Source organism: Bemisia tabaci, chromosome 1, assembly GCF_918797505.1.
Source record: "Bemisia tabaci chromosome 1, PGI_BMITA_v3".
Classification (NCBI taxonomy): domain Eukaryota; kingdom Metazoa; phylum Arthropoda; class Insecta; order Hemiptera; family Aleyrodidae; genus Bemisia; species Bemisia tabaci.
Window position 1 is genome coordinate 46,355,810 of NC_092793.1, and position 576,716 is coordinate 46,932,525.

The following is a 576,716-nucleotide window of genomic DNA, read 5'->3' on the forward strand; positions in this document are numbered from 1 at the left end:
AAAGGCGACTGTAATTATTCAATTGGGATGCAAATGGATAAACTCCTCTATTCGGGCGCAGCGCGCGGCGAGGGGTTCGAGGCGACGCGATTCTGATATTAAAAAGTAGGGGTAGATCGGTCCCGCCTCCGAGAACGGCGCGCTGTGATTGGCCGGCGGCGGGCGGCGGGCAGGTACCCAGACACCGCGCGGTTAACCTCTCGAGTGGGGATCACGAGTCTGCCTTTCATTTACTATCTCTTTGATACGGTGCTCGACGCGTGCGCAATCCCCCAGCCTGGAAAAACGTGGAAACGTGCTTTGTTTTGGTTCTAACGGTCGATTTGTGTCCTGTGCGTGCGTTTCGTTTCCGTCTGTGTTGTTGTGCTTCCCGTTTCGTGTTGTCAGTCGTTCCTATGTGATACCGCTGGATTTTCCGTTTTGTTTTTCCGATTCGCCGCTGGTGATTCCGATCCATGCGACTGTGAAAGGCTTGATCGACTGATTGGTGCCTTCGGGTGGGTGTTTTGTTTTGTTTTTGTGCTCGTCTCCTGAGAACGGCGTCAAAATTCGGGTCAAAAATAGAGAGCCCGTCCCTGTCTACCAGATGGAGGATATGGATCATCGGGAAAGCGATCTCGAGGGCAGCATGGTAAGTTCCGTTCGACCTTTTACTTTTCTCAGTTTGGGTTGCATGAAACATTCAGAGCATGCAGTCCATTTGTGACGGAAACCGAGCACATGAGTGTAGGAAAATCACGTGGCTCCCTGTTGCAGTGTTTTAAAGTTTTCACCAACCATTCCCCTTTTTAATGAGGAAACAATTGGATGATTGAACTTGATTTATGTACTAAAAAATTGCTACCTCTTGAAGAAAATGTAGTTGAATCATCTTTGTACATGCATTTTTTCCTGTCAGGGAAAAACTAAACAAGGGAAATTGGACTACGTTTTGCAGTTAGGAACTACAACCTTAGGCTCGGTCCAGAAACAACACATGCAGCAATATTTTTCCTATGCACCTTTGACTTTTTACGGATGAGCTTGAAATTGTAGTTCCTAATTGCATAACGAAGTCCAATTATGAAATAGTAAAACTGAGAGGTGTACTTCTCGCACCCAGATCTCTCAATTTTCGTTGCGGTCATCATTGGCGTTAACATTAAATTTTACAATGGATGCTTTAGGCGTTAACCCCGAGCATAGTAGATGTAACTTTCCTATTCAAACACGTAAGCAAATTTTATATTATATGTTTACCACATCGATAGTTACAGCTGAATCAAGTACCATTCATTTGTGCCAAAATCTAGCAGGACGGCGGTATATCAGACGATTTTATGCTCAAAGGAACCACTTGAAAATTAATTTCTTAAATTATAGGAAGTTGTGAAGCACAGAATATTGCGATTTACATACTGCCCTTTCAATAAATGTAGTTGCATTCAGTTAATTTTAGCATGAATGAATACTTCCTAGCGTGGTAGACATATCTAAGGTTTTAAATAACAATTAATAAAATTGAGAGATATTATTTTCAAGTTTTGTATAGAAATTTCGGTATAAAATATAGTTTAGGGTGCGAAGACTTAAAAACCGGATGAGGTTGAAGTGATCAGCAGATCAACGTTAAGAGCTGAAAGGAGATTAAATCGATTTTTAGAAAAGAGGGGGAAAAGCCACGGAATAATTGGCCCTGCCAAATTTTGAGATAGGGTGTTTTCTTAGCGATCCAATGTGGAATCGAGCAAGAAAATATTATTAATCAAAAGAGGCGAGGCGGCTTCTCACAACTTTGGAGCCAACCCTAATAAGGAAATAACCCTCCTCGAGTAAAGCCCTCATCCAATCGTACAAATGACTCAATAACCCTGCACGAAATTTAGAAAGTCGCCCTGCCTGATAATGAAATTTTGAGAATGAAGGTAAGCTTTAATAAGGCACATACAGCAATAAGTGATATTAATTGCGCCTGATATTAATTTATGTTGAAAGAAGCACTCGTGTATGAATACCCCTTCAATTTTTTGCTGATGTAAACGGGGAGGGAAATTATTTACAGGCCATGCAAGATCAATGAAAAGTGGTGGATACTTGGATTTTGAACAAGAGCTACTATGCGCTGGGCACGAATGGAATTTTGCCGCATAACGCCATAGCGTCTATCTTAATGTAGAAAAAGTCAACGAGACCTGTTCTGCGTTAAGCAGCAAGAGAGAGGCTGTAGGCTGCCAATTGCGAACAAGGAACATCTCATTAACCATAAAAGGAAGAGAAAACTCCGGAAAAATAGGTTGATGAATTCAAGTACAGGGATCTCGGCCCAGAATAACCTAATTTTCCGATGACAAAAGACCGGATCTTTTGAAGTTATAACCCTCGCTTGTTTTAGAATGTATTTTAAGATGAAATCTTAATCTATTATGAACACCTTTCTCTTTTGAATCAGTAATTTTTCTGAGGTAATTACTTAGCAATGGTGCTCTCTGTACATCTAGATGTAAAGTTCCATAGTTTGATTAGTTGATTTTGTAGTCTTGATTGACTAATGTTAAGTTTTATCGACACTGAATTTCCTATTTCAAGGTTTTATTGTAATGAGAAATTAGTGGTGTTTATACATGATGGTAACATAATGGCCAAGCTAATACACATAATGGTAATGGTCCATAATGGCCATAATGGTCAACATAACGTAAACGCGATCCAGGTGTAGAGAATGTCAGTCTATTACATATTCAAATGAAACATTATTCGCAGGAGCTTCATAGAATTTACGAGGGGAAGTTGGTTTTCCAAATAAATTAAGTTTATGTTAGCTAGCACATTTATGCTATTTGAGAGCAGAGTCATGGGAACTACAGAGAACTCTTCTCCATTAAATACTTAGAAGGTCCTTCATTACGGTTTGCTCAAATGATGACTTGCCATGCTAATATCGAAAAAGCTCTACGCTTTTTTTGAGTAAGACAACATTTGGTCTGATGAACTTTCTCTGTTGGATCTTTCAGACTGAAAGTGGTATCCAGAGTTTCAAGCACATACCTAATGTTAGGGCGAATTAATCAAACATTTTTCATATCATGAAAAACTTTGGAAAATAGGTGACTGTTAAGCTGACTACGTCTAAATTATAAAAATGTCAAATCTTGCACTATCTTACTCTATATCATAAAATCGTGGAGTAACGCATAACGCTTGAGGCGCGAAACGCTCCCGGGAGTTGGACCGAGGAGCTACGCCCCCTATTTACGACATATTCTAATGAATGACTTCCTTAGATTCTGATTCAGGTTTTTGTTTTTTTTGTTTGTTTTTTTTTTTTTTTTTTTTTTTTTTTTTTTTTTAAATTGAGTCTTGTGTCGATTTGGGCAATTTTCGGACTGAAATTATATAAGTGAGAATGGTTTGCGCAGTAACCCGGGACAATCGGTTTGCGCCATTCAGTAGAGATCCTTCTGCCTCGTACTATGAGACATCAGGCGAATTTTGGCCCATAGCCAGGCAGCTAAATTGCGCCTAACCTCCCCCACCCCTTCGCTTTCCGTTCCTGAGCGGTGCGTATCAAATAATTCAAACCTAAATGAAATTAGGGGTTAATTAATTGACTATTAAGATCTTTCAACCTAGGCGGGAGGGAATAAATCTCTCGTAACGCTCGCGAGTGTGTGTGAGAATAAAAATACTATGCTCGAGTGTGTGAGAGACCATAACACTCCGGGTCACACCGTGATATCATTGGATAGGAAAAGAGGTTTTGGCGGCGAATGAATATTTTTTACAATCGATGTCGTATTTCTTTTCATCAAGCTCGGGTGAATTAAGAAACTTCTGATCCATCATACGATTATAATTCTTCCTAAGGCGTTAAGTCTTAGTAGGGAGACACCATTTTATTAATTATAAAAATGTTTGCGATAACTTCTTCTAAATGTGATGATTATAATTTGAAGAATCTCACTAGAATAGCCTAATTGTATTTCTCGTTGCATAAATTTCCCTCGTGCCTTATTTGTACAGAGAGAACTATTTATTCATCGCCTTCAAACTCTTTATGAATTTACCTAAGATTATGATGAATCATCTTACCAAATTTCATCGATACTTGTGTCCTATTTAGAACCAAATATGAGATAAAATTACGCAACATCGGATCGACTTAGACGGACTCCCGTTAAATCCGCTTAACTGCGGTCTGAATGTGAAAAAAAGGGGATAAACTTATTGCAATGTAGATAAGATTGAGTTGCAACGCACTTATTTTTAAATAATAAAAAGCTGAAAGTAGATTAAAACCAATGAAATTCAGCGAACACTTTTTAATTTATTAATATTTTTCATTTGTTTGGTACACAAAAAATTTTAAAACATGTTTAAGTCTATGACGAATAAAAAAAAAAGTGTACGATATCAGCAGCGTTGCGGTGATATTGATATTGGATCCTGCGCACAAATTGCTGCCCATTGAATGACAATTTTGATGAAATGATTTAGCGGCTGGCACACAAATTCTTCGGTGTGTTGCGTTTCCTAAAAGAAAAAAAGAACATTTCAATTGGATTTGACTGTGGCAGATTAAGATAATGCAGCGGAGGAAATGTATGATATCCATGCCGAAAAAAATTGGGATTTTTCATTAATATCCTGGTTACCTATTAAAAATGTCCGCTAACATCAAAACGTGTTTCTGAACTTAGTGTTGTTTATTGAGAATCCTCAGGACATAAAACTAACAGCAGGGGCAATCAAGAGAAATTTTTAAGGTTTTCCGACGTTTTTGTACAACATTTTCATTTTTTATCGTCTCCACCAATTCTCCCTAAATTCTTGCCCAAATTCTCTCTTGTGCTGTTCTGTTGGTTAGAAGGGTGTCTGTGGGCTAAGGATCAGGGTGCTCTCTCAGAAATTTTGTAACCATCCCGTGAATGATTATTCGAGATTTACATAAATTTTCTGTTAATGCAGACCAGAAAACTTCCACTTTTCCCCACCGTGCGTTGCCCACAACATCGGCGGCAGGCCGGGCGCGATTTATGGCTCTCCAAGGAATTAACATGCCGCCGGTACGAACATCGATCGATGTATCGATTCAGTTCGATAGTTTCCCCCGGCATATTCACATTCTCGAGATCTCGATTGAAGGAGCCCCGATTCAAGACGCGGTGCTACGGGGCGCATTTGTTCGGATTCTCTTCCTATCGCGATAGTTTGCCGCAGCGGGGGTTAAAATTCGTCAACCGCAGCGCGTAGATGATGCAATCGTTATCGCATTGCCTTAATCGATACACCCCTATCTGTGCAGTGCTATTAATCGATCGAGATCGACTCTGAGATCGACCCGCACCTAGGGGAAATGTGAGTTTCCATCGCTTCCGACAACCATGCCTCGACTTGAGGGTGTTTCGCGATGTTTGCCCGCTTTCTTTCAACGCTTTCTTTATTGAACTCGGCTGATCCGTAACCCCTCACCCTTGCCCCCTCCCCTCGCCGGGGGGAGATGGGGTGATTCCGTCTGATCTCGTTCACGCACTAATCAAATTATTGGTCACCAAGGTTCAGTGACGTGGCTGACGATCGTTCCGGTAACGTCTTAAGCGTTCATCTGGGCAAAAATGGCAGCGAAAGGGTATATAACTTGGAGGGGAAAATCTGCAAAAAACTAAGAAAACTGCCCGGAATGAAACAGTATTAAATAAATTGCATCTGAATTGTTAAAAGTTCCCTTGATTGGATCGCCCCTAAATCGATTAGATTATCAACGTTTCGGAATTTGATGCAGTTATTTCTTCTTTTGTTTCTTTTTTTTTGGGGGGGGGGGGGGTGGGGAGGAATTGAGTATTTTCTCCCGTGCCAAGCCCTTGATAGTAAGTTTGCACGCGATAATAATTGTGATCTTTTAAATTGAAGTTCTTGATGAACCGAGTTCATGGCGCATTTACAAATTTCTTCGCTTTGGGAAATTAGAGGAAAATTGGTTTAAAGAGAAAACTGCCTCGTGACGTAAAAAAAAAAATATTGGCATTCATCGTTTAAAAACATTTTCATTGAAAACTCAGGAAGTTCTGTCTAAATTCCTCAAATAGTTATTCACTCTTGAAACCAGGATACTCTCATGCTTCGTTCGCTCTGCAGTTTTTTAAATGAGATTCATCAAATTTCAGCGACTTCCAGATTCTCCATTAGACTTGCGTGTTCTCACCATCGACCAACATCAAGATCCGCACGAGCAACGCCGACGCTGAGTTGAAAGCGCGCTGCATAGGATAAGAATCAGGAAAGCATTGAAAAGACCAATTAGCGAAGATGGCTACCGGCAGAGTTGAAAAATCTTGCGAGATATTTTTTTTCTTACATCATGCGTTTTTTGACCGTTTTCTCCATACCTAGTTTTTCTTGCTTACTCCACTTCTCATACATCCTCTTAAACTTACTTCATTTTTATATTATTACTTGAACATGCAAACGGTGATTTGCAAGTATAGTGGTGAAATTGAGTATCCGACGGTTTAAAGAACTTATACATACTTTACTTTTATTCCCTCTCAAACTCATGATATTTGAATGATGGGAACTTTTAGATGTCGAAGGAAGTTTTAGACGAGAGAAAGCGTAATAGAGAGCTGTAGACAAGAGGGTAGTATAGGGCTGGGTTCACAGTGCGCACTGATACGAGAGAGAGTGTATAGCAGTGATATCTCTAGATAAGAAGATGGTGGAATAGTGCTGGGTCTGCACTATTATTCTGGAAAATTAAAGCCAAAATAAAAATACACAAATTAGCAACATTTCGATGAGTTTCATTAAAAGAAGCTTAAGCAGATGCATTGGAAATACTTAGCTGACCGGTTCGGGTCTTTTTTGACGCTGTCAGCAGATCATACTTTTGTCAGCTAGTGAGCTCGTCACTCACTCGATAACTCTCATTTAATTGGACAACTTTAATAAGAATTAGCGTAACTGTATATTTCACGCTACCTGCTCTCCTCTCGTGGGTCGTTTTCCCCCGAGAAAACAGTGCAAAACGACGATAGTGTCGGCGATAGTGTGTTGGATTTTTAAAAGATTAAAGAAAGTGTACTCACAAAATTTCCAGGAAATATGTAACTTGTTTTTTTTTTAAAAAACAAAAAAACGAAAAAAGAAGAAGAAGAACAGACGACGTGGTTGGGTTTGCCTCTGGTTCCCACTACAAATGACCGAAATTAGCAAAAATCAGCCTGACTACAGAAGACATTGCCTAATTTCTTCACATTTTCTAGTTTTAGTTTTTTCACCAGAAAACCATACGCAAAGTTCGACCTGAAATTTTATGAGTAAATTCTTCATAATCTAAGGAAAGTTCTGAGAAAGTATCAAGACGTTACGCTGCCTAGTCCTTTATTAAAACTATTAAAAATGGGATGAGTTGAGGTTTACGGAGAAATGCACTTCGGCGAATTTTGATTAAGTGCACCATCTACCAAGTATTTTTGTTAGGCCTTTTAGGGGCCATTCATATAGTAGTTGACGCTCAAGGGGACTCCGAACCTACGTTACGGGTGTGTAACGGAAAACGAGGGGGTCTAGACTGTGGGGTCGCGTTACGTTACGTATAACGTAAGATTACAATCGCAGGACGCTACGGGCGTTTGCCCGTGCGGCAAATGCGTATTTATATCGTGGTGCTACTTACGCATGGCGCTCGATGAACTTTTCTCGTAAACAATGAGACCGAAGAAAACACCCTCTCACACGGGAGTACGGGACAAGCGGCTTAATGTGCTTTTAATTCGTAGTTCATTAAAATACCCCTCGCGCTCGCCGTGTTTCGCCGCGGCCTTACACGCTATCATAAAGTTTTTATTTTCAACCCATTAACGCATTTAAGAGTTTTATGGAATCGAGACATAAAATCTGATACGAATGGATTGCGCGATTTGTCGTCGAATTAGCGTAATTAGCGACCGTGCCTTGCGGGTTGCCCGCCACCCGAGTTCAGGCGCTTAGTTCGGCAAGTTACCGATTTATGAACATTTAGTGTTGCGTAATAATATACACAGTTAAGACGAAATAATCAACATGATGTGGTAATATGAAAATTTGAGAATAGTAAAATATATTTTCGGTCAATGTCTTTCAGCTGATCTAACTAATTCTATCGGTTAAAATCTCTTGATAGGGAAACTTTAGAACCGTAATCACCAGGGGAGTCATTAGGTCAGCACTCAGCAGGATACCTTCTTAATCTTAAGCCATCTTGGAGTAACTTAAGGTTTTGGTTTTTTTAACCGAATGTTCTGGTAGAATCCAAAAATAAAATCGATTCATAAAATAATTTTTGGTTGGTCGAAATGAAATTAACCCAAATAACCTAAAACGCAAACTTTTTAAAATTAGCAATAACGCTTGCAAGGTTTTAAATGTTTATCGTTCGAGTAGAAGTAAAGGGTCACTTCCTGCAGATCCCTTATTATTTTTCCTTCTATTTTTTCTGCGAGGATTTTTCTAATGGGCGCGGCAACAGGCCAAGGCTCACTGATTTCATTGGGCGCGACTCGCCAGAACTTGTATACGCGAATAAAAAATGTAATTACGGGGGTACTCCAGCGCGGGGGTGGAAGCGGGGAGTGTAGAAGTATCGTTAGTGGCGTCGGTAACGCTATAGTAGTGGAAGAATGGCCGGTGCATCAGACTAATTGGCTGAAATCGTCAATTAATTATGACGAGCTGTGCCGCATACGTGCTAAAATGCGAGGTTTAATTCACCTTTCATTTCCCACCGCATCATCGCTATACACTCATGGATTTCGCAAAAATCGCCCAGAGAAAAAATTAGGAGAATCATTGATAACCTTCAATTACTCTTTTTTTTTTTTTGCAAAGAAATGATACAGGACAATAATGAAAAGAAAAAATAAATGGTCCGAACACTTTTAAATTAAATACTTCGAAGAAACAAAATATTTTTACAGGATTTAAATAAGAAAACACGCTTTGAGGAGGTTTTTCCTCATAAAAATGTCTGAAATAAAGAAAGTAAATCAAGGTTATATTTTTATTGTTACATACATTTTCGGTTCAATTGAGACTTTCGGTCTATTCCCCGACGATGTTTCATTCTCAAGGATTTTTAATCAATGTCCAATTTAAGGAGTTTTCTGATATTAAGAATCTCTACCTGAGACGGTTCGGTATCAGTGGCCCCTATCAGCTTCCCTACCCCGAGCAACGTAAAAGGGTTGATTTGGAGGTGGTTGGATCGTCTCAAAATATTCATGTCTTTAGCCGGGAGTTCGACTCTGCAGACAATGCTCATAAAATCTGAGGATTGTGTTTGATCACGTTTGAGGAAAGAGGCACTTCCTCGGGCCTCCCAGCCGAGACGGGATACCATTGCATTGTTTTCTCCGTTTCCGTGAAAAGGATTGAGGTTTTCCGTCTCTCTCCAGTCCTCTATAGATCCTGCAGCTCTCTTCGTCTTGACTTCGCGACGTTTACCGTTTCATCTTCCTGGGCAGCCGTTTATACCGCGCCTCAAAGGAGGAACGGATGTATGAGCCTGCGGAAAGTGCAGCGTTTTCGTTCATAAAATACGAATTTGCTCGGAAAATTGCTGAATAATTTCCCACCAGTTTTTCTAAGTATAGCATTTGCAATTCGATCTCGATCATCTAAAAATATCCCGGGAAAACATTCATGATTTTCTTTAAATTTACATTTTATTGGAGAGGAGAAAATATGGCAACACGACCTTTTTCCTTAGCATGGATTTATAGGTCCGTTTTGAGCAAATTTGGCATCTTCTCAACACCAATAGCACTCAAGAGCTCTCAACTTCTTCATTCGTGAGTTATTCGGCCACGCCAAGGAAAAACGCCGCATGAACATTCAAATGTTGCCAAATTGCCTCTCAAAAAGTACTTATTTTTAAAGAAACTTGGCATGTTTTTCCTTGAAATTTTCGCACACTTCAGATCAAATTATGAAAAACATTCTCTGCAAAATATAAGTAGAGAAATATTTATACACTTTCCCGAAAGTTCGTGATTTGTCAAAGGAAAGTTGGGAACGTCTGGAGGTTCACACGGCAGTATTGTGACAATTATAGTGCGTATACATTCGCTGATATGGACCGATTTGAGGGGAGAAAAACTGAGTTAACTGTATGTTGCGAAAACTGATTTTGTACAATTTTTGCTCCAAAAATACTCACGCATTGATGATAAATTGACTCTCCAACTTGAGAAAATTGCGGCACAAAAAGAGAATATTAATGTACACCTCGACCAAGTTTAATAAAAATGAGATTTTCAATTTGCTACGTCACGTAATACTTTCCCCACCTGAATGCCAAAATATTGATCACTTTCATCCCGACTAATTCGCCCGATACGAAGGGAGACTTCACGCGCCGTAGGACGAGAAAAAGCACACTCTGCTACCATAGCCGTAATATGAAATCAATAAATATTTGATTGCCCATATTAAACTTTCTTTTAGGACCGGGTGGCTCTCTTTGTCGAATAAATCGCGAATATACAGAAATCGATGGATCGGATACATCGAGATCTCCGTAAAAACAAAGCAGTGTTTGAACCATTGCCTCACGGCAACAAACAAGAGCCAGTGCCAAATTGATATCGAATGGGCAAACCGGAGGGAGTCGACGGGACATTAACAGATTCCATCTTCGATGCTGATTGATTTGGCTCCTCAGTTGCAGCTCTGATCCGGGGCTCTGAATTGATCGCCCGAAAATAAATAAGCCAACGAAGATTTTTCAATTTTATCATATGACACGGCCAGCCAACTGTCTTTGCTCGTCTTAACTGTCAAAAATCAATACCCAAAAAATTTCCGTCGAATGGATCGCCTCTCGTTTCACCTGATACTCTTGCCAGGTTGAATATTGAATCGTGTCTCGTCGCACAGTGGATTGAGTTAATGGGAAAGGTCGGACAAAATTTGGAAACTTTAATCGCTTATAACTCCGTTAATACGAATTTTTGAGGTTCTGAAAGTGGTTCAATTGGTTTCCTCGTAAAATTTTCTTCTCGAAGCACCCCTTAAACTTCAAAATGAGACGGAATGAACATCAAGATTTGCAGTTTTAGACAAATATTTCAAGTCCAACTTCTCTATTTGACTCGATCTAGTGTGTGTCGTTGCTAACAAACAAATCACGTAAGCTTTAACATCGGCATGTTCCCAACATGCATTATTCAGTATGCATGTATCTTTTACAAAACCGTACTAGGGCGAGTCCTCAATAGAGACAGTCAAGTGCGAAAATACTAAAATTAAGATTACTTTTAAACAATATCAGGAGGGCATTTAATGTTTTGCAATGTTGCTGAAACCGCGCAATAGCTTTGCAGAAAAAGAAAAGGATGGAAAAAAGGAAGAATGAGAGGAAGAAAGAAGAGGAAAAGAAAAGTCGTTTAAGTTAGTCTTCTTTTAAACAATACTCACAATATAACCATAGATTTTGAAACGTCGCATGGAGTTACTTATGTAGCTATACGGTGCGTTATTTTATGCCAAAAGAAATTTTATTGTAAATACAAATCCTCGTTGTGTGACCAGCGCTCTCTTTGTATTGAAAAACTTGGATTTTGTGAGCCATTGTCCCTCGTGTAATTTTCTCGCTAACGAGATTCACATGTTGAGATGTTAAAAATAAATCGATGTAAAGACAAAAGACTCTCGCGTCCGCGACAAATTACATTCGGATCTTCACTGCTACCATACTATTTTGGATATTTGAAAATTGGACGGAGAAAGAGCAGAACCTAATGATGCTGGGCGTTGATAAATAATTAGCAAAGAGAATTGTCGCACGTCAGTCAACCGTGGCATCCATCCAGGTTCGAATGGATCAAGCTTGTGCTGAGTGCACGCAATGAGATTTATGGAAAAGCCTCGTATTTTGAGGATTTCATACCAATTCACGTGCAATTTCTTAGGTTCCCGTCTGCTCCTCAAGGAAAAACGCAACTGTGTTTCAACTTTGCGAAACAATCTCTCACAATTGATATGTTTACCAGGAAACTGACGAATTTGCTGATTGAATGCAAAAATCAGCAAAATTTTACGTGCACCGGACAATGATGCCATCATCAAGAAGGATTGATACCATATGAGCCAAAAATATGTTTTAAAGACTATAAACCCAATGGAGAATTTGCATGCAATTTTTTTTTGCTTCATCTGGAAGTGCTCAAACAACTGATTCCACAAATTTTTTATATACTGCTCACATATTTCACTGATTTTTTTATACTTTTTTCCTGATATTTCGAATGGTATAAAAATATTTTTAAAAGTAAGAAAATGCACCTCCTAGTGACGTCATCTGGCGGCATTTCCCATTTAAACACGTATTTCAGATCCTTTTGTCATGTCTTCTCCAATAATTGTTCAATTCATGAACGAAGGGTATCCTCGTGATCAGTTCACTCAGTAGTTTCCTTTTAAACACGAAATTCATCAAATTTTAGACACTTGCAAATTCTCTATTTGACCTTCTTTAGATGGAAATTGTTGGCTGCATTTTGCGCAAACAAACGTGAGTCGTGCAAAAACGAAGGAAGTCGCTATAAACGCAAGTGTATGTACTAAAATCGTTGCAGAATGATCTGAAACATCAGAACGAGGAATATTTAAAGCAACCGCTCGTTTCCTCTATTTACTCTGTCAACTTCTCTCTTTTAATAGTTTCGTGGAAATGTCACAACTTTGATATCATGGAAGCGGAGTCAACTCCTTCTTCGCTCGAATCTTTGAGTATGATGGGCCATTGACGAGACAGGGGCGTCCTGGCCAAAGCATCGGTCGTCTGAGTTAAGTTTAAGCGTAAATGCGTAATGTGTGCAGTAATTAAAGCAACTGAACCGTAAAAGCCGGATTCAGAGCACGCTGAGAAGTTCTCGCGGTTGCCAAAATGAACTCGGGTAAAAACGTAACCTACGGGGGGGGGGGGGGGGATAGAATTTCCTGAATGTGAATTTTGGTGAGCAAGACACGAATGAAGTATGTAAACTTTTGAGATTCCTGTGATTGTCGCCGAAGATGAGAGAAAATGAATGATTAAAAAATCAATCTAAACATGCTCGAACATGAAAAAGGCAATAAGGCACTGAGTGATTGAGTGACAGTTGTATACCTGTTTTCCTTAATCTTCTCTTAGTTTATTATTATTCTAGACCAAAGCTTGATATAGGATTAGATCTTAAGTGACCCGTATATTGAATTTTTTACGTCATCGAGACACTAGTGACGCGTCTTATTGACGTATGCACGGGGGAGAGGGAATCGTTGCTCCTACAATGCTGAAGGAGGATTTCATACTGTTTAAAAAAATTTCGGCTCTGCGTGAATTTTGAAATATGTATTCAGATGAAATGACTTTCCAGTTTTGATCCCCTCGGAGGGCGGGGGGCACCTCAAAAATGTCAAATGCCCAATGCCCCCCCCCCCCCTCATGGCCAGTGGTGCGTGACTTTTGAATAACCTTGTATGTTTCTCTATGTATACACTGGGAAAAAAAAAAAAAACACATTGGATCTTGAGTCCAGACTCTTAAAAACATCGACAAGAAAAAATGCTCTTGATTCAATCAGATTTAAGCTTAAATCAAGAACCAGGCCTCTTAATTTGAGCGGATTTCCTTTTGATTTAAGCTTAAATCTGATTGAATCAAGAGTCCTTTTTCTTGTCAATGTTTTCAAGAGTCTGGACTCTAGATCCAATGTATTTTTTTTCCAGTGTAGTATTTCTAATTTTCTGGACTAGTCTCAGGATCATAGGAAAGAGTCGTAAGGGTGGGACTCAATCTGACAACCGGGACAGAGTTTCGCGGGCTAGAAGTCGACACGGTGCAATGGGAGTTTTATGCAGCCGGACGCGCGTGGCGCGGCGGTTGGGAGTTTTATGCAGCGTCGGCGTCGCGGCGGCGCGGCGAGAGTGCTCGAAGCGTCGCGACGCCCGTGGATGCGGGCAGACGCATCCGTCCCGGGGCCGTCTTGATTGACATCTCGAAAAATATAATACTCCCCTAATTTCTTGCACACCTCACAAAGCACCCCCCACCTTCTCCTAACCAAGCATAATTCCTCGTATCATACCAAATCTGAATCCAATTTCGGAATGCAGGCGTCTAATTATATCAGCCCACGGGCGAAAGAGCGACGCCAAAAACAACCGTTTTCGGTACAATTTGGGTCAGCGGGGATTTTTCTGAAACTGGGCCCAAACGATACCTTATGGTACCTTAAAACTCTGGTAAAAATTTTAGCTTGAGTATACGCACGATTTTTGAGAAATGGAGGGGGGGGGGGCAAAGTTGCCAAATAGCTATCATTCTGGACAGCATTTTTACAACAAAAAGACGGGGGAAATGAATACGAAAAAGTTACACATTCGATGGAATTTGGCTATTAATGTTCTTATTTGGCCCCCGTGCATATAATAACTGTGTTCATTTTCAAAAATTTCGATCGCATAGTGGTCCAAAATGGGGAGAAATTGTGGACAAATAAGGATTCTTTGTCAAATGTTCAAAAATGGATGTAAAATTGTCAGTCTTCCGGCAATTTTCATGGCTAACAATGTTCTTATCGGTCCTCAAAAACCGTGCGTATACTCAAGCTATTTTTACCAGAGTTTTAAGGTATCATGAGGTATCGTTTGGGCCCGGTTTCAGAAAAATCCCCGCTGACCCGAATTGTGCCACCCTTGGCGTCGCTCTTTGAATTTTATCCTGATACCTAGGATGACATTCAATAATCTCTTTGAGAAAAATACGACCGAAATATCTCTTGAAATGTTTTGTGAATATTTCTGAGTGAGACAAGGAATTCTGCTGACTATCACATGAAAAAAAGATCGTTGGCTTGCGGAAAAGGGAAGGCGCAAGAGCGGCAATGTGCGACGTCGGAATCAGAGATAGGCATTTTTCTCCTCTAGTCATCGTTACGTCGAGTGCATTTAGAAAAAAAAAAAAACTATAAAATAATCGGAGTTGCTTCTTACTTTATATCAACATTAATATCTTCTCATTTTCACTAGCTGCTTTTCTCCTTACAACAAGTAGAAAAGTAAAAATGAAAACCTATGTAGTGAGCAAACAGGAGACGAGTTTATTCCATCGTTCCGCTTTATCGAAAACGCATTTTAAATATTATGTAAAATGCAAATAGTCCCGTTACTAATTCTCCGCCGACTCTAAAAGACCGTCATATTTTATCCGTCCTTTCATCCAAAACCCGAAAAAGGCCCGCTCTTATTCGGCCCTGAGAATTTCTCTTAGTGGATCTAGGTCGAGGGATGATTGCATTAAAATGATTTTGTTTACCCTCATATAACGGCGGCCGGGCCTTTCAACCCTTTCCGTAAATCGGGAGAATTAAACGTGACGGAGCACCCCTAATTGGAGAAGAGAGGACCCGTATTTTTGGCGGCGGCTCCTTTGAATGACTTCGGAGTCGATCCCGCGCATAAAAACAATGTAGAAAATAGTGTCCTTCGTAGTGGTGATGCTCGCTAGTTACAGTAACACTGTGTTTACTCCTTTCGGTTCCTGTTTGCGGTGTTAGCGATGCTATATTTTAGGCAGCGTGGCTCAGCGAATATAGATTTTTTTTGGTATATTCAAGTTGGGTGCGTTGGATACCGCTTATCGGAAAGGCACCTACGGTATTGGTAAATTTGGAACACGCGTATGTATACTCAGGGAATTCAAGAGCAGATATGTGGTTTCTTAAATGAATCAAAAAGGTAGTAGTCATTCGGCTACATGTTCCAAAGGCGCCCAGGCAAAAAACTAGTGAGACGAACCGATGGTCGAATGGGCCTGTTTTTGGGACAGCGGCCGATTATTGAAACTATGTCGACCAGACACGACAAGACATATAGCCCTATCTTAACCATGCAATATATCACAATTCGATATCTCATCGGGCTACTTTAAACTTTCAATCATCGGCCAGCTGGAGCCCTGTTGAGCGCACCAACCACCTCAGTTGACAGAGCCTAATTTCAGCTCGGTGAACCGAGGGTTAGGTTCACTAAACCAAAATCTTTATTCATCGAACCGGAAAACTCCAGTCAATATCGTCACTCCTCTGACGTAAAGACTTATCTCAATTTCCACATGAGCTCTGTATGAAATATGGATCAACGTGTTCTAAGGCTCATTGGGAAATCGATATACGCCCTTACGTCAGAAGGACAACAATATGGAGCACATTCCATGTGCAATAACATTTTTCGAGAGCTCATCATTAGCGAAGTTGCGGAGCAAAACTGGTCCCGGATTTGGATGAAGTTCGAAGGGTGCCAGTCGAGCAGGGTTGATAAGCTTGCTATGGGCGTTGAGGGGCGGTTTTCTGCCGTGGGGCGCATGTCGGGAATCGGCGCGGTGTGATTGGTCCCTTTCGCGCCTCGCAACACCCTCCCAAATAAATGATATTCGCTCGGCGTCATTTTTATCGGAGCCCCGTCGACTAAGGGATGCTGAAAACGAGCGGGCAGGCCTGCGCTTTAAAGCGTTAACAACCCTTCCGAACCATATCCCTACCGTTCAAACTATATATTTATCCCAGCTTTATGTAATTTCATTTTATTTCATGCAGGTTTTTCCCCTTTTTTCTCTTTTTTTGTATTTTTTCGTTACTCTTCCCTCATTTTACTAAAAACCATAGGATGAAACTATGGCAAAAATAAAAATTAGGCGAGTCGAGGAGGTTTATTAAGGATTTAATTGGACACACCAATATTCTTCTATCGTTTTTCTCATGAATTTATCGCTTTTCAGACAAAAGAAACGTTACTCAATTTCTAGGTCACAAAATTATCCTCAAGAATTCTTTTATTTTTAAGAAATTGAATGCACTATCCTAAATTTTGAATGCACTGTAGAACAATTTCTGAAATTTTCTGTGAAAAATTCTCAACAAATTTCGAGTAGGAAGCGAACTGCGAGTGTCAATTCTAGAATATAGAAATGGAGTTACGCCCTTTCAAATATAAAACGATGTATTTTGAATCCTGAAATTTTTCTCCCTCCTCTTCTCACTCCAATCCTTACTGAAACCATTCAGATTCAGTCACGACTCTGAGGAATGGATTTTAATGGGGCATACGATATTCCACTCAAAAGTCTGAGACAGACCGAAGACGCAACGAGTAATAAAAAATGGAAGAAAAAGAATGAAAAGCGAGACAATAAAAAGGGAGAATTAATTCGAGCGGAAGTTGTAAAGACTGGCGGGAGATGAGCGGTGCATATGATAGAAGTGCAATGCTTTTCGGAACCAGATGTGCAATCCTGGGTCTTTTACAGCGCTGCGCTGTGCCGCCCTCTTCGCTTCTCGCGGATTTCAAGCCCGAAGCGCTTCGATGTGCACAGATTGTCAGTCGCTTTGATTTCTCTTCGATTTATTTCACTACTACTTCCCTAATGAGATGTGTCTCCGCTGCTTCGTGCTTCAGCTCTCGTTTTCCACTTCGGGCGCAACTCAGGCTCCGTTCAAATATTGCGGAGGCCGCGTGGGGGGGGGGGGGGGGGGGTGTTTCGATTCTCGTATAGAACCCTCCATACGTGAGAGATCCGGTTAGAATAAAATTTCCGCTCTCTAAACCGCATAAAAACACCAAATGACTAGTTAAAGTGTCGATCACGGTTAGTCATCTTCCGGAAAATCAGAATACGATAGGAAATCTGCAACGTCGCAAAGTGAGTTGCGTAGTTTTGCTGTTGTAGCGTAGATATAGGTTTGCACGTCTTGGATAGTTGTTCCGTTTTAAAACGGAAAGGTCGTCTGTAAGTGCAGCGCGCAGTCGAAGTCAAGACAAGTGTATCATTTCGCCTTCAATTTTAACGATACCTCAAGCACATCCATAATGCACGAATAGTGGTATCAAGGATCCATGTGAATTCGAGAGGCTTTATTGTTCCGTTGTTATTTTTTGGCTTTTCACAACTCAACCGTGCTTTTTACGCACGTGTCTCGGTTCGATAGTGTCAGGAAATTGAGGGAAACTAAGATATCAGAGATAGTTGTTTTGTTTGGTTCGAAAGAGATCTTCCCTAATTGTCAGCATTTCTGAGAGATATAGAAACAATTCATTTCAAACGATTTTCACAAGCGCGAATAATGCAAAGTTTGGTTTGAAATTTTGACGCGGTGTTCCATACTGAGTATTTAAAAATGCTTAGCATGAAAGACTGTATATTTTTCACTTACACCTCGAAACGATCTTTTAGCACGATTAAAAACATATCTCGACCCATCTCGGGGGGTAAGTCGAGAAATAAACGGATGCAAACATCAGCCAAAATTCACCAAGCCACTGAGTTCAGCTCTTAACTTCAGCAGAATATTTTTCTTCTCCCTTGCGGATTGCAGCCCTACCGATCTAGTCGAAAAGTTTGACCGAATCCACCCGCGGAAATTCGCCTGTACTGTCGTGCTATTGAAGAACGCCGTATGAACATTCGAGGGTTGCCAAATTTCTTCTGATAAACATGTACTTTTGAGGAAAGTTATGCACATTTTTCCGTGAAATTTTCTGATATGTATGTTCAAGTTGTGAACAAAATTATCTGAAAAAGTGGTGGAGGAGGATACTAAAAGAATTGTCGAGAAATTCTGGTTTTTAGTCAAGGAAATCTGGCATTGTCTAAAGGCTCATATGGCGTTTTTCCTTAGCACGGCTGTATAATGGACTCCACTTACATCTGCGTTTCGATGGCGAGATGATGATTCTCACGGCCTGTGGTCAGCCTCTTGTGGAAATTCCAGAATTCGTCGAATCTCAATTGAATGGTGATCGGAACGGTCTCGTTCATCGGAGTCTCGGCGGCTTTGTTCGCCAGCCCGGGTTTGGCAAACGGGAAATCGCCACCGAAACAATCGGCCGATAATCAGAATCAAAACTGTCATCTCCTAAATATGCACGGGATCTCCTGTTCCTAGTAGCTCCCGGCCGGCCTCCCCCGCCAACGATGGCCCAACCCTATTCAACCCGTTGTCCCGTTGTTTTCTGCATTAATCCCGATTGTCTTTCGCTCGAAGCACGATTGCCAGCTCGCCGTGGCTCTGATCGGGCCTTTCGATGAACGGATAATTCGTATACATTCTACTCATTAGGCATCCTTGGTGTGGATCCATGAAAATTATCGGACCAGCCGAGGGTGGAACACTGTTGCCAAAACGTGCAATATTTGAGTATTTACTTTGTCTTTATGATATTAAACATTCCTAAGCGTCATCAAATGTTGCTAAATTTATGGAACTTTTCCTCTCATTTAAATACCCACAGTTAAATGATTGTCAACGTTACCAAAAGGGGCTGACAATTTAAGTGATTATTTTTCCCCTGTGTGTGAGTTCTTATTAGAATTTTGAGCAATTGATATCTGATCACTAATTTATTGTTTTAATCTTCATTGTTTCAGGTAAGAATCCGTACGATACAGCTTTTCAGGTCGCAAATCAGGTTCAAGAACTCGTATAAAAGAGGTTTGATGTTTTTCTCCGTGATGAAAGAGAAGCCTCTAGTGAAATTCAGGATTTCACTCACGCATTGTAAGCAAAATTTTGATCTATAATTATGAAATCGGGAACGTTAGGTGTACTTCTTCTCAGTCGAGGTAGCCTTTTTTCAATTCCTTGACGGTTTTTACTACTACTCTCAAGTTACACTGCCTACTTTTCTATGATACATTAAGTCATGAGTTCATTTTAAAATACCGTTCTGATAAAAGAAAAAAAGAAAAATAGACAAATCAAACCAACTATTCTTCGGTGCTAATTCATGAAAAAAAACTAGGAACCTTAATTTTTCAAATCCCGTTACACGGGGGAACTTAAGTAAATGATTGGCAGCAAGGCGCCGACCTAGCTTAACCGCTCACTCTTGACCTATGTAATTACAATTAATAATTGACTTTAAGATAATACGGGCTCGGCCCATCTCAACTTTTCGGCTTGTACCGAATTCCCTCACGATCCATGTTCTCACGCGAATGTCTCGGCCCCACTTTTGATTCGAATCATCTCAGGAACCGTTCGGGTCGATTTCACCCGTTCTGGCGTCAATTTTTTCCCTCCAGTTTCGCATGCCGCAAATTAGCTCCGTTTAGATGGTCCACGGCTGATATAGATATTAGCCTCCCATTCAGTAGTTCTTGTGCGCGGCAAGAAAAGTTCATTCGGACACAATTTAGGCTAAATACACGCCCTTTTCATCGAGATTGAAGGGTTTGTGAAAGTTGTTTACACTCACAATGGAGTTGAATTGCCCTATTCTTTTTATTTTAAAGAATATAGTTCTGAACATTGTATGGAACATTTTAGGAGCCAATCGAGTATAATGTAAGCTACTGAAGGTGGGAGGAGGGCCTGAGCTTTCTTTTCGAGGGCGAAGAGGATCCTTAACTGTTATTTTTTTTTTTACTCTCAACATGTTATTCCAAAATAAAATTTGGTTTGTTTCTGTTAAATTCGGTCCAAACGTCCTCCGACGAATTCAAAATTTTGTTTGAATGGCGCATAGCGTCTATCATGCTACCGTGCTACGGAAAAACGCTGTTTGAGCATTCTACTGTCGTCGAGTTGCCTCTTAGAAAATATTTATTTTTGGAAGAATGTTAGGAATATTTTTTCTTGAAACTTCCAGAGACTTTTATACTAAATTACGAAAAAAATCCCTTAAAAAATCGGATTAAAAATATTCAGAAATAGTCCACCCAAGATTCCCTTTAAAGGGACAGTTAAGACACAATGGCTCATGTATGTCACAGACCGGAATAAGGATTACACAGATTGAACGTTTTTCCAAATATTTGAGCAATCCATTCCCAAATTCCTGTCTTCAGTTACTTCTCTCATTCCGTTTGTTCCCTGCCGCACCCCTAATTTCCTATGGAATTGGTGGACATGTAGCCTTTACTCCGGTCGGTGACACTGTAAAGGCCTGAAATACAGCAGCCAATCAGAAATGGATCCCTCGAGTCTTTACTCTCATCACTAATAAGGGACCTCAGTCCACCCCCGATGGTTTTTCACACCAAAATAAGGGTTACGGAAGCGCTGTGTGACGATTGAAACGATACACATCGAATTAATGTTGTCCATTTGGAATCAAACTGTTAATCATCAGGCCCCATAACAATCAATGCTTGCACGGAGACCCTTCCAGAAGTGTTAATGGGTTTTGAAAGTGCCTCCACCCCGCGGACCGACGACCGGAATATTCATGAGCGCACTCTACTTGTGAATATTCCTTGGAGCCGGGGATGTCTGCATGAATTACAACTCGCGACGAGAGGAAGAAAGGAGCCGGGCAGCGCGGAGGAGTGGGAGGCGGAACGGGGTCAAACCCGATCGATATCCCTGAATCGGAGATCTACCTGGGAGACCCCGGACCCGGGGCGCGGGAGAATCCCGGTAGGGTCTTCGCGAGGATCAGGTGAATGAACTTCTTCGGCGGGACGAACGCGACTCGACGCGCAGTGACCAGGGCTCGAAACCGTTTGGAAACGCAGCCGGATGCAACCAGTCGGCCGATTATTGACATCTATAGACTAAGTTAGAGACAAAAGAGAAAAATGGAAAATGGAGAGATCCTATTCTGCCGTGCTAAGGAAAAACGCCGTATGAACATTCGAGAGTTGCCAAATTTCCTCCGATAAAATATGTATTTTTAAGGAGATTTAAGGATATTTTTCCTGGAAATCTTCAGGAACTTTAGGTGAAATTGCAAACAAAATAATCCGAAAAACTGGAAGAAAAATACTCTTAAGTTTTCTCGAAAATGTGTATTTAATCAAAGGAAATTTGGCAACGCCTGGAGGTTCATACGGCGTTTTTCCCTAGCGCGGCAGTATTGCTGGGTGTGGGAGCTTGTAATGGACAAAGGAGCCAAGTAATGGACTAACGAACGGAAACCCATGACGAACCCCACGATTGCAAGTATTCCATAATTGGACGTATTTCTGTTAAACGGAACTAAGTGCAAATTGAGTTCCTTTTGAGGAGTTTAGAATCCCGGATAGCGCGTTCTGTCAAACGGAATTAAGCGCCATGGAAAAGTATTGGATATGCAGAATGTGGTCAAATTATCCTGTAAGTAACGCACTGTGCGCATTTGAACGCGGACGTGGAAAATATAGGGTAGGAGCGTTTACCTGACGGTCAACCCTAGGAGAGTTTGCTTCGTCGCCTTTCTCTCGGCTCCTGGGCAGTCTTGAACCCGTTATCTTTCGAAATTCAATTGTTCCTGCCTTGTATTCACCTTTAGGGAAGTCAGCCGTATTTGATGCGAAGGCAGAAATCTCGTAGATCAGTGCTTTCTTCCGATCTTGATACTTCAACGAATCTTCAATGGGTTTCTCTGGTGGCTATGCCGTTCGATACGTGTCGCTGTTTAATGGTCCGAATATTTACACTGTACAGGGACATGGTTTCGCAGTCTCCCGGCTGGAGTCAGTGTTTCAGGGCGGCAAAATTTCATTTTCAAAAATTTCCGAAATGTATAAAATGTGATGAAGATAATGTTTCATTGTTTTTTCCAGCTCAGTACTGGGGGTGGTTCATAAACTGCAAATATTGTATGATTTGCAAACATCATTTTAATTATCATGTCTCTTAATGCACTGTCAAGGAGAAGTGTGCTCATGTGTGCTGAAGAAGTTAACTTCGCTTTCTAATAACGCCAAAATCACCTCTCAGCTCCGCTAAAAATGTTTCACAGAGGCTTTTAACATCACACGATTTCAATTGTAAGCACTTTCAAACCAAGTCTCCAGTTCCCCGAAACAGGACAATTTTAGGAGGCTTTGACTATCGTTTTCGGTTACTTTGGCCTGTAGTCTTTCTTGCGTGCTTCGAGTTGGCTAAAATTCATGCTCTAAAATTTCAGATTTTTAACGTGCAAAAAATTCACTCAACACTTCACTCGTCTCCTTTAAGTCTTTTTTAGTCAATTTATGTTGAACGGAGAAAAACTTAAGCACCCTTCAATAAAAATAAAGAGCAACTTGCTCCGCGGGGCACGGCTGCAGGAATATGAAAATTTAAAAACCGGAAATTTAATTTCCTTTTTTGGAGCATTTCTCAGGATTTAATTCTCATTTATTTTATATTGAACACTCAGGCACTCGTGACGTAATATCATGTTATCGATCAACGGAGCTTATGAAGCCAATGTGGTCCGAGCGATTAAGGCGCGAAGAGCAAGTTGTATAACAACCCCGCGATACCGGTCGGGGCGGGGCGGGCGGAGGACAGGACAGACTTGGCGAAGGAATTAATCGGGTTAAGAGGGAACCGATATCTGTAAGAAAAAAGGAATAAGGAAAACAAACTCCGGCGAAGGTAAATAGAATCGAAGGAAAGCATTAAATTATAGGGAATAGAAGCCAATGAAACGACGTCTGAGGAAACTCCTCATCTGACCCTCACGAAGACGGAGACACAGTTCCGACACCCCTCTCCCTCCTTGCTAGTTGCATATCAAATGGACGTACTTATGCCAAAAGGAGCTATGTGCATAGGGTTTGCATGAGACATAGTTCTTTTTAGCATAAACGTCCAAATGAACCCTCGAGAGAAACCCTATCGCGCGATTCGGTATTTCTTATTAATAAAGTGTGCACCTTGCATCACGCTCATGCCACCACCGCCTAGTTACGGAATTCTCACGCGCTTTACCGGGCACTTCCGCGATTCAGGGAAGACTTTCACGGACAGGTTTTTTCCCTTCCTCGCGCCTAGCTAGTCGTTCTTACGGAATAAATTGAATCGCGGATATGTATTGAGTTTCAACTTTAGAAATGACCTGTGCTCGGTCTCTTTTTGGAGCAACCCTGGCTATCAACTGACAAGACTCGACTACATTTCCATGGTGCCAAATTTTCATGATATGAATGGTGCTAATTTCACCTCGCATTCATATCACTTGGGATTTTTAGGCCCTCTTTAGATTCCGGCACCGAATTTCACCCCTAGATTTCTACCAATATCTCAAATAAGTGAGAGGAAAGATCTAATTATCTTCAAACGAGGAAGCCAGTTTTTGCGCCCAACCCTTGGTTTGGTGGGGTGACCGACTGTCCAATAGAGAATTTCAGGTGTCTAAAATTTGATGAATTTCGTGTTTAAGTGAAAACTACTGAGTGAACTGAACACGAGAATACCTTTGGCTCATGAATTGAACAACTATTGGAGAAGATATGACAAAATCACCTAATCTGCTAAAAGTACGTGTGTTTAAATGGGAAATGTCCGCCAGATGACGTCACTAGGCAGCGCATTTTCTCACTTTTAAATCTATGTTTAAACTATTTCCCATATCAGAAAAAAATTGTAAAAAATACAGTGAAATCAGCTCCTTAAACACTTTCAGATGAAGCAATGAAAAACTTGCGTGCAAATTCTCCATTGGATTTATTCAAGAACCAAAGTTCAAGCATCATTGTGATTCCGATTTTCCGTGATGCATTGGCAAGAGAGCTAATCTGACTTTGTATACTTAAGAACCTGTGTAAATATGTTTGCGCGCCTGCTCCAGTGCCCAAGGGTGAATCGGATCCAAAGGAGGAAGGGGTTTGACTTCAAGGACCGAGGAGTGCTGGCCGCAAGTCTGGTCCTGTATCTTTTTTCAGGCTCCCGGTGAAGTCGAAGACGGTTGGGGTAGGTCAGAAACTCTCCCCCTGGCACGCCGCACTCGTGCTCAGATCTAAATAACTCGTGATACGATGCCTCCCTCCCCCGCACCGCCCGGGCCCACCCGCTGTTTATCTGTTCCACATTTGGTGTTTCCTCGACTTTCAGCCTCGAGTGGGCAGGGAGCAGTGGTGCCGCCTTTCAACAGCTTGAAATCCCCTCCCGGACCCTGCGACTGAGATGATACGCGCTGTCAAGTTGGCAGCACTGGGAGCATAATTAATCGCTATGCCCGCATTTTGAAATCGGGGTGGATATTGTGAAATGGGATGCTGTAAGGGTGCTAGAATCTCGGCTCCGTGCTCTGAAGCAAATCGCCTTCCTCGGGGAGCAGTTTTTTGGGCTCTGACTGTGAAACAAATACTCACGCTGTGTTTGCTCTAAGGCTCGACTGCCCGGATGGCTCGAGGCTCAAGGCCGATGCTCAAAGGCTCGGTCAGTGCTAAGAAAAGATGCCTTCCTTCACGATCAGTGAGTTCACTGTTCTTTGTAATATTCTGCTCCAATATTACAGATGATAGTGAATTGGCTTTGATTCCACTGATCTGCTCTCAAATCAGATTTTGTCAATTCAATTCATTTGGCTATGGTGCAACTGCCTTTCGGTGATTCTGAAATTACTCTGACCCTGATTACTACCTCTAAATTACTTAAGTCAACTTCAAGTTGGAGTTTCATTTGATTCAATCTGCGAGTCAATCAGCTCTACTTCTCTGTAATATGGGAATAAAATATCAATATTATCAAGAACTTTTGTACAGAGGAATGCTAAAAGGAACTAACTGAAAATTCATAAAAAAGGAACCATACGCATGGACTTTGCGTGCTATATAGTTCAGTTTGATTTCATTCATTTGCGCAAAGTTTCCTCTAGCATTAAGAGGCACGTATAAATATACGTAGAATATTGATCAAATTCAAAATTTTCATCACAGACACTAAACTATTATAACCTAAACGTAAAAATGGTTTGCGTCCCACGCCTGTCGCGTTAGGCCCGCACCATACCGCGTTTACATCTGAGTGCTAAACTTTCAGATGAGAGACACAAAAAAGGTACGTAACGCCAACCCTTTCTTGCGTCCGTTGTGTCTCCAGCATAAATCTGTTTTTTCGCGTTACTTAACGTAGAGTAACAAAACCTTTTGCTAACCGAGCCCTTTTTTTGCTTGTATGGTTTATTGATGTCAGCTGACGATGTCATTTAACCAATGTCGAATTTGATCAACCCTCCAATCTACATCCGTAATCGTCGGGCGATCTTTGACCCTTCCTCAGGCGACGGGAGTAGTGTGCGAATTGTAGTAGTAAAGGGGCCATGAATGGGCGTCTGAGTGCGGATTCCGAACAATGGGACTTTGGTGAATGGCGATCCAGCGTGCGCCGTGCGTGGCGCCCGCTGGATCCTTATTCAGACCCACATAAACAACTCACCCTCACCTTTCTCCTACCGCGACAATCGCAGATAACCCGGCCACGCTCCGAGCATGTAACCTCTCTATCAACTCCAGCGTCACTTCCTCGCCGCCTTTATCCCGTTGGATATCTTACTTGGCATTGAATTCCTTTATCCAGAGAGTTCAATCTATCGGTCAGAAAGATTAAACAGTTTGTACGGCTTGTCGTCAATTTATGCTCTAGGCCCTCTCGAGAAATCCCTTTTTCATTGCGTATGTTTCATGGTGATACCACTATTCGAGCACGTGGGAGCTCGGGTTGCCTACCCTGAAAACTGAAGGCAAACTAATAGTCAGGTAAAGTCACCTCAATGCCCTTGTCTGTTCCAGTTACTAATCATTGTGATCGGTAAATAATTAGGGGACCGGGGCCTCCTAAAAATTCACCGAACGTAACGTGCTGAGCGGTGACTTTACCACACTATCAGTTCGCCTTCAGTTTTCAAGGTAGGCAATCCGAGCTCCCACGTGACAGAATCGTGGTATCACTCTCATATGTCACGATTGCTCGAGGAAGAAAGCAGGAAAACTCATCAATCGTCTGGTAGGAAGTTTGGCGTGGAGCAGAGACTTTTCTTTTTGGGAAGATATTTTGCTGCTCATCACTTTGAAATCGCTCTGGGGAGAAATTTTTACCCCTAAATTGCTGTATTTGGGTTTCGAAGTATTTGTTAAAGAAGCACATACTTACAATTGATACATTTAAACACGTACTTAAAATCATGTCACATAAATACAATTTTTTTGTGTAATCAGGGCTGCAACCCCTACTTTTCCTTGGTTGAGCTTGGTTACTCCATGCAAGTGTAGTAATGTTTATTCAGAGTGAATTTCACAGAGATTCCAGTGCTTTTGTCTGTCACTATTTTATACCCTACTTTTTCTTATTTCTTACCTTCATTGTCACCTAGGCTCGGAGACCCGCAGCGCAGATTCCGAGGAATGAATCTCAAATGTACAGTACCCTACATGCAACTACGTTGTCCTTTTTTCGTGGGTGGAGGATCAACGGAAAATGAAAAAAAACCATCCCTCACTCTGGCAGAGACGCCGCCACTTGCCGCGGGACGCAGGATAGCTTTTTCATAGCCGGGCTAAACAAACAGAATTAAAGGGCGAGAAAAATCGACAAAGGAACGCGACGAGGCAAACAAACATTAGTTCAGTTCGATGACTATCACTCCCGCGTTCTGGCCGAAATCTATTAATAAAATCCCGGGGCGGCCCGGCTCGTAAGTCGTATAACGAGGGAATTGTGACCCTGTCAGACTCCGCGTCCGTCTCGAGCGATTTCGGATTCGACTTGCTCCGTTTCCCGCCGAGACGTCGCGAGACAAATTTCGAGCAACGCGCCCGTGACAAAACAACTTTCACGCTCAAGCTCGACCCCCCCCCCCCCTCTCCCGGTCGCCCCCCCCCGCCCAGCCTTTGGACGACGACACCTATAAAATTATTCTCCTCTTTTTAATCTGACCGTGCTGCCGGGAGGGGGTCGGGGTGGCGGGGAAAATATGAAAGGGATAGGTAAACGGGCGATTTATTTTTAATGCGAGTCCGATCGTCAAAAGAAGTCGGCGGTTGACACGATACATCCGATAGTCTGCCTTGGTGAGGAAAAACGCCGTATGAACCTTGGAACGTCGCCAAATTTTACCCGATAAAATCGTCATTTTTGAGGGAAGTTATGAGTTTTTTTCCTTGGAATTTACAGGTAATCTAGGATAAATAGCAAATGAAATTCTCAGAGAAATTTGAGGACGATAATAATTGGTCCGCCTGAAAATTTGTCTTTTTTCAAAGGAAATTTGGCAACGGCTGAAGGCTCATGCGACGTTCTGCCTTAGCATGGCAACGACGACCTGTCGTGCGTTGAAGAAAAACGACGAATGGGCCTTGGGGCGTTGCTGAATTGCTTCCAAAAATATGTGGAATTTTCGGGAGATATAGTGAATTTTTCCCCTCGAAATTTTGGCATCCGAAAAATTCTTCCAATAGAACAATTCATAATTATCTCCGCAAGTAAATATTTTATTAGGAGTGATTTGGCGGCATTTGTGTGTTCATACGGAGTTTTCCTTTACCACAGCAGCGTAGTGCCGTGTTGAGGAAGAATGTCATATGAGCTTGGCGTTGCCAAATTTTCCACAATGAAATACAAATTTTCAGGGAAATTCGTGGATATTTTCCTTCAAATTTCTCATATGCTTTTATTCGCACTTTAATTGAAGTCTCTATACATTTTTAGGACAGATAACCATACATTTTCTCAAAAATAAGTACTCAATCACGAGAAATTTGGCAACCTTGGAATGTTCATACGGCGTTTTTCCTTAGCACGGCAATGTACTGCGCTTGGACTCACAAAAGGGTATTAAAACCTTGGCATAATGATGCGCTTGACAGCGAGGTAACTTGCCGGTGTTTTTTGGCGAGACTAAATGTTAATTATTCTAACCGTTTGAGTACAGGGTGTCTCCAAGTTGAGCTTGTGGCTTAACAATTAAAAAGATATGATTATTTAAAATTCGAATTTTTTTCGGAAAATTTTTATTTTGTTTCTTGATCACGTGTTGATCAGTGTTGTTAGGGTTGATAGATTTCAGAATTTCGACTTTAACCATCAACAGAATTTGACGTCAGGCCCAGCGGATTCAATTTTTTTTGTGCTCCCCAAGTATTTTAATCGCCTATACTTAAGGGTAAAAGCTCGCAGTGGGCTGTGTAGTGTACTGTACGAGTATTATTGGCGGAAAATGAAATGCACCTGATGAGAAACCCTCGGGGGGTGTGCCCATTGGGTCTAAATCCGATTCGATCTATATCTCACTCTCCTTTAAAGGTATCTGAGTACGCCAACTCTTGTACTTGTGGGTCAGTTTTATTCATGAACACCATGTTTTTATACGAAAGAATTAAGTACTTACATCTCAGATGATTTTCTTGTGGAATTTTTGATTCTTCCTAGGTACATCATCAAGACCACAATTATCATTTGCGCAGACGGTTGAGTCTGGTCAAAATCTATTATTGAATTTAACACAACGCTTCGAGCGCTTCATCGAAATTTAGAACGCAATAAATAGTGTTACCTCCCACGCTTGTGCGCTTGAATCTGCACAGCTGTGCATTTTTTAGATAAAAATCGTACAGTGGACGACTGGACACCCTGTAGCGCAGTTAATAAAAACTCATTCGATTCAAGGAGGCGCATTATGATTTTTTTCTTATTTTTGGAGAGGAAGACCGCGTTTTAATGATCACGCTTCATCGATTGGCTCATTAAGCAAACTCCTTTTGAAAGCGCGAGCAATCTATCACAGGAGATACGCGACGTCATGACTCGTAAGCACACGCTGAATAAAATTTGATCAGCATCATAAGTTTCAGATTCTTTTCCCATTTTTAGGGTTTGAAGCGTGAAAATTTAGGTAATCCATCCAATGCCCTCCACAAAGAATTTGTAGTTTTGGCCATGAAAATATATAGAAGTGATATCGTTGGGAGACCAGAGAAAACTACGAGAGCGAGCGAATCAGGTGAGCTTTCGAAGCAATCGGGTGGTAAGTCGCGGCCGCAGGTCCTATCTGCTAGGCACTGGAGGCCGAGTGATACTGTTGACACGCCAGGGAAATTTATGCGAATTTAATACCGACCAGACGCCATGGCGGCACCTCAACTTAAAGTTACGGCTCGGTCCCGTGTCACTTGTCAAACACTTCTACCGCCGCGCCGTCGTGCCTTCAATGATGCGACCCGCGCCACAAATTCCATTGTTGCCGGTGTCAGCTCACCTCTGTCATCCGCAGGGCGTCTCACGTGTAATCAGTCAAATAGTAGAGGTTGTTGCTTCAGCTCAACAAATTCTATTTCTCCCTATGAACATGGGATCTAAAGTTAAACGTTCCAAAGATACATTCTCCCAAAGATATTAAAAAAAATATCAATTTATTTTTTCTTTGAAAATCTGAGAGATAGTTTTTGGTCTCTCCTGAAAATTAGTCATCAGTATCAATTTTGAACGTCCGATCCAAATTTCAGATCCAAAACTGCATTGGTTCAGTCCGTGAGAGTTTTTAAGGGTGGCCCTCACCTTCAGCACGAAATATTGCCAATTTGAAGACGAACGCCCCAAAAAGTGGACTAATATAATTTTACTCCACATATTTGGATTTTGCTCTAAAGATTACCTTTAGGAGCAAAGTTTCATGACGAAAGACTGAGCTGCTACCAAAACTTGAAATGGAACAGAAATTTTTTTCAAACTCAAAAATTTTCACTTTTTGATCAGCTACTCATAAATTTTCACTTTTTGATCAGCTAATCACTTTCAGCTGATGAAAAATTAATATAATAAAAAAGGTGATCGAAGAAAGGAAGCTGGAAGGGACAGATCATTTCACGGAGACTCCAGGACCCAAATGGGCAGCCAAGCCTCCCTCAGGAAATATCTGAAACAGAGTCCTTCACAAGAGGAAGTAGGGTGGCTAGGCTGGCAGCGATCATGAATGAAATTCAGTTTCAAAAATTATCCTGGAACATGATCATTTGGGGTTTCAACCTGATCAAGTTCAACATTTTCCTTTTGCAGTCCTTCCTCATAAAAATCGACAACGTCGCATGTCAATTCCACATCAAACGACAGTTCTGGCGAACCATTGTGACAATCCTCCGTCCAACGCTGCGAAGTAGGGCAGAGGCCGCAGACGGAGCTCGTCAAAAATCGTCAATGCCGTCAATGCACTTCGTCAGCACCGAATGGAAACCGCGCTCGTGGCCGTCTGCTAAAGTGAAAAATAAGAATTGCAAATTGCCCCCTCGGGAAGAGGGGAGGGGGACGGAACGGCGTCTAGATCATACACTTGGCTCCGGGTTATTGTTTTGGGGTTAATTTGCGATCTGGATCCGGTGGGACGGAAGGGCGTTGCCCGCCCGCCCGCCCGCCCGCCCGCCTGCGCCTCAGCCCAAGAGCCCCCCATACAGAACCCACCACTGCTCTCCCTTCGCGGTGCTGGACTATAGGTGGACCCTGGGTTTCCGGAAAAGTATAATCGCATCTGGATTGCATTTCGCTAAAAGGAACCAATAGCATTTCCAATGTTGCCAGGATTTTGAAGCTTACATTTTTTGCAATATAATTACTGGAATGATGCAATAATTAAATTTACAAACGTAATTTTCGCATTGAATTTATAGTTTATTGGAAGTGAAGATAAAACTTGCTTAGATCATCAGTTTATATTTGCAAGGTTAAAAAGGTTGAACAATCTTAGCGACATCGGAATGCTCCCGGCTCATTTTGCAAAATGCAATCCATTTCATCCTTTAACAAGGGGTGGGTTTTTAGATTTTTACTTCTTTTGGACGTCTTTAAACAGCGTGGTTTATCCACGCTGGAAATTTTGAAAAAGAGGAAAAATGGAAAAAACTGGAATATACGGAAGTAATATTTTTGGCTCATCCATGGAAGCACCTATCTGAATGCAGAAAGTAACCGCTCCTATATTCTTTTTAAAATGAGCCATAAATTAAATGTAGTTCTTTATTGAAAAATAAAGCCCATGTATGCAATCATTTAGATAGTTACTATGCGATGGATAGAGACGCTTACGGTATCGATGGGGTGGAAAAGGATATGTTCAGTACGAGTTGGTACTCTGCTGTACTAAGAGAAAACGTCGTATAAGTATCCAAATGTCGCCAGATATTCGTCTATTAGACATTCATACTTGCGGAAAATGAATATTTTTCCTTGGATTTTCCAGATACTATAGATTAAATTGCAATGAAAATTCTTGAAAAAATTGGGAGAAAAATATCTACAAATTTCCTTGAAATTTCGTATTTTGTCAAATGAAATTTAGCCACGCCCACGCCGAAGGGCTCATAGGGCGTTTTTCCTTAGCACGACAGAGCTGTCGAGTGGTATCTTGATTCCGAGTCATTTGAGAGGATCGATTCCTCATCCAAGCACCCCGGGATCAAACACCTATAAATAGACTAACAACTGAAAACACACGCCGGACCCTAAAACCTAAGGGATGTGTCGCATTATGATAATTGATTAGGGATTTCTCTCGACCCGGAAATGACGTTTCTCGCAAATGAGGGATGATCAGTTTGGGCTTGATTATTACTTTCTATATTAAGAGCGCATGCTCCCCTAGGGTGCGTCAAAAAAAATGAAAGTCTGAAATGTTCCGCTCCCCAGGCGGCAATCGATGACGTTTGGTAAAAAAACATGTTTGCCAAAATTTGGGCCAATTTCAACCATTTTAAATGGTGCCAAAGGTCAATTTTGTGATGAAATTATGATATTTTGGTTTAGACCTCGATTTCGTACAAAAAACTCGATTTTACGCTGAAATCGTGCGTTTACGAGAAAAATGTCAAAGAACTCGACTTGTAGAGGATAAAATTTTACACTAGGAGGACGTCTTTGTAACCGATAAAAATCAAATTGAACTAGAAAAACTCAACTCGGTATTTATTTTTTTGGTCCTCAGAATTTCCGAGGTCTTACTAAGTAGAGGTTTAAAAGACTCATTTTTCACGAAAATAAGTCGAAAGAGGGTATAAATGAACTGTAGGCAAGTGTTGAGGATGCAAATGTCATCAGAACTTCCTCAGTTTCAAAAAAAGTTCCAACTATTTTGCACAATCCTCCAAAAAGTGTACGGCTCGAGAAGCAGGATCGTGCTATAATAGTAGGGGGGAAGTGCGGTTTGACCGGGAAAAATTGCGTAACAAACTTTCCCTATGTAATCGTCATCAGTAGGTCCCCCTGAACAACTTCCTAAAAGTTAAAAATGGCCCGACCCCGGAATATCCCTCAAAAAAGTTAAAATTGAAAATGGCGGCCGTAATAAGAGGGTCCGGGAAATCGGTATTTTAAAATGCTCATTCTGTCTCATCGTGTGAGGTAGCATTTCCCATGTAATTTTGGTCGTAGATTTCATAAATGAATTCCGCAAGGCCCTCCGGCCAAAGGGGGCGCTCCAAATCAAATATGGCGGCCAAATGTGAAAGGCAGGAGGTTGCATATTTTTAAATATTCACCGCAGGCACAAGGAAAGTGAAGTGTCTTTATTTTCATGTATTTATGGCCAAGAAACTTAAATTTGATGTTATAAATGTATTTAATAAAGGAAATTAAAGGAAACATACGACTACCGAGAGAAACGTAATCTCAGAAGGGGCCTTGCGGAATTCATTTATGAAATCTACGACCAAAATTACATGGGAAATGCTACCTCACACGATGAGACAGAATGAGCATTTTAAAATACCGATTTCCCGGACCCTCTTATTACGGCCGCCATTTTCAATTTTAACTTTTTTGAGGGATATTCCGGGGTCGGGCCATTTTTAACTTTTAGGAAGTTGTTCAGGGGGACCTACTGATGACGATTACATAGGGAAAGTTTGTTACGCAATTTTTCCCGGTCAAACCGCACTTCCCCCCTACTATTATAGCACGATCCTGCTTCTCGAGCCGTACACTTTTTGGAGGATTGTGCAAAATAGTTGGAACTTTTTTTGAAACTGAGGAAGTTCTGATGACATTTGCATCCTCAACACTTGCCTACAGTTCATTTATACCCTCTTTCGACTTATTTTCGTGAAAAATGAGTCTTTTAAACCTCTACTTAGTAAGACCTCGGAAATTCTGAGGACCAAAAAAATAAATACCGAGTTGAGTTTTTCTAGTTCAATTTGATTTTTATCGGTTACAAAGACGTCCTCCTAGTGTAAAATTTTATCCTCTACAAGTCGAGTTCTTTGACATTTTTCTCGTAAACGCACGATTTCAGCGTAAAATCGAGTTTTTTGTACGAAATCGAGGTCTAAACCAAAATATCATAATTTCATCACAAAATTGACCTTTGGCACCATTTAAAATGGTTGAAATTGGCCCAAATTTTGGCAAACATGTTTTTTTACCAAACGTCATCGATTGCCGCCTGGGGAGCGGAACATTTCAGACTTTCATTTTTTTTGACGCACCCTAATGCTCCCCGACCAAAATTCATACAGAAACCACTATACTTCCCCCTCAGATTAGCATCGTCTCGAACAGTACGGCATCAGTGCACACATTACGCAAGGAGTTGCGACGTGGGGTCGTTGGGAGCCTTGAAAGCGTTGATTTTGCTGCCCTTAACCTAGCGTTAATATTTTATTAATAAATCCAAACCCATTTTGTCACGCTGGGCTTATAAATTCAGCACCTCGATATGTTCCACGAAAATCCAGATGTCTTTCGGCTGCAACCCCCGTGAAAGCGCACAAGATCATCGAAAAGTGTTTTTCATTTTCTTAATTTGATTTATCGCTCAATTAACGCGCGCCCTGTTTAAATTGTACTCGTGACAGGTTTACACCTCAAATGACTTATACCTTCAATTATCCGTGAGATGCATGATATGAAACATTTACCAGGGATGATAGTGTAGCTAATTTTACACTCACACTAAGGGGTAATGGCTCATTTTTGATCTCTCCTCAACCTGCGCATCAAACTGCGGCAGCAACATCAATATATTAGCATAGATCATAATATGGGGGAAGCGTGCTCCTTTGATTAATCATTGACCTTTTTTTATTTTTTAGCAATTATTTTGATTTAATTTATAAATCTATAATCGTATGTTCAAAGCAGCAGCTTTGTTGAACAGCTTTGATCATAACTTCAAGCATCAAGATAAGTATACATCTTGAAATCTATGATGAGAGTGAGTTTCAGTCTGAAAATCCGTTTGTCATTTATGCAACCAACATGATATCAATAAAGCAACGTTAAAATGTATTATCTATCGTAATTGCTAACGAAATTACTCCACGCATAGTCAATCATTTTTCTGTACGCGTTTAAACCTTTTCTACGTTTACACCTGTTCTGGTTCTAGTAATTTTGCGAGAACGCTGTACATCATTGATTGCGGTGACAAGATGATGCTCGCTCCAAATATTCATTTTATTACGTCCAAAAATTCACCGACGCCTTAAAGTGTCCTCATCAATCTATTGTTTGCAATAGACAATCAGTCATGAGATAGAATGCATTTCACCCGAGCCCACCCCACCGAATCGATTTTTGATGCAGGTGAAGCATCCCTCAATAATCACTGTATCATCCCTCATCGTGTATTCGTATTATAAAGGTTCTAAAAATTGGAGATCTAAATTAAGGGAAAATAATCGGGCTGTCACTGTTTGATAGGATTTCTTTTATGACCGGTATCTATCACAGTCGCCCTGGCGCCCACAGTCATTTCGAATCAACAATGCATTGTTCTGAAATAATTTCCTCTCGTCGCATGTTGTTCAAAATATCAACAATATCACCGACATTATAATGCATTTGTCCTCATCGCCTGGATTCAATCCTTCGCGTGGCGCCTTAAGTGAGACATCTCATTCATAACCAGTCGGTGAAGTATGTCTTTGCGTGCTACCCTTCGATACGGACCGGGACCACCTATTTTTCAACCCTCATCTTGATATGGAGTTTTCTTCTTTTTTTTTCAATCGAGTGGAGGGGCCGAAAGGTTAATCTCTTGCTCTAGTCTACTCTTAACCTTAGTTTTTAGCTGCGCATCACGTTGATCATCATAGTACGTGAAAAAAATGGGCTTTTTATCACTTACGTTTAGAGTAATGACTATAATCACCCCCGATGAATTAGCGTATCAGCAATGCGGCATTGAGTTCTATTCGACGAATTCTCTCTTCTTAAAAAAAAATTATAAAAAATATTCAAAAATAAAAAAACAATGAAATAATCCATCCCAGCTGTATAATGTAGAGGATTACCTTGGCTTATTTACATTTCCTATGTAGGAAAGAAGAAGAAGAAACTCAAATAAAAGTATTTTTTCTTTTCATTTTTTTTCTATAAAAGTCTCTTTCAGTCAATCATCAAAATTGAGAAGAGTAAAATCAAAGACAGAACTGTAGTAGCTGGTGCACATGTTGGTTTTTTTTCCTGGAAATAAACGCTTTTTTAAAATATTTTAAGATAGTTCGCAAACCTGATGAGTGATTAATATACCAAGACAAGAATTAATCAATACTAATGCTTCTCATTCCTTAAAGTAATCATCCAAAGAAAGCTCCACCGCTACGTCTTCAAGTAATAATTGCCGTTTATCAACATTCCTAATTAATTGTTTCAATCTCCGAGAATAAGTAGAAGTTTTACCCGAGAAACTTTCAGACCCTCGTAGAGTAACTTTTTTCCTCGAAACTACCCCGTTAGAATTTTTTATAGTCTATATCGATATCGGCAATTGAAAAGATGTTAACATTCCAAAGTCAGCGGAACTTCCATCAGTTAAACTAATGAGACCGTTTGACCGCCCTCTCCCGTACATTGAGCGTAAGAGGGTGATTAATGGATCCGTGTGACGTCTGAACATCGTTCCGGTACGAAATGGAGGGTTGTGAGAGCTTCAGCACGTTTAAAGGAACCTTCTTCACAAAGTTGGTTTGTGTCTTTGCGCACTGGTCGCAAAGATATGCGAGGTTTACGTTATTCCTCAAGTTACGATGGTTGATAACTTCCCAAGAAAGTTAGGATCCTTCCAGGAATGAAGTTCGACCAGGCAAATTGATCATTGACGGCTTGTTCGGGTATTGATTATGAATCTAGAAAAAATAGGCGTTAAGTGAAAGAAACTAAGTAAACAAACCACTTTTAAATACTCGCCTTGTATAATCCAGGAGGAAGAAAAAATTAATGATGCCTATCCTGATGATGTCTAGTTCGTGTCGGGGTTGTCTGTAAGTGAAGTATGATGTTCCTCATGTACCAATATTTCGAGATCAACACATCCTCTAGAGAAAAGTGAGTGAGTGCATGTGTGGGAAAACATACACCAAACATAGAAAACTTGCATTAAATTTTGCTCTAAGTATTTTGGGCTCAATTAAAAGCAGCGCCTGGCTTTCCATGTTTCTATGCAGACTTTTTTTTTTTTCATTATTCTCTCTCTCTCTCTCTCTCCCCTCCTCTTGCTTCTCTTCCACTTTTCTTTCCTTCTTCTTTTTCTCTCAGCCTCTGTTTTTTCTTCCTCTTATTCTCTCCCTTCGCGTCTTTGGTTTCTCACTCTTCTCCTTTCTGATCTGCAACTCGTTCTCTGTCTTCCCCTCTTTGTTTTGCTCTCATCTTCCCTCCATCTCTCTTACTCTGATTTTCCTAAACAGATGCACGTGGTTAATGGATGAGCCGGAAATAGTAGTTCCTCCTTACAAAATGCGGTCAACGAAGGTCCACAGAAACATTTCTGAAGTTCTGATAGGAGCTTTAGATCTTCGACACCCCATACTTACAACCCTTCATCTTTGCAATCGTCTCCGACGCATCACTCAACAGGGGCCAAATTTGAGGTTGCGTCCGTTCCGCGAGCTTCGCTCCAAGAAAATCGCGGGCGCGCAATTTGACCGCAAGGCGTTGAAAAAGGGCGGGCGGGCGGGCGAGCCCGTCCGAAGAGCAGGACGCGGGGGGGGGGGGGGGGGCTGCGGCATGAAATAAAAATAAGACATGAAACAAATTTAAATTTAAAATGTTGGAGAGCAAAGTTACAGTCGCGGCGGGTAAATGAATTGTTTGTGTTGGTTGCAGCGGGACGTGTGGAAACGGGAAGAAGGTGGGGGGGGGGGGGGGGGGGAGCGCCTCGCTCATGTTGATGTGACTTACCTGTCAAATTGATGAGTGGATTTAATTATGCCCTCTCTCGTTTGGATACATCCACCGCCCCCTCCTCCCCCCGCCGCGGTTCGATTGATTTGGTTTGATTCTCGGCCAACAGACGTTAATGTGCATTTAATGAGAGACACATGTGTACGCGGCCCGAGGAATATAATGAATGATATTAAAGGCAAGGCGCGCCCCCGGTTGCCGTAACGAGTCGTCCGAACGTGAAATTTTCGCGGGAAAATTCACTCCTTCCCCCTCCCTTTCTCCTTCTTGACGCGTATCGGTGGAAACGCGCATCGCACCACTTGTGTCGTGATTCCAACGTTTCAAAAGCTTCGTTTCTCTTTTGACTTTTTGAAGAAAGACCCGAGGATGTCACGGTACAAAATTCAGAGCAGGAAACTCAAAGATAGTTAATGATGGTTACCTTTTGGAGGAATGCAATTTTTATTTCAAATATCCTGGAATAATTGGTGAGAGCTATGAGAAACATATCGAGAATTTAAGAGTAACAGGTGGTAAATATCAAAGGCAGTGGCGGTTCCTGCACTCGCGTTCAATGAGAAGCTATTTTTACTGAGAAATCAGGGAATGGAACAGTGTTTTGTATGATCAATAAGCGAAACGATAGTTCCAATCGAAAACTAGAGTCAGCATCAAGATTGTCAATAGCAGGAAGCTAACCTAAGTTCGATGTAATTTGCTATGAGGCATGGAACATTGACGACTTACGTGCAGCTCCTCGTATAGGCAACTATCACTGCATCGAGAATGTGTTTTGCCTACCTCTTAAAATTAGGGCGCATCGGCAAAGAAGAGCGCTTATAGCTACACCCGAATCTGTGTCATTTGATATGTCTCTTGCAAATAGATGACACGATTCACATTCCACACGTGTAATTTTGCAGACGCTTCAACTCATTCCAACAGTGTCAGTCTGGCTCGAAAATTCTTGAGGTGCCGATACGTTCTCGGGGCCCTTCTCTTGAGTGAGACTCCCCCGAACTGATCAAAAGTCCTCCTTTAAATGTGGGTTTTCAAGCTTTGAGGGCCCGTGCAAGAGCTCTGCCGGGGCCCTCTCAGCCACTCGTCAGAATTTTTGGGGTGCTGAGGCTCTCTTGCACCCTAGTCAGCTGCATTCCAAGTGGTGAACTTTCAGCTATTTGCATCGTTATCTTCTTTGAATCAAGCAGGAAAATCGAGGTCTACTATAGGAGGAAATAAGGTCGCATCAAACTAATTGTAAGACGCTATTATATAAAAGAAAAATATGAATGTTTGAATTTGATGTTGGACAAAATAAATTAAGACGATGGTTGGTTATTCTATGGATTCGCCATCGGCTCTCCGTTAATTTATCGCCTCCTGCGGCAACATGGCGGTCGGGAGTGCTCTGCTTTGAAATCGTTTTGTAACAGGTGCGATGCGTCGCAAGTTTGACTTGAAATTTTTTAATCTGCTCGCTATGAATGATTTATCCTCGCCGATCGGACCAGAGAGCTCCGACGAAAATAATTCGGCGTAAAGCTCAGTTGTAATTCATCGGCGATTCCCAACGCCCTATAATGCCTACTGACATCACCCACACTGGCTCCTCTGACCGATTAAACACGATCCAAGTGCATCGCAACCAGACACAACATATTTCAGAGATTCCGCCCTGCAATCCTCCTTGCAGTGTAAAGCTTACTTTCGTGAGTCAACGCTCAAATTCGACTTATGATGACTAAACTGAAGATTAAAAAGTTGGCCAAGAAGAAGCCTCAAGACACCGCGCAAATTTCTATCATCCCATACACGGTGAACCAAAAGTTCCGCACCACCTATGCAGACTACAAGGCTCTTGCCCTTTTTAAGAGGGATCTCCTGAAAATTTGGTGGAGGGGGGGGTGCGGAAGGGAGTCTAACAGACATTCTCTCTCGTCGTTAGTGCACTCACAAAATTTTAAGTTTCAATCTCAGTTTTTTGAAAAGTTGATAAGTGATGCCCGCTGCTAGTTGTGTAGGACTTTTGGATCAACCTGTACGCTCTCTCTTTAAAATTTCATTCAAACACGATTCGCGCAACGAAAATTACTAAAAGCAGTCTCTAATCAAGATATTAACGTTTTTATTCTGCATTTGGCTACAAACAAATTGAATTTCCCGCTCGGTAGAAAAACAAATGTCGAAAAAATTATGCGTAAAAAATTGTAGAGTACACCGATTTTGACAGGCTTCTCAATCGAGCACTGTCTCTGACCCGCCCTGTTTTGTTCGAAGCGAAAACAACGCGCAACAGCTGAGCCGAGGCACTGAGATTGAGCCTGGAATGAAATCATAACACAAATACCATTACGGTAACGTTTAGTGTAATCGATTTTTTGTCTAAGCGGGAAGTTTGAATTTATGCACGTTTTAACGTCAGTATGTAACGTAGTAAAGAAGTAACGTTAGTCAGGGGTCACTCTCAATCATTTTCGTTGCGTGCATGAATCGTATCCTATTTGAAATTTTGATGAGAAAACATGTATCGTAATGCACGAAGGCACATCCTGTCTGGTGGTCTATTGTTTCAAGATTCCCAGACCAACTTGCAAAAATTCAAGAGACTATTCCTGATATTTTATTTTTGAAAATACTACCCAACAAATCGTAAGCAGTTGAAAGGAATAAAAAGCAGAATGATGGAGATCCGGTCGAAGCCGAAGATTCCTACAATGCCGATTGTGCAAAGCACGTAGCGGCGAGTCGACGGAACAAAACTCGGGGGAATCACGTTGCACGAACGAGGCATTAAGCAATTTCGTCGAGGAGGGGCACGAGACGAAAACGCTGAAAAGAAAGCTTTCTTCAAGTGTGCCGATACGTGTTTTCGAGCCTATTAATTTGTATATTTAATTAACGGTGCCGAGTAATGGTCACTATTAGTAGCTCTACGACAGCTTAACGAGTTTTTATTCTAATGTTTATGCGGCTAATTTGAATTTCAAATTCGTGCCCCGGCCGGGGCTCGCTTCGATATATCGACACGCTTTTCGATACTTCCCGGGCTCTGGATACGGATCGCGCCTCGGTTTTCCGTCGATATTCCGGGCCGGGGATCGTCTACAAATCGGGCGGAAATGTGAAATCTACCGTTGCAGGAAAATGGGGAGCCCCATTACGGAAGATGGAAATTGATTTTTTATACCGGACAGAAAATCTTCATAAAACATGACCTCGTTTTCTTATCGCTCTTCCTGCTGAGGGGGGTTGCTTCGAACCCCTCGAACCACCCCCCTCCCCGCCCACCGATAAATGTATTGCTACTTACTGTTCCCGTTCCCGAGTTTACGTTATCGGTATTTACCCGAGTGTGTGAGTTCTTCGCTCGTGGGGACCGACAGTTACGGGATGGTAATTGACTTTTTATTTAAAGAACTACTATTGAACTACCTCCATCTCGGTTGAACAAACATATCATAATATTTAGTATTGCTCACATAATTTCATCCGTATCTGCTGCCTTGGCTTTTTCTGGGAGTCCTCCGTCGTTAATTACGTTTTGGGATCCTGAAAAAGCATCTAGTGGAATGACTTGATCATGACAACACTTTATAACTGGGCTTAAACGATAGGATTTACCATACCTAATAGCAAAGAAAGGTCAAACAGTAATAAACAATGAAAAAATGAGAATAGCTTCATTCAGAATCAATGAATAGTCTGTCAGTTAATTTCTATACGCCCAGGCATATTTTAAATAATAACTTGGTTATACTATATTGACTCTCCGGCAGACAAAAACTGAGCTACGTCTATCTGCAGATTTAAGAAAAGGACATGAAATAAAAGATGCTCTGATCATACATATTCTCAGAGAGTCGAGTAATCAGTACTGTAGATTTCTGAACAAACCGCGTTATTATCACTATTAGAAGTCCAGTACTGGTTACTAAGTTTTGTGGGTATCACGTACCTATAGACAGTAATCTATAGTAGCCACGGAAAGTCTTATTTTCCCCCGCATAACACAAATACGGTGACCATTGAAGAAAACACCGTGTGTCCATCGCTTAGCACCGAGAGTAATTTCTCATCGGATCAACGGGAATTCCTGTTAAATATGCCGCAACAGGAATTGTTCATAGAAACAATGGGAAATTCCCTTGTTTTTAACATTTATATCCTATCACTCTACAGAGACGCCTTGTCGCTCGCTCTAAAGAGATTTCTAACTGGATCGACGAGAATTAATGCCACAGTAAATGTAAGAAGAACATTCTTCTCAGTGTACTTGCATAATTTTTAACATGTGAGGTGGTCGTAGCATGATTTTTGTCTCTTAATGAGTGATATTTTAGCTAATTCGAAAAATTGTACCAAGTTTAGGGCTCGAAACACGGATAGAAAGCCTGGCTCCACGTTAAACGACCGTGGCTCCGCACCAATCTAAAATCCTTAAGTGTAGGAGGGAGGAGGGTTATGCCGCACGTCGGTCGATGGTTAAAGATATCGAAGAGAAAAAAAACCGAATCCGAATTTCCAATTCAAATAGGGTATGAATACAAACAAAAGGGGTTAGATATCACATCTAGTGGACTCCGATCTCGTCAAATAGGCAGACGTCGTCGTCAAACAAGAGGACTCGTGGAAAAAATAAGAATAATATTTGACCATCTCCGCTTGGGTCACAGGTAGGGCCAGATAGGGCCGCGCGGAAGGTGAAGAGGCCCGAAAAAACAGAAGGGCCCGGCCCTGGTCCGCCGGCCTAATGGAACAGGTTGGAGTGAAATATTAAATATTCTCTTTGGGTACGATGCGGCCCTCAATTAAATGGGTGTTTGTCGGGGAAGGCGAGGGGGCTTTCGGTAAATAGCAGCAACAGTGTGTGTCTTTCGGAGTGTCTCGCACAATATGTAAGCGGCTATGCTTGGATTTGTTCTTTTTTCGCTCCATTTATAGTCGGATGGGGCTCTTCCATGTACAAGAATTGTTTTGAAAATAGGTGTTTTGGATGGTAACGTTGGCGCGAAACGCCGCTCCGAGCTTATGAAAGCTCAGAGCTGTATGTAGGCAGGAAAGCTATCGCGATGCTAAATGGGGTTCTCTGGGACCAGAGTATCTCCAAGGAGACCAAAAGGAAAATTTACAACGTCATCGTGAAGAGTATCGTAACTTACGGGAGTGAGGTCTGGCAACTTAAGAAAAGAACTGAAGACATGCTTAGGGCAACCGAGATGGACTTTTGGCGAAGGTCTGCTGGGATATCGAGAAGAGAGCGTATCCGCAATGAAAGGGTACGCGAGATAATGGGTGTGGAAAAGGACATCGTGCACGATATCAGGTCCAAGCAGTTGGTCTGGTATGGACATGTGCGAAGGATGGCAGATGATCGGTTGCCCAAGCAGGTCTTCGATTGGGTTCCTCCCGGAAGGCGACGGCGTGGACGTCCTGTGAAAGGTTGGCGACAAGGGGTGGAGGAGGAGATCAGAAGGTGCCAATTGCCTGATGATCTCTGGGAGGATAGGGGGCAATGGCGATTGGGCGTCGCAGAGCGCGAGGCGGCGCTATAATCGCGACTTTATGTATGTATATCTGTACAATGTTTGTCCGAAAATTTCCTGATTTCCTTATGAAATCAGAAGAAAACTCAATGAAATTTTCCGTGAGAAATGCCCAAGATTTTCCCTTAGTGTCAATAAGGGGAGGGCACGAGCTTGTCGGTAATTTTAGAGATAATTTTGAAAATTCGAGGTTTGGTCACAGAGCTTTCATGGCCCGAAAGGGCAATCAACCTTTAAAATCAAATTATTCAGAATTATTTATCATTACAGTTGTTATGGCTCATCGTTTGTGAAAGAATGTGTTTTTCGCACTAGACTAGAAGGTTGTCCTTCCGGTCGAGCTCATGAGGCCTGGATACACGTTCAAATTTCCATCAATTTCCGATCAAGTGGTGACTGGTGCGAACTATTACCATCAAATTTTTGCGGCTTGCAAAAATTTGACCGCCATTTTTATCATCATTTTAATCGGAAATTGACGGAAATTTGAGCGTGTATCCCGGCCTTAAGAGCTCCATATTTCGACAAGTCCGTCCTCACCCCATATTGTTACGCTACATTCCCCTAGACAAAAATGCAATATGAGAGGGGAAATTTGGCAATATTGCAGTGCAGTTAAGTTTTTTCGTGCGGGGAACGACAGCGCTCGGCAAGCGATACGGAAACCGGAAAGTTTTGACCGAATTCACACACTCGGGATTCGACCTTGAAAGAGGGAAAAAATTGCGGGAGCGGGCGAAAAAGATGCCCTGCGGAGGACGGCGAGTCCTTGACTCACGACCGACACGTAAGTTCCGAAAAGCGAGGCTCGAGATCTCCCGGATCGGGGAAACGAATTAAAAAGGAGAAATAAAATTAGTGGCCGAGGACGCATCTGATCTATCATCATCATTAGAGCGCGATCCGGGATCCGATTCCCGATCCTCGCGCCGCGCGATTAAGATCGTGTAAACGTGGATCGAAAATCTCTCGGATCTTGTTAATCCACGCTCCCGGGATTCGGAAGCTCCGCGACGTTGCCAAATGCCATCAAAACTGCAGAAAGCTGTTCTCTGGCATAATGCATCTACGGTGGTTCCGTACTGCCGCACAGTGGATCGAGGCAAATAGAGAGGTCGGACATGAAATTTTTGACTAGAACTGAAAATTTTTATTTTGATTTCGTCGTATTTTAAATGTTAGGGGAGCTCCTGCAAGAAAATTTCACGAGAAAACCATTGAAACCACTCTTAGAACCTCAAAATTGTGTGTAAACGGAGTTATAAGCGTTTAAAGTTTCCGAATATTGTCCAACCTCTCCTATTGACTCGATCCATTGTGTGCCGTGCCAAGTAAATACATCTTATGAGCAGCCAAATTTTCTCGCAGACCCTTTTTTTTTTTATTATTATTATTATGATGAAGAAATCCATGAATATTTTCCCTTGGAAGTTTCAGAATTTTTAGATCAAATTACGAACAAAATCATCCGAATAATCGGACGAAAATATTCACAAGTTTTCCTGAAAATTCGTGAGTTGACGAAGGAAATTTGACAACGCCTGATGGCTCATACGGTATTCTTACTCAGCACGGCAGTATTCGTCAACGTGAAAGTTCCTCTTGCCTAGAATTATAATTGCAGGCGAACAAATAAAACGTTAAAGTCGCTTTTACGCGTTCGTAAAAAAGCGCGACACTTACGATGATACCACTATTCGACCACGTGGGAGCTCGCGTTGCCTACACTAAAAGTTGAAGGCGAACTAACGTGGCGTTAGATTCTCCTCTTCCCGTCCCGTAAAGAGCTATATTTTGTGTTGGGGGTGCAGGGTGTTCTCGACTTCAGCCCTCGAGGGTCCAGAAAATTGGCCTTTGTGGGATTGGTCCTAATTGAAAAATTTGAAGACGTGGAACAGCATCAGAAACAGGTACATACAATTTTGATTTTTTGTAGAATACGCTATGGTCCCGCTCCCAAAGGAGGAGTCGTACTCTGCCATGCTAAGGAAAAACGCCGTATGAACATTCGAGAGTTGCCAAATTTCCTTCGATAAAATGTCTATTCGTGAGGAAAGTTTGAATATTTTTCCTTGAAATTTTCAGACACTTTAGATCGAATTACAAACAAAATTATCTGAGAAATCGGCAGAAAAATATTCAAAAATTTTCCTGAAAATTAGAGATTTGCCCGAGGCAATTTGGCAACGCCTGAGGGTTCATACGGCGTTTTTCCTTAGCACGGCAGTACTCACCTACGCACTGAAAAAGTCTTAGATCGAACCCGTGCAGCGATTTTCGGGCCCCTTTCCGACGTGACAACAGCCCCAATTGTGAACAGTAAACGAAACACCGCTAATAACATGCATTAAACGGAGGGCCCCGGCTCCTGACTCGGCGGCTCAGCTCTGGTTCTGATCGGAGCGTAATATGAAGAGATAAAAAGAGCAGTAGCTAACAGACGCCACACCGCGCTCCCTGGATTAATAAATATTCGTGCGGCACGCGATGGGCCATCGGATGCCCCCGGTCCACGGGGGGGGGGGGGGGGGGCTGGTTGCGCTGCCGTTGACCAGCACCAATCAGGCCGGGTTCAGTCCGAATTTCATCCGTGATATTCACCGATTTCAACGCGCCGCACTCTGTGATCCACCGCAATCCCATTGGGACATCGATTACTTTTTGAAAATTGAGTCATACTTGATCATACTTCCGATCGCTTTGCAACCAGCGTTCTCAAACGTAATCGGCAGTAGAGTTGCACAGAAACGGCGAATTCGGCGTAGGCTGACTTCATGCCACGATTTATTCTAGAAATTAAGAAGTGCTGAGGGCAATTCCGTATAAACTTACAAAATTTTTACATTCTGTGTGGAAGTTGTTAAGTGAAAATTTTGACCAATAGTGTTTGTTTGGTCTCCTTTAATGAAACAAAATAGGAGCGATGATTTCGGAACACCTCAAGCGAGCCACGCATTTTTACACTCTTACAGTCGATTTTCCTCAATACATTGTCAGGTCGTACACGCTAAGTAAAAACGCCGTTTAAGCTTTAGAATATTGTCAGATTTCTTCTCTGTAAACAGGGCCGGACTAAGGGGGTGGCCACATGGGCCGCGGCCCATGGTGACAAATCTAGGAGGCAGCAAATTTTGCAAATTTTTTAAATGTAGGTATGAAAAAAAATCGGATTTAGAAAAAAATTACAAGCAAATTCTCTCATTTCCTGAGAGTATAGTAATTTCTAATTTTGTCGTCTTTCGGTGATACAAGAGACAGCACCTTTAATTAATCGAGTTAAACCCTTTCTTGCATAGTGGTACAATTGTTGTACCACCCATTAAATAATTTTTTTGGCGGATCCGAAACGTGGCAACAAGGCGGTGCCGACTTGTATAGGTCCAGTAAGTGCTTCTCTCTAGCGGTGATTTTTTGTTTCACTCAAATCGGATGGCTAGTCCTATTTTTGTTAGTTTGTTTCCATGAAAATGAGGATAAAACGGTCAGCTGGTCAGAGCTCGGGATTTTGGTTGTTTCACGTCGTTCAAATAACTTTTGATAAGTAAATTTTATATTTTCTGGTTCCTCATGATGCAGGCTTTCAATTTTTATCAGTTACAAAAATATGAAATTTTTTTGTTTTTTTCAAAACCGCGAATTTGTGGTGGTACATATATGGCCCACTAAGCAGCAGGGGCTCATGTAAACAACGTACCTCAAACATAACTTGTTTTGTTTATCATTTTCTGGGGGTAGGGGGAGGAAAGAGGGGGGAGGGGCGGGCTAATAGGAACATCTTAGTAAGGTCTGAACAAGCATCAAGCAGAATTAGGAAAGAGTTCAAAAATTTGGAAATTATTCTAACCAAGAACTAATTTTTATCGATTTCTCAAGAAATTACCTATTTCTAGCAGTTTTGAGGGGTAAGAAAGGTGGGTTTTGACTTGGTAAAACTTATAGAATTTGACAAAACATGATGTATGGACATGTCAGCATGCTTTTACCATGTAACTACTCCAATTTTGAAAAAAAAAATAAAAAAATTTCATGCATTTGAACCCAGATTTCATGAAAAAATCTAGTTTTTTCGGGGTCAGCAAACAGCATAATTGATGCTAAATTAAAAAAAAAATTAATTTTCTCTCAAATTTTTGGTAAAATATGAAAGTAAAAGTATCAAATGAAGCGCTAAATGAGTAAAAACTATGAAAATATTTTTTCTTAGGTATTCTGGAGTCAAAATTTGAAGAAAAACCTTCACGCTCCTCAGTTTTCTCGGGTAAAAAAAACACATAAAAAATGAAAATTTCGGTATTACATTCAACATTTGCTTATAAATGTAGCAGGAAGTAGTATATGTAACTGTTACTCTTATAATTTATCAGCAAAAATTATCTAAATTGCATATTTTCATCATTTTTAACAATTTTTAGCAGTTTCGCTCTACTGCACATAAGGAGGTCCTTGCTGCTTAGTGGTACACTTGTTGTACCACCATTTTTTAGGCACTTCCGGTGATCGGATCAATATGAAAAAATTCATGTGTCTTCAGGGAGCCTAAAGGAACATAGATATCAAAAGAAAATTGAAAAAAATCTAAAATTAAAAATTGGTGCAAGAAAGGGTTAAGAGAGAGATCAAACACGCAATTTGGCCAGGAACGGCGCGATTGAGAGAGAAATGATGACGAGGACTTGAGATGAAAAGGAGAAGCCCTCGGCGCGGCGGTCGGCATGTAACACATATTAGCGTCTACATTCCAACAAGACTGCACGAATATTTCACGCATTGCATCAAACACAGTGCGGTCACTGCGGTCAGCGTGAAACGGATAGCGCCTACAAGACTGCGTGAATACCTCACGCATTGCGTCAAACTCAGTGCGTTTAGCAGCGGTCGTCGGCGTGAAACTCATAGCGCCTACAAAACGGTCGGAATACTTCACGCATTGCTTCAAACACGGTGCGATCTGCGCGGCGCGGCGGCGGAAGTTAAAATCATTAAACCAAAATGTTTGTTCTTTCTTATTTTTTTCGTTAATTTCTTATGAATGGAAGGCCTTGTCCACGCAGAGATAGGTTTATGAAACTTAACGTTCGCGCAAAGTTCGATGAATTTTTGCTAGTAGTGTTGACAGGGCTTTCCCAAAAAATGTTTCCAACACGAGTAAACGCGTCTTATGCACCCCACCCCGCTGGCGCGTTCACTTGATGGTTTTTATCGATGTTTCAAAACGAATGAGAAGGGGGCGGCAAAATACAGGCGGCCCATGGGCGGCAAGTAGGTAAATCCGGCCCTGTCTGTAAGCAGTTATTTTTGAAGGTAGTTATGAATATTATTTCTTGAAATTTTCAGACTTTTTTGATCAAATTACGAACGAATTTTTCTGAAAAATTGGTGAAGAAATATTCAAAAAAATTTCTGAAAACTTGTGATTTGTCAAAGGAAATTTGGAAACTCCTGATGGTTCACATGGCGTTCTTAGTACAGTAGACCTAGGTTTTGCGGAACAACCAAACGTTTCATCTTGTTTTATCACTTAAGAATTCAAAGATTCCTCCGTATGTTAGATGCCGGGAATGGAAATGAGAATGAGAATGCGTTCCTGGGAAAATTGCAGGGAACATCGCAGGATATATACATGTGCGAGTATTCCTCTGTCAATGTTTCCCGGGATAGACTTCGGATAGGGACTCCCAGGAATTTCCCGGTTAAACCCCAGTGCTCGCAAATAACAATCGTCGTACCGTCTCCTGTACTTGGTCTTCGATTTGAACCCGGCAATGAAATAATCAAATGAGTCTCTCAAGTAACAACATTGAATCATTGGCAATGGAAAAGCATCTCCCCAGACAACCTCCCTCCACGTCGAGAATAATAAAGGAACAAACGAAGCAGCGAGAAAGGAAAATAAAAGTGTAATAATAGTGAGCGCAAAGCATGACCTCAAAGCGGGATTGCCGCATTTCAAAGGACAAAATGCCAACTATGGTCAAAATACTCTACGGAAGTCGACCATAACAATTAAAAATTTTCAGACTCTCTCACGCCCACAATTTTTATGGGTGAACGATGAGCTTTCGTCATCACTAGCTATCAATTAGTTATCTTAAAATGTATCTGGCAATGTTACAAAAAATTTATGACCGCCAGTCCGATCAGCGTTGCTAGATGCTGCTGAAAACCTCGTCTCTATATAGTATCGAAGTCTGGCTTAATCAAACCGTCAGACAACGCGGAGTCCATAAAAGAATGGATTATAATGAGACCAGCTGTCTCAGGATCAGCCGAGAGGTCGGTGGAGAAAAATTGGAAGTGGTTCCCGACTTGACCTTGATCCAAGAAACGCAATCTTGCAAGTGTCGCACACCACCCTACGCGGCTGATTTTGTGACTGATTGTGGGTATGACTCGGGCTCCCAATCGTTTCGTGGTCTATTGAAAAGTATTGACGAGCGTCTGTCACCTGTGACATAACCCACGGTATCCAAAGCTCGGGTATCTCACAGATTTCACTCCCCTCTTTGTTCCCTCCGTTATGCAATCCGGTCTGAAACTACAGGGATTCTTGGTTCCGAGGTTCGTTCGTACGTTCAGCAGAAGGATGATCTCATCCCACCAGATGCAAAATGGGTTTTTGTGAGCTCCTTATGGAAGGTTCATGCACGGAAAAAAGTTCGATGGACGCTCTATGGTTCGAAAAACCGGAGCTCTTGGTTCTACAAACTGGCCTTTTCCGTCGATCGAGCAAAATTCAGTTCGGTGCACCAAGGTCTTTCACACAGTATTCAACATGGCTGATGCGTTCGCGCGCAAGTCGCAAGGAAGCACTCAACGCTAGGAAAATTTCAATACAAACACGCCGGTCGATATAATTAGCAACGAGTGTTTTGGTTGGTTGTCGTCGGCTGTATTGAATACTGCGTAGCATCCTTGTGCGCAAGGGTTGAATGGAACGACTGCTCTTATAAAATGTTCACCTGTGCCATAGTATCGTTTTTGAAGCGAGAAGGTTAAAAAACGCAGATCGTGAAGTTAGGAGCGTATTTCAGGCTTTCCCGATGCGCTCATCGTTATTTCTAACTATTTTCTATCTTCTATCAGAGACAACTCTTCTTTTTGCTTCAATGTATAAAATTTGCAATAAACCCACTGGTCTTCTAACTTGAGGAATTTTTTGAGTTAAGCTGACGGTGATACAAGTCGAATTAGACCCCATCTAAACCTCATGCATGCAACCTCGGCCATTTTTCTGGATTCAAGGCAGCTCCATGGGCCCTAGTATGGCTGACGGTTGAGCCAATCAAAAATGGATCTCCTAGTGCTCGTAATGGTAGGTGCTTAGCGGTCGGCACAACAACAACATCACTCGACCGCTTGTGCGCGATATCGAGCGGTGTATCCGCGTCGAGTCGCGGCGGCGTGAGAAACTTTCGACAGAAGGAAAGATGGAAAAAGAATGGATTGTTAATGAAATAATGGCTCGATGAAAATAAGGCGGGAATCGGTGCTAATTGAAACCGGTGGAAAATTTTATGAGCGCTGGGAGTTGAATTGAAAAATATTCATATCGCATTCTCACCGGCGAGCGGCGGGTTGATGCGCAGCGTCTCGGCGCTCGAGGGGCCTCGCAGTCGAGTGTTGCGGAATATCGGACTACATTGCAATTTGGGACCATTATTTCTGACTCGGCTGTGAAAACGCTCTTATGCATGGGGAAATTAATGGTAAATACGTTGTTTCTAATCTGAGCTAAAAATCGTAGTTCCTTATTGTAAAATGTAGTCCAATTGAGCGCGAGGCCGACCACATATCGACTGTGAATTTCCGAACGAGTAGAGTCCACGCCAAATAAATATATTCACTTTTAGACTGTGACAGAATATCCGTCATCTTGATTCTTGCATTTGACTTTCAATGCTTATGACTGAGGTCACGAGAACTTCTGTCGCACTCTAAAAGTCCGTTAAATCATTTGGCGTAGACTCTCTCGATTGCGATGTTTCAATTTTTTTTTTTCACGCCGGCTATTCACTCAGAGTAAATTATTGATTTTTAACAGTGTATGTATCTGCAGTTTTTCTTGGAATTTATTTCACTTGTTAAAAATACAGGAAAAAAATATCAGGGCGCCACTTTGGTTAATAACCTTACCCTAATACAAATAGAGTTTTCCAAACTTTACAAAAGTGATAAAAGTTCTTTGATTGCGGCCTTCGAGTTATCAGAAGCAGAATATCGGCCTTCTTCACTTGCTAGAGGCTTCAAAGAGGCTCATCGTTGCAATCGTTGACCGCCGCCTTTCAAAAATCGTCGGCTCGACGTTTAATACCGACGTAACCGATGTAATTGTAACGCATCGATCAGGTCTCGAAATTTTCAAACAGATCCGGCCCAAAAATTACGAAATATTATTTCCAGTTGTACGAGGTGAGGACCCCTAAAATCCGAGAATCCATCCTCACTATACTTCCTGATGTGTTCGAATTGTCCTTGGGCCGGGTCCACGCTGCGGCGGGCGATGGGCGGGCATGGAGCGGGCGAGCGATGCGAGATGGGCGCCATTTTTGATGAGTGTTTAACGCGTGTGAAATCGGCGGAACGTTGCGCGAGCGGGCGCGGCGCGGAGCGCGACGGCGACGACGCCGCGGAGATGCGGACCGCGATTGGCGCCTTGAGGCCACCACCCCCGCAGATACCGACACCCGCCACAATACCGGTCCATCGGAGTTTCCCAAGAGCTCTCGCCGACGTATCGACGGGAAAGTCGCGGGAAATTCCGCGCATGGAAGTCGTTGAGGTTCTTGAAACAAGTGCGCTCTTCTGCCATGTAACAGGAGAGATACGTTGTTCTGCCTTCCTGGCGAATGGACCACTAGACAAGGTACGAATTGAAGCAATCTGATACATGTTTTTTAATCAGAATTTCACGTAGAACACGATTCACACGACGGAAATTACTGAAACCAACTCCTAACAAAGATATTAACGTTTTTATTTCACATTGGCTACAAGGAATTCGAACTGCCCGCTCACAAGAAACTCAAAGCTCTACGCGAGTCAAATCGCGCACTACAACGGTTTCTGCAAGCCTCTCAATCGAGCAATGTTCATTTTCCACCATGTGTTGTTCAAACTATAAGCAATTTGCTACAGCTGAGCCAAAGCGTCAAGACTGAGGTTGCCAGATTTTTACATCGCAGAGACTGTCATGATAACGTTCAGCGCGCGATGTGAATCACGTAGAGCATTGAGTTTTAATGAGCGGGTGGTTTGAATTCACACATCAAGAATCATCAAATATCTTCGTAAGGAGTTAATTTCGGTAATTTTCTATGTGCGCATCCTGTTCTACGTGAAATTTTAGTTATGAAACATGTATCAGAATGCTGAAATTCGTACCTTGTCTATGTGGTCCATTGTCAGTACCACTGCGTAGACTAAAACGCAAGTTACACCCCCAAAAATTGAACGTGATAAAGAAGTCCTGAAGTTCTAAAACAAAAATTCCCGACTTTTACGTTTTTTCAGATTTAAATTTAGGTTCGAATTCTGACATGAACACAAAAAAACGGAAGCTAGCACCTTTCAATGTGGAGAAAATTCAACTTAAACCACGCTCAGCCTGTTCCAAAGGGTTTGAGATAGCGTTTCCTCCTGAGAACTCGAAATCGTCAATTTCAAAATTTTTCCTGAATTCGGCTCTACAGATCTGATCTTATTCGTTATTGAACAAATCTTCGTTTTGGGTAAAATTGGCAATAACCATCCAAAATAATCTTAGCGATCAAATCTTATATTTCCATATTTTGTCTTCGCCGCATACTAGCTCGATATTATATCCAAAGCTATGACTAATCAGATACTAGTCTTTTATTTTCGAAAAATATTCTCGAAGGAAGAGCCAGTGGAAATAAACTTGAAAACGTAAAACGCCTGAAACAGAAAAGTCGTAAAAGTGTCAATTTACGAATATTAAACCAAGAGACTTAAACGCGTGGGTAAGAAAGTACACAAGCAAAAAGCAATTTTATTAAGTGCAGACTTATAACTGAGGTTGAATGGGCCACCGCCTAGGTTTGACACCTAACAAAAAAAAAGGGTTGAGAGAAAAAGAATTGGGATATTACTCAAAACTTCTCTAGAAACGCTTGACTGAGGTCGCAAATTATAGCTACCGTCGCGTCGTAACCATCTACGGATTGGACTGAGATTAAATTAAATCTCGAAGGAATGATGTCCCCAGAATAAGGGCTAAGAGGAACAAAAGAAATCGTAAAATTTGATTGGTTTTTCAAACAAATAAGCAAAGAAAACTTGTGATAAAAATATTCTTTTCGGAAGAAGGTAGACATCGTAATATGACTAAAGTTGTGGAAATGAAGCGTTTCATGAAATATTTGTCAGCGTGTAAGTGACACTTTTTCGGTTGATGCGGACCAGTTTTAAAATGTACACGAATCAAGGACTTCTCAATACCGGAAGAAAAGCTTTAAAGTCGAAGCCGACATGAATTAATTGTCCCTTAAAACTTTGGTAGCATTCTCCTTGAAAGTCATGGTGAGAGGGCAAACCTAATCATGAAGGTTCTAACCAATCAATGCATAATTTCAATCTAATTATAAAGTCAATGACATTGATTGTATCGGGTTCGTTTTACCTTCCTTTGTAAGTTTAATCTCTACAGTTTCTCTCACAGAACTTTTATTTGGTATCGCCAAAATTTCGATAAAAACCTGTATTTTTATTCACCTCGACCGATATTAGCTTTCATCGGTTTGTGTTTAAGCTCAACTGTTACGTTCATTGATCGCCCCCAACTTCGACACTCGGTCCAAGGAGATTTTCCTTCAGTGCGTTGAACACGCGCTATTTTGTATTATTCTGCATTCAATGCATTGCATTGTTGCATGCGCATGCTTCAATTTGTGACTAAGGCGCTAACAGTCAAACTTTTGTTTGTTTGTTACAGTCGAGTCCAGAAATGAGCGATGGCGAGGATATGGGTGACGAGGACATTGATGACCAAATGCACCGAGAAATAGAAGAACACAACGACGATGATCGGAAAAAGGTACAAAATTGAACACCATTGATAAAAGGGGGCAGTGCTAAAACGTCACATTTGCATTTATATCAGACTTGATTACAATCAATCATGATGAAGTCTAAAACAGAAACCGAAGATCAACCAGAGAAGTTTTCTGGAGTCTACTTTAAAATGTTATTCCTCGTGGAAAGGAAAGAAGTTCAGTGTTCTTTCAAAGATGAATTTCGAAGCGTTATTTCTTCCTCTTCTTTTTGCGTCACAATACCGACGAGCATCAACGTTATGGAAATATTGCAATAAATTGCTGGAATTCACTTTTTACCTCTCTATAGGTTGAGCATGCTCATTACATTGGACAATTATTAGTGTCTCTAACAGTTGTCTCTCTTATCCACAGAAAACTGGAAAATTATTTCGAGGATGAAGTAATGAACCTAAACTTTAGTGACACCCCAGTGCTAAGACGTCACATTTGCATTTATAACAGATTTGAGCACGACCAAACATGATACAGTCCCCAGTTTAAAATAAATCTCTGTATCGTTTAAGGATCACAAAGGGAATTCTCCCTTTTTATTTTAATCAGCTCTTGCAACGAGGGTCACCATTTGGAGACTTAGCAAATGACAATTTTGGGAGGGTATTATATTTTGTAAATGGTAAACTTTTTTTATGAATGAATTTCTACGAGTAGTTTTTAAATGGGATTAGACATTATATGAATAATATCATGTTCATTACACCTAGATTCTCTTTTTTGCAAAGTTCTGTACGAAGAGTGTGCATACTGAAAGCAAATAAATGTGTCCATAAACCTCAGTATCTTAAAATAGACAAAATTTCAGGACAAAAATCAGGCTACTAAGCACAGAGAAAAAATTCCTCTCAAAATAGATTGTAAGTATCCCCGCTAACGGTTTTGTAACAATCATAATTAGGTCAGAAATGTTCCGCTACGAGGAAAAAGAATTTAAGTACAATATGTTAGGTAGGTATCTAAAATAGAATAATTGTGTAACTGCTCAGTTTTGCACGTTCCCCGGATTTTATCAATTGAAAAACCTTCGACCACACAATTCTCAGAGCTCAATTTTCTAACGCGCTGCTCATCTGCAGCTCTTGACGAGGCATTGTACAAGATATACTCTAAGCCCTTTTATTTATATTTTAACTATACAAATATCAGTTTGTTCAGCCACATGACAAGCATGCATTTCTGTAATCTGTGCTTTTTTCCATTTAAATTTCTCACGGATTTCCTTCTCGCATTGTTCTCAACTGAGAATCCTCTCAATTTGTTTGGCGTTTCAAACACAATGTAGTGTTATTGGCTTTCTTATCTCCATGAGTTTTTTCTGGCATCATTAATCGTTTTTCCGTTTTCCTGTTCCCGTGCTGAGTAAATGTAGAAACGGAATATTATTATATAACAGAATATTTTGGATGCATCTATGTAACTATGCCGATATTTCTGTGGTGCACAGGAATGAAAAACTACGTCCTTATAAAGGGAAACCACCGGCATATATGTTATTTCTGCAGATAGTAATGGGAGAGCCGGATCAATCCAAAAATTGATTTCATAGTCTAGTTTCGTAGGTCTAATAATGGGACCTAATTTCCTCTCAAGTGATCGTCCAGCCATCCAAGCGACGAGAGTCGATAATTATGGACATAATTATTTGCCTAATTTTAGGCAATTATCGAATGCGTATTCTTTTTTGTTTGATGTGTTGAATTCATGATTGAAAGTGGAACAATGCACACGTCGAAAAGTAGAGAAGAAATTAAAATGAATATCAACAATAATCAACTAAGGCTAAAATCAACTTAAAAACTCAATTCGCTTACGTATCTAATTGCCACCAGACTAGTTTCGGGAGCTTTCATCCATCTCCCATCTTCAGTGGTTGTTGACTGATTCGGAATTCGTGGTCGCATTGCACGCATGAGGGCCGATACTAACCTAATGCAAGGTTAGCTCAGGACAGGAGTTAAATCACGTTGGGTTAGGGTAGGTTAGATTTGTTTCCATGTGTGTGTTTTTGACGCCTTCTTGTGTTTAAAATATGCGCTTTTGGTTTTTGTATTTTTGCGCATATCGTCTTCCGTTTTTGCGCTTTCGGAAATTTCCGCTATTACTGCCGCGCTAAGGAAGAACGCCGTATGAACATTCTAGAGTTGCCAACACTGAAAAAACGAGATTAGGGCTGGGCCCTAGAATTGCTTCACCTCATACCCCACAGGGACAGGCCCTGCACGGGTAGGACCCAGCCCTACCCGGACAGGGTCCAGCCCTTACCAAGTAGGGCTGAACCCTGAAGCAGGTAGGTTCGGGCCCTACCCGCGGCGGGCCTGCCCCTATGGGGGTTGAGGTAAAGCAATTTTACCTACCCGTTTAGGGCCTGGACCTTCCGCGCAGGTACCAGCCCTAAACTCGTTTTTTCCGTGAAATTTTCCTGTATAAAACATGTTGTATTTATGACGAAATTCATGCATATTTCTCTTAGAAATCTTTAGATATTTTAGATTAAATTGCGAACAAAATAGTCTGAAAAATTGGAAGACAAATATTTAAAATTTCCCCAATTAATTCGTATTTTATCAGAGGAAAATTGGCAACGTCTGAAGGTTCATACGGCGTTTTTCCTTAGCATGGCAGATTAGGTAAGATCAATTTGATTGACGAGATTTTCTTTGTTTTGCAGTTGCGGATGGCGGAGAAGATGGCAAAGCTGACGAAGAGCGCCCTGTTCCACGAGAGGGATCGGATAATCAGGCGGGGTGGCTCGGGGCTCTCGTTCTCGCAGGCGGAGGACATGGGGCTGCTGACGCCTACGGCGACGGCGGCTTCGCCGATGGTTCCGCCGCCTCCATTCTCGCTGCCCCTACCGTTCCCGTTCCTCCACCCGGCCGCCGCCCTCCCCTTCCTCCCGCCCTCGGCCCCGGTCAACGTTCATCAGACATCATCCGCCTCCTCGCACTCATCCGAGTCCTCCTCGTCGTCGCAGCAAACTTGGAGCTTCGAGGAGCAGTTCAAACAGGTGCGTCAGGCAAGTAAAACGTTCCTATCCAATTCTAGTAGCGTTGTATCATTTCCAATCAGTGTTCTGCCTCCCCCAGGTGCCATGCGCCTAAAAATCGGGCCTTGGCTCCTAAAAATTAGGGGAGAGGGGTTGGGCCATCGTGGCGCCTAAAAAATTTTACAGATTGAACTCGCAACCAGGAAGCAGGGGTAGCGATGAAGCGCCCTCTATAAGCACCGTTCGCAGCATCGCCATGGCCCGAATTCATAAAATTTGGCTCCTAAAAAATAGTAGATGGCTCCTAAAAATTGGGCTTTGCGACCAAGGTGGCACTAAAATTTTAGAGGGAAGGCAGAACACTGTTTCCAATGGCTATAGAACGATACTGCCAAGGAAAAACGTCGTATGAACCTTCAGGCGTTGTCAAATTTTCTTTGATGAAAAACGACTTTCCCGGTAAACTTATGAACATTTGTCTTCCAATTTTTCAGATAAGTTTGTTCCCAATTTCGCCTGAAGTTCCTGAAATTTTTAAGGAAAAATATTCTTAAATTTCCTCAAAAATGAACATTTTACTGAAAGAAATTTGGCAAATCTCGAATGTTCATACGGCGTTCTTCCTTAGCACGGCAGAATACGGCTTGACTGCAAACTAACTATTTTATAGGAAGAAGAAGAAACTTTGCCATGCTTGTAATTTTAAGGTTGGATTTGCACTTTTCCACATACATTACAGCGTGATACTCTTCAAGACGCGAAGGAAGTCTGGAATAAAGTTACACGGACGGCAATCTTGCAATGAATACTGACCCCAGACACGGCCGTAAAAATGATCAGAAATTTAATTTTTCGAGCAGCGATTGAGATGAAACGCAGCCTCGCGAGAACTCGGGGAAAAAAAGTGAGAAACGCGCAGTTTTAAGCGGTGAACCCGTGCATCGGCGCGCCGGCCATTTTGAATAAATTACGAGGAATGTGAATGTATAATTTTATAACGAGTTGTAATTACAGGCTGGCGAGCCAATAAGCATCGGCGCAGATGCGGCTCACGCTGCTCGCCTGCACGGAGACCAAGCCAAGTGCCGTCTTGCACTGTCTTCCATCCCACCACTCAGTGGATCAATCTCAAACTTATTTCAGAGTTTGAATCGAGAGTAAAAATATGAAACAATAAGTTTCTCCCTTCATTAATTCTATATGACTGTAAAAAAAACATCAGCAAGATGAGTGTTGAAACTCTACGGTTTCTTTTGCATCCGTACTGACACACAGTGAATTATTTCTTAATAAATGCTGAGATTGCAGAGGTGAATTGTTTGGTTTCATTCGAATACTTGAAGTTAGTAAAACAGGGAGGGATTCAGTTAGAAAAATGAAGAGAAGGTTTACAGCGAAAATAAATTTAAAAAAAAAAAAAAAAAAATCCGTGCGCTTTTTCTAGTCTTCTCTCTTTCGACTCGCAACTTTTACGAACTGGATACAAATATTCTGACTCTGGGCGTGTGTGTGAAGTACCTCGTATTTTCAAAATCACTGTAGACGTTTAATTTCACAGAAAAAGAAATCGCTATGAAAATATTGTAGTTCTGGCTACTTTAAGTAATTTCTATTTATCGGGTGATACAAATATTTAAACTCCGCGGATGTGCATGAGGTATTCTGACTTTTGAAGGCATTTTCGTGATTTGAAGTCTCAATTGGACGTATTTCTGCCAAATGGAACTATGTGCAGTATGACGTGAACCCTGTTATGCATGTCTTCTTATGGGTATCAGGGCTCATGTCTTGATGCACATAGTTCCGTTTAGCAGAAATACGTCCAATTGTTCAAGGTTGGAAAGTCACGTTTGGCTCTTGCTACTTTGAGAAATTTATATTCTTCGGGTGATACAAATATTTAAACTCCGCGGATGTGCGTGAAGTATTTTGACTTTTGAAGGCAGTTCTGTTATTTGATGCTATCATTGTTCGTGGTAAGAGAAACTCAGAGACAGTCCCTAGGCGTTAGGTTGTTTAGTTCCAATATTGTCATGAATAAGATGAAACATGAGCGAAAACTAGACAACGTGAAATGCACTCAGGGTGATTCTGGTCAAAAAAATTCATTTGAGTGAGTCTATCGTGTGAATGATGGAAACAAAATCACACACCCCGCGCCTTTCTCCTAATCATAGGAAATTACGCTAATGCTCCGAACTTTCCAACAAAAGCCGTGCACAGGCGCATATAATTCACAGAGCTTACAATCTAGTCGTAAGTAATTATAATTTAGAAGCATATCCACCGATAGTGAAGTTTGACGAGCATGCTTTTGGTGCAAGAGCTCGAATTCGCGGTTGCCGATTCCTCCGGTGAAAATATCATTTCGACACAAGAGAGCGTGGGATATGTCGAGGGACGAGAAGCGGCAACACTGGGAGTTGTAACAAAATAAGCTTGATAGGCTTTCTGTGCTGATTACTCCTCCGTGGCGGGAACGCTTGCATGTTGCGACTAATTGAGGATGCGCACGGAAAATATCAAAACGTGTTTTTATGGTTATTGCCCGGCATTCTGATGAAAGCTCTGCCGGTTGAATGTTGGGATATTGGCAAACCATCGGTTCACTGCTTAACCGGGAAACACAGTAGACAGCGATAGTGGTTGCATGCGAGGGGAGCCATTCGATAAAGTACCGTTCTGCCTCGCTGCGAACCGATTCCTTCTAATCTAATTATTCAGAGCTTACTTTGCTGCAGGTACAATTTTTTTCTCATGCAAACGCTTTGGCCGTCGAATTCATTACTTATCATTTGACCTGAGAATATAGAGCATGCAGACTAAAAAATTTAGAAGCTTAGGACGTTTCGAGGTCCTGAAAACACCACTTTCAACCGGGTACAACAGTACACTTTGTAATATGCGATTTTCATTACAATTCGTGGTCCTTTTTAATTATATTAGGACATTTCTTTGCATGTTGAGGTGGGGTTGGTGGGACCCCATACCATCTCGGTCAATTGAAATTCTGAATTTTTTAGCCTTGATTACCCATTTTAGTTTAGGCTCTCATTAATTTACCCGAGTGTAACTCGTATTTTAACTGGTTTATGATCTTTGCTTTGCTTCGTTTAACCTAGTATAGCTTCAACCTCTGAGGTCAGCCCTTGAAGGCTAGTTGCAAAAAAATCCTAGTTATTCCGAACCGCATAACATTTTTACAAATTTTAATATTAGCGACTGAAAGTTAACAGGACTTTCAATGCGTTAGGTGTAGCGATTTTTTACCGTTAAGCACAAAAGAATGTCTATACGATCAAAAATATCACGGGCACTGATTTTTTTACTGAACAGTTTCACGACTAAAATTTGACATCCGACAGTTAGGTATGGTTTTATGCCAAGCTTGCCCCACCGACAAAGAGGGAGTCAATCAATAATATTTCCCTCTATTTCGCACAGTGCCGTCGCCGCCGTAGCGTCGTTAAAATTGGGGAATACATGCGGAATATTTGAGTCTGGCCTGGAATAATGAAAAAGTATCTTAATAATCGTGACCTCATCCGAAATGAGCAAGACAGAACCGACGACGTAATGTTTAATAACCACAGCGACTCTGCTGAAAGAAAACTAATGCGCCGACCAGGATTGCCAAATTTCTTTGATCGGCGTTTCTACTTCACATTGATTCATGGGAAAAACTTTAAGTGGTTCTACACGATCTGGTAACCTCGAATCGGACCTGAAAACCGCAAAACTAACCCAGGGCGGGGAGGAGGAGGTTGGCAGTCCCGCACCATCAAAGAAAGCCGATCCCAACAATCGATTGTCGCTGGATTTTATATTCGAATAAAAACCACGGGTGTTTCCACTTTATCCGGCTCCATTCTCACTCCCCAAATCTCTCCGCAAAAGCTCTGCCGGTCGTTTATTTGACAAGACCGCGAAAATGAAATTTTTTTGAAAATCTTGTAAGACTCCTACCCTGCCAAATTCGATAAACACATTTTTTATAATTGAACAAAATTACTGAAAAAAATTAAATCGTTATAAAGTTTTTTTAAGGGATGTTTTGGAAAATATGTACATGTAAAGCATTTTTAAAAAAATTGTTAGATATTTTGTAAAATTATTTTTGCAGCGAACTTGTTACAAAAATTTTCAAAAAAGTAATTCCGAGCAATTTTTCGCGGCGACATCGTCATCAAAAACACCACGACGATATTTTTAGAATATCGCGAAAATATTGATGATGTACAGTGGAATATAGCTCTCGTAAATCACTTCATGAAAGTCAACGTTTTCACCCTTCCTGTATAGTCTTTAATACACACCCCAGGCTGCCTCATTTCCTTCGAACTTTCCAAAACCGTCGAAAAACTTAGATATATATGTATATCAAGCCGCTAACTCAGCGCACTAGAGCGCTCTGCGACTCCAAATCGCCATCGGAATCGATCCTCCCACAAATCATCGGGCAGATTACACCGTCTGATCTCCCCCTCCACTCCCTCCCGCAAACCTTTTACTGAAAACCTTATCGATGTTTTCCGACTAATGAACCGAAAAATGTCACAACTTGGCAACGATGGTCGATTTTGCGACTTTTTTCCGCATTTTTTTCGTGTCTGAACAACGAGTAGCCGCCGGATTCGGAGGGGCTCCGCCGATGCCGGCCCGATTCCTTTGGCCTCTGTTCTCCATAAGTTTATGACTGTTGGTGGTGAAGAACATGTGGTTTGTTGGGCCCCCCTCCGCCTCACCCTCTCGGCCATCATCCTCGGATGAATATAGGAGTGCAATGTGTGTGGCCTATCACTCAGAATCATAACGCGGTTTTATTGCTTTAGATCCGCAACTCTCGCGGGCAGCGAAGCCTTCTGATCGAGGGCCAGACCCCGTGTTGCCGCCCGGTTGAAATTAATCCAAGCCGAATTGGAATAGATGGTAGAATTTTTAAAAACTATGCAAAATTGTCGGTAATTAAAGACTCGTGGGTAGGGAAAAGTATTGATTTGAGGAAACGGTTTTTTTTTTTTTTTTTTTTTTTTTTTTTTTCTGAGAGATATTCTTGCCCTAATGGAATAATTTTACGCCAATTTAAATTAAATTTATTTATTTAGTAAATTGACTTTCTCATAGAAGACAATGATAAATACATCTCACGAACAAATTTTGGCAGAATCAATTTTTTTCGGTTTTCTGGATTTGTTCGTCAATTTAAATTAATTTTCTATTTATTTATTTATTAAATTGACTTTCTCAATGATGGCATTAATAAATTAATCTCTCGAACAAATGGCAGCATTATTTTGTTTCGGTTTTCTGGATTTTTTTAAAAAAGAAGACTTAATAAATGTTGCCAATTAATCGTTGTTGTTAATTGTTGCCAATGTTGTGATATATTTAGCGAACAATATCCGGCGAAATTCGAGGGTTTTTTCGTTTTCTTTCGTGTTTCTTTCGAAAGAATTAAGCCTTGCACGGTCAGCTCTCCGCGCATTAAGTCTCTCTGCAGAGCAACGTGTATAAAATAAGGAAAAAATAAAGTAGTCGCCACGCAGCGATACGAGAGAGTGCGTTTCCTTATTTTAAGTCGAGCGGACAGGCGTAACAAGAAAGAGGGTGCGACGAGCGACACGCATCTCCGAAGACACGATGTCCAGTTTATATTGGAGTAGGTCACGGAGCGCCCGGGGTCGGTGGGGGTCGGGGTGCAGGAAATAGTGGAGATATATTATAGGGGTTGATGAGTTGCAGATTGTACAGCTGTTTATAAGGGTAGATTCCAATTTTGCTCCCTTCTCGATCGCCCCCGACGCTCCCACAACGACACATGCTTCCTCATTAAGATTCTCAGAGCTCAGCGCTATTAATTACCCTAGGCCTGATTCAAAAAAACAATGCTGCCAGATCGAATCCAATACTGCCAGATTTCAAATACTCCAGCGGAATTTTTGCAAGCGGTCAGAAACCAGACTCAGTTACTGTATGTAGCCATTCTAGCGATATTCGAGAGATCGATTTGCGATATGGTTTCAACCAAAACAATAGGATAAAACTTCACGTCAAAATTCTATTTGAAGTATTCAATGTGTTCGTTCATTAATATTTTGTCATTAATAAACCATAAATCAATTAATGAAGCGTTATATAGATACGAGAAATTTCAATTGCAAGAAACACGTAGACGGATTTTACTACAATGCCGACAAGTTTATGTGCCTTTTTACAAATGAAACCATCGAATTTCTATACAAACCTTATGGCGTATGGCCACTCAATCAGTTTATCTACGACTTTAGGATAAAGATCAAATCTTATGGATATCATGGACACTTAATTGTTCATCCCATTTCCCCTGGCTCAATCGTAATGGAAGTGCATTCAACATGGACTTACTCTGCTAGCCTATTTTTGAGTTGAGGGTGAAACACTCTCAATTAGACGGTTGCAAAAACCTCTATTTATTCGACTATAAGAGGATTTTCCTCCAAAAATGCATTTCTGTCAAGAGGAAAAACTTGACTTTTTGCGAAAAAATCGGTGATAACCTCGATCAAAACAATGCAATTGGCTCCGCAATTCAAATTGCGTAAGACGAGGAAAAGTCACTCAACCTTGCTGATCCATCGGATTTGAGCCAAATTGTAGCTTATTTAATGAAGGCCGCGAGTATTTTGAGCATTTTCCGTCAATTGAGGAAAATCTGGGAGATTTTCCCATTATAAGCACCTATTCTCTTTTTCTCATAAATAAACTAGGTCACATGGTCCATCAGTTTCTTTTATCTTATCCAACATAAGCAACGAATAAAAAAAAGTGGCCCTATTTCGTAATTTACATTTCCTCCTTTCAACCAATACGTTTAGGGCTGCACCAGAGCAAATATCTTCCGATGAAACAAAAGGAGGAAGAAGAAGACTTAAAAATATAAGATTTTAGCTACTTTTTCCTCAAAATTTTCTCTCTCTAAATAATGAGTCGAAGTTGGCCCGAAGTCATTAATAATCATATAATGCAACAAAGCAGTAAACTCGCAACTTGCATGAGTTTCGACAGGATGAACCAACCTCCAGTTTTGAGGTTTCGAAAATTGAGTCTTAATAGTCCGAGAATCATTAAGTCAGAAATTTTGTTAATGACGTCATGGGCTATCTATGATTTTCTACTGTGTTACCATGTTATCAAAATCCCGCTGCACTGTTAAAAATCGAGAGTGAAAAAACGGAATGTGGTGCCGGAATCTATATAGCGCCCAAATACCGCGAATGATATGAATGCCAAGTAAAATTACCACCATAATAGCGTATGACACTCCGCAAAAAGAATAAATTCCACTCTGCATTCATATCACTCGGGGATTTTGGGCGTTATATAGACTTCGGTCTAGAATTTAACTCCAATATTCTCAACGGTGTATCTAATGAATGTCACAATAATTGTCAACAGGTGGGCCTTTTTGGCGGTATTTATTGAACGATTCAGTCACAATTATGTCGTTGCACCTCAAATTCAAACATTTTCAAGACACAACTTTGGAAAATGCAAGAAAAAAAAATTTAGCCCTACTGATACTTAAGATTTTGTAATTAAAAAGTTGATTCTCAGGGAGGAAACTGGTAAACTGACCGGTAGTTTAATCAAGTAGACAATTCAACATGTGTTTTAGTTTCCACGCTGAGAATCGAATTGAATTTATAGATACCTCTTAATTAGCCGCTCATAAAGAGGGCTCCTTGCTGTTGGAGGGCGGAAATGTGTTGGCGGGGTAGGATGAAGGGCCTCCAGTGTCGATGACCACGAGGATTTCATTATATTCTCGCGTTTTCTCATGTTTACTACCGCCTGCGGACTCCTCTTACGAATTAAATATGGCTTCATTTTCGTGCGTATCATTTTGTTCGGATATGTAGCCGACAAGTACTTAATAATCGGTTTATAATATTCCATTGATGATCCCAATTTTCACGCAAATTTTCAAAGGTAAAAAAAAAAAACCTGTTTTTTGCCAAAATATTACACTTTATAGTACGTGTAAGTTGTCACTCATTTCCCTACTCAGTTCATCTCGAGGAGATATTGTAATGCCTCCGAAAAGATGTAAAAAGAATAAAAGAGTGAATGAATATACACAACTATGGCGCGACGCAGTATTTCCGTCATTTACATTGAGTTTCGCGGTACCCGAAAGAAGTTGCATCCTGAAGCGTACGGAAAACCTGGAGTTTTGAATTTCTAAACTGTATCGCCACTTAATCAGCCACTTATTTTCAAGCAAAAAAAAAATGTTGGACTTTTTGTTAATGAATGCATAATTAAATATTTCGGAGAGTTCTTTGATTGCTTCGGAAAAAATATACTCATGAATTTTGAAGTGAAATATTCCGGTACAATTTAAATATCGTAGATAGAAACTGGACCGTCGGGCTGATTCTTTTTTTTTCCAGCTTTATCCTCATCGTTTAATTTTTTACAATTGGAAGTCGGGTCAAATTGTTCAGCACCACTATCCGAATAGATTTTCGCCTTGTTTGTCGCACTCATAATGAAGCCCATGATGAGGTTTTGATCAAATTCAATTCTTTCAGACAGTTGGTTTATTTCAAGTGGTATTCCTCGAGGTAAAAGGAGGCGTTGAAAATTGAAGGCAGAAATTTGACAACCGTGTAGAGGGAGGAGATTTCGCACGGGAAGAGGAGAACGTGACACGTTGATAAAGATATGAGAAAGAGGGTGTGGTGGTGGGAAGGGGTAGTGGCTGGCATTCGACTGAGGACGGGAGGAATCGATGCTTAAAGCGGTATAAACTGCGGAAAAGGCATGGATGGTTGATCTCAAGAAAGAAGAAAAATAGTGGACGGGTGGCGAGATAATCTTTGGACTTCCGAGCAAACCCCAACGAAGTCTTGATCCTTTCAGGAATTCAGGGTGCTGCTCTGTAACCGTCACGTAGCGCAGGGTAAATTCAGGCAAGATTAAAAATCGAACATGTTATCACTTGGGAGTAGATCAACTACGTGAATATGCCCCTGATTTTGTATCCTTATATTTTATTCAATCGGAAAATGAAATAAAGAAAACTCTGAAAACCGAAAAAACTTTGCTCTCTACTAATTTTCGAGTAAAATTCAACATTCTTACAAATCGAATCGACTTTTTGTGTAGCCCATAATGACGGCTTCCACATTCACAGCCGCGGAGTTTTTTTTCTCTTTTTTTTCTTTCTTTTCATTGCGGAGGAAAAAGAAAGGTCTTCCTCGTTTTACAAATTGAATTTCGTAAATTTTCCAAGAAAATTTTATTGATTATTCATCCTTGCAAAAATAAAAAGTCCGTGGCTATTTTGCAATGTTTCAAAGGACCTCACGATTCAATCTAGAATTTATCGTAGTTATAAGGCACTCCTTTGAACTGAGAGAGATTTTAATCGCGGCACGGTCTCAGGTGGTTAGTGTTGACCGAAAAACTCAAAATCAGGGCACCATTGCCCAAGTATGTCACCTACATATATGATGTATCAAAGAGGAAGGAAGAAAAAAACGGACTCGTGAAGAAAAAATTACAAAGGCGTAATGTATGACGCACGATCACCACTGACTTGCAACCCCAGCTAGATCCATTACATGATCGCACGGAGGCCCAGCTCTATCTTAATCTCAACGTCCTCCTTCAACAAATTCCATGTTGCCAAGCACCCTCCCTTAAATGAAATTTAGGAACGTGCGTTCAATCATCCAAAATAATCTTCCATCAAATGATATAACAAAAATAGACAGGAAAAGGCGGGAACGAGGCTGAAAAAACACAATAATTACAAATCACGGAACGTTTCGACCAGTCTCCCGGTCATTATGAACCGTCAAAAAGAATTGAAACATCTAAAAGAACAAAAGCTAAAAACAATATCACCTGTCCCTGGTTATGACGACTGGATCATATATTTTCATATTTTGCCTTCACTGCATACTAGCTCTGTTTTATATCCATACCATTGGTCCATCGGGTACTATTCTCTTGTTTCCGAAAAATGTTATCGAAGGAAGAGCCAGCAGGAACAAACTTGGAAACGTCAAACTTCCGAAATAAGACATGGAACACGGAGAAAAATGCATGGCTTTATAAACCAATTAGTGGTTCATAAGAAACACCTTTAACAGTCGTAGATGAACTAATGATTCTCAGTCAGTGAACCATACTAAGTTATCTCGTACCATACTAATACCATCACTAAGGTATTTGTGCTATTATTATATGGTGTCTTTACCACTCTTAGTGGTATACCATATGAACCATCAATTGGTTTATAAGCCATTGTTTTTCTCAGTGAAAAGTCGTAAAAGTGTCAATTCGCCAAGACTAAACTGAGAGACTTAAACGCGTGGGTAAGAAAGTAACCGGGCAATGTTACAAATTATGGCGGTGGATCTGATTGCGGCGGAGGCGGGGAATATTTTTCGGTTCAAGTTGGCAGTGGTGTCGGGGCGGGAGAAATTCAAATTTCTCCGGAGCGTGTAGAACATTTGTCACATTTCAGAGCTGAATGCCGCTCGGGTGAATAGAGTACGCGATCTGTATGGGAAACGGTAACACTTCTCCTTCGCCGGCATCGAAAAAAATTAAAGGTGACATTTCAATGAAAGAGATGGACATCTACGCGATGCCCCGCTTCTGCCGCGGCCTATTGTTTATTCAGGGGAAAAATATCACACCTGGTCCTACTGGACAATCTCGCTTCATTATTTTGGGATTAAAATCACGCGACACCGTAGCGTCTTAACCGCGAGATGCGTCTCGCCTAGCCGCGACCGTGGAGTGGGTTTCTAAGTCTTCTTACTCCAACTCTATAGGTGCTTTGACCAGTTCTCGCTGAATGCAACGCGCAACTTCGCGGATCAGCAGTGGTACTTCCCCCCGCGAAAACTTTTTCGCAATCTGTCACCCTCATCAAGAGTACATCATTTCTCAGATGGAGAAAATAACGTCGGACTACATGATGAAAACTAATTCTAAGATACTGAAAATGTGAGTAAAATTGGAAAAAAAACTCGTGAATTTTTGAAAGAACTTTTGAAAGAATTAAAAAAAAGTAGTAAATTTATTTACATAACATTTAAATATTTTAAATTGCTTCTATACTTTTAAGTTTAGTTCAAAATCTCGTGAATAATTCGTCAGAAGTTGGCCAATGGGGACATTATTTCGTCAATTAGGATTGCATTTAAAATTGCATTTTCAAATTTTTGGCGTAATTTTTAGACTTTTGACCGGCCCATCCTTGGACGGGCTCAACGGGCTGCCGAGTTTATGGAATGGGCAAGAACATTGTCCAGTTCGCGGACTGGGCAACGGAGATACGTCTGCCCGGACGCAGCAAAAAAGTCACCCAGTTTCCGGACTTGGTAATATCACCGAAGGGGTGTAACACATGCATGGAATCCAATTTAATTCTGTATTCATTTGGTTCCAGTTTCTTTTTAATGAATACGTTCATTTGATGCCATGACTCTCTATTATTCATCAAAACTAGTATATGTAATTTGCTCACTGCTTAGTAACGTACACTGTTAAAAATTTTGGAGAGCGAATTTCTGTGCTGGAGCCCAGAAAGCGTCCAAAAACCACGTATGTTATGAATGTGGAGCAGGATCTATTCTCCCTACGCACAGTAGGTCGCGTCCATTGGAAAGGTCGGACATGAAATTTTTGACAAAATTTGCAAATTTTGATGTTTAATTCGGCGCATTATAAATGTTAAGGGGTACAACCACAGGAGTATTTCGCGAGAAAACCAGTGGAACCGCTTTTTGAGCCTCAAAAATTTGTATGAACGAAGTTATGAGCTATGAAATTTTCTAAATTTTGTCCGATCTTTCCTATTGACTCAATCCACCGTGCTACGGAGTGACTTACACTATTACGGAACGGGATTTAGGTACTCTTCTTACAGAGTGTCATACGCATTTATGGTGCTAATTTCACTTCGCACTGATATCGGTCGGGAATTTTGGGCGCTGTATAGACTCCGGCACCGAATTTCACTCCTTGCTTTTTAACAATATATATTTCTCTCAGTATTAAGAAAACAGCACACGCTTTACTGTTAGGCCACTTCATCGAGCAACGCAAACCACAGCCCAACTCTGTAATACGATTAAGTTTTAGTGCGTGCTCTCAACGGAGGGCCTATCTTCGCACGGGTCTAAATTCATTTATTAGTCGTTATACGGACGGCCGAATCAATTACATCCCTTGCGTGGCAGCGGAGGGTCGAGGCGGAATCTGGAAGGCCGGGGCTGAGGGACTGTTGATTGTTGACACCCACGGTCTATAATCTAAAGCAATCATCAGCGGGAGGCGGACGACCCTCTTTTATCGTCGCTCCTCCGACGGAAGAGCGAATCTCGGTTCCCGCATGAGCCCCGGAGAGCATGGGCTCATATGCAAACCAGAGCTCACGTGGATATTGAGATACGCCCTTTCGTCAGGGGGACGACGTTATTTCGGAGTGTTTTCGTGGGGGAGTTTTCTTCCCGGCGCGGGTAGTCGGGTGTTTAGATCCTCGTTTACAACTTAATTCGACCTCCTAACATGATCGAATCGACATCTGAATGCTGAGGGTCGCCTTCCGAGCACTTTATTCGTCTGATGGCCCTTTGGACGGTCTCGGTGATCGTGAGGGCTCGGCGCTGTTTGTTTTAACTCCGTGCAGACTTCCTGCCCGAATATAAATTCGTTGTCTCTCAAATGAAAGAACGTAACTGCATTCCAACGTTGTGAAATTTCCTCTCGTAAATCTTATTTTCACGCGGGAACTGTCGAACATTTGGACTACATTTTGCGATGAGAAATTACGATACCTGGCTCAGTTGAGAAAGAACGTATGTACCCTAAGTTTCCTTACGCACATAAGTTTCTTCACGGATGAGCCAAAAATTGTAGTTCCTGTTCGAAAAATGTAGTCCATTCATACCTGAATAATTTCCCTGTGAAAAATTTGATTTTGTTTTATATACGATGAGAGGGAGGAAGGGGTGCGGGTGCTAATAATTGAGGCACTCACAAATTTAAATGGAGATGACGCTACCTTGCTTCATAATGCGGCTGATAATAATTCAAGTTTTCGGAAAACACTGGATTACAATAAGAGTGAACACTTAAAAATTACCTGATACTTGAACGCTCTACAGGAATCAGAAATTAGATGTGCGTTTCTGTTCGATGATTTGAAAGTAAGACTCACATGCAGATTTAACTTTCGTTTTAGTTATTTGAAATAATACTTCACTCCAGCTCCTTCAAGTATGAACGCTCTTTAGTGACGAAGGAAGGACGATCAGCTGATCGTCGATTTGATATTAGTCAGCGTTCATCGTGATCACGAAGTTAGAACTTACAAGAGTAACCTCGTCATCACCAGTCTGACGATGGGTGATACAGTGGCATCCAGACAATTTCGTGGTCAAGTTTGTGATCAGCAAATCTGATTCTCCTTTATTGATCAGGTCAAGGTCATCGCTGTTAAACGATAACCACATTGACAGCCTTCTACTCTATGACAGTGCAAATTTTGATACATCTCCGAATCTCACGTTAAAACGGTTCCGCCGCGCGGTACCCTTGGCCAGTAAACACCATGATTCAGTATTTCAACGTATATTGTCCCCATAATGCCACTATCAGAGCACCGAAACACCAATTTTTGTGATTTTCAAAACTGTTTTACTACAGCCCCAACTTAAGAAACTTTAGAACGTGAGCTGCTCTCCCACCTGGTGAAAAAGTTCTGGCCACCGTTGGTTTTGAAGCACTAAAATCATCATAAGTATATTATTTGAGAAAATTCTAAAGCTAATTGAGGCTATCAAATTGAGAGACCTCATTTAATGCTAGAACATGCTATTATACATGGCGGCCCAGACCTACCGTCCATTCCGTACCGAGCTTTTTTCTCGGCTATTTTAGGTCCAGAGTCGGACTGGCGTAAATAAAGTTAGGCAGCTACTAGGATTTTGGGGCCCCTGACGTAAAAACTGGGCCCCTATGGGGGGCCTGGGGGGTCGCCCCCCAAGGATTGAGGGGGGTCCGGGGGTCCTCCCCCGGAAAATTTTGAAAATTTAACCCCTGAAAATAGAAGTTTTAGGCTCTTTTCGCATTGAAATTTGATAAATAGCGCCTCCGAAAATGTCACCTATTTTTTAGATATTTTTTGAAAAATTCGGCGATTCCTCTTGTTGATAAAGAAGCACATAACCTCCTCAAACTTTTACGCAGGGGCCTCTGCTGGTATCTTTTCAGAGGCCCCGCCCCTGAAGTTACCTTCTCCCGGCTGCAGGGCCAGTAGGGGCGTCTCACAAAAGAAGTCCTTTTAAAGTGAGTAACCTTCAAAGACCGGAAAAAAGAGCTTTCGAGACCCGGAAGGGCCCCTGAAAGTGAAACTTTTTTTTTCGAGCCCAGGGTCAGGGGCCCCTGCTGACATTTTTTCAAGGGCCCCAGAAGTGACCTTCTTCGGGCTATAGGGGTCTCAGAGAAAGAGTCATGCTGTTTAAAGTAAAAAACCCTTAGAGGCCGGGAAAATATAGCTTCGAGGGCCGCTCCAGGACCCTTGAAGCTCATATATTTCGATCGCTGAGGGGCCCTTGCTGGCATCTTTTCAGGGGCCCCTGAGGTTACCTTTTTCCGGCCGTAGGGGCCTCAGAGAAGGTGTTATGAGTTAAACCCTCAAGGACTGGAAAAAACGAGGGTTTTTCAGGGATTCATTTCATTTATTGACGAATAAATTCAAGGATTTTTCACTTTTTCATGGATTCATTTCATTCATTGAAGAAAAAATTCAGGAATTGTCGGCTCAGGGGCCCCGACGGGGCCCCTGAGCCGACAATTCTTAGGCAGCGATCGCTGCCTAGCTGCCTTAGCCAGTCCGGCCCTGTTTAGGTCGAAAAATCGGTTCCAAAGTCGAGGTTTACGTTACGTTTAGGTTAGTTTTGAAATTATTTAATCAAAATCAGAAAAAACAGAATTTTTTTAGCTTTAAGAGGTAAGAGCGCCCCGTCAAAAAATGCAAGATCACGCAATAAAATTTGCAGATAAATTGGCGCAGAGGCCCGGAAACAAGACGTTTTCATGGGTAATCAACCCCGCAGGGAATCCTAAGTTGAGGGTCCTAACGGTCCTGCCTTTCGTCTGACGTAAAATAACCGAGAAAAATGCCTGGCACGATAGGTCTGGGCCACCCTGTATTACAGACTACAGAGTCTCTTATCCTTTTTAATGAATGCTTTGCACATAAAACCATGGGCCGAAGAAACTCACCATGGACACCACGTCATTTCCACCTGTCGTGGGTTTGTCCACTCAATGCGCAGCTTAATTTTTGATAAATCCTTGAGCTTTTTTGGTAAACTTATGATGGTTACATTCGGTGACGGACCCTATTGAGGCGCTCAGCTTTTCGATGAGCGGTGCGCGGCGCGGTTGTGACGTTCGTTTGTCATGTAAATTATGTGTTGAGGCTTCTACTGTGGCCTCCGTCCTACCCTACCGCACACCCGAGCTTCGGTATGTGGCAGCTCAACAATCGCTTTTATTAATTTCCTTCTTTTTTTTATTCAATTTTTGCCCCCGCTTCCTCCGTCCACCCAATCAATCATTAGTCTCCTCTCGTGGTTTTCCTCGGTTTGTCATGGTAATTTTTGTTTGTTATTCCCCTCGTGTCGCACTCCTCTGTCGGATGAAAGGAATCTGACCTAGAAGTGATAAGAGTTTAAGCTCGAACATTCGGGTCGATTCGTTATTGGTCGCGGCGCGCAAAATTCACGGGTCAGCGGGCTGAATATTGAAATTGATGGACAAAGCGATAGTCAAAGAAAACAAAAGGAAAATAGAGCAGTCCTATTGGTTGAACGGGTGGTTCTTAAAGACCAACGGGTAAATGATGGACTAACTGTGGAGCCCCCGTGGGTTGCCGTTGGTTAGTCTCTCACTTCATGGAAAAAAGAAAATAGGGGTGGAGTCCCAACTTGTGCATAACCTAAGCTAACAAACATGCATTGGATTTGACGAGCCGAATTTCTTCCGTTATTTTTTAAAAAATGAATCCGTCAAAGTTAATATAAACGAAAACTATTGAATTCATATTAATATAATTGTTAGGAACTATTCTTTGAGTTCAAATCCGAAATCCTGAGAATACTATTTCAGATACTAGATTTTCAGAATTTCAGCTGCTCTTCAAGAAAATCTGGCCTAACTTTATTTAAAATCATCCAAAATTAAATTTATCTTGAATGCGTGGGTTGAATTCATTCCACCGAATCTGATCCTGGATGATCGATTAGTTTTACCATGAATTTCTGACCTTCAGTGTCCTATCTTTCAGGACCATGCCATGTTACGACATAATAAACATGGCCACTCTCACTTGGCCCAGTTTTGTCACGGTAAATACCTCACAGATGGCAGTTGAAGTTCCCCACAAAACAAGTAATAATAAAAGTGAACTTGATGTGGAGTCCGCACGTGATACCTCGTGACAACAACCAGGAAATGATTTAGACGAGTGACACTATTCTGACTCGCGGACTTGACGGAAAATGAAATAAAAAGTCGGCTAATCGATGGGACAATAAAATTAACAAATTATTTAAGCGCGGCAGAACCTTGAAGCCAAGGCAAAGCGGTTGCGCCGAGGCTCTTATCACTAATCTATTCGTATTTTATTTGTTTCTCACGTCGTTATACAAAAAATTGATAAAAAGCGCCCGTTCCCTGGCTTATTTATTGGTACTGTTTTATCTGACTTTGCCAGATATCCGCCTTACAATGAGCGCAAATTCGTGTCGTTTTATCGCATTGAATTTATTATTGTGTCAACGCTCACTGCCTCCAATTTTCCATCAAATGCACATTTCCAACGTGCCCCTGTATTCACTGAGTGAACCGATCATTTTCCAAAAAGGCGCAAGCGTCAATCGCTTTAAAATCGCTACAGTATTTTTGACATTTTACTGAGAGCCCAAAGCAATAAAACGGAATTTTCCAGAGTTATTAAAATTTATTTCATTGAAATTGAAGATTGCTTCGATAATCCTGGATATGAGTTGAAGGCATAAAAGAAAGCAGAGAGCGTAAAAATGTTTAAACATGCTTTATTAATATGTAGAGCAGATAATTAAGTCAAAATCACGATCCTATTTCATTGAAATTTAAGATTGCTCCGTTGTACTCTGGATATGAATTCAAGACAAAAAAAAGCAGCGAACGAAAAAATGTTTAAACATGCTTTATTAATGTGTACAGCAGGTAATTAAGTCAAAATCACGATGCTTTTTTGAAGGCACATTGATCTTACACTTCAAGCACGAGCTTTTATTTGGTGGTATCAGGTTGTCATTTATAACCAATATACCTCAATCCCAATGTTTCATTTAATTTAAGTATCATTTTAACCATGCAGGAAAAAAATAGAGTGGCTAACTTGTGAGCTAAAAAAAATTGAAACTTCCAATACAAGGCAACGTTGCTGCTGTCAAATATTGTAAGCTTCCTGGGAACCGCTCGAAGCCCGTGATATAGCGGGCGATCCACGGTATATAGCGGTAGAAAGTGCATAAGTAATTAAACGCGCGTACACCGGTCACCCCGATAAGGTTTCGTTATTTCAAGTCATTTTGAATGAAGCCAGTGGAGGGTATCGCATCATCGTGTGAACAACAATTACTCGCCAACAAGGAAGTATCAACGAGGAAAGCGAAAGGAAGTGAATTCCTTCAGTATAAAATAAGGATTCGCTTGTTTTGAGCTTAGTTACCAGGATCACATAGCTATCTGTCAATTATTTCAACAAGGATGGACACAGAGGGGTGATTTTCATGTGAGGCCGTTCATAAACTGAAGCCCAATGGGAGTCCATGAAGAGACAATATATTAAACATGGGTTAGTAAAATGATGAAATTTGACTGAACATCACTCAAATTTTACCGCGATTCAAATATAGTACAAATTAAAAAAATAAGATCCAATTTCTAGGAAATCCATATTATTTAAATGAGCTGGTAATTTTAAGCCGATTTAGTCGTTGCTGTAGAAGAATTTCGCTGGTATAGGACCAGATTACCGAGCGAAGGAATGTAACTACATTCCAAGGTTGCAAAACTGACACAATCAATCATATTTTTTTCACGAATGTACCTGCGCAATTTTTGTCGAACATTTTTCCGATTTTGGCACGAAATCAGAGGAAAAATCAGTGAAATTTCCAATTAGAAATTCCCACGATTTTCCCGGTAAAAATACAATTTGCTCGGAAAATTTGGCGACATTGAAATTTAGTTGCGTTCTTTCACGAGTTAAACGACGTGTGTAAGGGCCTTAACGCCGAGAGGCAGGATGACCATTCGCACAAGTCAGCACCCCGTTCGTGGAAATAATTCAGCTAACCTCGAGGGCTGGAAAATTCGTCAAAAGTCCAGAATGACGGGGCCCATTTTCCCTCTTAATTAGGGGTTCCGATTCCTCGAGAGCGAAGGCGTGAATACGTGGCGAGCGCGACGGATGATTGGTGACTGTTGAGCCATCGGTGATTGGTGATTGGCGGATGATTGAGATCACTCGCGGACGATTCAATTCGCGTGAAGAATGGGCACCGATCAACACAGCACTCAACGGTGCGGCGCGTCGTAAGCGGGAATCGGGGCCGAGGAAACGTCCGTTGTTGTGGCTGCTCACCGATTCTTGATGTCTGATGGATTTGTCGGAGCGCGGACTGATTAGTTTCCACGGTAACGACACGTAATTAATGTCTCTCGATCAGTCATCGCTTCCACGCACTTTTCTCTCGTTTATTTACACGCTGGCCCAAAAGCATTTTGTCCGAGTGAGATTGGGATTCGAGCATAGATATTGAAACGCCTTACAAAGGAGACCCGTAAGTTGAAATTTGTGGGCGTCCACCTTTGGAAAATAAAGTTCTTGGCCTAAGCACGATGATTCTTGAATTTACTGCCAAAATTTTTTTTATTCATCTTGATCAGCTGATTTTTGATGTCTCGTCATTCTGACGTAACTTTCAAAAATCAAGCCGCAAAGCATTGAGAAAAGACTTACGAACAATTTGAGACTAAAAATAAGCAAAACCAAATGAACGCGGAACTTTTAGGTGAGCCATGAAAAGTCAAGATAGGGTCTAGATATCAATCGATTCCGTAAAATGCTGAATTATGCCGGAAAGGAGAGCAGAGATCAGATTGTAGCCAAAAAGATTAATTTTCTTATATGTAAAATCAGATCTATTTGGGCTAATGAAGATTTATCTTCACTTCAATCGGTGCATTTTCCCTCAAATATTATTGTGTAAGCAAATTTCGTCATAAATATCATAGAGACAAGAACATGTACATCAAAACCAATTTGAAGTCTATGGTTTCAAACCCTCTCTCTTGAGCTAAAACCAATAAATGATAATAGAGAGTCTCTCTATTATCATTTATTGGTTTAGCTCCTTACACTCTTTCGATTTTTAAACAGAGGGGAAAACCACTGTTGGATGATCATCCGAAATGTTAAAATTTTCCGCGACCACTCTGGGATGTTGATATGAACCCTCTGGCTGTTAATGTAACTTTCTCGTGACGTTGAATTAACAGCCAGGATGTTCGCTTTAAAACTCCGGAGTTGTCAAACAAATGTTCAAAATTTCGGAAGTTAATTTACCAATTTGTTTTTTCGTGGTTCTGAATAAGAATAATAGGTACGCGTGAGGGCAAGTCAGGCGTCATTACAGCATAACCAACCAAAGGAAGCGAAGACAAGATATTCTCGAGGGACTTTACATGAGGAGCACCCTGTTGTTCGCTCCATCCTTGTCTTCTCATGCCCGGCAAAGCTTTGTATTCTTGTACACATCCCCGTCATCGTGAATAGTCCAGGCCAAAAGAAGCTTATTTATTTTCATCGGCACAATAAATGAGCCCGACCAAGATATTAAATTGGCTGTCAGCCTAGTAAATTCTATCAAAATATGGAATGCAGCAACCTATTAGGTTAAAACACAAGTCGATCGTGTGTGAGCGTAAGTGTGCTCGTCAATATTCTGAACTGGAAGTTTTATGAACTCTACCGACGATTTTACAGAATTCCTTGACGCTATTTGAGCTAACCTCCCTTCAAGGAATTAAATACCTATGTTTGGTAGGGAACCGAAACTTAAGTAAGAACCGTGATGCTCAATTTTGTATCCTGTCTCCGAAAAAAGGTCACTCATAAGGGGCCGTTTCACGTATTACGTAAGGCACTTTTGCCAACTTTTTTACTCCCCCTCCCCCGGATAAGGCACCCGTAAGAAATCTCTGACCACCCCCCCCCCTTTTGAATTACAAAAGATTGGCCGGGACCCCTTCCCCCCATTTTTTCAGAAAAAAACTGAAAACGCCTGGTAAAATAGCTGTAATTTTAAAGTTTTTGTAAAGGTATTTTGATGAAAATCGGCCAAACAAGAAGCAAATAATTGAAATTTAATTGTCAGGTGTTATGACCAGTTATAAAAAACTAAAATTGGGGACTTTTGGGCTTCCCCTACGTAAGGCTCCGTAAGACAAGCTCGGACCCCCTCCCTCCCCCTAAGTGCCTTACGTAATACTTGAACGGCCCCTAACGGTCCATTTTCTTAGGAGATCCGGGACCAGTTCCGGATTTTTCAAAACGGAAATTCGTTCTTCCGACAAAATGAATAAAATTCGACGCTTCAGGTTTCGGTCGAAGAGACTGGAACAATGGCAAAAGCACAGGCGCTCGAAGTCGTGACGCACAGAGCGTGCACAGAGCCAATTTCGCGAGAAATTATTGGGAATACTTAATGCTAACGCTATATAAAGCCATTAAAAGGGGTACGATCGGGGAGCCGAGATCCTGCTTTGATTAGACAGAAAATGATTTGCATTGAATAATAGAGCGATCTATGAAGCATTAAAACTGCAGCCATGCGAATAATGGCGAAAAATAGAAATCTCGCCCCAATCCACCGCCTCCCTCCCTCTTCCACCCACCCGAGCAGTTTTCCGCCCGTTAACGACAAAATGAGACGAAGCTTGCCAAATTGCTGCGAAATTTTGTTCTTTCGAAATTACGTTTTGCAATGTCCGTCAGATTTTATTCTTAGAATCAATGCATTTAAATTTGGATAAGGAATAAGTAAAGAGTAATGTAATCCGTGATTATTTATATTTATCCTTAAAATTACCATCTATAATTATCATATAATTATCACAATTGTAGTGTAGAATAAAATCGCTCGTGTTAATACAGTCCTCATTTTAGCCTCCCCTCCGACCCCCCCCCCCCACGCCACACAGTGGACCGAGTCGATAGGAGAGGTCGGACAAAATTCGGAAACTTTAAACACTTATAATTCCGTTTATACAAAACATTGAGGTTCTAAAAGTGGCTTCATTGGTTTTCTCGCGAAATTTTCTTTTATGAACGCCCCTTAAAATTTAAAATTTGACGAAATAAACATCAAAATTTGCAGTTTTGGTAAAAAAAAAAATTCATGTCCGACTTCTCCAATTGACTCGACTCACTGTGCGCCGCCCGCAAAAATTAAAAAAAAAAAAAATAATGAATAAATTTTTACCCTTCAAATGAAGTAGCAAAACTGTATGTAATTTTGGTGTATTTTTTGCCTCACTATGATACCGGTGCGTGCTACGGAAAGCGAAGCAGCTTTCCGAGATTGAGAAACCAAGTACTAAAAGTCGAACACGGTTACTGTTAGCCACAAGAGGGATCCTGAAGTGTTTACTCGGAAATCAGCAATGATTCCGGATTTGCGTAGATTTCTGGGTAAAACTCAATCGTCATCCACACCGGGAGGAATAATTAGCAACTGACATAGTTTCGCTCGACGCCAAGTATCCAGTGATCATTGTTGCCGATTTTTAGACAACCACTCTTTTCTCCTATTCGTATCCTCGTTTAAGGTTGACCTCGAGTGTTTTCCAGAACGATTCGAAGTTGAATCAATGAATGATTTTTTTTTTTTATTTTAGGACATTTGTTAAGAATTTTCGAGCATCACAATACGCTGTAGCACGAGCTCACCAGGCATTTGTTCGTAAAATTAGACTAATGACTTCAAAAGTACGAGCGAATATCGCATATTGCCCTTAGATTTGAGGCATTTATTCGGGACGTACTTTTAGAGTTATTTTAAAATGTTTCTATATAAGGTCAAATTTTTTATGTGCAAAAACATAATATGCTACAGCGTGATGTGATGCTCGAAAATTCTCAAGAAATGTTCTAAATCCTGGAATTATCAATTGTTTGATCGATTACTGAATCGTCTTCTAAAGCACTGAAAAACCACTTTGAATGAAGGGTTTTACGAGTGAAATAATGGTCCGGAAAGTGTCAAGTATATTGCAAATTTTTCAACAGGACTATGAAGCTTGATGATATTTTGGACCCAAATAAGAGTTAATACTGAACCACTGGAACTGTAAACTACTTTATACGTTTAATGGTGCTATCATAACTTCATATTAGTTAAAAACTTTGAGCTCCGATACAAGTCAAAAAAATAAAATTACTCCAAAAAGAACCAGTAAAATTCAAGGAATCGAAATAAATATGTAAAGAAAAAAGGTTTTAAAATATTTTTTGAAATGTAAAATGGCCTCAACTTACCACGAGTATTTTATTTACAATTTTAATTTCATCACCTGAAATGCACCTCGCTCCAAAATCTCTACAAGCTCGACCACTTGCCAATCCTGGATCCGATCGAATAAACACATTCGTAATGATTACAAAGTCACCTGGTTTTGCTTCTCTGCAGAGAAGATATTTCTGCGAATTCCAAATCGCTCCAGCATCCGAGAGACATCGACGAGCAAAGGGGCGTGCCGTATCACTTATCATGCACTGGTGGGCACATAATCGATCCCGTATGCCCAGAGGTGTAGGATCACTTCAAAAATGAACAAACTTGATCCAAAAGAAACTATTCTAATTGTGACATGGGCCCTGTTATGCATGCATCTTGCCTGGCCTCAGGGCTCTTGTCACCTCGGAGATAGTTCCTTTTCAGTTAAATACGTCCACTTCGGAAATGATAACAGGAACGAGATGAGAATGGCCTCGACGCGTGCTCGCAAACGCAATAACTGGGACAAACGCATCCTGTCTCCGAAATCAATCTTGTTGCTACTCCAAAAGCATCCGCTTGCATTACTTGAGAACACCGTGTGTTCATCTGTTTAAAGGTGGAATTGAGGAAGTAGCGAATTTTGTGAGGATTAGCATCTATCACAGTGACTTAGTATTCTGGCAGTGTTTTTGCATGGTTTTTTTGTGGTCTCGAAGTAGCATTAAGATAATACGTGATCATCTTAAGATTAGGATAAAGCTCATCCCCCTTCCTTCTCGTGGCGTTGATTACCAAATGGAGAATTTGCATGCAATTTTTTGTATTGCGTCATCTGAATTTTTCATAACTTTTTTCTGATTTGGGAAATAGTATAAAAATAGATTTAAAAAAGAGAAAATGCACCGCCTAGTGACGTCATCTGGCGGCATTTCCCATTTAAACACATGTATTTTAGCAGATTAGATCATTTTGTCTTATCCTCTCGATAATGTTTCAATTCATGAACCAAGGGTATCCTCGTGTTCAGCTCACTCAGTAGTTTCCACTTAAACACGAAATCCATCAAATTTCAGACACTTGTAAATTCTCTATTTGGTCTAAAAATAGTAATAAACTCTTTAAAATATGCCTACTAGTGACCCTAATTGCAGATTACATATATAAGGGTTTAATTCATCAAAATGAAGAAAACTCCGAATTTTTGGCCAGGCACCGCAGCTTGTGTGCATACGGAATAGTAACTTGGACCTATTAGAAAAACCTGATAAAACACTGTTTCCGTTCTACATCGATAACTTACGAGTGAGTATTCAAAGGATAAGGAGTCATGAATAATTTACTCGGCTTACTGACGGGTCTGTGCAATGGTCAGTGAAAACGCTGCCGGCATTTTCGATGCCCTCATCGGTTCTTCGAGGTTCTTGATTGATGCCCGACTGATTATTATTGTTTATTCCTTTCGAATTTTTAATTTTTCTCCTTTGCAGTTGTTAAACGCGATGACTAGCGTAATCATATTCTAAAGCTCGAGAACCTGCGCTCCTAGATATTTCCTCTTGATTTCCAAGAGTTTGTCATGGGAAAAGTAGCAGTATGGTTATTGTTCTCACAAAATGGAAAGAAAAATTTTTGAAAATCTTTTATCGTCAGTAGTCCTGCATTGATTTAATTACTTTAGCATTCAGCAACAAATATTGGATGAGCCTAAATCAAGCCTCCGTGAACTTTAAGATCTATTTATATGTATAAAGAGCCCAAAAAAATCCTCGAAAAGTTAAAGGATTGCTTGATTATGGGCATCCTCAAGGGAAGAATCATTATTTCACTAACTTTCCGCGATTTTATTTTCTTTGAATTTCTCTGTCCACTACCAAAGATTGTTGTTGGCCCAGCTTATAAGACTTTCATAAACTATAGTAGGTAACAAAAACTGACATTATGTTGTATTTGGAGGTAGATGGGGATGTCAACCAGCCCCTAATGTAAGGGGGGATGCAATCTTATGAAATTTCTATCATCTAACAAAGGCCTCACAATTTGAATCAATCAGTTGAATTGAGCTGATAAATTGGACTTGTTTAGCATCTGGATACTTTAATTTTGGGCCCTCTTCTTTGAAAAAAGTCGTTTTTGCAAAACGGTCCTCTTGAGTTTTGTAAATGGAAGTATACTGTAGCTATCTCAGCGCTCCTGTTCGATCATATGCGATGTGTTTCATCATAAATTGAGGAATGGAAAATCGTTGCTTTTTAATCAAAGTTGAGATTGAGCAGCCATAAAAGCGGCTTTATCGAGCTCCTCATCCCAAGCCATTGTCGCGGTTATTAATTGTTGCCAATGCACCGATTTTATAACCTGCCTCATCGCTATCAAACCGGTTATGACACGGAGTGTGATGATGATTAATTTCCGATCGGGCTGCAGTCTAGGTGAATTCACACTTGACAGACTCCATTACAGACTATTTCCCATTCATATAAGCCCACATGATTTCCTCGGGTCACGTTATAGGTCGACGATGTAAACAATATCTTAGGGTTACCATGTTGCAGTCAAATCAAACCTCAGAGGTAAATTTTTCCTGGTACCTCAGGCTATCAAAAGGGGAGGGCTTATGTTTTTACTTGAAATATTCAGAGAATATGTTTGTATGGTTAGAGAAATTCGAAGAAAAATTTCACATATTGGAAATGGTTCGTTTTCCTACATTAAAATAAGTGATAGTGAGCTTGGAACGCTAAAGCCGATTTGTGTTTTTTGTGCGCTCATCGATTTGCAAAACGAGTCGCGTGTTATCTTTGTTCACATTTGCTATTTTGTTTTTGTTTTTTTTTTTTTAACTAAGTACTTTACGAATGTTTAGTTGATTCTTTTGAAGATCCTAATAGCAATGTTTATTTATTGCCTTGCAAAAATAAGTCAATAAAATCATCAATGGAATAGGTATAGTGAAACACGAGGATGCTTCATTTCATTTAAAACAAAAAAAAGAGCATTTGAAAATTGCAATTTTTAGATTTTATAACTACAGTCTAAGAAAATATTTTTAGAACGTTCATCGCAGCACACTCAGATTTTTTTTTAAAAAAAATAAACAAACAATATAGAAAATTAGATCTTGTTGGCAGTGCATGCAGAGGATAAAGTTTTGTTTTTTTTAAGTTGTCATAAAATATACCCTACCCATGCAACTTATGGCAGAGGGAAGTCTGTCGAGTGAATGGACACAATAACCGAACAAGGAAGAAAATAACTTGATGATTATTTTATTAACCAATCAAAATTGAACTACGTGAATTTTTTTACCATCAACTTTTTAACGGCGTACAGTAGGCAACAAAGCCCCTAAAATACCGACGTAACAACTCAAGCCCGTCAGGATCACCACGTGGGAGTAAGAGGCGAAAGCTTCGAGATATCTCTCATAGATAGCGCGTCGGGCTGAGCTCGATTAAATTATTCCGAGGATCGCGCTATCGGAATATGTTAATTGATTAATACATAGCTTGACCTCAACGCTGGGTAAACGTTAATACGATTAAAGGAAAGATCGGAGGGGAGGGGTAATTAATCGACGCGAGCCCGTATCGAAACGCGATCCGCGTCTGTTTGTTAAGAATTATTAATTACACTTCTATCATTTGTTACTGTCGCGCGAACGAGGATGCAATGTTGCCAGTTTTCAGAGAAATCTACCGACATCATCTCTTTTCAAGAAGGGGAAAAACAGTATGCTTATCATGGCAACGATGCGAGGGTTAGACTTGGATCGTGCCATAGGTTGATCGTAGCGTTGATTGAAATGCCTGTGATGTGGGGTGGCGTCACCTCAACGTGAATATCTACTGTATTAAAGGAGAAAGACGTAAGAATATTAAAACGTTGCCTTTTCTTAGATAAAATATTTATTTCTTATATTTTTCCTTAGGATTTTCAGAATTCTTCGAAAGAGTAAATCGCTTTCAGTGTAAAATTGAGAGAAAAAAACCTAAAATGTATTTCATCAAGAGAAAATTGGCAGCATTTGAATATAAGTACGGCATTTTACCAAAGCTTGACTCTGATGTGCTTGGAATATTTGGCTACGGCGAATTCCTGGGCGTGCAAAACCCGCGCGTATTTGTCTTGTGGGCTGCCGGAAATGTCTCTATATAATGCGTTCACGGAAACGAGACCCTGGTATATTTTTGAATTAGCATCGATAAATGATATTGCGCAATCAGTAAAATACGAAATTAGTCATGAGTATCTAAAGGCTTAACGATACTAAAGGCCGGTGCTACGCTGTCAGGAAAAAAAGGAAAATTTGAGGCTAAATGTTAACTAATGAGAATTCCGTCTGGTTTCGTGTGAATTAGTAATAGTGAATTTAAACTATTTTCTTAGGATGAAAAGAAAAAGTTATAGATTGCAAGAGAAAGAATGAAAAAAGTCGTTGTCTGATGCATGAAATTAAAAAATTGACGAGCCACCACGCGTATGACAAGTTATAATGAATGATTAATTTATTTTTTCTACGTATCTTATGCTCAATGTAGGTATATCAATCATTCAGTTTATTCAAATAAAAAAAAATTCAAGACCTTCCTCTGAAGAGCTCCTAAATTACAGCCTCTTCAAAATGATCAGTACCGGAATCGATGAGATAATTTTTGCCCGTTTTTTTTCCAATACATCAATCAAAAAATTTGTTAGAATAAAGGCATCAGGACATCTCTCCTTCATCTCTCCGAAGAGCCCTTAAATTACAGCTCCCTCAACATGATCCGGTAATGGTCTCGACGAGATAATTTTTACCGCGTTTTTTTCTCCCGTTTTTGCATGAGCGGGCTTCGAAATGTTACGAAAACGGATTAGGCGCATCCCCGGATAATCCGGTAGGGGAGGGAGGAAGTAATCGCGACGAGAACGTTAGACAAACACGAGGGCGGAGGCGCGGAGACAACGGTCGGATTCCAGTTTTGCTCCAAATTCGTCGAGGGGGGCACCCGGGGGGCGCCGGGGCATTGTGCCGAGGTGTCCGGGCGAACGGAATCGCGCCGAGAGACCGGACCGCATGCTGCGCCGACATCGCAACGCCACGCGAGATCTCTCGGGCCTCGGCCACCCTTGTTCGTTATCACGTCCAGGGCTCATGAGTTTGCAGCGCTTCGGTGTTTTCGCCGACGAGCCGGTTCGTTAGTTATTGACATGTTTCCTCACACGTTCCGGCATTCCGCCGCGCATCCTATTGTCAGGTGACCGCGATTCGCGGGCTAATTACGATCGCGGTCCTCCCCACCCCATTTTCATGATAAAAGATGCGCGGACCAATCTCAGGCCAGAATCACATATCTGCCGAGTGATGTTAACGGCACGTATGCCGTTTCTGAAATACGGTCGGATATTAGCTCTTCTATAAACTTGGGCTGAGTAATTCCCATGACTGGAGACGTAAGATGAGAGACTTAAACGCCGGGTAAGAAAAGTAAACTAAAAATCGCAACGTTCCTAAAATTATAATAGAGGAACTTGATGGCACTAGATAATGATAGGTTGGTTGTGCTAGCTACAAAATTGTGTTTTGATAGTGCGAGCTTGTAAGTTGTGAGTAAGGAAAAACAAATAATATTTATCGAAAATCCAAGTTTCAATGTCTAATCTTATCCGTCGTCAGATCCCGAAAATTGGCAAAACTGTTTTTCGTCGGTGCTTCAATAGGAGAGATTGGGCAAAGTTTGAAAACTTTAAACACTTTTAACCCCGTTTACACACAACTTTGAGGTTCTAAAAGTGGTTCCATTGGTTTCCTCGTGAAATTTTCCTCGATAAGCACCCCTTGAAATCCGAAATGTGATGAAATAAACATCAAAATTTGCAGATTTAGGAAAGAAATTTATGTCCGACCTCCATAATAATTGACTCGATCCACTGTACGGCGATGACCTCTCACGTGTGATAAGTAGTTGTAATAGCTGGATATCACGGAATTGCGGTTGACAGAAAATTTTCATAAATCATGAACTGTGTTAAAAATGAAAATTTAAAGTATCTAAAACCTTGCGGATCTTTTTAATTAGAGGCCTTAAAAACCGATACATGTGATTACTTGTAACGTTGGTAATGCTCGTCGAGTCTTTCGATAGCTGCACTGGAGGAAGTCGAACGACAAGGACTATGCAATCGCACCGTTAACATCGTCGCTGCACTTGTTTGCTCAAAAATTTCATACGAGCATTATGCCAGGCTGACCCAAAAACCGTAGGTGTGAAACGGAATCATAATTATTGTCCCGGTATCTGCATGAGCACTTGCGGGTTGCGCCACTCAGGTCGTATAAATTATAATTTTTCGAGGCGTATCGGTGCTCATTGTTGTTTGTCCGGAAATTTTCGAGCTCTATCAGCCGCAGCTTTCTTTTATTTCTTTCACTGTCTCCCCGTCCGCGGCTCTCCCTCTCCTCTTATCGTCTTCCGAACAGACGTATCTATGCTAAAAGGGACTATGTGCATAGGGTTCACGTGATACATAGTTCCTTTCGGCATAAATACGTTCAAATGGCTGCATTTGCAAGCGCGTTTTGTTTTCGAACCAGACTCATTATAATTATAGACATTACAGCCAAAAAACGGGGTCGAGATAACTTTAGTGAGATAAAAATGAAATGTTGGAACTCAAACTATTGCGTTTGGAGGCAACGAGACTTAATTTAAGTTGAATGTGAATGACCGCTTTAAATTATTTTTGTCGGAAGAATTGAGGCAAATTTTCGTAGGTGGATCCAGGATGTCCAATACTGCCGTGAATGAAAAGTAAAATTGTTGGGTGTTTTCTCATTTTCAGCTTTTCCAACTTGAATCCTAAAATTTTTGTTCGAGGTTATGATCTCTTGTTTTGAACCAATCGATACATCGAATCACTATCGTGTACGATCCATGGGAACGTAAATCAAATAACTTTCGGAAATAATTAGTCGGTTTTTCTCTCCATGAATATTTTTCTTTCTTTTTATCTTCTTCTCCTTTCGAAGAGAGGTGCCAATACATAAAAAGGGGGTCTGTTCGATTCAAAACGCCAAAATAGGTGTTCGGATCGTCCGCGACAGCGTGCACATTTTGCTTACCTACCTACCAAGTGCGAATACTTGCAAATGCCGACTTACAGTACCGCGTACTTGGATAGCCGAAGTTTTTGAAATAACTTGCGAGAGCGCCAAGTGCAAGTTTCCATCAATTTCCCGCAACTCGGAGTGATGAGCCGGCCTCGCAGGCCCAATCCATCAATATCAGTGAAACAACTGGAATAGGTGAGTCGCTCTATGAAGAGATGTGCGGTTCGCTCGGGTCGGACGCCCAGTGCTCGCAGCAAGCGCAGCGCTAACAAAGCGAAACCGCAAAAATTTGATTGAGCGCAGCGCAACATTGATGATCAGCAATATATTTCTCCGCAGAATTCACCGGTGCCGCTTTCAGACCGGGAATATTCACCGAGAACCTCGTCTATCCTTGGTTACGTTGTTGCCCCTTGGCGTGAAAATACACTGAAAAAAAACTCCGGCCGTGGGAGCCGAAATTACGGGCTATATAGAGATACCGTCCGTTCCGGGCTCAAAGGCCGGAAATTCCGGCTGCTGGAGCCGTAACTTCGATTGCTCCGGGTTCAGAGGCCGAAGTTACGGCTCCAGCACCGGAATTTCCGGCCTTTGAGCCCGGAACGGACGGTATCTCTATATAGCCCGTAATTGCGGCTCCCACGGCCGGATTTTTTTTTTCAGCGTATATGATAAAAACAGGGAAAATGGGCCTCTAAGTCACAGAGAAGGGGGAGGGGAAACCGAAACGACCGTTTTACAGGTTGAAGTCTCCGATCTGTTGGTGTTGATTTTGCATCGCTTGGGGAAAAGTGAATATACACTCCTTTTGAGGGCTTTATAATTGAAGAGTCATAAATTGCAATTTTCAAGAACTGTCGTCGTAGTTGGTGCTATTGCATCTAGAGAAACGCGATTCATTTTAATTACTCATGACGTTACTTTACAAAGAATTTGATGACTTGAAGTGACGCAATGTGTTGGCCAATTATCTCCAAATGTTAATTAAAGAGGAATAATTTTGATGAGACCGTTCTGAAATTACATTCCTCATCCCTGGAAAAGCACCACTATACCTATTGTGACAAGTATTTTAGAATTCTGAAACAACGGAGCTATAACTTTCAGCGAGTTCAATACTGGCCTGAACCCGGGTCTACAAACGATGATTTTGGCGAGAGAAGCAGGTTTTGCGGGTCTGCGATTGAATGCCAAAAAATCTGCATTTTTTGCCCAAATCGGCCTTCAGACTCTTGACTAGGCCAGTTTTAAACCCGAAAAGAGACTAGAAAAGACAAAATTTTTATGCATTCCGTAAAGTGTAGACCCTCATTGAGCATGAGCAAAAAATCATAGAATCGAGGAAATCCAGCCAGGGTGGGCCTTAACGACCCCTTCCTTAACGTCAGGAGTCAAGAAAGCCCACGCTCTACCTGGAAGCCACCACCAACGTTACGACACAAAAATAAGTCATCAGATCTCATTCAAGAGACAAAAGTAATATCGCCCATTGTGGTCGAGGACTTTTTATTTTTCAATTAGTCTCAGTTGTCAAGTCTCAAACAAAATGACATCCGCTTATATTAATGCGGTTTACCAGGACACCCGACACTCGGCAACGGCGAGTGGCGTCTCGGCCGAAATCGAGCCTGATATCGAAATAATCGATTTTGGAGGAGCATAATAAACAATGCCCGCATTAAAGAGATAGGAATCGGGGAGGAATGACGATGGATGAAGCGATTGCGACGCTCTCAGCGCTACGTTTCGATGAATCGATTTATCCATCATTTAAACCTATGAGAAATGATCGAGTGGTAGGATGTTCGCGACCAACAACTTAATGATCGATTCTTCACCATAGTTCAAATGGGGTAATATCGATTGTCGTTCATTCACGCCTCACCTGTGGGGCGCTCTAAGGAAGGCGAAGGGATTGTTGCCCGCGTTGAATGATGAGCTTGCGTCGATACAATTTATCGCCGCTAATCAGCTTCGGCAGGGATGCGCACCGGTCGTCGAGGCCACGATGATTGATAGGACTAAATTAAAACAAAAGAATAAGGCCGGATTCTACATTCGTCTCTAAATTTCATACGAAAGGATTTGAGTGAGAGTTCGGGGTGCACACACTGAGAAAAAAACATGATTAACATCAGGGTCGCTCAATACGCGTTTTTAATTAATAGTAGTTTTAAGCAATAATCGTGTTATTTTTACCATTAAATGATAGGTTTACTAACGTAGGGGTAAATTTACCGTTCACTGGGAAAAAAAACACATTGGATCTAGAGTCCAGACTCTTGAAAACATTGACAAGAAAAAATACTCTTGGTTCAATCGGATTTTTGCTTGAATCAAAACGAAATCCGCTTACATTAAGAGGCTTGGTTCTTGATTTCAGCTAGATTCTGATTGAATCAAGAGTACTTTTTCTTGCCGATGTTTTTAGGAGTCTGGACTCTAGATCCAATGTGTTTTTTTTTTCAGTGTATTCATTACTCTTCTTAAATATTTTATCTATCAAGATAAAGTTGAAATGAAGAGCTGAAAAAAACAGAACCTTTAATTGCTTCAAGAAACATCGCGAGGAGTTTGTTTATTTAATAGATTTTCGGGGATACTTCGAGTCTCGAGAAAAACTCGTTAAGCATGATCAATTTCCTTGCCAAATGGTGGAATCTCTTCGCCGAGGAGGCAAGCGCTTTCAGTTTTTCAGTGCAGTTTTCCGCGTTGTCAACCGAGTTGCTTTCACATCTCCTCGGGAGCATCATTAGTTTCAAACACAGCGCGGAGCTATCAAAAATCATGATTGATAATCAAGACTTCTCGTCTTGGGATTATTTTTAGATGTTTATTTTGTGTGCTGCATCAAAATTCTGTAAGTAGCTTTAGCCTCCCATCCCCAGGTATTAATGAACTTATCCCGAACAGCGAGCGCGTTGAATGACTTTGTGAATTGGACATGTTTCAGTTGTACGAGTTGAGTGACGACCCAAAACGGAAGGAGTTTTTGGACGACTTATTCAGCTTCATGCAAAGGAGAGGTGAGTCATCTGTCTTTTCTTTATTTGCACGGATTTTTTCAACGATTTAATCACTCTAATATCGCTATCATTAATCTATACCTTTTCTTATGTACAATTCTTCTCCTATGATTAATATTTTGATTCGATCCGCCACGTTTTCCGGACCGATTTCAATCGTCAAAATTTCGAAGAGGGCCACATAGAAGGTCGGTCAAGCAGCTCTACCTTGGCAAATTCAAGGTTCAGTCAATTTATCAACCAAAAATAAAAGAGAACCCCCATTTTTTTTTTTTTTTTTTTTTTTTTTTTTTTTTTTTTTTTATCAATCCAAAGATTGACTTTTTTCCACATTTGATTCACATCAATCAAATTCAGTGCTTTTCTCGGTGATGGTAACCCCAGTAACTATACGAGACGCACACAAATTACGACGCGACGATTTGAAAACGTAAACACCTCCATTAATATCAGCCACTTTTGAATAACATGAAATTATAATTAGTCTTATCTAAATTAACACGAACAATAACAATGACTCGAGGAACAGAGGACTTGAATCGGAAGTTTCCCAAGGTGATATCAATTCGGCAGGAGGAAGGAAGGTTTCGCGCGTTTTAATTCTCTGATATCGTAGCCTCAGGCGGCGCACAGTGGATCGAGTCAATAGGGGAGGTCGGACAGAATTTGGAAACTTTAAACGCTTATAACTCCGTTTATATAAAACTTCAGGGTCCTAAAAGTGGTTCCAATGGTTTCCTCGTAAAATTTTCTACTCAAAGAACCCCTTGAAATGTAAAATGTGACGGAATAAGCACCAAAATTCGCAGTTTTGGTCAAAAATTAATGTTCGACTTCTATAATGGAATCGATCCACTGTGCGGCGGCCCGACATTGGTGAGCAACTACCAGCATGGGAAATAAACAATTAAACGATAGAACACGAGTTTTACGCGTATTTTAATCACTTAACAAGGACCGAACAGTCGCGTTTCAGAGTCTCCGGGGGATGATTTGATGAATACCTCAATTTTAGTCCGGAGAGTTCAAAAATTGAACAGGTTCAATTAAAGAGGAATCCCGATTGGAGAAAATACATCTGAGGCGTCGATGAGTATTCGAGCAATCAAACGCTGACGCTAGAATATTCATCAGATCGCTCATAGACTGATGAGATGAGGTTAATCTCCTATTCTTATGATGAGTTCTTGATGTGAATCGTTTAAGAATCCGTTCACCGTTTCAATTAAATCGGCCGGGGAATGATTTTTCACCGAGGCGTTGAGGAGAGCTGTCATCGGGCGTCGAGGCCGAGATCAAGCGCAATCGGATTTTAATCGGTCCGGTTAAGGGTGCTGCACGCAATTAAAACTGGAAGGCAACTCGGATTGGTTCCTAATTGTGGGGACGTTAAACAAATGAGACCGATTACGCCTAACCAAGGCGACGATCGGGGGAGGGTCGTCCATACTCTGTAGTGCTGGGGTGAAACGTCGTATGAGCAGTCAATGGTTGCCGCGTTTCCTCTTATAAAGTACGATTTTTTTAGAAATGTGCGAATTTTTTTTCGGTGAATTTTTCAGAGGATTTTATTTTTTAATCCGATGCACACGGTCGGATTCACCTACTTGCCGCCCATGGCCCGCCTGTATTTTGCCGCCCCCTCTCTCATTCGTTTTGAAACTCGATAAAAACCATCAAATGAACGTGTCAGCGGGGGAGGGGTGCATAAGACGCATTTACTCGGGTTAAACACATTTTTCGGGAAAGCCCTGTCAACACTACTAGCAAAAGTTCACGGAACTTTGCGCGAAAGTTAAGTTTCGTAAACCTATCTCTAATAAACAAGGCCTTCCATTCATAAGAAATGAACGAAAAAATTATGAAAGAACAAACTTAAATGTGGATCAATGATTTTAACTTCCGCTGCCGCCACGCAGCGCAGACCGCACCGTGTTTGGCGCAATGCGTGAAGTATTCCGACAGTCTTGTAGGCGCTTGCGTTTCACGCTGACCGCACTATGTTTGGCGCAATGCGTGAAGTATTCATGCATTCTTGTAGGCGCTATCCTTTTCACGCTGACCGCAATGACCGCACTGGGTTTGATGGAATGCGTGAAGTATTCGTGCAGTCTTGTAGGCGCTAATATGTGTTACATGCCGATCGCCGCGCCGAGGGCTTCTCCTTTTCATCCCAAGTCCTCGTTATCATTTCTCTCTAAGTCGCGCCGTTCCAGGCCAAATTACGTGTTTGGTCTCTTTCTTAACTCGACTTATTGAAGGTGCTGTCTCTTGTATCACTAAGAGACGACAAAATTAGATATTACTATACTCTCAGGGAATGAGAGATTTTGTCGCCTTTTCTCGTTTGTAATTTTGTTTTTATAAATCCGATTTTTTTATACCTACGCTTTAAAAAATTGCAAATTTTTGCCGCCCCTTAGATTTGCCGCCATGGGCCGCGGCCCCCTTAGTCCGGCCCTACCGATGTATACTTGAGAATTTGGAGGAAAAATTCATAATTTCTCAAAAAGCATTGATGAAGGATTTTTTTTCGATGCTTTAATCTATACGTCATTCACCGTCGGCGTCTCGTCTTTCCTCTCATCCTATTTGTATCAGACTCTCACGATGGATGGAAATCCGACCAAAATAGGAATTCTGCCGTGCTAAGGAAGAACGCCGTATGCACCTTCGAGAGTTGCCAGATTTCCTTCGATATAATGTTTATTTTTGAGGCAAGTTATGTTTATTTTTCCTTGAAATTTTCTGGAACTGTAGGTGAAATTGCGAGCAAAATTATCGGAAAATTTGGAAGAATTATAGTCATATGTTTACCAGGAAATTTGGCAACGCCTGAAGGTTCATACAGCGGTTTTCCTAAGGACGGCAGAATTGTAGGGTCAGTTCCTTCAATTCAACGGCCAAGCAATTTTAATCACACAAAGGTCGAAAATAGTGGTATTAATAGAAACCAATTTCTTTCGGATGTAATTCTAATATTTGGTCCATCATGACGTCACATAAACTTCCCGAATATGACAAGGCAACGCCGCCTTGTTGCAAATTTCGGAAATTAGCATTCATTGCTTCACGGAAAAGTCACCAGTGTGCGATGGCAACTCTTCCGTGCAAAGGAAGAACGCCGTATGAACCTTCGAGAGTTGCCAAATTTCCCAGAATTTAACATATATTTTCGAAGAGAGTTTTGCATATTTTTCCTTGAAATTTTCAGATGTTTTAGATTTGTTTGTGAACAAAATTCTCTGAAAAATTGAAGACAAAATATTCAGGATTTTCCCAGTAAATTTGTTTTTTATTGAAGGAGATATGGCAACGCCTGAATGCTCATACGGTGTTTTTCCTTAGCACGGCAGAACTCCGCTTGATCGGTGAACGTCGAGCCGATGAAATAACGACCGCGTTATTAATGAGGCAAGGGTCAAGCTGGTACACTGCCGGTTTTAGTCAAAACAGCGTATCTGCATCAAATTCAAGTTGGATATACGAGGTTCTTCATACGCCTGGTTCCAGGACTCCGCGCCTCAGTCCCAACTCGAGGGCGCTCATCTATTTGACCTTTCGCTGGCTACGCGTAATTATTTTTGATCCCCCACCCCCGTTCTGAAGCCTCCTCTCGATTTTTCTCCTCCGAATAAAAAACAAAGCGTTTCGGATCCTGGATTTATAATCCTAATCAATCAATGGAGTGTAAATCCGTATCAGCGCGCGCCATGCCGCGTCTTTGCCCGCTCCCTCGACGGCTCAAGATGACGTCACATGGTTGCCAGGTGACCGAAGACGGATTTAAGTAATTTCCTCCTGGAGGACGTAACAATTCTTGGCGATGAACCTTGCCGTCGGTGGCGAGTTTGCAGATTGGCAACATTGTTTTTTCTCCATTTAAATCCATTGAAAATGTCGATATGGATCGTATTCGATACGTCAAACGAGTGAAATTGTATCGATATCGATTGGTTCAAAACATAAACATAGCCTCAGAGTAAATTCAGAAATCTAAGAGAGCGGGTCTTTCGTAACAGATCTTTTATTCTTTTGAGTACCAAATGCCAATGCAAAGTGAAATTGTCAGGAAATATCTCATTTTCAGCTTTTCCAACTTATATCCTTACAGTTTGATTTGAGGTTATGTTCTATTGTTTTGAACCAAACGATACATCGAACCGTTATGGAATACGGTCTTTTAGGTGTGGCAAGCTGCCTTACCGAGGCATACATACATTTAAATGGAGGAAAAACAGAGTTGTTAGCTTCCAAGAATAGCCACTGCCTTGGGGTCGTTACTTGTTCAAATGGACTACATTATGCATAAAAAACCACTATGTATGGCTCATCAATGAAAGCACCTATCTGCGTACGTAAAGAAATGGCGCATACGTCATTTTTAAAATGAGTGAAAAATAGTAGCTCCTTTTCGCAAAATGTATTCGAAATAGTCAAAAAATACTGGAAAATCCCCCTAGTATTTATCGGCGTGTTTTATTCGTACGTTTATCAGATGTTTCAACAACTTTGCAACAATTATAGACGAGAAAATGCAAGTCTTCACTCATTATAGTTGTATAATTTTTACATATATTTAATAGAAGTCTTGATTATTTTCAATGCCGATTTTTTTAACTAACGTCTCTCTTTGCAGTCACGTTGGCATCTGCAAAAATCAGTTTTTTTTCTCTTAGCAACAATGGCAAGGGAATTGAGTTTCATCATGCCGTGTCATTCAATGAGACTCAATGAAAGCAAGGTATTTTTGAAGGTAGTGAGCACACTTGCTGGTCCGATAACAAGATTGATTTTAAGAGAAACTAAGATACACTGTGGATTAGTGTCAAGCAAAGTTGAATACACTGTGCATTTGTCGAACACGAGGAAAATGGCATACTTTAGAAAACTGAGATTAACATAATGGGACCTTCATTTATGATTTAAATAATAACTTCAGTCAGATCCGAATGATTTTTCACTCTCCAATTAACAATCTTTTTTTCTCCACTGCGCACCGAATTGATGGAATGCAGGGAATTTCGCAAGCTCCTCTGCGAGATAAGTAGATAGCACATACATCGAACACATACAGCGAACTTGTTTCGATTGTTATCACTGTGTTGCGTTTATACAATCGATTTTATTTTAACATCGCTGCGTGGAGATCGATAGCGTGGAGCCATGGCGTCGCGCAATTTATAATGAGTGTTGACTGGATGCAAACATGAAAAAGGTAAACATTACTCGAGTGAGGACTGCCAAAAGTGCCAAATTCGTGCCCATAAATGCACGATCGCACGGAATCGCTTTTGTCCCTCCATCTACCAAGTCAACTTTTGAATCATTAATAATTCGGCGTGGGACGATTTAGTCCATATCGTTAAAAGAAGTCACAAAAAACCTCAATTGCGATGTCCTAAAATCCCCGCTGTTGTGTTATTTGTCGGGGGAAAGAACTGAAAACGAATCTTCAAAATTTTTGCAGAACATTTTGCATATGTGGAGATAATAATTTCAGTAATATACGCGTGTTTTGATTTTCCTGCAAGAAAACAAAAAATGACGAGAAATTTGGAACGTCGCGTCGTTAATCAAGACACATAATTTTTCGATTTTCACTATTGATGTACTCTTACCTTATGTCGTGAGCGATGAAGTGTTTTTTGGCAACATTCACATCGCAAAAAGCTCGGTTGCTGTAGCTGAGATTTTACCATCTCGGCTGCCGAAAGCTCAATGCCGAGCTTTCGGTTGTCGCCTTTCGGAAAAGTACAATGCGCCACACTACAAACATTGTCTTGTCTTCCTAAAAATTTGGGGAGAAGTAGCAATATGAATTGCCCTCATTACACCTCCATGTCAATTCGAGCTCCTTTGTAACTTAAACTGAATTTTCGCCTCCTCCCATTGTACGCGTCTTCGATTGTTGCTCCGATGTCGCTGAAACAAAACATTGTCTCTGTCATCAATTGATCGAAGTTCACTGCTTCACGAATCGTTATTTATAATGGACGGAGTTTAAACGGTGGCACCAACTTGTACATCCGACTCTTTGGTTTTCAGCCGAAGGTGTGACGTACGTGATGGTGACGCGGCGCGGGTGTTGCGTGGGTGGGATGGACGCATCGCGGTTCACATGTTGTTAACAAGTCGTAAGATACTCACAAATCGGAGTTTAGTGCACTCGCGCGGAGCTTGTAAGTTGTAGCTTGTAATGCGCTTGTAAACTACTTGTTGTGTCTTGCCTCCACCGCAAGCTTACCAATCTCGGCGCATTGAAACATCCGATCACACATCTTCCGTCCCATGCCGTTGTCACATTTCTGCTCGACTGAAACCAAAGCTACATCTTTGACCAATGTGCGAAACCACGTATCTCCATTGCGAAGTTTCAGAATTTCCACTCCTATCATATTTTCTTGAAGAGAAACAAGCCATTTGTATAGTTCAAAATTTATGCAAAATATTTCACTAACGGTGAAGAAAGATCAAGAGGATTTTCAATACATTACACTGACAATAGTTTTCCAAAGAAATATAAGATACGGCGGGAAGCCTGCCAGGTCGCAAATAGAGATATGTGGTTTTGCAATTTAGCCATTACGTTGAAACTTACCGTGAATTTCCCTCAGGTTAGGACTGTATGACGTTAAAATTTTGAAACTGTTAAACCGTTCTTCTACGACTAGGAGATGCCCAAAATATAACCTGCTCTAAGCGGAAGCCAAGCTTGGTGATCTTCTTTTCGATTCCTCCAAGACGATCTCCAAAAAAGGGACAACACAAGCCTTGCTCCAAGATTTGTGTCTTGGGAGCAGGCATTAATACCAATCCTCGACAGACTTACCAATTCAATCATTTTTAATTAATGAGGAAGTATTATTCATACGATTATGCAGGCTTGGATAAGAACGGACAGAACCCCATTTATATCGGCCTCTCAGCGGCTTCCTTCTCAAGAAGAAGAATGAGGTAAAGGCTTTTAGCTAATAAAATCAAAGCCTCGTAGTCGGGGGAGGTCTCACAGGGAAACAGAAACTATGTTAATTCTACTTCATCCTGAACTGACCTGGACGAATGCATTGAGCCCGGACTCTTATCCAGGTACCTTACGGAAAATTGAGAGCCATCCCTGATTTTCTAGCATTCCCTCTATCCTGGTGTGATGTTACTCATCATGTTAATAATCCGTCTTATCTATTATTTATGACGTTTTAATGCGCTAGTTTTCGCCCAATTAACGAGGTAAGGCGCAAGCATTTTCTTTAAAACAGCTAAAATCATACCTGAAAATTGTTGAAAAGAGTTGTTTACTTAAGTTAGGTTTGTTCACATCTCTCTCGAGGAAAACCTCGTCGTTTCCTAGACGGAAAAACGTACCTTCATTCTAATGCTGCAAAATTGGCTCAATCAATTAAGTTTTCTGCAGGATAGTTATTGTGCTGTTTCCGTTCAGTTGGTTGATTTTTGCACGTAATCGTGAGGAATATCTATGAAATTTATAGTTGGGAATTCCGGATATTTCTTAATAATTTGCGATTCTCCGGTGAAAATTTCTCAACGTTTAAAAAAATCATCTTATTCCGTACGGGAAACTACGAAATGTGGAATCTACGAAACTTCCGCAAATGCGGTAATTTTGGTAATGAGTGATACGGACTGCGCAAATCATGCGTTTAGGAGCGTATTTTAAACATTCCTAATAATGTTTGTTCATTTTGAAAGTGATCTTTGTGCGATTCTATCTATTTAAAATCCAATCGGTTGACTGATTCCTTGTTCTCAACACACATATTGAATCGATTGTTAGAGTCACCGCATTTACAGCAATTTTAGAAGAGGACTTTCTTCCGGACAAAAGAGTAAAGCAAACTATATAGATTCAAGAGCTGGCAACGTTGTTTAACTCTTTGAGAGCAGCGCATTTACCGCGTTGCGCTTTTTTGAAATGTATAAAATTAAAGATTTATTGTTTTCTCTACGGGAAAGATTAAGTATGAATTTCTCTCTCTCTTCCTCTCCCACCATCGTCCTTCCCCATTCGTCTTCCTCGCTTTCCTCATCATATTATTCAGTTATCATAAATGTTTTTATAACTTCGCCGCTACGAATCGGGTTTTATCGAGTATATAGGACTATATTCTAATACTGCTTAGAGGTTTTATGCTTCGTATTATAGGTAGATGTATTATTATTTATAATTTTTTTCCAGGCAATAAAAACCTCCTTTAAATTGGCGTTTCCCATCCACCCCCTCCTTCTGGAGAGCTCCTATCCCCTGATACCCTCCCCCGTCCCCCTCCTTCCACCTTCTTTTTCAAATTTTTATTACAGCGTCTTTTTATTCGGCTTTCGGTGGTGTTTGGTGTTTCGAAGCAGCTTATCGCCCTCGGCTGCAATAAACGCGTATCTACTCTCAAAGATAACCCCTACCGTCCGTTTGAGTTCATGCTTTCGAGGGCTCGAATTGAAAATAAATACGTCCTTACAACAGCAAAGGGGTGTTATGTGCCAATATGCAATTTAAATATGTTTTTATATCCAATTTATTCCTCGTAAGCAGGTTCTTACTGCTCTCGTGTCCATTAAAGCGTGGTTTTATTTCAACGAATATTGAAAACTGAGTTTAATATTCGAGCAGGCTTCAATCATTTGTTTCTCGTCATCTTGCTCCATTCGTTTCTGAGTTCATTTTTCGTCCCCTCTCTGCTAAACTCTCTGCTTTCAATGAGTGTTTTACGGTTTGTGAGGTCAAAGAGACCCAAACAAGGATTTTTAACTACCAATCGAATGTTCCTCCATTTCCACTCGTTGCGGACAATTGGAATCGGAAATTGGACGTTCGCCCTTATTTTAGAATTCGTAATTCGTATCATTAGAGTAGCGGAAGAGCTTCAAAAAAGTCACACTTGAGATTTAGGCATAACATAAGCTCTAATGATATTTGTCAATTTTGGCGTCAACTTTTCAGTCGCCTCTCTTCCTTCGTTGCGCAATTTTAGATTTGTTTTATGTTTTCGCCGAAAATGACATAGGAGCAGGTACTGCACACTATGCCTTCTACATTCATGAAAAAACGAACGATTACACTCGTTATTTGATAAGTCTTTCATATAGTCTTTGAAGATCTGATATTTTCAAACTGCAGGTGCGTAAATAATGAGTGTAGCCTTTTGACTTTTGACTGGAAAATTGTGACTAATTTCAAAGCTTCAGGATATATTTCGAAACTCCAACCCTTAAAACTTTGGCCACCCCCGAAGAACTTCAGCCCTCTTCACCCCCAAGATTCGGCTGAAATAGTGCTCTCATTCTTTGTCCGTCAAAAGTTCCGGGATTTGGAAATTTCTTGTTCCAATCTTCAACTTCATGACCGTTAAAAGTTCCGCAATGGCTTTTAGATTTTTTCAAGAGATCCGGGAAATGAAAAAGATACGGAACATTTTGGGAATTTCAAAAGATCCGGGAAAAATTGAGGAAAATCTCTAAAGGTTCTGGAATTTGGAACTAGTTCCGGAATTCGGAGCACAGGGCTGAAAAAACACACTTTATAATTAGCAGTGACAGAGTCTCAGAAATAGAAGAGAACGAACGGCGGAGCGGGGGGTGGAGGGGGGCATTGGCAACGACTCATCGATTTGATTGGATACGACGGGAAGCACGCGCTCGGGGTCGGGGGGAGTCCCTCGGGATGGGGGGTCCTGGGTTCGGACTTCAATGAGTCGAGCGAGAGACAACGGGTGATGAAGTCCCCCCTCCCTCCCTACACCCCTCCACCATCGGTCTCTGCGAATAAAGTTGGACGGCGAATAACGTAATAAAGCAATATTTAATGACTCGCCTGCAGACACTGAGTCTGGAGTGCCAGAGCGCAGACCCCTGCTGCCGTGATAGCGAAAAGAGCAGTAAGTGCATGCTGGGATGGACCTCGAGACGCATAAAAGCACGTGCTAACCGTGGCTCATACAAACATGGACTTACTGCTCTCTTCGCTATCACGGCAGCGCAGACCCCTGGACCCGGGTGGATGCTCGAGTTGCCAGGTAGTAGATTATTCTTCAGGCACAAGGTATAGAAAAAACCAAACAGCGTAATGAAGCAAATCACAGGATCGTCCATTGAATAAGTTTTCCATCCACTGAATCACGTCTTTCTGCATGAATTCAAGATGAATTCGCTGAAATTCTGACGATCAAAACTCTACAGACTCCAAAAAAAAAGTACGGCACCAAGACAAGGAAGTCAGAGTCATGTTTTTAAGTTTACTATTCGCACTACTGTTACTATTCTTCTATTGAAGAGGGGGAAAAATCTTGCCGTAATGCAACTATATTTTGGTTCTTTTTTTACTTCTTCCAGTTTTAAGCACACGCACTGAGTCAGGCTCTGATTGGAATTTCATAACCCATTAATCACGTGTTCGAAATAGGTCTGCCAAAATATTTGATGAGCAGTAAGAAATGATAATAAAGATGAATTATTACATAAATTCGTGGTAATTATCCGATCTTATCAGATATTTGTATTTACTTATACATAAGTAATGCATCACCAATAGCATGTTCATTTTTGATGTTATATGTATATGTATCATCATTTTAATTAGTTATACTCTTCGTATCTTCGTCCATTCAATTGTCTTCGGAACGTCAAAAAAATGACACAAAATTAAACGACCACATCACATCAGAAAAAAATTATTTCAATAAGTAAACCCTGTAATTTCACCTACCATAATGAGTAGCTTCCTCTCCGCAAGTGCAATTCGTCTCTTTGTGCAACGACGCACTGCCACAACATTTTCGTATTGTTTTATTTGCTTTACCTAACAAATTCAATTTACCGGCCGCTTTGACAGTCAAAACTCAGCACACATTCGTAATTGATTGCCTTTATGCTTCATGGAGCTATGTGAGAATAAGCTAAATTAAAGGAGCTATGTACTCGAACACGCAGAAGATTCTTGTGTGCCTTATTCATTTTAACATGGTTCTTTTAGCCTAACTACGTCCAGTTTTCAAGATCATCGATGAAATTTCAAATGACTTAATCAATGAGATTTCATTTCTTCGATCAGAAAATTTTTCATGGTGTACCTGGAAAGATTAAAATCGGCAACGTCGCCGGCGCTCTTATATCACTTGTAACGCCCGCCTTCGTCTCTCGAGGTTCTCAATTGATGATCGGATGGATGGACAGCCGAGGCAAGATGGACAGACGGTGTGTTTGCTTTCCGCCGTCAGGTTTTTCGGTCTCGGTAACTCTGCAAATTCCACCTCATCGTAATTCTCTTACTCCCCTTGCTTCATACCTCGTCGATTATTCCTCCTTACGTACGCCGTTTATTGGCGTTGCTGCACGCCACAAGTCGCTGATTTTTCGCACGTTCTCGTAGCCGGGAGGAATCAGTAAGAAGGATTAACGGGGGGGGGGGGGGGGGTGCTGGGAGCTGAGCTGCAAAAGCTCCCAATTTTACCCATTTCTGGAACCCCAGAGTGGTGAGCTGAGTAAAAAATTTAACTAGTCCTAAAGTATAGGATAAAAACGGCTTGAGGGTCCTTTGTGTTAAAAATGAGGCGATAAAACAAATAAATAGTCCATTTTCGACTGATTTTAAAAGAAATTGACAAAACTTGATTTCTGGGAAGAGACTATACCACTTCAATCTGGGTTTTTTTTTCTTTGTTAGAAAATGCACTGTTAGTGAAACGTAAAATTAATGCACATGAAAGCTGTTAGACAGAATTTCACGGTGTCCCTCCTTCCAAATTAACGGTGTTTTCCAAATAAAAATATGTATTAAATTACGCCATTGAAGTACATAGGACCAAAAGAGCATACACCCTAATGGGATTGATAGTGGTGAAAAACATTTAGGGTCAAGGAAGCACAAGTTTATTTTTCCTTGTAAAGAATATGCCCAGTAATATTGAATTTGAATGAGGTGAATTTTTGAAATTTCTAGGTGTAAACTCACGAGCTGTATTTCAAGGCGCCATTAAAAAAATCATCCCGCGGAAAAAAAATACGATTTATTGAAGTCCTTTGAAACTTGGACGAGTCGAGTTTTTGACCTTATGATCGTGACAAATGTTTTCCCTCTATTAAATCAATTCTATTGCTGATGTACCAACTGTAAATTTAGAATATCAGCCTCATTCGGGCATCACTTTCAAAGGAGTCAAATTTGGTGATAAGCACGAAATTTGATGATGCCATGATATGAACGGTGCCATTGATATTGAGAGTGATACGCGCGTCTAGCACGATGTTATGTTTTTAATCATCGGTGCAATAAGCAAAGGGTCCATCATGTGGGACGGAGCCTCTACGTGACGCCTTATGAGACGGTCGTCGATTTGACGCAGATGTTGCCAAATTGAAGAAAAAATACGAAATTAAAATTTCAGCTTGGGAACACTCGAAGGCGTCAAATTTCTGTACTTGAAGAAATGATATTACACTCCTGTTCTATTGTAACTTTTCTAAAAATTGTCTTACGATAAGCTGCAAGCTGTTTCCCTTTATCATCTGGATCCGAGCCAGGGTAACTATCTTGTAAAGAGCATCAGGCTTTTTAACTTGGTTCCGAAAGGTGCAGAGAAAGATACTGCTATAGGAAACGAAGACTGAGAATCGCTGAGAAAAATCCTCCTCAAAGAAGGGTGGAGGTCAGAAAAGCTTAATCGTACTTCAACGTTTCAAACCACACTCGATAACTTTTTGCTTTTACTTATTTATTTATTTATTTATTCACTTACAGTAGAAATTTTAGGGCGATCATAGAGAAATTTTAAAAATTCAATATTTCTCGAGAAAATTATTCAATTGATTTGAGTCAAATGAAATTTTGTAACATTGCAATGTCATCAACCCCCTCTGGTTCTTACCCCTGTACCTGGAGAGAAAAAAACCTCATGCTTGGGGCCCGAAGTTGAGGTCATATGGATCTCTGAAGTTTTCGGATTGACCATCTGAACACTTTAGGTATAGCTGTCGAGGTTCGGATCACACATCTGAAACTCCAGTTCTTACATCTGAAGTACTTCAGATGTGAGAACCGAAGTTTTTCAGATGTGAGAACTGAAGTTGTTCGGATGTGAAAACCGAAGTACTTCAGATGTAAGAACTGAAGTTTCAGATGTGTGATCCAAACCTCAGCAGCTGGACCTAAAGTGTTCAGATGCTCAATCCGAAAACTTCAGAGATCCATATGACCTAAACTTCGGGTCCCCCGCACGAAGTTTTTTTCTACGTGTTGAAGAAAATAGCCGAATGAAATCGAAAATAACAGGTATTTTAAGCCACCAGAAGGAGGAGGGGGGGGTCGAGTACAAAATGAAATGAAAATTTCCAAAGGAAGGAAAAATCGCGACCGCCAAACTGGAAAATTTGGAAACTCTGGACGGAAGTAGGCAACGTCGAGCGAAGAGCAAGTGCCGCCTCGGAGGAGTTAAAAGTTTACCAGGCGGTAATGTATAATTTTCTCGTTTGCAGTGTTGCAAACCGCTAATAGATAGCGTGGCTGCGGCCGCGGCTCGCTCCGTGAATCATCTTTATTATGATTGAGCCGCGCAATTGCGAGTAACCACACATGCCGCCATCTTAGATCGAGCGGGCTTTTCAATTAGATACTACAATAAAAACTTCCGAGCCTTTTCTTCGCTTCGATCCGATGCGGCTCGTAGGGTGTTCGGCCTTCTTTTATTTTCCCCGTGATTTATGTCGGGACTCGCCGCGGAGGAGTTGGACGTATTTATGCTCGAAGGAACTATGTGAAAATGAATTAAATCAAAAGGAACTATTTACATTTCATTGGCGTGCCTCACCGTTATTAATTTTGGTTCAATTCATTTTCACGTACACATGTACACGGAAAAAAAAGTGTTAGGGGTTTTCCCCTAAAATTGTGGTACAACCACAATTTGTTGGATGATACGGACATTTCTAATTACGTAATAGTGGTAGAACCGCAACTCAAGTTAGGGTAGTACCGCATCATTTTGTTTAGTAACCTAATTTATTGGGGTAAGACCACGATTAATTCGTGTACGACCACGATTAATTCGTCTTTCGGAAATGTCTATATCACACGACAAACTCGTGCTTTTTTTTAACCGTGTACAGTATTTTTCATCCGGATTAATTGGGAGCCAACCAGAGCCCGGAAAATCGAAAAATTGAAAACCAACTATTGCCTTCACTATTTCCTGCTTTAAAGGCAGCAACTATGTGTGTTACATTGTCTGTTATAATCTACTACGGCCGTAATGAACGGATTTCTTACTCAATAATAATAAAAGTGTTCTTATAGTGTCAGGTCAAGGTGTGTAACAACGGCAATCAGAAACTTAAAGCAAAGCATTGAATCGGTCTGTTTTATAGATGCAAAATCACTCCAGCATTTTGAAAAACTCTTTTCTCCGAGTTTCCCGAAGGCCAGCATTGCACGCACTTTACAGTAAATTTTTTGACCATGTTTAAAACGCATTCTTTTTTTTTAAAAAAAAAAAAGTATATAAAAAAAAGTCTGAAGTTTATTATTTTAAACATTACCAGAAAGAGTTAGCATGCAGGGCTTTTCTTAAGCATGGGTTTTAACAACGAAGGGTCCTCCGTTGGCGTTCCGAAGGGGCCAAATATACCCATATCTCGTGGGACAAATCTTCCGGACTTTATTAACTCAAGAGAAAGGGTCAAAAAAGATGCCAGAATTCCTTAGTAACCCGGATTTCCTCGACCATAGGCAAAACCATAAAAATTCACGCTTATACTCAGTATAAAAAAAAATAACCACGAGAGAAATATTTTTTAATTCTTGTGTGTAGCAGACACAATGCCTTTCGAAGAATGAATAAATCCACATTACGATAGAAAGTCGAAGAGGTGCGAAGTGTCGCCGGGAATGGTGACACGGACGGTGACGGCGCACAGTGGACCGAGTGAGTAGGAGAAGTCGGACAAAATCTAGAAACTTTAAAAGCTTAAATTTTTTAAACAAAAAAAAGTTAAGCGTGGCTCCATTGGTTTTTCTGTAAAATTTCCTCTCAGAGGCACCCATTGAAATTGAATTTGAGACAAAATAAACATAAAAATTTGAAATTTTAGCCAAAAATTTCATGTCCGACCTCTTCTATTAGTTCATTCCACTGTGCGGCGATGGGAATTTGCCGCGTGTCATAAGCGGTGGTACACGAGGGAGAGAGACGGATGTAATCTCATTAGAAGGGGGCTGACACGTGTTTTGGAATGGACACGGCAACGCGACGGAGAGCGCGGAGCTTTCATAAACATTGATTCCTTTTGTTGAGTAAGATGCGAGGATTGAGTACGAGATTCCACATCTATACTTTCCTAACGAAGCGTTCAAGTCTCTCGAGGACCGCGACCGTGGCTCATCGCGAGCCCGCGTTGTCGCGCTTCCACGCTACCCGCCATTTTTAGCGTTATTCATCGATCGGTCCCATAGATCGTATTCGATAGTGGTTCGATGTATCGTTTGGTTCGAAACGATATAACATAACCTCAAACAAAAAGTTTCGGGTTTCAGCTGGAAAAGCTAAAAATGAGAAAATTTTTAACAATGACACTTTTCATTGCCATTTGATACTCGAAAGAATAAAAATTCGATCACAAATGACCCGATACATTAGGTTTCTAAATTGACTTTTGAGGCTATGTTTACAAATTGGACCAATCGATATCGATATACAGTCTCGCCTGTTTGATGTATCGAATACGATCTATTGCTTTAAATCATATTCGATACCTCAAACACGTGAGACACGTATTTTCATCGACTCTGAGGTGGAATCATGATTCTCACGGCTGTTTTATCTGAAATAACGTCAATGTTCACGCACTTACGGCTTACTCATATGTTGTGTTTTCATGCAAATATGACCAATGCTGTTTATATGCTGTTTCTCGATGATTTCATCTAAAGAAATCAAACGAATCTTGAAGGAAACCCGGTTTCGAAAAATTAGAAAGCTACGGCTCTCTTCAGCAGTTATTCGGTATTTTTGGCGAATATAAGCTGGTGATTTTTTAACTTAAATTGTGGGGCTTGGAGGACAGAGCGCAAAGCTGCAGTTTTTGAACTCGTAAAAACGTCGAATCAATCATTACCTCACCGGTATTCTTTCTGAGACATCTGGAATCCCTGCTATCGAAACGAGATTTTGATTGTTTTAAAAAAGGAATCCGATGAAGAAATCATTGAAAGGGGATTTTCTTTGAGGGTGTTATGTTGGCAACGTGGGTTGAAGACGACACTTGGCATTCAGGACGAGCGAAGCGGCGAAGCAATGGGCGTGAATTGAATAGATAGCAAATACGCTAAGTAAATCCAAATTATAAATTAGGCAAATAATCGAGCAATGGAGCGTATTAGCCGGGCCCGAACGCAATTCATTAGGAGAAACCAAGAACTGAGGAATGAGGAGCGAGTCGAACTTAATATTGACACTCGGATGCTCGGAGCGCTCGCTTCGTTAATAGGCGCAACACAAAACCCACTCGTTTATTGGAGGACAAAAAAATGTCATTATTCCGATAAAAATATACGAGCGGCCGAGATAAGGAGGGGCGGGATAGCGGAGACAATGCGAGAGTAATTATCAAAAGACAGTTTTCTGCAAACAGCCAGCCATAGGTGGAGGAGCCCGGCAGATAAAGACAATGTAATTGCGGATGGTTCCTTTTGAGACCGGATGAGCGCGCCGTGAGTATCTGAGCCAACAGGAAATCATAAAATGATTGTTATGCTTATTTATTATCCAACGTTTTCTTTCATTTCTCCTCCGCTCACTTTGCTTTTCTCGCTCGGCCCTCCAGAACTTCTGCCTGGCTTTTTCTCAAGTCCCTCGCCTCGACGAGTTCTTTCGCAACGCATCCAGAGAAAGATGAGAAAGTGAGGAGATGACTCATTTCTGGGGGTCGCATGGACCGCACGAGGCCGTTGAACCTAACACACTATCCTGCGTATTCAGCGCTATGGGAATTGAAAATGAAGAAAGGAACAAGTTAAGCAGTCCCATTTCCCGGAACCACCTCCGAATTCCGGAACTTTTTAGAGTTTTCTTAATTTTTCCGGATCCGGAAATCTGGATCTTTTGCATTTTCCGGAACTTTCTCGGAGCTTTTGGAAAAATCTAAAAGGAATCCCGGAACTTTGCCGGTCATGGAGTGAGAGGAATCGGAACGTAAAAGTTCAGAATCCTGGAACTTTTGACGGACATGGAATGGGAGCACTGAAGTTAAGTCTTTTTATTTGGCTCAGTGTTTTAAACAGAGGCGTGAGTCAATTCAACAGCTCAGTTTCATACAAAAGAACGTAACTTCATCTTAGCAATGCAAAATTTACGAGCGTGGATTGTATTTTCAATAAGCAATTAGTTGGCCGCCCTGTGTTGTTCAAGGAGTTAGCAACGTGTAACACCTGAGTTGAAGTGCCGAGATTAAGGTTGTCACATTTTCATACCGCAGAGCTTGCCACGGTCGTGCTTAGTGCGCGATTTGACTCGCGTGGACCTTCGGTTCCTCGCGAATGGATGGTTTGAATTTATACGCAGCGAAAAACGTTACATATCTTAGTTATGAGTTACTTTCAGTTTTTGAGGCATTTTTCGGTAAAAGAGCGCATGAGACTTTCAATGCTGTAAAGATCCTGCAACGTAGTTCTCTAGTTGTAAGTAACTTATCTGACAGTTCTGCTATGAATTTTTCCCTAAATCTGCTCCGAGTTTAAGGAATAAGTTGACTGCAAATGAATATCATCTGACGGAAATGCTATAAAAAATTGCACAATCTTAGCAGCATGCATTGCAAGGCCTCAAATGCCCTTTCACCGAAAAAGTCCTAATTTTTCGTCGCACGAATCGTGATCTACGTGGAACGTTGATAAAATATCAGAATGCTTAAATCCGCACATTGTCCAGTGGTCCATTACTCAAGGAGATAGCAGCATCGGAGCGACCTGTTTTTAAATCCGTAAATCGTTAAGAAGTGAGTCCTTGGTGGCGAGGAAGACATTGGCATGGGTCGTATGACGCGAGCCGCCGATCAAAAGAGCTTCGTCATTAATGGTGGTAATGAGGAATGAGGATTGGATCGCCGAAACTCGCCGACCATTGCGGCGCGAAGCATGGGCGTCGAGAGCTTCGATTGGCTGAGCCGCTTTATTAATCGGTGATCATCATGGGTGGAGGCAGCGTGCCTCATCATCACGACTCGACCCCAGCCAGCGTCAGGCCTCGATGAACGAGGAAAGCCGCCTTAACCGCGCTACCTTCCACCGATGCCTTCACTCCCGTCTCATGATTGGGATTTACACGGGGGAAAAACTTCGTGCGTGGGACCCGAAGTTGAGGTCATATGGATCCTCTGAAGTTTTCGGATCACGGATCTAAAAACTTGAGGTCCAGCTGCCTAAGTTCGGGTCAGACATCTATGTACTTCGATATATACCGAAGGGTTCTGGTCACACATCTGAAGTACTCCGGTACATACCGATGTGCTTCAGACGTCCGACCCGAACTTCGGCAGCTCGACCTCAAGTTTTCGGATGCATGATCGGAAAACTTCAGAGATCCATATGACCTTAACTTCGGATCCCATGCACGAAGTTTTCTTCTCCGTGTAGTATTTTTTAAAAGTTTACCACGCGCAGCAAAACTGAGACCTGCACTGCTGTGCTAAGGAAAAACGCCGTATGAACATTCGAGAGTTGCCAAATTTCCTGGGATAAAATTATTATTTTTGAGGAAATTTATGATTGTTTTCCCTTGAAATTTTCAGGAATCTTAGGTGAAATTGCGGACAAAATTACCCGAAAAACGGAAAGGAAATATTCATAAGTTTACCATAAAATTCGTGTTTTCAAAGGAAATTTGGCAACGCCTGAAGGCTCATGTGGCGTTTTTCCTCAGCACGGCAGTACAATTCGTCGTTTTCCAGACGAGCAGGGAACGCAACTTCATTCCAAAGTTGCAAAATTGACTCCGAACTATTAAATTTTTCACGAAAATATGACCGTAGAATTTGGGTCCAAAATTACACTCATTTTTAGGTGTAATTGGAAGAAAAATTCGTGAATTATCCGCTAAAAACGCTCAATAGTTTTGTGGTAAAGATATAACCTGCAAATGGAAATTTTTCAATGTTGAAATTTAGTTCTACGTTCTTTTGTGCGAGAAACGACACATTGAGGCAGCAAGTAAGTCATATTGTTCGAGAGTTCCAGGGTCATATTAATAATCGCTTCTTGAACAGCTACTTTCTTCGAGAGATAAAAGTGCTTTACATTGTGATTATAGTCCGAGAGCCAGACGACTTTGAGTGACAAACTCGGGATACATGTTTTGACCCCCTAAATCGATAGCCTTGCATGCACTGAAACGGAAAATTTTTGTCTGCCGCCCTCTAGCCTGTGCCATCACCCTCATCTAGGCCCTCAAAGTGGTCCAAAAAACACCATCTGGTGACAAACTCCTGACGCTCAGCAGACAAGTCTATTATTAAAGATCATACCCAGGGTGACTAGAAAAACTTTGTCTGCCGCCTTCTAGCCTGTGCCATCACCCTCATCTAGGCCCTCAAAGTGGTCCAAAAAACACCATCTGGTGACAAACTCCTGACGCTCAGCAGACAAGTCTATTATTAAAGATCATACCCAGGGTGACTAGAAAAACTTTGTCTGCCGCCTTCTAGCCTGTGCCATCACCCTCATCTAGGCCCTCAAAGTGGTCCAAAAAACACCATCTGGTGACAAACTCCTGACGCCTAGTGTGGTTGCAGATGTACTCCTGTGAGCAGCTTGTGTAATAAAGTTTGAATGATACATCATTCTCTTCGTTTTTTCGTGTAGAATCCGATTTTCGATGTTGTCAAGTCCAAAAATGATGCTGGTGCCCCCAATTCAAGATGGCGCCCAAAATGGCCGCCCCGGGGGTCAAAATTCCAAAATTTGAGAATATTGTCGAGTTTGGTATCCATTTATATGTAATTTTGGTCGTAGAATTCATATCTGGTGTCAAAAAATAATTTCAACCCCTTAGGGTCCGTCAAATCCAAGATGGCGGCCAAAATTTCAACTTTAATGATAATTACCCAAGATGCACCTTTCACTGTCGAATGACGTGTCTTCATTTATGTTAATTAGGTCAGAAAACCTACAAGGGAGGTCTACAATGCCACTGCACCCTATGGAGGGCCAGGGTTCACCCCCTCCTACCCCCAATATGGCCGCCGCGGAGGGCATAAATAGTGACATTCTCTCAGAACGTCATAGTAGGTGTCCATTCCTATGTAATTTGAGGCGTAAATTCCAAATTTCAAGTCATAAATCGCAAATGTGAGACTTGCAATGGCTTATACCCTATATGGGGCCAGGGGAACCCCCTCAACCCCCTCTTCTTTCTAATATGGCTGCCATGGGGGGCATAAGTAGTGAAATTCTCTCAGGACGTCATGTGAGGTGTCGATTCTTATGTAAGTAGAGGCTTATATTCCGAATTCCAAGTTGAAAATCGCAAATTAGAGGTCTGGAATGCCATTTCACCCTACGCGGGGCCAGGAGCAGCCCCCTACCCTCTTCAAAACGGTCGCCGGGGGGGGGGGGCATAGTTGCAGTGAAATTCTCTCAAAGCGGCATGTGAGGTGTCGATTCTAATGTAAATAGAGGTGTAGATTCGGAATTCCAAGTCGGAAATCGCAAATTAGAGGTCTGGAATGCCATTACCCCTACGGGGGGCCAGGAGCAACCCCGTACCCTCTTCAAAACGGCCGCCGGGGGGACATAGTTGCAGTGAAATTCTCTCAAAGCGGCATGTGAGGTGTCGATTCTCATGTAAGTTGAGGCGTAGATTCCGAATTTTAAGTCAGAAATCGTCAATATCTCAAAGTGACAAAAACACTTAAGCATGGCAATCGCTCTGGCCTTCATCTTGGAATAAAGAATGCATCTTGGGTTGGGTTCAGTTATGTCGAAAGAGCTGGAAATGAATCGGATAATTTAATGGTGATTGACATATTTCACCGGTGTTCTTTTTCAAATGTACACAGAGGATTCATATTGGTTTCTGGTTCTTTCATTATTAGATAACTGGATAATAGATGGTTCTTTTTGTAATCGATTTTCTTCTAGCAGGAGCGTGCGTTTTGTTGCAGATAACGCAGGAAACTGTAGGTGTCGCTTCTACTAGGAGACGAAACCCTGCGCTACAAAAAGCACTCAATTATCCAGTTGTTTTAATTGCAATTAAACTGAGTGCGTTCATAAACAATAACATAGGAACTCTGAATGCAGATACATACTTCGTCGGCAAAAAAATTATATTTTTGTGGGAATTTTTAAAAATGAAAAAAACAGACGCCCATCTGAGTCCTTTGCGTACATAGAAAAAGAATACGCGTGAAATTTGTCAATTACCATTAAAATCACCAATTCATTTCCAGCTCTTTCGACAAAAATGAACCCAAGCAGCATTTTTAGTCCAAAATGTAGGCCAAAGCGGTTGCCATATATAAGTATTTTCGTCACTATGGGATATTTACATGTTTTGACTTGTGATTCGAAATCCACGCCTCAGATTAAAAACAAATCGACACCTACTATGCCGCTTTGAGAGAATTTCACTGTTCCTATGTGGGCGAATATTGGAATAGCGGACATTTCAGGGTGAAAAAAGTCGATAAATCAAGTTCATAATTTCCCTTGGAAGTTATGTGTTTTCTTAATTCTGGACGATTTCTGGGATCTGAAAACGTATATGGTCCCAATGTTATGAATCGACACCTCACATGACGTCCTGAGAGAATTTCACTACTTATGCCCCCCATGGCAGCCATATTAGAAAGAAGAGGGGGTTGAGGGGGTTCCCCTGGCCCCATATAGGGTATAAGCCATTGCAAGTCTCACATTTGCGATTTATGACTTGAAATTTGGAATTTACGCCTCAAATTACATAGGAATGGACACCTACTATGACGTTCTGAGAGAATGTCACTATTTATGCCCTCCGCGGCGGCCATATTGGGGGTAGGAGGGGGTGAACCCTGGCCCTCCATAGGGTGCAGTGGCATTGTAGACCTCCCTTGTAGGTTTTCTGACCTAATTAACATAAATGAAGACACGTCATTCGACAGTGAAAGGTGCATCTTGGGTAATTATCATTAAAGTTGAAATTTTGGCCGCCATCTTGGATTTGACGGACCCTAAGGGGTTGAAATTATTTTTTGACACCAGATATGAATTCTACGACCAAAATTACATATAAATGGATACCAAACTCGACAATATTCTCAAATTTTGGAATTTTGACCCCCGGGGCGGCCATTTTGGGCGCCATCTTGAATTGGGGGCACCAGCATCATTTTTGGACTTGACAACATCGAAAATCGGATTCTACACGAAAAAACGAAGAGAATGATGTATCATTCAAACTTTATTACACAAGCTGCTCACAGGAGTACATCTGCAACCACACTAGGCGTCAGGAGTTTGTCACCAGATGGTGTTTTTTGGACCACTTTGAGGGCCTAGATGAGGGTGATGGCACAGGCTAGAAGGCGGCAGACAAAGTTTTTCTAGTCACCCTGGGTATGATCTTTAATAATAGACTTGTCTGCTGAGCGTCAGGAGTTTGTCACCAGATGGTGTTTTTTGGACCACTTTGAGGGCCTAGATGAGGGTGATGGCACAGGCTAGAAGGCGGCAGACAAAGTTTTTCTAGTCACCCTGGGTATGATCTTTAATAATAGACTTGTCTGCTGAGCGTCAGGAGTTTGTCACCAGATGGTGTTTTTTGGACCACTTTGAGGGCCTAGATGAGGGTGATGGCACAGGCTAGAGGGCGGCAGACAAAAATTTTCCGTTTCAGTGCATGCAAGGCTATCGATTTAGGGGGTCAAAACATGTATCCCGAGTTTGTCACTCAAAGTCGTCTGGCTCTCGGACTATTAAGAGAGGTCTAAAGAGATCCATAAGGTGATTCGATGGATGCTATGTTCTGTATCAGAACGACATGCGATATATCGCGTCGATTGGTTCCATTTTTTCAGCCACTCGTCTTCTTCTCGACTGTAAATAATGCGGCATTTAGTCATCAAAGTTTAAGAAGTAAAAATTTATAGCATCTATAAAGCCATTAGGCTTTAAGGGGATAGTGGAACTTTCCATCTCGTGTCGCACTACCCCGGGAAAAAGTGACTCGAGAGTGAGTGAAGAATTATTCCAATATAATAAGAAGCAAATCGTTCAAGCAGTGCAATGATTGGACGTATTTCTGCCAAACGGAACCATGTGCATTAAGACATGAGCCCTGAGACCCATGAGAATATATGCATAACAGGGCTCACGCCATATTGCACATAGTTCCGTTTGGCAGAAATACGTCCAATTGTGATAATTGAATCCCTGTGAGCTGTGCAATACCACATTTTATGCCTGAGAAGATAGTGGTGTTTCAAGCATAGAATATTCAAACAATCTCTTCAGATTTCGAAGTCTTCTCAATTAATAAATATAGTTGAAATGAGCACTTTAAAGTACATTGTGACATCAGTTGCTAAAGCCTACTTGAAAATTAACTGGCTTATGATGGATCTCTCTAAATATTTACTTCCTCATCAGGATGTCACAAAAAGTGACTTTACAGTGGAGCGAGAACACGTTATCGGATCCTTTCTCTATTGCTGCGATTGTGCGGATCATTACAGAACACCCGTTCAGACGCGCCTTTGTCAACGTGATTAGTTCGGACGACGCAGAATCCGCGGAAAGGTGTTAATGTGGTTACGTGAGCGAATCCTAACGGTTTCGATTTCGATGAATGATGAAGCCCAGGCTTTGATGAGTCCCGGGTGTTGACGGCTGCATGTTTTACGTCCTCGTACCAGGTTGCTGATTGCTTGCAATTTTCACACCTGACAATGGTTCAGCTGCGCTCAGAGAATCGTGTTTCAGTGATTCCAGATTATTGATCAGCTCAGCAGAAAATATCGCATCGATCTGATCGAGCAACAAGTTCCCACGCTCGACATGATGGAAATATCTTCATCTCTTTCATCATCTTTTTCTAGAGACACATCGTAATTTCTTTCATCATCTTTTCCTAGAACACGAAGTATGACGTTGCGTTCATACGCGGTAATGCATATACAACGGTTCCTTATTCCGCATTGGTTTCATCCGTCCGTTTTAAGTCGGGCGGCCAGTGCAAAATGCGTACGTTACTAATTGGACTACGTTCTGTAATTAGGAGCTACAATTTCAACGCCGTAAAAACGCCGTATGAACCTTCAGGCGTTGCCAAATTTCCATTTATAAAACACGAATTTCCTGGTGAACTTATGGATATTTTTCTCCCAATTTTTCAGTTAATGTTGTCCGCAATTTCACTTAAAGTTCCTTATAATTTCAAGGAAAAATATTCATAACTCTCCTAAAAAAATTAACATTTTATTGAAGAAAATTTGGCAACTCTCGACTGTTTATACGGCGTTCTTCCTTAGCACGGCAGAATACTGGCCCGAACATGGGTTTAAAGGCCGATTTTGGCGAAAAAAGCTGATTTTACAGCATTCGACCGCAAACTCGCAAATATCACATTATATACGCTAAAATCAGCCTTTGGACCCATGTTTAGGTCAGTATTAGACCCGGAAAGAGACCATAAATGGTCAAATCAAAATGTATTCCCTAAATTATATATCTTTAAAGAGCAGACAATTGTAGATTTGGGGAAGTTTAGAGTGGGTCCAAAAACGCTCTTATCAAAAATTTGACACTCCTGATTTTGAACAGTTTCGGAGGCAAAGCTCGATTCTTTTAATCAGAGTTTCTCTCTCAAAATGAAGAGGGAGGAGTATCTCCCAACGTAAAATTCTTCTTTTTGGCTGCACTCGGTGCATTTCCGTGCGGGAACTGCGGGCCATTTTTTTTATAAGGATGTGGCGTCGAGGATGGATATTGGATAGCGTGCTGACTGGGCGCGAAGAATGAGCTGCCGATAACGATAACGGACAGGTCAGTGCTCATCAGCTATGGCCAGCCTGACATCGACTCATTCTCACCCGACTCCGACAACTTTCCAATAACATCAATTACCCCGAGTCTACGTCCACCACCCCCCTTCCCCTCCCCCTCCCCTCCCCCTCCCTCCTTCACCTGATTTATTCCGCTCTCATCACTCCTCTTCTTTTTCACCTTCCCAATGAGTCAAACTTGGTGCATTTATGCTCGAAAACCCTCGTGGGAGCAACCTCAAATTTCAGGTTGGGAAGGGGGTTCTTTCGAAAAATTTTCGTCTCCCGCACGAGGAAACGTAGCTCTGTTCGAATGAGCAATTTTTTCAAAATTTTCCAGATTCTTGCATATAAGATTAGAGGAAAAGTCGGTACAATTTTCAGTTGGTAAAGCCTAAGATTTTTGTGGTAAAAATACAATTTGCGGGCAGAAATTTGGCAACATTGAAATGAAGTTACGTTTCCTCGCGAGGAAACGAAAAATGCACCGGAGAAAAACTTCGTGAGGAAAGCACTTTTCATTAATGCGCATTTACTTAATACCTAGACTGGTCAGACTAGTCACTCGTGACCGCGCACGCCACCTGCACCGTATCGACCTGTGCTGTTACCTGACGACTGATTCAGCAATCAAACAGTATTCAGTTTACGCGGCGCGGTTGCGAGAGTCTAGTCTAAGTATTTAAGTGAATGTGCATTAATAAAAAAAGTCCGAAATTTTTCGTACTGGTGACCACAACATGTGGGAAAGTGTAATAAAAGTTTTATAAAATATTCATATTTACAACAGCTCTGAAGATGCCCGAATGGGCGAAATGCATCAGCTAGTATACATCAAAGTAAGCACCTTTGCCATAGTATCATCTGATTGAATTGAAAAAATGTGTGTCCGTTCGTCCGTCGCTGCGTCCCCGATTTCTGTGTACAGCCATCTGCCAAATCTCAAAATCCATCTGTTTAAGTTCATTCAAAATTAGCATGGAGGACCATATCTACGGTCCCCTTGTGCACGTCAAATGATTTTGGCGTTCACCAAAATTTTCAACTCAGGTGACAGATGCATTCCCATAGTTATGGTGTTACATTTTACTTGGACGTATATCTACCAAAGGGAACTAAGCGCCAAATTTTCAATTTCCAGTTTTTAACGGATTTGGATTCTGTATCCCCTAAGCTACTCAGAGGTATAACAATGTCCCGAAAAAGCTCATTTCATCCCGCAGGAACAGCTTGTGAGAAATCATGGAACCGGGAACGGGGGATGACGAATTAAAGCAGACAGACCTATGTGTGGTTCCGTTTGATTTAATGCGCTAACCGGGATACTGCATTCTATCAAACAGACCTATGTGCAGTCGATCGACGCGCGCGCGGCGGAGCTCTGCGGAAACAGCGAGTGAGGGCCGGGCACGATCAAGTTGCGACCTGTCTACGGCGTTGCTCAGAGATGAACTGTCAACACCGCCCGAACGAAGCTGAGCGAATCGGTCGCGCCGAGCGTAGCCGGAAGCAGTCGGGAATTGCCGAGTGCACATAGGTCTGTTTGATAGAACGCGCTATCGCGGATTTCAAATTCTGCAAACGGAACTATGTGCATTTTTACCCATATCTCGATTAATACGAATAGAACAGAAGTTTTGGCACCAGATATAGTTAGGGAAACTCTTCAGCTTTCAAACAAGCCATAGAAATCGAAAATCGGTTCATTAATACAGAAACGCCAATGGTTTTTGCAAACCTTGTTCTACTGAAAAGTTTCAAAATTGCACATAGGTCTGTTTGGTAGAACTACGTCCACTTCAGGTTCGAAACAACTGTCTTTTTCATGGATCTAAGTTGAAAACGCCCTGAACCTTTCCTCCTTTCAATGTCCATTAGGGGTCTCTCCGGGGTAGGAGCTCTCTAACAGTGGCGAGGCGTGCATGATCGATTATCGATATTTCCCTATTTGAAGCTAGGGTAAAAAATCAATCATTAAATTGCTCGTTGTGAACACCCTTAGTAACGATCCTTTTCCGTAAGTATAAATGGCAAATCAATGGAGATGTTGCATGTGTGAGGAATTTGCTATCTGACTACTGGTTTTTATGTAAAAGTTCGCAAGAAACACGATGGTGCCACTGGTTTTCTCTGAAATTAACTCCCAAGCTCAAAAAAAGTTCTCGAGTTGACGCAAAAGTAGAGGGGATATCCCACGCTATCCTGAGAGTCCACCTCTACATCAAAACAAACTCTCCATGCGAAGATAGGGAGCAAATACATTGACAGGGCTGCCACTTTATTTGGGGACTCCACAACTGGAAACACGGCAACCCTGCTAATGTATTTGCTCCCTATCTTTGCATGGAGAGTTTGTCTTGATGTAGAGGTGGAATCTCAGGATGGCGTGGGATATCCCCTCCATTTTGGCCTCAACTTGAGAGCTTTTTTTGAGCTTGGAAGTTGATGTCAGAGAAAACCAATGGCACCACCGTGTTTCTCGCGAACTTGTACGTAAGAATTAATGGTCAAATCGCAAATTCCTCACACATGCAACATCTTTATTATGCAAATTAGTACCAGTGGATATTTTGAATTCATGGGTTTGCTTCCCTTTTGGGTCCCAAGAGCTACATGATCTGATAAACCTAACCTCCGCATTTTCGAGTTGTCCATACTCTCCCTATAAAGGTACTCCAGGCGGGAGGAACGACTATGAATACGACCCTTTAAGTCTGACGTTGGTCAAACCCGTCCAAATATAACACGAAGGGACGCAGCGCGGGGCAGCGCAGCGGTACGGTCGGGGTCGCAATTCGTCGCCTACCTCACATAAGGGCGGAACTACACTCTGCAATGAACCCTGTTTCCCATACAGTTCAACGTTTTTCCGGGCTCATCACAATGTGTAGTTACGCCCTTATGTCAGCCAAGCGACGAATTGTGTCGCACCTCTCGCGGAGTCGCGAATCCGCTTGATTTACGGATCGTTAATCGTCGTCGCCGTTGTTGCGTGCTTCCGAAACGCGGGGCGCGCGACGCTCTAAATCAACCCATTACGAGCTCAAAAAATGCAGCGATGACAAGGAACAGGCGAATCTATTTACAGACCCCGCAGCGCGGCGGCGGCGGCGGCGACGCGGCGGAGGAGTTTATTAGCATGTTAATTGGAATAATAAACGGGGCGCTGCGGGGCCCCGGAGGGGGATCCAACTCGCGGGGCGGAGCCACGGGGCCCAATCACGATCTAGGCGGGGCCCGGCCCCATATTGATTGATTCCCATCAATTCGATCGGCCCGGCGTTCATCAACCGACGCCCCCCGCCCCCCGGCCCGGGGTCCTTAGTGGGATGATTATGATAACGCGGCGCGAACCGACGCGGAGTGGATTTTATCGAAAACCGCCTCGTCACCTTCCCCCGTGGCCCGTGGCTCGGGCGGGCTCCTCGTTTTATTATGTATTCGTCGGGATGCCAGTTTTACGGGAATCGAGTCGAATTGGGAGTGTATTGTTTCGAGAAGCGTGCAACTTAGAAAAAAAGACGTTTTTGGTGAACGCACTGAAAAAAAACTCCGGCCGTGGGAGCCGCAATGGACCACTAAACACGGTACGAATTTCAGCATTCTGATACATATTTCTTGACTAAAATGTCACGTAGAATACGACGCGCACAACGAAAATTACCGAAATCAACTCCTTCCAAAGATATTTAAAGATTCTTGATGCGTAAATTCAAACCACCCGCTCATGAAAACTCAATGCTCTGCGTGATTCACATTGTGCGCTAAACGTTATCATGACAGTCTCTGCGATATATAAATCTGGCAACCTCAATCTTGACGCTTTGGCTCAGCTGTAGCAAATTGCGTATAGTTGGAATAACACATGGTGGGAAATGAACATTTCTCGATTGAGAAGCTTGTTGAAACCGTTGTAGTGCGCGATTTGACTCACGTAGAGCTTTGAGTTACTTGTCGGCGGGCAGTTCAAATTCCCCGTAACCAATGTGAAATAAAAACGTTAATATCTTCGTTTGGAGTTTTTTTCATTAGTTTTCGTTGCGCGAATCGTGCTCTACGTGAAATTCTGGTTAAGAAACATGTATCAGATTGCTTAAATTCGTATCTTGTCTAGTGGTCCATTAAGGACTATATAGACATACCGTCCGTTCCGGGCTAAAAGACCGAAAATTCCGGCTGCTGGAGGCGTGGCTTCGATTGCTCCGGGTTCAGAGGCCGAAGCTGCGGCTCCAGCAGCCGGAATTGTCGGCCTTTGAGCCCGGAACGGACGGTATGTATATATAGCTTTTAATTGCGGCTCCCGCACGGCCGGAGTTTTTTTTTTTCAGTGCGCTATTTGGACCGAGTTTATTAGAAAGTAACCAATCCACATTTTCGGAAAAATGGAGTTAAGAATGTTTTTGAGTTCCACTGGTAGTTTATTTTCTCCTGCCCAAATCTGGAAGTCAAAAAATAAATTACCTAGTTCATGAAAACAGGGGTTAAAGTTTATTTTCTCCATTAAGCTTTATGTAGGGATAAGACATCAAACCTCTTTTTACTTTATCTGATTGATTAAGAAAGAAGTTCATGAAATTCTAGGTAACCATCCAACAATTAGTCAAACTACGTTAAGGACGTCCAGGAAACCCATTGGATCTGAGAAATCCCGAGCCTAGTTAAAAATTAAACTCAGTGCCATGAAATTGAGGTGCTCACTTTCCAAAATTGTTGGCAACGGCGCTCCAATCTACCCGTGATTTTCTCCTATGAACATGCATCTTCTCATCTGGTTTGAGATCAATTTTCCCCCACTACCAATCTTTTCACGGTCGCCACTTTGATGGCTGCCTCTCAATCATTACCCTTTCGATCAACGCTCCGCTTTGGTCTTAGACGGCTACGAACAGCTACTCGCTTGTTTTCCCATTTAAATAGCATTCTTGACTACGAACAAACGGTTGTGCCCATAAGATGATATGCTTTTTTTAAGCTAATCATATTTGATTACTCACCTTGTTGGGCAAATTTCCGCTATAAATTCATGGTTTACGTAGTTAGATCTCACCAAATTTGTTCATTACCTGACTTGCAAAATTTGAAAAAAGGCCTTGTTTAGAGGGATTTGTTTATTTATTAATCTGTGATCTATTCTTGACTATTTTCGTTCCATACGCCACGGTAAAAATTCAAAAACTTGAGTGAGACGACTGTGCGACTGTGAGTAGCTTTTGGCAAAGAAGGAGAAGCAAGAAGAAAGGCTTGAGCAAGAGTACTGGGGATTTTTTTCCACTTTTGATGGGAGAAAAATACATGATATTATTTCGGTGAATTTTTCGAGTTATAAGTTTCCGAGACCTCACCTCTAAAGTAGGCTAACAGTCGGAAAAATTATATCCTAAATTTTAACCCGCACGAACTTTTTTGAATTTCTCCCGAATATCAGTCTAATTTAGAGGTGAGGTTTCGTAACTTGCGTTCAACCATAACCAATAAGATTTCAGTCCCGTGAGTTTTCTTTCCAAAAAAAGGAAAGGAAAAGAAAAATTCGAAGGAAATTTGACAATATTGTAATACGGCATTTTCCCGAGGACGGAAGAATGAACGAACAGGTTGTGTGCCTTTCCCGAACTTTGCTGTATCCGCGACATAACACTAATATCTGCTGTATCTACTCATCTTTGGAGAGGTTATTCACTCTATTTGCTCCACGACATATGGCACGAAAACCTGATGGGGAGAACAATGAGCACAAATAATAATGACACCATTATGCCAACCGCTCAAATACCTTTACTGCAATAGACGATTATAGTTTCACGCGGAGCCATTTCTGCTCCTCTGTTTGCTCCCGTCTGTAACTAGTTCTAGACGAAGTCCAATGAAATTAAAATTCTTTAAAAGCAAGCAACGTTCACTTACCTTCGAACTCACGTAATCGAATTTTTTTGTTATCATTTTACATCGAATAGTTGGGCACAAATTCCGCTTGTCTCCTAAACTGCTCAGCTCCGAGGTTTAAAAATGGTTTTATTGAAATATGAGGAAACCGGAACGGTTCATATTTTTGGCCAAAAGGCTACTTTTGGGGGCTGAATGATATGCGCCAAACAGATTTCTTATACTCACTAAAAATGTGTGATTAAATTCAGTTTTTTCCTCTTTCAAATTTTTTCTTAAAAGACTTGGACAATTTTTGCATCGATTTCCATAACAGCGCAGTAGTAGCTTCTTCTCTACTTAGATTAAGAATTTAAAAAATACTGGAAAAGAAGGACCGAGTATTAGCGCAATATTAGATAAAATAGTGCGTTAATTCTAGATAAAATGTGCGTCAATTCATGCAGCTGATTTTGATTTACGCTGTACTCGAGGTGCGTCAAGAGAAGAGCGGCATCAGCGACTAAATTGCAAGGAGGCCAGGGCGTCAGCCGCAGACGATGATGAGACGAATGAAATCAACGACTCGTTTAGAATTACAATTGAATTACGAATTAGGATCGAGTTGAAAGACAATCACAATCAAATGTTGCGACCTGTCATTTGCGCACGCGACTTCATCCGCCACCTACCATCAAATGGACGTATTTCTGCCAAACGGAACTATGTGCATTGCGACATGAGCCCTGAGACCCATAAGAATATACGCATAACAGGGCTCAGGTCATAATGCACATAAATTCGTTTGGCAGAAATACGTCCAAATCACGATCTACAACCTACTCATTTGTTTCCCGGGCTCAGCAGTTCTACACGTATGACGTCATTTGCCCCATCTTTAGGGGAGATGAGAGACACGAGGCATATATTTTTTGTGAATAAATGTTGTACAATTTTTGAATTGATGAATGCTGCATGATGTCGATTTTTGGTGAATATGTGAATCAGAGGCAAGAATAAAAAGAAAATGAGCATGAAAATGTTAATGCGGTAACTTCGATTCGCAGAAAATGGGCGGGAAAGTAAATTTAACCTAGAATTCAGCTATTTCTACAAATTAGGTTTATATTCATTCCGATTCATTTCATTTCTTTTTATCATATCACGGAAAAAATTAAATGTTGATTAAGCATTTACCCTGCTAAAAATTTTTCATGGAATTCCATGGTATTCCGTGCTGTTTCTCATGGAATCCCATGGTGAAGACACGGAACTCCATGGAGACTCCATGAAGACTACATGGAGAAGGCACGGAACTCCATGGTGACTCCTTGGGTTTCCGTGGAGACTGCATGGGATTCCATGGTGGCAGCAGGAGATTCCGTGGTGGCTACATGGAATTTCAAGGGAGCGTAACGGAATAGCAGAGAACATGCATTGGAACACTGCGAAACACTAGAGACCACCACAAGAATAAACATGGTAATCTGTAAGCCTTTGATCATTGACAATCAGCAACTATTTGCTGTTTCGTTATGCATCATAGAATTAAGTTGAATTACTCACCGAAGTTCACAAGTGAGGGCCACTAAAATGTTTCATGTCATCAGTTATCACAGAATAAGTCTTCATTAGTGCACTGAAATTTCTACAACCATGGCATTCCCAAGACAATGCCCACTATTTAACGATAATTTAATAATTGTACCAGTAGGTAGCAATTACTTTCTGTACGGAGAATGTTTTCATTTAAAATATGTTTAACTCAGAGATTTGCTATGGTTGACAGAGATGTAATAATAATTTGCTGCTTATACTCTGTTTAAGACAACTGAAATAACCGCAATAGTTTGTCAAAAAACAGAAAACACGCAGCTTCTTCGAACCTGTAGGTACAGCTTTAAAGTCTGTCAATTAGAGACCAAACGTCTGTGTTTTGCAAGATTAGTTTAGACACTAACTATTCAATAGGATCGCCTTTACTGAAGCTCAACCGTCATACTTCCAAATCTCCTGTGTGAAACCAACATTGAATTGTAGAAAGAACCGAATAGCGGTAATAGCAAAACCAATGAGAATTGAGTTGTATCTATCAGAATTTTTTCATTCTATTTCTACGCATGGCCAAAATAAAAATTTGAAGATCGATTACCAAGAGTCCATCGCGATACACTGCTGGCTTACTTTCAGGTTAATCAAAATTCACCAACTTCGAGGTAACATTACTTTCGTAACGAAGAAGACTCGGATTCGAGCTGATACTAATTAAATCACATAAAAAAATTAAAATTTGCATTACTGGCAGTGATAACCAACAACTCATCTTGTGTTTACAAAGTGATTCAGTTCCGACTCCAAAACAAAACCTGCGTTGCAATCCTGCCGCATAGAGAAAAAAAAGGAGGTGTTTGCATTTCGGGCATCTTGGAGTATTTTGATGACTTGATGACGTAGGTGGGTACAGCTGGGTACAGGGACGTCCCCTTCACACTGTACCCACCTACGTCATCAAGTCATCAAAAAATTCCAAGATGCCCGAAATGCAAACACCTCCTTTTTTTTCTCTATGATCCTGCCGGCCTGCCCTGTTTCATGTTGAAATTGTATAAAAATAAAAATAAAAGCAAGAATAGAACGCAAATGTTAAAGCGTGTGAAGTATGAAACATTATCGGCGTTACGCATTTCAGTAATAAATAAGCGAATGAGTTTTTATAGATCATGCAGATTTAAATAAAAAATCCTCAATTCAATTCGGCAAGTCAGGAGATGTGCTGCCCCGCCCTGCCTCGCCCTGCCCTGTCGGTATTTTGAGGTTAGGTTATCAACGAGGCGTGAATCGTCAGGCTCAATGAAGCTCTCGCTAACCATACAGTAATTCTCAGAAATTTATATATTTCTTGACTTCCTGCTTTCGCTACATCACGCCAAATCCGAGTTGAATGCAAGGACCTTGAACTGAATCTAGGTAAGTCATGAATAACAATGATTAGCAATTCCTATTACTGAATGTAAGCATAGGCACCAATAGTGATCCATCAGCCACTGATCTGTAACCTCTCCATAGAATCATAGCATTACATTTATTTCTGTATCTTGATAAACTATTCTAACATTCTTTGTTGAATAGTAGATTCGTATGTGCTCATCATTTTCTCTATCTTCTCCTTGGTCACTCCTCCGAGTCTGCACCCCAAACATGAACCGTGATCGAATATTGGTTACAGTCTACCTTATCGTGTTTTCAGCACACGGTTAACATTCTAACTGCATTCCATTCCTAGCTGCTCATCAGCTCATGTCATCGTCCTCCTCAGGGATAATATCAGATATCTGTTAGATCATACGAGATCGCCATTTCCTATCGTTTGCCGAAACCCATATAGACTGTGAATAAAATTCACAGGTGAGAACTACTTAGGACTGAAAAAGAAACCTTAAATACAGGCCCCTCTAGATTTTTTTGCTGTGTGATGGAAACTAAAGCCCACCTCAGACAGTCTAGCTTTCCTCCACTTATACCGAGTGAAAAGTTGGATCGTTTGATACGGACATGAGAACATAGAGCTCGCTCATCGTATGTTGAAACAAATGTTTCTCTCCGATTAGCTCTGAATTCGCACCACTCAACAGGTAAATTCATGTAGTCAGGTGGCACCACTGGTGAATGGTGACTTAAACAATACTTTTGACGTTTGTCTCAACGTATGATGCGTGAGCTCTAACATTTGTTTGAGAAGTTGAACGAAAACCTTGGTGTGACCTAACTTTCAAATTTTTGTTCAACCTCTCAAATGATCGTTGTGTCCTCGTGTTGTATTACACGATCCAACTTTTCATTTGACATGAGTGAAGGAAAAGTGACGTCTGAATTGAGCCTTAGCTATTACTTGGTATTTTTATCCAGAAATGTAAGTAGTGTGAGAGATATATCTGAAGTTACAGATGAGGCCTTAAACTTTTAACTCTAGAGGGCTAAAACATCACATCCTTATCAACCATGTTTCAGTGAATTATCAGATGTCCAATAATTTACTTCCTATTTTTATGGCTACCAATGCAATAATTGCTCTTACACACAATTTTACCAATGCTTTTTCACAAGTATTTTGTCCTATTACTAAAAATTATTTGGCTATCCACAGAACTTATTTTAACTTCTCGAGAAATGTTGGTTGGCTTCACCTTGATATTGTTTTAATTTAGTGCTGATCATTGGTTGTACTCATGGTTTTGATGCGCTGTACATTATTCATTTTTCAGAGCTTTCATAAAAACACACCGAGACATTTACCTGCCTTGTTCAGCTGCAGCAATCGCCATTTGTTTTCTATCATCTGGCAGTTCCTTTGATCTTATTGAACAGCCATTCGCAGGGAATTAGTGGCAACCTTTAAACCATCTAGATGCAATTAAGCTTCCCAGACAGAAACCAAAATCTACAGTTCATATTTCACTCTCTTGGCCTCTAATTTGGATAGTGTTGTGATAATTTTTGGTGCTGTTTTCCGTGCTCATTGTGAAATAATTTGAATATGTTTTCACATTGTCAACTGAATGAAATCTTATTTGAAATGTTGAGCGTGCAGTATGTGACGCGAAGGTACAGTGCGGTAGTTTCTCAATCGTTAAAAGAATTATTACATCTCTGTCAAGTATAGTTGGTACTATGTGTCTTCAAGTTGGTGAGTGTATCATTTTCATTTATTTTGATTACAAGGAAAACTTGTAAATTATCTAATTAAATACTAAAAAAACCAGCAACATTGAGTAGAACAGTTCTATGATGACTTAAAGAAACAACACCATGGTAACTTGATGGTGGAAACCTGCATGAGACACAGTGAGTGCTGTGGCAGGTTTCCACGGTGAGAATTTGCCGTGGAGAAATTTTCCATGGAGAAATTTTCCATGGTGACATTTTCCGTGGTGCTTTCCGTGGAGAAATTTTCCATGGAAAAATTTTCCGTGCCCAATTTTACGTGGAGAAATTTTCCATGGAAAACCAGCACGGAATTCCATGAAAAATTTTTAGCAGGGTATACTGTTGAAAACACGTGCGACAAGTATCAAATGCTTATTTTACATTTAAAAAACTGCTAACTTAACATTGAATTTGTTCATTTAACCATGGACGGCGTTAACGTAGCTTTTTTTTTGTAAAATGAGCATTTATTCTTGTGGCACATTTTTTTAACATTATAAGTGCCAAAGCAACATTTAATTTTTTTCCATGATAGAAGCATGGTGGTATTTATCGGTAGCGCGTGTGTATGTTGTCAAGGGAGGAAATTTTGCCCAAGTGCACGTTTAGAAAATATGGCAACCTGGAGTACGATTTGAGGGTTCTTCGAACTCGTAGTACACAGGCGCTTTTTTCCAGCTTTCAGCCGGCTCTTCAGCTTTATTGACTGGAGCAAACATAGGTAGGAACTCATTGAAAAGAGGAGCGCGTATATAAAAAAAGAAAAAAGACAACGACAAGAAAGCGACTTCAACTCTCCATCGCTCGACTGTAAAACGTGTATAATTAATATAAATTGTATCAATAACCACATACGAATACCGCGAAGTGGGGACCCACGGGCGTGTATCTGTGGGAGGGGGGGGGGCGCATTGGGTGTGGCCTTTCGCCCAAGAAAGCTCCTGATTTGTGTGGCTTTTTTTGTTTTGTTTTTGTTTTTTTACGGAGTAGACGCTTTGCGACGAATAAATTCTCAGTCTTCTAATGTGCTGAGGAGAAACGCCGTAAGATCAATCTAATGTTGCCAAATATAAATCAACAAAGAATTTATTTCAGAGAAAAGTTATGGCTATTTTTCTTTGAAACTTTCAGAATGATTAGATTATATTGTGAAGGGAAACCTCCAAAAAATTCAAGGATATTATTTCATAGGCTCCCCTAAAATTCGTATTTCATCAGAGGAAATTTGTCAATGTCAGAATGTTCACACAGCGTTTTTCCTCAGCTCAGAAGTCTTGTCAATGACATTTTTCAATAGATCCGCCTCTTCCTCATTTGGTTCCATTGTTTTGCAAGTTCGATTGTCGGCCGTGGGTTTTACCGTTAACGAATTTCTTGCCTGGAGTCGTGAAGTCAGCGTATGATTCAGATTCAGCTTTGAGCCCTTCTTTCTCTTCTTTTCGAAGCATTGCGTATGGATGTCATTGCACAGTTCTGCTATTGGCGCACCGAGAGGAACTTTCTTTTCAGGTGCCCAGAAGTGTCGATGCTCTCTGCAAGAGAATAAATTATTTAAACTCCGGCCATCGCAACTTTTTTGTCCCGTATCCTATACTAGGGCCCACGAACGATGATCCCTGAAAAATCGGGCGAATAAACGCATGGACCATGTAAATGACAACGCTGCAGGGTCGAGCACGCACATCGACGAGACCGGGTATTGTGAACGCGAAAAGCTATTGTATGCGAACTGCTGCTATTCTACCCCTATCTTCAGGTCAAAATTCTTCATAGGATCCCCTTTCGTAAAAGATCAATTTCTTGTAATTTTGCCCCAATCTCTTCGTCCATTACATGGTTGGATTGCTCGTAAAATTCTGAGCTAAATCATATATAATTGTTATATACAATTTTTATTTTTTCCTTCTTCTTCCTTTTTGAAGCGAAGTCCAATTTTTATTTATAACATCGTATCTCGAACTGTAACTTTGCTGCTATTTGACCGATTTTTATAAACGAGGCCTCTTTTTACTCGTGTTTTAAAGGAGAGTAACGAAACACTTGCTAAAAAAATGTTACACAACTTTCAACAAATTTTGGTTTTTTCTAGCGGGAGGGTGAAATTGTAAATTACGCGTAAGTAATTAGGGTTCGATTGTGGCTCGGCTCGGCATTGTCCCCGAACTCGAGACTCGGTTCGGGCCGGGGTGTCGCTGTTGCCAGTGTTTGCAAGAAATACCCGCGGCTTAGGGATCATCGTTCGTGGGCCCCAGTATAAGAGGCAGTAATATCCGAACACTTAAATTATTATAATAAAATCATACAGTCATATTATATTTCCTCCACCCTCCCGCCACTTTTTCGCACAAAAAACCAACATTTTTGGAGTCGATTAACGATCAAAACTTATGTAATCTGCAGAGAAAAAAGTTTAATTTTGGTCTCTTTTTAAAAAAAAAGAAAAAAAAAGAAAAAAAAGGAAACTAGAGGTAGATTTAGCAAGGATCTCTCTTTCTCTCTCAGGTTATAGAATGGCGTATTATGTGACTGTACAAACCAAATCAAAGAACGAGAGTTAGCATTGTGCTCACGGACATTTTAGAGTGTCCCTAATTAGAGGGCATAATTATTCAAGCGAGCATGTGTATCAAATCGGAGCCATGCCCAACTCAAGTCGAACTAATACCAAGCTACGCTTGAATCGGGGCTTAAATCAGGAATACAGAGTTACTCAGTAAACTTATCAAGGGCCGCAGTGTTCTTATTTCATTCGACATATTACCATGAAGAACCCTGAGGCAAAACACAGTTGCTAGACCTACTCGGATTTAAAATATCAAAGCTATGAGCCAGGAATTAGAGTTGGGATACAATAATGTCTTAAAAACTATCCCAAAAAAGGTACGGTCATAGACAGACATGAAATATCAAAATATGTTCATGGTATTAATTTTCAACGGAATGCATGTTTCTTTTACAATAATTGATTGTGAATACGATGATTTCCGGCGCATTTCCAATTTGTCGATGTAAGATGAATCATCATTATCTGCACGAAATTTCACAAAAAATAACTTCAAGCCCCCCGAATTTATTGCCGATTTTTACTTTCTCGCTCCCATAGGGTAGAGGAAGTATGGTCATCCTCCAAGAAAAAAGAAAAAAGTTGAAATTTCATCATTTCTATTTTTTAATTAGCTATTCAGCTCCCAAAAACACTGACTTATTTAGAATGTTGTCAAAAAATTATGCCTGGTAGCACTTGCATGCCAAGAGGTGAGAGTTTCCTCACTTCGTCCTACCTAACATCGGTTCAAAAATGTGTCCACCCTTACTTAGCATTACTTCATGTTCTCTCCTAATTGGCAGTATTTTCCATACCGGGTCTCGAGTCTCAACTATCTATGCCGTATGAATTTTATACTCAGATAAAATTGGAGAGTAGATAAATATGGAAGTTCTCGAAACATGGAATTGCTTCGACAATTATTGGGTTGGTTTATCGATAACGATACGCCAATACTACTTAACGGATCTATTGACATTTCCAGACGACAAACCACACTTCAACGATCAACGTATCGGATTCACTTCGCCGTAGCTAAATTACTGAAAGTTAAAGCAAACACTTCTCGGTTCTAGTATTACGCAACCTCCATATAACATTATATAGCGGAATGAAAAAAATTACTATCAATAAATTGCTGGAGCGGTTCTCTTTCCTCCTCTTTCGTAGGATAGACACATCGTAAATAACTTTCAGAAAATCAAACGGCAATTAACTGATACGGATAACTGATAGAGACACGGGATAGAATCCACGTAAAAATGCTGCCACGCGCCTGTCACAATACTCGTAGAATAATTTCATCATCCTTATTATAATCCTCCATTTAACCATTATTGCTGTTTTAAGATAAATTTAACAAATCGTGTAAGAATTCAATCCAATTTTGAGATGAATGTCGCGAAATGGAATAGCAGCGCGTGAATCCTGAAAAATTTAGTTATTTTTAAAGAATGCATTTTTTTTTTTAAATAAAGACATATAAAGTTGTAAGTTGTATACAATTTCCTTTTCAATCAAATCCACTGTAAATAGCAGTCTTCGAGTCACAGCTTGCCATAAAAGTTTAAGACTGCCCTAAAAATTATAAATCCAATAACTCACGTGTTCTTGCATGGTACAAGTATGAGTCTTATCCCCTCTTCGAATTTGGAAAATTAACGTTCCATTTGAACTGAGTTTCAAAGAGATGAACCAATTCGCATTAAGATCAAAACGAGAAAGAGAGGTTTGAAGTTTGATTCACCCATAATTCACAATGTTAAGATATAGTTGAAGGTGCTTTTTCACAACGAACATATTTTTGCTCGAATTTGAATATTGCGACTAAAATTATGCGAAAAATTGGCATGGCAGAACAATATTCACGGACTTCCCGAAAATTCCCATTTTATCAAAGGAAAGAGCTTCATGCAAAAACGGTTTTTTTCGCCCCCCCCCCCCCTCGGAATTTCTTCAAACTTTGTATTCATTACTCATACTTGAGCGCTTCGTTTCCCAAATTTTCAGAATCCCCCCATTTTTTTTTTTTTTTTTTGGGGGGGGGGGGCACTCACACTGGGGGGGGGAGGGGTGAAGTCAAAACCTGTGAACCTCGATATCTCTCGATCGAAGTATAAGAAACCGTATACCGTACACCGATAAAAAGCCGTTTTTGCATCAAGCTCTTTGGCAACTGAAGGCTCATACACGGTGTTCCTCCTTAGGACGGTAGTATGGTGTCCAAGTCAAAGCGAAATCCCTCACCTGAAAAGTGGCAACCTCGCAGCTGAAGCGTGCGAATCGGGGCGTTTGATGAGGCGCGAGGAGGATTGATTTGTTGATTTGCAACTTTGTTTCCGAGTAGAGCTCCGAGCTCGTTCAACGCCTCAACGAGAAGTCGTTGCGATTTATTCAAACGTGAGCGTGGCACCCGATCGGTCATCGAACGTGACAAAATTGACGCTATTATCACCGCCGCAACGGTTCTACAGAGAGCGAGAAAAAAAAAGAGAAAAATTGCGCTGCACCCGGTCCATTTCCCGTTGAGTCTGCATCTAATTTTTCTCATTCCCCTTCCCTTCCCGGGCCCGCGCACAGTGGATCGAGTCAGTGGGAGAGGTCGGACAAAATTTGGTAACTTTAAACGCTTATAACTCCGTTTATATAAATCTTAGAGGTTCTAAAAGTGGTTTAATTGGTTTTCTCGTTAAATTTTCTTTCATAAGCACCCCTTAAAATTTAAAATGTAACGATATAAACATCAAAATTTGCAGTTTTAGTCAAAAATTTCACGTCCGACCTCTCTAATTAACTAGATCCATTGTGCGGCGCCCCTCCTCGACTCTTTATTTTGCTGCAATGATGCGTTTTTGAACGGATCTCCACCTCAGTTCCGACTCTGCTCTGCTCCTACAATGTTGCATTTATCAGTTTCATTCGCACTGCTACTTTGCCGCCAGGTTTATTGCGTTCGCTGGGTTTCTCCACGCTCAGTTGTGAGCGTAATCGTTCGGCAAACAATGGAAAGTGAAAATTTAAGAAAATTACGTCAAACTGAGACGGAAAGTTTGGTAATATATGAAACAAATTACGGTGTTCTATGCTGGCCGCCTTATTTAGTTCATATACTTGGACTTTCATCCCGAGGAAAAATGTTCCGTTATTGGATCAATAGAAATTCCAATGAATAAATCTATACCAACCAGGTGCCTATCACTCTGCCATAAGGTAGTCTCAAATTGTCCCTTAAATTTAATCTGAGAACGATTTAGCAAAATAACATGCTAGGCAAAGAATCCGTTAATGTTGGCAATCCGTAGACTTGCTGGGGAAATTTGTATACTTTTCTAATCCAGCGTTAAAGTCTCTTAACAATTGTTCTAAAATTTTGTGTGCAGTATTTGTCCATTAGGTTCAACCAACGAGCACTATCAAGCAACAATTTTCTGAAAATTGTGATTAAGATGTGTATGCTTTTCTAGTCGGGCGTTAAAGTCTCTCAATAATTGTACTAAAGTGTGTTCACTGTATCACTTTTGGGTTTTAACGTCAAGCATTATATTGGTGGCAGTTATCTGCGAAAAATCACGTGATTAAGATTCGTTTACTTTTCTAGTCGGGCGTTAAAGTCTCTCAACAATTGTTCCTAATTTGTATGCGCATTGTTTCACTTTTCTGCCGTGCTAAGGAAGAATGCCGTACGAACATTCGAGAGTTGCCGAATTTCCTTCAATGAAATGATTATTTTTGAGGAAAGTTATGAATGTTTTTCCTTGAAATTTTCAGGAACTTTAGGTGAAATTACGAGCAAAATTATCTGAAAATTTGGAAAGAAAATATCACTAAGTTTACCAGGTAATTCGTGTTCTATCGAAGGAAATTCGGCAACGCCTGGAGGCTCATACGGCGTTTTTCCTTAGGCTCGACCACTGATCACTATAAATCAGCAGTTTTCTGAAAAAATCATGTTATTAAGATTCGTATACTATCCTGGTAGGGCGTTAAAGTCTCTCAACAATTGAATCAAATATTAGTGTGTATTGTTTCACCATTAGGTTCATACCATCAAGCACCATCAATAGTTGCGGTTTTCTGCAAAAAATCATGTGACTGAGGTTAGTTAGCCAGCATGCGATCAATTGAAATGGAAAGGGCGCGGTGGTGGGGGTCACAGGAAGTACCTTGATTGCTCTCTAATCATGACGAAGAGTTGATCAGTGATTCTGTTTAGATTCAAAGAGGAGGAGGGGAGGGCGATATGGTGCGGTGAGGAGGATGGTGTAGGGAGGGGGTGGGGGTAATTGTTCGATTGCTACTAATCGCAATCAAGAATCCAGCCGGGGAGCATAAACCGCGGGTCTGGGCATCGATCCCCGAAGGCGCAAATATTTACTGGCTAATACTCAACGTGGAGTCCCGATCAGTTCTCTTTTAGTCGCATGAACGCTTTTACAGACAGACATACGAGCGCGCACATAAGGGACATTTCAACGTTGTCAAACCGACTCTGTTTTCTGTGTTTTATGGTCGTTACGCGTGAGAACAGAAGGGAATCACATGAAGGATCATGTCTTTTCAACCTAACTGAAATTCCGAGTGGCAAATCGAAAGTTCGATACATAAAGAACATCGAAAGTCCGGCTCTATGCGATCACGCTTTTTTTCAGTGCACGTAGCCCTTTTTAGCATAAAAACGTATTTTCTTCAATCGGGCGTATTGATGACGTCAACGGAAAGTTCGTTGATGACCTCATCGGAAAATCATGATGACGTTTTATGGCTTCTCTGTTGACATTTTCTGCTTTCTGCTTATGGAGAATTTGCATGCGTCTGAAATTGCGTGAATTTCGTTTTTAAGAAGAAACAGAATAGGGAAATGCCACGTAATGACGTCACAAGGTGGCAGATTCTCTCACTTTAAGATATATTTTTTTACAATTCCCCATATCAGAAAAAAATTATGAAAAGCACTGCGAAAGCAGATTATTAATCAATCTCCGATGCAGTAGTAAAATGTTTTCGTGCAAATTCTTCATTAGATCGCAGATAGCGACGAAGACACGAAAATTCAACGTTATTGCAAAACGTAAGGTGTAAATTATGAAAATTGTGACTCTGACACGATTTTTTTTATATATTTATATCATTCAAGGTATGGCTATAAGTCAATTTTCTTTGTTAACCCGATCATCCGATTAACTTTTTTCAGTATAGTAAGAAAAAGTCTATTTCATCGGAAAAAAAACACATTGGATCTAGAGTCCAGACTCTTGAAAACATCGACAAGAAAAAATACTCTTGATTCAATCGGATTTTTGCTTGAATCAAAACGCAATCCGCTTAAATTACGAGGCTTGGTTCTTGACTTAAGCTAGATTCTGATTGAATCAAGAGTACTTTTTCTTGTCGATGTTTTAAGAGTCTGGACTCTAGATCCAATGTGTTTTTTTTTTTTTTTGTTGTTTTTTTCCAGTGTTATTTTTGCAATATTATGAATGAGGTTTGAACGGGGTCTGGGCATGGATCGGCAACACTACATTCCGAGCTCGTTGTGTTTGATTTACATGGACACGTTGTCAGAGAACTGAGAGAAGTGAGTGCCGATGAACGGAGCCGCTGACTCTGACTCGTGTGGGACGCCCAGCAATTACATCTCCTCCAACTCGGCTCCCCTCGTAAACTTGCCCGTGTCCCTTGGAAACCCGCGGGGGAGGGACCCCCTCCAACCCTGTCAACCCCCTCTCCCCCTATTTCGGATTTCGCGGCGCATTCAGCCCGTTTTTGCTTCAATTACACGTAGATCCTTACGCTCGCCGCCTCTCGCGAAAATGTCCGAGTGGGCCCCGAGGCTCCCAAGACTTCGAATCGTAATATTTTTAATCCCGGAACGCTTAAAACTGGAATTAAGGGGCTTGGAGGACGAGGCGCATAAGTGTTCAAAGTTTCAAAATCATGTGGAGACTCATGGCAGAAAAAAAGGTTCGAACTCGCACTTTTTGATGCTTAAAAAACGGATTTTACTTGTGAATTTTTCATAGAACACGTTTTAGTTAAAAACAATAATACCTCCATTTTTTTTTCAAAAACTGCAATTATGCGTCTTGTCCTTCAAGCCCCTCCATTATGATTGGAAACATCGTCAGAATCTGCTCAGCTCATTTTTTCGCCTTAATTTCCGTCAAGCATAAATAAACGCGAATAACATTTGAGACTGCACATTCCACTCATAGCTACTTAAAGTATGATTCCGACTAACGATCTCCATTTCCCTTTACAAGGTAGGTTGAAACCTGAATAATTAATATTAACTAATCAATAATCATTGAACAGCTTGGCATAATGCACGCATCAAACGTCGTGCAGGACAGTCCACCAAGCCACCAAGGTGGAGGTTCTGAAGAATTGGGAGTGTCATGATGGTCTGCGGTAATTTAAATGGGGTGGGCATGAAGGGTTGCCTTACGAGTGCCTCATGCCTCATGCCTCATGCGATGTACTCGAGCTCCCTATATTGACCGATTCTGGAGAACTCAGCAGTAACAAAAAATTTAGAAAACAATACACACAAATTAAAACATATAGATTTATCAATGCCAACCAAATAGACCAGATTCTGGATCCTTTCTGAAGTAGGCGTTACCGCAGGTCGTCAAATTAGTCGGGCATTTGAAATTAACATTGAAGAGTCGCATAACATGTCTTTTCACATGTTTCAATTTCTCGATGATTTGACAACCTTCTCGACTGCTTGAAAGATTAAGAGTAGGAGACAGCCTGGGATCCAGTAATGTGCAGAGCAGATGATAGTGACGATTGACCAGCATCACATGATCCTGTGACCTAAATAATTATACTCCCCCGCCCCAGAGCTAGGACCCTAACAGAGGTCCCGAGTTCGTGGAATCGGGCATCTCACCCCTCATTTCATCCCTTACATTTCCGTCTTGATCACTCTGGAGCAACAGACTTACCACTGTCTATACGAGGGAGGAATTGGAAAGGAATAATTTTCTGCTTGAAAACGTGCGGATTATGAAAGTAAGTTTTCATATTTGTTTCTCTGAAATTATTTTGAAGAAAGTGGATCGATTGGAATAATGTTTGTCATCCTTAAATACAGCTTTCAAAGCAGATGCAGATTATCGATTTTTAAAGTTAAATGAAACTCATCTAAACATAAATGATGCCCGTATTTACAATTCAGTTGAAGTTGAATAGATCACTGGATCATCGTATCGTCGAGCTTACATATTCGTTCGAGTTTTTAGAACTGAGATCTCTGGCGTCCAACAATTTCACGCGGAGAGGCCAGCCACGGTGCGGTGGTCTTATTGGGTTTAATAATAATTGATAAATGAGAAGAGCAAACGCGAGAGCCGAGACTGGGGATTTCTCACGAGTCCAAAATCAAACACAACTCGAATGAGCCGCACCCCCTTCTCGGGCCGGACGATTTTGTTTTACCACTTAATTTCTCAATGGAGAAGAGTGAAACTTAACCACGGTTAATTCACTCCGTCTGAGCTCTAACCGCTGCTGCAGCCAAAGGATAACTCTCTCGTTCATTTTCAAACACGATGCTCGCACATTTGAACCCTTCAGGTGAAGAATGGTGACCGCCACCATGCGTCAAGTTTTCGAGAATAATGATAATACGTCGTTTTTCGGACGAAGGAACATAACTTCGTTCCAAGGTTGCAAAATTGGCGCCAAAATGTAATTTTTTACAAGAATACACCTGTGACATTTTTGTCCGAAATTTGGCTGATTTTTGAATGAGACTAGGAAAAAAAATCGGTGAAATTTTAATTAGAAATGCTCAACATCTTACTGGTAAAAACGCAATTGCGAGGGGAAATTTTACAACATTGAAATGTAATTACGTACTTTCGTGAGAGGAAACGACTAATAGTGTATTCATTTGACCCCACAAAGTCCTTTCAATTGAAAATAAATACTTTCCCCAAGGCAATGTGTAGCACAGGCTCGGTCAGACAATCAAGATCGTAAATATTCGGAAAATTGTAAAAAATGCAACAGAGGATTTCCTCCGAAAAATACACTAAAAATTGAGAAATACGAATACAACATTAAAAATTTCGGCAAATACGCCCTTTTTATCACAACATTGCCTAGGATGATAGTTTATGCAGGGTAATTAACGGAGGAAAAACTTTTTTTTCTTTTTTATTCTTTCTTTCTTAACATGGGTTTTAAAAAATTTTAATTTTTTTTTAAAGATTTATTTTATTGTAAGCTTCCGATACAAGAAATGTATACAATTAGCTTAAATGTTAAGTAATGTATGTAGAAGTAACAACAGATTAATTACTTAATATCATAAGAGTGTAATATTAATAACAGACCCCGATCAGATTATTCAATTCAGATTTATTGCTGAGGGGGAAAAAATCCTCCCGTTCTTCATGTTTCGCCGTTTTTTTTTTGTTTTTTTTTTAACGTTTGGAGGGGCGTTTCAGCATCGCTACATTACGAAGCCACTAAATCTGTCTATTTCAGTTAGTAAATGGCAACGTTGATGTCCCGCTGGATCAATTAATGACGACCAAGTCAGCTCCTCGGAAGGGACGCTCGGATTTGAAGAAGCAATTCTCGACCGATATCGCTTCATTACCGGCCCCGATGTAAAAGTAAATATCATTTTCATATTTTAAGGACATATAAACTTGCCCCCTCCTTTGCCCCGTCGGTCGTTTTAATTTCGAATCGGATTTCTTAGAAATCTATGCCTGGTGCTTTTTCGAGAGAAACTGAGAAATAGACAAAAAGAGAGTGTTATAACGGGCTTGTTAATGAGTTGGCCTCCCATTTCGTCCCCGCGCAGTTGACACATTTCTCGATAAATTTGATAATTTCCGAGTCGTTTCTGAAAGGGGCTCGGAACTCGAGAACGTGATCTTGAATATTCCAGACGGTGAAGTTTGAAAATTCTGAGCGGCTTTTGTTTCCCGCCCCGTGATTGCTGCGCAAGTAAAGATCGCGTGAACAATTGAACATTCCAAGGAGCATATCGCTCTTTGTCAAATTGAGGAGAATTGATGAAAAAAAAAAACCTAATAAATATATCAAAATATGGACAATATGGAAATATATATAATAATAAAAAAAATATGGACAACAATCCTCGCACTCAATACATTCCTTTTCCTTAAACCCCGATAACATCCTTTTTCTCAACAAATGCATTAATTTCATTTGTATCAAACGTTGTCTAGCCAGTGGCCTCTCTGATGTTTTTTTGAGGGAGAGAGTAAGAGGGGGGCTGGGAGGTTCAAAATTTGTAAAAATCTCAGAAAATTGCCCTTTTTCGGAAGTTAATATAACGTCATTTAGAGGATTCCTTACCAAATGACCTCTTTCTTCAAAAATCTTGAGTCATAGATTAAAAGTGTAGAGAGAACGGCTTTAATAGAGTAAAAAAAAAATCATCGAAACACTTCGCAGGTTTTTCTTTCCAACAATCTAAGAGGTGATAAAAAAAAGAGATCAGACAGATTTCGCAAGGTACAAGTTAATCAACCAGGAAACAAAGTATCCCTAAATAATATGGGTTATTATTGTTTTACTTCAGTTTATTTACTTTATTTATTTAATTTTATTTCCTTTTTTCTTTTTCATTTTTTAGACTATGAATTGCAAAGCCCAATTTTACATCTAAAATCAAAATCCAACGCATTTGTTTTGTTTGTTGTTTTTTTTTTCTTCCTGTAATCGATGACTTGACTCGAAATAGATGGAAGCGGCATCTATGCCGAGGCTGGCGCAATACCCTCGCTGGCTCATGTTTGTTCATTTAACAGAGACCCGTGTTTATACGCGTTTATATTATTTTCGATTTTCCCCGCTGCGTCGCGCCGCCGCGCCGCGCCGTTGACCGTCGGGCCGGGCCGCCGATGTTGATGGCTCCTCAAACAATGAGCTCTGGATGTGACATGTGACCCATCCACAAGTGCCCGGCTCTGATGGGACTCGGGACCTCCAGGCTCAACGCTGTAGCATCCGAGGATATAAACTGCTGATATGACTCGTACAGCGCAGCGAGTTGCGGAGTTTGCGGCGCGTATGGAATCGATCGAAAAATAAAAACGTGAATCGATCGATCGGAACCGATCGACATGAATGAATTGACAAATCAGCACGTGAACCGATCGACGTGACGTCGAATCGGTGTCGATTAAATATATTTAATACCGATCGATTTAATATCGACACCGATTCGATCGACAAAATTCAATCCATTCTCGCGTTTGTCGATCGATTCATGGGTTTGTCGATCGATTCAAGGAGTTGTCAATCCATTCAAGGGATTGTCGATCGATTCAAGGGTTTGTCGATCGATTCAAGGATTTGTCGATCGATTTACGGATTTGTCAATCCATTCACGGGTTATTCGATCGGTTCACGGGTTTGTCGATCGACTAACGGTTATTAATCGACAAACCTCAAATCGAAAATTGTAAAAAATACTGCGACCGCAGCTCACCAAGCACTTTCAGATGCAGCAATACAATGTTCTCTTGCAATTTCTCCATGGTAACCAAAAGTAATTGAAACATCCAACACGTGAAAAACGAGACTCAATGCGTTTGATCCAGAATTATGTCGTTTCTGGGACGAAGGAGCGTAACTCCATTCCAAGGTTGCATAATTGACTTGGAAAATTTAATTAATGCCAAGAATGCATGTACTTGTGCGATCTTACTCCAAAATTTGTAGGATTTTTGTATGGGATCGGAAAAAAATCAGTGTGATGTTCAGTTAGGAAAGCCCGAGATTCTTTGGTTAAAAATTCGATGTGTCAGGGAAAATTTGGCAACGTTGCAATGTAGTTACGTTCTTTCGTGAGGGAAACCACGTATAATGCCGTATGACGGAGCCATGTTTAAAGACAATTTTCTTCAAAAGCCTATACTGTGCTTTTCCTGAGCAAGGCAGAGCATAGCCACGGCCAGGAGTCTATGCACCTCACTCGAAGAACGTCTCTTACTGTAAGCTTTAATCGTATAATAAAGTCATACCTCTTACAGCATCGAGACAACGTACATACCTCCTTCTTCTTCTTCACTCCTTTTCCCTTCCAATGGGCGACGCACCTGCTCACATCGTCACTTTGTCGCGATGTCGCGAGCGGGTCTCTTCCGAGACGTGCCTTTTCATTCGAACATCAAATCAACCTCACAATCAGTGACAGCACTCACCCAGAGCGGCCAGAGGAAGAGCGATTTACATTTTATTAAAAGTGTAGCTTGTGTGATTTATCTCTTTTTCAACGTTCAGAGGAGAGCGTGGGGGAGCTACTATTTTTACCCCGTGGATTAATATTCCTACCCTCGTGCGTGTCCACAGGTTCCATGAACTTTCATTCACTCGCTTTCAGCCCGGCTACGGTGGATGTCAACACCCGTTTATATACAGGGATGTCGAGTAAAATTCGAAAATTAGATTGTGTGTTAAGTGTACGGTGTGTTGTAGCTCCGTCTGTCGGGACTGAAATTTCGATTCTTCCAGAATAATACACCCAATAGTTGAACTTTGAATTATGTCGATCTTACGTACTCATACCGGGCTGGGCAAAAGAAGTGCGATCGATACGCCATAACTTAATGCGTCACAAGAGAGGGGTTCCCCATTTAAAAATGTTAATTTTTATTTTTTGGGGGGGGGGGAGAGTCTAGTCCTCCTCCTCTAAAGGTCGAAGGTCGTGACCTCCGAAAATGTTTTCCTACTTATGATTAGAACAACGGTCCAAACCAGGAACATTTCAACACAATAATTGAAAAATGTATAGTGTATCGAGCGTTTCTTTTGCCCATCCCAATATAGAATGCACTGCGCCGAAATAGACCCACCCAGTAAAACTTGCGCAAAAACGATGTTACAATATTGTCACAAAGCCCCGTCTCAAAAAAAGTGTTGCCGAAACATTGTAACAACGATTTTGTACACGTTTTGCCAGGCGGGAGAGGATCCGCCTAAACGGCAACATCGATAAGATGAAGTCGAGGATGTTACGCCCTTTTAACACTTTACTATCTACCTGCGAGTCAATGAAAATAGGGAATAGTCACAAGTTCTTGTTTGTTATCCTCTCACACCTACACACCTTGCGATGCGCTACCTCCAACCCCCGGGAGTCCTTCCAACCACCCCTCGAACTCGGACCCCGAGGAATGATCCCTAAAAGATCCCGGATCGGGATCAGGAACCCACTCTTTTCATCTTTATTTCTTTTTGAATAGCCGCCGAGTGAATGGGGAGTATGGCTTTATTATCGAGCTGACCTACTGTCAAACGATTTGGGTCTCAATCGGCTTGATTCCGATCGCCGTTTCCGCCTTTCTCCCTTTTTTTGGGCCCTTTCTTCCGTCGAGGTACAGTTACCTAATTTGTTTAGAAAGGGATTTATTTCGGACGAATTGGGTCAATTCATTTCCTCGAATGTTACGTGTGTTTTGGTTCGGAATGCTTCAGATCGTGTGATCCTAGGGATTCCTCAGCGTTGATGCCAGATCATATTTGAATTGCTAAGGTTGCCGATACAAGATTGACGTGAATGTAAATTTTCCCCATGTTAGCAAATATTGCGGATTTTATCAATAGAAAGCATCAAAATTATGATGTCGGCGCAAACGCCTTTATTCTTACGTGATACGCTTCGCCACGCAGTTAGTCTAGTTGCGTCTATTCGTCTTAAACCCCAACCAAAAACAGTGAAATATATATGACACTTTTGATTCGGGAATTCTTTAAGGAGACAAGATTCTCATTTAAAGGGCCTTAAAATTAACTCAAATAAAATGGTTAGTGCTTCCTTCGTTTCCAATTAATTTTGGTTTTTGGTTTTTTATGCACATGCAGTCAGTGACAAATTTCTATCGATATTTGTCTTGGAACATCCCATCATTAAACGTAATTTGCAATAACTTTGTATAACGTGTTTATGTAATCGATTTTTCCCATTTTCTGTTCCAGGTAAGCGCCCTGTTCTCGAATCTATAAATAAAGGTATGATGGCTGGTAGTTGTTTTGGTGTCAGGACTACGGCTAGGTATTTTCAAAGTCTGCAAATCAACCCTTTTTTAAAGATTCTGCTAATTCCTGACCATCCTTTTTTAAATTTAACTTAATATTTTTAAATATTCTTATTATTTTTAGCTTATCTACAAGAATATCACATCAAAACACTATTCTGTGAATAGCGAAACTGACCCACGCATTTTAACCACAATGACTTACCTTGGATGACATGTCAGTATTAAGTTGAACTGCTCATTTTTTTATTGATAAATTTAAGCTTTGCCCGACTTGATTTTTACCTGTCCAAAAGCATTATGTTTTCATGAGGTCAGAGGTCCCCATCCACCTGGATCACTCTTGAAACGAGAGAAAAAAATGACAATAAACCGGCAAAATGCAGCAATGATTCGCTTGCCATCCCTAGAGCCGACGATAAAAAATAATACAACCTAAAAATGAGTGTTCGCTGATTGAAGTCTTATCGAAGAAATCACCGTTCGATATATCGCTCGATGTTTTGCATGTAGACTTGAGGTGCGTCTGGCTGAGACAATCGATTAATCGAGAGGATCGGCCGAATGCCGAAAAATATGAATGATGAGAATTGTGCTCGGAGGGCTCGATAAAAGTCGGGCGGCCGATAATTTATTCGAGAATTCCGCCGCGGATCAAGTCCCTCTGTTAATGCCCTTTTTTCTTTTAATCATATTAAAACTATCAAAATCCCCCGATAAATTATCCGCTTGCGTCTCTTTTTTATTCCGCCGTGCTGCGCTGGCGTCGCACAATGGGACGTGCAACCAACTTCTATCACTTGGATTCATCCGCTCAAATATAGCTGACAAAACATTTTCACCAATTTAATTTTATTGGTAAAAAGCTTGATTTGAATTAAAAAAAAATTCTCATGCCGGCAGTAACGTAACCGAGAGAAGGTTCAGGGGGTCTGAGTTATCGACTCTTGGATTGAAAAGTTTCCCCCGAAAGGTTAATTTTTGTGATGTTCAGGAATTTTTACCTCCATTTGAAAAACTTTTGACTATGCCACTGCTCGCAGAGAGAGTAAATTTGTCCGGGGTGAGCTTCTCGAGTGCATGAAAACATCGAGTCGACATTTTTGCTCTATACGAAAAACATATGTTTTTAAACTTAAAACAAGTTTCCAGAAAATGTATACATTTTTATGATTCCATTTTTCATTTTCACTATGCGGGATCAAGAGCAAACTCTGCAATAATTATAATCAATTCGTGATTAAATGTTCAATTGTTTAAATACTTCGATCGAAGCCCAAAAAATATTACTTTGTTCAAAACTTTCAAAAACGGACCGTGTGAACTTTTGCTGCACTGTTTTCTACCTTTTCATACCATTCCCAAATTTTTTCAACCGTCTTGTGTGACAAAGTTCCTTTCAATTGCAACTTAATGACAGAATTTACCGGATTATGGCATTTCCAAGGCGCTCTGGAATCGCGCAAATGCGTAACATCCCCCATTTGCAGCCAACATTTAAAACAACTCTGAAGTCTTGAACTCTGCAATATTATTCGTATCCAAGTATTATCGCCGTCGATTTTACTGTGTGACGAGAGACAAAAAACTGGAAGACAAAACGAGAGGTGTTGGTCATTCAGAAACACATTTATACAGTGTTGCCAGAATAATGTTCGAATTTCATTTAAGGAATTTGTCCCTCCGTCTCTCAACCGAATTGACATTTTGTCTGGTTACTGTTCAATATACAAAACGGTGAATTCGGTTTAATCCGTATGATTTTGAGTTTTAAATGATAAAATTTAGCGCACGTCAGGACCTTTGCACAGTTTGACAAGAGCAGAAGATGTTCCGTAAAAGTGGCAACAAAGGGAGCTATAAAGGACCGAAGAGTATTTTATATAAGAAAGTATAAATCATGGTATAGAGCTGAGCGGCGCATCTTGCTTCGAGTGGCTTAGGTGTGAGCAATTACAGTAATCTATGGGGGGTCACAGTTCCATCCCGTGGAAAGAGGAATACACAACATAAATAATTCGTCATTTGCCATTAGTTCAATTAATTCAGAATTACCACTGTGGGCAGACAAAAATTATTGTGCGTTTTCGCTTCGACTCCGAGTAGGCCCTTGTCTCTTTCACCCCTTCCATGGGTGCTTTCACACCTTTATCCCCTCCTCTGCGCCCGATTGTTTATCAAAACTGTGCGATCTATATATCTGCTGATTGCGTGAGAATCAGATCTGCCCGATGTTGCCGAGGATTTTCCGAAAATTCCCGCGGGAGAGGGGAATTTTTTAGTGAATGGAAATAATATCTAGCTCCGCTAACAGCCAAACGGAGTATATTTAGGGTATGGCCACTATTGAGAGTCCAAAATTGCACCAGGCACTCATTATTGCCTACGCGAATAGGTCAGGATTAAAATAGGTTCAAATGCCAACCTTTGATTTCAAATGACTCATTATTATCACCATTTAATCCACATTTCTGCAAGAGTCAAAAAGTCAAGAGACAAGGGGTGAGATCCCCTCAAGGAACTAAACTGGAATTTTCTGCACTTCCGATGAGGCATTATAGGGAAAATCGTTGCTAAATCTCGCATCGATGGCAGGATAATCAGCGTCCAGCGGTCACCAAGTGTTGAGGTCACCATCCACCTGTGTCGCAGGTACTTAACTCACCGCGACCGCAGAATACGTATCTGGATCAACCAACTCTTCGATCTTCCCTTTTTCTCCCTCCCCCCCCCCCCCCCCCCCTCGGTTTGCGGAGGATTTCCTGGCGCTCTGGTCCAGGCCGATCTCATTCATTCATCCCGGTGCGCGCCCTTGAACTGGACGTATTTATGCTAAAAGGACCTATGTGCGTAGGATTTGCGTGAAACATAGTTTCTTTTAGCGTAAATAAGTCCAACTGGGAAGAGCCCAGCTTAATGACGTCATGATCGTCGGGGTTTCAGGCCAATCGTAGTTAGACTGTCTGAAGAAAATTTTTGAATTTTCTCTTACGCGTATGAACGTTTGTATTTACAATTGCGAGTCTTGATTGAAAACGTTTTCCCTCCATTTATCAACAAATATCTGATGCAAACTTTCGTAAGTGATTATATGTAAAATTGGATTTTTTTTCCTTTTGTGTCTGAGAACTTTTACAGACACGATGAAAAAAGATGAAATAAGAATATTGCGGATGAATTTTTTTCCTAGATATTACCGATTATCAACGATTGTCAATTTGATGGGAATATTCTACGTAAAAACGTTGAATTTAATGACGAGAGCATCTGGTTCCTTGAAATCGGTCTTACTCAACAAATACTCGTATACGTTTTCGTGAATTGTAATTCAAAATTGGGGTTTCTTCCGGAGAATTAACGATGCCAATGAAAATGTCAATGATAATATAGGTAGTAGGTGGAAATTGTCGCACAAGTATGTGCCCTTACCAGTTTTTTTTTGTCTGTTTATCGGCTCATTCTACAGGTATGACAATTTGCATAAGGGTTTGCGATCTTATTCTAATCAATTATTGATGATCGTGGTAATCCCTAAGTCATGGATTCCACTGACTTGCGCCCATTCAGTATCCCGCTCATTCCGTACTTAAATTCAAACAATTTAATGTTTGCTTCATTTTTTTGCACTAGCGAGTCTGGTGGAAATTTCGCCGCAGACTTTGCAGAAAAAGTTTAATTCAAACTATATTTGAAAAATTACAAAATAATATTAACTTGATCGTTGCCCTAATTAGTAACACTAACCATTTTTCTCCCGGTGAAATGTAGTGAAACAGCTTGCATGAATCTTGTAGCGGAAGTTCATCGCAAAATTTCAAACATACGCGAGACCAATGCATATTTACAGAATGCCTTCCATGTGGTTCTCTGTCACGCGCTGTCTTCTGACGGAGTATTACTGCGATACATTTTTTATCACAAGATTGTGATATAAGCCTCTTTCCGGCACTGGTGCCTCACAGATTGTCATCGTTACAATTTGAATGAAGGTATTTTTATACAGCGCCGATGAGATTACGTCAAACTGTTGCCTGTGCCGCGCCGGCTTGGTATGGATTTACCGACAGAGATCAAGTCACACGATGACCTCTTTTTGTCCGTATAATCGAAATCACCCTGGCTCTACGATTGCCATACTTTGATAGTTTCATGCATTGTTTACAATAGAATTCAACACATTTTATCCACACACTGATCTCGGTAAAACTCTCGAACAAACAGACAAGAACTTTCAGCCGATCTCTGGCTCGCCTGGTCACCTGGTTCCCTCTCAATGAATCTGACAAACCCCAACGTCATAGTTCGTCTTTCCGAGCGTCACTACTTTACAATATTGCAACATTTCCACTCGCTTATTGCATTTTTACCCGAAAACCGGTTGCCATGCTTGAATACACAATTCACTGATTTTTTTCTGAGATAACTCGAAAAAAATCAGGAAAATTTGGACAAGACTCTCGCATTGCGCCCTCCATTAGGTGGGTAGGCAAAACAAGCTCCTTTGCGTTCAAATTGTGGTATTTTAGGTGCTGACCCAACCTTTACGAAAAAATGAAATTTTTGAAACGATTTTACAACATTGGCATGCAGTTACGTCCCTCTGTCTGGAAATCGACGAGTTGCTGATTGGTGGGAATGAATTATCCCTACTCCAAATCGAGGAAATGTGTGAGAGGACTCTTTTTTTTAACGAAATATGGCAACGTCAAGACGCAAAGTGTCAAATGTTAATGGTAAAAATTTACTTTTGCGGATTGAAACGATGCACAATGCGCCTTTTTCGGGGTCGAGCTGGCAGCCCCGATTGATTTATGAAACGCAGGCGCACAACGTATAGTAAACACTGGCGAACTGCAACGGGCTTGTGAATGTGAGCGACTGCATTAATTGCATTTCAATGTTGATCGCTGCGAGGCATCATAAGCCATCTCCATGACTTGGCTATTAACTCTCGAATCTTATGGTCTATTAAAATATACGCCGAGGCTTGTATTATATCTAGAACAATACGTTCCCCCACCCTCCCCCGCGCACGAGAGCAGTTGCAGCGCAAAACAAAATCCAACAAAAATATTACCCGGTACGCACCGATTTGATGTTCGAACGTAGCGGGGCAACACTAGTGCTAATCCGGTTTTTTCCGTGTGTAAATCGTTAAGGTTAGGTTCACTTGAAGGCGTTGTTGCCTGTTTTGCCGAATTATCGAAGATAATAGTAAAAGGAATCAAGAGATTTTGAGGAAATTGACTTAGAAGTACAATCATTTTGTGGAATAATTTGGACTCACTGTTATTTGTCAAAAATGACATATTTTTTTCCTCTCAGGGTTCTAGGAGGATATTCCAAAAAATGTGAGACGGTGCTCGCTGTCAAAGTTAGTGCATTTTTCATCATATATTTTGAAGGAATGGGAAAGGCCGAACAACATTGACTTCACAATTTTAAAAATTTTAGAAAAATATTTACTCACGTGCATTACAAAAAATAAACTGAGCCCTCGGTTGCTCGAGCAAGTTCAAATTGACCCCAGGCTTGCTAAAAACACGATTCCCACGGGTTGTATAATGTCAGTTGAGTTTTAGACTTAGATCTACAAATACATCGTTAAGAAAGAATTCGACATCAAATTGAAAAAAAAAAAACAAAACAAAAACAAATCTAGTATCAGGAAATTTTTCTTTGACAACTACCCCTAGGAATCCCAATTCGGGTCTATTTGACCCTTCTATCTTTTCTGGGAGAGTTGTGGGGCCGGGTATAAACGTGCTTTGTATTTAGGTCACGTGATGCAGCCTAAAAAAAGAATCAGACATCCAATGAAAAGAAAGTAAATAATCGAATGTCAACGCAGTCGATAATGGGAGTGATGTAATTGGTTTTTTAAACTTTTCTCCTGAATCTGAGCATTCGCCGAATCATTGGCAGCGCGTGGAGCGGAACATTGCGAATTCACGCCTTTTGCCATCGCGCCTTCAATTTTGCAGATGCAACACGGACATCCATCAAGTACGAATAGTTGTATCTCTGAGCCGCACGAAGACACTTCCTTTCCATTACACTATTTCCATTTTCTGTTCGTTTCCGTTAGTGTTATTTGTAGAGGTGCTCTAAGGACTACGTTATCAACACAGCCGAAAATAGGAGAGACGTATTCGGGCCTCGGTTTCGAACTTTTCTCCCGAATCTAAGAGGCATCTCACTGGCAGCGTAGATCGGTACGTTGCGCGAGCCTTGCGCCATCGCGCCTTCAATTTGCACACGCAACACGGACATCCGTCAAGCGCGAATAGTGGTATCTCTGCGCCGTCAATAACGCGTCTCAGCCCATGCCTATGCGTGCTTTGCTCTTTTTCCATATTTTGTGATAAAGTCAAAGTCTTTTGAACTCTGGGAAAAAAAACACATTGGATCTAAACCCTCACTCTTGAAAACATCGACAAGAAAAAGGACGCTTGATTCAATCAGATTTAAGCTTAAATCAAAAGGAAATCCGCTCAAATTAAGAGGATTGGTTCTTGATTTAAGCTTAAATCTGATTGAATCAAGAGTATTTTTTCTTGTCGATGTTTTTAAGAGTCTGGACTCTAGATCCAATGCCTTTTTTTTCCAGTGAACCAGAAAAATGAAAGCAACATACTGCAAAACAGTCCTGACCAGACCTTCATTATAGGGGTGCTAACAAGAACTTTCCCCAGGCGCTTTAAGTTCACGTCACAGCCCTGATGATTTTTTTTAAAGATTTCTCGTTCGTGGGGGGGGGGGGGTGTTAAATATTGAGAGCTTATGCTTCTTTTACGTTGGACGGCAACACCGTCAAAAACATCGATATGTGTGGCGATTTTATTGCGATAAAGGTTTTGCACAGCCCGGCGGATTCAGCTGTCGGGTGGGTGAGTGAGGCGCAATCTGCCGAGCAGTTTCTGCACTCGCGGGGTGAGAAAATTGGACTCGAATTTTATGACTCACAAGCACGGAGCGGGGTTGTCACGCCAGAAACGAAATACGCTTTTTTAAACAATGTGCGGATCATGGAGAAAACTACGCCAATTTCCCTCAAGTTTGCAAACTCGCGTATAGACGCAGCCGGCATATGCAACGCGATCAATGTAAATATTGTCTCGTTTCTGCCGTTTACGATTGTACTCGCTTCAACAGAGTTTGGATACTATAGTGATGAGGTGGGCTCAGCGACTGTAAAGTCACTGTCGGAAACATGTTTGAATGAATGTTAAGTCCTAAATCAAGACACCTCGCAAACGTTCAATTGCAGTGGGCATTGACTATCACTTCATGCATGTAATAAAGATTCAAAACAAAAATGAGTCGACATAAGTGAGTAAGTGTGATTTGAATGAGTTGGAATTGAAGTATTTGAAAAAACGACCTAAAACATGATCTAAGAGAGTTCACAATTAAAAATGATCAAAAAGTAAACCATCATATAAATCCGAGCTCAAACGATCTTTAATAATAATTGATATGAATGCGTATGGGAATATGCCGCCCTATGACGTCATAAGGTGGTATAGATTTCGTTTCTTTTGCATCTATTCTTCTCCGATTTTCCATTTCAGGAATAAAATGTAAAAAATATTGGGAACTCAGCTTTAGGATGATGCAATAAAATTGCTTTGTGCAAATTCTTCATTTTTGGTGAAAAAACATAAGTCAATGGCTAAAGTGCGAAACCACGTCTCTCCGTTTGCGGCGTTGTGGATTTCCAGTCCTTTTTTTTCCTCTTTGAAAACTTCCTTGATTTTTCCTCTATATTAGTATAAACTACTGTTTAAACATTTCAAACTATAAAGTTTACTTCTTCCTCCTCTAAGAAGTAAAGTAGGGTCGGAAATTTTGAAAACCCGCAATGAAGATGTCTACGTGGTTGTGATGTCATACTGTGGCCATCAGAGTGCCGATTTTTAAAAAAAAAAAAAGAAAAAAAAAACGAAGAAAAAAGGAAAACAAAAAACTCAAATCGTTTAAATTTTAATCAATTTCTATACCTAGACCAAAATCGATTTTTCAAAATAAAATCCGCGTCCCAAGTTGGAGAGAGATGTGGTGGTATCAAGCTCTCGGCCGCGGCGTATCAGAAATTAAAGGGCCATAACTCATGGGCCCGGGAAACGCGGGTGAAGAACAAGAGGAGCGTACGGTGAGTTTTAATGGAGAAGCCTGCGGGAGATTGGGAATTAAATACTCGGCGTCGTTATATCTAATATACTATAGCAGCCAGCGCTGCTGTGATAGCGAAGAGAGCAGTAAGTGCATTTCTGTATGAGCCATGATTAGCACATGCTTTTATGTGTCTCGAGGTTCATCCCAGCTTGATGCTTACTGCCCTCTTCGCTATCACGGCAGAGCGGCTCGACGCGATGCCCAGCGCGGGAAAAGCCGCCCGGGAACACATATATACATATACTCACACACACACACGCCCTCACCAACACATACGCATATACGTGTATATACGAGACGGGGACGCGTGCACGCGTGCGCAACAAGCCGGCCCGCAACGGATATGGATTTATGGCGAGAGATGCAATGAATATCGATTTCAAATTAAATTAGATCCACACCTGGTCGCCACTTCGCGAGCGGAATTTCCAAATTCCTCGCGAGTCCTCCGAGTCACCTCTGATGGGCCCTGCAAGAAATTCGAAATGCATTCCCTCCGATTTTTTTACCCCCTCCCTTGTTAGGTATTTGTAAGACTACCTCTCAACCACCCTTGTAAAATTATGGAAGTCTGGCTTAACCACCTACCATTTTTCTTAAAAATAACATTGACAGCTCGGAAAATAGCTTTAAAAAAAGTCTTTCGATGGATTATAAGTTTACACATTATACTAAACGGAACGTCTCCCACCCTTAAGGGGTTGCTCCGCGTTTTCGGGCCCGCGTGAGCTAATCTAAAATAAAGCGAGCTCATCTTAGGACAATCGATGGTCGCAAAACTCATGAAGATCGGCCCGGTCCATCTTCAGAACGAACTGTGACAAAAAATGAACATTTACATTGTTTAAATGGGTCACAACTTTATCATGTATATGAAAAACATGGGTTACATTTCCAAAAAGGACCATCAGCTGTTGAAAGCCGCAAAAATAATGGAAATCGGTCTAGTAGAAAGCTTCGGTCCCCTCTTTCCCTTGAGTGGCTTGCGTAAATGAACGGCCCTCGTCGTCTGTGGAGTCTACCAGGTGTTCTTGGGGGTGGGGGGGGGGGGGTTTAATCGGCCGGAGAGGTTAAAATGAGACTTTGCTTCCTCTAAAATGTTGATTTTCCAAAAAAATGTCTGCAATCGGAGCTGCGCCTCTTAAATATTAGAGAAAATTTCCCCTTTTTTCAAGTTTCGCCGTCGTCTCTGAAACAACACCGGCCGTCCCTCTTAATTTTGCGTGCTACATTCGTCCATGACCTCAAAAATACCGAAATCCCAAGTCACACCAAGATTTTATGGATCACAAGAGGAAAAAACCAAGTTCAACACCCCACAAGTTCCACGATTCCCCTGAAATCGCTCTATATACGAATTCGATCTTTTTAAGGCCATTCGATGGATTCAGCGTTGAAAATTAATAATGGGACTTGCTATTTTTCAAAAAACACAAGTGTGATGACAAAATGCCCGTGGAGGCGCTGCCACAGCCCCCTACTATTGGAAATTATCGCAACACGAAATTTTCATTGACGACTTTCCAGCATAAGTTGCGATCTCGCCTCGAAATTCCCAATTTTTCCATCGTACGCGGCAACCTTGATTCCAGACGAGATTGTGGTGTTTTTTTCTCTCCATTTTTCACCGGTTTTTTTTCTTTTTCATGATCGTGTGAATGATAAATCAAAACACCTACCTCTTCCGCTCCACGCGTGAATCGAGTTATCCTCCGGAGACACTTTGGAATCGTGCTTCCCTCCTCCCCTCTGCTCCAACTACGTCGATACACGGTAGAGTGGTGAAAAGCCTCTCTTGACGTGCGGAAATGCTTGCATTAACTGAGCGAATTCTCAGGAAGGCTCTTTTATACATTGAGCTTTTATCATCAAATGCACCGTTGAAAATCGAGGAGTGGAATTCGTTGCCGGTACCTGTGTAGCTCCCTTTCACATATTTTTCCTTGAAATCTCCAGATATTTTGGATGAAATTTCTGACAAATTTGAGGAAGAAATAAAATTCTCACAATTTTCCCAGAAAATTCATTTTTCACTGAAGGAGATGTGACAACGTCTGCAGGCTCATACGACGTTCTTCAGAAATGAACTTCTGCTTTGGTGTGCGCCGGGGCGGAGGTGCGGGACTGCCATGTTCGCGCGTGCGCGCTTACCACCGCGATAAACTTAAAGCGCGTCGCGCATGCGCCACAGGATGCGTAGATAAAAGCTCGGCTTCGAGTCATACTTTATAAGCTGAGAAAATAAGAGTGAAGAGACATGAGGAGATAATTGAAAAAAGGACGGCATGCTCCAATGATAGCCCCTCAATCGCAAATGACTCCCCTCGCCCCTCCCCTCGGCCGCCGCGTCCGGAGTCGTCGTGACGTCGTGGGCCACAACCTCCTCCTCCTCCTACCAGCGAAAAAATATGTCAGTAATTAGATTTGCTATAAATTTTATTGATTTTGTCTGCTTCGCACGGCTTTGCGATGTTGTGCACGTTTTAATGCAGTCCGGCGTTTGTTAATAGACCCGGGCCCGGAGATGCCGGAAGCTGGCGAAATGTTAGGTTAGGTTCGCGCTCTAGCCCGTCAAAAGTGCGGCTTTTTCCGACGATTTGACAAGGTTACGGCCGGAGTGGCGGCAATTTTTACGACTCCCTCGAATTATTTCCGCTATAACGCCTCCCCCTCCGCCCGTCTTTCGTGCGGAGCATTTGCGCGCAGTTCCCCTCATTACCGAGCGTTTCCCCTTTTTCTAATTTTTCCCTTTCTTTTTTTGATATTTTAGTACTTATTATTACTATTATTATTGCCCCTTACTTCTTTTATCCTTTAATATTATACTTACATGTCGGCATGGGCACACCCACTCGCATATGGTTTGGAATCCCCCTACCCCACCAGTTCTCGCCACCTCTATGCTCTTGATCGCCCCCTTCTCTCTCTCCGTGAGAAGTGCCCTCTCTTCGTGCCCCCCCTTCCCCTCCCCCGCGTGAATCTGGCTATCAAAGTGATGCAGTTCCGTGCCGCCTTAGATTCGCCCTCGCCAGCCCCTCCGTGCTTTTTATTGCGTTTCGCGGAAAAATGTAACTTGTAATTCAGGGCTACTCAACATAGTTTCATACCGGATTAGCGTGCATGCAATAAATTGAAAGCAGGATGAGGGGTGGGGTTAACTGATAAAAAACGTGCCACAGTAGAAATCTGAAAGAATCAGAAAACTTGAGTACCACTGACTGGACTAAGCACTGTTCTTTTGCGGCTGTATTTGTTGGCGATCCTGATGATTAATTTTTTCCTCTCCTCTTTACCTTCATGGTTGTTTTGTCTCTCTCTGCCACTTCGAGGTTTGGTATGATTTCATTAATCGGACAAATCACTACCAGGGGGTTCAACCATCTCCACTTCTTGTTTTTTTCTCTCTCTTTTTTTTCTCGTTGACGAACCGAAACATATTGTCACGAGACCACCGCTGAATTCACCATTCTACCGTCCGTGTGTGAGGTTGGATCGGCAAGATGTAAGCCAGTTGTTTTGCGATTTTTTCTCTCTGCGCCTTGTTCCGATTAGTATCAATAATTGTTTACTTTCTGCTGGGATCTAATAGGGGATGTTGCCAAATATCTCCTGCAAAGAAAAATGCATAAGACTAGTCACTGATAATCTAGGATTCATTAAAACGAAGGAAATCAATGAAATAGACTTTTCGTATGGTAGCCGAGGATTAAGTACACTGAAAAAAAAACTCCGGCCGTGGGAGCCGAAATTACGGGCTATATAGAGATACCGTCCGTTCCGGGCTCAAAGGCCGGAAATTCCGGCTGCTGGAGCCGTAACTTCGATTGCTCCGGGTTCAGAGGCCGAAGCTACGGCTCCAGCAGCCGGAATTTCCGGCCTTTGAGCCCGGAACGGACGGTATCTCTATATAGCCCGTAATTGCGGCTCCCACGGCCAGAGTTTTTTTTCAGTGTAAGGAGCCGTCCATTAAATACGTATATAATCTACATGTTAAAGGATAGGAACTTACGTCACAAGAGCACTAGGAGGCCGAATAGGTGGGGGTTAAAAAAATCTGAAACGTTACATTTAACGGTCCCTGATAAAAATTTGAACATTTCCAGCAAGATACAACAGCAGGTCGATTTGAAACTTTAAAACAGCCTGATGACACATCGAAATGCAATGTATTGCATGGATAATGTAGAGCCATGCCTTGTCTTATTGTGCCGTCATAGTGTAAGTAATCAGGCTGCAGGGCTAGTGAATTTTCAACATTTTCAAAATTTTGTACATGAATGATTTCAAATTCATCCATCGATTGACGACCATTTATGTTGAGATACAGCACAGATGGGCTAAACTCAGAGATGACTCAGTTAATAACTTCACGAAACCGCCAAAGTTTTGGAAGAGTGATAGCAACTTGAATCGGCCGGGCCTCTGAACACATGTTTCCTATGGCCGCGTCGTCAGACCCGCAGAGAAGTGAGTGAAGATAGTTGGCCGGGAAGAAGGTAACAATAGAGCAATGATATCTCACCAGGCACGAGTGTCATAACCATAAACAGTCATAAACGGGTTAGGGCCAATAAAACGACGCAGGCAGCTACTGCTTCAAGTGCCTTGCAATCCTAGTTGCCGCTCTCAGTGAACAAGGATCACCTGCATTCCGCGTAATTCTCGAGAATTAACCGCGTTATTTGTAACCCGGCATCGCGGTCTGCGGGTATTCAACGCGTGCGACTGTACAGTCAAAACAACTGAAGTAGGTGCGCAATAGTTGTATACTGAACATAGGTCACGAGGGCATGTACCTCGGTCGAATGGGATTCAATCACGATGTAAGCTGCTTGGATTAAGATGGGTTTTTTTTTAAAGAAAAAAAATTGCGTCGATAAATTTAAAGTAAAATCAACTTTCAATAACTGTCATCAAATTAGCCATGGCACATTTCTGAATGAACTGAGATGGACTATCCTGACTGTTGGAGCGGTAAGCTACCTTGTTGATTGGGTTTTCAAACGATGCAACTATTCGGCCTCTGAGGCAACGCTAGGAAGTAGCATTTCATATTGAAGGCGCTTCTTATGCGTCGACAATTTTCATCAAAAAATTATCCGAAACAATCGCATACATTCTTGATTAGGTTTTTTAATGATGCGGGTATTCGGCCTCCGCAGTCACGCTAGGAAGTATCTTTTCACAACGAAGGCGTTTCCTATGGGTCGTCACTCTTCAAAAAATTATAATCTCAATTAACCTCATTATTACACGGAGAAAGAAACCTCGTGCGTGGGACCCGAAGTTTAGGTCATATGGATCTCTGAAGTTTTCAGATTGAGCATCTGAACACTTTAGATGTAGCTGTCGAGGTTCGGATCATACATCTGAAGTACTTTAGATGTGAGAACCGAAGTTTTTCGGATGTGAAAACCGAAGCACTTCAGATGTAAGAACTGAAGTTTCAGATGTGTGATCCGAACCTCGACAGCTACATCTAAAGTGTTCAGATGCTCAATCCGAAAACTTCAGAGATCCATATGACCTAAACTTCGGGTCCCACGCACGAAGTTTTTCTCTCCGTGTAGCAACTCTATGCCGGGAAGCCTTGGATAGCTGTAAAATCTAGGAAGTATCCATCTTTTCATTATGAAGGCGATTTTTGATGGATTCCTGAACCAATTGCTCAACTGTTTGGTCATGAGTCACGTTAACCGAATCTGAGCGATGAGTTCCAAAAGTAACTTTTACACATTGAAGGAGACAGCAGTGGAGGGTCTCTGAAATACATAGTCTCAGGTTCGGAAGCTGAATGAACACGAGAGAACACATGTCTTCTGTAACCGAAGACGGCGCTGAAACGGCGGCACTCTCGGAAGGAAGAATAATTGATGCGATTAGCCGGCGAGTAATAAATCGATTAGTACGGGCCGGGGGGGGGGGGGGGGGGAGGGCTTGGGAGCCGCGATCGAGACCGCGGCGCGGTGGCCAGGAGATGCGACCGACATCAAACACGCTGACGAGCTCTTAAATCTCCCGCTTTACGACCTGTTGCCCCGTGCGCCCCAGACGCCGCGCCGACCCCGCGGTCGCGACTTCAGCCGCGTCATCTTTGATCTCGGCGTCTATTTTGAAACGTGTCCTCTACCGATCGGACCCAGGTGGGCATTCTCCACTGGAGCACCACCACCACGGGTGCAACCGAATCAGTGGCGATTTATTCAAGTTGGCAACTCTGATTTTCCTCCGTTCAGTGGCGTGGCGTGCTTTGCGATATATCGATTGTTATGCCATATAAACCTATTGAAAAGGATCGACAAACAGGGTGTTTGGAGCAAACACCTTAACAATAGATTATTTACCATAGGTTTAAATGGCATAACAATCGATATATCGCAATTCACGCCTCGCCACTGCTCCGTTTGAATGTATGTCAAACAAGCGATTCTTGGTGAGGTAGCTCACTCGCCTAAAATCTATATTTTAAATGGATTTAGTTGAGGGAAGAACGAAGTTTCCTACTTGAAAATTGCCACTAAACCAAACGTAGAGGAAAGCAGTCAGTTGAGAAATGACGTTTTAGAAAATGGAACTAGTCGGGTCTGAGTGGAAACTTTGGAGGGTATAAATTTGATCGACCTGAATCAAGAAATAAAAACGTGGATAGATTGGCACAAATTCGATCGACATATTATTTGGAAAATAAAAGAAAAAAAAACCAGTGACGGTTCCATCGACGTGAATCCATCGAAAAATTAGTGAATTGTACAGTAAAAATTGCACCAATCGACGCGATTCGATCGACAATGCCTCGATTGACAGCCGTGAATAGATTGACAACTTTGTTAATCGATGGAAAACTTTAGGAAACGATCGAAAACGTTGTGAATCGATCGCAAATTCCATGAATCGATCGACAAAACGGTGCATCGATCGACGAGTCCAACTATCTTGACTGTTGGAGCGATAAAGCAACCTTGTTAGTTGGGTTTTGAAATGATGCAACTATTCGAACTCTGAGGTAACGCCAGGAAGTATCTTTTCACAATGAAGGCGTTTCTTATGGGTCGTCACTCTTCATAAAAGGATCATCTCAATTGACTACATTACTCGTGACTGTACTGGGAAGGCTTGGATAGCTGTAAAATTTAGGAAGTATCCATTCATGAAGGCGATTTTAGATCGATTTTTTGTACTCACAAAAAACGAATTTCAAAGTAGAAATAGGCAGAAAAGGGGTATCAATTTACTCAAGACAATCGAAAACACAGGAAAATGCGGAAACAAGGCTGAAATACAAAATACAAAGGCAGGACGTTTTGGTACCTTACAGCACCATAATCAACTGCTAAAATAGAATTAAAAATAAGAAAGAAATTAAAATAAAAACCAGCAAACGGCGTTACATGGTGAAATTGGTATTGAAATCTGATTTCAATCTGATTTTCTCTATCTCGCTCTATCTCGCAAAATTTCGAGCTTAGAGATGGCGCGAACACAAACATATTTTCCATCTCGGAGGTGGGATTTTATTCGCTCGAGTGAGGGAAATCGTTAAGATTTCCGTCGAAATAATACGCGTGAAACGTTAATAATGAATGAATGAGGGAGGAAGGGCCGCGAAGCGCGTTGGCGCTCGGGAAGTGTGGATAAACACATGTTATAGGTCACAAAGTAAATGATTGCACGGTAAGCAAAGAAGATTGATTAGAGTGAATGATATAAATTTAAAATAGTAGCATGCCGTCTTCTGGCGCGTCGCCAAAACATCTAAATAATTTCGAACCGCGACCGCCCGCCTCCCCCTCCCCCCGGACCCTCTTTTTTAGGCATTGTTAGTGATGGAATAAATCAAAGACGCATCAACTTTCGAAAGTTGACGTTTCCCGTCCGCTCATTGTTGCGTTGGCTTTCAACTTTTCTGCTTCGGAAATATCTTTTATTCTCTTATTAACTTGATTTTATGTTCTCCTACATTGACGCTGGCACTGCGCTATTTTTCCGCTTCTTCAATCGTCTTTTGAGATTTAATTGCACTTCAAGTTACGGTTTAACGTGTTCGACTTCCTCTAATTTTCCTTTGCACTCCTGCATCTGTGCGGAAAAATAGTCGAACTTTGGGGACGCACTATTAGTTTTTCGCTGCTAAGCCCTTCGGGTACAAAACTGTTCCATTTCGGAGAGTCTTTTGTCTTATCACAGGATTTACTGGACAGCCATCGGAGCTTATTTTATTTGCATCCCACGTGACGTCATAATCGATCCCTATTCTCTACGTATTAACCATTGAGTAATGTATTTGTTCTAGACAGAGAAAATAGGTCAAGAAAGGAGATTTAATTAAGTGGGTCTTCTTTAGTCTAAAATATCGGTGGTGTTTATTTTCATATTCCTATCCTCTCCCCTCCCCCCCCCCCCAAAAAAAAGGTTGATACAAGATGCAAGCGTTCCGTAGACTCACGATACATTTTCTCAAATCAGAAAACACAGAGAGAATAATGAAAAATTTCTTCGGTTTAAATATTAATTCAAAAGGCAGCTTTTCTTCCTTTTTCCGAAATACATTCTATTCCTTTGTTGTTCAACGAGAATTCCATAGAACTTTTCAAGAGAACTCTAGCTCTGCTGTTTGGAATAGATAAAAAATGCACAAAAGTATCTATCAAAACTTCGAAGGGGAATTCTTTTCTTTATTCAGCCATTACTTACCAAAAATTCAGTTCCATAAACATGACAACTCCGTCCAAATTGAAAAAGTCAGTTAACAGCGAAAATCCGAAAACGCTGCGAAAGTTTTTTATACTAATTTTTACCGCCAATATGTCTACTGTTGAATGCGTGGGCCGTATCTAAATTTATTTGCCACGGAGTCACAGGTCGAATCATTTAAAATAACATTTTTTGTAGCTTTCTCAAGCCGTGACACCTTTCTCGGACTAATGTAAGCAAATCCTAGCAGAGCAAGCATAAGTAAACGGAGCTTGAAGAGTAGAATCTGCTTAAAGTTGAGCTTGCATTGAAAGAAGGAACCGTGGGGAGAGAGATAATTGTGCACCACAAGCTAAGCTCGGTCTCGGACAAGGATAGTGCCCGTATGACCTATGCCATGAGTCCGTTTTACGACTTGTAATTACTTAATTATAATAATGTTACTACCAGTATCTTTCGATCATTTCTCTGAATCACCCGTTCATGAATATTTGTATTTCTTCTGATCGCGAAGAGTTCTTTGCTTCTCCATAATTTATCGGAGGGATGAGCACGAGTTGCTGGATTGGCAGGAAAATTACAAGTCTTTGGGCGTTTTGAGTCGAGTCGATTTTAATCGCTGCCTGACAGTTATTATCATGTGCGTGCTTGTATTTGAAGCGTTGTTTTGGCCTAGTATAAACCACATTTCTTTTGAGTATGAATTGCAGAAAGTAAAAACCAGCATCAGTGGGAATTACAACAATTAAAGAATATCTTCTCTTGCAGAGGTCAGGGGGTTCTAGATGTAAGCAGTATAGCATAGGTTCAACAGTTACGTTGAAGACTTTCTAGATTTTTTGCTTTGTTAGCAGAGTATTTTGTGTAAAGTTCAAGCTTAAAAGGTGGCTTCTTTCTCGTCGATAAATTGAAATAGGAGCTGAAATTTGACACACCACGATGGAGATACGTGGTTTCGCACTTTGGCCATCGAGATGTTGAATGCAGGGAGAGGTCAACCCGTCAGCAGATCAAAGAAATGAAATTTTTAGGTTCCGGAGGCCTCAGTAGAGGCGCATTAAGTCCTCGTAAATTTCTGCACGGCTACAAAGTAGTCACGGAGACAACTAAATTTTAACAGTGCCGACCGGCCATTATTTACTTACCGAACTGGCAAATTAGTGAAAGATGGTTGGCGGCCCGCTTCTAACCCCCCCCCCCCTCCCACCCCCCTCCCCAGTTCATCCTCCCTCACCCTTTCGGTTCATCCAATCGAGATCTCATTCGCTCGAATCAGAATACTCGAATCGGCACACAGTGGAACGAGTCAGTGGAACATCGATAGCCAAGTGCGAAACCACTTATCTTCATTGGGATGTTTCAGAATTTCTGCGCCCATTTTATCTTTCCGAAGAGAAATAAGCCAACTTCATAGCTTTAAATTTACTCAGGATATTCATCATACCTGGGGGATTAATCAAGGAAGTTTTCAAGAAATTACGTTGACTGGTTTTCGAAGGAAGAAGTAAAGTATGACATGAAGTCTGCAGAGTTGCAAACGGATACGTGGTTATGCACATCAGCTACCGCAATTTTGAAAGCTGATATCTTCGTATTGATAAGAAACGTGAAGGTTTAAATTCAGCTTGTCATCGAATTCCCTTCAAGAGGCATCCCTTAAAATTACCAATGTGGCGTGATACACCTTAAAAATTGCAGTTTTAGTCGAAATTTCGGTGTCCAGCCTCTTCAGGAGACCCGCTCCACTGCGCGGCACGGCAGAATAAATAATAATGAGAGGGCGAGGATCCGAGGATAAAAACTAATAACGCGAAAACGGAATGGGAGAACCGCAGATCACAATTTATTCTGCAGATCTGAAGTAAGGATAAACCCGATTGTTTTATCCCGTTCCCCAACCCTTCGTCCGGGGGCACCATAATTACGCGGACCGGGATGCGCCGAGGGGGATGGGAGGAGCCTCCCTGCTCCCCTCCCCCCTCCACGCCCCGCAACCGTCTTCATTTCCATTTGATCCGATTTTCTCGGAATAAAAGCTCGTAAAACGTCCGATTTCTTTTTTTTATGTATAAAATTATAAGGTTCCCCCCTCCGATTGTTTTATTGCCGCGGTCGGGTTTTTTTTTTGCCGAGCGATTTCGAGCAGACAAAGAGAGACTGATTTTTTTACTGGTTTGTTTCATTATTTTTATACTTTCTTGTCTTATTATTTCTTTCGTTTTTTCTGATCTTTTCTCCGCCACTCAGCAATCAATGCTTCCGGCGAAAAAGCGCGTGTATGTGCGGCTCGTGAGACTCTTAAGTGATCGTTTTAGATTAAACCTGTGATTCGTCTTTATCTTCTTTTTTCACTCGTGTGTCCGCATGTAAAGTAATTAAAATCGTTTAAGAGAGACTCCTTTTCATCTCAAAATGAAAAGCCCTTTTTCGTGATTTTTAGAAGTGAATGTGATTCTGTCTTTGATTTACTGTAATTTGATTATATTGCAACAGTTTTGCAATATCGTAATTTCTTCTTTTCAACCAATAGGATCGCTCCATTTTCCATTTTTTCTTTCTCTACCGCTTTATCTATCCATGTCAATAATCAGCCCGCCGATTATTCTACAGGAGGTGTATACATTCGTCTGCAAAAATCAGCAGTAGCAATTGAAATCTTTCATTCTTCAACCCTCCCACAAAATATGACAAGGAAAAATAAGACACTTTTTTCTAAAAAAACAAAAACAAAACATGAAATTGCTAAACGTGAAAGAGAGCTCTTAGTCATTTTTTTTTCTCTCTCTTCTTTTTTTCCCTCCGTGCTTTAATGTCGGGGTGTTTAATTTTCATATTTTCGTTCTCACGGGCGCACTGCTAGAATAGTGCAGTGAGTCGTTAAGCCTAAAGACTTACCAACTCAGAAAAGCCGGGTTCACCTGAACTCCAGCACTACATCGTGCTGGTTTAAACTAAACGATCTAAGATTCGGCTATTGACTCCTCACTGGAGTGAAACTATTAAAACTCCGGGGCAGGAGAAACAGTGCATATCTCACGTTAAAAATCATAAAACCCCTCAACAAAGTATCGGCTATATTGTATGAATAGAAAATTACACCACTTTTTTATGCTGTGGCGACACGAGACTGCCAGAGCAGGCACCATTACACCGGCGTTGCCGTAACTTAGGGCCAATGGAAATTCGGTCGGTATTTTTCTTGGTTTTTATCGCTGAAATTGGCTACCTGGACACTAGTCGCGTTCGATTTTGTACTTACTGCCAACAAATAAATGAAGCGCTTTCCGCTGCTGAGCGCCGGATGGGCGGTCCGATCGATAAAACAATTTGTGACGGAGGGTTTCTTGACAGGTGAGAAGGGATAAAAACGCCAAAAAGGCGGCTATAAATTTGTGCCGCGTGATCGTGAGGAAAATATAACGTGGCTTCGAGGAGAGGGAAAGGCCAAACGAGGATAGATAAAAACGAAGGCAAGTTAAAGGCTCGCAAAATACAGTGTGGAGCTCCCAATCGAGAAGGTGAGTAGGTGCATGAAAGGCCGAGTGCGGAATCACAAAATTCGCATGAAGATTCTCTAAAGGTTTTCATGTCATGCCCACTTTTTGATGTCATGAATACAATTCGCAGTCCAGCGTAGATCTCGAACCGAATATGCTTTAGAAAGTAAAAATGAAAATATAAAGAGAAGGAAAAATTGCAACCAAGATTCAAGAAGCACTGCAGGGTTTCTTTCTTGTAAATGAAAAAATAACAAAAAATCCCAATTGGTGATAGAAAATTCCTTCTTTTTTTTAAAGAAAAAAAAATTCTTCGACGAAATCGATGACCAAAGTGCGAAACCATGCATCTCTGTTTGCGACGTTGCAGATTTCCTGTCTTACTTGATTTTTTCCTTCGGAAATATGGTCAACGCATTGTTTTGTAAAATCCCTAGATTTTTTCTTCTTTGTTAGCAGAATATTCTGTATATATTTCAAGCTATAAAATTGGCTAATTTCTCCTCGAGAAATTAAAGTAGGAGCGGAAATGGCGATGGAGATTCGTGGTTTTGCTCTTTGGTCATCGATATTCAAGCTTGTCCAAAGGTTGCTTTTTAATTTAAACTACATTTTCTATGAAAATAAATAAAAGTGTTAGGTCTCGGCGTTTCATCGCAGATACCGGGGTAGAGATAAATATCCTCACCCCGAAGCGAACTTTGGGGGTTGAGCCGTAAGGAGGCGAGGGGGCGGAGCCCTCCGTAAACCTCACCATTAAATACAGTGCTATGTTCTCCGGTCCCGGCTGACGTAAGCTGTGTGTCCGCAACGCAACGTTGGAGCACGTCGCGGTCGTAATTACGGACAGCGACGGGTGATTTAACGCGCACATCCGAGAAGTCCAAGTGTCCAGTAAAAATGGACGCTAACGCCAACACACCTGGCATTAAGTTTATTAGATTAAAGTACATAAAGCAGAGAGCTCTCGTCGATTCATAAGTTCACTGCGGGCCAGTCAATGGTTATGCAATTTTACTGGCGTTGTTAAAAGCTAACCTCGAGCGTCGCATCTAGCCGGGCAGTGAAACGCCTTCCGAAGTAGCGCATGCAAAACGCACTACACATCGTAAGACTCGCTATTCAGTTCTCTCGCAGCTTTCACCCGAGGTTCTTTTCTACATCAGTTACAGCAATTTAGAACACAGATCCATTGCACCATTTCAAAATTGCAAGAATAATTTATTTTTAGCACTTATTTGTGGACGTTCACATTTTTTGTTCCAGGTACTCCTATCAATAGGCTACCCATAATGGCAAAATCAGTATTAGATCTTTATGAGCTTTATAATTTGGTCATCCAGCGAGGAGGACTTGTCGATGTAATCAACAAGAAATTATGGCAAGAAATCATCAAAGGTCTCAATCTACCGTCATCAATCACATCTGCTGCTTTCACACTTCGAACACAGTAAGTTTTTCAATCATACAACAAACATTCAGTTTAAAAATAATCGATGATTTGACTATAAAACAACGCATCTGGATTTGCGGCGTTAAAAATATCCGTCAAATTTTGCTTTTCAGAGGGATGATTGACCATCATTACTTCACAATAGTTTATTTGATTGTAATATCTATTTACCTTCATAAGAGGATTCTTGGAAAAGATTTACCTCATAAAAAGTAGTAGTAGCGGTAATTATGAGAGACCGAAATCGAGATGCGTACTTTCGTAATTCATCGTCGTAATGAGAAAAACCCGATATCAGAAACACACGGACTAATATCTTACATGTCTCGAGCTTATTTCCCAATTTCAGATTAATTCACCCAATTTTAGTCGAGTAGGGCCATTTAAATACCAATTTCGTATCGAATGAAGTCTCACAGATTCCTTCATTCCTGCGGTATGCAACCCATTCAGTGACCGCGTTGACTAAGTTGCACTTAATGCAAAAGTTTTCCTGTTTCTTATCTCTTTCTACAGGTCACTAACCTGCATAATATGTTCCATTTTTGAATAGTCAAAAATACCTTGACAACCTTGCAAAGATAAGCCTTAATTCCAACATAACTTCTTCTGTTTTCCTGGTTATTGGACAATAATTTTCAGAACCATTAACTTATTATGAACTGTCACAATCAAAAAGGCCTTCAGTGCATTTATTCTCGGGAAACTCGGTCAAGAAAGAATAAGTATGCAATCAGTATACTTAAACTAAACAAGGAAAAACAATGTTGATGGATCTCTTAGGATATAAGTGAAGTTCGCGGAGTCATTCATTTTACAGATCAAGTGCCGTTGTTACAAAATTGAAGCACTCCTCATCATCTTCAATGTGATTTGTTATAACTATTATCCACGTCGACTTGAAAAGTTATACTATCTATAGACGGAGAAAACAAATACCTATATTTTATGAAATGTCATTAAATGAAGTTTCCTGAAATTTTGCGTCTCTTGGCCAGAGGGAGGCTCCAGTCTCTTTAAAATGGGCTACTGGACAGGGTCGTAACTCAATACATGCGTTACACGTTTTCTCATCAAAATCTCACGCAAAAAATGATTCGCACAACGAGAACTCCGAGGATCAACTCAAGCGGGCTGATTTTTGAAATTGATAGACAAAGCGATAGACACAGAAGGCATAGGGAACATGGTGCAAGCCTATTGGTTGAAAGGGTCGTTGTTATAGACTAAGGGGGAAAATGATTGACTTACTACAAGAGCTCTCGTGGGTTGCCGTTACTTAGTCTAGTTACCTCCTTCTCCTTTGTCCATTGCCATCTCCCGCCTCCTCCAATGGGACCGCTTCATTCACAGTTTGTCTTCTTTGTTTGTACCTAGCTTTGTCTATCGATATTAATAATCAGCCCTCTGAATGAAATAATAGGGATTTTCGACACATATCAAATGGAGCTTAGATTATACATTTGTTGTTTTTTTTTTTTTTTTTTTTTTTTTTGAAGGAATTTTATTTAAATATCACGTAACGACTAGCAAGTATTTTCTTGTATCTATCTACATGGTCTAAAACTAAAACTAAACAAATTGCATTAATTTGACATGGTGACGTTAGATATTACGACGATTATCTGTTTGTGTTTTTACCCGCACGTAAACTGTAAACACTTGTTCAGGAATTGATTTGCAGTCTTCTCGTTCTGTGGTTTGTTCTTCACGTTAAATTTTGAAGAAAACAAATTTTGCGTAGTGCTTCGATTCATACCTTGTCCAGAGGCCTCCTCATCCCTAGAGACAAAAGTACTAATGGGGAAAGCTCCATGACATCCCCGATTGAGTCTGCGGGACCGCCCATACGGTGAGCGAAACGCCGGTTTCTACACCCGTGCGTCCCGCCCCCACCCCCGCCACCCACCCCTGAGTCCCGTGAGGAAATCCATTAATCTACATTAAACGGGAGCGCGATGATGATGCTCGCGAGGACGACGTCATGATGCCAGCGATGACACTGCCGCGGATGAGAGTGAGAGATCCTAATTAAAAAATCGAATCCGAGTGTTTCGCGTCGCGACGCACGCCCGGTTTCCCGCCATCATTTTTCATTTTTCGGGACGTGCCTTCCCCTCCACCTCCCCTGCGCGAGCACGCCCCTCTCAACCCCTTAACGCCGTTGTCACGTGGGCAGCATCGAACGCGAGTCTTTCAGCTTCGAAATCACAGACCTAATTCTTCAGCTGCGTATGAAGATGAAGAATACGAGGATGATCAAAACGGAATACGACACGACTCCTCTTTTTCTCCCCGGTTAAAAACTTGACTAAACAGGGATACCAATAAGTTGGATTACATTTTGCAAAAAGGAACCACTATTTCTGGCCCATTTTAGAAACAACATATATGCCGTTGGCTTCCCTATGCAGGTACGTGCTTTTATGAGAGAGCCAGAGACAATGGTTCCTTATTGCAAAATGTAATCCAGTTAGTAAATCTTACTTTCTTCGGCACTCCGGTTTTCTGGTTTCCGGTGGCACTCTTGGAAGATACGTGGTTTCGGCGTTTGGTCATCAATATTTTAGCGACTGTAAGGTGTCGCAGAGCGCTTTGAGGCGTTGATAAAGTGACCGATACAATACATACGAACATGAACAATCAAGCTGAATCTCTCCCAAGAAATGAGAAGGTCGTGTTAAGCAAAGATGTTAAATTCAAGGCGAATGAAGAATGGTGGTCGCATCTCGTACCCTCTTGACGTCACACGGTATCGGGCACATCGGGTCCGACTTTGGGTCGCACGGCAAAACCCGTGCCCGCGTACCCCCCTGACGTCAAATCTTCAAAGTGGCAGCCAAAATCGAAATGAGACGACTGTTCTCTTTCCTTCTTGGCTTGAAGTAAGCAGCCATCATTCTAAATTCAAGAAAAACTATTTCTTGGCGGTATAAACATAGGCGGATCCAGACACTTCGTGCGGGAGGGGCGGAAAGGGTCCCGCGAAGCTTCTTTCAAAAAATTTTCGAAATTTTGAAGCATAAGTATGTAGCTCGAGTCAATTTCGTCATGAATAACTACCTAACCTGAGCGTCCTTTCTTCCTCTTTCCTCCCGTTTCCTTCCTCTTTCCTCCCGTTTTCTTCCCCTTTCCTCCCGTTTTCTTCCCCTTTCCTCCCGTTTTCTTCCTCTTTCCTCCCGTTTTCTTCCCCTTTCCTCCCGTTTTCTTCCTCCTTCCTCCCGTTTTCTTCCTCTTTCCTCCCGTTTTCTTCCTCTTTCCTCCCGTTTTCTTCCTCCTTTTTTTGGACTAACGGAGGAGGCGTAAGTTTCCTCTTGTAGCCACCTACGCGGTGGGAAATGGAAGAATTCGTTGTTGAGTCAGTAGGAAAGCGTATATTAATGGTTGTTCGTTTGACTGTTTCAGATACATGAAATACCTGTACCCGTACGAGTGCGAGAAGAAGCGTCTGAGCTCGCCGTCGGAGCTGCAGGCGGCCATCGACGGGAACCGGCGGGAGGGGCGACGCGGGAGCTACGGGGCGATGGCGTACGCGGACATGGTGCACCGGAGCCCGACGAGCATGGTGGACATCCCGCAGTCGGTGTCGCCGGCCCAGCCGCAGCCGCAGCCTCAGCCGCTCAACCTGGTCACCACCACCTCCCCGAGACGCCCCCACTCGGCCCACTCGGCCACCCTCAACGGCAACGGCAACGGGCACCACAACAACCACCACAGCGCCCACCACCCCTCCCGCGACTCCACCGCCACCGTCAACAGCCACCTCAGCTCGCACATGTTACCACCCTCCTCAGGTAAGACCAAACATCATTTCCACCAGGATATTCTAGTCCTTGGCTTAATGGCTCAGTTGCCATCAGGGCCGGATTAAGGGGGGTGGCCACATGGGCCGCGGTCCATGGCGGTTATTCTTGGGCGCACATTTTTGCACTACAATCAACCCTATCGAAGCAGGGCTGGATTATGGGAGTGGCACATGGGCCCGCGGCCCATGGCGGCATTCTATAGGGGCGGCAAATTTTGCGATTTTTTTAAATGTAGGTATAAAAAAAAAACTCGGATTAGAAATAAAAATACAAACGAGGAAAGGCTTACAAAAATCTCTCCATTTTCCTGAGAGTTTAGTAATTTCTAATTTTATCGTCTTTCAGTGATACAAGGAAACCGCGCTTTTGATTAGTCGAGTATAGAGTAGAAAAACAAACACAGACCTGGAACGGGGACTTAGGGGAGAAATGATGACGATGGAATTGAGATGAATCGGAGAAGCCCTGCGGCGCGGCAATCGGCATGTAACACTATTAGCGCCCTACAAGACTGCACGAATTCTTCACGCTTTGCATCAAAGCAGTGCGGTTATTGTGGGTCGACGTGAAACGGATGCGCCTACAATGAGTGCATGAATATTCAGCATTTCGCCAACACAGTGCAGTCGCGTGAAAGCATTGCGCTACAAGACCGCGTGAATACTTACGCATTGCGCCAAACACGGTGCGGTCGGCGCCGGGGCGGAAGTTAAAATCATTAAACCAAATTTTGTGTTTGTTCTTTCATAATTTTATCGTTCATTTCTTATGAATGGAAGGCCTTGTCCATCAGAGATAGGACTTTCCCAAAACATGTGTTCAACACGAGTAAACGCGTCTTAATGCATTCTTTCTCCGCTGGCACGTTCACTTGATGGTTTTTATTGATGTTTCAAAACGAATGAGAAGGGGTCGGCAAAATACAGGCGGCCCATTGACGGTAAGTAGGAAAATCCGGCCCTGGTTGTCGTAGTCACACAATCGTGTTTTGAGGCTTGATTATTGTAGATTATCTAAGAATAATAAGATTTGTCCAAGCCGCCACTGTCCACGTTTAATTTTAACCGAGATATCGGCCTTTGAAAAGTCGGCTTTTAGACGTCATCCACCGCGGTAGTGACACCCTTGGTTTCTTCCACCTTGTTTTCATCAATCGGTGTGACGCACATTTTTACTGGTTGTTTGACGTGAAACTTGGATGAGAGCAAGGCGGAAGAAACCAAGGGTGCCATTACCACGGAGGATGACGTCTGAAACCCGACTTTTCAAAAGGCGATTTCTCGGTTAATATTGAACGTAGAAAGTTGCGGTTTGGACTGATCTTATTATTTTAGCTAATCTGCAAGAATCAAGAAATGAAACACAATTCTGTGACCAGCGCAACTGACCTATAGGACGTATCTCTGCTAAACGGCATGAAAGACGAGTGGGATAGATAGGGTGTGCTCTAGAAAGCTGCATATGAATCAATGTAAAAAAGGGCGTTATTCCATTCAGGGAAATGGAAAAGCGGGATTTTACATTTTCCAAAAGGAACTAAGCGACAACTGTATGTGGCACTCATAAGCTGCGGGCATGGCGAAAGAGTGTTTCGAACAGGGCTCATGAGTTAATGCGGACGCGGGCGATTCACTGGCGCTTTATAATTCCCATTCATTCTTACAGCCCTTTTGATTAACGAGCACGCCCCTTCTTTCCCACCTATCTCTAGTTCCGTCTGGCAGAAATACGTTGAATTTAGAGTATCTGAATGGGGAGAGTGCGGAGATGTTGAAATCTGGAGCTCTTAGGACCCAAAAGGACAGCCAACCCTCCAAAACGAAGAACAGTAGGAAAATGCCGCTGCCAATCCTCAGATTCCGATATCAAACCCTGATGGCTAAGGTTGTTAATGAACAAGAAAAATACTAAGAAACGTGGCCCGAACGATACGTAACAAGGCGGTAATGTTCATAAATAAGCCTGCATTTGCACAAATAAATAAATTTATCCAAAAACTAGGTCAAATACGTGCCTACAAACGATGGGAAGTCTACAATGTTACAAACGGAGATACGTGGTTTCACACTTTGGACATCGATATGTCGTTTTTCACTATTTATTCGTGCACTCTTTCTTCTTTTTCTGGATGACGCCTCTGCGCAAATCTACGAAGCGTATCTATTTCAGACTATTTTTTGTCCCCTTTTTTACTTTCTCTTTTGAGCACAGATTTAACCTCAAACGCACTCTCGATTGATGATGCATATTGCAGTGATTGCACCCTCGCGGGTGTGCGCACGGTCTTAAACAAGCTTGAGAGTATTATTCTTAATGTCAGAGCCTCGCGTTCCCATATACTAGAAGGGGAAAACGGTATCTATTTGAGGAGGATAATACGGCACAAGGCGTGTTAATGAACTTACGGCTTTTGTCTCTGGCGCCGCACTTGAATTCGAGTATACAGTATACACTCCAAATGAATAGATTTTCTTTTGGGTTCTGATGGCCGACTTGAGTTTGTACCCACAGCACGTGGTTATGGAAATATGATTGCCAAATTTAATACAAAAAAGGGCTAAAAGCAAAGACATTATGATGGATTTATTTCTAAGTGATGGCATAAAGGAGTGACGCATTCCCCTAATTTCAAAACGATTTCCCCAGAAAATAATGCTCATTTAGTTCTCGTTGAACTTCGAGTTAATATGCTTCACTTTTGAAAGGTGATTTTCGATAGGGAGGAGTGTGAATTTATCTATGGGGCTTTCGGAGATCACACCTAGCGTTTAAAGGTCAAGAGATCGAAAAATGCATAACAGTGAGATGGAGGAGGAGAAGCAAGAAGAAAAAAGACGGGGAGAGGAAGGAGAGAAAAATATTTTCAAATCATTTTTACACTAAAGTATTTATGAAAATAAAATTTAAATAAAATCATAGCTCTTTCTTAACTTGGGCCAGAAAATACAGTCCAAGGTCCTATCGTGCGACAATTGTGCTGCGTCTATGATATATCGACAAAACTTAACAGATCTCACTTTGAGCTGCGTAGCTACATATTCAACAGCTAGCCGGTCGCGACATCCCTCCCTCGAATATGAAAAAGCAGTCGACAATGGGTCTTTCAATAAGGATCGCTTCAAAATGGATACCGCGCTTATGATGCTGCGCGTTTTCCATAAATTAAAATTAGTAGTGATGCTCACTTGCTAGATTTCTTAGACTCTTCGGAGTTACCCTGTGGTAATTTTGTGAACCTGTGGGTCCATTAAAATTAACGTGATATACCGCGGTTTTAAAAAAAATCTACTTAACGCAGCATTTAATTATTTATTCCGCACGTTTTTTCAACGCTTGTTACACACTCGGGTCTCACTTTGGGATTAGCACGAATAAAGAAGCTCCTCCGGCACAGTGGTGATTTTGCAATCTTGCCTTTGTGCAACTTTGGTTTCCTTTGAGAAAGAGTGGACCTATCTTTAACCTATCTTTACAAAGCGATGAAACTAGCAAATAAGTAGAAAATAGAGAAAATTCAGATTTGAGAGTGTATGAGATGAAATGAATTGAGAATATGAAAGAAGAACCGAGGAAAGAGCGGGGCAATAATAACCGACAAAGTTGGTGTTGAACGTGATGAGCATACCAGACGCAAAATGTTATTAGATTTGTTAATATTCGTGTGATTCATTTGCTCCTCAAAAAATGAGTAATCAACGTTGACACGAAATATAATTGTGTGTATTTCGAATTACACGCATCTTTTGAATCAGTGCCTGCGCGACCCCGGGCAACCCATCCTGTCACTGAGTTGAAAATAGGTCTATTTTTACATGCAAAGTGAACTACGGTGTCGTTTGATGGTTCTTCGGAGAGGAGATGGCTTCTGTCCATGAGCTGCTTGTGTACAATTGTACGCGGCTGTGGTACAAATATGATGAGCATTGAATGGATCACTCGGTGGGATACGAAATTAGACACTGCAATACACACGTTTCCTTGTAGAAATTTTATGGAAAATACGATGGACACATTGAATCTTTCCAAATTCAATGCATAAAGGATCATAATAATATGACGTTTTTTTTAATGCGTTAATGCAACTATTGTCAGTCTAATTGAATAATCAGCGCAGTTTTGAATAATTTCCCTCTCGCAAAAAACTAAAGTTTACTCAAGTCAAATTGGGTTCGAGACTTATTTCGGTGAATTTTTCGATTGAAAAATTCTCCTGTGTGGTAATTTTTCTTTTTAACGACTAAAGCTGATTTTTACTGCCAACTTAATTTTGGAAGTTGTAATTTCCTCTGTTTTATAAGCCACCTATATCGGAGAAAAGAAATAATAGCTTCAGAGATAGTTGTCCTGTGCCTCACATTCTCTAACCAATTTAACGGTGACGAAATACAAAAAAAAAAATGAATCATCGGTATCGAGGCACAAATTTGCGAGAGGCGATGATTCCGTTTTTTTTTCTTTAATAAAAATAATTAAAATATAATGCGTTATTCGTAACGTAATGACGAGCACCCTGTTGGTTTCAACAACAACGGGGTTTCGGTTCGATTCACGATGAAAAAACAATTTCAGGGTTCAATCTGCCCCTCACTCATGATCGTAACCATGGACGAGAGTCTATGAAACACCCTGTGAATTGTTCGCAGAATCGAAATAAAACTAAAGTCGTACTCATTTTTAAAACGTTTCTATATAAATACACCTAAATCTAATTAAAACTTGCAAGCCTCCACCCGCATGCACGATTGCCAAGTCCGATCTAACTTCCTAAATTTACATTTTAGATGCTTGACAAGTGTAGTATATTTTAAACTGAACGGCAACTTTGTGGATGCTCCATCTGATGAAATTCGCGCGCGACTCTTTCACGCTTTTTACGCTCGAATGGAACAAAAATTTATGATTAGAATCAAGGGTCTCGCTCATTCCGCCAACTGCCAACTCGAAGTCATTTCAATCTTTTCTCTCCTCCTTTTTTTCTTCGATTATTTAAATTTTTTTACTGCGTGGAAAAGCGCACTTGTCACTTTCAGATGGCGGTATTTCAAAATCTTCACCTGCTGGGCCCTGTACAGTAACATACCTCTTCTTCAACTTGCACCGAAATTTTCCCGAACCTACTCCAGGAAGTTGCATTGCATGGAGGAATATACTTTCTGCCGTTGATTTTGAAATGAGCCTTAAAGCTCTTAATTTGCTTGTTAAAACTTACCGTTTGACAAAATCCTCCTGCGGACAGCCGAGAAAATGTAAAATGTGTGGTCTTTTCAAACATTCATAATACCTCGCCATCGAATTTGAATCACAATTCATTGAATAACCTTTGTATTATTTTATCTGTTGCAGGTGATGAGAGCAGTCGACCGGGGTCCAACAACAGCTCACTTGTTGTGAGTATGGACATCAACGGAATTATGTATCAAGGTGTTCTCTTTGCGCAGTCAGCTACTAACTCGGCATCACAGAACAGCCGGCCAAGTATGATCGCCTACATGCAACATAATCACGATTATCTTTTCCGGTGTGATTCTAAGGATTCTCAAAGCCTCTCTTAAAGTGATCTTAAGCCATTACTCCGGTGGAATTTGAATGATTGTTTTCAATATTATTCTCTCTCTTTGGGTGCATTCTTATTTGTAAGCTCTGAGCATGTAAAACATCAGTCTGATGCAAAACTTCCAGAGATAGGTAAAGGGACAGGTTTCACCCAGCACTCTTCTGAGCGACCTGTGACGCGAAATAGTTTGCAATACAGTTAATGGGTGACGAAAAATTAATCCTTCACCTCAGATCAAATATTTAAAGTAGTTTTAATATCTGATTACATTAAATTGCAAGTCGTCACTTCAACATAATCATTTTTTCCTGGCAATGAACAAGCCGTTTCTACAGAGAATTAGGGTTTAGATTATTATTATTGGGTGCTTTCCAGTTGTTCCAGTCATTAGATTTCTAAAAAAGAAAAAAAATCGAAAGAAATATCCCCCCCCCCCCCGAATTTATGAATGTAATTTTCAAACTTTTTAAAAAGCCGCATTCCTAATTTTTTAATATCCCATGAAGCATGTATGAAAATACGAAAATTAAATGAAAGTCTCAGGTCAAATTATGTGTGAATACCCGGCCGGAAAACTGGTATAAGGTAGCTGGGCACCTACACCTTCCGAAATCATTTTTCCAAACAGACTCAACTAATTTTGGAGAGCTCAATTCTCCGACAGAGGTGAACAGAAAGAAAAATACCTCAAGCATTGAACTTGATTACAATGAGTAAGTAATCATTTGATCTCTTTATTAAATCAAATTTCGATATCCCTGGTTTCATGCACGACTTCCGGTGATATGTACAATTTTTGCTTACCCGAAATTCTACTGCCCCGGTCAATATGTACTTTTGTTATCTTTTATAGAATTTCATAGTGTCTGTCATGTGCTTTCTGAACAAGGAACGTGTATTGTGTTTTCTTTATTTTTGTGTTAAAACATTTACTTATTGTATACATAAAGTGAATTGTTAATTTTGTACATTATATGGCATGAGATTATGAATGTGTCAAACACAGTCATTTCAAGTATTCCTAGAGTCTTAAAGTAGCCATTAAATTTGAAACTGTATTGTGAATGAAGCAGCAGCTTTGAATTAATTAGAGTAATTTCCTTTGGAATTGTGAACCTACTCTCCATCTTATTACACTAGTCATTATTTCGAGGCGATTAATTGCAGAACTGTAGCACAAGTTCTGATTTTTTTATCAAACTGAATAAACGCAGGCTCTGATCTTTTCTGAGCTTCAATATCCATTTCGAAATTTGTCTCTGCATCGTCTAGATTTTTGGGAGCCGTTTAATGGAAAAAACTATGGTTCTTCTAAAGAGAAAACGAGAGGAAAATGCCAAACTGAGTGCCTACCGAACTAATAATTTATTTAATTTGGCAATAAATACCTGTCACACCAAAAAACAAAAGTGCATGGGGCAAAAATACAGAGAGGAAGAGTAGGTAATATGAAAAGCAATCACAATTCCAGTTGTCCAAATATGTAGTCTCATTGCTGCTGAAGATCATTCAATTGTAAATATTAATTTAGCCTCTTCAAAGAAACATAAAAATGCAAAAAGGGGGAAAATACAAAATAGCTTGCTACCATCTGAGACGTTACTTCTGATAAATAATACGTGTGCAACTATTTTGCCTAAGATGGATAAAAAGCCTGTTCTGTAAATTTAGTTCTTTAAATGTTGCAGAATGCAACCTCCTTTGTTAATTATACTTGAGATGGATTGAGAACAGGTATCTAGGTCATTTAAGTGATTAGCTGTGTGTAATTTAAGATGTTTCACTATTTTGTCTACTCTTGAAACCAAATTTAATGCGACCAACAGCTACTGATGGCTATAGTTTAACAACCTTTCGTCGTGGTTATCAGACTTTTTTTCTTTCTTTCTTTTAAATGAATTTTTCAGAGATGTACAAAAATGATCATTCCCTAAAATGATTTGTTGCCTCAATCAACAGATCAGTTTGAAACAAGTTGACACGACTAGGTTGTCAAAAAAAAAAGATAGGTGAGCGGGAAAAAATTGGGAGTTTGCGCAACTGGTTCATGTTTTTGCGATTTACTGAGTCAAACGTTGGCACGTGATCTAATGGAAGATTACCCCAGGCGTGCAAATGGGCCGGAGCAAAATATTTTATTGTGTAAATGTTCCGTTCATAATTCTGATAATTAGTAATGTCCCTGCTTTATTACGTGTATTGAAGCAAGTTGCCAAAGCGTTCTTCCATGATGATGTTCATCTAGCTTCGAAGGTTTCTTTAAGTAGGTACATATGTTTCAGCTAAATGTGAATATTCTTTGCTACCAATTTTCACCTATTCAGGTGAGCTACACAATACGACAAAAAAATTCTAATCACAAAGAGAAAAAACGGAAAATGGGTGTCCGAATTTGACATGGGTGCTCCGACTTCAATCTCCTACGAGTGTGCAGTTGTTCTCAGAGCTCTAAGCCCTATTAATTGTCTCTGTCTCATGATTTTCCTTTATCTCAGTTTAAATAACTGATGATGTTAGCTAGTTAGGTAGTGATATTTTTTATAACTTTTGTTTTATTATTTATTTATATATGTTGATTGATGAATGTATTAAATCGTTTTATTTCATTATTGGAGGAGATATCTGAAAACTTTCAAGTGACAGAGCTCCTCTTATTGTACACTTTTTTTTGTAAAGACTGAAAGTAAATAAGTAAAATGAAATTGATCAAACAACCTGGCGTTATTTCACTCTCTAAAAGCTGGCCCTTGGGTAGTTTTCTCGTGATATCTCATAAGAGAAAAAGTTAGTCACGACCCTCTTGCTCCAGAGGCGTGGTGTGCTTTGCGATATATCGATTGATTTACCATATTAATCTATGGAAAAGGATCGATTATTAGGGTGTTCGCAGCGAACACCCTAATAATCGATTCTTTACCACACCTCAAACGGGGATATATCGATAGCGATCATTCATGCCTCGCCACTGTCTTGCTCTGAATTACTGATGGATGCACCGAGTTTCACAGAAACTCCAACGCATCAACTTTGAACTGAGCGATCACTGAAAAAATATGGTAGATTTTACCATACTCTGACACATAGTGATCTGAGTATGGTAATAAGCACCAGACTTCATAGTAGCATTTACCATTTTATAGTAAATATCACCAGAGTTCTAGTAAGTACTAGTAGACTTACAGTAGCTGGTAACATTTTTTTTTTTTTTTTTTTTTTTTTTTTTTTTTTTTTAAGAAAACACAACACAGGAAGATTTTATAAAGGGCTTTCGTTGTGTTTCCAAATTTTTCCAAATTATAATTTTTTTACCGAGGCTCCCATTGAAAATCTGAAAAATACTTCCTTACACAGCCAAAACCACAAACACAACTTGCAGTACTTAGGATCCGTCCATACATTTCGTAACGCACTTATTCAGAATTTTTAACCCCCCACAAGCGGTATGTAATTTATGGAACCATGCGAGAATGAATTAAATCAAGGATAATGCATAGGGTTCCCAAATGTTATAACTCGTTTCTGTTGGAAATCAAGCTCGAAATTATTCGAACTTTGGAGTGGGTAAGTATGCGGTATCACGCAAAAATGAAGGAAAATCTTAGCTCCAGACTTGGAAGGAAAAACTTACTTGACTTTTCTATATTTCCCTGAGCAAAACAACCAACCCCCTTTTTCTGCATTAATTGAATGTATGGCTTTCACCGCAAACTATCATGTTATCACACCCTACTTTTTTAGTCTTTTAAGACAATTACACCCCTGGTAAAAATTATAGATAAGAGGTGCGTTTCAAAATACTATAGGAATTTTTATAGCCGGCTAAAGAAGGCTACAGAAAATCATATAGCTGGCTGTAGAATGCGGAGAAAACCATACGGCCGGGCTATACGAAGCGATAAAAAATTATGCAGGGGGGCTATAGTTTCTATAGCCGGGCTTTACACTTTATCGCCTGGCTGTTGCTTTTTCGCCATCGATTCTAAAAGGCTATAAGAAATTGTGTAGAAATTCGTGTGCTTTGGAAATCATTAAGTTTGATACGGAACCACCTTAATATTTACAAAACATACGTTATATTTTCCTTTAATACATATTTTTTCATCAATTAAAACGAGAATAATCCATACAGGATGTGCAAACATTTCAAAATCATGAGTTGAATAACGCTGACTCCGCCAGATTAAATATTAGAGCCTAATACAAAGCGGAGCAGCGACGCATTGGCGCCTACAAACCTAACAGGAATACTTCACGCATTGCGCAACGCGTGAAGTATCCCTGTTAGGTTTGTAGGCGCCAAAGCGCGTTTCGCGCTGGCTGCCCGCCTGCCGCACCGCAGCGTGCCACGGCACTTGAAGCAACTATTTCACACCAGAGGTATTGCACAGTATCATACGGAACCGAAGGCGCTCTAATATATTAGGAATTGCAGGCATCCATCAAAAGTACGGAGCTTTCCTCGCAAAATAAATCAAGATACTACGGCCCAAAAAGAGAGCAGTGGTCCAAAAACTCGTTAAGTCCTAGCATCCGAATTTAGTGACGTTTAGCATACACTTTATCGCCTGGCTGTGAGTTGCTTAGTCGCCATCGGCTATAAAATGCTATAAGAAATTGTGTAGCCGGCTATAAAAGCTATTGGAAATCTTACAGCCGGCCGTAGGTCTATGGTATTTTGGAACGCAGAGTCTACTGCCAATTTTTACCGGGGACTAAATTATCACTATTATTATCACTATTTCATGATTACTTGATTTACCCTTCTATAGAAAATCTACGCATTACGTCGATACGACGCGGACAGTTAAGCAGTTGCAGTTCACCAGCCCTGAATTGAATGTTCCGTTCTTCATTTCCAACACGATTTCGGCTTGAAGCGCCTTCATCTTGTTGCGACACTCTACGTTCTACCACAAAGACGGTTCCCCAATGTTGAAGATTTCGTTCCTCATTTCAAACACGACGACATTAACCAGGCCCGCCACAAGGGGGGAGGGGAGGATACTGGAACCCTGGTACCGGGGCCCGTGTTACCCGTTAAAAACCACTACGAATTCACATGCAATCCTTGTTTCGTAAGAAAAAGTGAAAAATTTACCCTAAAAATCTCGCAAAAGGTGAATAGATTTTCAGAAACACGCTAGGGCACTCTAGAATTCTTCTTAAATTTTCAATACAGAGGGATATTTTTAGTAACTGCGTTTCATTTTCTTCCGTCGTCGGATAATAAGAGTCTCCAGTCTGGGCATCCTCGACTTCAATGGCTCATGGCTCAACTCCCTTGCCATAGACAAATAAAGGGGGAGTCCAGGGAGGCCTGGCCCTCTTAGAACTGAAAATAGTATCATATGCCCCCCCCCCCAAAAAAAAAAATAAAAATTTTCCGGATGTTTTGAATGCAACAATTCGCAAGTATTTTGTGCTTAAAGTATAAAAAAAAAAACATGTTTATTCCACAGAAATTGATGGAAAAATTCTTTATGGAAGCTTCAAAATGATTCCGATTAGTCATTAAAATTCTAAAATTTCTCGAGGGATGCCCCTCGGACTCCCCCCCCCCCTCCATGCTTGGGGCCCGGACCTTAAAACTGATACCAGGGCCCGAGATGGGATGTGGCGAGCCTGCATGAAAGCTATTTCCATTTAAATCTTCCGTCACATTCATACGGCGCAATGATACAACTATTTGAACTCTCCGAAATGCGTGAGGTATCACGCCGCATTTGAAGGCGTTCTCAAAACAGCTTTGTTCCGATACCCGGATTATCGTTTTGCATAGTTTATATTCTTTTGTTACATTCCGTACCACTCGTCTATTTTTAATCCTCGTAGAAAAACCCCCATTTGTAAATACAATCCTAGCTGAAGCGCACTTCAGCGCATTCATGACTGCAAACATTTCAGAAGAAATCGGTAAGCCCAGCGTGAATGTAGGCTATCTCCATTTAAATCTTCCGTCGCATTTCTAAGGCGCAATGATACGACTATTTGAACTCTCCGGAATGCGAGAGGTATCACGCCACATTTGAAGGCGTTTTCAAATCAGCCAAGTTCCGATACCCGGATTATCGTTTAGCATAGTTCATATTCTTTGTTTATATTACGTACCACTCGTCTTTTTTTAATCCTCTTAGAAAAACCACCCATTAGTAAATACAATTCTAGCTGAAGCGCACTTCAGCCATGCATTCACCACTGCAAAAATTTCAGAGGAAATCGACATGCCCAGCGTGCATGGAGGCTATCTCCATTTAAATCTTCCGTCACTTTCTTACGGCGCAATGATACAATTATTTTCAACTCTCCGGAATGCGTGAGGTATCACGCCGCATTTGAAGGCGTTTTGAAAACAGGCAAGTTCCGTTATCGGAGTAATCGTTTTACATAGTTCATATTCTTTTGTTTCCATTTCTAACCGCTTGTTTATTTATAATCCTCCTATAAAAATTACCCATTTGCTAAATACAATTCTAGCTGCAGCGCACTTCAGCTATGCATTCACCACTGAAATCGACAAGCCCAGCGTGCATGATGGCAGGCCCGGTACAAGGCGGGGGTACTGGGTCCTTGGTACCCGGGCCCGGGTCCCGGAGGGCGCCCGTGTTACCCGTGAAAAACCACTACAAATTCACATGCAATCTTTGTTCCGTAAGAAAAAGTGAAAAATTTACCCTAAAAATCTCGCAAAAGGTTAATAGATTTTCAGAAACACGCTGGGGCACTATAGCACTAACCTCTCCCCTACTCTTTGCTCATGATGGCGCCAAGCACAAACACTCTTGGAGAAAAAGTCGCGATTACTGAGGGAATTGACCTTTTTGATTGAGATTATGTTTCTAAAAGAGTCTAAACCAAGTCTTCACCAGGGAAATTCTCAAAATTCTTTGGGATTATATTTTTCTGATGTAATTTTAGGGATATGGAGGTAGAATATTCAGAATTTCTGGTAAAATCACAAGTTTGCGTGGGGGCTCAAGCGTTCTGAGGCATTAAAAAATTTATCGAAAGGTACCTAGGTAGGTACTTACATTTAGAATATTGATGGAAAATAAAGGGGGCGGGGCTTCATCTATATCTATGAGCCACGTATGTTTGATTAGAGGATTTATTGTTAAGTAGGCAGAGGAATCGAGCTGATAAGGGATGAGTTTGAGGATTTTTGCGCATACATTTGTATATTTTTAGGATAAAGCTTCGGCAGCTGACGACTAAGTAAGTAAGGTAGCATCCTTTCTTTCTTATTGGAATCAGCGTGGATCTCAGGAAAAATGTAAAAAATATATGTAAAAGGAGGCTATCGATTTTTGGACAAAGATTTTTTAAAAAAAAACGAAATTAAAGGTTTTATCGTTTTTTTTTTAAAAAAAATCTTTGCCCAAAATTTGGGGACTTGAAAATGCCATGTTGAACTAATTTGGAACTTACCGAAATAATGTTGAGGCCAAGTAAGGGGAAATTATGGCTCATTTTGCGGGAAAATCGTATGACCTTTGAACTGACGTTTTTGGGGGGTCCGAACCCCCTTAGAATTAAATTTAAGTGATTTCTGTGATTTTTACTTTACAGCGCTTACAATTTGGTAAGTTTTCCCGTCTTATTTTTTCCTCTACGACAATTTGAACCGGAGTTATGATTTTTTGAAAATAGGTCAAATTTGACCTTTGAACTATCATAACTCGGTCAAAAATTAAGATATCAATCTGCGGTTTGCGCCAAAATTCTTAGTTTTTTATATTCTTTTCAATGATGTATCACAAGATAGGGGTTACCGGTTGAAATAAAAAGATGCCCCCCCCCCCCCCTTAGGGAGGGACGAAAATTTTGAACCCCCTCGAAGATGGTCCTCTTTGAGATAGAAACATTCCCAAAGTTTCGGTTTTCTATCTCTAACGCTTCTAAAGTTACCACGGGGGGGGGGGGGGGGGGGGTTACGGACTTTTGGAACACCCTGTATGTACTCTATGTTCCATCCAATGGTATTTCGTTTCTCCCAATACCATACCTTTTGCGCAATACTTTTGCGTCCTTGAATTTTTTTTTTTTTGTTTACAAACAAATATTTACAGTTGCGCCAACCACCACATTTTTACAGGGCCACTAAACTTTAACTGGTCCCAGGTTAATGATGGGAAATTCAATACCAATATGGTAGGATCTAATTATAATGATTTGTAAATTTACTCATTACTATTCGATAAAAGGTTTGGCAAGTTTCTAATGAGGATGTAATGAGGGAAAGGCAGGACTGACGTAGTGACCTTACTGCTTGTACAATCGACCTAACTGGCTTTCCCCTGTTGCGCGCCAAAACATCAACACAATGGCAAGTTTCTAACCTCCAAGACCAATTCGCAGATTCTGGAGAAACCACCATCAGTGTCATCAATAATTTGTTGAAATCAAGTTGTCTGGCATCACCATTTAGTCAACTAGTTTAATTTTGTGTCGTGAATAATATTACTGTCATCAGTGCTCTTCGTTATCACCCCCGACGCATGATCTGGCCTCCGAATTTTCTCCCTGATCCTGAAGTGTCCTCATTGTCACTTGCTAGTCTACCTCTATCATGGCTCAATCTAGTATCAAATCTTTTTTTCCAACACGAAAAAGACCCGTTGTCGTAGATTTGAAAAAAGTCTTCGACGCCCCAACATCGAATGTCGAGCATGCAGCCAAGCGAATTCGTTTATCTCAGAAATCTCCACCAGCTGAGGTAAGTTGCCTCCTTCGCACCGACTTCCATTTCATGTGTATCATTTATGTAAAATTAACTCTCCAGATGTTCTTCCTTAACAATCAGTGGTTCCACGGATCATTTTGTTACTGTGCTCTGAAACCATCTGCCACTAACTATTATAATTGTAGAGCTTTGTTATCTAAACTGCTGAAGATCGCGATGGACCGCATTGTATGTTGAGACAAACGTTGATCTCTGAATTAGCACCACTCATTAGGTTATTACATGCAGACAGATGGCACCACAAATGAGTACCACATAACAATGGCACCACATAAGCAATACTTTAATGTTTGTCTCAACATATCGTCACCTTCCAGGCAAAGTATCACAAGCGCCATGCGACGTTTAAAAATTTCCGCCGCCATTTTATTTCTTTACTGAGAAATTGTTGGTTGAATCTGTTTGGAAATTCCACTAAATTTTATCGGCAGCACAAAGAAAATTCAGTGAAATTTTCGGACAGCTTCGTTGAACAATTTCTCTGTAAAAAAATAAAATGGCGGCGGAAATTTTTAAACGTCGCATGGCGCTTGTGATACTTTGCCTGGAAGGTGACGATATGATGTGCTAGCTCAATCCAGGTCTACTTTCGTGGTCCAGCCCGTTCCATGCGTTCTAGTGGAACGCTTGGATTGCTCTCCTGAAGCGGAGTACATTCAATTCTAACCTCTAGCATAATTGCTTGCAATGAGCAGGTAACTTTGATCCACTGCGTTCTACGGATAATTAAGGAGCTCTCATGGCACCAAGATGGGGTGATTTCCTCCCAATTAAGTACCGCTTACTGAGCAAATGTAGCCACGATCATTTTGCAACTTCCATTGAACATCCTAGCCGAAGGTTGACTGATCTGTGGTAACTGCACCCTGAGCAGTGTTGTTGTTAGTTGATTAGAGCTTTATTCCTTGATGTTTTATCGAAATCATGCACATGACTGTAGTCCTTGACAGACAGTTGAGTTTTTGTTACCACTTCAACCTGCACTGCACCCTTAGAAGTGTCTACGAAAATTTGCTGGGTCCCTAGGTGGAATTTTTCTCCTGAACTATTAGTCTCCTTCTCGATTTAGCATAGGAACTAATTACCAGAATCAAAATGGCAGATCTTTTGTCTTACTCTATGAGTAGGTAAGTAAACTGATCCAGTGTGAACTCTATCAATATTCAGTAAGTGTGTGCAACAATGTAATGTCTGAATTCTTACCTCTTGTGTCCTTTTTTTAGGATGACGCTGATCTGAAGAAAACAAAGAAAATTGAGGTAAGGTTATTTTAGCAACTTATATTTTATTGACGAATGTTTCAAAATAACCCCCAGTTTACGCCATTCCGGGAACGGAAGTGCTATCTGCTACTCCTCAAGGGATGAAGTTGAAATCACTTAATTTCACAAGATTAATTTCAATTTTTCCTAAGCCGAATCAAGCTCAAAGACTGATTTTATTTTCAGATCTCCGTACTTAAGTTAATGTAGGAAGTTCCAATGTGCCTTGTCCTCCACGGTAAACCTACAATGTCATCAAGACAATTGCTTTAAGATTGACCTTAAAACTGATTTGTCTTGGAACCTCTGAGTTCCTTTGGTGGTTTTGGATCCCTATCCCTATCATCTTTGCAATCTCAAGTTTAAGGAGTTAAGAGCATCTTAAACTTTCATCATAAGATTGCTAGCCTTGATGTTCAAGCTTGTATCTAAGCGTAAATCTCCGATATGTATTTATTACTCACCTAGAATTATTAACTTCTATCAGATAGTACCAATCAAAATAGCTTGTATGCAAAGCATTAAAGGCAAACTGTCTGGCCAATGACAACATTAATGTTTATATTAATCAAGGCAGAGGCATTGTCAAGTACACACCCAATGGGCAACATTTTCAACAGAAACAGCAGGTCTTAAAGAGTTGATCCATACATGAGCCATTTCCTAAACTAGCTCACATTTTGTTAGTTTTTGGTGGGTTTTTTCCCTGAAGGATAGCACTTTCAATTTGTATTTCTTTCTTATTCTCAGGCAACTCCAGAAGCAACCGGGACACCAAGTTGTGTTAGGGTAGAGCAGCAATCCATCCTTGAACAACGGAAGGAAGAAGAAATCATTTTGGTATGTGCATCAGGACCAGGGAACAAGAGTGGGCTTAGCTCAAGTTTACTCCCTCCTGTCTTTTAATTAGAGCATCATTTAGTAGAAGTTTTCTGGTTGGCGCTGTATTGGCCAACGCTAAAGTTGTCTTCTCACTAGCACTCTTGTCCAACTTACTTTTAAATTCATCAGTAAGAAAAAAGAGAAATTAGATAAATAGCAACTTTCTTCTTACCTATCTTTCTAGTTATTCTAATGCAAAGCAATAGACAAGTTAAAAGTAAAATGCATGCAGGTAAAAAAGCTGTTTAAGGAATACCATCATAAGCGTTACAACCCTGAAGAGTAGGCTGTAGTACAACAAGATGTAACATATTTGTCTTGGTCAATCAAATTTCTTTCTGAAACACTTGGTCATTTCAAGGTCAGTTATTTTCATTACTTAATTTGACCTATTTAAGTATGAAAGAAAAGCAAATTATTTTCTTGTTAAAGAAAATAGAAATAAAAATAAAAGCCCTCAACAAATTTTTTGAATAAATGTTGATTTTCAAAATTTTGTAATTGAAAATCAAACCTTTTAATTCTTAAGAAAATATTATGAAAAGTTGATAACACTGTCACTCAGATGTGTGCAAAACTACGAACACTCAAGGACTAATTGTCCGGCTAATGTCCTTTTTTATAATCATTTAGGTTTTAAGTTTTTTGATTGGTTGAGATGCAACATGCACCATGATCAACCAGAAACTAGGATCTTGTAATATTACAGTGAAGCAATCCTAAATTGAAGTTTTATAGGTAGAACATACTTCTTTCTGTATATTTTCCCCTCAAAATTACCAGTCTAAAAAGAATGAATTTAGTTTTTTTTTAGAATCTTTCTTCAGTGAAAATCAATCATACTTAAAACTCCATACATAAATTAAGTTATGTTGGAATCTATACTTTCCCTAAATTTACTTATCATTTTTCTTGCGCATTTTCAGAAAACACCTGAACCTACAATCTCTAATGAACGGCCAACCACCCCTGACAAACCCCCATCATTGGAAGAAAACATCACCAGAGTGAGTACATTTTATTTATCTGAGATTGCATGTTTGTGTCTGAAAATTTGTGCACCAGAATTTGATCTTCTTGGTAATATCCTAGAGAGTGCTTTTCACCACAAATTCTATTCGTTTATTATGTTAAGATCCTGCTTCTTTGTGTAATTGCTGAAGCCCTAATTCATCCCCTGAAAATTGTCTAATTATTACCATGGGCCTAGAAAGTAAATTTCATGCAGAAAATATTGTCTTCTTACGAAGATAATGCAAAACCCATCACATTAGTACTCTCAGTATTAGCAATTTTCAACGTATCATTGGATCAACAGAAGAAAATGATGTAATGGTGAGGGAACGTAGGTACCGCTCGCGTTATCGTGATAAAATGTGCAGGTAACCCTGAATATTGTTTCAGCTCAGTTGCTCCTTGAAAAGAATGATGCTTGTCATGGTTTTCTCTTCAAATGAATACTTAGATTTGATGCTATAATTTTTTATTGATTGCTCCCTTTCATCCAATAAACTTGTATAAATACGTGCTTTATAATTTTTTAAAAAAAAAGTAGTAAAATTTCATTGGTAAAAGAGAGGGAGCCTCTTTTCCTCTTTTAAAAAATTCAAATGATTTAAGACAGGACTAAGACAATATTTTACGTACAGCCACAATTACGAATATTGTGAATTGAAATATCACTCGTCATTTAAGGTGGATATTATTTTCAGGTAAAGTCATTTTCTATTGTGAATGAACATCATATCCTGTGGTTGCCTCACTTTCTCCAGTAAAATATGTTAGACAGGGTGCTCCAGATCATTCATATGAAGCTTTTCTCTCGCTTATTTGAGGATGCACAAATTCGGGGATCAGGAGCAGAGTAGAGAATCAATCCCAAGAAAACCAAATTGATAGAAATCTGCCTTTTGTAAAGAGATCAATCTCATAACTTTCACGCTTCAAAATCTATAATTTTTGTCAATTTAAAATTTTTCTTGCTCATTTTTAGGATACACCAGAACCAACAAATTCTTCAAATTCAACAAATCAAGAGGTAGGGCGGCCATCCACTCCGGACAACTCTCCATCACTGGAAGAAAAAATCAATGAAGTGAGTGCAATGTAGTGTTTGTTTAACATTGTGTGATCATGTCTGAGAATTTATGCCTATGTCAGGTTGAACTCACGACAAGCTAACGGCACCTCTTAAGTTTACGACAGTATGTTGTCCATTCCACCTGGCAAATGCACAACAAAGCAGCAATAAGACAAAGCCGACCAATTGCGCTCCGCCTTTTGTCATCTTTGTCATCTATGTCGACCCGACAAACACAAAATTTCAACAATCAGCCTGCAGTATTTTATTTTCTTGAGAGATTTCTGATGAGTGAGCCTCTTAAGCTTCAAAATGTCATCAAGGTGCCAAAGCCGGAGGACATTTCAATGTTGCTTTATGTCTCATTGCAAAGAGTTTTGTCATTGAAAGAATGCTGAAGCATTTTTAGCTGAAAATTTCATTGATTCCTCCTCTGATCTCTTGCAAAAACCAGAAAAATTTTTGACAGAAATTGCACTAGTACATTCTTCTTTAAAATTGAACCATTTAAGTTGAATTTGCAACCTTGGAATGAACTTACTTTTTTTCATACGGGTAAGAACCATTTTTAGCAGATGGTGGACTTACACCTCATTTAGAATTGGAATTCCTCTGAAGTATGATATATAATAAGGAAGGATAGCTACCCTGTCAAGCATATGAGATCCAAGACGGGAAGCCAAGACTCTATACTAACATAAGAGTGCCTCATATCAGCCTCCTGTGTCTTTCTGGAGGGTGTATCTTCCATGCGATTAGAATGACTGAAAACAATATTATTCTCAAGAGAGTGCACAAGGTGTGGCCTTTTAAGTGTAGACCGTTTGTTTTCATGATACTTGTCAGTAAGATGTGTTTTTCTTAATTTAGATCTCATTCTTTCACTAAATTTTTCCTATTCCTTCTAATGATATTTTTTCTTTCTCAAATAATTACAGGGCTTAGGTTTGAATGATTTAAAAGTCAAAATCAACCGGAGCAAATATTACAATGCTTTAAAGGACTCACTCAGCCGATATCAGTCCAGAGATGCAAGGTTGAAGGATATTGCTAGAAGATTGCAAACCAACTCCTCATTTGAAATTGAGGTTCCCGTAAGGTATGATCCAATCACCTGTTCAATTCAGTTTTAATGTTTAAATTTAATTTTATTCGGTCAGAATTATCAATACATTTGACGCAATTGAGCAGAACAAAGAGGAATAGTATTTATTTTACGCATTTGTAAGGATGATCATAAAAACCTGTTGCAGCATGGTCTTCATGATTAGCAGTTGATTTTCATACAAATGGTGATGCAAGTTCTGCACCACTAGCACCAGGTTAACTCAGTTACTGTAAAACACCACTGCTACTTTTGAATGAATTGAGATAGAGACTTCAAAGTATGCGAGTACTCTGTGGTTAAAGGAACAACAATTTTAAAGGGACCACCCTGAAAATGGGCAAAAACCTCAAGGGTTACAGGGATGGTGGGGGACTTTTTGATCATGCTGCATAAAATGAGAAAATAATCACCTCGCATAAATCCTTGAAAATTCTTATCTTTGATCATAGATTTGTGTTACTTACAAAACATGTGGCTATCATCTTATTAATAAATTTTGATGACCAGAGTTGAAATTAAAGACTTGCAAATAAATTACTACAATTATTAGGGCAAGAATTGAAAGAAAGATCTCTTGTCGGCATTCTTTTTTTTTTTTTTTTTTTTTTTTTTTTTTTTTTTTTTTTTTATTTTTGAAACTCTAGTACTATGATTGCCAGTCATTGAATTTTTGTTTTTCTCATTCTGCTGTGGTAAAGAGAAAAGAAAGTATAAACATTAAGATCCTACTAAATTTCATCTGATATTAAATCATCAATCCTCTGGAAAATGTACAAAATAATTTAAAATAATTTTTCTCGCAACTAACTCTAGGAGACCTATCATCAACAATAATTATTCATAGCCTCTCCCAAGATCGATTTTTTCACCTGAAGGGATCGGACAGCATTCAAAAGCTCAAACACCATCCTCACCTTACTCTGCAGTATTATCTTCAACGATTCCGGAATGCATAGTCTTACCATTTTTCAAATTGGTTGATTCATTTTGAAAATCCTTTTGCTCTTCAGAATTCTATAAAATAAGACCCTATTTGTTTTTTTTTGCTTTTTATTTACAAATTGCTGAGTTTTTCCCACTGAAACCAGCTACCCCACCAATTTTTAACTCATTTTTGGGGCTTACCCTTTTTGTTTTTTTGCTTTTTATTTACAAATTGCTGAGTTTTTCCCACTGAAACCAGCTATCCCACAAATTTTTAACACTCATTTTCGGGGCTTATTTCTGCCTGCAAACGGACATGGTTAAAGAGTTTCCGCATCCCTGCTACCCGCTATGCTTCTTCATTTCTATAATCCTTACTTTGCATTTAAAACTTATTGTAAAAAAAATATTCCAGAGACAGTTTAGTGCTTAACAGCAGGTAATAGATACTGTAAATGATAACCAAAAACTTACTCTTAGCTTCATTCTAACAATGTATTTATATGTATATTTTGTAGCCCAGTGAAATCGCCATTGAAGCCGCAGAAACTATTCAGCAGCCCCATCAAAACACCACAGAAAGGCCTGGGCAGGAGATTAGATTACACCAGTCCTGTCAAGCCAAACGTTTATGTCTCACCGAGGAAACTGCTGGAAGAAAGACCATCGCCTGTCAAAGCTGTTCCATGTCATTTGAAGTTTGAATCTCTCGTCAATGGAGATGCTCTCATCCTTCCTTTCAAATATCGCTCTTTATTTGAAATATTTTGCTCTGTCGATACTGTCTCATCCTTGTTCCATAACAGAAATGAGAAAATAACCTTCAGTAAATTGAAAGCTGGAGTTCAAGAAATGTTACGGAGGTAAGAAGACTTTACAAAAGCATGTCTCAAGTGAAATTTTCAATTAAATTATATTTGAAATTTTGCAAGAAAAAAGAAGCACTCCAATTATGGGGGTGTTTTCGATTGACTTGGACCAAAAGTAAAACCATTGGATGTAAAAATTTTTGTTAAAATCCATAGAAGATCCCCACTATTTTCACTGGCTAAATTTTATTTCAGTTCATCAATTAATGGCAATATTAAAAATTAAAGCTGCTGAGTTGTCTGCACCACATCAAAATCTCAGATAGGGAAAACCAATCAACTGCAAATTTAAATTTTTCTCCTCTGAATCCTCTCAGGTATGGCATTCAAGGGTGTTTAGATGCAATTCTTGAAAATACGTCCGTGAAATCTGTTTTTATATTCATATTTTTGAACAACCCATGCAATGGGTCTGTTGCATGCGAGAGACACAGCCTAGTGGAAAGACTTCCTGTCGGTAAAATTGCACAAAAATCACATTGAAGTCTGAGACCCACTCCTTAGAGTGCCATTTGCTTGGTTGTAATGAGTTTTTTTCACGTCCTGCATTTGTGAACAGATTTCTTTTGGTGACAGGCAACCTAAATTACTCAGGGAAAGATGCACAAAAACCTAACCTGAGTAAACAAATAATATTGTGAACTGTTACAAGCTTTCTTCACATATGATTTCTATAGAATTGAAGCTTATATTTTTGTAACACCAAGAAATGAGAAAAGAAAAACATGATCAAAAACGATTGAAATCATACTGAAGAAAAAGTTTGGGAGGTTATTTGTTTTTTAGGGTAAGTTTTTTTAACGTCTGGCTGCCCAAACTTGATTGTCGGCCATATGCTCATTGTGATTTTCGCGCAATTTTACCAGCAGAAAGGCTGTTCGCTTCACTGCATTTGGTTCATTGCACTGGTTCATTTCACCGCACTCGTGCAACAGACTCATATCAATTCAAGAAAGGTTGTGTCCCAAGTAGACTTTGTTCCTAAGGATTTTTTTGGATGAAGTATAGTTTCAGAAAGTATTTAGACCCAAAAAATGCCAATCTGACATAATTTACAAATTAAGAAGAGATTAAAATACAATTTATATACTGAATGGCGCAACCACAGTTAGAGTCCATGATGAATATGCTCTGAGGGGAGCATGATGGTTTAAAAGGATCAACATGATTTTCATTACTGTTTTAGCCTTTTTTGACCCAACAATATTCAGCAAGGATGTTTCATATTCTTTACCGAATGCATAATCCTAATGCTTGGCTGTCTACGCAATACATCTGTCATGAATGTCAATGTCGTAAATCAATCTGAATTTTTTATTGCCCTCCCTGCACGTTGTATTCATTTTTAATCTTTTTTTCTTACCAATTTCTTCCTCTTTTTTTCAGAAATTTTTCGGAAAGTCATTTAGCTCAAATCAAAACTGTTCTGCCGGGAGCATTTGAGTTCAGTCAAGAGAAATACCAAGTGTTCGGCAAACGTAGTGAAGCAGTATATCATCTTATAATCAGACCAGTTATCAAAAATAGGAATGGCGGTGAGTTCACTTTTGTGTTAAAATTTTAGAATATTTTGCTGAAGATGACCTAACCCTACTTCTCCAAAGTGAAATGCTTAGAATTTAGGAGACTGGAATAATTTCTCCTTTGGAAATTGTTTTGGAAAATAATTAATAATGAACAACTCCTTGTTCCATTTCCTGAAAACTTAAAAATAATTCAGGATGAAAGAGTTGTTTCAATCAGGAACTAAGGTGATTTTAAGCAATCTGGAGGTAAGATACATGTCTACATTGCGCTGCTACATAGTTTGTGTCCCAGAAAAGCAATATTTATCGCAATGCACAAATTAATACCCACAAGTTTTAATACTGAGTAGTTTGACATCGAATTCGTGAATATTCATTGAAAATTAACATCGCAAAGTACCGTACAGACATGGCTCATTGACTCAAAGAGTAGGGTAGAGATATTCTGATGCCATTTAATAAGCGACATTAGTAATGTCAGTTTCCGAAGTCCATTTTTAATGATTTGCTGAAAATTTAAAGACATTCCACTTTATTTCAATGCCGCCACATGGTATAGATTTGTTTCTTGCATTGATTTATACATTTCGATAGTCGTTGCTTCTCAAAGATGTAGACCACATATCCGCGCAACATAGTGGTGGATCTTGTTCCTAGATCACCTAGGATCGCCTAAGAAATCACCACCTTGTGAATGTTGCACTTTTGTCTTTGTCAAAGTTTTTTAAGTCAACCTATAGGTATTTTATACAAGGTTATAACTCATGAAAAATTTATTGATACTTTTGTAAGATATGACTGTTTTATCCTGACAATAATGAGTCGCGGTACATGACAGCTAGAATATTTAGTCAGTATCCAGTATATATTTATGTTCCGACTTTATATTTATTAGTGAATGTCCTTATTAATTTTTGTGAGGGTGTATTTTGCTAAAAAAAAAGTAACCATTCATTGCCTCTTGAATAGATTTGCAAGAAGCTCAATCAAGTATGACTCCAACTGTGCTTGCTGCAAGGAAACGCGAATTCAGCAATTGTCTTCTTGAAATCACAAAACGCCATCACAGAGTAAGTTAAAGCTTAATCATGCTAACATATGCTGTCTTTGAAGAAAATCAAAATTCAGCGGCTCCATGCAAACTTAGAGGGGACACTCTTAAATCCTTGAGGGTGCTCAAGCTGTAGATCACGATTTTGATCCGAACTTTGAAATGACCAAAAGCAGCCAAACTGCATTTACGCCCTACAGCCTTTCAAGATTTATTTTTTTGACATAGATCCAAACAATATAATGCTTTGAAACCTTCTGTTCTTTTCCCCTGACTCACAAGAAATATCATCACCTTCCAACTGAAGTATCACAAGTGCTATTTACTAGGGCGGTGCAGGCCTGGTTTTTTGGGTTTGAGCCAAGTTCAAGAACTTTTTCACTCTTCCAAGCCGAGTTCGAGCTTTTTTAAGCTTTGAAAATGATCCTCGAGCCGAGTTGAGTTCGAGTAATTTTGAGTTTTATTACGTAATTTTACAATCGGAAAAATGGCGAAATCGGATATGATGGCGAAGCTAAAAATGTTAATAGTATGATTATAATATTTAGGAGTTGAACGCTCCTGGCATTTCCGGCTCCAAAAAGCTCGAAATACTCAAAAAAACTCGTGTTACAGGCGTACAGGAGCTGAGTATGAGTACTCACTCAAACCTTACCTAACTTTCGAGCAGAGTGTGAGTACTCACTCGAACCTAACCTAACTTTCGAGGCGAGTTTGAGTATTCGCTTGAACCTAATCTAACTTTCGAGCCAAGTCTAGTACTCGATACTCGGCTCGAAATTTAAGTTCTCGCACAGCCCTACTATTTACGCCTAGATGTTACATCGCTGGACATTTCAACATTATTATAATGTTCTCTCCACAACTTTAGCACAAAATTTCATGAAAAGCCCATGGATCAATATTGATGACCAAAGAAATATTTGTAAAGATGAGCAGTAATCGTTAGGTGAACCGAGAATTTCAGACTTTTTATTTCAGTGTATTCCTTGTATGTTGGAACATTTTCAAACAAGTATCTTTTAGCGGTGGACAACATGTGGGTTATAAATTTGTTCGTATTTTATTGTAACGAACTTTTTTTAGTGTATATCTTGGCCATATTGAACATTTTAATTGGAAAATTTCCACCTTCACTGCAGGTAGCATCACCCTGTTAAAAACATTTTCGTTCACATGTACCTGTCTAAAATTGATTAAAGACTGATAAAAAATGGTTATTAAAAGCTTCATTTTGTTAATCACTAATTTTTGTTTTTTTTTTCTAGGAATTTTTGCTATCACTTGATCCTCCCTTGGACATTCCAACTGAAAAAGTTACCCGATGGCATGCAGAATTTGAAGTTAATGCTGTACCTGATATCCCTCAAGCGGAGCTCCCAGTATCTCCGGTGCAAAACAATCAACTTTCTGCAAAAGATGTTCTAGGTATGTCACTCACCTGTTAACATTTCAGCTTCACAAGTCTCATTCATTTAATTTTTTATGTGCTATCAAGATAACGACTTGTAGCTTATCTTGCTCATTGCATCTATCTTTTTGCATCACTGTACAGGTGTCCAAGCAATGAGTATTTTTGATGTCTCTCCATAACGATTTCTTACTCTGCTTATAAAACGAGATGCTTCGCATCCATGCCAAAAAATGTACTCTCATAACCTAATTGTATTTTAGGAATTGACTCCCGGATCTATGATCAAGGATGTCAGGAATGTGCTAAAGATATTCCATCATTTTTTCTTTTGTTTGATAGCACATCACCAAAAATTTCAGGAAATCCCTTTTCCAACTTCAAACAGAGTGTGCTGTCATCAATCAATCCTTTAACCTATTGTTTTAAACTTCTTTTTCTTTTATTATTTTAGTATTATACAGGTAATTTACAATACAATAAAATTTTCAGACCTACATTAGGTAGTCTTTCTACAATTTAATTTAACAGTAAGATTGGTCAATTATACAGTGTACAATTATACAGGCTCATTTTTTGTAAAACAAATGGAATAACAGAGCAATATGGAGAGAGGATTAATAAAGGAACCGTGTTAAAATTGAAAATTGAAATTAAAATTAGAAGTAGAGAATATGAAGCTAGGATTAATTAAAGAATTACAGGGGAGTAATGTGGGCTCCAAAATGGCAAATTTATTTGTCATAGTTGTGCCAGGACAGATCGAAAATGATGAGGTATATCTTCATGAGATCTTTTATAGATAGATAGATAGATAGATAGAATACTTTATTTTTTATCCTGGGGAGGATTTAACAAAGGGGGGTTAGGTTGGGAGAACATTTACAAACATGAGATTACTTCATTATGCTACACTTATCTTTAGGATATGCTGGGCTTACAATTATGTACATGAAATAGCAGCGTTCATGATAGGCAAACTTTGTTTTTTGGTTCAGTTATTCATTTATTATGAATGATCTTATACTCAGAATTGTCGCAAAATAATTATAAATATCTGTAAGCTGTTGCTCGTTTGAGTCTTTACTAAGAATTAGGTTTATGTCTTTGTTAAGGTAGCTGTGTAAGTAATATTTTCGAGTGTTTATGGTAAATGGGGCAAACAAAGAATAAGTGGTGCGCATCTTCAGGTTGTTGAGTATTACAAATTGTGCAAATTTCGTTAGGGTTAATTCTATGGTTCATCTGATTGATAGTGATGTTAAGGGAGTTAACATTTCTCGCTCGTAGTTGGCTGAATAGTCTTTTTTTCGCAAAACTCACTTTACGATATAAATAATTATGGTTGGCATCAATATTCTCAGTGTTAATTAGGTTATAATGGGGGACAAACTTTGTTTCATTTAACTTTTCTTTGTCTTTTTCCATGTTAAGTTCTGATATTTTTTTCTGAACTTCATTTACCATTTTCCTGATCGCAGCTGGTTCTGTGGTTTCTCTAAGAGATAGATATTCTTGGTCAATTTTATGTAACATGGTTTTTAATTGAGAGAACCAGTTGTATTTAATTATATTGTACCTACTTTCATCTAGTTTTTTGAGTCGAGATAAGCATATTTTAGGGTACCTGGACTCGTGCATATTTTGTACCTTGTGGAACCAAATCAGGGCAGATTTCAATACCACTGTTTCTATATTATCTTTGCCGGTTTCTTGTCTTATGACATAGTGGGGTGTGCATCTTTGCCATCGAAAAACGGATTTGAAAAATCTGCTTTGAGCAGACTCAAGCATATCACAGTACCTGAGAGCCCAAATTTCTGCCGCATATAGTAGAGTTGCTAGTGTGACCGAGTCCCATAATTTTAATATGGATTTGAAAGAGTTATTTTTCGCTTTTTGTAGTATTTGTATCACGGAACTTCCGGCTATAGCTGTGCGGGATATTGCGTCATCAGCTTGCATTGCAAATAGTCCGCTGCTTGTAAATTTGACACCTAAGTACACGTAGTGTTTTACAACTTCAATTTCTTCGCCTCCATATTTGAAGCGTGGGAGTTTACCTGGTTTTCTGCCACAGTGACAGGGTAGTATTTTTGTTTTAGAGACGTTTACTATGAGGTCATTTTCTAAACAGTATTTTTCTAGGTAATTTAATTTTCTTTGGGCGTCGATTGGGGACTCGGCCAAAATAACTAGGTCGTCTGCATAGGCAAGGAGTAATATATCAGTACTTATCGTTACATTTATACCACGTACATGCTTCCTAAGCACTGTTTCGATGTCGCTAATAAAAAGAATGAAAGCTAAGGCGCTAAAGGGGTCACCTTGTAAAACTCCCTTGCTGACTTTAACAGGTTTGCTTAGCATGCCATTTACGTCTACCATAACATTGGCGATTTTGTACAGATTTTGCACTATTTTTATTAAGTTCGCAGTTACTCCTAAATTATAAAGTTTTATCCACAATTTCTGGTGGTTAACCGAATCAAATGCTTTTTTGAAATCTACAAAAATCAAGTAGGCTTTTTGTTTTTTCATTTTCTGAAACTGAATGATGGAATTTAACACAAAAATGTTGTCATTGCAGCCTCTCTTCTCTCTAAAGCCAGCCTGGTTTTCAGGTAGCAAATTATTAATTTCAATGAATTTAGTGACTCTTTTAGTGATTAAATAGGTGAGAATTTTGGCTAATGAGTTGATAAGTGCAATACCTCTATAATTGTCGGGGTCGTTTGGGTTACCTTTTTTGTACAACATGGATAATTTAATTTCACCCCGCTTTTTTGGGATTTCTCCTTTTTCCATTACATTGTTTAGTATTCGCAGGAGAGCGGATTTCCCTTTTTCATTTAAGTTTTTATAAAATTCATAAGGAATGCTGTCTGTTCCCGGGGTTTTGTTATTTTTTAAGCTATCTAATACAGAGTTTAATTCGTTGGTTTCAATTTTCCTATCCAGAACTGGGTGTCTAGCATCTTGAAAGACAGTATCTGCTTCAGGGACGGTTTCATAAAAATTTTCCAAGTATTTTTCCCAGGTTTGGGTATCTACGGAACTCTTTTGTGTTTTGTTGCACCTTAGTTTTTTAATGGTTTTCCAGAATTCAGAGGGGTTCTTGGTATTAGCCACTGCGTTTTGGATTTCATTTGCGTTGGCCTTCTTTTTCTTTTTTATTAAGCTCGAGTACATTTCTTTTTCAAAAAGGAGATTTTTGCAGCTGTTATTTGAGAATTTTTCTCTCCTAGCCTGTCTAGCTGCTTTTTTAACTTTACGTTTTTGAATTCTGCATTCTTGGTCAAACCAGTTATTTCTGTGCATATTGGAACTTATTTTTCTTTTTACAGTGTGGCTAAGACCTGTTTCACTGGCAGATTTTTTTTATGGCTGTAAGCAGAGTATTGTAATCATCTATTTCACGGTTTTCTTTTTCCTCTGTCTCTGCCAGTGAGCTGGCAAGTCGTGAGTTAAAGTTTTTAGAAAGGTCATTATTCCATTTAAATATTGTGACTTCTTTTCCCGATACGGGGCTTTTTCTACCATTATTATCTGCAAGTGAAACTAGGTTTGACATTAATGTTAGGCTGCATGGGAAATGATCTGATACAGGGAAGTTAGGAATCACTTTAAAGTCATTTATAAATTCTGCAGATTTTACACTAATCCACGCCAGGTCAATAATACTTTTTCCTGGGTTACCTACAAATGTATACTGAGCAGGGGAATCTGAGATTGTTCTACCATTCATCAACAGCATGTTAGCTGATTCCATAGTTAATGTAATTAGCTTTCCTCGCTTATTTATTTTTCCATCTGTTGTCTCTCTATTCACAGTTAGTTTAGTTCCAGCAAGAAGTTCCTCATCAGTATAATTTAACTGATTTAGGTTGCCCACCCAGGCATTGAAATCTCCAAGGACAATGATGTGAGAGTCTGGGGATCGTTCCATTATATCATTCATAGTTGCTTCTAATAGTTCGACACTCACATAATTGTCCCGGGATGAATTTATATAAATTGCACCAATTATAAGATTACTAAATTGACCTTGTAACTCAACAAATATCCACATGTCTGATATGTCTAGGGTATAGATCTGTTTCATTTTTGATAAAAGAGAATTTTTTATCATAATTGCAATGCCGCCTGATGCTCTTCCTCTTGACTTTTCTTTAATTGCATTGCTGAATATTATTTTAAAATTATGAAAGGTTTGATTTTTTACCTCTTGTGTGAGCCATGTTTCATTTAGAGTGATTACATCGTGACTTAGGATTATTTGTAGATCTTCGTTAGGGAGGTTGGTCAGGTTTGACCATCCTTTACAATTCCAATGAAGTATTTTCAGGCTGCCAGGGGTTTCGTTGTTGTCAGACTTGCTTGCTTGAGTTATCCTCTGATTCGTTGGGGCGGTGTGCATTACCCTGCTTCTCGGTGTTGAAGGCACTGTCGGGGGAGGGTGTTGCAGGTAGGGAGTCTGCTCTGGGGCGAAAAAAGTTGTCCAGGTTGCATCGGATGTGGTTGGTTTTTGACTTGGTAGCTGTTTTAGGGGGCTTTTTTTCTTCTCGTTTTCGCTTCCTCATGGATTCTCCGTTCTCTGGTACATGGTTGTCATCTTGGTGTTCCTCCGTGGGTATGGCCGGGACAAGATCACCGTATTTCTTTTTTAGGTCATCAAAGGATTTTAGTTCACCATTGATAATTAGCTTGCCGCTTTTCCATTGACATTTAGCGCCTTTACTTATTTCTAATTTTCGCACAAGATCTTTTATCAACGCTTTTGTTAGTTCTATCATTTTTCAGAAGAGTAAAAGAGTGTAAATTTTGATGTAAATGCCCAAGCTTCTAAATGCAGGCAACTTTAATGTGATTCTCATTAAAAGTAATGTATTTTCTTTTTCTCGCAGCAAATGCTAAATCTCTTCTAAAAGCAAATGCAAAAGTTACCGCAGCCATTGAGAACCTCTCAAAAAGACTTGAAGGTCAGACTGAAATTGAGCCTCCTCGAAAACCTTTCCCCAGTTTCTCAGTTCCTTGTCACAGTCCGAAGCCCACCGCAACTGGATCAGCTAAGGACGCAGTTGAAGCTGCTTCCAAAGCCTTGAAAGGTGTTCCTCAATCTCTCCTAAATAAGGTACCAGTTCTTCTTTATTAAATTTTCCTATTTTTTTGCATTTTTCATGCTTCTAAATGATACAGCCGTCAAAAACTTCTGGATAAAATATTGTTGTTCCTTTATTAATCTCATGTAGTCTGCAAGTTCAAAGAGTTCAGATTAGCATGCCGATTCCTCTATATACATAAATCGATTTTTTTTCTTGCTTGGGTATGCATTTTGAGAGCATTCATAGCGTTTATCAATAGAGTAAAATTTTGATTTTAACTTTTAGAATATAAAGAAAAGGGTTAACAAAGCAGAAAACGCAAAAACCTACATAAAACAGACAAAGTTTCAAAAATAAATAATCCTTATTAGATCAAGGACTTAAAGTATGAACACATCAAGTGAATTTTAAGCTTTTTTTATTACATCAAGTAAATTTTAAGCTCTTTCAACAATGTTTTTTTAAAACAATTTTGACAATAATTATAAAGCTATGTCATATCCTGATCCTGTTACTAAAGAAGTTTGTAGCCATCCTATTTTAACCTTTTTGTAGGATGAAATTGTTTCAGCCCTCTCATTTTCAAAATCCTCTTTGTAGTCTTCTTATTTTTGCACGCAACTGACTGAGAGTATGTTCATAAGTTTCTGCATCCTTGACCTTTTTCCATGGATATTTTCAGTGTCTCTAAAGCAAATAATATTAACTAGTATGTTATTTTCCCTCAGATCAAAGCAAAACAAGCAGCAAGAGCTGTTGAAGCAATGACAAGATCTCCTGCACAAAACAAGAAGGCTGTCATGTTGAGCCGATTACCTGAAATTGCACGGGTCGTACGCAACTTGTTTGTGGTAGAGCGGAAAAGTGTCTTACCTCTAGATCAAGTTACAGTCAAACTTGAACATAGCTGCAGAGAGAAATTATCACCAGGTATTTAACCTCTTCATTTCATAGTCCTTCACCCTCTTAAAATCTCTGTTTTGTTAACATAATCACATCACAGCTTTTTTACATTTCTTTTAGATTAATGAAATAATGCATACATATAAATTCTGATGAATTTTAAGCTACTTATGTTATCAGCTTTGAAGTTTGTTTGAGCTTGTATATTCTTTCATATTTACCAAATTGTTCGGCATTTAAGTTTTTCCAATGAGTGTCGGAGTGATCATAATCAGGTAATTACAATTATTTTGGTGCCTTCTTTACAAATTATTATAAGTTTTAAATGGTTCTCTAATGTCACCATCCACAGGAAGAGGAACCTTAGGGGTCGCCTATAAATTACATCAGTCTTTTTTTTTTATTTTGATTAATTTATGGATGATCCCTTAGTCCATAGAGTACCTTTTAGTAAAACATTAAAATTGAAACATTTCAGTTTTCCTCTCTCCCAACAATTTTCCATATCCGCATCCTTTTTATCCATAGCGTCAAGTGCGTTGTTGAAGTAAAGTTATCCGATGCCATTTGGTTTTTCTGTTAGCTAAACGGAACCCAACATTTCTTTTAACATTCTGAGATTATTTAGCATTTGGCGGAAACATCAGATATTCATATGTAAACACACAAGTCATCAGTTTATTCAGATGACTGGGTCAACGGTAATCAGCTCCGAATAGAATCAGGCAGTTCCGTTTCCTATCATGCTCTAACAGTTTACTTCTGCAACACACCTTTAATGTATCTTTCTGTTTCAGTGTGAATGTAATACTCTCTATCTTTGTTTCAGATGAAATTAGGTCGCACTTGTCATTGATCCAAGACCATGCTCCTGAATGGTTATCTATGTGTCTTGTTCGCAACGCAAATTATGTGAAGCTTCATCGAACTGCAGATGTTGAAGCTGTGATGTTGAAGCTGAATAAATTAGTGGAAACTGAAGGACGTATTTATCACTGCAGATAATTTTACTTTCTTATTTTAACAATGGAAATTTCATTTCTAGCTTTCACTCTTATTATCAATTATTCAACTCAAACTTCATACATGTAGAAAGGCATTTTGAGTCAAATTCAAATGGCTTGTAGCATTATGATCCTAAACCTTAGCTGCACAGTCGAACTCAATCATTATTACCTAAGTGAATTTCAGCTCTTAACATACTTTTGGTCGGTTTTTTCAAAATTGCCTTACTACCATTCCCTTTTTTTTAGTTCTGCGAACATTACTGACTACATTATTTTTTTTATTAATTTTTTCTCCCCCAAAAAATTCAGCATGTTCAAATTCAGTTGCATAAGTCTAGCTATAATCTCTTATAAGGTAGAATATTTAACGTCAGAACTTGCATTGCAGAATCCCTTGATTTCCCTCTTTCAAATTTTCCTGGGATATAATTTAGCTGTAAAGACGTGAATCTTTATTTTATTCATACAATGTATTGTGGGATTTTTTTTCCTGTCAATCTCAGTAGACTTTCTTGGTTTAAGAGAGTCTCAATTTAATTATCATTCAAGATTAGAATACATTTCATTCAAGAGTAGACTCATAAACAATTTTTTAGAATTTGCATTTATACATCAGAAATTCTATTTTTCATTTCTCATTATAGATTATTTTTTAATTTATTTTTTCCTAATTCTTGTGAAAATAGTCAATTATTTGCTACAGAAGAAATACCTTTGATGTTAAGCGCAGGATGCAGAGAATGAATGTAGAATCAAAATTCAAAACTGAAAATGAACTTGTACTAAATTTTAAGCACAAACTTTCAACCTTTTCCTCTAGTTGAGAGAAGATGAAAAAAAGAATCAAATGACTCCAAAAATTCTGCAGCAATTCAATTCTTAAAGATTGTTCTGACAACGATAAGTCCTTGTTCTTATCCGTCTTGACTTACCACAAAAATCGTCCAATCCGGTTTTTTCTGTTTCCAAAGACTCTGTGTACATGAAAAGAAGAGTTTGAAAGCTTGTAAATAGAAATTCTCTTTATTTAACCTTGAATCTCACCTCAAAATTATCCTAGAGCAATGTTAATATGTTGTAAGTTGTGGTCAATTGGAAGGGTTTTTTTTTTTCTTTTTTTTTTTAAGCAGAACCTGTGCTTTGCATTGTCATGTGCATGTTTAGTGTACATATGATCACATCCAAATTATTTGTCTTTATTTTTATATGTGTTTATTTTGAATGTCCTGTAAGTTATTCACTTGGATCCTCCTTTCAAACGATGGCAAAAACATACTCACATGTATTAATTTTAAGCTAAATGTTTCATTCCTCCAGTTGAGCTTTAATCAAACCTTACCATACAATGATCATAATCACCCGTATTGCGGACATTTTCTGCTCAATTCATAATGTTTATCTCGAATTCATGAGGCGAATGCGAAGATTCTTGTTCTAAAATAACTTTTCATAAAATAACTAGACCAGTGCTCAACACTAAGTCTGTTGAATTTCAAAATTTGTCTTGTTTCAGTCCACCCAAAAAATGACTTTCTAAATTTTTATAACATACTTTTTGATTACTCAGCAAGCAGTCAACTAAAAATTTAATCTTTCTCAAGAGAGTTATTAAAGTTCATTCTATGCCACTAAAAGCATCCTCCTTGCCATGCTTTGTTGTGTAAGCCAGATTAACTTTATCACGCTGTACTTAACTTTTACTCAGAGTTTATAAAGAAGTAGAAAACTAACCCCTCCCCGCCAAAAAAAAATAATTATGCACTACCTCTTGTGGATTGTTCTTGACGTTTTGTGAGATCTCCTGCTAGTAGAATTGAAAGATTCTTGATACGTCGAGAACGAGCTTCAAGTATGCCTTTATCAATCGGTTGTTGAAGTACAAAATAATGTGATTCTTCTTCATTATGCTCATTTACTATCAACTTATTTTTGTACACTCTCAAGAGGTTTTTGCCCTATTAATAAAATTTTTTTTTCAGTTTTGTAGGTAAACATTTTGTAGAAGAGACTTTCAATCAATGTCAAATTGTCTATCCCAGCTGGAATATTTGTCTCCTTTGTCTCTGTTTCCTTTAATCATTGTTTCTATTGGCCATGTATGTTTACGCTGGGAAAAAATATTTAGGTTTTTTATTTTGTGGAGTCTAAGAAGACCATTCAATTTTTTCACTTGTTTCCACAGATTCTCAGCCACAAACTTTCATTTTAGAAGTATTGTCAGCAGTTTCAATTGTTTTTAAACTTCATCTGTTCCTTACCGATTTTCCTGTTGGGTTTTACAATCTGCATGCTGAATGCAGTTGTGCTGATGAAATGTTTCAACTTTTAGCCCTACATTGTGGTTCTTATTTTCCACTTCTCACTTCAACAATTTATTTTTGTCTTTTTCATGTGTGACAACGTAGAAATGTCAAAGGTTTTGAAGAAGTGAAAAAATAGAATAGAATGAAATAATTAATTTTTAATGCATTCTCAATTCGTTGTCACCATTTAAAAAGTAAAAATATTTTCGTTTCTTTGGTTTATTTGTATACTTAACAACTTTTCTGTATTTTTGTATTCTTTAAATGTTCATGATTGCCAGTACCTGTGTCAATTTATCTTCAACGAAAATTTGTTGATTTCATGAATGTTCACTCAGTCTGTTTATTTAAAGTGTTTGCCCTCTATGTAAGTTTTAACGTTTATTACTTAGTTTTCCAAATCTGCCAAAGCCTCTGTTTGTCTTTTTCTCTATTATTTCATAGGTTTTTACCAGAATATCTTTCCTCTTTTATAGAAAAAACTTAGTTTTATAATTCATAACTTGTAGATTAGTTCTTGTATCATGTTTTTGTTTCATGTGAGCATATAAGGCGTACTTATGCTAGAAGGAATTGTGTTGTACACTAACTTTACGCACATAGTTTCTTTTAGCTTGAATGCAACATTTTGATCGTCTATGGAAGGAAAAGTTACTCTATAGGAGTATTGCCCAGGAAACAATTAAGTGCATCAGCTCTGTTTGAAAGAGAATGTAGTGGCAGATAACATTGTTTAGAAACCATTATACAGAAATGAAAACTGCCAAGCTGACAATTTCTGTGTTTTTGCATCAAAATTTCAGCACAATTTTTGTTTTCAAAAGAAAGGAACAAATTAAGTTGAGCAGTAATTTTAAATGTATGATAGATTGTGTCTTACATTTTATACATATTTGATGTCCTCCTTTGCCTTTCTTGCTTTTATCATTGAATCGCCACAAGGTTGGAAATACCTCTTCAAATTTTAATTTTTCACACAATTTCCTCCTATCAAACCAAAAACAAAATTTCTTTTATCATCGGCCCAAGAGATGTCATTTTGCTATGCTGTCACATTCATCTGTTTTATTTCACGATGACAAGTGATTGGTATGGTCACTCATAGCTCCACCTACATTGTGTCCCTTGTTCTAAACGGAAACTTATTCAGGCGAGTTTCTTGCAGTCTTTTTGCTTTCTTCAAAAATGTAAAACCTCTCATCCATGTTAATGGCATTCAAATCTGTCAATAACCTTGCAATAGCGTAGGATCTTTTTATTCTTTTTAAAGGAATGTTTCCTTTTAACTTCAAGCCTCAAATATTATTTGCAAACTCATCTGAATGGAGCCCTTGCACAAACTGCAGGAATTACTCTCGGAATAAAATTCAGTAAATATTCTTGTTTCTCAAGTAATCGGAGATTAGTTCTTGCTGGTGGGCAGATGAAGTGGCACTGAATAACTAGTGCTAAATTGTGTTTCTTTTTCTTCCAAAGACAAACATGTATGCTCTGGAAATGGTCTCCATGTCTAGATCTCTTTTGAATAATTTCTCCTGCATTTTCAACGGAACTATGGCAATATTTTGTGATGCCGTACTCCCCCCTTCCCTCTTAATTTTGTAAACACGAAGAGAATATGTATTTAGTATAAGACTCGAATTTAGATTAAAAAGTTTATGTCCTCAGTTGTGTTCATGATCAGCAGATTAGATGATGAATTTCCATGACACTTGATTTGTATACTAATGCATTATTTCATTCTGTTACTCTAAGCAAGTTTTATTTAAGTGTGTTGACTTTCTTTTACCCACCCTTTCTTGATTTTTTACCTACATCTTAAGGCAAAGCACAGTATTGGCCACATAATTTAATGTCTACCTTTTTTATTTTTATGTCAACATTGTTGAATTTTTTTTTGTACTGCATGACCTCAGTGAACAAATAAATCAATGAACTTGAATTATACTCTTGCCTTTTCTTTTTTAGTTGGACAATTCCACTGTGAAGTCCCTTCGGACTTGGTTTCAAATAGATATCGTAATTCTAAAGAAGTATTTCAGCACACTTGACCGTGCCGTTGCAAAGGGTGGAGCTATAGGCGCGACGGAGCCTCGCGGCAATACAAGAAAGATAGGATAAAAGAAGAAGGAAGGTGAAAAGGACATAGGAGAAAGAGATGAAAGGGGAAGGAGGGAAAAAATAGAAGTAATAAAGGGGGAGGGCCAAAAATAGGGGAGCTAGGGGCAGGAAAAAGACGGATGAGCATCAGAAGGCACTAATGTGTGCGGCCATCAGGTGTCTCTTAGGATGGGAAATCACAAATTCGAGCTTAATTTTTAAGCAAGAAGGCGACACGGATCCCTCTGCGAAAAGAAGACCATCTTGTTGGCACCTCTTTCTAACTAGAGACATATTCGGAAGAGGTGTCCATCCCTAGTAGCAATGACTCTTGAAAAAAGCTCTACAAAAAGTTGTCCGAAAAAATGAAAAAAACTTGTAAATTTTAAGAGTTCGTAAATTTTAGGTAAAAAAAACTCTTCAAAATACTCGTTTTAGGAAACCTGTTTGGGCAATTCTCGAAAGTAAAAAAATAGAGTTATATTAATTAAAAGAAAACGTAAAATTTACGTAAAATTCAATAAATTTTATCCTCAATTTTTATGGGCTGCAACTGTTCCTTTTATACTTTTCCGTTCACCACTTTTTTTCCTCGTTTTTGCCCGCAGGGAGTTAAAAAAAAAACAAAACAAAAAAAAAAAAAAAAATGCGTAAAATTTACTCCAAATTTTCCCTCAAATTTATGTAAAAAAAGACCCAAAAAGGGTTTCCTAATACGAATATTTCAAGAGTTTTTTTACGTAATTTTCAAGTGGTTTTAAAGTAAATTTTAAGAGATCTCTTAAAATTTACGAGTTTTTTACAACTTTTCTTTACAGCCACTGCTACTTGGGGTCTCCAAAGCTGAACAGCAGCACCACAATCAACCCTATCAACAGCAGGGCCGGATTAAGGCGGGACATGGGCCACGGCCCATGGCGGCAAATCTATAGGGGGCGACAAATTTTGCGATTTTTTTAAATGTAGGTATAAAAAAAATCGAATTTAGAAAAAGAATTACACACGAGAGAAGGCGACAAAATCTCTCATTTCCTGAGAGTATAGTAATTTCTAATTTTGTCGTCTTTCAGTAATACTAACAAAAGAAAGCACCTTTAATTAGTCGAGAGAAACCAAACACGCAATTTGGCCTGGAACGGCGCGACTTACAAAGAGAGAAATGATGACGAGGACTTGAGATGAAAAGGAGCAGCCCTCGGCGTGGCGATCGACATGTAACACATATTAGCGCCTACAAGACTGCACGAATACTTCACGCATTGCATCAAGCACAGAGCGGTCATTGCGGTCAGCGTGAAACGGATAGCGCCTACAAGAATGCATGAATACTTCACGCATTGCGGCAAACAGTGCGATCAGCGTGAAACGCATAGCGCCTACAAGACTGCGTGAATACTTCACGCATTGCGTCAAATACAGTGCGTTCAGCAGCGGTCGGCGTGAAACTCACAGCGCCTACAAGACTGTCTGAATACTTCACGCATTGCGCCAAACTCGGTGCGGTCTGCGTGGCGCGCGGCGGCGGAAGTTAAAATCATTAATTCACATTTATGTTTGTTCTTCTATAATTTTTTCGTTCATTTCTTATGAAAGGAAGGCCTTGTCCACACAGAGATAGGTTTACGAAACTTAACTTTCGCTCAAAGTTCCCTGAACTTTTGCTAGTATTGTTATCAGGGCTTTCCCGAAAAATGTGTTCAACACGAGTAAACGCGTCTTATACACCCCTCCTCCGCTGGCACGTATTCATTTGATGGTTTTTATTGATGTTTCAAAACGAATGAGAAGGGGGCGGTAAAATACAGGCGGCCCATGGGCGGCAAGTAGATAAATCTGGCCCTAATCAACAGCGTGTCAGCGTAGATTAGTGAGTAAATGCGATCGTTGGAGATTAATCCTTCGATGAGGAGTGACGATGCACAAGAAACGCCTTCACTTGGAAAAGATACTTCCTGGCGTTGCCTCAGAGGCCGAATAGTTGCATCCTTTGAAAACCCAATCAACAGCGTATCAGAGTCTATTTTTGATTAGGTACTCAATGCTGTTGCTTTAGATAATCTTTTGATGATGAGTGTTGACGCAATCACGGTGAAACTACCAGACCACGTATCTCTTTTGCGGTTTTTGAAAAATCTCCGCGCGCTTCTATTTATTTTTTTTTGAAGAAGAACAAATCAATACCATTCCTTGAAGTTTTCACAGAGTTTTCGATACTTCTGGCGTATGTTTTATTTTGTGCAGTGGCAAATCATTGTTTTCCCTTGCAATGCGGTCTATTTCCGATGTTGCTGCGTTAAATTTTATTCAAGATTAGTCAAATTGTCCTTTATTTGCTGCCACCTCAAGGATCTCCTCAAACCTGCCTCGATAACATCGTAAACTATATCGACGGTGTAAGTCCGCAACCAAGCAGGTATTTCGCTCGCGGTGTTTGACAATCTCACAGGAGTCGAAATAGTCGCCCGTCGTCTAAAACAAAGGCCGTTACCGACTTACTGACGCACGGTACTCTCAATCGAAATGCTGGACCACAAATTAGCGGTTTCTTTCAAAGTGCCTTCAAAGCATCAGGTATGCAATTTGATCTCCAGGTGATTTTCAAGGACCACCTTCCCCGCAAGGCATTTATTATCGGAGACGACCTCCCCCTCCCCCTTAAAAATTCCTGGCTATGTTTTGCGGGGCTCTCTGGTTCTGGCGGTCCGAAATTTTTCTTGACCGGAAAATTTTCTCCAAAAACATTTTTACTCGTGCTTTTCAAGGACAACTTTCCCAGATAAGACGGAAATATTTAGCCAATATTTGAACAATATTGTTTTGATATTTATGCAAAACATGGGGCCAATATTGGTTAAATATTATCCAATGTTAAAAGTGTACACCATATTTCCTTTTGGCATAAATACTGTGCCAATACTTTCAAATACTGTGAAATACTGTGTCAATACTGTGAAAATATTTTTATAATATTTTGGGTAAACACATTATTTTTTGAAAATACTAAATAAAGATTCATTAAATATTTTTTTAAAAAATAATTTTGATTAAAATATTGTCAAAATATTGTCAGTATTGTGTAAATATTGCGACAATACTGACAATATTTGCCCAATATTGAAAAAATATTATGTCTTATCTGGGTTCCCCACGAAAAATGTCTGACCGGAGCCCCCCCCCCCCCCTTAAAAATCCCTGGCTATGCCACTGCAGAGCTCTTTGGTTCGTCGAACTAGTTCGATTCGACCATCTTGACGTCTGGACCTAGCCGAACACAGAGTTCTCTGCCTTCGCGAGCTGCGGTCGCGTTGGCCGCCTCTCTCGGAGCATGCGTACGCACCGCGGAGCGATCTTCCGATGCGATTCGCTACATCTCGACCTTGATGTAACCTTTTTTTAAAGTTTCATCTCCTATGAATGACGGTCGCCATCCCCGGTCCGCGCCCGGCACGGGCTCCCGTTATCAGTGTTGTGCTTCCGATGCGCTCGAGCGGTTCAGTGGTTGTGATCTGTGAGTTTACGTGAGGAATCCCCACCTATGCCACGCTGAAATCAGGTTTGGACCCTTCTCATACTTACCGTAATCCGCTGAATTTTCCGAGCAACTTTTCGCGACGATGCCCGTCGTGTCGTGTCGCTCGTGCGGGGCCGTCGGGAGAACACGATTCGTCTCTCCGCTGTTTGTTTTGTTTGTCAAACACGTGATGCGAGTGAAATTAAATCCGTGGAAAAACCCCCAAAAAATTGAAACATTTTTGCGCGGGGTTTTGTCAGAACAGTTTTCCACATCGCCTTAACACGTCTTCCTCTTTAAAAAAGTTTATACGAAAGGACGAACTAATGCTAGGTCTGGTATGAAACGGTTAAGGTTGATACGGGTTTAGGATCGTATATAACAGCTCCCAGCTTTGATTTCATTGCTCGCAATGAAAAGATCGTCGAACAAATTTTGTAAAAAAAAAATACTGTTGATGCTTCATTTCAGTTACTTCCATCTTATGAACTTCAGCATATATTTATCTCTGTTAGCTAATGATACCAAATTTTTCACACTTCTAGAACTTACTGATTTAGCATAGAGAAAAAAAGGAGGTGTTTGCATTTCGGGCATCTTGGAATTTTTTTGATGACGTAGGTCGGCACAGCGACTTTCATCATCGATTTTCTTGGAAACGGTGTAATTTATGGAAAAAAGTCACGCTTTAAAAAGTGCTTGAAATTATATCATGAGTTGATTTAAGCAAAAAAATGGGACATTATGGTCCGTTTTTCATACTTCGAATTCCGATTCCGCTGGCCAGGTTGTACCGACCTACGTCACAAGGTAAACAAACCTCAAGATGCAAACACCTCCTTTTTTTCTCTATGCTGATATGCTGATCTAGTAACTAGGTACGTCATTCGATTTATCGCCTAAATGGTGTCACTTTTAAAAAGCGCGGCAAAATGATCTATATCAGAACTGATCATTTTTTCCGAGTGGTGCCATCGGATTATTCAAATATTGTATGACGTCATCAATAGAACAGTCTAAAGAAGCCCCTTTGGTATAGGTGATCAGGTGAATAGATACTAATAACAACTTCATTATTCAAAAATAATGAAAAAATTGAAGTCTCGCTTCAACCAAAAATCTTTAATGTCTGATCATCAACCAAAATTTATTTTAATAATAGCAGTTTTGACGGTTATGAACAAGAGAAAAGTAGTAACAAACTAATAAACCTAAATCATCACATATAGCGATCAATCAATGGTGTTCAGAATACCTCAAGAAATAGCCTTTGAACTGTATCGCCGAGTTTTTAAGTTCAGATTTCTCTGATGGATAAACATCTGTAGACTTGTGCCGAGGTGTTATTTTTATCGTTATCAGTGACGATCGACATGCATAGTTTACATCGGTTATCAGCAGTTCAAAACTCAGTTGAATGCTCACGCTTGATCCTAAACGCGTAACCAAATAGATTGATGAATGATGCATTTTTTTTGCACATCCAATTATTCCAATTCAAAAGTTACAAAGATCACCAATCTCTTTTTCAATTTTTAGAGTCATATACATGGGGGGGGGGGGGGGAGGCATGACTTATATAAATTACTCTACCCTCCCCAATTTTTCGACCCCCCCCCCCCCTTTTTTGCCAGGAACATTTTTAATCCATCTAAATTCTCACATATTTCAATCACGGCAGGTTGAGCGTGAGCGTGGTGTGTAGCTGTACCCCCTCTCTTCAGCCTCTTTTTATTACTCTTGAGACCCTCGGAGAGAAGTTGCTCGCACCTTCGTATTTTTGACTGCGTCCATTTAAATGTTTAGAAAACAATTACATCTATGAACAGGTTGTCTCGCGTGGAATCGAATGACACCTCATTTTCGGCTCATCTCACTTAGAGTATATAGATTTGAAAAATTTTGTGTTTTCCAAAAGCAGTTGTCTTTTTGAAAAAATTAAGTTGGACTTGAGATTTTAAACTTCACACCTGAAGCTCTCTAATTGCAAACTGTCCAGGTGCAGGGTGTCCTTGGGTTAAATCAGCTCCAGAATGCAGGAGCATGGTCTACGGGTTTAGGTCCCTATATGGGCTGAAATAAGACTTTTTCTCTAGATTTTTTTCTCTCAAAAATGCATCCAGTTAGACCTACAGTCCGCTATTGTTTTTTTTAAAAAAAACATCTCTGTTTTTTAAAGAAAAAATTTGGCGACGGCTGTGGACCGAACCTCACAAAAAAAACCTCAACCAAACCTCAGAAATATCAATATCTCAAGTTAAAGGGGGATTTCAGTGGGTTTCAGGTGGACTGGGATTTAGTTTCCATTCATTACTTGTATATATCCAATCCACCAGTTAATTTACTGATTCTGATGTAAACTATGAACGCTATTTTCCTCCTTTATCAGTTGATATTGGGATTTTCAACATATTTGACGTGCTGGGCGTGTTTCGATGAGGAAATATAGCTTACGATGCTTAATTTTTTACTTCCAGTAGTCCATTGATAAATTTTAATTGATTTAAGTGGAAGAAATACAAGTGTACCGACTACAAGATTCGCAACCAACTCCGCGAGTACTATTTTCGGCGTTTAGTAATATCACGGCGTCTACTATACACTACACATCTGCCTTCTTTTTTTTCATTTTTACTCTCTGCATCCTCAAAGAGGTCGGATTCATTCATGAGCGCCCCGGTGGAATTCGGACGAAAGATCTAAAAACAGACCCAATTTCACAATGAGTCTGAGCATCGAACGGTAATTTTGTGATATTAAAACGTAAAAGTTTATTTTTTGGAACGATTCCAAGGTGTTCTCGATGCTAACAAAACCTCCACTAGTATCCACCACAGTTTGATCCCAACACTACACTACATTGTTAGTCAACAATCCATTTTTCTTAGTTGGCGTCGTTGTATACATTTGTTTACTACCTTTAAAAGAAGACAACACGAGGAGGTTCTTTTTGATTGGTTTCCTCCATCTCAGGCCTTCGAGGAGCCTTAGGATCCGCAAAAGGCGGACATTTCGAACACATGTGATGGAAAATGGCTTGAAATGTGGTTTTATTTGCATTTCGCGCCGTAAACTTTACTTAAATTAATGTTTACATAGTTTTAAAGCCAATCGTGTGCTATCATAGTGCTCCATCAATTTTGAAATTTTGATCAAAATTTCAACCTCTGCACAGCGTGTTTTGCTCTTAATTAGAGCACACCAGCAGCAGGTCGATTGTTGAATGGATATCGAATGACCTTGATCGATAGCAGTGGTGTGTCGTGCTTTGCGATATATCGATTGTTATGCCATTTAAACCTACGGAAAAGGATCGATAAACAGGGTGTTCGCAGCGAACACCTTGATAATCTATTCTTTACCATAGGTTTAAATGGCATAATAATCGATACATCGCAATTCACACCACGCCACTGATCGATAGATAGCATGGCTAAGATAGGGATTTATCGATTGGGATCATTCGACAACGATTCAAAAATCGACCTGCAGGCGAACATAGCCCATCAGTCCTGATTTGAAACTCGTTCACTTCTTTACTTTCTAACAATCTTTTCATTTTTTCAAATTAATTTTTTTGATTTAAATCAATTAAAGTTACATTTCTTTGAATCCAGAAACAAATCTTAATGGTAAGACATTTTTTAAAAAAAAAATTGAAAAAAAAGTTTTCTCCAATACAAGTCGCGAACCCTCAATGGCTCCTTGCTAAAGCTTCGGAGATACTGTCAAAAGGACCTCCTCGCTCACAATATCTGACAGAAGCGGATCCAGCAATTTGGCAGCACCGGATTTCCTTCATTTAAACCTATGCTAAATAATCGATTCTTGTCGGAGAACCTGACCCCTCCAAGAATCGATAGATTTCCATAGGTTTAAATGGAGGAAATCCGGTGATGCCACACTTCTGAATCCGCCGAGATCTCTAATATATGATAAATGTCTCCATATGGAACAACCACACTACTAATAGGTATGTTCAATTGTTCAAAGGATTTCGTCAAAGACAAATTAATTATGATCCCTTGGAAAAGAACGAGAATCATCGCAAAAAGCTCCGCAGCAAAACTCTTTATTGTCTGATGAATAACTTATCAAACCTTGAATTTCCCTCTATGTCAAGAAAAAAGGGATTAATTTTCTTCTTATAATCATGTCTCTTTTTCTAACAAAAGCAGTAGACTTGCGTCTTTCAAGTGATTACGTAATTATGAGATTAGACTGAACTAGTTATAGTTTACTCCTTAAAAGCAATAATCCAATTGCGGCTAAAAATAAAGTAAATGATACGATAAGTACGTGTATTTTTAAAAAGAACGATGCATAAGAAGTAATAATAGAATGATTTATGTATAGAAGAAAAACATGCAAGATATTATTCAATTATATTTTTATTTCCTATTGAAAAGTAGAAGAGGGGAGGAGAGAAGAATATCAGTAAAGAAATACCTATCATTTGTTTACTTTTATGTATTTGATTCTTATGACGCGTAAAATTATTTAAGATGAAGATAGAGTCACAAAATGATACGGATTTTTAATAAAAGAGTTTGGCGCAAAAAAGATCCATTTCACTTTGTTACGGAAGTCATCCTCTTGGGCAAATAAAAACAAATAAATTAAACATTGACACTACAGATTATAACGAGACTCTAATGCGACAATACTTCCTCTCTTGCGTTCGAAATTTTACTGGTATGTACTGCGTGAGGTATATATCAATCAAAAGTAAGGTGGAGTGTGAAAAGGTCGAAAAGCTGGCATCTAAATCGTCATGCAAATTGATTCGACGCCATCATCAAAGGTTAGAAAAAAAGGCGTCATTATATTTTACGTGACATGTAAATAAAAGGAAAATAAACACATCTCGAGTCTCGACTCAAATAATGCGGAATTTTTAAGATGCGCACAGTGGATCGAGTCGATTAGAGAGGTCGGATATGAAATTTTTTACTAAAACTGCAAATTTTGATGATTATTTCGTCACATTTTACGTTTCAAGGGGTGCTTTGAGTAGAACATTTTACGAGAAAACCTACAGAACCATTTTAGAACCTCAAAAATGTGTATAAACGGAGTTATAAGCGTTTAAAGTCTTCAAATTTTGTCCGATCTCTCCCATTGACTCGATCCACTGTGAGGCGCCTGAATTTGAGGTAGACGCCAATTGCGAAGAATGTAGACTGTGTGGGGTGACTCGCCGGTCACTTACTGAAAGGAAAACGTCGTATGAACATTCACATGTCCCCAAATCATGCCCGATAAAGGATATATTTTTTAGAAAAGCTCTATGGATACTTCCCCTTAAAATCAGGTACTCTAGATTAAATTGCAAAGAAGGAATATCCGAACAAATTCAGGAGAAAAAAACTGCATACGATTTCTCAGAAAATGTGCATTTTATCGACCGAGATTTGGCAATGGTCGAATGCTCATTCATACGACGTTTTGCAACGAACTGACGGTGCCAAAATTTGACGCGCCGATGCGCAAAAACGAGATCGAAATGTCCAGCCGACGTTGCCAAAATTGTCGGACGTACCCCGCGGATACCCCCTGCGCGTATGTGTGAGAGCAATGATTCTTAAATGAATGGATAACCATGCTTTTAGTCTAGTCTCGTCCGCCGGCATCTGTTAGGGCCAAGAATGAATAGAATTTGTCTCGATTAGCGTTAACTCTTCTTTGATGGCATATCAAACGACCTTGCTCAATACGTATTTTTGCGAGACAGCTGCAGGTAGAAAAATCATTCAACAGTATACGAACTGATTTTTTTTTATTTTTATTATTTTTTTTAAAGCAAATAATTCAAACACGGAATTTACTCTAATTCATTTAAACGTGTACGTGATGGGCCTGTTGCAAACTTCGGATAGAGCTAAGAGAAGAGATATTTCTTAAGAATACCGACTCAGAAGTCACAATGAGCGTATTGAGAAAGTCTGAACTACACTCTTAACTTCACAATCTGAGTAAGAAACTGTATATAAAATATCTGAGTATTTTAAATTTAGGTATAAAAAAAATCGGATTTAGAAAAAAAATTACAAACGAGAAAAGGCTACAAAATCTCTCATTTCCCGAGAGTATAGTAATTTCTAATTTTGTCGTCTTTTAGTGATACAAGAGACAGCACCTTAAATTAGTCGAGTTAAGAGTGAAACCAAACACACAATTTGGCCTGGAACGGCGCGACTTAGGGAAAAATGATGACGAGGACTTGAGATGAAAAGGAGAAGCCCTCGGCGGGCGCGGCAATCGGCATGTAACACATATTAGCGCCTACAAGACTGCATGAATACTTCACGCATTGCATCAAACACAGTGCGGTTATTGTGGTCAGCGTGAAACGGATAGCGCCTACAAGAATGCATGAATACTTCACGCATTGCGCCAAACACAGTGCGGTCAGCGTGAAACGCATAGCGCCTACAAGACTGCGTGAATACTTCACGCATTGCGCCAAACACGTGCGGTCGGCGGCGCGGCGGCGGAAGTTAAAATCATTAAACCAAATTTTGTGTTTGTTCTTTCATAATTTTTTCGTTCATTTCTTATGAATGGAAGGCCTTGTCCATTAGAGATAGGTTTACGAAACTTGACTTTCGCGCAAAGTTCCGTGACCTTTTGCTAGTAGTGTTGACAGGGCTTCCCAAAAATGTGTTCAACACGAGTAAACGCGTCTTATGCACCCCTCCCCCGCTGGCACGTTCACTTGATGGTTTTTATTGATGTTTCAAAACGAATGAGAAGGGGGCGGCAAAATACAGGCGGCCCATGGGCGGCAAGTAGGAAAATCGGCCCTGTTTAAGTCAGACTTGACCAATGCGCTCATCGTGATATTTTGAAACATTTTTAATGAAAAGCAACTCTTCTTTTAGGTCTAGCTGAAGTTTGCAACAGGCCCATTGAGTTTTGTTTCTCTATCTATTATCCGAGTGAGATCAGGAATATCCGGTGGTCAGGTTCAATAGTGCAAAATCATTTAAAAAGAGTTCTGGTACATAGAATAACAAAATTTTTCATGAAACACCGCGACAGTGGGATTAGTCGAGTGTGCGTTGAATTCGAGTAGACACTGTTTCTTGACGAGCAAAGAAAACTCTAATTGGACCAAATTTTGCAATAAGTTAACCACTATTTCCTGGCTCTCTTTAGAAACAGCATATTTGCCATAAGTCTCCCTATGCAGATAGGAGCTTTTATGATCGAGTAAGAAATAGTAGTTCTTTATTGCAAAATGTAGTTCAATTATCACTTATGTGTTGAATAGGAAAATTTAATGGATATCCAGTGTGTTTCACGTGACATTTTAATTGGGTAACAAGAACTGCGATGCTCGATTTCGAATTCCGTCTTGAGGTCCATTCAGCTTCAGTTGGGAGTAGCGATCTCAAAAATTCGAAAATAATGCGAATCAATCCGGCAACTTCTTCAGATGTCGTTGGCCAACTTGCAGCTTTTATTACCCCCAGTGCAAACACATTGTGTGGGCGGAACATCCGTTCCCTAAGAGCGAATTTTGTTACTACGTCACTTTTCGTGAACGCTCAAAAATCCCAAAATAATATCCAATATACCGGAAAATGAGGTTTCCTCAAAAATCCCAATATGCAAGGACTTATACAGGAAAGCGGAGGTCAGGAGTTAGGTCATTCCACAGCATCCCATAATCAAGGCACCAGGTACTCGGTCGGCCTCCTATGCTGCCGTGCTAAGGAAAAACGCCGTACGAACCTTCAGGCGTTGCCAAATTTCCATTTATAGAACACGAATTTCCTCGAGAACGTATCAATATTTTCCTTCCAATTTTTCAGATAATTTTGTTCATAAATTCACCAAAAGATTCTGAAAATTTATAAAGCAAAAATATTCATAACTTTCCTCAAGAATAAACATTTTATCGAAGGAAATTTGGCAACTCCCGAATGTTCATACGGCGTTCTTCCTTAGCACGGCAGTATGGTGTAGTGGTCGTAGCGCTAACTCTATGATCGGGAGGTCCCGGGTTCGATTCCCGGCCAGGCGACCCGAGTTTGATGGTCTCGAACAACGGTTGCCTGAGACTGGTTGTAGGGACGGAGGGGGACGGGACCAAAGACGCAGGATTAGCTCTTGTGGGCTACTTGAAGTAGTAAAAATAAGAAGAAGAAAAAGAAAAAAAACTCACCTAGATCGCAGTCCCACTATCCGATTATGTATGGGATCTATCCAGGTATGGTTTGGCATCTGAACCTTAGCAAAGTGCTCACACCAACATATGCACGCATGCTAAAAGGAACTATGTCTCACGCAAACCTTATGCACATAGTTCCTTTTAGCATAAATACGTCCATAAATTATTAGTCATCATGTGGCGAATTTGAAGCTCAACAGGTTGCTCATCGATCATCAGTCGGCGAAAAATAGCGTTGACCTCCGAGCTTAGCTTCGACCCCGCTAGATTACATCGCTTAAATCGTTTGCATCTCTAGAATATGTTGTCTTTACTCTTTGCTAAAGCATAGTAGCCATTCTTTTGGCAGAGCCTGAGCGATTTTCTTGGCCTGGGAGCCTTTCGAATGGAACTTTTGTCAAGTGCAGTGTGCCTCCGTTTGCTTTGCTAGGAAATTCAGTTCGATTGGTTTTTAACAATGAGCCTGCGCTAGCGTAGATAAGGGGGGTTTATTTTTATATATTTTTAGACCAGCTTGCCGTTATCTCGCTATTGATTTTGTCAAATTCAAAGGTTACTCAGATTATGCGCGGTTGGCGACTGTCTTTTGTAGTACGTGTGTATGCAGACACATGTATGCTTCCTCGAAGAATCCATCGTTGCCAGGCTAGTTGATTCTCTCGTTTTACAAATGGGGCGCCTTTGCGTTTTTTCGCTCAATCCGGCAGTCCTGTTTGAATTTGCTATCGGACGTAAAAATAAAACTGAGTAAATTGAACAATCGAGGAATTAGTGAGCATAGTTGCTTGATTGTTGGATTTATACCATACATACTCGTATTAGATCGCTCGTTTTCGGGTCAATCTGGATAAGACAACTCCGAGTGAAAATGTGACATGTAAATGACGCTGGGACTGGGAGATACTTTGGTCGTTGCACAAGAAACACGTGATCAACGGACGCGGTAACACGCGATAAAAATTTTACTCAACGACGAATAACTTCAATAGAATTTACGGGTGAATTACCCTCGGCTTCATGGGTGGACAGGAAATGAGAGCTTTTAGATGTTTAAATTGAGGCGAGAAAAATAACGCCTCCATACTCTTTGGAAATATGCAGATCCGTGGATCAAAAGCTGCAATCTCCATCCCACTGTCGAAAAATTTGAAAAAATGTTTTTAAAAAAAGAAACCAATATGACTTCTAGCGTGAAATATTGACATATTTTCCCCGCCATGCTATAGAAAACTTTTTAGTGAGCAGCGCAAAGAAAGGCTAACCGGCTAAGTTTAAGAGAAACAAAGTTTCTGTGGAAATCTATTTAAGATAAATTTTTGCCATGTTTAGGGTTCAACACTGCCAGATTTTAATTCAATTCAACTCGCTCTATTGGCCCAAAAATTAGTCAGACCGCTCGAACTTTACTTTTTAGGGCACAAGAGAGTTTTCCGACGAACAGCATGACATAAAACACATAACTTTCAAAATTGTAACATTAACTATTTTAAGAGGATGCAACAAAGAGAGTTCGTAGATTTGATGAGTCATTTTCTAAAATATTGAAAACTTGTAAGCTTTTTGTCGTGAAGTTACACAATTTCATAAACTGACTTCGACTATCTGCCTAGGCATTTGATAATATGCCTGATTTGACTAATTACCTACAACACATGCTCCTTAAATGCAAAAATCGTTACTTTTTTGCGAAATCTGTGTTTTTGGGTGTGAGTAGCATACTTTAGCCTCTAGCAATAACAAAATATTTCACAGCCGTACCTATATTTCATAAAACATTTCACCAGAATTTCTAATCATTTGTAGGTATTTTTATTTTATTGCGTTTCGCCCTCCGTGTAAACGATCCTATTTGCCATGTTTTAAGAAACCGCAGTCTAGTGACGCGTATTATAGAACAGTAAACTCCGAATGATGACCCTGCATTTCTGTGAACGGCATACTTATCAGTGACAAGTGCTCAACCAGTTTCTGTGTGTTAACCGTATGTGGAGTCGGTCCTTAGACAGCGCGTCGTTTTCCGGACGAAAGGACCAGTAGCGCGTGGCGTGCTTTGCGATAAATCGATTGTTATGCCATTTAAACCTACGTTAAAGGATCGATAAACAGGGTGTTCGCAGCGAACACCTTAATAATCGATTCTTTACCATAGGTTTAAATGGCATAACAATCGATACATCGCAATTCACGCCGCGCCACTGGAAAGGACGTAACTCCATTTAAACGCTGCAGAATTTTGCCGCGTATTTATGATTATAGTGTAGGACATGACGCAAGTACAAAAAGTCACTAACCTGTAAGTTTAATAGCCCAAATCCTCATAATATATGAGCTAGCATCATACATGTTCTCCTCATTTTCTTTAATACGTGCACTCTATTTTTGCCGATTCACTGAAAAAAAAATCTCGGTGTATTTACTAAGAAAAGGGTAAAATTACCAAGAATTCAGGGTTCTATATGATCCCAGTTTTTTCTTGGTAAAATTACCATTTATGTAATTGGTAATTTTACCGAGAAATCTCGCCAAAATTATTTTCTTTTCTCAGTAATGTTACTGGACCTCGGTAAAAACGCCAATATTTTTTATCGACTATGGTAGAATTACCGAGATAAAATGGCAAAGTTACCGGGAATTGATTACCAATAAAAGTGGTATTCTTACCTGAAAAAACAGTGAAAATACCAGTTTTTCGGTAAGCTTACCAGTCTGTCTTGGTAAAATTACCAATAATTGGTAAAAAAACGTGAGATGGTAAAGGTACCAACGGACCTTGGTTAAAACGCCGAGAAGTTTTTTTCAGTGTTCATCCCCGGGTTGATCATTCTGAAGAGAGGTTTTTTGATGTATACGATTTTCATAAATGACATTTTAAGATCCAATTTTTTTACATGAAAGCTGTTGATACACGGGTTGGTGTAATTTTCTGAAGGGAAAATTCGACGACCGTTCGCGAACGTTTTATTCTCTCAAATTGTGGCTCTTGACGATGCTGGAATATTAAATTGATTTACTTTTTTTTCTACACGTGGCTCTACCGAAAAGCACGTTTGTGAGTGCGTGGTGCTGCTATCTCTTGGCTTTCTGATACTACATATAAGAGAAGAAAAAAAACCTCTTTCTAGTAGTGAACAGAATTGTAACCACGGAGCAGTACACATACCTCGACAGCAGAATATATGGTTGATCGTGCCCAATAAATATCACCAAAAAATAATGCCTAAACTTGCACACAAAAAGGCACGTATAATACAGGGTAGGGCCACCACAGGGACACTGTTTTTCTCCATTTAAATGGGTTGTTATAAACGATCAATTCTAGGTGAGGCAGCTTGTCCCGTCTAGAATCGATATATTTAATGGATTTAAATGGAGTAGGTACTTACATTGTTGCCTGAGCGGGCATTGGGAATTAATTCATACGAGAACCGTTATTTTCTAACTTCCTCAACGTAGTCTACGAGAGGTTTTGAAAAGGAAACGTGAAGTGTGGCTCTTGATTTTTGATCCTGCCCAGGGACAGGCCCGCCACAAGGGGGGGGATACTGGGTCCCTGGTACCGGGGCCCGGGCCCCGGAGGGGGCCCGTGTTACCTGTGAAAAACCACTACGAATTCACACGCAACCCTTGTTTCGTAATATAAAGTGAAAAATTTACCGTAAAAATTTCGCAATAGGTGAATGGATTTTCAGAAACACGCTGAGGCACTTCAGAATTCTTCTTAAATTTTCAAAGATGTATACTTCTTGGAAAATTTCTATCCATTTTCAAGATTTTCAGTATAGAGGGATATTTTTAGTAAGTGCGTTTCATTTTCTTCCGTCGTCAGATGCACAGAGTCTCCAGTCTTGGCATCCTCGACTTCAATGGCTCATGGCTTAACTCCCTTGCCATAGACAAACGAATGGGGAGTCCAGGGGGGCCTGTCCCTCTTGGAACTGAAAATAGTATCATATCATATATCATATAATAGTAAAAAAAAAAATAAGAAGAAAAACATTTTCCAGATGTTTTGAATGCAACAATTCGCAAGTATTTTGTGCTGAAAGTAGGAAAAAAACATAATTATTCCGCAGAAATTGATGGAAAAATTCTTTATGGAAGCTTCAAAATGCGTTCAATGAGTCGTATAAATTCAAAAATTTTTCGGGGGATGCCCCTCGGACCCCCCCCCCCCCCCGTGCTTGGGGCCCGGACCTTAAAACTGGTACCAGGGCCCGAGATGGGATGTGGCGGGCCTGCCCAGGGATCCATTATTCCGTAGGTGATATTGGCAAAAATTTATAACTTCTGCATTCTTGGTCCAGTCGTAGAGTGAAAAGTGAAAATCAGATTATTGCTGATTAGTCATACATCATAATTATCCGCAAAACCTACGAGTTTTAAAGACATCCATGACGGTGTATTTTTAGCCTGCATGAGGTGTGATCCATACTTACGTCACGTTAGTCACATTTCAGTGTTAAGTCATTAATATCATTCGTTCATAAGTCTGTGCGAAGTGTCAAAGAACTGAAAATAAATTATTCCCCTCAAACTGCAAGGAAAGTGAAAATTGTTCCCTTTCCAGGCAAAAATTTGACAGGGCTGAAGTGTCAATTTTGATGCATAAAAATAGAGTACAGCTTGTATCAGGCAAAATTTCCTTAAATAATTATAGGATTATTAAGTCGAACAATTCACCAAAAAGAGGTTAATACATCTGAAATGGGCTTGAGAAGTTATTTCCAATTTCTTCATAATCGCCGATAGATTTCCGTAATTTAGGAAGTACGGCACTTGCGGTGACTTTAGATGGGGAGGGGTTCATTACTGATTATCACAGGTTATCACCTGCTACAAAATTGTTGCCGACCTTGCCGTATAATATTAGAAGTCATGTTGAAAAAAAAAAAAAAAAAAAAAAAAACTTTTCGAGTGTAATATGCAAGATTGATTTTAAAATTGAGTGGAAACGTATGAGTATGTACATATCTCAAGCGAAATTCATAGTGTTACAAGCACGCACCGCCTCATATTCAGCCATTGTAAATAATTTGCGGGCAACTTTCTTCCTTTTAGCTCCTTGAAGACTAGTGTGGCTGAACCCATGGGGTGGGTTCCTCAGTGGTCATTTCCAGTGGCGTGGCGTGAATTGCGATGTATCGATTGTTACGCCATTTAAACCTATGGTTAAGAATCGATTATAAACGTGTTCGCTGTGAACACCCTGTTTATCGATCCTTTTCCATAGGTTTAAATGGCATAACAATCGATGTATCGAATGTTCAAGCCACGCTACTGGTCATTTCCTCCCTATGATAAGACACTCGAACCGTCAAAATTCTCGTGTTTGTATGTACTTAAAGCTAATGCCTTTTTCCTGAATTCTTGGTATCAGGGCCGATTTGTTTTAAAGCACGTAATCATTAAGGGATTTTATTAGGTAATACTAAATTAATATCCATCAAAAAAGGCCGTTTGTAAAATACGTAACGCTCTGGGGGAGGGGGGCTGGGGAGAGCGTTAAACCATTTTGTTTTACGTGTTAAAGGAGAGGGACTTACGTCACAAAAGCGTGCGCCTTTCCCGTTCGCCCGAAAAAGAGGAGGCTGAAAAGGGGAAGGAAGAAAGAGGGAAGGAAGAAAGAGGGAAGAAAGAAAGAGGGAAGGCAAAGAGAGAAAAGGAAGAGGGAGGGAAGGAAGAAAGAGGGAAGGCAAAGAGAGAAAAGGAAGAGGGAGGGAAGGAAGAAAGAGAGAAGGCAAAGAGAGGAAAGGAAGAGAGAGGGAAGGAAGAAAGCGGGAAGGGAGAGAGAGGGAAGGGAGAAAGAGGGAAGGGAGAGAGGGGAGGGAAAAATAGGGAAGGGAGAAAGAGGGAAGGGAGAGAGGGAAGGGAAAAATAGGGAAGGGAGAGAGAGGGAAGGAAGAAAGAGGGAAGGAAGAAAGAGGGAAGGAAGAAAGAGGGAAGGGAGAAAGAGGGAAGGAAGAAAGAGGGAAGAAAGAAAGAGGGAAGAAAGAAAGAGGGGAGGAAGAAAGAGGAGAGAAAGAGGGAAGGAAGAAAGAGGGAAGGAAGAAAGAGGGAAGGAAGAAAGAGGGAAGGAAGAAAGAAGGAAGAAAGAAAGAGGGAAGAAAGAAAGAGGGAAGGAAGAAATAGGGAAGGAACAGAGGAAAGAAGAGGGAGGGACTTAAACTTATGGAAATTATTCATGACGAAATTGGCTTCAACTACGTATTAGATGCTTTAAAATTTCGAAAATTACCTGAGCGAAGCTCCTCGGATTCCCTTCCGCATCCTCCGTCCGAGATGTCTGGATCCGCTTCTACTTTCAGAAAATAGGATTCTGACTTTTGAAACTAGGAATCTTATCGCAGTTTTGTTATCTTATGTTTTTAAAGGGAATTACTTCTACTCTATCTATATTCAAATTAAATAATCTTGTACTAAAAAAATTCACCCTGACAGATAGGTTACGGCTCTATCTTGAAATTGATTGATCTCACGTGTCTCGGTACGGTTGTTATTGCTCTCAATTTTTGGCAGAGGCGAGATAAGAGAAAGAGAAAGCAGAGATTAACTAGATCAGGTTTTATCCTATTTGGCAATTTGCGAAAAGAGAGCATGGAGCTCGGCCAACGAACGCTTTGCTTTAAAGTCCATACGACACGCGGGGCCGATTCCCGCAAATTGCTTGCTTTAGGGTGTCCTCTACTCAAATGCACGTCAAACAATCGATATATCCATGACCAAAGTGCAAAACCACGTATCTCCGTTGTGATGTTTCTAAATTTTCTTTCCTATTTTATTTTTATAGAGAGGTTCAAGCCAACTTCGAAGTTCGAGATTTTTACAGAATGCTCTGCTAACAAAGAAGAAAAATTGAGGCAATTTTCAAGAAATTTCGTCGATCAGTTTCCCGAAAAAACAGCAAAGTATGACCAAAAATCTGTAACGTCGCAAACAGAGCCCAGATAAGACATAATATTTTTACAATATTGGGCAAATATTGTCAGTACTGTCGCAATATTTACACAATACTGACAATATTTTGATAATATTATAATCAAAATTATTTTTTTAGAAAATATTTAAAGAATCATCATTTAGTATTTTTAAAAATAATATGTTTACCCAAAACATCATTAAAATATTTTCAAAATATTTGTATTTCAATACTGTAAAAATTTATATCGTGAGAGTATTTTTAAAATATCAGTACATATAATATTTATATTCAAAATATTTATTATATATTTTAAAAACATTTTAAAAGACAGTAATGCATTGGTAAGTATTTTCAAAATATTTTGAAAATATTTTAAACAATAATACTGCTATTCAAAATATTTTTAAAATATTTTCGATATCCTAATCGGTATAAGTCATCATACTAAATGCCTGCCCATAACGAAAAGTATTAAACATAATAAGGCTTAGATTTAAGACGTAGCTCAAATGTGTTCTTTCTGAACAATTATCCATTATTTTCAACCTTATTATTCATAAAGGTTATTGCAGTTGTTGTCAAATTTAATATAATATAATATAATATATATTTTTTTGCCTCCCAAGAAATTGTTGAATTTCCACCTCCTTGAGGTCATTTTCAATGTATTTGCGCGTGATCTCAGTTTATTTCTTTTTTTGTTTCGTTTGTAGTTCATGTACTGTTGTGAATATTATCATTGAATGAGAATGTTATCATTCATTCACATCTGGTTGTTTATTTTTTATTTTTCAAATTTCAAATGAAACATTTAAATTCAACTGAAGAAGAAATTCTTGATCTCGTGTGCTTATTGGTCTCCTGTAGAACTTGCACTTAGTAGCTGTGCAGCTGTGAGATTATGGCAATCGCACCTGCATAGTCTTTATGAGGAAGACATCAAACTGCAATCAAATGCAAAATGCATCTCAGAATGTCGATGAAAAATTTAAAGAGAAAAAAATAAATAAAATAATAGAATGGTGGAAATAATAGAATAACAGAGACAAAAGAAGAGAAATAAAATGAAATAAATCAAATTAATGATAAAATGAAGTCAAAGACTAAACTGAAGTAAAACATTAGAGGGAGCAAGGAGATGAAGTAAAAAAACTGAGATGAAGAAAAAAATAAAGTATAAGGGAAAAAACTAAATGAGGTTAAAGAATAGAATGAATTTAAAGAATTAACTGAAGTCAAAAAAATTATGATGAAGAATTAAAATAAATTACAGTAAAACAAAACAAAGTAAAGGAATAAGAAGTAAATAATTAAAGAAAAAAAATGAAGTGCTTGAAAAAAAAAAAAAAATAGAGTGAAGAAAAAAATAGAGTCAGCAAGGAAATAAAACAAAGTAAAACGATAAAATAAATTTAAAAAATATAGTAAAGTAAAAAGTAAAATAAATACACGGACAAATCCAGGCAGATGGAAAATATCCTAGTTGCCCGTCCAACTCGACGTTAAATACCGGTTTTAAGTCACTAAAATACATCGTCTAGTGAAGCTCAATCGGTAGGGTCGTCGGTTAGTGTTAGGTAGGTCCCGGGTTCAATCCCCAAGGTGGATGAAAAATTTCTAATCTGCATAATCGATTCAATATCATCCCAGTGGTTTCATTATTTTTATTTTTCATGGTTTCTAAAATTATTTCCACAATTAACCCTTTTCCACCATCCCCTAGCTGCGAACCCCTAAATTGATTCAATATTGGTGTAGTATTGTCTCAATATTGATATCCAAATATTTTCCCTTTGAAGTACTGGCACAGTATTCTCAGCCAAAGCATTGGCACAGTATTTATGCCAAAAGGAAAGATGGTGTACGATTTTAACATTGGCTCAATATTTAACCAATATTGGCCCAATGTTTGCATAAATACCAAAACAATATTGTTTAAATATTGGCTAAATATTCCTGTCTTATCTGGGAGATACGTGCACGGAGAAAAAAACCTCGTGCGTGGGACCCGAAGTTTAGGTCATATGAATCTCTGAAGTTTTCAGATTGAGCATCCGAACACTTAAGGTCTAGCTGTCGAGGTTCGGATCACACATCTGAAACTTCAGTTCTTACATCTGAAGTACTTCAGTTTTCAAATCCGAAAAACTTCGATTCTCACATCTGAAGTACTTCAGATGTAAGAGCTAGAGCTGAAATTTTAGATGTCAGACCTGAACTTCCGCAGCTAGACCTTAAGTGTTCAGATGCTCAATTCGAAAACTTCAGATATTCATATGACCTAAACTTCGGGTCCCACGCACGAAGTTTTTTTCTCCGTGTGGTTTCGAACTTAGGCCAATGATATGTTGAGGCAGGCTACCACACCTAGACTCGATAGTTATAATGGACTTAAACGTAGTTCAAACGGCGTTGCCAACTTTCTCAAGACCAAAAATCCTCAAAGCTCCTGACAACTAGAACAATACACCGATAACTGTCTGATTTTGAGGCCCAAAGTGAACATATTTTCCATACGTTCACTCGGAGGTCACGTGATGCTACAAACGATGCCCGAGAGCTGTGACCCGGTAGTTACTACTAATGCTTAATTATTTGCGAGCTCATGGCCACCTGGCGGATAGTATCAGTGGGCCACTGATCTATCCTGCTGAGGAAGAACAATTTGAGAACGGGGAATACGCCTCCGATGAAAATCAAGTTTTTAGTAGAGTAAGAATTATAAATAAAAAAGCGTGCGACAAAATTTTATATTCCTCCTACACATACTGTGCTTTTTCGGCAGGGCAATGGCAAGGCAGCATTAAATGCAGCAAATCTGTCTTCTAGTTAGGCATAGGCTATTTTATTTTATTTTTTTATTATTTTAATTTTTTATAATAATAATCGAACCAGGATACTGCCTCGAAACGTTTCAGATTTTGTTCTGAAATATTTGAAAGATATTTGTACAGATAGCTTCAAAATTTCAACTGTTGTTCGATCTGTAAGATTATATGAGCGTGCGAGGCACAAGCGAGACGCTAGTGATTAAAAATTGTTTGTTATCTGCAACCCTCATGTTCATTGTTCATCACAGTCACTAAACAGGTGTATTTGCTTCTTTGCTTGTTTCAGCAGAACTCTGGGTCCTAAAACTTACCAACTAAGACTTCAACCACGGACAAATAACTTACATTGAGTAAGTACGATTTTAGATTGCATTGAATTCAAATTACGAAAAAACCGAGCAGTAGTGCATCAAAAGTTTCCAATTTTTACAGGAAGCAAGTGCTACTGAAAAAAGGATTTCCTAAGATATTATTTTGACTTAAAATGTCGCTTCTTGTCAATTTTTTTTTTTTTTTTGGGGGGGGGGGGAAGAACACTCAGGGAAAGAAATAATTCTGCAGTCTTAAAGTTACCCCTATGAGGAGATACATTCTATGCAGTTAAAAACTTCGCAATGTGACGAAATTTCAGAATCATCTTAGTTTGACATAATGTATCTCCTTCCTTCCATCATTAACTAGAGGGTACACCCCCTGACCGCTTCGCAGTCCAACCCCTTAAAGCGCCTCGCGCCTCAGGCCTCTGACGTTATGCGTAACGCGTTACGCGTTACTCTCATGACTTTATATTATACAGTAAGATTCGTAGCAGGAAAAATCCAAGGATTTAAGCTGCCGGTGGTTTGAGAAAAAAAAAATGTTATGGAGAGACGTGAGAGCATGTGCATTTCAATGTTTTGCTTGAACTCTCATAGTTTGTATCGTCTAAAGTATAAAAAAGGCAGCAGAAATTAACATAACGTCGCGTTGTTCGGCTTCAAAGAGAATGTTATGACTTTGATGCGCCTTGACATATATGCAATGAGCACGACGCTCTTTCACCCGTTCTGTGAATGCGCGGCACGATCTAACGACTGTGCTGCCGTTCTAAGTAAAAACGCTGTTTAAGCATTCAAATTTTGGCAAATTTATGTTTTGAATATGTTTTTTTTTTTTTTTTTTTTTTTTTTTTTTTTTTTTTTTCAAGAGTGTTGTGAATATTTTTCCTTGAAATTTTCAGACTTCTTAGACGACTGAATAACAAAATATTCTGAAAAATTGGATAGGAAATATTAACAGATTCTCCCGAAAGTTTCGGGATTTGTGGAAGGAAATTTGGCAACGCCTGATGGCTCTTACGGCGTTCTTTCATCTTAGCACGGCAGTATAGACGCTTGGTCATTGGAGGGATCTCCTCCTTCTTCTCCTCCTCCTCCTACTCCTCCTCCTCCTCCTCCTCCTCCTCCTCCTCCTCCTCCGCTCTCGAGAAGTATAAAGCTGCATTTTCCTAGGCAGCGAGTGACGTGATTCAGGGGGGCAATTTGTGCTCTGAGGTTTACGGGTTATAAATCATTGCTCCCAAGAATTTGACACGCGGGTTCTTGCAAGTTAGGATAATGCCATGCTCTTCGGTCATTATGAGGCGAATCTCAGCATTGACTTCCAAAACTAACTTTTACAATACAGAGAATATAACAGGGCGGGGTCTCTGAAAATTTCTCCACACGCATGAGGATCGAATACATCAACAAGGTGGGGTGGCAGCCTTGGAGATTCCACGCGAAGTGCTGCAACTATGATAATGTATTCACTGAAAAAAAAGCTCCAGTTATAAAAGTCGGAATTGTGGTTTATTTGGCATACCGTCCGTTCCGATCTCAGAGACCGAAAGTTCCGTATGCTGGAGCCGTAGTTTGACTGCTCCGCGGGTCCAATGCCCGGAGCAACGGCTGCTACATCCAGAACTTACGGTATCTGTGGCCGGAAAGAACAGTATGTCTACATAGTCCTTGAGTTACGGCTTTCGCGGCCAAATCTTTTTTTTTCGTGTTTGCTCCCAATCTGAGAAAGGAAAGTTTGACTGGATAGAGAGGACTCATGACCCAGGGGGTCCCTTCACTACGGCCTCAGTGGGTCAATTGCGCTGGGCACAGACTCTTGTTTTGGTGCTCGACTTTTGTACAATAGCTATAAGAATAATGAGACCCGTCCAAACGACAACTTTTTACGTTTAATATTGATCGAGATATCGCGCTTTGAAAAACTCAGTTCATGACGTCATCCATCGCGTTAGTGACACCCTTGGTTTCTTCCACCTTGCTTTCATCAATTAGTGGGACACACCTTTATACTGGTTACTCAACGTGAGACTCGGATGGAAGCAAGGTGAAAGGAACCAAGGGTGTCCCTACAGGGCCGGATTAAGGGGGTTGGCCACATGGGCCGCGGCCCATAGCGGCAAATTTTGCACTTTTTTTAAATATAGGCATAAAAAAATCGGATTCAGAAAAAAAATTTCAAACGAGAAAAGCGTCTTTCGGTGACACAAGAGTCGACCTTTAATCAGTCGAGTGAAGAGAGAAACAAAACACACAATTTGGTACGGAGCGACGCGGCGCAGAGAGCAATGATGATGAATAGGATTTGAGATGAAAAGGAGAAGCCCTCAGCGCGGCGGTCGGCATGTATGTAACACATATTAGCACCTGCAAGATTGCATGAATACTTCACGCATTAGTCAAAAACAGCGCGATCAGCGTGAAACGCATAGCGCCTACAAGACTTCATGAATACTTCACGCATTGCGTCGAACACAGTGCGTTCAGCAGCGGTCGGCGTGAAACGCATAGCGCCTACAAGACTGTAGGAATACTTCACGCATTGCGTCAAAAACAGTGTAGTCAGCGCGGCGCTGCGCGGCGGCGCCGGCGGAGGTTAAAATTATTAAACCACAGTTATGTTTGTTCTTGCATTATTTTTACGTTCATTTCTTACAAATGGAAGGCCTTGTTTACACAGAGATAGGTTTACGGAACTTAACTTTCGCGCAAAGTTCCGTGAACTTTTGCTCATAGTGTTGACAGAGTTTTCGCAAAAAATGTGTCCAACACGAGTGAACGCGTCTTATGCACCCCTCCCCTCCCCCTCCGGTACTTCACTTGATGGTTTTTATTGATGTTTCAAAACGAATTAGAAGGGAGCGGCAAAATACAGGTGGCCCATGGGCGGCAAGAAGGTAAATCCGGCCCTGTGTCCCTACCGCGGTGGAACGACTTAAACCGGATTTGTACAAGCGCGATACCTCGGTTAATATTGAAAAAATAAATGCTGTTTGGGTAGATCTCACTGTTTTTAGTTAATTTTAGTTTTAATCTACAAGAATCAAGCATACAACGCGATTCTGTGACCAGCGCAACTGACCCATTTTGAAAGCTTTCTTTGAGCTTGGGAGTTGGTCTCAGAAAAAACCAGTGGCACCACGGTATTTCTGGCGAAATGACTTAAGATAGCGCATGTAATTCGCAAATTCCTGTGGTATACACTGCCGTTCTAAGGAAGAGCGCCGTACCATCGAATGTTGGTACGGTACCAACATTCGAGAGTTGCCAAATTTCCTTCGATAAAATGTTCATTTCCAAACTTATGAAGATTTTCCCATGAAATTTTCAGGACTTTGCGAGCAAAATTACCTAAGAAATCGGGAGAAAAATACTCTCAAGTTGACCAAGAAATTCGTGTTTTATCAAGGGAAATTTGGCAGAGCCTGAAGGTTCATACGGCGTTCTTCCTTGTGGTTCAGTTACACTATCAAATTGAGCCATCAAACTGAAGCTCTGATTGGTGGAAAAAGAACTGAGGTGAGGATGCGACCAATGAGAGAGGCTCAATTTGATCGTGTAACTGGACCTTTAGCACGGCAGCATTGGCAACTTGGTGTCGGGTGCCCGTGGAGTCGGAGCTTTAGGCAAGTTCCATTGACTGTCCGTGCTGCTGCGTGGAGGAGAGGAGAAAGGGGTGGGGGCGCAAATGGAAGGTGAAGCGCGCGAAGCCGGCAGGAAGCGGCGAATTTATCAAAGGTCAAGCATTTATTTCCGGCTCATCGCTCCGGCGACGCGACGCGACGTTCGCAACTTGTGTCGTCGTGGGCCGTCGACGACCATGCAACGACTGACCGTAAATTCGCCGGCGCTCGCCGTCAAACCTCCCCGGAAACCCACTCCCCAGCAGAAGGAACGTTTTGGGTGACACGACCGACCTGGCAACGCCGTTGGTCGCGTGCCAGCCGAGCTACGTCACGCCGTGCAAAAATTTTCGCCGCTCCCGCACTTTTTCGCGCCCCAACGTTGCGCCATTCGAGGACCGAGAAGAGCGTTCGCTTTCGATGGGGAGAACGCTGCTATGCTAATATTACGTCATCAACCAGCGTCCCGATGACGTTTTCAGACAAAATTAGCCGGAACTGGCAAAAAGTATCCAGAAAAAGTCGAAAATACCCAAATTAATTCTGGGAGCAACAGACGGTTGAAGCCGTCATCGGTGAGCGAAAATAGTAGCTAGGGAAGGAAAACATCTCCTAAAAATGTCTCTAAATTGTTCGTATGGGGGTTGATCTATAGTTAAGTGAGATTTTCTGTCGATGTACCGAGTGTCGGTTGAGGTAAGCACAGCTCATGCCAGTCATACTGAGGACTTGTATTCTAAATCAAATTATTTTCTATCTCTTTTTATTTTTTCTCGTATTTTCATTTTTTTTTCTCTTTGCGGTTATATCAGAACCGAGAATCGGTTACCACGATTAAGATCAATGGGTGTCCCTCATGATCCGAAATGTGTCTGTCCGTTTTGTCCGGAGATTCCGGAATCTGACGATGAAGTCTGCGATTTTGTACATCGTTCGGGACTGCAAATGTTCCGAAGGGGACAAAAGGAGAAATATTGAGAGTGAAATTTTGAAGAGCCCGAAAAATGAAGCAAAAATTGAAATTTTATCACAGTAGACCGATGTACATGTGATCCTTCGCAGAAGGAAGGACCATAGCCGCAAATTCTCAGAATTAAGTTTTTGTTAGCAGAGCAATAGGAAGTCTCGTCAAAACAAGTCGAGACAAAAAATTCTCATAAATGTCAAACCAAATCGAAGGTCAAAGGATAAAAGAAAGAGGGCAAACATTGCAAATTATTGTATGCCCTCTGGCGGCACGAAAATAACGCCTTCATCTTGAAAAGATACCTAGCGTGGCAGCGGAGGTCAAATAGTTGTATCATTCTGAAACCCAATCAACACTGCAGTAGCTTACATTAGTGAGTAATGCCAAACGGAACTATGTGCATTATGACGTGAGCCCTGATATGCATATATTTTTATGGGTCTCGGAGCTCATGTCTTAATGCACATGGTTTCGTTTGACAGAAATATGTTCATTTCTTGTGATGGCGCATAAGAAACGCTTCTATTATTGTCAAAAAATACTTTGTTGTAATTATTTTGTCACAGTGCAAGTTTCTGTACAGCGAACTATTACACTCTCCATAGCTTTGGTTCAAGTGCATTTTTCCCTCCCTCTGATGTTTTAAGCATAATAATATTGATTCGCTGAATTTTTGGTCTAGGCACTTGCTCTGCTTTTTTCTTTTCGAATCGGATATTTTGTAACCATTGCACCACCAAAATCTCTGCACTCTGGTGCTTTACTTGTTGAACTTGGTTGAATGAAAAAATAATGGTTTCAAACCACCTGTAAGGCATGAAGCATGCGTAATTTTTTGCTCAGAATTGCCTTAAAATTGCTGTATTTCGAACTGGAAATTTTCAAAATTCCAAAACTCTCGCCCCCCCTTCCTTCTGAAAGAGTCGATCCCCCTGTGAACAAAATGAGCCTAATGGCAAATTTGCTCCAAGTATAAAAATCCCCTGCAACGGCCACAGTGGCGAAACCTGATAGTAGAGTAGGTATTTCGAGTAAGAATAACCATGCAACTGCAAACCCGCAAATCTTCAATGTTTTCTCTTAATATCTGCTCATGAAATAAGTACACGCTCTAGGGTCAAGGTTACTTGAGTGTCTTCTCATTACACGGCACATGATTAGCATTCATATCAATGCTGAATTTTATCAACGGATTTATTCTTTTTCTGTGGATATTATTACTCTTCCTGGACTTCCCTGTAGCTCGCATAATGCGACAGTCAGCCACTGACTTGGTGATCGCGATATCTTCTTCTATTTAGATCTGTCGTCAAGTATTGCATCGAAGCAATTATTTTAATAATTATCAAGATGCAATGAATCCATCTCTGTCTTCCCCTGCTACTTTTCATTCTTGCCCTTAATGTGCTCTGCATTCATCACGGTAACACACAATGCTTCACCTCAAATTGGCCCTCTGGCCAAGCAGTGAGACCCCTAATGCGAGGGTTGGATGGAAATAGAAATAAGGGATGTTTTGCAAAAGTTAACCAATAAAAAAAAGGAAAAAGGGGTGTGCTCGCACTTTTTCCTTTTTTTAAAGAAACATATTCATAAAACATAAAACTCATGCACTGAAGAAACAACAATTCGTCCAAGTCATAGGAAAATACGAATCTGAGTGTAGTCTCATAAACTTTTGATTACCAGTGCAGACAGTATATAGGCAGATCCTGGGGTGGGGCGAAGGGGGAATATCCCCCCTTCGTCCGAAATAAAAGGAGAAAGAGCAAGAGAAGAATGAAAGAAAGAAGTAACGGAGGAAAGAAAGGGGTAGGACGCTTAAATTATTCATGACGTAATCGACTCAAACCGCATATAAGATGCTTTTAAATTTTGAAAATTTTCTAGAGGACCCCCTGGACCTCGGACCCCCATTTCGCTCTCCTCCCCCTCCTTCTTCGAAGTATCTGGATCGCCTATAAGACAGTAGGTCGGTATGTCCAAAAAGTTGAATAACCCATATTTTAGGAATTTTGTTTTTTGCACTGAAAAAAAAACTCCGGCCTTGGGAGCCGCAATTGCGGGCTACGACGATTCCAGGCTCAAAAGCCGAAAATTCCGGCTGCTAGAGGCGTAGCTTCGATTGCTCCGGGTTCAGGGGCCGAAGCTACGGCTCCAGCAGCCAGAATTTTTGGCCTTTGAGCCCGGAACGGACGGTATGTCTATATAGCCCATAATTGTGGCTCCCACGGCCGGAGTTTTTTTTTTTTTTTGTGGGCTTATCTTCCAAGCGTGCTTGAGTGAGTGTCCAAAATCTGACGTTGCCGGTGGTTTCTGTTTCAGGAGGTCGATGAGCTCAGAGCAGTGCAGTTTGGGCTCGATTCTTCCGCCGAACTACCGTCACCGTGCGGAGGCCTTCGCCCGGGACCTCCAGCAGCGGCTGTGGAGCCTCGGAGGCGGCCGGTCCTCCAGCGACGACCGCCTCACCAAGCGCGCCCACAACCTCGCGCTAGACGCCGCCCACTCGGCCGCCGGGCAGCCCTTCGAGCCATGTCCCCCGTACGCCGCTTTCGAGGAGGACTCCTCCCCCCGCAGCCCCACCCTAGAGCCGGGCACCGACCCCCTCGCTCAGCTGGTCAACCGCTCCGATGGCCTCCCCATCCCCCAGAGCGCCGAGGAGGGCTCTCTTCGATGCAGCTTTTCCGCAGACTCCCAACAGAGCATCTACTCCACGCCCTCAGACAACTTCAGTCTACCAGCATCCAGCATTCCCTATCGAGATAACCCCAGCCCCGAACCACCCATCCAACACACCCCGGTCGATACCTGCGACCTGTTTCGGGATCTCTACAATTCCCTCGATCACACAAACCAAGAAAGAAGCGCCAAAGATCCTTCACACCAGACGGAGCTCCCCACTCAAGCCATCCACCTACAAGCTTCGCTAACGAATGGAGTCGTCGATCGTGAGAGCGACAGTGTGAACAGTCTAGCTAATAGTTTTAATAAAATTAGTTTAAACGGGGGTATCTCGGATGAGTGCCATTGTGAGAATAGTGCGATAAGTAGGTTTGAAATTTTAGAAAATAGCGATCGTAACGCCAACGATTTGGTGAAGAATCGAAACGAGCCCGGAAAACCGAGACTCGATAGCGGGAGCAGCGTCGACACGATAAGCAATGATAGTTTGAACGTATGTGAAAGTGAGATGCCGCTCAGCCCCGATAGCCTGAACAGCCTGGACAGTTTGAGCACGCTGCACAGCCCGGACAGCCTGAACAGTCTGAACAGCTTCGACGCCTTGAAAGAAACCGAGCGGACGGTTAGCGAAGAGAATGGCTGTAAGTGTGAGGTGGAAGAGGAGTCGAAAGAGGAAAGACTGAGCGCTCCCAGCGAGTGCGAGCGAACGAAGCTGCGCCGCAGCTCGTCGCTGAAGACGTGGAAGACGCCGCCGGACACCCCCGGGCACAAGAAGATCGTCCGCTTCGCCGACGTGCTCGGCCTGGACCTGGCCGACGTCCGCACCTTCATGGACGAGATCCCGCAGATCCCGCGCTCGGCCTACTCCGACCTGAGCGGCATCGACGCGGACCTCTTCACGAGCACGACGTCGCCGAGCGTGGAGAGCACGTCGGTGCCGACGCCCAAGTACCTAGTTCCTCTCTTCCAGCAGCCGGGCGGGATGTTGGACTTCTTCGACAAGCTGAGCCTCCGCAACGTCTGCCTGGAGAACGCCGTCGTGACCGACCCGGCCCTCCTGGCCGTCGCCGGCACCATCCGCGTCCGCAACGTCGACTTCGACAAGAGCGTCTTCGTCCGCTACTCCCTCGACGGGTGGCGCTCCTTCGCCGATCTCAAGGCCATGTACGTCGTCAACTCCTGCGACGGCTACTCGGATCAGTTCTCCTTCGTCCTCTACGCGCACACCCTCGAGATCGGCGATCGCCTCGAGTTCGCCGTCCTCTTCCAGACGAAGGGGGACCAGTACTGGGACAACAACGGCGGCATCAACTACATCTTCCAGTGCGTCCCCCCGCCGCCCGCCGTGGCTGCTAACATGGTCAACATCGGCACCCCGAGCATGGGTGAGAAATATGGCGGTTTCTATTGAGCCACCTCAAAGTAGGATGTTGAAATAACATCCTGGTTGTTTAAAAAAAATGTCCGAGGAATCTCAGAACGTTAACTTGACAACTTGAGGACATTGAGTTTGACGTATATATGCTAAAGACAATCATGTATAAATTAATCAAACTTTATAAAACTCGATGGCTAAAGTGTGACACCACGTGGCTCCATTGCGGTATTTCAATATCTCCGCTCCGAGTTTATTTTTTCGAAGGGAACAAGTCAACTTTATCTCTTAAAATGTATTCAGAATTTTATACCGACCTAAAAGAAAACTCGAGAAAGTTTCTAAGATAAAACGTTAACTACTTTCCCTGGGAAAAAATAAAGTATGACCGGAAGTCATCAACGTCGCAAGCAGAGGTTCGTGGTTTCATACTTGAGCCATCAATATGGAGCGCAAATATATCGTTCCTTTTTATTTGATTGATTTTCACATGATTCTTTTTAGTATGTGTATGTCCCAGTGGCAGAAAGGGTAATTATGAAGATAAACGTTTTGAGGTCATCGCACTTTTTTTTAAACTGTTAGGTTGTTATTCCGACATTCTAATTTTGTTGTTATATGTCCACGTCGTTTGGAACTCGGTGAGTTAAGTAGCTGGCCCCCTGCTGGCAAAACTCGCCGTATTTTTGTAATTTTGCTGAAATATTGCAGCTCTTCTTTTATTCAACTTCCTCTCGTTCCAAAGGTTTTTGCGCCCAAAATTCCTAAAAACGACTGGGCTCGAATTTACTTTCAAAATGTTGAAATGTTCTTTTACGTTAATAGTTTTAAAGCCATAATAATGTTCTACAATTTTAGCATTGCTCTACTGGATAATACAACGCGTCACCTTCTTGCTTCAAAATATTACTAGTTTTTGAAAACCCATTTCGAGGTTTTTCTCGTCGACGCAGTCATTTCAGAGAGGGGGTCATTCAGCTTCATTTGCCAAATCACAAGACGGTTTCAACTTATTTTTGACTTATTATGATGAGCAATTTTAAAATTTTACACGATCAAACTAAAATGCTGGTGAAAAAATTCTGGTAAAAATTTAAGTGTAGGTAGCTTCACTAGTCTTCACCAAATTTTCTTTCTGTCATGGAATCAATATTATATACCGATTGAACAACCGTACCAACATGTCTGTACAGTTGAAAGTGAGTGAAGTTGTCTTCTGATTTTTTACTCTTAAACCATTGCATGAAAAAACTAAGAAGCCAAAGTAAGAAGAATGACTCGGACTTTTTTTTGCGATCAATGAGTCTTGTGAACGAGAGGTTCTTGTTATCATTTTTCTAGAAGGATACAATACTTGAAGAAATGCCTTATACTGTTATCTCATTGTCAGTAATATTCCAATTCTCATCTTTCTAGAACAAACGATGGGCGTCGAAGTAAAGCGCTCAGAATTGGTCATAACTTTGATTGCCACTGGATGTTGGGTTAAAAATTATTAAAAATCTATTTCTTTCGTTGAATTGATTTCATGTTATTGGAGGCAATAGTCAGGGTAGAGTTGACTCGTAATTCAATTTTTATCAAAAAAATTCGTTTTGGTTGTTGGCGATTGCCCCATTTTATCAGTTTTTCGCCATGTTTCCTCCACAGACTGATCGAGACTCCTAGAAATGTTGCTTTACTCCTTTCTTCTAGTCACACATTATTTTGGGGGGAAGGACCCAAAGAGAGCCACCCAAAATATTATTTTTGTCTCTTCGGGCTGTTGGAATGACAATTATTGTAGGCGAATTCATTCTGTGATATGTGAGTACAAGTCATATACTTCAAATATAATTCAACCATAATTATTTCAAGTTTCTCTTTGTGATAATGAAAGACCCCTTCTCTCAATTCAACTTGAAATAAAACAACTTATCTTTAATATTACAGCTCCTTTTTTTAGTAATTTTTACGTGAAAAGAGGTAATTCTTTGTGTGAAAGCAAAAGTTCTGTCTGAGATATCGATCAAAATCCATCGGAAAGAATCCTAATGAACACGAGGTGCGTCTTTTTCAGAACCTGTAATAAGCCATTATGGAATTGTTTAGTCATTTATGTGTTTAAGTCACTTTATAAGGGTATTTTTTCAAAGGTACCTCCTTTTAAAAACGAATACTACTTCTACAAATTTAGAGGATTATATTTAATGAGTAAAACGTAAAAAAATTGAGAGAAAATCGATATTATTATTTTTATAGATAGTTACACTAACCAATTGTGATCACTCACTGCTAGTATAATTGAAAAGGTTAAGCTAGAGGGATTTATAAGGAACTTTTTATTTAAATTTAAAATGTAAAATTCCAACATCACCAACAGGAATTTTACTAACCGACATACCTGCAATAAAAAGTATCTATCAATGCGAACGTACTCTGAAGCGACGTCCAAACAAACATGATAAAAAAATGTCTGAAATGTCATGTTTATTTATTGAGTATCTACGTAGCTTACGATGCATTAAAGTAGGTAATGTGATATTGAACTTGCGGATGCATTCATTGTAAGTTACAAAACTCGTATGATCACAAGAAATATGAAAAGTAAAACTATCAGGGATGAGAGCCAGTGGGGTTTAATTACATTGCAACGTCGGAAAGTTTTATTTGACAATATCTTCATTCACTCAAGAACGCTGCAAAATTATATTTTGAAATTTCAAGTGAGTCTTCTGTGTGATTGACGAAAATTCCCTGAAATTTTGATATATGAAATGCTCTTACGTCTGTTGGGGGAGAAATGAATGAGAAAATAAGTTTATTTTACTTTGGCACGTTACAATGCGATTAAGCTCTTCTGACTTTTACCTCTACAACTTGTGGTTGGATTTGTTTTTACGTCACATGAAAAGCGGAGTGGATGAAGGCTGATAGGACGCAATAACTTCACTTTAGCGGTTCAGCAGAAAATAAGACGTGTAATTCTATTATGCATATATTTTTACACAATGTTCGCCACTCCTCAGGTTTTACGGGATTTTCATTGAATTTTTGAATATCTGACTAAATAAAATTACCACACAGTAACGGGATGAATTCTCGTTAGCAAGTAAAAATTCGATGAAACTTTTAAGAGTATTCTTGGGGAAAAGATCTACGGATTCACTATAAAATTACGCCAGTTTTGGTTGTAACGCTTTATTTCAAGTACACGAATATCTACGTTTATATAGTCGGTTTATTTCAATTATATAATGTTCATGATGAACGTCATCAAATATACCTTTTGAAATCAGCTTTTTGTCGTTTGAGAAGACTATGTTACAATATCTGATGATCGTTTACTTCTCATCCCTTTTGGTAACGTTCGGTATTTATTATTATAGCTTGTAAGTTTTTTAGGATTATTAAATTTTTATCGATACACAATGATTTGTGTCACACATATGAAACGAAAAGACTGTAAGATTTTTTTCTTTCTTATGAATCTCCTATCTGTGCCAAAATTTTGATGTCAAAATGCAATAAAAATTCAAATTGAAATTTCAAAATCAGTGAGACGAGTTTTAGTTCAATATATGTATATTTTCTGTCAATTATTTTTACCACTGCGATACGTGTATGATTGAATCAATGTTATTTATTTACAAAGAAATTATTATATAATTGGACAATACTTTTAATTGTTTATACTTTTTAAAAACGTTTATAGGCAGAACTTAACTCTGTGCATATTTGTATATGTTTATATACATTTGTTTTAGAAAATACATGTATATATATGTACAGTTTCATAGAGAAAATTACAGATGTCAATACAACGGAGTCTGAATGTTTTCCTTTTGTTCAGAGTCCATGCTGTGGATTTCCCAAAAGTAACACGCCTTCAGAATAAGTTTTAAGCCGCAAAAACTATCCTCCCTCCGCGGAGAATATTTGCTCCAAGTAAAAAGAACTCTTAATCCGATAATTTTTATCAAATTTTAGTTCAAATGAGGGGCTTGGAGAACAAGGCACACGCGTACAGTTCTTGCTATTTTAAGAAATACGCGTTTAAAGTTTAAAAACTTCATGGAGCCTTACGGTAGAAAAAAAGCTCACACTCCCTTTTTGATGGTTAAAATTGGATTTGCGTGATGAACTTCTCACAGAATATAGATTAAGACTAGTTTCAGTTGAAATTATTGATATCTCATTTTTTTCAAAAACTGCATTTATCCCGCTTGCCTTCCAAGCCCCTCAAATTAAATACAAATGGAGCAAATAGACAAGGACGGCTTAGATTTATTTTATTTTGCCTAATTTTTACTCATGTTTTAGGTATTATAACGAGGAATGTTAACCTCATTCTCCCTTGAAGTCGCATGAGGATATTCTTCATACTCCAGGAAAAGTTCACGTGAAACATACTCGTATAACCGAATTGTAATTTCACATTCAGAAGAACTAAGCAGATTCTTAATTTTTCTGCAAAATAACAAAATCGATGGTCAAGTGAGAAGCCTTTCGTCTCCGTTTGCAGATTTCGTGTCATTAGTACATTTTTCCTTTGAAAAACTAGTCAATGAAATTTCCTGAAGACTCCCTTAAATTCTCCTCTCTGTTAGCGGAATATTCTGTATAAATTTCTAGATATAAAGTTGGCTCATTTCGAGTCTTAAAAATGTAACAAGAGCGGAAAAATTCATCGTTTCCAGCACAAAGGAGCGTAACTCCATTCCAAGGTTGCAAAATTTGCTCAAACAATTAATTTATTTTACAAAAATGTACATGTGCAATTGTTATCTAAAAATTTTCTGTTTTTTGCTTGGAATCTATAGAAAAATCAGGGAAATTTTCAGTCAGAAATGCCCAAGATTCTCTTGATCAATAGGCAATTTGCGGAGGGAAATTTGGCAACATTGGAATGGAGTTACGTTCTTCCGTCCGGGAGACAACGAATTGGAACATCACAATGGAGCTATACGTGGTTTCCGACTTTGGCCATCGGAACACGAAAGAAAATTCGGCAACATGAAATGTCATTAAGCTTTCACTGGTTATATCTATATCCAGTTATAAAATCCTTTCTTTTTCGAAATTATTTCCTCTATAAAAATACGTCTTCCTCTCAATTTCATCTGACCTCAACGTTCCTGGACGTGAATCAACGCATCTGATTTTTGAAGCACTTGCAGAGGATCTGACAGCGAGGCAGCCTCACCGTCTCAGTCGATACTCAGGTCTATTTTTAAACGTTGAATGGCATTACTGTAGAATCGACAAGGGCTATCATCGAAAATTGGATAATGCCCCTCTGCTCCCGCAGTTAGAGGAGACTGACGCTACTTCCTCGTCAGCTAAGGGCACTGCAGAAAAGGCGGACCTTTTGTATTTTTATTGAGTGAGACGGGAGACGGGAGACGGGTGCTACTAAAGTCGAGAGACAAACTGCATTGTTGTGAAACTCGGGATATTGTTGTTTAAATTTAAGATACCTTTATGTCACGCAGAGGAACTAAGACCATTGTAGACTGTCATTTACGTAAGGGGACATTCAAAGGATGTGAATGATTTTTTAAGTGCAAATTATGACTCAAAAGTCAGCAAAATACGCTCTATCAGAGCTCAAATTATTCGTTTCAAGTGATGATCTCGTACCACTCGTTGTACCACTCTTACATATAGATCGTATTCGATACATCAAGCGAGTGAGATTTTATCGATAGCGATTGGTTCAAACCACAAACATAGCCTTAAAAGTCAATTGAGTAATCTAACGGAACGGGGTTTTTTTTGGTTTTTTGTGATAGGTTATCGATTTGTATATGAATACTAATTGGACGTATTTCTGTTGAACGGAACTAAGCGTCAAATTGAGTTCCTTTTGAAGATTTTAGAATCCCGGAAAGCGCGTTCTGTCATACGGAACTAAGCGCCATGGAGAAGCATTGCAAGTATAGGGCGGAACGAGCATCGCGCTCCGCAACATCCGCCAGTGCAAGCCCCCCTTCCCCCTCTGGCGCTTAGTTCCGTTTGATAGAAATACGTCCAATTGGCCAGTAGTAGTGAAATTGCTACGAAATTTCTCATTTTCAGCTTTTCTAACTGATATCTTAAAATTTTGGTTTGAGGTTACGTTCTATTATTTTGAACCAAACGATACATCGAACCACTATCGAATACGATCCATTGACGAGGTGCTACGGTGAACGCTCTCCAACGTCTTAACGTTGGAACCGTCGTCTTGTTTATTTCTTTGGCAATAGTAACCTCAAATTTGGATGATTTTAACCAAGCATGAACTTTACACGTACTCCGAGGAACTGATGAAGTTATGAGCGACAAGTGAGACTTCCGATGCTGCCGCCCAACTTCGTTATGATAAATTCTCTGACAAATTGAGTTGTTCGTGCAAAACCAGAAGCACCGTGCCCTTGCCAAAATTCGCGAATAAGACGCAGATTAGCAAATAAATCACATCGGTTACTTTCTTCCCTCTTCCCTTCTACACGTGGTTCAGCCCACACGGAAAAAGCTAATAATCTTGGGACTTTATTTTTCATGAGTGAGGCATCAATGCCATGCTTGCCATTCTGCGCTGAACTGAGAAAAAAAACACTAAGAAGTGGCCCGAACTGTTGTACTGCACTAAACTGTTAACACTTAAATATTATTAACTATATTCTTTTATGTATATATTATTCTACCTCCCCTTCTCTATTGCTAATCATTATGTTAAATATCTTCTTTTCATCTGAATGATGATGTCTAAAAAGACCTAAACCGGTATAGATATCTCGGTGTGACTTCAACTTAATATTCCAATGGAAGCTGCCCGAGCTGAACACACCCCCCCCCCCCCCCAGTCTGTGATGGTACTTATTAGAGCAAATGTTTTTTTTACTCTAATTCACTAATTTTTAGAATTTCTCAGCTTTGTTTTCCCCGCGAAACGCTGTGGACCTAGCACCATTTCTCCACCTTGTTCTCTTTAACTCAATGCAAAACATGCATATTTTATCGCATAATGTGGCTATCTTATTCAGTCACAAATGTTGCTCCAACGCAAAAGCTCTTTGTATCTCCAGCTTTCTTTTTGAACTCAATATCAGCCGGGATGTTCACGCAGAGTATTTGAGCATAGTTGTGATTTATAGAGGGGGAACACAACAAAATTACTAAGGGAAAAATTTTTCGAGGGGCTGTTTTCAATTTCAATCTTCCTCCCTCGGGAACGGGATACTCAACGGGAGGCCCGATTTTCAACAATTTGCTGTTTATCTCCAGATTATCGTGAAGACAAAAATTAATCGGAAACTACCGCTTAAAGAGCTTATCCATACAAATTTTAAAAAAAATTGACGCCTTCGTAATGCAAAAGTTTAAATTCCATCTTCTGAAGTCTTAAACATTGAAAAATTCAACATGATAAAGACTGCTGAGGCAAATGCAGCACATAAAAATTGCAAAAATTGCTCTTTCGGAACTGCCATTTGCCTGAAGGCAATTAAAAACATTAGACGTTCGGAATTAACGGAAATTATAAGAAAAGTATGTGACTGAATCTCTGTGAACTGTAGACATTAGAATCAATGATATCAATTTGCAATATGTGTTTGCTAACCATATGTAGCCATGATTTAAATCCGGCTATAATTTGCTCGGCTAGCCTTAGAGTTCATTACAGTTATTGAAAATGATATCATAATTTGCCGAGTTGATTGGTGATTAAATTATGTCGGAGGGTGCTGCGTTTCACGCCTGGGAAGTTCAACTCGTAGTCGGTCAGAGAGCTTTTGCCAAACAGGTTTAAGGTCAGCTCAGTACGGTTTATTTTTAGTCTATCGTCTGGTCTCATGCCAGCGATGCGCATCCTACCACGACGCATCACAGATCCGCTTTACGCAGATCATTCAGATTTTTTCCCTTAAAAACACCCAACCGCTCGCAGGAAAAAGGACCCCAGTACTGTATTTATGGTCATTCCTGAGACAGTTCCTTTCCCTAGATGGCCCTATGTGATCTAAATTCTGATTAAAGGAGGTTTAAAGAGATCTTCAACACAGAATCATTAAAATCACATCTTAAACTAATCCCCAGTAATATCGAGCAGAATGACCTCAGGAATATAACATTGCCGGTGATTACATTGATTTGACAATATGTTAGAAAAACACGCTTCAATTCTTTGGTATCAATTACCCCATTTTGAGTTTTAAAACGACATAAGCAAGACACAAATCTTCGACTTGATGGATTACTGTTATCGCAAGGAGGACGATGTGTGATGTGAAGCCCACCACGAAAATTGAAGGCGAATTGGCAAATGCATGCAGCCTTAATAACCTCAGTCAGAACATGCCTCTGTAAATTTAGAGGGATATAATTTCAAGCTCGCTGAAAAGCGTTAAGTAATGACGGTTGTGTCGTGTCTCATGTCATTCAGAGCCACGAATTTGGGTGGGCGTTCGTGAGAAAATAAATATTTTCCGTCATTCAGATGCTGTTTACGACTTTTCATTTTTCAACACAGCATTCCTTCGGTTTCTTCTTCTCCTTTTACAAAAACAGTTGAATTTTAAGAAACATTGAAAAAGGCCCGAACAATCACAGCGTTGTCGTCAATGCGTAGCCCTGGTAGAAATCCTCGTGAAGAATTCTATCTTTAGTTAGGGTTGGTTTTGTCAAGTTTTGGTAGTCTTCCTCATTTAAGTACCGGCGAAGCTAGTGAAATTGAAGTTTTTTATACTATACTAACTATTGATATCATTGGGTTTATCATTGGGCAGAAAATCTCTGCACGGTGGATGATTGTAATTTTAAAGACTTCAACGGTGGCTTTGATCAGAGAAAACGTTTTTCTCTTGACATTTTTGCAGATGTGACTGTTATGCTAAACTATGTTCAAGTGGGGATTTCACCTCAAACGAGTCATTTCTTCATAGGTATTAAAAATCCCTAAAGGGCTGTAAGTCGACGCATTATTAACGCCTCAATTTAGATAAGATATTTAGCGTGGCCGCACAGAGGTTTTGTATAATTTCAAAACCATACGACACTCTAGCATTACGTAAACTAGTGAGGAATTTGGATGCTTCAGATAATTCTCTAAGGCGCAGGCCCGCCACATCCCATCTCGGGCCCTGGTACCAGTTTTAAGGTCCGGGCCCCAAGCACGAAAGGGGGGGGGGGGGTGGAAGGCCGAGGGGTATCCCTCGAGAAATTTTAGCCTTAGGCCTTTTCGATTTCCGTTAACATTTTTGCAGTCATGAATGCGCTTAAGTGCGCTTCAGCTAGAATTGTATTTAGCAAATAGGTGGTTTTTCTGCGAGGATTAAAAATAAACGAGTGGTACGGATTATAACAAACGAATATGAACTATGCAAAACGATAATCCGGGTATCGGAACTTGGCTGTTTTGAAAACGCCTTCAAATGCGGCGTGATACGACATCCCGGAGAGTTCAAATAGTTGCATCATTGCGCCTTAGAAATGCGACGGAAGATTACAATTGAAATAGCCTTCATGCACGCTGGCCTTTTCGATTTCCGTTAACATTTTTGCAGTCATGAATGCGCTTAAGTGGGCTTCAGCTAGAATTGTATTTAGCAAATTGGTGGTTTTTATATTAGGAATATAATTAAACAAGTGGTTGGAAATGGGAAAAAAAATAATATGAACTATGCAAAACGATAATTCGGGTATCGGAGCTTCGCTGTTTTGAAAACGTCTTCAAATGCGGCGTAACGCATTCCGGAGAGTTCAAATAGTTGTATCATTGCGCCTTGGAAATGCGACGGAAGATTTAAATGGAAGTAGCCTTCATGCAGGCTCGCCACATCCCATCTCGGGCCCTGGTACCAGGTCCGGGCCCCAAACACGGAGGGGGGGGAGGTCCGAGGGGCATCCCCCGAGTAATTTTAGAATTTATACGACTAATCGGACGCATTTTGAAGCTTCCATAAAGAATTTTTCCATCAATTTCTGCGGAATAATTATGTTTTTTTTTTCTACTTTCAGCACAAAATACTTGCGAATTGTTGCATTCAACACATCTGGAAAAGTTTTATTTTTTTTTTTGGGGGGGGGGGCATATGATACTATTTTCAGTTCTATGAGGGCCAGGCCCCCCTGGACTCCCCCTTCGTTTGTCTATGACAAGGGAGTTGAGCCATGAGCCATTGAAGCTGAGGATGCCCAGACTGGAGACCCTTAGCATCTGACGACGGAAGAAAATGAAACGCAGTTACTAAAAATATCCCTGTGTACTGAAAATCTTGAAAAAAGATAGAAATTTTCCAAGAGGTATACTTCTTTGAAAATTTAAGAAGAATTCTACAGTGCCCCAGCTTGTTTCTGAAAATCTATTCACCTTTTGCAAAATTTTTAGGGTAAATTTCTCACTTTTTCTTACGAAACAAGGGTTGCATGTGAATTCGTAGTGGTTTTTCACGGGTAACACGGGCCCCCTCCGGGGCCCGGGCCCCGGTACCAGGGACCCAGTATCCCTCCCCCTTGTGGCGGGCCTGCTAAGGCGATTCGACGGTTGCCATTTTTTGTGTCAGGCCGACGCGACGTGCGATACATCGTATCAATTCGTTCCATAATTTCAGCTACTTGGCATTTTTTTCGAATTTTGAGATCGTATTTCTGTTGTCAAGTGACTAAAGAATTCATGTACCAAAGGTGACAAAGAAATTCAGGGTTTTTTCAGAGGAAAAATATCGCATTCGAGTGTTGTTTCGATATCAGTATCAAATGCGATATTTTTCCTCTAAAAAAGACCCTGCCTTAATTATGTTGAATTTCTCTGCCAAAGGTACATGAATTCTTTGTCTCATGACAACAGAAGTGCGATCTCAAAATTCGAAAAAAATGCCAAGTAGCTGAAATTATGAAACGAATTGATGCGATGCACGTCGCGTCGCTCTGACACAAAAAATGGCAACCGTTGAATCACCTTAATGAAGAGTCGTGACGCAAAGTAACGCCTTCAATGGGGAAAGATACTTCCTGACATGGCCGCAGAAGCCAAACAATTGCATCTTTGAAAAACGCAATCATCAATTATTGTGTTGCAGCACCTGTATTAGAAAGTAAAGCACGCGATTAACGAGTAATTAACCACAACTTCACTAACTGCATTTGAAACGTTAACAAACAAACGATCCTAACCCACTACACGAAGACAGAGATTCAACACCAGGGTGGCTTATTTGTCGATGAATGATTGTTAGTAAACTTTTAATGCGAGAACATCAAGTTCCGCCAAATGCTTGTTTGAAATTAATCTGAATCCTTTCAAAATGGATAAATCTAGATTGGAAAAAAAATCATTCAATGCCATAAGAGAGATTCAATATTTTATTTAAAATAATGTACAATGGAAGTTAACAATCAGTAATAAGCTTAATTACAAAAAATAACACACAATAATGAAGGCTTTTGCCTCTAAAATGAACCGGCTGTTTAAAGGCATCAAATGCGGCAAGCTAACATGATTGTATTCCTTTGACGTGGGTATTACGAAAAATATAATCTTTGGATGTTCAATTGCAGGTAATGAGTTAAAAAATTAACTCGTGAAGAAAAAGCAAAACATCAACTCCAGTTCCGTCGAAAAAAGTACTCTTTCTGACGAACTCAGGGGTAACTAAAAATGTGAGATGCACACCCCTTTTCGGGAGATATGTTTTCCTGCAGCGATCCCTTTTTCTACCAAAGAATTTCGCTACGTCGTCAATAAATTCAGTCTTTCGTTTTGTCAACTTGTACTGTGTACTTGCACAAACACTTACAAATACTAAGGTTCCTCGAAATGTGCACTTTTATGTATGTGTGAATTTCAACCATCCAAAAACAGCTAGCCTCATTTAATATTCATACACTTCTTTTTCTGCTGGGCTATAATATCACAAATGATGCGGCGATTATAGAAGCACTCGACAATGATGGCTTGCGATTCATCCATATGCACAGAGGATCCGTCGCAATATTTATTTATTCGGGCAGGGCAGTGAAGCTTAAGTACACATTAGCTCAAGCTAACCTAAATGCTTCATGTTGAACAAATCAAGGCAAAAAAAAAGGTACGGTAAAGTTCATTTTAACTCACTATTATAAAATAACTTAATGAGAAACTTTTTAGGCTAGATTCCTCGTGCAAAGCGCGTTATACTACCGTGTTGTTCCTTCCTTTCTCACACACAATTGAAGACTTACAATAAATAGAGCAAAATTAGGTACTCAAACGGAAAACTGTCTGTGTGTGATTCGCCTCCGTCAGGAAACACAATGAGGATTAATCTAAAATAAACGTTTGCAGTTCTACTGCGTACTATTCGTGGCAAAAATTAAAGGAAGTTGGAGATTTTGAAACCACGTCACCCCGATGCGCATTTCTTGACAAAGATCATCATCTTGAAACGGTCAAGGAATCGTATTTCCATCTCGTTTTTTGCTTATCATGTATTAACAATACATGTTTTTTTGTCTGACAATGCAGCCGACCGTAAGTGCTAAAGTTGAAGGAAAATCTAGTTTTACCACTAATTTTCCACCCTTGCCCGACTACAAAACACCGGAATGTCAGTGCCAGTGGAAAAGCCCTGAAACGCAAGATGAGAGGAATAATATAGACTTTCGGCAAAAAACTATTCAGCCTTTTTTTTTTGTCGTAATCTTTGGCTTGAAGCCTGAAAGGGCAGCATTTTGTTGGGGGGAGGGGGTAAAATTCCCTCCATGTCCCGCTCTGTGCGCCCGAGTCGAGATCTGAAACTCCTTTGGGAGGATGCTGTCACGCAATAATCGAGTCAGTCTATCGATTGCTCTGTTGAAATATTTTGAAATAATCTTCTTTTTTGTTAGAAACAGAATGGATCAGGTTTAGAGATAATGCCTGTGTTATCTTTAAGATACCTATTTATGTCTAAAGATAATTCTTTACTGGACACCGAATTTTCTTGGCTCAAATAGAAAAAATTGTCTGTTAGTGAAACCGAGTTTTGGTTCTGCCAAGCAGTGTTTAATATGAACCGAAGTTCAGTCCCTCCTACCGAACTAGTTTCTCTCCGTGAAAAGGGATTTTCTATTTTTACCGAAGGAATGCGCCGTCTCGCGCTCTGCGACGCCCAATCGTCATGGGAGGATAGGGGTCATTATAATATAACTCGGCTTGTTAACATATCGACGGTGAAACTACCAAACCACGTATCTCGTTTGCGGTGTTTAAAAATCTACGCTCACATTTTATTTTTTTGAGGTAGACCAAATCAATATCATTCCTTGAAATTTTCACGGAATTTTCTCCGCACAAAGAGGAAAAATCACAGAAATTTTCAAGACTGGATGTTAAGTAGTTTTTCATTTAAAAAATAAAGTATGAAAGGAAGTCTGCGACGTCGCAAACCGAGATACGTGGTTTGGTAGTTTCGCCGTCGATATCCCGTAATAACACTGACAGAAATTCAATACTGATTACCAGATTTCCTATACAGATCCTATAGGGGCCGTGTATAATCAGGGATCTTGTGACCACGAAAATTCCTCTCTCATCCGTGCGGTATGAAATATCTTGCGACTGAACCCTTTTAGTATGAATTTATTACAAACCAATCGATGGACCGATTCGATTTATTGTTCCTGTGACGTTACGCTGAGGCGTGCTATTTCAGTGAGTTATCACTCATGGTGGGCAGTTTGAGCGCGTAGAGCTGCTTGTGCAGTCGCTGCCTGCAAAATTGGTAGAACTCAATTTCTCGGGTGAAGTTACGTCGGATGATGTTCTTGATTTCCTCGCTAATGGTTGGCTTGAATGCATTTCGGTTGATTTTGCGGAAACCTTGCATCTCAACTGGGAACAAAACAGAATTCGTCAAGATTAAAAGCCGTGCTCGGAAAGTTCAAATCGTAAAAATTTGGGCTGCGGTGCAATGAGCCACAGATCTTGGCGCCACGCTCGCTCGAATCTCGGTTAAAATCCGAGCCCAGCGCCACAGAGTGTGGCGACACACTGCAGCAAAATCCTCGAATTTCCCTAATGTTTAAAACCGCGTATGTGCTGGTGCAACCTGCCACAAAGTTCAACTTACAGTTGACTTCCCTCTCATCTTTGACTTTCGTAGAAAACTGCCCAACCAACTTTGATAAACTTTCGAGCGTGGCGCCTCACACCAGCGCATGAAATAATCCGGGCCCAGCGCCACAACTCACGATTGCCTATCGCCTGGATTACGGGCGCCTGAGCTGAACACTCTCCGCCCTTAATGTTGCACTGACACTCATCACAGTTAACTCTAATGCAATTGTTCGCTTTAAAATCCACGCAAAATACTGCCATGCTGAGGAACTACGCCGTATGAGCCATCAAGCGTTGCCAAATTTCCTCCGATAAAATATGAATTTTCGTGGAAACTGTTAGATATTTTTCTTCAAATTTTTCAGACAATTTTGTACACACTTTATTAGGCTAAAATGCCTAAAAAACTATCCTAAAAATTGCATTTTTCATCCGGGGAAATTTGGCAACTCTCGAATGTTCATACGGCGTTCTTCCTTAGCACGGCAGAATAGTGCTGGTCCAGCACCACTCTAGCTACCATCCTGTCAGTATTTTTCATGTTCCTTTCTTACCTTGATAAATATATGAGGACCCTTTGAAGAAACGAGGGACGTAGTTCTCAAGTACCGTGAGTGTGGTATTCATGTCCTCTAAAATTCCCACGACGGCGTAATTTTCCTCCACTGCCCGCTTGGCATTTTCCAAGGCTGCTTGCGAGTTGAATGGTCTGGAATAAGGAAAATCAATTCATGGCATGTTATAAACTCAAGGATGAAGAGCTGATTGTTGAACAATTAAACACCCGTATTCTGCCGTGCTAAGGAAGAACGCCGTGTAAGCCTTCAGACGTTGCCAAATTTCCTTCGACAAATCACAAATTTTCGGGAAAATTTGCAAATATTTTTCATCCGATTTTTTGGAGAATTTTATTCGTAATTTGATCTAAATATTCTGAGAATCTCAAAGAAGAATATTCATAACTATCCTCAAATATGAATATATTTTGAGAGGAAATTTGACGACATTCGAATTTTCATTCGGCGTTTTTCCTTAGCACGGCGTAGTATTGTGATATGACGGTCACGGCAATGCCAACAGGTCGCCTCCGTTGAAATTTTACGCAAAAAAACTATGCACAATATTGCACATGACGAACAATTTGGAAGTCAACTCCTGTAAGCAATTATGAGTAGCGTATATTGATTGAATAGAAAACGCACATAAAATAAATCTTAAAATTATTCATAAATCTTATACATGAAAGATATTGATTTCACGATCATTACAATACAAGATTGACTGCAAGTAAAAATAGATCATTATCATCGACTAAAATATGATCTCAATCTCCTTTATCTTGAGCCATAGCGCAACAAACGACAACAATCAATGAAAATGAGGCTTCGGAACGCATCATTTTGATGCAACATTCAGGTTGGATAAGTGGCATCTTCTGAAATTGAAGGCGATTCAAAGTAGCCAATAATTTGTTTGGACAGTATCATAGATGTTAAGTAATTTGCATCACACGGATCTGAAGGAACTTTATGTGATCGAGAGTTGAAACAGGTAGATCCCTTAAGACCATGATTTTGCTTCTATGAAGAATACTCACAAGCACTCGTTGCCTTGTCCGCAGAAGAACATGGTTTGTCGCCGGTGGTCTCCAATCCCCTCTCTCGTCTCTCCTTCGATGTATTGACACTCTCGATCGTGTTGAAGTACGCACGTCTCAAAGTCCTGACGAGCAAAACAGTAGAAAGAATATTATTTTTGGCTATCGTATAAACGATTCAGGGTGACAAGGTTTCTTAGATTTCAAGATTCGCCAACTTTTCTATGACTTTTCGTAGTTTTTGCATTTACAATACCTTGAATTTTCGAATCTTCTTTTTAAAGTTCCATATGCCATGATTTCTTATGAAAATGGTTAACACCTCGGGACCTCTTTGCTGAAGAAACTCCCCCAGACCTTTAAACCTACTCTCTTGTTGATTCAAACGCCCCCCGCCCCTCTCCAAAGTTTTCTAGATTAACTTCGGAAGTGGATATTAGGTAAGTTATACGTATAAAACAGGTAACGATTATTGTGTACGGGAACACTCCGTCTACGTGAAGTACCATCTAAAAAAGTTCAAAGTCCGATTGCTCACCTTCTTCAGCCAGGAGGGGTCTGGGAGGGGAAGGTCGGGAAAGGCTTGTTTCCTCTCAACATAGTACCACGGCGCACGAACGTAGTAGTACCACGAAATCACTCTCTCTACAGGGTCCCGCACCATGTTGACATAGATTGGCTGAGGAATTCTATAGCTGTAATCATCAAAAAACACATAAACGTATGAACAAAATACACATAAACGTATGTAGGGGTCGTAAGTTTCAACAAGTCTATTAAACAACCCAAAATTCAAATTTTAAAAGAAAATGAAATAAAAGATAAGTTAATTAAGTTGGTATTTGCTATATTGTTAATAAAAAGTTTAGAATTGCCATAATAAAAAATGTAAAAAAAGAAGAAAAAAGTGACTAGATACACAACTACCTAGATTCAAAAAGTAAGCTGTTTCGGATGCAAATTACCTATTGTTTGAGCTCAGATGCTCATCTGAGATAGGGAGTTATGAAGTACACTTAAGAGGTACATTAGGTTCTCTTATCTTCAGAGGTGAAAATTATGTATTTATGAAAGAATAGGATTATAAGTGATCTCATATTATCTAATTTGCCGCAGTTAGAAGGTCTACAAGGACTGTTTATCATGTTTTTAAGATGTGTAGGAGTGAAACTGAAGCAAATATCTCTCTGTATGCGTTACAATTAGCGTTTCAGGCTCTCTCTAGTTGGAGAACTTTCTCTTCGGTGTGACAAAATCGTTTTTTGTCTCATTTGCATTATACTCCCCTCCTCTGTCTTAACTCAAACCCTTTGCCGCAAATTCTAGTTATTCATTGTCAGATTCAGTGGAGAAGTTATGACCAGAAGCAACTTAACTGCAACAAACGTTGTCCAAATCCCTTTCATGCATGTTCTATTCTTTTAACAGAACATAGAGCAAAATTCTGATTTGAAATTTTGTAAGTATATGCGTTATAACTTTAGGAAAATGTCGATGGCCAAAGTGTGAGACCACGTTTCTCCGTTTACTCGTTGCGGACTCCCTGTCATACATATGTTTTCTTTGAAAAACTAGTGAACTGAATTTTTTGAAAATTTGTATTGATTTTTAACAGAGTACTCTGCATGAATGTCGAAGGTATAAAGTTACCTTAATTTTCTTCAAAGGAATAAAATATGAGCGAAAATGTTAGGACACCGCAATGGAGATATGTGGTTTCGTGCTTTGGTCATCGATGTACAGAAAATAAGGGGTTATGTTATTTATTTAAGTATTTAGAATATGGAAAAAAGTAAATCAGGCAACTTTTACAAAAAATTTCCTTTCATAGAACATTCCTCACCCAGCAAAGATTTAGCGAAGGTTTTAAAGGAATGACGTTAAATAATTTTCTATTTAAAAAAGTAAGTACAATTATGATAGGAAACCCGTGGCGTCACGGACCGAGACACTCATTCCTGCAGTTTCACCGTTGAAACAGCTTTTTCCATGGCATTTTTACTGCGAAAAATTTCCCTACTTCTTGGTTTTGATTCCATGACGAGAGTTCTTATTCTCAAGACATTACATTCCCGATAAATAAGACAAAAAGTTGCACGATTTTAGCAACCTCCAGAGCTCGACTTACCATTAACCTACTCAGATCCAAGAGCGTAATACTCTGAGAGGCAGAACATTTTCGAGACCTTATTGTAACGTCAGTGCTTGTCTATTTAAAATTTATTCCCGGAATATTTCATCACTTTTCATTTTCCAGATTCAGTTCCTTGACGTTGATATTTTCGCAAGTAGACACCTCAAAAATCTATAAAACCATCTAAATTCAAAACAATTTTCCTGGCATCTCACCCACTTAACCTCCTCCTTTTAATAAGAAAAGGAGGAAAAGTTTGCGACCTTCTTCCCCCCCCCCCTTTTAAGTGCTACTACTTTTAGGGCACCAACCAAAGTTTAGCCTATGCAGGCCCTGATTATAGCTGATATCGCTAGCCATGTTTTGAATTCCAACTCACATGAAAAAACACATGTGGCATCATGTCCGTTCATCAGCGCGTCCAATTTGTGCGCACGAAAATAATACAGTAAGGTCTCGTGCGGCCAGGATAACGTGATCCCACGTTCCGCTCTTGGCGAGAGGATATCGGATATCCTATTGACCTCCTGTATAGTCTCTCACAATAGGTTTCGTTTCTCCGGTTAATTGCCGATGAATCAATCGGACGGACCGCGATTAATCAATTTCGACTGCTCGCTCGTAAATTAAGTCATCGCAATAGGTTAGATCAAGTACTGCCGTGCTGAAAAACCCCGCATTAAGATTCGGATGTTGCCCAATTTCCCTCTTTAAAACATTCGTTTTTGAAGAAAATTATGCATAGTTTTGTCTGAAATTTTCGGATACCGTCGATTAAACTAGGAATTAAATTCTGTGAAAAGTTGGGAGAAAAATGTCCCCACAGGTTTCCTTGAAAATGGGTATTTTATTGGAGGAAATTTGGCAACGCCTGAGGGTTCAGACATCGTTTTTCCTCAGCGCGGTAGAATAACGTGGAGGTCTCTATAACGGAAGATGAAAGAGCAGAATGCTCGGATTACTGCTTCCAACCGTTTAATCCATATTCTGATGGACAATGGCGTTTGAAGGATGTTCTTAAAATATCTCTAAAAACAATAAAACGTTTCCTAGATCTCTCTTTAAAACAAGGCAAAAACTGAAATATGTCAAAAACTATACCTCGAAGTGTTTGAGAGGGAAATCATGGAAGTCAAATGTGCGTTTTTATTATGTTTACGTATAATTTGAAAAACATTTCTAGACGTTTTCATGAGAATGAAAACAATTTCAGGTCCAACCTCTCTGACAAGCTCATTTCCTTGGGCGACGGGCTTTCCTGCGAGCAATTCTTATTTATAATTCGAGAACATCTCATAGGCACGAATAGTCTTTCTTAAAGTCACCAGTAGTGGCGTGGCATGCTTTGCGATATATCGATTGATCTACCATTTGAACCTATGGAAAAGGATCTATCATTGGGGTATTCGCTGCAAACATCCTAATAATCGATTCTTTACCAAAGCTCAAATGGGGAAACATCGATAATCGATCATTCACACCTCGCCACTGAAAGTCACGCTCAGCACTACGCTATATCAAAACTGAGGAACAAAACGTAATCACATCCTACATCTGTATGCAACTATTCGCGTCTAATAAGGAGATATATCTTTCGTAATATAACGAAAAGTTGAAAGCGCTCGGTCATTTTGGATCCTCGCAGGAAAAGCTGCGCGCGGTGGGTGCTTGGACAGTCAAAACGCCTTCAACTACAAGCGTATGCAACACGGACATCCATGGAGGCCGAATAGTTGCATCCAGGAGTTGAAACGAAATTTGTATGGCGTTCGACACTGAGGGGGGGACTTTGCTTGCTTTTCTTGCACTGTTACATAATTCCAGCGTTGCCTAGTGTGCTGATGAAGCAAAATATTACTAATTTCATTTGTGACTTACATAGTCAATTTTCCGAATATTGCTTGATTGTTTAAACAAATACCAACTTTGCCGTCCCAAAATGTGGGCTGCGGCCTCTTCCTACGAAGAGTGCGGCAAAATCTTTCCGGGGTCACTTCAGAGAAATACGAGAGCGCATCTCCCTTTTTTTTTTTCGCTGAAGAGTTGGAAAAAGCCCAGTCGGAAATGTATATTGTATTGTATTGAAATGTATGTATTAACCATGGTTAATTCACAGCCTGATGAGGCAGGACCCAAATCAGTGGAGTGGCGTGCTTTGCGATATATCGATTGATCTGCACTCCCTTTAAACCTATTGAAAAGGATCGATAGATAGAGTGTTCGCAACGAACACCGTAATAATCGATTCTTAAACATAGTTTCAAATTGGGAAATATCGATTATTGATCATTCACACCTCGCCACTGACTCAAAGCTTGCAGAAAACATGTCTTACAGTACTGATCGCTTCAGGATCATCGAATCTGAGCATAAGTGGACTGACTTCATAAGGAAGCTGCCGGCCTTTAAGTTCGCGCATAAACTCCTAATTAGGACTTTCGCCTATTTGTCACATTTGTCACTTCCGGAGAGGAATTATTCAATTTGCTGGGAAAGTTTAATAAAGTACTTCGTGAGGTGAAGTAAAAAATTAACGAAAACTCGCCATGCAACTTTTTCCCACAGAAATAAAATCTCCAAAAAAATCTAACACGTTGCACTGGGATAATTATTCCAAAACTGGCATCGGCGAAATGACTCAAGTAGAAAAGTCTACTAGTCATAACATTGTCGAGCTAAATACCTGAGAAAAAGAAATGCATAGTTAACTGCCCATACCGAGCGGGGCGCCTATCCTACTGTGATACGTAAAAACGCCCTAAAAACTCTCAAGCGTTGCCAAATCTCCCACAATAAATTGCGGATTTCTCGGAAAACTTGCGAATAACTTTCTTCCAATTTTTCAAAAAAACGTTTTTTTAAATTAGATCTAAAGTATTTGGGAAATTTGAAGCGATAATTTTCATTGCTTCTATCAAAAGTGACTTTACTACCGGGAAAAATTTGGCAACAGTCGAAAGTTGATACGGCGTTCTTCCGAAGCGTTGTGCCACGCATGGTATAAAAGCATCTCCATGTCCGCTCAATTGACTGCGAGACAAAACACAAGCAACAACGTCAGTTGGCGGATAACAATCACGGAAACACTGCCGTGCTGAGGAAAAACGCCGTATCAACCTTCAGGCGTTGCCAAATTTCGATGGATAAAATACAAATTTCCTGGTAAACTTATGGCTATTGTTCTTCCAATTTTTCAGCAAAGGCTGTTCGCAATTTCACCTGAAGTTCCTGAAACTTTCAAGGAAAAATATACATAACTTTCCTCAAAAATAAACATTGTATCGAAGGAAATTTGGCAACACTCGAATGTTCATACGGCGTTCCTCCTTAGCGCGGCGGAACAGATGCCGCTGCAGGACGCAGGAGCATGAGAATCTCGGAGCGGAACTGGGCAAAATTCGGCGCCGAAAAGAGTGGCGTTGTGCTCCATTACGCTACCCACTAATTACTCCTGAACGTGTGAAAGAGAGACGGCCTAGCGGGAAACAATGACGAAACTAATAACACGTTGGGAGTCCGGCTATTTCTCGGCAATGCGATTTAATTGACGGTCCCCCTCGGTGAAAGGGGGGGGGGGCTCGGAACGGGGGGGGGGGGGTGTACGCCGAAATCACGGGCGAGTCGCATCAGCGCGACAGGAGCGTCGCTTCAGTTTTGTGAGTGTCGCCATCGTCTTTGATACTCCAAACGAACGTACTTAAATCCGAAGGAACCGACTCGATTTTGACTTGGGTCCTGGAACCTATAAGTTTACATGCATAACAAGGCCCATGTTGCAACGGATATCGTTCCTTTTCATTTAAATACGTCCAAATGCACTTTTAAGCGTCCCGATTTTGAGCGGATTACTTAACGATAAGCCGTGAGAATTCGACCTTCGGATCTTTATTGCGGGTTTTTTTTTTTTTTTTTTTTTTTTTTTTTTTTTTTTTTGTTGGGAAATGAATGAATGTTTTGGGTGGCTGAAGAGCATATTGCGTTATCTGTGATCCGAGAGTAATCGATTTGTAATCGACGCGGGCTTACCATATGCCGAGGAGGCATCTTTGAGGGGCTCCATGATGGAGGATTCTTGAACTGGACTGCATTTTGCAATTTGGACCTATAAATTCTGACTCCTCTAGAAAAACACTTATGTGCGTAGCAAAACTAATGGCACATACGTTGTTTTTAAACCGGGCTAGAATTTAAAGTTCCAAATTGCAAAATGTAATCCAGCTGTTGCCCCCTACTCCCGAAAAATACATTGAATCGTGGTCCTCTCATAGAACTTCTGTTGACTTTTTAAGGGTGTGATTACGGCTCTATTTGTTAAAAATACCTTGTTTGCAAAATAAGTCTATACTGATTCTGCTTGCCTCCAAATAACTGGAAGTAAGTGTCTAATGACTAACTTTAATAAAAAAACCTCTGTCACCAATGACATAGAGTCCTCCGTTTTTCTTTGCTATAGAATAAGTAGAAATCTACTTAATGCACGAGATCAATTCAGATTGGAATTTGGAAGATTATTTAATAATATGTTATCATGAAAATATTATGACAGGTTAAAAAACAAAATTAAAATTCAGACCTTGTGAAATTGACGAAACAAATGTGCTTGACGTATACGGCTGGCGGCGAAAAAGTATCAATCATACGTGACAAATCATACTGTAAAAACATACAAAAAAATGAATCTGAAATTTTTCTTACTTTGTATCAAATAAAGAAAAAAGAAATTTAAAAAAGTAATTAAATTAAAAGAAAACACAAAAATTGAAAGAAATAAAGAACATTTTTAAATAAAAATCTCTAATTTTTAAATGAGCTCCAAAAAAATAAAATAATTAGTTACAAAAATACCAAGACTGCAAATCTTGTAAAAGATACAATCGTACATGAGCGTAGCTAGACAATTTTTTTACGGAGAACTAATGACCAATTCACCCTCCACGGGGGTCTACTGGCATTAAGTGACTACATACGATCACAAAATTCCGGGGGGGGGCAGATCCCCCGGAGCCCCCCCCCCCCCCATTCGTAGCTATGGCAATAGTTATGATGCAAGTACAGTTACTTTCTTGGTAAAAATCATAAGTTACAAATTTTATTCATTAAGCATTAGGTGATGCCCACACAAAATTATAAAAATATATGTCATTGAATGAAATCGATGATTCTCCTCCTAATGTTGAGGAGAAGTCGCGAAAAAGATGAAGGAGACGTAGAGAGAGGCAGACAGAAAGCTAGCGAGGAATTGAATAAATCCTCTCAAATACCTAAAAGTTCAAATTTCTCGGGTGAGATTGTGAAATGAGCTTCAGTATGGCGTCCATTACCATTTTTGAATATTGACATTTCAGTTTGTCGAGTATTTCATGCGGTGAATCCGAAAACGTCTTAAAAATGAAATTGAAAAGACCGACATTCTTTGCGAGTGAGATTTCAGTTAAGCATCCAGCGCAGGTGTTGCGTTTCAACGAGCCCCTTGGATGAATTGGGATTAATGAAAATTTACCGACTAGTTAAAAATTTCTGCCGATGTAAATTCCGTAACACTTCAATAATTCTGATGAACTTTTTGATATGAAGCAAAAGGTACCTCCAAAATATGCCTCACAATATGAAAACAATTTTGGATACTATCGAATTTTAACGCAGCTTTTTCAGATGGAAAGAGAGTAAGTGAAGAAGTATCCAAAATGATTTTTTTGCGATAAAATCAGAGAAAATGATTCCAATAAAAATTTACCATCGCGTTAGGTTTACTTCATCCCTACATCAACTTTAATCAAGCAAAGTAAGTTTTCTTTAAAAAAATAGATAGATAAATAAATAAATAAATAAAAATTAATTTTACGCAAATAAATACTGATTTTATTCGAATTCTCGCCTTTTTTTACAATGCATAGAAGTTTATGGGCTAGTAGCGAAAAAGCACACCATATTCTGAAAAATCTTCATTAAACCCTTGAATAAAGAGAAACGAAAATCTGCTAACTCGATGGGGAAAAAACAAACAGGAGGAACTTATTCATGGTAGCCTGAACACTGCTCCTCTCTTGAGGTCTGAAACTTTATCTTACGAAAGCTAGCGTCGTGATTCTTATAATTATAAACCCAATTACCTGTTCTCTGACACCTATTCGGATGGTTTCGACCCTTTGAATATGGTCTCGGTGAAAATCAAACTTGTTTCTCGCTGACAGTCGCCTCAGCATTTCCATGAACGTCTGACTACCAACTTTGGGTACCCTGTTGAAGAAGAGGATATCTTTCGGTGATTTCCTCGTGTTATTTAATGCATTTACATCTAATTCTTCCATCTGCAACAGAATACAAATGTCGAGATCAAAATAGGTCAAATGTACGAAATGCTCAATATTCTTTAATAGAGCAGTCATTCTCAAGGTCTCCTCGTCGTAATATTTAACAATTCCACAACCAAAGCACAAACCATTAATAAAATAAAAGTATTTCAATAATACTAATTACAATAAATTAATATGGATTAAAAAAGTGAAACTTTAAAACCTCGATATCAAGAAGCACAACATAGCACCTTAATATGAAGCACCTTAATATGATGAAGTACAATGTTGAAGAAATTAAAATAACTTGAAATCTTAGAATAAAATCATTACAGCTTATATGAAACTCTATATTTTTAATGTAAAGATAAAAAAATTTTGATGATTCAAACTAAACTCCTAAAAATATGTAGGTTGTAACCATCGAAGAATACAATTTACCAAAGTGTTTGACTTTTATTAATTCTGAATATTGATTATATATTTTCTACGTATATCATTTCTGATTATACATAAACTGACTAGAAATTGGTACGCGGGGTTTCCCGCTAATGGGGCTGTAATGATTCAGCTTGCCCTTTTTGACGCTGACAATAAATTGGTGACAATATCAGTGACAATCTTGAACGTGGGCAACACTGTTTTCGCTTTGTTTCAATCAAAGATAAATATCGATTCAATGGGAAACAAAACTGATCAAAACCTAACCAAAGAAATTGCAATAAAATAAAATGAGATTGATTTGTTGATAATTTCTTGATCTATTTTCATTTTGATGCGATGAAAATAACAATTTACTCTTGGTAAATCACAATTAAGTTATGTTTCCATTACTTTTGTGTAAACAAAAGTAATGGAAAGTATTCAAGGCACCGCCATCTTGGTGCCATCTCTTTTGTGACTCCATGAGCGAGAACCAATCAGAATTGGATTTTTTTAAGGTCTCTTTCAGCCCAACCAAGCCCGACCAGAATTGAGATGTCGTAACTCTGGGTATGAAGAGACTCAACTAAAATCAATTGTTGCACATACATTATAATGGAGTGCAGTGCTGTCAACTTGCAAGAGTCCCCGTTAATGGGCGAATTGGCAAAAACAGCGACCTCGAGCGAAGGTGTCAAACGAATTTTAGCAAGCTGTAATTACGAATTGTCCGCGGATAATTTCAGCTGCCAAATTTATCGGCGAGCCGGGCGCACTTACCATGCCAACAATTTTTGCAAACGGATGTTCGGATATTGTCCGTTGGCTCGACGAGACTGATCCAAAAGGATACACCTGAAATGTGTGATTCGCATGATAACAAAGAAAGAGCGCCCGTCGAGGAAAACTGATCATTGCAAGGTGAAATTTCATTCAAGAGAGCGGCCAGGGCTATTATTATGTTCATTATCACGCACGTGGAATTGATGGGAGTATTTTCAAGTTCACCTCCCGAAATGATTTCAACTCGCAGGTGATGAGAGTGTCTGATCAATGCAAGCAAGCTCATTAATTGAAGTTTTTTAATAATTTATTTTGCTCTTTTTTGGTCCCCTGTACTACAGTCTATATCTAGGAGGCATACCAGAGAGCCGAATCTGAACTAAAATGAAGGTCATACCTATATATTGTTTTTCTTCAAAATTTCAAGCAGAAAACACATCAAAAAATGCAAAGTTCGAAAATCAACTCCTAAGCGAAATATTTACTTAAGCTAAATGGAACTCAGATTATACAAATGACGTCATTTGTTTTTGGCAATTTAACCAATATTAATTTTGAACCCTTGTATGGGTTAATCAATCTTGACGCTCAGCTCAAAGTGTACACACTTTCATCAACACAGTGTGGGAAAAAAACAATGCTCGACTGAGTAGTCTGCTAAAACCGTTGATAGTGCGCAATTCGACTCGCGGATGGTTTTTTTTTTTCCTATCATCGGGCAATTCAAAGTTCCCGTACCCAATGGACAATAAAATCGTTAATATCTTAGCTAGAAGTTGATTTCAGAAGTAGTTTTCGTTGCGTGAATCGTGTTCTACGTGAACTTTTGGTGAACAGAGTGCTTAAATTCGTACCTTGTTTAGTGATCCATTCAATCTAAAAAATCGAACGTACAGAACTTTCCTAACTTTCCGCAGAGAAAATATTTTATCGGGAGAAACGAGGCAACGTTAGGATGCTCATACGGCGTCAAAACACAACATGGGCCTTTTGAGCCCCATTGTTCGATGACGTGAGTGTCCTAACTCGAGTTCGAATAATCGCCCGAAACACGTTGCGGTCGGCGTCAAACTCATATCAGCGCCTGCAAGCCTGCAGGAATACTTCATGCATTGCGCCAAACAGTGCGGTCGGCGTCGAGCGCATGTTAGCGCCTACAAGACTATACATGAATACTTCTCGCATTGCACCAAATGCAATGCAAGAGTTATTTGCGGTAACTATCCGACTACGGGTATCGGTATATTGCCGCCAGCTGGATTGAAGACGCATCACACTGTGAAGATGACTCGACACTCGACCGAGCTCCCTTTTATGGCTAGCGCGATGCTAAAATCGTCGCAAAACTAGATCCACGGGTCATTTTTCTTAACGGTCTCTGCCCGATTTTTACCCTAATTAAATGATAAATGTGTATCATAATTGCAACTATTCAGAAACTCGAATGATGTTGAAACGATGCAGCTATTCTGAAACTTAAATCGCATAAAATTAATTTTGGTATAATACAAAGAAAACGGAACGAACGTGCTACGATTTTTCATGTGTAGTTTTTTATCAGTGATTGGCGGCCGCGTAGCGGCCACAAGCCCCTAGACTGGTCATAATTAATTATCATCTCGGCACTTGGTTATTTCTACTGATATGTTAATGTCCAACCATTCATGTCAATCTTAAGAGTTTTCTAGTAAATGCCCCTCGTCCCTTTATTCCACCCACTGCAAAAATATTTGATCCAGACTTTCTTCGATATTACAATTAAATACGAATTTGACTCGAATGGGAGTCTTTAAATCTTTTTTATGATCGGACCAACTCAGGTTTGGGGTCTAAGATGACTCATTTCTCATATTGAAAATACTCTGAAGCACATCAATTTTCAATTTTTTCTGTGTAGGTTCTAAAGACTGGTACCCTTAAAATTATTTTTAGCGCCCTGAATCACTTTATATTGAGAACAAATTAAGGATTAGCGATGGTTAGATATACCTTTATACGTGATGAACCATGACTCGGAGGTCGTAACGTGAGGTTTGTCACTATGACCTTATTTGTCGGCTGGACTTGCAGATTATACACCCATTCGCCTTCGGTCAACGTAGACAGTGGGAAAATGCCACATCTTAAAATTATACAAGTGACAATTCATTCGTGCGTGTAATTACTCGCAAATTTCCCACTAGCCTGGAGTTTAGACTTTCCTTCGTTTGTCAAGTATGCATGCATACTACAATTACATTATACGACAGCACAGGAAAAATGAATACAGTGTGTCACATGTAGTTGAGAACATACCGGATGGTAACCGTTTTCTCGTGAAAGATATATTCATACATATGGGTTTTAGTCACCATCGTTGGAAAGAAGAAGAAGAAGACAAATCCAGAGATTCTTGCATTGTTTGGAATAGTATTACAGTTACACATCACTTCACATTTCTCGGTGTAAGTCTTATCTGCTAATTAACAGTTGTTTTTCCTTCGTCGCGTTCAAGTCTCCAAGATATTGCGTGTGTGCAACTCGAATTGATATCATGCTCGGGTAATACTTGTATGCATTGCGGGGAAAGGAGGCAATGAAAAAATACATAAAATAAAATTGAGCGTTGAGCAGCACCACGATAGGTTTGGAATTGGAAAAACTATTCATTCCTCATTTTTTAGAATGTTAAAAATATCCAATCAAATCGGCGTGAAGGTTTTTGGTTATCTGTATGATTGTGTCAGCTTCCTTCTCCTCATCCAGAAAAAATCCTCCTATCCTTGGAAACTCAATCTTTATTTATTGTGTGACTCCATATATTTTAAAAATAATTATATTATATACTCACATCAACACTAGTTTTTAATTGTCGCATCATCGTGCCAACCCCGTTTTTCTCATCTGAAACACACAAAATACGAAAATTAATACATTTATCTTTCCAATCTTCAGCAATCAACCAGTGAACACAGGGGCGATTCTTGCAAGTTGGCAACACAGTGAATAATCCGTTTAAATCCATTAAATATATAGATCCTAAGTGAGGCAGGCTGCCTCATCTAGAATCGATTGTTTAACATACATTTAAATGGAGAAAAAACAAAGTTGCCAACTTGCAAGAATCGCCTTTGTTTTCCGCTCCAGCAGAGAAAATTCCTCTTATAACAGTTGCGAACCAGAAAGAGATGTACTTTAAAGACTCGATCATGTATATAAAATGCAATCAGTACGATACTATTTGCCATAATGTATCACTTGATCCAGTGTGGAGATCTCACTACGACAATGCCATTTTTTCTCGAGTTAGCTGGGACGTTAATGACAAATATTTCGTTAAGTATAAACTTTTACATGAAATTTAATTTTGTAACGTTAGTTCCCCTATGAAATGGGAGTTTCCTCCAAATATAGATACAACGACAATGACCTGACATTTTGCTTGTGGAACACACAACTTGTATGTATTTTCATATCTTGGATCATGACATGTTATTATCGTCGGTCTAGATCTTCTTTCTGCCAGTATAAACCAGCTGTAGATGGACTTGTCATCTTGCTCTACTATAACTCTAGTCCAGACGTTCACTCTAACAGTTCCAAATATAGAAGCAGCGTTGCCAAACCCATGATTTGGCAAACTTTAAGGTAGATACAATTACAAGCCTACCTTAATATTTACAAGATCAGCAATTTTTTTTCTTCTGTATTTTAATTTTTTTTTAGAAGCAAAGCATTGGCCTTCCTTGCAAAAGTCTATTTCTAAAGTTGTACAGTTGAATTTTCCTCGAGATTCGTTACCATTTAGTGTGATTTTATGTTAAAAATCTCTTAAATTCCTTTAGTCACAATTAAACTGAATTTACCATCAAACTGCTGGAACGCGTACCTCACTTGAGAGGCTTCGAGGACAGGCGCGTTAGTGAAGTTTTCGAAGAAATTGAGATATTAATGATTTCAAGTAAAACTAGTTTTAATGCATATTCTGGGAAAAATTTGCTCCCAAATTCCAATTTTTAAGCATCAAAAAATCACATTGAGTTTTCTTCCCGCCATGAGGAGCCATGTAATTTTGAAACGTCAAACACGTATTTCTCAAAATAGCAAAAACTGCACTTATTGTCCTCCAATTTGTGGTGTTTTAAAATCTTTGCTTTCATTTCATTTAAAGAAGAACGAACCAGCCCTATTACGTAAAATAACAGAATTTCTTCAAGTAGAGAAAAAAAATGGGGCAGTTTTCAAGAAATGACGTTAAGCATTTTTTTATTTGAAAAATTAATATAAACAAGAAATGTATAAATATAAAGTGCCATGAATCGAAGTATGCTTTCCTTTAGTTTTATAGGTATCCGTAGACCGTCAATACGGAGCCTCTAAGGGAAAGGAGCTGCTGAAAAACTACCATAAATTAGGTACTCTACCATAAACACGGCCCTTAATGCCCGGAATGTGTCCACGAGGGTACTCTGACAAGAACAAAGCACTCGATTTGTCAATGACGGTCGAAAAATTAGACCCGACACGGCCGAAAAGAAGTCACGAAGAGCCGACCCGCCTCAGATTCCGAGTTGAGATGATCCGCCGAATGACGAACAGCTGATTGTGCGCTCACCACGTAACGACGACAAACGCCGTGGAAGAGACAAAAAAAAACGAAAATCATCCGGCTCGATGCTGTTCCTTTCCGGTCTCATAAGCACATCCCCAGTACTCCATCCGGTGATCTTGGATTTCCGTTCGTGGAGTTCTAATTCTGTGCCCGGGGAGGAAAAAGAATATTGATACAGAAGAAAGGAGATTTCGGGCGGGGCGGAGGAGGAGGGGGGGGGTTAGGTTGGGAAGAAAGAAATACAATTTTGGATGCAGTTGCTTCCAGGACGCAATTACGCGAGACGACCTTGAACGCGGGAAACAAAAAGTGCTCCATTATCCTTACGACTGAAAGTCTATCGAATCACGACGTGGGTCAATCTAACCACCAAATCGAAATGATTCGGATCTTGGGGATAGCTAACAGAGCATAAAACGGTGCTTCTGCTCCTAACTCAACACGACCTCTTACAGTTCTACCAAAGGTGACGACCGATCAACGTACCAAGGTCGATTATTGAATCGATAATCGACATTGATTGATAGGTAGTGTTGCTAGGATAGGGATAAATCGATCTATTTCATTGGATAACGGTTCAATGATCGACCTACAAGGTGTTGGAGAACAAATTTTATCGTCAGCGGCGGCAAAAGTTCTGTCGAGCTATTTACGCTAGGTTGGATTGAAGTATCGGGTTTTGAGATGTCGGAACAAAATTATCTTTAGAGTTCTAAAGAATATAAGCTTTAAACGGGTGGATTTGTTTCTGTGCTTAAAGAGGGCTCAAAATTGCATCACAATCTGACGACTTCGTGACGTGAACTTGAAAACCACGAAACCATAAAAAGCACGAGCCAATTCAATTATCATTCATGGTAAAAAACACCATGATTATTGGTTATAGCTACTATTAATTAAGAGCTCATACAGAGCTCCACCAATAAGGTCATTTTAATCATATTTTTTCCAGTGCATAAAGGCGTAATTTTCTACGATCGGAAGTGGCTTTGTTTCCTCTAAAACGAGTAAAAGTTATTGGCCACGCGATTCCTCGTTCAAACTTTCGTTCTTATTTACTCCGCGGTTAATATCGACGTTCTACCGGACAAAATGAGCTTGAGTCTGGCGCTTCAAATGTAACGCTGAGGTCGTGGCGTGGAGCCCCCCCCCCCCCCCCCCCCCCCACCCTCATGGAAAGGGGGCAGGAGCGGAATCGTCGTGGGTCGCGTGCGAAATGGTCATGGTGCGCGGTCGCGGAGTCTGAAAACGAGACACGAAGAGCTATCATTTTCTCGGCCCATTGTCAGTTCACTGTCAGAGTCAGATGCTCCACTGTCTCCGTCGTCGCTGAAATTCCGCTGCAATTTGCCAGGTCAATGCTGCAGCCCAGAGGACAAACAGACACCAGCCTCCGTCGTTGTCAGATCCGATGAAAAGCAAGGGAAGCCACGCGCACATCGGCGTGGATCAGAAACGAAGAGAGAACTTCTCACAATCTTCGATATCCTTTGTCCATCATGACTTCCACAAGTTCCACACAGCGCACGAAGTTTAAAGTGCTAGGGTTACATTACGTATAATGTGTGGATAAATTGGAGAGCGTTTGAATGGCTTTAACGGAATGGCCCGAGGCTCTTAACGACACGATGGCGGAGGGGGGCATGCAGAATATATTTTGGCAGACAAGACCTTGGAAAATATGACATTTAGAGGAGATGCCCCCTCTAGATCCATGATGCGATGTTCAAAGTTTTCTCAACCATCCATTTATCACAATGCAAACCATATGGATGGCCAAAGTGCGGAACAACGTGTATCCGTTTACAACGTTGCAGAGCTACTGTGATACCTGATTGTATCTTTTCGGAAAAATAACAAAGGAGCGGAAATTTTGAAACACCGCAATGGAGATGTGCGATTCCGCTCTTCGGCCATTGATATGAGGTAAGAAAATGAGCTGTTTAAGGAACGACAATGGATACAGCCCTTAGGACAAACACCCCCTTCACGCCAAGGAGGCTCTGGCACCTCTACTTTCACGCAGCTTTGAGGATTCGATGAATTGACAACACGGACATGTAGAGAGTATAAGCATTTGAGAGAAAGGAGCGGTTCCGACTCAATAACCCCGATCATAACCCCCGACGACGAAAAATGAAAAATCCATCCCGGACTCGGTTCCATCCGCTACTTGGCCATCGCTGGCGCGGCTGGGAATCGTTTTTACCCGCAAATGAGCTGCAATTCGTCTTCAGTGATGAAGAAAGTTTCAACGCGGGAAAACGCCTGTCACAAGTCGAGGGCTCCCACACGCTGAGTTTCTCGAGCAGTCAGCTGTTCTCCCAATGTTTCCTCCCAGCCTAGAACGCAAACTTAAGCTGGATCTTCAACTTTGGACCACTTCATTCTGAGAATGATCGATTCATTGCAAATATTAACCAATAGCTAGATTTTTCCGGACAAATCAAAAGAGCTTATCAAAAAAATGCCCCTTCTTGGAGGATTTCAGGGATTTTGTTCAAATTTAGCTTAAAAGAAAAGCTCCAGTGAAAGTTTTAGTTTCAGTTTAAAGCTCTTTTGCCGATACAGCTTTTCAAAGTTTACATTTCATACCTTAAAAAATTCAGATATTTTGAAGTTCCTCGGATGCAAAAAACAACTTTTTATTTCCTGATGCACGATCACATCAACTGATAATATTGTGCCTCAGAAAATAAAACTGGATTGACTGAAAGTGTTTTTTTTTTTTAGCAAGAGACTTTAAAATATTAGAATTTTTCAATAATAGAATAAATTAATTTTGCAACGCAAAAAGAGCTTTGAACTCAAGCTGAACAAAACGATTATCTCAGCGTAAGGTTTCGTTAAGGCTACTTTTAAACCAAATCTCTCGGGTCACCCAAAAAGAGGCACACATTTTTTACAATGGCAAATTGGGAGTAGATGTAGAAGTCCAAGATTCACTGCAAAATTATTGCACACTATTCATCAGCTGAACTCAACTCTAGTAGACATTATCAACGGTTTTTATCTTTTTTTATCTTGTTTTATCTTTTTTTCTTTTTCTTTTGTTATCTTTTTTTTATCTCTTTTTATCTTTTTTTATCTTTTTTTATCTTTTTTTATCTCTTTTTAACTTTTCTTATCTTTCTCTCTCTTTTGTCTCAATTTTCCAAGGGTGCTTCCAAGGGGGGGGGGGGCTGAATGTTTTTCCCGTTAATACAAGGGGTTGTTTGGAGAAGTAGAGAAAAAATAAGTCAAAACGTGACCAGGAATAAATTCCCATGAATGAGAGTCTGCGTGTTCAAGGGTGACAGATTCCAACAACGTGCTTGGGCTGATATCTATTCCGAACGCATATAGCAGTCCTCTCTGGATTCGCCGCGCCAACCGTGGCATACCGTCAGGCAGTGACGCCTCTGACACCAGGAGTGTCACTTTGCCGTCCGACTAAGAAAAAAAGGAAAGAAAAAGAACGCGTGGAAATAGGTCACTGGAGTAAGAAACAGGAAACCACGGTCGTGAGCAAAGATGAGCTGCTTTTTATATTCAGACTCACAGATAGCTGATTAACGGTTACCCGCTCGAATGGTGAAGGTGTATTCTCGTTCGGGGGGTTGACGTACCATTCCTTTAGAAAATTTGAGAATTTTTTTGGACGTGAATTACTTAATTTGGCCAGTGCCCAACTCCTAAAAGAAGAGAAAAGACGGAGGAGAACCCTTTTACCCTTTTTAGAGGTTGCCCTATATAATAAGGATATCAAAATTTTACACCTTTTTTTAAAAAAAACAAGATAAGAGATATCATTTACACCCGGATTGTAGTGAACCAAAATCCAATTGTACAAAAATAATATGGGAAAGCATTAAGATCAAAATATTTACACTCTTTTGCATGCGATGATTTCGCATTTGGTTAGATATTGAACGCAAACTCAACCACAAAATCAGTCTAACTGCATTTGGCAACGTTGAATTTCCTCAAATATGTTTTTTCTAAACAAGAAAAGTGTATGCAAAGTTCTAACTTGAAATTTTGTGAGTATATTTTCTTTTTAATTTAAGTAAAAAAAGACCAAACGTTTCAAAGTATTTAGTCGTTTTGGTTAACGCCAAAAACTAAAACACGACAAAATAGTATGCAACTAAATACGCTCTTTGGTAAATTCTGGTTAACTCCACAAATCCACGCAATTTTTAATGTCTATTATTTATTTATTTTTTTATTCCTTCTTCCCCAGGTCAGTGAGCCCCGGAAATATAATTTGAAGAAATAGAGTATGAACTTCCATTCAAATGCTGTGTATTGCAAATAGGTCTTCGTGACCTTAAACTATTCAAGCAAAAGGCTCGAGAAACGGGGTTTTCTTCGTGTTTCGCAAACTTGCTGCACGTGACGTGACTATCCAGCGCACAGGGCAAAAAGTCGCATTTCGCGCCGAGTCGCGTCTTCCGATGGAAATAGAGGTCACAAGTAGCAAAAAGCAGGAGTAGGGGGCTTAGGGAGGGGGAGGGGGGGGTACTCCTCGCGCCCGCGGAGCGTCGAGTACAACCGGGAGACGCGTGCGGATGAATGGAACCAGTTTCGTTGAACTGTCGCGTCATGCCTCATGCAGCGCTTAACCTACGCCCGATTAATCGATATTGATCGTGACCAATTCGACGGTGTCAATGATCTTGGATGGCGGAAAATAAGGAATACCTCAGCTTTTTGTCTTGGATCAAACGCTCAGCAAATTGCGAGCTCTTAACTTACCATAGACTATGATTTAGTGGCTACGTCATCGGTACCTCATTGGCAGCATGCGGTGGAGCAATCGGAGCATTGCTAGTTCACGCCTCGCGCCATCGCGCCTTCAATTTTGCAGATGCAACACGGGCATCCACCAAGCACGAATAGTTGTATCTCTGCGCCGTCATCGAGGCATGTCCTTTCCCTTCCTCTATTTTCATATTGTATTTGTTTTCAATCGTTTTATTTACCGGGGTGCTTCTAGGCCTACGTGAGTAACAAAACCAAAAATAAGAGAGACATAATCGGGCCTCGTCTTTTAACTTTGCTCCGGAATCTGAGTGACATCTCATCAACGGCAGAGGAAGAGGAGCAATAAAATTTCACGCCTCGCGCCATCGCGCCTTCAATTTTTCAGATGCAGCACGGACATCCACCAAGCACGAATAGTTGTATCTCTACGCCGTCATCAACGCGCGTCGTTCCCCCTGCTCTATTTCCATACTGCATTTGTTTCCATTCGTTTTATTTGTAGTGGTGCTTCAAAAGCTGCGTGAGTCACACAGCCAAGACAGGAAAGACGTAATCGGACTGCGCTTTTTAAACTTTCTGCGTCATTCGTTCTACAGCGCTGTTTCACAGTTATACACATAACCTCGTCGTCATCATATCAGGCTGGTGGAAAGCGTTGAAGTGTTCCTTGCGATTGAAATTTATCATTTTTGATGTGTCATTAATTGATTTAAAATTTGCTTGTGTCAATATCGTAATCAACGATCACAATAAACTATACACATTAGAATTTGAACGAGATTTGGTTCCATTGTTTTGGATGGGACTATGGAAAATCAATAATCAAAATATCGCAGTGAGGTCGTCGCTATTAGATCAGTCTATCAGCGTACTCTTGGACAGAGGAACTAGAATTGCTACGAGTCAATGCCGCATAAGATAGCGAGAAGAGATTATCGTGTTGAGAAAGGATTAGTCCTTTAATCCTGTATAAATGTTTCCAGTGCCTCGGCATGGAAGAAATTTATGGCATTTCTAAAATTCACTCAAACTATCCCTAATTTCTTCCTCTCTGACCAGTTTTGGCTTTTATTTGGAGATAATTCTGACACTATCTCAACCCCCTCCCTCCTTTCAATAGTAAAGGCAATCCAAGATCCAAACTTTAGCTCATTGCCAGTTGATCCTTTCTTTTGGGATGCCATTGAAAAGTAATTTTCTGGGTTGGATTGTACTTTTTGAGTAAATTAAAGCCATGTTTATGTTTTTCCATGAGGGTTACCGTATCACCTTGAGTTGGCGGATGACATAGCGTAAAAGGCGTGATTGACCTACAAGGGGTCCTGACGGAAGAAAGAGGAAAAGAGGCCTTGATATGTTTTCATTAATGACCTCCGATGTTCCCTCATTATTCACATGGTCTTACGAACTAAACACCAAAAAATCCCACTTTTTCAGTAAAAACTCTTTAGAATTTTGCTCTAATCCTGATGTTTTATCCCATTTTGAAATCAGTCATCGCCACGATCTGTCAGTTCAATATTGAAACGGGCGAGAACTAGACGAAAGAATTAACAACAAAAGCTAACATTCTTCCATCGCGGGCTATAATTTGGTTGGCACATCATAGCTGGCGAAATTTTCACAAGTTAGGGCGTTTTTTATTCATTATTGTGCATTCGACAAAATTACAGCGTCTATAGAACATTCATTGTTCTGCGGAGGTCAACATCGTATCTGCGCGCATGTTTCTGTCGTAATTTGATGTTCTGTTGACGTCCAGGTCGAACGGTTTCAGAGAAACTCATTTACTGGACAAATATTCATTTCCAACCGATGGAGTTGACAGGTTTGATTACGAGTTCACAAAATGATAATGTATCTTTGTATCTTTGTATTCCAATATTTGAAATGTCCCCGTCGTTCGTTTGTTGCCGTGATGTATGAGACAGTGACGCTCATAATAATGGGCCGTGTAGTATTGTAGCAAACAATCCGCCTCCATGTTACAAGCTAAGTGACTTAAACGCCACGATACAAAAATGGGAGTCGAGTAATACCCTGAATGCTCTCTGGTGAGAGAGCTCGAAAAGAAAAAACAGAATAAGAAACCTTTGGAGATTTAAACGCCAAGTTACAAAAATAGGAATAGTATGACACGGGGCTCTTCGATTGCCAATAATTGGGACTACTTTTTGCAATTGGAAACTGCAATTTCTGGAATATCCATAAAAACACATATGTCTATAGGAAGACTAATGGTACACACGTTGTTTTTAAACTGATCCAGAAATTGTACATAGGTTGTCCCTAAAGTACTGCACGTTCTTTTTTTTTGGATGAACGGTAGCAGATATCAAAATGCGGTTTGTGTAGTCTTAAAGACCGAGCAATTACCCTCCAATTGAATAGTTTAGTTAGTAAATGAGAGATTTTGTTACCTTTTCTCGTTTGTATTTTTTTCTGAATCCGATTTTTCTATATAGCTACATTTAAAAAATCGCAAAATTTGCCGCCCCTTAAATTTGACGCCTTGGGTCGCAGCCCGTGTGGCCACCGGCCACCCCCTAAATCCGGCCTTGCCATCGATATGTGTTCCGGCAATTTTTTTCTTATCTTCAGCAGTAGGAGCAAATATCAACTGTTCTAAAATTCCAAAGAATCTCTGGAAAATCAAAGCGTTGAGTTACCGCAAAACCTTTATTAAACGAAATATATGCCGATTGTTCAACAAAAATGGTCCAAGAAGCAACCTGAAGACATGCAGAGAAAGCACACGATTAAGAAAACCTCTTCTCACACTCGCGTCACTTATTATAGCCCCGTCTTATTTTGACTTACAGCCAGGACGTCATGAATGACAGACAGATACATTTCGAAGAAGTCTCTTTCGACGAAGTTCGCAAGGAATTTCCCAACCTCTTTTTTATTCGATCAGGGAACTTTCGAAATTCTCATTCTGCTTTATTCGCTCAAACTCAGGAGCAGATGAATCATGAAACCTTTGTGTGTACCCAAAACAAAAATCTTTCATTCTGCAAGAATTCTAACACGTGCACGTATTTCTCGTAGCCCGAAGTGAGCGGATTTTTTTCATACTATCATATTCTTGCCAACGTTGCCAAATCTATTCACTGACTGGAAAACGTTTGAGAGTCAAAAGCTTGAAGTTTATTTGAACAAAAGTGGCCGAAGGCATCCAAAATCGCAAATCGTCAATTTACGCTTTGGATCACGGTGGCTCATTTACGCAAATGATTGTATGGTTTTGGGGCGTCAGGGAGGTGAAAAAAGAGAGAGGGAATCAAATGGGTCAATATCTGGCTTTACCTAAGGTTAGGTTAGGAAAAAATCACTAAACGTAGCCCGAACTGTGCGTACCATGGAATGTAATCTTAACTATAATTGAAAATTGTTGGCCTTGCTTTTCCCGCAAAATAGTGTGGGCCCAACACTATTTTCCACTTTTGTGCTTCTAGGCCTTATCTTCACGGGACGTTTTCATGGGATTTGTCCCAAGTCCGAATCGTAAGAATGAAACTTCTGGGATTTTTTCCAGTTACCGTCTCCACGGGACGGGGCTCATACGGTCCTGCGACTAGTTTGCGCGGGAAGATAAATTAGTTAAAGTCGAGTATTTAACCGGGATTAAAATAATAATTGCACTCAATTGACAATTAGACATATTATTTTAACTAAACAAACATGAACAATGGAGTAATCAACAAAATATCGCACAATTCGTTTACACTTCTTCTTCCTCTCTCAGTGGGCCCTAGGGGTACAAGGACCAAACTCGGTACTGGGAAAAATATTGATTAACTCTATATTTTTCCCAACTTCGTAAGTGGGATTTTTCCCTGGAACAAATCCCGTGAAACGGCCCGTGGAGACAAGGCCTTAGACGACTGCTTGTGTTTAAACTTTGCGCTTTTGGTTCATGCATTTTTGAGCCTATTGCCTAAACCGTTTTTGGGCCCCTGAGTTTTGGGCTTTCGGAAATACGCTTTTAGATAGTATCCAAAGTGACAACGTCGGCCACCAGCCAGTGGTTGCCCATGCCATTCCCATTGAAAGCCGGAGCTTTTCTCGGCGTTAGCCGATGTAAAAGACAGTTAGCTAGACGCTCGAATGAATGAACGGCGAACGCGATGTGAATAAATGCGAAGGCGCGAGCGTGAGGTGGATGCGCGTTTGCTCGCGTTTCAAAAACCGAGAAAAAATGCCGCAACGCAAGACGCAACGCGGAGGCGCGCGCGGTACCGCACAAGTGCAGTCGACCGAGAGGCCGGGTTTTCATAAGGAACGCCGGACGCTTTGAATGCGCGCGCGTGTTGAAATTGGACGTGTCCCGCGCACGAGACGAGATGGTGTGTGTGCCCATGGGCGTGGCGTTTCAACATTTTTCGGGCGTCATTCTTTGATGGATTGGTTGAACTGTAAAATAGGAAGCGCTTCTGGATGGTCCCTGAAAATTTGGATGTGTGTTTCTTTTTATTGCAGAACGATTGAAATACGGAGGTTAATCGGAAATTATTAAGGTTATAACGATTATGTATAGTATGACCTCTACTTGCTCTGGTTGGTAACCGCCAGCTATATTAATTGGACTAGATTTTGCAATTTGGAACTATAAATTCTAGACCGGTTCAAAAACAACGTATGTGCCATTAGTTTCTCTGTGCACATACGTATTTTTCCAGAAGAGCCAGAATTTATAGTTCCAAATTGCAAAATGCAGTCCAATTCATAACCATGACTATTTCTTTGACTTTCAATTACTACTTCTTCGTCTTCTTCTTTTCCTCCACATTTTCTTTATTTCCTCCTTTTTTCTTTTTATTCTTTTCTTCGTCTTCTTCTTTTTCTTCTTGTTCGTCTTATTCATTTTTTTCTCCTTCCTTTCTTTACTCACGAAGGCTTATGATTTACTGCTTTAAATGTTAACCGCATTGTAAAAGAAATGTTAAGTTGTTTTGTGTCTTGCGAGAGTTGTGGGGCATCAAAATTGATACATAGTTGGACTGGATAAACTTTCGCAACAATCAACGCAACTATTTCCGGCTCATCCATTAAAGCACCCGTCTGAAGGAGGAAGCGAATGATGCAAATGCTGTTTTTAAAATAAACCAGAAATAGTAGATCCTCACTGCAAAATGTTGTCCAAATTGTCTTATTTTTCTATCTTTGCGTTCAAGTCTCCGCGTAGACTATATATTGAGGTATCTTTATCACGCATCAATTTAATAGAATTGGATCCGAACGTTTAAAATGCGCGAATCATAGCGCAGATGATACCTGAAAATGACCTGGCTGTATTAGATTGGATCCCAAATAATAATAGGTTTTGAGCACGAGTTTTGGAATTAGGCAGGCTGTGCTTCTTGTCCAAATTGATATCGTTTCCGCATCGATTGAACGTTTTCAGGAACATTTCTCTCCGCGTGCGCCTGGGATACTCATTCTTTCCGGTGGATTGATACCAGTGGCGTGATGTGAATTGCGATGTATCGATTGTTATGCCATTTAAATCTATGGTAAAGAATCAATTACTGAGGTGTTCGCTGCGAATACCCTGTTTATCGATCCTTTTCCATAGGTGTAAATGGCATAACAATCGATACATCGCAATTCACGTCACGCCACTGATTGATACGGTGACTACGTCATTCGAATAATGTGGATATATTCGATGATTCCACCCAGTAAATGGACTGTTTTGATACTGACCGCTTTATATTTGGTGGTTTGATGGCTGGAAGATCACAAGTCAGAACGTCTACCGATAAATTGCATGGATCAGTTCATGGTTTTCAGTTGACTGTCATTCTCATTGAATTTTGAGACTGAATTTCTGTTGTCATGAGACTAAAGACATTACTTACTCACTAAATTATGTAAACAACTTGGGGTTTTCAGAGAGAAATTATCGCATTTATACTGGTATCGAACCGTTAGTCAAATCTGATATTTTTCCTCTAATTAGAAGAGGAAAAATCTGTCTTTCTTCTGCCGACCTTCTTGAATCAAATTCGGTTGGTAAATTCTTGAGTGTTGTGACAGTAGAAATGTGGTTTCAACATTCAATGAGAATAACAGTCAGCTGATAACTTGGAGCAAATCCATGCTATCTATCGCATGTCGTTCTAACTTCATTGAATCGCTTTAAAGGCGGCAAATTTTCTTCGAGATTTATCGCATTACGAATCGGCTGAATCAGTCTCTTTCCGATTGGTACACAACTAAACGATGGAAACCGATTTGAAACGATGGAGTCACGAGATCTTGGACTGGAATCGGCTTTGTTTTGCATCATAAATTTGCGCGTGCTGATATCTTTTACTCGGCCGAAGTGACGTGACATCGACCAATCGGAAACGAAGCGGCAAAGAAAGTTCGGTGGAGTTGGGAGAATTGCATAAGGATTGCGCCACTCAGCCTCGTTTATCTCTGAGAGTTTTTTCAACAGCTAAGAAAATCATTTTCGAGTGAAAGTCTGATAATCAGATTAAGTACTTGTATACTTACTCGTGTACAGGCAAACATTCTGTGCAGTATTTTATAATCAACCGATCCTGCTGCGAATCTTGTTGACTTTCGTTTAGCTTTTTTTTTAAAAAAAAAAAATATTGAGCCCATTAATATTATTTGACAATTTCATCTCTGAAAATTGCAATAGGAAGTCTGCAACTTCACAAACGGAGGTAGGTACGTGGTTTCGCATTTTGGCCACCTATATATAGAAGATCCTAATTTTCTTCCTCTCTTAAAAAAAATCACGTTCTTAAACGAGGAATGCCCGACAAACGATGAAGTTCAAAGAGTTCATTGAGTCGTATAGTAAGTGGGAGAGCTGGCGCCACTTCTAAGCATTTTCCAGGTCCCGAATTCCGAAACTCCTGCACTGAAAAAAAAGTAGTTAGCGTTGAGAACTAATTTGGTAAGTTCTCGCCAAGTAGAATCAAAATTAGGCTTCAGAACTAATTTATTGTACTGAAGCACCAATCAATTCGCTTCATACGCTGACTTCACTTTACTAGAGCGCGAACCAGAATTGGAAAACAGCACTAGCTGTAAAATTAGCGCTGTGGTAAGACAAATTCACCTTCGGGTCAAACTAATTCGCCCTCAACGCTAACTGCCACATTGTCCGTTACATTTATTTAGTTTCAAAAAAGTGGCGTCGGTACAACAGCCTCAATCGCGTCAGCTCGTGAAAATCAATTAAAATGTGAAATTTCGGGCTCGTTTGACAATGTAAATACTCCCGGTATGATTTATAGTGTCCTCTCTTTCTTGAAAACGTTCGAAAGCAACATAAATAAACCTGTTAAGGTTAGAAATCGTCTGTTCGATTCAAAACGTAAACAAGCATGATATTCGTTGGAGTCGTCAATCTTCTGTATTAAATTGCGATTAAAGCGTTCCGCGTTCAGTTTATATTTTACGAAAATCTGTGAACTTACTGCTTACTTCTATAGTTCGTGTTCTCCCGTAATTTCAAAAGAATATCTCAAGTGTTCGGACGAGATATGTTTATTCAGTGTGAACATTCGCTACCGTTTCATGTGTGAGTGTGTGTCTCTCTAAAGGATAATTCTGTCTACTTGCACATACCTATGGGATATTCCTTTCCTCTGTCGTTCATTTGGAACCGGTCAGTTTATTTTTACCTCTCATCTTTTAAGAAATCTTCTTTTCCTGAAAGTATTGTCCAGTTATCATTCGCTAAGCCGTTTTCTCCTCTCTCAGTTTTGAGGTTAGGTTGACCCAACCCTACCGAATGCGAATTAGAGTAGCGGAATTAGTTTCCAGCACTAATAGTGGTTAGTGTACAGAAACCAAAAATCATGTGTGTCCAAATCACACAATTTGAGTTAGTGTATAGAAACCATTTTTAGTCATCTGACGCTAACTCATTTTTTTCAGTGTGTGTGACGCCGGGTCACTTTTCCTATACATAATCGATTGTTTTCTATACACGGGGGCCCGGCCATCCGATGTAAACAAAGAAGATAGGATTTACTGAATATTTTACACCGCCATTTTGGATCGAAAATGTATCGGAAAAAGTGTTCGAAGCTCGGCGCACACCGGGCTCGGAACTCGTCGCGCCAGCTCTCCCATTTACATTACGACTCTATATGTGCTCCATGGTATAATTTGGCAGCTTGGCCCACACATTGCATCCGTCATATGCGTAGGAATGACCGACGCCGGACATCACGATCTGGACCTTTCGGAGGCCCAGGTTGAGCCCGGAACAATGCGGAATCCGAAATAAACGGATGGACAATGGACTCGGGTTTATTCGCGTCCGTAAAACGAGTCTTGACCCGATAATTGTTTTTGATGACTTTCTCCACGTCCGATCCCCGACCGAGACCGCGCACGTCCCATAAAATGCTCCTCGAGCCCCCCAAACGAGGAAAAAAGCCCCGGAGACCCCAGCTCTAATGGGCCTGTCATTCACAAATGCGAAACGGAAGAAGTCGCAGCCCTCTGAGTAGTTACTGCCGTGCTAAGGAAGAACGCGGTATGAACCTTCAGACGTTGCCAAGTTTCCTACAATAAAACTGATATTATTAGGAAAATTTTGAAAAAAAATTTCCAGAATTTTCAGAAAACTTTGCACGCAATTCAATCTAAAATATGCGAAAATTTCAACGAAAAATATACACGAGTGTCACCAAAAATACATGTTTTATCAAGGGAAATTTGGCAACTCTCGAATGTTCATACGACATTCTTCCTTAGCACGGCAGAGTACATCGCTGGTCCAAGTGTGAAACCACCATCTCGGTTTGTGACGTCGCAGACGTCAGCCAACGAATTTTTCAGCCGAATAAGTTAACGCGCTTTTTCATTTTACGCCGGGAGATTGGTAGTATTCAGTTCAGCATTGCATGTAAAATCAAGAATCTCAATGGCGGAGCTTCTATCGCACTGCAAAGATGCGTAAACTTATTCGGCATAAAGACTTTAATCAGGGTGCAACATTGCCGAATTATAATTTTACGTTCTCCATTCGTGCAGAATTGAAGTAAACTAATTGCAATTACTTATTCTTTAAGATAAAAAAGAGAGTTTCCCGAGGAAAATTCAAAAAGCGATTTCTGATCTAACTAAACGATGATGACTCTCTTTGAAAATTTTCTCCGTGAGATCCCACACTGAAAAAAAATTCTCGGCGTTTTTACCAAGGTCCGTTGGTACCTTTACCATCCCACTTTTTTTACTAATTTTTGGTAATTTTACCAAGACAGACTGGTAAGCTTACCTAAGAACCGGTATTTTTACTGTTTTTTTCAGGTAAGAATACCACTTTTATTGGTAATCCACTCCCGGTAACTTTGCCATTTTATCTCGGTAATTCTACCACAGTCGATAAAAAATATTTGCGTTTTTACCGGGGTCCACTAAAATTACCGAGAATGTCAATAATTTTACCGAGATTTCTCGGTAAAATTACCAATTCCATAAATGGTATTTTTACCAAGAAAAAACTGAGATCAAATAGAACCCTGAATTCTTGGTAATTTTACCCTTTTCTTGGTAAATACACCGAGATTTTTTTTTCAGTGCATTCCATGGCTGGCCTCATTTATTTTATTTTTTGTAATTTTATTTATGTTCTTATTCGGAAAATTGCTTTAAAGAAATGTTGCAATCCTGGTCACTGCACTTGCACATGGCGAGTGAAGTAACGCAGACAGGGTCTCCGGTCTAAGGTCAGTGAGGACGGCGCAGCGAGACGATACGTTACGTGAAATAAAGTGCAGTCGAGGAGAAAGAATGACGTCATGCTCATCTCCACTTCTTTATGGTGCTCCGAGCCGGGTTCTTTCTTCGCAAATATTTAAACAAGTTGCAATGTTTAGACAGCTTGAGACGGTTTCTAATTGCCCCGTTTCGATGGACGTCAAACGCAGCGGCCATATTTCACTCGGCTGCCGACTGGTAACAGAAGTCACGAGCTTGTTGATTGATTTTAATTATTCCCCATGTTCGAACGAGTTCAGCCGCGGTGGGATCCGCAAAAATTTCGTAATTTTGTACCATCAACTGGATCGGGTCGAGCAGAAATTTCGTTAGCTTCAAGTTTGAACCGCCGATTGGATCGGATTTGTAGCATAATTAAATTGAAAGGAATCAGTTCTCATTGAGTTCATTCTGTTGTAAGTTGAATGTGCCTGCCTTTAAAAATGAGAAATGTTTAAAGTCGGCAAGGAAAGCTTGTGACCTCTGTCTCTAGTCAAGTTGCTTGGAAATAAAAGTGAGGTTTAGCCATTACCTTCGACGTCTTACAAAATGGTACAGTTATAAATCGTCACAGTAAGGGAAAATTAAAGCACCTGTTTTGAGTCAATTTAAAGCTCCTGAAGAGTACCATTGCGGGAGAAGAGAGGGGATTGCCTCCATGAAATTAATTTTGGGAGCTATGATTCATGTTCTTCAAATTCTTAGTTGCGTTATTGCCACTTAGTTTTTGATGACTACCCGTTTCAACCTACTGTGGGCTGATTATGAAATTGATAGACAAAGCTACAGACAGAAGAGACAAGAAGGATGTGGAGAGATCTTATTGGTAGAAGCGGGTGGTACAATGGACAAAAGGAGGTATGTTATAGATTTACTGACCGCAAACCACGAGAGACCCTATAGTTACTCCATCATTTTTCTCCCTTAGTTTATTGGAACCAACCATTTCAATCGATAAGATCACTTCACGCTCCCTATGTCCTCGTTGTCTATCGCTTTGTCTAGCAATTTCAACAATCAACCCGCAGGACCGCTTTATTTTCACTTTGTCTTCTTTGACTGGCGCTATGTCTATCAACTTCAATAATCAGATCGCAGTTTGCACAGAAGCGAAAAACATTCATGTTCTGCGATCATGATTGAATTCTTAGTTGGAGTATTGCCTCTTAGTCTAAAATAACTACTCGTTTCAACCTACTGCAGGCTGATCGTTAAAATTGATAGACAAAGCTATGGAAAAAGACGACAAAAAGGATATAGTGGGATCCTGTTGGTGGAAGCGGGTGGTTGCAATGGACAAACGGAAGAAATAAAAGCAAAAAATGTAAGGACAAACAAAAACAAATAAGAATTCTGTACTGCCTTGCTAAGCAAGAGCGCCGTAAATCCATCGAAATTTTCCCGCGTTTATTGGAACTTAACATTTTATAAAATAAAAACTCGTTTTAACCATGCACCTCAAATTTTTAGATTGAGTTCTTGATAGTATTTGCAAAAGAATTCTATTAAACATTGTCTCAAGTTACACAAGTTATTCTGCACTGGAAAAAAAAACACATTGGATCTAGAGTCCAGACTCTTGAAAACATTGACAAGAAAAAGGAATCTTGATTCAATCAGATTTAAGCTTAAATCAAAAGGAAATCCGCTCAAATTAAGAGGCTTGGTTCTTGATTTAAGCTTAAATCTGATTGAATCAAGAGTATTTCTTCTTGTCGATGTTTTTAAGAGTCTGGACTCTAGATTCAATGTGTTTTTTTTCCCCAGTGTGCTATGATAATGATACATTGTTTCCAAAAAATGGCGTTTACGGCGTTTTTACGTTGCACGGCAGTGCAGAACGGAGCCTCTCATCGGTGTCCAGCGATCAAGCGTTTTTGGGATTCCGAAACCGAAAGTGGAGTCGATCGTCAGAGCGTGAAAAAAGTCGAACCAGAAAGCGATTTAATGAGGAGAGCCGTCGGGTGAATCACAAAGTTGTCGCATTCGCATCACTCGCCGCGGGTCAGTCTCGATCATCTGGGCAGGCGCAGGCCCCGGTCGCGGTTCGCCCTGATCCCAGGCGGCTCTGCTCCCCCCGCGCGAGCGGCTGCCACGGCTCGCTCGCTGCTCGTGTGCGTGCGTTGCAGCGGCGAAAGTTGAACTTGTGCCGCAAAATTCTGACAGCGGCCGCGGCCTTCGTCTTCAGCGCAGCCGCAGTTGCCGAATTTCACGGAAATTCAAGGTTAAATGCGATATTTGCAGCCTGATTGTTGACGTTTATGTCGCCACGACTAGAGTCCCTTTATACTGAGAGTCAAGACAATGTGAATCCATTTCTGATTGGTTCCCGTATTTTAGGCCTTCGCAGTGTCACAAACGGGAATAAAGATTACATTTTCACCGTTTGCAAAGATTATAATTTGGAATGGACCAGGGAATTAAGGGTTCGGCAAGGAACAAACGGAATGAGAGAAGGAACGGAGAAAGGAATTTGAGAATGGCCGATCAAAGATTACGAAAAACGTTCAATTTCTGTAATCTTTATATACCCGTTGTGACTCCATGAGGGGGTGTTGTCTTGACTCTCAGTATAAAGGGACTCTAGCCACGACTACAGGGAGAGTATCGCAATCTCTGTGCCGCTCTCTGATTGGTTCATCAGTTTTAGGCTATCGTGGAGCTCCAAAGTTGACCCAATGTAAACATACCCGACCCAGAGGAATACGTATTATCAATTGAGAAATGAATGTTAATCACACTCAAAGCTTAACTTTTGGCAAAAATATTCATCAAAGTTCGATCCGAACTCAATTCAGAAGTGGGATATGAAAAATTTCTATCATACCCAAAATCACGTCTAGAACTTTGTAGAACTTTTTGGCCATTGTTTGTTTACATTGGGCCAAACTAGGAGCGGAGGGGCTGGGGTTTGTTTACATTAAGCCAACTTTGGGGCTCCACGATAGCTGACCAATCAGAGAGCGGCACACTTTATCTGTAGTAAAAGGATTGAGATGGCAATACTCTCCCGATTACAGGCACAATGGCCACGAAAAAAATCGAAAATCGATGTATTGAACGGCGCAGATAGGGCTGTCTTGTCTTATCTTGCCGACAAGGCCAACTATCGCAGAAACTGCGCAACCCCCTCTCCCCTCTTCACACTCCTGTATATCTGCGAAACCGCTTATTAACTCCAGCTGAAATTTTTTCCTGGAACTTGTGAAATCATAAGCTTCAATTTGGCGCAGGTCCCGTTGGCCAAATCGGGGGTATAAAAATGGGCGAATTTTGGCCCTGTTTTAACAAGGCTCTTTTCGATACGGTTCCTGCTATGGGGTCATTAAAAGCGGCCCCATAATCTAGTTTTATCGGAGATGTACAAATACATTTTCTCGGTATGCTCAGGTATTCTTATAACCGAGTCTCTAAAATTTTGATTAACGAACCGTGTGTATAAAATCAAAAGTAGATTTCATTTGACCCGAACAGTGGGATTTGACCAATTTTGTTTTCCGAGCGGAGGATCAGAGAGTCTACAGCTGCCTGTAGAAAAATGTCGGAGGCCAGTAAAGAGCAACTTGCACCACTCTTAGAATACTTGCAGAGGGTCTCCATTCGTCCATATTCTTAATCAATAGGTGACATGGACATACTTATGCTAGAAGGAACTATGTAGCACGTAGTTCTTTATAGCATAAATACGTCCACACTATCCATTCAACTTTTCAAAAACCGTCATCTCAGTAATTTTGCAACGGAAAGATTAGAGACAGTAATCACCTTTTCACAAACCCAAAAGTGGGTGAAGACTTCTTCTTCTCCTTCTCGCTTTTCTCCTTAATCGGCCAGTATACATCTGCATAATGTCACTGCATCAAGGAGTCTCAAAAATCTGCCCGGGAGGCTGGGCACCCCGCGGTGAAAGTACTCTCCCAGGGCGTCAGAGGCTGATATTAAAACGAAACTCTCCGAACTGCCGCGGGAGTCCGAGAAACAATAAATCCGTCTCGGCAATGTCTCCAGAGTGAGAGTCGAAAATCCCTTTCTCCCCCGTTCATCAACAAACATGCACATCGATTTGGCAACCATGATCAGAGGATTCGCACGGTTTAGCGCGGGTCAGCTTGGCTGATCGCTGTAATAGCTTATCTGCATTTCCATGTGAGCCCTGGGGAACATGGAGTTATATGGGCAATGGGGCTCAATCGTGAATTTACTTACTTCTTTTAGGAGCGACGGAGTGCGGGCTGAACTTGAAAGCGCCCCGCGGTCTCCGCTGCCAAACCGCGAAGGTTCGGCTGGGGTTTTTATTTGTAATGAGCAGGATTGAATTGTAAATGTGGCAACGTTCCTGTGATTATTTAAAATTTGCACCTCGTGCGTTGGTGGTTTCCGTTGCATTATTGCTGATTAAATTCACCCATTTACGACGTACCCTCATTCGGAGCTCTGTTTTGGGTCTTCCCTCGTTTCCCCTCGTATCTCCATTTCTCTTAATTTACTCGTGTTTCTTTTGTCTATCATTCTCTTTCTTTGTAGTTAATGTTGGGGGTAGGGGGACATCTGGTACCTTTTCACGGTTATGTCTGTTAAAATCCAAGGAGCGAGGGGGCAAAGTGATGTAACTTTCACCTCTTTCATCAAAATACTGAAATGTTTTTGGGGCTGGGGGTGGGCTCTGCATCAAGCTGCCTCCTTCGATTAAAGCTGAAAGTCATAGCAAAACCTGACGCCAAAAAAAAAAAAAAAAAAAAAAATTGATCGGCCATTCAAAATGAAGATTTCCACACAGTTTAAGAATTTGAAAACTGGAGAACCGAACTAATGTAACTCTGTCGGAGTGTACCTGATGTTTTCATTTGCTACGATTCACTGTGGTTGTTGAAAAAAATGGTATACTGTTCCAGCACCTACGATGTTATAAATTTGTCTGGTGATCCTAAGATGCTGCCTTGATTGACCAGGTAGTTGAATTTGCATTCACAGGATGTAAAGTTAACTGCGGGGGCGGTGAAGGCAGCATCTCGGGATCACCAAACGCGCATGTTTGACATCCTAGGTGCTAAAACAGCATATTATTTTTTTCAGTGTAGGTATATTACTAGATTTCACTGTTAACTTCTCATTTACGACTAGCACTGAAAAATAAATAGACATGCACGATACCTGAAAGGATTCTATGTACCAAAGTTGTTAAAATAAAATTAATAAATAAAAAAATATTTTACCCTTTCGGTCGCCGTCTTCTTATCAATGCACGATCTATCTTTACATAGACTGCAAGTCTTGTGGGAAATGAGAAAATTGCGAAATTTGGTCAGAAATGATTCCGAATAGTCGCACTTGATATTGAAGTTTATAGAGAAAGACAAAATGGAGCGATCCTTTTAATGAAAACGGGTGGTTACAATGAGCTTGTTCAGCAATTCGTAATTCTTGCATTTTTGGAAACTAGAGAGTGCACAGAGTTCACAGGAATTTTCCCCGATTTTTTTGAGCAATATTAACCCACGAAATACGAGTCCAAAAGTCCGTATTTTGGGCTCCCATTTAAACGCGCGCCGCTTGGCCCATCTCAAAATGGCGCCCATTTTCTCCGTCCGGCGGTGGCCACACTTTTGACCCGGCGTGCCGGCGGGTACCTCTGCATGCCTCTGCCGTGTGTGGGTCGTATAAACAAACGAAGATTGATAACACAAATGATCCGAGCAACTCGAAATCTCTTAATATTAAATAATTTAAATCCATTTTCGACTTCAACCAAGCACTTGGCAATAATATTCATCGTATTTTACAACCAGGAGCCACGGCCTATCGGCTCATTTTAAGGTGCATTCTGAAAATCAGTGTTTACAAGTCCAGTGTCCAAACCCAGACTTAGACTTTCTTCCTTTACTTTTTTTTGACCATTCTCTTTTCATTTTCGCCTCAAATCAAATGTTTAGCAGTTTCTTTGTCTTGAGTATGTGGTCCTGAATTCATTCAAGAGTTAGAAGTTCACCATTTATTTAGTATTATAGCCTTTTGACCTCTCAAGCTTTACCGATATGATCTCATGTAGTTCGAGGTTTCTTTGGCCCAAACCAAGTGATTACACATCTGATGTGTGTCTTATGGCTCTTCAAATTCGCAGTTTAGAACTAAATCAGAAACTACAGTTACTTAATCCAGTTCTGCTCTCTTGTTCAATGTTTGTCATAAGTGTTTGTTCGTGTCTGTTCTTTATAAGTGACCACTGTAGTGCATATACACAGTTATGCTATCGGTACAGGTATTATTTCTTGTTTTCTACAGTCAGGACTTTCTCTTAAGCGCAATAATTTACCAAAGAAATTCACCTAGTTGCGTAAATAATTTGGTGTATAGATATTCTGTTAATGTCTCCTTGCGGTGATGCAAAGTTTCTGAGATCTGTCATAAGTGGATTTTGCATTTAGACGGTCACTCTTGTCTGATAAAATTACTGCTCTACTTAGCAGCTTCAAATTTATACTTTGATCTCTGATTCATCACTAAATGACACTCGTGCGGTGTCATTTATCTTTAATCAGTTCAAAGCTATTTCGACAATGAATCATCAAAGGTCCGATCGAAGAAGGAATTTTCTTGTGAGTGCTGTGGCTGAACCGACATCTCAACTCAACTTTCAAAAGCATCAACTCATATAAATTTATCAGGAAGTGGTAATGGTAAGTGGAAATCATGGTAGTGCTCGCTTCTTTCATAAGCAAATTGTGCGCTCAAAATTTCAAAATCTACTCACCTGCATGTATATTTGAAGAGGAATACGACATGATATGTAGCAGGCTACACTTCATCTATGAATAATACATAAATTTGTCTTGAGAGCATTCTTAGGAAACTTCCACAATTTTTAGTTTTGTTCCTGAGAGAAAATTTTGAGATGACTCTGCTGGTATTCCCAGTGTCTTTTCAGAAATTTTGTACTTCATAGGTATCATCATATACTTAAGTATCAACAGACATTGTACAAGACATAAAATTTATTTGAGGATTCCTGCTATATGTTGTGTTTCCTGCAGCAATAAGGCTCATCATATTTCATGGAATGAAGTAATCAAAAACTACTTACCTACCTACAGCTTGGTCAGTTTCATTTCTTTCTATAGTGAAGAAAATGTTTTTTTTCTCTCTATTTAAGAATTCAAGGTGAACCAAACCTGTCCAACAAAAATTTTAATAAAATCTCTTTGTTCAAAAACACCTAAGAATCATTTCAATGGTAAAGTTGCCGACGATTCTTGTTAAAAGTCCGAAAGTCTGCTGGTTTACTGAATTTCTCAGGTACAGACGAATGGAAGGATTTTGAAAAGACATAGAATTACATCCTCCCATAAGATAAAGTCAGGAACATGGTTAAGGTTATCTGGGGATGATATTTGTAACATTTCGTTGCATGATTTTATAATCGAAGAGAAACAGAAAGTCTGAAACTTTGTGAATCTACGTAAGTGGTTTTCTAGTTAGGCTATGATATTGATATGCTCGCTTTGTTATCAATTAATCTCCACAAAGGTAAGCATAATTACATAAACTGTTCCACAAGAGATGCGAATGTAACTTGTAATACCTAAGTGACTTTACAAATCTTACCTGTTAAACTACCAGCTGCCCGATTATTGAAACTATGTCAGCCCGACATGAAAAGACATAGCCCTATCTTATCCATGCAATATATCGGAATTTGATGTCTTGTCGGGTTGCTCTAAGCCTTCAATAATCGGCCTGCTGATGAGTTGCAAAATATTTCCACTTCCAGACGAATGATCATGTCTTGGTTCATGCTTTCAATAGTAGAGTTGTGATGTCGGTTCAGCCACAGCACTCACAAGAAAATTCCTTCTTCGATCGGACCTTTGATGATTCATTGTCGAAATAGCTTTGAACTGATTAAAGATAAATGACACCGCACGAGTGTCATTTAGTGATGAATCAGAGATCAAAGTATAAATTTGAAGCTGCTAAGTAGAGCAGTAATTTTATCAGACAAGAGTGACCGTCTAAATGCAAAATCCACTTATGACAGATCTCAGAAACTTTGCATCACCGCAAGGAGACATTAACAGAATATCTATACACCAAATTATTTACGCAACTAGGTGAATTTCTTTGGTAAATTATTGCGCTTAAGAGAAAGTCCTGACTGTAGAAAACAAGAAATAATACCTGTACCGATAGCATAACTGTGTATATGCACTACAGTGGTCACTTATAAAGAACAGACACGAACAAACACTTATGACAAACATTGAACAAGAGAGCAGAACTGGATTAAGTAACTGTAGTTTCTGATTTAGTTCTAAACTGCGAATTTGAAGAGCCATAAGACACACATCAGATGTGTAATCACTTGGTTTGGGCCAAAGAAACCTCGAACTACATGAGATCATATCGGTAAAGCTTGAGAGGTCAAAAGGCTATAATACTAAATAAATGGTGAACTTCTAACTCTTGAATGAATTCAGGACCACATACTCAAGACAAAGAAACTGCTAAACATTTGATTTGAGGCGAAAATGAAAAGAGAATGGTCAAAAAAAAGTAAAGGAAGAAAGTCAGTCTGGGTTTGGACACTGGACTTGTAAACACTGATTTTCAGAATGCACCTTAAAATGAGCCGATAGGCCGTGGCTCCTGGTTGTAAAATACGATGAATATTATTGCCAAGTGCTTGGTTGAAGTCGAAAATGGATTTAAATTATTTAATATTAAGAGATTTCGAGTTGCTCGGATCATTTGTGTTATCAATCTTCGTTTGTTTATACGACCCACACACGGCAGAGGCATGCAGAGGTACCCGCCGGCACGCCGGGTCAAAAGTGTGGCCACCGCCGGACGGAGAAAATGGGCGCCATTTTGAGATGGGCCAAGCGGCGCGCGTTTAAATGGGAGCCCAAAATACGGACTTTTGGACTCGTATTTCGTGGGTTAATATTGCTCAAAAAAATCGGGGAAAATTCCTGTGAACTCTGCGCACTCTCTAGTTTCCAAAAATGCAAGAATTACGAATTGCTGAACAAGCTCATTGACAAATCCGTTTCAACCAATAAGATGGCTTCATTTTCCCGTCGTCTTTTTATCTATAGATTTGTTTAATCTTATGCTATAATCTTTTTTTCAATTATAATGATCAGTCCGCAGTACTATAACAATAAGACAATTTACTCTGCCGTGTTATCAAAAGAGAACAGTGACACCCAAATTTTAGAAACAGAATGGTTTTTATAAAAATTGGACTGATCTAATCTAATGATCTAACTGTAACTAATTTTGATGGAATCTTTGCGCAAACTAGACAATCATTCAGAGGATGATATGATTTTTTAACTTTAAGCATTGCCAATATTGCACTACTGACTACAGATATCTCTCACCAGGGACTTGCCTTAGCGAAGCAAGACTGGCAAGTCATCGCGACTGCTTGCTGCACGGCGAGGGCTACAAAGTCGAGGCGCCTTCAAATCATCGTGCACGCACCACGCACATCCGGAGAGCACGTATAGTTGTATCATCAACTGAGAGTGTCAATAAGCCGTGTTACCGAAAAAAGAAGCAACGCCGGAATTTTCAAAATCGAGTCTCCTTGAAGACTTGACTAAGTTCATTTAAATGAACTCTCTGCTCCAGTTTTAATAGCAGAATGTATCTTATTTTTTTAAAAAAAAACGCGAGTTATGACTATGTGAAAGCTGCCAATACGCAGAAATCCTCCACATCATTTTTGTCTTCTTCGTCTATCGCTTTGTCTACCAATTCCAACAATCAGCTCGCTTCTGTCTGAAATCTTTCATGCACATTACGACTCTCTGCTCCAATTTTAACAGCAGAATGCATCTTATTTAAAAAAAAAAAAAAAAAAAAAAAAAAAAAAAAAAAAACCGCGAGTTATGACTATGTGAAAGCTGCCAATACGCAAAAATCCTCCATATCCTTTTTGTCTTCTTTGTCTATAGCTTTGTCTATCAACTTCAACGATAAGCTCGCTTCCGTCTGAATTCTCTCATGCACATTACGACTCGTGCTAGCCCCTCTGGAGGGCACTCAACGTCAGCGACGGGCTCTCCATTCTCGAGAAGGAGATTTCAATAACTGTGAAAGAAGCGGTCGAGGAAGTAGTTAGGAGGCGATCACGCGGGGTTTCGCATTTGCATCGGTGAAATAGGAATGCTTGGAATGATATATCGACTCTCTAACGGGAGGCGGGCCCGGCGGACAGGAAGATCGCGGATGAGGATGACGTGAGTGTCATAAACGCAACGGGCATGGGGCACCGGGCGCGCTCGGCGCATGCGCGAGTAATAAGTAAAAGTGCCTCGTTTCATGCCCGCGCCCGCTCCCGCCGCGGCCGCGGCCGCGACCGGCGACCTCACCCGGTGGCGAGGCTGTTGTTTCGGTCGCCGCGGCGCGTGCCGGTTCATCCACCCGAGATCCGTCACACGCCGAGCTCCGGGCTGATTATTGAAATTCATAGACAACGTGTTAGACGAAGAAGACATCAGAAGTAGGGAGCGATCCTATCGGTTGAAATGGGTAGTTCTTATAGACTAAGGGAGAAAATGACAGACTAACAATAAGGGTCTCTCGTTGCTTGCCGTTAGTTAGCCCATTCCCTGCCTCTTTTGTCCATTGCAACTGTTGCAGGTCATTTGCACAAATTTTTGTTTTCCTTAAAATATTGACATTTGCACAAATTATCTTTCAATCGTCTAACATGCGGTGTTGCCGCATCGTGCAATTTGTGAAAATGACCATTCCTTTTGTTTTTGCAAATGACCAAAAAAAAAGTGGGCATTTGCACATTACTTGTGCAAATGACCGTCAACCCATTGCAACCACCCGCTTCCGCCGATAAAATTCCTCCATATCTCTTTTGTCTTATTTGTCTATGGCTTTGTCTATGGCTTAGTCTGTAAATTCCAATAGTCGGCTCGCTGTGGGCTGATTATTTGCGGATTCGGGATTTGGATTTGGTGTAGGGGGGCTAAAAAATCCCTCCCCTCTCAACCCGCTTCCTTCGTCTGGGCCGATCTCAGAAATAGCCCATTAATTATTTTGATGAAAAACGGATGTATTGCTCCTGACTCTCTGTGGCCCCTGTGGCTCATCACCGCAAGCTGAGGACATTTTTTGGTCGCGAGTTATGAGACCGAGAAGGAGCTAAGGGCAGGAAAATCGTCTATTTCGAACCGTACCCCTTTTAAAAAAGCCTCCTCTTCGCCTAGAGTACATTGACAGGAAGTGTATTATGCTCTGCTCATAGGCGGATCCATACTCGAACGGGAGGCAGGAGGGGGGTTCGGGGGGCTTCCCACGGAAAATTATCGAAATTGTAATGCATCTATAATATGCATTTTGAGTCAATTTCGTGATGAATAATTGTCAAATCCAAGCTTCCTTCTTTCTTCCTTCCTCCGTTCCTTTCTCTTTCTTTATTCTCTTTTTCCTCCTCCTTTTTTCGGATAAACGGGGTGGAAGGTGGGGCGCGTACGCCCCCTACTTGGATCCGCTCATAGCCCTCCTAAATAAGAGCACATGCAGCATCAATGATAAGAAGGCTAGCGTTGTGCAGGCTTCATATACATATTTTATTTACATTTTCGATCACTCAAAGTGTCCATACACTATTTTACTAGTTTATAAATAATTTTACTTTTTTTCACTGATCAACTTGCAAAACTGAGGGCACTATCTCGAGCGTTTTACGGTGATAAGGAGCTTATTACAAGAAAACAGAACACCGAGAGACGTGCCTGAAATATTTCTCTTCCTTAGGCACTGTGCGGGGACACGTTCCGTATCGTGTATGGTCGTCGCTCATGCAAGGAAGTGACATTCTGTTTCTTCTTTTGACATGCTGCAGTTATTCGTTATGCTGGGACTGTAGAACTAACTAATTGGAAACCATACCTTTGAGGCTGGTCGGTCTGAAATAACGTCGCTCTTCTGACGCAAGGGCGTAACTCTAATTGCACATGAGCCCCGGAGGGCACAGAGTCATGCGGAGAACAGGGGTCACGTGGAAATTGAGATACACCCTTGTTTCGGAGCGACGCTGAGGCGTCACGCCTATGGTCTGCACCACTTCCTCGTTTCTATTTTTTTGCAGTCTCGTTTCAGTTGATCCTTTTGACACGACAAGAGACCTTAAATTAAGCGTTTAAGTCCATCAATATTTGTGTTGTTAGGGTTAAAATACAGAGCAGTCTCATACCGGTATGTCTAGTCTTAGCGCATGAAGTAATTTGCAACGTATGCAACAGGATAATACGTATGCAACAGGATATTTAATACGGATGTTCACGAAGTTGCATCAAAGTTGACGCTAACGTGGTTGTCAGTTTTTTAAAGGGGATCATCGTGTCTTACTTCAAAAGACACAATTCTATAGACGGTTTTCTCAAATTTGACATGGTTGAGTAATATAAGAGACAGAGTTTGTATGATAACCTCACCGCAAAATATCGTTGACGGCGACCTGACGACTGTAGCAATTCGAGCTAGGTTGCTATAGCGTGGTGGCCTCTATCGGGTTACTTCAGTTTTGTAATGTCTGCGGCAAACCTCACATGTGCAGGTTGGTGAACCGGTTTTAAAGGCTCGTCCTTTAATTTCATACATCATGATATTGATAGGAACATTTTTTTCTTTAGCTTCCTCTTATATTTTCCTCTTTCGTCTCTTATTGTTTTCTTCTTCCTCCTCTACTCCAATTTTTCCTTTTCACGTTCTTCCCTCTCCTCTACTTCCTTAATATTTCCCATAGTTTTTTTGTGGATGAGCTAGATATAACGGTTATCGCAAAATAAGGTCCATTTCTAAGTCGTGGTGTGCTTGCGATTTATCGATTGATCTGCCATTTAAACATATGGAAAAGGATTGATAAACAGGGTGTTTCGCAACAAATACCCTAAAAATCGATTATTTACCACAGCTTCAAATAGGAATCAATGATCGATCATTAACACCCCGTCGATGCAATGTTAATTCAAACAAAAAAAAAACCGGCAAGGAGACTTCAACGCTCGGGTAGAAAAGTAGAATCGAGTGGGCCACGGACCTGGCAACACAGTTCATTTCCATTTAAATCCATCGAATAAATCGATTCCATGTAAGGCACAATACCTCACCTAGAATCGATTGTTTAACATACATTTACTTGGAAAAAACAGTGTTGCCAACTTACAAAAATTGCCACTGCAGATAAACCTCATAGGGACCCTGAATCCCTGAGTTTAAATAATAATTACACTTTTAAGTTGTTGCTCAGGCAGTGTGTGCGTGTCCACCAGTGATGCCAGGCGTACGGATTTATCCGTGCCGCGCGGACATTCCCTATACCGACACGGACCGCGTACGGACAAAAACCTTATGGGAAAAACGCTTCCCTATCTTAAAATATCCGTACGCGTGACGTCACAGAATGACGCTCAGCCAATAGCAACACGGAGAGCGGTAGAGCGTACGGATCTCGCACACGGAGCACCCGGGAACACTGGTGTCCACTAAAAACCAACCTATGCGCTTTTATATTCGCTACAGGATTGGTTTTAATTTTACAAAAGTGAATATTAACTTGCAATCCGAAATATAAATTTAAAATCTTAACGTAATCAGTTAAAATTTCAGTGGATACGTCAACGTTGGTTGTTGAGTGACCATGAGAATAAAATTTTCGTGTATTAATTATTGTTGACCATCAATTCATGCGCCGCCAGTGCAGTTTGCAAAGACGAATTATCCTCAAAAATGTATGTGCTGAACGTGCGATCAGGAAATAAAATAACACTGAATATAATTTATGATTCATGAATCGAAATAATTAAGACCGAGAAAAAAACTCTTTCCGTGTAAATACTGATAACCGAATGTGTGCCTTGAACTTATGAAAGATATTTTGAAGTATATGTATACAAGAATGACTCACCTGATGAAAAACTTTCTTCTGGTTGGAATTTGACTTGCATTTGCTCGAGCCTCAGGTGAAGCTCGCGTGTGTGTAGGAACAAGAAAAGGGTCGAGGAAACAGCCATCAGTGCAACCAACTCACTGGTCCTACGGACAAAAAAAAACACAATTAATTAGAATTTTACCAATTTATTTTCAAAAGAAACCCTTCAGCGAAAATTTAGATGGTAGTAGTAGTAATTTACACTGAAAAAAAAAAATTATGTCGTATGAACAAAAGTTCCATATCATCCCAACTAATTAAGTATGTCAAAGTAACTTTCCGGTTTGGCAAACCGAAATTTCGGTTGGTGCGTAACCGAAATTTAACGGTAAAGTGAACTGACGAACAAAGGTTGGTGATTTGAACCGATTGTTCGGTTACACGAACCGGAAGTTTAGTTTGAAAAACCGAATAGTTGGGATGATATGGAACACCAAAAATTCGGTTCATGTGACCGAACTTTTTTCAGTGTACGTTTAATTTTAAGGAATGCCTTAGCATCTATATCCATTAACACCTCTGTTGTTAGGTTCCAGTGTTAGTTTAAAAAAAAGGGGGAACAAATTAGGAGAGTAGTATACTAGAAAAACAAGAGCGTAAAATTTAGAGGATTTGAAGAAAAACATAAAAAGAGCAAATAAAAAATAGAAAAAGGGCAAGTTGATGAAACACTTATTAGTGCGGGGGGAAAGTTCATTACTGGATCTCCAGTATGTGGCGGAGGGTGAGTGGAAGGTAAGATTTTGAGGTTAAAGAAGCGCATTCATTCGAAAAGTTTTACAGGATGAATATTCAAGTGACTTCGTTGTCGCGCTTCAGAATTTTGGCAGGAAACTAATTTTTCCGATGAGAGCTGCCGGAAATTTTCTTAACTAAACATTGTCTCCGCCTCTCAAGGGGAAAGTTATCGATTTTTGGAGAAAAAACGAGTACGTTTTTATCGTCAAAATAAGTGTATGGCAAGAAAATTAGCATATCTGCATACGGCTTCGTGGGGACGGAAACACTTTCGCCGAACTTCCTCCGAGCGCTCGGCACGATTTTTAACATCCACCATTGACTGAGATGAATGTTGCTGTAACGTTAGATCCCTGAAAGTAATATCTGTCTCACCCGTTGTCATTTCTTGAATATTTTATGCGGAGTCTTCGGGACATTTCGCCTCTGTTTTGTTCCGTAGACACATATACGAGTCTATTCAATGGGGCTTGGGAAAATATTCCGCAGAGACTCTCTGCACGTATACACTTATACAGGGTGTTCAAAAATTAATGGTCTTCCTTTGAGAATAGAGTATTAGGGTAAAAGTAAGACTTTCTTACTTCGTGAAGATCCCTATGAAAACACTTTGCACTGGAAAAAAAACACATTGGATCTAGAGTCCAGACTCTTAAAAACATCGACAAGAAAAAATACTATTGATTCAATTAGAATCTAGCTTAAATGAAGAACCAAGCCTCTTAATGTAAGCGGATTTCGTTTTGATTCAAGCAAAAATCCGATTGAATCAAGAGTATTTTTTCTTGTCAATGTTTTCAAGAGTCTGGACTCTAGATACAATGTGTTTTTTTTTTTTCCCAGTGCGCTTCCACCAACAGGATCCCACCATATCCTTTTGTCGTCTTTGTCCATAGCTTTGTCTGTCAATTTCAACGATCAGCCGGCAGTAGGTTGAAACGAGTAGTTATTGTAGACTGAGGGGCAATAATCCAACTATCATGATCGCAGAAAATGAAGGTTTTTCGCTTCTGTGCAAACTGCGATCTGATTATTGAAGTTGATAGATATAGCGCCAGTCAAAGAAGACAAAGTGAAAATAAAGCGGTCCTGCAGGATTGTTGAAATTGCTAGACAAAGCGATAGACAAAGAGGACATGGGGGGCGTGAAGTAATCTTATCGGTTGAAATGGTTGTCAATGCTTTCAAGAGTCTGGACTCTAGATCCAATGTGTTTTTTTTCCAGTGGGGGGGGGGGGGGGGAGCACTAAAGCTCGTCAACGTCGTGCAACTTTTCCAAGATCTGATCATCAACATTCATGACGTCATTCATGACTGACATTCAAAACGTCAACCGTTAGCGAAAATTTAGTCTGAAGTAATTTTTAGCGGGTTTATTGTTTATCGTTGTTTGAAACTGTGAAAAGGTTCACCTTTGAAACCACAAAAACTGAACCACTGAAGTGTGAGGCATAACTTCCGCACACACTATATTCACGTTCTCGTCCAGGCTTGCATGACGGTACAGCACAGAGCGGTAGCTCAAAGGGGCTCACGTGTTTTGCGTGTAATCTGGGGGAGACATGCGGGGAGGCTGAGGTTCTGGGGAGAGAGGGGGCTCGTGGGACTGGGGGGGGGGGCTGGCGGGACTGGGGGGGCTGGAAAGACTGAGGTGACGACGGAATGAACGGAGACGACTGACGAATGTGTGTCATCAATGTCTGTGTCTTCGCCTGAGTGAGCGAGCGACCAAACGGCGGATCTCCAAATTGATTTCATTATGCTCCGCGACGCCCGGCGCGGGGCGCAGCTGAACCCGGTCGTTGGCCGTCGCGGCGCCCGCGAATCCCACGCATCGTTGTCAGACGTTCATAAAGAATAAAGCTTTTACCATTATCATTTACCGTCGCTTGGCTGACATAAGGGCGTAACTACACATTGAGATGAGCCCGGAGAAGCATTGAGTTGTATGGAGGGTAGGGCTCATTTCAGAATGTCCTTCCGCCCTTATGTCAGATAGGCGACGAATTTATATGGTCGAATTTAAGTCCGAAACGTTCCCTAGTCCAGCTTTCAAGCGTGTCTCTTGCAAACTACAGCTGAAGCCGAAATAAGATTGGAAAGTGGCTCACGAATTACGATAACTGAGCGCATTTCTGCCGTAACAAGGGGAAAAAAAAACGCAGTGGGAACATCGGGGTGCTGCCAAATTCCCCCGAATAAGACAAGTATTTTGGAAGAAGGTTATGAGTTTTTTTTTTTTTTCTTTTCTTTTTTCCCCCGATCTAAGGGCTAATCCTACGCTTTAGTCCCATCCCCCCTTCGTCCTTACTGAATCAGTCCCGCAGACAACCATTGATACCATTGATTGAGACCACCAAACTTAGGTCGTCTGGCCGGGAATCGAACCCGGGACCTCCCCATCATACAGCTAGCGCTACAACCACTACACCATAGGAGGCCTGGAGGCCACTTTAAGGATAAGGGAGATATTTTAAGGATATTTTAGTTTAAATCGTGAACAACACGGTCTGAAAAATTATAAGAAAAATATCGATGAACTTCCCAACACACTGGTATTTCATCAAAGGAAGTTCATCCCGACCTGAAGGTTCATACGACGTTTTTCCTCAATATGGCAGACTTGCAGTGTTTCTCCACCATAGTGAGTCTGCTCAAGAGAAATTTTGCTGAACTTTTGCTTTTGTTTTTGCTGTTAACGTAGATTTAATTTCCATCCTTGTTCTCCAGTGTGTCAATGCCTGGATTAATCGGAAAAGTAACGTAGGCAGTTGCTTATAAGCTGCAAATTTTGAGGGAGGGAGAAAGGAGAGAAAAAAGAGCTTCAGGATTTTTTTTTGATAAAGCGATAGTCACGCGGGATTTGACAAAAAATGAGTATATCTTGCACTTACTGGGACTTCACTTCTTTAGCAATTTTATGGAGGATGTACCTAGGAACCATCACAAAATATTTGCTACCTCGGGACGGTAAAAGACGAGTCCGGGCATGACTGTGACAAAATTTCTTGCGAACGTGAATTTTTTAAAAATATCCAGAAGATTTTGTGTGACAGAACTAAATACCTAAAATTATTTCGGCTAAATTAGAGGTCTACAAAACCACAGACATGTCATAATTCGATAATTTCAGAGATCGCTAAGATGAAACAAGTAAAGGAATGAAGAAATGAAACGCGCAAATGTATGAGAGACTGCAATTATGCATTGTCCTTTCTTCTTCTTGTAGCTATTAAAGAATAATAAGGAAGCAGGTGCGACATATTGTTAGCTCCGGTTTGTAGCTGCGTACCTCGCTGTACCATTGCACCTCGCTTATACCCGTAGTTAAACTAGGATAATCTTCATCAACTTTTAAGTACCAATAAGTATAAACCATTAAAAAAGAGTTGTGACGATTTCATATATTTACCCTTAATAGGATATCGTTAGTTTGTTGACTGATGAAATACAGCAATCTGTTAGTGTTACAATTGTCTTAGATATATATCTAAAAAGGCAGTCTAGAGGCAAAAGGAGAAAACACGAATTGCATCGGCTAAATTTAAGAGGTGCGATTCTAACGTCAAGGGATAGTTAACTTTCGATGGTTGAGTTAGTTTTATTTGTCAGCTGCAGAAGCTGTGGTGATATTCGTCCTGATTCTCAATCTACAACAAAGGCACGTCATATTCATCCTGTCACAGTTTTAATCGCAACGAGGCTCCATCTTTGATACTGCTCTGACACACCAATGCCAAATTTACTCACTATGTAGCAGATATACTCAAAAAATGTATCAGATCATCACGGTTTAGCACCGCGAGAAAAATCTGGCACTTTGAATACTTCAGGTAAACGACAGGAGGACCAAAATTACATTGAAAATTTAACTTTAAAATTCCTTGAATTTTCCACATTCTAAGTATCTCATCGAGTTATGAGTTGAAAAAACATTTGCTTCCGTCTCTAGCTATTTGATCGCGTAAACGCAGATTAAACAACAGTCTATCAATCAACATGATGTTTCGCTCATATTTTTAAGATCGGAATTCTGAGGAAGAATATCTTCTAATTAATTCGATTTAAGTCGACCTAAAAAAACAAAAATTCATCGGATTTCGCCGGATCGCTCAAATATAGTCGGTCCTCTGTGTGTGGTCCTTAGACATATCTCTTGGCAACAGTTTCTTGATCCCTCGAACATTTCTGATTTCCACGATGAACTAGCTCACTGACAAGTGAAGGTGTCTAGAAAATTTCACATGCTAAAATATCTCTTGAACAACGATGCGGACGCTCTCCGTATATGTTCAAAATAACACCGACTAAGTTAACATTTTTTATGCGCCTGATCCATTAGGGTCTGACCGTAAAGGAGAGTAAGAATTTTGTTCAAATCTGCGGTTATCAACAGTCGGAGGTCATCAAAGTTCAGAAACTATTAGTCAAAATCCTCTGACTTAAATTCCTGCGGTTGGTCAGGCTCGTGGCTCGTAATGTGTCGACTGCGTTCTTCGGTACCCAGTTAATGTCATCCGCTATGACATAATAAATTATAGAGGAACAGCATTTGATGTAACAGAGGAATGAGCGAGTTAAACGGATCTCAAAAACTTCATCATTTCCTCATGACTGCGGCTTTTTCTAGTTAATAAACTCCTGTCGAGAAGTTCCTCTGAAGTTTGTTTTATCTAAGTATTTCTCATTTAACCTCTGATAACCTCTGGGAAGACAGGCATATGTGGCGTTTGGGTGTCGTATGCGTTTATAAGCGACTTTATATATATTATTTCTCATTTGCAATACCACATGCCAGATCAAAGGTGAGAGAAGATCGTTGATTCGAAACATTACGTCGGTGAAACTACAAAAGCGCGTATCTTGTAGGAAAATCTCCACTCCTTTTTTATTTTATTAGTGGAAAACAAACCAGCACCGCACTGCTTGAAACTCAGGGGGAAAAGTCAGAGAGGTTTTCGAGGAATGACTATGAATATTTTTCCAGTTAGAAAATAAATGATGACAAGACCTCTGTAGGGTCAAAACCGAATTACGCGTTTTTGCAATTTCACTGTCGATAATCACACACAAATTAGTGTTGTTAGTACAGGTTCTCGTACAAAACAAGAGTCAAAGAGACAAAATAAACCTGCAGTAAGCTTGGCCAACTTTTATAAAACATATTTAATTTAAACTTTAGTATTCTTTAAGCAACGATTGCCACAAATGCTCTCATATCTGAATGTTTTGGACTCTGTTTAAGCTGCAGAATCAGACTTGACAAAATTCGTTGTCCTAAAGTTATGCCTTTTCGCCCCAAATTTCGAGCACGCCACGCCGCGCCGCGAGCGATTTGCAGTGGAAGGAAAAACTAGAGAATCCAGAGCGCCTTCAATTTGAAAATATGCAACACGGATATCCATAGAGCTCGAATAGTTGCATTCAGCCGTTGAAACGAAGAAAGACGAAGCGCCGCACAGTCGTTCAAATCAATGGGAGAGGCCGGACATGATTTACAAACTTTTAAAAGCGTATATCTTCATTAATGTGAAATTTTGATGTTTTAGAAGTAGTTTCATTGGTTTCCTCGTGCAATTTCCTATGAAGTCACTCCTTAAAATTAAAATTTTGAAGAAATGAACGTAAAACTGTATAATTTTTGCCAAAAATTTCATAACCGACTTCTGCCATTGACTCAATCCACTGTGCGCCACCAGGAGGGAATTTCGTTTTGTCGTGACGGAGCTTGAAAGTACGAAATCCACTCGCAAAAATTCGCATATGGTCCCCTTTATAAAAAAAAAAAAGAGAAAAAGAAACCAAGGGTTTTTTTCTATTTGACAACGATGCGAGGCAATTTGTTCGAGTTATTCGGAGGTGTAGATTAAAGTAGGAAGAAAAATCGGGCTACTATTCTGCCGTGCTAAGGTAAAACGCCGTACGAACATTCGAGAGTTGCCAAGTTTCCTTCGATAAAGTGCTCATTATTGAGAAAAGTTATGAATATTTTTCCTTTAAATTTTCAGGACTTTTCGGAGGAATTCCGAGCAAAATTATCAGAAAAATTGGAAGAAAAAAATTAATCACTTTTCTCAAAAATGAACATTTTATCGAAGGAAATTTGACAACGCCTGAAGGCTCATACGGCGTTTTTCCTTAGCACGGCAGTATTGCGGTAGAGGCGCTAGGAAAGAGGTGGGCGATTGGGATTGCATAACTGCGCCAAATAAAAAGCCTCATCATCGCTTCATCGCGATCTAATCAGATCCGTGGATGATTCCATCGCGGACGAAGCAGCGAACGCGATCACTGTTTTTGGCCTGCTTTCTTTCTCACTCGGATTGTGTCTGCGCCTCTGAGGGGGTGTTTCCGATTACCTAACAGTCAAGACCCAAGAGGCGTTTCTTTGCATCAAACTATGTTGGAGGAATGAATTCTGTATAAAGACAGATTGAAAGCCCTCGGAATTGTTCTCATCATTATCTCAAACTCAAAATTGGACCTCGCATAATAGTGTGTTCTATGCGTGAGCGTGAAACCTACACATGGATCTAGTGCTCTAAATTTGATTTGCAATATTGCAGTGAGCTCAAATTTACACTCGATATACATGTATACATCAGCATGAAATTTTCAACTAAAAGCTATCCAAACAATCTGCAGTCTTTGTAGACCTGATGAGTGTCTGCATTACGACGTTATCACTTCTGAGTACAAAAGTATTCTTTCGAAAATATTTGGGATGGAGCTAGTGACATGCATAGATACCAGAACGACATTTTTCATGACCTCCATTCAAATGCCATGACTTTCTGAAGTTTTTGCTTAACTAACCTCCATTAAAACTTCTAGTGAAGGAAATCAGTACATGGAATTTTGTGAGGAAAAAACAAAATAGATACTGCGGGTAAACAAAAGACAAAGGTCGCCTCTTTTATTAAACCTTTTTTGAACTTCTTCTTCTTTTTCTCCCTTCCTGTCCTTTTCCATCCCTTTATACCCTCATTATCCAATTCTCTCCTCTCGCTCCCTAGGTATACCTCTTTCCTCCCTTTTTTCTCTCTTTTTTCCACTTTCTCAACTGTCTCATCTGGAGACTTTAAATTCCAATCATTGACTTTTTTGAATACTGAACAATTTGCAATAATCAGTATTGACCAACTTTACGAATATTTTGCAGCAGCGTGGAAGATACACCGGTATCACATATCGTCGCTCCTCTGACCGGGAGCTGTGGGAGCCATTTGAGCTTCGGGTGTACCTCAATTTCCACGTGAACCTTGTTTCACATAAGATCCCATGCTTTCTGGGGCTCATTCCTAAATTTCGATACGTTCTTACGTCTGAGCAGCGACAATTTTAATAGTAAAAGTAATTTTGGTTAAAGTTCCTTATGTTCAAAACAGAGTGCTCAATATGACGCGTGTTGCCGCTTGCTGGATAAATCCCATGATTCTTCGTCCTCCTGACATAAGGGCATAACTACACTCTGTATTGAACCCTAGTATCCGTACAATTTAACGTATTTCCGGGCTCATCTCGATTTGAAGTTACGCCGTTTTGCCAGCCGGACGACGAATTGCACGACACCGATCGACAAGAAGTCGCAAACGCAACGCGCGACGTACATACGCTGCCATGCTACGGAGAAACGCCGTATGATCATCCGAGATTTGCCAAATGTCCTCCGATAAAATGTTTATTTTTGAGGAAAGTTATGAATATTTTTCCTTTAAATTTTCAGAATCTTTAGGTGAAATTGCGTACAAAATTATCTGAAAAATTGGAAGAAAAATATTCATAAGTTGACCAGGAAATTTGTGTTTTATCAGGGGAAATTTTGCAACGCCTGAAGGTTCATACGCCGCTCTTCCTTAGTACGGCAGTACTGACCACTGCCGATGTGTTTTAATTGGGGCTTCTCTGCTCTAGCGCTGCACTAACGGGACCCCATCGCCGAACGTCCAACGTCCAACGTCCGTCAACAACCACGTTCGCATTCCCGGCACAGCCACGGCGCGAGCCACTCTCCGCGAGGCCGCGCCCCCTCCCATCATCCAAGTCAAGCTAATTATGAAAATATTTCGGGAGATCGGCATAATCACCGCCGCATTGCTGCCGTGCTAAGGAAAAACACCGTATGAGCCATCAAGCGTTGCCAAATTTCCTCCGACAAGTCTCGAATTTCTGGGAAAATGTGGAATATTTTTCTTCAGATTTTTTGGAGAATTTCGTTCGTAATTTGATCTAAAGAGTCTGAAAATGTCAATGAAAAATATTCATAACCTTCTTCAAAAATAGATATTACCTGAGAGGAAATTTGGCAACATTCGAATGCTCTTGCGGCGTTTTCCTTAGCACGGCAGATTGTCTGTCGCGCGAAACCGAAAAACGAATTACGGCCACATGTCCGTACATCGCACATTGGATCGAGATGGTCGAGAATATTTACGCACAAAGGAAATTTCAAGTGACAGCGGCATTTTTGGCTTGTGCGCTGGGGAAGTTCTTCCTTTCACTGAAAAAGGGACAAAATCCCATTGTTTACCTATATTTTATTTCTTGAAAATGGTTTCTTTTGGTACTTCGCCATGATGCATGAGGCTTCCGTCGAAAAATCATTTTAAGAATTCGAAAGCTTTACTATAGGCGACTGGTCCAGGTTTGACATCAATGGCTACAGTACGAAACCAAGTATCTTTGTTTACGACGTTGCAGACTTCCTTTCATCCTTACTATTTCTTTGAAAAACTAGACAACGTAATACCTTGAAAACTGACTTGATTTTACTTCTGTGTTCTCAGAATATTCTGCCTTACTGTCAAGCTAAAAAGTTGGCTTGTTTCTTTTCGGAAAAATCAAATAGAAGCGGAAATTCTGAAACACTGCAATGGAGATACGTGGTTTTGCACTTTAGCCATCGATATTATAATTAACCGCACATTAAGGTTACTTTGTGTTCTACTTCCCACATTAACACAAAATGTCGGCTCAGGGTTCCCATTCCATGGTCGTCAAAAGTTCCGAGATTCGGAACTTCCAATTTCTCCCTCTTCATGACCGTCAAAAGTTCCGGGGATTCTGTTTATATTTTTTCAAAAGTTCCGGAAAATGCAAAAGATCCGGAAAATTTTGGGAATTTTAAAAGTTCCGGGAAAAATTTAGGAAAACCTCAAAAGTTCCGGAATTCGGCATTAGCTCCGGTAAATGGGAGCACTGTGTCGGTTACTTTTCCTCACTGTGCGTCTGGTCGCAAAGGCGTTGTTGATGGGTCTTATCGGCGCGCTAAATGCGATAAACACCTCGAGGCGAGTTTCCCCTAACTCAGATCCCGATGTGCGTCGGGGACCCCGGACCATTAACCGCTCGTAAAATGTAATAGTTTCATTGTGCGCGGATCAAAGAGGTGTCAACCGGTTCCTCATCTCGTTGCTTCTGGCAGTACGGCCGCGCGCGTCGTGGTGAAGCGTGTGCTAGTTACGGCCGTTTACAAATTGGGTACAAGTTCCATTAGCGAAGTCCCGAGCTTTGTGCGAATGGGAATGTAAAAGCTGCGGGTCAGAGGAGGAATTTGAACCTGATGCTCCCAACAGGAGGCAATAAATGCAGGCGGGGGCTGCACTGCCGTGCTGAGGAAAAATTACGAATGGACATTCGAATGTTGCCAAATGTTCTCCGGTAAAATGATTATTTTTGAGGAAAGTTAAGACTATTTCCCCTTGAAATTTTCAGGAGCTTCAGGTAAAGTGGACCACTATGCACAAGGTACAAATTTAAGGATTCTGATACATGTACCTTAACCAGAATTTCACGTAAAATACGATTCTTACATCGAAAATTACCGAAATTATTTCTTATCTAAGATATTAACGTTTCTATTTAACATTGGAAAGGGCAATTTGAATTGCCGGATCACACGAAACTCAATACTCTACGTGAGTTCAATCGCGTACTACAACGGTTTCGGAAGGCCTCTCAATCCAGCACTGTTCATTTCCCACCCTGTGTTGTTCAAACTATCAACAACTTGCTACTGCTGAGCCAAAGCGTCACGATTGAGGCTGCTAGAATTTCATATTCGAGAGTGTCATGGTAATTGTTAGTGTGCGATTTGACTCAGCACGTATAGACCATTGAGTTTTCAAGAGAGGGATGTTTGAATTCACGCGTCAAGAAACATTAAATATATTGATTATGAGTTAATTTCGGTCATTTTCGTTGCGCTAATCGTGTTCTACGTAAAATTTTAGTGATGAAACATGTATCAGAATGCTTTAATGGCACTACCTTGTCTAGTGGTCCATTGTGAAAAAAATTATCTGAAAAAATGGAAGGAAACAATTCATAAATTCACTTCACTGGAAAAAAAAACACATTGGATCTAAAGTCCAGACTCTTGAAAACATTGAAAAGAAAAAACACTCTTGATTCAATCGAACTTTTGCTTGAATCAAAACGAAATCCGCTCAAATTAAGAGGCTTGGTTCTTGATTTAAGCTAGATTCTGATTGAATCAAGAGTACTTTTTCTTGTCGATGTTTTTAAGAGTCTGGACTCTAGATTCAATGTGTTCTTTTTTCTTGTTGGAAATCCGAGTTTTATCGAATAAAATTTGGCAACTGACGAAGGTTCATACGGCGTTTTGCCTTAACACGGCAGTGCACCAGTCCTCGCGACGCCACAGATGGACAGGGAAACGTTTACTCTGCCGCGATAGCGAAGAGAGTAAGTGCATTTCTGTACGAGCCATGGTTAGCACATGATTTTATGTGTCTCAAGGTTCATCTCAGCGTGCAGTTACTGCTCTCTTCGCTATCATGGCATTGGGTGCTTCTCTCCGCACCCATGCGAGAGGAGCACGAGAGAAAACAAACATACTCTCAGTGGTTGGTTCCTGGGAGCTGTCAACTCGCCACACGTCATTTGGATGGCCAATTTGAAAAACGGCACGTGTCCATCGAGCGTTCCTGAGATCCTACGACTTTGCCGCTCGTTTAATTAATACCGCATACAAATTAACTTTACTTGGCGGAGAATACTCAGGAAAAGTTTTTACTTTCGTTTTCACAATGACAATGATTAACGGCTTACGGCTTAACAGCTTAAACTTTCGTAAAAAATTTGGCTCAAGTTAACTGCATCTACGGAGTGAAAAATTTCCATAGTTGAAAATCTTAGTAACGCAAAATGGATCGCATTTAGCGAAAAGGAATACCAGCTTGATTACAGTGTTTTCAAAATCGTGAATTTTCTTCGTTCCTTTTAAAAAGACTGAATATGCGTACAGTATTAAATAATTTACACGATTATTTTCCCTTAAAATTGACAGTTTTTTTGATGGGAAACATTTTCCTACAAAACAAAAGTAATTTTCTACTCTGGAAGATTTTTTAGATAATTATGAAGAAGCAACATTTTTACAACACTGTAATTTTATTGTGCTGGTCCCTTTTTGCTAAATGCGATCGAAATAGCCTTATGCTTTAAAAAATAAAAAATAAATAAAAAAAAATAAAAAAAATAGAGGAAGAAAAGGTCATTTGTACATCTTTGAATTAGCGTGCACAAAATCTGAGGGTTACCCTTTTTTTAAAATTTTCTCTCTGAGCAGTACAAATGGTGTACGATTGAGAACAAATAATCTTTTCAATGGCTATACTTAAAGAGAGTTGTGCCCGTTCATTGATAATTGGGACTGGGACATAATATTGGCTTTAGAATTCTTTCCTTGGGTTTACAGCTTGGTTATAACTCTTCAACAAAGACAAACTGCGTAAAACCATAGAAACTATGGTAAAGCTTACGGTCCACCTAAGAATTTTGATACGTCATCATTTTGCGTCCGTAATGAAGCTAAAGGATGTAAGCTCTGACTGTTGTATTGTTTGCAAAATAACAACGTGTCGTTTGAATTTTTCAATGTAGCATTTCGCTGCCAAAATGGGACATTGTTTGAAATATTGCTTCATTCACCGGGACTTTTGCTTCAACTGGGATTGAAAAAAAAATCGAAAATAGCCACATTAGCAACGATTCGAAATCGAAGACCAGCCATAAAGATAACATATTGTGTGATTATTTTCTTGATTATTCGAGTGGATTTTGCTCACCCACTGTTAGTGCGAAAACCGCGCTACAGGGTGTAAAAAGCGCTCTCATTTTTCAAACTCGAACTGAAATGTGATAACATAGACATCAAAATATTGCAGTTTTAGTCAAAAATTTCATGTCCGACCTCTCTAATTGACTCGATCCACTGTGCGCCGGACGTTCGCCCGAAAGAAGGAGGAGGAGGAAGGGAAGTAAATAGAGGGAAGGAACGACGGAAGGAGAGGAAAGGACGCTTATATTATAATTGGTGGACGAGATGGACTCAAACTGCTCATTAGATTCTTTAAAATATTGAATGTTTTCTGAGGAAAGCCATCCAAACCACCCCTCCGCCCACCTCCCTTGTTCGAAGTGTCGGAATCTGCCTATGAGCCGTTAGCATCATCACTGGAAAAAAAACACACATTGGATCTAGAGTTCAGACTCTTGAAAACATTGATAAGAAAAAAGACTCTTGATTCAATCAGATTTAAGCTTAAATCAAGAACCAAGCCTCTTAATTCGAGCGGATTTCCTTTCGATTTAAGCTTAAATCTGACTGAATCAAGAGCCCTTTTTCATCAAGAACCAAGCCTCTTAATTCGAGCGGATTTCCTTTCGATTTAAGCTTAAATCTGATTGAATCAAGAGCCCTTTTTCTTGTCAATGTTTTCAAGGGTCTGGACTCTAGATCCAATGTGTTTTTTTTTTTCTAGTGCACCCAAGCAACGCTCCTGCCTTGTGTGATAATCAAGAGAATCGCAGCGTTTGTACTGGCAAGAACATCTCCCTTTGGAGACGCGAAATATTCCCCAGTCACGCCGACGATGACAGACAGCGATGGAACAACGCGAAGAAGCGCCACCGAACGCACTGGCGGAATTCCAGGAGGCGGCGCGGGCGGCTGAGATGCAAAGAGCCGGCGAGCATGAAGACATTAAATGTCACTTAGAGTGTGCAATTTGAGATAACGAAGAATGATTTATCGTCGGTGGTGATTTCGTAGCATGACCATTCATATTCGAGCGGGTGATGAGTGAGCGCACGCGCGGGGCGTAACGCCAACTCAATTGTCCGCTTCACGCTCCGTGCTGTGCCTCGGAAATCGGAATGCACCAGACACAGGAAACCCGTGTGGTCCAGCCGAATAAAGTTTCCGCTTTTGCAAAAACTCCGGTGGCTATTTTTCAAGTGATTTTTCCGCAGAATTGAATACCAATTGGGCGAAAATGAAAAAAAATAAAAAACAAGCGGGAAAGCTCTAATACGTAGGTATTACAGAAGCGCTCAGCAAAGGGAAAAGTACGGTACCCGAATTACAAGTACAGGATTGAAAGAAAAAGATGAGGCTCAAAAGCTGTTTTTCTATGGTAACGGTAACACATTGGCTGCGTCTTATGGAGGCGAATTTTAACAGATTCGGAAAAAGGCATCGTGCCATCGTGCATGACATTATGACAAAACAACTCATTTGGTGTGGTCATGTCCAGAGAATGGCAGGAGACAGGTTGCCGAAGAAGGTCCTCGATTGGGTTCCTCCTGGGAGAAGACGCAGAGAGCGCCCAATGAAAGGTTGGAGGTAGGGGATTGAAGCGGAAATGTTAAGGTGCTCAATGCCCCAAGATTTGTGGTTTGAAAGAGAGCAGTGGAGGTTAGGAGTCGTAGAGCGCGAGGGAGTGCTGTAAAGCGACTTATATGTATGAATGTATGTATGTATGGAAAAAGGCATCACCGGCGGAAAAAAGTTCGGATGAAAAGAACTCAAGTCCTGGACTTTCAGGCGTAATAATAATATAACTAAACTTCCCAGAAAAAAAAAAATTGGGAATGTTACTTATTTAATCCACTAATTTATATTTAATAACGTTAGAGGGGGTTTAAAGTACTAGTAGCAAGTAAAAAGAAAATTCTGAGAAATGCATACTGCAATTTGCTGTATTACTATTAAGTGAGTCTATGCACTTGGTGCACATGCACATTCGGGTTGATAATCTATCTAATCGGTCTCATAGTCATGTATGACAATAGATCTTCGGCTTGTCTCTTATTAATACTGACCCGCTGTCTATTTAGCGATTAGTGTCACGGACCCAAGTTTACCGTGCCACTCATTTCGATCCCGCTGACGCAATGCGTCACGAATGCCTCGCGGTATATATCTGAGAACCTTCTGGCGTTACTTCTCGTCGACCGGTGATGAAAATTAGTGTCTCGGGGATGGATTGAGCCGATTCAAGGGAATCTAGATGTCTCCTCATTATTCCGTGCCAAATTGGGTCATTGTCCGAGTTTTCGTCCGGTCATGCGACCGAACCCGCGGACTGTCCGCTGTTTCACTCTCCGTAGCAAGGTTGAGGCCCTTCCCCATGCGACTATTCTCGAGGGCCACCGTTGCGTCGATCCGCTACCGACCCGCAGAATTGTTGGACGTATTTCTGTCAAACGGAACCATGTGCATTATGACGTGAGCCCTGTTATGCATATATTCTTATGGGTCTCAGGGCTCATGTCTTAATGTACATAGTTCCATTTGACAGAGATACGTCCTATTGACTCTTACCGTTTTCGGATCCGATAACAAATGAATAATGAGTCAAGTGTGAGCGAGGACAGTCCGCGTAAGGAAGCTGTTACCAGTAGCTAGGAGTAGCACTGACGACAACTCCTTGGTGGCTACGATGAGGGGAAAAATGTCATTATGATCCATGTTACCGAAGAGAGTATGCGGTGAGTGCAAAAATTAAGTTTTGAGGAAAAGGACCTGGCAACGTATCAAGCCCACAACACTAGACAATTTTCTCCAAAAATCTTCATTCTTTGTGACTACCCCTCCCCCTACCCTGTGTAAATTTATGACCGTAACACCCCCCCCCCCCCCCATGAACCAGTCTAGTTGGCCAAGATAGACACGCCGCTGAACAAACTTTTCCTTTTCCGGTAGCTGGAAAGTCGAAAAACACACATGGAAGCTCGGAGACTTAAACGCAGCGGTAGAAAAGTAAACCATTTCATGACGTGATAGCGACCCATCCATGAAGAAGCCAAACTGTTTTTGAGTCCGCATTCTACCAACTATTTCAAACCGAGGATGAAACATCACGAAGAGACCTTGCAAAACTAGGCTTGCATATTATTAAGAAATTTGCCAGAGGACTCAACGGTGAGGCGTTTGAAGACAGGCGTGGTCCGCGGACCTCGGAGTGACGTCAGTTGCTCAATGGAAGGCGAGTTCTTTGAGAGTGGCACTGCACATCCGGCGCACGTCCGATTTCCGACCCATCCAATCACGTGCTGAGTTGTCGCATCACCCATCTAATGATCCTAGTTCCAAGGTTAACACCCACTACCGCCAGAAAACTTTTAGTTTGGTAAGTGAAAGGAAGGTGTAATAGCTCAGGGACTGTACAAAAAACATAAAAAACACAGAAAGAACACTAAGTCACAATCCGAGCGGGCCTCGGAGGGCCGCCAGATCGAGCCTCCGAGGCTCGATCGGAGAGGGTTTGACTATAGGAGAAAGCAAAAAACTCACCCTCCGAAGGGATGAAAACTTAGGAAATACTCACATTGTCTCAAGACGAAAAGCTAGCGACGCGGTCTCGACAACGGAAAAATCTTGGACCGAGAACTCCCACCAATCAGGTGCCGTCTAAGTACATATTTCATCAGGTATACTTATAAGGAGCTCAATATCCAACAAAATTAAACATACAATTACATTCATTCGTTTTGTTCCTCACTACCCATTACGTTGCATTTAATAAACTAAATGAAGTTTTTAAAATTGTGCGACCTCTGACAGTGGCGCCTGAAGCCGAAATGCATGAGGTTTATTTATTATTTTTTTGTTTGGTTATAAGACAACCAAGGTGATTTCCAAAACCTCCGCGCAGGCACCACAATCCTCAGAGAGATCTGCTGTAATATTACTGGTTACCCGTCGCTTTTTAGAATAATTTTAGTTAGCTTATAATGCTAACTAAAGCTAACACTATAAGCTAACTAAAACTCTTCCAAAAAGAGACGGGCAATTAGTAATATTACAGGGTGCCCGTCCCCCCCCCCTGAAGTTGATAAAATATACATTTTTAGCATATTCTCCGAAGGAAATTCGCTATTGCGTTTTGTCATTAGATCTTACTTCAAAACATTTATAGTTGCTCGTAACCAACACAATCCACCAGCCCCCAGAACACACTATTTATAATGTATCTATTATCAAAACACTAATCGATTAATTTGTGATCTTTAAGAGTAAATCCGATGTTAGCAACATTACTTGTAGCTGGCAACAGATCTCGTGTTGATTCCTTTGTGTGGCCTCCTTGCGAGAGACCGCTCTGATGCGCTTAGGCGGGGAGTTTCGCTGAACTTGGGTCACGTCACGAAAACCAACTTAACGTCACATCTGACAGTCGTAATGAGGGGAATGACGACTGTAAGCTGATTTGCACGACCTTATAACAATTCTCATCGGTGCAGTGAAAACGAGCTTTTCGGTACGCCCGCCAGCGCGGGAGTTCGATCGAGGCTTTCTCTGTATGGGTTCCATAACCGTCAGTGACCGTTCATTTTGTCCACGGGAGCGATATTCTCACTCGATCAACTCGAACGAGGAGTGGTCATGGAAGGCTCCGAGGCCAAGTAGCGCAAGTGCATTCAAAGCATGGCGATGGCTAAAGTCAGAAAATTCGCATCACCACTGCGGCGTTTCAAAATGTCCACGTTCATAGGCGGAAATAGGGGGGCGGAGGGGGTCCCGCCCCCCACAATGCTGCTCGGCCCCTTCCAAAAAATTTCAAGGACCCAAGCTACTATTAACTTTATGGTAAAAGGAATATGGAATGTAATGATTATGAGCTTAATCCTAATATAATCGATCAATGATGTCAGAAAAATGATAATTACTCGCAAAGAGAGCAGCTTCCTCCGAGTATGGAACGTGGGAGGTAGTTTGACTATATCCGGTGGTTTTTCGTGCATTTTAGCGCATTACTTGTTCTCATGAGAGTTAAATTAAGATGAATTAAATTAAACTCCACAGTAAGATATGATATTTCTAAAAACAAGTTAGCAAAATTTAATATTTAATTCCATTTAATTTGTTATTGAGAATGGCTTTAAATTGCTTTCAAGACGTTCCAATTTTCAAAAATTTTCCGGGGGAGGCTCCCCGGACCCCCCTCTGCAGCTGGGGGAGTCCCCCCAGACTCCCCTTAGCCCAAGTTCTATATCCTTCTGTGCCCCCCCCCCCCCCACAGAAAATTCCTAGTTCCACCCATGCCCACGTTCAATTTATTTTTAAGAACACTGACCGATCATGACAACGAGTCTGTTGCAAATTTCAGCTGGAGCAAAAAGAAGAGTCACGAGACATGGATTTCGACTTGAATTTTGGGGAGATTATATATGAGGAGAGAAATGTCTAAAGGTGGTTTTTTCACCTAAGCAATGTTTAAAATACATTCCTGACGTTCAATTTTGTTTTATTTTTCAGGAGGACATACAATAGCGTATTCGATACATATGCCAATTATTATATTTACAATCTAAAAATGTCCCTCGTCGGTTAAAAATTGAAAGTAAAAGCAGCAGGACGGAACGCATCTGATGAGAACAGAGACCTTTAATAATTAAACATGTTTCGAATGAAAGTTCCTTAGATAAGAAACTATCTTCATGTTGGCAATGGGCTTGACTTTTGCGTCCGATCCTATCTCAGCTGGAGAGGAAGAATGAAAGTCAACTCCCGTAACAGGTTTAGTTCGTTTCTGGCTTCAAATTCAGTGCGGGAATTTGTATCCGACGGACTGCGTCCAGTTCTACGTTTTATTTTTCAGAACTTTTGACCTTTCAAGACGGACGCGACGGAGCGAGCAATCTGCGGAAGGATAGAGCACGGCCAACTGGATCTGCCATGGATGAGGTAAATAATTATTTCCCTTGAAGCGCCCTCACGGCAGGGCTCACACCTCATACGCTAGGACCATCCTGGCAGCTGGAAGGAGAGAAAGGACGCAATATTGCCAAAAGTTCATGAAAGGAACTATTTATATGAAATGTCTTTTAATCGGGCAACATTCAACGTCAATTTGTGTGGAGCACGTTGGGGGGGGGGGGACATGTTGGGGCATAGAAAATATCGGTTGCCAAAATGCAAAACCACGCATCTTCATTTCGGTTTTTTAAAATCTGACCTTTTTTTTCATTTTCAAAATAAACTTCAAGGAAATAGGTCTCAGTTTGATCCGGCCATAGATCAAGCTTCTTCCGTCTGATGGCGATCTTGCAAGTTGAATATAGTGTTTTTTCTCCATTTAAATCCATTAAAAATATCGATTTCAGATGAGGACAGCTGCCGCAGTAAGAATCGATTGTTTTCCATACATTTAAATGGAGGAAAAACAGAGTTGCCAACTTTCAAGAATCGCCATTGCCTCGGATCACCCTGTATTCTGATGCACCTTGCAATTATCAAACATATTTTGCTGCTGTCAGATAACTAACACTGGAAAAAAAAGTAGCTTGGATCTAGAATCTAGACTCTTTAAAAAATTGACAGGAAAAAAAAAAACTCTTGATTCAATTGGACTATTTGCTTGAATCAAAAGGAAATATGCCTAAATCAAGAGGCTCGGCTCTTCGATTCGAGGAAAAATCAGATTGAATCGAGAGTATTTTTTCTTGTGAATATTCTTAAGAGTCCGGACTCTGGATCCAAGCGATTTTTTTTCCAGTGAAATAGACTCTAAAACGGAGAAGCAGTTAATTTTTAAGCATTTCCTTGTGCGGACCTCAGCGGACAATGAGGACGAAGCCTCGGGCCCATTCTCGTTAACTTGACCAGAAATCCTCCTCGGTGCAACGGTATACGCGCAAAGGCTTTGATCCTGATCGGGCCTCGTGAGAATAGCCAGAATACCGCGGTTGGCGTTCCTCGGTTCCCAGATCGAGTTTCTTGCCAGGGTAACCGTTAGCAAAGGTGGCGACGCGATACTGCAACGACCCGGCAGTCACAACCTCGCAACCGGCAACCGGTCCGGACCAGATTCAGCATCAGCGCACGGTTTTGCGATCAGGTTTCAGCGCATCGCTGCATCGTCGAGCCTCTTATTCAACTTGCCTTACGTCGCTCTATACTTTGCGCTGTGCTCTAGAGGAGGGCTATCGATACGGACCGAAATCATCCCGATCCCGGAACATCGATATTATGCCGTCGACGACGTAGATTGGGCCTCTGGTCAAGGTATGGAAGAGAACACTGCACTACGCAACGCCCTCTCTCTTCAAAATTCTTGGCGATATGGCCTGCCTCAAAAGATATCAATGGACCACTATACAAGGCACGAAGTTAAGCACTCTGATACATGTTTCCTGGCCAAAATTTCACGTAGAACGAGATTTGTGCAACGAAAATTACTGGAATAGACTCCTTATTAAGATATTCAATGTTTCTTGACGTGTGAATTCAAACCCCTCACTCATAAAATCACATTTCACACATTTTCAGACTTTTTGAATCAAATTAATGGAGATGTTGCATGTGTGAGGAATTTGCGATTTGAACGTTGATTCATATGTAAAAGTTCGCGAGAAACACGATGGTGCCACTGGTTTTCTCTGAAATCATCCCCAAGCTCAAAAAAGCTCTCAAGTGAGGCCAAAATGGAGGGGATATCCCACGCTATCCTGAGAGTCCACCTCTACATCAAGTCAAACCCTCCATGCAAAGATAGGGAGCAAATACATTGACAGCCACTTTATTTGGTGACTCTAAAACTGAAAACACGGCAACCCTGCTAGTATATTTGCTCCCTATCTTTGCATGGAGAGTTTGTGTTGATGTAGAGGTGGACTCTCAGGATAGCGTGGGATATCCCCTCCATTTTGGCCTCACTTTGAGAGCTTTTTTTGAGCTTGGGAGATGATTTCAGAGAAAACCAGTGGCACCATCGTGTTTCTCGCGAACTTTTACATATGAATCAATGGTCAAATCGCAAATTCCTTACACATGCAACATCTCCATTAAACAAAATTACCTGAGAAATTGGAAGAAAAATATTCACAAATTTTCTTGATAATTAGTGATTTGTCTAGGAAAATTTGGCAACGCCTGCAGGCTCATACGGCGTTTTTCCGTAGTACGGCAGCATTGTCATTTTCCAAAATCGCGCGGCGTGAGGTTAATAGCCCTATTTTTCTTCGGCACACCGTACTTTCCTACGCTGCAGGCATAAGGGCTAACTGCGCTTCAACATGAGCTCTATCCTCCGTAAAACTCCATGCTTTGTAAAGCTCACTTGAAATTTGAGTTACACCTTGACGTCTACAGAGCGACAACTTAGGAATACCCAGCAGGTGTCGCTAGTCGAGTCTAACTGAACGCAGTTCGTATTGAATTCTTATTGTTCGTAATTAGTGTCGAAGCGAATTGACTATTCGACGCAGCAGCGACCATTGTCGACGGATAATTAGCAATTATGCGTTCTGTTTACTCGCTGAAAGCTCCGAGTAATTTTGTCCCCCTATTCTTCCTGTCAGGCGCGCTTAAGTTCACGGCTCCCGAAAACAAAAGGAGCTGCAAACAGTGATACCGTTATTTTGTTGAATTTTGACGTTTGGGAGACGTCCGGTAGCGAGAGAGTAGAAACCAGTTCATATGGTTCAATGTTCTCTATTTCTGTTTTTGACCACGCGGGAAACAATGGACGTCGGCACGCGCCTTGATGTCCCAAGAATCCGGGAAATTTTTCAAATCCTTTCCTGTCCTCGTTGAGCCACATTTTCAAGAGGCTAGCAACGCGCCGTTCCTTAAGGAGCAAATCGATAGGACCTGTGTTGTTGTTCAACTTTTTGTCTAAGTATTCGTTTAATGTGGAAGCAAGTTAGTTGACGGTCCTCTGCTGAATTCCGTTCCACCACGAAATGCACAAAAGAAGAATTAACCTAACCGCATTTCACGTTGACTAATTTCCTCTCAAGGTTTGTTTTCTTAACTGAGAACAACCAAAGAATGTGCCTTGAATCTATCTATTAATTTTTTCTGGATTGAGTAGAATTATTGAACAGATTCCGAGTCAAAACTTTTGCTCAGTTTTTTTTTTCTAATAAGTAAAACATTAGAGGGATTGAGACAAAGTCAGATTCAGTGTGGTTGCTTCTCATCAAATACTAAACACCTCGGATAAAATAAATATATCGCTCATATTAGTTGCAGAAGAGTTCCATAGTATGAAGGATTAAAACCAAAGGTGGCAAGAGGCTAGTGAAGGGCTATTGTTTGTCTCTGTCTAACATCTATCGTGGTAAGGATGACATAATCGTAGAATGGAAGTATGGTAAGTCTACCAATACACGTATTAATTCCTGTACAGATGAATTACAAAGATTATTTTTTATTTAAAAACTTGCATACGAACTCAGTATGCTGTGTAGACCGATGATATTGCAATAAAGGGGGAGGGGGGGGAATTGATAGAGGGGGACATTCTTATTTTAATTTTTTATTGGCTTTGTGTTCTTTTACCACTTTTTAGTAACACATCAACTTTTACCTCGTAACAGCGGTAAAAGACAAGAATACGACGGAAACGTGGATGATCAAATCAGAAATTACTTCTGTGTGGAGGCATAGAGGGTTCAATCAACTCAACTGCATTTCTGGGTCTTTAGGTTAGGTAGAAAAAGGGGAAGAGCAATTTTTAAATTTTGGGATGACCAAGACCGAGTGAACCTAATCACTCAGAGAGACAGAAAAAATGGAGGAATTGCAATCTAAGTGGCTATTGCTATTTTCGGCGCCCGTAATGACTGAATTATTTTATCACTTAACAGTTTAAAGCGGCCGGTAATTTTATGGTTGAGTTGGAATTGAATTCAATCTGGTCAGTAGCACTCGTGCACGAAGTGTGATGCCGCCAAATTTCTTTGAGTAACATTTCCACTATCACACATGGTATTTCACTCTTGCTCGGGGAACTTCCTCTTTATTCCTAATATTCGAGGGATTTTGTAGCCAGCTAATTTCCTTCTTATTTCCAGAGCATCTTCTCTCCATTTTCTTTCATCAAATTGTGAGTTTCTCTATCCCTTGGTGTTCACTCATCTTCTACTCAGCTAATGACGTGTTTAGAACCTGCATGAGTAAATAGCATGCGATTTGTTTTTCTTCTAATGAGCTATAACAGATCCTAAAATGATCAACTCCTCATACGATCGAGTCAGTCATGTTTCACCTAGGGCTGCCGTGAAAATTTCCCAGTAAATTCGGTTTGTATTGGTGGAAACTTGGCAACGTCTGAAGACTCATGCGATGTTTTTTCTTAGCACGGCAGTATGCGAGGACGTACTTTTTGTGCCCTTCGCGACGGGCCTGGTTGCACTCGAAATTCATCGACAACTTTCGAATCAGTTTCAGCGAATCGCGATAAGCTATACACAGATTGCAGCCACCGGTCAGCACCTAGTAAAAGGTAGGAACTAAGATGAAAGGCGGTTTCGCGGGAGTTGGCAGATTTCTACGAAAGACGCTGACTCCATTCCTCGAGCCTGTCCGTGGCCGTGCGTAACGGACATGAAGCAAAATCTGACAACACTGTCGTGATATCCGCAATTTTGCGGGCGGGGCACAGATTTGCACGCTTGATCCCGCGGGATGTCCATATACTGCCGTGCTAGCTAAGGAAGAACGGCGTATGAACATTCGAGAGTTGCCAAATTTCCCCTGACAGAACATGTTTTTTCGAGGAAAGTTATCGTGCTTTTCCTTTAACTTATCAGATGTGATAGATTGAATTTCGGACGAAACTGTCCAAAAATTTTGAAGAGAAATATTTACAATTTTCCCAGTGAAGTCAATTTTTGTTGAAGGAAATGTGGTAACATCTGTAGGCTCATACGGTGTTTTTCCTTAGGTCGACAGCATACGAGGATATTCCACCGATGGAGGGACGGGTACAGGGTATGAGTGAGAGCCATAGGGTGTGGGTGCGGAAGCCCTTTCATCTGAACTGCGCGCAGTGGCGTGGCGTGCTTTGCGATATATCGATTGTTATGCCATTTAAACCTGTGGTGACTAATCGATTATTGAGGTGTTCGCTGCGAACACCCTGTTTATCGATCCTTTTCTATAGGTTTAAATGGCATAACAATCGATACATCGCACAGCACGCCACGCCACTGACTGCGCGATGTGAACGGTTTTCGAGAGGAATTCTGCTCATATTTTATAGAAGTGAAGGAGGTAACGTGAAACATTGTCCACAGACTGGCAACGCAGGAGGCAAAAGGAGAGGTGCACTCACGCATATTAGATTATCGATTTTATTGATAGAAATTATATGGATACGACATGAGCGGTAATTTTCGCGGTGCTATCGTAATGGATTCTGAAATATTAGACATTAATTTATTTTAAGGGGCATAAAGCACGCCTCCGGGTATAATCCTCTGACTTAAGTTTTCCTCTTTAAGGTTTTGACCTTAAAATTAATAAAGTATTTTAAAAATAAATAAAAAAATTCTTTGGGTACTATTTTTTTTCCTTGACTTCCCATTGGTTTCAGTCACTCCCGATAAACTGCTTTGAGTGTTAGTGCAATGTATTTAAAAACGACTATCTCTAATTAGCTACACCTTCTCTTTGCGGGAGTTAATTTTGGAATCCCCCGTTGGGTAGAGGGAGCAGATATTCATAATTGTCACAACAGTGCAGACACTACCTTTTTCAAACTAAACGGTCAATTAGAGGGTGGGTCAGGGTTAAGTGGCCAATAGCGTGTAGAAGTAGCGTGTTCTATGGGTCAAAATAAGACATTTTTTCCCTTTCTTTTCTTTTTCATTCGCCTATTAACAACTGATGACCAAAAAGTTGGGAAATAGGTTTAGCAATCCAAAATTAATTTACAAGCACTCACACTGTCAAAAATGTTTCAGTGAGATTTTGTGCCGGAGTCTATACAACGTCCAAAAACCCCGAGGGATGTTTGAATGCGGAGCGGAATGTATTCTTCTTACGGAGTGATTCACACTATTACGGAGCAGAATCTACTCTTTTTGCGGAGTGTCAATTAGACCGCGTTCAGCAGAAAGAAACCGAGCCAAATAGCAATTGCACAATTTAACTGGGCAATTTAATTTTTTACAAGAGAACGTTTGTGCGGATTCCTTTAAAAACTTTAAGGAATTTGCTTCGTACTATGCAGAAAATTCACTGAAAATTGCACAACAAACATCCGCAACGACAAAAATCCGCCCGACCGTTTTCATGTGAAAAATCAAATCGTCCCATTAAAGTAGGCAAGGCTTGGTTCCTTCCTGCTTAACACGGTCCAATTGTCATTCGTTTTGATGGTACCGATTCCATTTCGTATTCATATCGCTCGGGTTTTTTTTGGGCGCTATATCGACTCCGACACAAAATTTCACCCCTCGATTTTTAACAGTGCACCCCGGGCCCCCGGCATCCATAAATCATCATTAAGCGAAATTTTGTTGATTTCATGCTCAACATGTTGCCTATCAATCATCACCATTACGCAAAAAAAAAAGCGTACACCACCAATAATTTTTGCCTCCCCCGATTACATTCCATAGGCTGTTAATCTATGTTGTCTCTGAACCCAGCACTGATTGTGAGAGAGGAACCGATCCGATGGAAATGCACGGTAGTAGTACAACAACAGAATGACATGAGGATAGCGTGTAGCGTCTGCCGCGCTATGGGAAAACGCCGTATGATCCTTAAGGTTGCCAAATTTCCCCTGGGAAATCACTAATTTTCAGGCAAATTTTGGAATATTTGTCTACCAATTTCTCAGATAATTTTGTCCGTAATTTGATCTAAAACTTCTGAAAATTCTAAGGAAAAATATTCAAAATTTTTCTCAAAAATAAACATTTTATCGGAGGAAATTTGGCAACTATCGAATGTTCATACGGCGTTCTTCTTTAACATGACAGTATTACTCTATGCCCCTGTCCGCTTCTCTTCTCTGCAAACGGGAGTCGCCCACAGATGATTGCCATTTTATGGACTGTCCATATTTATTGTCCGGAGTAATTACTTTCTCCTGGCCGGGACTCTTCTTGCCGATCTTGCTCTGCTTGTCTCCATCTCCAGATCGCGGGCTGACCCCGTTTGTCCCGTGGCTATGATCCTCCCCTCCCCCCCCCCTTAGCCCCACCACCCCCGCCTCCGTTGGCATATGCTCTTTTCCTGGTGCTTTAATACGTACCTTCTTGAGTGATATGCACCGGGGCTGGTCGATGGTCGTACGACGAGTCCGTAACGAACATTAGTCGCGTCCACGTCCCGCCGCACAAGGGCAAAAAAAAATTGAAAGAAAAACATCGATTCATTGATAAATTGCATTATTGCATTATATAATAATCCAGGTATTCTCATAGTTTTTAAGTCCTTTCCAACATACTTCAAATAAAAATTGTTCAACAGCCACTGATAATAGACCTGGATACACGCTCAAATTTCCGTCAATTCCCGATCAAAATGATGACAAAAATGGCGGTCAAATTTTTGCAGGCCGCAATTGGATGGTAGATGGTGCGCACCAGTCACCATTTGATCGGAAATTGATGAAAATTTGAGCGTGTATCCAGGCCTAATGAAAGTTTTTTAAAATGAGTATTCCTTTTAAGGGGTTATCCTCAAAGGTTACTATTTGAAACTGACCACGACAAAAACATTTAAAGGGGAATTTCCAATAGACTAACAGACAAGATACAAATTTAATCATTCTAATACATAATTATAAACCAGTATATCAGGTGGGACCAGACCATAAAACTTTGAGGTAGACGAGGACCTCTTTTAGAAATTTCAAAGTTCGCAATATGTTTTCGTTTTCGTTTTGCATTTTTCGTAGTGGAAAACCATTATAATCTCTTGCAAGGACCTACTAATAAAATTTAACAGTTAAATTTTGATCCAGATTCGTAGCAATTGTTCTTTTAACAATGCTACATCAAAGTTATTTATAGTCAAGATAAAATTCACACGGCACCTTCCCAGGAGAATGAGCTCTTTAAGGAACGGTTAAATGATACAGCCCCAGAACACCGAAGGGCTTCGAAGGATTTTTGGCTGTTGTTTTCAGGAGGACGGTGGGGAAAACTGCGATCTGGGCCCACTGTGAACTAGGTGGGACGGAGCAAGTCGACAACTTTCTCTGCGAAAGATCTATCGATCGCCGAACACAAGTGTAGATGAGGCAAAAGTTCACAGCTTTGGTGCTACCACGCTCTCTCGCTTTGAGCCGGTAAAGCTCTATTAATCCTGATCGTCGTGCGTCCGGCTTAAATGATGGAGACTGCCTCATTGCGATACCGGTCCCGTTTTGGCGTTTTCGCTCTCTGAGATGCCACATAAAAAATCGCTCCAAGAGTCATGAAAAATTTTCAGCACTTAAAAGAACTTGGCATTCGAAATTGTGACTGAAATAATGCGTGCCTCTCACAAGTAGAAACTTTGATTGCATGCTATAATAAACCTATAGGCAGAGTAAAAAATTGTGTACTCTAATTCATGATCTCTCGTGCGAATGTCACGTTTACCACGCCAGTGCTGTTAGAAATTTCCGAATTAAACTCTTTTTTGAGAAATCAGTTGATTCAAAATCTTCTCTGGTTATGGCGGCTAGAAGACTTAATTTTAGAGAATTACAGAATTTAAAATATGAGTATGAAACTTTAAAGGTTTGAGAAGCTGAATTTATATTTATAGATAGAATATGGCAAGTATTTTTTTCCAATAATCTCTGACAAAAGACCCCTACAAGGAACTACTCTGTGAGGATGAGGCTAACTGTACCACTTTAATCAGTAGTTCACGTAAGCCTCGCAGACGTCTGCCAACGCGAGACGTGAATTAGCCGCTTCCAATGAGCGCAAATTAATAACTTCGAGTGTCACGATGATGCCAAGTTACAACGTTACAGAGGTCTTAACTTTGATATCTATACTCTTATAGTATAAATTGTTTTCAGAAGTAAATGCGAATACACCCCTACAACAAGTCTTGAGAGACTTTAACGCCTGGGTAGGAAAGTCAACCGGTAAGAGATTAGTTTTATTCAGTGTCCTTGCTCGTTTTTATTAGACTGAATTGTCATTGGAAAAGATATTGATAGTGCTTCTTTACACCTTTTTGTGTACTTAAAATTTTTAAGTTATTGAACAAACCTATAATAAGATTATTATTTTAAAATGTCATACCCTCGTCAGGAATATCTGAAACATTCTCCATCGTGACAACTGGTTAGTTATGCTCCAATCATACAGCCTCGATTTGATGAAATCAGTTTATAGAACAGTAAAAAATGACAAGATCTGTTCAAACATAAAGTTTACATACATACATATAAGTCGCTTTACAGCACTCCCTCGCGCTCTACGACTCCTAACCTCCACTGCTCTCTTTCAAACCACAAATCTTGGGGGATTGAGCACCTTAACATTTCTGCTTCAATCCCTTCCCTCCAACCTTTCATTGGGCGCCCTCTGCGTTTCATAAGGTAAACATAAACTCTGCGTAAACATAAAGTTTCCACTTCCCAAATTTACGGAGATTTCGCCCCACAAAAAAGATGGCGTATGACGTCATCCAACACGGTGGTTCATATCTTGGTTTCCTTCGCCTCGATTTCAACCATGTCACACCGTAATTTTCGAAGGGCCATAACTCTGTCAATATTGAGGCTGTATAGGAACTAGCCGGTTGAACTCTCATTGTTTTTGCTAATCTATAAACTCGAACCATCAAAACGCGATTTTGTGTGCAGCGCAACTGACCCATTACCAATGGCTTGTCTGTACTGAACATATTTTTTGAAACTGTGATAGTTGGAAATATTTTAATTTCCAAACAGTCTGACAAGAGTGTTTTCAAGCATGCGTAGTTGTGTGCGCTGCGGCTGACGGCTCTCTGCTCGTGCGGTCAGCGCCATAAGCGACAGTCAATCAGTTCGCCAGACCGGAAATCACTGGGCCGCAAAGCTGAATCACCGGAAAGCAGCTGATCTATCTGCTGTGTTACACTAATGATACTCGAAATTTGTCCATCGATCGTTGAATATTCTCAAAGATGATAAATTAAGGGACGGTAAATACCCGGTATTTTATAATTTTGGTGTTTGTTGTGTATATAACGGTTTACTTAACATTTGAATCTTTAATCAAATGTTATGATTTGGATAATCAAACCATGGAGTCCTTTTGAACAATTTTACCTTTGGTAATCCTAGTTTTACTAATTTACCTCGATCCTTACATTTTCAACATTTAGTATTAAAAATTAATAAGTGTTACTTTTAATCCTAATTAGCTCGATCCTTACATTTTCAGCATTTAGTATCAAAAATTAACAAATGTTACTTCTAATCCTAATTTTAGATAATTCAAGTGCTTCAAAATGCTTCTAAGAGCATCTGAGACCAAAGTTTAAATCGATTAAAATGCAAAATTCGTAACAAATAAAGAAAACTGCAGTCGTAAACTGAGCGAGAAGAGCGTGGACGTTGGACCGATGAATGTTTACCTAGCATCATGACTTGCAATATTGGTGCTTTGATGTAGGTGTGCTGTTTCGGGTGGTCCACTTGTAAGCGTTTAAGCTTGTTATTTGATAAACAAAGTTGTTTTCACTAAACCTCCTTGATCCGAGTTCTCGGAGTAGTCATATTTTAAATTGTTTCATCGGAGTAATCATAAATCGGGTGCTCGCGACCTCATGGAAGCGATGCATGCGCTTCTCGCGCGAGCAATTTGGGCTGTCGGAATCCGTAAGGATTAATTTAATTAAGGCCATTGTAACTTGCAGGCGGAAATCTTGTCTCCATATGTTATAAGAATTTGCACTGTGATGCAGCAAAAGCAGCGTACCGCGAGTTACGTATGAAAAATGAATCTGGATTGTGAAGGATCATGAGGAGTGAATTGATTTAATGTAGTGAGTTATTCGTAATATTAATCATTCATTGCAATGGTGCTCAGATTCTAGATGATACAGCACTGTTCTTAAAGAGCAAATTGGTACATGGCAAGATTGTTTTTTGTTTTTTGTTTTGTTTTTTTAGCAAATATTCTTCGCAATTAAGCTGTTTTTGTGGAGGGAAATTGTTTAAATGCATATTTTATTCTATTTAAAATCTGAACAAAGATGGAAGGTCATGGTAACAATGTAAAAGCTATATACATGATTAATCAAAAGAACCCCTGAATTCTGTTATTACTTACAGAAGCTTGTTTAATGTTGTCCTTGTTTGCACATAGAAAAAAGCTCTCACCTGAAAATGAAAGGAAAAACAAAATAATATTAATAAATTACTCTTAACGCAAGACAAATTTGTTTTAAAAGCAGTTTTAAGGATACAAACATTATGGATAATCAATACAATTCAAATGATATTTCGGTCTCATCTAAGCTTATTTTTAACCGCAATTCAAGATTACGTCATCAGACCAGAATCGAAAGCACACCAATTCTCTGGTAATTTACGTCAGAATGAACTTGCTAAGTCGGTCGCACATCAATCACAGGTCAGCCATCACTAACTCGCGAACAATGAGCGAACCTCATGCACAGATTTCGAGGGGGAGTGTGAATTACGTACGAGTATGATCCTTGGTTTCGTAATGCCTTAAATTTTTCACTGCCGCTCAGAACCCTCAATTTCTAACGTTTCATTGTATGTGTCCGAAACTCGCAGTGACAGTGACGGCAACGGCATTATGGCTTAGAGTTAAATATCCTGAGCGCATTTCTACATATCCAAAAAGTTGCAAGAATAACCCACTATTTAGATCCCATTTTGATTGATTGCGAGTAGAGACAACCACATGCTGTTATTGAACTTTCAACACTTACGCAATCAATTAATTGAAGACCGAAGTCTGAAATCGAATCGACCTTTGCATCGATTTGGAAATGACGGTTATTTTTTTACGATCCCTCATCGAACAAACGCTCACAGGGGGCGAGCATCGTCCCCCAATCAAAGTCGACAACAACACAATTTCTCCGCTCCTCAATGTTTAACGTTCGTCGAGCATCGGTTCGGTTGAGAAACCTGCGGCTGAAATCGAAACCGGATCCGCAAATTTGCAATTAGCGCCCTCATCTCACCTTCTCGGTGAGCGCATTTGCGTGCCGTAACAACACGCAATTTACGTTACGCTGCATTGTAAGGTGCGTCAAAAAATATTGGCTTGCCCGGCAGGAAGAGAATATGGACAACTCTAGAACCCACCAGGCGAGGCCTTTACTGGAACCTCCACGAACGAGGTTAAGCTATATTTCTAAGACCAAAATTAACCGAATAAATTGGGACTTCGATACAGCTGTTGAGTGTTTCCCATTAAAATTAAGAGGTATTGATGTATATTTTAATGAGGGACTATTGACTTCTTGATTGACATAGATTGCAAACAGGCCATCAAAAGATATTTATTCGATACTCTGTTCGCAATTTATGTCGATTAAAAAGTAAAGGGGCCTCTTACTTTTGGTCGGTAACACTCACAGGCGCATTAATGTACCTACCATTTCAATGGGGAGGTTTGACTTCTCTTCTTTGACTCTTCTACAATATGAACAATAGATACCTACTGAATTCTAATTTATCAATTGGTTTTGGACTTTTTCGCCGCCTCCGCGTAAATTTTTGAGGATCAAACATGTCTTGTAACGCGCATTTTTTGATCCTGTCTTGTGGCCCATTTTCATTGCTGCACGACATAATTTCCCACGATCTTCGCGTTGAAGCATATTTTTGCACGCCTATTACCCGGAGTCACGGTGCCGGCAATAAGTTTTAAATACGCGAGACCTCCTTATCCCCGCATAAGGCGCGGTTATGACGCTCCAGTATACAGCTAACTTAAGTTTCGCCAATCCTATTCGTCTATAATTGCATCACTCGGCACTCAACAGTCAACAATCATCATCGGTCAGCGTCCATCTCTCGCGGAATGCCGTTAGCCGTGAAGGGTTAATAAGAGCAGAGCGTTCTGTCCAAGTGTCGATACGGCGATCCTTCGCTTGGAACTAATCGCATCTTCGGTGATGTATGTATATGTAGCTCACTCCGCTCTGAGACGAGTCGGCTCATATTGAAACGTAATATATCCATTTTTTTATGAGCTCTGGGATCCGCGAGAACGCTCACATTTCAGGGCTCATCGGACATGTTAAGTTTAAAGTAGGACCGATTCAAATATGGCGGTGCTGGGAGCCGCGCTGCTGGAGCTCATGCACTTTGTGACACAAACAATGCTGCAGGATTGCCTGATTTATGACGTCATGTTAGCGCAACTGGAGTGTTAAAAGAACCTTTACTACTCGGAAAATGTCTAATTTGGCGGTGCGACAAAGAAGATGAAAATGATACAGAGGATGAAGAAAAAAAAGAAGTTACAAGATGAAGCAGACCGAGCAAAGCAGTGTTCGAAACTCACCTTTGAGTTTTGAGGAGCCATGTGGCGCATCAAGCCCGATTTTTAGGCGTCATTGAAGATTTTTAGGGACCAAATTGACTTTTTGCCTATATATTACGGCGCATTTAGTGAAAATTTAGACGCAAGATGTTTTCGTAACAGAACTAGTGAGTAGCTGTAACTTGGGGAAGACAGAGGCACTAAGAATGAAATCGTGAAGAATAGAAAAAGCTTCCACTTGTAGTGCTGAAAATTCTGAGTTTCTTAATTCAAATAGATTTGTTCTTCTTTCTTTATGTGATTTTTTATGGAAATCCAGATTTTTATGGGCCACGTTGGCGCAGAACCTTTATTTTTTAGGCGCCATGGCCGATTTTTTAGGCGCATTTGGCGCGTTGGTGCCTGTGAGTTTCGAACACTGAAGCAAAGACAGAGAGCAATATGAAGAGAATATAGCTCGCCTGAAAATTTGGTTCTAAACAGGAATACTTTTTACATTCCTGGAGAGAAATGGTTTCCAACGGACGATACGGCAACTTGATTTCTGCACTGCGTGAGAGATGATTTTCTCACCTCCTGAGTAAGGAAAACAGCGCGGAAAATTAGGCGAGTCCCGTAGGAACAGGAGGAGGATTCACAGCATCGTCACACTGTATCCTTTCGGTCATGCGAATTTCTAGACAGGGGCGTTGAACAGCGAGATTGCCAGGCTTTGCGATACAACTTTGATTTAATACATGGTTTTAAATTGGAAAAGTTTTCAGCACTGTCTGGCAACAATTTTGAACAATCACCTGCTGAGATCCCGGTGCCAAGCGGGTTCGTTCACTGGCCGCTGAGGCCCGGAAAATTGGTTTGCTAAGCAGTGCTAAAAATAAAAACACAGCTGATGAGCCATAATTCATATTTACCGCTAAACCGATGGTTTCTAAGAAATGGTTTTGTTTGTATCAATTTTTTTACTCTAAACAGCGGTGTTACCCAGAAATTTTTCCTGAAAGGGGGGGGGGGGGTTAACGGTCAAGATTTCTTCATCGGTGGCAGGAGCCCATTGGTAAAAATTTCCAAAAGATTGTGGAAAACGACGTTTTTTAGCTAAACATTTTCGGCTTCATTTTTATGAAATTGAAAATTGACAGCCGGTTTAGGTATCGAAAGTCTGTTACAGGAAACAGAAGTCATTAGTATGCCCCGCCCCCTACCCGAATCGAAGTTTTGTCTCTGTGATCGGAAGGTTCAGTTACCTACCTGAGCCGAAAAGTTCGGAGGGTGATAATTATAAAAAGTTCAGTTATTTCTTAGACATTTGTATCTTCGTGTGGTAAAAGCATATTAAATCATAAAATTGGCTCAGTTCCTGGTTTTAAAAAAGGTGTGCACTGAATTTTCGGCGAGTATTGCATAATTTTCTAAACCTGTATACTAAATGAGAAAATTTTAGACAGTAAGACTGTGGGAAACTTAAAAACTCCTGATCTGCAGCCTATTTCAGTTCTCTTGTAATATGCTGAACTTCCCGTTAAAAACAAAATATTTTCGATTAGAAATACATAACTTCAGAAAACCAATGACAGGCAGTAAAGTTGATACATTGAAAAATATCTGAAAGTACTCTAAAAATGTTCAGCTCAACGCTGATGTTAGAAAGCTTCCGAAGGTCCAACCCTACGACTTTTAGGACAAGGATTATTTGCAACTGACGTCATAATCGCCACGATTACTCTCTGAAGTCACTCATCGCATATCAATATATCCATGTTGTAAAACGTAGATTTATTAAAGTTCGCACGCGACCTATGATTCAAGGATCGAAAGCGCCGCCTGCAAAAATCAATTTATACTTACAGAACTCAATTTAAGCCTGCACGAACGGAGCCGATAAACTTAAATCATCGAGATTTCTGAAAAGGAGCTATCTAAATGCAACGGGAGCATGTGTGCCATACCTTACTTCACAAGCTGTACCGTAAATGAAATTTTATGTAATTGCGTATGAGACTCGTGGAAGGAGATCGGAGATCGACAGGGACGTGCAGCGAATAACGAGTTTCATTGGCAAAACGTCCTTTGCGATGAATCGATTGATTTGCCATTTAAACTTATGGAAAAGGATCAAATATCAGGATGTTTGCAACGAGCGCACTTTAATCGATTATTTACAATGGATTTAAATAGAAGAATGTCGATAATACCGGTAATTCGTGCTTCGCAACTGAAGTTTGCTCGTTAGGCTCACCCAAGAACAAGCCACAATAAACTCCGGCCACCTTCATGATGTAATTTGTTCTTTATGATAAGCCATAAGGGAAAAGAGTGCGGTGAGAATTGCATTGCCAATCCGCACTTGGAGTCATGTTTGCGATGACTTTTCCGTTATCTTCTGCAGTTCGAAGAGCCAAAAGAGTACATAGTATTAAGCTTACTAGTATGTTTTTTGGTTGAGCAGTATAATTTGTTTCCTTACTCTGATTCCAATAAACCCTCTACTAACCGTAAGAACATGATGGAGAAAGTTTTTCCTCTAATCAACAAATTTCAATTTTCTACTGATTGGCATTCTCGGGTATCTTCTTGTTATTCATCATAGATTTTCTCTTCTACTTATGCCTCTACATCTTCTCCGTCCTCATATCATATTCACCTTCGTCTTCCTTCTCATCTTCTTCTTTATCCTCTGCTTTTTCCTCGTTTTCTTCTTCGCCCTTTTCTTCAACAACGACGCGACAGTATAAAAAACAAGATGCACCCTTGAAAAGCCCCCGGAGCGGAATCTAAAATGAGTCATTGGGTAAACAGCCGAGCTTTCGACAAGTATGGTTGAAACAATTGGAAGTTGCGGGTTCGAGTCCGAAAGCTCTAGCCGTGCGACGTGGAATAAAGAGTGCGGAGCTTTCATCGGTAGCAGGATGGACGACTAGACTGTGGTGCTACTGCCATACACAGCTTACCGCTATCATTCGGTTGTTTTTGTATAATTATCTCCTACTTTGCTCATTACGGCCGGCGCCCGGCCGCTGGGGCCGGGCACAACGGTGCGGTCACCCGCCGGTCTTCGCTAGGGCATCTCGGCGCCATTTCATTTCATTCAGGATCTACGTGACCTAGTTGTCAAATCGTACAAAAACTGGCGATTATTCGACTGAAAAAGTGTGAACTATCACACAGAAAGAGTAATGTAGAGCCCCGTTATACTATGAGAGTTAAGACAACATCCCCTCGTGGAGTCACAAACGGGAATAAAGATTACACAAATTGAACGTTTTTCGTAAACTTTGATCGGCTCATTCTCAAATTCCTTTCTCCGTTCCTTCTCTCATTCCGTTTGTTCCTCGTCGAACCCGTAATTCCTCGGTCCATTCCAGATTACAGTGGCGTAACGGGCGCCCCCGCAGACCCTGCTATGCAGGGGGGCCCGAGCGCCCAGGGAGCCCTCCGGGCCCTCGGCCGCCGAAATTTTGTTTTTCCCTGTCTCTTTGATGCTTACCTTTGGTTTCAAACTTTGGGCCTTTACTTACCGAGATGGGGCTTCTTCCGCTGATTTTTATTGTTAGCTCAGGATTTTTCATACTTCTTTTGGACTGTTCCTAACTTTTTTATTTTGCTGAAGGGCCCCTGCCTTCCAATGTCCACTCAGTGATTACTAAAATGTTTCTCTTTTTTGTCACTTTTCGAAGGTATTTCGGGCTTTGGGTGACCCATGAATCTAAAGGGCCCACAAGGCCCTTGGGGGCCCTTCGATTCTTGGGCCTGCATGGGCCCTTTTGTAGATCCTTGGGCCTGGGCTGGGCCCCCGCCACCCTTAAGATCCTTGATCCTTTAGGGGCCCCATTTAATCGGGTACGGGATCCGAGACAGTGAGGGGAGAGGCATTCCAAGTCCAAGTCCGTGATTTGAAATTTCTCGGGCCAAAAAACGGGAAGGGGTGAGGGAAGTAGAGGGGCGGGAGGGGGAATGATTTTGGAATTTTATTGACATGGGGGGGGCCCTAGAAAAAATTTTGCAGGGGGGTCCAGCGGAAGTCCGTTACGCCACTGCCAGATTATAATTTTCGCAATTGGTGAAAATGTAATCTACGGTAACCAATCAGAAATGGATTCACGTTGTCTTGACTCTCAGTATAAATGGACTCTATAGTACTGCTTTGTCTGCACCGCTCTCTGATTGGTTCATCTGTTTGACGCCTTTCATGGAGCTTTTGGGTCGAACGTAAACAAACTCCGATTGTTTCCACCATGCACGAATGAGGTTACGAGTTTCCCGATTTTTCCCTGAATTGGCATTCAATGTTAGCCTACGCGAGCACAGGCGAAAATAAACTAGAATACTAGGTGCGCCTTCATCTTGGAGGTTCCGCAATTTGAGCAACCTGGAAGTTAAAATAGATGTATCATAAAAAGAACATGCGTGAAAAGTTGGCTCCCCGGCAGAGAAAAATTCGTAATCTCAAGGGTGCAATTAATGATGCTGATTAGGCTAACCATGATAAAAATTGGCATGTCAGCCTACGTGGGCACAGGCGGAAACATACTGCTACACTGAATCTGCCTTCCTGTTGGAGGCTCTGCAGTTTTAGCTACTTGGAGGTCAAAATAGTCGATTCACAAAAAAGAACATGCGTAAAAATTTGGCTCCCCGACAAAAATGAATTCGTAATCACAAACGTGAAATCAATGATGATTACAGGAAAAACTCGATTTCTGGTGGAAATATCCATTTGGCGAATTGGTTCTTCGACAGTAATTCTAAGTTCGACGAAGAAAAACGGGGAATGTGAAGAAATTACAATTGAAGTTTGTTGCGACCCTGCATGCCGCCCGATTTATTAGGAACGATCGACTCCAAACCCTCATGACATCATTGATTTTGCAAATTATGGCTTGAGTTGTAATTCCGACCCACGGTTTTTATTGTGTTTACTGGAAAAATTAAAAGCTGTATTTTAGACCACCCAATTTTTCCGCTGTGCTGAAAAATTTGAGATTCCGTCTCAAAACACATATTGCCCCACTTCGTCACATTTGATGAATGCGGATTCCGAAAACACTTTGCTAAACTTTCTTCCCCATCGTTTTATCGATATTACGTTGATGACCCCAATTGTTCTCCATAAAATAACCATGACCGATAAAATATACGTCAATGCCTATCTATTTCATTGAGTAAAAAGCTGACTTAAAAAATGAACGAATTGAAGTGGAGCGTTAATTTGAGCAGTGGTGGCAATGCGGTTATGTCCCCACTGGTATCCTGATCACTTGGCCCTTGCCTCTGCCGAGCCCCGAGCGTACTGCCGTGCTAAGGAAAAACGCCGTATGAGCCATCAGACGTTGCCAGGTTTTCTTCTATAAAAACCGACTTAATTAAGAAAATTGTGATTAATCTCCCCCCAAAATTTTCAGACAATTTTGCACACAATTTAATCTAAAATATCTGAAAATTTCAAGGAAAAATATGCATGAATGTCGTCGTAAATACATTTTTTATCAAGGGAAATTTTGCAACTCTCGAATGGTCATAGTGCGTTCTTCTTTAGCACGGCAGCAGGTCTGCGAAGATGCACAGGCGACGATGTAGGAATGGTCCAATTAACGCGACACTGCGCAGTTATTCCACGGCAGCTCTGTTACACTTGCATCAGAAAAAAGAGAAAGAATCGACTCTGCCTTCTTTCGTTTTCTGTTTGCTTTTATGCGACCGCATTTGCTGCTCGAAGATGCGAGAAATGTAAAAAGGATTTGAACTTGCACGGCAGTACACATTGAATAATGCCCACTTTATGGGTCGTATTCATAGTTGCTCCTTAAACAGCTCCTTTCCTGATGGAGGCTCCATTGTTTAGAAAGTACAAAAAGAGATATTTTGCAAACCTCAAGTAAAATTCAGAGGATAAGTGTTAAGTTTGGGAATATATAGACCCCCGGTATTTGCAATGGATTGTGATGGGATTTTTGCGAACTTCAAGGTATGGTTACGGACCCACCTAAAAATTAATGGAAGTCGCAATATATTTTAATTTTCAGATTGTAATTTCGTATAAAAGCGAATCATATGATCCCTTGCGAGGATCCATTTCTAAACGTACGATGCTGAATTTTACCCGAAGTTTGCAAAATGACTTTTTTCACAGTTATGAAATGTTTACTTAGAGCTCCCTTGGTTTCAATGTTATAGGGCCAAGAGGAAGGAAAAGCGTTGATTTGGGCACTCCCTAAGGAAAGTGGTTGTTTAAGGAGTAGTGAACTCGATATCTCCCTATTTGAAGGTGTGATAAATAATCGATTACCTTTTGAGGTGTTCCTTGCGAACACCCTGTTTATCGATCCTTTCCCATAGGTTTAGATGTTAGAATCGATAAATCGCAAAGCTTGCCACGCCACTGAATGAACCAAACCCTCAGATCAATGGGGTTTCACCACAGGAATATCCACACTTTTGGGACGATCTATCCGGAAATAGTAAAAGTTAAAATTTAAAAAAAAATAAAAAAAAAATGAAGTAACAAGTATAATAACGGGAAATATTTCTCTGAATTATTCCGAGAGAAGCTTGATAAATAAGATAGTTCCTTTCACATACAGTAAAGTCGAGGTGTTTTATTAAATAACACAGAGCTTATCGCGCGAAGTTACCGTCAATAAAGTGCATTCGACTTCAGAATTTGTTTACCTCTTTTTGCTTCATTAAATCGTTGCACGATCGAGCAAAATTGTACGACTTATTTAAGTTTTTCTTTACATTTCAGAAACTTTCACCCTGTTTTCAAAGACAGGGAAGTAGTTTGCATACGACTCTCAACATTGAAATACAATCTACAAATTTCCAAATTATAGTCTCCAGTATTCCATCGAAACGGCGTCTGATCTTCGCAAATGGTATATCTATGGATCTCGATCTGCACCTCCTACCCAGAATTGCATTAAGTATCGGCACCTGCTGCTGCTGGATCCGCGGAACTGCATACACAAGGTCCGGACCACACAGACATAGGCTGTGCTGCGGTGAATGAGATAATTAGTCGGTCATTAGCTTCGGTTAAAATCAATTAATGGTTCATGACGACGGGAGGTGCATCTCCACCGACGCTGCGTCTGTCTTTGCGGTTGCCAATTCTCCTGGATCACACGTCGTTGAGTAGAAAGGGACCCATCAAAAAGTTATTTTGAGAAAAAAAGCGTATTGACTTGGGACAACGCGGCTCATGGATGTCACAAACGGGAATAAAGATAACACAAATTGGACGTTTTTTGTAATCTTTGATCGGCTTATTCTCGAATTCCTTTCTCCGTTCCTTCTCGAATTCCGTTTGTTCCTCGTCGAACCCGTATTTCCTCGGTCCATTCCAGATTATAATCTTTGCAATTGGTGAAAATGTAATCTTTGTTTCAGTTTGTGACACTGTGAAGGGTTAAAGTACGGGAACCAATCAGAAATGGATGCGCATTGTCTTTACTCTCAGTATAAAGGGACTGTACGGGCAAGGGGCAATATCAAGAGTTTGGCAATTGCATCAAAACACAATCGTAATGAAAAGCGCGGTCCATTAAGAGAATACGAAACAAGTAAGAAACGGGAAAGTGAAGCATTAAACGGACGCTAGGGGGGCGGGGCCCCGCGGATCGCACGTCATAATGATGGAGTGTGAAATCGGTCATCTTTTGTTGGGATTCGCCACATTGTTCGCAACATCTCTAATCATCTCTCCTGGGAATTCGGATTCCTTTCTCCCGTCGCGCGCCGAATTTTTCGGAGCGCCCTCTGGGTGCCGGACCCTAAAACAATACAGAATTTAATATCGCCTTTCGCTCCTGCAGCCGCGTCGGTCGTCGGCCGCACTAAGGAGGAACGCCGTACGGACATTCGAAAATTGCCAAATTGCCCCGTATAAAACATGAATTTCTGAAGAAAATTATGCGTATATGTTTCTTTGAAATTTTCAGACCTTTAAGGTGATTTGATGGACGCCATATTTTGTGTCAGAACGGCATGCGATATATCGCATCAGTTGGTTCCACTTTTTCAGCTACTCGTCATTTTTCTCGAATTTTGAGATCGCAATTCTGTTGTCAGGAGACTAAAGCACTCGCTTACCAATTCCAACAAAGAAATTCAACGTAATAAAGGCGTCGTTTTTTTTAGAGAAAACATCGCATTTACGAGTAATACTGATATCGAAACTGCACTCGAATGAAATATTTTCTCTCTAAAAAAACCGCGCCTTTATTACGTTGAATTTCTTTGTAAAAATTGGTAAGTGAGTGCTTCAGTCTCCTGATAACAGAATTGCGATCTCAAAATTCGAGAAAAATGACGAGTAGCTGAAAAAATGGAACCAATTGATGCGATATGTCGCATGCCGCTCTGATACAAAATATGATGGCGTCCATCGAATCACCTTAAGATAAATTTAAGAGCAATACTATCTGAAAAATGTAGGCAAAATATTCACAATTTTCCCAGTAAATTATGTTTTTATTGAAGAAATATGGCGACGTCTGGAGGCCCATACGGTGTTCTTCCTTAGCACGGCGGCGTAATTAAAGCGGAATTAGGTCTCCGCGGCGTCCTAGACCGGGAGATGACCGGCACAAACCCAGCCATCGGACGTTTCTCGGGGAACTCATAAAAATTGCATTTCCACTTTCGTTGTCCTTGTATTTGTAAGTGAGGCATCATTTTCTCGAGATGCTTTAATGGTTTTATTGCCTTAATTGACCGTGCGGACCGTGACCGTTCACATTGATACCGTGCAATATGGAGACCTCTCCCGCTCCTTATTACATTCATATTTCAGTAGCTTAGAGCTGAGAGGTCGTAGATACATCCGAGATTTTAGGAAAAACTGCCTAACGGCCATCGTTGTTTTCCCCGTGTAATGTGCAGTATTCGAACATTTGCATCTCATGTTTACATATATTATATATGTAATATACGCCGTAATATACATGCCTATATATTACGGCGCATTTAGTGACAAGTTAGACGCAAGATGTTTTCGTGACAAAACTAGTGAGTAGCTGTAAATTGGGGAGGACAAAAGCACTAAGAATGAAATCGTGAAGAATAGAAAAAGCAAGCTTTCACTTGTAGTGCTGAAAATTCCGAGTTTTTTCAATTCAATTAGATGTGTTTTTCTTTCTTTATGTGGCTATATGTGAAAATTCAGATTTTTAGGGGACAATTTTTAGGGGCCACGTTGGCGCAGAGCCTTCATTTTTTAGGCGCATTTGGCGCGTTCAGCGCCTGTGATTTTCGAACACTGACTGGGAGTAACACATAACGCCTGAGGCGCGAAATGCTGAGGGGTTGGACTGCGCAACGGTTAGGGGGCATACCCCCAAACCCTCTCCTGGGCATTAGGACGCAGCGTGAGGTCTGGAAGGTATGAAATCATTATACATAAGTGATGGATGAATGAAATGCCAAGGATGCCAGCAACATTTCGTAGAATTACGGAAGACGATAGCACGAAAAGGTTCCGCAATAGGCAGAATTTCCGGTTAAATTGCTTCAAAATAGAAAATTTCTCCGGTAAATACTCACGACTGCTGAAATATAAGAGAAACATATTTTATGCGGAAAAAAGCAACATTTGAATACTCGTATGAGTTTTTTCCGGGCAAAACTTCACCACACTAACAAATATGTATATACTCAGGCACTCCAGGCCGCTGATTCATAGAGAATAATAATAGAGGATATTTTGAAAGGGACAGGTAAGAATTGGTACCCAATGACGTCCTAGAAGGAATGGGAAAATACATAGTAGAAGTTCTGTGCCCTGTTGTTAAATTTTACAGCCTGACTTCGTGGTAAAAAATCAAATTTTAAGCATGAAAGTATGAATTCTTCTCGATAGATTCGCCGTTTTCAAGATATTTCGGATCTAGGTTGCACCTAGTGACGTGAGATATAAAAAATGACCGCAAAAGTTAATGTGCGATCACCGTCTGTTTTTGGTTTTTTTTTTTGTCTCTCTTTCTCCTTATGATCTGATTATGCAGCGCTGCATGAGACGCGCAGCCGGCGCAGCACGCACACGGCGCACAGTGGATCGAGTCAATGGGAGAGGTTGGACAAAATCTAAAACTTTTGAAGCTAACAACTCCGTTTTTACAACATTTTGAGGTCTTAAAATGGCCCCATTGGTTTTCTCGTTAAATTTTCTGTAAGAACCACCCCTTATAATTTAAAATTTGACGAAATAAACAAATAAATGGACCGCGTTGAGCAGAAAGGAAACAAGTCACATCAGCTATTGCCAAATTTAATCGGGCAATTTGATTTTTTACACGAGAACGTTTGTGCTGATTCTTTTGAAAATTTTAAGGACTTTGCTGCGTGCTATGAAGAAAATTCACTGCAATTTGCAAAAGATTCCGCACAACCGTTTTTATGTAAAAAATTAAATCAGCCAATTAAATTGGACGATAACTGATGTGACTTGGGTCTTTTCTGCTGAATGCGGTCCAAATTTACAGTTTTCGTAAAACAATATTCATATCCAAACTCTCCCATTGAACCGGTCCATTGTGCGGAGCGTCGGCGCGGTTTTGGCCGAATTAGTACACACTGACCCAAAAACTCGAAATCATGCGGTTTCACCATTTTTCGTGCTCGTCGCGTGGCTTATGAGCCTCTGCAAATGAGATGCAGCCTCAGGTAAAATTGGAGCATTTTCATTCTGCTTATGCGTCCTAGCGAGTCTGCAGGTGGATTTAAGTGGATCAGCCAGAGAAGCCTTGTCATCATATCTCGTTCACCTGCGGCTAAATACAGCTGGGAAAAACGAGCCTACTTAAGAGTGATTCGGGTAAGTTGAGACTGCGTTTAGGATTCAAATTCTCTCTAGGGGGTCAAACGAGGAGCTTGGAGGACAAGGCGCATAAGTGCAGTTTTTGAAATAATTTAGTGTAATAAGTAATCTTTCTGTGGATACGGATGCATAACTAGATGGCGCGCTGCGCCGTGTACTTGCATTAATTGTACTGAATATCGACTCTAGTACACGAGGGTCACGAGGGTCATAGTGTAAAACATTTCTTTTATTCCCCGTCACAATCGGAGGTGACCCCAAAATAAGATTTCAATCGGGTCAGACTTCTGAAGTACTTCGGTATATACCGAAGGGTTCAGGTCACACATCTGAAGTACTCCGGTACATACCGAGAGCTTCAGATGTCTGACCCGAACTTCGGCAGTCGGACCTCAAGTTTTCGGATGCGTGATCGGAAAACTTCAGAGATCCATTTGACCTCAACTTCGGGTCCCATGCACGAAGTTCTTTTCTCGGTGCACTGTGCGATGGTCCCGCCAGAAGCACAGGATACTACTGTTTTGACGCAATTTTCAAACTGTCTGGAGCTGTTTCAGTGTAACTAATTTTTCGAAGGAGCACCTCCCGTTGCCAAAATTTGTTTGACATTTTCGTGCTTCCTGAGGACCTCCAATGAGGAAGCGAGACAGTGAGCCAGAAAGAGGAAATTGGTAGGGGTGATTTGATTCCTAGGCTCGAGCGCGGCGGCCAGCGGTGGCGGGGCGCTGTCATAACCGTTTTAGGTGTTAGCTGAGGCTGCTCCGGCGCTGATCTCTGATCAGCCGATCAGTTATGCAATGCTCACCGCGAGCTGATTATGAACGCATCGCGCTCGTCCCTCCTTTTTTCCGCACCATTCACCATTGCTCGCTCGCCGCCGTTGCCGAGTCTGATGACCGGTGACCACTCGGCGAAAAAACCTAAAATTCGACATTTTCTAATTAGGAACTATAATCTCTTTCTCATCTGTTAAAACACTTATTTGTACGGGGAATTTATTTATGCATACGTTGTTTCTAAACCGAGCCAGAGATTTTAGTTCCCATCGCAAAATGCATTCTAATTTAAACACTTGGACTACATTTTACAATTAGGAACTAAAATTTCAGGCTCAATTTTAGAAACAGGTATGTACTTACGGAAATTAACGGCCCATACGTTGTTTCTAAATTGAGCCGAAGATTGTAGTTCCAAATAGCAAAATGAAGTCCACTTTGAGATGAATTGAATTACATTTTGCAATTAGGAACCACCATCTCTGACTCAATTTAGGAACAACGTATATATCATTAATTTCCTTACGCACGTAAGTATTTTTGCGGATGAAAAATGGTTTGCAGGCAAGAAATTGTGGTTCCTAGTTGCAAAATGTTGTCTAATTGAGGAAGGTCAAAAATGCCGAAAAAGTGCGCTTAACATAGCGCTCCCTAAATGAAGGCAACCCATGAGAATCTATCATTTTGTCGCTTATTGTACTCTAGAGCCGCCCGTTTTAACCCGCGAGCTGCTCGTTGAAATTGATAGACAAAGCGATGGGCAAAGAAGACATAGGGAGTATGAAGTAATCCTATTGGTTATGTTGGATGATTCTTATACGCCAAGGGAGAAAATGATGGACTAACTATCGCGTCTCTCGTGAGCTGCCGTTAGGTGGTCTATTACTTACCTCCTTTGTCCATTGCAACCACTCCCTTCCACCAATAGGATCCCTCCATATCCCTTTTGTCTTCTTTGTCTATAGCAACCACTCCCTTCCACCAATAGGATCCCTGCATATACCTTTTGTTTTCTTTGTCTATAGCAACCACTTACTTTCACCAATAGAGTCCCTCCATATACCTTTTGTCTTCTTTGTCTGTAGCAACCACTCCCTTCCACCAATAGGATCCCTCCATATCCCTTTTGTCTTTTTTGTCTGTAGCTTTGTATATCAATTTCAACAATCAGCCCGCAGAAGGATCGCTCTATCATCCCTCTGTATTCTTTATCCATTGTTTTGTCTATCAATTTCAAATATCAACCCGCTGGGTTCCGCACATCGTCGCACTGCCGAGCTTGAACTTATTTACGAGTCCCGATGGCCACTCTTCTGGAACCGTCACCTCGAATCTATATCACCACGGCGAACCCGTTGCGGGACCGCAGACCGGTCTCGGTCCAGGTTCGGCTGCGCCCCGTGCCGGAAATCCTACGAGGCGCCCGTTTCCGGTCGGTTGCTCTCAAACGACACAAGACGGAAACACGATTTGAGGAAAGTTGGATTTGCCGGGTCCACGACAAAGACATCGATACACAAGATATTATGCAGGTGTGCGGCTTATCTCTCGTCCTCGCGGAAGGGAACGTGTCGGTCCTGGATCAATGCACGGAGAGAGGCCGCCGGGACTTTAGACTTTGAGGCTGCCTTCATGTCGAGAACTTATGACTTGAACTTATTGTTGGGAATGCATGTTTACCACGCCCCCGGAGGCGTGTGACTTTCTACGGTAATACCTCGTGTATAGTGCCGTTCTCTGCCGGAGACAATATATTTTGGACAGTGGTGTGGCGTGCTTTGCGATCCATCGATATTTTCCCATTTGAATCTGTGGTAAATAATCGATTATTAAAGTGTTCGCTGCGAACACCCTGTTTATCGATACTTTTCCATGGGTTTAAATGGCAGATCAATCAATACATCGCCAAGCACGCCACGCCACTGATTTTGGAGATCCCGCACCAACAATCGAAGCAATGATGTCGATTGAGGCAAAAGTTAAGTTGAGGGGCTTGGAAGACAAGGCGCATAAGTGCAATTTTTGCTATTTCGAGAAATGCGTGTTTGAAGTTTCGAAATTATATGGATCCTTATGACGGAGAGAAAGTTCAAGCTGACTTGTTGATGCTTAAAAGTTGGAGTTTGGTAGCGATATTTTCACAGAATATGCATTAAGGTAGTTTTACATAAAGTCATTTATACCTCAATTTTTTCAAAAATGGCACTCATGCGCCTTGTTCTCCAAGTCCTTCAATTCGAATGTAACTGCTTGTTCTTTCGCCGAATGATGATTGGCAAACTGAATGAAAATTAAAGTTAAATATGACCGTCCTTGTACGTGTACGTACTCCAAGCTGCAAATAATCAACATTTTCATAAGTTTCTTGGAAAATGTATACGCTTTATGGCGGATCATTTTCTCGGAGAGAAAACCAAAATCTCTCAGGAAAACCTATCCCTTTATGGCAAAACATAAAAAACAAAGCGAAGCACACACAATGTCAAAATACCATCTTAGGTCGAAAAACCTAAGAGTAAAAAATGTGTAGGATTACTCATTTAATTAGGATTTACCGAACTGTTTCTTAATATTTGTGTGTGGCGCCGTTGATGTAAACATGTCATCATTCAAATCCCAAATAGTAATTAAGAAAAGGAGGGGTTTTTGGGCTCATAAAAGTATGGTTCTTGAGGGTATCGTAAGTGCACGACCGACCGCTGCAAAAACGAATGGGCTGAAAATTTCCCGGTAACGACTGGAATCACGTTGCTAAGCGCAAAAACAAGGCATCGCGCAGAGCTTTCAGCTCAAAAATAAAACAGATGGAAAGAATGACTATTTTTACTTCCTCTTTGTTTTGAAATCTCCCACTGGTATGCGACGATACTCAATGGGTCGCACATGTCATAAACGCAGCAGTTTCTTTAGACGAGTCATGCTTTTGGTGTTTTTAGCGATTTGCCTGGCCGTTTAATTTTTTCTTCCCTGATATGTATGTATAACTTTGGTCCGCTGGTCTACTGGCCTGAATTTTTTTTTTTTTTTTTTTTTTTTTTTTTTTTTTTTTTTTTTTTTTTTTTTTTGGATGGAAATTTGCTCTAAGCTGCACTAAGTGCAGAGGTCGAAAAAACACTTAACATGCTGAATGAATCCCCTGGATGAACATTTTCGTCGAATGGAAAGAGAGTCGACAGTTCAGGCGCAAATATTAATTTGATATAGAAATTAAAACAACAAATCAAAGGTAGTGCGGTGTTTTTGCCTCTTTGGAAAAAACGTTGATTGTTTACGAAGTTATATTTTAATTGTGTGAAATATTTTTAGAATTTAAAAATTGATTGATATTAGTATGACCAATACTACTTTATAACGTTAAGCCGAAAATATCTGCAGGGAAAATAAGTGATTAAAAGCATGTTGATACTTGCCATTAAGACCTACATCCAAACTCACTCCAAAAAAAGTTAAAAACCTGGAAATGAAAGGGTGAACCTAAGGGGGGATAAATGAACTTTTTCGGAAATAATGATAGACATGTAGGAAGACAAAGCTCATTGCCAAATAAGAGCAGCTCTTCTTTGTTATTCTTTTTGTTGTCCTAAAGAAAACACTTGCTGCGCCAAGATAGTTACTACTTTCGCCATGTAGAATATTAGCTGTATTAAAACAAGATTCCTTGTCGTGGTAATGACTGTTTTTGGTCGCCACAATTGAATAAATTCTTTATGACAAGAAGCTACGACAAGAGCTTACTTACGACAGAAATTTACTTGGCTTAATTGATCTTTTTCCTGAAAAGAAACCTACATTGCTCAAAGCAACCAAAAACTACCGAGAATGGCTTATTCCTTGTCGTAATGAGCCCGATTTTCTCAGTAGAGACCTACGTAGAACTATTGACGGTTCATTTGATGGAGCTGGAGCTGGAGCCAAAACAGTGGAGCCGGTGAACATCAGGCATTAATTAGCTGATCGATCGACTACGCATCCGTGGAATGGTAAGTAGGCTGGATATTTGATGGTTTTCCCGCTAAGTGAAAGGCCCGTCTATGCAACAGTTCAAACATTCGCTATAACACCAACCCGCGCCGCGCCGGTGCAAACAATATTAAAGAGCAGAGTCTGCCCATGTTTGAACGGAGTAGGCTGGAATACGGAAGTGTTCGCTTCATTACCCTCCGCCCGCCTCTATCAAAACGTAAATAGTCAAAAAGTTGGTCGTACAATAATTTACTGAAGACTAGGCTTCAACGAATTTAAGTGCTGTCGAAGGGACTGCATACTTCGGTTTCTTGGTATTTGTAATGAAGTTACTCAGTACACAGAGATGAAACGTCGGTGCATGTGAAACACGAAAGTTTTCTGCTCGGATGACCGAAGTCATAGAAACATCGACTACAGGAAACAAACTTCTGTTCAGGTGACCAAAGTTTGTGTTAGCTACACCAACACTCATATACCTAGTCCTTACCAAACTCTTCGGTTATATTAGCCGACGTTTTAAAACCGAAAACTTTGACTATCCTGGACCAAAAACAATGGTGTCCTATATACAAGCCGAAGTTCAGTCTGTATGACCAAGTCAATGACATTATTGAATTGGGAATGAGGCCAAAATTACGAGTTCCTCCTTTGTAAGAAACACATCATTCAAAGATTTCGAACACGGCTGCTAAAATTATACCGTCTCAAATAATCATAAGTAAGTATGAGTGAACATTTAAAAGCTTTGCTAAAATATTGCGCGTTTTTCATTTATTCTTTTTTTAATTATGATAAGTATAAATCTATGAAATATTATGATTATTTGACGTTAAAGAATCTCCATCCACCTTCCACAATATTAAACCTGTACATCATTTTTCGGTACGAAAAAATTTTAGCCATATATTTCCCTTCTATCGCTGTTGACAAAGATTTGTTGCTCCAACGACGTATGGAGATTCAAGATCAAACGGAACATGACAGGAAAGCAATTTAATCGTAAAGGTCATAATTCATAAATTTGTTGGGTGCCACTCTTCAATACCGTGACTAATTTTATTCCATTTTTTTCCTCCTCTTCCTTCCCTTTTTTTCAGTACCATCCTTATAACTTTTTAAACTTTTCACGACACCAACCGATGAAAAAGTGTTACGCGCTGTACTCATTGGACCCACTTATTTAACTTTAGTAAATTAAATATTCAATATAATGCTAAAATGTCGTTTCCCTTTGTGGTGAATAGAAAACAATACTGAGAAATGCTGTCCGAGCTGTATGTAAAAAGGTGGTAAAGTAGTGTTGGTTCAACACTATTTTGTGGGAAAATCAAGGCGAAAAAGGTCAAAATTTCAATTAGAGTAAAACATTTGAACTCTAATGACTAACAGTACAAGACTGAGGGGGGCGAGTGGTGAAATAAATAGCAAAAAAAACGAGAATATAATATGCTCGTTCAGACACGTCTGCGAATGGGATGATGGAACTTGAGGCAATAATTGAAAAAAAAAAATGCCAAGTTTAAGGTTTAAAAATAGAGGACATTAAAACACTGTCTTGTTAAAACTAAAAAGAAATGTTTTAAAATAGGTACCTAGGAGAGAGATTACCCGAATTTGCTTTGATTCGATAATGTTACCGTTCTCTTTTTTGGGTTTTTAATTAGAGGTTAAAGACCTACAAAAGATATTTCTCTGCGTGCACCAGAGAAATATTTGCATCTAAGTAATTAGCAGCAACCCGCATGCCGACTGGAACGTTTTGAAACTCTTCTCTTCATCTGAACCTTACGATACATGCAGGCTGTCATTTTTGTTCTTCATTAATTTCTCTCGTAGCATTTGTTGTATTTAGAAAAGTTAAGAAGAAACTCGTAAATTTCAAACGGAAAACTCTTTCAATAACTGCTACAATATTCGAGCCAGGAAACCTTTTTTCCTTTTTTTTTTTTTTTTGTTGCAATTTTGAGGGGAAAAAAATATTTCACTTGATTTTAATAAAGTTTTTAATGTTGCATATTCTGCATTAATTTTGTACTTAGCATCAGCGCGAGTGATTTTTAGAATTTAACACAGTTCTGATACAAATTATTTCCACACTGAAAAACAAAACACATTGGATCTAGAGTCCAGACTCTTAAAAACATTGTTAAGAAAAAGGACTCTTGATTCAATCAGATTTAAGCTTAAATCAAAAGGAAATCCGCTCAAATTAAGAGGCTTGGTTCTTGATTTAAGCTTAAATCTGATTGAATCAAGAGTATTTTTTCTTGTCAATGTTTTTAAGAGTCTGGACTCTAGATCCAATGTGTTTTTTTTCCAGTGCACAACTTTTTTAGTATAAATTTCATATAAATTTCACTTGAAAAATGAACAAAAAGGCTTCCTAACTTAGCATTTTAACAATTTTTTACGTTAGTTAAAGGCCAAATTTAACAGACAATGCTCCTAGAGCTTTATCCTTGAGACGCTGAAAGCTTTGCCAAATATCAATGGAGCCATCAGGTGGACTCGATTATCGTAATTTGTAATGCAGCACTTTCTCGAAATTTTTAAGCGAGAAGGGAAAGCAAAGAGTCGCGTGTGACGCTCATAAAATAAATGATTCGCGTACCTCTTAGGAACTGATATCCACCTGTGCCGGAACATTATGTTATCCTTGCTCAGATAGCTGCTGATGCCGGAGAACTTGGCGTTTCTAAAATGAGTAATCCACATTTAGGTAGCTATTTACAGGTAAACAAACAAACAACACTGTACACAAACACATGTAAACTTCTCAAACGAAACGTCGCAGAGTACGATTCACTTCCCGGGCACTGAAACGCATGACGGAGCCCTGGAAAAGTTATTCTTGGGGAGGAGTGAAAATCCGTGGTTTTCGGGGTGCTGGGAAAATTCGCGCGCGGGCGTTCAGTTGGCGCGAGGCATTGCGGCGGACGTGACGCGATGACGGATCCCGTAGCGATACTGGCCGGGGCCTGGACTCGCGGCGCGGCCCATCGCGGTGCGGGTCTCTTTTGGCCCAGTGCGGCCCAGCGCCGTTTCTTTCCACGCTGCCACTTCGGCCGAAACCGAAGAAGCTCGATCCTAACGTTCCAGAAAGGATCCTCCTCAGTGTTCGAAACTCACAGGCGCCAACGCGCCAAATGTGCCTAAAAAATAGGTCATGCCGCCTAAAAAATGAAGGCTTTGCACCAACAAGGGCCCCTAAAAATCCCCCCCCCCTCCATAAAAAAAAAAAAAAAAAAAAAAAAAAAAAAAAAAAAAAAAAAAAAAAAAAAAAAAAATACAAATTTCTCTGTCGGATGATTTTTCGAAAGTTACAATTTATAGCTATTAGTTCTGTAACCAAAGCAGCTTGCGTCTAACTTTTCACTAAATGCGCCGTAATATATCGGCAAAAAGTCAGTTTGGCCCCGAAAAATCTTCAATGGCCCCCAATAAGCGAGCTTGATAGGCCACATAGCTCCTGAAACTCAAAAAAGAGTTTCGAACACTGATCCTCCTCCAACTTTGATGAGCTTAAGGTGTTGTATCTACAGCTGCGTGAAGTAAGAAATTTCTCCGCGCAGGGGGCGCCACCGCTGTGTTTTAGAGTCCGTACAGCACCACGTGAGTCCTTGAGCTTTTATAAAAGTTGAAGGAATTTCTGTTTAAATCGAAGATAAATAAGTTCTAGCTATAACATTCTTCTTCCTATTGACCCTAAAAACAACGTGAAAAGTCATTTCTGAAGCTCTGCAATTTGATCCCAGAAAAAAGTAGGGTTAAGCATGATGACCTTGATGCAACCAATCGCGCTTGATCGCTCTCAGCAGTTGGCAGATATCTCTCTCCCACCGTGAGCTGTCTCTCTCGCACTTACAGATATCCCGTAAGAGAAACTGGGATCAATTTACAGCTTTTATTATTAGACTTTCAAAGCTCGCGTTTGTTTCTAAGGATTCCAGACGTATGCTGCTAGAACTTATGAGTCTTAGAATTTAAGATACCTATTGTGATATTTAAATAATCACTGATTTCGGAGTCGGATTTTAGCAGCGCGACGTGGTGGATTTTTTCGGAACTACAGCTGAAGATTAACCTTAAGCGTCGTATTCAGAGTTGTCCTGGAGCCCCTTTATAGGGAGAGTTGAGACAGCGCGGCTCATGGATGTCACAAATGGGAACAAAGATTACAAATTGAACGTTTTTCGGAATCTTTGATCAACTCATTCCCAAATTCCTGACTCTCTCATTCCGTTTGTTTCTTGCCGTGCCCATAATTCCCCGGTCTATTCCACTATTATGCTCTTCACAGTTGGACGTATTTCTGTCAAAGGGAACTATGTGCATTAAGATATGAGCCCTGAGACCCATAAGAATGTGTGCATAACAAGGCTCACGTCATAATGCACATAGTTCCATTTGACAGAAATACGTCCAATTGGTGAAAATGTAATCTTTCATCCCGTTTGTCTTTACTCTCAGTATATGGGGACTCCAAGTTGTCTCCTGATCGGCTTTTCTCCTCATATCGACGGTGTAAGTCTGCAACCTCCTTGCGGGGCTCGACGATCTTTGCTCGTATTTTATTTTCTACAAGAGAACAAATCGACATCATTCCTTAAAGTTTCTCAGACTTTTCTTTGCACAGAGAAGGACAATCAAGGCCGTGAGAATTGCAGTTGAGTAGTTTTTCATTTACAAAATAAAGTATAACAGGAAGTCTGCTACGTCGAAAACCGATAGGTATACTTGGTTGCGGATTTATACCGGCTTTGAATTTTACACCATGAGTTGTTTTGGCGCGTATACGTAGTATACCGCCTTTGCGATCGTTTCGAACCCTGCTCGATACAATAACCGAGTCCCTTAGTTCCTTACCGAAAAGTGACTACCGCGAACTTCTGAGATTTTCCAAAGCGTGTAAAAAGTTTATTTATCCATCAATAATTATGATTTAAAGTTGTTTCTCATTCTGGGGGTCGCTAGTTTATGTGCAGTGAATACCAAGAGTCTACGTTACTTGGTTTTTTTAAAAAAAGCCTAAGAATGCGACGCGCTGATTTAAAATATGCATATATAAGCAGAATCAAGCGAATTGATTCGATGATGGCTGAGCAGGTCGGCACTCTCGGAATGAGAATCTAACTCCTCCGTTTTGTTCAAAACGTTGCTTTGACAGATCTGTAACCTCGGTTATACTTTTCAAAAGTTGGTACCCGTGCTCTGAAAAACCCAAATAAGCCAAGTTCGTGTAACTATGGTGTCGTTGCCTCGACCGGGCTGTGCTGTGTTGCCAATTGTTGGAGGATAGGTTACTTGCCCGGTGGTGGCTACCGCCACTCATGATAGTGCAATCTGTGTAAGTGCAATCTGTGATGAGCCTCGAGACTCATTAGACCATTAGCTAAACGTGGCTCATACAGGAATCCACTTACCCCTCTCTTCCCCACGCTCCTGATCACTGCGTCGGCGTCTCGACGAACAATAGCTAATGACGGTCGCCAAGCGAGGCCGGGATCCTCAGCCCCTCGCCCAATTACTTACGCTTCATTAACCATTTCACCGTCACGCTAGGATTCGTCCAATTTTAAAAAAAAATTGTTTCACGAGTTTTTAGCAATTTTTTCCTTACTTTCCGTTAAAACACGAATTAAAAGAGGTCTCATTCATAAAAATCGGCCAAATAGAAGAGAAGTTACAGTATTCGAAATCCGAAGAAATCAACAAAACTTCTCCAAACAAAAAATAAAATGAAGGGGGAAAAAAAGAAATGTATAAATTACAATTTAATATGATTGACCTCAGAATGTGACAAGCAATTCAATTATAAAAAGGAGAAAAAATTGAGTGAAATTACAAAAAATTAGCCTCTTGCAAGGGGCTTTCTTGTATGAGTTTTGACCTGAAGATAAGTAAATCCCGTTATATTATTAAAACGAAATTGACTCTATAGTTTAATGCCTTAGTTTCTTGAATACGATTATTTTAAGCACTCGAAAATTTATACCAGCAATTTTACCCATGGGGTGATTTCCTGAGAGCTGATAATATCACGAATTTCTCATAGAGCCCTTCAAAAATGGCTTGCTTTTTGGGCAGCCGATTCGGCCATCAAACCGGGGTTTAAATGGAAGCTGATAATAACACAAAGCTCTGAGAAAAATTTTTGAGATGAGTATAGGAACGGTTTGTAAATTACGAGGAGAGGCGGGCATTCTGTTCAGCATATCGATACATAAGTATTTTTTCACACGTAGAATTTAATTTTCACGTCAGGGAGTCGACATATTTTGATTTTTTTTATTTTATACGGAAAATTTATGGTTTTTCGGGATTGAAATTACTTACAATTGTTTCATGAAAAATGAATGCACCCAAAATGACTATAGCATTTTGACTTTCACATACGTGCACTCACTAAATTGATTGGTAAATTCAAAGAGTGGGTACATCGACCTGGTATATCAAGTTTCTGCGATTTTTTACGGCAAATTGGTAGATTTTCGGGATGTGGATTGCTTACTTTCAATTCATGAATGAATAAAGCATGGACATGGTTGAGCTTCTTTGCATGAAAAGACGTTTAAAATAACAAAATCAAGACATATTTAAGACAATTGCATTTATATCGAGTCAATTTCTTTTCAATAATATAACGGGATTTATAATACCGGTGATTTGGGTATTTTAGCCCCAAAATACCTTTAAATCGACTTTATCTTCTAGGAGTTCGACAGAATTTTTCCTTTCTTCGCTTAAATGTTTCCGTAGCACTTTTCTTCAAGAATCTGAAAAGATTTTGCTTGAGGCAGATCAAAAAACTTAAATTTGTTCGAATAGCTTTCTAGATTCACAATACACGGTCTCGTGAGGGTGCGTCGTTGACCTTGCAGTGTTGGATCGTGAATTCTCTTGTTGTGCTGCTTGTCTTTTTTGAAATCTCTGTAAATGAAAACTAAAGGGGTTGATATGTGCGAGTTAATGACGCGCCTTATCAACACATTGTGTTGGAGTTCACTGCTTGTTTTTTTTTTTTTTTTTTTTTTTTTTTTTTTTTTTTTTTGTGATGAGCATAAGCTTTACATTCTGTTTTTCTACATTGATATTAAGTCTTATATATCTAAAAATTTTGAGCCCAAAAAGTTCTCAACTTAACTTTTCTCAAAACAAAAGCATTTTTTCAAAGGAACTTCGACAGCTAGCAAATACGGCGATCTCCCATAGAAATAGGCCATATGTAGAGGAGAGAAAGGCTGCAGAAACGCCTTCATTTTTTTGTATATGCAACAAGGACATTTGTCGAGCACGAATAGTTGCATCAAGACTCGTGACCTAATTATTAAAGCAATAATCATACGAACGTGTCTTTATACGTGAGTCGTGACCTCACGTCGTAAGTAATTGAAAATCTCAAGTAAAAATGTTGCAACTTTTATTCGAAACTGGATTAATTTATCGATACATTTGGCCATTTTTGAATGCCCTTAATACGGCGTTTTTGCTCTACGAGGTAGAGTGCAGGAAGAGGAAACATTCGAGTGCCTTCATTGTTTTTTGTATGCAACACGGCCATCCATATAGCACGAACAGTTGCATGCAGGTGTTTTTACCATCACCGCGACTGCCGTTGAATGATACGTGAAGATGGACCACGTCTGCCGGCCCAATGATTGGATCAATACATCGATACGACAAGACAAGAGAAATATCCATCTTAACAATGCAATATATTGCATTTTGATAGTTTTTCGCTGCTGACATAAATTCCGAAATCGGCCCGCTGGAGAGGGCACGAATTATGACACAGCAAGCTATGTTTCCCGGTCAAAATTTCACAGACAACGCGTTACGTATGTTTCAAAGTCCAAAATCAACTTTCAAATGAAATGCGGTGTTTTTACTGCATTGTCCGATCCGGGAAGGGCCTAACTTAGAAAATTTCTAAAATTATGTGTAGTGATTTAGTGAAGAAAAGTGGTTTTTAGGATCGGACTCAACTGATATTTTTCCATTTTTTTTTTCAATATTAATTTTTTTCAAAAATTGTCTCACCCTCCAGGATGGTAACATGCGAGAAATGGCGTCACGGAATCGGTCTACTATCTTAGCAACCAATCTGCTCATGGCCGACATGGCAATGTCGTGCGGCATGCGGAGTGCGCTGCAGTGATAGTGGTCCACGCCGCGCCGCGCCGCGCCGCTACCTGGTGCGTCCGCGATCTCGCCAAGTTCAGGGCTGGACCCCTTGCGGTCGCGACCTCCCCCCCCCCCCCCCGCCCCGCTCAGAGGCCCCCTTTGCTCCGGTCCAGCCACAACCAGGAGCCAAACACGCTGGCTCCGTTTACGTTTACATGTTTACGTTTACTCTGATGGTCGCTGCCACTCAACTCTGAAGGGTACCTCCTTACTAGGGGCCCACCAGCACAACGTTACACGCCGGTAAGTCCGGTGCCGGCGAAAAAGACGGGACCGGATTAACCGGTGGGGGCGGGGGAAAGTGATTGTGCGTGTGGGCTGCGTGTACACGACACCGGAGAAAGTATCACTGGAAACGGCCATCCATATAGCACGAACAGTTGCATGCAGGTGTTCTTACCATCACCGCGACTGCCGTTGAATGATACGTGAAGATGGACCACGTCTGCCGGCCCAATGATTGGATCAATACATCGATACGACAAGACAAGAGAAATATCCATCTTAACAATGCAATATATTGCATTTTGATAGTTTTTCGTGCTGACATAAATTCCGAAATCGGCCCGCTGGAGAGGGCACGAATTATGACACAGCAAGCTATGTTTCCCGGTCAAAATTTCACAGACAACGCGTTACGTATGTTTCAAAGTCCAAAATCAACTTTCAAATGAAATGCGGTGTTTTTACTGCATTGTCCGATCCGGGAAGGGCCTAACTTAGAAAATTTCTAAAATTATGTGTAGTGATTTAGTGAAGAAAAGTGGTTTTTAGGATCGGACTCAACTGATATTTTTCCATTTTTTTTTTCAATATTAATTTTTTTCAAAAATTGTCTCACCCTCCAGGATGGTAACATGCGAGAAATGGCGTCACGGAATCGGTCTACTATCTTAGCAACCAATCTGCTCATGGCCGACATGGCAATGTCGTGCGGCATGCGGAGTGCGCTGCAGTGATAGTGGTCCACGCCGCGCCGCGCCGCGCCGCTACCTGGTGCGTCCGCGATCTCGCCAAGTTCAGGGCTGGACCCCTTGCGGTCGCGACCTCCCCCCCCCCCCCCCCCCGCCCCGCTCAGAGGCCCCCTTTGCTCCGGTCCAGCCACAACCAGGAGCCAAACACGCTGGCTCCGTTTACGTTTACATGTTTACGTTTACTCTGATGGTCGCTGCCACTCAACTCTGAAGGGTACCTCCTTACTAGGGGCCCACCAGCACAACGTTACACGCCGGTAAGTCCGGTGCCGGCGAAAAAGACGGGACCGGATTAACCGGTGGGGGCGGGGGAAAGTGATTGTGCGTGTGGGCTGCGTGTACACGACACCGGAGAAAGTATCACTGGAAACAAAAGTTCGGCTGTGTGAACCGAACGTGCGGTGTTCCATATCATCCCAAATATTCGGTTAGTCAGGGCCTCTGCTGTGAGGACTGGAATTATTGAAACCCCGAGTAAGAATCATTGATAACTTTTTAAAAGAATGTGCGTTGTAAGGGGGTTTTCTCTCATCTCTCTTTGGCACTCCGAACCTCCCTTTGGAGCTAAAGGGCTGTAGATTCCTTTCGGGAGGGTGTCTTTCAATGGCTTCTCTCTCTCTTCGACTCTTATTAATGAAGAGCTTCTTTGTTCCTTCTTAAAAAGTTCCTAGTTCCACCTATGGACAGTGGATTTTAGACAGTTGGTATACAACCTCGATGTGATTTCTCTTGCGATTTTACCAATTTAAAATATATTCAACGAGCCACAGACAAAAGAGGTAGAGATCCAGCGCCAACTTGGACATTTCCGATTAATTGTGGTATATCCCCAGTAAATTAGATTACTAACCCAAATGTTGTGATGCTACCTCAACTTGAATTGCAGTACTGTCAGTGTGCGATACTACAAAATGTCCATATCATCCAACAAATTGGGGTGGTACCGCGATTTTAAAAGATACTCTCTAACACTTTTTCCCCGTTACTGCATCTCATGAGAGCAACAAATCCATTTGCCTATCCATCGTACCTATACACCGCGCATTCTTGGGATATGGCTCTCTGCCAAAGGATCCCGTTTTTTTTATTTTTTTTTTATTTTTTTTATATATATATTGAGAAAATGCATGGGCCGAATTGGCCCTGTTTTCGGCAGGTCCTTGACCGAAGTCTGCGGCGTATACTTGGTTCTTCGGCGGAGGAATAGCGCGGCAACGGAGGTTGCGAAGTGAAAATAAAAGTGCACACCTGGTGGCAATTGGCGAAGACTAATGGGCATGTCGGGTTTGGCAACCGACACTCAAACTGCGGGCTCCGCGATGCCCGATGCGTGCGAAGCGTGTATGTGTGATGCATTGCGGTCTCCGTGTTGGGTGTCAGGTATCGTCCGGACTTTCTTCGTCTGATCCGCGATTATTTTGGCTTTTTTCCTCCAAATGTTGCCAGACGCCCGCGCCGCACTCAAGACCAATCACCGGTTTTCATTGAGTTATAGATGAAAGCGCAAGAACATGCTCACGGCGAGAAAAAAAGAGACTTCAGCATAGGACCCGAAGTTCAGGTCGTATGGACCTCCGATGTTCAGGTCGTGGGGATCTCCGAAGTTCAGGTCGTGCGGATCTCTGGGGTTTCCGGGTTGTGCATCTGAAAATTTGGTTTCCAGCTGCCGAAGTTCGGGTCAGACATTTGAAGTACCTTGACACTTTCGAACCGTATTTCGTGACCCGAACTTCGGCGACTGGACCTCAACTTTGGACCATCAACTTTGGACTGGACCATCCGAAAACTTCAGAGATCCGTATGCTCTGAACTTCGGGTCCCGCGCACGAAGTTTTTAAATTCTGCCGTCAGAGGTGTCGCCCGGGGGGGGGGGGGGGGGGGGTGTTCAACGGGTCTGAAGCCCCCGTCCCGCCATAACTGAAAATTGATCCAAAATCAGCGTCATTTTTCGTGATTTGCAGGCTTTTTTCGCACCTTTGAACCTCCCCTGTTGATCGTGGAAAGAGAAGAATCGCTAGATGTATGCAGCTTCAAAGTTATCAGTCTTAATACATCATGTTTCAAATATCCGGAAAAATGCCGTCAGAGCTCACTAAAACTTTTTTTCATCGTCACCTTTTCAATTATGTGTTATTGGCTGCATGGGCAAGGTCGAGGTTATAGAATGATGCGTCTGTCGGCTCCACGATCGACTTCAAAAACACCACAACAAATTTTAAAGGTTGATTGATATAAATGAAGACTCACGAGCTAATGTGTGAAAAAAATTGTTTTTGAAAAGGTTTTTTCCCACCATAAATATGCGTGCGCGATGCGTAGTTTCAACGTGCGGCGTTAAAATGCCAAGGAGACATGACTTGAGTAAAATATAATACGTGCCCTTACCGTTGAATCTGCTGCTCAATTGTCTTCAAAAGGGTATTAAATTTTGCACCATTTTGCATCACTTTGAGCTAATTTTAGCTATTAGGGCCGTATTTATAGTCGTTTCTCAAAGAGCTCCTTTCCACAGGTGGCCCATATAGTTTACATTGTAATTAAAGGAGGATTAAGGAAACCTTGACAATCGCATTAAAAAAGAGACAATTTTTGCGAACGCCGAGTAAAATTTAGTATAATTACTCTGAAAATGGTTTTTGATTAGGGAACACAATGATTCGTCATTCGCTGAAAAATATACAGAATAAAGGCTTCTAAGTATGATTTTGACTAACTTTGAGGTACCCATTTAAAATTTACGAAACTTCGCAACAAATTTCATTCTGTATCGGAAAATCGTTGCTACCCTTTGTGAGTATTCATTTCCAAACTTACAATACTAAATTGTACTTATTCGAGGTTCACAAACAAATGTCTGTTTTTAATTCGATTTTCATGGCTTCTTTAATATTCTTCCTGGAAGATGGTATAATGGGCCTGTTGCATGCAAGAGATACAGCCGTGCGAATAGACTTTTTAGAGGTTAAATGACACGAAAATTACGATGGTCACATTAAAAAAGTCTGAAATACACTCCTAACTGTGCAATTTGCGTTGTTAGGAACGCGCTTTTTCAAATTTCCCGCGTCTGAGGGCAGTTTTCTTACGGAAACAATTAACGGCAACTCGCGGCTATTTCCGGTCAACTAAAACTGACAACATAACCTAAAAATCGGAGCTCGTGATATCGTGAAAGGAAATGTAGAAGGATTGCGTTGGATATTTAAAAGTTGATCGATTTGGTTACCGCATAAAGCGTATATGGACCACTATAAGAGATCACGTTGGGTTTGTAAACAAACTGAAGGAAAAAATAACAACAACAACAACGACTCGGCATCTTCCGGAAATCTTCGAGCCCGCCGTTTGCTCGTTTCCGGCGATTAGAAAACTGCCCCCAGACGCGGGAAATTTGAAAAAGCGCGTTCCTAACAACGCAAATTGCGCGGTAAGGAGTGTATTTCAGACTTTTTTAATGTGACCATCGTAATTTTCGTATCATTTAACCTCTAAAAAGTCTATTCGCGCGGCTGTATCTCTTGCATGCAACAGGCCCATTGTATCCAATGAAAAGGACAGCGCGACCACCGTTCAAAATTCCCTTAACTTTTGACCAGATGTCGCAGAGAAATCTGTAAAGCTATCAACACAAAATGCCCTCACGTTTTCTAGTAAAAATACTCGGAAATTGTGAATGGACCTTCAGCAACGTTGAAACACAGTTACGTCCTTTCGTCCGAGAAACGATGAAGTTTGATTGGTTGAGGAGTGATTATGAATGATCAGACGGGACTAAAGAGGGAGTAAAAATAAATTGAAACTAATCGCTGAGTACGCCCATCGTTCACTACGTGCTCATGACCATGTATGTGGTTGTGTGGATCGTGGCATAAAACTCTATTGGCTCTTTCACTCGCTGAAATGCACCTTTCTAGTTCGGCCCACGCCAACAACGTTTTCGCTGATTTTTCCTGTTTCAGCAGCGAGAAGCCACCGAGCCAACAGTCACTTTCAAATCACCGCCAATACTAATGCCTGGTGCTTTTTCGTAGTAACTTACCTTCAAACCGCGTCAGGTATGCGGGCTCCAGTTGGATATTTCGTTTCCTAAAATATGCTTTTTATTATTCCATGCTTTGTTGCCACGTTACTATTCAATTTTAAAATATCTTCCCGCTCATCACAATCCAAAGACTGGGTAGCGTTCAGCAAATCCACCATATTTACAGAGGAACTTATTAAAATGGCCCTTCTAAAAATTCATATGAACCATCTACTATTCAAATATTAAAATTACTGATGAAGCTCATTGATCCTAAAAAAATCTGTATCGTATTTTAACTCGGAGTACCCTGAGTCAGCTTGCAGCCTTCTGAAAGAGGGTCACTCACGATACTACCGTGCTAAGGAGGAACGCCGTATGAACATTCGAGAGTTGCCAAGTTTCATTCGATAAAATGTTTATTTTTGAGGAAAATTATGAATATTTTTCCTTGAAATTTTCAGACGTTTTAGATCAAATTACAAACAAACTTATCTGAGAAATTGGTAGACATACATTCAACAATTTTCCTGAAAATAAGTGATTTGCCAGGGGAAATTTGACAACGCCTGATGGCTCATACGGCGTTTTTCCTTAGCACGGCAGAATAAGATACCTCTAAAACTGTCTCGCATTAAAATGTCATTTACTCATTCGGACCCTGCGCTCGGGTCGAGAGGAAGACCGGAAGTGAATCTGATTGGCGTACAAGGGAACAAGTTTTCGGAAAAGGTCGTACATTGATTTTTATGATAAAACTGTAAATTCTGATGATTATCGCATTATATATTTTAACGGATTCCTCTTTAAACAATTTCAGAAAAGAACCACGAAACCATTTTCTAGCTGCTATGGCTCATATTCACGAAGATATTAAGTGCAGTATTTGAAAAAAAATTGAGATAGAAATGATATAAACTAAAAGTAGTTTTGAAATATATTAGTGAAAAGTTCAATATTAAAATCCCATCTGTATGCATCGAAAGGTGAATTTGAAATGTCTTACCACCACAAAGCTCAATATAATTTTGGACTTGAAACTTGTATCTCTTGAGATAGAAAAAACTGCACTCCTTCGCCTTGTCCTCAAGGCCCCTCATATGAGCTTTTAAATTGCCCTCATCATATCCGACCTTCCCCATTGACTCGCTCCACAGTGTGGCGGGGCAGGTGAATACCGGCCGACTGCACTGCGTTTGGCGCAATGCGAGAAGTATTCACGCAGTCTTGTAGGCGCTAATATGCGTCTCATGTCGGCCGCACTTGTTTGCGCAATGCGTGATGTATTCCTACAGTCTTGCAGGCGCCAATATGCGGCCGCACTGGGTTTGGCGCAATTATTCGAACTTGCGATTCAACTTTTGCCATATTTCCTCTCAGAAAAGATTCATTTTTAAAGAAAGTCATGAATATTTTTCTTTGAATTTTACTGACTTCTTAGATCAAATTACGAATGAAATCCTCTGAGAAATCGGGAGAGATATTTTCACAAATTTTCCTATAAATTAGTGATTCATCGAGGGAAATCTGGCAACGCCTGAAGGCTCATACGGCTATCTTCCTTGGCATGGCAAAACCGACCGACTGCACTGCGTTTGGCGCAATACGAGAAGTATTCATGCAGTCTTGTAGGCGCTAATATGCGTCTCATGTCGGCCGCACTTGTTTGCGCAATGCGTGATGTATTCCTACAGTCTTGCAGGCGCCAATATGCGGCCGCACTGGGTTTGGCGCAATTATTCGAACTCGCGATTCAACTTTTGCCATATTCCCTCTCAGAAAATATTCATTTTTGAAGAAAGTCATGAATAATTTTCCTTGAATTTTACTGACTTTTTAGATCAAATTACGAATGAAATCCTCTGAGAAATCGGGAGAGATATATTCACAAATTTTCCTGTAAATTAGTGATTCGTCGAGGGAAATCTGGCAACGCCTGAAGGCTCATACGGCGTTCTTCCTCAGCACGGCAGTGAGTGATGCCCGCGGAGCGTGGCCACTGGCTGCATCTGGAAACTGCAAACTGCAACCGAAACGAAATCGGAGCAGTCATGCAGATTCGACGCGAAAAAGAGCATAATTGTTTTGACGCCGGGGAGGAGGGGGGGGGGGCGCGGCGGGAAATAGGTGAAAACGCGGATTCGCTTGACAGTAATTTCCCTCTTGGCAGTCAGGTTTTCCGCCGATTGGTGCATTTTCGCGGGGACCGAGGATCTGGTGCGGGCGCTCGCCAACTAATCGCCGGAATCCTCCTCAAATTGAAATGACTGCACCGTGCAGAAAACTGTCCCATTTTAGAATGATGGGCGGAACGTGCGTCTCGCTTCAGTTGCCAAACTTCCCGATAAAATGCTCTTGAGGACCCGGTCGTGTAGACGGTGTAAGTCCGCAGCGACGTATCTCGATTCACGTGTTTGAAAAGCTCCGCTCCTATTTTGAGCACGAATCTAAACCATCCCCCACACTGAAAAAATAGTTCTGTTCACAGGGCTGCTACACTTCTTTCGTAACAGTCACAGAAGCTTCCGTTATGAGGAGAGTACTCTGTTCCGACGACCAAAGTCCTGTTCTCACAACAGGAAAATTCTGTAAATGAAAAAAAGAAACCGCACACTGAAAAAAAATCTCGGTGTATTTACTAAGAAAAGGGTAAAATTACCAAGAAATCAGGGCTCTATTTTATCCCAGTTTTTTCTTGGTAAAATTACCATTTATGGAATTGGTAATTCTACAGAGAAATCTCGGTAATATTATTGAACTTTCTCGGTAATTTTACGGGACCTTGGTAAAAACGCCAATATTTTTTATTGACTGTGGTAGAATTACCGAGATAAAATGGCAAAGTTACCGGGAATTGATCACCAATAAAAGTGGTATTCTTACCTGAAAAAACAGTAAAAATACCGGTTTCTAGGTAAGCTTACCAGTCTGTCTTGGAAAAATTACCAATAATTGGTAAAAAAAAGTGAGATGGTAAAGGTACCAACGGACCTTGGTAAAAACGCTGAAATTTTTTTTTCAGTGTGCCCGCCCTAAATGGGCCTGTTGCATGCAAGAGATACAGCCGTGCGAATAGACTTTTAAGAGGTTAAATGACACGAAAATTACGATGGTCACATTAAAAAAGTCTGAAATACACTCCTTACTGTGCAATTTGCGTTGTTAGGAACGCGCTTTTTCAAATTTCCCGCGTCTGGGGGCAGTTTTCTAACGGAAACAATTAACGGCAACTCGCGGCTATTTCCGGTCAACTAAAACTGACAACATAACCTAAAAATCGGAGCTCGTGATATTGTGAAATGAAATGTAGAAGGATTGCGTTGGATATTTAAAAGTTGATCGATTTGGTTACTGCATAAAGCGTATATGGACCACTATAAGAGATCACGTTGGGTTTGTAAACAAACTGAAGGAAAAAACAACAACAACGATTCGGCATCTTCCGGAAATCACCGAGCCCGCCGTTTGCTCGTTTCCGGTGTTTAGAAAACTGCCCCCAAACGCGGGAAATTTGAAAAAGCGCGTTCCTAACAACGCAAATTGCGCAGTAAGGAGTGTATTTTAGACTTTTTTAATGTGACCATCGTAATTTTTGTGTCATTTAACCTCTAAAAAGTCTATTCGTGCGGCTGTATCTCTTGCATGCAACAGGCCCATTATACGCCCTTGCGTTATTTAGAACGCATACTCGGTAAACGCCACGCGTAAAAAAAAGGCTCATAGTAAAAATTGTAATATATTTACCTTTCATCTCGATAGATTTATGAAAAGGGTCCCTGAAGTCTATATCGATAATATTCATTTAAGAAAAGTAACGATCCTAAATCAATTACATCGTGTGAAAAAGAGGGTCTGGGTGACAAGTTAACTCTGACAACAATGGATGAAAATTTTACATTGTCATGAGACTTGACACCTTAATTTTGACAAGGTGTGCAGTTGAGCTGTGAATACCACGTAGTTAACAATCAATGTATTTGTTGGATTCTATCCCCATCAAATAACGCGGCTTTTGAGATGGTTTATCCACGTACCTCTCAGGCAGGCTAAACGAATTACAGAGAGAAAGAATGATTGGAGGAGCCATCGAATGATTCAATGAACCAGCAGATAAAACATTTTTAAGAATCAAGCAAACACGCCAAAGTTCGCTGCAAGGTTAAAATTTTGAATCATAATAGGAAGACAAAAGCAATAAAAAATTGAATGGACAAGATTTTTTTATTAAATAAAAGGTGGGAAAAAATTGTAAATTGGTAGGTATTTGCCCCATATTTGCTGTCAGAACTTTAATTTGAAAATGGGCCATGCTTGCCCATTAACCAGAAATGCAAAATTTCATGGAACTCAATATAATGAAATTTCATGAATTTTTTTAATCCCTATCTGCAATGTACTCGATACGCCATAAATCGCATCGAAAAAAAGAAATCTTAATTTTGGCATTTTGAAAAAAAGAATGCTGTAAGTCAAATTTCGAGGTCTCGAATAATAGTTGGAATTTCATGGGAAATGAAAATTCACTACTTGACAACATGACATCTTACGAAATTTCATTCCGCGACATTTCATGTTGCATCTTTGTCTCTGTTAAAAATGTTGGAGTGAAATTTTGGGCCGGAGTCTACACAGCGCCCATAAACCCCTGAATGAAATGAATGTGGAGCGGAATCTATTCTCCTCTCGGCGTGACTTACACCATTAGAGAGCGAAATCTACTCTTTTTGCGGAAAGTCACACGCATTTAGGATGCTAATTTCGCTTCGCATTCATATCAATCGGGGTTTTCGGACACTATATCGTCACCTTCCGGCCAAGGTATCACAAGCGCGCCATGCGACGTTTTAAAATTTCCGCCGCTATTTTATCTTTTTACAGAGAAATGGTTGGTTGAATCTGTTTGAACATTTCACTGAATTTCATCGGCAGCACAAAGAAAATTCAGTGAAATACTCAGACAGCTTCTTTGAACAATTTCTCTGTCAAAAAATAAAATGGGGCAGAAATTTTTAAACGTCGCATGACGCTTGTGATACTTTGGCCGGGAGGTGACGATATAGACTGTGACACATAATTTTACTCCTCGATTCTCAAAATTGTGCCATTTACTTTCGATTGAAAAAGTAATTTTTGCAACTTTTGATGGATAGATCAGTGCAGTGTGGAAAAGCTGGAGGGAACCGACTCGACTTCCTGCGGTAATTTGACGAAAAAGAAAGGACCGACAAAATGGCGAAGGCATTAAATCCGCGAATGTAGGGTGCGAAAAAGAAATACGACCTCACACGGGCGCTTAAACGAGAAATTTAAATACAATTACATTAATTAGTGAGCCTAAAGAGCGAACAAATACGGACGCACGGGATCGGAGAAAGTGAAGGAAAAAATCGAAGAGGCAAAACGAACGCGTAGTGCGTACTGCCGCGCTAAGTAAGAACGCCGTATGAGCCATCAAACGTTACCAAATTTCCTTCGAAAAATCACGAAATTTTAGGAAAATTTGTGAATATTCCATCTCCGATTTTTCAGAGTATTTCGCTCGTAATTTGATCTAAAACGTCTGAAATTTCCAAGGAAAAATATTCACAACTTTCTTCAAAAATGAATATTTTCAAAGAAGAAATTTGGCAACATTCGAGATGCATATACGATGTTTTCACTTAACTGAGCGCTTTTTCCACTCCAATCAATGTTTTTTGGCTTAATTTTGAGAAGCCGCGGGACGGCGCGCCAGGTCTTCGCACTCCTCAAGAGCACGCAGCACGGCCTCCTCGTGAGACAATGAACTGCAATCGCACTGCAGCCAAATTGTGGATACAATTGGAATTCGGCTGAAATCCTAAAAAATATCATTCGGGTTGAAGCTTATTTGGACTGCATTTTGCCAATACTGCACGGATTAAAAAACTTCGTGCATGGAACCCGAAGTTGAGGTCATATGGATCTCTGAAGTTTTCGTATCACGTATCTAAAAACTTAAGGTCCAGCTGCCGAAGTTCGGGTAAGACATCTGAAGTATTTCGATATATGCCGAAGGGTTCGGGTCACACATCTGAAGTACTCCGGTGAATACCGAAGTGCCTCAATGTCTGACCCGAACTTCGGCAGCTCGACCTCAAGTTTTCGGATGCGTGATCAGAGAACTTCAGAGATCCGTATGACCTCAACTTCGGGTCCCAGCACGAAGTTTTTTTCTCCGTGTACAACTTCTGGCTCAGTTTAAAAACAACTTACGTAGCATTAGTTTCCCTATGCAATAAGTTTTTTTTTTTTTTTTTACAGATGAGCGAGAAATTTGTAGTTCCTTAGTCACCAACTTACTGTACCTAGACCTAAATTTCGATGAACCACTATATTTTTGTCTTTAATAAGTATGCGGCAAAGTCCTGGTTGCAATTCAAAGTGCTGCTCAAATGCAGTTCTGGGTGTCGGATTAAATATGCAGAATTGCAGATACAAGCGCATCGTTTAATTGTGTTTCCATGTTATATTCTTATTGTTAGATCATCAATGGCCATCAAAAACACATTCTTAAAAGAGAGGTTGCCTTGTCAGGCAAGCGCGACAAAACACAGAAAGTTCACCTGCATGTTACTCACCTCCAGACCCCTCCCCCTCCCCCTGGGTGGATGACGTAATTTATGGACGGCCCTTAGGTGCTGAAGAGGACAGTTTTTGAGGGGGCACGAGTTATTTTGGACATTTGGGGGGGGGGGGATTGACCATTAATAGGACATGTACTTTCCAACGAAATATGACAACGCTGAGGATGCGTGCTTGGTGACCCCCGCACCCACAAGAAGCGCACGCTTGAGTATGTCATGCGTAAGTGCACTTCCACTCAATGGCTCCGCACTCATTCATGAGTCGTTCGGGCCCGATGACCGCGCGCATGGCCAATTCAGGGGACGTTTTACGCTTCATAATGCCTGCAAGAATGTCTCATTCCAAAGACTCGACCGCTGTCATTGTAAATGGAGTGTTTATTGTCTCTAAATGTTTCAAAACCTTGTGGAGCTTTACATTTTATTATCCTCCATTTTGCCGTGGTATAGCCGCAGTGCATGGTAATCATTCCCCTTTCAATTTTGACCAAAGACCTCACAATGCCCTGTAGATTTCACGACTATCCCTGTTAACATGGTCCTATGGGAGCCTATGAGACTCTAATAGATCCCTATGAGGATTCCATGGGGACTCATAGGATAGAGACGCACACTACACTGCCGAGTCTGGGCCAATGGTCATTTGATTCCCATGGGAACTCGTGCAATATTACCATGAAAACGTTTTGACAGGGTAGAAATTTTACTTTGGATCACAGCAACTAGACACGATATATTTTAAACACTCCCAATTTAATGAATGTACTCAGTTTTTCGACGCTTGATGCTAATAGCTGAACATATCTTCCAAATAATGCCGGTTGAGTCTAGTGACGGCCTTGCTCAGCAAGATTTTACAAATTCGGTGAGGAGTGCAAAACCGATAGGTCAATACTTTGATCATCAGTCATCGTTGGGCGAATTTAATAGCATTGACATCTGAACCTAGCTTTTACAAATTCAACAGGTAGTTGTGCAAGGTCTCCAAAATTCATTTTTTCAGACGGCAGCTCAATAATAACCGTTATTCTCGATAGCAGGTGAAATGTTGTCGTGCGAATGCGGTTGGCGAGGAGGGTATGGATTCGATCGAAACATGAAGCCCTGAGTCGATCGACATCGAATCGATCAACAAATTCGATCAATTCGCGGGTTTGTCCATCGATTCATAAAATAGTAAATCGATTTACGGCTGTGTCTATGGATCTCGGTTTTTTCGTTCAACGCACGGTTTTGCTGATCGATTCAAGAGTTTGTCGATCATTGGCGGATCCAGCAATTTGGCAATACCGAATTTCCTACACTTAAACCTATGGAAATGTATCGATTCATAGGGGGCCAGGTGCTCCGACAAGAATCGATTATTTAGCGTAGGTTTAAATGGAGAAAAGTCTGTGTTCCAAATTGCTGGATCCGCCTCTGTTGTCGATTGACCCACAGGGTCTGCCGATCGATTCCCGGATTTGCCGATCAATACACGGGTACATCGATCGATTCATGACTGTCGTCAAATCGGAGTCTGTTGAATCATGTCCATCGATTCATATCGACCGAATCCGTAGCATCTAGCTAGTTGGCGAGTGTTTTACCAGCGAGCCATGCCCGCGTCGGGGACGCGCGGATCCGGAAGAAGCAAAGCGTCGCGACGCTCGAGTTCGAGGGTCGGGCGCCGACTGATGGCTCGGACTGACTGGTCGGCGGCGGCGTCGGCGAGGAACTTGCTGTGGGTTGAGGCCGCGACCGGCGACCGGGCCGTGGAGGTGGGGCCGGTGGAGATGCAGATGAGGCGGAGTGCAGGGCGCAGGGCCGCCGATGTATGTTACTGGTACACGCCGCGACGCCGCGCCGACGACCAGCCACCAAAACCAGCTTCCTCATTGCCGAATCGCAACCGAAACCCCAACTTCCATCCGCTCCTCGTCTTGCATGCTAATTTCCCCGATGGATTCCGCTTGTTGTTTGCTGTTCTTAACGTGTGGACTAGACTGCCACCGTGCTAGGGAAGAACGCCGTATAAACACTCCAGAGTTGCCAAATTTCCTTCCGTAAAATGTTCATTATTAAGGAAAGCTATGAATATTTTTCCTTGAAAGTATCAGGAGCTCTGGTCGAAATTGCGAACAAAATTATCTGAAAAATTATGAGAAAAATATTCACAACTTTCCTTAATAATGAACATTTTATGGAAGGAAATTTGGCAACGCATAAAGGTTCATGCGGAGTTTTCCCTTAGCACGGCAGTAGAGTGCCTATATGGGGAGAGCACGGACGTGTCGAAATTAGAGTATGTACCTAGAGTACGGACTTGCTAATTTTGAGGTCAAGTCATGAGGCTTTTAGGGCCCAAGAAGACAGGCGCAACCTGTGGAATCAAATTATCCAGAATATGTACCATTAAAATTGTAACGACCCGTCGCCTGTAAAAAACGTATTTGATTTGGTTTTCGCATAAATTTACTCATTTTTAGGGAAGGACGCTCATCTCTACACTTTCTGGGCTTGATTTGATATTGGAATCTAATGATTGGCAGCGGCAATTGTTTTTGAGCCATTCGTGTTGGAAGGTTCGCCGCCCTTTTCGGCCCTAAAACCTCCGTATTTCGACGTGCGCGTACTCTCTCCACCCCATATAGGTGCTCTAGTCAAGATATGGAGCTTTCAGGGCACACAGGGGTGGCAGTCAACCCTCTAACCATTTTGATTGATTCCAAAGTCAAATGGTAAAGGTTACAAATGTTTATAAATGAGCGCCTTCCTGCATAAATAAGTACATTTATGCAGAAACTAGATAGTTTTTTGCATAAGTCAAATACGTGCTTTACAAACGACGAGTCGTAACAATTATAATAATAAATCGTTCTGGGCGATTTCATGGGTTCCTGTTCATAGCTTGCATTTGGCGGATCCAGCAAATTGGCAACATTATTTTTCTCCATTTAAACCTATGGAAATGTATCGATTCATTGAGGGGCCTGTTGCTTCGACAAGAATCGATTACTTATTAGCATAGGTTTACATGGAAGGTATACAGTGTTTTCAAATTGCTCTGTCCGAACAGCAACTTTCTACGTTCGATATTAACCGAGATAATCGCGCCTTGAAAAACTCGATTTATGACGTCATCCATCACGGTAGTGCATGCCATATTATGCACTACAGCGGTGGATGACGTCAAAAACCCGACTTTTCAAAAGACGATATCCCGGTTAATATTCAACGTAGAAAGTCGCTGTCTCGGCAGATCTTCATATTTTTAGCAACATGGGTCAAGCATCAAAACACGATTCTATTACAGCGCGCTGGCCCATTTCGATTCCTTCACTGAGAGGATCACCGCGCATCAATCTTAGCAACACCCGATGGCGCGTGTAAAGTTTTGAACTTCCATTCTCCGTGCGTTCCCCAGCTTTCTCTGCCCTGAACAAGTCTTAAATTCTTAATTGAGACGACGAGAAACGACAAAATCTGGCAAATCAAGGAGGACGGATCTGGAGCCAGCAACGGCCGGTCCGGCGAATGTGGTTCCTTCCTTTCGGAGCGCCGCGCCGGTCAAAGTTCACATCAAGCGTCCGCCACCACCGGCCACCGAGGCAGTGGTGTGGCGTGCTTTGCGATACATCGAACGATCCGCCAATTAAACCTACGGAAAACAATCGATAGATAGGGTCTCCGCAACGTCCGCCTTAGTAATCGATTCTGTACCAAAGCTTCAAATGGGGAAATATCGAAAATCGATCATTCGCACCTCGTCACTGCACCGAGGAACGCGACCGCTTCGCGATCACGCGTAGCCGCATCCCGCAACAGTGGCGCAAGGCCAAATCGAGATCTTTATACTATGCAGCCGGTTCCAGGCTCCGAGCGCGGCGTTTTCGATAGTTGGACGTATTTCTGCGTCGAACTGAACTGAGTGCATTAAGACATGAACCCTGAGACTCATAAGAATATATGCATAACAGGGCTCACAGCACAATGCACATAGTCCTGTTTGATAGAAATACGTCCAGTTGATACCGACTTGTAAAAATACCTCTGTTGTGGAGAGAGTGCGGAATATCGCACGAATGGCACACCATGAAACAAGCTAGTTTCAGTGACGTTTTATTTTGATTATCAAGAAATGAGTGTTCGTAAAAAAATCTCAAGAAATAAACCAATTTTTTTAAAAACAAATCTAAACTGAAAAAAATTAACTAATAGTTATTTTTATAAATATTTCTAAATTTCTTATCAACATTCTCAGAGACAAATCTCCTGCTGGGGCAATATTTGCAACTATCGATGCATCTGTGGTTGCATAACCTGCTCTAAGAAGGCGAAATATATGATCGTGTACTCTTTATGGTAGAGTCCCGTTAGAGGTCGAAATCGTATTAGACTGTTGATAAAGAAAACACGAGAAATAAAGGTAGTTTTATGTAAAACCAATGTACATAAAATGCGGGTACATTGGATCAAGTATAGACGTTCTCGTGTACAAAAAAGTATTCAGCAAGCTAGGGTTGAAATTGTTGTTTTTATTGAAGCCTACTTTTGAACTTATAATTTCTTTCAATGACTAACAAAGGTTTAGAAAGTTGTATGAAAACGTAAAAAAAAAAAAAAAAAAAAAAAAAAAAAAAAAATTCAACAAATCTATTCCCACACTTTATTCTTTTTTAACATTTCAAAGTCGTTTCTGAATTGTTTCAGTTTTCCCCCATATTATAGGAACATCGTTAAAACGTCAACGCTTTTCACAGATATCTTAAAAATATCTCCCAAGTATCGTGAAGCTACAAGGATGGGCCACATGAAGACCCTACTGCATACCACAGTGGCGGTGACTTTCCTAGAGGTATGAGAGGGAAAAAAATTGGATCTCAGTTGTTGGTTAGAGTACCTGTATAGGGAGAGTAGCGACAGATCTGAAACTCCGAAAGTCCATCAGGCCTTCACCGATGCCTCCGCGAATAAAGTTAGGGCCCAAAAGGGCAGCCAACCTATGAATTTCGAATGTCCAGAGCGATTTACAAATACAATTGTTACGAACCGTCGTTTAGAAAGCATGTATTTGGTTTACTTTTTGCATAAGTTTACTTATTTTTGCGAAAGAACGCTCATTTATGTACATTCTTAGCCATCTTGGTTAGAATTGAAATCTGTAGGCTGGCAGTGAAATTTTGTGTGTTAGAAGTTGCTCAGAAGGGTGGCTGCACTTTTGGGCCCTAAGCCCTCCATGAACCGATCTGTCGCTACTCTCCCTATACAGGTACTCTATTGTTGGTGAGCCCTCTTATTTTTCCACCAAACAATATATTTGTGAAGGGCCGACCCACGATCCTGATCCAAAATACTCCACCGAACAGCGAGAAACCATATAGGTAGGTAGGCCCAGGCTCCGCTAACACGGAGTCAAGCGTGTATTTTCGTCTCCAGAAAATAAACATCCGTCAAGAGTGAACACAAACAATCCGCTTCGCCTCTTGACCCCTGCGCCCAGCTTCTGCGCTCATTTACATATTTTCACTTTTTACAGATCTTGGCACTTCGGCGAATTATTTTTTCTCCCGTCTTATATATGGTTTCTTATTAATTCTCTCATTATGCCCGCCCGGGACAGTGACTTGTTTCTCATAAAATGCACAGCCTACAGCCGCACTGTTATGTCAGCCCTGTCGCTGTTTGTCTTGCCACCTCGCTTCCTTGTCTTTTTATTTATGTACTACCCATGTCTGCATTTTTTTTTCGTATCGTAATTGATTGTGAATTATTGAGATGTGCTTTTTACTTATGACGATTTGCTGCTGCGCTCTGATTCGCATTAGTCGCTGAGGGCATTAACTTATGACTCCGGTCAAAAGGAAATTAACAGTGAGTCACACGAAACAGTGTCAGCGTAGAAAACTGCTATTTTTTTGCTCCTCAGAATAAAATCTTCACATCAAATAGTTAGTTCCGTAATGAACCAACAAATAGAATGAGAATGGATAGGTGGCATTCAATATGAAATTACAAGATGCCATCTACCAGATGACCTCTAGGTCGATAGACAGGAGTGGCGATTAGGTGTCGCAGAGCGCTCGGGCGCGTTGTAAAAGCGACTTGAATGTATGTAGATAGGATGAGAATTTAAACAGTAGGTACAAGATATGTTTCCTCATCAAACTTTCACGCAAAATACGTTTATAACGGTGTAGAAAAAGCCAGAGGAACTTACGGTCAAAACTAAGTAAGTAGTTTTCAGAGCTCCTGTAAACTTGGCCTCCACGACTAAAAACTCCAAATTCGATTGATAAACGCACAGACACAAGGACGTCAAAAGGCTCAATGTATCATACAAAAAAAAACTTCTGTTATTGGAACTGAATAGTTTAGTAAATACAATTAGCAGTTTAGTAAATGAAAACTAAATATTTTAGTAAATGTAAAACTAATGTTTAGTTTCTGTTCAGAGGGCCGTGCCCTGATCCCTCATTTGAGCAAATCGACCGCTTGGGTAGACAGAGCTAGACTTCAGTCCGGTGAGTCAAGTGTTTAGTTCAATGAGCCGAAGTCTATGTACACCAAATCGAAAAACGTCGGTCGACATGTTCCATGTCGACCAAAGTTGTTCGGCTCGTAGAACTGAATCTTCGGTTCACCGATTTGAGTCATCGCTAAAAAAAGAAAAGAAAAATAGGTCGTATGTATGAATTGAACCGTTCGGTGCACCATATCGTCCCAACTATTGGGTCAGTCAAACCTCATTTGCAGTTCGTGTAACTGAACTTTTTTCATCAGTTCAATTTACCTCACAAGTTCGGTTACAGAAACCGAACGTTCAGTTACACGAACTGAAAACCGAAAAGTCGGAAGGATATGGAACACTGGGCCCTCGGTTCACATAATCGAAATCTTTCCTCTTAAAGTGAGTTCTTTCAAGGACTCAAGGGACGCGGTCAGATCGCTCCACTAAAGGCTCAGGCCTAGAGTGGCGTGGTTTGCTTTGCGATGTATCGATTGATCTGCTATTTAAACCTATAGAAAAGGATCGATAAACAGAGTGTTCGCAGTGAACACCTCAATAATCGATTTTCCTATCGCGAGTTCGAATACTTGCGCCAAACCCAGTGCGGCCGCATATTGGCGCCTGCAAGACTGTAGGAATACATCACGCATTGCGCAAACAAGTGCGGCCGACATGGGACGCATATTAGCGCCTACAAGACTGCATGAATACTTCTCGCATTGCGCCAAACAGTGCGGCCCATATTAGCGCCTACAAGACTGCGTGAATACTTCTCGCATTGCGTCAAACGCAGTGCAGTCGGTCAGTTGGCGTGAGAGTCATATCATTATAGTTTCAAATGTGTCGACGATCGATAATTTACGCTTCGCCCCTGCAGGCCTCTGAAACAAAATGTACCAACTCAAATTTTCGTATCTTATGACTGAAGCTTTTTTTCTCCGTCAGGTAAGATTGGTTTGCTGAATGATATCCACAATTGCTTGGTTTCCCTGTAAAAAGAAAACAAGAAAACAGCGGTAATTGGGTAACGTAAACCGGACTTGGGCTAATTCTGACCAACTCCATCCATAGCGCTGCCGTGCTAAGGAAGAGCGCCGTATGAACATTCGAGAGTTGCCAAATCTCCTCCGATAAAATGCTTATTTACGAGGAAAATTATCAATATTTTTTCTTGAAATTTTAAGACTTTTTGAATCACACTACAAACAAAATTACCTGAGAAATTGGAAGAAACATCTTCAAAAATTCTCTTGATAATCACTGGAAAAACAACACATTGGATCTAAAGTACAGACTCTTGAAAACATTGAGCAGAAAAAGGACTCTTGATTCAATCAGATTTAAGCTTAAATCCAAAGAGCAATCCGCTCAAATTAAGAGGCTGGGTTCTTGATTTAAGCTTAAATCTGATTGAATCAAGAGTATTTTTTCTTGTCGATGTTTTTAAGAGTCTGGACTCTAGATCCAATGTGTTTTTTTTCCAGTGATTAGTGATTTGTCTAGGAAAATTTGGCAACGCCTGAAGGCTCTTACGGCGTTTTTCCTTAGCACGGCAGCATAGCGTCGACCCAGTGGCGTGCGGTGGGTTCAGTGACAGGGCAAGCTCTATCGCCATCGGGGGGGGGGGGGGGGAGTGGTTTAACGTAGCCTCTTTCCCTCCCCCTTGCCTCCCTAGAAAATTCTTAAAATTTTACTCTATTTGCTCTATTTTTCGGACGAAATCTGATGGAACGTCTTGAAAAACTGTGGTTTTATTTCTTTCTCTCTTATTTATGATTTCATTTATTCAACTTGTTTCGAATGTTATTGATAATTGGAGGACGGCTTCATACTCTTAACTCCTAATTTTGTCACTTATTTGAGGTATTGTAGTCTTTATTCTGCAGCATTTAGAATTTTTTGAGTTTTTTAAATTTCCCCCAAAAAAGGGCTTTCTGCATTTAAGACAGGATTGAGAATTGTCTAATTCATCACCAATTAGATCCAAGTGAGCGAAATTTTATAGAATATAAAGGCATTTGCTCCGGAGGAGCAATTACAGCCGCGACGGAAAGAGGGAGCAAGATAGCGCATCGGAGGCAGAAGCAGCGCGCTGCGGTGACGGGCCAAGAGATGGTCAAGAGAAGCGAGCTGCGATCGCGCAGCGAAGGGCTCGGACTCGGAACGTACCGCTCTCCCCGCCTGCCTTGATTCCGCTGCCGAGCAGTGGCGCTCCACTCAGCTGATCGCAAGCGATTCTCCAGCGCATGAGTTGGCCCGTGTTCAGGCCGCGCAGCGCGCTGCGCCACCTCCATCCGCTCTGCCGCTTTCCTACGTTGGTGGCTCTATACGTATTTCTGTCTCCCTCTCTTTCTGTTTTTAGTGCAATTTACTTACTGAACACATTTTATAAATTATATTTGCTAAAATGTAAAACATTTAATAGGTGTAATTTTCTTCTTTCTTTTGAAATCTTTGGGCAAGCAGTGCTTGCCTTGCTTATCCGGACCGCACGCCACTGCGTCGACCCGACTTTTCGGCGCGGGAAGAGCTCGGGCTTTCGCTGACTTCTCATTCCACGCGGTGGTGCGGTCATGGTCAGTCGGGCTCCAGATGGCGCGCGCGGGCCTTTCTCTGAAATTACGCGGTTAACGATTCAATTTCGGCGGCGCGGATGATCGGTTCGCTACGATTTAGACGAGGATTAGATGGTATCGCAGTCGGCACGCCCCGATCGCTGCAACGACGGGACAAGCTAACGACCAGCTCCAGCTCCCGCGATGACACTCCGAGTGGCCTAGATCCCCGAAGCGGACGATACCGTCAGCTGTCGGCCCCGACCCGGCCGGGTCTGAAACCCGGAGAAACGGATCCGCTCGCCAGCCACCGGGCACCGCACCGCAACGGCACAGGCTCATCGGGATCTGATGAGAATCGAGCAGATTCACCATCTGACGCTTCATCGCTTCATTGTCACGTCACAGTGGTGCCGTGGTGCTGAATAGAGCCTTTCGAGCTGAAATTTAAGACCCAAGGAATCCGTTTCTGATCGGCTCAAAGACAAGAAACTCTCCACTGGCCTCTTGGACCAAGAGGCCAGTGGAGAACCAAGAGTTGTGGTTCCAGGTGGAAACTTCGACTTTTGGGAATTCAACATTTCCTTACGAACAAGTATACTGCCGTGCTAAGGAAGAACGCCGTATCAGCCTTCAGACGCTGTCAAGTTTCCTCCGGTAAAAACTGAATTTGTTGGGAATATTGCGAATATTTTTTCCCAAAAATTTCAGCTAATTTTGTACACAATTTAATCTAAAATATTTGAACATTTCAAGGAAAAATCCACATGAATGTTGTCAAAAATACATGTTTCATTGCGGGAAATTTGGCAACTCTCGAATGTTCATACGGCGTTCTTCCTTAGCACGGCATTATGAGGGAGCAATAATCATCGACATTTTAAGCGCTCAGCCGATAGGGAACGCTTATTGATTTCTATCTGCCTCTAGAATTCTAGTATACTAGCGACAATGCGTTCCAACATGGCGCACCAGCTCAACAACAACACGGCGGAGAGGGGCCTCACATATTTATAATAGATTAATCTTTGATACCTCCATTTAATATGTACCTGATGCCAAAGCACAGAGGACGCTACTCGTTTTTCTATAATTTTTTTATTAGCGGTAGTAAGTTTCCTTAAAATTGATTGTTGAAATTTTGGTGAACGAGTTCTTTCATCTTAACGGTGGAGTTGCGTGGTTTCATACTTTCAGGGTGTCTAGTATTTTTTAATTTTGAAAAATCCTGATATTTTCCTGATTTTTCCTGATATTTTATGAAGAATTCCTGATTTTTTCCTCATTTTTCTCGACTCCTGGCACGGTAAGGAAAAGGCATTAAGACTTTCTCCGCTGAGGAGATTCGCGTAGGAAAAATTCCTGAAAAAACGTCCGATTTTTCCGATTTTCCTGGTATTTTCCTGATTTTTTCCTGATCGGCCAATATTCCTGATATTTTCCGGGTTTTTCTGATGCTAGACACCCTGACTTCGGCCATCGATTAGGCCCCACGAATAGGGCCGTCAGACCCGCTGTAATGATTGATCAACCCTTGCGAGCGGGCCTTTGGCAGTCACTTGGTAGGCGTGCTCTTCACTGGAAGCCCACTTTCTCTTCTCCTTCTCAAATGCTAACTTCACGGTTGCTTGCGTCGCGTCGGTGCGCGCCGTTGCAGGGACCGCGTAAGAGCAGAGGCAGGGGCGTTGCCGAGCCCAGAAAAATTGGAGTAATAGTAAAATCATCTAAATTGGGGCGGACCCTTATTACGGGGTCAACTTCATGCGAGCTTTGAAACTTTCTAAAACGCACGCAGCCCGTTCCGCCGTCCCCGGCCGAGGCTCGATAAGGACTCGATTGAATTTGAATCCAGACATGCCAAATTTCAAGGATCGGGAATAACACAACAGGCTCAGTGCCGTATTTATAGTCCTTCCTTACGGTCATATTCATCCTTACGGAAGCTTCACCTGCCCTGCTAAGCAAGAACGCCGTAAATCCATCAACACTGGAAAAAAAACACATTGGATCTAGAGTCCAGACTCTTGAAAACGTTGACAAGAAAAAATACTCTGGATTCGATCAGATTTAAGCTTAAATTAAAAGGAAATCCGCTCAAATTAAGAGGCTTGGTTCTTGATTTAAGCAAAAATCCGATTGAATCAAGAGTATTTTTTCTTGTCGATGTTTTTAAGAGTCTGGACTCTAGATGGAATGTGTTTTTTTTCCAGTGAAGATTTTCCCGCGTTTTTTAGAACTTAGCACTTTATAAAATAAAAATCGTTTTACTCTTGCACCTCAAATTTTCAGATTAAGTTCTTGATAGTATTGTGAAATAATTCTGTAAAAACATTGTGCCAAGGAACACAAGTTTTCCTGCTATGACGCATTTTGCATTGTTTCCGACAAAAATTAAAATGGCGTTTACGGCGTTTTTGCGTTGTACGGTAGTCATGAGGTTTACATTGCGATTAAGAGAAATGCAAGGAATCTGCTGGTTGTGGGAATACTTTCAACTGTTCAGATTTTTGAGGAGGGTGCGAGGGGGATGCTACTATTTCGATTCAAACGAAAGCAGGCCCTCTCTTGTCTTTTAAGCGAGCTACGTCCACGAAATCCAACCGATGCAAGTTGGTTGGAACTTCCTCCGAAAACTAGAAAAAGGACAGAGAAATCAAAGCGCTAGGACGCGACGCGGCGATTAGCGGATAAGCCGGGTAAAATATACGGAGAGCGTTACAGCTGGTTAACAGCTGAAATTTCTAATTCATAATCATGACCCCTGATGGATGATGGTCTAATCCATCTCGATCTAACTCCTACAGTCTACGCTTTGCTGGACAACGAGAGCGGACATCACCACGCGCATCCATCCTCGTCTCGTCTCGCCTCCAGTTGCCGCGTTGCTTGGATTTCCCAAAAGAATAACGTTACTTGTCATAGGTTGAAAATTCAAAAAAAAAAAAAAATATTCCTGAAATAAATTAAGGTGATTCGATGGACGCCATATTTTGTGTCAGAACGGCATGCGATACATCGCATCTATTGGTTCCAGTTTTTCAGCTACTCGTCATTTTTCTCCAATTTTGAGATCGCTATTCTGTTGTCATCAGACTAAAGCACTCACTTCCCAATTTTAACATAGAGATTCAACGTAATAAAGGCGTAGTTTTTTAGAGAGAAAACATCGCATTCAATACTGATGTCGAAACTGCACTCGAATGCGATATTTTCTCTCTAAAAAAAAAACCACGCTTTTATTAGGTTGAATTTATTTGTTAAAATTGGTAAAAGAGTGCTTTAGTCTCCTGACAACAGAATAGCGATCTCAAAATTGGAGAAAAATGACGAGTAGCTGAAAAAATGGAACCAATTGATACGATAAATCGCATGCCGTTGTGACACAAAATATGGCGTCCATCGAATCACCTTAAATGCACAGAAATGCACAGTTCTCGTTGAAAATTCCGCAAGCAAGAACAATATATCCAGAACGTTGTTGAAGACGTAGCCCACGTTCCAAGAGGGAAAGAGCAGAGCATGATATAATTTTGACTAAAATATTTTTTCTTAGATTTTGCTGTGTTAGTTTCGCCACTATCAAATCGTTGGCATGTATTTCGGGTTGTGATATTACAGATTTCCAGTCGCATTTCATGTCGTCGAAAGACGAATGGTCGTTGTTTTTGATGCATCGGATTGTCCTTGGAAAATTTCGTAATTAAAAGTCAAAATTAGTTTTTCCGATCTCCTCATAAATTTTTCACCTACCGTGCAATTTTTTGTCCAGATTTTCATTTTTTCGAGATGATGTGTTTTCCCTCACTTTTTCAAATAAAAATCTACTCTCCATTAATTAACAGCACGATACGCCAGCACGCAAAGCTTTAAAAAAAATTCGTCCGTGACTGATTCCTTCAAAAAAACGTAAAATGGCGTTTACGGCGTTCTTGCGTTGCACGGCAGGGTATTAAATATATAGGTTCTGTCATATTTGTTATAGGATGCTCCTTTCTCTTTTCTTAGAAACTGAGCTCGCAGATGAGAGATTTTGGTCCGCCATCATTTCATCATAAGGCTTGCGGTTTCCGACTTTATTTTCGATCGATTTTAAAAAAAACTAAAATTCTAAAATCCGAGCCATCATTATCTCCAGGTCTCCATGAAAGGGCGTAAACTATGAGAACACCAGTTCAGAGGGGGAGAAACGAAGCATGAACACCTGAAATGTGCCGAATTTCCTCTCATGAAAAACAACAAATTATGGGTTCTCTCTCGACTTTGTTCAGAATTAAATGAAGTGTAGTGAAAAATTCTAGGGAACGTCCTCTGAGATTTTATAAGAGACAGAATTTTACAGAGAGAAATTTGGTAATATTTTAAATGCTCTTCCGGCGCAGTTCCTTAGCACTCCAGACTTGTGGCTCCAAAGTGGGTTATTAACATTTGCGTCCGAATAACGAGACGTGTCAAATTTGGACGCTTCGCTTGATCGGAGAGCGTGAGCTGAATGACTGGAGGAGATACGTGGTCCCATCTCCTGATATATGGCTCCGTGGCGCCAAAAAATAAAAAAATTCCCCTAGAATGGGCCTTCGTGCGAGGGAAGTATCGATATTCCTGCCGATCTACTTGAGAGAAAATTAAATTTCGATTCGTCGAAAATTAAAACCTCGGTGTAGCCGAAAAGTTGATCGGGACCAGCTTCTAAACTCTCTTTTTCGATTCAGAGGTCAGAGGTCACCCGTCTAGGCGGGGCTGTGTCGGTGAGGAAGTGGAAGCACATTTTGAGGATCGGAGTGACCGTGCTAAAGAAGAATGCTGTGAGAGTATTCCAATGTTGCCTGATTGTCCCGAAGAGGATATTTATTTTACTCTCCGGAAAAATCATGGATATTTTTCCTCGGAATTTTCAGGATTGACTAAATTGTGAATACAATCCTCTGGCAATCTTGCGAAAAAACTGATGAATTATCAGCCAAACTGCAATTCCGCTTTACTAAGAAAGAATGCCGTAAGAACGTTTGAATGTCGTCAAGTCTCCCACGACCAATTTTGTATTTTTGAGGAAAATTACGAAACTTTTTCCTCGAATTTTGCAGATATTTTAGCTAAAATTGCGAATAAATATATCTGAAAAATTGGAAGGAATATATTCCCAGGTTTCCCGGAAGGTCCGTGGTTAATCGACGTAAATTCGGCAACGTCCTGACGGCTTACACGGCGTTTTGTTCTAAACAAATCAAGATTCACTTTGCTTAGTTTTCTCTCATGTTTGTTTTTCTTCGCAGATAGCTAAATTGGCTATCACTCTTAAATTTTCTGTGAATTTACCCTAGATAATAAATTATAAACCCACGAAATTTCAACTTTCGGTGATTCTTGGTTTTTTGGTGAAAAATAAAACCCAAAAGGGAACTAGGCAACATCTGCGGGCTGATTTTTGAAATTAATAGACTAGGTAGTAGACAAAGAAGACTTAGGGGTAATGGAGTGACTCTATTGGTTGGAAAGGGTAGCTGTTATTAACCGAAGAGGAAAATGATGGACAAACTAAAAGGTACCTCGTAAGTTGCCGTCAGTTTAGGCATCCATTACTTTGATGCCTCCCAGGGCCGGATTAAGGGGGTGGCCACATGGGACGCGGCCCATGACGGCAAAATTAGGGGGTGGCAAATTTTGCAATTTTTCTAAATGCAGGTACAAAAAATCGGATTCAGAAAAAAATTACAAACAAGAAAAGGTGACAAAATCTCTCATTTCCTGAGAGTTCATTAATTTCTAATTTTGTCGTATTTCGTTGATACAAAAGACTGACGCACCTTTAATTAGTTGAGTTAAGAGAGAAAACAAACACGTAATTTGGCCTGGAGCGGTGCGGCGCAAAGAGAAATGATGACGAGGACTTGAGATGAAAAGGGGAAGCCCTCGACGCGGTGGTCGGCATGTAACACATAATAGCGCCTACGAGGCTGCATGAATACTTCACGCATTGCGTCAAACGCAGTGCGGTCAACAGCGGTCGGCGCGGCGTGAGACGCACAGTGCCTACAAGACTATACATGAATACTTCACGCATTGCGCCAAACACAGTGTGGTCAGCGCGGCGGCGGGAGTTAAAATTATTAAACTACATTTATGTTTGCTCTTTCTTAATTTTTTAGTTCATTTCTTACAAATGAAAGACCTTGCCCCCACAGAGATAGGTTTACGGAACTGAACTTTCGCGCGAAGTTCCGTGAACTTTTGCTAGTAGTGTTGACAGGGCTTACGTAAAAAAATGCGTCCAACACAAGTGAACGCGTCTTATGCACCCTTCTCCCTCCGGCACGTTCACTTGATGGTTTTAATTGATGTTTCAAAATGAATGAGAAAAGGGCGGCAAAATACAGGCGGCTCATGGGCGGCAAGTGGGTAAATCCGGCCATGATGCCTCCTTGGTCCATTGTAATCACCAGCTTCCACTAATAAAGTCACTCCATTTTTCCTTTCTCTATCGCTTTGTCTGTTAATTTCAATAATCATCCCGCTGATGTAATTCGGCTAATTCTATTAGAATCCGTCCAGACAATGTCAAGTCGTTTGGCAGAATGATATTATCTTATCAGCGGAAATTTGGCTGCAGCTGAGTGATCATAAGTCGTTCCTCCTTAGCACGACAGAGCATCCGGAAGTGCAAGCTTTGTAAGAGCTAGCCTCGTGGAACAGTTGACGTGGGTCGCGTAAGTGATGTTGGTATCCCATCGGACGCACGTCTTTATTCGAAAAAAACCGTTCGAAAGTCGTTTCACCGGCCGAAAGCGTTCCCGTGCCATCCTCGAAAATGAAACGAGCCGATCGTGAAGCTCTCTGAAATTCGGGTCTGTTTTATTTGGCATGCCAGTTAATCACTCATCGGCCATATAATTGTCCGTCGGACGAAACTCTGTTCCTCCTCACGAGGCGAATAGAGGAGGTGCCGATTTCTAACTGCTCTTCCCACGACCATCCTTAATAGCACATCAAAAAACAAGTTTGTTTCAGAAACGTTTCATTTCAATCCGTAGGAAACAACACTTTTAAGGAGTAACTGAAAAATATTTATTAGTAATTTTGGAGCTCAACTCGAGTATTCTCAGTTCTCATAGACCTTTTTCAATTTTTGAAAAAAAGTTTTTTATGTTTAATTTCAAAATAAAAAGTAACATTGGGAACGAATATTTTGAAATGTTATCGTGGTGAAGATCAAACGTGCAGATGACGGAAAATGAAAAGAGAAATTATATTTTTACATCAGACGAAGTTTTAGGGGAAGCTTTTCAATCACCAATAAAACTTTGAAGAACAATGATCTAGTATGGACTCGTTTTTCAATTATATCTGGCAATTTTCATTGGTTTTCCGAACGAGGTTGGTTTTGTTCAATGGGCAATTCTAAAATACGCGAGAATCAACTTTCCCCCAGTCAACGATTGAATATCGTTTCTTTGAATCATTTCATCAGTGACTTTTGCGTAATGAACTACTTCTAGGTGACATTATACTGGAGGCAGTGGAGGCACCAGGGACCATGCTGCGTAATCGAATACTTGACCTGACTCACATGGCTTGGGCTTGAGAGATTGATTGCTGCCTGTTACCATTCTCTCAAGCCACTTGTCATTTTACAGACAGCCGGTGTGATGTTCACTGCAGAGTTAAAATAATTGTAAAAAATCCTTACTTTAGATAATATTCTTTCTTCTGTTTTTGCGCCGAGAGAAAAATACATTTCTCGAGAGAGGATCGATTCGTCATAAAGTTCTCAAAAAATTAATTTCCGTAACATTTGTATCCTTGTTATATGAAAATATTTGTACTGGCAGCCAGAATGAGCAGGCAAGATGAGATTATGTAGCAACGAGATGGTCGCCTTCTAATTTCGAACGTTAACCCTTGCGAATATTACACTACCAATATTTATCTCTCACCATACAGAGACTCGACTAACCGTAACTCTATCTGCAACTTCTGTAAGTCGCTGCGAGGCGAGGGTTACAAAGCCGAAACGCCTTCGAATCGTCGTACACGCAACACGCATATCCATAGAGCACGTATAGTTGCATCCTCAGCCGTGTGCCCTACTCAGCCGTGTTACCTACCAAAGAGAGCAAGAAGTAAGCAGTAGTTGCATCAAGGCGTTGTCACTGCTAAAATTCCCGTCCGCCCGACAGTTGCATGTTGTTTGAGCACCGTCAAAAATTTTGAAGTGAAATTCTGTTCCTAAGTTCATATAGCGCCCTAAAACCCAGAGTGAAATGAACGCAGAGCGGAATCTCTATTCTCCTTCCCTACGGCGTGACTTACACTAAAACGGCGCGGAATCTACTTCTTTTGCGGGGTATCATACGGTTTTATGGTGCTAATTTCGCCTCGCGTTCATATTACTCGGAGGTTTTTGGGCGCTATATAGACTCCGGCACCGAATCCACTCTTCAATTTTTAACAGTGAAGTAAGCCGAGGAAGGACACCAACGGGGTGAGCATAGTGTGTCTAAATGGCGCCAAAATTTATTCTGTCTCCTTCCCACAGATTTGTTTCATTAAATTGATATCTTAGAGATACATACATTTAAGTCGCTTTTACAGCGCGCTTGGGCGCTCTGCGACACATAATCGCCGCACTCTTGTCTGTCGACTCAGAGGTCATCTGGTAAATGGAATCTTGTAATTTCATCTTGAATGCCACCTATCCACGATTTTGCTGGACGTCCCCTGCGTCTCCTCCCAAGAGGAACCCAATCTAGTACCTTTTTGGGCAATCTGTCATCCGCCATTCGTTGAACACGACCATACCAGACAAGCTGTTTGGTCATAATTTCATGCAGGATGTTCTGCTCGGCGTTCATGATCTTAGAGATTCTCACGTTAATTCTTCTTTATCTTTTTTCCTACTTCTTCTCTTCGTCTTCCTCTGCTCCTTTTTCTTCTTTTCCCGTCTCCCCTCTTTATCTTTCTCTACAGTAAGCAGCTTAAGTAAAAGTATTTAAACTACAAATTTACAGTAGTCCTTTTTATCATCATCATCATCATCATCGTCATCGTCATCATCATCATCATCATCATCATCATCATCATCATCATCATCATCATCATCATCGTCATCATCATCATCATCATCATCATAATCGTCATCATCATCATCATCATCATCATCATCATTCTTCTTCATCTTATTCCTGAGTTCACTACTTCCTCTCCCTTATCATTTTTCCTTCTTCTGCTTAATCCTTCATTTACTGGTCTCGGGGAGGAGGGGTGGAGGGAGGGGGGGTGGAGGGAGGGGGGGCTTGCTGTTTGCGTGGGTGACAATTTACCCTCGCTTGAAGACTCGCTAACTTGACAGCGACGCCGAAGAAAGTCCGAAAGATGCTCGGTGGCAATTAATTTCACTTTCGGTACCCCGTGAAGTCGCAAAAGTTGATCACCTTTTGCAGAATTCGAGAGCAGCCCACGCGCCCAAGTGTTTAGATTCGCGGCTCGGCTCGGTTTTTAGTCCGGCGGGAGGGCGGCGCGGTGCGCTCGCTGCGTGCGCCCAGTTGCGTAACGAGTTATAAAATGAAAGTCGGATTTTCGCCCGCCGCAATACGCGCATCTCCTTGCCAAACCGAATTCCTCCAGAATTGATGGCCCGTCCGTCTAAATAATGAGGTCCTTGCCCTTCTCGAGCCAGCCCGGTCTCGTTGGAAGTCACGGGAATGCACCTGTTTAGCTTTGTCGCAAGGGTAAATCGACACCCGGGCAGACAGCAAGTTTGACGTCCCTCCAATGACTCCCGGCCAATGAAAAGAACGAGGAGGGAGGAGAGAGAGAGAGAAATACACTGAAAAAAAAAGAAAGAAAAAAACTCCGGCCTTGGAAGCCGTACTTACTGGCTGTATAGACATACCATCCGCGTTCCGAGCTCAGAGGCCGGAAGTACCGTGCGTAACAACCGAAGCAATCGAAGCTACGGCTCCAGCAACGGGAGCAATCGAAGCTACGGCTCCAGCACCCGTAACTTTCGGCCTCTAAACCCGGAACGGACGGTATGGCTATAGAGCCCGTTACTTTTTTTTTAATGTGGAGGGAGAGGAGGGAGAGGAGGAAGAGGAGGAAGAGGAGGAATAGGAGGAAGAGGAGGAGGAGAATGAGAATAAGAAAAAGGAGGAGGAGGAGGAGAATGAGAATAAGAAGGAGGAGGAGAAAAAGAAGATCTGCAGAGAGAGGAGAGGAAGAAGGTAAAAATGAGGATGGAGTAGTGGAGGGTGGAAAAAGAGAAAGATGAGAAAAACAGGAAGGAGAGGACGAAGAAAATTAATAAGCAGAGGAAGGAGGAGAGGAGGAAAGAGAAGAGAAGGAAAGAGTAGACAGAGGAAAAGGAGGAAAAGGAGGAAAAGGAGGAAAAGGAGGAAAAGGAGGAAAAGAAGGAATAGAAGAAAAAGAAAAAACACGACGAACGAAAAGAAGAGAAAAGATAAGAGGATGTAGAGGATGAAGAATAACCATGGGGATGAGTGTTTTGTTTTTACTTTCACCATCAATCTCATTTATTTTATCTTCTTTTTTCGTCAAAATTTTGCAGATTCATCTTAGAATGCAGGAACACTTGAAGTATATGCTGGTACATAACCGCGGACCGACCCAATCAAAAAATAACCGACTCTTTACAATTACTCAGTTTGAGATTTGCCGCTTGATAAGTTTATGCCAATTATGTGACCACAACACCCGCGTTCTTTCGAAACGAAAGTGGGAGAGGGACCGGGAATTTTAAGGGCAGCATCAATCATTTAGACGAAGTGTTACGCAACTATTTCAACCGCGAGGATGTCCCGAATAACTCACGCCTCGTGTCACATGAAATCCGTAACAAGTTACGTTTTTATTTCGGACATGGATACTGGGGCAAACTTGTGAGTTGATGAGTATGATAATGTTGCGGTCCTCTGGTTTTTAGACTGAATCCGATGATGTCAGGTTTGTTGTCTTTTGCGTTGATTCTTCATTCCAGGACCCCGCACATTCCTTCAGATAAAAATGAGATTTGATACCTACAAGCAATTAGGATGTTACGAGTTTCGACGACTAGTTCATCACAGCGTTGAGGCGAGGAGCATCACTCATCTCTCACAGAACTTACTGGTTTAAGTTTTCTTTGTAAAACTCAGGTCAAAACGCCGCGTCGTAAATATTAAACTAATAATATGATTCCTCATTAAAGTCCGTAGAATGTGACCAATCATCATAAAATATCACCAGGTTATTAACGGTTAGTGGTGATTTGTGAGCTTAACTGAGAGTGTCATCATTCAAGCTTTCCTCAAACGTCCAAGTTCATCCAAGTAGAATTCGGATTTAGAAAAAACAGATCTTGATGCCATTGAAAATTAACCTACATGGATAACTTGATGGTTGGGACAAACTGCAAAATACCATAATCAGGGCCAGATTTACCTCTACTTGCCGCCCATGGGCCGCCTGTATTTTGCCGCCCCCTTCTCATTCGTTTTGAAACATCAATAAAAACCATCAAGTGAACGTGCCAGCGGAGGTGGGGTGCATAAGACGCGTTTATTCGTGTTGGAAACATTTTTTGGGAAAGCCCTGTCAACACTACTAGCAAAAATTCACCGAACTTTGCGCGAACGTTTGACGCAATGCGTGAAGTATTCACGCAGTCTTGTAGGCGCTATGCGTTTCACGCTGACCGCACTGTGTTTGGCGCAATGCGTGAAGTATTCATGCCTTCTTGTAGGCGCTACCCGTTTCACGCTGACCGCAGTGACCGCACTGTATTTGATGCAATGCGTGAAGTATTCGTGCAGTTTTGTAGGCGCTAATATGTGTTACATGCCGACCGCCGCGCCGAGGGCTTCTCCTTTTCATCTCAAGTCCTCGCCATCAGTTCTCTCTCACAATCAGTCGCGCCGTTCCCGGCCAAATTGCGTGTTTGGTCTCTCTCTTAACTCGACTAATTAAAGGTGCTGTCTCTTGTATAACCGGAAGACGACAAAATTAGAAATTACTATACTCTCAGGAAATGAGAGATTTTGTTTGTAATTTTTTTCTAAATCCGATTTTTTTACACCTACATTTAAAAAAAATTGCAAAATTTGCCGCCTCCTAGATTTGCCGCCATGGGCCGCGGCCCATGTGGCCACCCCCTTAATCCGGCCCTAACCATAATCAAAATAGGAGAAACATTTTCAAGTCCTCAGTATCGAATCTATAGAAATATTTAAAATAGATCGATCCGATCCGTTCAACAGATACATCAATGTTTGATGACGACAGACGTACGATTATATTCTCACATGCTTCTATATTTTTTTGAAGTATAGAAAGAACTCCAAAAAAAAAAAAAAAAAAAAAAAAATATTATGATTAGTAATGCAGGAAAAACAGCAATAAATGGAGGGGTTTTATTGATATGATATTTGAGAGGGAAGACGAAGGAACCAAAATCGGCAACAAAGCAGTTTCTATAATAGCTTGTTCCTGCTTCAGCAAGGAGGCCGGTTTGCAAAGAGCAAATAAAGGAAAAAGCCTTCATGAGTCCCGAAGCGCTTGGCTGAGAGAGGCATCGGGAGCTTCGTCGAAATTAAAGCTGCTTAAGGCCTCTATTGTATGTGCCACTTTCGGATGCAATGCGATGCCCTCATCGGTACTTTTAATGGGCCTTTTTATGGCCATTCTCGGCTGAACTTGACCACCTACTCAGCATTGCCATTTTGAAATGATTGGATTTTAAACAGGGGTGAAAATATTCCGCACTGAAAAAAAAATCTCGGTGTATTTACTAAGGAAAGGGTAAAATTACCGATAATTCAGGGTTTTATTTGATCCCAGTTTTTTCTTGGTAAAATTACCATTTATGGAATTGGTAATTTTACCGAGAAATCTTGGTAAAATTATTGAACTTTCTCGATAATTTTACGGGACCTTGGTAAAAACGCCAATATTTTTTTATCGACTGTGGTAGAATTACCGAGATAAAATGACAAAGTTACCAGGAATTGATTACCAATAAAGTTGTATTCTTACCTGAAAAAAACAGTAAAAATACCGGTTTTTAGGTAAGCTTACCAGTCTGTCTTGGTAAAATTACCAGTAATTGGTAATAAAGGTACCAACGGACCGTGGTAATAACGCCGAGAATTTTTTTTTCAGTGCGAATTTGGTGATTCTTTTATTCGTGTGGCAAAGCCGACTTAAGAGCATCCGCTTGGCGACATAAATTAGTAGAGTCACGCAAAGGACATCAGTGTCTAGCAAAGTTTGCAATGTAGTAACTATCCCAGCTTGCGTAGTTATCAGTCGAGAAACGCGAAATTTTCTCGCTAAAATCGAACTAGAGTGGATTACACGCGATTTTTCTCTCACTCCATAATCAGACCGCTGAGGAAGAAAATGAACACTTCTGGAAAATTGCTTTTTCTGTGTCAAAATATATTGATGGAAAAGTTTGGAATCAATAGTGCACAACCTTTGAAAACGTTGCTATCTAAAAAATTTTAATTTGGAGAAAAGAGGAAAATAAAGGCTGGAGAAGGAAATTTACGTTTCCTAAAAATAAAAACATGGATAAGAACAGCCGCTGTCAAAACGGTCTCATAGGGGCCCATGAGATTCCATTGAGTCCCCATAGACATGTTACGGGGACCCATGAAGATTACACCCATGGGGACTTCATGGGGGCCTATGGGGATCCATTATCCCTAGGAGATGAATGAAGAGACCAATAGGAACCCATGGGGCGGCGAAAAAGCCGTAAGAGAGCTCTCTAGGTTCCCAGATCCGCTATATCCCAGATCAGCGTCCGCGTTCTACCCTCAGGCTCTCTCAGGGTTCCCATGGGTACCTGGACCAATCCCTAATGGGTTCCCATGGTAACCCGTGTAATATCCCAATGGAACCGTTTTCACAGGGTCTAAGTTCGATCAGTAAAGTTAATCCTCGGGGGCTGGATACTGAGCCCAGTCGCATAACAGATGCCGCGTAGGGCTATTACTCTTCGCTTTCCTGCTTCTGCCGAAACCCAAGATGCCCGAAATACCAGAACCCGATCGTGAGGTGGAGCGTCCGCGATCATCCCTGGAAGAAGTGCTGCGGCCGGAGGGACTTTGAGATCGCCTCCTCCGGGAGCCCTGGCTCTGCGACTGGGAGGAAGTCCCTTCCGCGCCCTTTTGAGGGCGCACGATTTGAGGGCGAGCCCTCGGCGTGTCCGCCACGGTGTACGTCGCGCCGTACTTCCTAGTTCGGCTGCGATACCAATCGAAATCGTCTCTAACGCAGCTGGCCAGAGTCTTGACCTCTGGTCCAAAAGCAACCAACCATCCAGAAACCGGGACCTTCACCGTGCAGTGGTATTTACTGTACGCATCGAATCCGTGTTTGACGCAGCCGTCATACTTAGCGTTCAGGCATTTGGACTGCGTCCCAGCGAAGGATTGTCCTCCGAAGTATATATCGGACTTCAAGTATAGATCCACCAGAGATTCGCATCGGCCGATTCTCGCTCGCCGGTCGGCGATGTGCGCTCGGTCGTCGAGATCGCGACATGGATCGTTGTGGTTCAGATGGAGGAGATCCTCCTGGCTTAGCTCATCCTTCCGCGCCGGCTGGAAATTGAAAAAAATTAGGTTGCAACGTTGAACGAAACAATAAAGCCGCTAACACACGTACACTCCAAATGTACATTCTGGCCTATTATGCATGCGCGGGCATCGAGAATGTTCCTCATTTTGTTCTCTTGAACAACTATAAGTTACAGGTATGAGTAAAAGATCGTCGCGGGTATCTTCTTCTTCTCGTCAAACTGTACATTCTTTTCCAAGAGAATGATGAGTGTACATTCGCGATGCCCGCGCATGCGCAGTAGGCCAGAATGTACATTCGGAGTGTACGTATGTTAGCGGCTTAATTGGATCGCGTTTAACAGAAAGGAACCAAGCCACATCAGCTGTTGCCAAATTTAACTGAGGAATTTAATTTTTGCGAGAGAACGTTTATGCGGATTTCTTTGAAATGTTTCAGGAATTTGCTTCGTACTGTGGAGAAAATTCACTGAAATTTGCACAAAAATCCACACGACCGTTTTCATGTCAAAAATTAAATTGCCCAATTATATTTGGCAATAGCTGATGTGGCTTGGTTCCTTTCTGTTTAACGCGGTCCAACTGGACGGCAACGGAATTTTGTGAAAATGAATAAAGTCGAGGAGAATTATGTGCACTGGAATTGAGCACTACAAATTATTTTGATTTAATTCATTCTATGTAGTTTTGTTTAGAGTACGTACCTTCGGCACATTAGGATTTTAAAAATAGCGTAGAAAATCAAAAGGGTATTCAAGTGTCATCTGGGTTCAATTTTGCAATACACAATCACCGTGTCTGGTCTGAAACAGTCGATGTGTCAATAGCTTTCCTCTGTATATAATAAATTTTGTTGATCAGTTAGAAATCGTGGTTTCTTACTGCAAAATGTAGTTTAAGTAGTCTATTCAAGAGACGGGAGAAGTTTTGATCATCTTTGCTGGACGTGACGAGAACTGAGCGTCACTACTCTGGCGTTGGGGCACAGCTCTATTTTCGCATGAGCCCCAGAAAGTATGAATTTATATACAGAGGGACGTCAAAAAGAGACCGACGTAACAACTGACAAGGAGAAGAAGGGGAGGATGAAGGAATAGAAGAAGTAGAAAAAACGCCTAGATGAAATTTCAATTTTTTTTCCCCTTGGACGATGACAATGTATCCTCTACCCGCGAGGGAAGCGAGAAAATAAAAATATAAAAAAAGAGGCCCTGGCAGCTTGAATTCGTTGCAATATTAATGTGTTTTCCATTGATGATGGTGGCACCTTTTTTTTAACCAAATCGTAAAATTTCCTAAAAAGCGGGTGCAATCACCGGCACTCAAACCAATACCAATAATCGGTTCTTAAAAAGCTCCTTATTTTGGCACACGAACGACCGAATCACTGACAGGATTAGCTTACCTTCGTTTCAAAATCCAGTTGTCTACCCAACTCGAAAAAAATTGATCAGCTGAAAATGTTACCTCCTTTTCACACGGGTATCTTTGCCCATCGACTATCACATAATATATAATAACCCTCAAGTTTAAGTTATAGTTATAGTTATACTTAAGTTTACATTTTAAAGCGTAGTTTACTAATGAAGCGCTAACATTTTCCAGAACGTGCAAATCACGCTGAACAGTGAATTGTGCAAATCAGGCTACTTTCGTATTGAACTTGCGTCTAGACATATAAAAAATCCTTTCTCTCGCAGATTTCAAGTCCCAATTAAACGCACACTGCACGAACAGAATAGGTGAAACGACAATGCACGGTTCATTAATCATGTAAATAAAAAATAGGTAAAAAAAAGAAAAACAATCGACTAATAGGAAATATGCGCAAACTAATGCACGGTTCTTTGACCTTCCTCACCCTTTTAGCATCATGACATAATGTAAATTGTGTGCAACAGACGATTTATCTTTAAACGAGTCAAAGTCGTGATTCGGTAAAATGGTTCGAATATGTTGACGGCGTGTCAAATCGTATATAGTCACGCGGCAAGCTGAGAACCAGATTCATGAGAAAAAGAAAAGTTATCTCTTAAGAAAAAAATGTTAAATAGGTCAGAAATATTCGATTTTCTTTTAAAATTGAGAATAAAATAACTGAGTTAATTGTATGCATATATCTTGTCTCCGAGCTGTAGCCGAGTAGATCTTAAACTATCAGACCGTGCAAATCCCCTATTTCATTATGTGTTGCATCCAAAATTCATAAGTTCTACCGTGGCCTTCCTCACGAAAGAGCTTTTTTCTCGCTGGTGAGGCTGACGAGAAAAACCTTTAGTTTTCAATACGTTGTCAATGGGTCTGCACATATTTTTTTTGTCTTGCCGACACATATATCGTAAACATGTCATCTCTGACAGATAAATATAAAGTATGAATGAGACATGTAAAAAAATGTGAAAATACAGACGAGGGGCCCTTAGGGTGGAACATTAAATGTTCAGTGCAGCGAGCAGGGCTGGATTTACCTACTTGCCGCCCATGGGCCGCCTTTATTTTGCCGCCCCTTGCTCATTCATTCTGAAAATTCAATAAAAACCATCAAATGAACGTACCGGAGGGGGTGGGGTGCATAAGACGCGTTTACTCGTGTTAGACACATTGTATGCGAAAGCTCCTTCAACACTACTAGCAAAAGTTCATGGAATTTTGCGCGAAAGTTAAGTTCCGTAAACCTAATTCTGAGTAGACAAGGCCTTCCATTTATTAGTATTGAACGAAAAAATTATGAAAGAACAAACAAATGTAGTTTAATAATTTTAGCTTCCGCCGCCGCGCCGCGCTGACCGCAATGCGTGAAGTATTTCTACAGTCTTGTAGGCGCTATGCGTTTCACACCGACCGCTGCAGCTGACCGCACTGTGTCTGGGTGGGATTTAGAGGGGTTGGGCTAATCATTATCAAAAATACTCCCTAAAACAATAAGTTTTCCAGATTTTTCGAAATTTATCTGCCCTCAGTAAAAAAAAGTTTTACTTTGGACCCTTCCCGAATGAAACATTTTTTACTACGACACCACTACATTCCGAAGTTTTTTTCTGCAATAGATGGATTTCCCATTCAATCACAGGGAGCAGAACATATAATCTTAAATCATCAACGAAATAATTAAACTAATAAACTTATACACTTAATTTCTCAAAAAAAAGACGGAGAATTCTACAATTTCACTTCTTTCGGACACTTTGTATTATCTAACATTACTTTCTTCTATAATACCATTGTAAATCTAATTTAATTTGATTTTTTTATTTAAATACAAGACATATAATTGTAATTCTTGTCGTCGTTACAGAATTCTTAAATAAAATTGGTTTAAATAAATAGCTCGACATCTGTTATACTGATTGTAGGTATAGGTTTGCCCTAAGACAAATTTTTGTACAAAAATTTGTCTAATTTTTTTTTTTTTAAAAAAATGCCACTCGACTGTTTTACCTTTTCCACATTTTCATCTATAATTAAAAATTACTGAAGAAATCTGTGGACTCTTCCACAGGACTAAATTTCAACACTCACGAGCATCAATAATACGAAGTTTTCTTTCGGTTCGCTTATCGTAATCTAATGGCTAATTTCGTAGGGTTTCTACTTACAATAGTTTTTAAGTTTGCACGTTCACCTCAAATACTACGTCTTCCTTTAACACGAACAAATAAAAAAATTGTGGGCAAAAGAAAAAAAAATTCTGTCACAGGGACTGACTTGGTTCATATTGAACACCAAAAATTTTCGGTCCAGGTACCTCACCGAAGTTCTCTATCATAGGAGTCGAGTTTCGGCAAGCATGACCAGAGTTCGACTTCCATGACCAAAAGCTTCGGTTTCCTGCACTGAAAACCTTCAATGTTCATATGAACCAAACCTTTTTTCTCCGTGTGACTAAATTGTAAAACAAAAATGCATTCATTTTCATAAAAAATTGAATTATGGTTTACCATAGCTCGATTACAAGAGTTGCATAGTTCGCCTCCATCGCCGTTGATTGCACAGTTAAAAGTAAAAATCAGAGCCACAACCTTGATGAACCGCAGGCGTCCTATGAAGCGCATTTTTCGGCCGCGATCTACAATGTTAAATACTCCTGAGAACTCATGAGTTGAGCCGTCCCACAACTCATTAATGACTGAGATATGGACACGTCAAGAGTAAACTGCGAACTGAAGTCCACCGCACAAAATGCATAATTTTTGCAGTCCAGATCGTGCGTGTCGGAAAACGTTGCAGATACATTGTTGAATTTTATCGAATGAACTTTATCGATAGTTAGCATTGTTTAAATAGGGATTTTTCGACCGGCGGATCGATTGTTGAATTTTATCGAATGAACTTTATCGATAATTAGCATTGTTTGAATAGGGATTTTTCGACCAAGATCATTCGATAACGATTCAGCGAAGTTCCGCCGAGTGAGACGCACAAGCGTGACGCATTTCGATGGATGAGTTCCAAGAAAACGTGTGCATCAGATTTTGAATACCGAAACTTCAAAACTGTCAAGTTCTATCAAGGGTTGTCAAGGTTGAGCATAGAGTTACTCGCTGTAAAAGAACCTAAGTGCATTCGCCTCATAGAATTTATATCAGGGAGCATCCTCAAATTCTTCACCTTTTTTTCATGATAGGCGTTACTTCTTTTCAGCCCACTAGATTCCCATTAAATTGAGATGGAACGGTTACACAATCTCAGCGACACTTGATGAAGCTTACGAGGTTTTGCATCTCCGTTCTTCATTCGCTAGATTCATTTACAACTGTAGTGTTTTTATTTTTTTACCACGGTCGCTGATGAGGATTTGTACGTGCAACCATCGACCTTTCTGTCTGTCTGTCTGTCTGAGCTGGAATTCCAAAAAAAAAAACATTTTCCGAACTGAAAAAATTTCTCCGAAACGTCACGCGCGATCACGGCTGGAAAAATATGAAACGAATGATACGAAAGAGGTATTGAAATTATCTCATGAAAATAAACATACCATAGCTGTCAACCTGCCTGCTTACTGAACCAGAGATAGATAGCGAAATCTCACGATGCCTTTACGAGATTTCACAGAAATTAAAATGTCATCCCGTTTTCTTGAAACGCAATCATTCATTACATGTAATTTGATTTCTTTTTAAACCACACCATCATTCAATTGAGGCATGTATAAGAACAGCTTGTTTCATTACTTTCCATGAGATTTTGAAATTATTCACTAAAATGCTGAGATCTAAATCTAAATTTCTAAAATCCATTCCTGAGCGCGCAATCTACGTGGTTTATATCACGCATTTTCAAGTTTCCTGCGTCCGCGGGCAGTTTTTCTCAGTCGCTGTCGACCATGTTTGCACAGGCAAATGAGTAAAAAACTAATTTGAGTAAACGAACAGGTTTCACCAATTTTTTCTATTGTATAATTTCAGTAGTTTTCGAGCGTTTTTTTCCTTTACCTTTCTTTATTTTGCAAAAACAAAAGCTTTGATCCGATTGAAATCTTGCGCAAGGAGAGTTTACAACTGTTCGCAATAGTGTTTGTTTGTTTGTTTAGGTTAGGTCTCTCTTCGGGCAAACCAGGCAAACCTGACTGCCGGCCACCAAGAAGAACTGGTCGTATACCTACGCGGTACATTTGAAAAAGCGTGTTACAAACTGCGCAAATTGTGCGCTCAGGAGTGAACTTCAGACTCTTTCGATGATTTTCAAGCGAAATTACTACTAGCAAGTGTATTCAGTTGGCTGCATCTCTTGCGTGCAACAGACCCATATTTATATCAAAAGGAACTTTATCCATTCTGACAAGATCTCTGAAATACATCAGAATACATGCATGCCGGGGCTCATGTCACAATAAAGATAGTTTGTTTTGATTTAAATACATCTATTTGCACTGGTTGCTCCGCGTAAAACACGGATGGGACCAATCTGGAAGAAATCGCAGTATGCTTTGTACAACGATGGATGACGTCATACCCCCTGATTCCAATGGGCGATACCACCGATAATACTGGACGTAGACATTTGGCGTTTGGACAGATCTCATTAGTTGTTGCTTGTCTATAAGCTGAAACTATCTAAACATAATTCTGTGACTGGCGCGACTAACACGGTATACATTTTCAGCGTTATAACTTTTTCAAGAACTTAGGATTCTAAGGTCAAAAATAGCTAAGCACTGAAGGAGTTCCCTATAAGCTCCGCTATCCTGCACGTTTACAGAGTGTTCCAAAAGTCCTACACCGCCAGCACCGATCACCACATTTGTAACAACAAATTGAGTCAGAGACCCGAACTTTAGTGAGCGCTCCCAAGTGAGAGGAAACAACTTGTATGCTCCCCCCCCTCCAAAAAAAATTCAATGGATCACCCTGTAAATGGACAAGAACTCGAAGCGCTTTTAAGTTAATGCACGACTTTTGGATCACCGTGTATTTTCAGAATTTTATGAAATTCTACATCTGTGTCCCCGAACTGCTCATTGACCTGGTTCCGGAGCGCGATGAGGGGGCTCTTCGTTCCATTTCTTATTCTCGCGGCGTGGCCTACCGTTTTGTGACGGCTGATAAATTGTGGGAGATAGGCCGAAAACGCCGCACCGTCCAGCGCGGCGACGCAATTAGTGGTCGCTCGAGTTAGGGCCAGCGACAAAAGTAAACGCCGCGTCGCGTCGGCCGCGTAGATTGATGGACGCGGACGTGACAGAATCCGTGGCCGAAAGTTCGACTCGGTTCCCGCAGGAGCTCGTGGTTTGGGTGGCCAGGTGGTTCACGCAGGATGCTCCGGTTCTGACACACAAACGTTGACATTCCGATGCGACACCTCCCACGATACAATTCTTCCTAACGCCGCCGAGCCGCGGTCATGTCCGCACCTTGCCAAATCTCAACGTCCATAAAAACAAACACCTCCGTCCTGAGCAGCAATTGAGGAGCTTTCCGCAAAAAGGGCGCATAGCAAAACGTGAGCGAAACGAAAGAAAATGCATCTTAAGTTTCCATCATTACTTTCCGGTCACGTATGATAACATACATCGCAGCTTGGACTCCCGATTTTGAACGTAAGTCACAGTCAGTGGCCATAGAATAATGATAGAAACTTCGAGTGCCATTTTCTCAAACGCCATTTTTTGCTATGTGCCCTTTTTCCGGAAAGCTCCTCAATTCTCAACCGGTGCGCTCTTCGTGCTGATAGGTGGTGGTCCGTTGCAGAGGCTTACCATGTTTTTTTCGTTCTTTTTTTTCTTTTCCCCTTTCTTTTTTTTCTTCTTGCTTTCATACAAACATGCCTCTTTTCTCGGGGAAGAAATGATCTATAGCCAAAAAAGCTTGAAGACCGCTGCATTAAAGAAAAACAATCTAGAGGTAACTCCCCTCTCCTTCGCCTTCAATTTCATCATGTAGGCAACAGACGCACCAGAAAGCGCAAATGGGCCGGTAGCAAACTTCAGCTATAGAGCAAGAAGAAGAAACGTATCCTAAAGTTCATGGCTCAAAAATCACGATGAGCGCATCGGGAGAGTCTGAAATGCACTCCTGACTTCACAATCTGCGTTAAGAATATGAGTTCTTTAAGCCTCTAGCTTCATAAATAATACTACGGCCAGGCCCGCCACAAGGGGGGGGGGGGGGTATACTGGGTCCCTGGTACCGCGGCCCGGGCCCCGGAGGGGGCCCGTGTTACCCGTGAAAAACCACTACGAATTCATATGCAACCCTTGTTTCGTAAGAGAACTGAAAAATTTACCCTAAAAATTTCGCAAAAGGTGAATAGATTCAGAAACACGCTGGGGCACTGTAGAATTCTTCTTAAATTTTCAAAGAAGTATACTTCTTGGGAAATGTCTATCTATTTTCAAGATTTTCAGTACAGAGGGATATTTTTAGTAACTGAACTGAATTTTTAGAACTGAAAAAAGTATCATATACCCCCCCCCCCCAAAAAAAAAAAAATTCCAGATGTCTTGAATGCAACAATTCGCAAGTATTTTGTGCTGAAACTATTAAAAAAAAAAAAAAAAAAAAAAAAAAAAAAAAAAAAAAAAAAAAAAAAATATTTTTCCGCAGAAATTGATGGAAAATCATTTACGGAAGCTTCAAAATGCGTGCGATTAGTCGTATAAATTCTAAAATTTCTCGGGAGATGCCCCTCCGATCCCCCCTCCGTGCTTGGGGCCCGGACCTTTAAACTGGTACCAGGGCCAGAGATGGGATGTGGCGAGCCTGCATGAAGGCTATTTCCATTTAAATCTTCCGTCACATTCATAAGGCGCAATGATACAACTATTTGAACTCTCCGGAATGCGTGAGGTATCAAGCCGCATTTGAAGGCGTTTTCAAAACAGCCAAGTTCCGTTATCAGAATAATCGTTTTCCATAGTTCATATTATTTTGTTTCCATTTCTAACCACTTGTTTAATAATTATAATCCTCCTATAAAATCACCCATTTGCTAAATACAATTCTAGCTGAAGCGCACTTAAGCGCATTCATGACTGCAAATATGTTAACGGAAATCGAAAAGGCCAGCGTGCACGAAGGCATTTCAATTGTAATCTTCCGTCACATTTCTAAGGCGCAATGATACAACTATTCGAACTCTCCGGAATGCGTGAGGTATCACGCCGCATTTGAAGGCGTTTTCAAATCAGCCAAGTTCCGATACCCGGATTATCGTTTTGCATGGTTCATATTCTTTTGTTATATTCCGTTCCACTCGTTTATTTTTAATCCTCGTAGAAAAACCACCCATTTGCTAAATACAATTCTAGCTGGAGCGCTCTTTCGCTATGCATTCACCACAGCAGAAATGTCAAAGGAAATCGACACGCCCAGCGTGCATGGAGGCTATTTCCATTTAAATCTTCCGTCACATTCTTACGGCGCAATGATACAACTATTTGAACTCTCCGGAATGCGTGAAGTATCAAGCCGCATTTGAAGGCGTTTTCAAAACAGCCAAGTTCCATTATCAGAATAATCGTTTTCCATAGTTCATATTATTTTGTTTCCATTTCTAACCACTTGTTTAATAATTATAATCCTCCTATAAAATCACCCATTTGCTAAATACAATTCTAGCTGAAGCGCACTTAAGCGCATTCATGACTGCAAACATGTTAACGGAAATCGAAAAGGCCAGCGTGCACGAAGGCATTTCAATTGTAATCTTCCGTCGCATTTCTAAGGCGCAATGATACAACTATTCGAACTCTCCGGAATGCGTGAGGTATCACGCCGCATTTGAAGGCGTTTTCAAACAGCCAAGTTCCGATACCCGGATTATAATTTTGCATGGTTCATATTCTTTTGTTATATTCCGTTCCACTCGTTTATTTTTAATCCTTCTAGAAAAACCACCCATTTGCTAAATACAATTCTAGCTGGAGCGCTCTTTCGCTATGCATTAACCACTGCAAAAATGTCAAAGGAAATCGACAAGCTCAGCATGCATGAAGACTGCAGCACAGGTGGACATTTCGTGAGAGGGTCGTTCCATCCAACACTTGCGCACTAAGATGCTACGCAATATTCAATATGCCCGACGTTTGCCAACCCGCCATTTCAAAACTGAACTTGACGAGACGGGATTTTTTCAACCGGCATGTGTATGTTTACATTTTCCTTTCGTTGATATATAAAAACCATGGTGCTTCCTCACAATTTACTCGCGGATGCGTCAGAAATGTTGAATATTGTGTAGCATCCGGTGGGCAAGGGTTGCGGATGGAACGACTCCTCTTTCAAAATTTTCACCTGTGACGTAGTATCTTTTTTGAAGCGGGATGTCTAAAAATCGCATATTTACCAACGCAGATTGTGAAGTTAGTAGTGTATTTCAAACTTTCCCGATGCGCTCATCGTGATATTTGAGTCATTTTCTTTAGAAAACAACTCTTCTCTTTGCTCGCTAGCTGAAGTTTGCAGCTAACCCATTTTCATTTTTTTTTAAAAAAAAAACATAGACATATCTTGCTCGATAAAATTCAACAGAACCATAGACAAAGCGTACCCAATCCTATCAGCACAAATCGTTAACTAGAGGTTCACTTTCAATTTCGTCGCATATGCAACAAACGCAACGGGGAACTCGAAGTTATCTGTTTGAATAACACACATTATTTGGACGTATTTCTATCAAACGGACCTAAGCGCCATAGGGTGAGGAAGGTAGAGGGGGGCTTGGATTGGCGGCGGAATCGGGCGTCCGGCTTATTCCGTCCTATGCTCGCAATGCTTTTCCATGGCGCTTAGGTCCGTTTGACAGAACGCGTTATCCGGGATTCTGAATTCCTCAAAGGGAACTCAAATTGGCGCTTAGTTCCGTTTGATAGAAATACGTCCATTTATCCCGCTTCTTGAGCTTTGAGTACCTATACTTAGATTGAACACGCCTTTATGCTTGTCATTCCATCGGCAGCTGCTTAGAGAACAGAGCAGCTTTTCGGATTTTTTTCTACCTCCATGTTAACCTTTTATTTCAACCTCATGTTCAAATAAATAAATGTCTCCATTCGTCTATCATTCGCGTCTGTCGGTACGCCTACTTTTCTAGCCTTGCGTTAAAGTCTCTGAAGTTATGTCTGGATTTTACCGTCTTGGCATGGCGTCTCTCGTGTGGTTCAGCATGATCTGATTTTTAAGTACAAAAGTGCTTTAATTTCCCCCACTCAACTTTTCTACGGAATCAAGCATCTTTTTTGAAATCTCATCCAAACTTTTTCACTTCTCAAACCGGCAAAATTGCAATTTAAAAAGTATCATATTTCTGACATTTTCCAATTCTATAAATTGATAATCTTTAATTGGTATTTAATTCTTTCTCGTTCTCCTCGTTTTTTCGTGGATGGGTTTATTCTAAGAAACTAAGTGGTTCAATCTTTGTAATGGGTAGGGAGTGTGATGAATTTTATCGAAGAACTACTGACGTGATATTTTTTTTATGTTGATCAAAAGCGTTCAATCAAATGTAAAAACGGGAAAATATCCCCCGCTGTCAGAACAGAACGAGAGAGCTTGTGAATTTGACGATTATTCGTTTTCCAGCTCATGTTAAATAAACACAGGAACAGAGAGTATTGAATTTACCAACAATCCCATATGGGAGACTTTAAACGTTAAACCGATCTCAGGGGTCCTCCACTAGATATTCCCTTTCCGCCTTCCGGCGGGCCGATTATTGAAATAAATAAACGAAGCTGTAGACAAAGGAGACAAAAGGGATATAGAGGGATCCTATCGGTGGAGGCAGGTAGTTGCAATGGACAAAGGAGGTAGGTAATGGACTAACTATTGGCAACCCACGAAAGACCCTATAGTAAGTCCATCATTCTCTCCCGTAGTCAATGAGAGCCACCCATTTCAACCAATAGAATCGCTCCATTATCCCTATATCTACTTTGTCTATAGCTTTGTCTATCAATTTCAATAATCAGACTGCAGTCCTTCATAAGGCTCTAGTTAAACAATTAACGGCACGAGTCTGCATAACAATCCTCAGCTCATCACACACGAACACGTGCAGAACAAACTCCAAAGCTTCGAGCGACGAAGGAATCACAACTTAAAACAGGCATGTGCCTCAAAGCAAACCATTCCCTAATTATTTTGAAAGTCATTCATCATCGGTTCAACTTTGAATGCGCTCGCTGCATGCCGTGACGACGCAGCCCTATTCAAATGCTGAATACGAATGCATCTTTCAAAACATTTCTATCTTCGAAACAAAAACGATCCGTACCCTCGTCTCGGCATTTTTCTCTGACTTCCTGCTGGGGAAAAAAGTCTCTCGAAGATTTGGTGAAAGGTGGCACGCGTTCCATTAAACATGAAGCCATTGACGTTCAAAAGACGGACTTCTACGGATATGCGCACGATTTTAAATACCCGCCGAGGGTGGGTAAGTTCAAACAACTTTTCACCTTATGCAATACAAGTCTTCAATCCGTCATTTCTGTAGACCTGGTCAAAGTTGACTTTGAACGTTTTTTTCTTCGTTTTACATAATTTTTGCTCATTAGTGTAAATTACAGGATTAAGAAAGAATGAAATCTACTTAAATATATTGTTACTCACGGCTCTGACGTCTTTTTAAATGGTCTTCTGTAGTGAGCCACATACATAACGCTGGAACATAAGAGATCATTGCGATTAGCAGAAACACTTAGTAAATAAAATCGATTTAACTAGGAAAATTCGTGATTTCTGTAGTGGGTGTCGTGGTTGAAAAAGGATTATTTTAAATCGAAACAAACTTTTTTCGTCGTGACATATATATATTGGCCCTGCCAAGAAGGTATTTTTTATGGATCTTATAGGAGCAAACGTTCTTTGAACATTTGGTAAAAATGAGTAAATTCCGTAGATTTTTGCTGACAAATTAAGTTTACGGACTAAAATTCCAAAATTGTATGTCCACTTCAATTTTTGCTCAAAAAAGGGGGCACCTAACTGTCCCCACGTGGGAGGGAGGAAGTCCCAAACGGCCCCCTCTTCAGCCTTCCTTTGGGTCCACCATGACCTTAAGAAGGGCTTTGTTTGTTTGTTTTGCAAGTTTACTGGAAATAGTGAAGAGTTGAGAGCGCTTCTGTCAAAACTGGAGGGAAGTTAACCTCAAAGCCATTGCATTTTTCAATGGAAACAAGAGCGACGGATTACCCGCGCACTCTGCTGTGCTAAGGAAGAACACCATATGAGCCTTCGAACGTTGCCAAATTGCCTTCGAAAATTATCCGGAAAATTTGTAAATATTTTTCTTCCGATTTTTCAGAGAATCTTCAAAGAAGTAATGATCTAGGAGTCTAAAGTGTCAAGAAAAAATATTCATAACTTTCAGAAAATACAAATTTTCCGAGAGGAAATTTGGGAACATTCGAATGCTCATACGGCGTTTTGCCTTAGCAGGGGACTTTTACCTTTCCACTTTAGAACGTCATATAAACATGCCGACGTTGCCAAATTTCCCTGATACGATTGTAAAAAGTTATGAATATTTTTTCTTGAGATTTTTAGACATCTGCGAATAAAAATTTATGAAATATTGGAACTGAAATTCACGAATTTACCCCCAAAAATTTGTGGTTGATTAAATTTGACAACGTCCGAAGACTCATACGGCGTTGTTCCTCTAGCAAGACAGCATGGTTCCAGCGCTTTCTCCGCGGAGTAGAGGCGTAGGTCAGGGTCAATTTGGCATCGTAGCCGCGGAGCGCCGAGTCACGAGCATGGATCGTCCCGTTTTGACACAGTTCCTTCAAATTGCGCCATTAAGGGGCTTTTAATTTGCCAAAACTCCGTCTCCGGAAGTTGGCGATTTGTTTTTATTCTCACCGCGGCCTGTCTTCGTTACGTTTTAACGACCGACTAAACACCGCATCGCGCCGCCAATCGGAGGAAAACTTAAATTCCCGTCTCGGAGGATTAGAGTTGTCTCAATTTCACTTTTGCGTTTTCAATTGAGACTCATGACTCGAAATTTTATTGCGCTTGCTAAATTCGATCCGGGGGAGTCAAATGGTTCTTCGCGGTCGGACCCGGATCCGGAAATGGGTATCACAGCTTAGGAACCACCTAAAATTTTTTTAAAAAAACCCAATTTTTGCTATCCCTCAATTCTTTCTCTTTTTTTTTGGGGGGGGGGGGGGTGAAACAATTCTGTCTGGACATAAGCACATTAGCACACCCTGGTAAAATCGATCAGAATGATATCTCCTTAATTGAACTGGCAAATTCTCCAGTATGATATCAACACGGTATCAATATGATATCAGTATGGTACCAGTGTGATATCATGCTGGTTATTCCTACTAGGATGTTATCATACTAATATCATGTTGGGCCAGCATGATATCACACTGATTTGGAATGATATTTTGCTAATCGACTTTACCAAGGACTGATTGCCTAAGACCTTTTCCGGTAGCAAGACGGGATACATAAAAAAGAATAAAAAACAATGGTGCCAACTTGGAAGAATGGCCACTGGTCGTGGCGAGGACGGGGCATATGCGCGAGTACCAGGGAGGAGGAGAAAGGACGCGTTTCCCACCGATCTCGGATGCCCGGGTAACCGCGGTGACCTGTTCCTGTCGGGGCACCCGGAGAGCATCAGAGACCAGGACGAGTCGTGTGTGATTTGACCCGTTTTCCGAGCTGACTTTGAATTTGCAGAGGTCACGCCGCGCCGCCGCGCCGGCCGCCCGGTCCAACGACCTGAACCGCGCATTACACTAGAAGAAACTAGAATATCACTGTCTCGGCTTGGGTTTCCGCCGTCCGCGCTTCACCGCGCCGCCGGGTCAGGCCGGGCTTATGCAACCGCTTCCCTTCCACACTTGGAAAAAAGTTTGGTCATATGAACCGTATAGCTCGGTGCTCTATATCGGCCGCAATATTGGGTTCATGTAGTAACCGTGCTTCGATGCATGTAATTGAACTGTGGGCTGATTGTTGAAAATGATAGACAAAGCTATAGACAAATATGACAAAAGGGATATGGGGGGGGGGGGGGGGGCTGGTGGAAGCTGGTGAGTGGTGGTTGCAATGGACAAAGGCAGTAGGTAATAGACTAACTAAATGCAACCCACGAGAAACCCGACAGTTAGTCCATCATTTTCTCCCTTAGTCTATAAGAACCACACATTTCAACAAATATAGGATCGCTCTATACCCCCTAAGTCTTTTTTGTCTATAGCTTTGTCTATCAATTTCAATAATCGGCTCCGCAGGGGAGGCGGGCATGAGACCATGCCGCCCCCCCCCCTGGATCCACATCTGACTCATGCCGGTGCATGGAGAAGTTAATTCTGCATAATTCATAAAACACCGTGCTTTGAGAGGATTTCAAAGTTTGAGCGTACTTAACTACAAGAGAGAGGAAAACACAAATTACATTTTTGAAGCAATTTCTGCGGGAAACTTTTCATACGGGATCAATATAAAGGAATTTTTACTCAAAATATCTTCAAAATTTTTCACTGGTTAGTCCAGTCATTCTAGCCAAAAAAAGGGCCTAACCTCGGACAAATTAGCACAAACTTCTCTTGTGCTTTAAAGCGCTCAAAAACATGTCTGGAGCCCCCCAAAAAAAGTTTACCATTAGCCCCCCTCGGGAACACAGTCAAAATTGCTTATAACAAAATGGCGGCCGACTGAAATTACGTGTAAATTGATTGTTGACTTCGTCAGCGTTTCCCCAATTTTGGGTGATTCTAGTGCATCCGGTGAAAAAAATCATTCTTGTCATTTTTTTAGAGTATAAAATTCTGCTTACAAACATGTAAAGTTTTTTTAATTTTGACTTGTTGGTGCCGAGCTACGAGGTCGGACACCGAAAAAAAAGGCTAGAATTTTCTTGAAATTTCAAGTTTGGTTTGTAACTTTTAAGATACAGTTTTGGCAGAATTTTTTCTCTCAAAACTGTTGGCACCAATGGAAAGAGCGTGAAATTTTCTTTTCAAAACACATATTACATCAAAATTTTACTGAAGGTATAAGACCTTTATAGGGCCTTTATGGAATTGTGTCAAATTCGACATTTTTTACTTTTTGTAAATTTTGGCTTGAATTTCGATTAATGTGACCCTTTTTCACGTATATTCGACTATTTTTGAAATAAATTGTGTTATTAATTTAATAGTCATGGTACATAGTAAAGGGAGAAGCACCTTAGAGCAAGGATGGTCGACCGGGGGGGGGGGGGGGGGGCATATCTTATCCGTTCACTGTTTGGACTATCGCAGCTAAAGATTCTAAGAAAAAAACGGCAAAACACCTATTTGTCGGCAGATTTTCATGAAATTTGGTGTACCCCGGTATGTTGATCTAGGAAATTCGAATTTGACAAATTCAAGATGGCGGAAAAAAGATGGCGGCAATAATTTGTTAGATACCTGTTTATCGACTGATTTGCATGAAACTTAGTATAACCCTGTATTTAGCCCTAGAGAATTTGAATTTGATGTCGAATTTAACCAGAATTAAAATCAAAGATGGTGGGAAGAAGGTGGTGGCTATAATTTTTTAAAATTAAAGATGGCGGGTACAATTTGAAAACTACCCATTTATCGGCAGATTTTCATGAAACTCGGTGTATCCTGGTATTTTGATCTGGTAAATTCGAATTTGACGTTACTTTCAGTCTGAATCAAATTCAAGATGGTGGAAAAAAGATGGCGGCCTTAATTTTTAAAATATCTGTTTATCGGCTAATTTTCATGACATTGAATATTACCTAGTATTTTGACCAAAGTTTGTCAGTTTCGGTTTAAAAATTTATAATATAAGGTAATAAGACAGGGTAAAAAAGTAATTGAGGGGCTCGGAGGACAAGGCGCCCAAGTGCAGGTTTCGAAAAATATGACACATTTTAGTGGTTCCAACTAATTCTAGGTTTGAAATAAAGTTGTGAAAAATTCACCGGAAGCATCCAATGCTTAAGCATCAAGATGTGAGTTTGAACTCTCTTCCTGCCATAAGGCTGTGTATAATAGTTAGCAACTTTAAACATGTTTTTCTCGAAATAGCACTTATGCGCCTCGTCCTCCAAGCTGTTTAATTGAGAGTATAAGTGTTAAAATGCAATTGTTTTAGTATCGTCGAATATTTAACTGACAAAGATTAAGAAATACAAAGCCGAGTAATGAAATAAAAGCTCTGCTAATTTTTTACTCGGTCAATTGAAAGCTAAATAATATTAAATAATGTGCGAAATGTCGCATATTCGGCTGACAAGATGCCAAGGGCAGTAAAATTTTATTGTTTTTATTATTTTCCTTCTTATTTACTTACAATTAGATACCCTCATTTCACACGAGCCTGCGGTACGTCACGTAAAGCATAGGTGCATACCCCTCTTTCCTGTTGACAACCCCGCCCCCCACTGACATCTGTACTTTCGTTATAATCCTTGTTCGCGCTTACGCTACAGTTGGCCGCCCAAAAGTTCCAAACCTTCAATGGTGTATTGATTTTATCATAATAATTATTAGTTCTACTATTAATTCCTCCGACGCAAAAACACCCGCTCCCCGAGCTGCCGCCATTACACAGCCCAATCCCTCACGTAAAGCGCTTCGCGGCGCGGCGGCTGTGCTCGCATCGTAATAACTTCCCTCATATGTGAGATGTCCCATTCCGCAATGTTTTTAAAAATCCTTGAATGTGCCGATTTCGCCAAGCTCTGTCCTATTCCTATATTTTTATGTGAGAGTATGCATAAATACGATGAAAATTGTCTTCACTTTGTATGCGTGAAGTATCCGTTAGTTCCGTACTGGCGGTCATATATCCATTAGCGCTCTTTTAGAAAGCAGGGAGGAAGAGGTGGGTCAGTTTCCCCTCCTATTATTTATTTTATAATACGTTAATTCATTTTTGCTCTCCAGAAATGATTTAAATAACTTCTCACGATTGATGGCATATTTGCTGTATTGATATGACCTTTTCAGGGATGGTGTTTTGCATAGAAACTCAATTTTCTGTAAATATTGCCATTTTTCACAATTTTAAATAAAGCCGTGTCAAACCCAAAAATGATGGAAATTTTTGAAACAAGGTACCCTCTCTTATTGTAAATTTTATGTACTTTTACGTGATCACAGTGGTTTTTTGATCAAACACTTTTAAAAGGCTTAAAAATTAGGAAAATCGAGCTAAAAACGGTCTTTTTTCAGAAAAATGTCATTTTTGATCCCAGAAGAAATTATCCTACCGGCAAATATAATTACTTTAAAGGATGTTAAACACACTATTCTAGACCAAAATTTAACGTACTTTTCAGTTACATCATTTATTTTAACTTTAAAGCTCACTTTAAAGCGGTAAAATCTCAAAAATAACTAAAAAATTACATTTCATCATTTTTTTAAAAACTTTTTTTAAACCGAAATTCAGTGATAAGACCCCTCAAAAAGGTTTTACGGCAACTTTCAATTGTCCTTGGTTATAGGAAATTTCATGAACTTTTCATCTCGTACCTTGTTTTTTTTCTTAAATTCCTTTTAACACGTGAAAAATAAGAAAAACAGCGGGAAAATTTTTTTCGGGTAAATTGCAATTTTTTTCAACATTGCCTCTGCATTTTCACGAGAGACGCCAAAAATACAAATAAAGGTACATTTCTTACATAAAATTTTACCAGCTTTTTGCTGATTACCATGGTTTGATGAATAAAATTGTTTGCAGCCATGAAAAACCACAAAAACCTGAGACAAAGCCTTGTTATTGAATAATTTGTAAATTTTTACCATCTCAAAAATTGGCTTCTAAGTACACTTAAATACCTTCAAAAATTTATTCATTGACATTTTTTTCTCTTTCATATGCCATTACATTGGTACCATAAAGTTTACTTCAAACAAAAATTACTAAACTTGAAAATTTTGGGTATATGTTAAGAAAAATGTTCGTAACCGAGCAGCTGGGTTTTCCAATAGACAACTTTAACGTCATATCTAACCCTCTTTAAAAAATTCGAAACAGTAATTTTAGGTATGCAATTTTTGGGAAATTTTATGCACTAAACGATTATTACCATCGTTGAATCGTATTCTCAGTTTTTAGCTGTAAAGAAGTCGAAAATTGTTGAAATTCTGAAATTTCTAGAGAAATCAGTTTTCAGCGTAATTCCTTTAAATACGCTTTTCAGGTACATGTTGTAAAATTTAAAGGAAAAACAGTGTGTTATTCGTCTTGAAAATTTTATCACCTTTCTAAAAAGTATATATAAGTTATACTTTTGTCGAAAAATAATTCATCGAAAGCGCTGGAAACGGAAAAAAACAACTGAATTTGTTGTTAAATATTGACTTCATACTTTTGAATGATTCGTCTCACAATGAGGTCATATAAGATGAAAAGGTAAAAAGAATGGGTATACTTATGTAAAATTTAGCGTACTTTTCAGTGGTGCCGTTGTTTTTAACCTTAAATTAATTATTTTGACCTAAAATTGGTCAAGAACGCGAAAAATCGTGAATTTTCAGCAGATTTTGCCGGTTGTTGTTTTTAAATATTAAAATTCGGAAAGAAAAAAATAAGAAAAGCCTAAGTTTTGTATATGATTCTTAATCAAAATTTTATGATCTTTCAAACTGATGTGTTGCAATTTTTTGTTTGACGCATTATTTTTGAGTTATAAAGGGAAATCCGTATGTACGTCCTCTTTGAAAATCGCCGTAAGCCGCCATTTTGAAAAACTGCGATTTGACCACTTTCCCGGTGGAATTTTTTGGTAAACTTTTTTTTCTGTCTTATTGGGTACCTAGAGACCCTATATACCAAAGGAAAAGTTTGTGCTAATTTGTCCGAGGTAAAAAGCTAGAATGACTGGACTAGGTGAACTTATGGGTGCGTTAAAATTTATCGATATCTGTTTCGGAAAAGAGAAAAAAATTAACCGATTAAAGTGGTTTCATTAAAGATATTCTACGTAATCGAAAACGCCTTATGCCGCAAAGCTGAGCCATGTTGGCACTGGCCGCGGTCGGCCGGCCAGCGCCGAGCAAGACCGCAAGACCGCAATCATTATTGGAGTCCTGCTGACGTTGGTGATACACATTTTGTATGACAACGAATTGAAGGCGATTTAAGCGCGCTTTGATCCTGAGTTGTCGACGCAAGTATGCATCGCTCGTGAGTTGTGCCAGAGAGAGGAGGTCTTGTGAGTTCTGTAGCTAGTCTGCTAGTCCTGAAATATGCTGTGTTAAAAACCTACACTCTCTATTGCCCAGTCCAAGTTTTGATCCTTTCCTACTTTTATTTTTTGGTGGATATCGTTCACGTGAGGGTGAGGCTCACTCTCAGTTTTTCTGGATAAGTAATGAATTCATCGGGGAGCTCGTAAGGTATATTCGAAAACCCACGGTTTATACGCTACATGCTTTAACTGGACAAGATAATGTTCACTTGAAGTTCGCCTTCAATTTCACCGCATAGGCAACAAATCTGCTGGAGAACACGAATAGTCGCCTACCCGAAGAACAGACAATATATCATCGCTCCTGAAGCGACGTTACCTATTCTGCTGTTATTTCGAATTTTAGAACTCGAGATTCCCTCAAAATTCGACTAGTATAACCTTAATGATGTGGCTGGTTTAATTAAAACAGGAAATTGCGTCTTGTACGTGTAATCTACTAGAGTTATGAGGAAGCGCGCGTCAGTAAATGCGCAAAAGTAGACCTAATCAAGATACTCTATAATAGACAAAACAGCAGTAATTCTGTTGAGGACTTAGGTACAGCTGCTTAACGTATATTTCGACGGAAAACTCTATTCAGTACAATAATTATGAATAGATTTGTGAGGGGTTTAATTCATTTTCGTGCCGCTGGAGCGCGCAAGATGAGAAACTGCAAAATTCCAATCAAAATCTCGGATATTTAGTGATATTTCATGACATAGAGAGCTTTCACTGTCATTTGCTCATTCGATCTGGCAACACTTACTACAAAATACTACGCGTAGTACTACGATGCGTACGAGACGAATTCTAGGCCTCTCATTGGTCCGTTCTGTTTTGAAGGTTCATTCATAAAATTGCATAGCGCGTGCGCGTGCGCAGCACCCTGACAGCACGCTACGCGCGCAGCCGCATGGTTCTGCTTCATGAGTAATGGCGATTCTTCCTCGAACCTCGATCCTCGATTACCTTGGCGTAGATTACTGTAATGATTTAACGTGTCAAAGCAGAAGTAACGTATTCAACAAGAACAGCAAGATTGGAATAATCTGAATTTAAGTGTTAGCTAAACATCTGAAGAACTGAACGTTTGTCGAGTTGTTAACGCTTAATTTACGATAGTGTGAAATTCAGACTTGCCAAAGATGTTGATCATCGATCAAACGTAAGTACCTAGGTATTGTTCATGAAAATTAGCCCAACAAGTAGATTAGCGAAAAAAACGGTTGCTTCTTACCTCTTGGCGTGGGCTCAGGCTCAGAGGCTGAATGTAGTTGCATCACGTGAAAACCCTATCAATAGTGTAGTGTAGCAGCGCATACCTTTGAGATGAGTTTCTTGCTCACGAAATGTAATTTTACTAAGTCCGTGTTGTGGAAAAAATCGCACGCAGAAAGTTGAGCACACCGAAAGCACATGTACCGCGTCTAGGCGATCAGGGTTGCCAGGTTTGCTCAGGTGTCTGAACTTGGTCTGAACAGGAAACCTAACCTACAAACGTAAACAAACATTCAAACATTCTTGAGGATACTGATCTTGCTTCTTTCTTGCCGCTTCTTGTTTCAAGCACTTGGTTTTTTTCTCATGTCTTATGTAAGTACGTCTCTCAAGCTTGCTTCTCTCTCTTGATTTTTCAATCTTGACCTCTTCAAAGGTGCATATCAGCCTTTAAACCCTCTCCCGAAAAGAGCATGGCATGGCATGGCTAGACTGTATGGGAATGTTTCTAACAAAACTACAGAAACATCGTTCGACCTCTTTGAATTCTCCGCAACCGAAACAATTTTCGCTTAACAAGGAAGTATCCCTTCAAACCCAAGAATCTTAATGAGGAATCGTCGATCATATCCTCCTCCATAGTCCAACACTACGTCAGCCAACACCTGTCCTTATTGGGCTGGAAAAATGTAGTATCTCTCATTATTACTGCCAGTGCAGTGATCGTAAGCAAAGCAAACCTAGAATATCATCAATACTGAGTCACACATTTATACTCCAAATTGTATGGTAACCTCCCTTTCAAATGTCGTTTATCTAAGTACCTGCAGAACCACAAGGTGTTTCAAAATACTGATGATTGAAGGTTGAAGATGTGCATCTTTATTGCAACAGCTTATAATCTCCATTGGGCCTCTCAGGCAAGGTGTGGACTAAAGCACTTTGCAACATGATTTTTCATCAAACTTTCATGAGGAAAATGAATTGCACAGTGCAACGGCTAGGAATCAATTCCTAAACAAGGTATACATTTTTAAAATGATCGTTGGTAAAAGGAAATAAGTAAAAATGACAGCATTTGTATAATTTAATGTCCATTTGATCCTTGTTTAAAGTAATTCCTTAAATATATTTCAGGAGTTGATTTTGCAACTTTCTGTTGTGTGGGTTGCTTTCTACACCATATTTTGAAGAGGAAACATGTGATTTTTTTCTATTTCAGGCAGTCTAGTGGCCCAATGCAGAGCTGATGCTTTAGCCCTGCAAACTCCCAGAATTTGTGCCATATAAACAGGTGAACTTGAACCATGAGATACAAGATTTGTCACATAGCCTGTTGTTTGTTGAAAAAATTTGAAAAAACTATAATGCCATTATTTGTTTCTCCAGTTTTCAGAATCCTGCAATGGGCGGTGATCAGACCTGTTACTCTGAATGTAGGAAGTTGGTAGAAAACTTAGTGAATGACATTAGCAATGGATTGGATGGAATGGAAACTGAAGTATTGCCAAAGATATCGCTGTTGAAGAAAAGCATTGGTGTCTTGATAGACCAGTCAGTATCTGTTAGCCGGTACGTACACTATTCCGTCCTTTTGCATCTAGATTATCCTGCGAAGCTCCTCCACTGTAGAAACACAGTTATGATACAAACCATTCAATTTAATTACAGTAAGCTAAAGTTCTTGGACAGGGGGTCAGAGCTATTTATGTATCAGCATGAGCCTCCATAACTTATCAAAATTATTTTTACCGAAGAATAACATGAGATCGAAAAATTTCCTCCTGTAATTTGTGAGTGAATTTGTTTTTTCTGATTGGAAACATGTCAAGATAACCAATTCTTCCAGAGAGACCTAAAATTTCCCAGAGATCATGAAGTAATAAGAAACCTGTCAAAACATGTTTTTTCGGAAGGTGCTGAATGGTGTACCTACTGTTGAGAGTTTTGCTTACTTACAATTAGAATGGTCTTTTCTCATGTTGAGTCTTTATACATACTTACATGTAAGTAATCAAATCTGTGAAAAAGGGTCTTATCTTCCAGGAGAAAATTTTCCTTAACTTTTTTCAAATGCATGAAAGAACAAAATACAGAAATTTTAATGCAAGTTTGACTCTGAAAGCTTAAAAATTGAAGAAGATATGACTTCTGAAGTTCCGAAACAAAAAATCCTAAGTTGTAGAAAAACATTGTTGCAGCTCATGCAAAAAGTCGAGGAAAATTTTTATGCGCAAGGTAAGGCCCATTTTCAGATATCCAGTCACATCTCATCAACCGGTCATCTTAACCATGTTTAGTAGTATTCTGTTTCCGATTTTTTTTTTTTTTTTGCAGGGCTCATATTGACAAAGATTTTCTCAGTGAGTTTGCTGATGTTGATATCAAAACACGCGTCCAAACCAAAATCTTCAATGCCCTCGAGGAAGAAATTTCTAAATTGAAGCTTTTAGTGTAAGGAGCCTTCATTATATTTTAAAAGTTACCATTATGTAATAATCTAATCGTTTCTGTAAACATTTTACTCTCCTCAAATTCCAGGGTTTCCACCATATGGAAGCAGGAAAAATACATTGATTTTCCGTGACAATGTGCCGACATACAGAATTCTAGTGATAAGCATCAAGAAATAGGTGGTTTGCAATTTCTCAACATTGTCAACTTTATATTATTTGTGCAGCTCCGTCTCTGGTGTTTCCAGGGCTGCAAAACTTCGGCGATCATACAACCAATCCAGTTGCGATGGGTTGAAATATAAATGTGAAGGCTGCAAAAAGAGTTTTCAAAATGTGAAGGCAGCGCTACTTTTTGTGATTAAAACTAGTTAACTCATTGTTTGTTTCAGAATCTGACAGAAAATCGTTATGGTCACTAGGAAAGAATACTGAATTAAGTGTTGTTTCAATGCCTGTTCAATTTTTACTTTGTTTTTGATTCTAGGAATGATCAGGATATGAAACTAATGAAGTGCAGATCAGCAATGGTCCCACTGGAAACAGTCACCTTAAGTCTAAAAGAATCTCATGTAAATTTGCTCAACGCCGTGGAGATGACAAAAGACTGTTCACAGATTTTTACCCACCTGTATCCTTTTTATCTATTCTATAATATTTAGCTGCAAAGCAACTAAATCAATCCTTTCCATAAGGAAGTATGTCTATAAATCTGAAAATGGCTCATTTTATGGTACAAATCGGAAAATGATTGATTTTTTTTAAAAATGTCGCATGTGCTGTGCAGTTTAGGTTAATAGCACACAAGAAAAAAATCATGGAGGTTAAATGTTTTCTCTGAAATCATGCAAAAACAAAAAATTATGCCAAAAGTGAGGTGAATATGGACTATATTGTTTCTAAAATTCTGTATGAAGAGACATGAAAAAAAAAAAACAATCTGACAGGGTTCCCCTATTTCATGCGACTGGTTGAGTTGCATGATCAGAATGTTTCTGCATATCTGCTTTAGTTCCTATTTGATTTACCTATTATTAAACATTACAACCTTAACTTATAATCAGATGTATAAAGCTGCAAATTGCAACCGCGTGCATTAAATATGAAGATATTTCCTCTTTAAATAAGTTGACCAATTTTCCAAATGACATCAGAAATGCGAAAAAAACTATTCTTGGTGAGTTGATTCATCATATCCTTTCATCATAAATAAATCAATTTTTATAAATGTTGTAGATTTAACAAGGGGAACTTCCTAAGCTGCCAACTGAGTGGAGCTGACATTTTTCTCATGGTCTCTTTCGATTAATTCATTGTTAACATGTAATTTTTTTCCTTTTCCAATGAGCCGGGGGAGCAGCGTAAAATTCCCAAAAATTCGGATTTTGAATACAGTCAGACATTTAGGTACGCTTCGCTTACAAGGTGTAGTAGTTAGGGCCTGACTCAGTGGTTGTTGTATCTCACTGAACCCGTGGTATCTTAATTTCTACGGTCAGTAGCAAGATGTTGTTATGAGAGGTGCTTGAGGTGACCCTAAAAAGGGTTGTGAAATAATCTAGCCAACTGGCAGCGATGAATTCTGCATGTGTAAGGCTCATCTGATCGACAAGAGGTATACATTTAAATTTTTGAAAAAAATCTGATCGGTTCCCTTGTTTGATTGCGATATTATTCACGATAACCAGTCATCCTTCAAAAAAGTAAAATGTAATTGGGAGTCTGCAGTGTTGCAAACCAAGATTTGCGGTTTTGTAGTTTTACCAACTATGTGTCACTTACTAATTCTAGATAAGAGAACTTCCTCTCTCATCACATAGTGTATTATTTGTCAAAACATTTTTCAAACTCTTGATTTTTTTTGTAATTTTCATTTCAGAAAAGAAGAAAGCCATTGCAGATCTCTTGCTGCTACCTATGAATGAGGAAGAAATCAAATTAGTCACTGTTGGAAACTGAAATGTAGCATACCTAACGACACAACAGAGTGAATGAACACTTTAATTTAATGTACTTTTTCAAGTATCTTTCTTTCTCTTTATTTTCGTTAGAAGAGATGGAGGAATCCAAAACATAAGGGCGGAGGTGGCCTCTGTTTTGGCTAGTATGAAACCTTGCTACTAACTTATGCAGTTGATTTGTGCTGTCAGTTTCTCCATGGTGAACATACACAAAAATCTGTTGATCTTTTATCGTCATCGATGAATTCTGAACTTGGAATTTGTCAACTCTCCATGAACATTCACACTTTGTAACATTTTCGGGTTTCAAAATTGAAACTTGCACTCATTTAGTGAAGGAAAAGGAACTGAATAGTTTTTCGATGGCTATTGGATTCAATTTACGGTGGGGTCCACCAGCTCCTGTAGTCATTAATGCCTTAAATGAGGTGATATATCTCTAAGTAAAATTAGGACCATTGGACCCTGCTTTGCCTCAAATTGCATGTGCCGTCTTCTACAAATGAGACTGGAACCTCTAAGGTTCCTTAACATATACATTTTTTGAGTTCAATTGAAAAAAAGATCGATTTTTTTCATATTTGGTTTTTTATTTTAGCTCGGTTTTGCTGGGCTTGTCTTTTTTCTGCCACCTACTGTTTTTTATTTTTTTTTTCTATTTTGCACATAAAACTATCGCAAAATGGGATCTAAAAGATTCTATCTGTAGACCCTATATCTTTGTGCGATATTGATGAGTGTAATGAGACACCAGGGAGTATACATCTCTGAACTCCCTCAGTACATTCTTCCTTATCTGATTACTTGGTGAGTAGCCATTTGATTTATTTTTACTCTCCATTTTTTTTAAAATTGTTTTCAAAGTTGTATTTAAATGAGATTTATTACATTCAATTTAATGTAAGAAAGAAAGAGAGAAATTTTTTAAATTTGCAATAATTTTTATTTATTGTCCTCATACATTTTAATTTAAATACGTAGAACCCATAATATTATTTATTGCATCCTGGCTCTACTTGTGGCCAATTATTATCTGTGATACTTTGAAGAACGTTATTTTTGAAAAATATGAAACGAATTAATAAATAATGCTCTTCAACTTAATGATTGTATTTCTGTGTATTATTTTTGCAATTGTACCTTAATTTACCTTTAATATTTTTTTCCTTATTTTACTCATTTTGAACCAATTAGAAATAACAGTAAGACTAACTTTCCAGACACGAATTTGAAAGGAAAATGAAGTAAGGCTATGCAAAAAATTCATACATTTGATCTCAAGAATATGGTTACTCATTAATTGCTAGAAACAAGTAATAAACGTTCACTAATTCTTTCAATGGTAGGTACTTAACATTAATTACATACTGATGGTGAAACTAAATGAACAAGCATCGCATTTTTGGTGTTTCAAAATATCTATTTTCGTTTTATTTTATTGAAAGAGAACAAACCAATGCTATCACCTGAAATTTTACAAATTTAAGATCTTTCCTCGGATTTTTCTTCTTATACAAAAGAAAAATCGCGAAAGGTTTCGAGAAACAGCATTGAGTATTTTTCTATTTCAAATGTAAAATGTGATAGTGTCTACATTGACGCAGATGAAGGTACGCTTTCCTGCAGGTTCAACAGCAATACTTACCAGATTCTTTATCAAAGAATCATACAGAAAATTTTGACAAAGTTAGGAATTTTTTTTTTTTTTCCAAAAAATTCTGCTCTCCTAAGCGTAACCAAGGAAAAGAGGGTGTCTCTAAGTTTCAAGTAATGTTGTCCTTTGACTCAAGGCCTTCTGCCCAAGGGGAGGGCTCGATTTTTTTTTCTCGGTAAGTAAATATTTGATTTGATAAATGTATTTTTTATAATAAAAAATACATTTATCGGATCAAACGTACCCTCCAAGAAGGAATTTTGTCGTATCACATGGCATGAAATGAATTTGAAATATGAAACACCTATATTGCATCTCTCAACAAAAACAATTCTAATGGAGTCCCCCCCTCTATAACTGGGGTACCCCTTTTAGCTCACTTTACTTTATCGGCATCCCAGCTCATCGGTCTTGCTCGGGTTTAAATTATTATTGGCATTAATGGGGTCAGCTCTCGATGCAAATGTGCGGCCATGAATCTCAATAAAAATACCACCACCGTGCATATTAATCTTTGCCGCTCATATTATGGGAGGTAGGAGGTAGCTCTGAACAATGAACAAACCACGAGCACTTTGATCGCTAACGATCGTTAATTCATTGCGCAACTTTGCTGCCCAGAAAACGAATGATGATTTTAACGGAGTTTGAACTTTGGAGCCTTTTTCAAACCGACCAATCACAGCTTTAGCCGCTGTTGACCGTTTCTAGTTCGCGTTTTTTGTTGACAAGCGGCGGGACGCCGATGATGCGCCTGTGTGTGTGTGTAAAATTTGAGTGATATGAGTTAGTGTGTGTGCCGAGATAGTTCATGGTGACAAACGGGTGTGGAAATCGCTAAATAATTTTGGTTTTTGTGTCTTTCAGTTGTATTTTAGTTTTGAATTATTAAGTTAAGTACAAAATGGGGTGTGCTTTAAGTTCATCGAGGGAAAAAGAGGCCGTTGAGCGGTCCAAAAAAATCGACAAGGACCTGAGAGCGGATGGAGAAAAGGCAGCTAGAGAAGTGAAGTTACTTCTATTAGGTAATTGATGCCATAAATTGAATTACTAGTTGTAAATTAATGGAGATATTATGTATCTAGCTAGTTCTGGTACTCGCCTCTGACGAATGCAATGCGGTATCTTCCAATATTCTTAAATATACAGATTTTACTAACTTACCGTCCTGCAGTTTGGAGGTTTGTACCGGAACAATCTAACATCATCAATGAATGAAACTCTTAATCAAATCATGATTGTTTCCAATGTTTGGTGCTATGAACTGTAACTCCCTTTATCGAGTATTGTAAATTCGGTCACTAATTGGTCTAAGTATAGTGTACATTTGATATCAGTTAATCTATCAGGTTATAGACCTTGAAACATTCAATTGGAGGTATGTTTACAAATTAGCCTCTGACCTTTTTCGGTATCTCCTCCTCAGGTGTGAAAGCACTCTGCTAAAAATTTTGACCTTTACATCATCAGCAACCTGGTTTCAATTCTACTTAGTCGGATAAAAATCCTCGTGAGTGGTTGCATTTGAAGCAACTCGTATTGTAAGCCTAGAAACCTATGCTGAGTTGCATTCAAGATTGTACATGCCTATGATTTTAAGAACTGGTTTTGTTCTCTCCGTAAGACCTAAAGACGGAGCGCTAGGAGAATAAATTGAAGCCACCTCTCCAATTGGTTAGAAGATAGGTGGCAAAATTGGGAGAGATTTGAAATTCATATAAAGAGCGGTAGCGGAATATAAATGCGTAAAGAAAGTATCCCAGGTTGATTTTTGCTCAAATTCACTTCCCCTTACACCTTATAACTTCAGATTATTTTTGGTCCGTCATCGACCGATCAATCTCATTTAGGAGTAATGACCATCTGGGACTGTAACTGCCTGTTTGGACCGGCGGGACCACCTGGGGCAACAGAAAAACTAACGTAATCTAAGATCCTTGCTTGTTTCTGAGCCGAAGTAGGTTTATTTTCAAAAGTCATCGTTCCAACGTCACCGATATGCTCGTTTTAAGCATTTAAAACAAGTTTAGAGCAAGAAATGTGCAAAAATCACTAGAACAAGTTCAAATCAAACTTCCATTTGCCGCCATGGATTTGCGAGCTTATTTGCACAATCACAGAGCACCAAGGTGGCTTCACTTCTCCTCAAAGTTATTAGATGCGAGTGCTCCATCTTTATATCTTTATTCTCACCTCTCAATTTTTGTAATATTACAAGTAAGATAATGAGCAACGGCTCAACTTGAAACAATTAAGAACCATACTTGAAACATGCAATGCTATAAGTAGGGTGCAGGGAGATTGAGAAGAGCATTACGTAACTTTGTTTTCATGGGTTTAAGGATAGAACCTACGTCCTATAAGCGATCCAAGAAGGAAGGGAGGTTGAAAAATCCAAAATTTAGAGTCGCATATTTATTTCATGAACAGCCCCAAAATTTTCTGAACTTGAATCATTACATGTAACTTTGATTTAGGTTGATTTTTTACTTAAATTCGTACTTCAAATTGAACTTTCAGTACTTTGAGGTTACTCTCTCTGCATGGAATTTCAAAAGATGATCCGTTATTGATTTTTTAATGGATAATACTTTTTTACTGATTTTACTGTAGACTTTTCCTTTCAAAAAACTATTGCTCCTCAAGTAATGTCTACAGAAAAATGAGTAAAAAAGGTTTCATTAAAAAGTCAGTAAGTGATGCCAATAAAGTCAGATTTTCATTTAATTGAGATCCTTAATGTGCCAAAAATCAATTTTGTAAGTAAACCTACCCCTACTTTTATACATAACATAGTTTTTTAGAAAAATTATTGGCTATTTTTCAACAGGGGCTGGCGAATCTGGTAAAAGCACAATCGTAAAGCAGATGAAAATCATTCATGAAACAGGATATTCAAAAGAAGAATGTGAGCAGTACAGACCAGTTGTCTTCAGTAATACAATTCAGAGTTTGATGGCCATTATTCGAGCCATGGGCCAGCTCAGAATTGATTTTGCTGATCCTGGAAAGGCTGTAAGTTACTTAATTCCTTATTATTCTTTGTCTCTCTGCATATTAACAATGAAACTTAAGGAATGTACATCTTTGTTTGCGGCATCGCAGACTTCCTGTCCCATTTTATTTTTTAAGTGGAGTTTGCACATGTGTACATCATTTCCTAAAAACTTCCGAATTTTCCTTCCCTGCGTGAAAGATATTCTGTGAAAATTTCTATCAATACTGTTGAGTTCTTCATTTTTGACAATGTAAAATAAGATCTGAGTTTTAAAATATTGCAAACGAGATATACGTTTCTGGAGTCTCACTGTAGAATTTTCTCTCCAAGGATCTGTACAAGGCAATTTCAGAGACCCTCCACAAAATTCTTAGAGGCTTGAAGAAAGCCAGACACTCTCGGAGACTTAGTGGCTCCTAGTACGTACCGATGAAATTTTCATAGTTCGACATAAAGTTCATCATCAGCACAAAGCAAAAAATTAAACAATTTGGCGATGTAGTAGCCAAAATATTCGTGATTGCCGGACTTCTGATACATTTAGGTGCATTTAGGCTCTGCCGGTACAAACACTGTACCCTTTTCTTCCCTACGGGTGTTTTGCATCTGCCTCAGATTTGACGGGCGCAGCAAGGAGCTTGTCTTTAACTCCCTACCTTGAAATGAAAGGTGTTGCTCTGCACTGCATGCATGCTTTTCTCAATCCTCTGCCCTGTCATCTTTACTGATTTAGCCTCTGCACTTTCTCCTCAATATGCGTTTTAAATCGCGAATATCTCGGCTCCTACATTGCCCAATTTTTTGGCTTTGTGCTAATGTTGAACATGTGTAACCTATCAAAGGTCCATCAAGATCTACTAGGGGCCACTAAGCCCCTTTGGGTGTGCAGGGTTCTTTTATACATAGGATTGCCACAGTCAGGGAAAACTGAGAAATATCAGGGAATTTTAAAAAGTCAGGGAAAACGGGGAAATGTCAGGAAAAATGTGTGAAATCACCTTTGTTTGCTTGTTAGAGTTGGTTTGAGGTTTGAACAACAAATTTTGTCCAAAAACTGTTTTAAATTATGACCTCTGAACCATCTTTCATATCTTCAGATATCAGGAAATTTACCAAAACAGGTCAGGGAAATGTCAGGGAATTTCATTTTCCAAATTTTGTGGCAACCCTGTATACAGCTTTCACCGGAGGTCCCTCAGTCCTAAATAAACTGATCACTCATTGAGAGAAGCTCTCAAATTTTATAGATACAGCAAATTATTGAAGTTACTTTTGAGCTCATTGAGATGAACCTTGATAATAATCCACTAATGCATACAACTGCCGATCAATTTTCGGAAGCTCAACCTAACCTAAGCTTAAATTCCTAATTGCGTTTACTAAGTTTTGTCTCTCTCTTTGCAGGATACAGCACGACAGTTTTTCACTCTGGCCAGTGCTGCAGAGGAAGGAGAAATCACACCGGAGTTAGTTGCAATTATGAAATCTCTGTGGCAAGACCCCGGTGTTCAGCTTTGTTTTTCCCGGTCACGAGAATACCAGCTCAATGACTCTGCTGCATACTATCTCAATGCACTTGACAGAATCTCAATGCCCAACTATGTTCCAACCCAACAAGATGTTCTACACACTCGAGTTAAAACAACTGGAATTATTGAAACACATTTCACCTTCAAAGGGCTACATTTTAAGTGAGTTGTTACCTAATTGTATCATGCAAAGTGTAAAAAAAGCTGTGGGTACAATACCATGTGATATATGCGGAATTCTAACATGTTGATGGACCCAGTGACTGAACCATCATTTTTATAATTATGATGAAAAATGTTACTTTCGGAAACTAATAATTTATATTCACTTTTAATGGTGTACTAGTCACAAACCATGCATTTTTAATTTGGTTTAAGTAGGACCTGATGGCATCAAGATGAAAATCAGTAATCAACCAAAAATCAGCTACTGTTGAGAAAGATTTTTGACAGGAAAGAGTTCTCAACAAAGGTTATTTTTTAGTTTTTTCTTTTCAATGACAATTAGTAATTTTTGTTTTAATTTTTCCTTTTAGGATGTTTGATGTTGGTGGTCAGCGTTCTGAGCGGAAAAAATGGATTCATTGCTTTGAAGGCGTTACTGCCATCATTTTCTGTGTTGCATTATCAGGTAATTTTAACAGACTGAATATGGTCACATGTAAAACTGATGATTTTTGCTAACTCTGCATCATTAGGGAAGAGAAATTATGGCGAGGCTGTCTCTGATTTTCATAACTAAAAATTGAAATGAAAGCTTCAGTACAACTGAAAAGCTTCCGCTCGTATTTTTTTCTGCAAGTGAGGAGGGGTGCAAATAGCAGCAGGCCTCCACAATTCTCCAAAGGGCTTCCCTCACTTCTCTGAAATGCACTAGGTTTTTGCAAAAATGTCAGCATGAAAAGCTAATTAATAATTGGTTAAATTTTTTGATTAATATGGGAATTTTATTCAGATATTTCTACAAATCATCGAATTGTATTGTTCGCCAGGAGATCACCTGGTGGTAACCTTTGATGAAGTTTAGATAATGGTATATAATTTAAAAAATTTAAGAAAAAAAATTAGTCATTTTTATTATTTCTTCCCGCTTGAAATAATTTTTTCATCCATCCGTTCAGGATTATCTCCCCTCAAATACTTAATGTAGACAAGGAAGCGAGCCAATGTTGGTCAGAGGCTGGGTGAGTATCGTGTCTTTTTCACCATTTATCCATCATTTAACAAGCTTTCCCCTATTAAGATGTTTTAGAGTACGTCACCTGGAGATGAGAGGATTTACCAGAATGGACAGCTGTACAGTAGATACTAATTAAATCATATCTATCATAATGAAGCAACGTTTATTTACATTTATTTATTTTTTTAAAATAATAATCTGTTTGTTTTTTATGTAGGTTATGATTTAGTTCTGGCAGAGGACGAAGAAATGAACAGGATGATAGAATCAATGAAACTTTTTGACTCAATCTGCAACAGTAAATGGTTTGTGGAAACATCCATTATTCTTTTCTTGAACAAGAAGGATCTCTTCGAAGAAAAGATCTCAAAAAGCCCTCTCACCATTTGCTTCCCAGAATATCAAGGTGAGTTGTTTTGACATCATATTCACCGTCTCATGAAACCTTTAAAAATTGATTTGAGGTGGTAAAAAAAAAAAAAAGAAACAAAAAAAAGTAACCAATTGACCAAGCCAACAACAAGAGTTTGCTGTAATTACTTTTATTTCATAGCAAATGATTGATCGTGCTGAAATGCTGAGGGGACAGTAACAAGATGGCAGTTTCAGAAGGGTAGCAGAACCCCAATCTCTGTTGCAAGTTCTGCGAAGCAATTTTGCCACAAAGAGAGAACATACCAGTGGCAAAGTAAGATAGGTGGGAGTAAAAGGCCGAACTTTTCTGTTGCAGCCGTCTGTTGGCTGCCGTATCGCGTGAAAATTTTGGAATTGTAAAATATCAACTAGAGACCCCCTAGGCACAAAATGACACACTTTCCAGAATTTTAAAAGCATTTCCGAAGTTTTTACGATTTTTATTAAAAAATTTCGGAAATGCTTTTAAAACTCCGGAAAGTGTGCCATCTTGTGCCTAAGGGTCTATAGTTGATATTATACCTCATTTCCGAAATTTTCACGCGATACGGTGGTCGTCTGCCGCAACGGAAAAGTGTGGTCTTTTGCCCCCACCTACCCTACATTTTTGGATCTTTGGTAATTGCTAATAATATTTTGTAAAATATGTAGCAAAAGATTTAGTATTCGTAGTATTGGTTTCTAGATTAAGTATCAGTGGTATTTTAGTGAAGGCCGCATGCGGCCTTTTGTCCCTTCGGACCTGCGGCTTTTTGCCCCATTTGATGACGTAGGTAAATATAACCTCAAAATTGAAAGCCAAGGCCATTAGCCCAAAAGTGACTGCGGGATATTCAAACTATCCTTATCATTGTTTGAACTGCAGTTCGTTCAAATTTCTCTATCAACTACAAAACTTGAAATTTGCCAAAACAAAACTGGAAAAATCGATTTTTTTTTCACAAAAAAATTAACTCTCTTCATATTTTCGAGGGAACACGTCCGTTCGGTCCGACACTTCGTCAACACAACAACACCACCACTACCATCGTAACTAACACGGTCTGGGTACCAACCTAAACAATCCTTGGAAAAAAACTGGGGTGCGGATTTTTGCCCCCACCTACCCTATGGCCAATCAGGAGCAGCCGCCTCTCACTTTCATGCGGTTTTTTATATAGTTTTTCTCATTTTCTTTTTCATTCTCTCCCCCCCCCCCTCCAAAAAAGGTATATCATACATTTTTGAAATTTTGAATATTATATCATGCTAGACCATGCCCCTTGCCTCCCTAAATAACTAACGGGAATTTCAAGGAATTTTATCCAAGATCAAAACTCAACCTTTTTGTCACAAGCACACTTTTCCATGTGATATATTTGATAGACTTTGTGTATAGAAATTTTACCATTAGAACGTTGTTTCCTAATCTATTATTTCTTTCTTCTGTCATTCCTTTAATTTTTATTTTGTCACTTTGTTTCAGGTTCCAATACTTATGAAGAAGCAGCAGCTTACATTCAAATGAAATTCGAGAACCTGAACAAACGGAAAGATCAAAAGGAAATTTACACGCACTTCACATGTGCGACTGATACGAACAATATTCAGTTTGTTTTTGATGCAGTGACTGATGTAATCATCAAGAACAATCTCAAGGACTGCGGCCTATTCTAATATGCTGCTCTTAGGTACGAAGTATCCTGATCCGTTTTCGGTGTCTTAATCACTGGACCTCTGATGGTAGGTTCGGTAAAATGCCTCGCTTTATGCCATACTCCATGTGAAATCCTGGTCCATCAAATTAATTTATTAACTTTTTAATCTGTAAATAGGCCTTTGGTCCGCGGTTCCCAGCTAAACCTGAAACTGATCGTTTCAAGTTCCTTCTCTGGATCCCGATTTTTTTTTAATTTTTGGGACCTTGGTTTTGTGTACATTGAAGTTTTATGTCATAGGTTTATTTTATAATTCATTAGCTCTAAATTTTTACTGGCCTAAACAGATGACGTATTGATTGCAAAAACTTTAGGTTACTCATTATTTCAAATGAAGATAATCCATGAGAAACTGCTAGATCTACATCAGATCCCTATAGATGAGTGCAGATTTCTGTAAGTATCAGAAAATCGTAGGAAATACATAAGTACCATTTCTAAGGGAGAGGGGGGACGGTATCCCAGAAAATTACTGCTTTTCAAGGAAACACATTTTTTTGGACCACATTGTGCTCTCTTTTTTAGTTCACCATCAGCACCTGATTGAATGCAACTGAAATAATTTGTAATTTTGTGGTCTTGTATGTTCCACGATGGGGCATGTAAAGATTGTAAATATTGCTGGGAACCCTTATCCAAGGAATTAGCTCATTTTTCTTTTCTCTCTCTCTTTTTTTTTGCCAATTATCTCTCATTGATTCTTGACCAACCATGATTAAGGGATCTCAGTCCACAGATGCAAACTTTTTAGTAGGGCGATTTTACCTAGTCAGGTGATTAAACGGAATTTTACAATTTTGGCAATATGCTCTCTACAGTCCTGAAGAATGAGTTGCAAGTAATCAAGTAGTCAGTAGTGGTGCATGATTTAGCGAGTATACTCATCTATGCATGCTAGGAAATATACCTGAATTGACAAGTTATCTCGCAGCATTCCTAGGCAATTGTTTTGGTCGCATTTTTTCAATTTCCATATAAATAACGTCTCGAGCACTATTCTCAAGACGATGTAGGAGTGTTCTGTTGCCAACCTAAATGATTCCTAGTGATTTTTCTTCTAATTTGCTGCAATGAAGTATTTTATTTGAAAACTGTCTAGTCATCATTGCATTTCTAGGTGCAGAAGGCAAATTGATCATCGCATGCGAACGGGTTAAGTTAATTTTTTGTAAACGGAGCGGGCATTAAATTGTGTTATGATCCGGTTTTTTTGTATCTTGAACATAATAGGTTAGAATCATAAAGAACTTTTTTTCAAAAATGCGTTTTTTGAAGTGGAAACCCCGAGCCTCTGTAATTTGAGTTTGGTTTGACATCTTTTTTTCCTATATTTTCACTGAATGATTTTAAAAAATTGCTCAATTTTGAGTTTTTGTGGACTGAGGTTCTTCTTTCTGTGGACTGTCACACTTGTCTTTTTGGGTGTTTTATTTTCATACTTCTCTTTCTGTATAGTAATTCAGACATTCTGACTGTTCTGTTACATTCCGCCTCTTTAGATTCATTGCATCAATTAATCAGTACCTGAATGAATTCGATCGCAGAATACAGTACCTCAAAACATTCTGTCAAAAACAAACATATTTTTTTACATCATTTCAGGACGAATAAATGATTTTTATGGCTCTATTCAAATTTTAACTTTAGTCAAACTGTAAGTTAAGTCTCGGCTGGTCCGAGTATTCAAGAATTGGATCTATTTTCTACTTTCCATTACCATTTACCAAGAGTTATTCAGGGTTTTTTCTTCCCTCTAATTTTTTCCTACCTTAGCAAGAATTCATAAAATTTGCAGATTTTATCCTATTAAATTTCCAGTAGGACTACTTAGCAACTGAAAAACAAGGAGTTTCCTCTCTTTGTTCTTTTAAAGGGTTCACATCCCTCGTTAATATATTTCCTCAATTATTTACCTTTCTCAAGTTCATCAAGTATTGAAATCTTTCCCTCACTTTTCTTTAGAATTGTTACATTGGAATTTATCAAAGAGGAGTGTAAATTTTATTTCATCTGTAATATTTGCATATCAATTTTTAGTCCACTGACAAAGTCGTCTTAAATTTTCAATGAAATCCGTACCAATATGTAGTAAATTTTATCGAGAGAAGCTGGTTAATAGTGATGATGAGTTCTTTACTATAATAATAGAGTAACAGAGCTTGTAGCAAGCATTCAAAGAAAATGTAAGAAACTTTAAAAAACGCTCTGATCAACTATAAAATTGTTGCTATCAATTACAACTGAAGACCTTTACTGTTCTGTGGATTTTTAATTTTTGTATAAGTTCAGTCTTCCATTGCATTTTATTTTTTTGAACATTTTTATTTAAAGGAAGCCTGCAAATTCCATTAAAATTAATTTGAATAGAATGATCTTCTGCACAAATAACTCAGGTTTATCCCAAGCTTGTCAGTGAGTTTGTTTAAAACACTGTTTTGGTCTCACGGAGCTATGTTATTTTAAATAATCATAATTTTTCGGGGCATCTCTGAGGGAGCAAATTACTTAGGATAAAATTCGGAACAAAATTTTCAATGCTAACAAGTTAATTAAGTAAAAAGTTTTACCTCAGCAGTATTCTTAACTGTTCCATTTCATCGCTAGTGAATTCACAGTTTTTATATTGTTATTTTTTATGAAATCTATTTTTATAATTTCAATGTTGTATCTTTGTCATGCTCTATTCTATGTGCCTTTTGCTTTTTCTAACTTGAGTAAAATTTCTGTCCAGCTAACTTTCTGATTGAATACTTCAATGTTTTATTTATTTATTTATTTATTTATTTTTTTTTGTACTTTTTCTACTTAAAATCAATTTTTATTTTGCAAATTTTCCAACTATCGTAATTTGTAAGCTCTCTTTCTAGAGCACCCTAGCATGACTAAACAAATACTCAATTATTTCTCAATGGATAGCTTTCAACGTCCTGTTCTCTTTTCTTCTTCCATCTTTTCATTAAAATGCATCCAGTGGTAGACTGACCCCCAGAGCATTACTGGAACTAGGCATCTCAACTAGGACATGCAATAAGAAGAATGCCTCATATTCGACAGCATACAAATATTTATAACAATTATTGGCTGCGCAGGCCCTTGTGAAATTCTTCTTTTTGGATGAATATCCCTTGTTTTTGGAGTGAATTTGATGATAAGTCAGCCACTTATCCTAGCCAGTCTGCCTCTGAATGCATCTTAGATGTTTCATTTACAGCTATCATTGTAAACTAAAAACTTCACCTCTCAAATCAAAAATATGTGTTAAATGATATAGCGTCTGCTTGAAACATGTACTCAAATTCCAATATTGGTGTTTATTGCTAATTGTTGTAGATTATTCCGTGCACAATATCTGTTAGGTTTAGTTCTTCATGGAGATTTTTTGAAAAATACAATGGAACCTATCCACAAGGAAGCCAATATTCCAAGTTTAGTAGACTGTAAATAAACGGTTGAAAACATCAGTGACTCTTGCACTTTTACAAAGAAATATTTTAAATCTTGCTTTATGAGCAAGTATCGATTCTCATGGTCTAATATTCTGTCAATAAATTTGTCATGATAATTTGTAGATATTATTGAGTTTAAAAGTATTACTTTAGATGTGTTGGAAACAAAATCATGATTTAACTTTGCTTCATCTCCCTCTTGTGGCTTTCTAAAAATCACTTTCTTTTTTAAATTTTTTTTTTAAAAGAATCTCTGAGAGGTTTTCTCTCTTATCATTTCGTTTCATCACTGTTCTCCAACAGAGTTTTTAAGTTTAACTATCAAATTATATAGGAAAGCATAAGTTATAATCTTCTGGGCTTCCCAAGTCTTTGAGCATTCCTTCTTTACTGTACCTACTTCTGATAAATTTAGGTAGATGCCTATTCTTACCTTTTAAGTATCAAAAAATGTAAAAAATCAAACTCTTGAACAAAAATGCTTACCTTTTATTATTTTGGTGTCTGGCTTTAATGTTGAAAGAATGATGTTCAAATAATTGTCTTTCTAAAAATATTCATGTATTTTTTTAGTCTACCTTTGTATAGTGTTCCTTCAAGGACTAAGAGATGGTAGGTTTACTTGTTATTCTGGAAGCTTCTAAACTCACACAAATTATGTTTGATTTTTCCAGTCATGTTTCTCTAGGGATATGATTTTTACGTAAAATTTACAACTTCAAAGCGCCCAATATAGATACAGTTTGATCTTCTCATACTTATAATTAATCTGTAATTAAAGATGTAGAACATATGGAATTTTACAGCTCTGAACCAATACATTGATGGAGAAATCGCAGAAATACTTACATTGGTTTGCGTTCTAGAGTATGTTTCTCTCTGCCCCCACCCGCCCCCTTTAATCATTGAGAGCAAAATCCTCTCTTGAATGCACTCTTTCCCAGGTGCAAACGCTAGCTAGTAACAGAGAAAAGTTTTTACTGGATTTTTTTAGAAGAAAAATCTATTTTCGGGCTTTGCCTTTCCAGCAGAGTGTTTTCCCATTTTTGGGAGTTCTGTACAAATTAACTTGATGCTCTGTAAAAGTTGCCATTTTAAATCAAACTTATTGCAGTTTAGTAAATGTATGTATGTATGTGTTGTATGCTCTTGTAAATAATAGGCACAATTCTCTCATTCACTGTGCAGAAAAGTGAAATTTATCATTTTTCTTCATAGCTCTCAAGCATACGCTGACTCAGGTACGGCGTTATTTCTTCGAAGCATTTGTTCAATCGATTCTCCTTCCTGAAGTCTCAAACCGAAACTAGGACTTTGTCTTCTACTGCTCCAAAAGTACTTGATGTTGAAACATAGCGTTACTGACATCATATTCGTAACATTTCTTACAATTTTATGAAAAATCAACTTATTTTGTAGGCTTGAATTGTATTTAAATGCCAACCTTTCTCAGCATCGGTTAATAGAATGATAGGACCTTTCTTACTACTCTACTTATTTAACACTCAATTTTATTCACTGCCTTTTGTCAAGAATGAAGTGTGGCACAGATCATTAATTCATTCCCCTAATTGCTTACTTGATTCAGATCCACAAAATTTCCGTTTCCTACGTATTGTATCTAAGAATGGTGTCATCCTGTGCCTTCTCTGTTTTATTATCTTCTTACTGTTACTCTGTAGAAATTCAAAGAGTGAAAATTGTGCTCAACAACTCGATACAAGTGAATCACAGTATGAGGTTGCGTCAGGAGCTGTTCACATTTCCAGCAAGGTTCATAGTAAATTCGGTAAATATGTATGCGTCGTATCTTAATTGTTGTCCCTTGTTTTCATGCTATCATGTTTCAGCACAACATTTTGAGGATTTTGTCGTGATCAAACCTGTAAATACTTGATCATCCATTCCAGTTTAGATTGATCATCTATTGTAGCCTGCTACTTTAAATCCCTGCGCTTTTATGATGGAAAATGGCCATCCAAAGCCGGGGAATTCTGTGATTTGATGTTTCAGTCCAGTTTTTAAAATGCCAAAATGTGTTGAATGGTTGTTATAATTGTTTTTACACAGCCAACGTTCATTGGAATGATGCATTGTTCTTAATTGACTTGATCGACAATGTTACTCAGTCCTAAAACTGCAGCTCAGTATTTGAGGGAAACCTTTTTTAAGACTATCAACTCTTTGGCCATATTATTATTAACATAAGTTGTATACACATCTGTGAATACTTTGCATCTTTCCAATATGTTCAGTGCCATTGTGTCTGGATTTTAGATAAAATATGTAACTCTTCTTTTAGCCCACTTACTTGGTACTGAATTCCTAATGTTAGAATTTTTTGTGTTTGTATGGTACTGAGATCAGAATAAGATTAACTTACACTCTTTTTTACCTTGAATATCTAAGAAGATAAATCGGATATGTGTATGATTAGCGGTAGGTAATTCCCTTCTCAACTACTCATTTCCCCTTCTTGTTGTCACTAAATATTTACTGCATCATGCTATCTCTAAATCCTAGGAAAAATCACTGGTACTGTGTAGATCAACCCTAGATGCTCTGAAATGTGAACAAGGTTTTTTTTTCTTCTGTTTTTTTTTTTCTCTCTCGCTTTTCCTTTTTTGTGTGTGTGTAAGAACTGACTGAACAGGCTGTTAAAAGTAATAGAAACATACTATTGTACACTCATATGTAGTCGGTCATTTGTGCCTTCTCTTAATGTAAAGCATCTAGATGACATAGTTCTGAGCAGCAAGTAACATTTTATGTTCTACCTACAAATCTGTAAAAAAGTAATCTGTTCTAGAAAGTAACTGATAAATGAAACTTTTGACAAGCACTGATTAAAGTAAAGTGTTGTCAATGTAATGTATATGACAACCTAACTCATCAAGTTTTCCCTCTAAACCTGATTAGCGAAATAATCAAGCATATTTTCCTTTTAATGGAGGACGAAGGGCAGTCTAAGCCAAGGAAGTTTTGTGCCTTGATTGATGGATGAAGCCTGTCTCTATTCCTCTCTCACTTCATTAAAATCTTGTTTTTTTTTTTTTTTTTTTTTTGTTTGTTTGATCAACTTGTTTAGATTGTCATTGTCATTATTTAAAAGAATCGATGAATTTCTTCTTCTGAGAAGTTTATGAACTAATGTTTGAAAATTTCTTTATCTCTTAGCAATATTTTTTCATAGCAATTATCAATATTTTTGTTTAGCTTTAGCAAGGTATAGTAATGAACTGTTACTGTTGACGTGGGGCTTTACAGATCGTCCATTATATCAAGCATACATTCCATCAATGCAGAGGTAGACCCTCTGCATACCCTGCGATACCCTCTGAGATATTACCCTCTCTGTTGCCTCTGTTAATAATAATCAAAAGAATTTCAAACCAGAGTTAACTTTTTGAAAAGTTATTTTCATGTCAATGGTGTTTCTGTCATTTTTTCTCTCAAATGAACATGCATGTACGATCAAACCATCCTTATTTTTCGTATATTAATATAATCCAGCATTGAACGAAGAGCAACTAAAATTAATCGCCACCTGTAATTTTGCTGTGACCTCTAGGTTGCACATTCTATAGATTACCTACGTTTAGTCTGACGCTACAGACTGACACTATGCATACATGAGGCACTTCAAAGATGTACTAAAGTGGTCCAAAAGAGTATTATGTGTGTGATGTTTTTTTTTTTTTTTTTTTTTTTGGTTTTTTTCAATTCTCACATGAATAATAACTCTTTTATCACTTGAAAAATTTGCTTTTATAACTTGGGAAAAGGTTGAATTTTTCAAAATAATGGAAGAGAAAGTTGAACTCCTGAAAAAGCATGTGATCATTTTGAAATGAAAAAAAAATTAGGGAATTGAACTTGGTAAATTTTTACAAATTTTCATTGAATCTTGTCCCCTTTTTTCGGAGGGGGATGTTATGTGTTGACCTAGAATAGAGCCACAATCATATTATTTCAGATTTTCCCCTGCAAAATTTCTGGTCTAAATCTGATGTAAGCACCCTAGAAGTTCTTGACTTACCAATAAAAGTTTGAACGCACCAGACCCACCCTTAATTGGTCAACATATTTGTTACTATTTAACTAATTCTGTGACTACCCATTCAGAACATCCCTCTCATTTGTCAAAAAATAATGAAATTAATATTAAATAGCTTCTGCAACTATTTGTAAATTATGCCCCACAAAGTCTGTGTTGTGTACTAAGAATCTCAGCCCAAAATATGTCAATTACTTGAATACCATAAGTGTTAGTCTCTAATTGAGTGTAAGGTTGTATATTCTCTTATTTTTAAACTGAAAGTGCAAAGAAAATTCTTAGAAAAATTTGGAATCGAAATCTTTTTGAAATCTTTTGAAATTTCTGTCTTTTGTACCTAAAATTTCTTGATTAATTTTGAATTCTGTTTACAATGTTGGAAAGATTGGAATTATTTATTATTTACAACTGCAACACATCTAAAATCTAGAGTGGAAGGTTTTCTAAATTCTCTGTGGACATTTCAAATCTCCTCTTCTCAATCATATCATGAGAAAAAAAAACATTTGATCCATTTTGCTTGTCTGTTCATGCTGCAAAAGTGCACAATTCCTTTACTTTCCACTGAAAGAGCTGCAAGTCGCACATTTAAGGGGCTTGGAGGACAGGGTGCATAAGTGTTGTTTTTGAAAAAATTGAGATACTAATAATTTCAAGTAAAACTAGTCTCAATACGGATTCTGTGAAAAATTGGCTCCAAAATTCCAATTTTTAAGCATCGAAAAGTCAGTTTGAATTTTCTTTCCGCCATTAGGATCCATGTAATTTCGAAAGTTAGAAAATGCATTTCTTGAAATAGTACAAACTGCACTTATGCGCCTTGTCCACCAAGCCCTTCATTTAAGATTAAAAACTAGAAAATTTATGACCTTTGAATAAACTTTCTCACTTGCATGAATTATCCTGTCTCAATGGTTTTAGGTAAGTAAATTTTTCAATAACGTAATTTATTTATTGTGTCTTCTTTTTCCAATGTTTATTTAATTGTAAGTCTGTTCAACGTTTTTGTTACTTGAATTTTATAATAAAAGTATTATTCTATTTTTATATTTTGTTTCTGCTTTGATCCATGTGAGTTTTCCTCAAGCTTCCTTTACTAGCATATAATTTGGAGTCTACCAAAGAGTGGTCATGCTATCTTTTTGAGAAAAGTTTAGGAACCATACTTTCAGCTGTTCCTAAAATCCCATATAGAATAAGATCTGGAAGCCTTTAATTTTTGTTTTGTTTTGTTTTCTTTTTACTTTAATTTGAGCCTCTGTATGCCACATTTTATAATCATATGATGAATTGTGCGACAGATTGCACAGAAATTGTTTTCGCTGTTGATGTACAAACATTTATTTGACTCAAAATTTAAATTACAGTGAGGAGAATTGGTTTTCAGAACGGTTTGAGTGTATTTTTTAATGCATTTTCTTTGAGAAATTAGTATAGTCTGAAAGAGTTAAAAACTTTGTATTTATGAAGTGACCTTTTTCTTTTCATTCATATTTTCAAAATTTTAACAGCTGTGCACAGTTGATAAGCCTTTACATTTTCAATTGCCACCACAAATAACACAGAATCCAGCATAGAATGTTCGTATTCGGCCAAGTTTAAAAATCGTAATTTGTTTTCAAAATTGAGTTTTTGCTTTCCCTAATTGCTCAAGTGGAATTGTTATTTGAACAGTTTCAAATACCTTCGGAACATCCTCAAAAATAAATCAAAGAGAAATTGAAATTTCTTGAGCAGCGAGTGATGTTAATTCCCCGTATTATGTTCATCCTTATTCTTAATTTTGGCAATCTCTTGAATGTAGGTACTTATTGTCGGAATTCGGGATCGGAAGATCTACAATATGAACGAGCTCATTTTGGAACACTTGTAGGTTTTAGTCACAACCCGAAAAAGAATAAACCTCCACGAAATTTCATAGCGGTGGCTTAAGTGTGAAACCACGCATCCTAGTTTGCGACATTGCAGACTTCCTGTCATATATGTCAGTTTTTTTTGTGGAAAACTAGTCATCGTAATTTCTTGAGAACCTCTTTGATAATTTTCCCCGGTAGCAGAATATTCTGTCAAAATGTTGTATCTCCTCGAAAACATAAAATAAAATAGGAGCGGAAATTTTGAGACACTGCAATTGAGATAAATAAATGTATGTGGTTTCCCACTTCGGCCATCGATATTCTAATATTTTATGAAATTTCGCATCTCTGTCTCCCGGTCTTCGTCACGCAACTTTTACATTTTTTACGGTCTTGGTACGAGATATTTAAAAACCAAAGCCGTTGGGTTAGATATTTTTCTTCGATTGCACCCCCGTCACGAATTCAACCAATCCAGAAAAACTTTTGAATAATTTGAATAACACTTTTGCTTTTATTTAAAAATCCCTCGGAAAATCCCGCGGGATTTTAAATGCACCATTTTGGCAACGTCGGTGCAGCGGGCAAAGCGCCCTCTGAGCATGCGTCAACGGAAGTGAACCAGTGAGTGAACGAACGAACGGGAAGCCATCGCCCAAGATAACGGTGGACGGTCAAATCGCGATTCTCAAGTTAGTTTGAATCGAATAAAATACGGGTTAATATTGGTTTGTGAATCCTTATTCGGTTCTTTATGTGTTCAAGTGCTCGTAAGTTTAGCGTATCGTTCCAACACGCCAATTTTGTGCAGTTCCTGTGAAGTGTCCGTGCTCAAAACAATGGCGTAATTGTCCAGCCTATCCTGTTTACTTACTTATCTTTATTAGACGCCTCCGACAATCTAAGGATACAGTCTCATTTGCTTGCACCTTCGGCAGTTATTTAAGTAAGTTAATCACTTTTGTACAAACTAGTATTTCGTAAATATGTCGGAAATTACTCACTTGGCAGTTTCCGAGCGAACATAACCTGACCAATTTGCAATGTTCGATGTGGAAAAGGGTTTCTCAATTTCGGATATCAACAAGTAACTCATTCTACGAGAGCTTTAATTCTTTTCAAAATTCCACAAAACTCTTACCTTTATTAAAGGTTTTAGGACCGTTGAAATTTTCTTTTGAGTCCCTGAAATTCTTCAAGGTAAGGTTAAAGCTGACGCACTTATGAACAGTTGCTCCGTTGCAACTTTCATGTAACCTAGCCAATTCTTATTTTGATTCATACTTGCAATCTAGTTACTATCCTTTCTTTAGTTTCTGTAGGTGTAGTGTAATATATCACCTAAGCAATTCCTTTCTAACAAGTCTTAGTTCTACATCATGTTCCTTGATGAGGGGTGCAAGTCAGTATTCTGAAGTATGGTAGCGGTGGTTTTCAGTTTATGGACTGCGAAGATTAGGGTCCAACTGATAACTGTAGAATCTCAGAATGAGGTGTGTTCTGAACTTGATATCATGTTTTCCACTCTTTCATAGTCAAATGTTTTTGCTAGAGTCATCTCTAGAAGTTCATTCCCGACACCTTGGCTCCACATTGGAGCTCGCTTCTTATGCATTGACGCGGAAGTTATTCCGTGGTTAGTCGCAAATAAGTTCCACTCGGGTAATTAGTGTACTCAAGATGAAAGTATGTAACATTGTATCTCTGTTACCTCGTTCCGTTTTAAATATCCTGACACATTTTTCTATTTCATAGGAGGCGTGACAATTGTTTGCGCTTATAATTTTGTCTGAATTTTCTTGTTCTTTCAGAAATACTTGCCTTCTTGAAAATTTAAATCTCAGGCTTAAATGTAGAACAGTGTTTCACTGTACGAATGCGTTACATTGATGTACCAATAAGTTCTAAATGAATGGGTTGATGAGTTTCAGGCCTGAGGTCTGCCCTTTGCAGGCTGTGGCAATCTTCAGCCATGGCTTAGCCAAAATTCAAATAATCCAGGTGTTTGTATGAATCCAATATGCAAGGGTTGAAATATCTCCAGTTATTGTGGTGGCAAAATAGTTGCATTTGGTTGCCTTTGATCATAGATATCACATCCCTAGTCGAAACCCGGAATCAATAACTCTCAGGTCAATGCAGATTATGAAATACGTACAAATATTTGAAAATTCTGTTATAATCTAGAGAAACAAGGTTGCTACACCTGAGAGCCCTCCGCGGTAAAACCATAACTTGAAAGGAACTTTTCGCAAGTGAAATAAGTAAGTAAAGTTGTGCTCCGAAATGCTGTTGCTCTGTGGTCCCAATGTATGCAAAAAACATGGCCCCAGTGTCAAAACCGTGTGATGCATTTGGTTTTCATTCATCATGAATCTGGAATTATTAAATCCGATATCAAGTTAGGTATCATTCATCACTCGTTAAAAGTGTTGAACTTGTTGACAAATTTAACCACTCTATGGTGCACGCTACAAAACTGTATCGCGAAGACTATTGATGAGCATTTTAAAAATGGTAAATTTTCTGAGATGTCATGCATTTTACTAAGGTCTTGAGTACTAATTTTAGAATAGGGAGAAGTGAATGGAATTAGGAATCCTTTTACGGTGTCAGTGCTGCCTGTTATAACGGGAACCACCATCAACAGTAGTCTAGCCATCTAATGGAGAATACGGGTGCATAAAGTTGTTTCTCTCTGTTAGCTCAAACCCTACCCAGACTTTCGTATACAAACCTATTGTCAGGAGGGACTTAAAATTAAGCAGCTTAGAACTGGGGAAGGAAAAGATTGGACGGAAGTTGCATCAATCTGTACTTATACATCAATCATCAGCAACTGAATTTCTGTTGAATGGTGCCAATTTCTGATGTGACATTTGTCCAATCTTTTCTTTCCTCCGTTGAAGCATTGGAATACGTAAATTTTAATTTTTTAAATTTGTCTGGGAAGATCTTTCGCAATAGGTTCTTGAATTTAACTATTACTTAGGTTAAAGAATCATGTCATCAAGTTCCCTATCTATTGAGGAAGTTCTTCATGGCTATATAATATTGTACAAATTGGGTGAAAATGTACATATATTTCAGCTAATCTAACGCTTGGCACTTATATTGATATTATTTCATCCAAAGTTTAAATGCCCTTAAATGTTAGTCTTTGTTCAAGCCTAGAATATTGCAGCTAGAAACGAGTGTATTGGCCTGGCCGCAGTTGCAGTTGAACATAGGGAGAGTTTTTTTTCCACATCAAGAATGTATGGGCTAATCTAGTATGTTAAGGGTAAAACCACCAGACCATGTATCTTGTTTGCGGTGCTTAAAATTCATAGCTCCCATTTCATTTTCTTGAAGGAGGAAAAATCAATATCATTTCCTAAAATTTGCACAGAGTCTTCTTCGCACAGATAGAAAAAAAAAAGAAGTTTTCAAGAGTGCACGTGGGTGGTTTTCTATTTAAAAACTAGAGTATGTCTGGAAGTCTGTGCACAATGTCGCAAATCGAGATGCGCCGTCTGATAGTTTCACCGTCAATGTGCTGTTACTTAATGCTAAAAGTGGGTCAGTTCGGCCAGTCACAGAGCATTGTGTTGAACACTAAGAATTTCTTCTCCAAGCAGACTTCAAGATAGTATTATTTTTAGTAGGTAATATTTCGCTTCGGATAACAAATGCTGTACTTACATATAAATGTATCAGCCATTGTTGAGCATACTCTTGGCTCCATATTAGAAAATCATGAAGTTGGTATTTCTAATTGATTAGGTATGCTCACACGATTTTTTGAGAGGGTCTCTACCCCTCCCCCCCTCCTCGACCCCCCAGGGAGACTTTGAGGGGAAATTCAGGCGCGAAATTCTGAGGGTACATGCATCGATCCCCTGGCGAGTTAATATCCATCAAAAACCCAAAATCGAAAAAAAGGACTGCTATGTTTTGTTTTAAATTTGCCCATTCAAATGGTTCTAATTGCAAAATGAAGTTCTAATGTCCTAAACATAAGTGTGCACTTATGTTTAGTACGCACGCTTAGCTTTAGTTTTACCACGAGTCTTGTACTTAAGTAACTCAATATTGTTGATTCTGTCCAATTTTAAATCGGACTTTTTTTCAACAAAAAAGAAAAAAGAAGAACAATTTTTAGGTATGTCTTTGAATTGCCTCTTTCAAGACCGTACTTAATGTTCAAAATACATGTACCAATTCTATTGCTTGTCAGCAGAAACTATGTGGTGAATTCACCCATTGGACCAAATTTTGTGAGAAAGAACTACTATTTCCGACTCATCCGTAAAAACACGTATGTGCATCGGGAAACTAATGGCACATACGGACGTATTTATGCTAAAAGGAACTATGTTACACGCAAACCCTATGCACATAGTTCCTTCCAGCATAAATACGTCCATACGTTCTTTCTAAACTGAGCCTAAATTCGTAGTTCTTACTTGGATAAAGGAGTCCAATTATCCCAGCTATCCTTTCGATTGTCCGTCCGTCTTCGTTAAAAAGACCCATTTTGGCGCGAAAATCGACAACATCAGCGAAAGGGGTCCAGCGGCCGGCGAGTCCGGTGGAATTGATTCAATTACCGGGGGATGAGGGCTGCTGCGTGGGCCGCGACCGGGGAGGGGTGGGGGGTCGAATTGTCCCGTCGATAAAATTGAATAAGGAAACCCGGCTTCTTGGATAGGGAGGGCGGCGGGGAGTCAATTTTGAGCGACGACCGTATCGCTGTCCGCGTCTTGGTTGTGACGTAATTAAGCCCCAAGATCAAGGATATCGCCCCGGTCCGGGCGACGCTGATGCTTTCGCGATGTGGGCGGGATGGGAGCCGCTTCCTATCCGGAGTAGGTCAGTGTAAGTACCTGTATCCGCCGTGTATCTTCTTGTGGACCTCATTTCAGCCAAGGGAAAAGCACGTAAAGACCGGCCACCAGGGGCGCCTACCTTGCGCCTTGAATCACGTAATTCACGTAACGCGCTCAGAGGGGTTCTGAGTTAGTGTTATTAGGGAAGGGGGAGCACGGCGTTTTTAGGGGAGGGGGAGGGGGGACGAGCACAGCGTAACGTAAAATTTTCCGAACACATCGCGCAAATCGTCAATTCGCGCTTTTGGGTGGTAGCTCGTTTGTGCCATAAGATAGTAGTGTTGAGACGATAGATGGGTACCAAAAGACGTCACCTCTCTAACTAAGGGCGTATCTCGATTTCCGCATGAGTCCCCAAAAGCATGGATTTATACGTAAAACAGGGCTCACGTGGACATCGAGGTACGCCCTTGCGTCAGAGTGGCGACGAAGAGAGGAGGAATCAAATAGTTCTGTTTGGTTAGGTCAGGTTTGGTTGGTTTCCAAGATTGGGCTTTTGGGCGACTACTTGTGTTTCAAATTCACGCTTTGGTTCGTGCATCTTTGCGCTTTCGGGAATTTCCGCTCAGCTCCGTTTTCACATGCATATATGTCGCTCCCTTGGGTGCAGAAACTTCCCAACCACGCGACTGTCCGTTCGCGTAAAATGGGGGGGGGGGGAATCCATGTGAGGACGAGAAAAATGGGGGAACCCACGTGAGGACGAAAAAATTGGGGTGAATCTTGGGAGGTGTTTTTTTTTTTTTTTTTTTTTTTTTTTTTTTTTTTTTTTTTTGGTTAAAGGGTTTAGGAGGAACTTTACTGTTGAGTCCGCTACTATGAGAGAACTTAACTGTCAAGCACGCTGTTTTTGGGGGCTCTCAACTGTCGACCGCGTAACTTTATGTGTCGAGCAGTGGGAACCTAAATGTATTTTGGGGGAACCCTTGAAAGTTTCTGAACCCCTGGTCACTCCTACAACGCGCTCTGGCGTTCTGCGACAGACAAACGCCACATGTGCCTATTTTCTCGAATGCTATCGGGCAACTTACAACGCAACAATTCAACTTTTCAACCTTCTAAAAATCCGAATGCAGACCAAGAGTGGGGAGAGGGAAGCTTGAAACAGTGGGGAATTTTGGCGCCTCACGAGAGTCCGTGCTGCTTGGTTGCCTCTCTCGACTAGAGTCCCTTTTTACTGAGAGTCAAGACGACACCCACTCGTGGAGTCACAAACGGGAATAAAGATTACAGAAATTGAACGTTTTTCGTAAATTTTGATCGGCCCATTCTCAAATTCCTTTCTCCGTTCCTTCTCTCACTCCGTTTGTTCCTTGTCGAGCCCGTTATTTCCCGGTCCATTCTAGATTATAATCTTTGTAATCGGCGAAAATTTAATCTTTATTAACGTTTGTGACACTGTGGAGGCTTAAAATACGGGAACCAATCAGAAATGGATTCACAATGTCTCGACTCTCAGTATAAAGGGACTGTACTCTCGACTGGCTCGGCTCCTTCTTCAACCTATTTTCTTGACGAGCGGGGAAGTATTCGTAAATCTGCGTCCCTGCCTTTCTTCAGCAGTACTGATAACACTCTTTGCTTCTCGCGGTCATATTCAATTCTATCGATCTACTCTCTCGGAACCGCACTAGGCTCGCGCCAGCCCCGTGTTCGCTTTCATCGGCGCTTGCCGAGATGTGTCTCCTGAGTCGAGTTAATTTACCTTGTTCGTTTTTTTAGCTCCTGCGGCCGTCCCACCGATCCGCGCCTCGGGATTGAATCGCGACCCCCAGGGACGCTCTCTGGCGGAACCTTATGGCGACGTCAACGTCCAAGTAAACGCACCGCCCTACGTTGCCGTCGCACCTGTAAATGCGGGAAAATATTTGCGATTTTCGACAAGAGAGGGATCTCGTATTGGCGGAATAATCCGGTTCATCCAGAAAAACTGATGACACGTACATCGTCACCCTCCAGCCAAAGTATCATGAGTACTATGTGCAGTTAGATTTTATGTTGCCGGACTTCAGCATTCAGTACTTCAATGCAAATTTCAGGGATTGATTTTGGTTAAAAAAAAGAGATATTAAGTATAGTTTTCAGGTGATCCCGCCCATTAGTTCTTGCGTAAGAAATTCGACTTTGAGAAGTTTGGCAACACCGCGCGTAAGCACAAATGGCGCTCGTGATACTTACTTCGATCACAAGGTGACGATGTATGATGTTGCTTCTAAAATGGGCCTGCAATGGAGATGTTGCATATGTAAGGTATTTGCGATTTGATTGTTGATTCTACTGTAAAAGTTCGCGAAAAACACGATGGTGCCACTGGTTTTCTCTGAAATCAACTCCCAAGCTCAAAAAAAGCTCTCTAGTTGAGGTCAAAATGGAGGGGATATCCCACCCTACCCTGAGAGTCTACTTCTACATCAAGACATACTCTCCATGCCAAGATAGGGAGCAAATACATTAGCAGTGATGCCATGTTTTCAGTTTTAGAGTCCCCAAATGAAGTGGCAGCCCTGCCAATGTATTTGCTCCCTATCTTTGCATGGAGAGTATTTCTTGATGTAGACGTGGACTCTCAGGATAGCGTGGGATATCCCCTTCATTTTGGCCTCAACTTGAGAGCTTTTTTTGAGCTTGGGAGTTGGTTTCAGAGAAAACCAGTGGCACCGTCGTGTTTCTCGCGAACTTGTACTTAAGAATCAACAGTCAAATCGCAAATTCCTCACACATGCAACATCTCCATTGTAAACTCTTGTTGGAAAATATTTAGTCCATTTCGTCTTTCATCTTCCTCACATTAAGTTGCAAGTTTAACTATTGCAGTGAGTTCACTTGTTACATTCAACAGAATACCTAATTCTCGGAGATGGAGTGAAGAACTAATGTTCTCGGGGATCGGAAGCGATCGTAGCACGAAGTCGCGGAGGGTTCATCAATTATACGGAAAATCTTCCGATCAGCTTGGGCACACAATGGAGTGCCGTGCCATGTTGAGCCGAAAGCAGCTCAGTTTTCCGTTTGCAACCGTAATAAGCCCTCCGATGCTGAGCGTCACGTGAAAACAGTCGGTTCTCGTCCCACGTCAAGAGACGAACGACTCTTCCCGGAAAACCCGAAATTGATCCTTCTGCTGCCTCCGCGGTGCCGCAAAGTCGCGAAAAAATTCAATCCCGAATGTTGTTTAAAGCGAAATTATCACCTAAATTGAGGACAACTCAGGAAGAAGTGCTCGGCCCACATCATTTCGCGGGTAAGCAGGATGTTTACAAGTCCGGAATTTCCGGAAAGTCTGGAAATAGTACTGATTTTGTAAGGGCGGTCCGGAAGTATTGAAAAAGTACGGAATTCAAAGCGAGAAATTCAAATGTTTAAATTTTTTCGAATTCCGTCAAATGGAGGTACTGAAAAAGTACTGAATTTTTCTGCTGAGGAGGTACCGAATTTCTTGGGAATGTTTTGAAGAAGTACTGTTAAAATACTGATTTTTGGCCAGCCTGTTTTATTAGACGCCCTGGTAAAACAAAGTAAAGAAATTAAGAAAGTATTGAAAAGAATCAGAGCAAACATTTTTTTTGACTCTAATTGAAATTTTTTTGGAATATCTTGGCCTTGTTTTCCCCGCAAAATGGTGTGAACCCAGCACCAGTTTTCCATCCTTGTGTCGTACAGCTCGGGCCACTTCTCAGTGTTTTTTCTCTCAAGAAGAAGTGTAAACATGATTTATGTCAATCTCATAATCTGAATTTTATTCGAGGAACTTTAGACTGGCTTTGCGGATTGTTCTTCGAAAATTTCGTATTCAAGCGTCAAAATTATTTTTCCATAACACGTAAAATCCCCCTAAAAGGACGACCCTATAGTCCAGTATAGCAGGATAAGGAAAACTCAACTAGTCTTGCTCAAATGCCTACATTTTTTGCAATTTTGAGGACCAGCAATGATGTATTGCCTTTATTGAAACAATCAATGAATCTCTCGGAAAATTGAAAATGTCCTAATAAAAATCAATAATAGTTTACTTCATCGACTTTAAAAGCGGCGTTGGCATTATGTTGATGTGTTATTGAAACAAGCAAAGCACCCTCAGTTATTATTGCATGCAACAAATAGTAAACGAATTTCACAGTAACGCCTGGATGCAACTATTCGGGCTCCACGGATGTCCGTGTTGCATATGCACGAAAGTGAAGGCGTTTTGACTCTTCAAGCGCGCATAGCTTCATCCGAGGGTCCATAATGACAGAGCACCTTCAATATTTCATCTATACCACGAGGATACTTCTAGGACACGAATAGTTTCTCTACAAATCATGCTCAGCACATCGCGAAATCAAAACTGAAGCTCATAAAACACATACATCCCGCGCATGTTTGCAACTGTTCGTACCAAAGAGACGTATTTGTAGTTTAAACGAAGTATCAAAGGAACTCTTGCTGTGCAGTCCACCAACCCGCCACAGGTAAAGTGGCGAGTGCCTGGACAGTTAAAACGCCTTCGCTTTTGCGCGTATGCAACACGGACATCCATGGAGCTCGAATAGTTGCATCATACGTCATATTGCAATTCGTTTAGTGTTCGTCCCATGCGATACTAACTGAGGTCGTCAGTTGCATGCTCAAATGTGTGTTTCTAACGAGACGTATATGTTTTAACGTCATCTTGACTTTTTTGGCAATGAGCGTTAAATCGGAGCTCAAAATACGCAACTTTGGACTTCATTTTCGTCTGTCAACATAGATATTGTTTAAAAAAAAATTGAGGAAATTCCTGTGAACTACCTACGTGCACTACTGCAGTCAGTAATCTCCAAAATTGAAAGGATTCAAATTTATTGATAGAGTTTTTTATTCTATGCCTCCTACGCGTTCTAACGACCAACATCAGGCTGTTTCAGGTACTGAAACAACTTTATTACAACGTCGCAAACGGAGGTACGTGTTTTCGCACTTTAGCTGACGATATGTCTAACATGAACCGAAATATTTTTTAAACTTATCCAAATATTACTCACATCGTTTTGAAAAGTTTTTCTAAATATTTTCTAATACGCGTTATTTTTTCTTTTAGAAATGGTCTAGGCGGATCTCGCGAAATCCCCGTGTAGATGTTTCCTAAATTTTTTCCAAATAAGTCAGGTCCCCCCCCCCCTCAAAAATAGGGTATTCTTTGGCTTCTTTTAAAAATGTTCTGAGAATATTGTAAGTGATATACTTTTAATGATATTGTTACAAATTGATTAACATATTCCCCTTTTCAATTTTTAAAATAACGCTGAAAAATTCGACCAGACTAGTGTTCAAAGTTGTTTATTATTTCGTATGAAATACGATGTATATTCTGTAAATATTTTTCCCCGACTGGGTGTGCCATTCTTCCAGGTTACCCACTGGCGGAGCCAGCAAATTGGCAACATTGTCTTTACTCGATTTGAATCTATGGAAATGTATCGATCCTTGAAGGGGCCATGTGCTCCGACAAGAATCGATTATTTAACATAGGTGTAAATGGAAGGAATCCGGTGTCGCCAAATTGCTGACTCCGCCTCTGAGGTTACCCCAGTCCAGAGTTAAGAATTTCATGAAAGATTATAAAAAGAAATTTCATTTAACACGCAGAATTCAGGATTAAACCCTTGAAACTTATGAATCTCCTTAAGTTCATTTATATGCACGTGGTAAACTGTGAAAGGGAACTTTAGAAATGCCCAGAAAGTTGAGTAAAACAGCAAAAACATAATTTTGAATTTTTTTTCTTAAATTTTGGTTGAACACACAGCGCACAGCCGTACCGGTTGAACACCAAAATAAATTTTACGGATAAAGTAAGACGTAGCTTTCATATTTGGAGCAAAACCAATTTCTTGACTGTAAAGAATCCGAGTACTAAGTACCCCCTAATAGTATATCCTTCTTTTTATGTACAAAAGGGAGGGAGGGATCTTGAACTATCTTTGAAACAATTTAAATGATTTTTTCATTTGTCTCTGATTTTCCAACTGGTCTAATTGACGAATATTATTCTCTTTAAAAATAAAAACAAATTCTGTTAGAAAAAATAAGCATTTTTGACATTTTGTCGGTCGAAAGAAATTTCATTGGGAAAAAAGAAATTTCATTCGATGAAATTTCTTTTAGCAACTCTGCCCCAGTCGTGTGGCTCTCGGAAGAGCATACTTACTCTTGACTCACCTTGGCCTCCGATCACCCCGCCGTGCGCCGTGGTCGCTGGACGTGACGTAATAAGAGTGTGGATTCGTTGCGTTGGCTCGTCGCGACCTTCTCCGGTCCCAATACAAATTCACGCCGTTGCACTTGCAGTTGCGTGTGAATCGTCATCGTTGCGACCGCGCTGCACCGCCCCCTCCCCTCCCCCTGGTCCTCCCTTTGACGATGCTGTACTGGAATTCGTGTTTTAACAGCTGCTCGTCTAATTACTCCCGCTTGATCAGCCCTCTCCCCCTCCGCGCCTACACCCTCACCTCCCCCACATCGATAACTCTAAATTTAGAGGCCTCCCCGTGGCGCACTTTCGCACTTGCAGCGGCGGGATTTTTCGCTCGTCCTCCCCCCCCCCCCCCCCCCCGCCCCTCTCGTGGGGAGTCCACTGGAAATCAGTTTGTACCACACTTTGAAAGATAGAAGAGAGGGCAAAGAGAACATTTAAGACGAAAAGTTTCAAGCCGTTCCCCAAATTCAATTGAACCGCCTTTTTTTAACCGAAGTTCTGCCGAGAGACCATGAGGAGGAAGGGAATAAATTAGGGGTAAAACCGGAGTAATAGGGAATAAAATGTAAAAAGTAGGTAGGCAGGAAGGAAGAGACGAAGGAGAAATGTAGGAAGAGAATGAATCGGTGTTGTGGCGATTTAAGCCTTGGAATTCGTAGTCGTTAGAAAAAGCTGCTCGAAATTATAATTTGGCCCCTCAAGGGCAAGAAATAGCCGGATTGTATTGCTACGCGCTCTGTCGGCATACTTTAAAATGAAATCTTTGTGCCGCTCTCTGATTGGTTCATCAGTTTTAGGTTATCATGAAGCTTCAAAGTTGGCCCAATGTAAACAAACCCGATCCAGAGGAATACATATTATCGGCTGAGAAATGAATGATAATCACAGTCAGAGGTTAATTATTACAGGCAAAAAAATCCACTAAAGGTCGATCCGAACTCAATTCAGAAGTTGATCATAAAAAAATGTCCGCCAAAATCACGTCTAGAACTTCGTCGAACTTTGTCGCCATCTAGTTTGTTTACATTAGGCCAAACCACTGGAGCGGAGGGGCTGGGGCTTGTTTACATTGGGCCAACTTTGGGGCTCCCCAGCCGACCAATCAGAGAACGGCACACTTTTTCTGCAGGAAAAGGATTGAGATTTCAATACTCTCCTATGTACAGGTACTCTAAATGAAACGAGAAGCGCAGCCCCTATCTAAAAAATTAGCCTCTGTTGAGCAAGATTTTTTCCCGGCGGATACTGAGGAATCTATGCACTCTGTCTATTCTATGCACCTGACGGAAGGCAGGATGTGGGTAAAAGTAGGTGAGCGAAACCGTGTTGCTTGTCCGCATTGTGATCGAATCGCTTGCCCTCGCGGCACTCGGCGCGTGCGAATCAGCGCGCCGCGCGTTCGCACACGTGCGTGGCAATGTCCAGTGATTTCTCACTTGCATCGCTTGTCCATTGTCTTAAGAATGGAGTTTATTCGGATCTGGTGAAGATTGAAACCACCTAATTTTATGTTGAACCTAATAAAATGTGTGAAAAGGTTGGTTTTTTCCTTTTTTTCTATAGATCAGTTGCGCTGCGGAGTGATTATTGAAATTAATAGCAATTAGGTATAGGACTGATCTGATCTCCCAAATAGAAATTTATAGTCCCTCTGAAATTAATAGTCAAAGCTATAGATAAAGAAGACATAGTGAGTATGGAACAATCCTATTGGTTGAAATGGGCGGTTCCTATAGACAGATTGAACGGTGCGTTCCCTGGACAGGGTGTCTACTAGTCGGGAATTTCCGGAAAGTCTGGAAATAGTACTGATTTTTTAAGGGTGGTCCGGAAGTACTGAAAAAGTGCGGAAGTTCCGCAAGGAGGTCCGGAATTTTTTTCATTTCTGAACGAGAAATTTAAATTTTTGAAATTTTTCGAATTTCGTCATATGGAGGTACTGAAAAGGTACTGAATTTGAGAAAGTACTGTAAAAGCACTGATTTTCGGACATCCTGTTTCTGTAGACACCTTGCTGGAGGTCGGGGTGGGATATCAAAAATTGAACTGACTCTCACGGATGAGTCCTAAGACTTTCTTCGTGTCGGAAGCGGCAACGTCACATAGCGTCACGGAATCCCGCCTGAATGCTCCCCGGCACAGGTGCCGTGTCGCATTAAAAAATCTCAAATTCTCTGCGTAAATGCACGGGGAGTCACGGCGAAACTCGTCAAACAGTCACCGTCGACATGCAGTCGCGGAATGAGTCATGCTCGCGCATCCAGAAAATAGGATATACCGGGCTGCTGCTCTGGAGGCAAAGTTGCCAGATTATGCAATCAAGTGCAGATATTTTACATAGGTTTGAATGATGGGAAGTTCTGAAATCTCAGCACTATTTGGCAACTTTGTCTGGAGGCTTCGCGCGTACGGATTTGGATTTGGCTTACTTTTAGTGCATAACTCCGCGCTTTGGAGAAATTACATATTGAGTCCGCATACGGGGTGACAGCATTTCGTGCCATGGACAGCCAGGCAGAGGCGGATCCAGGGATTTGGCAACACCGGATTCCCTCCATTTGAACAATGTTGAATAATCGATTCTTGTCGAAGCACCTGGCCCCTCCAAGAATCGATACAGTTCCATAGGTTTAAATGGAGAAAAACAATGTTGGCAATTTTTTGGGTCCGCCATTGCAGCCAGGGTCTCCAGGGGTGTCTACAAGTCCGGAATTTCCGGTAAGCACGGAAATAGTACTGACTTTTAAAGGCGGTCCAGAAGTACTGAAAAAGTGCGGAAGTCCGCTAAAAGGTCCGGAATTTTTTTATTTTTTTGCCGCAATTGAAGCGGGAAATTCAAATTTTTGAAATTTGCCGAATTTCATCAATTGGAGGTACTGGAAAAGGACTGAATTTTTCCGTCGAGGAAGTACTGAATTTCCTGGGAATGTACTGAAAAAGTACTGTAAAAGTACTGATTTTTGGCCAGCCTGTCTTAGTAGACACCCTGACATCGAAAGTTAGGCAATTTACAGGAAGAGGTGGGGAATTCCGCAATTAGAGAGGCGGCTTAGCAACTTCAGCCGGTGGCATTCGACAGAGTGCCAACAACTCTGAGGTGCTCTTTTCCACATTTGACGCGCTTATTTTATCAAGGCGCCCAGTCGGATTTTTTTCGAAACCAAGTTTTTGACGCAAAAGTACTCATTTTCCGCCTTCTGTATAGTTTTTCTTGTTTCCTAATTGTTTTTTCAGTGTTGGTACCTATTCGAAGTAAGCGATTCAGTTTGGGTCGCTAGACGTGAAAATGTCGTCCGAATTCTAGCAAAATCAGTGCACCTAATTTTAAAAGTAAAAGTCGATTGGAAGTTTTGTTCGAAAATCAGAGGAAGTCGGAAAATTTTAAATTTTGACAACGTCAATTCGAACGCACTTACGGCTTTCTCACCATCTATCTCTCGTTTTCATACAATTAATAGGAATAGCGCTGTTTCAGCTATTTAGTTATTTCATCTTAATGAAATGCGACGAAATTTGAAAGAAATTCGATTTCGAAAATTTGAACGTCACGGCTCTCCTCGCTTTCGCGGCAGCCCTGTCGTTCTCTTAGCTCCACAATTCGTTCCAGTTTATAATTCTTGCAAAACTGGAAAAAAAACACATTGGATCTAGATTCCGGACTCCTAAAAACATCGACAAGAAAAATTACTCTTGATTATTCAATCAGAATCTAGCTTAAATCAAGAACCAAGCCTCTTAATCCAAGCGGATTTCGTTTTGATACAAGCAAAAATCCGATTGAATCAAGAGTATTTTTTCTTGTCAATGTTTTCAAGAGACTCTAGATCCAATGTGTTTTTTTGCCAGTGAACCGCGGTGAAAGTGTGATCTTCCCGCCCATTTCTGACACTGGGTCCCTCGGAAAATATCCGGCAACTAGGGACCACCACTGCCAGGCTCGCACAAGGTGATTTTAAAGTCGCGAGAAGTCCCCTAATCATCCCTCCCTCCCCTCGCAGCCGTCCCGTCACCCGTCCCTCAGCTAATCCTCGTAATTTATCGTCCCCCCCCCCCCTCCCCTCCTTTCCGACCAACTTCTCCAGGGCCCTGGTCCCCCGCCAAAGTTGCTGGACCGAAAAAGTTGGGATTCCGCGGTTTTTGAGGCGCGGCTCCTCTCTTAACTTGTGTTTTATGACGAGCCGTGACGTCTAGTCATGAATCTCAATTTTGGTGTCATTAGCGCGCTGTTGAAGTCGGCGCTCCTCCGGCGCACAGTGGAACGAGTCATTAGGAGACGTTCGACAAAATTCAGAAACTTGAAACGCTTATAACTCCGTTTATACAAAACTATGAGGCTTTAAAGTGGTTCCATTGATTTCCTCGTGAAATTGCCTTCGGTAAGCACTCCTTGAAATTTAATATGTGACGAAATAAACATAATTATATAAGAAAGCCACCTAAATCTCAAAAGGATAGATAAAGAGAAGAATGATAAAGGGACGAAGCGGCGCACGGTGGTTCGAGTCAGCACGCGAGGTTGGACGGACATTGGAAACTTTAAACGCTTACAACTCCGTTTATATGAGACTTTGAGGTTCTAATAGTGGTTCGATTGATTTCCTCGTGAAATTGCCATCGGAAAGCACCCCTTGAAATTTAATATGTGACGAAATAAACATCAAAATTTGCAGTTTTAGTCAAGAATTTCATGTTCGACCTCTCTTATTGACTCGATACACTGTGTGGCGTAATGGCGTATCTCGATTGCCGAAGAGCCCCAGAAGACATGAATTTCCATACGAAACAGGGTTCACGTGGAAATTGAGATACGCCCTTATGTCCCTAGGGGCGACGGAGCGTGCTCGCGGCCGCAGCGCGCAGTGCAACGAACCATCGGGAGAGGTTTGACAAGAAATCTGTAGATCGAAGCATCTGAGATTAATCTACCTAAACTAATTAGTGAGTGCATGCGAGTGCAGAAATGCTTTAATGAAGAGTATCGACGAATTAAAAATGCTATCATTGTGAAAAGGTACCAACGACTTTTTTCGATGTGATTTTCGTGCGATTTAACGTGTTGAAAGTTTCTTCTTTTGGCTGTATTTCTCGCATGCTACAGACCTGCTTACGCTCAGGTTTTACATTTTTGGAAACGAACAGAAAAAATGTCTTCCAAGGTTGTAATTTGTTCAAAATAACCCTCGATATTAAAACGAGTGTAATAATTATGGTTTCAAACAATAATTTTCGCCTTCTTCTTTGTTTTTTCAGGTAAGTTCCAGTCTCGCTCGAGATGTTTTCCATGTTCTGATTCTTTTCGCATACAGCTAAGGTAAAAGTCCCTTTTGTTTTTCTGTCGGTTCATACTGCCTGTTCATCTTTGCCGAGACCGAAAAATGAGGGTTTGTGACTCTTAGATCATTTTTTTCAAACCCTACTCGTACTATTTGCAATATCCACATTCTTAATAATTAGTACATTGCATTGTTACTTCGTTGAATTTATTCCAGAAGAAATTCAACGGGTGTGTAAAGATGCCATTTTGTGTTAAATTGCAGTCGTACTTACGAGCACTCAGCACCATGAAAGCCTATTCGGTGCGACCAATCAGAGAGCAGCACACAAATTGTCGCCTCTCTCACGAAAGAACGTAACTTCATTTCAATGTCGCCAAATTTCCCCGCGCAAATTGCACTTTAACCAGGAGAATTTTGAGAATTTCGTATTGAAAATTTCTCTAAGAATTTTCCTCTGATCTCGTGTAAATTCAGAAAATTTTCAAGAAATAAAAATCGAGTAGGTACATTTTTGTAAAAAATTGAATCGTCAGAGTCAATTTTGCAACCTCGGAATGGACTTCAGTTCCTTAATGGAGAATTTGCACACAAAAATTTTATTGCTTCTTCTGAAAGTGCCCAATGAGCTGAGTTCGCTGTATTTTTCATAATTTTTTTCTGATATGGGAAATTGGAGAAAAATGTATTTAAAAGTGAGAAAATGTGCCGCCTTATGACGTCATCTGGCGGCATTTCCCATTTAAACACATGTATTTTAGCAGAATCGGTTATTTTGTCATATCTCCTCAAGTAATTGCTCACTTTATGAATCAAGGCTATCCTCGTGTTTAGTTCACTCAGTAGATTTCACTTAAACACGGAATTCATCAAATTTCAGACCCTTGCAAATTCTCCATCGACGGAATGACCACACGCTCCCCATAAGTGCTCAGGTACTCCAGAACTTGGTGCCTCGCAAATCGAAAACGAGGTTGCATTTCGAGTGTCGATGGTTGGAGCGCGGCTCTCGTCTGAATGATTAGTGCCGTTGACACGAAACCCTCGTCCCTCTCTGGTCCCTGCGATTCGTCGATGACGTCATCGTTTTGTATCAATTGCCCACGAGCTACCATGCGTCGGCAAATACCGAATCATGCGGCCGAGAAAGCAGTCAACCCGAAATTTTCCGCCCATTATAATATTGGGGTCAACCGGCTCCCATTTGTTCATAAATGTCCGTGGTCAAAGGCTGCCTCTTTTGAGTGCAAATACAGAAGAGAGGAATAGGGTCGTAAAAAATTTCAAACCGTATTTCGTTTCTCACCATATTTTTCGTTTTCACCTCATCGAAAGCCCGCTTTTCTCTAATGGAGAAGTTGCATGTGTGAGGGATTTGCGATTTGACCATTGATTCTTCTGTAAAAGTGCGCGAGAAACACGATGGTGCCACTGGTTTTCTCTGAAATCATCTCCCAAGCGCAAAAAGAGCTCTCAACGTGAGACCAAAATGGAGGGGATATCCCACACTATCCTGAGAGTCCACCTCTACATCAAGACAAACTCTCCATGCAAAGATAGGGAGCAAATACATTAGCAGGATTGCCGTCTTTTCAGTTTTGGAGTCCCCAAATAAAGTGGCAGCCATGTCAATGTATTTGCTCCCTATCTTTGCATGGGGAGTTTGTCTTGATGTAGACGTGGACTCTCAGGGTAGGGTGGGATGTCCCCTCCATTTTAGCCTCAACTTGAGAGCTTTTTTTGAGCTTGGGAGTTGATTTTAGAGGAAACAGTAGCACCATCGTGTTTCTCGCGAACTTTTACACAAAAATCAGTAGTCAAATCGCAAATTCCTCTCACATGCAACATCTCCATTCTGTGCGCAGCGCAACTGACCCAGTAGAAAACGAGGGATGCCAGAGAATTTTGGTGAAGGAAAGCCTGGAAAAGTCGGGGTTTGCCGGTCGAGACTATTGTAGGAAGTTTGCTTCGTTCGTGGTCCGATGAAGTTGGGAACTCTCCTTTGATCGCGTACAAAACTCATATCGATCGCTGCACCCCGGCCAATCGGGCATTATTACGATTCCATTGAATTACAGTCGGTCTCAGCTCAGCCAGCCTGCCAGCCCGCGATGACAAACCACCGTTTTTCGTATCCGTTAATGACAGTTTAACCAGGGACCAGCGGGTACGAAACGGGGAATGACACTCAGTGCGGGCCGATTATTGAAATTAATAGACAAAGCTATAGACAAAGAAGACATAGGGAGTATGGAGCGATCTTATTGGTTGAAATCGGTGGTTCCTATCGACAAAGGGAGAAAATGATAGACTAACTGTCGGGTTTCTCGTGGGTTGCCGTTAGTAAGTCTATTACCTACTGCCTTTGTCCATTGCAACCACCAGCTTCCACCAATAGGTTCCCTCCATATTCCTTTTGTCATCTTTGTCTGTAGCTTTGTCGATCAATTTGAATAATCGGCCCGTTGCGGGCCGATTATTCAAATTGATAGACAAAGCTATGGACAAAGGAAACAATAGAGATATGGAGAGATCCTATTGGTGGAAACGGGTTGTTGCAACGGAAAAAAGGAGGTAGGTAATAGACTAACTAACGGCAACCCACGAGAAACCCGACAGTTAGTCTATCATTTTCTCCCTTTGTCGATAGGAACCACCGATTTCAACCAATAAGATCGCTCCATACTCCCTATGTCTTCTTTGTCTATAGCTGTGTCGATCAATTTGAATAATCGGCCCGCAGCAGACATCCAGAGTCGATGATGCCGAATTTGAGCTGCCTCGCCTCGATGTGCCAGCGTTACCATCCTGCCGTGCTAAGGAAAAACGCCGTTTGAGCCTTCAAACATTGCCAAGTTTCCTTCGGTAAAAACCGAAATCCCTGGGAAATTTGTGAATATTTTTTAATAAAATTTTCAGATAATTTTGTTCGCAATTTAATCTAGAATATCTGAAAATTTCGAGAAAAAATGTATATTAATGCTATTAAAAATACTCATTTTATCGAGGGAAATTTGGCAACTCTCGAATGCTCATACGGCTTTCTTCCTTGGCACGGCAGCATTGACTGGCCGTTCATAAACAATTACTCGTCAATTTTTCCAGTTTCTCAGTACTCTGCCCCCGCCCCTCTTTAATCGTCTTAGTTTTTGTTGGCACGTACAGCCCTCAAAAGACCCCAAAATTTAATTTTTGCCGATTTCTCTTTGTACGTTTGGATATGCAATGAAGACTTGAGCAAGTTCCCCCCCCCCCCCCCCCCCCGTTGAAATATTACAACATTTCAGGCGGTTCATCCTTCTTGAGCCCCCACTTTTTAATTCGCCCATTCTTTCTGTATAAATGGGAATGCGGCTCAGACTGTCCACTGCTTCGGAGAATCCGATTCTACCTAAGCAGTGGTTTTTTTAGGGCGGTCCGGCAGTACTGATAAAGTACGGAAACGCAAGAATTCACGGAAATCGCTCGATGCCACGTGTGTGCTTTTAGACAGCCTGAAAAGTATGCAATCTCTCGTGCATTAATGATTAGTCCAGTATTTACCCACTAGATTGCGATTGTACAGCCTGAGATCTTCAGGCCTGCATGAGCCAAGTGGCTACGTCATTTGCGTCGCAATTCGCTTCACGTGAAAGAAGCATTTTCGAAATTTCTTGAATTCACTCACTGAAAGGTACAGTAGAAGTACTGAATTGGTCTGATGAGGAGGCACTCACCGAAATTTTTGGGAAATTTTTGTAAAAGGATGTTAAAATACTTTTTTTACCAGCTAGTGTTCGGAGACACCCTGGTGTGACTTCTGAAGCACTGTTTAGTGATGGTATCATTTTTCTTTGGTCAGGAAGCAGATTTGTATCTGGTAGGGAGCATGGATGGATTGCGGGCGTCGAGTTGGCAGCCCTCGTCGGGCGACCCGGTGTCATCGCGAGCGTGGGTGGGGGCGGACAGGGAGGAATAATGGACGGCCTTGGGGCGCGCGTTGAACGACGGTGGCGCGAAGAGACGAGACACAAGCGCGAGGCGATGTGGCTGCAGCGAGGAGGCATGATCAGAAGCTATAAAAAGCGGCCGTCGTCGACGTCGCGTCGCGTCGAGGAGAAATTGGCATGGCGGGAAGCATTGCGATGACGTAGACGGAGCAATGAGCATTGAAAGAAAAAGGCGCATGCGAAGGAATACGTAATTGACGAGGGGGTCTGATTAGCAGGAAGTTAGCAGATGAATTTATGTATCAAGTTCATTGCACGCGGATAAGATGTTGTCTCTTTTCAATCAAATTCTACTTTTTTATCATCGTTCTTCTTGTTCTTCTTCTTTTCCCTCTTCTTCCTTTTCCTCTTCTTTTTCTTCTAATTCTACTTCTTTTTCTTTTTCTTTCCTTTCTTCTTTTTCTACTCCTTCTTTCTATTCTTCCATTTCATCGTCCTCTTCCTCTTCTTTTTCTTCTTATTCTTCTTCGAATTCTACTTCTTTTTCTCTATCTTCTTCTTCATTTTCCTCTCTTTTTCTTCTTCTCCTTCTTCTTCTTCTTCTTCTCTTCTTCTTCTCTTCTTCTTCTCTTTCTTCTTCTTTTGTTTCTTCTTCTTCTCTTTTTTCTTCTTCTTCATCAGCGGTTCACAGAGTTACCGCGAGATTCACTAAAAAGTGCTGAATGTGGCCCCTTAATTTGGTCCATAGGAGCCCCTTGGGGACCCCTTGTAGCGAAAGTTTAGGGACGCTCGCCTATTACCTCCCTGAGCCAGCTCGTCCCTGAATCTAACCCACCTAACCTAACGTGCACCGTAAGTGCACGTACCATTATAATGTAGGCAGTAGATACCTTAATTATACGTATGGATGACAAGAATAGATTGAATTTATTTCCGCCATCTTTCTGGTTGATTAAATCGTCGCCTCCCATTCGAAGAGACGTAGTTTCAATCGAAGGTCGCCGAATTGACTCCTATTCGACCGTCCAATATCCATCCACCATTTCGCTGATTCTTACCTGAAGTCGGAAGAAAAATCAGCGAGATTATCAGTTAGGAATTCCGACAATTTCCGGTTTTGGATGGAACTTAAAAACTTGGAATAATAGTTACGTCCCCTCGTGTGGGAAACAACTAAATCCGACAACCGCGTCGAGTAGTTGCTTCATGATACTCGAATGGTAGCCGTCGATTTGTCTGATACAATGTTGATCACGTCTCAAGGCGGGAGAAGCGAGGGGCACTCCTCCCTTGCCCCCCCCCCCATCCGTGGGTGCTCGTGCGGTCATTTGGCGTGTCAAAGGTGAATTTCACGACGGCGCCCATTCTGTTCCTGATCCGCCCCTCCGTCGATGATATTGAACGTCTCGCCCGTCGACTGCTGCAATGCACCGTCAAATTGATTGATTCGTCGATCGACAGATTTTCCGTGGCGTATCAATACAGAGAGCTCGGTGTGCACCGAATGTGATATCAGTGAGGCGATTGCACTTGCCGCATCATGGTGGCAACTAGAGTCCTTTTATACAGAGAGTTCAGACAACGCGGCTTATGGATGTCACCAACGGAAATAAAGATTACACAAATCGGACGTTTTTTGTAATCTTTGTGAGGGTTGTGCTGCTGTGTCAAGGAAGAACGCTGTATGAGCCTTCAGACGTTGCCGAATTTCCTTTTATAGAATAGGTACTAGTCTTCAGGGAAAGCTGTTTTTTTCCCTCTCATTATTCAGAGAATTTTATTCGGAATCGTGCACGCCGGGCTTGTCGATTTCCTCTGAACTTTTTGTAGTGGTGAATGCATAGCTGAAGTGCCCTTCAGCTAGAATTGTATTTACAAACGGTGGTTTTTCTACGAGGATTTAAAATAAACGAGTGGTACGGAATATAACAAAAGAATATGAACTATGCAAAACGATAATCCGGGTATCGGAACTTGGCTGTTTTGAAAACGCCTTCAATTGCGGCGTGATACCTTACGCATTCCGGAGAGTTCAAATAGTTGTATCATTGCGCCGTAAGAATGTGACGGGAGATTTAAATGGAGATAGCCTCCATGCACGCTGGGACGCTGGGCGTGTCGATTTCCTTTAACATTTTTGCAGTGGTGAATGCATAGCTGAAGTGCGCTTCAGCTAGAATTGTATTTAGCAAATGGGTGGTTTTTATGGGAGTATTATAATTAAACAATTGGTACGGAATTAAACAAAAGAATATGAACTATGCAAAACGATAATCCGGGTATCGGAACTTGGCTGTTTTGAAAACGTCTTCAAATGCGGCGTTATACCTCACGCTTTCCGTAGAGTTCAAATAGTTGTATCATTGCGCCGTAAGAATGTGACGGAAGATTTAAATGGAAAATTCATGCAGGCTCGCCACATCCCATCTCTGGCCCTGGTACCAGTTTTAAGGTCCGGGCCCCAAGCACGGAGGGGAGGCGGTCCGAGGGGCATCCCCCGAGAAATTTTAGAATTTATACGACTACCTAATTGGACGCATTTTGAAGCTTCCATAAAGAATTTTTCCATCAATTTCTGCGGAATAATTATGTTTTTTTTTATACTTTCAGCACAAAATACTTGCGAATTTTTGCATTCAAAACATCTGGAAAATTTTTATTTTTTTGGGGGAGGGGCATATGATACTATTTTCAGTTCTATGAGGGCCACGCCCCTCTAAGCTGCCCCTTCGTTTGTCTATGGCAAGGGAGTTGAGCCATGAGCCATTGAAGTCGAGGATGCCCAGACTGGAGACCCTTAGCATCTGACGACGGAAGAAATTGAAACGCAGTTACTAAAAATGTCCCTCTGTACTGAAAATCTTGAAAATAGATAGAAATTTTCCAAGAAGTATACTTCTTTGAAAATTTAAGAAGAATTCTAGAGTGCCCCAGCGTGTTTCTGAAAATCTATTCACCTTTTGCAAAATTTTTAGGGTAAATTGTTCACTTTTTCTTACGAAACAAGGGTTGCATGTGAATTCGTAGTGGTTTTTCACGGGTAACACGGGCCCCCTCCGGGGCCCGGGACCCGGTACCAGGGACCCAGTATCCCCCCTCCCCCCCCTTGTGGCGGGCCTGTCGGAATCAGATCTAAATTATCTGAAAATTTCTGGAGGGAATACCTATTCATAATTCTCCTAAGAAATAAACATTTTACTGAAGGCAATCTGGCAATTATCGAGTGTTCGTACGACGTTTCTATACTTTAAGCTCCAAGACCTCCTAATTTTGCGAAACTGGTAACGCTTAGTTCCAGCGTTCTACCGGGCCGATTTTCATGATTTTTGCGGCTATCGACGGGCAATTGTCTCTAGATAAGCCAACTCTTTTCAGATTTTCAAAATATGGCCCAGGTTTTTTTATATTACGTGGTAAAGTTGCGAATTCTCCCATTTAAACAATGTAAATTTATACTTTTTGTCATAGTTCGTTTGAGCGTTCTACCGGGCCGATTTCCATGATTTTTGCGTAAATCGACAGGTAATAGGCCCTAGATGAGCCCGCTGTAATCAGATTTTGGAAAAAGGACCCAGGTTTTTTTAAAATCACGTTATAAAAGTGAATGAGTTTACAGAATGCTCCGGTACTGCTACCGCTATGCGCGGGAGGATGCGCAGTGGTCGAGGAGGTTGCGCAGTAGCTGTGTAGCCTGCGCATCAGCTCTACACTTATCTACACAAGATTCGCGCCAACGATTTCTCGTCGAGCGGTGGCCGAGTCGTCTAAGACGTCGAATGCGTCCACTGGACCTCGATGTGGGTTCGATCCCCGATTCCATGATATCTTAATTATTACCTGACTATCATTGTTCACTGTTTTACTGCAATATTTCATCAAGCAGTCATTCCAAAACGCGTCCTTTTAATTTTAAAGTAATTTTAAGTATAAAGTTTAAAATGGACCACTAGACAAGTCACGAATTTCAGCATTCTGATACATGTGTCGTAACTAAAATTTCACGTAAAACATGATGCGCACAGAAAAAATTACTGCAATGGGCCTGTTGCATGCAAGAGATACAGCCGTGCGAATAGACTATTTAGTGGTTAAATGACATGAAAATTACGATGGTCACATTAAAAAAGTCTAAAATACACTCCTTGCTGCGCAATTTGCGTTGTTAGGAACGCGCTTTTTCAAATTTCCCGCGTCTGGGGGCAGTTTTCTAATCACCGGAAACGAGCAAACGGCGGGCTCGGTGATTTCCGGAAGATGTCGAGTCGTTGTTGTTGTTGTTATTTTTTCCTTCAGTTTGTTTACAAACCCAACGTGATTTCTTAAAGTGGTCCATATACGCTTTATGCAGTAACCAAATCGATCAACTTTTAAATATCCAACGCAATCCTTCTACATTTCATTTCACGATATCACGAGCTCCGATTTTTAGGTTATGTTGTCAGTTTTAGTTGACCGGAAATAGCCGCGAGTTGCCGTTAATTGTTTCCGTTAGAAAACTGCCCTCAGACGCGGGAAATTTGAAAAAGCGCGTTCCTGACAACGCAAATTGCGCAAAAAGGAGTGTATTTCAGACTTTTTTAATGTGAGCATTGTAATTTTCGTGTCATTTAACCACTAAATAGTCTATTCGCACGGCTGTATCTCTTGCATGCAACAGGCCCATTAACTCCTTACACGGATATTTCATGATTCTTGATGCGTGAATTCAAACCACCCGCTCATGAAAACTCAATGCTCTACGTGATTAACATCGCGCGCTAAACATTATCATGACAGTCTCTGCGATATACAAATCTGGCAACCTCAATCTTGACGCTTTGGCTCAGCTACAGCAAATTTCTTATAGTTTGATGAAGCACATGGTGGGAAATGAACATTGCTTTATTGAGAAGATTGCTAAAACCGGTATAGTGCGCGATTTGACTCACGTAGAGCTTCGAGTTTCTTGTGAGCGGGCAGTTCAAATTCCTTGTAACCAATGTGAAATAAAAAGGTTAATATCTCCGTTAGGAGTTGGTTTCAGTCATTTTCATTGCGCGAATCGTGCTCTGCGTGAAATTTTGGTTTAGAAATATGTATCAGAATCCTTTAATTTGTACCTTGTCTAGTGGTCCATTAAAGTATATCTCATATCGTAATTTTTAGGGGAAAAATAAAACTAACACTGATAGGAGGGTAAAAATAGGGCCGCGAAGCGGCCCAGTGATTGCGCGGAGCGCCTTCAGGGGGTTGGGCCGCGTAGCGGCCAGGGGGCGTAGCCCCCTAGTTTCCTTATAGCACGATAGTGTGGTACGGAATGTGACTTGCAAATTTGGCAGCGGCTGAGGAAGAAAGCGCCACTTGTTGCATAGAGCGCCTCCTTGCAGCACGGTCGATGAAACGAACTGCTGAGAAGTAATTTGCTCCCAGCCCTTCTTCTTTTTTTTTTCTTTTTCTTCTTCTTTCCACGGACTGGATCGACCCATCGCGTTCTTGTGTTATGATGGATTTCCATTGACTGCCTCAAATGACACGCTGATTAAAGCACAGCACTTGTCAAAAGCTCGCTTCCAGTTTCTTTCCGCATCTTTCGTTGATCTTTTTATCTTCATCCACGCTCCGAGCTTTGTCTTTTCTTCTCGTTCGGCATACTTTCGCTAGGCCGATTTTCTCTTCCTTCGTATCTACGTCTACGTGACGGATAAACGTAATCTAGACCTTCCTTTAAGTACCTTTTTTCCTCTTTTTCTCAACGGGCACTGATCTGTCAGGATGAAAATCTGTATATATGACTTCTTGAGGTTGGAATATTCATTGACCATGATTCTCCCTCTGTTCCTAAACATAAAAAAAACCCCAGTCATAGTAATTTCCTGTGCCCAAAGAATCTGCATTAGGTAAATTGTATCTTATACGTTGTGAACTTCATCCAAAATTTCTCCGAAGCACCGTTTGTAAAAATCTATTCTCCATAAAAGTCTATAAGCATCATCGACACCCTCTCTAATGCCATCCTCTCTTGACTCTTAACTGGTGGAATACACCATTGAAACGAAAAATGGGTCATTTTTCTTTTGACCACCCAGCCTGCATGAAGCGTGATGAAGATCAATGCGATTCTTCAAAGGTGGCAACATTGTTTTTCCTCCATTTAAATGTGTGTAAAACCATTGATTCTTGGTAAAGCAGCTGTTCTCACCTAAAACCGATATTTTTAATGGACAAAGGAGGTAGGTAATAGACCAGCTGAAGCCTTCAGCCTTCAGCCTGAAGGCAAGCCGCAAGAGACCTTTTTTTAGGTTATCATTTTTCCCTTAGTCTACAAGAACCACCTATTTCAACCAAGAGGATCGCTCCATACTCCTTATGTCTTTTTTGTCTATGGCTTTGTCTATAAATTTCAACTATCAGCCCGCAGGATCCGTAAAAGCCGCTCACGGTCGGGAAAAAATTGACGTGGGAATGAAAAATAATTGCCGAGTCCCGAGCCTCTCCTCGCCGCCGCGACATTCCTCTCGGTAGAGAAACTCATCTCGAATAAATTAATTAAGCACATTTCTCTCGAGTTAGCTCGTATTCTGAGCCAAGAGACCGAAGCAGTAAAAGTTTTTTATGCCCGCGGCTCCGCCCGGCCGCGTTGTAATTTTTAGGGCGGCCGCGGGGCCGGGGGTGCGGTGGCTCATGCACCCTTAAATTACATCGCAACCTCCGCGGCAGCCAGGGACGATCGGAAAATGAACCGTAAAAGTGCGCGCTTTCGAGCCCGGCTTTTCCCGCGACCTCGCCGTGTCGCACAGAGGGGCGATTTTGCAAGTTTTGAATGTTGGCAACATTTTTCCCTCCATTTAAATCAGAGACAAGATTTAAATCCATCAAAAATATCGAATTTAGGTGAGACTAGCTGCCTCGCCAAGAATCAGGGTTGCCATAGTCAGGAAATACCGGGAAAACCTGGAAATAAAAGGGAAAATGTCAGGGAAAAATTATCAAATAACCTTTATTTGCTTTTTTGAATGGGTTTGACGTTTCGAACGACAAATTTTGCCCGGAAATTAATTCTAATTTTGTCTTTTTACCAACTGGCATATCTTCAATGGTCAGGGAATTTCACCAAAATGTGTCAGGGAAATCAGGGAAATGTCAAGGACTTTCATTCTCTAAATTCTATGGCAACCCTGAAGAATCCATTCTTTTACGTGTACTCTAAATGGAAGGAAAACAGTGTTGCCAACTTACAAGAGTCGCCACCGGGGGCTAAAGCGAATTCCTTGAAATTGTTTAGAGACTCTGTAAAACCGCACTCTTGTAAAGAAAAAAAGGGAAAAATTAATAAATAAATAAATAAATAAATAAATAAATAAAGGATAAATTCTAACGATATTGAGCAGCAGAGGTGATATTACGCGGCTCTCCCTCAAGGAACGCCGCCCAACTAGCTCGTCTATAGTCATGCGGCCCGGCAACATGAGCGTGCCCGGTGTAGGACGGGTGGCTGGACGCGGCTGGGAAGGCGAATCATGAGCGTAATTTCCCCGAGTCAACAGATGCTTTGTAGCGTAATTGAATTTTAGATTTTTATGGAATCATCATTTCTCCACAGTCGCTTAATTAATTCGTTCCCCTCGGAGGCGCCTCCGACTCGTTCCCGCCGGTCAGCATGCGGTACCCTCGTTTTGCCCACGTTTAAAGAGGAAAAAATAGCCACATCGACTTCCGACAGTCTTCCGCAAAGAATGCGAGACGTTTATTGGATCGTTTTCGATACATCAAATAGGTGAGATTGTATCGATATCGATTGGTTCAACACGTAAACTAGAGTCCCTTTATACTGAGTGTCAAGACATTGTGAATCCATTTATGATTGGTTCCCGTATTTTAGACCTTTACAGTGTTACAAACGGGAATAAAGATTACATTTTCACCGATTGCAAAGATTATAATCTGGAATGGACCAGGGAATCGCGGGTTCGGCAAGGAACAAACGGAATGAGAGAGGGAACGAAGAAAGGAATTTGAAAATGGGCCGATCAAAGATTACAAAAAACATTCAATTTCTGTAATCTTTATTCCTGTTTGTGACTCCATGAGGGGTGTTGTCTTGACTCTCAGTATAAAGGGACTCTAACGTAAACAACCTCAAAAGCCAATCGAGTAATCTGAGGAAACTGGGTTTTTCTGATAGATTTTTGATTCTTATGAGTACTGAATGGCATCGCAAGGTGAAATAGTTAAGAGTTTTCTCATTTTCAGCTTTTCCGACTGAAATCCTGAGAGTTTTGTTTGAGGTTATGTTCTATTGTTTTGAACCAAACGATACATCGAACCACTATCGAAAACGATCTATAAGTTGTGTATCCCCCCCCCCCCCTTAAATCACTATACTCAATAATACACACTGAATCGTAAGATTAGTGTGTAGGTAATTAAAACATCACACAGAAAAGAAAATTCTTGAGATATGATTTGGACTTGAAGCGTCGTTTCTTGTCGACAGAATTTGATCTCTTAGGTTGAATTCGTGCGGATTCAACTTAACATCAGTTTTTTTGAGTTTATAAAGCGTCGTTTTGCTATCTTTCAGTTTGAAAGTAAAAAAACGATAGCGAAACAACGTTTTCTTTACTCAAAAAAGCAAATTTTGTTGATAAGAAACGACGCCTTAAGTTAAAAAAATTTCAGTGCATGCCGTGCCGTGACACAGCCTCAATGTTTGGCTGCCTCAACGTCCTTCATTTATTTTACTTGATTCTTGTTTTGTGCTCGAGAAAGGACTAGCATTCTGAAGAATCGATGAATTTAACTTCAAAGTCTTCGAAGAAAGTACAAATTCATTCTAAAAAGGAGAAACATCATAGTTTTCAGTGGTCAAGTCGATTGTGGAGTATGATCAAACCCTGTAAGATGTTGCGAGGTGATTTTTTCTGTCATTGTGTTCGTGTTGCTAAGCAACGATTTCAATGGTAGGCATAATTTAACATTTTTAAACAAAACTATAAAACTGTATACGTTTTTCTTTGCCAAAGAATAGACGGATCGAAGATGAAACAATATTATTAAATTACTAACGATCGACGATAGTAACACTACAAAAATCTTGTAACCTACCGTAATACTCTTGTAACACTAAACACTACCTACAATCTAACTGTTTAAATTGAACCAGTGGCATAGACATTGGAAAGGGGTGTCCAGGGGGTCTGGACAACCCCCACCCCCTTAGCCTCGTTAATTGTACCCTTTTTTTTACTTTTGGAGGTCAGACATAGAATCTTATCAGGGACGTACACAAAAGAATGTGAATCTACCGTCACGGACCCCCCCCCCCCCCCTCCCCTTAAAGAATTTCTAGCTACGCCACTGAATTGAACGTAATGAAAAGTAGCAAGGGTCACTGTTTTCCCATCCAACTGTTCGGGAGTAAATGTGCTATTAAGGCTTTTCTTCTTAGTACGCGAAAAGTTATTGAAGGAAAAGTGGCCGTAGGATGGAAAATGTCAAGGTCGTTTCGCGCCTCGCATTTTTTCTCAGAAATTGGAGAGGGAAAAGGCTCAGAAAATCAGAGAAACCAGCGTAGGAACGGTAATCAAGGGAACTCGCTGCAAAGCTCCATTAATTTTCCGGGAAATCTTGAAGTCGTTTAAGTGTGTTAAGGTAACTCGCTGCGAAAAAAAAAAAAAAACAAGTTTCAGCAAACTTCACAAGTTCCAGAAAGCCCGGACAGACCTGGTTTCTTCCATGCTTACGATGAGAAAGTTTTTCTTACCAGTGTTGCCAGATTACGAATTAAAATATTTACTCGTTTATACTCGTAATACAATTTACATTATCGGATTCTCTCTCCCCCCCCCCCCCCCTAAATAATCGTACCCTAATGATATCAGCAATTTAGGGCGGACGACGAACAAATAAGGGGGAAACGTTGTATGAAGCGAAGGTATATGGTTCCCTGACATCCGAATTGACCAAGTATCATGAATATTTCTAGTTTCAAACGCGCTACTAAGTAAATATCGAAAAACACTAGTAATTGGAAAAAATATTTGTTGACCATCGACTCATAGATCGCAAGGATTTAGTCCAGCATCAAACGTTCATCTCGCATCCGAATTTGATAGCACCAGAAGCCGTTATTTTAAAAATTTTTGTTCTTTTTTTTTGTCAACAAATTTTTAAAAAAAAGACAATTAAAAAAAGTGCCGGCTGAAATCTTTTAACTTTTTTAATAGTGTAAAACTAGTTTGATAACTTGAAATGCGTGATAGTGACCAAGGTGGGAGAAAGATACACTGAAAAAAGGGGCTTGGCTCAAGCCTAGTGATTCTTGTATTTGCCATCAAGGGTTTTTTTCTTTAAATCTCGAATCAAGCTAAATTTTTCTCAAAAAAGTGCTTGAATTGAGCTGAAAAGTAACTTAAATTAAGCAGCAACATTCTTGATTCAAGAAAAAATATTACCTGGTGGTAAATTTAAGATTCTGTTTTCTTAAGTGTACTATTTATCTAATATCCGTTTCTTAATTCTAAAAAAAACCCACAATTCTTTTAACTTCATACCGAGCGCTTTTCAAAGTAACTGAAAGTACTGAGAAACAAGTTTGGCAACACTCAAAATCGAGAGGAGAACGTTATCATCGATCAAACAGGACCTTATCACCCATTCTCGATCGGAAGCTTCGTTTTTCCCGCGTGGAAACGATAACCACCCCCCCCCCCCATTCCAACGGTGTTAAAAGCTAAAAGCTTTCTTTTCTGCGCACCCCTTTCTGAACTTTCTTCGGTGCGTGTGACACACATGCTTCGCCGAGATACGCTGTGGAACTTTAAAAGATGCGATCGAATTTCATCGGAGGACAGAAGATCCGTCTTGATGGCCCGCAGCTTCTCGAAGTTTTGAGCTTAAAAGGAAATGTTTCGTTTAAGTGAGCCCAGCAGAAGTTCGTGGAACTCCGTCTCAAAACATTTCAATGCAAGTCATTCGGTTTAAGCTGACGCCGGTTACTGAAAGTCGATTTTGATTATTGCTGTTGAGGATCTCAGTAGCCCACCTGCCCACATGAACTTCATTGTATATTAGTGCACATTGAAGTTTAACTATACTTCAACTTGTATTAAGTTCTCATTGGATGAAACCAAATTTCGTATTTGAGTTTAGATCAGTTGAGGCTCAGGTCGGATTCAGCTCGGTCGGGGATTGGCGAGTGACATTTTCGCGGAAAGGCAAATTTACTCAAATTTTCCAAAAGATTTTCTATTTCCGAAGGGGCTACTCATTGCTGTAGAAGCTTCGCTTTGATTCGGGAATCCATTGAAACCCGCTAACATTTTTAAACGGTGGTAGATAGAAACCTAAACTTCTCGTCTATTTCCTGTTTTATGTCCTTTTCAAAAGCGAAAAGGATTGCTTTCAATTGAAAACATTTCATGTATATTTAAGAAATGTCTCTTTACCATGTTTTTTTCAGCGTTGTGGCTCATCGTTATTTTTTATGATACCAGTACCCTGACCGACAAATAGACGCATCTTTACATTGAGATGGGCCCGAAAAAGCACTATATTGTATACGGGCGACAGGGTTCTTTGCGGAGCGTATTTACGCCCTTTTGTCAGGAGGGCGACTTATTGATGAGGAGTAACGAGAGTCGAATTGAGGTTATATTTACTGGTTCGCGGGATATAGAACCCAGGAATTAAACGCACCCGATAACCCAGTAAACCAGTGCCCGGAATGTCAATTTCCCCAGATACGGCGGCAATTCGTGTAATCCATGACTTAGTGAAGTGACAGTCCCCACGTTTGTCCGATTGGTTTTATTGCTTCGACCTCGGCCCCCCCGTTACATGCCAGATTCGAATTCTACATAGTTCTCATCCATTCGTCACCATATAGTTCCTGAAAACTTCCAGAAGTTAAATTAATGTTTCATGCTGCGGACAAATGAACGGCAGCTCAAGCATTTACTTAAGCGACTTAAAGGGCAAGGGGTCGATTCTGCCTTTCGGGGTTTTATAGGAGGATTACTTATTAATTTTTGAATGACCCCTAAGGAAATCGGACATTCATTTTGCTTTGATTTATTCAACCGCCGTTTCCAGCAAGCGAGGAAAAAATGTGTCCCATGAACAGCGAGTTTTTGCTTTTCCTCGTCACTTTAATCCCCCTGATTGGAAATGATCCGACAAAGAGTATCTTAATTACTAGTGCATTTTCCAAAGAAAATACACTTTTTTTTTATTATATTCAGAGTTTCTCTGCAGCATTACACAGGGTGAGAAGTTTCTGAATAGGAGTAAGGGAACACCTGAAAAAGTCTTTGGAAGTCGCTCAATCCTAAAAAATCATGGAAAAGTCAGGAAATTTTGCTGTACGATCAAAAAATTTTCCTTCCGGCCGAAGTATAGAATTTTTTTTTTAAATTTCAAGATAGTTCGCGCTTAAATTCTTCTCGAAAAGTTTTGAGAGAATTTCTGCCGATAAAGCATCGAAAATTGCGGGAATTTTCGGTTTCCAATACAGGGAAATTCGTCACCCCGATGAAACAAGTGCATCTTTCACCAACCGTTTTCGACGGCAGAGCCTTCCGTCCCCCCTCCCCTTCCTCTAAAATATAGCGGCTCATTTTTGCTCTGCGCGCCGGTTTTCCTCTCTTTTTCGAGGACACGGCACAAAGTTCCAGCCAACATCATTATCGTTAAGGAGTCCAAGTGCTGTCGCTTTAGTTTTGCCCCGGTGAGGAGGAGCGTCAGTTTTGCAGCAATTAGCTCTTATTCGAGTGCAGCTCCAGTCCCGGACATGGTTGCCGAGCGGCTTCGACCATGCGGAAAAATCGATTTATATCGAAATAGGCTGCCTCGCCTACAATCGAATGTTAACGCTAAGAACAAGCGGAGGAAAACCAACGTTGCCAAACCTCCAAGATTGCCACTGAACTAGAAATTGCGATAAAGCGATAACGCTGGTTGCCGAGCCTTCGCCTCTGCCGGTGTGTGAGTCACAACTCGTCACTCCTCTGACGCGAGGGATCTCGATTTCCATTCGAGCCCTGGAAGGCATCGAGTTGTACGGAGAACAGGGCTCACGTGAAAATTGAGATACGCCCTCACGTCAGATGGGCGACGACAACTCACACGCCTTGGTGCACAGCGGTACGAGCATTGAAGAGAGGTCGGTTATAAAATTTTTGGCTGAAACTGCAAATTTTTATGTCAATATAGTCCCATTTCAAATTTCTAGGAGTGTTTTTTGGGAGGGAATTTTTCGAGAAAACCAATGGAACCGATTACAACCTCTACGTTTTGTTTTATCAAGGTGTCTACATATACTAGTCCGGAAATGGTACTGACTTTTTTGAGGGCGGTCCGGTAATATACTGAAAAAGTACGGAATCTTCTTTCGAGGGGTCCGGAATTCTTTGCTTCATACCACAGGTGTTTTTGAAATCAGCCTGGGAAACATGTAATCCGTTACGCAATGATTCTTGCAATGTTTTCCCGCTAGATCGAAATCGTAAAGCCGATTTGATCGCATTTAGCAAAAGGGAACCAGCGTGATTACAGCGTTGTCAAAATAGTGCAACATCTTCTTTCCTTTCGAAAATACTCATTATATGTACTGTATTAATACTTACACAATAATTTTCCTTTAGAATTAACAATATTTTGGTAGGAAGGAAAACTTATTTGCTATTCTGAGAAATTTTCTAGATAATTATGAAGAAGTAACATTTTTACAGCACTGTAATCGCGCTAGTTCCTTTTTGCTAAATGCGATTCAATTTATCTTTAAGCCATCGATGAGCCTCGAATTACCGGGCTACGTCATTTTACTTTCGATTTGCGCGTGAATTTCGAAAATTTTCGAATTTCGTCCCTTTAAGGCATCATAAAAGTACTGATTTTTTCTTCTTATAGAGTACTGTACTTTTTTGAAAAGTCACTGAAAAAGTACTCTAAAAGTACTTAGTATTTGCCAGTCAGTTTTAGTCGACACTCTTTTTATGCGACATAAGTTTCCTGATGTTGGCAGATTCGAAAACGCCTTCAATTGTGGCGTGATACCGCCCGCATTCCGTCGAGTACGAATAGTCGTATCGTTGCGCCTTAGCAATGCGTAGGAGATTAACATTAAATCAGGCTCCACGCTGGGCTTGTCGGTTTTCCCTTGTTGCTGTCGCAGTTTTGATCGCAAAGTTTAAGTGGGCTCAAGGTAAGAATGTGTTTAGTAAATGAATAATTTTTATAGACGAATTAAAAATAAACAAGGGGCAAGAAATTAACAAAATAAAAGGGACTCAAAATAACATTAATATACAAGAAAGAACAGTGGAAAAGATGTATAAAAAGCATAAATAGAATGAAAACACATCCGAGCAAATCGCACGGTCATTATCAACGGGAACGAAAGCTAAAGACAAAATAGTTATAACAAAAAAATGTGCGCACAACTGCTGCACTAGCTCTTAAGATAAGCCATTCCATTTATCTATGCTTTGCATTTTATGCGGCGCGAGAATCCCCATATGGAAGTTGGCATTTTCGAAAACGCCTTCAATTGTGGCGTGATACCGCCCGCATTCCGTCGAGTACGAATAGTCGTATCATTGCGCCTTAGCAATGCGATAGGAGATTAACGTTAAATCAGGCTCCACGCTGGGCTTGTCGGTTTTCCTTTGTTGCTGTCGCAGTTTTGATCGCAAAGTTTTATCAGGCTCAAGTTGGGATTCTTCTCCTTTTTTTCTCTCTCTAATAAAAGGAAATTCATTTGAATTCATTAGTGAATAAATCTTTTAAGGTGTTTGAAAATATTTGATGACAGCTTACACACAAGTACGTGATAACATTTACTCGTCGGTCTGAGGTGAATTTTCTTCATCTGTTCATGCTGCCTCGTTCTTCATCTGTTCTTGCCGAAAAATAGGAATTCATCTCAAATCGATGAGTTTAAGTTTTAAATTTTTTATAAATATTGATTGAAAATCTAGTCTGGTGCTTGTACCCACTAACAAAATTCATATCTTTTATTGAATCCATTAATTTTATAACTTTGGATTTTTAAACATCGTTCTATCTAAAATCTAAAAATTGATTTGCTTCAACTTTTAAAAGTGCCTCTAACGTTTTAACTTGGAAAGCTCGGCGAAGGGTGCGGAAGGGACAACGCGGCGGCGCACAGTGGATCGAGCCAATCAGAGAGGTCGGACATGAAATTTTTAACTAAAATTGCAAATTTTGACGTTTATTTCGTCACATTTCGAACTTTGAAGGGTGCATTTTGAAGTAAATTTTACGAGGAAACCAATGGAGCCACTTTTAGAATCTCAAAGCTTTGTATAAATGGACTTATAAGCGTTTCAAGTTTCCAAATTTTGTCCGACTTCAGGGTGTCTACAAGTCCGGAATTTCCAGGAAGTCCAGAAATAATACTGATTTTTTAAGTGCGGTCCGGAAGTACTGAAAAAGTGCGGAAATCCCTCAAAAAGGTCCGGAATTTTTTTAATTTTTTGTCATTTTTGGCTCAATTTCAAATTTTTCGAATTTCGTCGAATGGAGGTACTGAAAAAGTACGGAATTTTTCTGTCAGAGGAGGTACTGAATTTCTTGAGAATGTACTGAAAAAGTATTGTAAAAGTACTTATTTTCGACCAGCCTGTTTTAGTAGAGACCCTGGACTTCTATTGACTCGATTCGGTGTGCGGCGGGTAGCCGGTAGCGCGGCGCGGAGGTGACGGGTCGTGGCTCGTGCCATTAAGTTTCGCTGATGAAATTTGCGGCGGACGCAGGAGCGGGCGGGGTTAAGGGCTGAGCGGACCGTAATCCGTGCTCGCTGCTCATCCGAGCCTACGCTCAAACGCTCCAAACCCAAATCCGATGTGGGAGCTTTCGATTGGGATTGCGGTTTTCCGCGCTTCCCCGCCGCACAGTGGGCAACGAATCATTTCTGATGTTTAGTTTGTCATATTTTGTATTTTTAGAGGGGTTTCTTGGTGGGAATTTCACAAGAAAATGGATGAAATAGGGTTCCCGGCCGTCTGGAAAACCGGGATAATAGACCGTGTTTGATAGCGGTTTGATGTATCGTTTGGTTCAAAGCAGTCAAACAAAACCCCAGGCAAAAATTTTAGGATTTCAGTTGGAAAAGCTAAAAATGTGAAAATTTTTAACATGGCACTTTTCATTGGTATTTGGTACTCAAAAGAATAAAAAATGTATCCTATAAGACCCGTTCCCTCAGATTTCTTAATTGATTTTTGAGGCTATGTTTACATTTTGGACCAATCGATATCGATACAATCTCACCTGTTTGGTGTATCGAATACGATCTTTCACGGTAAGTCATAGAATTTGCGACGACAGGAAAGTCTATTTCTGATGTTTTTTTTAAAGCTGATTTTCTTGGCATATTTTATGTGTGCATTTGTAATATCACTAAAACGCTCACTCGAAATGTATCAAAATTTGGATCAGCGCAACTCGTGGACGTTCTTGCCAAAATCCAGGACGGTGTGGAAATCGCAGAGGCCGAGAACGATCTTTATCCATGGAGATGAGATTTTATTAAAATTTCCACACTATCTTCAACCTTTTCTATCGACTTGCTCCACTGTGCGCCGCACAACGCCGCCGCCCCCTGGCATTTTACTCGCTCCATTCGTAAGGCTTCTTGATGACGCGCTATTTCGTGAATAATCACACTGGGTGTTTCGGGTGTGAAGAATTTGAAAATAATGAACTAAATATAGTAAACTGGATTAGATTATTGCCACTTCTGAAGAAAACCGAAAAATCTGATTAATTCGAAAAATGAAGGTGCTCCGCGGGCTGATTCCTGAAATTAATAGACAAACCGATTCACAAGGAAAAAATTGAGCGATCCAATCGGCGGAAGCGGGTGGCTGCAATGGACAAAGGAGGTAAATAGGAGACCATTTAACGGCAACCCGAGAGAGACTCTATACTTAATTAGACCATCATTTTCCCCCTTAGTCTAAAAGAACCACCCGTTTTAGCCGATAGGACTGCTCCATTTTCCCTTTATTTTCTTTGTATATCGCTCTCTCCATCATTTCAATTATCAGCCCGCTTTCAAAAATCTCACTGGAAAAAAAAAAAAAAAAAAAAAAAAAAAAAAAAAAAAAGCACATTTGTATCCAGAGTCCAGACTCTTAAAAACATCGACAAGAAAAAGGACTCTTGATTCAATCAGAATCTACCTTAAATCAAGAACCAAGCCTCTTAATTTAAGCGGATTTCGTCTTGATTCTAGCAAAAATTCGATTGAATCAAGAGTATTTTTTCTTATCAATGTTTTCAAGAGTCTGGACTCTAGATCCAATGTGTTTTTTTCCAGTGCTGGAAACAGGGAAAACTCGGGGAATTTCAGCCGGCTCTTGTGATATTTTCAGGGGGACTCCGTTTCCGAAAGCCCGAAGTGAGCTCCTCCTTGCCCTGCGGGTCGATTCTTGAATCGTTATCGAATGACCTTTATCACATATTTTGAAACACCGCAAATGAGTTACGCGATTTTGCAGCTTCAACGTCGATATTGCATTTCTCTGATGTACACAGGACTTACAGCATTGAATATCCGGTGCCTCTTAATGACTCGATCCACCGAGTGTCAGTGAATTCTGCTGATCGGCGAACATGGCTAACAAAGGCCCTAACACCCCACCCCCCTCGTCCATCCCTCGACGACCTGATAAACATACACACACACAGTGACTGATCCGTTGTACGGCTCTAATTAGCAGGATCCCCTTTTGCTAACAGGTCGCACAGCCTCCTGACCCAGTTTTTTGTACACTCCCGTTCCCGCCCCACGCGCACCGCGGATCCGTAACCTTCGACCTTTCTCGGGCGCGCGGTGCGTGAGAGAGGTGCCCAGATCACGGAAAAGTCGCGAAAAGCGGGGGACGGAACGACCCCCCGCCGACGGGATGATTGGTCCAACGTTTCAGCTTTTCAGGGCAGTTGGTTGGTTGACCGTATACCCTGGGAGCAAGGGAATTCCCGGTCGAAAAAACGCCTGAAAGCAGGGTCCGGAAATAGTATCGTTTTTTAAGGGCGGTCCGGAAGTTCTAAAAAAATGCGAAAATTCCGTAAGAAGGTTCGGAATTGCTTTCGTTTTTTGTCATTTTTTTCGCAATTGGAGCGAGGAATACGAATTTTTGAAATTTTTCCAATTTCGTCGAATGGAGGTGCTGAAAAAGTACTGAATTTGTTTGTTGAGGAGGTACTGTATTTCTTAAGAAAGTACTGTAAAAGTATTGATTCTTAGCCAGCCTGTTTTAATAGACACCCTGTTAAAGTCTGCGAACTTAATGGGTGCAGAAAATTCCGAAACGCCGATTTCATGCCGCAATCCGGCGTCTTTGCCCCACGGCGAAATGTCCGATTCTGTCTTTAAATACCCAATTTCACCCTTTGTATTCAAATCACTAATTCCTGACACTGCAAGAACTCCATTTGAATTTCGGTCCGCTCGAATGGTTTTTATGCTCGATTCTCGTCTTTTCTATTTAGTTGTGACCGTACGGAGAATCCAGGAAACAGCAGAAAAACGCACAGGGATTTGAAATCTAGAAATTTCATCGAGAGCTCGGTTACTCTCGCTGAGGCAGAATCGCGGACATCACCAACCGAGAACAGTTCGACTCAACACGACAGTTCAACGCGAGAGGAACCCTCTCTCACGTCATCCGGAATCCATACCATCCTTCGGCACGCGGTCCAAACTGACTTGGCACGTCATGCCATGTCCGAAGGAGGGAGGGGGGGGGGGGTGTCGATCGTTGGAAAGTAGCAGCGCCGGAACATATTCGCAACATGTGGTCGCTGTCTACGATAAACCGAAAATCTTGGGCCCGAAGATGCGCTCGCGGTTGTCAAATTTGGAATATATGGACTGCTTTTTGCAATTTGGACCTATAAATTCTGGCTCATCTGAAAAAACACTCATGTGCAGAGAGGAAACTAATGGCACATTCTTTGTTTTTAAACCGGGCCGGAATTTATAGTTCCCAATTGCAAAATGTGGTCCACATATATTGCAACAAGGAATCACTTTTTGTAGCTTATTCAAAGAATTGCCGAAGGACAGGGATCACTGAAAGCACATATGGACTGCATTTTGCAATTTGGAACTATAAATTCTGGCGCTTCTGGAAAAATACGTTTAAAAAAAAAAAAAAAAAAAAAAAAAAAAAAAAAAAAAAAAATCTGATAATAATTCAAATAGATAATAGAAACTCTTTTACTTCAAAAATTTCCTGTCAATAACAAAAATTCCCAAATCGCGGAGAAGTTTCCATTTAAGCGAGGACAATTTTGTTCCGTTTGAAAAAAAAAAAAAAGTTTTTAGTGATCTAGGTATTAAGTAGTGGTTCAATTTTGGTCACGGGCAAGTGCTTTTCGGATCATTGCTCGCGGGTAGCGGCAGCTGGCGGGATGGGGCAAGGCGAACTTGAACTCCTCCCGCGACTTTCCAACGAATGCGTCAGTGTGAATGCACTTGTCGAAAGTTCGTCTCAAGCCGCCTTCCCTTCCTCCCCTCCCCCATCATTCTCCCTTTCTCAGCGCCGACTGCCAAAATGCCATGCGTGTCTACCGGCCCGGGGAATCAAATCTTCAAATCTCTCTGTTTCTTCCATTTGAATATATATTTATTTATTCATTCAGTTTCCTCTGAAGTATGGACCAGGGGCGATTTTGTAATTTGGCGACACTGTTTTTCCAGCATTTAAATCCATTAAAAATATCGATTCAAGGTGAGGCAAGCTGCCTCCCCAGGAATCTGTTATTTTACATACATTTAAAAAACAGTGTTGCCAACTTTCAAGAATCGCCACCGGTATGGACTACATTGCCATGCTAAAAAAGAGCCTTTAGACGTTGCCAAATTTCCTTTGATATAGGTAATGCAAATTTCTGGGAAATCTGTGGTTATTTATCGTCCATTTTTTTTCTTGAGAATTTCATTCACTATCAGATCTCATTTATCTACAAATTTTGAGAGAAAATGTTCTTAACGCTTTATGAAAATGAGCTTTTATTGGAAGAATTTTAGCACCTCTCGAATGCTCATACGGCGTTGTGCCTTATTTAGCACGACAGTTAACGGACGCACTGTTGTCAGGGCGTTTCATGAAAAAAGTGGCATGCTAACATCAATATATCGATTTATCTTTGATTTATCGATATATTTTGATGCATCATAGACATAATTTTTTGTCTTTTACCAATACCTTTTGAATTGACACATTTTTTCTCCTCTTTTAAGAATATTTATCTGTTTATCGCATCGCAATTATTAACGTATATTTGTTTAATTTTCTGTTGCAGATAATAGGATAGGATGAGGGAGTATAAGATGGTGGTCCTCGGAAGCGGGGGTGTCGGGAAATCGGCACTAACAGTCCAGTTTGTACAAGGAATATTCGTCGAGAAATACGACCCAACAATCGAAGATAGTTATCGAAAGCAAGTAGAAGTTGATGGTCAGCAGTGTATGCTAGAAATTTTAGACACTGCTGGAACTGTGAGTTTTAAGACCAGTTGTTTTTTAACCCAAGGCTCCTAACTTTGCCCGTACAAAGTAGATTATATGGGAAATTCCATGGGGGAGAAGCGATAAGGGCCGTTTTTTAACTCTCTCTGGAATCTCGTCACTTTTAGTCAAAGTATCACAAAAGCCATGGGACTTTTCAAAATTTCCGCCGCCATTTTATATTTTTACAGAGAAATGGTTTGTTGAATCTAATTGAAAATATCATTGAAGTTCATCGGCAGCTCAAAGAAAATTCAATGAAATTTTTGGACAGCTTCATTGAACAATTTCTCTGTAAAAAAATGAAATGACAGCGAAAATTTTTAAACGTCGCATGGCGCTCGTGATACTTTGGCCGAAAGGTGACGATCTGGCATCACTACTCACATAAAAAATTGTAAATATAATCGAAAATAATAATGGTTTAGATAATACAACTCTTTTTACATACTGAAAGGTTTCCTAACTCACTTTTGATGGCGTGTTTGAGCCAAAATTGCGTGTTTTTCATCATACCTAGGCGTTCGTTTTTTACACCGAGCGCATTGTCCAACTAAAACAAGCCTCAGATTTGTCAACATATGTCATGTATGACATTTTTTCAGTGTACTTTCTTTTCAACCAGTTAATGTGCTCATAATTTAAAAAAAAAAAAAAAAAAATTCTCCAAAATGTAATATTTCGAAACACTTTAAAAATTAGTGATAAACATGACTGTTTAATAGTGGGTACATTGCGCAAACCAGTGGAAAGGATCAAAGCCCTATTATCATCTCGTGTGAACATAGGCGTAGCTCACCAAGCTTGGACTCGCCCGCAGACTGTATTTCCAGCAGCCACCCCCCCCCCCGGCTCGCTCAAGGAATTAAATTTAAAAAAAATATTTCAAAATTCCGGCAGGCGACTGGGCCGCGTTGCGGACCCCACATTTACGCCACTCCATGTGAAGACTTATTTCATTTTTGTTTCATTAAATAGCATTTTCCGTCTTGATCGTCCCAAATATACTTATGGAATTTGCAATTTATGGACGCATTTTACAACGATCACAACCGAAAAAGTCATTTCATGAAATCAAAACGTATAGAAGCCTTCATGTAAGATTAAAAGAAGTCTTCCTGACCATTTGCGTATCGTGTTCACTGTTCAAAAGTCATGTATCCCGCTAATTTTTAAAGTGTCTCGAAATCTTTAATTTTTAAGAACATTTTTTCAAACTATTAGCGAAAATAGTCATTAAACTAGCTTTCCTTCAGCTTTGAGTTATCGAGGCTCGGCTGTTCCTGAGAATTTTACTCTTTAGGATTGCAATATCTTTTTGTACATGTTAACTATCACACAATCTGCATAAGAACAAAATTTTTAATGAAACTTTTCAATTCAAGCTTTCATGTTTGATTTTTGTACGCTGAACTCATGTCCTGATCTCTAACCACTTCATATGACTATTCTTTCCCCTCTCCAGTATCAATCTATCAAGGGGAAATGTCCAACTTAATTCTAATTATCCTCTTTTTTTTTCGCAGGAACAATTCACAGCCATGAGAGATCTTTATATGAAAACTGGTCAAGGTTTTATTTTAGTTTACTCGATCACTGCTCAGTCAACGTTTAATGATTTGCAAGACTTACGGGAACAAATTTTAAGGGTAAAAGTAAGTATCCGTTATCCTGTAAATGGACGTATTGCTGCCAAACGGAACTACGTGTATTAAGACATGAGTCCTGTGTCCTATAAGAATAAATGCATAACAGGGCTCACGTTAAAATGCACATAGTTCCGTTTGGCAGAAATACATCCAAATATGCTATCAAATACTAATTAAAGCTCCTGTCATATTTTGAGCTGATACTTTCGTTCAAGTCTTGCAATGAAAGATTGTTTTGCCTGCTGGAAATAGAATGCTTTTTTTATAGAATGGCACAAGCACCTTTTTGTCACCTATGCACCCAGAATCGCAGAGATTTTGGATTCTTCGAGTATCATTGAACTTCACCTTTATTGCAGAGGGTCGGTTCATACAGTTCGTGAAAAGAATATCGATCGTGAAACTCCCAAACTATGTATCATGGTTTGCGACGTTTCAGACTTCCTGTCGTGGTTTTTTTTTTTTTTTTTTTTTTTTTTTTTTTTTTTTTTTTTTATGGGAAACTACTCAATATTAATTCTTGAAATCTTGTGTTATTTTTCTTCTCTGTGCGAAAAAACTTCTGTGAAAACTTCATGAAATGATGATGTCGATTTGCTCCCTTTAAAAAGAATAAAATGAGAGTGGAGATTTTATAACACCGCAAACGAAATACGTCCTTCAGGAGTTTCACCATATGTAGATATAACTGCTATTGATGTACACTTATTTGTTTTGAATTCTATTTCCTCCTACTAGTATTTCTGGGTTTGAATATACTTGTTTCAACAGATTTTTCCCTCAGGAAGCTGTCGGGGAGCGGTTCTTGTAGGGTATTTTCAAATACTTGCATTGGTTTCTGAATTTTTATTTTTCGGTTTCCACTATGGCGGTCTTTTAAGGATTTTTGGAGGAATCAAAAAAAGCTGCAAGGGCCCTGATCAGGCTAATTAAGAGGATGCTCAAGCTCATCTTTTCATTTCGATTTAAATATTCCTGTATCATAGCAGACTCGTAGGCAGACACATTTTCATGATGCATAAATCAAATGTTCACATGGCAAACGCAGGGCGCACTTGAAAATGTGAGATCATTTGTGGAATAACCCATCAGATATTGTCACATTCTGGCTAAAATATCACAAGCGCCATTTGTGCTTAGGCGCTACTTTGCCAAACTCCTCAAACTTGTCGTATTTCTTAGGGAAAAACAAATATTTCTTTTCTTATCTAGAATAATTCTTTAAATTTTCAAAAAAGTATGTGCAACATTTTTGAAGAAAAGCGTAAGACAATATTGGGAAGTCCAGCAACACAAAGTCTACGCATAAATGGAGCTCGTGATGTGTCGGCCGGAAGGTGATGATATTAGTAAAAATAAAAATAATCAAGATAGCTCACTAGCATCCCAGCTGATAGATTTTGACATTTTCTGACTTGAACAAAATGAAGACCTGCAGTAGTTGACTCCTCTAGGAAGTATCTGAATGGCCCATGCTCTGAACGTTTTGTTTCCCTGAAATTTACTTGACAGAACCTCAAAATTTACGACATATTTTTATCTGTTTCCAGGATACAGATGATGTACCAATGGTGCTCGTCGGCAACAAGTGTGACCTAGAAGATGAACGTGTAGTAGGGAAAGATCAAGGTGTCAATCTTGCAAGACAGTTCAATTGTGCGTTTATGGAAACATCTGCCAAAGCAAAAATAAATGTTTATGATGTAAGTATATCTTTCTATTGTAATTTTTGTACCTTTAGAGGATGGGTCTCATGCATATATTTTTACTTTCTCGTTTTAATTCATTTTCATAATATTTGAGGTAATAGATCAGAAGATAAAAAGCATAAATTTTGATGGTCTCCACTCTGTCTCAACTTTTCTGTACTCTACAAAGAAATGACAGATATGGGAGTCAAGGAAATCTAAGGTAAAAATAGGTCATATGGATCGCATTTAGCAAGAAGGAACCAGTGCAATATCCGTTCTTTCGAAATCGTGCAGCCTTTTCCTTTATTTTAAAAATACTTTATAGACATACAGTATTGAAATTTATACAATTATTTACCTTTGATATCAACAATTTTTTAGTGCGAAGCAAAACCTATTTGCTATTCTGGGAGATTTTTTAAATAACCATGAAGAAGCAACATTTTTACAACATTAATCGCGTTGGTTCCTTTTTGCTAAATGCGATCTATATAACCATGATAACAGTAGCTTAAACCAATGTCTAAAATTTTCCAGTGCTGAATCATTCTCATATGACTCTCAGGAGCCATAAAAATCATTGAGATCAGTCTTGTTCTTTTGAACGGTTTTCCTCCCAACTCCAAAATCGATCTTGCGCTGGCCACCGAACAGACCAAGTGAGCGCTTTAATAGTAGAGTGGTTCTGTCTCCTAAAGACTGCTAATAAATGTTTGACAGAAGTTTAATTTTGCTTTTGTTTTTGTTTTTTTTAAAAAAAAAATTCTACCCATTATACGTTCTTGTTCCTCTGTCAAGTATTTTAATCATGTATCATCATCTTTGTTCCAGATATTTTTTGACCTAGTGCGACAAGTTAATAAAAAATCCCCGGAGAAAAAGCAGAAACAAAAGAAGAAAAGCCTGTGTAAACTTTTATAAAAGCTGTTATTGGAAGGTATTAGCTTGATTTGTTTATATTGAACCAAGCATCGTGACCAGGTGCGTGTAAATATTTTATCAATTTACCGTGTACATCGTGCAGGCTTGTGTCATGTCAGCCATTCTGCGCGTTGCTATGTTCTGAGCTGCTGAGCCACTTCTCACCGTTAATAATTAATTGTTGTTAAATTTTAAAATTGAATGTATGTATAAATCAGTTTTATTTTGATTATAATCTATTGAATAATGGATATGAAGATATATCATTAAATGTAATCTAGTTTTGTAAGTATACCTTCTTCCAGTTGTCGTGCGCTCTATCTTCTGAGGCTTGGAAGTGTTTGCACAAATCCATTTTTCTTTCAATTTTCGACTCGTGTAATTTGTTTTATGCACTTAGCAATGATTTTTCATACATTCGTAGTTAAGCATTACCTCTTCCTCAGTCAATACCAATCAAGCACATTAAATGCATTCAAGTTTGAACAGCAACCTGCGATCCAGACGAAAATTTCTACAATAAGCACTTTGTCGTAATACCTTGTTTTATACTCAGTTGTTAGTTCTTATCACGGTTCTATCTCACTCTACTTGTCTTTCCTTCTTCTGAAAAACTGAACTGTTTCCATGTTTTTATCCTCAATTAATACTATTGTGTTCAGAATTTCATGCTGGTAGTTTGACAAGGATTTTCTTTTGTGCTCTCAGCGTTTTTTGTCGGTTTAGCATTGTGAATTTTGTTCACCCTCCCATCTCACAGCTCTAAGTTGAATAGTTCAGGGGTACTCTTTCTAGCTAATTAGACATAGTTCCCCCTTTCGAACTTTAAACATCGATTACAGGATTTGTGCATTTTTTGCATTCAAATTTGATCAATCTGAGGACCAAAGTGAGAATCTGTAGTTCAAGCATACCATTAGAACTTGGACTGAAACTGCTCAAGTTAGGCTTCTGTCTGATGTAGCTTTTTCCCTGCATCTTGTCATCATCAAAACGGGAAAGGGTCTTCAAAACAAATCCTCTTAAATTGGTATCATCCTTTTTTATTTAATACAATCAAAAAGAGAGTAAAATTATTTGTTTCATTCCTCCTTAAAAATTTAGACGGGTATCCCAATCTGCTACTTTTGAAATTTTATATTCTTTCTAAATCAGGTGTCCTGTATCGTTGAAGTATCCATTATGCATTACCCCTCAATTCCTCTTTTCTCGTAATGTAAGTTGCAGACTTTCAACACATTTTCGCAATTTGAATAGAGAGATGTATGGATGCTAACGCTGTTAAAGAAGATATCAAACAGAATGGCATAATCGCAGAACTGAACATTGGTACCTTTTGAAGGAATTGGTATGAATGTAATACCCGTTGACACTAGAGGGCTGCTGCTGGTGTTTCTGGATTTTTTTTTTCGAAACCAAATGTGCACAGTTTATCACTTGCTAATGCCAGTCATCACCCACTAATCTATAAAAGTTAGCTCCTTTTTTACCCTGATGGATCCTAATATTGTTGGATCAGTAGCAGTCTTCAATGCAGCCATTTCGGCTAAATTTATGAGAAATTTTTCTGAACTTTTCCACTCATCAGAATTTTGGCAGTCTGTAGGTAGTCGTTCATGTGTACCTTTTTGTTCTCCTTCTTTGTATTCCGTTTGAAATTACTTAGGATTTTAAATTATTTTGTCAAGATTTTATTCCAGAGATGCCTACTACTCCTCTGCCTAACTTGTACCGTTATTTTTACTTATTTCTCCTCTAGTTATTGTAATTTTTATGCAAAGGTTTCCACTTGTTTCTTCTTAATTTACCGGCTTAGTTTATTTATTTCATTGGTATTTTTTTATCACGCAGTACTGATAACTTTGTTATAAAATCCCATTTCAGAAACACTCACATGTTAGTCTGTTGTTCAGATGTGATTGAAGTGAATATTTGTTGAAAAATGTTTGAAGGTTTAAGTTTACTCTAGAACCAAGTGGTTCCACCCTTACCAAACGTTATTGAATCACAAATGCCTATTTTACCCGGTGTGCAATTGTAATCTAACGAACTCAGCTGTAAATTTTTGTTTTGCAAGTGATGGACGGATGCAAACGCACAAACTAACTGGTCCTTGTCAATTAGCATCTTATCCTAGTCGTCATAAGTTTTTAAACAATGAGACCAAGTTAAGATTTTGACTCCTACATTCTGACACTGGTTAAATGTTCGTAAAAGCCACACCGAGTTTGTCAGTTTTTGATGGATTTTTCTTGTTCATCTTTTTTTGTCTCCGGCTACTTTTTAACAAATGATATTTCAGGATTTGATGATTTTTCTCAAGCATCATGGCTCCCTTTACCAATGAGTCATTTCTCTGATAAATAGAAGCTGAAGCCTCCTTCAATTTTTAAAAAAATCTAAAAATATAAATTATCATTGTCTAGTGATGGGCTTTATGATCCAAAAAAATTCTACCAGAAGGTTTTCACCTACTCACCTGCCCCACTTATGTCTTTTATTCTCTGTGGCTCACATCTCAAATATTTGCAATGTCATGTATTCAATTCCTTTTGGAATCAAATCATCAGTGCTAAGCTTGTTGCGAATGACACCAGCATAATATACACAAATGCACTGTGTTAGAGCGGTCTATTGTCCTTGAACTCAAATCCTTAAGTTGACAAGAATAGGATTCATTTTGTGATGGACAGCGTTTGATTTTAACTGTAGGCATCCGTTTTCCAATACGCACAAGTGATTTCTAATTGTTTTTCTGAACCTTCGCATTTCGTTATTCAAATGGAGTGTTCATTGAGGTACTGCACAACAGGTTATCAGTTCAAGTTCATGGTAGAAAATGATTCGTGTACATACAAATTTTGAAATCAACTTATATTTGAGGCAAAATTTCACTATCAACATCGGTCCAGTGGCTAAATCCAAATACTGTCATACCTGTATCATGATTTACCTCAAAAGCTCTGCAAGGTTTTTACTCGTGAGCTGATTTCTGAATGAGTCATTGCCTGAATCGTTTTCAGTGTAAAATTTTAAAACGAAACCAAGTATGATCATGATTTAATTCTCTCCATATCTGTTTGCTCATTGCACTATAAGCACAAGTCAATATGTGGTTCCAAGTAGAAATTATGAAAGAATTACCGGCCATGCACCAGCAAATTATGACAGTTGTGGGAGAAAATGGGCCCAAAATAGTGTTGTTCTTTTTGTGATACTATGATGCTGACCCATGATCTACTAATGAAATCAAGATGAAGTTTCTCAGTGGCTTACCTAAGAAATTATTGCATCATCCCATTAGTTTTGGAACGCCTATGATCGCAAGAATACTTCTTTGAAAAGAAAAAAGGAAAGTATATTTAAAATATTGAAAAGCATAATGAATCCAATGACTTTAAAATTCAACAGAGAATATTTGCATTGTAAAGTAATGAATTCAATAACAGCACTCTCCTCATATTTTTTTCAAACTCTGTTTTTTGATTATTCATATTTAAGCCCTCCTCTCCCAAATTTAAAGAAAAGATTACCTTTGGAAATAAATTTTAGGGATATAGAGCCAGACAACGGAGTTTTTTAATCAATGTTTATTTACAAAATGCGTGGATGTGTGAAAAACTCTGTGGTCTGGCTGTGTCCCTAAAAGTAATTTCCAATATTAAAAAACCACTCAATATGCGGCTTAACTCATATCATAAAAAATTACCTGCCACCCTGTGATGAAATTGTAAGTGAAGGCTCGTACTTGTGCAAGGAAAAAGCCTATGAATATTTTTCTACTGTGTCCTTTTTCTCTACCTTGACAGAGTCCCCTACATAACCAGTTGACCAGTGGTATACTTTATCCATCCAGTGCAGAACAAAATAATCGCTGTTAGTTCCCGTGTCTGTCTGAAGTTATGTACTAGTTATTACTTTTTGTTTAGTTTTAAGTGATCACTGATGATGTTAAAATCAACTAAATATCTTAGAATATCACTCCGGTTTTAGCTGTAAATAGAAATTGAATTGAAAAAACTTAAAGGAGAAAAATCCTTGTAATTACATACTGCTATAAAAAATTATTAAAGATTTTTTAATGAAACCTCAATTTTTCTCTAACTTTTTATTTTTCTCTCTGCGTGAAATTTCTCTTGACAGTTTACTTTTTCTTTCACTAAAGAAATTGCAATCAGCTGGTTGGAAACAGGCACACTCCAAACAGTTGTCAGTTCCTCCTAGCGCTATAATAAGGGTGACATTAGAGATCTTTAACAGAAAGGGTATAGACATGGACCAATAACACTCAACGATTCAGAAAAATGGCGGCAATGTTTGGTTTAGTGGTAGTCATTGCCAATTTTTGACAGGTATTGCCTGCTGCACTTTTTGCAAACCTTGCTGCTGTAGAGAGGCTTGTCGAAAGTATTTTTTTAATTGTTATTCATGAAATTGGTTCGAAAATCTATTAAATATATGTACCATTTCATTCGAGTGAAATTCACAGCATCGCAAACCATTTTAAGATATTTGCATGAAATGTTCCCTCAGGCACTCATAAAACGCATAACAGCCGAGTCAGTTGGACAAGGATCCTTTAGTGTCTATTTTCTTTCTATGAAAGTTTCTAGGTGATACTACAAAATTTTACTAGTCAGCGTAAGACTAGAAACTACAAGGGGATCCGTTTATCTCCATTATTTCACCAAATCACAATCAAAGAATAGAACTTCATACCAGCTGCGAATAGTGCGTTGTTCCATGCATTAATTCAATGAAGAAAGCTCAATTTAGATTTTTTACAGTGTCCATTCTTAAAATATTTTTATGATGACTATGATCTAGTCTTGATGCACTGTTATGACAAACTACTTATGCCAGATCCAATGATTTTATCTTCAATTTGTAGAGAAACCAGACAAGGCTGGTCTATTGTCAATCATACGTTTAAAATTTACTTATTTTCTTTCAACGCTGCATAAAATCATGGAAACTGGCTAGGTACTGATCTTAATTGTCTTGATGTCATTACGTTTTTTTTATCTCTGGCAGCTAAAAAGACAGTTGTCAGGCCTTATGTGCAAGCTGTTTTGAGATTCATGCTGCATTGTCACTAGAACATCATTACATTTTTTCCAAAGAGGACTATTAGACTTAACTCTATGATCTTATGTCAAAAATTTTCTCAGAAGATAAATAGTATTCTAGAGGAAAGTCTAATTTGACATAATTGAATTCCAAGAAAGAAGCTAACTAGTTCTTGCGATTTTCAAATGTAACTAAGAAGGAATAAGTCACTTGATCTTGGTGACACGAAATATCTGTTTTAATTTTACATGTACAGCAGAAAACTGAGCCAATCTTTTATATTGGTTTTTTACCGATAGGTAAAAAATTCGCTTACAATTTTGGAGTAATACACACGGTAACGGTGAGCTTCATATGTAGAAACCAAACTTCATAAAAAATTCGCCATTACTTGGAGGAGGTATAAAATGTGCTTTTTTCCTTTTTCTTTCTAGCTTTTTTGCAGATAAAGAAAATTAATGATGTTTTGTTTTTTCCTCTCTTAAAAAGAAAAAGGTGTAAAAGTAAGCACAATTTTGTTCGAATTTTTAATGGTGAAGACTTTGTTTTTTCCATCCTCCCCCTCAGAAAGAGAAAGAATGGAGGCATTTGGAAAAATAGGTAATGAAATTTTGGGAAATGGTTGAAGCAACTACTTTTTTTTTCTATTATTATAACATATTTTTTAGCCAATTATTTGACCAAAGTCTATGCATTTATCAAATCTACCTTTTCATATTACTCACTTACACTTCAGAAATTCTATATTATTTATTCTTGTATTCAGAACTCTTCAAGGCTTGTTTTGTGTAGTTCAGGTGTATACCTCCAGGTTGTAACACCCAAAATTAAGTAACTCAGGTTAAATTTTTCTTGTTTCTCGCCTTTTTAGAATCATGTAGGTCTACTCCTGCTTCCAATATAATCAGAGATATTTATGTAATACCCATCCTTAAAACTTGGTGGACAATGTTGTCCATTACCAGAATGTTTACCACGCTTCCTGTTCTCTTGGTCTCATTTATGGTGCTTTTTGAGCAAAAAGTGCTTTGATTCATCACCATTAATGAAACGAAGGTACCTATAGTGGCCGCTCAATGATTCCAAGCTTCTGTATCTGAAGGTGAGGTCAATCCCCTCGGAAAAATCGCGTTATTTTGAACAAAAGTCAGTGTAAGTCCCCCGCCCCCCCTTAATAATTCGAGATTTTTGTTGGCTGGATAGCAACCTCTATGATTTGACATAGTTTGAACAAGCGCTTTGTAATTTGAAATGACTGGATCTGATGCGCTGCAATTGGCAATTCCTCATAGGCTGTTTGCTCTGGAAATCTTGCGATCTTATCTAGACCAACTTGATATTGGTGACAATGTATTCGAAGCACTAGCCCTGATTGAAAACTAAGTTGACCGCTGATGCAAAGATTCCTTAACCCAGTCCAAAATTACAAATTTTTTTCTCCAAGTAAAATGGATGTCGGTTTTGTTTTTGTTTTGGGTTTTTGTCTAACTACAAATTGTATTGCTTTCAAATAAAGCTTCATTCGAGCAGGTAGTGGGTGCTCTTTCCTGCCTCTCATCTGTATATCATTATGGTTGTTTGATTTTTCATTTTCATTTTCTATTTTCTTTATTTGTCTTGAATCTTGTTTCGAAATTTTCCTGCATTATTCTCTTTAGTTCAAAATCTCGCCAATTCGTGAAGCTTCTTAATTTAAAAAAAAAAAAAAACCACTTGGTCTCTTTAATCCGAATTATTCAGCGGCCCTTTTAGGAAAAATTGTAATTTGCACTCATGCTATGAATGACACATTATCTGTCGTGGTTTTTATACGACAGCCTCTCTCTATATTGGATTCATATCCTCAGCAAAGGGATGGATCTTATCATTTTTGACTCCCTTAGTAGACTCAAAGATTATTCATTCTGAATAAAACGCCATTCTTGCTTTCATGGCTTATGGTTTCCACAGAAGGATTGATTTACACTACCATTCTCACAATTTCTTTTAGGTACCATTATTAATGATTAAGTTGCATCGGTATTGATTCATTCGCTCAGTTTTCTCTCCTTTTTTTCCTCTGCTGATGATTATTTCTCATCCTTTTATAATGCTTACTCTTCCTTTAACAACAGAGACTCTCAAAAAAAAAGTCTGATGTGTTGGGAGCTAATTCAGTGGATGAAGCAATCAGTCACGAGTTTAGTTTAAACAAATTAGTTGTGGAGGAAATTTAAAAAATCTCTGGATTTCTTCCAGAAAAAAGTGTATCCGTTCTTATTATCATTACTTATGTACTTATTTTAGACAGTTCCACTGTAGCCTGTCTTAGTTTTGAATATATTTCCAGGAAAAATCATGTAGATAAACGTCTAAATTAAAAAAGGCAACAGTCATTGCGTGCATCATGCAAGTTGATTAAGCAACAGGCTGATTATGAGACTGCCAGGGGCTTTCTCCAATGTTGGAACCTTATTTAGGAATTGCAGTTCAGCTAGGAACACTTCAAAGTAAGCCCAACTGAGCGTTTTTAGAAGCAATTTCTTTCTCTATCATTTGTCTCTTCCAATTGTGCAATTTTGTAACCATTCTCTCTTATACTCTGATAACAAATCTTGGTGTCTACCTGTCCTCTCTTGTCTGTTCTTATCTCGGCTCTGATGATGTCAAAAGTGTCAGTTTGAATTTTCTTTGATTTCAGTCATATTAGACTCTGCATTTTTTCAATTCGGTACTAATTTCGATACATGTTGGGTACCTCCTGTTTCAGTATTTATTGTATTTATGAACGAATGAAATAAATAATTTGATATGCTGAAGTTTGTAGCTTTATCGAAAAACCCCATTTGTGCAAACTACTCTTTAGCAGGCATGCTCCCTTTCAAAGTTTATTAAAATCACTGGTTAAAAGATTCTAAAACTCGATAGGTTATATGGAGCAAGGTAAATGCGTGCCTAAAAACTTCCTACAGTGAGTCCTAAACATAGTTTGTAATTCTATTCATTTGGTACCTATTTATTGCACGTAAAGGATTGTGATTTTGCGACAAGATTGAGGATAATCGCTCTAATGTTGATGATCACAGCTATTTTATCGCCAAATAATCGTAAAAAAACGCAACTCCTATTCCAAATCATCACGAATTTTCCGTCCAAAAATGCAACGTGGAGACCCTTTCCCATTCCCGGGCAGGGCCGGATTAAGGGGATGGCCACATGGGCCGCGGCCCATGGCGGCCAAATGTAGGGGGCGGCAAATTTTGCAATTGTTTTGAATGTAGGTATCAAAAAGAGAGAGGAACAATCTGATTCAGAAAATAAATTACAAACGAGAAAAGGCGACAAAATCTCTCATTTCCTGAGAGTAAAAGTACAGCAATTTCTAATTTTGTGTTCTTTCGGTGATACAAGACACAACACCTTTAATTAGTCGAGTTACGAGAGAAACTCAACACGCAATTTGACCTTGGAACGGAGCGGCGCGGAGGTCAGCATAAAACGTATAGCGCCTACAAGACTGCATGAATACCTCTCGCATATTGCGTCAAACTCACTGCGGTCAGCAGTAGTCGGCTTGAAACGCATAGCGCCTACAAGACTGCATGTATACTTAACGCATTGCGCCAAACAGTGTGGTCAGTAGCGGTCGGCGTGAAACGCATAGCGCCTACAAGACTGCATGAATACTTCCCGCATTGCGCCAATACAGTGCGGTCGACGCGGCGGTGGAAGTTAAAATTTTTAACCACATTTATGTTTGTTCCCACCCTTCCCCCACCGGCACGTTCACTTGATGGTTTTTATAGATCGTATTCGACAGATCACTCAGGTGAGATTACCTATAGTGATATCGATTGGTTCAATATGTAACCACAGCCTCTAAAATCAATTTAGAAATCTGAGGTAACGGGTCTTATGTGATCGAAGTTTTATTCTCTCGAGTACCAAATGGCAATGAAAAGTGAAATTGTCAGGAATTTTCTCATTCTCAGCTTTTCTAAATTAAATCCTAAAATGTTTGTTCGAGGTTATGTTCCATTGTTTTGAACCAAACGATACATCGAACCACTGTCGAATGCGATCTATTTATGTTTCAAAACAAATGAGAAGGGGGCGGAAAAATACAGGCGGCCCATGGGCGGCAAGTAGGTAAATCCGGCCCTGTTCCCGGGTATCTTGTGCAGAGCATTCCGCACACATTGCGTGCAGAAAATTAGACGGGCACTGTAGAACAGAAGGAAAATGACCGCGAAATTGCCGCCTCTACAATTAGACATAAACATAGGTGCCTGCCATATCAATTGTGTTTTCGCTGATAGCAAAACGATGCTGCGAAGTGTTCTCATCGTCGAAGTTTGTGTCGCGGATTTCAGGGGATCGCGTGCGACAGGAAAACCCATTGATTTCATTGGTGGTCAGCGCGTGGACTACAAGTTTGGCCGAAGGGCAAAACCACCGTGGACGCGCCGCGCCGTGCCCGTGAATGAGGCTTCTGATGAGTTGAGCTTCCTTAGGGGATGTAAAAAATAAAGAATCGATCGACTGGTGTCTAGGGGCTTCTGATGAGTTATTGAGCTTCCTTTCCTCTTTGGGGATGTCAAAAAAAAAAACAATCGATCGACAAAATCTGTGAATCATGATGCCTAGCTCAAGAAAAGCCAGGGTATAGATCAAGGAATGAAAAATTGTAGGGAAACTCAGGGAATCTGTTCGAAAAACCTGGCATCTTTTCTTCTATTGCCATGAGTCTAATTTCTCCCTTTAACTTCTTTTGAATTTTCTCCAGGTTATCTTTCACTGCAGTCATTTGCCAATCATTTATTAAAATATAATACTGAGTTTGTTCGTGTGCAAAAATTAATTGTGGTGGAAATTTGAAGTACTTATTGTATTAGAGTACATGTTATATGGGACCGGAGTCGCCGCTATTGACCTCTTAGATGACATATTTGGATCCTCAAATCATCAGAATGATAGAGAATTCATCTTTTATTGACCAGATAATGTACTATCAGGAACATCCTTGGAATTGAAAATTTGAATGTGCGCTGAAGGATTCACGGAAAGATGAAAAGAATTTCGACATTCATAACTGGAACTCGGGAGAGTTTCATCATTTTTCCCAATAAAATCCGGACCAAGTGCGGGTGAAAACTTCGATTCCTCATCAGAGAACTAGCCTCTGAAAATCAGGGAAAAATCAGGGGATGAGCAAATGAGCATGGCCAAGAATTCCAGACACCATGCCAATGAATCGATCGAATGGGTGTCAATCGGTTCACATTTTTGTTTTTTGATCGCTTAAGATGTGTTGATCGAATCGACTCCGGGTTTTTCAAATCAATTTTCGATTGAGTCGCCATCGATCGATTCACGTTCTTATTTTGTGATCGATTCATGTCGATTGAATCCATACCCTAGGGCAAGGAAATTGCTCAGTCAGCCGTTTGTGCCGCAAATGACGGCTCACTGAGCAGTTTCCTTACCCCCTCCACCCCCCTCCCCCTCGGCCTGAGTTTGAGTTTACTTTATTTTTCTCCAGAGAGAGCGTCTCAATCTCAATCTCTTTCGCTTTATTACTTGCAAGGACGTTGTCATGTCGTTTGAAAAAGTAGGGCAAATTACATCGAAAATCTCTGCAATCGCGTGAACATAGCGAGTTCGAGCTCATTACTTATGGGCACCGATTTATCTAAATTAGAATAATTGAAAGAATAAATACTTTTTATGGTATCGGAGGGTGACAAAGTCTGTAGAGTCAAAAACAACCTGGAAAAGTCAAGGAATAAATTTTGATGCGGAACTTGGGGGAAATTTTCCAGCCGACACATTCATCTTTTCAATTTCAAGAAACTGCACGCTTAAAATTTTCTGTGATAAATAATTTTCTGAGAAATCATGTCGGGTGAAAGAAGCATTGAAAAGTCAGGGATTTTTTTTCAAAATCCCAGAAAAGCCAGGGAAAAATCAGCAAATTTTGAGGACCATTGAAACTTGTCACTCTGAATAATTTCTCCTTGTTCTTCCTCCTTTTTCTCTTTTTTTTTCATGGTAATTACGAGCAGATTTTCATTTTAGATGCTCTTAAAGTATCCTCAGTTTTCTGCCTCAGCTACAAAGATTAATGTCTTGGGGGGGGGGATACAAGTTAGTTCGTACAAGCCAAACTCTATACCGATACAACTGTTCGGTTTGTTAGAGCGAAATTTAGGTTCGTAGGAAGGAACATTCGGTTCGCGAGACCGACCTCCTCGGTTGAACCGAACTGATAAAAAAATTGCGTTTGCCCGAATCGAACGTTCAATCCTATGAACCGAAATTTCTCGTATGTAGATCGAGTGGTTCGATCTATATGGAACACCCAACGTTCAGATCATGCAATGGAACTTCTATTTTTTTTTTTTTTTTTTTTTTTTTTTTTTTTTTTTTTTTTTTTTTTTTTTTTTTTTTTTTTTTATCGGTGTGCTGCATCTTTTTTATTTTCGAAAATGTTTGCAGTGTGCTAAATCCAGTAGTTCTGCGGAATGGTTATTTAATCCTGAGATATGACAAGCACGGGTCGTATGACACAATTGCACGAAATCGCAAAATAGTATGACAGTAAAAAGGAAGGAACCACGCAACTCCTCGAGAGTAACCGTCTCCTCTAATTATATAGCCAAACAATAAGTACCTATTTCCGAGCGGTTACTTAGTCGATGATATATTCATCAGTCGCTATGCACTCATTCTTGTCGGAAGCAGGAAGCACTTTTACTAATGAAAAACCAGCGTTTATTCCGAAATTCATACTTAATACGAACATCGAGACGTGTATTTTACCTCCTTTCCGCGTATTTCGAAATATTATGCATTTACGAAAAATTAAAGGCAGACTTATTTTTCTCTCACGCGAGGTAATGCGCGAGTATCATTAAGCACCTATTTTGGCCAAAAAATGTGACACAGCAGGGCAAAATATGCCTTAGCCGTCTCAAGGTGGCAATTCGCATTGCACCGCACATCAAAAAACACCGACTTGCGGTTGGGGTAAAAAACATTTTCGATCTATCGCTTGCTAGTTCAATCACATCCAAAATTTTGCTACATCAGAGCAGAAAAGAGCCAAGTCTCTTCAGCCTTTGCCAAATTTCGTCGATTTTTTTTTCGTAGCAGAGCGGTTCTATAGGTTCTTTTGAAAATGTTGGAGCATTTGCTTCACATCGCAGTGAGAATTGCCTGTAATTTTCCAAAGAATCCATACTACCATCTCCCCCCCCCCCCCCCCCAAGTAGACCTTTCCATGACATTCGAGTAGGTTGTTTTAAAAAGGGAGCAAGTCCATTTTTCCATGAGCTCTGACTCGCATAAAAGGACATGCTAACTAAGATACATCGAGGAATGGACCTGCTCCTTTTTGAAAACAACTGATTCATCTATTTAGCAATGGTTGATGTGATTTAGGTTCCTTTCTGCCTAATGCAGTCAAAATTCAATGACATAGGTACCTAGCGATCTCTTTCAATGGCATCAATGAGAATAAGTTGATACAAACCCAACACGTCACTTTTCTAAGACACAGCACTTTGTGAGAAGCGTTCTTTAAAAAAAAAATAATGCATGCAAGACGCACCGATCTGTTACAAAATTTTTTGATAACGTAACAGACCCTACTCACAATCAGTGACAAAATGAATGAAGCTTCATTTAAATTCTGTAACTCCCATCCTCTAATTTTACTGATAATGAGCGACTCCTATCTCCTCACAATTTTGAACTTGTGCTGCGCAGAACCACTTACCAACTGGCACACGCAGCGCGTCAAGCTCAGCGTTTCGTTCGGTTGAAATTTATCACGAAAGTTAGATTTTCTCTTTTATAACAATTTTAATTGCCTCTGAAAGTTCGGACAACATACCGAGTCTATCATTGATCATGACTGATGAAAAAATTAGGTATATAATAGGTCCTATTGAGGCGGGGGGACAATAAATATCTCCTTGAGGGGGGGGGGGGGGGCAGCACTCCCTCCTCCCAGCTACAGCTCCGTCTCTTTTATTTTCTCAGCTCCATATTATCAGCAACAGCAACTCACAATTGGACCACATTTTTAATATGAAACTACAATCTCTGACTCACATATTTTACCTATCTGCGTAAGGAAACTAAAGGCACATATCGACGGTGAAACTACCAAACCACGTATCTCGTTTGCGGTGTTTAAAAATCTACGCTCACATTTTATTTTTTTGAAGTAGACCAAATCAATATCATTCCTTGAAATTTTCACGGAATTTTCTTCGCACAAAGAGGAAAAATCACAGAAATTTTCAAGACTGGATGTTAAGTAGTTTTTCATTTAAAAAATAAAGTATGACGGGAAGTCTGCAACGTCGCAAACCGAGATACGTGGTTTGGTAGTTTCACCGTCGATATGTGATTTCTCAAATGAGCCAGGTTTATTTCTGCACTTATGTGATTTCTCAAATGAGCCAGGTTTAATTCTAGTTTTTTCTAATTTTGAAACGCGGTCCAATTGAACTACATTTTGCAATTAGGAACTACAGTTTTGGCCTATTTTAGAAACAACATAAACGCCACTGGTTCCCTTACGCAGATAGGTGTTTTTATATTTGAGGCAGAAATTTTCGTAGTTCCTTATCGTAAAATGTAGTTCAATTATTATGAATCACAAAGAATGAGGAAATTAAGTATATTGTATTTCCACTATGGGAAGGAGGAAGGGATATCTCCTTGGGGGGCGCCAACTCCCCCTCCCCTCTTGTTCAACTACAGCCCTGCCTCTTTTATCCCGCTAAGTTTCATGTTATTGTTAACTGAGCGGCGCGACAAATGTCTCACAGGTGGACTGAATTTTGCAATTAGGAGCTACAATTTCTGGCTCGGTTTAGGAACAACGTATGTACCTACCATCTGTTCCTGAATGCGCACAAGTCCTCTTCCGGACGAGTCAGAAATTGTAGTTCAGCACCAATCGCAAAATTTAGTCCAGCTGGCCGCACGGCATAAAATTCCGCGGTCCACACCCGCCATTACCATTCCACCACGATCATCTCACAATGATTATTGATAGGTTGACTCTCGAGTCAGTTTATGTCTATCGCATCGGAATCGGCCCGAGGGCAACTCGTGGGACGCGCGGCCGCACAGTGGATCGAGTCAAGTAGAAAGGTCGGACATGGAATTTTTGACTAAATCTGCAAATTCTTATATTCATTTCGTCACATTTTAAATTGCAAGGGGTGCTTGTAGAAGAAAATTTATCGAGGAAACCAATTGAACCACTTTTAGAACCTCAAAGTTCTGTATAAACGGAGTTATAACAGGGTGTCTAGCATCAGGAATTTTGACCGATCAGGAAAAAATCAGGAAAATCGGAAAAATCGGACGTTTTATCAGGAATTTTTCTCACTTAGCCAGAAAATTTAGTTTCCGCATGCATTTATGCAATAAATATAGTTATTACGAGAAAAATATCAGCAATTTTCAAAATGAGAAAATCAGGAATTTTTTATAAAATATCAGGAAAAATCAGGAAAAAATCAGGATTTTTCAAAATTAAAAAATACTAGACACCCTGTATAAGCGTTTAAGTTTTCAACTTTTGTCCAAGCTCTCCTATGGACTCGATCCACTGTGAGCCGTCATAAAAACCGATCGCCTCTCTCGATTGGATCCCGACCCACGCTGTTACGTCACTGCGTCGCCGCTGATTTTAGTCTCCAACTGTTCTGCATCCAGTGATCCGGTGTCCATCAACGCAGTCTCCGTCCGGCGATCTAACCCACATCGTGAGGCACCTCGTGAGTGACCGTCCTCAGTGCTCGTTTATAGTGGAAGTTTGGATACCATACACAACTCGCCGTTTTTTTTTGCTTTTTTTGGATGAAGTGATCCCATCCGGAGATGAAAGGATCCGAGGTCGCTCTAACTATCAACGGAGTGCTGTACAAAGGTGCCCATAATATTGTTTTACCTAAACTGACGCTTTAAAAAATTAAAACTCTCCAAATTTTTCAATTCGGAACTAAGATTTCTAGCTCATCCGTAAAAACACTCATGTGCATAGGGAAACTAATATCACACACGTTCTTTCTGAGGCTGGGGCTTGGAGGGTTTTTCGAAAAATTGAGGTATTAATTTTACTTCAAGGAAAATTAGTCCTAATGCGTAATCTGTGAAAAGTTCGCTCTCAAATTCCAATTTTTAAGTATCATAAGGTCAGTTTGAACTTTTTTTCTGCCATAGAATCCATGTAATTTCGAAACTTCAAACTCGTATTTCTCGAAGTAGCAAAAATTGCACTTATGCCTTTTATCCTCCAAGCCTCTTGATCGCAAAATTTAATCCAACTGGCGCTGTAAAAATTGCTCTTAAACTGAAACATTTTGTCAACCAGCTGCGAAATGTGTACATGCTTTGTGAGAACGTGGTTCTATCAAATGATGACTTTTTCCACGGATCATTCTTTTATTTTCCCTAATAGCATTGTTCTGATTCGTTTTTAAATGTTTGAAGCCGTTTGAAACTTATTAGACTCGCCCCTAAGCAAAGGTATGGGGCGTCTCAGCGGGGTCAAATAAACCAACGGAACATAAGGTCAACGCCTTCAGTTTTTGGGTAGGCAATCAGTGTTGCAATTTGACCAGGCCTGTCAATCTTGCTTTTTACGAAATAATGCATCGTTTTGCAGTACCTATGAGCATTATTCGTGGTGGTGTGCTAAACAGGAAGGGAAGGGGAAGCATGCGTTTATTGCGTTGAGCCATCTAAGTAATTGGATTTTTTTCTTTTTTTGATGGAGGGGGCGGGGGGAGGAAAGGAGAAGCGGGGTCTTTTCCACTCCGCATCGTCAATTCTGAGAATATATTGAAGAAGTACTTATTGCATAACAGTGTGGTTGCGTTTTTCCTCTTATTTGAGTGAAAATCTGATATTTGTAGAAGGGTAGGGGGATTTAAATCGACCATGAATAATTTTTGAGCTCTAGCTCGGTAGTTATTTATTACCGGACTTATAACTTATGGACGACGACTTATCATCGGACAAAAATTACTAAGAATTTAATCTAAGTTAAAACTAATAATTTAAAAAAGTTATTACAAAATGTAACCATTCTTTAAAGTATTTACCTAGTCTTCATAAAAAGAAAGAGGATGAAAGAGAGTAGACATCTTAATGAGTCTACAATTGATTTTTAATATTTTTTGCCTTTTTTTCAAAGTACCCTCAAAAGTACCTAAAAATTACTCAAAAGCTGGAATAATACACAAACCATCGAATGATGTCAATTTTTCCCCCTCCCTCCTTGAGATAGAAAAGGCTGCTTTTGCAACATTTTCTATCACAAAATTAATGTGAAGTTTTTAAGGCCACCAAATTTCAGTACAAAATCTTAGTGATGTAATGCTATTAAAAACTCTCAAGTTTGTTTTTGTTATTGACTTCACGGAAACTTCAAACATACGTATCCTCGCGATTGTATTCATAATTGAGTAATATAATACAATTGATTTTCTCAAATTTAAAAATTCTCAAGGAACCTCTCTACTCAAACCGAGGACAAGACTCAAACAAGAAGGCTTTGTCTCTCGATTTTGTATCTACTTTATTCACATCTTTTTGATCATTCTTGAAATATTTTTCATCCAACAGTTCCAGAATCCCTACCGGCGGACACTACGCTCAATGAATTCATTCGGACAGCAGCCCACCTCAAAGGCACAAAATTCATGTGCTTGGAGGGTGGCTGTGGTGCCTGCATAGTCACAGCCAAGAGGAAAGATCCTGCCACTGGAAAAGACTTGATTTTTGCAGTAAATTCGGTAAAAAAATGTTTTCCTTTTCTTTTCTCTCAGTTTCAAACAAACCCATATTTCCAACTCAAATAATAAAAACAATATGCAACATTTACACCAAAAAGTACTCCCCCCCCCCTCTCTCAGTTATGGTTAAATGATCTCTTGAATGTCATTTTCTCCAGAGTGCAATCCCCTTATTCTCTTCCTCTCTCAATAGTTTTTGTGAATATCAAATACATTTCCTACCGTGAGTAGTTAATTTTCTTTTAATTATATTTTCTCTCTTAGTACAAATCTATTCATTGAAGACTGTTAGGTACTTAACTCGAAATAGAAAATTACTAGACCATTGAAGAGAGAAAAAAAATTACCATTTTTCACCCAAAAATTTTTCATTCCCTAGCTTCTTGCTTTTGGACGAGCAAGTTGAGAGATAATTTTTCATGTGTCTGCACGCAAACAGGAAAATAATCAAATAAACACCTGAATTTACCCGATAATTACTTATTTGTTTCTTGCAGTGCTTAACACCCATTTTTGCTTGTCATGGGTGGGCCATCACAACTGTTGAGGGAATTGGCAGTAAAGCAACTGGCTACAATAAAGTTCAATCTCGTTTGGCCAGTTTCAGTGGAACACAATGTGGTTATTGTTCGCCTGGAATGGTTATGAACATGTACAGGTACGTAAGTATAGGTATACCTCTCAACATTTCTTATTCATTTTTTACCCGTACGGTCATTTCCAAACAAATTTCTTGATGCTTTGCTTTGATGGGAAAATTCAACTAAAGTCAAAGAAAAAGAATGAAACAGAATGGAGAGAAATGATGAGTCTAAGACATGGCAAATGTAAACATTCAGATATAGACCGTAAGTATCATTTAGGTAGAGACAGCAGTGAAATGTATCATCACCGTAACAAACAGAACAAGTAAGTTCTAATTTTTCTCAACCAATCAAGAGATTTGACATTAGAAGTAGAAACTGAATTTAGTGCTTCTAATGTAAGTAACTGCTGCTGTATTTTTTTTTAAAAAAAAAAAAAAAAAAAAAAAAAAACTGTCACGAAAAAAAATTCCTCTCTCCACGTAGCACAGGTTGCATGAAAATTCCATTAGACTAAAATTATTTCCATTGTATTACGGTGTTGTATAATTGTATATGTTGTCCATTCACTAAATGGAGGGGTTCCTCTTATTGAAATTGATCGCAATGAAAATAAAATAAGTTAAAATTTCTTTTGCATTGCAATTACCTTGTAGGTTCATTTTTATTGCATGTCTCAAAGCAAAATGCTCAATGTAAGTATATATTTATAATGCCCTGATGCTCAATTAAATAAGTCACAAATCGATTGGATTTCCATTTTCAGTGAAGAACCGTTTTTCATTTTAGAATATGAAGTTATGAGTCACTTGAAAAATTCTGTTGTTTTTGTCTGTCATGAAATAGAAGTTTCATCATTTTACTTTCTCAATTACAGTCTGATGAAAGGAAACGAGCAAGTTACAATGAAAGCAGTCGAAAATTCTTTTGGTGGCAACATCTGTCGCTGCACCGGTTACCGACCCATTCTTGATGCTTTCAAGTCACTCTGTACCGACTCGCCGAAAGATTTCTATCCAGATAAATGTGCTGACATTGAGGTAATAGAGCTATTTTAGATTGTGCGTAGCCCTCTGAGTTGTAAAAACTTACATTATCTTTGTTTAAGTAAGAGAGACCCAATTAAGATAAGACCAAATATTATGTTTACAAATTGCAAGATATGAGTGGTGGGACACTTTCAGTAATAATAGTGATGCTCTAATGCAACATTTTATCGCACCTGAAATGATGTAGTACCTATTTTCACCTCTTGAAAGAGTGAATAGGTAAATGCTCTCATGTTGATTGAATTCATGAGATAGTGTTATTTTTAATTGCTCCTGAATAAAAAGTCAAACAATAGAGACTATTCTCTTTTTTGGGCCATGATGCATCTAATTGAAGTATGTAAAAGTTATTCAGGGTGTCTACCATCAGGAAAATATCAGAAACGTTGATGTCATCAGGAAAAATCAGGAAAATTAATCATGGATAAAAAAATTCCGAGTTCCGAGTAGGGTTTTTAAACTCAAATTATTGGGCGCAAACAATCAGGAAATTTCATTTATATGATCAGGAAAATCCATAATGAATTTTTGGTAGACACCCTGCTATTTTTTCCTTGCAAAATTTCCTGCAAAATTTCCTTGCATTTTTTTCAGGATTTTCCAAAAGTTTGTCCCAAAACGGCAGAAATTTGCACGAAAATTTGCAACGACAAGAACCGTTGCCATACAGATGAGCACTTCAACGAGGAATATGACTTCCTTTATGTTGATAACTTAGCCCTCTCGTTAGCAAACAATACTAAATGGTACAAAGTTGATGGCAAGAAAGAAATCTTTGAGATTTTTGACATGATTGATGATCCTCAATCTTATCAGCTGGTTGCAGGGAACACTGCACATGGTAAGAATTTAACTGCGGAATTTTCACTCATAAATGTTGCCCTTGTTGCTGAGGTATGATCAACTTTTTAATGCTGTGAGGAGCATAATCTTATCAGAAAATTTATATAATTTTGTGATTCTGTAGAGAAAAGCAGCAGGATTTTTTGTAACTCTGTGAAATGGGAGAATGAAGGTATTTTTATTCATGAACCTTGATAATGACAAACTATGCTGAGTTTATCAAGAATGCACGGAGTTGCATCAGGTTTGAACTGAAAAAATGAAGTTTGAAGTTTTATTCCTCCATAGGACTCAATGTTGAGGACAAAGTTGAAAGACTGTTGTAAGTTCAAAATTTTTTTCTGCAACTTTGAATTTTTGACAGGAAAAAATTTATGACAAGTCGAGTTCTACATCGCTCCCATTTTTATTATTTTCCAAAATGCGACTTGATACTTTTCTGTGTTGCTCGGTCCAGTTTGGTCCAATGCGAGACAGGAGACAAATGCCTTATTGTAAATGTTGCATTTTTTCCCTAAGCTCTATCCATTATTCAGATCAATTTAAATAAAGACCGAAGATTTTGTCAAATGGCTCTCTGTCATTTCTCACTGATTCCATGTAGATCTTTGTAGGCAAAGAAATGATTTTTCTTCTTTCTCTCTTTTTCTTTCTTTCTTTCTGTCTTTCTTTCTTTAACGTTGGGTATCAGTATTGAGCTGACCCCAGGGGTTGCCTTTCGGCTGCTTTGCGGCGTTATATCTGTTTTTTCATTTCAAAACTTTATCTGTCAACTGATTGACGAGGGCGGATGACCATGGATGGTGTCTGAGCGTTGGACTGATCAGATCTCTTTCTTTTATATTTGCATAAATTGTTTTTTATTCTGGTAGTGTTCCATAAGCATGACTCATCAAAACCTCAACTAGCTTCTATTGAAATTCAGGCTCTCTTACTTCAAACCTTAAACTGATATTATCCCGGTTAAATTTGATATTTTGAGTGTTTTTGCGCCAAAATGAGTGTTGAACTCTCCCTTATAAGCATAGTAGTGTCAATAATTCAAATTTGAGTTTTAATCGTAACCTCCTATAAATACACCCTGCACTCAAACCTTATCCTCTAGTTTGGATTAGAGAGAAGTTTCCCATCCTGCTCTACTATAAATAAAGTTCACTTTGTTTTCTTTCTCTTCTTCCATAATATTTCAGTGTCATTCCTGTTATTTTTCTAGGTGTCTATCGCAACAGTGATTTTGATTTCTACATCGATATCAACAGTGTAGCTGAACTATCAGACTGGAATCTTCAGGATAACGCCCTGAATCTTGGTGCCAATATTACTTTAACAAAAGCAATGAGCATTTTTGAGAGTGTGTCGAAGAAGTATCCCAAATTTAGTTATCTGAAAGCATTTGCTGATCACATTGATTTGATAGCTAATGTGCCTGTCAGAAATGTAAGTATAACTAATGTGTCATAACTCTTCAATAATTATAATTGCTTACAGGAATCCATGAAGTTCCAAAGCACGGAAAATTTTTTGATCCGACCTTTTTCGCTCATGGTTCCATGGTTTCATCAATAAAATCCTGACATGTATGTGTATGAAAATTGGTAAAATCTTAATTGTGGAAACTTAACCTTTTTTGTTTGCAGTATTTGTATCTTATATCATAGTCTGTACTTTGAAGTAATTTTATGCTTCAATATCACATTAGACCTTATCCATGAACGGGCATTTATAAGACAACTTTGCCTTGTTTTCAGGTTGGAACTCTGGCTGGCAACTTGAGCATCAAGAATCAACACACTGAATTTCCATCAGACATCTATCTGATGTTCGTTACAGTCGGTGCCATGTATACCTATGGTGAGATTTTCTTAAGAATATTGGTCTCATTCTAGATAAATGACATTAGCATGTGACGCAAATTATACTGTAAACTGAATTATAACTGTCTTGGATGTTGGTATACAGGTTGAGATAGGCAGACTGTGTCATTGAGATTCCACCATAAAATATTAAATGAGATGTGGATTTCTTTCAAGCATTTACATGAAACATCAGTGAAACTTCATGTTTGAAATCTCAGTGCAGCAATTTTTCATGAAATTTTCCATCCTAGATTGCAGACGGTTCGATCAACGCCCATGTCTATTTAGAATCTACTCTCTAAAGTTTACCTTCTGCCAAACATAAAACACAAGTAAAGATTTTCTTTATTGCACATCCTTTTTCTTTTTTGTGTTTTTTATGAAGCAGGCTTGATTATAAGTTGTACAATAAGCCTCATTGTATCATTCTGAATTATGTGCCGTAAACTTTCCCTCCTTTTTTTCTTATTATTATTATTCTTCTTCTTATTCTTCTTCTTCTTCGCACAAAACGCACATAGAGCATCTGCATTCCAACCATCAGGATTCAAATTATAAAATTGATTTACTCTTTAGTTCTTGCAGAAAAAAATGATTATTAGATATTAAATCAATGTTTGAAAGTGGAGAAGTAAAAATAAGAGTAATGAAAAGAAAAAGGGAAAAAATATGTTTCAAATGAATAACCCAGTTAGTGATTCTCACGTTAATCAATTTTGTAAATTTCACAGAGACACCCATGGGATCCTCTGATATAAGAGAGGTTGAAGAACTCATTGAAACTGATATGAGAAAGAAATTGATTACATCTTTTGTCCTGCCTTCATTGGATGATTCTTACATCGTAAAAACTTACAAGGTAAATTTTGCTTTAGTTTCCTTTCTGTGCTTGACGGTAAAATTCCTTTCCATTCCATTCCATTGTCATATATGTATAAGCATTAAATCCCTCTAGTATAAATATCCAGGAGTTAAAGATTGCTGCATACTGTGTAAATTAAAAAAAAGCCTCAAGTCAGTCTCTTCATTTCTGGAAGAAATCGCTGTTATTTAAGGCACTTTTATATCCTGTTGAAGATCCTTAGAACTGTATTCACAGTATTTCTATTAAATCAAATGTTTTCCCTAGCCATAAAAATTATGTTATTTAAATGAGCCTTGACTGTCGGCTTTTGATTGGTTGGATTTTAAATAGGTCTTTCTCTCCTTAGAAGAGATTTGTTTAACTTTTTAATAAACTTTTTGGTTTTTTTTGCAAAATTTTATGTCAAAATAACTTTTCTACAACCATTCAAAAATCCCCTCCCCTTACCCCATTCTATTCTCAAGTGTAATATAGGTCTTTTCTTCGTTTTCAGATCATGCCCCGCGCTCAAAATGCGCATGCGTATGTTAACGCAGGCTTTAAAATTAAGCTAGGTAACAAGGACACTATGACTGTCAGTGAAGCCAGTATCGTATATGGTGGCATCAGGCGTAACTTTGTGAGTTTCCTTCTAGATTTCATGAAATTACTAATCGTGGATGATTTTAATTAAACAAACGCATTAATTTTAACTACACTTGGCATCAGCCGACACTGTTATTGGTTTCGTTCAGCAAATCCCAGGATGCATCATAACTCGTAGTACTCGCATAGTGGCATATAAGGAATGCTACCATTGCTGCTTTCCTGAGAGGACATGTTTCTTGAAAATTGTTCCGATTTTACTGCTTGATACCATCAAGCAATTTTAGCATTAACAACTTGGTCCAATAAGTTGTTTTGACAGTTATTTCCCCTAGTTGCATAGATGTTTACTTCTGAGTAGACAAAATCCTTGTTTCTCACCAAATTTGAAGAAAATAACCACAGAAACTGTAAGTGCATAAGTAAATGAAAAATCTTCCACTATGATTCAGCAATTTTGGCAAATAGGTAATTATGAAAGTGGCTAACAATTTGGCAAAGATTTCCAAAAATTAAGTAAAAATGTCAATCAACGTGACTAAAAAAGTTGTTGGATGATGCAAAGGTCAGACAATCGAGAGGCGGATGCTTAAAATTCTCTGGACTCTTCAGACCTTAAACTTCTATGCGATTTGACTCCAGTCTTTTCCTGATAATACCATTTTAGCAGGTTTTCAAGACGTCTTTTTGTCTGCAACATTTTGGAAGAACATCACCAAAACTCATTCCAGCTTTCAGTAATGATATCTACTAAAACATTTGAGCCCTGAAAAGTGCAATACATACTTATTCTGGCTTCAGTTGTGTTACAGATGTGTCAATAGAGCCCACTGAAGTTTTACCACAATGTGTAGTAACATTTTTTAAGTAATTGAATGTATTCATCAATGACGTAATCGTGGGTAATCGTTTTGCTTATGTGTTTATTCCAGGTGCATGCTTCTCAAACAGAGAACTTCTTGGTTGGGAAGAGTTTGTTGGATTCTCATGTAGTGCAAGGAGCTCTCGATAAACTCGCCTCTGAAGTAGATCCTGACGTTGTTTTGACGGATGCCTCTCCTGCTTATCGCAAGGGCCTAGCTCAATCCTTATTTTACAAGGTACTCTTTCCATTTAATTTACAGCTTTTTAGCAATTTACATCCAACATTTTAACCCAGGAAATAGTATTTGCATCAAACAGCTCAGTTTTAATTTGTCTAAGTGTCTTGAATTTTGAAGAGAAAACTATGAATTGATAAGTCTCTGGTAAAGTACCCTTTATGTTTACCCATAAATTTTCTCATGATACAGCTGTGTCCATACTTGATAGCGTTATTTTTGCAGCAATTCCAAAGAAACTAAAATTTATGATTTTTTTCTTTCAGTTTGTCTTAAGTCTTAAACCGACCTCTATCAGTCCTAAATACCGCAGTGGAGGTGAAAAACTAGTTCGTCCTCTCTCATCCGGAAAACAGAGTTTTGACTCTGATGAAAAGATGTGGCCTGTGAACAAAGCAATGCCAAAATTGGAAGCATACTCACAATGTTCAGGTACTAACTCAAAAGAAGCCTTTTTTTTTCCCTTACAAATACATCCGTTTTCAAAAATAATGACATGAAGAAGTAATTCACTAAATCTAATATCCCTTTAGTGTTAAAGTGTTTAGCTTATTTATGAGCATCTCAAACAGACAAGCACTCACAGGCTGACAAACTTAGCATACATCTGTTTTCTCACTTTTTAAAAACACAAATTAGCACCATGTCAGTAACCTTTACATTCATTGACCCTTCAAACCAGTCAGTCATTAAAATGTCTTATTCTTCAATCAACATAAGCGCCTTTTTCAAAAATCGGAGAAAAGTGAGAATAAGAATATATTCTACTCCTTGTCAATCTATGTATCATGGCAAACGTACGGTCCATTTAAAAGGTCATATTTTTACCAGGATGCCAAAATTAGTAATTACCATCAGATTGTATAATACTTCATTTTCCCTGTTCTGAAATTCGTGAAACTGGGATATAGGAAAGTAGCCGGTTCTTTTTAGGATTTGATTGGAACAAGTATTAAAGATCTGGAAAGTAACCTTTAACTACACTTTGGTTTACTAAATAGGAGAAGCGGAGTTCTCGAACGATGTTCTTGCACCACCAGGTGAACTGTATGGCGCCTTCGTCTTAGCACCCGTTGGACCAGGCATACTTGATTCCATCGACACTAGTGCTGCTATGGTTAGCATACATCTTTCTCTAATTTCTTTGCAAAAAGTATCAAAAGATTAATTTGTGACCTTCCACTGGGGATGAGACCTCAGGCTATTAGGCAAAATTTTCAGCTGAAAAATTTTTGTCAAGTGGGTCGAACGATTGGATTTTGAGATTTCGACAGAAGTAGTATGCAAAAGAATAGATTGCAAGTGGTTGGGTGTCAATAAAAAGTGTACTGGTGCTCATCGTCTGGCTTTTATGTTCTCTGAGCATAGTGGATTAGCAGTTTAAACAGCGTTTCCTTGAAACTGCGCTCGTAGAACTGCGAATTTCGAACTACCTTATCTTGAGTTTGGTTTGACTTTTAAGTCGTTTTTTGTCCTAAAATATTCGTAGAGCACAACGTGTGTGGACAAAGGTTTTTTGTCCCGTGAAGGATCTCATTTCTTTAAAATTCTAAAGAAGTATTACTTTTTGAAGACTGTACTTTGAGCGCTTGAAGAGGTCAACAATAATTTACACTCCTTTTGTCAAGCACTATCAAATATTTATAGACCATTTGATCCATTCATGAAACTCTTCAAACCTGAACGGTAAGTGAGGATTTAAAAGTGACTATATTTTATTATTATTTTAAAATTGAAGTTCTCTGTTCAGGATGCTTGATTTGGGAAAGTATGCCCTATATCCAGTTGTCCCTGAAAAAGCAGCCTCTGGTTTATGTTCAACCATAACTTTTTAAAAATTTTAACTAAGTAAACAAGATGTGTGACAAGCAGTTGATTATACAATTCTGCAGTTAAGTATACTTTAATAAATTCGTCTTACTTTACGCAAGGAATTAGCTGTTTGTGATACAGTATTTTCTCCTGTATGTAAATTGGGGTGTACAGTTTTCAGCAGAGTTCTTTGCTAAATGTACCCGTTAAAAGTTTGTTAATTACATAACACATTGCATTTTACAGGCAATGAATGGAGTAAAATCCTTCTTTTCTGCCAAGAACATTCCAGGTCTCAATTCTTTTACACCAGTGGATGCAGCAACTGGAGCCCAGGAAAATGAGCTGGTAAGATTTCAATGTTTATTTTCACCATCCCAAATTTATTCATTAGTTGTAAAACTTTTGAACTTTGTCTAATTTAAAAAGTTAAACGTGTTTGTATTAATAGCAATACCAAGTATTATTTTGTAGAAATAGTAAAGCCAAGGCATTGCGTTAGGTATCTATTTTATTATTTATTTACTTACATAGTAAGAGATTTTCAGGACATCGTGTCCCATCTTCAGCACTCATATTATTAACTACATGGATTATTATGAACAAGTTGGATAAGTATACAAAAATATATGCGTAAATACAATAAGATGAAACTAGTTGAATTCAAAACTGCTTTTATTTTAATTTTTTCCAAAATAAGACTTCCCAAGTAGCATTTCTCAACAGAAAAATCGCTATATATTGCGATTTTATCGGGATAAAATCAAGGATAATCACTTAGATGTTGACGATCTTGGCGATTTTATTGCCGATAAAATCGCAATATTTAGCGATTTTTCCGTTGAGAAATGCTACTTGGGAAGTCTTATTTTGGAAAAAATTAACTTAAAAGTAGTTTCGAATTCAAGTAGTTTCTTGTCCTATCTAAAATTCTCATTCATTGTGAAAATTCAAAGTCTGCAAAAAATGTTTCGAACTTGAAAATTGTCGTTTTCCTTCAATGATTCTATTTGCATTAGTTACTTGGTTGAAAATTTTTAAGGAAGGCATATCGACGGTGTAAGTCGGCAATTACATGACTCAGTTTGCGACGTTGCAGACTTCCTGTCGTACTTTATTTTTTAAACTTTGTTCTCTTTTAAAAACTAACATAAGGTGGAGATTTTCAGACACCACAAACGAGATGTGTGATTGCGGACTTACACTGTTGATATGTTGAATCATTTTAATCAGCATCTAGTCTTGTGCAAGGAATGGAGAGAGTTAATGAAACTTATAAATCCAGGTGATGTTATCGTAAATATTTTTGGACTTAATTATTTTTTAACTTATTTTTCTATGCAAGTAGGAAGTTTTTCACTTATATTTGCTTTCTTTTTTTGGATCATCAGCTCTTTGCCGAGAAAGAGGTGCTGTTTGCAGGACAGCCTGTGGGACTTCTAATTGCCACGAGTCAACACTTAGCAAACAAAGCAGCTAAGAGGGTTAAAGTGCATGTGAAGGATGTTAAGAAACCTTTGACATCAACGCAAGAAGTTTTGAGCTCTGGAGACAAGTCGCGAATCAAACCCATTAAAACAGTCGAGAGGAAGCTCGAAAATGGTGAGAATATAAATATCAGCAGAATTGAAGTACACAAAAATGATAATCTACTTTTTACAGGGACCTGCAATCTGAAGTAAATTTTTTTGAGCTATGTACAAATTATCAGTTTTTCACCAAAATCAAAATTAGGCTCTTTTGGAAGTTGACTCGGAGGAAAGACCAAAATTTTGTGGAAAGACACAGAATTACTCATTGAATGAAAGTGACAAATCCAGAAAACATTTGTTACAAAAAAAGGTGGTTAGAACCTGTTTTACTTGCTTTCTATCATGGCTTATGCAATGACAATGATTATACCATTACAAAACTGAAAGTCCCAGTTATGTACTTGATATTATATTTAAAGTTTTTCTTCTATCATCGTCCTTAAAAGGACGGAATGGGAAACTTGCTCTCTCTGGGACTTTCGTATTAATGATTTTTTACGATATAATTTGATGATATATCTAGAGGAAACAAATTTGTAGAAATGAAAAGAAATTCAGAAGGATAATTTGTCCGATAAATGATTTAAATATAAAAACTTACTATTTGAACAAATAACCTTATAAGTCATTCAGGTGGTAAATATTTTCAGAGAATAATTGGAGCCAAAGTTTACTTTTGAAAAAACATCAGTGGTTCCAGTTCTTCTGCTCCCGTAAAGAAAGCGATGAGTCTTTCAAGACAAAAGCTGGTGAGGATTTTTAGGCGCATGATTGTTGCTTACAAACCAGTCTCAGTTTGAGTAAATTGGAGCCTTGTAAATATAAGCTGGCTTCTTTTGCTAATTGTAAAATGCTGTTTTGGGGTAACCATTCGGGTTAAAAGTTTTGAGGAGGCTAATTAATTTTTGTGTTGCATTGTACAGAGTTTCCAGGGCTGTCATATTGCTGTAAATGTATTAAGATATTATTTAGTAGAGAGCATAGTCCCGATAACTGAAAAAAATATATGGCATCAGCTTGGTCCCATGTTAAAATCAATTTTGCGGCAGTCTCAGCTTAAAATTTTAAAAAAGTTCAGCTTGAAGTCCTCGTAAAAATTCTTCCATAATTTTGTTAACAGGCCAAAACTTTTGAAACAAGTCTAACCACAAACTGAACCTAATTCTCCCAGGAGCACTGAATCAAGAATGTCAGAATTAAGTTGGTGTCAAATTTTTTGCGCCCGTTGATGCAATCAATTTCCATAATTATCCATTTTTCCTTGAGTTTTTGTTGCAATTTGCAGGGAATAATTAATTTATTTCGTTATTATATGCCTGTGCAGCTGCAAGTGGGAAGAATATTATCAAAGGAGTGTTCGAAATCAAAGAGCAGTACCACTTCACTATGGAAACGCAAGTTTGCTTGGCAGTTCCAACTGAGGAGGGCTTGGATGTTTACCCATCTTCCCAATTCCTCTCCATGATTCAGAGGAGCATCTCTCAGTGCCTCAAACTCCCCGAAAACTGGTAAATATTATTTTCCACCAGATAGGTGAAGAGTTAAAGACCTAAAGACATGGCACCTCATAAAAATTTCACACAGTACACATTGGAAATATCGGAAATTTCCAAAAGCCAGGATTACCACAGTCAAGGAAATAGCGAAAATAGGGAATTTTCAGAGAATTTTAAAAAAATAAGGAAAAACCTGGAAAGGTCAGGAAAATGACGAAAGCGTCATAAAAAAATGTTACCACACCTTTACTTGCTTTCGAACATGGGTTTGACGTTTTGAACAACAAATTTTGAATGACGCTATCTCAAATTATGTGTTTTTAACCACCTGGCATACTTTCAACTGTCAGGGTATTGTATCAATATGTGTCAGGGAATTCAATTTTCTAAATTTTGTGGAGACACTGTTGTAAGTGTAAAACTAGCGCATGTACCTCTCATTTAAGTCTATGAATTTGAGTGTCCAGTGTAAGAAAAAACTGAATTTAACATAGGTCGAATCAGCCGCTTTTTTCTGCTATCATCAAAGCTCCAAATGATTATTTTTCATGGTCTCAGTTTCAACATCTGTAATAGTCGCACTTTTTTTCCTTATTTCAGCATCAATGTGCAGAATAGGCGCGTAGGCGGAGGATATGGCTCCAAAATTTCTCGAAATTCTCAGGTAGCCACTGCTTGTGCATTGGCTGCTTATATCTTGCGTAAGCCGGTGCGAGTCATGCTTACCATTGAGACGAACATGCAATCAGTTGGCAAACGCATACCTTGTTTGTCCACCTATGAGGTAAGTTCATGTACGAATCCCAAGTAATAAAAATAATGGAAATATCAAAAAGAATGGGTTTTATCATGGTGTCCAGGACAGGGAATAACCAAGAAAAACCGGGATTCATCAGGGAACGAAAAATTTCAGAGAAAACCAAAGAAAAATCAGAGAATCAGTTCCAGAATTCTGAAATCTTTTCCTCTACAGTTGGAATGACGTATTTGGATCTTCAAGTTATCAGAATAATGGAGAAATTTTCATTGATTGGATAATATAAACATCAGGAACGTTTTTGGAATTGAAAATTTGAATGGGCATCAAAGAATCGGCTGAAAGACGAATAAAATCTATATTCATATCTAAAACTCTGGAGAAGAATATAGTTTTCCCCAAGAAAATCCTGGGTAAGTGGGAGCATTTAAAGTTAAACTAAAGAATTGAAAAAGTTTTGGCGGATCGAGTGTTCCTTTTGCCCATCCCAGTACATATTCCATTACAGCATATTAAAATTACTATTGACATTGGGATTGTAAGGACCATGTCTCTTTATTTGCCTTTCATATAACCGGAGGGGATCAAAATCGGATGAGGAGCAACATGTTAATAGGACAGATTTAACAAGAATTAGCTTAACTACACCAGACAGTGCCTAATTTCCTCTGGGATTTATATTCTTCAACCATAATTAATCAACATACTCTAATTTTTCCATCCATCTAATTTTAGGTGTCTGTAGATGATGCAGGAAAAATTCAGTATTTGAACTTGGATATTCACCAAGACCTTGGTTCTTCCTGGAATGAAAATGCTGTTTCAGGGACATTAGCATTTTTAGCGAGTGGCTATGATTCGAGAACTTGGAATATCAATGGTTTTGCCGTTAGAACAGACAAGAGTAGCAACACATGGTGCAGAGCTCCAGGTATCTGAATATGTGACATTTTTGGGTCATTGTTATGGGATGAGGGTTCACTAAAAGTTTACATATCATCCTATCTGGCTTGTATTTTAAAGCTTTAAGAAATAGTCTCCTTAGGAGTCAGAATTGATTCCGCTTAAAATCTCAACTTGCTGTTGAAAGTAAGGACTCCCACTATGAAGTGTCTTGAAGTTTTGCTGAATTTCTCATCCTTCATCCACGTAGCAGCCCTGCATGAGTTAGGAGTTTAATAAGAGTAAAAATTTGTTGAATTGCAGGTGATTCAGTTCAATTTCCGTACTGAAATAAAATGTCATAATGAGTAGATAATCTGTTGTCAGAAACAGCTTGAGATTTAGAATGTGTTAATGCATTATGTATCTGTTGATTGGTATTTTTTTTTGTTCTTGATTTGGTCTCAGGTTCTGCAGAGGCTATAGCAACTATTGAGCATATTTTAGATCACATCGCAACTGTTTTGAATAAAGATCCAGTAGACGTCCGCGCGGCTAACTTCAGTGATGACTACAAGGAACAGTTGGTCGCAATGATCACTCAACTGAAAGAAACTTCTGATTTTGATAACCGAAAACAACAGATCAAGGAGTTTAATGAGGTAACTTTGAGAGTGAATCTGTTGTATTTTCATTCTGTTTTAAATACATGTCAGCAAAAATCAAAGCATACTCTTGCTTACTTAGAATTTTCCGAGCCGTAGCTTCAAGTTCAATCAACAATAAAAGGAATACATATTTTATTTTGATTGATTTGGAGAGTTTAAGGTATCTGGTGAAAGTCACAGAACTCGGAACTTGTTGGACCATGTAAAACCTTTTTTATACTTGCCAAGAAAATCTGAGAATTTGTTCATGAATATGTACAAAACATCAGTATCATTACCTCCCCTCTTCTCTTGGATTGAGAAAGAAAAAGAAAGGAGGAAAGAAAATTGATATATTTTTAATTAATGTAACTCTTCAATACTTTTTGCATTTTTATTTTTTTGTATGCTAAGTCTCAGTTATTTCTCATCATTAATTATTATTTTAATAATTGTAACCTTGTGAATATGACCTCAATATTTTTTTTATAATTTGTCTATAGAAAAATAGATGGCGGAAAAAGGGAATTAGCCTTGTGCCAATGAGGTACCCAATGGGGTTATGGGGCAACTACCACGCATTGATATCCATCTATCAATCTGACGGAACAGTTTCAATTGCTCATGGAGGGATTGAAATGGGTCAAGGAATAAACACAAAGGCTGCCCAAGTGTGTGCGTATAAATTTGGAATCGATGTCAGTATGGTGAAAATTAAGCCAACAAACGTCCTCACAGCTCCAAATAATGCTGTCTCAGGGGGCAGTATGGCTAGTGAAGCTGTTTCTTTGGTGAGTTATCTACAAAAATTTTGAAGTATTATTTCTTTTAACTGATTTTCACTTGATGGGACCAAAAAAATTTTGGCTCGAGAAAATATTATAAACATCAATGAGAGTAAAATCTGAGGGTTGTTCAGTTGAACTATGGTTATCACCGGTAATTTGCACTGGAGGTATTAAGGATCATAAAAAACTGAGGATGATTCAAATCTTTAAAAAAGCACAGTACATATAAGTTGTTTTTTATTTCAAGCAGTACAGAAGTAAGTATGCCTAGTTTAAAATCATGCTCTGAAAACTTAAAAACATGTTGAAACTAAACAGGAGGGTCGAAGAGGTAAAATTCACTCTGCTACGTACATCTGCACACCATAAACTGTGAGCATGCTATGTCGAAGTTGATTGTCTGAAGTATCGCTTTTTGCTTAATCACCTCTTTCACTCTGTTTTCATCAGAGAAAACAAAATATTAGTGCTCCAGACAACTGTGGACGATTAGAACTGGGAATGATCCGACTGCAAATAACCGGGTTTCTACCATACTCCCTTCAAACAAAAATTAGAAGACACATTCTTATACTGACAACTGCATTTTTCTAAACTTTTGTTGTAGACAACATTTTGAAAAGGGAAAATGATTCGAAACCTAATTTAAATACTCATCTAGCGGAAAATTATCATTCTTTAAAAGGAAAATGATTTGCCCCTTTCTTTAGGTTCCTTCAAAAATTTCACTGAAACTCTATTAAATCGTCCTTAATTAGATTATCTGCCTTCTTTCATCGCAGGGAGTGATAAAATGCTGTGATGTACTTTTGGCTCGTCTTGCGCCCATCAAGGCCAAACTGGGTCCAGATGCAGATTGGCAGAAGATAATCGGAACTGCTGCAGCTGAGAATGTTGATCTCTGTGCAAATTATATGTAAGTCCTCCAAAGTTTACAAAGTGTATCAATCAATCAATGAATCAAGTCTAAGTCAAACAATGAATGTTTTATACCTGGTCCAAAAAAAAAAAAAATTGTTTTACCTACTAAACAACCAGACTGCGGTCAATTTGTAAGAAATAGGACACTCAATCATGATCAGCACAGATAATTAAAATGATGAAATAGACCTTTTAACAAGTTCACCTACACCTACAAGGCAGAAGTAAGCCGGTGAGTTTTTAACAGGTTAGTTCCTCCGTCTATTATTTCAATTTTTGTCGGTGAAAAATGTAGATCTTATCAGGAAGTTTTCAGCATCATTGATTTTTTTTTTTTGTTAACTTTAACAAATGTTTCATTAACCCATTACAGGTATACAAATAAAGACTTCGGGGAAAAGGTGTCATCATACGATATCTTCGGAGTTGCTGCTCTAGAAGTTGAAGTAGATGTTCTTACTGGAAACTATCTGGTAAGTTTTAACTTTTAATTGTAAAGCTTATTGCCTCATGGTGTTGAAAAAAGACTCAAGGTGTTGAAACTACATAGTCACTGTTTACACAACTATCCTCGCCGTTATAACGTTTTCATTACCATGAATGCAGCATCTGTACTCAGCAAAGCTGTGTCCTTCCTGCAGCATTCCCGCCACTATTGTCATTATTGCCCGGTGTTGCCATTACTGAACAGCCTCCATTTAGACATATTTGTATTGGTAGCTCTATTTAACAAGGAGGATCTGAACTACAACTTAATCCTTTTTCCAGAACAGAACTATTGTGAGGCAGGTGCACGCGAATCTAGTCTGGTAGCGAAACAGATAAACTTATTTTGTGACATTTGACAGACGCTGAGACATGACTCATTCAAAGATATGATTGGATTGTTTCTTATCTTGAGTTGTCCCTGAGAAAGATTTTACCGGGTCCAATCCTGTAGACAACTGTTGCGATGTTATTCTTAATTCCTTTATTTTTCTTGACAGATCCAAAGATGTGATATCATTGAAGATGCTGGTGTGAGTTTAAGTCCTGAAGTTGACATTGGGCAAGTTGAGGGCGCTTTTGTGATGGGTCTTGGTTATTGGTTAACTGAAGAGATCATTTTTGACCCAAACACTGGCAGTGTGCTCACAGATAGAACCTGGGTAAGGTGTATTTTTATGATCAACCTTACTCTGTGTCGACAAACGTAATTTCTCTGTCACCTAGCGCCTTACAGCATTTATATTTTTATATTTTTTTTGCCCTCTGTGCCTAGTTTACTATTTAATTTAGCTAAAATCAGGCACATTGGATTAGTCTCTAAGTAGAGCTAAGAGAATAGAGGCTCTACAGAGAGAGGTATAGTAGTCTCTAAGTGGAGTCAACACTTAATGAGTTACTTACTTGGCTAACTCTACTGAGCTTCTCTAAAAGTCTTTGAAACTCTTTGACTAGTCCTAAGAGTCATTTAAAGGCTTCCAAAGTTTAAGTGCTGGATTTTGAGATATTTTACTTACAAAATACACTTGTTAGAGAGTAGCAAAACACACAGTTTAAAAGCCTCTGTTTGCTTCTGAACATATGTTGAAATCATCCTAAAATACAAAATCAAGCACAATTTGATTAGGTAAAGAAATAGTATAAATTAAAGCCAATTACTGTGCAGGAGAGAAAAAATACAATATGGAAATGTGATGAATGAATCATTCTTTGAATACAAGTGGGGATGAGTGAAGCCTTTCGTGGAAAAATAATTAAAGCATTTCACATTCTTATATAAGTATTGCAAAATCTGAGTAACAGAATTACTAGCTTATTTTTATCCTAGCCTTCTCTGCCGAGCTCAACATTTGAAGTAGCGCTTTATTTTAATCAGTGCACATTTTTTTTTTTTTTGCAGAATTACAAACCTCCAGGAGCAAAAGATATTCCCGTCGACTTGCATGTGACTTTGCTGAAGAATGGGAGCAATCCAGTCGGCGTTCTTCGATCCAAAGGTAAATTTTTGTCAAGTTCAATAATGTATCATTAGGTATGTGAAATTTGCAACAAAATAAGTCAGCACTCTTCATAAATAGTGTGTTCATATTTGAGGCATCTTGAAGCAAACCAAAAAGAGTCGATTTTGAGAGAGAAAAAATAGAAGAAATAGTTTCTTCAAGTACTTATTTTTAAGGCTGAATTTGGACAGTGACACTGATCTGAACAATAATGGCACCGCCTTTTTAAAAAAATAAGTTTTAAAATCATCAATACACTAAAATCTGACGCTTTAACTGAAACTTGAATAAATAAATAACAGTCATTCATCTCTATAATTTTTAATTAATAGATTTTTATTGTGCCAAAACGATTTTTTTATCATTATGGATTCGCTTTTGGATTTGACTTTTTTTCTTTTATCATGTTCCTTTCTCGGTCTGAAAAATGAATGATGACAATTAAAAAAATTAATGGGGGAGAGGCTGTTTCAGCCCTTATTGGCGGCACCCCCTCAGTTTTTTGGCATCAAAAGTTCAAAAATCAATATACAGAGCTCACGCTTTTGTTTGCTCAAATTAATGGTTTTTAAATATTGTTGAATTTAAAATTTTGAAATTATAGCGACGGGCGAACCACCGTTATGCATGAGCTGCGGAGTTATGTTCGCTCTTCGAGATGCCATTAACTCATCGCTTGCTGATGCTGGAAAACAGAAGCAGTGGATTGATATAAGTAAGTATCTCTCTTTTTGAAACTCTATCTCTTAACAGCAATCTTCCGTGCCTAGTTGTTATTCTCCCTAAAATATAAGTTGTTTCAGAGTGCATCATTTTTTCTTCCAGAAATATCATAGCAGGTTTGCCACGGTCAGAGAATACTGGGAAATGCCAGGGAATCTTACAAAGTCAGGGGAAACCTGGAAATGTCAGGAGAAAGGACAAAAGTGTCAGTGAAAAATTGTTTAGTAACCTTTGTTTGCTTTCTAGAATGGGGTTGATGTCCCCTACAACAGATTTTGCGGGAAAACCATTTAAAATTTCTTCTTTAAAATCATCTGGCATGTCTATAATTGTCAGGGAATTTTATTAAAATGTGTTGGGGAAATCGGGGAAATGTCATGGAATTCTATTTTCTAAATTCTGTGGCAACCCTGTCATAGTCTTTGCTTTCTTTTTAAATCTGATCAGTATTCGTGAAAAAAAATATCTATCAATAATTTCCCGTTTATGTGTTCTGTGGAAAAGTATTGGTTGAAAGTCGTTATTTTTGCTCATTTTCAGAGGTTCCATTCACACCGGAGAGAGTATTCCTGGCTGCGTCTGCTGGTACACAAGAATACAAACTGTAAGAGAGTCCGTGAGCAGGGTGGCTGCACCTTCCTGGTAGACTTACATTTAAATTATTTCATGTAGAGATGGGAAGTGTAAGTTTAGTACAACTAAGTCTGTGGAAAGTAAGAGCTTTTAATTTCCAAGCTTATGTTTTTCTGCTGTCTTATCTTTTGAGCAAGTGTGCATGGGTATGGCAACTTCTCTCAAGTCAAAAAGTCATGGCATTTCTCATGAAGATTCAGGGATAAGTCAGGGAATTTCAAGATTCTAAACTTTTAGCCACTCTGAAGAGGTTTCACCCTGCCATTATTTTCATTCCATAATTCATTCAATCAAAGGTTTATGCTCAGCATGGATCTTCTGCCTCAAACTTTGTTCGTCCAAGGAAACTTACTAAGTTTTTGAACGCATGTATCCTAATTTTATGTTCATAAAAATCCACTCACTCCATCTCGGTTGGAGTCTTGTTTCTATAGACAGCCAACAAAAAAAAAAAAAATCTCTACCCGTCCAAAAAATTTTATTGTAACTTTTCAAAAATCTATTTTTAAAGTTTGTCTTGCAGTTGTCAAGTTTGTTGATTCGTGAGTTGGTAATGATGGTATTCAATCTTCCTTGTTGTGTCTAGATCCCAGTATTTTAATGTTAATTTCCAATTTCTGTTATTGTTAAGTTTGGCTTGTATTTTTTAATTTGTATTTAAAATAAATAAATAAATTCTTCTATAGTGTATTCACAATACTTGTAACAATATTATCCATTTAATATAGAAGATAAAAGTTACCTGAAATTTGCTTTTTGCTTTTTATAAATTGTAAAACCTTCTGATGAATAAAGTATTCTCTTTACAAAAAATTTTCTTCAAAATGTTTTTCTTTTCCAAAACATCCAGCTTCAACTTTTCCAAACATTTGTATTTTCAAATCATGTAATCAATCGAAATTCCGTAACAGTTAATCTATCCCCCTTGTATTTTTCAACTTGATGGTGGAACTAAATGTAAGTATTTTGGTTTGCAAGGATATGAATTTCTCCCTGTCACAGTTTGACCTATTTTAACGAACATCCTGAAATATTGGCATACAATTTCTGAAAAAGAGGATTAAGAATAAATAAAATAAATAAATGAGAAAGCTACATTTCAAATTCATGTCAGCTAGATCTCAATAACTTTCATCTGAGAATCTTCATATGATGATGAATTAATTCAATTTTGCAACAAGCTGGGCACTTTACTACATGTGTATCAGAGATATGATCTGCAGTTAATGAGATTCTAAACTGAAAACCATAGGTACTTTTTTGCATTTATATTTCTTTTGGTCTGTCGATGCTCTGAACAAAAACTCGCTGATATGTGCCAACTCTTTCTATGTATACAAGTAAACTTTTAACTCTTTTAACTTGTTTGACAGCCCCAAAATGAACCAAATTGTCGAAACAAATTGCATAATCCTAACTAGTTTTGAAAGAACCACTTCATCTTCATAAGAGCAAATTTTGGAAAAAGTATCAATGTCCTCCAAGCTTTTTATGCCCCCCAAAACCTACCTGACGCCAGCTAGAAAATGTGTGGGATTTTGCAAATTAAGTGCGAGAAATATATTTTATTTTTTAAATTATTTTTTATTCAACTTTTCTGATAGAACAGCTCAAAATTGCCTTTGAAACAACTCCTTATTTCCAAAATTTTCCTGGAGATGCCCCCTCTACCCCCTTTGGTGCTGAGAAAGTCTCTTCGAGCCCCCTTCTAGAGCTGGTGGAGTCCTGTAGATCCCTTTCGGTGGGGTGTCTTTCTGTAGGTACCCTCTCGACTCCCTTTGACAAGGTGCCTTTCCTGCCCATCCCCTACCGAAAGATCCTCATTCCGCACATGGCTTGAGAGGTGAGAGAACAGGACTTCTCTATGTCATCGTGCCGTGAATGATTCTTTTTGCCGTATTTCCTAATTCGGATAGTGTGAGTTCTCGAAACGCTTCAAATCTTGGAGCTTCATCCTCGCTGGATACGGCGAAATGCGAGGTCGTTGCCCTCGGAGCATCCATTCTCGCGCCACGCCCACCGCGCATGTCCGGTGCGCAGCCTGGGCGGGAAATCCCGTTTCTGTATAGCGCGCGGAATTCAAAATGACGCTCCGTCATTGCACGAGCGTTTTTTTTTTCGCGCTACATATTCCCGCTACGGGAACGAGTGCTCAGCACATTGATTCGATCGCGCGTAACGTTGTAGTAAAGCAGGCCTGAGAGTTCTCTTACAATCGACGCATGCGTAAAATTAGCTATTGCTGTCCGAAGAAGTCTGTACTAAGCAATTGATAAATACCTCCTCCCAGGCTCTTCAATTACCTGGTGTGCGACAGCTGCTTATAAAATTAGCCATTGCTTTCTTTCAACAGCTACGTGGTTATGCAAACGGGCATAAGTACTAAGTTTCAATCAGCCCATACAAATTCATGAGCTTTTTTTTTTGGGTTTTTGATTTCAACCTGGGGGAGGAGGCGGGGAGGGGGGGCTTTTGACCGTGAATATGAGCACAAGTATTTTCCCCCGGTTTTGACTCGTAAAATAAACTTATATTTTGTAATTTTAATGAAAGAAAAATAAATAGGTAAATAACTTTTAGCATGTGCACTTTCTTTAAGCTTGCACCGCACTTTCTAGGTCCGAAGTTCGGTGAAATTTTACAAATTGCCTTGCATGCCCGTGCGTGACATATCTTTGTACAAGCCCCATGTATTATATTGAAATTGGGAATGTAGACATGAAAAAAACTCGATAATTTTTCAAGGCACAAGCATTGACCTCGAAAAAATAGCGCGTGCACGCAAAAATTCAGTCCATACCTACAACCATTCATCAACCATTCACATTCAGCTATTTTTCCTTCCTCAAATAGATACCTCAAGTTTTACCGCTTACGCTTACCCATTGTCCTTGCAGCATGATAGCACGTGGCCAGTAAGGGCACCCAGTTATTCCCTGCCGTGCTAAGGAAAAACGCCGCATGAACCTTCGAGAGTTGTCAAATTTCCTCTGATAAAACGTCATTTTTTAAGGAGAGTTATGAAGATTTTCTCTTTAAATATCCAGGAAAGTTAGATCTGATTGTGAATGAAATTCTCTGAAAAATTGGAGGAAAAACATTCATAGATTTCCCGGAAGTTTCACATTTTATCTACAGAAATTAGGCAACGTCTGAAGGCTCTTACGGCGTTTTTCCTTAGGACGGCAGTTTTGTGTCCAAAACGATGCGTCGTCCGCTCCACTTTCCTTACATCGCAATTTTCCTTATTTTGTTTTCGAGCGTCTGTCCGCATGTCCGCAACTGAGTTCTCCATTAAGGAATGAGGAAAACGCAAGGGGAGGTGCGAAGCTTTCAGCCGCGCCCAGGTATTTCGGCACTTGGTAGCCCCAGGTATTTCGGCACTGTTGCTCGTGATGCTCGTTTGACCGAAACCGAACTGTTTTGCGCATCTCTTTCCGCATTCGCATACGTTTTTCATTTTTTTAGCGTTTTCTACTTTTTTAACGTGATCTGTTTTCTTAGTTTTTTTTCCTTTAATTTTTTCCTAGTGACTTTTCTGTGGGCGGACCGCTGAAGCAAAAAGCCTGCAAGCTGACCTAAAAGTTTCGGGGAATGCCGATTTTGACGACGGTTTCATCTGTCGCTCATGCTCTATCCAGAAAGTAAGGTTCGCCACGTTATATCTCTCTAACTTCCGCGGGCCAGTGTCGGTCTGACTCGAAAATTCTCGGGGTGCTGATACGTTTTTGGGGCCCCTCCTCTCGGGTGGGGCCCCCCTACCTGACCCAAAGTCCTCCTTTATGTGGGTTTTCCAAGTTTTGGGGGGCCCCAGGAGGAAAGCTGTCGGCCCCCCACCCGTCAGAATTTCTGGAGTGCTGATGCAATCTAGCACTCTTGGCCAGACCGCTCCTGAACGGGCTGTCAGCATTTATCATATGATATGGATACGATATTCCTTATTTTTGAGAAAGGAAGGGATAGATTTGAAAGATATTCTCTCATGCCAAAGAAAAACGCTGTATAAACATTCAAATGTTGCCGAATTTATTAATCTTAGAAATACCAATCTTTGAGGACAGTTATGAATTTTTTTCATTGAAATTTTCAGAAACTTTCGGTATGTCAAATTACGAACAAAATTCCTCGAAAATTCGGAAGAAAAATACTTCTAAATTCCTCCAAAAATTCGTAATTTATCAAAGGAAGTTCGGCAACGTCTGGAGGCTCTTTATGACGTTCTTCCTTAGTGTGACAGTATTTGTACAGTATTGCCAGGTGACATGTCCGAGGGAAATTGGTTTCCAATAATTGATATTTTATTCGTAGCCTTATGCACTCTTTAACGGATTTCCAAAATCCCGAGCTTTTTCTAAAGCTGAACGCATTTGTCACATGTAAATCACTTTCTACCGATCTGATTCGTCCCTTTTAGTATGGGAAATATGGATGACCGTTGCACAGAGTGACATTGGAATGCTGGGTGCCATGACTTTTCGCAGCTTCATCTCCACATGAACGTAATTCGATCAGATTTGAACGTCTCCACCATGCAATCGGAAGTAGCTCTTACAATCAATGGAACTTCCTACAAAGGTATGAGGTTCACTTTTTTTTATTTTTTTAATTTTTTATTTATTTTTTTTTTTTGCAGTAGATGAAGTTTTTGACGGACAGTTGTTGAACATGGCAGTTGTTGCGGCAGTGTAGCCGCAATTTTTGACGTAGGAGGGTGGAGGGGGTGAAAAATGACGTTTTTCAGGAACATTTTCCAGTAAAGGGAGGGAGGGAGGATTCAGAACCCCTGAACCTCCCTAGGTTACGCCACTGAGTATGCATTTATTGAGAACAAGAGTAGGGGAAGAATGTAACTAAGATACTTATACCATCTATATTTTTTATTCAGAGCCCATTGGTCAAACAATCCTTTGAAGGAAGTTACTTCGGTACTTTATATTGAGGCTTATTCACAAATAATTTTACAAAATAATATATTAGTTTGTGATGATGCAGTTCTTAAAATTATTTCGGGGCATTTGTTTTATGTTCACATTTTGTTATCAGCTATTTACTAAAGTGTCCACCTACATATAAAGATAAATGAGAAAGCTCTACTGCCGCATTTTCTCCTTATTTTAGCAAGTATATAACTGTCCTCCATTGGAAATGTCTGTGTAGTGTAATGTGGGAACTTTTAGGTACTGAATTAAAAAAGGAAAGTGTTTTGTCACAATATTTTTTCAGGCAAATGTACAATTTTAAACATTTTTTAATTTATTGAATATTATCCAAGCACTGCGCTTCTTTTCTTTCATATCTATCAATTTCAAACAACTCTCTAAAATTATTTAGTTGAATGATTGACCCAAAGTAGATGCAGGTTTTAAAAAATATTTATTTTATTAATCACTCAACTGAATAGATTCATAGATGCAGTATGCGATCTTTCAAAACTCTAAAAGCAAAATTTTTCTTAAGTTTTGAACTTATTGTTCTTCAATTCCGATTTTCACATGTAATGGTTTCTTTCGACAGTTTCCTCCTCTCTTTCAGTGGACACTTCCTTAAATGAATTTATTCGCACAATAGCACATCTAAAAGGTACAAAGTTCATGTGTTTGGAGGGAGGTTGTGGTGCTTGTATTGTAACTGCAAAAAGGACAGATGCTGCAACTGGGAAAGAATACATTTTTGCCGTGAATTCTGTGAGCTTCTTTTATTTTATATTTTTCACTTTAAGAATGAAAAATTTTTGCATTAATCTGTAAAAATTTACAAATTCCCCTCAGCTCCAAATTAGCTTCATTTTTCTTGGATATAAAGATATTGTTTAATAATAGTCCCTCTCTTTTTCTGTTCTTACTCTTCTCTATTTTTTAAAAATTTGCAACTGTCCTTAGTGAAGGGAATTTACTGTCTCGTGGCTCAGAGGCAAAATTTCTCTATGCTCCTTAATTTATTCATCCTTGATTTAATCCTCAATTTATATCTTTAAATTTTTTATTATTTCTTCAATTTTGAGTTTTTGTGGATTTAGGTCCCTGCTTTTTCCCTGGACAGTTGCATTTACTTTTTTCGTTTTGATATAATTTTGACCTCTCCTAATCATAAACCTTAATTTTAAGGTTATAAACTAACCTGAATTCTCTGTTTAATAATGAGGATCAAATGTCATTTATCATGAAATTTTAAAACTGCCTATTAAAGTCCACCAAATTCCGTATCTTTTTTCAGTAGGTAGGTATTTGTTGATATGTCAATATTTTTTTGTTGAAATCACTGGAGTTGCTAATTTTGTAAAATGCTCATTTTATCAGGAAATAATGTAAGAAATTGCATCATCGTTCAGTTTGGGAACCATGTGCACATCTCATTACATCGTTTCAAAATTTGTGCTCATTTTACTTTGCATGGAAAATTTTATTCGTGGCTTAAAGTTTTTACGGGATTACGATGAAACACTAAAGAAAAAATTTGAGAAAATTTGATTTCATTATGTTGATTTGCTCTGAAAATAATTAAAAATTTGATCATTTTGAAAAATTGGGGAAAAAAACCGTGGTTCTGAAGTTAGTTATCCGCATATCTGCCTCAATATTTTTAAAAAATGAGGAAGCCCAAAATCTGATTTGCCAATTTGGTAGCTTATGTTGTATTATTTAGTTTGTAAGGTTCATGAATAAAACTAGTTTGTTTTCTACTCTTCTTCCAGTGTTTGACACCAATTTTTGCTTGCCATGGGTGGTCTGTTACAACAATTGAGGGAATTGGTAGTAAAGCAACCGGCTACAATAAAATTCAATCCCGTTTGGCCAGTTTTAATGGATCCCAATGTGGTTTCTGCTCTCCTGGAATGGTCATGAATATGTACAGGTAACTTTTTTTTTAATATTTGGAACATCTGAGTAATTCGCATCTTTCAGGGGTTGAACTGAAAGTTATTATTTTTATTATTTTTATTCATAATAATTGATTTTTAAAATTTTTACTCATATCTTTTTTCTTTCTTGATAGAGGTGTCAAGAAAGAGTAATCCTTAATGCTGGAAAATAGCATCAATCGCTAATTGAGGAAGTAACTGAACATTCTTACATAATTAAAGACCAGAATACTTCAACATACAAATGTTTCTTCCAAGGGTTATGTTCAATATAATGCGTATTTAAAAGAAAATAAAGGTTAAGTCAAGCTGCTTATTGAAAGCAGAAAAATTTGCTTTGATCGTCGAGAAATTATTTATGATACTTCAGTCTTTCTATAAAGTACTCGCCAATAATTTTCCAATTATATTGATGGGCAGTATTGAACAGTGTTCGGTGGATATGTCTTTCTTAATCTTTTCGGCTCATCAGTATTATTTTATGAAATAAAATAATGTTTTTGTTCTGATGTATTCAGTCTAGTTAAAGGTAATGAAGATGTCTTTATGAAAACTGTAGAAAACTCTTTTGGCGGCAACATTTGTCGCTGCACTGGCTACCGTCCCATACTAGATGCGTTCAAGTCGCTCTGCACTGACGCACCCAAAGTCTACCATCCAGATTCATGCAGTGACATTGAGGTAATTCTAATTCTATATCTCATATTTTTAACAAAACATTTCGTTGTCTTCTGCTCGAAGGAACATATGTCTCCTGTAGCGTCTACACTGCAGTGTTGCAAAATCTATTTGAATACCTCCATTTTTCACACGAAAATGATACCTAAATTTTTGGCAAAAATTTTGCCGTTGTGCGATAATAATTCACAAAAACATCAGTAAAAAATTTTCAACAAAAAATGTTCATTAGTCTGAGAGTAAAAATAAAAATTTTGAGTGGAAATTCTGCACTTTTTAATCATAGTTACATTATTTTGTCTGAGAAATGACAATTTCACTGCAAGACAATAAAATTCTTCAGATAGTTCCACCAAGGAAATTGCCAGGAATTTTCTGATTATTTTTCTTTAGGTATTGTCGGTACGGTAAAAGCTTGGTGAGTCAAACTGGAATGAGAAAAATGCCAAAATTTTCCTTGATCTGAAGGAGATCATTACTAATTAATATCATTCTTTTAACCAGCAATATCTTTATCTTTTCTGTATCTTCTTTACTTCATCTTGCCCCTTATCATACAATCGTTTTACCTCTCATTTACAGGATTTTCCAAAACTTTGCCTGAAAACTGAAGAAATTTGCTCACAGGCCTGTAGCAACAAAAACCGTTGCCTCCCAGAGGAGTCCATTGAAGATGATTTTGACCTCTTGTATATAGAAAACTTGTCACTCATGCTTTCAAACGATGTCAAATGGTACAAAGTGGATGACAAGAAGCAGATCTTTGAGATATTTGATATGATCGATGATTTCCAGTCATACCAATTGGTCGCAGGCAACACAGCTCGGGGTAAGAAATACCTAATCTCTAAGTGGCACAGCTTAGTACCTAATTGCAATTACCTACATGGTAAAAATATCACGACCATACCAGGGTGTTGTATGCGTTGCCCATTGACTAATTGAAGGGGCCCATATTATAAAAAAATTGCAAGAGAATCAAAATAAGTTGCAATTTTTCCTTGAATTGCCGATTGCCTATCTATCTGATACACGGAAATTCATTTGTTTTGTGGAAAACCTATGTTATTACAATAAAATAAACTAGCCCCTTTTTGTTGTATGTATCAGACTTAAGGTCCAAAACCAAGATGGACTTTTGGAAATTATTATCTTTGATTAAAAACAATATGTTTGTGGAAAAATGTTTTTGAATTTTGTAATGTCCGTGATGACAAAAAACGGAAATAACTTTTAAATTGTTATAAAATATTTTACTGGACTTAAATTATACCAACTCCACGTCGTATTAAACTCATCCGTGCACTTGAAATTTTATTAGGATCACTGTTTGATGAGAAAATTAAATTTTGAAATAGTTTCTTGGAAAACATGTCCAAAGTACGTGTAATGTCAGTGTTGCTTATTTTTTTGCGGAGCTTTTCCGTAGGTCTACTTTACATAATGAAACTTGGAGCGGAAGATGGGATCCTCCTTGCATGGGTCTAAGAATTTTTTAAAAAAATATTTCCAATTTGAAAGTACATATTCATCTTTTATGGCTTTATTCTATTGTGTCATTTAGGAGCTTATCGGACTGGGGATTTTGATTACTACATTGACATCAACAGTGTGGCCGAGCTGTCTGACTGGATCCTCCAGGACAATGCCCTCATTCTTGGTGCTAATATTACTTTGACGAAAACAATGAACATTTTTGAGAGAATTTCTCAGAAATATCCCAGATTTAGCTACTTAAAAGTGTTTGCTGACCACATCGATTTGGTAGCAAATGTTCCTATCAGAAATGTAAGTACTTTGACTTACATTTTTATGCCCAATTTTTTCTCCATGATTGGAAAGAGTAAACTTGAAGAATTCCAGATAGTAGGGACTTGACTGTCCGTAAAAATATTATGTGTGTTTTAAAGTAACTTTATTATTTATCCACAAGTTACAGAAAAAATGAAAAATTTAGTTTAGTTACTTGAAAAAAAACACAGGGAGCAAGTACAGTTTACAGTACTTTTATTTTGGTCCCTATCACCTGTAGAATATTTTTCATGCAGAGATCATTTAAGATGTTAAAATATTGCTTTACTTTACTCTTTACTGCACTAATATGTGGTTCAAGTTCACATTTACCCTCCAACTACCAATCTGAGTTCTCTCTTTTTTTTACCTTGAGGTCAATAAATCCAGCATTTACTGGTAAAATTTGTTGTTATTATATTAAGTAGCTATTTGTATTTTTATCCTACAATGAGGAATGACAGAGAAAGGAGTGGCGAGCAGGATGACTCAGCTATAACTTCCTTTTAGGGGTTCAATGAAAGTGGACATTTTTTTTTGCTCCTCCAGGTAGGAACTTTAGCTGGTAACCTGAGCCTCAAGAACCAACATCCTGAATTTCCATCCGACATTTATCTGCTGTTTGTCTTGGTTAGGGCTCTTTATGTCGAGGGTAAGAAATATTGCACAGCTTTTCAACTGCTATGAAAAAAAACTTTTTCTTTTCTTAGTAGCGCTGACTCTGATCAAAATTTTTCTAAATGGCATCTCAACTAAATGATCTGTTCATCTGTTAGGTTCTCCTCCTCTAGGCGGAGGAAATTAAACCTTAATGAATTAAGAACTATGTTACTTCTTAGAAAAAGTATAACTTGTGAGACGCTGATTCTGCGGGCAAAAGAGAAGGTTTGAGCCTGTTAGGTTAGTATCAAAGTAGACGTATGGTATGAGCAGCACTTGTCCATTAGCTGCCTACTTTGACTGATTCTCTATGTTACTCAGCATTCACAGAAGTGAGCATTACTTCTTTCAGCAGCTTTGTAGAAACCTAATTTTAATGTAATTTGGTCTCTAAATCTTACCAGTGGTTATACCTCTAATAAAAATGATTAAAAAGGAATGTTCGCACTATCTTCCCTTTTAGGTAAAATTGGTCTCCTCCAAATAATTTTCTTTTTTTTTGTTATTTTTCCGGAGAGAAATACTCTTGTTTGATGAAGAGGTTGAAAGAGTAAGGGATGAAATGAAAGTATAAAAATTTTCAGGCCTTCAACTCACTGAAGAGCTGAGTGTTTTCCCTTCCATGTTACTGTTTGTCATCTCTTACGTTCCGAGTATTGATAGATGGTTTTATGTATTTCACAGAAACTCCCATGGGAACCTCTGATACAAAATTTGTCGAGGAGCTCATCGCAACAAGTTTACGGAAGAAGCTGATTACATGCTTCATTTTACCTGCTTTAGATGATTCATATATTATAAAAACTTACAAGGTCAGTATAATCTTAGTTTTGTCCTCCTTTTAAATTATTGAAAGTACAGAGTTTTCACCTTATTCTTCCTCTGTTTGCCTGTTTTTAAAGTCAAGGAAACAATTCTTCATCTTATATGAGTTTTCAAGAATTTTCATCCCCTCAAAATTTCAGAAAACTAATATCTTCACTATTTTGTAGAAGTAAGATGATTGAGGCTGTGTTTGAATCAGAGTAGCTTTTTCTTCGTGTGTGAACAGGCAGTACTTTACTAATATTGGTAGAAGTAGGCGTTGCCTCACTGCCTCACCAAGAATGTGGCTTCTTAGTTTATGGTTTTTTATGCTCACACAACTCAATTGATGTATTAAAATTTTCCTACCATACCGCCTAGCTGTTCTTTGTTATTTTACAGGCAATGAGTCTCATCTGGTATTGCAAGGCTTATAAAATGGTCTCCGACCCTCTTGGTGTTCTTCTACCATGCACTGGTTAAAAATCCAAATGCTGAAATTTTTTTCTTAAATAAATCAGTCAGTAATCATTAATGCTCTCCCATCCTGTACTTATTTCAACTCTAGTTGTGCTGTTGAACACTTTCCAGATTATGCCTTGTGCCCAGAACGCAAAAGCAATTGTCAACGCCGGTTTCAAAATCAAGCTATGTAACAAGGATGCTCTGACTGTTGGTGAAGCCACAATTGTATTTGGCGGCATCACGCCAAATTTTGTGAGTTTTTATTCTTTTTTGTCCAAAGCTTATCAATTCACTGCTGTATGTTCACTGCGTCTGATAATTGTTGAGCAGTCCAGTTCTAAAATTTTTAACTTGTTTGAGGATTCCTATACACCCAAGTAGCTTTTGTCATAAGAAAAATCGGGATTCACTGAAATAAAATTGTGGTTTTACTGGCAATGAAATTTTCAAGATCACTAAATATGAATAATTATCCGAGATTTTATTGCAACTAAATGACAATAAAACCAAGTCTTATTGCTTGTATTTTAGTGAATTGCAATTTTGATGCCAAAGTAATTGCACAGTTTTAATCAAAATATGTTATACATCAATTGCACTGTATGGCAATATTTGATTTCAGGACATTGATTCTATCTTAACACCACGGAAGAATCATTTCCGCATTACCTGTGGATTTACTATCTAATCCCCAAAGTTTCAGTTTTATTGGGGGAGAGAGGCATTACAATTTAAATGAGCTATAATGAAATTTATCGTGGCTGATTGAAGCAAATCTTCGAAAATGTATTATTATTATTCGATATATATGTTATTATTTGAAATAAATAACACCAACGCTGTAAAAATCTACACATATTCATTTCTCAACCATTACTTCCAGGTACATGCAGAGCAGACGCAGAACTATTTGGTTGGAAAAAGCTTGTCAGACTCTCAGGTAGTGCAAGGAGCTCTTGATAAACTAGATTATGAATTAAACCCAAATTTTTCTCCACCTGATGCTTCCCCCATATATCGCAAAAGATTGGCTCAGTCTCTATTCTACAAGGTAGATCATGTTGTTCGATTTTTCTTTGCAATTTTCTTTTTCAGTGCCAGTGAGCCTTTTTTCTGTCTGTACCCCTAAATTTGTTACTCTGGTGTTTGTTACTTTTGTTACATTTGTTACTCCAATGGTCATATATTCTCTAAGGCAAGAGTCATTGTAAAAAAATAAAATCCATTATTTTATGAACATGAAATTAAAAGGAGGTTATACTAGAGTGAGGATGGGGCATTAGGAGGGTTGAATGAGGCCATGGGTACATTTTTATTTTGCTGACTAATGGCCGCACAGTCACAGAGGAGAGAGAAATTTTAAGATACGTAGTCAAACCTAGTAAGGTAATGACTCAATGAAATGGAAGTCAAATGAGAAAATGAATGGGTATTCAATGCTGTGAGAAGAAGAGGTTGTAAGGCTGTAACAAATAGCGTTGTGTAACGAAGGAGATTGGTACTGGTGTTTGATCAAAATTTTTGTTGTGATGTGCGATTTGAATCTTGAGCCCGAACCAAAAGGTCCCGCACTTGTTTATCAAGACAAACTTTGAACAGACATAATTTGCAGAGGTCACTTGTCATTGGTTCAGATCTCTATGCAAGTTTTGGAAGCAGTTGTTCTTAATATGTCAGGATCTACAAAAGCAGATTGTCTGAAAAATTGGGTTTCTTTACGAATTTCAAAATTATTTTATCAATTTCCTATGGAGTATTAAAGTTGCTTTCTTTTTTTTCAGTTCATTTTGAGTCTGAAACCAGGATCTATCCAAGAAAAATATCGTAGTGGTGGTGAAACTTTACAGAGGCCTCTCTCCTCTGGAAAGCAGAGTTTTACTTCTGACCGTAAGCTTTGGCCAGTAAACAAAGCTATCCCCAAATTGGAAGCATATTCACAATGTTCAGGTATTCAGTGTTCTGATGAGAATTTGCTAATAACTGTTTATCTTGTCAAGATTTTACTCCCTTTTGAAAATATGCAGAACTTACCTATAAATTTGTCTGTTAAAAATGTAGCACACTCAAAAAATTCTTCAGTCATAAAACGTACTGAAATGAGCTTTACAACTGATTTGACTCAAGTAGACATTCCTATTTTCTTGGAATTTGAAGATATTCAACTTGCTCACGGTATTTCATATGCACTAAGTAATGAAGCATTTATTTTTTTACCTTGTTCCGTTTTTGTGGTCCATTACACCACAGATCCTGACACCCAAGGTTTTTGGTTTTTAGATGTTTTCAAACCCAGCAGTTTAAGTTCCTAGCTTGTGTGATTCAAATCTCTCTCTGTCTTGTGCTTCAAAGTGATCTCCCGCTCGAAAGTGATTAGTTAAAGGCCTTGCGAACAGATGATACTTAAGTACGTTGGCTTTTACAGAGTAATCAAAAACATTTAATACTGCCACAGCACACCCAGTGTAGGGTTAAATTTTTATCTGTGAGAGATAAATTTTCTTTTTTAAATGCATTGTGATGTGAATACAAAGGGAAAGCTTTTGAATTGAAGGGACGGATTGGAGATTACTTTTTTTAAATTCCCTCAAAAAAAAAAAGTCAGTTTGTGGTTGACTGTTGGACAGGTGAAGCTGAGTACACAAATGACATTCCCTCATTACCAGGTGAACTGTTCGGTGCACTAGTTTTAGCACCAGCTGGACCAGGGACGCTGGATTCCATTGACACAAGCGTTGCGATGGTTAGTATACTTTCTCTCCAAGAATGAATCATTGAATCATTCTAAGCAAGCTTTTCCAAAGTGCGCTTTTTTATAATCTGGAATGGGGTGAGAGAAAAGGCCAATAACAGTGATAGGGCCAAGTTGAGCTGATACAACAAACGAGAACTTCAGAAGTATAAATGTAAATAATAAAATCAATTACTGGAGACGTTTGCATGTCTGGAACTAAAACTTCACAGGCAAATTTTAATTATCAGAGTATGAGGACATTCAAATAATCTATGAGATAGAATACAGTGTAATGATTGTATAAAATTAAGAATCACAGAAAGAAAGTTTTTGCAACCGACAAGACTTAATTTGCCTTTCCTTTTTCAGTTGCCTTTAGGATTGTAAAACTGGTGGAAGGAAACAATAATAAATTATTATTGGTGATTCATATTGCCCAATTGCTTGATTATGATTGTAAGAAAACTAATTTTTTAATTATTACAGAAACTCAATGGAGTGAAGTCTTTCTTTTCTGCCAAGAACATTCCAGGTATCAACATTTTCACGCCTCCTGGGGAAATATTTTCCCCTGATACGGAACCAGTAAGATATGAAAACTTATTTTTTATTCTAGCATTTTTCCTCTCAATAAAAAAAAAAACTGGCCTGAATGAGCTGAAGCTCCCTCAACAAATTAAGAATGCAACAATGATATAAATTGCGCAATGGTCTGCATTAGACACAACTAAATCATTGTTGTATTATGTATCCTCTGACTATTTCTTTGATTTCTCCGCCAACAGACCACATTTTTTGTAGATGCACTTAATGGTTTCTTTAATTTGGAAGGAGTAGGTGGAGGTAAGGGGGCTGCCTATTTTGTAAAGTGCCATTTTTCTCAGACAAATCACTTTTCTCTGGTATTACAAGGGTGACACACCCTTCAAACCCTTTGACATAAGTTGTTTTGCTTGTCCTCTCTTTGAATTGATACTAGGAAATCTATTAAAGAAATGTCCATGTGGCTGTTTAATAGCAGGGAAAATTTTTTTGCGTAACAGCATAAAGTAATATTCTGCACAGATTTGCATTTTTCTTTATTTTGCAACGCAGTGGTGGTCATTGCAGCAATAATAGCGGTTCTCAGAAATCGAAAATCTCTTTTGGCTAATGTGCAATTTTTTTCCCCCTCAAATATCCGTCTACCTATTTGTATTTTACTCTTTTCATTATTATTTCTGTTCTGACCAATCTTTCCTGACGCCTTTTTCACCCAGGTGTTTGCTGACAAGTATGTAATATTTTCGGGCCAGCCAGTGGGCATAATGGTTGCCGAAACCCAACTCTTGGCAAATAAGGCAGCCGGAATGGTGAGAGTAAATGTTACTAACTTGAAAAAACCATTGTTGACACCTCAAGAAGTTTTAGACTCTGGAGATCAATCCCGAGTCAGATTCACTCAATCTATAGAGAGGAAAGCTAAGAAAGGTACGAAGTCAAAATTCTTAATTTTGTCCAGTGTCTGTTTGACCAGGCACAAAATTGCCATTTGTTACCTTCAGTGGAAAAAAAACGCCACTGCAGCAAAAAAAGAGTAGGAGTGCATTTTACTCAAAAAACCTCCGAAGCAAAAATTTAAACAGCAATAATCAATGTTTGAATATAAAGTCATCATAATTGGATCATTAAGTACCTACGATTTTCTGGATAAGAGGTTTTCTTTTTTGTCTTCAGAGGTAGCGACCATGAATTTGTGTTGAAAATGGGGGAAGTTTGATTGAATTTAAGGGAAGGCTTGGAACTTTATGCATCCCTGTAAGATGTAATCTTTATTTTATCGATTCATCATTTCTGTTTTAATAGCAGGGCACTTAGTTTCTTCAATTTTACTGCGCTTTCATAATTTTTCTCAATTCTTTACTTCCGTGTATGTTTATAGGAAGTGGAAAGCATGTAATTAAAGGATCATTTGAATGCAGAGAACAGTACCACTTCCATATGGAGACGCAAACCTGCCTCGCAGTCCCGACAGACGAGGGCATTGATCTTTATCCATCCTCACAGTATCTCTCAACGGCACAAAGAGCCATATCCTTGGCCCTGAAACTTCCAGAAAATTGGTGAGTATCTCCTGGATTTTACAAACTACTGCTTTTGCACCAAATGAGATTGCTGCCTCTGTTGATGGAAGTTAGGCTGGAGGCCCACAGGAACCCTTAAAAATCGCAATGGTGAAATATTAAAACCGTGGACGGCCTTATCACCATCTCAAAAATTTCTTTTAACCAAGAGGATGGCTGCAGACATATATGAGTAATAGTAGGGTGCAAACGATACCATCCAGGTATTTTTGGCCTTTTCCCTTTCGCTAATTTGTGCTAATTGTGTCGAAAACCTAGTTTTCCTTTTTCTTTTCTTGCTCACCATTTTTTTTTTTTAATTGAATCAAATTTTTATTTCTTCTCCGATATAAAACTGAACAAAATTTCAGGACAAGTAGTAAAATGTGGAGCTGCATAATGTAGTACTTATTATCACCACAGTGATATCCCATATCAAATCAATTATCAGCCAAGACTATGATGTATTTTTTATTTAAATGTAAGAAGCCATGATCGTCAAATTTTTAAAGCAGCTTTACCTCAATGTTAAAACCATCTTCGTCACAGATGTTTCAAGTTTGAAAATCTCCAGTTTATTTCAAGGGGTTTGTTTTTGAAGCAGCTGTTAACACCAGTAAAGAGAAGTTTTGCAGATGGTTTCAACCGTTTAACATGGAGTTTTTGTACCATTTTCTTAGCATATCATTACAGATGATCTTGATAAATCTCCGAAGAATTTTATCTGACTTTAAAATTCAATAGTGTTTACTGTAATCTGCAAACTTTCAAATTAATGTAAGTTCATCTCTTTAAAATTTGTCAATTTGAAGAGGAAATAAAAAATAGTAGGTTATGAAACTTTTGTGATCGCTATGTCTCACCCTTGTTGTTGTTTTTCAACCCCTCTCCCTCTTTTATTCTTTCTCCAGTTGTATTTCTTTTTTTATTACTTTTCAGCATCAACGTTCAAAATAGGCGAGTGGGAGGAGGTTACGGCGGCAAACTGTCGAGGATGCCCCAGATTGCAATCCCTTGCGCATTGGCTGCTTTTATTTTAAGGAAACCTGTCCGAATTGTGCTATCTATTGAGAGTAACATGCAAGCTATCGGCAAACGCACTTGTTGTTTGTCCACTTATGAGGTAAAATTAAATGACTCCAACACAAGGTGCTCTGTCAAATTATGAGCATTATTGTGGAGCAATCTCTCAAACATCTAAGCTTTTTGTCATGAATATGAAGGCAACAGAGGGCAAGCTTAGTGGTGCCTGATACAATCGTTGCAAGTTTAATAAAATATTCTAAGGTCCATTGTCCAATAGACCTGCATATACCATCCATATCATATCCATTGTGAAGCCCATGGACGACAAATGGAGCAATTCTAATGATTAAAAATTTAGGTTCTAATCGGAACAATTTGGAACCATAAGTAAATGTCGCATAATACTCAAATGTATCGCAAAAAAATTTGAGCGTCCTGGTGAATGAACAAAAAAAATCATTGTCAATCGTCATTGAATAAAAAAATAAAAAAAAAAAATTAATTTTGTGAAAATGTTTTGGGTTAAAAAATAAATCCGTGCACTAAAATGTAATGAAACACACTGCAGCACAGTTAAAGTTAGGACGAAAAACTTGAGAGGACACGCTGAGGAACAAAGAAACATTATGCATACTCTGACATCACCTTGATAAACGTTTTAAGTGCCCTCAATATTATGTTGCACACGACATCTCTCAATTTCGACCACGGATACCACACTTCTTCCCATAAGCAGCAATCTTGAGGATTTAGCGACAGTCGCTGTCAGGTCCCTCACTCAATGTAATCTAAAATTTGCTCTGATCTCACAAGTCATGTCAGAAATAGAAAGCTTGGAACACAGTTTTTTCTATAGTTGGCTGGCCAACCATTATTATAACTATTATTTCTTTGTTGTTTTAAATTCAGGTATCAGTAGATGATGAGGGTAAGGTTCAGTACTTGGATATGAACATCCATCAAGATTTAGGCTCGTCCTTCAATGATAACACCATCCCGCTGACATTGCAAAATGTGGTGAATTGCTACGATTCCAGTACATGGAAAGTTGATGCTTATGCTGTACGGACAGACAAGAGCAGTAACACCTACTGCAGGGCTCCAGGTGTATTAATTTTTATTTTAAAGTTCAAAAGGCCAAAAAATTTGTCAAAGCTTCAGGAGATCTGGCTCCTTAAACTTTTAAACTCGTAAAATGTATGTATTTTTGCATAAACATAACTTAATTGCTTACCATCCACAGGAAGAGGGTCTCAATAGATGAAGGCCAACTATCCATGAATGCAATTTTCGTTAAATTGGGTAAAACAGTTTCAATTTAGAACCAAGAAAAATTTTCAAATCCCTAAAAAAATACCCTAACTCCGATTTTTGAGCATTTCTCATGCAAGTTTACAATGCTTTTATCTAATCAGTGCTGCCAATGACACATTATCGGTTTTTTACGACTAAGGTCCTTTTTCCAACAGTGGGAAATATTGTAAAATTTTATTTTTACCCAAAGAAAGCAAAAAAAACTGAAAATCCAACACAAAATTCAGCAATTTTTTAAGTAAATTCTTTTTAGTTATTTCTAGAACTTGGTCTTTGTTTGAAAAATGTTTATATTCAAAATGTTAGATAATTTTTTCCTTGAGAAAAATTTACAGTCTAACCAACAAGTGAGGCACCTTTATTCACTTGAATATCAAATTTATTTAATCTTACCTCAAAACTCTGGTTCTAATGTTTTTTGTTTTGATTATACGATAGGAGCTTGTGAAGGCATCGCAACAATTGAACACGTCTTTGAACATATTGCAACGGAGCTAAAGAAAGATCCTCTGGTAGTCCGTGCAAAAAATTTTGCTGATGACAGTAAGGAACATCTAGGAACAATAATTGATCAGCTCAAAGAGAGCTCTGACTTTGATAACAGGAAGAAAAAAATCCAGAAATTCAATGGGGTAACTGAAATTGATAATGAATACATATTAATGGTGAAACTGTAGAAATGCATGTCTCGGTTTGCAGCATTGCAGGCTTCCTGTCATACTTTATTTTCGCCATGGAAAACTTCTGGACGCCATTTATTGAAAATTTCAATGATTTTTCCTCTCCTTTTAAAAAATTTTCTGTGAAAACTTCAAGTCATGATGTCGGTTTGGTCTCCTTTTTGAAAATAAAATAGGTGCGGAGATTTCGAAACACTGTAGCAAAGACATGCATTTTTGCAGTTGCACCGTCGGTGTATGACTGTCCACAGGAAAAGGGACATAGTCGGCAAAAGATCAAAATTGAGTCATAGTGATACTGAAACTCAAAGGAGTGTTCTAAAAACATTTTTTTGAGGCTGATTCCCAAAAATCTCAAACCAAACCACGATGATGACAGTTTGGAATCAGCAGTTTGAAAAACGTACTTTTCGGAAAGAAGCTGTGTAAACTATTCTAATCTACCATGTATGGGGCATGAAGTAGCTACAGAACGACGTAAATTAATACTCATTATGAGCATAAATTGTAAATATTGACAGTGTACGCGCAATTGAGTACTAATCTACGTCGTTTTGAACTTTTTCAGGTGCAGTTCTGCATAGATATTTTACTAATGAAATAGTTGGTTTTCAAAGCGGCTTAATGTCCTCCATTAATCACAAACATGAACTGTTCTAAAAACTTTACTTAAAAGAGCTTTTTCCCTATGTGATGAAAATTTCATTTTTATAACATTTACACTGAATTCCATGCTCATCTGCAAAATCAGTATATTTCTGTCATATTTACTCGTGTTTCTTATGCCAACTGCTCGTAATACTGACCTACTTTTGCAGGAGAACAGGTGGAGAAAACAGGGGATTAGCCTCACACCAATGCGATTTGCGTTGGGTCTATTCGGCAACTTTCACGTTCTGGTGTCAATTTACCAGTCTGATGGGTCGGTCTCAATTACGCATGGAGGTATTGAAATGGGTCAAGGTATCAACACGAAAGCTGCTCAAGTATGTGCTTATAAATTTGAAATAGACGTTGAAATGGTGAAAATCAAGCCGTCAAATGTCCTAACTGCTCCAAACGATTTTGGCTCCGTCAATAGCATGACTAGTGATTCCGTATGTCAGGTGAGAACTAACTACATTTAACCATGTAATTTTTTACGTTCTTCTCAATTGGGAACAGAAGGCAGAACAAAGGCAGCTGAAAGCATGGAGGAGAGGTGAAGTCCTTCTGATGCTCTATATTTCTGTATGAGTAAATGAACGAAAGAATCCTTGCAGGGCAAACGAAAATTCCATTTGAAATGATGCTGCAAGTTTAGCATATTTCATAATCTGAACTCAATTTTAACACCTGTAGCGAACATTAATAAAAGTAAAGGACCGATATTTCTGAATACACCAATTTCAGTTCCATTTGGCAGTTTCGGCAGAATTTGTAGGTGAAGCAATAAACATCGCAGCAAATGTCCTCAGCTAAAGTTATATTCAAAGCACGAAAAGGAAGTGCTTTCAAATTGACCTGTACATTCTCGGGTTGAAAAAATCCACCATGGCTAAAAAAATGTCTAATTTTTCAGCTTATCATTCTCTGAGGGTTGTATAAAATATCGTGTCATATCAAAAACCAACAAAATGTGCATGGTTCTAAATCCCTGTGTAAGATCTTTTTGAGGATGGTCAACAATTTTTGGGAGTACCATAGTTCGATGGTAAGAAGCTGAAGTTCAGTTCAGTTTCCTTTCCTTTGTGTGTAGTTGCAGAGAGAGAAAAGGTGTTCAAAAGGGTAGTATTACCTCTTTACTGTTTCAAACATGTTGAATTTGCCTCCTGGTTTATTTCAGGGTGTGATAATATGCTGTGATATTCTGTTGGAGAGGCTATCTCCCATCAAAGCAAAACTTAGCCCAGATGCTAAATGGCAGGAAGTTATTGCAGCAGCTGCAGTTGAAAATATTGATCTCTGTGCAATCCATATGTACGTTGCTTAAAATTTAAATTTTTTTGGTTGAGTAGGTTTTAAGTAGCGCATTATTCAGGATGGTTGAATAGCACTGAATCCACACCATCTTGCAGGAAAACAAGACGAAAAAATTCCAAAAATTTTCATTCAGTAGATTAAAAAATTAGAACTCCTATGAGTGCCTACGCAAGACTGAGGAGGGAGAGAGTTCAGCTCAAGCAGATGCTTTGGATTATTAAGTAAGGGTGGATCATGACAAGTGACCCATATCGATTTGGGTCTTTTTAAACCTCATCAGTAGATCACACTCGTCAATGAGCCCAGCTTAGCATCCCAGAAAATCCAAAAGGACCCAAAAGTACTTTATTTCTACCTTGGAGCTTTTTAAAAATATCAAGTCACCGGATAAATTCTTTCAAAACTTACAGGGGTGGTGCTTGACTTGAGAATCACCCTGTGCATGAAGATCTGTTCTTATTAGAAAGTTAATAACATATATTCATGTTCTTTCTCATAAAATGTGCTTTCAGGTACACAATTAAAGATATTGGTGAAAAGAACGATATGAGGTATAATACTAAGACGTATAACATTTTTGGAGCCTGTGTCACAGAAGTTGAGGTAGACATCCTGACTGGGAAATACCTCGTAAGTGCCATGGTTTTTTTCTTTTAAAAAATCAATTAAGCTTTCTGTTCATCTTAATGAACAATAACAAAAGTACAAAATATCACATAAATGGTTATTACAGGAATTAAAATGACAGTATTTTCTTGTATGTCTTCCTTTCCTTTTCTCCCTTGATTTCCTTTTTCAGCAGTCTGTGTAGGATTTTTCACCATTTACTTTTTTTTAAATTTTTCATATTTCAACACTGGAAGGGAATAATTAGACTAAAATTTGCGATTGGAAAGAACTACATCTAACTTATCCATAAAAACACCTACCTACTTTGGCACCTACGTTTTTTTACTAATATCCATTTAAAGTCTATATCTTTTATTACCCATGTTAGAAGGCCTTGTTTGTAATAATTTTTCTTCCTAAAGGCTCACAACCAGTGGCGTGGCGTGAATTGCAATGTATCGATTATTACGCCATTTAAACCTATGGTAAAGAATTGATATAACTAAGGTGTTCGCTGTGAAAACCCTGTTTATCGATCCTTTTCCATAGGTTTCAATGGCATAACCTCACTGCCAATGGCGCTGCTCACAACCTCACAATTTAGTGGGTATGCTTCTCTATCAGTGTAATTCTGAGTGAATTTGAATTTTCAGAGACTGTAACAGAATGTATACTATAATTGCTTAAGCTGACTGTAAACTGAAAAAATGTTGATCAATATTGTTCTACAGATTCTGCGCACAGATATTATCGAGGATGCGGGTGTCAGTCTGAATCCAGAGTTAGATGTTGGACAAGTAGAGGGTGCTTTTGTGTTAGGTCTTGGCTACTGGCTTACAGAGGATATCATTTTTGATTGTAATACGGGAAAGGTCCTCACTGACAGAACCTGGGTAAGAGCTACGTTTCTTTTTTTCTTTTTATATATCATGTTCGGATTTTGTTCGAGTCTCTGAAACATTTTGCCAAGTGTTGTGCTCTGTAATGAATTAAAATAAAGCTTCTGCTATAATTTCATATTTTTTTAACTGTATTAACTTTATTTTTTAGAACTATAAACCCCCTGGATTCAAGGACATTCCCTGTGACTTCCGCGTGACCATATTGAAAAATTACAGTAACCCCAATGGTTCCCCATTTTTTCTTCGCTCTAAAGGTGGGTAATTTTTTGTGTAGGGAAATTATTTGATTAGAAAAATAAAAGGAGGTGCATGCCGACAGTGGTCTGTGAGCTGGATGAATGAGAAAGTAAATAGAATCGGAAAATAAAAAACTTAAACTCACAAAATTCAATCATAAGTATTAGTATGTATTTTCTTATTAGTTCAATTTGTTTTGTGAGTCTAGATTTTTGAATTTCCAGATTATTTTTGTAGCTGCCACATTTACGGCGCTTCTGAGTGCTAACACCCATCTGAATCTCTTTTCTTTCCACACAAATTTCTTTTGTTCTCTTTCTTTCTTTTCTTTTAACACAAATTATCAAAGTCAACGAATCCAGGTTGCTACTTGACCTTCTTGATCTCACTGAAAATGTCTGTGAGTTGAATTTTACCCTTTCATTCTGAGGATTCGGTGCATATTGAATTCAAGACCATGCAGTAAATAAAATGGACAAAACTTCTATTGCTCAGGAGTTCTTTTAATGTGTACTTCAAATATTTTTATATTCACGAAGGCTTTGTGATAATTAATGTCAAGAAAATTAAAAGCAATTTTCTTCTAAGATTCTTACAATTATTTTATTCCATTTTAGCTACTGGTGAGCCACCTCTGTGCATGAGCTGTGGAGTAATGTTTGCTCTTCGTCAAGCAATTAATGCGTCTCGCTGCGATGCTGGTAAACCAGACGATTGGTGTGATATAAGTAAGTGTGTTACTTTACAACTTTTTTGACCTTGTGTCGTTTCCTCTTCAATAATTTTATTATTTTAGCATGTTGATGTCAAGATGATTTTGGTTGTGTCTTCAGTCTTAAAGTTGCCAAGTACTAAAATTTTGAATGGTCTGTGAAAATTTTATTTGGATTGTAGGATGTGTCCTTATTAATTTTTGATTCCAATGAAAAACCGAAGCCGTGTTATTCTCAGATTGCATTTGAAATTCATTTTGTAAGACGTTGTCTGCCAAGTGATTAATAGTAACCGTTTCTTTGGTGTTTGAGAAAGAGATCAGTGTGACTCTTGATGATGGATGTTCTTCAAGGTGCTTTTGCCTGGTCAGTAATCAGGGGTGCCAGGGAGGGGGGGATCTATTTACCAATTTATTGGACCCGACTTACAAGGCCTTATAGAATGAATGCATACTACAATTTTTCATTTGACAGGCCTGTGATATTAGCATCTTGTTGGATGTTGAATTGTGGGCACTTGTCCAGGGCAAGGTTTCTTTTTCGAAATTCTGTGAAAATCCCGTCCAACTGAGTTTCGTTTACTTCCAGGTGTTCCATTTTCGCCCGAAAAAGTTTTCCTGGCAGCTTTTACAGGAACCCAGGAGTACAAACTGGGATAGTCTCTTGTCCAGCAGAGGTTACCACTACCAACTACCACTTGGGGGCAGTGGAATCAAACTTGAATTAATCTAATAACCATTTTACTTAAAACCTCCCGCAAGATATAAATTCACTCCTCTAAAAGAGTCACCTTTTGTATTTAAAAATTTTACGGGCTAAAAATTCATGATGTTCAACCGCATTATTTTGTTCTAATGCTGCCCCATAAATGCTCTTTCCCTTTTGTCAATAATATTGGTGGTTCAGATTACACTTGAAGTGAGTTAATTCCTGTGTGAAGTGAGGGAATTTCCTTCATTGTGAACATGTTGAAGCTCAGGCTTTTGAAAATAAAATCAAACAACCTTTAATATGTAACAAAAAACATACTAAATGTATTGATATAAGCATAGAAATTATGTCGAAAGACACCAAATTGCAAATTTAAAATTAACTTGATAATAACCACAAAGTTGGAATTTTATTTTGTCTTTATATCTTGGATTCTTTGGTGGAACAAGAGCAGCCTCTTCGATATCTTTTGACCACCAAAAAGTCATCGTGGTTCTTTAAATGTTCGATCAGCATGCAATTAGTACCTATTCTCTCAAATATTTTATAATTTCATTGAGTCAATCATGTTTGATATCATTCAGGTACGGTACTTTTTCAAAAAACACACTTTCTACAGTGTTTGATTGTCGTTATTTTTGCCCTCTTAAATTCATCTAACCCTTAAGTTCAGGTTTGTTGAGTGCGTGAAGTCACACAACTCGTAGCTAGCAGTGCGGAAACATTCTAGGTACATCAATTTACATTGCCCGCGCAGATTTCCCGCCACGTGCCGGCCGTCAAATGCAACGGCCAATCATCGCTGAGCGCGGTGCTCTCGTTGACCGGAAGGCAGCACAAACTGAAATTATATAATTAATTTCACGAATTTTCACGAGGTTCTCGAGACACGAAGCTGCGTCTATGCAAACTGAACGATTTATTTTAGGAGATGTCACACAACTCGCATCTAACTGTGCGGATAAAATCTACATTAATTTTCATTGCCCGCGCAGATTTCCCGCCGAGTGCCGCCCGTCAAGAGCGCCGACCAATTAGAGTTAAGCGCGCGGCATTCGAAATGACGCTCGGTCGTTCGCGCTGTAGATTCCCGCTACTTGAGGAAATTCCTAATAAACGGAATAGTGTTACGTGAGAATCATCGAGATTGATTTATCAATTTTCTATTGTTTGGTTCTCCCATTGCCATTATGACAAGCTTTGTGTGAGGACGCATTTTTAATTATCTGCAGCCTCGCGCGATCAGATTTTCGTTACGCCCATCGTGCTCTACATACTTGCAATTTTGTCTATAGAATTGCGGCGGGTTTTTTTTTCCTCGAAAATCTTCGATTTCACGTTATTCCGGACGCGGGAAGAACAGTACATTCTTAGCAGACATATCGGCAGTGAACCTACCAAAACGCGTAGAGTTGAATTTAAGGGGGGGGGGGGGGAGGAAGCACACGGGCAAATTTTTGGGGGCTGCAAACTACCGGAGCATGACAGAGCAGCAGATGTAAAAGTAAGTTATGAATGTTTTTTACTGCTTTATAAGTCATAAAAGCTCATCACTACCGAAATTCAACAGCGACAAAATCGTGAATCCAGCCCTGCACTTTTGGTTCGCGACGTTGCAAATTTCCTGTCTTATTCAATTAGACGTATTTATGCTAAATGGAACTATGTGCAAGTGGAGAGATGGGGTGTGCTCGTTAGTGCTCGGGCCTTAAGAATAAATGGGAATTCAAAAGCACCAGTGACGTCAGCGATGAGGACCGCGGGCTCGACGACTAGGTCAACGTCAAAGTGGTGCCTTTTTCCTTTCGGAAAATTAAATACGAGCGGAAATTTTCGAAGACTGCAACCGAGATCCGTGTTTTGGCAGTTTCGCCGTCGGTATGCTTTAGGACCTTGCGCAAAACAGCGGGTGCACGCAGGTACTTGGTGCTGGCCTTGCGACGCACACCCTTTCCAAAATAGGTAGGCAGTTCTGAACAACACGTGTCTTGTCAACGTTAACACGTAGACGCCAGACGGTCAAGGCGCTAAGTTGTTTTGTCCGAAAGTAACGCGCTGTACGCAGTACGCTCTGCACTACTAACGGCGTTAATCGTTCTAGTTTTGCCCTCGAACATTTCAATTCTAATTTCGCACACATACTCGGTTGGAATTTTGTCTCATCAACAGGGAAAATACCTACGCTACTGACGGACAGTGGTGTTCGCGCGCAGCCGGAGTCTGTTAAGATACCTTTCTCTTCTCCAGCGACTCCTTCAGAATAAAATCGGATAATTTCGCGCATCTTTCTCCGCATAATTTTTCCGTGGGCTGGCCGTTGGAGGGGGGGGGGGGGTTGTCCAGTGACTGGCCTCAAAGTTCAAGGGAATCCCGATCTTTGCGTTGGTGTGATCTCCAACTCATATGTTTTAAGTCTCTCTGTGTGGGTGTGGCCTTCGGATATTCCTCGCCAGTGCAACGACCTTTTCTCGGTTGTCTTCAATCTCTTTTGATGCACGAAATTTGATCTGATTTCAACGGCGGTGATATGCAATCAGAAGTCGCTCTTACAATCAATGGAACTTCCTACAAAGGTATGATAAGTGTCCTTACCTCTCAATTTGTGATCGATGGTATTTTTAAATGCCAGTTTATCATTCAAACAGTTGGAACTTTAATTAATTTAGATGGGGGGGGGAGACTGAGATAGAGGTGCTACATTTTTTTCATTTTCCAGCTGATATACTATGTACCCACCCACATTCTTGAAACGAGAACTTCAAGCTAAATACAATTTTTCTCTAAAATAATTAATTTGATGGAACTTATTCACAAATATCTGAAACCTGCTGAAACCAGAGTTGGTGACCAGTAACCTACCGGAAATGTTCAGTCTTCGAAGGTTCATAATTTTAAAGATAATGATCCTTTTTCATGTTTTTTTGGCATTGATAAATTAAGGGATAATATTTCTCCTGAATTATCAAACCAGTTTTCAGGTTTTAAGCCCTCAATCACTCATAACTACCAGCGATATAGCGTTTTATGTTGTCTTAAAATAACTCTCGAATAGTTTTTTTCCCCTCTTTTAAAGAATGAATTATCCTGTTTCATTTCTGTGTACATTTTTCACTTTTGCATCTAATTTTCGTTTTATGATTTTTTCCAACAGTTCCCCCCTCTCTTCCAGCGGACACTTCATTAAATGAATTCCTACGCACAGTAGCACATCTGAAAGGGACAAAATTCATGTGTTTGGAAGGAGGCTGCGGTGCTTGTATCGTGACAGCAAAAAGAAAAGATGCTGCTACTGGGAAAGACTGGATTTTTGCTGTGAACTCCGTAAGATGTTTGAATTTATTTTTATTTTTGCAGGGAAATGATCCACTTCTTCATAAATCTGGGGAAAAAGAGGTGGAGGAGAAAGAATAACAAATTTCTCAATATGTTTTCCTAAATTAACAAAAGTGTGACCTAAGAAGTCTAAAAAAAAGACTGACTAAAAAGTCAGTACATTTTTAAATTTACTGGAAGTCAAAACCTGTGAACCTCGATATCTCTCGAGAGGAGAAAGATATCAAGGTCCGGTTTGGACGAAAAATTGCATACTCTAAGATCCTAAAGGTCAAAATCCCGAAATCACATTTTCAAGTTAATGTGCTTTTTTTTCAGTTTTTGAGTCTGGAAAATTTCTTTTAAACAGAGGATACACAAAGATCTCAATTTTTCATTTGAACCAAAACCAGTTTTTTAAATTGTTCGTCTTTTTCCGCATTCAACGAGTGGTGCATTAATCTGGCGAGCCTAACGGTTCCGGAGTTATGAGCGATTGAAGTTTCCGCCCAACGCGCCCCGACCGATTTACGCGCGTCAAAAAGCCGGATTTGGGTGTTATTAAATCAGATTGAATGTTCAAACCGTGCAAAATAAGTTTTTAGGGATTCTTGAGGGTCGCTGAGTTCAGGAATTACTGATACTTCCAAAAAATTCACTTTTTTAAAATTACAACTCCGTAGCTCTACTTTAGAGGCCCACCAAACGCCAACTGGCGGCTCAAGGGGCCTGTACTAAAAGAATTGATTGGAAAAAAGAAAATGGGGAGATATGTTCGTATTATACATAAAAAAGCTCAAAATTTGATCCAGCTACTACTAGCTCTTGTTTCATTCATTAAATCATAGATTCTAACAATATGAAAATACACAAAACAAGTGCTGATATTTTTTCCAGTGCCTAACACCAATTTTTGCTTGTCATGGATGGTCTGTCACAACAGTCGAAGGAATTGGTAGTAAAACTACCGGATATCATGAAATTCAATCTCGTTTGGCCAGTTTTAATGGAACACAGTGTGGATACTGCTCCCCTGGAATGGTTATGAACATGTACAGGTATATTTTCTGGATATCATAATCATTCTAATATAATTCGGAATTTTGTTGCCTTTTTTAAAAGTATCACTGCAAGAGTGATAGCACCGCAGTAATGCATGCATTTCAAAGAAATAGATTATTTTTCTATCAATGTAAAAGCAACTGTTGAGTGTTTCAAGAACACACGGGGTGAGAATAATCTGCTGAGGGGTTTCAACTCCCAGCATAAAAGTAGTCTCATAGAAGAGATGTACAATTTTGAAATTGCAAAGATTAATTAAGGACATTCAATGTGTCTCTTTTAAAAGAAAAACAAAACAAAGATAGGTACTGGAATGCTCAAACAGGAAGATGTCCTACTGAAAATATGTTTCCTCAGATATATAGGTATACTCTGAAGTCAGAAAATACAGAATGCTGTCAGGTATTTTTTCTCATCTTTATCTTAATTCATGCTGTTTTGCCCTCCAATTATGTAATTATAGTGCCTAGCAGGAGCTCATACGAGCCTAAGATTGAGTTCCAAAACACAATAAGAAATGAAGAAAAAGCTAACAAAATTTTCTTGCGTTATGAAATGTGCGAAGTTAATAATGTTTACTCTTATCTTCAATATGAATATTCATCAGGCATTAGTAGGGATTAACATGTTTTACGAGCATTCTTTGTCTTGATAGAAGGTGAGAGCTGCTTCTAGGATACAATAGAGGTTGCAAGGTGCAACGGTCAATAGACAAAGTTTAAAATCTTATACAGCAGTCAAGGTGAAGACATTTCTCCGCATTTTGCAGAGAGGCTGTCTACAGACCAAAAAATTCCTTTTGATCCTAATGTTTCTCAAGAAGATGAGTTGAGAGTAAAAACAAAAAATAAAAAAGGTGCCCTGTACTGATAATGCTTTCGGATTGGACGTAGCAATTGTTGCACCCAAACAACATAACTCCAAGAGGAAGAATAATGCTTGAAGGAGTTTTTTCCCTCTGTAGTACGAGTCTCAGTGTAATACAGAGATATGATGTCATCTCTTGCCTGATCTATAAGATTGAAACTTCTGCTCAAATTTGCTAAACTGATTATGAAATTTGTTAAGTCTTGAATTACAATTTTTCATTTTTTATTCAGTCTAGTAAAAGGAAAAGAAGATGTGCTGATGAAAAATGTGGAAAACTCTTTCGGTGGCAACATTTGTCGCTGCACTGGCTACCGTCCTATTCTTGATGCTTTCAAGTCACTGTGCACTGATGCACCCAAAGTTTACCGTCCGGAAGTATGTGGCGACATTGAGGTAATTCTTATTTTACATCACATCATGGATGGATTTTGGGAAAAGGCACATGGGTTGCAGCTCATGGCAGCAAAAAAATATACAAATTTAGTTTTCAATTTCAAAAAAGTAAAATATTGGAAGAGTAAGTAGATGATAGACCTGACAAATATGGGTTGACAACACCTTTGACAAATAAATTGGAGCTATCATATCAGCCATATCTAAATACTGTATTGTTGTTTTATTTTGCTTCCTCACCTTATCATCACTTCATCTTTCATTTACAGGATTTTCCAAAGCTTTGCCCAAAAACTGATGAAGTTTGCACAAAAATTTGTAATAGCAAAAATCGTTGCCATCCAGGAGCGTCATTTGAAGATGATTTCGACCTATTGTATCTAGATAACTTGTCTCTTACACTTCTGGAGGACATCAAGTGGTACAAAGTGGACGATAAAAAACAGATTTTTGAGATTTTTGACATGATCGATGATTATCAATCATACCAATTGGTCGCAGGCAATACTGCACATGGTGAGTGCTCAATTTGCTTTTGGAAATTGTTCTTTTATTTTCACAAGAGAACACTCATCAAATCAAGCACCCTTATCACATTTTTTTTAATCTTTTTCATAAATTTTCAATTACAATGAAAACACTTTATGATGTAAAATCTCCTCATAAATCATAATACTGAAGCCTTTCAATCTTTTAAACACCCCCCTTTTTGAGCCTTCATTTTTTTTTTTAAAAAAGCCTCTCAAATTTGTACATTATTTGCTCTGACTTTTTTATTTAGGAGCTTACCGCACAGGTGATTTTGATTACTACATCGACATCAATAGTGTTGCCGAACTGGCTGATTGGATCCTTCAGGACAATGCTCTCATTCTTGGCGCCAACATCACATTGACAAAAGCAATGAGCATTTTTGAAAGTGTTTCACAAAAATATCCTAAATTCAGTTACCTGAGAGTTTTCGCCAACCACATTGATTTGATAGCAAATGTACCTGTCAGAAATGTAAGTTACTTATTAGGCACTTAGATACTTGGATATATTATAATTTGAAGTCTTTATCTTTAAAATTTCCAGATTTGACATGCTTTCTGACCAAAAAAACAAGCTATTTACAGGTGCATCTAAATTAATATTTAAGTATTCATTAAACTTCAGACAAAACTAAAATTTAAGTTTAAAAAATCAAAAAGAACATGACTTGTTAAGTTTGGTTGTTAGATTCAGCATCAGTTAATCAAATGTTCAATGATTGTTCAATTTCAAAGTGACATTATTTTCAGTATGACACTACCTATATTTCTAATGACCCTTTTGAAATTATTAAAGTCTTAAATTACTTTTTTCCTCCCTTTAGGTTGGAACTTTGGCTGGCAACCTGAGCATCAAGAACCAACATCCAGAATTTCCTTCTGATATCTTTTTGATGTTTGTGACAGTTTGCGCAATGTATGTTGAGGGTAAGATTATTGCAATAACCGTCAAAAAGAGGCCATAAAAAGAGTGTTACTTTTGACCACTAAATCCTATTCGTGATTTTATCTTCTGTTAGAGTCATTGATGGAGAATGATCAGTCCTCAAATGTTAACATTTTTCCTTAAAATAAAGAGCTTTGTTCATTGAATAAATGGAAGGAAATATATGAAATTAATAGTTATTATTTATCAGAAATGTTGACGGTAAGAATCCGAACTACACGAAAATATAGAAGATACATGTATACATACAAAAGCAAAAAGGACAAAAGAACAGTATATATCCATACTAATACATACAGGGTTATTTAAAAGTCACGCACCACTGGCCATGAGGGAGGTGGCCATTTGAAATTTTTTGTTGCCCCCCGCCCCCCCTTTCCCTAAAAGGGTCTAAAACTGTAAACTACCTTAACAAGTTTTTCCCTTGATATGAGGAAAAACGTCACAAACCGCAAGTAGGTAGCTTAATTTGAACTAAAGTTATGGCCAGTGGTGCGTGACTTTTGAATAACCCTCTATATCAATGGTAGAACTTCCAAAACCACGTATCTCGGTTTGTGACTTTGTAGTGTTCCTGTCATACTTTATTTTCTAAACGGGAAACCACTTACCTAATGTTAATGCTTAAAAACTTCTGTGATTTAATTTTACTGCAAGAAGAAAATTCCTTGAAAATTTGAAGAAGATATCTGTACTTGTTCTTTAAAAAAATGAAATGAAAGAGGAGATTTTAAAGCATTGCAAAGGTTATTTGTGGTTAGGAAGTTTTACCGTCAATGTATAATATTAGTATTTTAAAGTCCTCGAGATTTCAAGCACTTAGCAGAATATTTCTTCATTCATTTTGCTATTCATTATTTATTAAATCTTGAGTATTGATGGACCTTGTGCATTTTACAGAGACACCACTCGGAACCTCTGATACAAAATTTGTCGAGGAGCTATTTGCAACTGATTTGCGGAAAAAGCTGATTACATCTTTCATCCTGCCTGCTTTAGACGATTCATACATCGTGAAAACTTACAAAGTCAGTTTCCATCTTTGATTTTCTTTCCTCTTTTTATCAATGTAGCAGAGTTATCTCATTGTAATTGAATTGCCCTATTGTGTTTTTTCACACTGTAGTATCTTGCTGATGTTGGGAAAATTGAGACCTCCACCACTTTAGGTTTAGAGGTGTAGAGTTTATGAGTTCTTGAGCATATACAATCAAAATGACTTATTGAAATTTACCCCTTATGCCTATGCCTTCTAAGTAATACACTACTTCGTGAGTGTATCCAGAAACTTACTCCTCCTGTAATCGTCAAGTTCATAGTATTTCCGCTTGCCTTTGCTACTCTATTTGGCATAAAATTGAAATGCCTTCATATCTTGTTTAACACATCGAGTGATCATTGAAACACACCTTGTCTTTTTATTATATTTTAACTCTGGTTTTTCTGTTAATTTTTTTTTTTTCAGATCATGCCACGTGCTCAAAATGCACATGCGATTGTCAATGCTGGTTTCAAAATCAAGCTTAGTAACAAGGATACTCTGACTGTTAGTGAAGTTACGATTATTTTTGGCGGTATCACACCAAATTTTGTGAGTTTGCATTCTTGTTTGCTGCAGTAGTATCATTTTGTTCTTTATTGTGTTTGGCAAATGTTTGACAGTCAAGTTTTTAAGTTTTTGACATATTTGATACTTATTAATTGGTATTTGACATCCGATTGCAGAAGCTTTCTAAATTGATTCCTTCTCATCAATTCTGTCGAATTATCCAAGAACCCTCTAGATGAACTGACTTTTGAAATGTAGCTTATTCATTGAAATTTTGTTTGAATGAGCTTTTCCCATCTGCCTTTAGAAGTTAGTTTCATACTGAATTTTGGCACACATTGGGAAAATCACCTTCTCCATGTCGGAATGCATCATACGAAAACTGCTCTTGGTAAACAAATATTGATGATAATCAATACACGATGACAATGTAGATTTTCTTATTAAGACACATTCTTCAATGCTCATCCTCAGAGAAAGTAAGAAGAAAATACACCAGAAAAAAACAAAACCAAACAAACGACTGCACAAATGAGACAAAATATTCTCCTTGTTTATTTTTCAATTATATTTTGCAGGTGCATGCACAGCAGACACAAGACTATTTGGTCGGAAAAAGCCTGTTGGACTCAATGGTATTGCAAGAGGCTCTTTATAAATTAGCTTTCGAGTTGAACCCAAATGTCTCTCCACCTGATGCTTCCCCTGTGTATCGCAAAAGATTGGCTCAGTCTCTTTTCTACAAGGTAAATCATGTTGTTTGATTTTTCTTTGCTATTTTCTTTTTCAATGCCAGTGAACCTTTTAACATATAAGTAAGCTTATTTTTGTTATATCCACCAAAAGTTGTACATTCTCAATCTAAAATGTATTCAAATATAAATGGTGGGTTGGACAAAGCTGTATAGAACAGCAATATGTGAAGATATGAGTCTTTCGCAGAAATAGAATCAACTTCTTTGTCGTCTAGGGCTAATTTTGAGTACAAAATTAGAACCTCCCAAGAAGTTGCCCCATTTATTTGGCTGGGCGAATCATGAAGTGTTCTTAAATTTGATTTACGAAGGTTAGTTACTCTCAGCTTGTTCTTTCCGCGAGTTTTTGATTCTCGCAAACTATTTAAATTCTGGCCTGATGTATTACAATCCGTCACAGTGGTTTTTTGATGGATTGGGCATTTTCTGTGCCATTCATAATTAATTAATCAATTTTCTCTTGAGTATTGAACTATGGTTGCCTAACTATTTTCAGTTTGTTTTGAGTTTAAAACCATCATCCGTCCAAGAGAAATACCGCAGCGGAGGCGAAATACTGAAGCGGCCTCTCTCTTCTGGGAAGCAGACTTTCGACTCTGACCAAAAGCTTTGGCCAGTAAACAAGGCTATGCCCAAATTGGAAGCCTATTCACAATGCTCAGGTATTGATATGACAAAAATCTAGTGTCGACACATGCCATGTTTTATGTGAACACTCTTTTTTTAATTAGTTTTTTTAGAATTTTAATAGTGGGAGTTTTGTGTACTTTGATCTGTATGCTTTGCATCCTAGTCCATTTTAAACAAAGTGCTAAACTTATAATTTTGTCTGTCCAGAACCAACATTGCAAGTCTGTTGGAAAAACAGCCAACAAGAATAAAGCTACTCCAAACAGTGTTATGTACATCAACATCTTCTCTTCAAATTTATGACTTGCATATGAAGGTGTTTGACGAGAAAATTTGTTTAACTGATTGCCATTATTTTGTAAATGTTATGGTAAAACTTCGGTATCCTTGAAACTAGTTTTATTCTAAATATTTCACGCAAGACACCTATTAAATATCAAGAACTTCCACAATCAACACATGGCATAGAAATTTATTTTGGTGATTTGCATTAAAATCAATCAGTTCGAACTTCCTGCTTGCGTAAAAACCAAAATTGATCTGCATTATATCAGCAGTTTGAAACAAACTCATGTAGCAGACAAAAATCTTGTTTGATTTAGAAAAAAAGTATCCTCTCCTACACGGAAAAAAAAGATTTCCTGAATTTAAGTAAACGCGTCTACTTGGATTTTTTACTTATTTCAAAACGGGTTTGACTTGGAAGAAACTAACGGTTTTCTTAATGTAAGACAACATGATTCGCTTGAAACAAGCGAATCGTGTTTTCTTAAGTAAAATAAACGTTGTTTTAAAATAAGCCAACTTTTGCTTGAATGAAGAAACCAGTTTCTTTAAAATTAGTAAACGGGGTGAACGCCTTCTGAGTCCGGCCGTTGCCTCTTTTTAAGTCAACAGCATGCTTGGTAGAAGAAAATACGTTGTGTCGAAAGAAGAAACCGGTTTCCTCAAAATTAGTAAACGGGGCGAACGCCCTCAGCGGGGGAGGATGCAATAAGCCAGACGCTGTTGCCTTCTTTTAACCCAACAGCTTGCTTGGTAGAAGAAAACACGTTGTGTCGAAAGAAGAAAACGGTTTCCTCAGAATTAGTAAACGGGGCGAACGCCCTCAGCGGGGGAGGATGCAATAAGCCAGACGCTGTTGCCTTCTTTTAACCCAACAGCTTGCTTGGTAGAAGAAAACACGTTGTGTCGAAAGAAGAAAACGGTTTCCTTAGAATTAGTAAACGGGGCGAACGCCCTCAGCGGGGGAAGATGCAATAAGCCGGACGCTGTTGCCTTTTAATAACCCAACAGCTTGTTTGATGAAAGAAAACAAGGTACGTCAGAAGAAGAAACCAGTTACCTTAAAAGTAGTAAACGGAGTGAGTCCCTTCCGCGGGGAACGGATGCGGCATGGGACATGTGCGGTTGCCTACTTTCAATATAACATTTTGCTTCGAAGAAGAAACCAGTTTCCTTAAAATTAGTAAACCGGATGTTGACGCCTCCTATGAGAATGATACATGCAATTGCTACCAGATGCCGTTAGCATCTGCTTAAACCAACACCATTTATGACGGAATAAAAGGAGACGGAAGTTAAAAAATCAAGATGCCCATTATATTTGTCTACAAAATAATTGTTCTTTAGGGAGAAATTCATTTAATGTGTCCTTTGAGAAATCACTCATATGCTCGGCGTCGACAAAAAATTAAATAAATAAAGAAGTAAAGAAGGAGAGGAAGAGGAAATATTTGCGTTGTTTTAAATAGATCGGCACTGTGCATTTGAAGTTTTAATTTTTATTTTTAAATGAAGGGGGCCTCATAAAGAGGACTTAAATACTTAAGTAGATTGAAGCCGGGAGTTTTTTGCATTGCCTCAGTTCAGTTTCATCGGACAATGTATTTCCTCACACTAAAAAATCGCAATTTTTTTTACTTATTTTCTTCCTTACTTTTCCTCTCCTGATGAATGAAAGATCCCTCGCAGATAGAATTAAAAAGGGTCAAATAAAATGCATGCTTATGCTAAGGGCCGAGGAAGAAATTAAAAAATGTGGAGAGAATCATACTTTTCAGCATGTCACCCACCAAGTTGACAGATGAAGATAATCGAATAACTCTACTGCTACGTAGTGTTTACACTGTTCAATATCGATTTTCCGGGTCCCTTTGATTTATGAACGCAACGATGGAGTGGATCGAAAACAAAATACAGTTTTTTCTGTATTTTTGAAAGGAATTTGCGAGTGCAAAATTGTTGATATTTAAAACTTTGATTCATTTGTGTCCGGGGAAATTTTGGGTCGAAGGGCCTGTCGGGACCGATCTTTCCGCCCCCTCCCTCCACAGTCTTGTACGGATACTCATAAGAGCTCAACATTTGTTACCGTAATTGAAGCATTTGACCCTTTTTACCTTGTTTCCCTGCAAAATAGGGTGGATCCAGCACTTCTTTACCACCTTCCTATCAACTTTAGAGAGTGTAACGAAAATGAAGTGCAGCTATACAATAAAATATTAGAACGTCACGCGTGTGATTATGTAAACTGAGTAAAATATAAGAGTAATCGAAGATTGAACTTTTTTATGAATAAATTGTGACTGTCCACGGAAAAAGATGCCTTAATCCAGAAAATCTCAAAGCTTATTTTTCAAATCTTATTTTTTAAAGTAAGGAATTAGAACTATTAATGTTTCTTTTATAGTGCTCACCTTCTTCCTTTTCCGCCCGATGTGAATTAATTAGAACGATTGAATAGAACTATTAATATTCTAATTGAAATAGAAAAGTCTAATAAATGGTCCAGAATAGTCTTGAATATTATAATCGAATTGAATAGAACTAGTAATATTTAAAAAATGTAACAATCTCAGTCATCAAAAATAAAAAGTTATTGTGTTACAAACATTTTCGAAGAGTTTCATTCTTTATTCTTATTTTTTTAAAGTCAGCGATTCTTCAAGAAAAAATGAAGAGAGAAAATTTTAAAAAAGGCGCATTGCTTTAAATTCTTTTTAAAGAGATTAAAAATTAATATAAGATGGGAAAGAAACAAAAATAAACGTAAAAAAAGTGACAACAGTAACACGCGTATTTCTTTTTTGCTCCAAATTCATCTTTTCGGGTTCAAAAAATCTTAACCCATCAGGTCTCACGCATATTCACTATCACAATAATGGTGAGAGCCTAAGTCAATGACTTATATAGTGTAAATTCGGCCGACGTAGACATAAGCCCCGATGGCTAAGTAGGTAGGGTGTTAGGTTCGTAAACTGTAGGTCCCGAGTTCAAATCCCGATAGGTAGGCCAAAATTTGCAAGTCGGTACTTGCCATTTCGAGTCTTCGATACTTGCAGATATACAATTGAAAATTTTTTTCATCAAAAATTCGATAAATTAAACCATTTTTTGCTATTATTGATCAATAATAATACATATGATATGGGTGCAGTGTGCATACCTGCAGTGACTATTTACTAAATTTAAAACAACAATTGGCTAGAAATAAGTAAACACGCCTGGGAGTTAGGCAACATCCATTCATGCCGGGCGTCCCCGTTTACTAATTCTAAGACAACAGTTGGTTTCAATACAATAAACGCGCATTCCCGTCCAACACGCCGTTTACTAATTTTAAACAAACCATTAACTTGAAGCCAGTAAATGCACGTGGGAGTTACGCAACTGTTTCCTATTTCTAAGTAAACAGTTTACCTAGATCAATACGACGGATACTCACTTCAAACCAACGATAATTTCTTAAATTTAGGAAATATTTTCACGGCATGGAATGTTTCCTTTTTTTAAGTAAACGCTTTCTTCTTTTAAGGGGACGTGGAGCGTTGGATTGAGAAAACGCTATTTCTTGATCCAAGGTAACTCCGTTGTCTTAGTTCAAACCTCCGTTTCTTGTCGATACTTTTTAAGTATCCAGTTTACTTGGTCTAAGACGGCTTCGCCTTGTATTTAGGAAACATTTTTTTCAGTGTAATGCAAGGTACCTCTAAAGTGTCAAAAAAAGAATTCCTGACACAGAAAAAATTCTTCCATCGTAAAACGTACAAAAACCAGCAGTTCAGTGCCTGATTTGATTTGAGTAGATTTCAGTTTTACATTACCAAAACATCTGAATCGACCCTCACAAAAGATTTTACTCTTTTACTACTAATGAGTATTTAGAAATGTCAAATGTATTCACCGAATTCTACGTCAAATTTTGATGAGGAAACATGTACTGTAGTGATTCATTTTGTACCTCGTCCAGTGATCCATTGAAATAAAAGATCAAAAAGTATTTTTCTTTCGGGAAACTGTTACCATGAAAAAATGTTCCATTTTTGGTTAATTGTTTAACAGGAGAAGCTGAATATACAAATGACGTTCTCGCGCCACCAGGTGAACTATTTGGTGCATTTGTACTAGCACCAGTTGGACCAGGGACTCTCGAATCCATTGACACAAGCATTGCCATGGTTTGTTCTCTCCCTCTGTATTATCTCAATGAAACATGAAGTAATTTTAACAGGTCCACAATGGGAGTACTTTTTGGTAAAGTAATCAGAGCAGTTGCCAGGCCAAGAGCCTCTCCATTTTCCAGAATTAGTATGCGGTTTAAAAATCATAATGTCCAGAGCTGATCGTAAAATTGGAACTAAAACTACATCGCCAAATTAGGTATGTAAAGACGATTAAGTGGAATAGCAGATGATACATACATACGTTAGTTCTCTCTGATATATATGACGGTGCAATAAACAAATTTCAAATTGTGGACAGAAATTTTTTGCGGCTTAAAAGGGTGTAATTCTCCAATAGACTTCTTTGTACGCCAATTTTTTGTTCTTTTTAACTGCGAATAATCTGTTCTTGCAGTCTTGGACACAGCCTTTTCTTTTATGCAAACAAACACTGTTCTCTTTAGAATCATACAACTGGTATGGGGTAATCATTTTTCAAGATCAATGTGATTGCATTATTTTTAACAGTGTAAAAACCAAGTTTTTAATTATGTATTACAGAAACTCAATGGTGTAAAAGCTTTCTATTCTGCTAAGAACATTCCGGGTATTAACACATTCATACCCCCGGGAGAAATATTTTCCATTGAGGATGAACCGGTAAGCTATTTAAACTCATTTCTCAACACTTCCCCTCAAATTAGCTCCACGATTGGCCTGAATGAGGAAATACTTGCTTAGCTAATTAAAAATGTGATGAGAATTCGAATTGCATTAAGGGAGGATTGGAACGTTTTTTTCTAATTTTTAATTATTTTTTAACTAAAGTCTGAAGTGAAAAATAATTTTTTGTAAAATAAAAGGAGCATAATCTAAAAATCACTTGCGGCAAAAGAGGGAAAAAAGAATTCCGTCATTTACCAGCTTGTTATTTATTAATAATTATTTTGAAGAGCGGAAGATTTTGTTTTCTTACTAGGGCTACCGTCTCACAGAAGAAAAAAATCCTACCTTATATAGAGATATAGTCATAAAATTTTGCGCGGTAATACTTGAGCATATTCAAGACATGAGAACAACACATAGAATCACAGAATAACAACTTCAGTTATAGTAAACTTCCCTGATCCTTTTTCTTTCAGCTGTTTGCTGACAAGGATATATTGTTTGCAGGCCAACCAGTGGGCATTATAGTCGCTACAAGCCAACACCTAGCAAATAAAGCAGCCAAAAAGGTGAAAGTGAATGTTTCCAATGTAAAAAAACCATTGCTGACAACTCAGGAAGTATTGGACTCAGGAGACCGGTCGCGAGTTAAATTTGTTGACACCCTAGAAAGAAAGGTGAAAAAAGGTATGTATTTGAAAATTTAAAATAGAACCGGGTATTCAAAAGAGTACTTATTTACTTCTTGTTCAACTGACTTATAGAAATGTATTGCCTCCAGGCGGACAGATTTAGTTTTGGAACCGAGAACACTAGCGGTTTCAGACAAAGAACAAGTCGTACCTCTCTCTATAAAGGATGAATATTATTTGAAGAAGTGTTTTTGATTCAGTATTAATAGACCTAACTCTGTCGTAATTGTACACCATACAGCAATTTTCAACACCCAGGTTTGTTTGCAGGTAGCGGAAAGTATGTGATCAAAGGATCATTCGAATGTAAGGAACAGTATCACTTCACAATGGAGACACAAGTCTGTCTTGCAATCCCCACAGACGAGGGCATCGATGTTCACCCATCCTCACAGTTCATTTCATTGGTTCAGAGAGCAATATCCAGGGCTCTGAAACTCCCAGAAAATTGGTGAGTACTTCAATAAACCATATGTTTATAAGCTCCATGAAATTGGTGACTTTGCTGTTGAATGTGGTGACTTATTTTCCCTCTTTTTCCTGGCTTTTCATTTTAAGAAACCTAAAATTGATTTTGTTTTTCTATTTGCAACAAATGTGGATTAATTGTCTTATCAGTAATAAAATACTAATGCTGCATTTTTCAGCATGTACAAATTTTTCAGTCTGTCTCACTTTTAACTATTAGTGGTGATTAAAGTTGATTTTTTAACTCAATATTTTAACCAATATTTTTTAATTATTAAAGAGGCTTACCCTCGTTGCAACCATACACTTTTCGAGTTTCAAAGATTTTCATTTACATATTTTGAAGTTTATGTTATAAATTCAATTGTAAAGACGGTTTAGAAAGAGATTTTAAAGGAATGTGGTTCTAAGTCTGAAACTTTAATGCCGATGTATCATGACGGATGATCTCTATGAACCTCTGAGGCATTTTATCTTTCTTTAAAATCTGTTAGAGTCCACACCAAATATAAGTTTATGCGTTTTTAGACTGTGACGGAAGATCCGCCACCTTGATTTTTGCATTTATTCCCCATGCAAAAGTGGTGTCAGAAATCTTCTGTCATGGTCTCAAAAAACGTAAACCAAGTTAGCAAGGACTCTGCATAAATTTTCCGTAATATTTATTTAAATGGACCCCATTCATTTAAAACCTCCAAATTTAACGGGAAAAATGTTAAATTGTAGATGACGGTAAGCATTTTGGCTCTTTTTTTACAATCATTGTATCACTTCTCCTGCTTGCTTTTGATCTTTTGACGAATCTGCACTTTTCTTTTCTTTTCAGTATCAATGTGCAGAATAGGCGGGTAGGAGGAGCTTATGGCTCCAAGCTGTCTAGGTGTGCCCAAATTGCGGTGGCCTGTGCATTGGCAGCTTTTATTTCGAGGAAACCTGTTAGAATGATGCTTCCGATTGAGACTAATATGCAAGCGATTGGCAAACGTGCTCCTTGTTTGTCCACATACGAGGTAAAATTAAATACCTACCTTTGATGCAAGCTAACTACCTAAGTCATAATGTGAGGGTGAGATTAAAATTTGATAATCCTATAAAACCTCATTTTTAGAGATTTCAGACGGGTCTAGCAAAATGAAACATAATTTTTTCTAGAAGCTGCTTAAATTTTCCACATCTTTTTTTTTTGTTTGGCATAAAATTTTACACATTGTAAAAATATAATTTTTTTAAAAAAAAAATCATTTCAGGTGTCAGTAGATGATGAGGGTAGAGTTCAGTACTTAGATTTGAACATTTATCAAGATATGGGTGTGTCCTTCAATGATAACATAGTTGCCAGTACATTGGACTTTCTAGGGAGCGCCTATGATTCTAGGACATGGAAAGTCAACGCTTTTGCTGTCCGGACCGACAAGAGCAGCAATACCCCATGTAGAGCTCCAGGTAAATTTATTTTCCATTCAAAGCTTTGTAACCTCTAAAAAAGACTAAGCCACAGCAGCAAGACTCCTTAAAACTTTAAGGGGGAAAAAAACTGTAGAAAGTGAAGAAAAAAATATATGACTAGAGCTGATTTATTTTTGGTATAAGTAATTGGTAAAATTTCCGAAGCACTGTAGGAAATATTTTTGATAGTAAAATCATAAAAAGCTATAAAAAGTTACTCGTACAAAAAAAATTTACAACCTAGACCCATTTCGAATGGTTTGTCCATCTTTAGTAGTGCGACTCCAGAAAATTGTTTGGCTGGCAAATTGAGATGCACCACTGAAAATAAACTGACGATCCCCAGTGGGTCTGGATCTTTGGAAATTTTACGTTTAAGTGAGCTCCCACAGTTAGAGTAAATTTTTCAAAAGTTTTGTGGGCCGTTTAGCTTCTGTCCTATCGATTTTTAATATTACTTTCTTTGCTGAAGAAAAGTAAAAAAAAAAAAAAATTCATATTTGACATGAAACTCAAGAAATTTTCCAATATAAATTTTCACTTGATTTTTCTTACAGAATCCATGTTCAGAAATTTTTTACACCTTAAACTGTAAGCAAGGTTCCCCTTGAAGTAGGTGTGCAGGCTTGCCAAAAATCAAGAATCTTGTGTGCTTGTTCAATTACTAATAAGAATAATCTATTGACAGCTTCGACTTTTGACTCAAGTTGCTTTGACACATAGTTGGATTGAATCGTTTCACAGGAGCTGCCGAAGCAATTGCAACTGTTGAACATATTTTTGAACACATCGCAACGGAGCTTAATAAAGATCCTGAAGAGGTCCGCATGAAAAATTTTGCCGATGACTGTAAGGAACAGTTAGAAGCAATGATTGGTCAACTCAAGCAGAGCTCTGACTATGACATCAGGAAGCCAAAAATCCAACAATTCAATGAGGTAATTGTAAATTACTGATGAAATGAGCCCATAAGAATCTATGTCTATTTGAAGCTCACAAATTCAATGTATAAAGTTCCTTTTGATTTGGCTTATTTGCCCATAGTTATTTTTTGCATAAATGCATCCAATGAGGAGAACTACTCAATTGATCAGTTTTGTACTTTTTTTCAATCAATATTTTGATTAGTAGGGGTTCTCATTTTCAACTATTTTTTTTTTTTTTTTTTTTTTTTTTCCAATTTCAGAGGTGAAAGTTTTGGAATTTTTCACCCTCCTCGTTTAGGCCAGGAAAAAGTACAAGAAAAAGTTTTCCTTTGTTATTTTATCAATTGAACCAATTTGTTCCAACCAAGTTCTCTAACAAAAGCTTTCCCGAAAGATTTTGACAGCAGTAACTGAGTGGCATTACCGACTAAAATGAACAACTTTACTTTAATGATTTCTCCATGCTTACAGAAGAACAGATGGAAAAAACGGGGAATTAGCCTGACGCCAATGAGATATAGAATGCGTCTATTTGGCAATTTTCATGCGTTGGTATCCATCTACCAGTCTGATGGAACAGTCTCAATTACGCACGGGGGCATAGAAATGGGCCAAGGACTCAATACGAAAGCTGCTCAAGTGTGTGCTTATAAACTTGGAATAGACATCAATATGGTGAAAATCAAGCCCACGAGTGTTCTCACTGCTCCAAACAATTTGGCCTCAGGAGGAAGTTTGTCAAGTGAGTCTATCTGCCAGGTGAGTGGTGCATCTAGTCTAATTTAATGGACCTTCAACCAACGTTAAAGCACTATAAGATTTATTTTCTTATCTAGTTTTCACAAAAAATGTTTTAAACAGGATTTAAAGGTCCAAAATCATCTTATGAGAAATTAGTGTCAATATTCTACATTAAAATCAGTAAATTCAAACTATCTACTTGCAAAAAAAAAATCGACGGTGATCAAATCAGCCATTGAAAGCAAAACTTACAAGTTTGAGAAATAACTAGAAAATATTTCTGTTAAGTTCCCCTTCTTTCTTGGAAACTTTATTCATTTAGAATTTTAAAGAAAAGCTCTGCACTTCAAAAAGGTGTTGTAATTGCAAAAAAACATTGGAATTAATTTTTTGATCAAGTTGATTTTAGTTTTTCAGCTGGCAGAAAGTTTAAATTGACCACTTAAGAAAATGAATACATCTCACTGAAGTGATAAGTTTGCTAATTTTTGATATGTAAAATTGTCCACCATACACTATATAGAAATTTTGACGAGAAATCATGGGATGTGCTGCATAATTTCTCAAGTTGTCTAGAGGTCCATTGATTCCATCCTTCTCTCGATGTGACAATACAAAACTAAAATTTTGTTGTCATATGCTGGTAGGGTTTAATCTTTTCTTGGTTTAATTTCAGGGTGTGATAGTATGCTGCGATATACTTTTGGAGCGGCTCTCTCCCATCAAAGCAAAACTTAGCCCAGATGCTAAGTGGCAAGAAGTTATTGCAACAGCAGCAGCTGAAAATGTTGATCTCTGTGCCCTCCACATGTACGTTGTTTAAAATTTCATTAAATTAGGCCAGAAATATTTCATGCAGCTCTCTCTCTCATCGATGCTGGGGATTTTCTACCGACCATTAAACTACCGTTCAACGTTTTTCTATTTTACCTATCCACATCATATATATTGATCTTAATTCAAAGGTATTCGTTTTTAGATCAAAGAAAAAGTTGAAGACACAATGAAAAAGTTTTTCTAAATTTTTTTCCCTTGAAATTGATTTAAAAAATGTAGCAATTCTGAATTTTTCAAAAACTGGAACGAAAGACAAAAAAAAGAGAGGAAATTTGGATTAGAATCATTCATTTTTTTAGAAGATTCAAGCACAATATGATGGAACAGTACAGAAATGGGAGGGAGTTATCAAAAAACTACATAGTCAACGTAATGTAATTTAGGGAGAACACCCTGTTTTAATGCATATTTGATGTCCACAGTGGTGCAAACGCTCTCTCTCGCGCAAATCACTTTACTTGAATTTTAATGTACTCAACCATTAAATTAAGAGTAGGTAACTCTTTTTCATACAATCCCTCTGCAAGCCATACTAACTTTTTCCAAAAAAAGATTGAACCCAATCATTTCACAAGAAGATCTGTTCCTATTGCAAAGATGACAGTATATCATATATGTTACCGGCAAACCCCGTTTTTCAGGCAGACCTAGGTCTGCCAAGCACCTCGTTTGGCAAACCTAGGATTGCCTGAAAATTTTAGGCAGACCTAGGTTTGCCAAAAGTGATTTTAGGCAAACTAGGTTTGCCAAACGATTTTTTTGGCAAACCCCGTTTCTGATTTCTACCGCTAAAGTGACTTTACCGGAAAACTTTTTCTACCGCTAAAGTGACTTTACCGGAAAACTTTTTCTACCGCTAAAGTGACTTTACCGGAAAACTTTTTCTACCGCTAAAGTGACTTTACCGGAAAACTTTTCTACCGCTAAAGTGGCCTTACCGGAAAACTTTTTCTACCGCTAAAGTGACTTTACCGGAAAACTTTTTCACCGCTTACTTGGCAACAAGGGAAGCACTCGTGAGAAAAATTCGGCGGCGTTATCAGTGGACATTCCAATTAGATGACAGGGAAGACAAATTCTTGTGGATTAGGTGCGAACGGTAGCGCACCAAACACGCTTCGCGGAACGCGGCGTCCACGGAGGACAGTGATCAGTGTTTTGTTTTTGTGCAACGGAGTAATCATGGCTACCGCGAACGTTAATTTTGAACTTTTTTTACGTAGTTTTATAAATGAAGATAGTGAAAAAAACCAATTGCATGTTATTCCCAGAGAACAGTACAGTGATCTGATAAATGAAGTGAAAGCCGCGAGAAGTGCTCGGAATAAAACCCCCCAACAGAAGAGACGTGTTAGGCGGTTTAATGTTATTGAAATCGGGGGTATAGAAAAGTTGGTGAAAGCAACGGGAACCGATGACATTGTGTATTTTGTTCCATTGGAGGAAGTATACGGAACAATTGAAGCGACTCATGCTGCTATTGGACACGGAGGTCGAGACCGGTTGAAAGCAGAGCTTGGTAAGTTTCGTAGTTAACCATTATTTTTATCAATTTTTTTTTTTCTGTTTATTTTCTGTTTTTATAGCACGAGCCTTGACGTATTCTATATGGTAATTTTTAAAAAAATAATGAACTATGTTGGTCTCAGATTTATTTTAATTTTATTATGTCACTTGGAAAAACCGGAAGGCGAACATGAAGTCTTGTGCGGCAACTGCGCGACGAGGAAGAACATCCGAAAAGCTCGGAGTCAGGCAGCTGCTGGTTTGGAACAGCAAGCTAAGAAGATGCGTCTGCACTCGGACAAAACGCATCCGCCAGCGAAGGTCGGCGACAACGTAACAATACCTATACCAGACGTGGACAAGCCTCGTGCTTGTTTAAGAAACATAATCGGCGTAATTCTCGACAAAAACGAACACGAGTTATACAAAATAGGGACCAAAGACGGCATCCTCCCTAAAAGGTACTGTCGGTCGGAATTCGACGTGTGCGCCACGGCCTTCATATCGGTCAGTGAGGTGCCAGCCGAAAAAAAGGTTACGGTACGTGCGGCCGCAGCCAGTGTTGCTGGGGGTTCTGCGCAGGGGTTCGAAAGGTGCAACTGCAAAAAAGGTTGCACCTCAAACCAGTGTAAGTGCCGCAAAAATGGCAAACTGTGCAACTCCAAATGTCACTCCAGCCTCAGCTGCAACAATAAATAAATTTCCTTTGAATGTACTTTTCCTCTAAAAAATAAAAAAGTGACAAGAAATCTATAATGATTTCGAATTGCATCAATTGTGTAACGTTTTCCCTCATGCCCTTTTTTAAGCACTTGTGATATTATGATATTATGTTAAAAAAGTGACAAGGAATCTGTAACGATTTCAAATTGTATCTTTTTTCAAATTGTAATTGTAAATTTTGCATTTTTTTTCCAATTTTTTTTGCTACTCAGATTTCTCGTGCCCTGTTTTAAGCACTTGTGATATTATGTTACACTGTTATTCAGCCTCACCTGTGATTCTTTTATAATAAACCACCGCTCGCCCCGGTCTGCGTGGGGATAAATAGTATGTTTCTCATTGAATTCGTACTGTCACTTTAGCGGTAGAAAAAGTTTTCCGGTAAAGTCACTTTAGCGGTAGAAAAAGTTTTCCGGTAAAGTCACTTTAGCGGTAGAAAAAGTTTTCCGGTAAGGCCACTTTAGCGGTAGAAAAGTTTTCCGGTAAAGTCACTTTAGCGGTAGAAAAAGTTTTCCGGTAAAGTCACTTTAGCGGTAGAAATCAGAAACGGGGTTTGCCAAAAAAATCGTTTGGCAAACCTAGTTTGCCTAAAATCACTTTTGGCAAACCTAGGTCTGCCTAAAATTTTCAGGCAATCCTAGGTTTGCCAAACGAGGTGCTTGGCAGACCTAGGTCTACCTAGGCAGACCTAGGTTTGCCTAGGCAGACCTAGGTCTGCCTGAAAAACGGGGTTTGCCGGTAACATATACAATGTGTGATGTGTGTATTCACATGTTCACATCTCTTTAAATATCAAAATTTACCTTTTAGGTACACGAATAAAGATCTCGGGGAAAAGGATATGTTTAGAAGGTATGATATCTTTGGAGTCTGTGTCACAGAAGTTGAAGTAGATTTGCTGACAGGAAATCATCTCGTAAGTACTTTACTTTAATTCCTATTACTTTAATCACCTAAATATTTTTAAATATGTTATAATTCACAAACTAACTCGTATATATTAGAGGAGCAATTGAACCATGTTTTGCAATGGGACACACTATTCCTATCTTGTTTCAAAAACAACTTATGTGCTACTAGTTTCCCTATGCGGATGAATACTCTTGTGAATGAGCCAAATAAAAAGGTTCATTATTGCAAAATGTAATCCAATCACAAAAACAGTAAAATTGATGAGCCCTGACCTCATCATTAGTGCCAAAAATTGTTTGATCGGTGCAATTAGAAGCTTCACCATTCCATTGGCGAGATCTCAGTTCATTATTTCAGGTTTTACCTGCAGTGTTAGGGGATGAATTTTTAAATTTGTACCACCAGCCTTTAAACTAGAATATTTAAGGTAATGAATATCCTTTGACAGATCCTGCGTACGGACATAATCGAGGATGCTGGTGTTAGCCTGAGTCCAGAGGTGGATATTGGACAAGTTGAAGGTGCTTTCGTAATGGGCCTTGGCTACTGGCTTACAGAGGAAATCATTTTTGATTCTAATACAGGGAGGGTCCTTACAGACAGAACCTGGGTAAGAGTTCTTTTATTTGCTTTAACCATTATTCACTATCTGATAAAATAACTTCAGGTTAACTTTGACAGATTATTGATTAGCAGATGTAGCTCTACTCTCATTTCCCAATATTGGTGGTAACATCTGTACTCAGATGCACCCACTTACCGTTTGAAGCAAAATTTTTGCTTTGTGAGTGAGAAAACGGTCAGATGTCAGAGAATCGACTGAAATTGAGATTTCCACAAAACAAGTTATGTTTTCTTTTTGAATGATCCTTTCAGATGTTCCTGCAGGAAATACTGATGCTTCCATTCTGATCTACCAAACTTTCAAGTATACACCTCTGAAAATTGTTGCAAAATGTTACGTTTTGCTATAAATTTTTAAAAAAAATATGCACCATAGCTTTTCTAACTGTTTCTTTCAATTTTCAGAACTACAAACCACTCGGAGCCAAGGATATACCATGTGATTTTCGGGTGACTTTGCTAAAAAATTCAAGTAATCCACTTGGTGTTCTGCGTTCTAAAGGTGGGCAAATTTTTGTTGAAATCATCAGAATCAACATGACAAGAACAGATACCAGAGGGGAAGAGAACTAATAGGTTATTCTTTTCCCTTCAATAAGAAATTCTTAATGCAGTTTATTGAAACGAACCAATTTGAATAGCTATCAGATCTCCTTGGTTGTAATGTACTATTTTCGAAATTGAATCCAGAAGTCCTTGTTACTTCAATACTCTGCTAAAAAGTTAGACGATATTCAGCAGAAAGGGACACTGTTCATTACTGTGTTAGCAAAATCATGCTTCTATTCCTCTCTCTGCAAAACACCCCAAGGTTTGAACAGTTTTCATTTTTCCACCAAGAGATTGTTAGTTTAAAGGAAAATAAATCCCTCAAGTTTCATTACTGTACATGTATTTAGTCTCCTTTACAGCAAAGACAGAGTTGTACGATTTTGAAAACACTGCTTTTATGTTTGGTCCATCTTGCAGATTAACATAATTTCTGAGACTTAATATTTTTTCCGATATCTTTAGAAAATGTGTTCGTGTGTAGGGACTGCGCTTATTTGTGATCAGAAAGCTTACTTTTTCACGGCTAAAATAATTTTATGTCATTTTCAGCTACTGGTGAGCCACCTTTGTGCATGAGTTGTGGAGTCATGTTTGCTCTACGTGATGCAATTAATGCGTCCCGCTGTGATGCTGGCGAACCTAAACATTGGTTAGATATAAGTAAGTGTATTCTTATTATAGTTGCCATTATTCTTTTAATGTATAATTTATCATCATGTCTTGTGGTTATCACAAATGCGGGTCAAAGGGTTTTGATTTTAAATTAATTTTATATTTTCAGGGTTGACAGCAGTCTGGCAAACGGGGAAATTCAGGGAAAGTTAGGGAATTTATGATGATTAGGAAAAGTTAGGGAATTCGTGGGAAATGTCACAGGATTTCTGACACATCTACTAATCACTAAAATATATTGCAATAAATAACAATCAGGATAATCAGAATACAGACGATTGCTCTGAGACAAAGAAAATGTTGTGGGAAAAACGTTAAATTTACTCCCATTAATATAAAATAAAATTGAGAAATCAAATTATAATTATTTAAGGTTAATCCTGAAATTAAAGGAAATCAATAAATAAATCCACCCATGATAGCAAAAATAATTCCCTTATCAATGCGATGTGATGTCATCAGAGGATAAGGTTACAAGTGGGAGTTTTGTGTGTTTATTTTTGTATTATTAACTTGTAAAGAATTGTACGGCCACCGCCTTAGAGGAATGTTAAGTAATTACACTAAGTTTAGCGATGTACTTACTTAATTCTAGTCTTAACCTAAGGGTTTAAAATATAAAACTATGTTTTCAACTTCCAGGAAGCTCCTGAAAGGGGTACTTTGTTGGATTTTGACTTTCTGTGGACATTAATTCTAGGGTGAGGTCACTCATTTGAAGCTGTAAATGAACTTTGTCAAACTCCTAACTGAATTTTTTTGCTTCCAGATGTTCCATTCTCTCCTGAGAAAACTTTCTTGGCAGCTTTTACAGGGACTCAAGAATACAAACTTTGATAGTTTCTTGCTCCACAGATGTAACCATTCCTTGGAGCTGAGGAGAGTTAATTAATTGATAGCTTGGTTAAGTGAAAAAAGTTAAAGAGAATTAGTACGTAAATAATTTGTGAATAAATTTACATAGTGCCTTTAAGATCTTAGCTAGGTACTTGGGACACTTTGTCTTCATTTTACACTAACATACAATCTTGTTAAAGCAACCATGTTTTATGATAAAGGGGGAATAAGTGAAGAATTACATACTGTTATTGAAAAAATAAAGCGAGACTGCTGATATTTAGTTTAAATATCGATAGTGACGTTCCAGCATTTCTGCTTTGTTGATAGGCTGTTTTTTTCGAATGAGAGCTGCAATTTTCCTTGAGTAGCCGATGAGTATGCTGTTATATCTGTGGTATAGCTTTTCAATTAACAGTACCACGACTGTCAAAAAAAAAAAAGGTTCAGTTGAAGAGAGAGGAAGTAGAGGTGATAGAAAATTAAGTATAAAAATAAGATGGCTCTTCATCTCACAATGAAGAAACACTCCGACTGCAACATTTAACTTTTTTAGAAGACAGAGGTCCTATGACTGCTGGTCAAAATATAACCCAGTTTTGTTAGTAACTGTAAGTCAAATGGACATATTTATGCTAAAAATAAGTATGTGCATAGGTTTTGTGTGCAGAATAGTTCCATTGAGTTCAAAGTCCAAATGCCTATCACCAAATGCCCCCCCCCCCAAAAAAAAAAAAAAAAAAAAAAAAAAATACGCATCCTACAACCATCCATGATTTGTTTTTTCTTTAGGAAAAAAATAAAGAGTAAAATACAGAGAAGAGAAAAAACGAACCGATACTAATTTAGGACGTTTTTTTTGCAGTTGTTAAGCAGAATATGACATCAGATTGCGAGGTTCACAAGCAATAAAATGATATTTATAAATTTTTCTGGTAAAATAAAAATTTTACCTAATTAAAATAGTTCAAGTTTCTTTTACCTAACAAAACATCACCTAAGAACCTAAGTGGAGTGCATTTAGCAATAAAGAACTGTGTACTATTTCTGGCTCATCCATTAAAAAACTAATGTCCATAGGGAAACTTATGGCACTTAATTTTTTTTTTTTTTACCAAAAGAGCCAAATTTATTGCAAAATGTAATCCAATTTTAAGATTTTAAAAGAAATTGCCGAAAGTTTTTTTGTCATAAAAAAGGTCAGCTTAAAGAAGGTTAGAAAAAAGAAACAGCTTACTGCTTATCAAATGTCCGACGATAAGAACATAGAATGATCCTTGGAGTGAAGTCATGGTCATTGCAGTGCTTTCTTCATCTTCTTTTTGCTTGGCCGTTCCAGTGTTTGCCGAACCACCTTCTGAAACCTCTATTTCGTCTACTTTCGACTCTCCCAATTTCTGGTACTCTTCTTCCGTGATTTTGTTCAAAATCCCTGCTTCATACAGGAACATCAGCCTTAAGAGCAAAAAAAGGAAAAAATAAAAGAGATTTTTATGATAATGTTGAAGAGTATTACTTTGAACAAGGAATTTTTTAAGACAAAAAAGTTGCACAAGCGAGGCTTACCGATGATGTTGGAAAGGTGTCCATTGAAACAAATGCACAAAAAATTATGAAAAACGTATAGGAATTAGAGGAGACAGATATTGTCAATGAAAGAACCTTTCAAATTGTTTTCCTAAATTTGAATTTCCTCTAAGAACAAAAAAAACATTGTACTTGAAAATTTTAAATAGTATAATCTTGATGGAGTAAAAAACTCTTACTGTTCATTGAAAAGTTCCAAAAAAGGACAGCCTAGTTGGACAGCAATTGCAGAATATTTTGTGTTTAGCTTTTCGCTTATATGAAAATGTTGAGTTCCTGTAAAAAAAAATAAAAAATAATATAATATGATGAAAATGTGTAGTTGACTATGTTGTGAGCTTGTGCTGACTCTTTTAAAAAAAAATAAATTCACCTTGATTAAAAACCTAAATTTTCGTTCCTTCAAAAGTTTTTTTGTACATCTCAAAGAATGATAAATAGTATTATAAGGATAGATTTGGCCAGTATAAGTATAAAGTAAGTCGTGCATCAAAGATGATAATAATGATAAAAACACATTAGGACTACACACATTAGGACACTGGCTTGAATAATGGAAATATTTTCTGACTTACGAAAAGTAAAAAACTAATTACTCACCAAATCTTCTTGTGTCAAAAGTAAAAGTTTCTCTTCCACCAAGGAGAGCATAGTTCCTTCTCTCTTTAACATATTTCATACCTTCTTCAATATTGTCGATCAGATTCAAAGGCTGTTTCTTCATTTTCTTCCACATCCACGAATAGACACCAGTTCCATTCTGTGACAAAAGTTTTATTGTATCAATTTTACTTCACTATTAAAAGAGAGAATCACAGGAGTAACACATAATGCTTAGGCAGTCCGCTGTCCCTTACTCCATCACTCCTGTGACATACTCCTGTGCCCCCCCCCCCCCCCACCCTCTAGTTCTTGTGTGCTCACCCGTGCTACGTCTCCACCTCATACAGCGCTCCTCCATCTCCATTTGGACACTGCCTCATCGTTGATACTAAAAATGGTTCCTTTTTTTAAAATGATCGATTTGATCATTCTTAAAGTGTTTATAACATGTGTACAATGTCAGATGATGGAAACTTCAATTTGAATTTTTCCTTGAAACAATGAGTCAATACGAACTCAACTTTTTTTAATGCAATAAGTGATAAAATTCTACTCTCTAATGCTAGCTGGAGACTTCGTTATAGCCTCGACCCTTATCTAAAAAGTTTGATAGTAAACTCCAGAAATGTTCGATCTTGACAGCAAGTACAGAAAGTTACATGTATGTGTATGTTCTTCAAATACCTCCAGTAAAGCGTGCGATGAGCTTTGTTTCTCAACAAGTAGCTGATAATCTTTAAATAGCATGGCGTCGGCCAATTGATCAAGGGTGCTGATCGGTTGCTCTGTATGGAAGAATATCATGGGAGACATTATATACACATAAACCAGCCTCAGTACTATATAGGAAACATTAATGATGAAATAACATAATGCTATAGCAATGTAAATTACTTTTTCTTGGAGCAGTATATCAAAGGCTGCATCTGCCCCAACAAAGTCAGAATTGGATGGACTCGAGAGTCAACGAGAATCAGCCTGACCACATCAGCTGCTGCTTAATTTCTTCTCATATTTTATTTTTTCAACAAGAAATTTAATCAGATTCTAACTTGAAATTTTGTCAGTATATTCATTGAAATTTAAAGAAAATTCACTGGAAATTTCAAGCTTTATGCTATTTGGTTCTCTGTTATGAAAAAAAAATTTGAGAGGAAATTAGGCAGCTGAAAATGCAGTTAGACTCATTCTGATTAAATTATTCCAATTTTAAGTTTCTGACCCACTGGGCTGAAAGAGGACTTGTTTTGTCTATCTGGAGTGAGCTATTTAACAGTGACGTTCACAGAAATGGGCACAAAGCTGACTCTGTTCTCCTGAGGATGAGTGAATATTTCGTTGCTGTTATTGTTTTTATTGATTTCACAAATCCCTTATACTTACAGATTATTTGCTTTTATGATATAAATGATTGAATGTGCTTGGTAACAGATGGCTTGACAAACAGGGCTTTGCCTGCCCTTGTCGTTCTAAGAGGAAGAAGAGAAGAATAAGAAGAAGATGTTCATAGAGGAGTGAAAACTTAATTTTTTTTTTGCCACTACATTATTTGAAAAACCGAGGATAAATTTCTAACTTTAAATATTAAAGTTCATTAAATTAATTCTGATTCTGCTTCTTGTAAGAAGCCACGTTCCTAGATCATTGGCAAAAAAATCTTTCAACATTAAATTGGAGATTAATTAACCAGTACTTATTGAGCTATATTAATACCTACTCAAATAAAAGAAAATCGTATTACCTTTACTTGGATGAGCAAGTATTGACGTTAAATTTGCTGAATACATGTCTCCAATAACATACACGACACTCAAAATGAAAATACTCATTACAAGTCTGTAACGGCAACTCGAAGAGGGCAGCCTAATACCTTTTGCAAAAAAGAAAATTCAAATAAAATAAGACAAAACAAATTCAAATTAGTAAAAAAAATAGTGGGTTTGAATGATTGGGCCACAATCTGTTTGGTAATCCATACTTTCAACTCAGACAATCGAAATGCAGCCTTATTTTTTCGTGGTCTTGAACTGAATATTTGCAGTAAGTACACATTTTTACTGGTTTTCATACATTATTTCTCATATCAAAACGAATGTCAACGATAAAACTATCACACAAAATTTGATTTTGTGAGAGTGAAATAGTTGCAAGAAAATTAGAGAGCGCTTCATTACTTTAGACATGATTCTAAATTGGAAATTAGAGGCCTAAAACTTTAGAGATAACAATTTCTTCTTTGCTTTCCTTAAAAATTCATTCTTTAAAAATCAATGCGGTTGAAACTACTGTCCCCATTATGCTGAGCAACTAAAGACAGTCTTACTTCAAAAATTCAATCTAATCTTAATATCTATCGTCAAAAATCTTACTTTGCTGAAGGAGGATGGTAAACGAAACCCAAACGCAGTTTAAAAATACTTTCCAATGATTTCTAGGCTTCATGGACCTTGATTTTTTTTGCCAACATGTAGGGGTCTCAATAATGATGAACAGCAGAGGGCCTGATGCTACCACTGTCAAAACGACTAAAAGCCATACCTAGAACAAATATACGTGAAAATCACTGAAACTTTCATATTAACTCTTAGGATGAATTAAGGTCAAAATTCCCTAATTTGATGGCCCCATTTGACAAATTCGTTTTAAGACACAACTTAACATCTAAACCTATTATTATAGTCATTAAATTTTAAGACAGGAACGTTACGGAAGTACAGGTTTCTTGCATGCTTTGGATGAAACGAAATAAACTCAATACAATCTATTGTGAATTGCAGATGAGCAAGGGTCTGAGTGTTCCTAGCTTGCGACACGGCCAAAAATACAATTTTCATACTTTTATAAACAATGTTTTTTTATTACGTGCTTATTTGTTTCTGAGAAGAGAGAAGGTAAATCTCTATCTATTTTAAGTCATGCAGGCAACCAGATAACGAAAAAAAATCAAGGCCAAGACCAATCCACACAGGTCAGTCATTCCCGTGGACGAGTTTTGGTACTCTACTGCGCAGTGACGTAGTATTGAGTGCTTGCAATGTATTTCTTATGGGAGCACCCATTGTGACGTAGTATTGAGTGCAGCCGAGTTAGGGCCGGGCGGGGAAGTGGCTTTCAAAAAGATGCTGGTCTTGATCAAGGCTGATAACTTACTTGCCATTGGAAAGGTCGCACTAATGCCAATGCCTCATTGAGTCTACCAGGGGAATGCGTCAGAAAGACCTCACTGTCTGCTAAAGTTGGAAAAGTGAATTCAACAGCTTGGTTCCTTTCGTAAGTCAGTCCTAAATCTCCTGCAAATAACTGAACTTCCTGAGAAAAATAGAAGAAAGAAATAGGAAAGTAGTAATGTGTGTTAATTGGTTGACTTAATACTCTTAAAAGGTAAATTAATAGAGTGATGGAATAAGTTTACATAAATATATATATGTATACATCATTCCTATTGTGCACTCTGACGCTCTTTGACACTCAAATGCCACAGGTGCCTATCTTTCTGAAGTTTATGGGGCGACTGACGTAAAATCTCTTCGTCAATGACCTGCTATCAACACTGTCTGGGATTTCCTGATCACATTCTTCCAGCGAGTATCCAATCCAAAACTTATTTGGGCAACCTCCCTCCAACAGTTTTTGCACATGTCGGATTAGTTTGACTTTATAAAAATTTTAGCTTGCTACTAGACGATTTAATAGAATTTAATTATGATACAAAAATAATAATTCTCAACAACACTTTTTCATTTACCTTTTCATTCTCCATCTCTCTTTTTGAAATGTTTTTTAAAAACCTTACCAACTAGATTAAAAGTAAAGTTCAAAGCTTAGCTTTTCCCACTAAAAAAAAAAGACGTAGAATACACTCACCCTTCTCGAGATCATTCCAAGGACCCCTGTCATTGTACCATTCACACCAGCACCTTGAATACGCTCGGGGGGATCTATGTAGGTGTATCTATGGTAGGAATAAAAAAGGAATGTTTCGATTTGAGTGACAAACATAAATTATATTTGAAATAGTTTTATGGAATATAAAGTATCTTCCGCTTGTCATCTAGTGAACTTTTGGCTGTTTGGAGGCATGATGCCCTTCTGATAATCATGTGTTATTTGGTTTTTCAATCATTTTATTTTTCTGAAAGTGTCAAAAAAGTTAGATTCGAAGGGCCCTCTAGAATTACTTAGACCTGGATTATAAATAGCAAACACCTCATGCTACAGAAACAACAAAAAGCTACCGTAAAATGTGCAACTTGAAGCAGAGGTTTAACATACCTGAACTTAAATTTGCTAGCTAATAAAAATATTAGTTTGTCGTCTCGCCCACCTATTACTCGAATGCTGTCGTTTGTGTAGCTAACGAAATTCCATGGAGGTTTCTAGTGAATCAAAATTAACATTAAGCAGATGGTAGAAAATAATCAAGTCATATTAGAATAGAAACAAAAATCATTATATTCTTACATTATAAAGGGTGTTTCGGGCTAAATCACCAGACTGCAGGAATGTGTTATTTGGATCAAAACAAGACACCCCTAAGACCCCCAATGACGTTTTTTTCCAAACCCCTGAGATATTTTTAAAAACTCATAGATCTCTTATAAAGAAAGCTATTGACGGCAGGCCCGCCACAAGGGGGAGGATACTGGGTCCCTGCTACCGGGGCCCGAGCCCCGCAGTGGGCCCTAGTTACCCGTGAAAAACCACTACGAATTCACATGCAACCCTTGTTTCGTAAGAAAAAGTGAAAAATTTACCCTAAAAATTTCGCAAAAGGTGAATGGAATTTCAAAAACACGCTGGGGCACTGTAAAATTTTTCTTAAATTTTCAAAGAAGTATCCTTCTTGGAAAATTTCTATCTATTTTGAAGATTTTTAGTACAGAGGGATATTTTTAGTAACTGCGTTTCATTTTCTTCCGTCATCAGATGCTAAGAGTCTCCAGTCTGGGCATCCTCGACTTCAATGGCTCATGGCTCAACTCCCTTGCCATAGACAAACGAAGGGGTAGTCCAGGGGAGCCTGGCCCTCATAGAGCTGAAAAAAGTATCATATGCCACCCCCCCCCCCCAAAAAAAAATAAAAATTTTCCAGATGTTTTGAATGCAACAATTCGCAAGTATTTTTTGCTGAAAGTATAAAAAAAAAACATAATTATTCCGCAGAAATTGATGGAAAAATTCTTTATGGAAGCTTCAAAATGCGTCCGACTAGTCGTATAAATTCTAAAATTTCTCGGGGGATGCCCCTCGGACCCCCCCCCCCTCTGTGCTTGGGCCCGGACCTTAAAACTGGTACCAGGGCCCGAGATGGGATGTGGCAGGCCTGGTAAAACTGCAAGTATGCATGCAAGGGGGGACCCAGAGCAGACTGGTGATTAATACTATAAATAAGTCAGCACATATCATGAATTGATCTAAGTCAAGATTTTTAGCTGATGGAAAGGGATGAAGAGAACATATTTTTGCTAAAAAATAACTATGTGCATAGGGGTTGCAAGTAACATAGTTCCTTTTAGCATAAATACGCCCAATTCAATCAATTCGGTGTCAATTTTAATTTGAGTGAAAATACTAACATGTAAAACTGGGACTTCGAATTCCCTCCTGTGAAAATTTTTGTAGATCTGTCTTGGGTCAGGAAGGAGTGGCTGTCGGAAAAGGCCTTTTTCAAGAGACCACCAGTTGACCAGTTTCAAATTGGAAAGTCCATCAGATGAAGCTTGATTGTAAAATACTTTGTACCTGCAAATTCATTGAACAGGGTAAATTGCAGAAATTATTTTAAATTATTTAAGAACTTCAAGAGCAACTGCCTATGGAACAAATTACACCTATGATCAATTGTCTGGGTGCAATAAAACTCATTCAATTTTGATTACGATTTTGAAAAAAATCTGGTAATATTGAAGCACTACTTGGAATTTGAGTTCATCTGCTTCGGTATGTATCTGCAAAAATATTGAGAACATCAAATAATAGCAAATTGGAGCTACTACAATTTACATTACTGTTTTTGAGGTATTATTTACGTGATATGTTAAGCCTGCACAGCCAGAAAGAAATTGTAATAGTAATTTAGTGAGTGAGGGTCGAAAAAACGAAGTGAAATAAGTGAGAAGATCAATATTCATTTAGAGGAGACTGCTCAAAAAACAAATTCTCTAAATGACATTCCTTAAATCTATGAAATAAAATACAGCGACATATTAAAGGTCAATGATTACTTACAAATCAGGCTTTGAATTTGTGATGACACAAACACGTGCCGCTTCAATGATCTGCTCCCTCAAAAAGAAAGTCGTCATCGGTTTTTTAACCCATAAAAAAAAATAGATGAGATTTCTTCTAATTAAATCTTCTTTGTTAATCTGTTTGTAACAATAACATTATCTTGAGTTAGAATATAAATACTTTGGAGCAAATTTAAAAATGATTTAGGAAATGGGTAAGCCAAGTTATCAAAATTTTAAAAAATTAAAAGTTTACTGAAATAAGAGGGAAGGAGGCTAACAGAGAAATCCAAAAGGACACATTAGAGAAAACCTGATGCTAAAAGTGAATTTTCAAGAGAGACTTAAAATCTAATGATGGTAAGGTTGAAATCCACTCGCTCTTCTATTAGACAATATGTATAGACATCTGTAGAGGTAGCAAAAATTAATTTATCTCACCAAACCAAGGATTTCTTCCATGATATGCTGCCTGGTCAATATAAAATACACTGATGGATGATACACGGCAATGTAGGATTTGATATCCTTTTCGATCTAAAAAAAAGTCAGAGAGGTAATCAATGAAAAGATTTGAAAGAGAAGATTCATACTTTTGCAGTCATTTTTGCTGAGTCTTGGATTAAAGTTCAAGACTGGAAGTCTTTAAACTGCCTTTCATAGGACTTCTTGGGCATTACACCACTTCTAGTCGTAGTAGTTGCTTTCAACTTTGCATAGGTCTTACTATAAGTTTTATCAAGTTTTAACGACAACTAAACTGCATAATACTGCTCTTAAAATTCAGTCATGAGAGAAAGAGCTCCAAAAGAAATCAGAGGCGAAATTTGTCATGCCTGCTTTAACTGACAAAGAGCAAGACGCAATGTAGGAGCTTCATGTAGCATCATAATTGTGCACACTACTTAAAAATGATGAGTTTCTTCACATCCTATTCACAAACTCGGATCAATGCAATCCTTTTAGAGACCAATAACAGTCTTACTTGGAATACCCTGGTACTTGCCATTTTGAGGCTTTTCACGGACTTGATTACATACAGGCTGTGGAGAAATCCTTGTTCTCTGAACAGTTCCGTGATTATTTCGTAGAATTCATCATCTGTAAAAAAAAGAGCAAAACTACTGACTAAGAGGGGTGCTATAGGCTTCAGGAATCAAGGGTGAGGTTACTGTAATGCAGGTTATAAATTCAGGTCGTATCGAATAAGATTTTAAGATTTTTTTGGTTTGGATTGAGATCACTTAGACAGGTGGGGAGAGCTCTCAACTACAAAGCCTTGTGTTTTTAATTCCTTTCTTATCCAACCATTATAGTGCAAGGTAGGTATTCACATAAAATAAGTACGGCATTTATTGGGTACCTCTGCCTAGGCTATTGAATAGATGATACCGCCTAGACAGAATGATAGGTAAGTAATACGAGTAACAGACAGAATTCGACAGAATGGTAGGTAAGTAATACGAGTAACAGAATCAAGCTACAAGGTAGATGGAATGATACATTTTATAGAATCCCAAATTGGATACATATCTTACAGTTGATCAGCACTCACCAACGTTTACATCCAAAATTAGTGTGAAGTGCTGAGTAGGGAGAGCCAGAGCAAAATCTTTAATGGCATAAGCAATTTGCCTGTAGTCTAATTCTTGCCAAGTTTTGAATTGTTTGCGGCCAACAGCCCCATCTAAGGAGATAATAAATAGGATTAGTTCTTTACATAATATGAGAAAAAAAATATACGTACAAATTGACATAGAAGAAAGCTCTCCGTTATGTATTATAAGATTCATTGACGGATGTGCTTGAAGCTTGGTCACCGCATTTTGAAAGTTTCAATCCCATTTTGGACATTTTCACTGGAAGCAGAGGGATGATTGCTTCTCATCAGAAAGTTTATGAAAGGTTTTTTGCTGGGTGCTTGATGGTGACATCTTAAACAGTTGTTGTCGATTTGAACATGCATAAAGTAATTTTTAAGATAAAACTATCATGAGCGGAGTACTAATTTAAATTAAACAAAAAGCTTTAGCAGACAACTTATAATCCCCATGAATATATTATAAAACATCTTCGTTTATTTAGTGTCTATTCAGCTACAAAAGAATTGAGTAAATGTAAGGAACATGACTTTTTTTTTTCAGTTTTGAATAGCTAGAATATTTAATGAAGAGTTTCAGACCTTAATGAAAATCAAATGTACTCTGAGATGGAATGTTTACTGAAATAACAACTATAGACAAACTTAACAATAGAAACACAACATCATCATAATTATTTCTGGTTTGATTCTAAAAAATCAATCACAACTTACCTGATTCAGAGACCATACAAGTAAAAAATAATAATAAAACACAATGTAAACACTTAACAAACTTTAATCGCATGAGTTGTTTTATTTTTGAGGACTCAGTATATATAAGAGGGGGACTGCCTCTATTTCTGTCACACTTCATGAAGCACACTGAGAAAGGTGAATTTTTCTCCTAACTATTCGTGATCATTTTTCGTAAGAAAAAGTACCATTTTTTTACTAAGAAGCTACATGGCTTTCTACAAAGACTCCTTAATGAGAGGTCTTTTATCATGTATTCTATTTTTACTCCATGCAAAAATGATGTGACTGAGCAGCTTTTCTTTTTTCTGGACGAGGGTGCCTCTCAGCCTGGGAGTTCTGGAACCTTAATTGTAGGATTCTTAAATGATTCACAATTATCTTGATTGACATTTGACCTTTTTTCTAGACTTCAATCAAATTATTAATAACAACGAGATGAGAGATGTCAAAAAGGTTTAGCTCATGAAATATGCATCTCCCTTCCAGAGAAAAAATGAAAGGCATGCAACTACTTATTAATTTACTTACATATCGGGTGCTTATTGCCAGATGGGCTAAAAATTAAGGTAAAACATTGCCTTTCTGCTTGCAAACAGTTTCACAAATTGGGTAAAAAGCCCATTGGACACTTGGAAAAAAACTTAAAATTGAAATGTGATTCAAGTTATAAAGTTGGACTTGGGAGCTGAATTTTTACTGAATTACTTTATAATTGTTGTATAATGTCAAAAATGTTAAATTGAAGATTGGTTTTTTCCCGTCATAAGTCCAAGAAATCTCATTGACTTTTCCGCCAAACTTCAGGTTCTGGGGGAAAAATTCATTCACAAAATAAGTTTTATTTCAGTGAATAATGACTCATGATATTGTTTGAAATAGATTAAAATTGTAGACCTTGTTTGAAAGAAAAGAAAATAAGAAAAAAAGAAACCTAGATGAAGAAGAATAAAAGAAAAAGAGAAAAAAGAAAAGAGCTAACTACAAAAAGAAAAAAAGAACGTTCATCTTATAAAATCAAAAGTCTACAAATTTTGACACTTTTCTTAACAAGAATGCAGAAATAAAAGAAGAAAAATAACGATAATAAAACTTGAAATTTGCGACATAAACGTGAAAGAAGTTCGGATTTTCATTATTGATGGACCTTTTTTGCGTAAGCAAATCCAATAACTTGTTCAAGCAATGTTTTGAACTCAACCAAATTTTCACTGGAAGTCTGGAGGAACATTGCCTAGTTTGGAAAGGAATTATGTCATACAAATGAAGTGCATCTCTTTTTTTATCACATTCTTTATTACAACATTATTTTTCAAAATAAAACAAGAATAATATTCGTTTACAGAAACAACACACTTTAACAAAGTTCAAACGAATTCTTCCAAAACTGAACAGAGTTTGAGAATCAGCTAGACTATATCGTATATCACAGTTAGAAAATTATTGGATGCCAGATATCAGAGCAAGGCATTCAATGCCAATCGATGGTGAAATTAGAAAACTCCGTATAATGTTATGTGATTTTGAAAATTTCTTATGAGAAACTACTTCATTTAATAAATGAAACCTTATTCAAGACCATTTCTTGAATAAGTTTGTGGTTTTTTTTTTTGCTGTATTAAATATTTTCAAAAGTCTAGACAGTAAATTCAGGTTAGATTGCTCTGAAAATTGTTACAGGAGCAAAAATTTGATAAACCAAATCAAGATACAATTTAATTTGGTTTAACTACTGATGAACTGGTGATTTTCAAAATACATGTACATGATGTGTATCAACTTTGGTGCTTAATTCTAGTATTATGATCACTGATGTAAAAATATTAATATTTTACTACAAACTGATTCCACTTTGATGCACGTTTCATTTAGACAGAGTGTTGGTGATTTTGCCGACTCAAGTTGAATTTCAGTGTGAAACTGACATTCTAATTGTAGAGAGAGAAAGCTCATCAAAGCACAAATTTTCTCTCATAAGAGTTCTGCTGTTTGGTGCAACACTGGTTACAACCAGTCAGAGAGGCAACTGTAAAAGCATTTTGGGTCTCATTAAGCACATCATCAGTGCAGTACAGCCTCATGATTTTGACTGCGTGCCTGAACCTCGGACTGGCTTACACGATCTTCCCGAGCTTGGCAGCAGAAAATCGAAAGGCTGCACTGCACTAATGGTGGGTCTAAATAGACCCGAAAAAAGTTTTTAGTTGCCTCCCTGACTGGTTGTAACTAGTGTAGAACCAAACAGTACAACTCGCTTGAGAGTAAATTTGTACTCAGATGAGTGTTTTCTCTCTATAATGAGAATATCAATTTAGTAAGACAATTTGACAAGCATTTGCTGAATCACCAACACTCTGAATAATATTTTGATTAATGATTGATTCTAGGAAGAAATCAAGTGACACATCATGTAGGGAAAGAGGATGACTTAAATTAAAGAAATTGTAAAGTTATGAAAACACCTAGTAAATCTACAATACAAAATATGTAGATCTTAACAACCAATGATGCGGCAACCTCTTATGTAATGATTTTAATCAAATTATTTGTTAAAATCTTTTTCACTAAAGAAGATTTGTTGCAATTTCATTCTTTTATGCTGGCTAACGAATTTCTATCAATATTCTCTTTCAATTATCTCTCTCTCTCTTCTAGATTCTGGCTGGGCTAAAAACGATTTTCTTTAGTAATTTGGTGGCTAAGTAATTTGGTCACTGTAAATAATCATTTATTTACATAAATTAGAATTTTTGATACCGAATAACTCAATTACAATTATCGCCATGATAGGAGAGGAGAAAATGTAAGTAAAGTCTCATTGAACATCTAAGGTTGTAACATCTAATGAAAATTATTACACAAAAGAATATGTTCCCAGCCTTTTCGAACTTAAAACTTACAATCAGACCATTACAACTCGAAAATCGTTGTAACTGGCAGAACCCATCTTGTTAATTGGAACAATTTTGCATCTATACTTCCAAATATTTCTACCTAATTTGTACCTCAGTGATTCAGTTACTCTAAGGCTTGAACTGCGTGTGTTGAAGGATATTGTGAGAGCTTAAAAAAATTCAATAGAGGACGAGAAGAACATCCAATACTATCCATCCTTGCAGAATAAAAATTGACTGATGTAAATTTAAAATAATTTTTCACGAGTTGAATTTTGCCTGGTTTTATGGTAATAGGTTAAATACTTATTTTCAAAAAATTGTATTATTGAAGTCAAAATATTTTAACTTCATCTTGGTAACCTGGCGTTTGATGTTATTACAGACATCATTGTTCAATTAAAAATATTTACACAATCGACTTTTAAGAAATTTTAAGTTTCTAAATGGACTTCCTTTTGCAATAAGGAAGAACTGTTTCTGACTCATTTTAGAAACAATGCAAGTGCCATCAGTTTCCAATGGTCGATGAAAGCTCTTACAGATGAGCCAAAAATGGTAGTTCCTTATCGCACAATTAGGTCCAACTCATCGTATTAATTTCTAAATATCTAGATCTGAATATGTTCAGAGATAGAGAGCCCAGGGTTTTCATGAGCAACAACTTAAATGCACTAGATCTCGATGTGATAATACATAATTTTTGGAACTATCATCAACACAAAGGCATTGCGGATATGTTAATACTAATAAGACACAAAAACTAGATTGGTGCACAGTCATAGGTACGTATCATAAAACTAAATGAATACGTTAGAAAGTATGCAAGTTGAACATAGAATAATTTGCACAATAAGGGTTGAAACCTATGAGTGTAAAACCTAAACCTAAGAGGGTCATTATTTTAACAGGAGATGAAAGAAAATATTGAATATGCCATATTTTAAAATTTATTCTCACTCTTAAGATTTCTTTGGAATAATCCAATGGCATTGTTTTTAATCGGTTTTAAGAAAACGCGAAGCATGAAGTGAAAAATATTAGTAGGTTTCCAAAAAGTAATTCTGCCACTGCCGCATACCTAAGCTGTCAGAAGACGTTTGGCACTATCTGAATTTAAATTCAACTGAAACTCAATTGTTATTTGAAACTTGATTGAATGATATCACCATTACTATCCTACATTTTTGAAGAGTTACAATTTTATTGAATTATATCAATGGGGTCAAATGCGTACTTCAGATTGTTTTATGTTTTTTTTTGTGATAGCAAAAAGTTTCTATTGGAATTTTTTGAAAGTTTTCTTCCATTAATCTAAAAGAAAACCCCATAAAATTGCAAGGAAACATTTTCATTAATTTTCCTTAAACAAAATAAAACATAATTAGGGATTTTAACACGTTTCAATTGAGATAAATGCATGTTTTACACTTAGTCATCAATATACTAGAATTAAGTGAAAAACATGAACACTATATTCAGAGGAATCAATACAGTAAATGCAGCACTGCCATGGACAAGACCTTTGACTACAAATCTTAAATGGAAAAACAGAACGTATACAAATACCGTGCATCCAGTATGTTTGAAGACAAGTTAAAGAGCTATCTTCACATTATTCAACGCTTTTGTTATCTATCACTGCTTTTGTCGTATTTAAAAGGATGATGAAGTTTCAACTGTACATATGTTTGAACTTGAGAGGAAATGTTAGAATAAAAAATTTCAAGACTTAATTGTAAATGAAGGTCACAATTCCAGAAATCTCTTACTCACCAGTAAAATATAACATTAAATTCTTTTTGGTACAAGAGCTATACAATACACGCTCTTGATACTATCAGAGTTACATTGAATTCAAATGATTCGTAACCCAGAAAGCCTCTCACCAAACTGATGCCTCTTTACCCTGCTGTGAGATAATTCCAAGAAAACAATTTTCAAGGAACAAGAGAGGCACAAAACTAAAAACTACATAATAAGAGATCACCATTTAAGGACAAGTATCTTTCATTGTTTGTACAAAATTATAGTGACAAATGCGGACTCAAATCGGGAAAAATGGAACGTCAGACATGGTATAAATACGAAATTATGACATTTCCTGCTCTTCAAAATTTTGCAAACCAAACGGCAACTACTAAAAGACAGTTTTACGGAGAGAGCCTTATTATTTTGGAATTGGTGCTTACTTAGCCTTTAAGATACCAAGTTAAGATTTGATGCGCACACCCCACAAATCAGCTTATGAAAGAGAGGGATGCCTCAAGAGCACTTCAAGTCAATTCAGCACAATTCAGCCATATGCCTGTCCACTTTTGAAAATATGCTGAAGTTATAGTTCATACTTTCCTTGATAGGCAGTGTACATCAGAAGTCTAATTTCATCATTTGATAAAAAAAGTGCACAGCCACATGATGAGTATACTTGTCCGTGGTTTAGGAGGTGCGCAAATTGATGGACGGCTTTATTCATCCGGGGTATTTAAAGGGCACATTTACAAAGTATATTTACTATGCATCAGTATACATATTTCCCTAATTGAAGTACAAGATGATTTAAAAATAAATCAATTGATAGCTATGCTTAAAGAGAGACAATATAACATGGGAAATAGCTAAATCTTAGGCGTAGTAAAAAGTAAAAAGTTATTTTACTTTTGAATGCTGAAAATATTTATGATAATCAATAATTTATTACTTTGGTACTTCATTTACACTAAAAAAAAGTTTTGGTAACAGTACAATAACAGAAACTTAAAAAAAGAAGCTGATGAGACCTTTGCTCACACAAATGCTCAAGGTCTAGGTAATTAGATTATCACATGCTATGACACCAAAAATGTTTAGCATCTGAAAACAGTCCTTTGAAAATGCCTAAATAATCAATAACTGTTCATTCTCTTTCGGAAAATCATTCAAGATTTTTCTCTAAGAGAAATGAAATGAGAAATTTTGGCATAAAGCCCATGATGAGAAAAGTGTTAGTTGAAATCCTTTCTGCAAACTAAAAGTTTCGTATAATGGTTTCCAACTTGGATTGAAAACTAATCCTAAGAATACATTACTTTTTGACGCACAAAAATCATATTGTTGAATAGAAAAAAAAAAGAAACAATTTCAAAACATACAGTGAATGAATTTCATTTCTTAGGAGAGAAATGTTACACAGCTCTTTGAGCATATCATTTTTGGAAGTTTTTGAAGACCAACAGAAACATCCGAAAATTTTAAAAACTAAAGGAAAATTTTACTTTTGTTGCAAAATGCAAATTAAAATTCAGCAACGTGTAATGTAAGATGAAAGTGAGGGTATTTGGTAGTTTAGACTACTGATGTACCTTCGAGTTTTTCAGTAACTTTCATTATGTTTCTTTGTTTATTAATCAGCTATGTATTCTGACTAAGTGACTTCCTTTTGAATTTCTTTCTTTAGATTTTGGATCAAACCTAAAATTAACATAAGTTTTGTCAGAGAAAAAAGAGGGTGATTCAAGTTGTGGTACAGGTTAGGTGCTGGAAGAAGAAGAAGAAAAAAAAAACCAGACTGGAAAGTGAACAATTTCCTGAGAATTTTCATTGATTTTCTAGGCAAAAAAGTTTATACCAGAGCATAAAAGCACATAAACTAGATCTGTTTGAGGCAACTTAAATTAGCTGATAAACCTCCAATGCAGAGGAGTTTTTCTGATCTGGAGCAAACCTGAGTGCAACTAATGGAAGTTTTGTAGAATGGAAAAAAGTCAGAAAAAAAACTCAATATCTCGATTATGCTAAGCATAAAAGGCTAGCACTTAAATTGTTAAAGGACATTTTTGGGAAAACTGAAGTATGTTCGGTCTTCATAGTATTGTTGGTAAATTGGTACATATTACTGGTATAATAAGGAAAAGGTGA

The 576,716-nt window shown here is 39.5% G+C and overlaps 12 protein-coding genes across 23 annotated transcripts in view; 9 read left to right on the forward strand and 3 right to left on the reverse strand.

Moving 5' to 3' along the window:
- Window positions 1-216: 216 nt before the first annotated feature.
- Window positions 217-175,220, forward strand: LOC109038905 (uncharacterized). Of its 3 annotated transcripts, none has more exons than XM_019054170.2 (7): window positions 217-631; window positions 54,327-54,428; window positions 57,113-57,457; window positions 90,099-90,171; window positions 162,960-163,143; window positions 166,552-166,940; window positions 172,296-175,220. In XM_019054170.2, the coding sequence occupies exons 1-7, from the start codon at window positions 587-589 to the stop codon at window positions 172,502-172,504; spliced, it is 1,347 nt and encodes a 448-aa protein (XP_018909715.1). In that variant the 5' UTR covers window positions 217-586; the 3' UTR covers window positions 172,505-175,220. The 3 variants fall into 3 exon arrangements, with proteins under 3 accessions (XP_018909715.1, XP_072157940.1, XP_018909716.1); XM_019054171.2 differs by having other exon boundaries at window positions 218-631; window positions 57,113-57,448; XM_072301839.1 differs by lacking the exon at window positions 54,327-54,428.
- A 5,614-nt stretch (window positions 175,221-180,834) lies between these two features.
- On the forward strand, window positions 180,835-203,624 carry dup (chromatin licensing and DNA replication factor double parked). The gene is made up of 13 exons (XM_019054146.2): window positions 180,835-181,219; window positions 182,470-182,505; window positions 183,259-183,348; window positions 184,317-184,397; window positions 185,384-185,485; window positions 186,409-186,569; window positions 188,021-188,365; window positions 189,758-189,906; window positions 190,867-190,967; window positions 192,217-192,376; window positions 197,267-197,493; window positions 198,193-198,394; window positions 199,197-203,624. Exons 1-13 carry the CDS (start codon window positions 181,073-181,075, stop codon window positions 199,370-199,372), a joined length of 1,977 nt encoding a protein of 658 aa, XP_018909691.2. The 5' UTR covers window positions 180,835-181,072; the 3' UTR covers window positions 199,373-203,624.
- A 3,498-nt stretch (window positions 203,625-207,122) lies between these two features.
- Gbs-76A (Glycogen binding subunit 76A) lies at window positions 207,123-237,988 on the forward strand. 2 transcript variants are annotated; one of them, XM_072301852.1, is made up of 3 exons: window positions 207,123-207,330; window positions 225,504-225,567; window positions 232,450-237,988. In XM_072301852.1, exon 3 carries the CDS (start codon window positions 232,457-232,459, stop codon window positions 234,215-234,217), a length of 1,761 nt encoding a protein of 586 aa, XP_072157953.1. In that variant the 5' UTR covers window positions 207,123-207,330; window positions 225,504-225,567; window positions 232,450-232,456; the 3' UTR covers window positions 234,218-237,988. The 2 variants fall into 2 exon arrangements, with proteins under 2 accessions (XP_072157953.1, XP_072157955.1); XM_072301854.1 differs by having other exon boundaries at window positions 225,507-225,567.
- A 7,503-nt stretch (window positions 237,989-245,491) lies between these two features.
- pip (heparan sulfate 2-O-sulfotransferase pipe) lies at window positions 245,492-404,772 on the reverse strand. Of its 2 annotated transcripts, XM_072301859.1 has the most exons (11): window positions 404,600-404,772; window positions 395,757-395,807; window positions 322,548-322,597; window positions 292,464-292,591; window positions 262,283-262,335; window positions 258,064-258,261; window positions 256,527-256,606; window positions 250,358-250,514; window positions 249,820-249,944; window positions 248,777-248,931; window positions 245,492-247,997 (listed from the first exon to the last, which is right to left on the reverse strand). In XM_072301859.1, exons 4-11 carry the CDS (start codon window positions 292,567-292,569, stop codon window positions 247,810-247,812), a joined length of 1,062 nt encoding a protein of 353 aa, XP_072157960.1. In that variant the 5' UTR covers window positions 292,570-292,591; window positions 322,548-322,597; window positions 395,757-395,807; window positions 404,600-404,772; the 3' UTR covers window positions 245,492-247,809. The 2 variants fall into 2 exon arrangements, with proteins under 2 accessions (XP_072157960.1, XP_018909703.1); XM_019054158.2 differs by lacking the exons at window positions 322,548-322,597; window positions 395,757-395,807; window positions 404,600-404,772 and adding an exon at window positions 342,913-343,280.
- Window positions 404,312-410,098, forward strand: LOC109038933 (uncharacterized). Of its 2 annotated transcripts, none has more exons than XM_019054207.2 (6): window positions 404,312-404,527; window positions 405,970-406,152; window positions 406,918-407,034; window positions 407,521-407,664; window positions 408,098-408,210; window positions 408,913-410,098. In XM_019054207.2, exons 1-6 carry the CDS (start codon window positions 404,508-404,510, stop codon window positions 408,990-408,992), a joined length of 657 nt encoding a protein of 218 aa, XP_018909752.2. In that variant the 5' UTR covers window positions 404,312-404,507; the 3' UTR covers window positions 408,993-410,098. The 2 variants fall into 2 exon arrangements, with proteins under 2 accessions (XP_018909752.2, XP_018909753.2); XM_019054208.2 differs by lacking the exon at window positions 404,312-404,527 and adding an exon at window positions 404,837-404,955.
- Window positions 410,099-411,416: 1,318 nt separating this feature from the next.
- On the forward strand, window positions 411,417-427,016 carry Galphai (G protein alpha i subunit). The gene is made up of 6 exons (XM_019054106.2): window positions 411,417-411,673; window positions 413,479-413,663; window positions 415,051-415,337; window positions 415,712-415,806; window positions 416,573-416,761; window positions 418,235-427,016. Exons 1-6 carry the CDS (start codon window positions 411,553-411,555, stop codon window positions 418,423-418,425), a joined length of 1,068 nt encoding a protein of 355 aa, XP_018909651.1. The 5' UTR covers window positions 411,417-411,552; the 3' UTR covers window positions 418,426-427,016.
- A 1,417-nt stretch (window positions 427,017-428,433) lies between these two features.
- Rap1 (RAS oncogene family member Rap1) lies at window positions 428,434-476,990 on the forward strand. The gene is made up of 5 exons (XM_019054081.2): window positions 428,434-428,771; window positions 468,432-468,627; window positions 470,163-470,291; window positions 471,836-471,988; window positions 472,808-476,990. Exons 2-5 carry the CDS (start codon window positions 468,445-468,447, stop codon window positions 472,895-472,897), a joined length of 555 nt encoding a protein of 184 aa, XP_018909626.1. The 5' UTR covers window positions 428,434-428,771; window positions 468,432-468,444; the 3' UTR covers window positions 472,898-476,990.
- A 10,669-nt stretch (window positions 476,991-487,659) lies between these two features.
- Window positions 487,660-509,642, forward strand: LOC109038855 (uncharacterized). The gene is made up of 25 exons (XM_019054077.2): window positions 487,660-487,901; window positions 489,602-489,771; window positions 490,269-490,429; window positions 491,233-491,395; window positions 491,999-492,245; window positions 493,461-493,684; window positions 493,996-494,098; window positions 494,835-494,962; window positions 495,462-495,587; window positions 496,486-496,653; window positions 496,920-497,085; window positions 497,655-497,770; window positions 498,712-498,813; window positions 499,857-500,067; window positions 501,322-501,505; window positions 502,094-502,277; window positions 502,986-503,181; window positions 503,601-503,794; window positions 504,283-504,570; window positions 505,350-505,483; window positions 505,862-505,961; window positions 506,475-506,636; window positions 507,374-507,470; window positions 508,078-508,188; window positions 508,737-509,642. The coding sequence occupies exons 1-25, from the start codon at window positions 487,853-487,855 to the stop codon at window positions 508,802-508,804; spliced, it is 3,852 nt and encodes a 1,283-aa protein (XP_018909622.2). The 5' UTR covers window positions 487,660-487,852; the 3' UTR covers window positions 508,805-509,642.
- Window positions 509,643-512,206: 2,564 nt separating this feature from the next.
- On the forward strand, window positions 512,207-533,584 carry LOC109038856 (xanthine dehydrogenase). Of its 3 annotated transcripts, none has more exons than XM_072301887.1 (26): window positions 512,208-512,478; window positions 513,244-513,404; window positions 514,344-514,513; window positions 515,521-515,681; window positions 516,207-516,369; window positions 516,949-517,195; window positions 517,931-518,154; window positions 518,707-518,809; window positions 519,502-519,629; window positions 520,213-520,338; window positions 520,970-521,137; window positions 521,868-522,033; window positions 522,711-522,826; window positions 523,304-523,402; window positions 524,077-524,287; window positions 524,739-524,919; window positions 525,859-526,042; window positions 526,855-527,050; window positions 527,698-527,891; window positions 528,758-529,045; window positions 529,765-529,898; window positions 530,414-530,531; window positions 531,242-531,403; window positions 531,561-531,666; window positions 532,267-532,377; window positions 532,951-533,584. In XM_072301887.1, the coding sequence occupies exons 2-26, from the start codon at window positions 513,323-513,325 to the stop codon at window positions 533,019-533,021; spliced, it is 3,909 nt and encodes a 1,302-aa protein (XP_072157988.1). In that variant the 5' UTR covers window positions 512,208-512,478; window positions 513,244-513,322; the 3' UTR covers window positions 533,022-533,584. The 3 variants fall into 3 exon arrangements, 2 of the variants coding, with proteins under 2 accessions (XP_072157988.1, XP_072157983.1); XM_072301882.1 differs by having other exon boundaries at window positions 512,208-512,473; window positions 532,951-533,583; XR_011900104.1 differs by lacking the exons at window positions 529,765-529,898; window positions 531,561-531,666; window positions 532,267-532,377; window positions 532,951-533,584 and having other exon boundaries at window positions 512,207-512,473; window positions 531,242-531,382.
- Window positions 533,585-535,004: 1,420 nt separating this feature from the next.
- Window positions 535,005-559,238, forward strand: LOC109038857 (uncharacterized). The gene is made up of 25 exons (XM_019054079.2): window positions 535,005-535,646; window positions 536,225-536,394; window positions 537,283-537,443; window positions 538,548-538,710; window positions 538,980-539,226; window positions 539,492-539,715; window positions 540,068-540,170; window positions 541,090-541,217; window positions 541,655-541,780; window positions 542,317-542,484; window positions 542,990-543,155; window positions 547,468-547,583; window positions 548,130-548,228; window positions 548,711-548,921; window positions 549,197-549,377; window positions 550,221-550,404; window positions 550,642-550,837; window positions 551,585-551,778; window positions 552,238-552,525; window positions 553,184-553,317; window positions 556,384-556,489; window positions 556,934-557,095; window positions 557,515-557,611; window positions 558,211-558,321; window positions 559,103-559,238. Exons 1-25 carry the CDS (start codon window positions 535,601-535,603, stop codon window positions 559,168-559,170), a joined length of 3,849 nt encoding a protein of 1,282 aa, XP_018909624.2. The 5' UTR covers window positions 535,005-535,600; the 3' UTR covers window positions 559,171-559,238.
- Window positions 559,239-559,450: 212 nt separating this feature from the next.
- On the reverse strand, window positions 559,451-571,061 carry LOC109038858 (ionotropic receptor 40a). Of its 4 annotated transcripts, none has more exons than XM_072301912.1 (16): window positions 569,905-571,061; window positions 569,146-569,277; window positions 568,597-568,691; window positions 568,032-568,127; window positions 567,589-567,728; window positions 566,937-567,102; window positions 565,633-565,736; window positions 565,225-565,312; window positions 564,511-564,669; window positions 563,730-563,898; window positions 563,102-563,230; window positions 562,045-562,145; window positions 561,358-561,517; window positions 560,937-561,033; window positions 560,408-560,625; window positions 559,451-559,596 (listed from the first exon to the last, which is right to left on the reverse strand). In XM_072301912.1, exons 1-16 carry the CDS (start codon window positions 570,044-570,046, stop codon window positions 559,451-559,453), a joined length of 2,142 nt encoding a protein of 713 aa, XP_072158013.1. In that variant the 5' UTR covers window positions 570,047-571,061. The 4 variants fall into 4 exon arrangements, with proteins under 4 accessions (XP_072158013.1, XP_072158004.1, XP_072158024.1 ...); XM_072301903.1 differs by having other exon boundaries at window positions 568,576-568,691; XM_072301923.1 differs by lacking the exon at window positions 568,597-568,691.
- Window positions 571,062-571,200: 139 nt separating this feature from the next.
- Window positions 571,201-576,716, reverse strand: part of LOC109038877 (protein sel-1 homolog 1) — a gene marked incomplete at its 5' end in the record, with an annotated part of 17,382 nt that continues 11,866 nt past the window's right edge. Inside the window, 1 exon segment of one of the 2 annotated variants that reach the window (XR_011900105.1) lies at window positions 571,201-576,269. 2 annotated transcript variants of the gene reach the window in all.

What these genes read in the sequence shown, in the direction of transcription:
- Rap1 (XM_019054081.2), top strand. Translation starts at nt 468,445, where the DNA reads ATGAGGGAGTATAAGATGGTGGTCCTCGGAAGCGGGGGTGTCGGGAAA. An exon ending in TTTTAGACACTGCTGGAACT is followed by an intron (nt 468,628 to 470,162) that starts GTGAGTTTTAAG and finishes TTTTTTTCGCAG; the next exon opens with GAACAATTCACAGCCATGAG. An exon ending in CAAAAATAAATGTTTATGAT is followed by an intron (nt 471,989 to 472,807) that starts GTAAGTATATCT and finishes TCTTTGTTCCAG; the next exon opens with ATATTTTTTGACCTAGTGCG.
- LOC109038858 (XM_072301903.1), bottom strand. Translation starts at nt 570,046, where the DNA reads ATGAAGTGTGACAGAAATAGAGGCAGTCCCCCTCTTATATATACTGAG. An exon ending in TTGTATGGTCTCTGAATCAG is followed by an intron (nt 569,278 to 569,904) that starts GTAAGTTGTGAT and finishes TTATCTCCTTAG; the next exon opens with ATGGGGCTGTTGGCCGCAAA. An exon ending in TCGAAGTCCCAGTTTTACAT is followed by an intron (nt 565,737 to 566,936) that starts GTTAGTATTTTC and finishes TTGATTCACTAG; the next exon opens with AAACCTCCATGGAATTTCGT.
- pip (XM_019054158.2), bottom strand. Translation starts at nt 343,016, where the DNA reads ATGTGGATTACTCATTTTAGAAACGCCAAGTTCTCCGGCATCAGCAGC. An exon ending in ACCCCTCCTGGCTGAAGAAG is followed by an intron (nt 249,945 to 250,357) that starts GTGAGCAATCGG and finishes TTTGCTCGTCAG; the next exon opens with GACTTTGAGACGTGCGTACT. An exon ending in GGACAAGGCAACGAGTGCTT is followed by an intron (nt 248,932 to 249,819) that starts GTGAGTATTCTT and finishes TCCTTATTCCAG; the next exon opens with ACCATTCAACTCGCAAGCAG.
- dup (XM_019054146.2), top strand. Translation starts at nt 181,073, where the DNA reads ATGGCTCAATCTAGTATCAAATCTTTTTTTCCAACACGAAAAAGACCC. An exon ending in GTTCAAGAAATGTTACGGAG is followed by an intron (nt 188,366 to 189,757) that starts GTAAGAAGACTT and finishes TCTTTTTTTCAG; the next exon opens with AAATTTTTCGGAAAGTCATT. An exon ending in TTCTGCAAAAGATGTTCTAG is followed by an intron (nt 192,377 to 197,266) that starts GTATGTCACTCA and finishes TTTTTCTCGCAG; the next exon opens with CAAATGCTAAATCTCTTCTA.
- LOC109038855 (XM_019054077.2), top strand. Translation starts at nt 487,853, where the DNA reads ATGAAAGGATCCGAGGTCGCTCTAACTATCAACGGAGTGCTGTACAAA. An exon ending in CGAGAGGAAGCTCGAAAATG is followed by an intron (nt 500,068 to 501,321) that starts GTGAGAATATAA and finishes ATGCCTGTGCAG; the next exon opens with CTGCAAGTGGGAAGAATATT. An exon ending in CTAGTGAAGCTGTTTCTTTG is followed by an intron (nt 504,571 to 505,349) that starts GTGAGTTATCTA and finishes CTTTCATCGCAG; the next exon opens with GGAGTGATAAAATGCTGTGA.
- LOC109038856 (XM_072301887.1), top strand. Translation starts at nt 513,323, where the DNA reads ATGAACGTAATTCGATCAGATTTGAACGTCTCCACCATGCAATCGGAA. An exon ending in ACATTTTTGCCGTGAATTCT is followed by an intron (nt 514,514 to 515,520) that starts GTGAGCTTCTTT and finishes CTCTTCTTCCAG; the next exon opens with TGTTTGACACCAATTTTTGC. An exon ending in GTTGTTTGTCCACTTATGAG is followed by an intron (nt 526,043 to 526,854) that starts GTAAAATTAAAT and finishes TTTTAAATTCAG; the next exon opens with GTATCAGTAGATGATGAGGG.
- LOC109038857 (XM_019054079.2), top strand. Translation starts at nt 535,601, where the DNA reads ATGCAATCAGAAGTCGCTCTTACAATCAATGGAACTTCCTACAAAG. An exon ending in CTCAGTCTCTTTTCTACAAG is followed by an intron (nt 542,485 to 542,989) that starts GTAAATCATGTT and finishes AACTATTTTCAG; the next exon opens with TTTGTTTTGAGTTTAAAACC. An exon ending in TGGTGTTCTGCGTTCTAAAG is followed by an intron (nt 557,612 to 558,210) that starts GTGGGCAAATTT and finishes TGTCATTTTCAG; the next exon opens with CTACTGGTGAGCCACCTTTG.
- Galphai (XM_019054106.2), top strand. Translation starts at nt 411,553, where the DNA reads ATGGGGTGTGCTTTAAGTTCATCGAGGGAAAAAGAGGCCGTTGAGCGG. An exon ending in TTGCTGATCCTGGAAAGGCT is followed by an intron (nt 413,664 to 415,050) that starts GTAAGTTACTTA and finishes CTCTCTTTGCAG; the next exon opens with GATACAGCACGACAGTTTTT. An exon ending in TTCAAAGGGCTACATTTTAA is followed by an intron (nt 415,338 to 415,711) that starts GTGAGTTGTTAC and finishes TTTTCCTTTTAG; the next exon opens with GATGTTTGATGTTGGTGGTC.
- LOC109038905 (XM_019054170.2), top strand. Translation starts at nt 587, where the DNA reads ATGGAGGATATGGATCATCGGGAAAGCGATCTCGAGGGCAGCATG. An exon ending in AGTTCAAACAGGTGCGTCAG is followed by an intron (nt 57,458 to 90,098) that starts GCAAGTAAAACG and finishes GACATGTTTCAG; the next exon opens with TTGTACGAGTTGAGTGACGA. An exon ending in GCTTTCACACTTCGAACACA is followed by an intron (nt 163,144 to 166,551) that starts GTAAGTTTTTCA and finishes TGACTGTTTCAG; the next exon opens with ATACATGAAATACCTGTACC.
- LOC109038933 (XM_019054207.2), top strand. Translation starts at nt 404,508, where the DNA reads ATGTTGATCATCGATCAAAC. An exon ending in ATGTTGATCATCGATCAAAC is followed by an intron (nt 404,528 to 405,969) that starts GTAAGTACCTAG and finishes TTGTTTCTCCAG; the next exon opens with TTTTCAGAATCCTGCAATGG. An exon ending in TCACAGATTTTTACCCACCT is followed by an intron (nt 407,665 to 408,097) that starts GTATCCTTTTTA and finishes ACTTATAATCAG; the next exon opens with ATGTATAAAGCTGCAAATTG.
- Gbs-76A (XM_072301852.1), top strand. Translation starts at nt 232,457, where the DNA reads ATGAGCTCAGAGCAGTGCAGTTTGGGCTCGATTCTTCCGCCGAACTAC.